General features: G+C 39.6%; 2 protein-coding genes and 1 long non-coding RNA gene across 3 annotated transcripts; all 3 read right to left on the bottom strand.

The window, feature by feature from the left end:
• Nucleotides 1-30,960: 30,960 nt before the first annotated feature.
• LOC134221891 (uncharacterized) lies at nucleotides 30,961-33,979 on the bottom strand. Its single transcript, XM_062701058.1, has 5 exons — nucleotides 33,536-33,979; nucleotides 33,356-33,480; nucleotides 31,449-33,223; nucleotides 31,019-31,371; nucleotides 30,961-30,966 (listed from the first exon to the last, which is right to left on the bottom strand). Exons 1-5 carry the CDS (start codon nucleotides 33,977-33,979, stop codon nucleotides 30,961-30,963), a joined length of 2,703 nt encoding a protein of 900 aa, XP_062557042.1.
• A 24,326-nt stretch (nucleotides 33,980-58,305) lies between these two features.
• Nucleotides 58,306-59,457, bottom strand: LOC134226312 (uncharacterized). The gene is made up of 3 exons (XR_009983448.1): nucleotides 59,132-59,457; nucleotides 58,932-59,061; nucleotides 58,306-58,881 (listed from the first exon to the last, which is right to left on the bottom strand). It is a non-coding gene; the product is annotated as an uncharacterized LOC134226312 (long non-coding RNA).
• Nucleotides 59,458-155,638: 96,181 nt separating this feature from the next.
• Nucleotides 155,639-551,015, bottom strand: LOC134219097 (uncharacterized). Its single transcript, XM_062697791.1, has 2 exons — nucleotides 549,066-551,015; nucleotides 155,639-157,514 (listed from the first exon to the last, which is right to left on the bottom strand). The coding sequence occupies exons 1-2, from the start codon at nucleotides 550,073-550,075 to the stop codon at nucleotides 157,292-157,294; spliced, it is 1,233 nt and encodes a 410-aa protein (XP_062553775.1). The 5' UTR covers nucleotides 550,076-551,015; the 3' UTR covers nucleotides 155,639-157,291.
• Nucleotides 551,016-562,304: the final 11,289 nt, after the last annotated feature.

Here is a 562,304-nt window from a genome sequence, read left to right as displayed (position 1 = left end):
GGGGTCCAGCGACGCCAGCCGAAATGTGTCCAGACAAGCTGAAGATCATCGTGGACGGTCTTTTCCCGCAGCATGGTTCTACGACGTGGCCGCGTACGCCGTACGAAGATGAAGACCGAGTAACCGCTGCAGGTATGCAAGTCACCAATGACGAGCTATTATCAGTGGCGAAAGGTTTGAAGTTGAAAAAAGCTCCGGGTCCGGATGGAATTCCAAATGTGGCTCTAAAATCCGCGATTTTGGCGTTCCCGGATCTGTTCAGGATGGTGCTGCAGAAGTGTTTAGTAGACGGTAATTTTCCGGACACGTGGAAGATCCAGAAACTGGTGCTGCTGCCGAAACCAGGAAAACCGCCGGGGAATCCAGCATCGTATAGGCCCATATGTCTGCTGGATACACTGGGAAAGATTCTGGAAAGGGTTATCCTTAATAGGCTTACACAGTTCACGGAGGGTGAGACTGGCTTATCGGAAAAACAGTTCGGATTCCGCAAAGGCAGATCGACTGTGGATGCAATCAGGACAGTCATTGAAGATGCAGAGAGGGCGTCCAAGAAGAAGAGGAGCGGCAATCGGTTCTGCGCGGTAGTGACGATTGACGTCAAAAACGCGTTCAATAGTGCCAGCTGGGAGGCCATCGCCGCAGCGCTGCATGGAATGCGAATCCCCGACTTCCTGTGTAAGATCCTTAGGAGCTACTTCCTGAACCGGATTCTGGTTTACGACACGAACTCGGGGCAGAAGTCGATCAGGGTTACGGCGGGCGTTCCACAAGGGTCCATACTAGGCCCGACGTTATGGAATGTGATGTACAACGGGGTGCTGATGCTGAAGTTGCCCAAAGGTGTAAAGATTTACGGATTCGCGGATGATGCCGTCCTAACGATAACCGGTGAGTCACTGGAGGAGGTGGAAATGCTGGTGGCGGAAGCGACCGACGCAGTAGAAACCTGGATGAATGGAGTCAAGCTGCAGCTGGCTCATCACAAAACGGAAGTGATGCTGGTCAGCAACTGCAAAGTAATCCAGCGGATGCAGATTACCATTGGAGGGCACGACATCCCGTCGGTGCGGACTCTGAGACATCTAGGTGTGATGATTGATGACCGGTTGAACTTCAACACCCACGTGGACTATTCCTGTGAAAAGGCGGCTCAAATGATCAGTGCGTTAGCAAGGATCATGCCGAACGTCGGCGGTCCGAAAGGCAGCAGTAGGCGTCTTCTTGCGTCAGTATCATCCTCGATACTAAGGTACGGAGTTCCAGCCTGGGGAGCTGCGCTCAAGACGAAACGTAACCGGAGGAAGCTGAATAGCGTGTTTCGTCTAATGGCCATTCGAGTCGCGAGTGCGTACCGAACTATTTCGTCGGAGGCAGTTTGCGTTATCGCAGGGATGATTCCAATCTGCATAACCTTAGCAGAGGATATCGAGTGCTACCAACGGAGGGATACCAGAAATGTGAGGAAGGCGGTGAGACTGGACTCTATGGTGAAGTGGCAGCAGGAGTGGGACAATGCGGATAATGGAAGGTGGACCCATCGGCTCATCCCCAATGTGTCGACGTGGGTGAACAGGGAACATGGAGAGGTGAACTTCCACCTCCTTCAGTTCCTATCCGGACACGGTTGTTTCCGTCAATATTTGCACCGGTGTGGCCATGCGTCATCGCCATTCTGCCCGGCGTGTATCGACGTAGAGGAGACTCCAGAGCACGTGATATTCGACTGCCCGAGGTTTGCGGAGGCACGTAGGAGAATGCCTGCCATAAGGGCGGACAACATCGCAGAGCGAATGTGTCGCGATGAAGGTACGTGGCATGCGGTAACCAGAGTCGTGACACAAATAATGTCAGAGCTGCAGCGTCGATGGAGAAGGGACCAGCAAGTAAGCGTCGGTTTGGAGCAAAATCCAGCACAGTGAGCAGTGTTGGGTCTCGAGTCGTCGGGGCGCCAGCGAACCGGAAGTCTTCTGCCAACCGGAATCGTCGGACCGACCTCGGCACTCGAACCGTCAACCTGCTGAAGAAAGAAGAAAGAAGAAGGAAGTGCTTCGGGTATGTAGGGCACCGCCAGTGCGGACGTTATCCACCACCGGAACTGTCGGACCACCTCTGCAACCCGAAGACGAAGTCGGCGCAATGCGCGAAAGCGTCCCCTGCGATAGCCGCCGGTAGTCGGGGCACCATCAGTGCGGAAGTTTCCTTCACCGGAACTGGTGGACCACCCTCGACGCCGGGGGAAGCCCGGAGGATTCGAGTGAGGAAGTTTGCGGCACAACCGCCGAGGGATCGAGACGTAGCAGTGGATCTCAGCAAGCCAGTCGGCGAACTAGCCTAAGCTAGGGGCCGGAATTTTAGAAGAAGTGCATGAGCAAAGCCATCGAGGCAAGGAGGATAAGGGACCCGGTTTATCCGGGAGGCACATTTTTAGCAGGTCGGGAGGAGCCCATCCCTGTTCGCCTTCGAGCATAGTGTGGATGCTCGAGGTGTCTGTCGCGCAGATTTTTGATGGCCTTTAACCCTTACAAAAAAAAAAAAAAACACACACACACACACACACACACACACACACATACATCCACACAAACAGACATCACCTCAATTTGTCGAGCTGAGTCGATTGGTATATAACACTATGGGTCTCCGAGCCTTCTATCAAAAGTTTGATTTTGGAGTGATCATATAGCCTTTACGTATACTTAGTATACGAGAAAGGCAAAAATGTTTAAATAATCTTAATAAAGAATGTTAAACCCGAGTTGTGATTGGGAACAATAAAAGAGAATGTTTTCCATGCAGTGATACATTTGTTATGGATTACCAAGAGTGTGGATTAACGAGTACATGATAAAAAGAAAACAAATTAACCAAGCGGACAGCACAAAAGAAATCTTAACTTTTCAAAAGGACAATCAACACCCTCCTCACAAATTAATTTGAGTACTACATAAAATGCTAAGCGAGTTAAGCGAGAAAATTACAGTTTACTCGTTACCCGTTAGAGAAACTATTGAATAGTTGCTGGTTTTATTTTACATAGGGATGAATACAAATTTCAACAAACTAACTAAGTGGAGGCACCGCAATATCAGAATTCTGAAACACCAACTGGATTGTTTTTGTTTTTTTTTTTCAATAGATGTCAATACAAGGATTTATAAATATATCAATATATTGAATGCAATTATATACTAAGCATTTTTAAATTTTACTGGCGTTTCACTAAAAAAGTTAACGAAAACGATAGAAAAAATCGTAATCAGGAGTTTAAAAAACCTACAAATATTCAACATGACATTGGTGTTGGGTGACCATATCCCTATACATAGGGAAGGAGGGCGTAATTTCGCCAACGGGGTGGAATGGCCAATGCCTTTTTCAAGATGAAAATGCAATCGCTTGTTGAATTATTAGCTCCACCCAGTTGCCTGTTCGTATGATGAAGCAATGTAAGATGTTTTCCAAATTAATTTCAAGTTTTTATCACAAAAAAATGTTAAATTATTAATAATGGAATAAATATTAGGAAAATTATATGAATTGGACCATCCTAAATAAGGATCAAGTCTATTTTGTCTTATAGAGATGAGTGACGTTTAACGCTCACACACTGATGTGCAATTCGGCATGTGTAAATACATGTTTGTTATCCTTCTGCTCATAACCTCAAAATTGATCGAGTCATCACGATGGTTGCGAAGGAGTAAAAAAAATATATGGAAATATACTCGTTTTTACCCAAACTTTGCTGAGTAGCACCATCTAGGAGTGTTTGTTTTCCTTTTATCGCCACTCACACATTCGGACGTGAGAATCTCAATTTTGCTTATTTTCGAAGTTAAGATAACTTTGTCTATTCATTATTTGCATATTGAAAGTATTTGATTTCCATATAATTAATAAATTTGATGTAACACAACGTCAATTTCAACTAATCACTCGTTGGGGTAACATGAGCATCGATGAGAGGGGCGATATCGGCATGTTGAAATGAACAAATTTAAGCTTATTTACATTTCCAAAATTGAAAGAAAGGGTTTTGTGGTTGCTGCATCTTGATTGCATCGACTTAAGAATTGTGCCTATGAAAGCGTGAGGTAGATTATTTCAAATCTAAAGTTTCTAAAGGGTTTCACCTTAAGTTTAATATGACTAAAAAAATATTGTTTGGTGTTACAATTGTGTAGGTCATCAGAAGCATGGGTCATGGGTCAACAGAGCTGAGATAGAACACGGTGTTCTACCAATGGTTCTACGCCAAAAGTTGAATCGCTACTTGAAATTTCTGGAACAATATATTCGCAACACGTTATTCTCTCAACAGCAGTGGTGAATAAACCCAAAATGATATGCGCAACAGAATACTTATTTTATTTTTTTAGGAAATAACTTCATTACTGGAGAAAATAAAAAAAAGTTTTGATTGAAAATTCACACTTGCTCAAATTGTCCCAACTCATATTATCCCCATCAGTTATTCTTAAGCAGGTTGAATTTCTAAAATGATCTCAAATGAACTAAAATTGATTATTTTTCAAAAGTAATACATTTGATATGAATGGTAATACTCCACACATTGGTTTTAATGAATCAACTATGAAAAATGTGTTCTTGTACCTGTGGCATTACTTAGAGTGGTCAAATTTCTCCCCTTTCCCCTTACATGTTACAATCAGCATTCCTTCATGTTTTGTAGTCGCGTTGACGCGTTAGGTGAAAAAGGAACGGACTTACCGAAGCAGTGAATACATCATCCCTGTATCGTTGACAAAGCTTCTAGTTCTATTCCATTTCCCGCTTCCAAACGCCTACCTTCATATATACACCTTCAGAGAAGGAATTCCCTCTTCAGCAGGTGCAGCAATTTTTTCCTCGTCGAATATATTTTTATCCGAACGTTCAGTGGCATCGCGAAGGTTTTTTGATTTTGAAGTTCTACGGATCAAAATTAGAGATTTCGGATGTTAGCATATTTTTTCATATGTATGACTTATCCGATCATAAGCGTGAGCTTGGGCTTATGGATCGGGAATGCCATCTGTATCAGCAGAACATTATCCGAATAAATTTAATTTCTTTTTTTGTGAGCACCAAAAAAATGACGGATGAAAAAACTTTTGCTTCCACATCGCACCGCGACCTACTTCGATCTGTTCTGAGTAAGGTTGAGCAAATCGTGAGGAAATTAAATTAAGAATCGCATGGGCAGTTCACTACGCGCATTTTTGCCTACCTATTTTCGGGGATTAAACCACCCGACTTGGACATGGGTTCGAGTCCCATCGAAGGGAAAGTGTTTAACCTTCAATACATTTTTCAAAACAATATCTTCTACATAATGTACATATTCTATGAGTTTTCATAAAAAAAAATTGTTGTTAAGACAAAGCATTCTGTTATACACTTTAATTATTAAATTTGGCCTGAATACCTTTAATGTGACTTATTATTTTTGTGTCCCAAATATTTAACCCTATTGATTGTGTGACTACGTCTATACCTTATATTTTTCAAGGTTTCACATTCTTAAATTATTAACATGAATCTACCCATAGTCTACATGTCTATATAGCTTGATGCGTGTATAAGGGGCTCTTGCGAATGAACGAGCAACTTTTCTAACAACCTTCACCGATCTCCGGATTAGTAGATGCTGGTACAGCTTTTGGGAGCCAGCGAGCATAAAATCACAAGTGAAAGATTGAAACTGGAACTCTTCTATTCAAAATGTGTTCATTGAAAGAGATGGACTTTAAGCTAGTTTGAGAATTTAAAAAAAACTAACTTTTGCAGCTAGTAAGCTCAAATGGCAGAGAAAGACGATTGAATAATGAAAGACGAATAGTGAACCGAGACGTTAGAAGCAGGAAATTAGTCTAAAGATGTTACGCGAAAGTAATCGAAGCTTAAGCTTTCGAGCGTACTTTCGAATGGATGCTTAAGTATTAAGTCATCTAGTGCTTTGAACTTTGTTGAATATTATTTTGTGTTTTCATATTTAAACAATCACACCCATGCGAACCAAGATGTTGGACGTAAATAGAAATAGTAAATCTCATAGAAAGTGACTTTCCCGATGTATCTCTGTTTACTTAATCCAAACAATCAATGGTGTTTGGACAACCAATTAAAACCACTCAGCCAATCCAAATACCCTTGACACTTTCACATTACCGCGGCAGCGGGTGTCACATTCCGATCCAATCGTTAGCACCCAACCTCCACCAAATCAGCCCATTGATTAGGCAGGCGGTTGGTACAGTGCCAGTGAAGCCTCTCGCAAAGATCGACTTGAAGCGAGGCACCCATCAGATTATATTCACACCGATCGGCTACAGACAGCCCATGGCTTGAAGGGAACATCCGACAACTCTATTAAATTCGATGCACTGAAAAACATCTCTCGCTGGGTGGGTGGGAAGTTAAAAACCGAAAACGGATCGGCAACTGAAGTCGAAGGGGCTGAGTGAGTTAATCAATGCGCTTTTGGATGTAAGGGTGGGTCAATATTTCAGTATTTTTTTGATCTAAGGTCTTTTTTGTCAATCCTTTTATTTTATTTGTAGAACACAATATATAACGAGAGGTTCCCATTTTACTTCAGATTAACAAATTTGAATTATCGTTTTGGTCTGCCCTATTAATCGCGACGATCATTGCCGTGGACCATACTTTTATCGAATTGTCATTATAATTCCTTTTATTCATCGCCACGGCGGTGAACCTCGCTGAATGCTTTCGGTGGGAAAAGTTGATAAACAATGACCCATTAGTATATCAAATGGTGCAGAATTGATTTCAATTAAAACTGACCACGCGCATCATTACGAGGAAGAGAGCCGAATCCGATATCAATCCAACACTTTCACCTGATGAGAGCTGGTGTCATTTGTTTGATTATGAAATCCTGTGTTTAGATTTATCAGATGGACATATTTGCAGTTTTTTTTGCAAACTACTTGTTCAAGAGCAAACCAAATACCAATTTGCACTGTGCACTCATTTATCTTTGTTTGACTTTCGTTTTTATCGGTCCATCAACAATTATCTAACAAATTACTTCGACTGTGCACAGCTGTGCGATGCTCATCGCTTAATGTTAGTATTGTTTTTGTATTTTCCATTATCCGAGTCACCGAGTCCAGCTAGTGGTCTGTTGCATGGCGATATGTTTGCTTCTCACGACATCAAGGCGATATCCCGCACCCCATTCCCAGAGGCTGTCGGCTGGAGCCGAACGACGCGCGGCGCAACGTCTCCATCATGAATGACGAAAGGCGCAATATTAATCTGCGATCGACCGGACAGCGGCTATTAGGCCTAATGTCGTAATCTAGAATTATTTGATTGGTTGAGGCTTCTGCATGGATGAAGATTGTCGGAGCACGGAGTTCGTTGTACGCTGAGAGATCTTATAGCTTTCCATTGTGTCATCATTTATTTTAATTTCAAGGTTGGCGATGGAAAAAGACATTTAGCTATTAAGTGTTGAATGACATAACTGTTAATGATTAGTAAGGATTCGACATTAAATCGACATTATGTGGAATTCATTTATTTTGAAGTATACATCAACAGACAGTTTTAGTCCCAATAATGGTATACAGAGTCAAATTTAACTTGTAAGGAAAATAACTTTCACACGTCGTTACGTTGAATTGGATACCAAAAACCAAACCATCCTTCAATTAGTGTCAGATTCTCCTGTGACATACATCTACTAGATATGCACGCTAACGACGAGGCTGTTGTCTTTTTTCTTCAAATAGCGTGATAGCCCACGTGACCTCGCCGAACGATTCGACTAACAAAGAGTATTTAACTTATTTAACATTGTTGGGATCTGTTTCACATTGTTGACTTCCGTCGGGGGACTGTTGGGACAACACTTTGCTTCCAATTTCACCAGACCTGTCGCAACAATGTTCATGGCCACTTTGTCTGCTGCAGTTTTCACATGTACCAGAAGCTTGATGCTGTTGTTGGTTAAATGGTCTGACGATCCGGAGTCAAAATACCATGCTGCAGTATTTGTTTCACTATTGATCAATACGACTACGCTAAATGCTGTTCCTTTTTTCGCCCGACAGTCTCTTGCTAGATGTCCACACCTGCCGATGTGTAGAAGGACCCCGGATTCGTCATTATAGCGCTGCATGAGGTGTAATCAATGGTAAAGTAAAGGGCATGTCTTCAGCGGCCTTGCTTAGCCGTGTGGTAAAACACGCGGCTACAAAGCAAGACCATGATGAGGGTGGCTGGATTCGTTTCCTTGCGCCGGTCTAGGCAATTTTCCGGTTGGAAATTGTCTAGATGTTCCTGGAGAAAAAAGTATCATCGTTTTAGCCTCATGATCAGTGTTGTAAAATGTCATTTGCATTCTTTTTCATAATTTTCCCAGAACTTTTTTCGGTTGTTAGCTATCAACTATCAAGTATGGCGAACATATTGCGCTTAAATGTGGCTACAACTTTGTCTAATAAGAAATTGCTGTAAATATGTAATCTGGGGCGTGGGAGGCAAAATGTCATTCAAATGACATTATGTCAAATGACACGTGACATTTTGGAGAGATTTCGCTCTCTAGCCTCAGATGTTATATTTAGAGTAATGTACATTTGGACAAAAATATAGCACCACTCAAGCGTTATGCGTGCATCTAAAATTTTGAAGTAAATTTGGCTTCCGAAGAAAGTTATGAACAAATTAGTCAAATGACATGCAGATGACATTTTACAAGCCTGCTCATGATATACGATTGAAAAAATGGTTACTTGGCTTAGAAACCTCGCAGTTAATATTGCGGAGCCTGCAAATCTTCAATACACTGAAACAAAAACCTGATATTTGTCGTTGTCATCGTAGAGTGCCATGCCAAACAGCAGGGAAGAAGTATGAAGTGACAGTTGCGGTAGTTTGAAAATTCAACCGGAAAGTGGAAAGTTTTCTCTGGAATAGCAATAGCTTTGAAAGAAAAAGAAAAAAATAGATAGCTACGGGGAAATAACGCGCATTATTAGACTCCTGAGCTGAAATTATTTGCTCAGTAATGATCTAGGTTATGATCTCTCAGCTCAATGAAACGCATGATTGCTACGATTTTTCTAGGGTTGTTTTGATTATTTTTCCGCTGACTTGTTTGTCAAATTTCTGCATTCCCCAAAATGCTAAGAAAATATTACAGTGGAGGGTGGAGGTCTAGTGTAGGTAAATCATGAAAAGTAGTGATTGAATGAAACGTTTTACAAACGAAATTTATTCGACAGGTTTACACACTATTCTTTGTTCAAATTTGGTATGAGCTATAAAGACGTATTCGCTCAGACGTAAACCTAATACCATATCAAAATGCAGCAGCTATTAAAGAATTAATTTCGGCTAATAAGGACCTGTGGGATTCATCCGACCATCTGTGAAAATGGAGCTGTTGAAAAGAACAGTTTATTTGAAACTGACATGAGTTAAAGGTTGAAAATCACATTAATTTAAAAAAATTCAGCAGATATTGACAACTTTATAGAAATGAATTTTATTCAGTCTGGTAATTAACGTGGAGGCGCACGCTATGTTTAAAGGCAACTATTATGCAAAGTGAATGCACTTCGAATGTTAAGTCCTTAAATCATATATGACTATAGTTTTTGACCTCTAGTTTAAGGATCTGTGTCGATTAATACGAATATACTTTATGCCCAGGGAAGGCGAGAAAATTTCCTAGACCCGACTGGGAGTCGAACCCAGCCACTTTCAGCATGGTCTTGCAGTGTAGCAGTGCATCTTACCGTACGGCTAAGGAAGGCTCCAGATCTATTCATAATAAACCTTAAGAACATTGAAAAATGGCAGTAATTTCAACATAATTTCTGCTACTTTCATCATATGAGAATTGTTTTTATATGAAAACGTTTCTAAAAGCATCAGGAAAAAAAATTGGTGGTTGGAAACTTGTTTCAAAAAATTTAAAAAAATCAGAAAAGGTTTTTAAGTTGAAAATATTACATAAAATAGTAAAAAAGTAAAAATTTCACCGATGTAATATTTTTTTTTGTTGGGGCGTAGAACCACTGCGTCCATTGAGTTGAACTTTTGTGGTATAAATAATAATATTTTTTTTGTAATATTTTAATCGACACAGATTATTAAATTAGAGGTCAAAAACTATGATCTAACGACTTAACATCCGAGGTGCATTCACTTTGCATAATAGTTTCCTTTAAACATAGCGTGAGGCGTATAGGAAATTCTTTGACGTTACGTAATGACAATCCGAAAGTGCAACTGATTGTCAAGATTCAAAGCCTTTTGTTGACCCATAAGATACTAAGCTAAGGCCGGCGCACAATGGATCCGGAAAGCAATTCGGAAATTTGACAGCTAGTTTGAATACATGCAGTCAAACGTACCAACGCACAATGCATCCGGAATGAGTTTGCGGATTGTATTGCGGATCTTTTCAAAATTTTCCATTTTGCGGATTCCGTAAAGCTCTTCCGCAGCTGTCAAAGTTCTACCGCAAGCCGGAAAATCTTCAATACACTCATCGTAGAATGCCATGCCAAAAAGCAGAGAGAAAGTATGAAGTGACAGCTGCGGTAGTTTAAAAATTGAACCGTAAAGAAGAAAGTTTTCTTCGGAACTGCAATATACCGAACAGTTTTCCGTAAAAAACCATATTTTTACGTAGAAATTATGAAAAATTTTAGTGGAAATTTGTTGGAATTTCGGAGAATTTTCCAATAAACAAAAAATCCGTGAAAATACCAATGAATTTCACTTGGAAATTCTGAACAATCTTTTGTTGAAATCCTAAGATTTTTTTTTTATTGAAATCTACATTTTAAACAATTTGCCGCGGAAACTCTTGATAATTTCGGAAATTCCAAAGAATCTCTCGTTAATATTCCAATGAGTTTCATTTGGAAATTCCACGGCACCGACACCCAATTTTTTCGCTATGAATTATCTCCCAGTGTCAAATTAAACCCAACCCTCTTTTTACGGCAGTTTTTTATACGTCACTTCGTTTTACGGCCTCCTTTTTACGGCACGTGACGTAAAAAGAATTTGGAACATTATTGACATCCAAAAGTAAGCCTATAAGAAGGCACTCTTAGAAACCCAAAGAACAAAGTAGATGCTTTGAATATTCATCATTTGCCTTCAATTGTTCAATTCCAGGTCATTCAAGAATTTTCAGGATTCTACACGCGTAACCAAGGACCTAAGGTCTACAAGCGTATCAAAACAGTTGTTTATAAAAATGCTCTTTTTAAAAATGGTTCATTCCCTATTTGATATATTAAACCAAATTCCGTTCCAGGTCATCCAAAAATTCCATGGAGTATAGGTCTTGAGGTCTACCCGCGTAACCGAAAATGGTTGATGCCCTATATGATCTATTAAACCAAACTCAATATACCTTAAGCAGCCGTTCATTTCCACGTCAGCCAAGAATTACCCTAGACTCCTCAGCCGCGGTTTCATCCCAGTTAAGTCCCCCGAATATTTGTCTTTCACTTGCGTCTCAAATGTAGGTATATGAGGTGTTGTAAGAACTCCAAATTGTTCTGGAGTTTGAATTAAATGGTCTGCCGAATCAACCAAGGCTTCCATGATGTGCCCAGCCGCGGTATCAACCCAATTATGTCCTCCAAGCATTTTTCTTTCACTTGCGTCTCAAATCCAGACGTATGAGATGTAGTAAGATCTCCAAATCGTCCTTGAGTTTGAATCAAATGGTCTGCGAATCAACCAAGGCTTATATGGCTTACGGTTCACAGCCGCGGTAACAGCCCAATTATGTCCTCTGAGTATTTGTCGTTCACTCGCGTCTCAAATGTAGGCATAAGAGTTGCCAATTATCCTGGAGTTTGAATTAAATAGTCTACCGAATCAACCAAGGCCTCCATGATGTCCCCAGCCGCGTTATCAACCCAATTATGTCCTCCGAGTATTTTTCTTTCACTTTCACTTGCGTCTCAAATCCACATATATGAGATGTAGTAAGATCTCCAAATCGTCCTGGAGTTTGAATTAAATTGTCTACCGAATCAACGAAGTCTTCCATGATTTTCCCAGCCGCAGTAACAACCCAATTACGAACCTCGAGTATTTTTCGTTCACTTGCGTCTTAAATCTAGGCATATGGATGTTGGGAGATTTACAAGTTGTCCTGGATTTTGAATCAAATGGTCTGCCGAATCAACCAAGGCCTTCATGATGTCCCCAGCCACGGTAACAACCCGAGCAGCACAAGTCAGACAAAAATGGTTGTGGCAATTTGATTGTGACTAAATTCGGTCACATATGAATGGAGCCATAGAACCAAAGTGAATACGGCTTCAACTATTGTTCCATTGCAAATCATCCATGACTATTATTCACCCCTGAAATATAAGCCATACGGCAAGCCTTACGGTCAACACGCGTAACCAAAAGGCTGTTATCTCTTAAAAAAAAACTTGCTCATACCCGTTTTGATCCATAGGACTAAATTGGATACCTCTTCAACTATTGTTCCAGTTCCAGGTAATCTAAGATATTCATGGAGTACAGGTCTTAAAGTCTACAGGATTATTATTTTTAAATGGTTCATCCCATTTTGATCCATAGATCCATGATAGATACGCATTCAACAATTAACAATTACAAATCCAATTAGAGGACTAAGGACTATTTGCCCCCACTCCAGGTCAATTTGGAGAGCCTAGAATATCGCATCTTACGTATAAAAAATATGCTTGGATGACGCAATTGGGTACATACCGGAGGACATAGTTGGGTTGATGCCGCGATTGAAGACATCATGGAAGCCTTGGTTGATTTGGTAGACCATTTGATTCAAACTCCAGGACAATTTGGAGATCTTACAACATCTTACATGCTAAAATTTGAGACGCAAGTGAAAGACTAATACTCAGAAGACAAAATTGGGTTAACACCGCGGCTGGGGACATCGTGAAAGCCTTGTTTGATTCGGTAGACCATTTGATTCAAACTCCAGGACAATTTGGAGATCTTAAAACATCTCATATGCCTGGATTTGAGACGTAAGTGAAAGACAAATAATCGGAGGACATAATTGGGTTGATACCGTGGCTGGGGACACTATGGAAGCCTTGGTTAATTCATAAGACCATTTGATTCAAACTCCAGGACAATTTGGAGATCTTACAACACCTTATACGTCTTGTTTTGAGACGCAAGTGAAAGACAAATACTCGGAGAACATAACTGAGTTGATACCACGGCTTGGAACATCATGAAGGCTTTGGTTAATTCGATAGACCATTTGATTCAAACTCCAGGACAATTTGGAGATCTTACAACATCTCATATGCCTGTATTTGAGACATTATTGAAAGACAAATAATCGGAGGGCATGGTTGAAATGATACCACGACTGAGGACGTCATGCTAGCCTCAGTAGATTCGGTAGACCATTCATACATGCAAAAATTGAAGACGCAAGTGAAAGACAAATATTCGGAGGACAAAATTGGGTTGACACCGCGGCTGGGGACACCATGGAAGCTTTGGTGGATTCGAGATCTTAAAACACCTCATATGTCTTGTTTTGAGACGCAAGTGAAAGACAAATCCTCGGAGGACATAATTGAGTTGATACCACGGCTTGGGACATCATGAAGGCTTTGGTTGATTCGATAGACCATTTGATTTAAACTCCAGGACAATTTGGAGATCTTACAACATCTCATATGCCTGTATTTGAGACGTTAGTGAAAGAAAAATACTCGGAAGACAAAATTGGGTTGACACCACGGCTGGGGACATCGTGGAAGCCTTGGTTGATTCGGTAGACCATTTGATTCAAACTCCAGAACAATTTGGAGATCTTATAACACTCTTATTTGCTCAAATCTTCAGAATTCGCGAAGTCGAAGCAAATTCTGCTCTTCCCTCCTATGGGAAACCCCATTGCTATCTGTCAGAGTTTGAGGGAAACATGGCCGCCATCTCCTTCTCTCTGTTGCTCTACTGTAAAAACTCGTAAAGAACTGTCATTAGTTGTGTGAAGAATTTTGCTTCGACTTCGCGAATGCTACTTGCATGTCTTTGTTCGTTTTATATTATTTTCACTCTCGGAATTGTTATGGCAGCGCATTCGTATTGGTGACTCAGAAAAGATATGACAAAGATGGCGTAGCTTGTCATCCCTATGGGAAATGCCGAACAATCTTTCGTTGAAATCCACAGATTTTTTTTTATTGAAATCCATATTTTGAACAATTTGCCGCGGAAGCTCTTAAGAATTTTGGAAAGTCCGGAGAATTTCTCGTTAATATTCAAGACAGTTTTTTGTGAATCTTCCGCAGATATTCCGAAGCATTTTCGATGTAAACTTCAAAGGATATTCCAGAGAAACTCATATATTCTTAAAGAAACTAGGGTTTAATACTATCGACGCTCTATCGATCACTACATTGCTTCTCCTTTATACTCTCCTATGCTCTTCAATTTGTTCAAAGTATGGTAATTAATCTACAAATTTATATCTCCGACATACAGGCTCGTCGAACTTTGCATGTTAAGACCATCAGATTTAATTTTTTATTACTTATTTTTCCTTTTACTGACTACTCTCTTATAATATATTGTATTCTCATTATCGTATTATGTTTCCATATGTTTGTTGAAAACTTATTGATATTATATATCAAGTTTTTTTTCCTCGCAAGTGGTTGACGAGTGCGTTGGTGTTTTCAACTTCCTCCACACTTATTATTTCATGTTATCGTCGCGTAACCACTTCTGCAGTAGCGCGGCGTAGTAACAATATTCAACTTTTAACTCAACCTACACATAGAATCTTTAACTATGTCGTGCGGTGTAACCTAGTGCAACATTAACGACGATCGCTTCTTGTAAGTGTGAATTTTGTGAAAAGAAATATCATCGTATTCGGTATAGACTCCCGTCGCTATTATCCTTCCATCAGTTCCAACTTTATTTAATTTATTCTCCTCATCATTTTTCGCATTCTCATTATACATTTCAACCTTTCTTCAACCGATTCAATACGGATTTTTTTTCGTCTTGTTTCAACATACATTTTGGACAAACTGCTCCCAAACCGGATGCTTCCAAACCTTCATTGAGTTCAGTTCTTGATGATCTACATAAACAACAAAGCGTTTTACGGGGCTTCAATCCTATTTTGAAGTTGGAAATGGTACTTGAGACATAATTAAACTATTTTTATCAAATCTCAGTGTTACCAGAACATCAACGGTACTCCAAACTATTCTTGAGTTCAGATCTTGAAGCTCTACAAGATCAAGAGAGTAATCCATAGGTTTTCAAGCTTGTGTTTTAGTTGGAGAAGCCCCATGGGACATTTTTACACCAGTATATACAAAATACAACATTCCCAGAACGGTACGCAACGGTATATCAACGGTACTCTAAACAATTCTCGAGTTCAGATTTTGGAGGTCTACAAGACCAACAGAGTGATTGATAGGTTTCTGAGTCTATGTGTTAGTTGTAGAATCCCCGTGGGACATCATCACGTCAGTATTTAAAAAAATTCAACATTTTCAGAATAGCTATGATACTCCAAATCATTCTTGAGTTCAGACCTTGAAGGTGTACAAGATCAACAGAGTAATTCAAAAGGTTCCCGAGCTTGTGTGTTAGTTGGAGAAGCTCCACGAGGCATCATTACATCAGTATATAAGAAATTCAACATTCCCAGAATAGCTACGGTACTCCAAATGATTCTTGAGTTCAGATATTGGAGGTCTACAACACAAATAGTTGGAGCAACCCCACGGGACATCATTACACCCGTATGCACAAATCACAACATTCTAAGAGTTCCTGCGGTACTCCAAATCATTCTTGAGTTCAGATATTGGAGGTCTACAGTATCAACAGAGTGATTAATAGGTTACCGAGCTTGTGTGTTAGTTAGTTGAAGTCCATTTGACATCATTACACCAGTATATACATAATACAACATACCCAGAATATCCTCGATACTCCAAAGCATTCTTGAGCTCAGATATTGGAGGTCTACAAGACCAACAGAGTGATTCATAGGTTTCCGAGCTTGTGTGTTAGTTGGTGAAGTCCCACGGGACACCATTACACCAGTATATACACAATACAATTTTACCAGAACATTTATGGTACTCCAAACCATTCTTGAATTCAGATCTTGGGGGCTATAGGACCAACAGATTGATTCAACGGCTACTGAGCTTATGTGTTAGTTACAATAACCCCAGGACCAGTATATGAAAATATAACTGCAGGATAATAACCCAGGAAAATAACCCCAGGACCATAACCAGTATATGAAAATTCCCAGAATATCTACGGTACCATACATGAGTTTCGATATTAGAGGTCTAAAAGACTAATGGAGTTATTCAAAAGGTTCTGAAGTTTCCTTGTTAGTTGGAATTGCTCCAATAGACATCATTACACAGTACTTACGTACGTACGAAAAAAAGCATGTTGTTATGATCACAAACATTGCACCCACATTTTTTGTTCTTTCGTTTCGCTTGGTCTACGGGAACCACGGCGTATCTTGATGACCGGATGTACATACATGTGAATTGTTGCTACTCCATAATCGATCAGAATTAGAGTAAATTGTACCCCGAAGGCGTTGGCACTCTCATACTTACTTGCTTCAAACTTATTATACATGTTATATATTTTATACATATTACAGTATTCTCAGTCAGAACTGCAATTGAGTTTTGAGCTTGAGGTTCTATATGATCACGTACGTTGTACGATGTGTTTAACATTTCTATAAGCATTGAAACCACCAAGGGGTGTCATCAGATGATAGTCTAACCAATAAATGAGGATTGCGTACCTAGAACTGAATAACGCTCGCAACACATTCAATAGACAATATAATTGGTTTTAATATCGCACGAAAGTGGTTGTTACTAAGACTAACATTTATAAGTAAGAGTAAAGTAATTTACGTGTGAATAATTTCACTTCAAACGCTTTTCACCATACTTATCCCAAAATGAATTAAATTTAACATCTAAAACATGTTGTTGAAAAAAATCTATTTCTCAGCTCTTCTGCAACCACCATTTGGAAGCAGTGTATCAATGATTACGTTTCTCAATAATAATCTTCTTCATCGAAAAAAAACTTAGTAGACTGGTAATTGGTGATTGTTTTTTCGCTCCTATTTTTGATGAAATTTGTGTAAGGTGGCCATTCACAAAGTGCGTCCTTACTGGGACGGGGGGTCTGAGCAGCGTGACGAATAAAATAAACTAGAGGTTCATTACAAGAAGTGTGACGAAGGGGAGAGGGGTGTTGAAAATGGTAATTGTTTTGCTTGACGTACTTTATGGATGTTCCCTAGACATCCTTTGCCATACACGTTTTTTGGGGGTAAATTCATGCTATACCACCGTAGATCTTCTTGTTAATAGATTTGAATATAAAGAATTGAGCTCATGGACAATTGGGAGTGTCGTAGATATACAACGAATTCTGTAATGTGGCTATAATGGTGTAACACCCGTGGTACTTCTCTTCTTCTTATTGGCATTACATCCTCCACTGGGATGTTGCCGCCTCGCTGCTTAGTGTTTATTCAGTATTTCCACAGTTATTAACTGCGAGGTTTCTAAGCCAAGTTACCATTTTTGCATTCGTATATCATGAGGCTAACACGATGATACTTTTATGCCCAGGGAAGTCGAGACAATTTTCAAACCGAAAATTACCTAGACCGGCACCGGGAATCGAACCCAGCCACCCTCAGCATGAACTTGCTTTATAGCCGCGCATCTTACCGCTAGACTAACGCCCGTGGAGAAATTTCAACTTATAAAAATAGTGGGGACATCAAAGGTCTTCATGTTGATCGATTTAAATATTAAGATCTGAGCTCAAGGACAGTTTGGAGTGTCGTAGATGTCGGAAGAATTCCGTAGTGTGTTTGTAATGTTGAAGTGACGTATCGTGGAGCTATTCCAACTCATGAAACTGGTGGGGAAATCGAAGATCTTCATGATGATCAATTTGAATATTCAGATCTGTACTCAAGGATAGTTTGGAGCTCCGTAGTTATCTAACGAATTCTGTAGTTTGTCTGTGGTGGTGTAACGAAGTCCCGTGGAGCTATTCCAATATAATTCAGACATCGAAGATCTTCATGTTGATCGTTTTGAATATTAGTATCTGCACTGACAGACAGTTTGGAATGTCGTAGATATCGAACGAATTCTGTAGTGTGTCTGTAATGGTGTAACGAAGTCCCATGGAGCTATTCCAACTCGTTAAAATAGTAGGGACATCAAAGATCTTCTTGTTGATCTATTTGAAAATAAGGATCTTGAGCTCAAGGACAGTTTGGAGTGTCGTAAGTGTTAAACGAATTCTGTTTGTAATGTTGTAGTGACGTACCGTGGAGTTATTCCAACTCATAAAACTAATGGGGACATCGAAGATCTTCATGTTGATCTATTTGAATATTAAGATCTGAGCTTAAAGACAGTTTGGAGTATCGTAGTTCTCGGACGAATTCTGTAGTTTGTCTATAATGGTGTAACAAAGTCCCGTGGGGCTATTCCAACTCATAAAATTTGTGGGACATCGAAGATCTTCATGTTAAATGATATGATTATGAGGATCTGTACTCAAGAATTGTTTGGCGTGTCGTAAATGTCCAGCGAATTCTGTACACTACAGTCTGTATTGCTGTAATGACGTACCGTGGAGCTATTCCAACTCATAAAACTAGTGGGTACATCGTATATTTTCTTGTTGATCGATTTGAATATTATGCTCAGAGTTCAAAGACAGTTTGGAGTGTTGTAGCTATTCAACGAATTCTGTAGTGTGTCTGTAATGTTGTAATGACGTACCGTGGAGCTGTTTCAACTCATAAAACTGGTGGGGACATCGATGATCTTCATGTTGATCGCTTGAATACATATTAAGATCTGAGCTCAAGGACAGTTTGGAGTGTCGTAGGTGTTCAACAAATTCTGTATTGTGTTTGTAATGTTGTAGTGACGTACCATGGAGCTATTCCAACTCAAAAAACTAGTGGGGACATCGAAGATCTTTATGTTGGTCGATTTGAATATTAGGATCTGAGCTCAGTTTGGAGTATCGTAAATATTGAAAAAGATTTGTTATACCACTGAAAAGGCGAAGAATTGTATCATAAAGCATTTCACTTTTAATTATTCAACAAGAATATGTTAAAGTATGGTGTTGATACCTTGGAACATCCAAATTGCAACTCAAGGATAGTTTGGATGCTCTAGATCATCCTAGTGCCCGTAACCTGACCTGTGCAATATTTTTCCTGGATGGAACAGTTAATTATGAACATTTTTGCTGAAGAAAGCAAGGCTCTATCTTTTAAAACTGATTTTTGACTTTCGTCTTGATATATGACCTCCAAAAAAATGCTACAAGTTTATAACCCACCAAATTAAAAAAAAACTCCACGCCGATTCACGCCGCCGCCGCCTGCTAAAATGGGTTTCAGTGTTCAGTGAGATGGAAAACGGAACAGTTCCCCTATGTCTATATCATAAAAACACGTTGGATTTCTTTCGGGGAACGGATTCTCACCCTTGTACAAAATATAGTTTTTAGACTTTTAGTTTCTAAGTTTTAGGTGCTAAGAAATTGCTGAAATAACAGAGAAATCGGTTGAAAAACCACAGATATTATTGCCGCGACGCGATTAATAACGAAATGCAAAATCAAACAATTTCCACCAAAAACTATATTGGCGCTTGTCGAACTTGGAAAGACATGGATAAAAAAAAGTAGAAGGTTGTATCCGAGACACGACCGCCAATTGGACGTAGGATTACGTAAGTGTAGAAGATTTTATTTTAAAACTCTAAATATGTTTCTTGGTGCTGATTTTTGAAGATGGGGCTGAATATACAGCCCCATGGGTTGGAATATCCTCGACATGTCGCATATCCTGGAAATAAATGGGCGAAAACCCGATTGTTACTATAAACTCATTTCGGTTTATAACTATAAGCAGAGTATTAAAGAAACAGAAGATCGGTAAACAACAGCCTCAACAACATCTTCCTCCATGAATATTTGGTGGCCCTGAAAAGGGCCGTTTGTTTATGTTGGCTTGAAGCCTTTTGAAGTGATGTACGCCGTGGTCCCGATGAATGTTAAAGGATGCATCAATCCACTGTTGGGCTGAATCTGTAGAAAACAAAGAAAAGAACAAAACGGAAAGAATGTTTCATATTAAATACATTATGATCTAAATATAAATTTAATTACCAAATACTCAAGTTTCATTTTCAGGATCAATTATCTATTTTGCTACGGACTGTCCGGCTGATGTCAATGATTGGTCATTCTGGTTGAAATCGAACGTTTTGGCAGATGAACTAGCGGACCAACGACGATCAGTGACGTTAATTCACTTCACTGGGATGGCATCGGTTCTAGAATAAAATAACATAACTGATGAAGAGAACTATGTTTAATTCTAAATCATTAGTTTTACCTCGGGACACCGCAAGAATCGACAAAATAGGCCGGTGGTAGGAGAAGTACGTGCAGTATCTCCTGCATTCCACACTTACGTTCCGGGTGAACGTTAGATCGAGACATGTGCCACCCAGAGTAGTCGCTATAGTTGGATCCGAAGCACAATCCAGATAGAGAAACTGCTTCATGAACCAGATGAAATCTCTGTTCTCCTCTTTCGTCACATCAATATTAAAGTCTCCGACACTACCACGGGCATGGCAACATGGGTGTACTTTATGAGGTTGCGCACTAAGAAATATTTCTTTTGCTTCAGGGTGGTACCTAGTAAATATTCAAAATTTAATGCAACACACTTAAATACAAACACAACTACTATTTGATTATACCTGGTGAAATATATACCGCAAACAGTAATGTGCGGGTTTCCATGATTGAAACCTCTGCAGCACAGCAGTCCCCATATTCGTCTGCTACACTCAATGCTGGGTCATAGCTTTCATTGAGCTTCGTAATGGCGTGAGAAACGGCCATAGTCGACGAACCAGCACGTTCAAATATTGCCACTCCTCCCGCTCTTGTTCCGTCACGCTTCTCTTGACAAACACAAAGGTATCCATTGATGTTTGTGGTTGTGCCGTTGTCAAGCCAAGTTTCGCTCATTGCAAGCAAATCAACGGCGGTAAGCACCTGATCTGTTGCAATGTCCGACGAGTGTGCATTCAAACTTTGTACATTGATGCTCATCAACGTACAAGCCAACTTGTTTGCGGTTATAGCTTCCATGATATCGTCTGTAATGGTGCGCATACGATGGTTACTCAAACGTTCAAGTTCCGTCCGAAGGTCGTTCATTCTAGGGTCATAGAACCCTTTCCGTGGTGGAACCGGAATGAGTTACTGGCATTCGTCAGATACAATCCGTCGATTGATGTAACCCTGGAAAGACCAACGTAAACTAGCTGCTGTTCCTGACCCTTATCGTAATTATATACGACTTCCGAGAATGTGCCTCCCTGGGACTTATGGACTGTGAGGGCACACGCACTTACAACGGGAAACTGAACTCTTTTGCACTTAACACCACCGTTAAGGGTTACGTTCGCCGATCGTTTGACGATTGGAGTCCAGCCTGTTTGTAGCACCCCAGGTCTCGAATACACCAGCGGTCTGGCCTTCACTCTCAACATCTTCCCAATGGACTCATTTTCGAATGCCATCCAAAGCCTCGTGATTGCCTGTTGCTGCGGATTTCCTTCGTTGTACTCAACATGCATGAGCTCTCCGATCGCTCCGTTCACGATGCCATCTTCGACATCCACGTTGGTGGTCAGCATATAAGGTGTACCAAGAACAAGACGCAACAGATACGGTAAGCCACCAGTCTCTACTACACTCATCTTATGCACCTTTGTGCGAGCACTGGCCAGCTGGGAATTGTCCTTATAACCAGAGTATAGGTCATCTGCAGTACATCTGACAGCCTCTCGATCCATCAACGCCACAGAGTTATACCGTTCGACATCAGCGTTCCGATGGAATAACCGGATCCCTCGAGGGACATGCTGCCGACACCACTCCTCCGTACGGAACCTGCTTTCAATAAGCTCGATTTCCTCAGACGACATCCGCTCACCGTTGCCAATTTTTGTGAGAATGCCGGAGAACTGCTCGTTGGTTTGTCGCATAACTTGAACCAATGGGTAGAAGTCGAGAGATTGCCATAAAACGGCGCCATGCATGGAGTTTATGCTCGGTTTAAACACCGCCCGCGCATTGACCGGTGGCAATTGACGAAGATCGCCGCAAAATACGATCGGCATTCCACCGAATGGATCGTCGTAGTTCCCGTGATTTCTTGAAGCCGGACATGTACTGTGTTGAGGACATCAGCACCCAGCATGCTTGTTTCGTCGATAATGATGAGCTTCACGTTGGCGAAGGCGTTCCGGTACAGTTGTAATGCCTCGAAACTCAGCTTTGAGCTTTGCCTACGCGACATGCAAATCCGGAATGCGGAATGCACTGTTGTTCCACCTATTGCAACCGCTGCTTTTCCAGTGGATGCGCATGCTACATAAGCGTTGTGCTGCTTATTATGAGCTTGGCTGTACCGGTTCACTGTCTCCATTAGAATGCGCAAAGTGAACGTTTGCCACAGCCCGCCGGGCCAGTGAAGAATATTTGCACTGGTTTGCAGTTTTCTTCAGAGGAATGCAAGCTGTGGATTACTTGCACAATCAAATCCCGCTGCTCTGCATTCGTGGCACGCACCATTTCACAATATTCTTGCTTTGACAAGACATTTGATCGCTGTTTGACGACAGCTGCCAAGGGTCCTGTTGGCAAGTTGTGAATATCGTCATCATTCGGCTCCATGACGATCGTGCGGACGAACTCATCGCGCTTCTGGTCGGCAATCACCTGCTGCTCGTCGTCTTCGCTGCATATGCGGATGTATTCCTCCACAACCTGATCCAAGTTCATTTCGCAGTCATACTCCTTGTGCTTTGCCAAAATGGCGGCCTCGTTGTCTTCATACAACTTCAGGAACTTGTTCCGATCAAGTACATCGCAGACTTCATTCCTGAACGGTAGGAAGAGGAGAACCATCTCACGCTTATAGTCGACCATTTCCGCCATACTGTATGAGCACCAACGCAATACACGGGGAACTAAACGGAGTCTATATGAATGCTTCGTGGATCTTTCTTCCGAATAATATGCTGCGAAATCCGCCAAGCAGATATCATCCATTCCTCGGCGCAGTTCATACCGTTGGATGATGTTTAGCGTCCACACATCGGTGGAATTGTCGTCGAGATCCTCTTCGTCCATCTGTTTGTTCCGCTTCTTGGATTTTATTCGCTCTTGTGGCCACATTGTCGCAATAAACTCAACCTAAAACGAAATTGAATTCTAAATTGTGAAAACTATATCATTTGATGAATGGTACCTTGCGGCTGGCTTCTGACATCGATTGCCGAAGCAAATACCAAGCAGCCTCCTGGGCAGACATTTCCACGGAATTTAACATTTTTATGCTGACCTTCTTCAACAATCCATTGTAGTCCTGGTCTGGATGCTCTTCCTGGAGCTTTATGAGGTCACGATGTAAACTACTTATGCCTCTGTTGGTCTTGTTTACGTATTCCACAACATAAGCAGCACATGAAAACTCCTCCAGCACAAACTGCAAATCCATATTGGATTTGAGCTTCTCAGCGATCCAAGGATTGAATGGATTGGTCCAAAGCTGCGTCATGGAACGTTTCAGCAGAACTGTTGGTCGGCGAATGGAAGAGCGAATCACGTCCAAGTAGTAATCGTACGTGCAACTGCTATCAACGAGAAACGCGTCAAGGCTATCGTAGACCTTCGTTTCAAGAGCTTCCCGCATTTTTGCTGCCTTTCTGCTTAGCTGTTGAAGTCGGCCATCCCCGGCTGTAATGGGGATCAGAATTCTGGTTTGATCCATTGGCCAGTACGGAATATTAAACCGGCAACGTTTATCGTTTCGCTTGAAACACGTAAACGTGTGTTTATGAACCTAAAAGGGTTTGACATTGTGAGTGATTACTTGCTAGAAACTATGCGAAATTTAAACCCACCTGATTGCCATAGGTCTCAGGCAGATCTTCCGATCTGATGGAGCACAGAAAATCGATCAACTCAACAGTAGCGGGCATTCTTTCGGATCCTCACGGGGATCGTTCGCCAGCCAGAGCAGAATATGTGCATGCGGGCTGCCACGATGCTGGAACTCGATCCTCTTAAAATAATCTACAACGTGGTATTTGCCGAACGGGCTCAACCTGGTCGATGACAGAAGGCGCAGAAAGATGTTTACCAACTTGTGAAAATATGCACAGCACGTGACAGGATCTTCGCTGACAAGTGTAGCACGCTGGAGTGCAGACAACTGTTGCACAATATCGTCCATTTCCGCAATGTTAGAGCCACCAGAAAGCTTCCGCAGAATGCTTAGTAGGTGAGGCCATCTAATTTCATTTGCACTCATCGTCAAAAACATCGTGGGTTTCCCCAGATGCCGGATCATGGCGAAAACATCCCGTTTTCTTTGCTGCCAATATTGAACGGAGTTCGGAATAGATTTCAGAAAAGAGAGGTTACGCTCAATACAGCTTTCCAAAAATTCCCGATCTTGCAACTGCGCCCTTGTTATGTTGGCCGTGCCCATGCATTTAAAGGTATTGTTCAATCCTTCCGATACCCGCAGCCGCATGATTTTCATGGCCATATACAAAATATGCTCCGGTCTCGCGCCCCGCCGATCCCGACGTCGCACCTCGCTAGTAGCCATCATGAACGCTGTCACATGGACTTCACGGTTGAAGCATCTCGGATGACCAAGATAAATATCGGGGAAAGACAGCTCCTCAGCAAACTCATCGTAGATAATGGAAAGCGGTTTCTGATTTTGTGCCGGTGCAAGTTCCAGACACTTGTCTTCATTCCACATGAGCGTATGTTGTTGTCCAATCATCATTTCTACCTCGTTCATCTCGTCGACGACTTCAAGGTCTACTGCCCTACGTTCCTCCGAAATATCCGTCTGCTCTGTTTGTCCGATCGCAGCCAAGTTTTCTTCATTGAAAACAATTCCATTCCGCCTGTAGAGCGGTGTAGTAACCAGATAGTTCAGCCATGCTTTAACGGTACCTTTCTTCACGTAGCCGGACAAGTAACTTGATTTGTGTATGAAGTGTTTCTTGATGCACACGTTGATAGCATAGTCGTCATCCAGGTGGCGGGAAGTTCGCCTACCATCTGGGCCACGTCGACTGGAATGTTGATAATTTGGCCGATTATTGCCAAACTACCTGTTGCATGTTAATGAAAATAGGTTAGGAAAATCATATATTTATTTGATGTAATACATTTTTAAGTTAAAATAACTTTTCCACAAACCTGCAGTATGCCGCAAACGACGAAACTGCATGAAATTGATCCTGGGAGACACCAGTCTTGTGGTGAGAGGGTCTAGCGGAGGCAAATTGGACGGAAACTTGGGATATGTAAAGCCATTCGATTGCGACAATGTGGAATTGATCCGCGGTTCAGGCTTGTTCGACATGTAGCACACGCCAAAAATCCTTCCACCGTTTCGAAATAATTTGTCGCCAGTAACACGGCAGCATTTGAGTCGGAGATTGGTTTCAAATCATTCCTGAACCAGATTCTAGCACACATCACAAGCGCAACCGAAATCGTTTTCCACGAAACGTTTCTGGAACTCCTGATCAGCCCGATCGAAATTGGGTTTGTCTTGTGTTAAAAGCGAAGAAATATGTTCGCCATCATCATCGACAGCAGACACGTTTTCTTCAAAGTCACCACGCTCATCATCGACATCTGCTCTTGCGGACTGCATCACAACATTTTCACCGGCGTCGGAATCTTCATGATCAGAGTTTACGACCGTATCAGCACGGATTAAGTTGAATTCTACTCGAAGAAATTGTAACACGGGAAGATTAATCCTTATTGACAGACAGATATACATAATTGACAGATGCATTCGCATTTAAAATGACTGTACCAAGTACAATAAGACATTTAAAAACATAAAAGATGAAATGAAAAATTATTGCCAAGCGTACTATAAACAACAATAGCATAGTAATATAAAATTCAAGTAGCATGTGTTTAGGATATATTTGTACAAAACACACTATCCAAAAGTTGTTAAAATTTTGCGATTCGCTGGAATCTAATATGTTATTGTTCCAAATATTAAATTCAAAATTCAATTGAATCAAATAATAAACAAGTAAAAGACACCGTAGATTTAATACGACCCAATAATTCATTAAATAAAAATAATATTTGAGAAGCTCCAACTATTTAATTCAAATTTAATCCGAATCATACTCAAATTCAGAACAATTAAATAATATGTCCGAAAAATATATCGAAATTCAAACTCAAGACAAAATAGAAATTCGGTTCAAATCTTATCCATTAATACATGAATGCAAAATTCAAACACAATCGATTTGCAAATTTAATTCAACACCAAATCAAAGGACCAAATCTTACCGATTGTGTGATTTCAACTCTACTGGCAGGCTAATGTAACCTACCAAGTGAATGAATTCGGAACTATATTAACAAATTGAATATCTAAGAACTTTTGGGCTTTTGGGATTGGAATTATATTGTTCCATTTATCGTTTAGCGATTTATAAAAACCCAACAAACAATTCAGGCTAAATAAGCTAATAAGTAAACATTTGCAGTATATATTTTGAAGTACTTGAAGAACTTCAGCCGTTAAAAGTACTTACCATGTTGTCAATGCTACATTTATTGAAAATAATATATAAATAATGTGTAATAACAATGTAATACATTCGACGACAAGCAAAGAGAAATAGAGGTATTCGTAATAGAAAATAGGTAATAGAAAATATTCGTTGATAATTTCACATTTATAGATAAATCTGCTATATAAAATGATAAAATGCAAAATTTCTATACTGTCATCATAGAATTTGAAGATTAGTTCACATTATTGATATGTATTTACACATTTGCTGCTAATAATAACTTCCTACCTCGAGTTGAGGGCCCTTCGCCAGCGTCCCAACCGGTAGCCGACGACGTACTACCCTTGGCCGCTTTCAACTTGGCCCGATAACTCCGTGCCCGTTCAGCGTCCGTCCTTGGAAGCTTTGAGGGTGCGTCCGATTGTTGATCCCTTTCACGCTTCCTGGAATTGCGTTTATACTTCGCTGCCAAGTATTGCGACATCGCACTGTATTCACTAGTATCGAATAAACTTCTTCTAAGCACAACTAATGTTTCTCACTTCACCGATGTGATACGAGACACTAACTGTATATCGAAAAAAATATGAAAATTGCATCACGTTAGCTATTGAAAAGTGATGTCTGTGCTAGAGAATGCATGCATATTGAATGCCAAGTTGAACCTGGTGAGAAAATGTTTATTTCAAGAATACCCCTGTTTAGTAGGTGCTGGGATTAGAGATGATATTCGATTGAAAATTTACTCAAATGTTAGCAATTTTCATATTTATTTAAATACGGCGTTGTTCTGTTGCTCTCAAGCAATTATGAATTGCACTTTGCAGAAAATTCGTCTCAGCTCAAAATACTCCCATGTAATATGATAGTTATTATAAGAACCAATTTGTTTTCCACAATACGCCTATCCAATCACAAGCAGCAATAAAGCTTATGATTTGTACTTTGAAAACATTTGTCTCGGCTCAATCTTCTCTCGTGTGAAATTATGATTCTGAAAAGAACCCATTTGTTTTCAGTAATGCACCTTCCCAATCACAAGCAGCAACAAAACCGAAGCAGAATCTAGAAAAATTTCATTTCATTGCTACCGACCCCAATGTCAGCCGCTCGATAAGTTACCGCTAAAACGCGACATACGCCATCATGCGAATCAATTTTCGCAGCATCCCTCCGAAGAGCGCTTGCGCTGCTGCCGACGCCAAGCGATTGTAATTTGCACTTTAAGAAGTAAAAGAAGAAGAAGAAGAGTCGCTGCTTATGTTCGAAAGCACTGGCATCGAACGAACGAAAGGCGGAGCAAACAAGCCGATGCCAAGCGATCATAATTTGCAATTTGATTTGTAAAAGAAGAAGAAGAAGAAGGAGAAGAAGAGGCCCTTGTTATGTACGAATGCATTGGCATCGAACGAAAGAAAGGCGGAGCAAGCAAGCCGATGCCAATGATACGGCGCTCAAAGGGGCGGGGCCTCGAAGTCCATGCAAACGTATTCTGACCAGCCGAAGTCTGATTTTCTCGGAAAATCGGCAGGACAATTTATTACTCGGAAAATCGGCAGGACAATTACATCGCAGCGCCGACCAGAAATCACCGGCGGTGAAAAGGCTGAGAAGAAACATCATCAAGGGCGTCTCATCAGTAGTAATAAACTACTACTACTACTTCTCGGAAATTCGGCAGGACAATTACATCGCAGCGCCGACCAGAAATCACCGACGGTGAAAAGGCTGAGAAGAAGGGCGTCTCATCGAAGGCGTCGAGTATCTTCGTGCGTGTCGAGCTGGCCAAGCCTGCCGTTTCGGAGGGTTCCAAAGTCGTCACCAAGTAAGTCAGCTCCTAATGAATGAACGAGGAAGTAGCTTCACTTAAAACGGCCCTTTTCAGGGCCACAGTCTCACTCAAAGAGGAGAGGAATTTTCGTACCGTGCACGCCGGAAATCAAAATTTTGTAATGAATTTCCACTACTGATGCACTGTCAGCCAATTAAGAATTTGCCGCTGGAACACGATAGAAGTCATCCATCCTAATACATTGTTTTGGAACGTCTCCATGCAAGGAGCGCATCGGCTGCTACAGCCAAAGAACTTTGCCCGTCACCAAGCGATTATGATTTGCATTTTTGCAGATTTTGTCTCGGTTCAACCTTCTCCCGTGTAAAAAGATGATTTTGTTTCCAATGACGCGCCTTTCCAATAATAAACAGCAAGTACGCCGAAATCAGAATCTTGGGAAAATCTCATCTGACGCAACTCAATGATGTGAGACGTCATCATTGTTTAATTCTGCACTTTTAATAGATAGCAGATTCCAACTTTCTACCGTCGCCAAGCGGTTATGATGTGCACTTTGAAGAAAATATTTTGGCTCTACCTCTCAATAGTACATTTGCCAAGAATTGATTTTGATCCACAATGCGCCTTTCTAATCAATCATAGCAAACAAACGATAGTCCGTATCTTGCGTAAAAATTTCACTTTTCTGCTAAATAGTCACTATTAAGAAAACATTTCCAGTGACGCCACTGGTATGCGGGGACCGTAATCGCTGCCATTTTTGCAATCAACTCTATCTTCTAATAAAATTTTGGTCCTGAGAAGAACCGGTTTTCTTTCCAAAATGCGCCACTAACAGTAACTAAACGATAGTCCGAAGATTGTTGCTTTTAGCGATGGCCTCTCGATGTTCCACTTTCTGCTGAGACTGCTCCTACGGGCGTCATCGTTGTGCCCGCTCTCCGAGAAAATTTAGTCGAACTGAGGATTGGAGTCGAGCCCGTAGGTTGCACGATTTTGATGTTCTGTGCTTGCGATGCACATCGCGATTGGTTGGTTTACCGATTTTCAGTGCCTAGTAAAATTCAATTTTTCAATAGTTCAGCACTTTGAATGCATTTTTTCGATAGCTGAGCAAAATCTTAAAGAGTTCGTCGATCGATTAACACCAAAATCTTTAAAATCGGTTGAAAGACGGCTGAGTTATTAGCCCATACTTCCTGACCACTTTTCGTGACGGTCTCAAATTTGAAACTGCAGAATGACCCCCCAATGTTCCGGAAAGACGTAATCCTACGTCAAAAAAGTAGAAGGTTGTATCCGAGACACGACCGCCAATTGGACGTAGGATTACGTAAGTGTACAAGATTTTATTTTGAAACTCTAAATATGTTTCTTGGTGCTGATTTTTGAAGATGGGGCTGAATATACAGCCCCATGGGTTGGAATATCCTCGACATGTCGCATATCCTGGAAATAAATGGGCGAAAACCCGATTGTTACTATAAACTCATTTCGGTTTATAACTATAAGCAGAGTATTAAAGAAACAGAAGATCGGTAAACAACAGCCTCAACAACATCTTCCTCCATGAATATTTGGTGGCCCTGAAAAGGGCCGTTTGTTTATGTTGGCTTGAAGCCTTTTGAAGTGATGTACGCCGTGGTCCAGATGAATGTTAAAGGATGCATCAATCCACTGTTGGGCTGAATCTGTAGAAAACAAAGAAAAGAACAAAACGGAAAGAATGTTTCATATTAAATACATTATGATCTAAATATAAATTTAATTACCAAATACTCAAGTTTCATTTTCAGGATCAATTATCTATTTTTGCTACGGACTGTCCGGCTGATGTCAATGATTGGTCATTCTGGTTGAAATCGAACGTTTTGGCAGATGAACTAGCGGACCAACGACGATCAGTGACGTTAATTCACTTCACTGGGATGGCATCGGTTCTAGAATAAAATAACATAACTGATGAAGAGAACTATGTTTAATTCTAAATCATTAGTTTTACCTCGGGACACCGCAAGAATCGACAAAATAGGCCGGTGGTAGGAGAAGTACGTGCAGTATCTCCTGCATTCCACACTTACGTTCCGGGTGAACGTTAGATCGAGACATGTGCCACCCAGAGTAGTCGCTATAGTTGGATCCGAAGCACAATCCAGATAGAGAAACTGCTTCATGAACCAGATGAAATCTCTGTTCTCCTCTTTCGTCACATCAATATTAAAGTCTCCCGACACTACCACGGGCATGGCAACATGGGTGTACTTTATGAGGTTGCGCACTAAGAAATATTTCTTTTGCTTCAGGGTGGTACCTAGTAAATATTCAAAATTTAATGCAACACACTTAAATACAAACACAACTACTATTTGATTATACCTGGTGAAATATATACCGCAAACAGTAATGTGCGGGTTTCCATGATTGAAACCTCTGCAGCACAGCAGTCCCCATATTCGTCTGCTACACTCAATGCTGGGTCATAGCTTTCATTGAGCTTCGTAATGGCGTGAGAAACGGCCATAGTCGACGAACCAGCACGTTCAAATATTGCCACTCCTCCCGCTCTTGTTCCGTCACGCTTCTCTTGACAAACACAAAGGTATCCATTGATGTTTGTGGTTGTGCCGTTGTCAAGCCAAGTTTCGCTCATTGCAAGCAAATCAACGGCGGTAAGCACCCGATCTGTTGCAATGTCCGACGAGTGTGCATTCAAACTTTGTACATTGATGCTCATCAACGTACAAGCCAACTTGTTTGCGGTTATAGCTTCCATGATATCGTCTGTAATGGTGCGCATACGATGGTTACTCAAACGTTCAAGTTCCGTCCGAAGGTCGTTCATTCTAGGGTCATAGAACCCTTTCCGTGGTGGAACCGGAATGAGTTACTGGCATTCGTCAGATACAATCCGTCGATTGATGTAACCCTGGAAAGACCAACGTAAACTAGCTGCTGTTCCTGACCCTTATCGTAATTATATACGACTTCCGAGAATGTGCCTCCCTGGGACTTATGGACTGTGAGGGCACACGCACTTACAACGGGAAACTGAACTCTTTTGCACTTAACACCACCGTTAAGGGTTACGTTCGCCGATCGTTTGACGATTGGAGTCCAGCCTGTTTGTAGCACCCCAGGTCTCGAATACACCAGCGGTCTGGCCTTCACTCTCAACATCTTCCCAATGGACTCATTTTCGAATGCCATCCAAAGCCTCGTGATTGCCTGTTGCTGCGGATTTCCTTCGTTGTACTCAACATGCATGAGCTCTCCGATCGCTCCGTTCACGATGCCATCTTCGACATCCACGTTGGTGGTCAGCATATAAGGTGTACCAAGAACAAGACGCAACAGATACGGTAAGCCACCAGTCTCTACTACACTCATCTTATGCACCTTTGTGCGAGCACTGGCCAGCTGGGAATTGTCCTTATAACCAGAGTATAGGTCATCTGCAGTACATTCGACAGCCTCTCGATCCATCAACGCCACAGAGTTATACCGTTCGACATCAGCGTTCCGATGGAATAACCGGATCCCTCGAGGGACATGCTGCCGACACCACTCCTCCGTACGGAACCTGCTTTCAATAAGCTCGATTTCCTCAGACGACATCCGCTCACCGTTGCCAATTTTTGTGAGAATGCCGGAGAACTGCTCGTTGGTTTGTCGCATAACTTGAACCAATGGGTAGAAGTCGAGAGATTGCCATAAAACGGCGCCATGCATGGAGTTTATGCTCGGTTTAAACACCGCCCGCGCATTGACCGGTGGCAATTGACGAAGATCGCCGCAAAATACGATCGGCATTCCACCGAATGGATCGTCGTAGTTCCCCGTGATTTCTTGAAGCCGGACATGTACTGTGTTGAGGACATCAGCACCCAGCATGCTTGTTTCGTCGATAATGATGAGCTTCACGTTGGCGAAGGCGTTCCGGTACAGTTGTAATGCCTCGAAACTCAGCTTTGAGCTTTGCCTACGCGACATGCAAATCCGGAATGCGGAATGCACTGTTGTTCCACCTATTGCAACCGCTGCTTTTCCAGTGGATGCGCATGCTACATAAGCGTTGTGCTGCTTATTATGAGCTTGGCTGTACCGGTTCACTGTCTCCATTAGAATGCGCAAAGTGAACGTTTTGCCACAGCCCGCCGGGCCAGTGAAGAATATTTGCACTGGTTTGCAGTTTTCTTCAGAGGAATGCAAGCTGTGGATTACTTGCACAATCAAATCCCGCTGCTCTGCATTCGTGGCACGCACCATTTCACAATATTCTTGCTTTGACAAGACATTTGATCGCTGTTTGACGACAGCTGCCAAGGGTCCTGTTGGCAAGTTGTGAATATCGTCATCATTCGGCTCCATGACGATCGTGCGGACGAACTCATCGCGCTTCTGGTCGGCAATCACCTGCTGCTCGTCGTCTTCGCTGCATATGCGGATGTATTCCTCCACAACCTGATCCAAGTTCATTTCGCAGTCATACTCCTTGTGCTTTGCCAAAATGGCGGCCTCGTTGTCTTCATACAACTTCAGGAACTTGTTCCGATCAAGTACATCGCAGACTTCATTCCTGAACGGTAGGAAGAGGAGAACCATCTCACGCTTATAGTCGACCATTTCCGCCATACTGTATGAGCACCAACGCAATACACGGGGAACTAAACGGAGTCTATATGAATGCTTCGTGGATCTTTCTTCCGAATAATATGCTGCGAAATCCGCCAAGCAGATATCATCCATTCCTCGGCGCAGTTCATACCGTTGGATGATGTTTAGCGTCCACACATCGGTGGAATTGTCGTCGAGATCCTCTTCGTCCATCTGTTTGTTCCGCTTCTTGGATTTTATTCGCTCTTGTGGCCACATTGTCGCAATAAACTCAACCTAAAACGAAATTGAATTCTAAATTGTGAAAACTATATCATTTGATGAATGGTACCTTGCGGCTGGCTTCTGACATCGATTGCCGAAGCAAATACCAAGCAGCCTCCTGGGCAGACATTTCCACGGAATTTAACATTTTTATGCTGACCTTCTTCAACAATCCATTGTAGTCCTGGTCTGGATGCTCTTCCTGGAGCTTTATGAGGTCACGATGTAAACTACTTATGCCTCTGTTGGTCTTGTTTACGTATTCCACAACATAAGCAGCACATGAAAACTCCTCCAGCACAAACTGCAAATCCATATTGGATTTGAGCTTCTCAGCGATCCAAGGATTGAATGGATTGGTCCAAAGCTGCGTCATGGAACGTTTCAGCAGAACTGTTGGTCGGCGAATGGAAGAGCGAATCACGTCCAAGTAGTAATCGTACGTGCAACTGCTATCAACGAGAAACGCGTCAAGGCTATCGTAGACCTTCGTTTCAAGAGCTTCCCGCATTTTTGCTGCCTTTCTGCTTAGCTGTTGAAGTCGGCCATCCCCGGCTGTAATGGGGATCAGAATTCTGGTTTGATCCATTGGCCAGTACGGAATATTAAACCGGCAACGTTTATCGTTTCGCTTGAAACACGTAAACGTGTGTTTATGAACCTAAAAGGGTTTGACATTGTGAGTGATTACTTGCTAGAAACTATGCGAAATTTAAACCCACCTGATTGCCATAGGTCTCAGGCAGATCTTCCGATCTGATGGAGCACAGAAAATCGATCAACTCAACAGTAGCGGGCATTCTTTCGGATCCTCACGGGGATCGTTCGCCAGCCAGAGCAGAATATGTGCATGCGGGCTGCCACGATGCTGGAACTCGATCCTCTTAAAATAATCTACAACGTGGTATTTGCCGAACGGGCTCAACCTGGTCGATGACAGAAGGCGCAGAAAGATGTTTACCAACTTGTGAAAATATGCACAGCACGTGACAGGATCTTCGCTGACAAGTGTAGCACGCTGGAGTGCAGACAACTGTTGCACAATATCGTCCATTTCCGCAATGTTAGAGCCACCAGAAAGCTTCCGCAGAATGCTTAGTAGGTGAGGCCATCTAATTTCATTTGCACTCATCGTCAAAAACATCGTGGGTTTCCCCAGATGCCGGATCATGGCGAAAACATCCCGTTTTCTTTGCTGCCAATATTGAACGGAGTTCGGAATAGATTTCAGAAAAGAGAGGTTACGCTCAATACAGCTTTCCAAAAATTCCCGATCTTGCAACTGCGCCCTTGTTATGTTGGCCGTGCCCATGCATTTAAAGGTATTGTTCAATCCTTCCGATACCCGCAGCCGCATGATTTTCATGGCCATATACAAAATATGCTCCGGTCTCACGCCCTGCCGATCCTGACGTCGGACCTCGCTAGTAGCCATCATGAACGCTGTCACATGGACTTCACGGTTGAAGCATCTCGGATGACCAAGATAAATATCGGGGAAAGACAGCTCCTCAGCAAACTCATCGTAGATAATGGAAAGCGGTTTCTGATTTTGTGCCGGTGCAAGTTCCAGACACTTGTCTTCATTCCACATGAGCGTATGTTGTTGTCCAATCATCATTTCTACCTCGTTCATCTCGTCGACGACTTCAAGGTCTACTGCCCTACGTTCCTCTGAAATATCCGTCTGCTCTGTTTGTCCGATCGCAGCCAAGTTTTCTTCATTGAAAACAATTCCATTCCGCCTGTAGAGCGGTGTAGTAACCAGATAGTTCAGCCATGCTTTAACGGTACCTTTCTTCACGTAGCCGGACAAGTAACTTGATTTGTGTATGAAGTGTTTCTTGATGCACACGTTGATAGCATAGTCGTCATCCAGGTGGCGGGGAAGTTCGCCTACCATCTGGGCCACGTCGACTGGAATGTTGATAATTTGGCCGATTATTGCCAAACTACCTGTTGCATGTTAATGAAAATAGGTTAGGAAAATCATATATTTATTTGATGTAATACATTTTTAAGTTAAAATAACTTTTCCACAAACCTGCAGTATGCCGCAAACGACGAAACTGCATGAAATTGATCCTGGGAGACACCAGTCTTGTGGTGAGAGGGTCTAGCGGAGGCAAATTGGACGGAAACTTGGGATATGTAAAGCCATTCGATTGCGACAATGTGGAATTGATCCGCGGTTCAGGCTTGTTCGACATGTAGCACACGCCAAAAATCCTTCCACCGTTTCGAAATAATTTGTCGCCAGTAACACGGCAGCATTTGAGTCGGAGATTGGTTTCAAATCATTCCTGAACCAGATTCTAGCACACACATCACAAGCGCAACCGAAATCGTTTTCCACGAATCGTTTCTGGAACTCCTGATCAGCCCGATCGAAATTGGGTTTGTCTTGTGTTAAAAGCGAAGAAATATGTTCGCCATCATCATCGACAGCAGACACGTTTTCTTCAAAGTCACCACGCTCATCATCGACATCTGCTCTTGCGGACTGCATCACAACATTTTCACCGGCGTCGGAATCTTCATGATCAGAGTTTACGACCGTATCAGCACGGATTAAGTTGAATTCTACTCGAAGAAATTGTAACACGGGAAGATTAATCCTTATTGACAGACAGATATACATAATTGACAGATGCATTCGCATTTAAAATGACTGTACCAAGTACAATAAGACATTTAAAAACATAAAAGATGAAATGAAAAATTATTGCCAAGCGTACTATAAACAACAATAGCATAGTAATATAAAATTCAAGTAGCATGTGTTTAGGATATATTTGTACAAAACACACTATCCAAAAGTTTAAGTAAATCTTAACTTTATGTCATAAAAATCTATTTGTTAAAATTTTGCGATTCGCTGGAATCTAATATGTTATTGTTCCAAATATTAAATTCAAAATTCAATTGAATCAAATAATAAACAAGTAAAAGACACCGTAGATTTAATACGACCCAATAATTCATTAAATAAAAATAATATTTGAGAAGCTCCAACTATTTAATTCAAATTTAATCCGAATCATACTCAAATTCAGAACAATTAAATAATATGTCCGAAAAATATATCGAAATTCAAACTCAAGACAAAATAGAAATTCGGTTCAAATCTTATCCATTAATACATGAATGCAAAATTCAAACACAATCGATTTGCAAATTTAATTCAACACCAAATCAAAGGACCAAATCTTACCGATTGTGTGATTTCAACTCTACTGGCAGGCTAATGTAACCTACCAAGTGAATGAATTCGGAACTATATTAACAAATTGAATATCTAAGAACTTTTGGGCTTTTGGGATTGGAATTATATTGTTCCATTTATCGTTTAGCGATTTATAAAACCCAACAAACAATTCAGGCTAAATAAGCTAATAAGTAAACATTTGCAGTATATATTTCGAAGTACTTGAAGAACTTCAGCCGTTAAAAGTACTTACCATGTTGTCAATGCTACATTTATTGAAAATAATATATAAATAATGTGTAATAACAATGTAATACATTCGACGACAAGCAAAGAGAAATAGAGGTATTCGTAATAGAAAATAGGTAATAGAAAATATTCGTTGATAATTTCACATTTATAGATAAATCTGCTATATAAAATGATAAAATGCAAAATTTCTATACTGTCATCATAGAATTTGAAGATTAGTTCACATTATTGATATGTATTTACACATTTGCTGCTAATAATAACTTCCTACCTCGAGTTGAGGGCCCTTCGCCAGCGTCCCAACCGGTAGCCGACGACGTACTACCCTTGGCCGCTTTCAACTTGGCCCGATAACTCCGTGCCTGTTCAGCGTCCGTCCTTGGAAGCTTTGAGGTGCGTCCGATTGTTGATCCCTTTCACGCTTCCTGGAATTGCGTTTATACTTCGCTGCCAAGTATTGCGACATCGCACTGTATTCACTAGTATCGAATAAACTTCTTCTAAGCACAACTAATGTTTCTCACTTCACCGATGTGATACGAGACACTAACTGTATATCGAAAAAATATGAAAATTGCATCACGTTAGCTATTGAAAAGTGATGTCTGTGCTAGAGAATGCATGCATATTGAATGCCAAGTTGAACCTGGTGAGAAAATGTTTATTTCAAGAATACCCCTGTTTAGTAGGTGCTGGGATTAGAGATGATATTCGATTGAAAATTTACTCAAATGTTAGCAATTTTCATATTTATTTAAATACGGCGTTGTTCTGTTGCTCTCAAGCAATTATGAATTGCACTTTGCAGAAAATTCGTCTCAGCTCAAAATACTCCCATGTAATATGATAGTTATTATAAGAACCAATTTGTTTTCCACAATACGCCTATCCAATCACAAGCAGCAATAAAGCTTATGATTTGTACTTTGAAAAACATTTGTCTCGGCTCAATCTTCTCTCGTGTGAAATTATGATTCTGAAAAGAACCCATTTGTTTTCAGTAATGCACCTTCCCAATCACAAGCAGCAACAAAACCGAAGCAGAATCTAGAAAAATTTCATTTCATTGCTACCGACCCCAATGTCAGCCGCTCGATAAGTTACCGCTAAAACGCGACATACGCCATCATGCGAATCAATTTTCGCAGCATCCCCCTCCGAAGAGCGCTTGCGCTGCTGCCGACGCCAAGCGATTGTAATTTGCACTTTTAAGAAGTAAAAGAAGAAGAAGAAGAAGAGTCGCTGCTTATGTTCGAAAGCACTGGCATCGAACGAACGAAAGGCGGAGCAAACAAGCCGATGCCAAGCGATCATAATTTGCAATTTGATTTGTAAAAGAAGAAGAAGAAGAAGGAGAAGAAGAGGCCCTTGTTATGTACGAATGCATTGGCATCGAACGAAAGAAAGGCGGAGCAAGCAAGCCGATGCCAATGATACGGCGCTCAAAGGGGCGGGGCCTCGAAGTCCATGCAAACGTATTCTGACCAGCCGAAGTCTGATTTTCTCGGAAAATCGGCAGGACAATTTATTACTCGGAAAATCGGCAGGACAATTACATCGCAGCGCCGACCAGAAATCACCGGCGGTGAAAAGGCTGAGAAGAAACATCATCAAGGGCGTCTCATCAGTAGTAATAAACTACTACTACTACTTCTCGGAAATTCGGCAGGACAATTACATCGCAGCGCCGACCAGAAATCACCGACGGTGAAAAGGCTGAGAAGAAGGGCGTCTCATCGAAGGCGTCGAGTATCTTCGTGCGTGTCGAGCTGGCCAAGCCCGCCGTTTCGGAGGGTTCCAAAGTCGTCACCAAGTAAGTCAGCTCCTAATGAATGAACGAGGAAGTAGCTTCATTTAAAACGGCCCTTTTCAGGGCCACAGTCTCACTCAAAGAGGAGAGGAATTTTCGTACCGTGCACGCCGGAAATCAAAATTTTGTAATGAATTTCCACTACTGATGCACTGTCAGCCAATTAAGAATTTGCCGCTGGAACACGATAGAAGTCATCCATCCTAATACATTGTTTTGGAACGTCTCCATGCAAGGAGCGCATCGGCTGCTACAGCCAAAGAACTTTGCCCGTCACCAAGCGATTATGATTTGCATTTTTGCAGATTTTTGTCTCGGTTCAACCTTCTCCCGTGTAAAAAGATGATTTTGTTTCCAATGACGCGCCTTTCCAATAATAAACAGCAAGTACGCCGAAATCAGAATCTTGGGAAAATCTCATTTGACGCAACTCAATGATGTGAGACGTCATCATTGTTTAATTCCTGCACTTTTAATAGATAGCAGATTCCAACTTTCTACCGTCGCCAAGCGGTTATGATGTGCACTTTGAAGAAAATATTTTGGCTCTACCTCTCAATAGTACATTTGCCAAGAATTGATTTTGATCCACAATGCGCCTTTCTAATCAATCATAGCAAACAAACGATAGTCCGTATCTTGCGTAAAATTTCACTTTTCTGCTAAATAGTCACTATTAAGAAAACATTTCCAGTGACGCCACTGGTATGCGGGGACCGTAATCGCTGCCATTTTGCAATCAACTCTATCTTCTAATAAAATTTTGGTCCTGAGAAGAACCGGTTTTCTTTCCAAAATGCGCCACTAACAGTAACTAAACGATAGTCCGAAGATTGTTGCTTTTAGCGATGGCCTCTCGATGTTCCACTTTCTGCTGAGACTGCTCCTACGGGCGTCATCGTTGTGCCCGCTCTCCGAGAAAATTTAGTCGAACTGAGGATTGGAGTCGAGCCCGTAGGTTGCACGATTTTGATGTCTGTGCTTGCGATGCACATCGCGATTGGTTGGTTTACCGATTTTCAGTGCCTAGTAAAATTCAATTTTTCAATAGTTCAGCACTTTGAATGCATTTTTTCGATAGCTGAGCAAAATCTTAAAGAGTTCGTCGATCGATTAACACCAAAATCTTTAAAATCGGTTGAAAGACGGCTGAGTTATTAGCCCATACTTCCTGACCACTTTTCGTGACGGTCTCAAATTTGAAACTGCAGAATGACCCCCCAATGTTCCGGAAAGACGTAATCCTACGTCAAAAAGCTATAGTTGTGTAATCTCTGTTCTACTATCAGACGGCTTTGGTAGATTGCCCATACGTTGATTTAAAACGGGAGTTAAAAGCTATTGGAGGGGCAACCGGTCCTAGCAATCCCACGGGATCGCCCAGCAGGGAAGATTAAGGAGGTGATTCTCGGATCTGGCGGCTGGGCTCGAATGTTCGCAGAAAATAATCGCTAGGCTCTAAAAAGACAAATGGACTGACTCTATAGTCTCGTGCGACACATGTTCGTGGTGTCTGAACCCCTATAAGTTAAATTGCGCAATAGAATGACCGACAAATGGCGAAGGTGAGACACGAAGAAATGGGAGTAATTAATTTTTTCCCGCATTCCAAATGTGGATAGGGGGTAAAATGCTCAGTCTAAGGAAATACAGTTATGTATTTATAATTTCATATCAATCATAGCACAGGAAGGCAATGACCGATTAGGATAATTTGTGATTGCGAAAAATGGATTATTACTCCACGTCGGATGCAGTTTGTTACATATTGGATAAAAAATGGAGATAAACATTCTATCCCCAATCTATAATATTTGGAGACCCTTTTCCAATAACAATAACATGTTTTGCATCATTGCCCCATTCCGCACGAAGAGGCTGCAAGACGGTCTGAAGAATTTATTCTGTCAATTCTCCAAAGGATCGGCAGACGTGAAGATTATGGTGACGCTAATTCAGAGATTACTACCGCTGCGACTAGCCCAGCGATGGCCATTTGAGGGGTTGACCATTGGTAGCAGTGCTACCGGACAGGTAAGAGACGTGTTGGGACCACCAAGCCAGCCAGCTGCTACTCGATCTGGGGAAGCAATTTCTTTTATGATTGCTTTGGCGAAAAGAAAATCACTCATTGCTCTAAGTTGTTCCTGCCTGGCTTTGCGACTTCGAATGGAAGTGTTTGGATTAATTAAATCAAATGGCTCGTTTTTGTCGACTTATCTGTGCGTTCTTGGTGCGGATGAACTGAGCGTGGGAATGTAGAGGATTTTTATAGTTTTGTTGAATAATATCAAGAAGCTGCGGCAACAAATTGAATATAGTCTTGAAATTATAATCCGATATGCAATCCCCTATCGTTATGTCGTATTTGTCTTACAGTAATGCTGCAAGGAGCCTTCCATGGCTCGGCCTTTGATTCAAGTTGTGGGTTGCGATGCTGACAAAAAAGAATTACTGATGACCCTTCAACGAATCAGTCCGAACAGATCAGCTAGTGCTGATGACTAATTGCGTGTGGCACCGTTTGCAAGAGCCCCAAATAATAAAGTCACATCTTCTGAAAAGAGTAATATTTCGTCGTGCGTGCTTACAGACCTTGAAGTTTTCTCGCGTCAGTATTAAGTCCAATATTTATTGTGTCGCTCATTTGATCGACACGGTGACAGGTTTTGCCCATCCATTGATGCGTTCCAATAGTTATGCCATCATCATTGGTAAACATGAAATCTTGTCAATGACAACATGCACGCAAATCATTGCGAATCAATTTGAGTGCTGTTGACTTTTTATGGTAAATGTCAGTGAAATACAGATGACACAAGAGCGTGGTGATAATGAAAATGATAATCACAAAGATCTAAATGTGACCACTACATATTATAAAAAACCTGATTAATCCATCTAGCGGTGATGGTGTCTTCCTCGTGCATATAAAAAAATGTGTTTTGGTAATAACTTCCGAGCCCATAGTCCGATCTGGCCAATTTTCAATAGGAAATAATGGGACAGATTTGCGTCGTATGCAACTTGTTGCGAGCAAATCGGTTGGAGATAAGTGCGTGAAAAATGAGTGACAATGTTTTAATCAATTTTTTTTTGTAAAAATATGTTTTTGGGCCATAACTTCCGAGCCCATAGTCCGATCTGGCCAATTTTCAATAGGATATTTTGGGACAGGATTCTGCGTAGCAAGCAAATTGGTTAAGGATAAGTGCCTAAAAAATGAGTGACACTTTTGCTACATTTTTTGGATGGGTGCGCACAGACATACACACACACACACACACACACACACACACACACACACACACACACACACACACACACACACACACACACACACACACACACACACACACACAGACAGCACCCAGGGCTGCGACAACCCCTTCGCAAGAGATGGGATGTGCACATGGGCGTAGCCAAGGGGGGGCAGGGGGGGGCCGTCGCCCCCCCCTAAATTATTGAACGGGTACTGAAATGAATTCCTTCACACATGTGCACTTCACGATCCAATCATATACAGAAATACGTGCCCCCTTGTCATAGGACGAGTTTGTACAATCCCATTGAAATTCCACCACTTAATTGTATCTTGACAGATACGTATTTCGACCTCAACAGTAAGGCCGTCTTCAGTGTCTCGTACTTGACTCGACTCGACTTGACCCTCTTAACGAGAGAAAAAAGTGGTTGAAATTCAAAAAATTGCCAAAACTTATTAGGGCATCCAGGATCCATAATATATGAAAGTTCAAAACAACTCGAAACATTTCTGGCTCAAAAATTCTCCTTGAAATCCTTATAGAAGCTCCCCTGGGAACTTCTAAACTCCTCCGGAAAGTTATCCACAAATTCCTCTGAAAATCGTTCGAAAATCCTTCTCATGTAATTGGGTTGTTTAGGGGTATATATGTATTTACATATTCTCAATATGCATAAAAAACTGAGCCCAACCTCAATTTTTCAGAATTTTTGGAGTCCCGGAACTATTTTTAATTTGCATTTTAAATTTATATGGGACTAAAAATTTGTTCTTATGCTGCATGGGCCAACTGTCATTGTATGAATGTTAGTGTCATTCTATCGATTGAAATGGCTTATTGTTTGCTATATAAAAATGTAAATAAAAGGTTTACAAACAAAATAAAAATATGTTGGAGATCACTAAAGCATGCTCTTTATGTTAAACTATAAAAAACCTCATATTTTTCTCTGCTAAACAACCCAATTGTAATTCCTCATTATCTTGAAACCCCCACTATTTTTTTTAGGAAATCCACGAGGAAATTCCTTGAAGATATCTTTTCTTCTCTCCAAGATTTCCTTCTAGATATTTCTTCGGCTATTCTCTCTTCAGGAAGAATCCGGCATTTCCTTCAGGCATGCATTCGAGAGTTCCGTCAAGAATACATGTTACATTTCGCACCTCATTGCATAATACTCAACCCTAGCTATACATCAACCAATTTAGATGTGTAAGGAATAACAACAAAACCTCTTGTTTAGCGAGTGTAGAGGTTCTGTAGGCAAGGAGGCAATCGGCTTCAGACAAATCACCGAAATTGTGAGTTATACATTATTTCTAATTATGTAAATAACTATCAATAAATATATTATTTCAGCTTTTTAGCTAATGAATTACAAATATGTATTTTATTTGCTGTAAGCATCGGTGCGAAGCCACCAGCCAATAGCTCCCGCAACAATACATACGGAATTTCTTCCCAAAACTCTACCAGAAGTTTCTTCAAAAATGTCTTACGGAAATCCTCCGATTTAGCTCCATAATTTCACTTGTAAATCTATAAGAAATTCCTTCGAAAATTCTTCTAGGAACTTCTCGGGGCATTCCTCTCGGAACCCTTTAATTCCTACGGGATTACTTCCAGGAAATTTTCCGGGAATACCTCCAAACATTCAATAGCGAAATCATCTAGCATTCCAATCTGGAATTCTTTTGGCAATTACTTCAGAATATCCTTCAAGAAATCCTATAGAAATATCTTCATGAATTTCTCCTGGAATTCGTCCAAGTATTTCCCCAGAAATTCTTACAGGTATTTTTTCGGGAGTTTCTTCAGGTACTTCTCCAGGAATTTCTCCGGGAGATTTTCCGCGGAAGTGTACTAGAATTCCTTCCGGACTTCGCTCGGAATTTACTCGGATATCTGCCAAGAGTTCTTCCAGAAATTTCTTCGGAACAATCCGCAGAGATTTTCTTCAGCAATTAATCTGGGAATACTTTCAGGATTTCATCTGGAAATTTCTGCATTAATTCCTCCTGGTATTTTTCTGGGAATTCATTCAGATATTTTTTCGGAAATTCCTTTAGGAACTTCTCTAAGAACTATTTCAGGACTTCCATGTGGGAATTCCTCCGGGAGTTCTTCCAGGAGTTTTTCCAAGAAATTCTCCGGTAATATCTCCAGGAACTTTACAGGGAATTCCTGGACGATATTTAGCAGGAATTTCACGGGAAATAGGATTTTGGAAGTTCCTTCAGAAATATTTTTTCTCTTCCTCTAGGGTATTCCACCGGATGTTCCTCTGAAGTTCCACCAGTAGTTTCTTCGGGAATTCAATCAGGCTTTCCAGGAATTCATTTAGCATTTATTTAGGCATTTATCTACAAATTCCTCCACAAGTTCCTCGGAGAATTTCTCTGGGAGTTCTTACGGGAATTCCGCCGGGAGAGGACTTTTAAGAATTCTTCCAGGAGTTCCTCCTGGAATTCTTACGGTAGTTCCTTTGGGAGTTCATCCTAGAATTCTTAGAGTTCCTCCAGGATTTCCTACGGAAATTCTTCCTGTAGTTCTATAATAAATTCCTCCAAAAGTTCCACCGGCAGTTCCTCCGAGAATTCCTCTGATAATTTCTCCGGAAATTCCTATAGAAAATCCCCCGGGAGTTCCTCCGGAAATTACTCTGGGAGTTCCTCCGGGAGTTCCTTTTCAGAGAAACACCCGGAGGAATTGCAGGTGAAACTCCCGGAGGGATTCTCGTAGAAACTGCTGGTGGATCTCCCGGAGGAATTCCCAAAGGAACTGCCGGAGGAGCTCCCGTAAGATCTCCCGTAAGAACTCCCGGAGGAATTTAAGGAGGAACTCCTAGAAGAATTCCCAGAGGACCTCCCGGATGAGCTCCCAGAGAAACTATCGGAAGAACTTCGACAGGAGTTTCCAGCTTAATTTCTGAAGAAAGCCTAAATGATTTCCTGAAAAAATCCTGAATAATTTCCTGGAATAGCTTCTGGTGGAACTCCCGGAGGAATTTCCGGAGAAACTCCCGGATGAATTGCTGGTGGAATTCCCGGAGGAACTCTCGAAGGAATTTTCTTGAAGAATTTCTGAAGAAACTCTCGGGAGAATTTTCAAAGGAACCCCGGGGAAACTACCAGAAGCATTCTCGGAAACAAGAGAATTCATTCTCTAGACAAATCTCGTCTAGCTGAAACCTTTGTTGGGGTTTGTAGCTGGACCATCATCATCATCAGAGGACCTCCCGGAGAATTCCCTAAGGAGCTCGCAGAGAAATTCTCGGAGGAGCTTCTGGTGGAAAATCTATATAAATTCCTGAAGAAGCCTAAATAAATTCCAATTCTGCCGAAAATCCCAGAAGAATTTTCAGAGGAACTGCCGATAGAACTACCGGAATAATTCTCGAAGGAAATCCTAGAGAAATTCTTGGTGGAAATGCCGGTGGAGCTCCTGGAAGAATTCCAGGAGGAATTTTCGGAGAAACTCCTGGAGGATCTACCAGTGGAAATCTTGAAGTTTCCACCGGAATTCTTTCAGGATTTCATTGCGAATTAATCTAGGAACTCCTCCGGAAATTCCATTGTTGATTTCATTTTCGGTATAATTCCTGTATAAATTTCCGGTGGAATTCCTGGAGGAATTCTTTGAAATTTTCACAAGAAATTATTCGAAACAATTCACGGAAAATTTTATGGAATTTACACAAGAAATTCGAAGATTTTTCGTGAAATCCTTAGGAATGTTTTCTGCGGAATTTCCACGGAATATTCTTAATCTTAAAAATTATGGGAAACAGCACGAAATTATTTGAATTATTGCAGGGAATTCTGCAGAACTTATAAAAAAGTTCGGAAGATTTTCTTGGAGTAAATAATGGTGGAATTTTCGGATCAATTCCCGGCAAAATTTATGGTATCTTGAAGACACTGCCGAAGAAGTTGATGGAGGCATTCCCAAAGAATCCCTGATAGAATTTCGGATAGAATGCCAGGAGCAATTGTCGAAGGAATTCCTGGAGAAAGCTTGCATATTGATTTTTTTTGCCTATTTTATAATAAATATTATTTCAGAGAGGATTTGTTTAGAAATTCAGATGTATGGTTCTAGTTTTCTTAAACTTATGGAAGAATGCAGGATTTTTATAATAATTGTTATAGCCGATTTAATATTCTTTCTGAATACTAAGTTCGGTAATATTTTTCTCACTTTATTTAAAAATATCTGATGAGCAATAAATCACGCATTTTTAAATCCATTATTGTTTTAATCATTATTGTTTCGATTTGGTTTGGATTTGGTTTCATGTGTTAATATTCATGTGTTTTTATAAAACTACTATAAAACTACGATTTAGAAGACCAAAAAAGTTGGCCCCCCCCTTCTCGAAATCCTGGCTACGCCCATGGTTGTTCAGGTCGCCTAGGAGGCCAGAGGCAATAGTCGGCAGCTCAGTGCGCAGCGCCGTGGGTCACTTAACCATCTCCCAGGTTCCGCCGGTAGAGGTTATAGACGGCCCATGGCTTGTGAAGGCGAAGCATAATCGAAGCATAATATCAGTAAGGAACTCAAGAGGAGCTTGCTGAAACTTTGCTGCAAAATCACAGTGCAGATAACGCAGCTGACTTGCACGGCCTCGCGCGAGTGTTTGGCGTGCGCAGGTTTAGAGGAAACGGCGGAACACGTGTTGTTCGCTTGCCACATGTGGTCTGGACACTACCCCGGACAACCTAGTTCGGAGGATGTGTAAAGATGAAGTTGGCTGGAACGCCGTTTTATCGGCTATCGCAATTTGGGGTGCACGCGGCATCATCATTCTTGATACCAGTCGTGCAGAGTGAAGCAGGCGCGAAGTCGACCCTTCCCACCTTTCGAGGACATAGGGCGTGGTAAGGCCATCTGGAAAGCCGGCAATGCGCTGGCACGATACCATGGTGTTCTTCTAAAAAGCGAGTCACGATGTTCGGTGCTGCAAGGACACGCAGCTAACCTCGAGGGTGCGTTGTGCACTGGCCCCCCTTTGAAGCATTACTTTCTGGTTGTACCGAAGGGACTATGGGCTTGGCAGCAATGGAAACGGTTTAGCGGGTCAGGGATGTAGTCCTGCCTCCCTCGTTTGCTGTTGGAGGTGGTCCCTAACCTCGCACTTCCTGGACAACCCAGGATGTCTGTTGAGCAGATTCGTTCAGTTCGCGATTATCTATTGGACCACAACATGATCGAAATCAGAATCCTCAAAGGAGACGAGACAGGCTTCAGCTTGAATCCGATACCTACAATAGTAATTGGATCCACCGGCAGCAATAATGTTTTGTTTGTGGAAACAAAAAGTAGCAAAACGAACATCGCCGCTATGGTCTCATTTGCAGCCGATGGAACCGTAATCCCTCCAGATGTAATCCTACCACAGAAACGTTTCAGCAGAGATTTAATAAAAGTATTTTCTGCTGATTGGGGACTAGGCACCTCAGAAAACGGATGGATGGACACTAATAACCTTATCCTATACATTAGAAAAATTCTATATCCTACTCTACAGAGGAATGGAAGTAAGTTTCCAGTCCTCTTATTCGTAGATGGACATAATTCACACACTGGACTGGAAGCAGCGATTTGGAAATCATTCTAATCGCTTTGTTCCCCAATGCCACGCGGATTATGCAATCAGCGGACATGGCCATTTCCCGGCCGTTAAAAATAAGCTGGAACAAAACAGTCGATGCCTGACCGCCGCGCCGGATAACCTTTATCGGTGACAACATTCGGTCCATTTTTGAAAAGGCGATGGATGAAGCGTTTAAGAAAAGCACTATCGTAAACGGATTTTCAGCTTGCGGTCTTTTTCCATTCAATTCCGACGCCATAGACTATTCAAAGTGCATTGTCAAGTGCTCTAAAGGAGCACAAATCAGAAGGGCAGAGGCCTTGCGTTCAGAACAAAACGAGTATAGAATCACAGATGCAACTGCTGGATCAGCCGCTGATTCAATTGCTACAACGATGCATCAACAGATAAAGTTCAATGAAACAATCCTAGGCGAAGAAAATTCACCAGAGAATACATTCGAAGAAGATCCTGCTTCACTGATTTCTGTGCCAAAACGCCAAAAACCCACGTCACGTGACGATGCCTTTCTCGGTTCAATCGTTTGGTTACGCTTTAGTGTGATACACATCATAAATAATTGCCTACATTATGGATTTTGCAAACATTGTTATAGCGAATTATCCAATCAACCGTGGTTCAACCATTTTCTTCATAACTTTTGAACGCATAGGGGGGTCTCCAAACCTTAAAATTTGGAACCGTCACGAAAAGAGGTCAGGCAGTACGAGCCAATAACTCAGCCGTTTGTCAACGGATTCCGGAGATTTTGGTATGAGTCCATTAGTAAACTCTCTAAAATTCTATGCAACTATTTTAAACAATTGATTCAATGCATTCAACTATTGACAATTTCAATTACGCCGGCCAATGTTGAAATTGCACTTTAACAGTAAATTGCCTACATTTCGGCAATTAGCTGGCATAAAATTTTCATTAAATTTCGCATCCACTATCGCACTATACCTTATTCTACGTTCAATTTGCGGTCGTATCTTTAATACAACCCTCTACTTTTTCTCGGCGGTTAACACTCCGGAAATCCTGAATGCAGAGGCGTCACGTGGTTAATTCTTCAACCTGTGCACTATTTTAATATTTCGAGAAAAACACATAAAAGGTACCTGAAATGATAAACGAGTAATTTTCCAGCGCGTTTCTCAATAAGTTTTGCTTATTTTGTTGCATCTAGCTGGTTCTTAGCTACTTCTTATTTTCTGAATTCACTCAAACTTACTCGAATTTGTGAATTATTCTCTTGCAGCCATGGACAGAGGAAATCACGTTGAAGTTTTATATACGGATTTTAGTAAAGCGTTCGGTAGAGTCGATATAGCAATGCTTCTCTTTAAACTGCGAAAAATGGGAATCCAGCCTGGGCTCCTTAAATGGCTTGAAGCATATCTTACTAGTTGCAATCAAATAGTTAGGTTCAAAGGAAAGCAATCTGTAGCTATTCATACCATATCGGGAGTCCCGCAAGGCTCTCATTTAGGTCTGCTACAGTTTATTTTGTTTGTAAATGACTTGTCCTTCATTCTAAAACATCTAGAAGTATTGATTTACGCTGACGATATGAAACTTTTTATTGAGATCAAAGACGCTGAAGACATGAACACATTCAAACACGAGATCCAGATATTTCATAACTGGTGTATAAAAAGTTTGCTATAGCTGAATATAAAGAAATGTAACTTAATTATTATAAGCAGAAAACGAAATATTCCAAATATGATAATCACTTTAGGTAGCCAAAAGGTAACAAGATGTGATAGAGTTAGGGATCTTGGCGTAATTATAGACTCTAAGCTTACGTTCATTGACCATTATAGTACTACTAGTTTATTTGTGGACGCAGTAGCGCCCGTGGCAAGTGTTTTTTTGACGTAAACTACGTCTAAGGGGAAGACTCGGATACAGGGTGACAAATGAAAATTTTCAAATTCGAGACCGTCACGAAATCATGTAAGATTTCAAACGTTAATAGCTCCTTTATCTTTCAATGGATTTTTGAGATTTTATTATCAATCGAATCGGAAACTCTCCAGCATTTTTTTAAGCCCATTGAATCTATTGATTATCAACGTAAAAACATTGAAAATTCTAATTCTTTACCAACCCAGTAAAATTTCAGAGTTTCGTTACGACCGCCGGCTGCGGTTGGTTGTTGCGCTCTACTTTTGTGCAGGGATGCCAGATGAAAATTTAAGAAGTCTGTATCAATCACAACAAAATGTCTGTATTTGTCTGTATGGAGTTTATAAGGTACAGGAATTAGAAAATTATTAGAAATTCATGCTATTTTGACAACGTAGAATATCGAGGTTTCAATAATCAAAAAGTCGGTGCAGGACTTAGTCGACTCAAGTACGATATACTAAAGACAAGTAAGGTTACTGGTGAGGTCGAAATACGTATTTTTGGAAATTACTCTAAATTTATATACCTTGGACAATACTATCTTGTCTTATGCTAAGTGAAATATTTCACTACAAAACTCTGAATAATGTTCTTATCAATATATATGTTGTTACATTAGCATAAATTAATAATATTAACGCATCTTTCTATCTGAAAATCTGTTGGGGAGCCCAAAAGAGTTCAGTTCGGAGGAGACGCTCAGAAGAAATAGATCCGTTTGGACACCCAAAGAACGGAACGGACATCTTTTGGATTTACAAACAGAGCGAACCTTTGGTCTTTTGAACTTTTTTGGGCTTCCGAACGGAACTATTTTTGCGCTTTTGAACAAAATCGGTTTTGGATCCGAACGTAATCTTCTTCTGAATCCCAAAAGGATATTCCTTTTACAGAAACAGAAAAAAATGCATTCAGAAGCCCAAATGGCTCCACTCGGAATTCCAAAAGTATTCCTTTCGAAAGTTTGAAAGGAATCCCTTTGAAAGTAAAGTCCAACATAATTTTGTTCAGAAGCCCAACAAGGTTTCGTTCGGAAATAAAAAAGAATTCTGTTTAGGAAGCCCAAAAAAAAATGTTGTCCAGAAATATAGCAGAATTCCTTCCATAATCCCAAATAATTTTTTTTCGGAAACGTTTTTGATTTACAAACCGTGATTTTTTGATGTTCTGAACGGAGCTTTTTTTCGGCTTTCTAGGTTTTCGAATCCTGTTAGAGCTTCGTAGGAAATCTATAAGTATTCTAATCAGAATCTCTTGTCCAGAAGCAGAAAAATATTCCATTCAGATCGACATCGAAAGTCCAAAAGATTCCGTTCGTAAGACCAAAAGCACAGACAAACAGACATAACACTCGTGAAAATGTCATCGTTCAATGATTTACTGGTCAATTCAAATATTCATTAGTTGGCCAATCACACGCTCATGGCGCGCGCATCGGGTTTGCTCGAGTTTCACGTTTGCTCACTACCGCCATCTGGTTAGTGATTTGCTCAACTTAGCGAAATCAACAGATGTCGTTGGTGTTTGTACGACGATGATTTTGATGAGAGAATGTTCAATGAGTTATGTCTGTTGGTTTGTGCTAAAAGTATTCCGTTCGGAAGACCAAAAGTATTTCGTCCAAAAGATTCCGTTCGTAAGATTCGTTTGGAATTCTAGAATAATTTAGTTCAGAATTGCTTCAATTCCGTTTGGAAGTCCAAAAGGATTTCTTTGGAAAGCCCATAGAGTGATTCGTTTCAAAAGCCCAAAAGAATTTCGTTCAGAAAATCGAATGAATTCTGTTAGTGAACTCAGAAGGATTACGTTCGGAAGTTACCTTAATTCTGAACGAAAACCCGTACGATCGGATATCTTTTAGGCACCCTAATGGCTTATTTTTGTGCTTTTGGACGGCTTCAGAATGGATTAATTCTGTCTGAATGTAACATTTTTAGGTTTCCGAAAGGAATCAAAGAATCTTTCTGCTTGATATTCTAAAAGGATTCTGTTTGGAACCCAAAAGGGATGTCGTTCAGAAGCCTAAAAGGCTCCGCTTCGCACAAAATAAAAACCCAAAATAGTTAAATTGGAAAGTCCAACAGGATTCTGTTTCCAGCTTGAAGTTTTAAAAAACTGAATGTCTGTAAAAGTCTGTAACTTTAATTAAAAGTCTATATAACGTCTGTAATCTGTATGATGTCTGTATGCAAAACCAAATGTCTGTATAAATACAGACATGTCTGTATGTCTGGCATCCCTGCTTTTGTGCGGTGATTCGCACAAAAAGTAGGCTACAATGAATCGACTGCTTTGAGCGTGCTTACAGCGGCACACTAGGAGTTAACTTTCTGAAATCAGTATGGCGAAAGGCATCTAAGGTTCGATTTCTCCAAATTAAGCACTTTAATCGAAAAAATATTTGGTAGGCGTAGTAGCGGACACTATCCCTCATAACCGGTACCAAATAGTTTTTCATGAAAAGTTCCTAATTTTGAGTAAACCAGCGTTAGATGTCTTTCGCCATACAAATTTCTGGCGGTTAACTCTTGCTGGCTATTTCGTGCATATATTATAGCGCCTGGATGTGGCTGCGGCGGGTAGAAAATCAGCCACTGCCAATAATTCATTGGCGCTTTGATGTTGCATGAAGAAGAAGAAGCAGAAAGATGATAATTGAAAAAATCTCCACGGGAAACCATACGAAGAAGTTTTTAAAACTCTTCTCAAAAATTCAAAAAGCAATTTAATTAAAAGCGGTAAGCAGTACGGGATTGGACTTTTCTTCTACTGTATAATAAACACAATATTTCTATTCGAAATTTTATTTTCTAATATTACACTTAAAATACAGTATAAGAAAAGTCCAACCCCGTACTGCTTACCGTTTTAATTAAATTGCTTTAGAATTTTCGCGAAGAGTTTTAAAACTTCTCCGTATGGTTTCCCGTGGAGATTTTTTCGATTATCATCTTTCTGCTTCTTCTTCTTCATGCAACATCAAAGCGCCAATAGAACCAGAGCAATGACCACGGTCGGAGCAAAAAAGTAGTGTTTATGAAAAAGTGCTACAGATGCTGGACATGTTCATGTAAGCAAGAGGTGATTATTAAAATTCATAATCAATTTTATACAATGTTATCTTACTATTTAAGCAGCACCCCTTAAAATAACACTTCAAAAGCATTTAATCGCCATTTCATAGGCAATTAACTATGAGATGTATTAATCACTCTCAGTCGAATAACATTCGGAGAAAGACATCAATCTCCACTGCGGAATAATAAATTTGAGGTTTTTAAATGAAAATTTTAAATTGTCATATTCAACCATTTTCATATAGTGAGTTACGTCAATTTTGATCGAAACATAAATGGATTGGTGTGCGATCGAACATGATTTACGGAAAAACTACACATTACACGCGGCAAAACGTTTACCAAAACGAACTTCGCTACCTTCCGACCCCATATATCCAACATCCCATTGGTAGTAATTTGACTAAGCACGCACGCGCGGTTTTAAATTTGTATGAGAATTACTATGCAAACAGTAATTTTTTTTGGAAAACCGTTTTGCAACGTTGCTCATTAATATCTAAAAATATATGAGAACGTTGAGAACATAGAAAATTTAGCAAGTGAGTGAATCGTCTTTGCGCTGCTTGCAAGAAAAATTATTAAGGAAATACTAAATCGTGGAAAATTTAATTGAGCACGTAAAAGAATAACATATCAATAATGAGCATTTTTTTTCTTCTTATTGGCATTACATCCCCACACTGTGACAGAGCCGTCTCGCACACAGAATAAAATTATGAAAAGTAATCGGTGCGTACATAATAAAGACGTGGAAAATTACACTATTCTGGGCGTACATGGATCTTTTCCAACAAGTTCGCCCTAAATGTATGCAATTTACATAGCATTATGACACTTATTCGTATAAAAAGTGACATAATGCAATACAAATTGCATACAATCAGGTGAGAATATCGTTTAAATTTACGCTCTTTTTGGCATTCCCTTTATGTGCATTACTTTCGTGTAATTTTAAACAACTTTTTCTATCTATGAGTTAAGTGTTCATTAAGCACTTCCTCAGTTATTAACTGCGAGGTTTCTAAGCCAGGTTACCATTTTTGCATTCGTATATCATGAGGTTAGCACGATGATACTTTTATGCCCAGGGAAGTCAAGACAATTTCCAATCCGAAAATTGCCTTATAACTTTGCTTACGAAAATCCGATCGGTACGCAACAACAACCGTCTTACAGATTTAGTTTCGGGTTGATTATATTTAGGGGGAGATCCTCAAGTTCCGGCCGGACACATAAGCCATTTAACAACAAAAAACTCTAACTATCCGGATTATGTTTCTTTTTATACTTTACCAGCAGAACGTACCCTGCTTTGCTCGGGTTTTTATGTTTAATGTCATTTTCTGCGTTGATTGCGACGCCGTACTCTAGATAATTTTTCGAGCGATCGCATTAGGTTTTATACAAACTCGCCCTAATATTGTATTATGACAATTTTCCCAACTTTCTTTAAAATTTACTAACCTTTTACATATAGAAACACAGCTGATTACAATACGAATCGATGATGATGATGATGATGATGGTCCCGCCACATACCCCTACAAGGGTTTGAGCTAGACGAGTTATCTTTAAGATAATTAATTGAGGAAATTTCGCAAATCGGTCATCCTATTCGTGAGTTATATTGTCTCAAAGGAAAAATAGATAGAAGAAAGATACACAAAATATGACCATTGACCATTGATGATTTATACAAACTATATTTGGTCATTTGAACACGTTTTGCGACGATGAGTTTTGGTGAAAAATTTCACGGTTCAGAAAAATGTCTCCTAGTACTGGACACTATTGCATCATGTTCAAATGTGACTAAGTTCCTGTTACATGAGTAAAGACATCATTCAGAATAGTAATATTTTTCACGTGATTTAAGTTGTAAATACAAAAAAATGTTAGTGGAGCTTATTTGACTCTTCAGCTAAATTTTTTACATCCTAATCCTAATTCCCACCTTTTTCAATGTCCTCTTCAATTTTTGTTTCTGCTAATTTCTGTGGCTTTCTCTGCAAGAAGAAATAATTGAATTGAATAAGTGTAACAAAACAGGTGTGAAGAATTTTTATTCAACTTCAAATTTTGTACAAAGTTGAACATGAAGATCTGATATTCCTTGCCGTTAGAAGCCTTTTCAATAGCTTCCTTTTGTACTTAAGGTAACTCCTGACGGAATCCAAGTTTCAATATGCTCGCGTTTTCGGGGGCACACCACTCGATACGGAAGTAACGCACAACTGTCATTTTTATTATTTCACGCATGCTGCGACGCAGCAAAGCTAAGTCAACAAAAATGACAGTTGTGCGACGCCTCCGTATCGAGTGATGTGCCCCCGAAAACGCGAGCACTTTGAAACTTGAATTCCGTCAGGAGTGACCTTAATAAGATGAAGGAGGGACCTCTGCAAGTAGTATCGTTTTAAGAAGTGTCCGATATTGGGAGGTGTCCGGCGCTGGGGGATCTCCCCATAAATAGTTAATGATCCGCCTCACGAAACGATCTTTCACAGACGGGTCGATTTCTATAGTAGTTTCCATACAAACTTCAAACGGATCGTACTCAGTTAAATTATAACCTATTCAGTTGAAAATTTAGGAGGTTAATCAAAACAGCAAATGTCATCGTTCAAGCATAGATGCGCGCAAAAGTCAAAATTTCAATCCCTCTAGGCTCTAACCAAAATAATTATCTTATGATCTGTTTTACGTAGTTTACGTCGGGCGGTCGTATCTTGCATATAACCCTTCTGATTTTTTTAAATAATATTGAATTTGTATCATACAGGTAACGGTTTTTGACAAAATTACTAAATTTAGATAGGGTGGTCCCGAAAAAAACAATTTTTAGCTTATAGTTTTTTCAATTCAAATTATTTTCAAAAACTGTCAAAGCATCGCTTCACGGTCTTTGGATTGCACATATTTTGGTTATACAATATGATTGCTAGCTTCATTTTCAAACTGTTTAAATTGAGCTAATGTCGCGCTAGTATTATCGGTACATTATCAGTACATTATTGTCGCCAGGATTAGTGGATATGTAAACGGGCAATCCCATTCGATATCAAATATCAAAAGTGCTTTTGCTTCGCGGTGCTTATTCAACGCGGAACTTGCGTAATGCAACGCTTTGAGGGAGCAGGAATGCGCTTTACTCTTCTCTTTCGATTTTGTTCCGATTGCGCGGTTCTCGATAGGCACCAAACCGTACACACCCAAAGAACGCTTTGACTACCTATACATCGCCGATTGTGGTTAAAGCACACATACAAAATAATGCGTGTATGATGCATGACAAAGCGTTCTCGGCTGAAAGTTCCCTTGCGGTGTCCATATCTCTCCAGGAACCAATAGCATCAGCAGATCTCGGTTGAAAACACTTAACGCCAGGTCACTAGATATTGCGCAACCATCGGCTCCTAGAACTACTTGATGAACTGGTTGATTAAACGTATTGGATCCTAAACAAATTTACTTCAGTTAGTTTTGGTTAGTAGGTAAATGTGCCTCAAAACTAATTACCTTGCTCGAGTAAACTTCTTATGCCTGCATCGGCAAGAATGATGTGTCTTGATTGGCGAGAAGAGTCGCAAACTCTGTACGGCACTATCGAATTCATCATGGCTATGCTCGTCCCAGAGGTATAGAATGATTGATGAACAAGTATGATTTACCTTGTCCTTCAAAAAACGTATTGGAACTCTTTCAATGCAGTCTGAATTCCCAACGCACACCAAATTGTCGGAATCTAATACATTCCGACATTTTCAAAATTTATTGTGGTTCGAAGGCAACGTTTGAAAAAACAATGTTTTCTTTCACAGAAGAGTGTACAATAATGTATAATTGGACCCATGCAAAGCATATATTGAGGGTAGTGAAGGGTGAAATGGTGTTTGGGTCGCAATGGTACATTGAAGTTAGATGTTCGCATTTCTATGTATTCACGTAAATCATTTGCTAGTATCTTTATCTGTTCGTTTGAAATCACTGGAGATGTAATTACGTCTGTGATTTTCTGGATCAAAAGCAACATGACAATTTCAGATTGATCATGATCAACATCAACTATTTATTCTGCCTTATAAATATCTAGCCGAAATAGTTCCCTTAGCAACATTTTTTTTAAAAAATCAGAAACATATCGTAATTCATCCATCCCTCAAAAAGATCGTGTGCTACACAAGGAACGGCACCCAAATCAAACATTTTAAAGTATTTTAACTCGTGAAAGATGCAACCCACTTTGACACCACGATGAGATGGAGATTCGTGATTACTTGAAGGTCTATATCATTGAGTTCGGGTGTTCTCATAGTGGCTATTTCGAACGAATTATTTCTGAATGATTCTAACGTCGTATAGCACGTTCGACAGAAATAAGAATTTCTAGAAAAAAAATCGGTAAGGCCAGCTAGCAGATGGGGCCCCAAATTATCATTCATAGTAGCGAAAACTGATCCATAAACTGTTTCAGTCTTGCCACCTCCATTAATAATAATTCCTTCTTCTTCGAGTACTTTGACTTCTTCAATAAATCTACGGAATATTGCATCTGTGCCAAAATATGCAAAGTCCTTATTCTTACACACTAACACTAAGTGGACATTATCTGTAGACATCTCAGGTGAGGGGGGAGCTTACCTAAAACCATATATACTAGGAGAAGCTTATGACGCCCTACAGCACTACCTAGTGGGTTTGGCACTACTTCAGCTGCATCCTGATAAACAAAAATATTTATCGTCTTTTTGGTAAAAAACGCACTATTCTCAAATTTTAGGCTGTCGGTGTAATCACTGAAGTAACCCGAAACTTTTGTTCTCTCCCCGAATGCAGCATTGTATACATCTTTATCGTTCAGGAGACTTCGAAGCGTGCAGTGATGAACTCTTCATATGTTGAAAAATCACTTTAATAAAGATACAAAAAAAAAACTTCGAAGCGTATCAAGAATCGGTACATAATAATAAAAACCAGATCAATCCACCTAGCGTTGGTGGTGCCTTTCTCGCGCATTAAAGAATAAGAAAACACATAAGAGAGGTCAAAATAGCACTTTAGGGGGATAGATTTTACTTTTTCCATCAATTCATATGTATTTGCGGTCATTTGAATGCATTGCTGAAATCTCTGAAAAAAAATTTTTTTTTCGTTTTTGAAAATTTTTTTCCCAAGGGGGGACCCTTGGTAGAAAAACAATGTTTTTGCAATAACTTTGGAACGCAATGACCGATCGGGAAAACAATGTTTTTGCAATAACTTTGGAACGCAATGACCGGGGGCAGCAGGGACTTTGTCCAAGTGTAGCGACCCTAAACGCCATGCAATAATCATCATTTTTCTTCTATATTTAAAGTATGTCATATAAACGAACAAAAGGAAAGATTGGACAGGTTGGAACCTGTCCATTTATGTTTATCAAATAGCAACCGCTGTTGAAAATAAACAACGGATATTTAAGTATAAGCAAAACTTGGCGAATAAGCTGGCCTAGAAATAGTAGCTGACTCAATTGTTAAATAATTGTTTATTTAGAGAGTACGAATGCTCTCGGAGCAGAATGTCACATGAGAGTAAATGTAGGTAGCATGTAACATTCTGCAACATTATTGAAAATGAGAGAAAAATTGTAAACAATAGCCAGTAATTATAAATAACGTTTTGTAAATAAAGAAGAGAGTCGGATTTTTGACTTGGAGTTAGCAAGTCACATCAGAATTGTTCAAGTGTTTTATTTTTCAAATTGTGATGACTGTTTTCCAGAAAACTAACCGCTCGAGCTCGTGCAATTGGTGACAGCGGTAACCGCTAAAATTTGGCAATGGAAACGCCGTTTCGAACTGTCTAGTAGTTATAAAAAAATCGAGAAGACAGAATGGTTGAATTTCAAAGTGAAAAAGTTAAAAAAAAAAAAAAAATTAGTGAAATGAAATTCACATCCAAAATGTGTAAAAAGTGAAGAAAACTATGATTGTGCACATCAGAATAAAAACTTTAAATGTGCTAAAAAGGACAAAAAAAAATCAGCCATAATGAATAAAAAACTCGGACAAATTAATTAAATTCCCTGGAGCATCGGAGCAGTAAAAAAAAAATGTGGTATAGGTGAGTACATGAATTTCGGGCTTTTCGAAGCATTTACATGTAATAATAAATAAAACATTTTTATTTATAAATACCATAATACAAGTATCCTCAACAAATTATTTACTACTAAATACTCACACTCAATAGATGCCAAGCCCAGAGTATCCGATTAAAAATTGGTATTAAGTCCAGGACTAAAATTGAAAGGTGAAATTATTTACACGATACAGAGGTGTTTACTCACCTATCACCGATACTTGGTTACCGCACAACAGGAAACACTGCGGTAAAGCACTAGAATTTGTCCACGATTAAACGGTCTGTGTTCGTTTTCGCATAACTCGAAGACGTCTTGATGGATTTTCCGGTGAAAACTAAAATTAAGATACCTATGGCATTCACATACGTTCACCTACAATAAATTAATTATCACTATATATTTACCTTCCACGACGATGTTCTACACTGGACACTGGATGGCACACTTTTTTCGGTAACTCTCTCGGCACTTTTTTCAATACGACCCGCGAATGAACTGAACGAACGACCCGCGAACGGACTGAGTACATTTTGATGCGTCGGCAATTAGTCGTCCAAACCGCGGACGAGCAGATAGGCGCACGGTAATGGGCGCGTTTCCAATGCAATGCATTGGATATGATTACACGTCTACGTACGGGAGCTTTTGATTTGAATGAAATAATGTATGCAACAGCAGTACAGTAATTGCCAGCAATATGCGTTCGCAGGATTTGTGTTCTTACAAACAAGTTTATTCAATTTAACACCTCAATGTCACAATTAATTGATTCTTGATTAAATACTTTGGTAAAAGTTCGGTACAAAACGGAAGGTAAAATGGAGTTTTCACAAATAACAGCACTCCAATGTATACCCGTATATGATGGAAATCCAGAAGAGCTGGAACCATTCATTTTACAATTGGAATTATTTGCATCTCAGTTAGAAGGACACGATCAAACTCCGCTTTTGAATGTTATATGGATGAAATTGAAAGGTAAGGCTCTTCGTAGAATTTCGAATTTAATTGCCCCTACTTGGACAGAAGTGAAAGCTAATTTACAACGAGAATTTAAGTTTCAGAAAAGCATTAGCGCTCTCATGAAAGATATTGAAACACTTTTACAGAAACCAAACGAATCGTTTGATGAATATAAAGCGAGAGGAGAAGAATTGTATAAATGGATAGAAAATGAAGGGTCGTTTGGGTTATCATCTTTGCGAAAACATTTCTTAGGGGGACTTCGAAACAAGGATCTAGCCCATGCAGGAATATTCCAGAGAGAAAAATCATTTCCAGAGTTACTCACCTGGTTAAAAAACGAGTGGGACGATAGAAATGAAATTGAAGAGATCAACGTAAGAGTGGAAATATTGAACAAGGCTATGGAAGACAATCTCAATCAAATCTCTAACGAGGGACATAGAAAAAACTTGAATGGTGAAGAATGTCAAAATGATTTTTCACACGCATATGTTCAAAGGACTACATCTAACACGAAACAAAAAAACTGATCAATGGGGGTTTCGAATATTGCGTCCGAAGACCCCGACAAATAGATAATAAACCAATTAGACGCTATAACACTAATATTGCTAAATATAATAATGTGGATAATAATAACAATAAATTTAAAGTTTATAGGGAAAATTCCAATAATTCACATTCAAATAAGATGGAAGAAAACTCCTCTACAAGTATGCACAAGCTTAATATTTGTATTCCGGCACATGAAAGGGTGCCAATTATACGTACGAGCGATAATCAATTTTTATTGGCCCTCAAAGCAATGGGCAATCCCAATCGTAAAATGAAGTTTTTGATAGATACTGGTGCTTGTTGTAACTTAATGAGATGGGACGTAGCTGCTAATATGGGGCAAACTGAAGTAAATTTGTCCGACAAATTAAATATGACTGGATTCAATTCAACGCAAACGTTAACATTAGGATCAGTAGAAATAAATATGATAATGGGAATTCGCAATATAAAATTAAATTCCATTTAATAAAAGAATTATGTGTACCGGGAATTATAGGAGCAGAATTTCTTAAGCAACATACATTATATATTGATCAGCAATTTGCGTATATCATTTTGCGCAAACCAGATATTATTGTGAACACTACTAAAAATAAATCAAAAAGGAGAATAAATGGCGTTAACTCATTAGCTGGAAAAATCAGTGAAGGAAACACAAGTAATCGGAATTACGTATTATTTAGTGACATGGCTTGTCAAACAGAGACAACAGATAACGAAGATTTTGCATTTAAAGAAGCTGAACATATTATTGACAAAAGATGTCGAACAAATAATCAAACTATTGATACAGATCATTTTCCTAAGGATACTTATATGAAACAACATACGGATTTAAATTGTTTTGCAGAAAATAATTACGACAAACAGGAACAAACCAACCAACTCGAAGACAATTATTCGCTTAAGGTTCAAGAAAACCAGGAATTAGACGAAATGAAAAATGAAGGTATTAGACACCCCATAGAATTTACCTACGATCATCGATTCTGTTTGGAACTTGCCACACTTGAAAATCCAAACGAATTAACAAAATATCTTTTAGACACTGGGGCTCAAATGAATATAATCAGCGCCAAAAGAACAATCAGAGTAGGGGCAAAATCCATTAATACGAAAGATCAAATGACAGTTCAAGGAGTGACTAAAAATTCGATTTTATCAATAGGATCTATTTGGATACATTTGAAGATTGGAGAGAAAATATTTCCCACAAAATTTTATGTGGTTAAAAATCTAACCGTCCCAGCAATAATTGGAGCGAATTTTATCAAAAAACACGTTCATGCCATCGAAAATAATTTTAAAATTGGAATTTTCAAAACTAATGGAGAGGGTAAGAAGCCATATATGGAAAATAATCGAATACGATGGAACATAGTAGACTACGTCTTAAGGGATATTGAAGACCAAGACAGTTTAAAGAAACATGTTGATGAAAATGAAGAAGAACCAGAGGAACCAGATCCAGATGATATATACACAGACGAAGAAGAATACTTTGCGAATACTATTGTAAATGACGACCTTGCCAAACTTAACAGAAAAATGGGAGAAGTTTTTACATCAGAGGCTATGGTAGATGAACCATCCGAGGAAATTCATGGTTTCGAAAATCTAGATCAAAACTGGATTGCAGCCTTGTAGAAAACAACTTTGATGAACCATTGCACGGAAACATTAGAACAAGTGAATTAATGAAATTACTAGAAATGAAACATTTGAAAACAGATGATTTTAATACAATGGCCCAAATTATGGTTAATTACCAAGATGTGTTTTTCTCCAAGGAGATCACCTTACAGTAACTAATGCGGCTGTTCATGAGATCGAGACTACAACTAATGTTCCAATCAACAAACGACAATATCGATTCCCAGAGAAACCAAAATTCAAATCAATAAAGAGATAGAGGAAATGGAGCGGCAAGGGATCATTAGACCGAGTAAAAGTCCATGGAATGCACCAGTCTTGTGTATTCCGAAGAAAGACTTGGATACAGACGGCAATAAGAAATATCGCATTGTAGTAGACTTCAGAGCTCTAAATCTTATCACAAAACCTTTTGTATACCCAATTCCCATAATTGACGAAATTTTAGATAGCCTTGGTGATAGCAAATACTTTTCAACAATCGATTTGAAATCAGGATTTTATCAGGTTGCTATTCATCCGAAAGTCGCTCCAAAACAGCTTTCTCCACCACAACAGGACATTTCGAATTTACGAGAATGCCTATGGGACTCAGAAATAGCCCATCAACATTTCAAAGATTGATGAACACTGTGTTATACGAACTAAGAGGCATAAAAGCATTCGTTTATTTAGATGACATAATAGTTTCAGGAAGTACAATTGAAGAACACAACAAAAACTTGTCAAAGGTATTGGGGGCTCTTCGTAAGCATAATTTGAAAATTGAACCATCAAAATGCCAAATTTTAAGGACAGAATTAAAATTTTTGGGACACATCGTGAATAAAAGCGGAATTCATCCTGTAACGGACAATATAACAGCAATTCAAAAATGCCAACACCAAAAACAGTAAAAGATGTTCGTTCGTTTCTAGGAACAGTTAATTTCTATGGAAAATTCATACCAAGAATAGCCGAAATACGAAAACCATTAAATGATTTACTCAGGAAAAACGTAAAGTTTAATTGGACCAACGAATGCCAACAAGCATTTTCAAAACTGAAAAACTTTCTAACTTCAGATACCTTATTAGTAAGGCCGAATTACAATGATACATTTGTTTTAACTACAGACGCTAGTGATTATGCGATCGGAGCAGTACTTTCAAATGAAAAATCTATAAACAGACCTATTGCATTCGCCAGTAGGAGTCTTGTTGGCGCTGAACGTAAATATCATACAATTGAGAAGGAATTACTTGCAATCGTATGGGCGGTAAACTATTTTAAACATTATATTTATCAACAGCGGTTTATAGTCTACACTGATCATAGACCACTGATTTCGCTATGGCACTTGAAGGAAACCTCTCCAACCTTGACCAGATTAAGATTGAAATTGCAGGGATTGGAAATTGATATTCGATACAAACAAGGAAAGGATAACGTTGTAGCGGACTTCTTATCTAGACTGCAGCAACCGGATAATGAGAAGGAAAGTAGCCCAAACCATATTGCAGTCGTTACCAGACGACAAAGAAGGCAAATACAACAGCAAGAAAAGGAAAAGACCAATCATGACAATGCAAACACAAAAGCCTTCAATGGAAAAACGAGTAAAAATTGGAGCGCAGATATGGATGGACTGGATAACATTGATTTAAGCTTCAACATAGATGACGATCAATGTCATGAGAATGTATACGAAGAATTTGAAAACGCTGAACGAGATGGTAAAATTGATTTCAAATTTTGAACTTTTCTAAAGAAAGAATTCAAGAAAATAAAATTGATGCAACGTTTGTTATTCTTAACAGCAGATCAGCATACAAAGAGTTGAGCGAATTGGCTAAGCTGCCTCATGGCCTGAAAGATTTTTTGAATGGGAACATATTTTCAATACCAGATGACAAAATGTGGGTCGTTATATTGAACTGAACCAAGCAATCAAAAGAAGACCACAAAATATGATTTCAGGAATTGACGAATGGATTTAGCAAACATCCAGTATTCGCAAATGAAGCGAAAAATATTCAAATAATTTCGTTTAGAAACCTCCAAGCTCCTATATATGCAAACATGCTACGATTTATTGCAGAAAAATTAAATAAGAAATTCACGTTGTTTGCCCCAAACAAAGAGAGGATGTGGGTGCCACATGAAGAAAGAGATACAGTACTTAAGGAATTTCACGACTGCCCATTGGGGGACATGTTGGGGAGTAAACGTATGTTTCAGCGGATAAGCCCAATGTTCATGTGGGAAAATATGCGAAAAGATATTGAAAACTATGTAAAGCAGTGTGACTCTTGCCAAAAGAACAAAAATTAGTGCCTCAAACAAAATTCCAATGAAGATTACCACTACATCTACTGAACCATTCGATAAAATATTTATGGATATTGTAGTACTACCTGAATCTAATAATGGCAACAAATATGGCCTGGTCATACAGGATGACTTAACCAGATATCTAACAGTTGCGGCAATGGAAAATCAAGAAAGCGAAACTGTAGCGAAAACTTTCGTAGATAACTTTATTTGTAAATTTGGAACACCCAAGGAACTAGTAACAGATCAAGGTGCAAATTTCGTGAGCAACCTCATGAAAAATGTTTGTAAAGTTTTAAAAATAAAAAGATAACAACAACAGCATATCATCCTCAGGCAAATCTTGTGGAACGATCCAACAGAGAATTAAAAATTTACTTACGCCAATTTATAGGAGGAGATCCACAAACCTGGGATAGGCTTTTACCCCATTTTACATTCCAGTATAACACTACAATTAATTCATCGACTGGTTTCACGCCTTTCGAATTACTCTATGGCAGAAAAGCAAGAATTCCTAATTCAATATACAGAATGAGAGATATGGAATTTACCTATGGAGACTATTCCAACGAATTGAAAGTCACTCTAAAATATATTCACGACACGGCTAGAGAAAACTTGATAGTATCGAAGGAGAAACGGAAGGAATATTTCGACAAAACAGCTAAAGATTGGCAACCAATGTGGGGAGATATGGTTTTAGTGAAAGCCAACCCCACAGGTACAGGACAGAAATTGCAATCTTTATGGAGAGGTCCATATGAAGTAGTTAGTCTTCCAAGTGCACAAACTACAATAATCAAAAACAGGAAAAGACTTGAAAAAGTGCATAATAACAGACTAAAGAAATACAACGACTGAAAAGTAAAGCTTAGTATCGAGCATGGTGAGTCTACATAGTAAGTTTAAGGATTATCATTATAAGGATTAGCATAAGTAATGTAAATAGATAGAACATAGTTATTTAAAATAAGTTTTAAACTTAGTTAGAATAAGTATTGATTTAAGTTCTATACATAATATATTGACTAAGACTATTTTTGATATCTTTACATTTTAATTTACATTATATAAGTTATTTATACAATCAATAAGTACGATTTAGCAAATAAATATAAATATAATAAATTTAAAACAATATGAAATCTAGTTAAGCGCATAACTATTATAATTATAGACAAACTAAAATATTAGCAAGCATGATGAAAAAAACATTCATTCAAATAGTATACAAAATAGTCAATAAATTCAACTGAAATAAGTACAAAGAATGAAATGATTTATACGTTTTTATTTTTAAGGCGTATATTATATGTACGGATGAAGAAGGTAACTAGCGTAAACAGTATAGTCAACGCATTATTATTTAAATTTAACGAACCTAAATTTACAAGTATAACAACAGCATTTCTTGAAAGCTGTGTAACACGAATCAACTATTACTTCTATTAAAGCTTGTAAAATCTATGGGGAAAATTATGGGAAAATACAAAACATTAACACGAACGAGAATATAAATGGGTAACCTGCTGGGGTCTAAAACAGGGCATTATGGGAGAACACAAAAAAAATAATGATAAATCCAATACGGATGAAAATGGGTAACCTGCTGGGGTCTAAAACAGAACAACTATGGGAAAATATGAAAGAGGGATAATAAGGAAAATAAAAAGGTAACATGTAATGGGATATAAAATATATATTGTTGAACAGCTGAAATATAAAATGGTATGGGAAAAGAATTTCTATGAAAAGTTTAATTGATTCGTTGCGAGAAAAATTAAAATGCAAAGATAAAACAGAATGATTTATTACAAACGTATTTACAACTGATGATAAGTGAGAAAGCATTTTAAAAAGATAATGGATGGCCATCCAGAATGAAACAGATAATAATATATGTAAGAATATGAGATCAACTTGAAGATAAATCAGGTAATATAAATATCAAAATTATTATATGGTAGACATATGCTAAAAAAAAAGAATTATGAGGAACTAGAAGTTGAATACAGGTATGAGAAGACAACAAGTAAAGTTAAAAAATATATATGTAATATGGAAGAAGCCGAATAAATTATAATCGATGGAAATTCGTAAAGTTTGTAAGTATAACGGAAATGTAAAAATATGATTCTAGAAGAACGATATATGAAAGTGATTTTTTTAAAACTAATTAATATGAGTATGAGAAACTAGTTTTGGGTACCGAGAGAGATTTGCGCGATGGAATCTCTTGTATTAAACATATCATTAAGAAGGAATATGTGACAGAGTATGACAACAAATGAAAAATTTTGTTTGAGTGCTTGATAGTATGAAGGTGAACAGTTATTTGAATGGACAAGAGGAGACGTCCTCGGAATGTGTGAATATGGCCCTTGTTGTATGAATGATTGATTGAATATGTAACAAATAGTGACTGAGAAAATGAACAAAACGAAAATCATGAAATATGTGAGAAGAGACAATGTGGTTAAAATGGGGATGAAAAAATTCAAAGTGGAGCAAATCTAAGTGAAATCTAGGGAAAATCAATATCAAATTGAATTTTAAAAAAAGGGCATTAGACAATTGAAAAATTTGAGAATTGAAAAAAAAAAAGATAAAACAAATAAATGAAAAGGTAATCATGGTTATTCTAAATAACATTTTTTAAATTACTATAGTAAGACTCGTGAAAAGAAAGAGAATTTGGAAATGGTTGATATTATTATAAGTATCGAGGTATTACAAACAAGCTGAGTTACTGTTAAATTAACCAAAAATAATAATCTGAGAATTTTGCTTTTTGTTCAAATATGCTTTATGTTAAATTATCGCCTAAATATGAAATATAAACTAAACACGAGGTCTAAGTCTCATTTCAGAAACACGCCAAAAGCCAGAAACGGTGGAGGGGAGCAGTTGCAGCAATTAACCATCAAGGCCAACCTAAACAAAAACCAATAAGGTATAATATGGAATATATGGCAGAAAGTATTTTGCAGAAAATTATATTATCTTTAGTTATATCTGTACAAAAACCTGCAGAATACATTCTTGCTTCAACTCAATTTTTTTTCCCGGGGGATAATTCAGCGAGAATAACATAATCAGATGAAGTAATACAATCAATTATTTTTTTATTATCGAACGATAAATTCAAAAGGAGGCAAGGCCCAATAAGTAGAATCAAATTCATAAAAATAGTAACATAGCACTGAAGATGTAATCATTATCCGGTAATCAAAAAAAAAAAAAACAAAAACAGTGTAGAGTAGTAAAAGACAGTAAAATAGTTCACAATTATTTTCCAAATGTAAATGTGCACAATAACTTACTCGAGAGGCAAACGGGCGAGAGAACATCCAGCGAAGACGAACAGACAACATCCGATGGCGAAGGAAGACATCGAGAATCGAACGAAGGAAGACATCGTGTACGACAGGTCATACGGAAGGTTGAAGATAAAGAGTGTGGGGGTATCAAGACGGATTCAACGGGACGAAATCTTTGGAGGAACATCAGGAGTAGAAATTTTCGGAGGAACATTAGGAAAAGGTGAATTATACAAGGCGATATGAAAGAAGATTTAACCAGGCGAAATAACACAATAACTCCGAGATAAGCAGAAACAGAAAAACCATGAAGACTAAACTCCCACGATAGAAGACAAGTGATGAAGAGGATCAACCCAAGGCGAATTATCAAACGAGCAAAATTTTATCAATAACAACTAATTTGCATCACACAACAATAGATGCGAATGTCTCACAACAAAACTGAGCAGCGTATACACGGCAATTCACCACAACTTACGTATCAACGGAGAATCAACTGAAAACTATTGGAGATACACTATAATAGCTACACATTTTTGCTATAAGGCAAGCAGTAAATTCATGAACTACAACCAGAGGAAAGCAACATATACATTCGGAGATGGCACGTCAAATTATTACTAGTGAACGGTACGATCAAATTTTACGCACCCAGCAAACGATAGACATCATATATCAAAAACTTCACCACGGAGATCCAATATTACGTTACAAGTTCAAACAACCAAGCAACATACCAGGAGTATACCCTGCACTCGGAATCTGAAACCGACCAAGTGATCTACACGAGATATGATGAAGAAACGAGCATCAGCAAGCAGACGCTAGGCGAGTTAAGAAGGCATCATCAGGTAAGACACTCTCGAGGAAGTATATGTGTAGAGGGATTAAGCGAAAATATTACAAAAAAAAAAAGTTATAGCAAAATTAATTTGAGGAATCAGAAAATTGCACGAAAATAGTATCAAGGAATTTCAAAGATATACACTGCTTGAAAATTTGTATTTTTTAATGATCAGAGGACAACTTTTGAATATTTCATGAATATGTTTGAACTATAGCTTCAGGAGAACCGTAAAGTTTTGAAACGAAACCATCAACTATCCACTTGAAATGATAATTTACAATTCTAATTTCAAGCTCAGTGGGTTGGAAGAGATGTAGCGACCCTAAACGCCATGCAATAATCATCATTTTTCTTCTATATTTAAAGTATGTCATATAAACGAAAGAAAAGATTGGACAGGTTGGAACCTGTCCATTTATGTTTATCAAATAGCAACCGCTGTTGAAAATAAACAACGGATATTTAAGTATAAGCAAAACTTGGCGAATAAGCTGGCCTAGAAATAGTAGCTGACTCAATTGTTAAATAATTGTTTATTTAGAGAGTACGAATGCTCTCGGAGCAGAATGTCACATGAGAGTAAATGTAGGTAGCATGCAACATTCTGCAACATTATTGAAAATGAGAGAAAAATTGTAAACAATAGCCAGTAATTATAAATAACGTTTTTGTAAATAAAGAAGAGAGTCGGATTTTTGACTTGGAGTTAGCAAGTCACATCAGAAATGTTCAAGTGTTTTATTTTTCAAATTGTGATGACTGTTTTCCATAAAACTAACCGCTCGAGCGCGTGCACAAGGGCTTGACGACCCCTCCCCATGGCCACTGCGAGTTAGACCGGGACCATCGTCCCTAACCCCTAATCCCAAGGCGTCAAGCGACCCGTGCCGAAGGGATGCATGGCCAGGGGGGTGAAATAATAAGCTAGGCCTTTAACGGAGCCTGTGGGGTACCTGGGCACCCCCCACAGTAATTGTCCCTTACCGCGTCATGCTGGGCTCTGGCGTGGTGGACCTCTTTCCCGAGCAACTACTGGGATCAAAATGGAAAACCAAGACAATGTTTCAACTAGTGGTAGTAGTGAAGGCGACAACCCCTTCGCAAGAGGTGGGTTGTTCAGGTCTCCGCCTAGGAGGCCAGAGGCAATAGTCGGCAGCTCAGTGCGCAGCGCCAGCGTGGGTCACTTAACCTTCCTCTCGGCTAAAAAAAACGCCGGTAGAGGTTATTGACGGCCCATGGTTTGCGGAGGCGATGAACCGCAAACGCGATGGGCTTTCGGCCTTCGAGGTGGCGACGGAACAGCTGGACGCCATCATCGACTTTGCGTCATCGAAGCATAATATCAGTAAGGACCTCAAGAGGAGCTTGCCGAAACTTCGAAAGTCGATGTTGGACGCCAAGCTGGAAACGGCGGTCGGGACGGCCGAAAAGGGCCGAAAAGAAGGCCCAGGCGAATGAGGGTAGCAAGAAGTCTAGGGTAGGCGCCAATCGCTCCAGGGGCGATGCCCTAGTCATCAAAACGGACGAGGCTAAGTACTCGGACGTCTTGAAGGCGATGAGGAGTGACGTCAAGCTCGGTGAACTCGGCGCCGACGTACGTCGAATAAGATGTATCCGGATGGGCGAGATGATCCTCGAGCTAAAGCGGGGCGTCTCGCAAAAGGGCGCCGCCTACAAGAAGTTGGCGGAGGAAGTCCTAGGCGAGACGGTCAAGGTGAGGGCACTCTCGACGGAGGTGAATCTAAGGGTTAAAGACCTGGACGAGATCACCGAAGTCGAAGAGCTCGTCACGGCACTGCGGCGACAGTGCGAAGTGGAGGCGTCCACCGCAGCCGTTCGGCTACGGAAAGGTCCGGCAGGGACACAGGTAGCATTGGTTCGGCTACCTGCAGCGGACGCCTCCAAGGTAGTCAAGTTAGAGAGCGTCAAGGTGGGGTGGTCGGTATGCCCTGTGGGCATATATGAGCAACCCGAAGTTTGCTTCAAGTGCCTGGAACCGGGGCACAAGCAATGGGACTGCAAAGGCCCTGACAGAAGCAAGCTCTGTCGACGCTGCGGATTGGAGGGACATAAGGCACAATGCTGCACGAACCCTCCCAACTGTTTGATCTGTTCCAGCAAAGCTGCGAAACAGCAAGCACCCCATGGGGGGTTCGAAGTGCCCGGAGTTTAAGCGTGCTGCAAAATCACAGTGCAGGTAACGCAGCTAAACCTGAACCACTGTGATGCAGCCCAGCAACTGCTGTGTCAGACAGTTGCCGGGGACGGATATCGCCATCATAGCAGATCCTTACCGGGTACCCACCAGGAACGGTAATTGGGTCACCGATGGGTCTAAAATGGCGGCGATATGGACAACGGGGAAATACCCAGTCCAAGAGTTGGTGTCTTCGATACACGAGGGCTTCGTCATTGCCAAAGTCAACGGGGTCTTCTTCTGCAGCTGCTATGCGCCTCCTTGATGGTCGATCGAGCAATTCGGTCGAATGCTAGATTGTTTGACGGCTAACTTGATGGGGCGTAGGCCGGTGGTGATAGCGGGGGACTTCAACGCTTGGGCCGTGGAATGGGGAAGCCGATCCACGAATCAACGGGGGCAGATCCTGCTGGAATCACTGGCCATGTTGGATGTGGACTTGGCTAATGTCGGTACCAAAAGTACCTACAGCTGGAACGGGGCCGAGTCGATTATCGACGTTACGTTCTGGAGTCCTGGCCAAACGAGTAGTTCGAACTGGAGGGTAGATTATGGCTACACTCACAGCGACCACCTGGCGGTTCGCTACAGTATCGACTATACGACCAGCATTCAGCGGACGGAAGAAGGGGCGAGGCCTAGTCCTCGTATGTGGAAGACATCATACTTCGACGACGAGGTGTTTAAGGAAGCGCTCCGCCGCGAGCACAATACTCTCGGTCTGAGCGGCGAGCAGCTGGTAACAGTACTCTCGCGTGCATGCGATGCCACCATGCCTAGGAAAGTCCACCCTAGGAATGGGAGACCACCGGCTTACTGGTGGACTCAAGCAATTGCGAACCTGCGCCGCGCCTGCCTACGGGCAAGGAGGTGGATGCAGCGAGCACGCACAGAAGAGGAGCGTGTTGAACGACGGGTGGCGTTCTTGGCTGCTAGAGCCGCTCTGAAGACTGAGATTAGATCAAGCAAAAAAGCCTGCTTCGAGGGCCTGTGTCAAAGTGCCAACGCGAATCCATGGGGTGACGCCTATAGGGTCGTAATGGCCAAGACACGTGGGGCGATGGCCCCTACAGAGCGGTCTCCAGAGATGCTGCCACGGGCCAGGGTGGCCGACGAGGGAAGAGTAACGGTGGCGGAACTTGCGGGGATTGCACAGTCCCTTAGTGTAGGTAAGGCGCCAGGACCGGATGGTATTCCGAACCTGGCCATCAAAGCGGCCATTGCCGAGGCTCCCGAGATGTTCAGATCTGTTATGCAGAGATGCCTGGACGAGGGAGTCTTCCCTGAAGCATGGAAAAGGCAGAGCTTGGTTCTATTGCCAAAAGCGGGAAAACCACCGGGGGATCCGTTGGCATATAGACCAATATGCCTGCTTGAAACGGCGGGGAAGGTGCTCGAGAAGATCATCCTCAACAGGTTGTTGATACGCACGGAGGGTGCGGATGGTCTATCGAGTAACCAGTTTGGCTTCCGAAAGGCGACCGTAGACGCTATCTTGTCGGTTACCAAATCCGCGGAGATAGCTATCCAGCGTAAGAGGAGGGGAGTTCGCTATTGTGCAGTAGTGACTCTCGAGGGACATAAGGCACAATGCTGCACGAACCCTCCCAATTGTTTGATTTGTTCCAGCAAAGCTGTGAACAGCAAGCACCCCATGGGGGGCTCGATGTGCCCGGCGTTTAAGCGTGCTGCAAAATCAAAGTGCAGGTAAAGCAGCTGGCTTGCTCGGCTTCGCCCGAGTGTTTGGCGTGCGCAGGTTTAGAGGAAACGGCGGAACACGTGTTGTTCGTGTGCTCACGTTTTCGCGCAATGCGTGACCACATGCTTGCCACATGTGGTATAACCTAGTTCGGAGGATGTGTAAAGACGAAGTTGGCTGGAACGCCGTTTTATCGGCTATCGCCCAAATCGTCTCGGAGCTACACAGAAGGTGGCGCGTGGACTCAAGGATGGCTAGTTCAGGCGCAAATAAGAGGTGGTCCAAGGGATCGGAGTCGGCTTCATGGGTCATACCGGTGGTCATGCTCTGTGGTCGAACTCGATCCTTTTATCGAACAAGTGGCCGCACGAAGAACAACATGGTATCGTCGCTTTCGCGGCGTCGGTCAACCGGGCGGGTTCCGAGCCAAGGCTGGGGCAGGCGTAGGCACCGCGTCGGAAAGTCCCTCTGTGTGCTGGCGGATAGGCCCTATTGCAGAAAGGTCAATTTGGGGTGCACGCGGCATCATCATTCATGATACCAGTCGTGCAGAGGGAAGCAGGCACGAAGTCGACCCTGCCCACCTTCCGAGGACATAGGGCGTGGTAAGGCCACCTGGAAAGCCGGCAATGCGCTGACACGATACCATGGTGTTCTTCTAAAAAGCGAGTCACGATGTTCGATGCTGCAAGGACACGCAGCTAACCTCGAGGGTGCGTCATGCACTGGCCCCCCCTTTGAGGCATTACTTTCTGGTTGTACCGAAGGGACGATGGGCTTGGCGGCATTGGAAACGGTTTAGCGGGTCGGGGATGCAGTCCTGCCTCCCTCATTGGGGGTGGCCCCTAACCCAGCCCTTCCTGGTCAACGCAGGATGTCTGTTGAGCAGATTCCCCCTCCATTGTTTAGGAAAAAAAAACACGCACACACACACACACACACACACACACACACACACACACACACACACACACACACACACACACACACACACACACACACACACACACACACACACACACACACATACACACATATAGACATCACCTCAATTTGTCGAGCTGAGTCGATTGGTATATAACACTATGGGTCTCCGAGCCTTCTATCAAAAGTTCGGTTTTGGAGTGATCCTATAGCCTTTACGTATACTTTGTATACGAGAAAGGCAAAACAATCGTTATGCTCTCTATCTTTTTGCAGATGAACTTGTATGGGGGGCACATAAGAGGAGTTTTCACTATAGTATTTTTTCTCGTATACGCTGAACGAAAAACGCCTCCTTCATCAAATATTTTACTTAATAATAACCCGTCACACAATTCGCGATACAATTTCGTTTTGGAACATTGGGGAATTTCCAGCTCTTCAATTATTTGCTTGCGTCTGCATTGAAAATATTTTTCCTGAACACGAGAAACTTCCCCTAATGCTTCTATCATTTCCTGGATTGCACAATTGGTAACGTGATGCTTTGAAAGAAGTTTCAGAAACAGAACCCCCAATATTTTTTCAGCCACAATTTTGGTAAGCAATGTGCATCTGGTAATGGTTCCGGATCCAATATTTTGAGTCCACCTCTGTGAGCGTACATTTTATGTATCCGGAAGCTGTTGCTTGTGGCAAAGGGCTTCCTAGTAGGACATTGCAAGGGACAATGAACAGGCTGCCCGGAAGTAATATGAACAACGGCATGCTTCATAATTCGCTCGAAACAGGATTCTTCAAAATCACATTCCACAAAAGAACACTTGAATTTTCTGGTATGCTTCAAATCTGGATCGGAATGACGGAAACGAATGTGTTTCCGGAAAGATGGAAACGAGCAAAATTTCTTAGCGCACTCAACAACCGGGCATACAAATAATTTAGCGGTTCTGTGACATCTAATATGCACTAAATAATCCCTTATTTTTGAATAAGTCGACCCACAAATACTGCACTTTAAATTTTTTTCCATTTTATCACCTTTATCCGATTTTTTTCGTCGACCGCACTCGAACAACGCGAAAGGAAATATGCCGGACGTTGAGCTTGGTAAGCCGCTGCGCAGTGTTCACTTCAAACTTATTTTACACGACATCGTGTAAAATTGTAGGCGAGTTAGTTTCAAATTAGACTCTTTCACGGTGAAATTTGTGAACATGGCAAAATGAACAAATAAATTTACATGCAAAATGGCATTCCATTTATGTGCATGATATGGACTGTAAGTTTACATTACTTATATGAGTACATGCTAAAAATTTGCATGACAATTGGAATTACGTGCGGGATAATTTTAAGTTTTGACGTAGGACTTACGTCTTTCTTTACTATACTGGGTGTCATTTAGATTTTTGGAAATCGAGAGCGTTACGCTGAAAGGGAAGATTTTGAACGCCTTTATCTTTCGATGGATTTTTAAGATTTATATATCAATCGACGCGGACACTCTCCAGCAATTTGCCTATTTCATTGAAACTTAAGATTATTGACGATAAACTATTGAAAATTTCAACTCTTGTCAAAGAAAGTAAAAGTTTCATATGTAACCACTCCCGTGCATTCCTAACACGGACATCAGAATGCGGTATGTCACGGGCCTTCGGGTGTATCGGAAGATTTTCTTTGTGCATAAAAGAAGCAGTACTTGCCGTGTGTGAGTCATTAAAATTTGTGACAGCAACGCGTACTGACGTGCTTTTTGCTCAGCATGCAGTCACCAGCGGTAGAACTACCGGTGTGTCGGCGAATATGTATGAAAGAAGTGGGCGCATTTTTTTTGAATTTCTGTGCTTGATGATGGTCGGATACAGTGGCGTCGGTTGCGATGGATGCAATCGCCCATCGCATCGCTCGGAGTTCATCGGCTAGAGGCCATGATGACTGAGGCAGCGAGGGCAGCGGTGGTGGATGAAGATGAATAAAATTAGAGAGATTTGGTCTGCTCATCCACGAAAAGTGATTGGTTTCATAATCCACATGATCCCGGGATGGGTAAGAGTCATGTCATATGACTCCATATGTTAAGTTGTGCTTGATACTAAACGACACATACATTAAAACATGGTTATACTATAACAGTTCTGATTCCCCAGCAAAAAAAATCAACCACGCTGAGGAAATTAAAAATTGGATTAAAAATGGAACTTTCATTTATTTGCAGAAGTCATTAGCAATTAAAGATGCACAGTCAGCAATAGTGTTAATATCCATTTTACATTAGAAAATTTTGCTGTATTACATGTAAATCTTTTAAAAAAGTCCACGATAAATAATTTCCAGAAAAATTGTTGAATAAACATTATCTTATTCTTTGTTTTTCATTTTCTGAGAAATTGTATTATTAAATTAACGTAGACTCGGAGTTTGGAATCAAAACATTACATAATTTTTCGTTGATGTATTAGCAGTACCTCCTTTATTTTAGTAGTTAATGCTCCTTGACTTGTTTCTTATTGTTGTGATTCCGGAACATTGGGGGGTCATTCTGCAGTTTCAAATTTGAGACCGTCACGAAAAGTGGTCAGGAAGTATGGGCTAATAACTCAGCCGTCTTTCAACCGATTTTAAAGATTTTTTTTTCAGCAGTAAGCACGCATGTTAGCAAAAAGAAGCAACGAAATTGGTGCTGTATTTCTTTGTTTGGAAAACGGGATAGTTCCCCCAAAATAGCACATTTTGCCCAAGTTTGAAAATTTTATAAATAGAATTTCTAAACTTCAAATACAATCATGAATAAGAAATCTATAAATGCCCTACATTCGCTTGAGTAAATTAGGGCTTAAAAGTTAGAAACAAAGCAATTCTAATTATGTATTTAATTATTAGTTTTATTTCCAGAAGTTTTGAACAAACAAATTGCTAATAATTCTACACAGCATAGAAGTTGTCGTTTCCAATATCAATACTATACTCAAACTCCATAGATCCAAAAGTAGTAAGTTGAATGTAAATACGCTACGTTTATAGAAGTCCTACGTCTACTCGCGGTTATGTTGAAAACATTACCCATTGCTCGTTTTTTTTCTGTATATGGTTCCAGTTGAAAATCGACTTTATTTGCGTTCAAATAATAGCGCATCATTGCGTAACTAGTGCACATTGTTCGCAACCAGATGCGCTATACAGCGCACCAGATGCGCACTAATGAAACTTGCGACTAATAGGAGAAAAAATTAATTTTCGTGAGTTCAAAAATGCGGTTTTGAGCTGCACATATAATACAACATGTGGTGTCGGTGGGTCGTTTCGGTATCGTAGAGAAAAATATAACGCGTCCCCATCGCAGCATTTGGTTGCCTCACATCACATGCCGCCTATAAAAAAAAATCATGCATATTTTCCGTTTATGTATCTAATAGTCAAATTTGCTGAAACATCTATCAAATGCACATAATTCAAATATATGTTTGGGTAAGAAAGACAAGAAATCTATCGATAGTTTAAATGTTGGGGATAAAATTGCACAGGTTGCCTGAACGAATTCGTCAGCACTGATAAGTCTACCCCTATCCCTATCAAGGAATTTTTCACAGTCTCAAAAACTCTGGAGCGAACGAAAAAACCGAGGAAATTCAAGATGAAGGCGTCCAGTATTCTCACAGCTGAAGAAAGGTTGCATGAATTACGTCACAAATGAAAGAAGGAGCTGCCAGACAACGTATTGAAAAACCAGCAATGAGACGAAAAAGAAAGTACAAGCCGAGGAAGACAAAAGACTGAAGCAGCAACAAATTTTAGAGCATGTGGCTGAACGGAAAGCAAAGAAAGAGAAGAAACGAGAACTTAAAAAAAAAAGGGCAAATGAAAGCAGGAGAGACGAGCTTTGTTTGTGAAACGTAAAGCCGAGAAGGAAGGGAAAAGTTACATAGGCAGAAATAAAAAGACGAATATCGAGAAACCGGAGCTCAAAACCATGCCCATTACTCCAATATCAACTAGTGTGTGTACTAAGTGAATCATTTGACTTGAAAATTGCTAATTTTGAATGCAGACCTACCCGATCAGGAATGCATAACAAAATTATAACTCAATTCTATCAATTGTTGTTATTTAAAACAACGTGTGTTATAATTAGATAATTCGATAAAAATGTGTCTTCGGCCAGTTTTATTTCATATCAAAATTATAACAACATTAGTTATGAATATTTTCACAAAATAATTGCCTACATTTTTGTAGACATTGGAAACAAAAATCGGAGGTAATCACCTTCAGTATAACTTGAACCCGCTCGATATTAATACATAGCTGGAACAAAGTTAATTGCCTACATTATGGATAGAAATCCGGCGTGGTAGCGTACCAGATTTCTATCCGTGATGTAGGCAATTACCTTGAAAGTAGATTTTTGTACAGAAAAATCATATCAACGTTTGTTATAATGTTGATATGAAGGTATCAACCTCTGTTTTAATTATGTTAGAGGTATTTTTGATATAATTTTTGTTATTTTAACAACTAACCAGCAAAATTTATAACACATTTTGTTACAATATTTTCCCTACTGTTATAACCTTCCACACAATTCCCGTGGCATCAGTGAGAGGTCGTAGAGTTCTCTGCATCTTTCTTAAGTAGGTGTCTAACTAACCATCCTTCCCCTTCCTCAGCATTCGCAAGGACGTGGCCAGGACAGATCTCGACTATTGGAGAGTGCATTGCTTCCATCTAAGAGATAAGTGATTAGTCCCAAATCAATATCTGTGGTAACGGATGAAAGTGATGCTACTCTCATACAATAGTCTTGGCTTGTACCACCTACGAATTTGTGCGAATTGCTCAATGCTAATGCAATGCTAAATATTTTTCTGAAATAAATAACTCCCGTTGTTATAATTTTGTTATGCATTCTTGATCGGGTAAATTCCATACTGGGATTACATGATTTGTTTGGTCTACGAATGGCCGCATAACATCAGGCAAACAAATTCCATTAAAACAAGGTGTAGCGACCCTAAACGCCATGCAATTATCAAAATCTGAAAAAAAAATTCGGAAAAAAAATTTCTTCTTAAATTTTGTCTCTGGGGGGGGGGGGGTTATGCCCAAAACCACCCCTGTGGCTACGCCACTGATGCAACATATGTCACAATCATTAAAAAATGAGCTTGAGCTTGAGCTTGAGCTTGATGACCGCACAATTCATAGTTCCTACTCCGTGATTGATCAGAACAATCGAAATTGCACAGGGAACCAATAGTTGGGGCTTGGGATTAGCTTCCAACCTCAATGTGCACAGGTCGAGAGTTCACCAAATCAAGGATCAATAACGGCGCCGGCCACGTCCTTACGGTCATCTGGGAAGGGAAGGAATGTTGGTGTGACAACCGTTGTTACTAGAGACCGAGATCACCTCTGCATCTCCACAGTTGCCACAGGAGGGAGTTTTGTTAGTGGGACGGGGTTAGTGGTTGCATGGATCAGGATTCACCTTGGTAAGTGATGCGATCCGTGCATCCTCAACTAGATAAAAACAAACATGCCTTTAATTATTTTGACTTGTATATTAATGCTAACCTACGTCGTCACATATACTGACGAACTGTTCAATGAATTATTAAATGAAAAAAAATAGAAGCATGTTTATAATCGGATCTATCTTTTTTTAGTTTTATTCTATTCACAAGAAAAATATGCTATGTGTATAAAACGCATATAGCAAGTCTACAACTGTTGCGGAAAAGCAAGGTTGTCTAAAAACATGTATCCCTCAGTGCGTGACCTCTTCAGAATCTACCATGGATTTTTAATTTCCTTGCTATTTTTAATGGGAAACATGAAGTTTAAACTAGAAAGTTATCATCAATATATCAAACAAAAAGCTCGACAATAGATAAAAAGAACGACAGAGTATTGTATACACTTTACAATATTTACATCTAAGATAAATGTTAAATTATCAAACACTTCTTCAAATGACCTGCCATAGCGCAAATAAAGCCGTTCACATAATAGTGACAATAACTGTCTATAACTACTAACTACATAATTAACAAATAATATTAGGAGAGACTTTAATGCTTTAGTTCATTCATTCACGTAATAATCGACAGATATTCAAACTTTGAAGGCGGGATACGCTAGCAGAAGAATGAATTCTGTCATCAAAAGAAAAAGTAGAATCATGAAAATAATTTCACAGCGAGGTATGGGATGCAGCTTTCAAAATAATTTTCAAAATTTCAAAATGAAATTTATTTACAAATAATTTATAGCATGAGGTTAGATTTTTGATTATCTACTTCATACATAAATTAATTTGATTGTTAATGACAATGAAGTTTTTTCTTGAAATGATTCCGGAGATGGTACTACTTTTAATCTTTATTAAATTTCTAATCCCGCCTAATAAATCATTTTCAAAAAAATTTCTGTTTATAATCTTTAAATTTATTTTCAATTCGATTGCCTATACCTTTCTGTGTTAAATTTCAGTGATTCTACTTTTCCTCTGATGACAGCGTTCATCCACTTCTCCTCGCGTATAACCTTAGCAAGACGGTATATATTCTTTAGTCTTAAACGAACAATTTTTTTTATTTCAAAGTTACCAGTAATCGGAACATGTATTTTTTGTATTTTTCGTGTATAATTAATATAATATGTAATAAACATATACCGCCGGAAATAAGTATATTAACAAGCATGATTTTCATACATTTTCATCATGCTTGAGAATCGAATTATTGACACGCAGTGACTCGATCTGACCAAAATTCTAGTTTTCAACTCGAACTTTCGATGTTTGAGTGAATTGTATACATCTCTCTTGTTTTTGACCTCCGAATCTGGAAATAATTATAAAGACACCACTTTTTATATGGAGCTCCCTACAACAGACCCGTACTTATTATTATTTCCAACAAAAACGTTTATAAGCAGAATATATGCATAAATGTAACATTCATTGAATAATAATTTAAGTCATTTTAGTTCTGCTGGCAATATTCAATATATATGAAGTATGCTTCATGCTTCGAAATGATCATGATCGAAATGTTGAAAAAAGTATGAGAAACGCCAGGTTTTGTCAGTAGACCTACACGCTTCGATACATCCATTGAAAAGCAACTGCATCACTGAGATCGTTTGAAGAAAGCTCCATCGAAAATTCTGGAATAAGCAAATCTTATTACAGTGCAGTTTTGGCAATATGATATTCGCTGTTCCCAGGGTAGCTATTGTAAACATACATGAGGGAAGGATAAGCTCAATATTAAGTTCAAATGCTTGAAAACTCCAACTCCCCTATGTCCGCAAGTATCCCTCCAACACTCCAAGAATCCAGGATTACTGGCAGAATAACAAGCTACCCGGCGGCGATTCAGGGGCCACGCAAATGCAATCTATGGTATATGGGAACCTGCATGGGAAAACACTAAAATCAGTTAAAGCTCTCCTACAACTAAAAGTAAAATCATAACGAACTTAAACATACAACCTCAGAATCCACCCGGCATCGGCATAAACGAACCCAGTGGATAAACTATTGGCACTGAGTCGATTCACGTTTTTACTGACAGTGTGAAATGGTTAAATTGGTACAATTAGCCTCAATTTAGCAGTGGCAAATCAACTCAAAACAAATGAACCTCCTGTTCCGCCCTTACATCAACTGCTTCCCATACAAATCTTCATACAAACACAAACCGCCTTCGCGCTGCCCCAGAAAAAAATTGGGCAAACGATTCTTTAATACCTGCTGTTTAAAGTAAAACGATAAAAATGAGAAACTTATCTTAATGGTTCTCCTTCAACTCGAACACCATGCACTAGGAACACTTCGGTCTTTTTATGGTAATTATTAATCCACCAAAGAAACTAGAATTATTACGCGCACTTCAATTTTGATTCATTTACGTTTTAATTATCAAATAATTATAAGTATGTATTACAAAAATCCGAAAAAAATGACGGAAGCAAGACAGAGGCAAAATAATCGCGTCAAATCGCGAGCGCGGCACACTTCGATCCCTATGTCACAATCATTAAAAAATCAAGAAAAAATCAACGAACATCAAATCAATATATATGAAACAAAGTTGGCATTTGTACGACCGCGCATCACACAGGAATAGACAGCGCAATTTTTGCTAATTTATATTCGTTTTCTTCTTCTTTATACGAGGAAAAACGTTTTGATGAAATTGGAATGCTTTAAAAATCAAAACTCAATCTTTCCGACGAAATAGTTTTTTGTACAATTTGCATGGAATTTTAAAATTTTGATCTTCTTCTTATATATACTTCTTTTATGTGAATTTTCAAGCTAGTGACGTGACACAGATAGGCGTCCCGCGTTTCGCAGGACGCTTGCTGGTATCATTACATTTGTACGACTGCGCATTACACAGGAATAGACAGCCCAATTTTTGCTAATTTATATTCGTTTTCTTTTTTTTACGAGGAAAAACGTTATGATGAAATTGGAATGCTTTTAAAATCAAAACTCAATCTTTTCGATGAAATGGGTTTTCGTACAATCTGCATGGAATTTAAAAATTTTGATCATCTATATAGGGGAAAATACGGCTTTGGCAGGTTTTGTTTTATTCTTGTCAGGGGGGTTTTTATCGACCAAATTTTATGAAATTTGGCCACAATATTCTTTGATATGCAAAGAATGTTTAGGCCAAATTTGAGCATAATTAGACATAAAAAAAACCCCCTGACAATAATAGAACAAAACCTGCCAAAGCCGTCATTCCCCCTATATTAAACAAAGTTGTAAAAAATTGAGTGATCATTCTGAAGAACCGATTTGTTTTCTAGATAAATTGTGGATGCAAAAAATTGTATCAGAAAATTAACAATTTTTGGCGAGACAAAGTTTGCCGGGTCAGCTAGTTTAAACTATTTTACACTCGATTCCATGCTTTAAACTTTAGAATGTTCAACATATTTGCTCAAATCTTCAGAATGCTACTTGCATAAGACACTGTCTATGCCTTTGCTCGTTTTTTTAATCATTTTTTTAACCATTAGAATTGTTTATGTTGCATTCACGGTGAGTTTTTGTTTTAATCGCTTAAAAATTGCCTCGCAATAACAAATAGGTGGTAGAGGATTAACACTATTGTTTACATTTAGAATCAAATCCAAATGTCGTACATTTGGAGTAGGGCTCCACTGTTCCGCCTTCTCCCCCTGATATGGCAGTACTTGTTTTAATTACACGCCAGTACTGCCGTAATCTGAAATAGTGACGTATACCCCTTTTTTAAAAACGTCGATGACGAGTAATACTCATCGAACTATTTAACAGAAAAATGGAAAACATGCATTTTGTGATTTGTCGCATACTGATTTGTCACCTTTTCAGATTACGGCAGAATATGAACACGCCTATTTCAAAACAAACCTTACATTTTAGAGACAAAATAGAAAGTTTGTGAGCCAAAATAAGAAATTTAGACTGTTCTTTTGAAAAACACTCATGACGACATAAACGCATTAGGTTGTCAAAATAACTCAGTATTTTACCTTCTATGAACATAAAACATGCAAGAGACTTCAACGTCGTCTAAGCAACGAACAGTGTCATTTTGTGATTATTTTTTTTATTTATTTATTGGAGCGTCTTAGAGGAAATTTACACAATTATAATATACTACAATTCTTTTATTTACTTCCACTGTGTTAATTGTTGTTTTGTTCGGAAAACTCATATGTGAATATGTACTAGGGTGGCTCAAATTAGTATGGGAAAAACTTTGTTAAATTTTTTTGATGGGCCGCCCTCTTATTCGGTTCTATTTGATGCCCTGATGCTCTGGACAAAATTTCAGCCAAATCGGTCAACGTTTGGGCAGTGCTAAACTCGTTGGAATTTTATATGGAAAAATGTATGCAGAAACATCCAAAAACAGTAAATTGCAGCTGGACTACACAACTTACGATGAAGAACTATGACACTCATTCAGATCTTGGAGAATTTATTACAGAATGTTATGCAGAAAACCGCGAGAAGATTCGAGTTTGCCCGGCCAAGTTATTAGCATTTCTCTGCAGTGGGGTTTGAGCAAATTTCGTTTCTTTTACCTTGGAAAAGAAATAAATTCACCTCTACAACACTCCAGTAAAATGCTAATATCTTTGTCTAATAAACTCTAATCTTCTCGCGGTTTTCAGCATAACATTCTGTATTTTATTTTACAAGAACTGAATGAGTATCATGGTTCTTGATCGTAAATTGTGCCGTCCAACTGCAAATCACTGTTTTTGGATGTTTCTGCATACATTTTTCCATATAAACTTCCAACGAGTTTAGCACTGCCCAAACGTTGACCGATTTGGCTGAAATTTTGTCCAGAGCATCAGGTCATCAAATTGAAAAGAATAAGAGGGCGGCCCATCAAAAAATTTGAAAAAGTGTTTTTTGAGCCACCCTAATATGTACGTTATGTGGAAGATATTGATTTGAAAAATGTATTGGAGGTAACCACTTTCCCTTCAATGGTACTCGAACCCACGACCCTCAGTACGCTAGATTGGGGCTTTAACCAACTAACCAACGAATCACTTACAATCCATTTGTCAAGCCAACCCTCCCATGTGTATAGTACACGTTCACATTAGAGGAGCGTGAGTATTTAGAATGTCTGGCGGCTACACACATTCTTCATTAGCAATTTTACTGATCAAGTGAGGCATTCAAAACGTTCCATTAAGCCAAACGTATTACAAAAATCTTACAAAAAAGATCTTATCATAGGTCTTGTAACAGGTCTTTGCCCGAGTCTACATCACTTGAAGCTGTTAGGAAATCTTCAAGATGATGGATGTCGTTTCTTTGGCATAGATGTGAAGAGGACTCGTAACATTTTTCATGCCATTTTCAGAAAGAGATTTCAGCTCTGCAACTTTGAGCTGATAGATCCCTCTGACGTTTGGAGAACAAATCCTAATAGGGTAGTTTGGTTCATCAGAAACATATTACCGAATTGGCAAAACACTGCCAGTCAAGGCGATGCGATTGCTCTAAATAGTAATAATGCGTCAACTTGACAAAACTATTAAAAATGGGGCATACACCACAATCAAATGGTCGCAGTGATTAAAATATCGTAATCTGGGGGAACATTGATCCTTTTTTTAAATTGTTTAGTAAATATTTCCCCCGTAAGTGAAATCATAGCTTTTGACGTAGGACTATACTGGGTGTCATTTTAAATTTTTGAAAATCGAAAGCGTTACGCTGGAAGGGAAGATTTCGAACGTTACTAGCGCCTTTATCTTTCGATGGATTTTTAGGATTTATATACCAATCGACTCGGACACTCTCCAGCAATTTGCCAATTTCATTGAAACTTAATATTTTTAACGATAAGCTATTGAAAATTTTAATTCTTGTCAAGGCCAATAAAAGTTTCATATATTATCAATCTCATGCATTCCTAACACGGAAATCAGAATGCATTGCCATGTGCTTTCGGGTCCACTGCAAGATTTTATTTGTGTATAAAAGGAACTGTGCCTCCCGTGTGCGAGTCATTTCAGTTTATGACAGCAGCGCGTACTGACGTGCTTTTTGCTCGTCAATTTTTTGCGTTTGCTGTGCTTACGTACACAGCATACAGTCGCCAGTGGGAGAGCTGCCAGTGGGTTTGCGAGTATGCATGAAAGAAGAGGACGCATTTTTTGTCATTCTATGCTTGATGCAGTGGTGTCGATTACGATCGCTGCAATAGCCCATCGCATCACTCGGAGCTCACGGCTAAAGGCCGATGATGGCGCTGGTTGATGAACGAGAATAAAATTAGCCCAGAGAGATTTTGTCTGTTAGGGGGCTCTGTAGATTTTGATTTGAGATTAGAATTTTTTTTAGTCTTTATTAAGGTGTTTTTTTAATCTACAGACTAAGTTCAACACCGATTTGAGATTAGAAAAATTCACCGTATTTACATGTAAATGTTTTAAAAAAGTCCGCAAAAAAAAATTCCAGAAGAATATTTTAATTAACATTATTTTCTACTTTGGTATTCTTTCTCTGAAAAATTATATCATTAAACTTGACTTAGACTTTGACTTTGAAGCCACAACATTAAATAATTTTTCGTTGATGTATTAGCAGAACCTCTATTTTAGTAAGGTTACTTTTTTTAAATTTATTTTTCATATTTTGAGATTTTTTATTATTTTATAAGTTCATCACGTAGTAGGGTTACTGCTCCTTGACTTGTTTCTTATTTTTGTGATTTTTTCAGCAGTAAGCACGCATGTTAGCAATAAGAAGCAACGAAATTGGTGCTGTATTTCTTTGTTTGGCGATAAGATGAATATATGTTCAATGAGATGGAAAACGGGACAGTTCCCATAAAATAGCACATTTTGCCCAAGTCTATAAATTTTTAGACTTTAAATACTATCCTCAATCTATAAATGCCCTTATTTGCTAGAGTAAACAAGGGCTGAATAGTTAGAAGCAAAGGAAGTCTGATTATGTATTAAACAATTAGTTTTTTAGTCAGAAGTTTTGAATAAACAAATTGCTAATAATTCTACATGGAAGTTGTCATTTCCAATATCAATACTTATAATCAAACCCCACAGATTCAATAGTTAAATGTAAATACGTTACGTTTACACAAGTACATCTTTTCGCGGTTATGTTTAAAACATTACCCATTGCTCGTTTTTTCATATTTTTAAAACGAGTACTGCTACATGAAGAAAGTATAAGGTTGGTGTTATTGATCATTTGATAATTTTGAATTTTTGTGTCGAGTTTTTGACGTAGAACTACGTCTGTGTTTTCTATATTGGGGTACACTTTACGATTGCAAAAAATTGAAAATCGTCACGAAAATATGATAGACTTCGATCGTTAATATCTCAGCCGTTTCTCGATGGATTTTCAATTTTCTTGGACCATTCGATCAAGGAAGAGTCAACGCTTCATACCTGATGTACACTGAAGTCGTTTGTTACGCGGTAATTTTTACAGGAATCGTTTTTTATGCGATTTTTTTTTCACGCGAGTTTCTGGATTTCCGCGGTTCCTTTAGACATACTTACGGGATTTACGCGTTTTTTTACGTTGTTTTAATTTACGCGGCCCATATCTTCCGCGTAAAAACCGACTCTAGTGTGTTACAATATCTATGTATAATAATATTTACTATTAAAAACTTGCTAACAGTTTAGCACTTGGTTTGCCACTTCATCTCATAGCTCCTATTTCCATCCCATCAAAAACAAAGCAATGGTAAGGAATTTGGTTTGTTTATTATTTTTGTGATTTTTTTCAGCAGTGAGCACGCGTGTTGACAAAAAGAAGCGACGAATTTGGTGCCGTATTTCTTTGTTTAGCGATGAGATTGATATATATACAGTGAGATGGAGATCGGAACATTTCCTCTACATCACCAGTTATGCTTGTTTGGTATGCATTCACCTTAAATAGATATGATACATATCGCTTATAGCATCCCACCACGTGTTGGCTTCATTCACGACGAGCGCCCATAAAGGACACTCTCATATGACGATGGTTGACAACGAAGTAGGCGAGGCGCGAAACACGCTCACCCAGCATCTCTATCGTAACCGTCAACGGAAGCACACGTTTGAGTAAGTAATTCGCCGTCACTTTGATACGGCAGCAAAGCAAATGACCGATCCCACAATGCTCACTCAATCTTAGGAGCATAGGATAAACATCGAAAGCAGATTCAGGCTGGGCTTGAAAAACGCTTGATTTGGTCTCATCGCACATAATAGTCGAAAACCTGTACATTACATACAGCTACGTAGTTCAACGTCACCTTTGCGTACAACCCGATTGGGCTGAACCTTTGAGTTTTTTATTTTTCAATTTGGGGTAACTTTGATCAATCATTCATCTAGAGAAAGCGTATGCAAACGCCTTAAGGTACGCAATTGTACGCAGTTGGAATCTCTTATGCTGAAGCGATGTGCATCGATTGCTTTGAGAAAAACATCATCACCGCTAGTGGAATTATCTGTTTTTTTTAACAATATATAGCAAAATTTCGAAACGGAAACAATGGACTGACCAAGACAATAAGATTGCTTATCACATAACTATAGGTACGAGCGTAATTTATTTGTTATTATACTTGTTTTGAGTGCTTTTTTTGCAGCTTGCAGTGCGTTAAAAAATGAATGTTGATTTTATTGTTCAAATTTTGGCGAAAAATAAATGCACATTCATCCGAATTTTATATCATTCAGCAGCAAAGTTAGTCAAGATTAAGATACCTAACTCACAATAAGTAATTGTGATAACAGGAAATAAATTTTTTTTCATTTCTTGAAAGTGGTGAAACTGATCATTGTTACCCCGGATTACGGTACCCAACAAGGAAAAAAACACGTAGGTGCATGGGTGCATGTTTCCCTAAATATAAGTTGCTATACAAATACTTGTACAATCACATTATTGACAGATGTGATGGAATTAGGAGATGATGAATCAATGCACCATGCGTCTCCATATGCTCTCTACACGGAAGAAAAAAAGTACCCAAAATTGAGTATTTTTAAACTTACTTTTGATTTATTTTTTCTCTTCTCTTTCATCCACTCTTTCTTTTGTTGTCAAAAACAAAAGAGCCAAACAATCCAACGACGCCAGTTCAATACGGGAAGCCAATTTTGAGTTTTATTACCTTAAATTTGGGTCAATAAACTTTCCGTTGGGTACTTTTTTAACATGGCAAGGAGTAAAGGCAATCTACTTCGACCCTACTTACTCAATTTTGGCTTCCCGTACGGATGTACGAGGTTGGGTGAATTAAACTCACTATTGGGTAGTTTATTTCTTCCGTGTATGGCGTTTTCTAATTTACTCATGAGATTCTGAGAAGTTTGAGGTGTCGGAAGCCTAATTTGTTTTGTAGTTTTATGTTGGCTTTTTGTACCGGATATTCCGGGTTTCCGGAACCTATTCGGAGGTCATCCGGAGGTCAATTTATGTCTATTTGGCCATTGTTGTCAACCATTCACATTGACCAATATTAGATTGTCGAAATAACTTATAGGAACGGAAAATATCCACGTAAATAACGAGAAAAATTCACAATCGGCGAACCCCCCGCTATTTAGTTACCAAATAATTCAAGAGTCATAAAAAAACATATTTAAATAATTTCGCCGACTTCAGTAAAATTTTGTAGGTACTGCGATGAAAGCTGTAGACAATTCGGTAGTTTCAATTATTTATCGAAATTCAGCAAATCCGATTCTATCGAAGTCTCGGTAACAAGGGAGCGTCCACAAATTACGTTACGCTTTGAGGGGGGAGGGGGGGTTGGTCAAAGTGTGACGATCCATTCAAAATTTGCAGACGTTTCATATAAAAAGTGTGACATAGGGGGGAGGGGGGGTTGAAAATGCCCAATTTTTGCGTTACGTAATTAATGGATCTTCCCCAATCTAAATCGGTAAAATTTTAATCGATTTTCGTCGATACAGAGATCTCAGCGGTTGGATTCTCGACGGCCGTGAATACACAGGATTTTGTTTTTACACGATTTTGACGTAGGACTACGTCTGTATTTTCTATATTGGGGTACACTTTACGATTGCGAAAATCGGGTACCGTCACGAAAATATGATAGACTTTAAGCTTTAATATCTAAGCCGTTTCTCGATGGATTTTCAATTTTTTTGGACCATTCGATCAAGGATGAGTCAACGCTTCTTTGTATTTATTTGAAACTAGCACAGACATCAAAATTCAATCACTTGCGGGTTTGGATCTAATCCTCAGTTTGAACAAGGTTTCACGCCGAGCAGACGCATCAAAGCGATCGCAGCGAAGCGGACACAGCATCACGGAGGCGCTTATAACATTTTCAAAAGAAATCCATCGCATTGGTGGTGGTGCTCGATGTGTTGCTGCATTCAACCTCAACGAACCAGCATTTTATATGAAGAAAGGGTTGACCATAAAAATAGCACTGTGGCGATCCCGCGCCACCAGTGCCGATGCTGAAAATTTATTACAAATTGTGGTGTCAGTTAGTTGGAAAATTGGGAAAAGAAAAATTGGTTCTTCTCAGGACCAACATTTTATGGAAAGAAAGAGTTAATTGCGAAAATGGACTGTTTCGGTGGCATCAGGTTTGGCGTGGTAGCTTGGTTGCTGTTAGTGATTCCATCCGTTAAAAATTACTGCATCATCTCCCTCCGGCGCGCTATAAAATTCGCTATTTACAATTGCTTCCAAGCTTCCAGCTCAGTGTCATCGAGGCCATCGGTGTCGAAATCACCACTTCGGTCGGCACAATCGCGCTCATCGCGGCGTACTGTCCAACGCAGGCCAAAGCCGGCGATGGATCATCGGCTGCCCTTCGGAGGGACATCGTCAAGCTGACGCGGAGGCAAGGCCAGTATATCATTGCCGGCGACTTGAATGCCAAACATCAAGCCTGGGGCAACAGTCGCGGCAATCGAAACGGCACCATCTGGAGCAACGACATGGAGGAAGGCCACTACACGATCCTGAGCCCGGATTCCCCCACTCGGCTGAGTCGGTCCGGTGCCCACGCAACGCTCGACCTCTACGTAACAAACCTGAGTGACCACGTCTCGCAGCCGGTTGTATACCAGGAGCTCAGTTCGGATCACTATCCGGTGGTGGCGGAACTGGGCTCCTCGGTCAATCGGCACCAGCAGTTACGGCGGATAACACCGTCGACTACGAGGTGCGTCCGGAGACGCCGGAAAGTATCGACCGCCAGCTGTGCGCTATCGAGGAGGCGATCACGGCGGCCCGAGAGCAACACGTACCGACGGCTCGGCAGGTAAGCAACTCCTTAAACATCGATACACTCACCAAAGATTTGATTCGATTGCGGAATGTCACTCGCAGGCAGTTTCAGCGTACTGGACTGCCTGAGCTTAAGGCACGCTGCAATCGAATCACAAAAATTATCAAGGCCAGAATGGTGGACCTCAGAAATAACGACTTCTCGAATAAGATCCGCACTCTCCCAGGTTATGCTAAGCCGTTCTGGAGAATGACCAAAATTCTAAAATCCAAGCCTCGGCCCATTCCACCTTTGATCCCACTAGACAATAATGGCTCTAAGGATCGCTTGATAACTCCTGCAGAGAAGGTCGCTGAAATAGGTCGTCACTTCGTCAGCTCACACAATCTTGGGCAGAACATCGTCAGTCCACACGAAGCAGCCGTCAACGAGCATGCTAACAACATTTATTTGATTCCCAACGACTTCTCGGAGGAGTTGGAGATCTCAGCTGACGAATTGACGGCCTATATCAAATCGTCGAAGAACATGAAGGCCCCAGGCTTCGACAGCATCCTGAATCTCGAGCTCAAACACATGAGTGCTCCGTTCTTTGAGCACCTCTCGCTGATCTTTAATCAGTGTCTCCGGCTTAGCTACTTCCCATCGTCCTGGAAGTCAGCGAAAGTCATCCCCATCCGGAAGCCTGGGAAGGATCCTTCCTCCCCGAAAAGTTATCGACCCATCAGCCTTCTCTCAGGGTTATCCAAGCTATTCGAAAAAGCTATTCATCATCGGTTACTTGAGTCTGCCGAAAATCTCAACATCTTGCTCGAGGAACAGTTTGGTTTCCGACGCGGTCGGTCAACTGTACACCAACTGACCTGAGTTACCAACGTCCTCAGACGGAACAAGTTTGTCTCGAAAACATCCGCCATGGCCTTACTCGATGTCGAGAAGGCATTTGACAATGTATGGCATGATGGCCTGGTGTACAAACTACAACGCTACAATCTTCCCAGCTACCTGGTGAAAATCATCAACAATTACCTGTCGGCAAGGACATTCCGGGTCTCAATCAGCGGAGCGAGTTCCAATGCGCACAACATCGTCGCAGGCGTCCCCAGGGCAGTATCCTCGGGCCCCTGCTTTTCAATCTGTTCACCTCCGACATGCCAGAACCTCCAGAAGGCGGCATTCTGTCTCTGTTCGCAGATGACACATCCATCGTCTACAACGGTAGAGTGATCAGAGCGCTAGTGGCAAAACTCCAACGAGGCCTGGATGCCCTGACAGAGTACCTCACCAGCTGGAAGATCTGTATCAACGCGGCGAAGACCCAGGTCATCATTTTCCCCACTCCAAATCCCTAAACTTGTTCCGCCTGGGGACTGTAAAATCATCCTCAATGGCACGACTGTGGAATGGGCCAATGAGGCCGGCTACCTTGGCTTGACCCTCGACAGCAAGCTTATTTTCAGGCAACAGGTTGACAAAACGGTGACAAAGTGTAACGTCTTGTTGAAACTACTGTACCCTTTGATCAACCGCCGGTCGTCATTGTCCCTGAAAAATAAGCTTGCTGTCTACAAGCAAATCATCCTCCCTGTGATCGAATATGGCATGCCGGTCTGGGAGAGCTGCGCTAAAACCCACCACCTCAAACTACAACGGGTCCAAAACAAACTCCTGAGGATGATCCTCAACACCCCTCCCAGGACAAGAACATCCGTCTGGCCGGAATAAAAACCTTACATGAACGCTTTGGTGAGTGTAAAGAAAAGTTTAGGGTCCGTTGCTTGCATTCGGATCAGGCTCCAATTAGGGCGCTAGTTCCAATCTAGGTTATCAAATTTTTTATTGTAAATATTAGTGTACATAGTAGTTAGGTTATCAAATTTTAAAAAACACACCAGCGCCTCCTAAAGGCCGTCATGATATATCATATTAACACTTAAATAACAATATAAACATGAAAATTTAAAATTGAAGTTGGAGGGCCAAGCCGGCCGAGCACTGTACATGTAGAAAAATAATAATTGTAGAACAGAAAATGATTAAATAAAGAAGAATTTTACTACTACGTTCAGCGCGCGCGAGCTATTTTGATCGGGATTCCACAGAGAGCGGTTCGACATTCGATGCAGCGGAGCGGACACAGCAGCACGAAGGAGTGGGTGGCAGTGTGGCAATGCTGAAAATTTATTTCAACTTTTGGAGGCTTAGCGAAAAATCATCAAGTGGCGGTCGGACAGTTGCAACGCAAGGTGTCGACAAGCGATTGGATGCAGTTAGTTATTGGAAAGACGCATTGGGAAAAGAAAATTGTTTTTTCTCAGGATCAACATTTTATGGAAAGAAAGAGTTAATTGCGAAAATGAACTGTTTCGGTGGCATCGGGATTGGCGTGGTAGCTTAGTTGCTGTTAGTGATTCCATCCATTAAAATTTACTGCATCTCCCTCCGACGCGCTATCAAATTCGTTATTTACGATTGAGTTTTGCACTTTGAAGAAAATTTATTTTGGATAGTCGGATCAACCTTCTTTTGTATAAAATGGTGGCTTTTGTATAAAATCAATGAAGATCCCACCTCAGTGGAAACTATCTAAAGAAAATTTCATAGGATTCTTAGAATTTGTCATTCTGCGAACGATCCGGAATCCCGATCAAAATGGCTCGCGCGCGTCGAAAAGCAACTTTCTTATATCTAGAGAAAAAACTTCATAAGCTCCGCCCCTTCATTAATCGTTATGAGTGCACATTATATTTACACCCATACAGATCACAAAGGGGCGGGGCTAACGGGCCTAATTTATTGAATACAAAAGCAGCTTTCCGGCGCGCGTGAGCCATTTTGATTGGGACTCCGCGGAAAGAGCGGAATGAGCGGTTCGACAAAATTTGATGCAGTGGAGCGGACACAGCAGCACGAAGGCGTGGGTAGCAGTGGCAATGCTTAAAATATTTTCCAAATGATGGAGGTTCAGCGAAAAATCATTAAGTGGCGGTCGGACAATTTCAACGCAAGGTGCTGACAAGCGTTTGGATGCAGTTAGTTATTGGAAAGACGCATTGGGAAAAGAAAATTGGTTCTTCTCAGGACCAGCATTTTATAGAAAGAAAGAGTAAATTGCGAAAATGGATTGATTCGGTGACATCGGGTTTAGCGTGGTAGCTTGGTTGCTGTCAATGATTCCATCCGTTCAAATTAATTACATCATCTCCCTCCGCCGCGCTATCAAATTTGCTAGTTACGATTGAGTTTTGCACTTTTGCAGAAAGTTCATATCGGATTGTCGGATCAACCTTCTTCTGTATAAAAACCTTTTTGGAGGACACCATCCTCAAAAATGGCCGAAATAAAGAAGAAATAAGCAGAATCAGAAGTGGCGTGAAACCGAACACAAATATATTTATTTGCAACGTTTGGTTTTCGCCCGCGATGGAAGCGTACGTGACAAAGTAAGGATTGTGATGTCCCCGACTGAAAGCCAGTCGAGTGGCTTCAGCGGCCGATGAGGCATGTTAATTCCACGGTTAGAGAATCAAAGTCCATCCAACTGGGAACAACTATTCGACTTCTTGATTCAGTTGGCCTCCGAGCAGTTTGCTCAACGTTAATAAAACAACATAAATTATTATGGCAAATATCATCAATTTCGAATAGCTACGTAGTCCTACGTCACCTTTGCGTACAACCCGATTGGGCTGCACCTTTGAGTTTTTTTTCGCTCGTGTTTTTGATCGTGTGACTTCAATTTACCACCAAAATCCTCGCAACATGTTTCAAAAAATCCAGAATAAATCAAAGAAAAATCACATGGCAATTAATATGCGTTAAACACTTAGGATGAGTGGAAAATTGAGAAAATGTGAATCGCGTAAAAACAGAATCCAGTGTAAATTATAAGTAAGTGGTTAAAGTTAGCGTTTTAGTTTAAAAATTATCAATTCGCGTCTGAAAATGAGTACAAAATTGACGGACCAGGACCCCTGGTCGGCTAAATCGGGATTGAATCAAAATAAAGACGACTAAAATAAAAACTTCCCTTAAAATAATAGGAAATTGCCAATAAAGAAATCAGGGCATGAGCAATAAACAACAAAAAAAAATTAAATTTGCACTTTTAAAAGCAAAAATATGCAATTATAAAAGAAAAAGATGTTCCGTAAAGAAATCAAAATGTTCCACGGGGAAAAACCCAATTTTAATAAATAAATCACGCCGTTTGATAACTGCAACGCATTCTAGACGTCGAACATTTGTCAATCGATGTCAGGTGCAATAATAGTGCATCTTATAGTGCAGCGCAATGCAGCTGTCATTGAGTTTGACATCGTTTCGATTAAGAAAATTATTTTGAGCTTTTTAGTGGAATGTCTTCACGTGTACAAACTCGTCTTATGACACGATCGTTTCGATGTTTAGCGGTCCGATAACTGCAAAACTGTTGCAACTATTGAATTTCAGTTAAAAAGCATTGCAGTTGAATAACTTGCAGTTGTCGAACGTCTACTGTATTAGCAATAAACCATTACAAAATTTCCACCAAATAATTTTTTTTTTCCACAAAAAAATTAATAACTTTCCACAAAAAAATAAAATAAAGTGCGATAAAAAAATATAAAAATTTTCATAAAGAAATATGAAAAAGCAATAAAACTGAGCATTTATCCACAGATGATTTATTGCCTTTTTGTATTTTTTTATGTAAATTTTCTAATTTTTATTGATTATTTGGTGATTTTTTTTAAATTTTTTGAAACATATATATGTTTTAGGACAGACGTGCAACGTCGTACGTGCGTTGTTGAACTAAGTTAGAAATACAAAGACTGAATGGGACGAGCCTGGAATTGAACCCACGACCTGCTTATAAGGCAGAAGCGGTAATCACTAGACCAGCGAGTTCGTCTGTTCATTCTAGCTCTACAAGATCGCTATAAAATCGGATAAAAGGTGGGGTAGTTCAAATTAATAAAGCTACGTGGTTCTTGAACGCCATCTGAAAATTCACAAACTACTACCTGCGATTTTTTTCCAGAGTCAAAACGTTTGGTCTCATTTTGCGCACGAATTGAATTAAAGACACTTTACTTCCCAATAATGCATACACTAATGGTCCATTTCGTAAATGCTAATACGGTATCCGCAGTCGCAGGTTCAGCGTACCGATGACGCAAATTCCATTGCTCGCCGTGATCAACTACCGACTGGACGAGTCGTGCAAAGTCATGTGCTAAAGCGTCTTTGATTTATTGGGTTCACGATTCACCGGGTGCACGTTAGGAAAAATGTGGTATGATCCTGTAATTTTTTTGGGCTTATATTGTTTCTAAAGTTTATTTGCTTATCTGAGTCTAGAGGATTGATCTGCAAAACCCCCCAAAAATAGAATACAAACAGCCAATGCAAATTAATTTTTTTTCTTCACGTGTTTTTTCTGCACCACATTAAATCGTCAATCCCATTAAATGGGTGCATATGCGCCGCATTAGGTTCGAGCTGCGCAGTTACACGTTAATCGTTTCACGCTGCGATTTGCGTCGCCAATTCGTGGCTAATTTCGTAATTATGCGCTTCCAGGTCTGCTGTGGCTGGTTTGCAAATTTGGTCATCAATGGATTGTGTCATCGTAAGCCAATCCATAAAGTTGATGAATTGTTACGAGCATTAGTTGAAATTGTTATCTGAGCAAATGAGATTTTGTTTTTTCTTGTTAATTTTTGATTGACTTATCTGTCGATCGTTAACGAAATAAATCAGTTTACCGACTCTAATTTCACTGTACTGAGCATATTATTATTTAAGATTGAAAGTAGTTGAAAATTAAGATAATGTTAGCAGTACAACATTTGTTTAAAGTTCAGCAATAAAGCTTGATTTTAATCATTAAAGAGACTGACAAATTGATCTTTTGATCGTTGGACACGTTTGTCAGTTGAACAATATCCACTACCAACGGTCGGTAGTCGGTGACAAATCGTGCTCGTAAGATTCGTGTCAACAATTTCGTCCGTTGTTTTGACTAAGCAAGTAATAAAACGGGCATGCAATATGAGTGCTCGTTTTTTGGGGTTTGCATAACTAATGCTTTTGACTGGCGGCAGTCTTTGACTTATGACATAGTGGTATCAGGGATTATCTGGTCTTAAAATCTGTCGCCTTTCTAATGGTTTTCGTTACACTGCAGTATAGTTGTGGGCACATGAAAGCTTTCTAATAAAATGGGATTTTTGAAATTGATCGTCTATGAAAGAGCCCGTTTCAACACCACCATTTTTTTATTATAAATTTAAAATAAAAGTTTGTAATTTGTCAATAGATATAAACAGCAACCCTGGCCAATGTACCATGTCAATTGAAACTGTTGGGTTGCATGCTGGGAGCTGGGAAAATAGCTTATGACTGTTTAATTGAATTTAAAATGATATCTCCTCCGATATCATATTGTTATACTTCTAGTCCAAGCCACAACACTGCTCTGTTTAACCAAAAATATTTGTTTGTTAAAATTCAAGCCACGCACTCTGCGAGTGCAGTGACCAAATTGCACGCCTAATTAGATTCCGTGGACCGATGTCCATTTTAAAAACTCCGTCGTGTCCGTCGTCATCGCGCATTACTGTCACGCGCTGAACCTTTCCCAAATGGCAACACATGCATACATGGGCGGGCAAAGTGGCCATTTCGGTAGAGCCAAGCGCCCCATTAGAGCTGCTCCGTGATGGAACTGTCGCTTTTGACTGGGACTGGGCCGTTGCGCAGGATCTCTTTTTAATTAGAGGCAAATTAATCCCAAAGCACTGCGTCGTTTCGCTGTCAAACTGTCGTCATATTTAGTATAGGATGGAGTCAATGGAAGACCTTCAACAGCATTTATGCAACAGACTAGTGCCGGTTGCTTGTATGCTCATTTCTACTATCGTTTCGGAACAGACATGTTCATCTACCTGTGCATTCATCGAGCGCAATCTAATCTACCGATTTGGGTCCGGGCAGTGGGCCACTGCAACTTAATGTTTGGAGCATTTATGCAATACGCGTAAGCGAAAGGAGTCGGTATGAAAATGCGGACACTGATTGCAGGCGAGACGGATTCCCCGGCAGCAATCGACGATGAAATTATGTGCCGGCTATGCGAACAGACTGAACTAGTGGAAGTATTTTATCCGGTCACGTTTAGGGGGTTCATTGGGGATTCCTGTGGCCGCGGGTGCCGCACATACGGTCTACGGAGTGTGAGCTATTCATTTTAAATTGGAATTTGATTGTTCTGTGGAAATCAAACCGTACGTTAGGTGAACGTGCGGATTGGGTTAGATAATCGACTATGATGCCGTCCGCCCCATTGTCGATGATTGACCACTGCTTTGTGAGTTTGATCTTTATTTGCAGTGCAATTTTCCTGTTTTTGATGGTAGCAGTGTTATTCAATCGAACAGTTTGATATACTTGTTAACACTTTTGCTGAAACCGACAGCAGTGAATGGTATCTGTTTGGCAAGATTGCAATGCCCGTTGGCTAAAATTGTGTTTTTTCATATCGGAAAGTGATTTTTTGGCTGTTTGATCAATTCCCTAAAGTGAGATAAAAAAAAAAAATATAATATACAGGGTTCATGCCTGCACAAAAGTTAAACAAATGTTCTCCTGAAGCACTTTGTCGGAGATCAGAAGCTCGTAATTGCATTATTTTGAAAACTTATCAGCATGAAGACAATCCAAGCAACAATAATTATTATGGTGTTTTAGCGCTCTTGGAGATGCCGATTTGCTCTTCAAGTATGCTTTAAAACCACAATAAATAATTGGCGGGGAGGAAATGAAACACCCCGTTCTTCGCCATGAGGAATAACGCGACGGCTAGAACGGAGCCCTTCTCCTGCCCTAGCAGCACAATTCATGCCGATTTGGTTGCGGTAACTTATATATGACTAGATTTGGTCGTATATGACTAACAGAAACTTGTTAAAAACGTGTGTGTTGCTCGGATGTTTCCTACGGTAAGGCCCCCTCGAACTTGACCAATCATAACTTGAAAGGAGCGGCCTGCGAGGTACTTCCGGATAGCAAGGAGGTTGTGGAAAATCTCCACTCTTCCAACTGTTGCAGGACGAAGGCGAAAGCCGAACCTACCATCGCATGATGGGCCCCAGGAACTTAGGAAAAAAAAAAACAATTATTTTAATCAAGAAGATCATATTATATTAACAAAGTATTTTCAGCCAATAATGTTATCGATCATTTAGTAATCAGCGTTCGATCATTGTCAATAGCCCATTCCAGAGGATAAATTTAAAAATGTGTTGTATAAAGGGCTTCTAGTGCGAAGGTTTTTCTAAAACTCTGCCTGATGGCAGGTCCATGAATGGTTAGGGGGGTCTAATAAGAACCTATCCGCAAACGGAGCCTGTGAAGCACCAGGGCCCCCTTCACAGTATTTTAGCCCTCGCTGCGCTAACCGGAGCTATGGCGTAGTTGACTTTTTACTTCTCCGAGATAATCGGCTACTCTTATTCAATCTCATCGTGAGGTTAAATAAGAGTGGGGTTATGAATATGTGTTTTAATTAGTTTTCAACAAATTGTCACCTATATGGATTCGCATTATGCGCTTTTCACAGTGTACTCTGTGTTTCGTCTTTGACGTTCGGCTTCAGCTACTCTTGTTTAATCTCAACTTGAGGTTGAATAAGGGTGGGGTTATGAATATGTTTTTAACTTAGTTTTTCAACAAATTTTCACCTATATGGATTCGCATTATGCGTTTTTTTTACAATGTACTTTGTGTATGTTACCTTTATGGATTCGCATTATGCGTTTTTCCCAGTGTACTCTGTGTCTCGTCCTTGACGTTCGGCTTCGGCTACTCTTGTTCAATCTCAACGTGAGGTTAAATAAGAGTGGGGTTATGAATATGTATTTTACTTAGTTTTCAACAAATTGTCACCTATATGGATTCGCATTATGCGTTTTTTACAATGTACTTTATGTATGTTACCTATATGGATTCGCATTATGCGTTTTTTTACAATGTACTTTGTGTTTGTCACCTATATGGATTCGTATTATGCGTTTTTCAAAGTGTAATCTGTGTTTCGTCTTTGATGTTTGGCTTCAGCTACTCTTGTTTAATCTCAACTTGAGGTTGAATAAGAGCGGGGTTATGAATATGTTTTTAACTTAGTTTTTCAACAAATTTTCACCTATATGGATTCGCATTATGCATTTTTTTCACAATGTACTTTGTGTTTGTCACCTATATGGATTCGCATTATGCGTTTTTCACAGTGTGCTCTGTGTTTCGTTCTTTACCTTCGTCCATTGTTACGTCCTCTGTGTTTTTGTGACACCTCTCTTTAGTCCCTAGCTGAATGAGTGTGAGTCTACATAATTGACTTTCCTATAAATGGTTCGATTCTCCTTCCCAACTTCACTTCCTCTTCCTTTCTCCTTTTCACTTCCTTTTCCGTCAGGTAAATGATGAGAAAGGCCAGTGAAGGCGATGGCACAAATCTCCCAAATTGAGGGGAACGTGCCTCCTGAGCCGACGTTCTGATACCTGATACCTGATACTTATACTAAATGAATGAAATTGTGTTATCATTTGGTAGGAGTTACTGCAACTAGCGTCTTAATTCCTTCAATATTAGAATTTGAACATCGACCTGTCAGGCAGAGTTTTAAAAAAACCTTTGCACTAGAAGCCCTTTATACAACACATTTTTAAATTTAGCCTCTGGAATGGGCTATTGACAAACTACTAAATGATCGAACGCTGATTACTAAGTGATCGATAACATCCTTGTTTTCAGCAAAGTTATAGCTTATTGTTAAAGGTTTATTTTGATGGCCCACTGCATTTTGGGATGAAAATAGTAACTTCTGTATTTCTGTAGCATTGTATGATGTTCCATAAAGTTGTTCCTCACACTTTACTGATGAAATTTATTCATTTCTTTTGATGATTCAAACATGTTAAGATGACTCTGGAAAATCAATATTTTAACTATAGCTTTTTAGTTTTAATTTATATACCTAAAAATTATGTGTTCCGCAATTAAACCATATAAACGCAGGTTTTGGTTATAACGCACGTTTTGGTGAATTGCAAAGATATCACTGATTTTCTTGAAAAAAATCCGCTATTGCGAAATGCCTGTATTTTTGAAACGCCCGAATTCTCCGAAATTCTTCCACAAAATCCTCCGCAAATACCACCAGGAATGCCTCCGGGAATTTATTCGGAAGTTACATCGGGAATTCCTCCGGGAATTTCATCCGAGAATCCCTTCAGAAGTTACTTCAGGAATTCCTCCGGAAATTCATCGGGTAGTTCCTCCGGAAGTTCTTCTGGGAATACCTCCGGAAGTTCCTGCGGAAGTGAATCCATGATGTTTCTCCAAGAATACCTCCGAAAGTTTGCTTGAGAAATCCTCGAGAAGTTCTGTAACTTCTTGAATAATTACCCATAGAATTTCTTCTGAAATTCTCTCTGGAGTTCCTCCAAAAAAAAACCTTCTAGAAGACCTAATAAACTACTTTGCAAACTCTACAGAAATCGAGAACTCAGATATTTCTTCTGAAATCCTTCCAAAATTCACATGGAATTTCACCAAACCTTCTTCTTCTTCTTATTGGCATTACATCCCCACACTGGGACAGAGCCGCCTCGCAGCTTAGTGTTCATTAAGCACTTCCACAGTTATTAACTGCGAGGTTTCTAAGCCAAGTTACCATTTTTGCATTTGTATACCATGATGTTAACATGATGATACTTTTATGCCCAGGGAAGTCGAGACAATTTCCAATCCGAAAATTGCCTAGACCGGTACCGGGAATCGAACCCAGCCACCCTCAGCGTGGTCTTGCTTTGTAGCCGCGCGTCTTACCACACGGCTAAGGAGGGCCCCACCAAACCTACCTCCCGGTTATTTTCCCGGAAAATTGTTTATAATTCTTGAAGAACTTCTTATGGAAATTATATTGCGAAATCATGATCTAGAAAATCTAAAGCACATTCCTATGAAAATTCTTCCAGAAATTAACCCGGAAATTCCTACCCCAAAATTCAACAAAGGATTCACCCGGAAAGTCGTTCACAAATAAATTCTCCTGTAAATTAATTTTCCGGGAATTTCTTAAGGAATTCTTATGAAAATTTCTCCAAGAACTGCTTCACATATTCCTTCAAGAATCTCCCCGGAAATTCCCCTGGAAATCATTTAAGTGATTTTCTCGGCATTCCCAACGGAAACTTCTTAGGAACTCTGAAAAATAACAAAGGCCCTGGGTACGGGTTTGACCAATTATCAGGAGAGCTGTTTGACTACGGTGGTGAGGCACTGGCTAGAGCGCTGTATTGGGTAATAACCAAGATTTGGGAGGAGTAAATTCTGCTGGTTGATGAAAGGTGTCGTGTGTCCCATCTACGAAAATGGCTATAAACAGGATTGCAGCAACCACCGTGCAATAACATTGCTGAACGCCACCTACAAGGTACTCTCCCAAATTTTGTGCCGTCAACTAACACCAATTGCAAGAGAGTTCGTGGGGAAGTACCAGGCCCAAGTGTTCGCCGTAAGCCAGACGTCAGATATTGCAGAAATATCGCAATGTGGTCACACATCATCTAGCCCTACTGAAAAAAGAAGCTAAACGGATTGAACTAGTCATCAAAATCGAGGTGGTTGAAGAATTCTTGTACTTGGGCTCATTGGTAACCTTTAATAACGATACCAGCAGATAAATTTTAAGACGCATCATGGCTGGATATCGTTTTTAGGACTCCGCAAGATGCTCCGATCGATTATATTTCGCCGCCGTACTAAACTGACAATCTACAACACGCTCGTTAGATCGTATTCGTCTACAGACACGAGACCTGGAAGATGCTCGTGGAGAACCAACGCGTACTTAGAATTTTCGAGAGGAAAGTGTTGCGCAATATATATGGTGGGGTGCAGATAAAGACGGTACATGGAGGAGACGAATGCACCACGAGTTCCTACAGCTGTTGGGAGAACCATCCATCGTTCACAGCGTAAAAATCGGAAGACTGTGGTGGGCTAGACATGTAGCCAGCATATTAGACAATAACCCGGTGAAAATGGTTCTCGATAGCGATCCAACTGGCACAAGAAGGCGAGTAATGCATAGGACACTCCTACCTTAGACTGGATAAATAAATAAGAAATAAGGTCTTCGTCGAGCAGGAGTTCATCAAAAGGGAAACCCCGAAGGACCCTTTTCGCCACCGAAGCCGGGTATTCGAACCTACCTTGATGATCAATTTGTACTTCTTGAGGAGCGCTCCATAAAATCGTGTTTAACCTGATTAACCTCCTGAAGGACCATAATCCACGTCGTGCGTAAGCAACTCTAGATTGGAATGGTTGTTCCAGTAGCCGTTGATGTTCCACTGGGGACAGAAATTAACCTCCAGCAGAAGAGTGAGTGGTCCGAGCCAGTGGAAGGTAGGGGCGAATCATTCAATGTACCAGTCATGTTATGCTGGTCAGAGGGGAAAACGCCAGATGATAAGTTGGGTTGTTGGTCCCCGGAAGAAACCGGAGGGGGTAGCTGGAAGTTGTAGTAGCTGGTAGCCAAGTAGCTGGAAGTTGTAGGACTTATATCCCAGGTTGGAATTGCTGGGACGCTGTATTTGTTGGGACTTATCGCCCGAAAAGCGACCGAAAAAAACATCTCGATGGTTTGTATTTCTTTCGTCCTTTGGTGTTAAAAGAGGGATGGCAATCAGCAGTACCTATCTCGCACGTAAGAATAGCTGCAAACACACCGGACAACATCCGAGTGGAGACACTTGCTCACAGATAGACTACGTGTTGGTCGACGGACGACAGTAAGGTCCTTCAGAGGTCCGAACATCGACTCAGATTACTACCATGTAGTTGCGAAAATTCGAGCGCGACTATCCAGCGGCACAAATACACAAAAGAACAGAACGATGGGTTTCAATATCCAACGCTTGGCTGTTGAAGAGGTTGCTGAACAGTGCCGCCAGAAGGAGGAGGGTACGAGATGCCAACGGATCTGGCGACGTCAACGAATTGTGGGAGAATATCCACAAAATTGTGACTACAACATCCCAGAAAGTAGCACTGTAAAGTGGCGCCAATGAAATGGTTGGCTTGATGAGGAGCACCTGCGAGTGACGGACGAGAAAAATGCTGTTATAGGAGTCGAATGTTAGTGGCCTTTACCCGTTGCCATAGAGAACACTGTAGCAAGACCAGAAGAGACTCGAATTCATTGTTCACGACATCCAATCAAAATGGTGATCAAAAGTGGATAAAGAAAACCATTTAAAAACACTGGTAAAATTCCTGTCCAGTTATCTCCGGAAATATCAAGGTACCATAACAACGGCAAGGACAGAGGTTCCCAATCTTAAAGTACAGCCAGGAGATGGGCTTCGAACCTGACACACGCGGCTCTCGCATAACTTCTACGGAAGCGCTTTCCGTATTATCTGCGATGTTTGCAGCTCTGTGGAGCACTTTGTCTGTCAATGTCCCAAGTAAGGGAAACTAGCATCAAAAAGGCGACTCTACGACACTACCCATAATTCCATTACCCATAATGCCATTACCCCGAAGGCCACTACCCGGAACGCCACAACCCCGAATGAGTCACTACCCCGAATAATTCATATGAATGAACACTAATTGGAACTGAAACTGTTTCAATGCAGTACAGAACTAAATATTTTTACTCCGTAAGATCCCGTTCCACTTCGTATGGCACTCCTCAAGAGTCCTGAAGGATAGGGGGAGATTATGCAGCACGTTTTCATGCACAATGCAGAGTGTATGAGGCAGTTGCGGCCCACTTCAGCATGGCTTCAAGGGCAACAATGTTGAAGTTGTTCCTTGGTCGCTGTAGTAAGAGCAACGGATTCTGGATGAAGCGAATGATTGAGAGTAATAGCCTATTCAGATTGGGCTATTTATGACTTTGTTAAGTGAGAGGGTATCCAATTATAACGAGGTGTTCAGACTGCAGCAAGATAATATATCTTGACGTTTCCATGTTTCCTCATTTTCACGCTAATACAGGGTTGAATTCAAGGAGAGTTTTAAAATTTAATTTGCGAAATCAAGCATTTGTGTGGCGACAATCGAACATTTTTTTCTGAACAAAGTTTCCACGAAAAAAAAATATTTAAAAAAAAATATGTAAAGGGATTTTCGAAGAATATTTGAAGCTCTCATTAAGGATAATGAGCGAAGCTACATTCATTAGTTGGGTACGCCGTTCTTCGGGGAATCAGACTATTCCTCAATTTATTTTTAAGTTTAAAAAGTATTTTGATTCTGTACTATGATCGAACGGAGATTTGATAGAAACATTTAGATACTTTTGGGAATTCTCACAAATAAATAAAAAAAGGACGATTGGACCAATTTTCAAGAAATAATATCGAACTAACATGTATTTCCACCAGTATCTCCATGTATGAAGGGCAACTCAGCAATTTAATTTTTTTCAAAAATGGAAACTGAACCATTGCGTTCTACTCGACAATCAATGATACAGCTTCTAACAAAATCGAATCGTGTGAATGTAATATAATTTAAACTGGATTTTGGATGAATTAATGCATTACCAATCCATGTTTTATTTAAGGTTATTCTACTTTATATATACATCCCATTCAAATCGTACAGTTGTCCCACGTGAAAAATGTTGAAATCCAAAGTATATTAAGCTATTTAAGGAGCAGAATTGAAACAATTTATGAAATCATGTTTATTCATCAAATATAAAACGAATATATTCCATTCCTACGTTTTAAATTGTCTTCCGCATTGGCCCTTGAACTTTGAAAATTTATTCGATTTGTTCTATTAAATCTAGGTTCAAGTTAAATACTTCATGTTAATTCTAGAGAGCATCTGTTTTTTAAACAATTCATGTTGAATAAGTGGAGAATAAATAATTATCATCATTATTTTTCATCATATAAAATGCTTTCCACAAAACCATCACAATCCGAGCTATTCTTCGCTCAGAAGATTTCCATCTAACAAGCATTCGACCCTGCTGCGACAGAAAGAGCATGACTGTCAACTACGAAACGAAATATAAACAGAGAGAATTTTCTCTCTGGCAAAGAGAGCGTGACGCTTGTCAGTTTTGTTTTGTTGAATTTCTCCCTGCATCCCAGTTAGAACGAAAGCTCTCTCGTAATAATTGTTCGTAATAAATTCTCTATGACTCTTTTTAGCGGGTATCTTTTGACAGCGCAAAATGTATGGAATATTACGTAAATAATGACATCATAAAGCGTATTTACCCTGAAACGCCAATTATTATGTCATTAATGGCGTAATCTGAATAGGCTATAAATGTGTAAGTGAAAGTGCATGAGTGAGCAAGAGTGGTTAAATAAGTAAGAGCAGGTGAATGAGGGAGAGTGGGTGAGTGAGTAATAATTAATGAGGTAGAGGAAATGAGTGAGTAAGGGGGTGTGTGTATGAGAGTGAGAAAGAGAGGGAGATCTTGTTTGTCTTCGGGAAGTTGCGTTGACTAATGTCGAATTCGTTTTTAAACCTGGGTCAGTGCCAACCCGAACCCTGAATAAGAAAACATTTTCAGTTCCATCTGTCATTGGATATGCTGGTGTGCGTAGCATCGTGTTTGTTTTGATTCGAAACATATGATCCAGGACATCCAGTGCACTGGCAGTGCGTTGGCGTTGACTAATCAGATCATGATAAATGAATATGTTTAAGTGCGTAAACTGATTTTTGCGGATAGTGGAAATAACTTTTGGGTGGTTGTTTATTCCGCCCAGTCCCACCCACCCACGTGGTTTTGACAGTTGTAGTACAGTTGTATTGGTGAACCCGGTGCTAACCCGACAGCTTTGGGGTTGGAACTAGTGCGAACCTAGTTCCAACCTGACCGGATAAAAAAACACTTTTACAGCACTTAGGTTGGAACTGGTTCCAACCTAGGTTGGAACTTTTTAAAAACGAATTCGACATAAAAGAAGGCATCATCTCGGTTTGCCTTCTGTCAGGCAGACACGATACTTTTAAAAAGGTGTTATTTTCTCTGTGTGCCTTATCGCGGTATAAGCACGTCATTTAAATGAGGTATCATATCCTCTGTCTGCCTTATACCGGGCAAACGCGTCTATTTTAATAAGTCACTATCTCCTCTGTCTGTCTTATACCGGGCAAACGCGTTAATTCAAAGAAGGCTTCATCTCCTCTGTCTGTCTCGTACCGGGCAAACGCGTCTATTTAAAGAAGGCATCATCTCCTCTGTCTGCCTTATATCGGGAAAACGCGTTCATTTAAAGAAGGCATTATTTCTGTGTGGCCCTAATTGGACGGAACAAAGTTATGACAGCGACTCTCCGTGGATGCGTGTGCACGCCGCGAAGGTCTGACTGGAAGAGGAAAAGTCATGGCTTGCTGCTCGCCGATTGACACGCTGATTAACACACGCCGAAAGCATTTTACTCAAACCCCACATTTCCCTTCTTCTCTCATTAAAAACAATCCAAATCCAATCCAAATCCAATCCAAATCCAATCCAAATCCAATCCAGATCCAATCCAAATCAATCAAATCCAATCCAAATCCAATCAAATCCAAATCAATCCAAATCAATCAAATCAATCCAAATCAATCCAAATCAATCCAAACCAAACCAAATCCAATCCAAATCCAATCCAAACCAATCCAAACCAATCCAAATCCTATCCATATCCAATCCAAATCCAATCCAAATTCCAAATCCGATCCAAATCAATCCAATCAAATCCAATCCAATCAATCCAAACCAATCCAATCCAATCCAAACCAATCCAAATCAATCCAAATCAATCCAAATCAATCCAAATCAATCCAAATCAATCCAAATCCAATCCAAATCAATCCAAATCCAATCCAAATCAATCCAAATCAATCCAAATCCAATCCAAACCAATCAAACCAATCCAAACCAATCCGATCAATCAATCCAAATCAATCCAAATCAATCCAAATCAATCCAAATCAATCCAAATCAATCCAAATCAATCCAGATCCAGTCAAATCGATCCAATTCCGATCCAGTCAATCCAGTCAAATCCAGTCCGATCAAGTCAGTCCAGATCCAGTCCAGATCCAGTCCAGATCAGTCCAGATCCAGTCCAGATCCAGTCAAAGATCCAGTCCAGATCCGGTCAAGTCCAGTCCAGATCCAGTCAGGTCAGTCCAAGTCAGTCCAGTCAGTCAGGTCAGTCCAGATCCAGTCCAGATCGGTCAGATCAGTCCAGATCCAGTCCAGATCGGTCAGTCCAGTCAGATCAGTCCAAGGTCCATCCAGATCGGTCAGATCGGTCCAGGTCAGTCCAGGTCCAGTCAGATCAATCCAGGTTGGTCCAGATCCAGTCCAGATCCAGTCCAGGTCAGTCCAGGTCAGTCAGATCAGTCCAGATCAGTCCGATCCAGTCAGATCCAGTCAGATCCAGTCAGTCAGATCAGGTCAATCCAGGTCAGTCCAGATCCAGTCAGATCGGTCCAGATCCAGTCAAATCCAGTCAGGTCAATCCAGATCCAGTCGATCAATCAAATCAATCCAGATCAATCGAATCAATCAAATCCAGTCAAATCAAGTCAGGAATCAATCCAGATCAATCCAAATCCAGTCCGATCAATCAAATCCAGTCAAGTCAGTCAAATCGGTCAAATCCAATCAAATCGATCCAAGTCCAGTCAGTCAAATCAATCAGTCAATCCGATCAGTCAAATCCAGTCCAAATCAGTCCAGATCCAGTCAGATCGGTCAAGTCGGTCCAGATCAGTCCAAGTCAGTCAATCCAGATCCAAGTCAGTCAGTCAGATCCGGTCGATCCAGTCCAGGTCAGTCAAGTCAGTCAAGTCGGTCAAATCAATCCAGATCCAGTCCAGGTCAGTCCAGATCGATCCAAATCGGTCCAGTCGATCCATCCAAATCAGTCAGGTCAGTCAATCCAGTCCATCAGTCAGGTCAGTCAGATCGGTCAGGTCAGTCCAGATCAGTCCAGATCAATCCAGGTCGATCCAGGTCAGTCGATCCAGATCCAGTCCAGATCCAGTCCAGGTCAATCCAGATCAGTCCAAGATCCAGTCAGATCCAGTCCAGATCAGTCCAGGTCCAGTCAGATCCAGTCCAAGTCCAGTCCAGATCAGTCCAGGTCAGTCCAGATCAGTCAAGTCAGTCCAAGATCAATCCAGGTCAGTCCAGGATCAGTCCAGATCCAGTCCAGGTCAGTCGATCCAGTCCAGATCCAGTCAGATCCAGTCGATCCAGATCAGTCAGATCAGTCCAGATCCAGTCCAGATCAGTCCAGATCAGTCCAAGGTCAGTCAGGTCCAGTCAAGTCAGTCAATCAGTCCAGATCCAGTCAGATCCAGTCAGTCTGATCCAGTCAGATCAGTCCAGATCCAGTCCAGATCCAGTCCAGATCAGTCCAGATCAGTCCAGATCCAGTCCAAGTCAGTCAGATCAGTCCAAGATCAGTCCAGATCAGTCAAATCCAGTCAAGATCCAGTCCAGATCGGTCAGTCAGATCCAGTCCAGATCCAGTCGATCAATCCAGAGTCAGTCCAGATCAGTCCAGATCCAGTCAGATCCAGTCAAATCCAGTCGATCAGTCCAGTCAGATCAGATCCAGTCCAGATCCAGTCAGGTCAGTCCAGATCGGTCAGTCAGTCCAGATCCAGTCCGGTCAGTCAAGTCCAGTCCAAGTCCAGTCCAGATCCAGTCAGATCCAGATCAGTCAGATCAGTCCAGATCCAGTCAGGTCCAGATCAGTCCGATCAGTCCAGGTCAGTCAGATCAGTCGATCAGTCCAGGTCAGTCCAGATCCAGTCCAGATCGAGTCCAGATCCAGTCCGATCAGTCAGGTCGAGTCCAGGTCAGTCCAGATCCAGTCCAAATCAGTCAAATCCAGGATCCAGTCAGATCGGTCAATCAAGTCGATCAGATCCAGTCGGTCAATCCAGTCAAGATCAGTCAAGAGTCCAGATCCAAATCAATCAGTCGATCCAGTCCAGATCCGTCAAATCAATCCAAATCCAGTCCAAATCCAGTCAGGTCAGTCGATCCAGTCAAATCGGTCAGATCAGTCCAGTCAGTCCAGATCAGTCCAGGTCGATCGATCGATCCAAATCAGTCCGATCCAGTCCAGAGTCAGTCAGATCAGTCAGATCCAATCCGATCAGTCAAGTCAGTCAGATCCAAACAGTCAGATCCAGTCCAGATCCAGTCAAATCGGTCAGATCCAGTCCAAATCAGTCCAAATCCAGTCCAGGTCAGTCCAGATCAGTCCAAATCCAGATCCAGTCAGTCAGATCAATCCAGATCAGTCCAGATCCAGTCCGATCAATCAGTCCAGATCAGTCCAGATCCAGTCGATCCAGTCCAGATCCAGTCAGATCCAGTCAAATCAATCAAGTCAGTCCAAATCAGTCCAGATCAGTCCAAATCAGTCCAGATCCAGTCATCAGATCCAGTCAGGTCAGTCAAATCCAATCAAATCAGTCCAATCAGTCCAGATCCAGTCCAGATCGATCCAAGTCAGTCCAAGATCCAGTCCAGATCCAGTCAGTCCAGTCAATCCAAATCAGTCAAATCGGTCAAATCCAAATCCGGTCAAATCCAGTCAGATCAATCCAAATCCAGATCCAGTCAATCCAGTCAGGTCAGTCAAATCCAGTCAAATCAGTCGGTCAAGTCAGTCCAATCAGTCAATCCAAATCAGTCAAATCAGTCAAATCCAGTCCAAATCAATCCAGGTCAGTCAGATCCAATCGATCAGTCCAAGTCAATCCAAATCCAGGTCAGTCAGGTCAATCCAGTCCAGATCAATCCAAATCAATCCAGATCCAGTCCAGATCAGTCAAATCCAGTCCAAAGTCAGTCCAGGTCAGTCAATCAATCCAAATCCAGTCAATCCAGTCCAGTCAGTCCAAATCAGTCCAAGTCAGTCAAGATCGATCCAGGTCAGTCAAATCCAGTCCAAATCCAGTCCAGATCGATCCAGATCCAGTCAAGTCCAGTCCAAATCAATCCGATCCAGTCCAGATCCAATCCGATCAAGTCAAATCGATCCAGTCCAGTCAAATCAATCCAGTCAGTCAATCCAGGTCAGTCCAGATCGGTCAAATCCAGTCCAGATCGATCCAGGTCAGTCAGTCAATCCAAATCCAGTCCAGATCCAGTCCAGATCCAGTCCAATCGATCCCAGTCAGATCCAGTCAGATCAGTCCAGATCCAGTCAAATCAGTCCAGATCCAGTCAGTCAGTCCAGATCCAGTCAATCAGATCCAGATCAGTCAGGTCAGTCCAGATCCAGTCCAGATCCGATCAGTCAGTCCAGGTCAGTCGATCCAGTCCAGATCCAGTCCGATCCAGTCAGTCCGTCAGATCCAAGTCCAGGTCCAGTCCAGGTCAGTCAAGTCAGGTCAGTCCAGATCCAGGTCCAGATCCAGTCCAGATCAGTCCAAGGTCAGTCCAGATCAGTCCAGGTCAATCCAGATCCAGGTCAGATCCAGATCGATCCGGTCAGTCCAGGTCAATCAGGTCAGTCAGGTCGATCCAGATCCAATCGTCTGATCCAAATCGGTCCAGATCCAATGATCCAAGATCAGTCCAGATCCTGTCCAGATCAGTCCGATCCAGTCCAGGTCCAGATCCAGGTCAGTCAGTCCAGATCAGTCAAGTCAGTCAAGGTCAGTCCAGATCAGTCAAGTCAATCCAATCTAGATCCAGTCCAGGTCCAGTCCGATCCAGTCAGATCGATCCAGATCCAGTCCAGATCCAGTCCAGATCAATCAGGTCAGTCAGGGTCAGTCAGATCCAGTCCAGATCCAGTCCAGATCAGTCAAGTCCAGTCAAGATCGATCCAAGTCCAGTCGATCAATCGATCCAATCCGATCCAGTCCAGATCAGTCAGAGTCAGTCCAGATCCAGTCCAGGTCAATCCAGATCAGTCAGATCCAGTCCAGATCCAGTCAGATCCAGTCCAGATCAGTCCAGAGTCCAGTCCAGATCAGTCAGATCCAGTCAGATCCAGTCAGATCAGTCAAGTCAGTCAGTCAGTCAATCGGTCAGATCCAGTCCAGATCCAGTCAAGATCCAGTCCAGGTCAGTCCAGATCCAGTCCAGTCAATCCAGATCCGGTCAGATCCAGGTCAGTCCAATCCAAGTCGGTCAGATCCAGTCGGTCCAGTCCAGGTCAGTCCAGGAGTCAGTCAAATCAGTCAAGTCCAGTCAAGTCAGTCAGATCAGTCAGTCGATCCAGTCAGATCCAGTCCAGATCTAAGTCGATCGGTCCAGATCCAGGTCCAGGTCAGATCAGTCAGATCAGTCAGTCAGTCCAGATCCAGTCAAAGTCGGTCAGGTCCAGTCCAAGTCCAGTCCAGATCCAGTCCAAGTCAGTCAGATCAGTCCAGATCAGTCAGATCCAGTCAGATCCAGTCAAGTCCAGTCCAAGTCAGTCCAGATCAGTCAGATCAGTCGAGGTCAGTCCAGATCAGTCCAGATCCAGTCAGATCAGTCCAGATCCAGTCCAGAGTCAGTCAGTCAGATCAGTCAAGATCCAGTCCAGATCAGTCAGTCCAGGTCCAGGTCAGTCCAGATCCAGTCCAGGTCAGTCCAGATCGAGTCCAAGATCCAGTCCAGATCAGTCAGATCCAGTCGATCCAGTCAGGTCAGTCAGGTCAGTCCAGATCAGTCCAGATCCAGTCCAGATCAGTCCAGGTCAGTCAGAGTCAGTCCAGATCAGTCCAGATCCAGTCCAGATCCAGGTCAGGTCAATCCAGGTCCAGTCCAGGTCAGTCAGATCCAGTCCAGGTCAGTCAGATCCAGTCCAAGTCAGTCCAGATCGAGTCAGATCGATCCAGATCAGTCAGATCCAGTCAGAATCGATCCAGTCAGTCAAGATCCAGTCAGATCAGTCCAGAGTCAGTCCAGATCCAGTCAGGTCAGTCCAGATCAGTCGAGTCAGTCCAGATCCAGTCAGATCCAGTCCAGATCAGTCCAGGTCAGTCCAGAGTCAGGTCAGTCCAAGATCCAGTCCAGTCAATCCAGTCAGAGTCAGTCAGTCCAGTCCAGATCGATCGATCAATCCAAATCCAATCCAGATCAATCCAGTCAGGTCCAGATCGGTCAGAGTCGGTCAGGTCCAGTCAGATCAGTCCAGATCCAGTCCAGATCCAGTCCAAATCCGGTCAAGGTCCAAGATCCAGTCCAAGATCCAGTCCAAGATCAGTCAGGTCAGTCGATCAGATCCAGTCCAGATCCAGTCCAGATCCAGTCCAGATCCAGTCCAGGTCAATCCAGATCAGTCAAAGTCATCCAGTCCAGATCGATCCAGATCCAGTCCAAATCCAGTCCAGATCAGTCAAATCCAGTCCAGTCAGTCAAGGTCAGTCCAGATCCAGTCAGGTCAGTCCAGTCAAGTCCAGTCAGTCAAGATCCAGATCGATCCAAATCGAGTCGATCCAGTCCAGATCCAGTCAGGTCGGTCAAATCAGTCAGATCCAGTCCAGATCAGTCCAGATCGATCCAGTCCAGGTCAGATCGGTCCAGATCCAGTCAAATCCAGTCCAGATCCAGATCCAGGTCAAATCAATCCAGATCGAGTCAAATCGGTCCAGATCCAGTCCGGTCAATCCAGGTCAGGTCAATCCAGATCCGGTCAGATCCAGTCAAGGTCAGTCCAGATCCAGTCCAGATCCAGTCAGATCAAATCAGTCAAATCCAGTCAGGTCAGTCCAAATCCAATCCAAATCAGTCCAAATCAATCCAGATCCAGTCAAATCCAGGTCAAATCAGTCCGATCCAGTCGGTCCAGATCCAGTCAGATCCAGTCCAGATCAGTCAAATCGATCCAGATCCAGTCCAAGATCAGTCAAATCAGTCCAGGTCAGTCCAGGTCAGTCAGATCAGTCCAGATCCAGTCCAAGGTCAATCAGATCAGTCAGATCCAGTCAGTCCAGATCAAATCCAGATCCAGTCCAGATCCAGTCAGATCCAGTCCAAATCTGATCAGTCCAGATCCAGTCCAAGATCAGTCCAGATCCAGTCAGGTCAGATCAGTCCAGATCAGTCCAGTCAAATCAGTCCAGATCGGTCAGATCCAGTCAAGATCAGTCAGTCCAGATCCAGTCCAAATCAGTCAAGTCAGATCCCAGATCAGTCCAAAGTCCAGATCGGTCAGAGTCAGTCAAATCCAGTCCAGATCCAGTCAGGTCAGTCCAGAGTCGATCCAAGTCCAGTCAGGTCCAGTCCAAGTCAGTCCAGGTCAGTCAGATCCGATCAGGTCGAGTCCAGTCAGTCAGATCAGTCCGAGGTCAGGTCCAGAGTCAGTCCAAGGTCGATCCGATCCAGTCCAGTCCAGATCAAGTCAAAGATCCAGTCAAGTCGATCGAAGTCCAAGTCCGATCCAGTCAGTCAGGTCAGTCAGATCAGTCCAGATCCAGTCCAGATCAGTCCAGATCAGGTCAGATCCAGTCAGATCGGTCAGGTCAGTCAAGATCGATCCGGTCAAGATCAGTCCAGATCAGTCCAGTCAGTCAAGTCCAAGTCCGATCAGTCCAGAGTCAGTCCAGGTCAGTCCAAGATCCAGTCCAGATCAGTCCAGATCCAGTCAGATCCAGTCCAAGATCGATCCAGATCAGTTCGATCCAGTCAGATCCAGTCCAGGTCCAGATCCAGTCAGTCAGATCCAGATCCAGTCGATCCAAGTCAGTCAGTCCAGATCCAGTCAGATCCAGATCCAGTCCAGATCCAATCAGATCAAAGTCCAGATCCCAGATCAGGTCCAGATCCAGTCAGATCCAGTCAAGTCAGTCGGAGTCAGTCCAGATCAGTCCAGAGTCCAGATCGAGTCCAAGTCCAGTCCAGATCCAGTCCAGATCCAGTCAGATCCAGTCAATCAGATCGATCCAGGTCAGTCAAATCAAGTCCAGTCCAAATCAGTCCAAGTCAGTCAGATCAGTCCAGTCCAGATCCAGTCCAGATCAGTCCAGTCCAGATCGGTCAAATCAGTCCAGATCCAGTCAGGTCAGTCCAATCAGTCCAGATCCATCAGTCCAGTCCAGTGGAGTCGGTCCAGAGTCGGTCAGATCAGTCAAATCCAGTCCAGATCCAGTCAAATCCAGTCAGGTCAGTCAAGATCCAGTCCAGATCAGTCAGTCAGTCAGATCAGTCCAGATCCAGTCAAATCCAGTCCAGATCAGTCCAGATCCAGTCAAATCGATCCAGTCAGGTCAGTCAAATCCAGTCCAGATCCAGTCAGATCCAGTCAAATCGGTCAGATCCAGTCCAGATCCAGTCAAATCAGTCCAGATCCAGTCAGGTCAGTCAGTCCAGGTCAATCCAAGTCAGATCCAGTCAGGTCAGTCCAGATCCAGTCCAAATCAGTCAGATCCAGTCCAGATCAGTCAAGTCCAGTCCAAGTCAGTCCAGATCCAGTCAGATCAATCCAGATCCAGTCCAGATCCAGTCCAGATCCAGTCCAGATCAGTCAAATCCAGTCCAGATCCAGTCCGATCAGTCCAGGTCAGTCAGATCCAGTCCAGATCGATCAAAGTCCAGTCAAATCAGTCCAAGTCAGTCAGATCCAGTCAAATCAGTCAATCAGTCATCAGTCCAGATCCAGTCCAGATCCAGTCAGATCAGTCAGTCAGTCAGTCCAGAATCAGTCCAAGATCGATCCAGATCCAGTCCAGGTCAGTCCAGATCAGTCCAGGTCCAGTCCAGATCCAGTCCAGAGTCCAGTCAGGTCAGTCAGTCCATCCAGATCAGGTCCAGGTCAGTGATCCAGATCCAGTCCAGATCCAGTCCAGATCAGTCCAGATCCAGTCCAGATCAGTCAGAGTCCAGTCGATCCAGTCAGGTCAGTCAGAATCAGTCAAATCCAGTCCAGATCAATCCAAACCAATCCAAACCAGTCAAACCAATCCAAACCAATCCAAACCAATCCAAATCCAAATCCAAACCAATCCAAATCCAATCCAAATCCAAATCCCAAACCAAATCAAACCAATCCAAACCAATCCAAACCAATCCAAACCAATCAAACCAATCCAATCCAAACCAACCAAACCAGGTCAACCAATCCAAACCAATCCAAACCAACCAAACCAATCCAAGTCAATCCAATCCAACCAGTCCAATCCAAAGTCAATCCAAACCAATCCAAATCCAACCAAATCCAACCAAACCAATCCAATCCAAATCCAATCCAGTCCATCCAAACCAATCCAAACCAATCCAAACCAATCCAAACCAATCCAAATCCAATCCAACCAATCAATCAAATCAATCCAACCAATCCAACCAACCAAATCCAATCAAATCCAAACCAATCCAATCCAACCAAACCAATCCAAATCCAATCCAAATCCAATCCAAATCCAATCCAATCCAAATCCAATCCAAATCCAATCCAAATCCAATCCAAATCCAATCCAATTCAAATCCAATTCAAATCCAATCCAAATCCAATCCAAATCCAATCCAAATCCAATCCAAATCCAATCCAAATCCAATTCAAATCCAATTCAACCCAAATCCAGTTGAAATCCAATCGAAATCCAATCCAAATCCAAATTTAAATTCGATCTTTGGTCTTCGTGACGCTTCTTGTGATTTTCCAAACTTAAATATATCACTCGTCACAATTTAACCACTTGAATTTAACTCACCACATGAAATCAGCGACAGGATCCAAAAAATAGATTGGTAGGATCGCCAAAATATTTGGCCCTAAATGGACGGAACAAAGTTATGACAGCGACTCTCCGTGGATGCGTGTGCACGCCGCGAAGGTCTGAGTGGAAGAGGAAAAGTCATGGCTTGCTGCTAGAGATGTCGCAAATTAATCGATTACTTCGATTAATCGATTCATCGTTGTGATAATCGATTAATTTTGAATCGATTATTACCCAACGATTAATCGATTCAATAATCGAGATGAATCGTGAGTAATCGATTAGTTACTAATCGATTAATCAGAATTTTACGACATCATAAGGATGTCGAAAATTAATTGATTATTTCGATTAATCGATTCATCGTTGTGATAATCGATTAATTTTGAATCGATTACTATACAATGATAAATCGATTCAATAATCGACAAGAATCAAGAGTAATCGATTAGTAACTAATCGATTAATCGGGATTTTACGACATCTCTACTTGCTGCTCGCCGTTGATGTGTGAATCTATTAACACACGCTGAAGGCATTTTACTCAAACCCCACAATTTCCTCTGTCTGCCTTATACCGGGAAAACTCGTTCATTTAAAGAAAGCATCATCTCCTCTGTTCGCCTTATACCCGGAAAACGCGTTCTATTGGAAAAAAAGGATCTCTTACTCCATTACGTAAAATAGTACTTTTCTAGGTCATAATAAAGGAATGACAGTTAAAGTTAGTTAGAAGGCAATCAAAACTGTTTGTTAAACTGGTTGGTTAAAAAACTGTTGCGATTCATCGATATCTGTTAGTGTTAAACATAATAATAGAATACTAGATTCTAAATGTTTTCGGGGTAACATTTACATTCGGGGTAGTTACATTCGTTACACTGTTACATTCGGGGTAGTGGCCTTCGGGGTAATGGCATTCGGGGTGGAGCCCAAAAAGGCACTATCCGATGATGCTGCCAGCATTTCCGCTCTGCTTCTGCTTATCAAAAGATGGGGACATATCTAGACCAACATTTGAAAAGGGCGTAACAGCCAAAATTTATTCCTTCTGATTCTTCGTATACATACAAAGCTATATATGTGGACGAAGAATCAGAAGTATTAAATTTTGGCTGTTACGCCCTTTTCAAATGTTGGTCTAGATATAGAAGCAAATAGCTCCACCCTAGTACCCCGAATGCCAGTACCCCGAATGCCATTACCCCGAAGGCCACTACCCCGAATGGGACAGTACCCCGAAAACCATTACCCCGAACGGGACACTACCCCGAAATCCATTACCCCTAAAACATTTCGATTCTGTAGCTTTCCAGTATCATTTTTCACACTCACAGATATCGATGAATCCAAAAAGACAATCTTTGCAAAGAATAAGAGTTACTTGGAAAAACGCTTTAAAGATTTAACCAACAGTGTTGATTTTTCATCTAATTAACTTAAATTGTCATTCCTCCTTATTATTACAGAGAACTACTATTCTACGAAATATAGTAAGGGAGTGAAAATGTATCTTTCAATAGGACGTGTTTGCAGAGGAGATAATGCTTTCTTCAAATGAACGCGTTTGCTCGGTATAAGGCGAACAGAGGAGATGACGCCTTCTTTGAATGAACGCGCCTGCCCAACATAAGGCGGATAGAGGAGATAATGCCTTATTCAAATGAATGCGTCTGCCCGGTATAAGTCGATCAGAGGGGATAATGCCTTCTTTAAATTAATCCTTTTTCCCTATACAAAGTACATAGAGGGGATAATGACTTTTTAAAAGAACACGTTTTCCAGGTACAAGACACACAGAGGAGATTATGCCTTCTTTATTCGTTTGCGTTGTATGAGGCGAACGGAAGAGAGGATGCCTTCTTCAAATCAATGCTTTATTCCGAAGGCAAACACAGCTCTCTTTCACCTACGCACAATATATTACTCACTCACTACCTCTACCTCACCTACTTACCTACTTACTCACTTACTCTCCATATCTCAATCAATCACTTACTCTTAATCAGTACAGCAAAAGGTTGTGATTGTCATAAGACAGAGATCAAAGCGCTTTTTTCTATATCTGGCGACCAAATGAAAAAATCGTGGGTTCTTTGATCAATTTTGCATGAATAGCAGTCATGAAAGCTTTGTTTCAGTTTTTCACGATTTGCTCAAGTTTACATATGATTTTCACATGAGGAAATATCATATAAACCCGTCGAAAACGATAACGAACATATGTATTTGCTGAAGGAATGAAGAAAATCCATCCAGCCATTTTCGAGTTATGCGGATACGAACACAGACCATTTCATTTTTATTATATAGAAGCAGAGAACAATAAATGGACGATAAATTAATCATATTCCTTGAATCCAACGAGTTGAAAGCGGTAATAAACTAAATAATAAAGCAGATATTGCTAACTTTCATGTCCTGTCACGGAATAAAAATCCTTTTTACTCATGCACTCATTCTTATTCACTCACTCACTTTTGCTCACAAGCTCATTCTTACTTATCACTCACTCGCTCTTACTCATCCATTCACTCTGTTACTCACTCACTCGCTCTTACTCATCTGCAGTGGCGATCTCCAGGTGTACCGATACGGGAGGCTGTGTTGGAAGTAGGTGCTGCGAATGGCCATATTCTTGGAGGCGGCGAAATCAATTAGTCGTAGGCCGTTTTCGTTCGTCAGCCGGTGAGCGCTGAACTTTCCAATAGTCGGTCTAAACTCCTCCTCTTGGCCAACCTGAGCGTTCAAATCTCCTATGATGATTTTGACGTCGTGGCTTGGGCAGCTGTCGTACTCACGTTCCAGCTGCGCGTAGAATGCGTCCTTATCATCATCAGTGCTTCCGGAGTGTGGGCTATGGACGTTGATTATGCTGAAGTTGAAGAACCGGCCTTTGATCCTCAACCTGCACATTCTCTCGTTGATCGGCCACCACCCGATCACGCGCCTTTGCATATCGCCCATCACTATGAAAGCTGTTCCCAGCTCGTGTGTGCTGCCGCAGCTCTGGTAGATGGTATGATTACCTCTAAACGTTCGCACCATTGATCCCTTCCAACAAACCTCCTGCAGCGCTACGATGCCGAATCCACGGTCCTTGAGCACATCGGCGAGTATGCGTGTGCTCCTGATGAAGTTGAGAGATTTGCAGTTCCACGAACCGAGTTTCCAATCGCTAGTCCCTTTTCGTCGCAGTGGTCTTCGCCGATGGTTCCGGTCCGTACTCTCTTGTTGATTGTTCGTTGCTTATGATTTTTAAAGGCTGGCTTGCAGGGCCTGACACCAAACCCCTAAATTTCCGGAGGGCCATTCCTCCTTATTTCCGGTGGACCATGGTGCACAGTTTCACTTAGAGTCCCTCGCTGGCACTCGGACGATGATCAGCCGCCCCTAACATGGAGAACAGACGCTGTTGTGAGCCGATCCTGACATGGAGAACAGACGCTCAATAAGACTTGCACCTCCGGAGAGGAGCAAACCCCCCCTTCCCTGTCAGCATACGACCATAGTTCCCACCGGGGTTGGTTACCCGATCTTCCCTAAGGTTGCTCGTATCCCGGCCAGCACCGCGGGGAGGTAGGGATAGGAGTTGCTGGCCGGGAGTCGCTCTTACTCATCTATTCACTCTGTTACTCACTCACTCTCACTCACTCAGTCCTACTCATTCACTCACTCTTACTCACTCACTTACTCTTACTCACAAACTCACTCACATACTCTTACTCACTAATTTACTTTTGCTCACTCACTCGCTCTTACTCAATCACTCACTCTTATCCATGCGCTCAGTTACTCTTACTCACTCTATTACTTACTCACTCTTACTCACTCACTCTTACTCACTCACTCGCTCTTACTCAATCAATCACTCTTACTCATTCGCTCGGTTACTCAGTTACTCACTCACTCTTTATTACTCACTCGCTCCACTCACTCACTCATTCTTACTCATTTGCTCACTCACTCATTCTTACTCATTTGCTCACTCACCCACTCTATCACCCTCACTCACTCTTACTCATTCACTCACTATTACTCATTGCTAACTCACTCTTACTCACTCACTCACTCCTACTCACTCACTCTCTCTTACTCACTCAATCAGACTAACTCACTCACTCATTCAATCGTAGATTCTAAGAATTGGATCACGCTTCATCCGCAAACCGGTGCTTTTACTGTTGGCTTTTTTTTTAATTCTTTATTTAGGTGTTTTTTTAATTCTAGATTAAATTCAACACCGCTTTTACTGTTGGCGACCAAAGAGCAACTTCAACCTTGTTGCCTTTGTAGTTGGCGGCCATTACCGCTCGCGGAAAATTGGATACTTTGTGCTATATTGCGTTAAAACAGTTCCAGGTGAAGGGCAAACTATTGTTGATTCATATGAATTCTGAATAAACTTTTATTGAGTAACATTTTTTTCACCGAAATGAAGTATAAACTTGAAATAAGGACCTATTCGGGGTACTGGCTCATTGGGGGTAGTGTCCCATTCGGGGTAGTGACTCATTCGGGGTAATGGCATTCGGGGTAGTGGCCTTCGGGGTAATGGCATTATGGGTAACGGAATTATGGATAGTGTCATAGAGTCAAGCAAATCTAGCTCAAATGGTTTCAAGGGCATCCCGACACCAATCTCGGGAGTAAGTTCCCACAGCACGTTTTCGGGCCTTCCTTGGTTCTTCCACGATTGTAGGTACCCATCTTGACAGGGCAACTCGGGAACCTCATAACAGGCCCTTTTCATGTCAACTACGATTTTCAATAAGGTCAGCTGGGGGAAGGGGGGCTCGCATTTTCTAGAATGGCTATTTCCGCCTCCGTCCCCCGCCAAGTGAAAAACTTATAGTTACTAAAAATTCCCGTTAATAAAAAAAGCATTAAAAAATCCGCCAAGCGATAGCAAAAAACCAAATTTCTTTTTTTAATAATTCTGCCAAACGAGCGGGTGCCACCGAGGAGGGTCGGGATGGATTACGAGACTTACATCAAAGCGTCAACTCGTCGGAGCTCCGCCTGATTCAGAAGCTTAGGCCATCATGAAGGCCTGTTCAAAAGAAGCCCTAAGTAAATGTCATAGGATGAAAGAGCAGAAATAAACTGTTTTGTTAAATTCTATTTTCAATCACTAAAATTTGGATAATATTCGACAAAGAACGGTTAGTAGTCTCCTTATGTATTCCAAACAATAAACTCCCTTGTAGACAACCATATTTGAAAAATCATATTTTGAAACCCGAATGCTGTTAACACATGAGGTTGAACATATGTTTTACGCATCATGTTTTGGAAGTTATTACTGATAACGGAAACCAATGCGGGATGCAACATGGATTTTACCATACATGTATTTCATTTACCCCAACGATTCAACTTATGGCAGCGAGTGAACATAATTTATAAACTATAATGGTGACTCATGCTTTCTGATATGCCCGCCGTTTTATTATTTTCCCATGGATGTTTTATCGGCAGTAATATCAATTAACGACACAGCATCTGAGAACTTGGGCTCCTTCTTCCATTTTTAATTTGTTCTAACCTTTTATTTCACCCATAAACGCGATTCAGTAGACACCTAACTTGAAGAACGCAGTGGAGACAGTTCTATCGAATTAGTTTTCCTCCTGCGGTATTTACTATAGAAACTGTAGATTCTACAGATGAGTGGAAATATGTGTGTTAAGCTTTTTTGCACCACCTTTCTGAAGAACTTTTGGTATGTGGGTTGAAAGTTGGATTGCAATCGTTACGTTATGCTCATCTGTAACTCATATCGATACTTCCTAACTTCATAAGTTCTAGGTTATTGTTACATGTTATACAGTTAGTGCGGAAATTGTGTTGGCTCATCCATAAAATCTGCAGTCTCTATATTTTTTACGTACTAGCGTAGTAACCACTATAACTTCTTTAATTCATATCCATTCGTTTTCATAACCGTTGTTGGCGTTGTTCGTCAATAGCAAAATACATTCTATCAAGAAAGTAGCCGTTGCATTGGATATGACACGGCTTGATGGGATTCTCTTGTTTCATTATATGTGATGGCATCAGTCAGAACTCTGCATCGTGCAACGTTTAAATTAAAATTCCAGCTGTAAAGTGTGATTGAATTCGTTCTGGAGAGAAATGGTTTCCTTCTCTTCCAACTTCCAACCTTCAATGCAGGTATTGATGTTGATGAAACTATGAGTGAGATTAGAAATGAAACCGACAAAGTTGAGCAATTGCTTCCAACCTTCTTTTGTTGAAACGTATTTAAATCTATAGTTAGAAAGTATTTAAAATTCGATCGTATATTTATATAAACGGTTATGATCCATTCCACCTGTTCTTGGAGCTCGCCGAACAGGTTAGGTCCATCTCGAAGCCGATGGCTGGAGTCATTAAAAGGTCAACTTGAGAGTCATTCATTAGGTTGGAAGTATTTTTTTCTCCATTAAGTTGCACGACTACGCTCGGAGATCAAACGACGTAACTTTGAAAGTATGGCGTGCGAGATGAAATCGAAAACAGCTACCACAGAGAACTAACACGGTTCACATCCGGCATTTATTGGCGGCCTAGTGGGGACACGTCTTTTGACGTTTGAAGTTGTTAGCGCTGGAGGCTGACTCACACGTCCCGCATATGAATGTGAGATGCTGGATGGGCAAATACCGCCACGGATAGTGTTTGCACTGCAAGTGGCTTATGCCATCGTCAATTTCTGAGGGTTCACGTTGAAAAGGCAGGTAGCACTTGCTCGTTGTCGCAGGGGCCATAGTATCGATTAGATGTCATTTTTTCAGTATATTATGCAACTCTGCAGCAAATGGATGTCTTGTTGACTCTTACTTTTGACATTTATCTCCATTATTGAACAATAAACGTGGCTGGTAGATACTTGTGTTCCGGCATGTCGTGAACGTTAGTATTCCAAAAATATGACCACAAAATACCTCCAGTGGCGTTATGTTGCCTCGGTGTACATACCGATTTATATTACCGATGTTTTTTTTTTTTCAAAAATACAAAATAACTGAAAGATTTCTTTTTATTCATAGCTAACGTTTTCAAAGATTGTTAGAAGAAGAAACTCAACACCGCAGCAACAGCGATAAGAATCGTACAGTTATTTTCAAAGACTAAATGTTGTCGTGGTAAAAATAAAAGCCTTGACTTTATCTGCCGATTGACACCAAATTTTGCATGCGGGATATTCTCTAAGCACTATTGGTTTCTGCCACCAATCGCTTAATTATCCAAAGTAAAAAACAATGTCAAGGGTAGTAGGTCAATATTTACACTGTTTGACATATAAAATGTTCAAACCAGAACACATGTTTCCCTAACGTTCAAAGTCAACGTGGTGACAAGATAATGTGCGAAAAGTATGATTAATATCTCATAACAAATTGCCGGTGTCGTTTGGTGGATTTTTGTTGCGTTTCTGTTTATTTATTCATGGCGCAAAGGATACCTCTGACTGAGTTAACCAACTTCCAAATAATGCTTCGACAGATGTTGAAGCAATTTGCAAATACCTACCGTGTTGACTGGCACGCGATTTTCCATTTCTGAACAAGCTGCGTGAAGATTAATTAGTTCAAATATTTGGTTCTTTACGGTTTCCACCTTTTCAATCATTTTTTATCTCATTTTGCTTGCAGCAAGTTGAAACATAAGCTTTTGGCACGGTAGGTGGTGTGCTCCGACGTAATATGCATATCCGACCGTGACATTCTCTGCAGTTATTTTGTTTCAACTTTCAATAGGTTTTGCATGCGAAGCACAGAGCGCTTTATTTGCACATTTGAAACAAATTAATTTGTTTCTTGGAATCGAATTAATTTCTTGATTCATTTTTGGTACAGAAGCATCGGCAGAGAGAGGCTAATCGACGATCATTTAGACGAGTGCCAACATATTGCATGTCAAGGTAAATTTAGCTTTAAGTGCCCTGCTTGATTATCGTGATGGTAAGCTGAAACGGATTCAATGCCTGTGGCTCGTCTTCGCCGGTTCCGATTATGAACAGGGGATTAAAGTTGCACATTCTGGACCACACCAGGCACCAAATGAGGCGTGTCAAGAACACGGGACAGGCTTTCGAGCTGTCGGATCGGTCGGATCATCCAGCACCGTGGCGGTGGTGGAGTTGTCAAAACAAATAACAAGTCCCATGTCAGTGGAACCCCTCGACTGAACCGCGGCATAGGTCATTCAACCTAAGCCACGGGATGCAGAACCATCATCTGTCCAACTTAGATCTACGGCGAAGAGATTCTGCAGGGTCGAGTAGATGCTGTTGCCACAGATAAGTCAGCTCAAGGTGCAAAACATTTCGAGTGGAATTAATAAGGGACCGTAAATTGATACCTACCAATTAGCGAAGTGGGAATGTCCGTCCGGAGAATGTTGCGTGCCAGGAACGCGTTGGAGTATTTCATGCATCATGAGCAGCAGCGCTGGAATGTTTATTCATGCTGATAGAGTAATGACTGGTTGGTGTGATGAAATAATTATGAGTAGATTTTTTGCTATGTTTTGGAATTCGAAGAATTTTTCTTGAATATCTGAATAAATATAGGAAAGAAAAAGAACCAGTATTTCTAAAAAAACCCTAATTATCCACCTAGCGGGTTGATGCGTTTCTCGTGCATTATACCAAAAAATATATATTTCTCAAGTTTTTTTTCTAGATTGCAGCACTGATAGGTGCCCTCCTTAGCCGTGTGGTAGGACGGCTGCAAAGCAAGACCAAGCTGAGGGTGGCTGGGTTGGATTCCCGGTGCCGGTCTAGGCAATTTTCAGATTGGAAATTGTCTCGATTTCCCTGAGCATAAAAGTATCATCGTGCTAGCCTCATGATATACGAATGCAAAAATGGTAACCTGGCTTAGAAATCTCGCAGTTAATAACTGTGGAAGTGCTTAATGAACACTAAGCTGCGAGGCGGCTCTGTCCCAGTGTGGGGATGTAATGCTAATAAGAAGTAAGAAGAAGGCAGCACTGATGTAGGAACCGCCCCAGTGATTTGTGCTTCAAACATAAATATTGACAAGAAAAATGATATAGATCTAGTCTATCATTTTCCAGAATTCTTTCACGAACTGGCTGTGTATGTGTAGACTAGACTAACTAGACTAGACTAGAATAGACATTATACTAAAAAATATGATTGAGCTGTTTTTAGCGTGTTTTGCATACTACGAAACTACCATTCCGAGGGTTATTTCAAGAATATGCATCGACGATTTTCAACTAGTAACAATCCCGTTCGATTTTACTATACGCGCAGTAAAAATCAGCTGTGGCCCTTGCGGAATGTTTTTACGTGAACTGAATCAGTGGGGAATTTATGATTTTCTAGTATTTTCAAGAACAAGGCGTAGTTTACGAAATAGTAATTTACCACGGATGTTTATTCTGTGTATAAAAATTGCATTTTGGCCTTAACTTCTGATTCCATAGTCCGATCTGGACAATTTCATAAGCAATCAACGCTTTGCAACGGGACCAGATTCTCCGTCGAATACAACTTGTTGCGAGTAAATCAGATAATGCTAAGTTTCGAAAAGTGTGTTTACAAAATTTTGTACACATGCACATATACAGACAACTCCTCACACACTTAATTTAAATTGACGGGCTCGGTAAACGAATTACCGATTTCTCAACAGCTGAGCTCTCGGTAGTCCACTCAGTAAAAAGTTCAACATTTTACCGAGTCCTCAGTTTGCATTCTCGAGGATGAAATGTCAAATCATACTGAGCACTCGGTAAAAATTTACTGGAAAATTTGTAAAAAGAATACAGATCTCGGTTACGAATATTACCGAGAAAAAGGTTATTTAGTATTAGTTTTCTTCGTTGATAAAAAATAAAAGAAAACCGTTTTCGATCGAAATGTTTATTTATTTTCAGCAATGGTTATTTTCGCAGCGTTTTTTTTTTATCAAAACTGACCGAACCGGTTAAAAAGATTGCAGGATTTGAGAGTTAACCCATATAGTTCATGCCAAATTCTGCCGTTACCGTCGCCGTTCCGTCCCATTGCGTTCGGTGCTGGATCCGGCGAGTATACAAAGGAGTGCATCAAGTATGTGAGTCGATCAAAAGAAAGATCAGAACTTCCGTTGACGGCATGACTGATGAAGCGCCGCTTTGGACCAAGCGACATACTTCTTCGGTTTTTGGTACGCAGACGGACGCTCAACAGATGCAGCAAAACTTCTGAAAATTCAAGAAGGTTAACATTACATTTTTTGTTGACTACAAATTGGATCGCTTCAACTTACCGAAATATCCTCTAGAAAATATTATGTTTTTTGTGGTTTTATTAAATCACGTAAAAAACTAAGCGTTAAAACCGAAAAGGTTTCACACACAATATGGCGGCACATAGAGTGTCATATGAGTCCTGAACTGACTTCGGTAAACGTATTACTGTAAACTCAGCAAACCGTATTCTTTTTGCTGATTGCTCGGTATTTTTGTCTGTCAACTGCAAACAGAGTTTGATGAACTGAGCATCCCGGTTATTTATTTAACCGATGTTCTGTAAACAGTGGTACATTGCTGAGATGTCGGTATAATTCATCACAAAAATCAGTAAATTCTTCAAAATTAACTGACCTCTCGGTTAAAATTAATGTTTACCGGGTAAAATCAGTAAAAAGTTTTACCGAGGTGAAATTATCGATTTAAGTGTGCAGTTCGTGGAGCTGGATCGATCAGTATGGTAGAGATGTGCGTCGGTTTGAAAATTGGTGGTGGCGGCGTTTTATAGAATTTTGGTCGGAGGCGGCGTGAATCTGCGTGGCGATTGTTTTTACTACGTTCGTTTCTTAAAGATATTTTTTCCTTTTTTTCGAAATATTTTCAAGGAATTAAGGGAAGAAGCTTTTTTCAAAATATTTTTTGGAAATTATTTTCGGATTTTCCCCGGGATTTCTTTTGAAGTTTCGAGAAACATTTGGAATTTCCAAGTGAAGCCCATTGAGTTCTCAAGTAAATTCTTCGGAATTCACAAGAGAAACGCCTCAGATTTTTCACGGGAAATTTTCACGTACAAGGAATGTTTGGAATATCCATGGAAAGTTCCTGTTGAGTTTCTGTTGTGTATTTTTCGTAATTTACTCTATAAATTTCACGGAATGTCCGCGGGAGACTCTAAGAAGTTTTCACGGGAAACTCGAATCTTCACAATCCTCCGGAATTTATACTGAAGATTTTTCAGAGCTTCCGCGGGAGTTTGTTCAAAATGTGGATTTCAATGGAAAATTGTTCGGAATTTCCATTGGAAATGCATTGGAATTTTCTTTGTATTTTTGTTTATTTTTACCGAAAATTGTTTCTCAATGGAATTTTCTTCGGAGTTTTGAAGGAAGTTCTTTGAATTTCTACAGAAAATTCCATGTGAAATTATTAAAAAAAGGTATGAAGGACCGTTTGACCGAAACCTATTTGGCCAAATAACACGTTAAGCCGAAATGCATTTGACCGAAATGAACGTTTGGGCATCGAAACGGTTTGGCCAAAGCGACATACGGCCGAACTGGTTCTTTCTGCCAAACGACGATATCGGTCAATTGAGCTATTCAGCCAACTGTTTTTTTTTGCCAAATTAACTGATCGACCAAATGACATTTTCGGCCAATTAATTTAAAGCTAGATGGGTTTTGGCTTTTGTTGTTTGGTAAAAGCCATTGGCCTTAAAAGGACATTTGGTGGAATACATCATCAGACCGAAAATTCCATTTAGCCTAAATGGTCGTTTGACAAAAGGGTGTTGACTTGAACGCTTGTTCGAAACGATTGGTGCCAAAATTTGGTCGAAAACGGTTTGACCGAAAATGTCATTTGGCCGAAAGCAAAATATGGCCGAAAGGGACATTCGACAGAGCTGGCAATTCGGCCAAAAAAGTTGTTTGCCCTAACAAGTCATTTGGTTGAAAATGCCGTTTGGTCGAAATAGTTGTTTCGCCGTAAAAATCGTTTGACTGAATAGATCATTTGATCGAAAATGCCGTTCGTTTGGCAGAAAAAGCCATTTGGCCCTAAATGATATTTTTGCAAAACACCTATTTCGGACTTTTTTTTGGCAAAATGACAAATTCAGTTCACTTTCGGCCATATTTCTATTTCGGCCAAATGGTTCTTTCTGCCAAACGACGATATCGGTCAATTGAGCTAAGCCAACTGTTTTTTTTGCCAAATTAACTGATTAAATGGCATTTTCGGCCAATTAATTTAAAGCTAGGGCTTTGGCCAAATGGCATGTTTGGTAAAACAACATATTTGGCCAAATAACTTCCTGTCATATAACCGATTGGTGAGGGGCGAAACATTCCGAAAAATAACAAATACATACTAGCGAAAAACTTCGCCGTTTCTATGGAGAACTGACCAAAGAGGCTTGATTGGGAAAGCCTAGCAATTGAATAATTTGTTTGAGAAATATCATAATTCCTTGATATTCCAAAAATATCTGAAAAATATTGTAAAACAATTTAGTAGCGAATTGAGAAAACCACTAAAAGTCTAAAAACCGTTTCGTTACAACAGTTTGCTGAAATGGGATCGAAGCGACTACCAAAAATCGTGGTTCTCGGCGACAATTACGCTCCGACAAAAGTGAAAAGGGCATGTCAATACCATCCAGTAGAAGCAGCAAACGCTGGCAAACCGTGTCGTTAACTAAAGCGTGGAAATTCCGAAGCGTATTCCGTAAAAATTCTGAAGAAATTTCCCGTAGTCAAATATTACGATAATAGAATAGATAATAGGTTACAGATTTTAGCTCAGCTACTTCTAGCAAGCACTGTTTGGTAGTCCGTAGCTACGGAATTTACATGGGTATTGGCATTTATGACATGTCGGCAACATGCAAAGAGTCAGCTAGGAAGACCCTGTCATTTTTACTTTTCAGTATTTGACGATAATCTACCAGAAGATTGCTATTACACTTTCAACAGAAGTTATTGTTCTTCAACTGGTGCAAATATAGCCAAATGTCTCAAAATAGGTTCCTTGCAACTTCATCGCCCATTTCGCATGGTGGTGCTTTGACGTAGGACTACGTCTATGTTTATTGGGGTACACCTTGCTATTGTTAAAATCGGAGACCATCTCGAAAATATGATAGATTTTAAACGTTTCGATTAAGGAAGAGTCAATGCTTGTTATAAAAATACTGATTTTCAACTACTTCTCATCAATATTCATCTGATTTCCAATCCTACAAAATGGTGTAAGGTACACTGGGGGAAGTGGAAAAAGGGGGTAAGTGTAAAAAGCGACTCGAAAAATTGGAATTGTACATACTTTACAGTTTTTACCACAGCATAACATTATGCAAGAATATATTTTGATGCTCACACTAATACTATGTTGAAATTTGTATAATACATACACTAACACGGTTAACGCTGGAACTGGAATTTTAGGTTTCGCGAAAAGTTGATTTTTGCATTCACAAAATCAATTCTTATTGGCACCTATTGTCCTTTTTTTCAAGTGAATTTATATCACAGGTGACCGTTACAATACAATTAAACTAATCCCATTCAATTAGTAGTGGTTTGTACCAAGAAAGCAAATAATTCAAAGATTTTACACTTACCCCAAGTATCAAACACTGCGGGGAAGTGGATAATGTTCTAAACACGCAATTTTTTTCTTCCCTCCAGGGCTTATTTCGATAGCTGTGAATCTTAATATGTTCCTTCTTTGTTATCATTGTGATTCCAGTGGTGATTGGACTAATATAAATGAGAAAATGGCTGATTAATCCACCTATCGGTATTGATGCCTTTCACATGTTTTACATATGAAAAAAATGTATAAGAAAGTTAAAAATAGCACTGATAGGTAAATTTATTGTATAATTCACATTAATTTTTATTCATAACAAGTTTCGCCGTTGAATGCAATTTTTTGCGAACAAATAGGTTAAGGACAAGAACTTAAAAATAGCTGATAATTTTGTACGTACTTTGCGCACACACATACATACAAATACGCACATACAGACATCATCTCAATTCGTTAAAATTAGTAGATTAGTTTATAACCACCACCCCCAAGTCCCATTTTTCCTTTAAAAAGTTCATCTTTGGGGCGAACATATAGATTTTACCTACACTTAGTGTTCGAGAAGGCAAAACCAGCCCTCTCCTAGCTATTACGAGAATTCCTTGAGGATCTATTCCTTTAAGATGATGAAATTATTCCACAAAAGATACTCAGAGCAATTATCGTATTGATTTTAGTTATATGTATTTACTCATCACTATGGAAGGTCAAGGTAACATGGGTTTTCCACTTACCCCATCCCACTAGGGTAAGTGGAAAAACAACTCCTAATTTTAAAATCTATTTCTATAAATTTCAAGTGACCAAAATGGTATGAATTACCGCACAGTTGGTGCAAAACTGACTGTTTTTGATAGCCCATTTTGATTGAACGCATTTAGATCATTTAGACTGGTTTTACACTAATTCAAACACGCACTATCGATTTTCCTTTTTCCACTTCCCCCAGTGTACCTTATATGTTTCCAGAGCAACCTCACTTTTGTGTTTGTAAATTGTGATTGTTCTCAAAAACATCCAGTGGGTAGGTTGACCGAATTTTGTGTAGGCTGTTTGTCCGAGTTCAAAATTTAGTTAATACCAATCGACACAAATTTTTACCGATTTCCCAATAAAAACAGCATTGAAAAGAGAGAAAATGCCTGAGAAAATGTATAGAACGTAAACTATATCTGGTATATGTATAAACGTAAACGTATACTCTGGCAAAGGAAAAAAATAGCCACAGTTGTGAAAAGTCCACTAAAAATGTAAAAAATTCATTTGATGTGTTTCATTTATTTTAACAAACTTGGCCAACCTACCCCAGCCCTGGGGTTAGTTGCCCGAGTTATTCCACCGCATTTGTTTGTTTATAGCTTTTTCCTGAATTTGTTATAAAAATCATGTCAAAATATGTCACAAATGTGCTCCAGACCGATTTTTGAAAAGTCTGAGCAGACATTCCGAAAGCAAAACTCAGCCAACCAGCCCCGGTCTCCCTTTATTCTAATTAGATGCCGAAACGTATTTTTTCGCTTATTTCAATTTGTAATAGTTTCCTGCTAGAACTAGTCAAGTTGCAGGTGTAGGATGGTTGCAGGAAAATTATGGAAACGGTATGAAAGCCCATTTTCAGTTATAGCGATTGCTAGAACATGAGAAATATATGGAAAGATACAACGTAGGAGGAATGGAATAGACCTTGGATTGAACCCACGATCTTCTGAGTATGAGGCAGAAGTGGTAGTCATATGACCTTCAAGCCAATTCATACGACCAAATAACGAGAAAACCTTGTATGGAGCTTCATATACAAGTAGTGGCTTATTAATTATTTCCAACCAACAAAGGCACGTTTTCCTTTTCAGTAAACATACATACAAAAAAAAAACAATCATTAATTGAAAATTTAGGTAATTTTAGGGATGCCAAAAATGTCATTATTATTATTGTTTTTATTTGATAGGCTTTCAGCCGTTGGCTGGCTTATCTCTAAAAATGTCCTCAATCCAATCGCTAGAAATCAAGATTTTGATCCCTAAAATAAAGAATCAAAGAGAGGAAAACGCATGATTTTTGAAAAGGATTTATTTTGAAGAATAAATTATATTTTCGCTTGCCTTAAACCTAGCCAAAGCACTTTCAAAGAAGGGATCATACATATCTCCCCTTGCATTGAACCGAGCAAATACTTGAATTGAAAGAAGGTGTCATAAGCTCTCTGGCATGTGCTGGGTAAATGCATAATTTGAATGAAGGGATCATTACTTGCCTTGCCTAAAACCGAGCAAATGCCTGAATTGAAAAAAGGAATCATATGCTCTTTTGCCTTCTGCCGGACAAATGCCTCCTTTAGAAGACGAGATATATTCCTTTGCCTTAAACCGAAAAACTACCTAAATTAGATAAAGGAACCATATCATATTTTTCCTTTTACCAGACATATGCTTCCTATATATGAAGGAATCTTATCTTTCCTTATCGTCTTTTACCATCTGCCGGACAAATGCATCCTTTTAAAAGAAGGAAACATCTCTTCCCGTATATCTGGAAGATGCATCCTTTGAACGAAGGGATCAGATTCTCCTTTGCCTTAAACCGAGAATATGACTGAAAGAAGGATCCATAATAGCCTCTTTTGCCCTCTGTCGCTCTTATCCTTTGAAAGAAGGGATCATATATTACCTTGCCTTGAACCGTTCAAATGCCTGAATTGAACAAATGAACTTGCCTTCTGCTGGGCAAATGCATTCTTTGAAAGAAGGAATTATATCTTCCCTTTCCTTGAGCGGAAGAAATGCATACATTCATATTAGGAACCATATTCTCCCTTGTGTTATTCCGGTCATATGCATTAATTGAAAAAAAGAATCGTATCTTCCTTTGTCATAGGCCGGGAAAATGCATCCTTTGAGAAAGGAAGCGTACGCTTTTTAGACGACAAAGTGTGCTTTTAAGAGATGATTACTTCTGCTGCAGAAATAACTTGATTTGCTTTTTATTGCCTTTTCCGTGTGAAAAAAAGGTTTTGCTCTTGAGCACTTACAATTCAGTGTTTGTAAAATATTAAATTCTTAAATCCCATCGACGATTCAAATCATACGTGAGTCTAATCCCTTTAGAATCATGGTCCAGAAAATTGCTCATGATTCGAATCGCATTTTGCATCATTGCACGATTTTAATGCATTGAATTAACTTTTCTCGCCTAAAACAATGGCCTCTCAAATCCATATGTAAACGAAACATACGCATCGATTGCTTTTTGACGCTTTTTAGAGCGAGACCTTTTCGGCGAATGAAACGATGTAATTCTGTCCGAGAAACACAAGCTCTCCCTGCAGAATCGTAAGCGAGTAAGCTCGTGCATGAAACCTCGATGATTAATTTGAGTATGATTCTACCAACACTGCCTACAATTTTGCTATTCGAGCATCTTTTGCAGTTTGTCTTAGTCAACCAGCTATTGAACCAGAGGTGAAAAATGTTAAGTGGAAAATGCAGATATAATAAAAATTTCATGAAATCTACAAATGTTCCTTCGAGCAGTAATTTGATACAATCTTGAATTCAAAACTTCTTTAACCTTCTGTCTGTGCTCAAAAAAACTTACGTTGTCTGTGCTCTGGGGTCAAATTGACCCCAAATTGAAATTGCTATAACTTTTTTAATGTTTGGCCGATTTTGGATTTTTGGGGCTGTTTTGAAAGATAATTTAATCATCTTTCAGGTCGTAACCAAAGATTGACTATTGGTGGGCGGGTACATCGTGGGGAGGGGTTTTAGTGAACAAGGGTACAAAAACAGTGATTTTTCATGATTATTTTACTTATATCCGCAAATCCTACCCATTTTGAACTGCACCTTTTCAAAAAGGTTATGCAGGAAGGCGTGTGCTTTGGCAAGAGGCGTTGATAAGTTAAGAACTTGGCCGCCAGGTGGTGGTATATTTGAATTCATTATTTTAGAGTACTCAAGATATTCCGATATATAGAATTCTCCTCAGTGTAAATATTCTTATCGCACAAATTTAAAACTTGTTAAAATGGCGTCTTGATCAAAGATCGTCTAGTGGGAATGGACTGTCTTGTGACGGAAGTAATAATTGGGAATTTTACAAATAGGCGGCAAATTGGTTGATCTTTGGTTACGCATGTAGACCCAAAGGACTTAATTCCAGGGTTTTCTTGGATGACCTAAAACATATTCTGTGGACACATTCTATTATTTGCAGCATCGCTAAATCAGGTTGAATACAAAGAACGCTTTTGATGAACTCTACCACAATATTCATGTTTGCCAAAAATGCTACAAACCTAAATACATCATATCTCACATGGAACCATATACTCAAATATAACAGCTCACTAGTGCCGCATCTTGGAAGAAGTGCTCATTATATTGAGCACCGCTTTATAATCCTGGACATCCTGAACAATGTTGCCGAATACAACTTGGGTGTAGGTATGAGGGATCTCAGGCTAAAGCAATATTTCAAACATGCAAGAATATTGCAAGTACACTAGCGCCGCCTATTTGTAAGTTTCCTAATTATTTATTCCGTCACATGACAGTCCATTCCCACCAGACGAGCTTTGTTAAAGACGTCATCTTTACAAATTTCAAATATGTGCGATAAGAATGTTTACAATGAGGAAAATTCCATATATCGGAATTACTTGAATAGTCTAAAATAATGAATTCAAATATACCGCCACCTAGCGACCAAGCTCTAAACTAATCAATGCTACATGTCAAAGCACACGCCTTCCTGCATAACCTTTTTGAAAAGGTGCAGTTCAAAATGGGTAGGATTTTCAGATATGAGTAAAATAAGCATGAAAAATCACTGTTTTTGTACCCTTTTTTACGAAAACCCCTCCCCGCGATGTACCCGCCCACCTATAGTCAATCTTTGGTAACGACTTTAAAGATTATTAAATTATCTTTCGAAACAGCCCCAAAAATCGAAAATTGACCAAACATTAAAAAAGTTATAGCAATTTCAATTTGGGGTCAATTTGACCCCAGAGCACAGACAACGTAAGTTTTTTGAAAAAAGCACACTGTAGCGCATATTTTCAAGATTTTTCAAACGAATTTCCACCTAGGAGACAGATCTCGGCGAGTTTTACCAAACTACCAAAAATTAGGAGAATCGATTGAAAACTAAAAAAATGGCAGCCACTCAAAGTGGCCTGGGGTCATATTGACCCCAGAGCACAGACAAAAGGTTAAAACAGCATCTCTATTATAATGTTCAAGCGGCAATAATCTATTTATATACATAAAAAATAATTGAAATATTTTGGCTTTTTCAGTCTGATATATTCAAACGGGTTTGTATTTGCATTGCCCGACGTTTCGGCCCGTTTATTATAAACGTCCGACAATGCAAATATAAACCCGTTTGAATATATCAGACTAAAAAAGCCAAAATATTTCAATAAACACCCCAGTCGAACTGTAATCTATAAAAAATAATTTCTGTCTGTCTGAGCTTTATAGACTCGGAAACTACTGAATCGATCGGCGTGATAATTTGTATGCAGAGGTTTTTGAGGCTGGGGAAGGTTCTTAAGATAGTTAGAGAACCCTTCCCGCTTTGGAAAAGGGGGCTCCCATACAATTGAAACACTAATTTCTGCATAACTCTGCCTAATCTAATCAGAGCATTAATCAATTTTAGGCGAAACGAAGTTCATCGGCTAGTAATAAATAATTAAACATATTATCCGTAAGCTGAATTTGGTGATTATACAATTATTATGCAAAACGGCTGTTATGTCAAACGACCTTTATGCAAAACGACTTTCCGAACGACCATCCGACATTGAGTTGAGATCAAGATATCTACCAGATGCACAATAACTAAGGAGGTGTTTGTGTCAAGCAATGTCCATTCGAATTTGCCAGTGGACTTTTTATTGTTGGGGCGTAAGGCCATACCTTACATCGTTCATAAGTTGGATCATTGACTATTTGACCTATTGATCTGAGCTCTAGGACGCTTTTAAGAACCAGGGTCTGTAAGACCCTTTCGGAGAACCCAAAAGACCTGCAGCTGATTGTTGAAGTAATGAGTGAAATCCTATCGCCCCCATGAATCTGCTGGGATGTTAGGCGATGTACGGATGCATCGTTCAGTTCTTGACTGATTGGGTAGATCACATATTCTGAACTCTAGGACGTTCTGGAGAACCAAAATGTCTGTAGTAGCTTGTAAAAGTAATCAGTGAAATCCTATTGGCTCAATGGATCTGCTGGGATGTTAATCGACGCACGGATACATCGTTCAGGTCTTGGTTGATCGGGTATATAACATGTTTTGAACTCCAGGACATTTTGGATAACCTGTAATATTTTTCGTTTATCCTAAACTTGACCAATATATGTCTTATGATCTCATAGACATTTTAGGACATATATCTCAGCTTAGGACATTTTGTTACCAGACATATTTCCTAATACATTCTAAGATGTGTATTCCACAACAGTTTGGACGGCCTAGGATATCCGAAAAAAAATGAGCGGGAAATTCGAATCCTATGCGGCCAAACAATTTTTAGCCTTGTGGCCTTTGGCTTCGAGATTTTTTTTGGATTTCAACGGCAAATTTTCACAGAAGTTCTTTTTAGTTTTCACCGAAAGCTTTTCGAAATTTCAATGGAAAATTGGATTGTATTTCTACCTTTACCTATATTTAATATTAGGAATATAATTAAGTGTTATGAATAGGAAATCCAGCATAGATGGAACTGATATGCGATCATAGGCAGTAAAGGGGGAGCTATAAATTATTTAATTCAATATCAAGTTATGTAATTTTGTCTAACTTCACTGTAGACCATCGTAACACCTCAGGCCCTAATAAAAAGCGAGTTATCAAATTCGTTACCCGAGTGTTTGACAGTGTTGATCCTTTTCACCTCTTTCGGTGCGCTAACCGAATGAAGTTGTCAATCTAGCTCTGATCGATTATGTACCTACCACACACGCGTTGCACTTTCCTCAGCTGCGCTTGGAAACAACCTCACGCATGCATTGGGTCCGCGTCAAACGGAAATTGTTCATAAACACCAAAACAAGCTCCTTGTAGTACCGCGTGATTGGCACCGTTGCAGTCGTTGTCGTCGTCGTTGGGTGCTTGCCGGACTTGAAACATTGCGCCTGGGTACTGGCCAAGGAACATTTTTCTTGTTAGATTGCGGCAGCAGCAAGGGGTACCCGTCCGGCACTCGCTGCACTGTATGCAATGCGTTTCTGATGTTTATGGAAGTTGTTCGGTGGGTCGAAGTGGTTGCGCAACGTAGCCCTAGTTATTGACCAACGACTACGCGACTTGAGTTTGTTCGATTATGCATGCATGCAGCTCAGAGGAACATAATTGCTTACATTTGCTTCCAGTTGGGGAAAACACACCACACTAATGGTGAAGTTTGCAATTAATTATAAATTTAGTTGCCCATACGCAAGCGATTTGAATTCGATGAGTTACTTGTGTTTGCGTAGGAACCGCCATTCAACAGCTGATGTGCATTAGAGTATGGTTTATTTTCATAAATGACCAAACTGAACCAACCGGAATTAAGAGTAGCATCTTAACCATGGTGGCGTTGGTGAACGTAGGGTCCACTTTACTTTCAATTCTTATTTTCCCATCGAAACGATGACTGTAAATTTTTTTTCAGTTAAAGGAAAATCGATCAAAACAAATGGAAATTGCAATTGTTTTATGCCAACCCATTATTGTGCAAGCTATTGTCCTGTGGGTAATTTACTGTATGTAGAAGTTCTCGGTTTACGTCTCACCATAATCAAGTTGGAACCAAAAATAAATACCAAATATATACCAAATCTTATAATTCTGTATAAAATCTTGGCATATACAGACTCTGCAAGGACATCTGTACAAATTTGAATATGCTTAAATTTTATACCGTTTTTGTAAGGTTGTAAGGTTAGGTTTCAATTGTCATTTTTTTTTCCGCAAACGGAAACTGTTACGTTTGCATACCAAATTAAACCAAAACACATTCCTTTGAAAAGATATTCTGCTCTTATAACTTATTACGAAATAATGTAGCTATGCATGTTCATGTTGGATCCGAGTAGGAAACGAACCGAACGGTTACTTTGGGTCACATGCGAAACAATGTTAAAACCAATCTGAAGAAGCTGTGCACTTGCTGCTGCCGCACATAGGGTTGTTGTTATAGTCTCGAAAAAAATGGGTTAACTTACTCTCAGTGACTAGGTTAGATTTTAATCCCATTTATTTATTTATGAAGGCCATAACGTCGGCCTTAACGTCGCCATAAGTCCAAACCAGCAGTAATTCCGTTCCTGAATTTTAGTTGAGTTGCTATCGGCTTCTATGGTGGTTACGTTACACCGACATTGAAGCTCTAAGTTGGAAATGCAATTGTAAGGTTCAAATGATATACCACGGGCATCTATTCATAATCACGGTTGTAGCCGTTGACTGTTCTTCGCTGATACACATCACGTGTCAGTAGCAGCGCATGTTGGAAGTTAATATTCAGAATTCGATGCGTTGACTAATCTGCACGGCTTGTCAAATGTTTTTCAAACTAGTAAAGGTAGTCTTTGCCTTAATTCGTAAAGCCAGCCCTAGTATGATTCATGTATTTATGTGAGAAAAAAACAATCTGTCCCTGAAATTAAAAGTTTTAACTCCCAGAAGCCTTGTGAAATGTAAAAATCTGAGCGATGTACATCAAGACTAAGTATGTGATTATAGCTTGAAGTTTGTGTTCTATAGGACAATTTTGAAAAATCGATATTTTCCAGCTGAAACGTTGTAACACCCCAGCTGCCGCTGATCTGTACTCAAGTCTCTGTACCGACTTTCCTGAGGCACCACGAATCGATATCATTTGAATATGTGCTTAGCTGGTTTTGCGTACAACATGAGCTCATATTTCAACATTCAATTAGCATCCGTTACACGAACTGGACGCAAACCGTGCGCAGAAGTACTTGTACGTACATAGTCATGAGCCAAAACGTGCAACAGGTTGATCTACTTCGCTGGGGCATAAATTTGTGAGATTATGGCGCAATGGAATGTGTGTCTGATGAAATTGTGATGAATGAGGTGGATGCTGTATAGGATTTTACCAATAGAAAATACAAATGTAATGTCCACATTTGGTAATTTTTTTTTATAAAAATGAAATATGTCATTCAGGTGGATTCAATAAAAAAAAGACTCCAGAATTGTAGAATCAGTATCCAGATTAAAAAAATAACTTTTTCAATCAAATCGTTTTTAAATATTTATGTCTTTTATAACGTAATGATGTTGAATTGCAGATTCGCATATTTGCAAAGCAAAAAAATCAATGAAGCTAGGGCTATGTAATATTTCTATTGTTGGTATACAAGAGATCATCTTTTTTTACCATGACACCTCGTGCAGATTTGGAACAGTCATAGCTTGCACCGTCCCCCTGTGTGAACTTAAGTTTATGGAAGGAAAAACAAAGATTCAGTTACACCAACATCTGCTGCAAGTGTCCACTTTGGATGTAGATTTGAATGAAATTAGTTTGCGATTTCATCGGAGGCAAAAGTATGCTCAAGATTGTCTCTCACCACGCCTTTCCGACACCAACAACGTTTGCTCAAGAGATTCCGCTTTTCCATCGGTCTGAGCCTCAGAGTTGCTGAACCTCAAGTCAAGTGGATCAAATCATGAAATCAATATTACCATTGCGACGCGACAGCGATACCACTTGGCATGAGGTATCTACGCATGTAAACTATAACATTGCAGTTCGTCTAGAGGAGAGCCCTTGATTCGTGCGTAGATGTATCTCATCGCACTTCAGACGGTGAGCTGTAGAGCATCGCAATGAAAAAAAATCATGCTTATCTAGTGCCAAAGGTGGCTTACAATTTTTTGTTCATATTCCGCAGCTCCAGACCAAATGTTGGAGGGAATGATCTTAAATGCACCCATGGGACAAAATGGACTAACACATAAAAAACGTAAAAACTTTTATATACTACATTTCTTGTGAATAATTCAATGTCTAATTATGATTAATTAACAACCTCTAATGGCGATTGGCAAAAAGAGAAGTATGTATTTTTATTTTTCACATAAATTTAACGATTTTAGGTTCTGTCGGTAGCGAATTTGCTTCCAACACAAGTGTGTTACTTAGCTTCACTTGTTGTGCCGCTTTGCACCAGGCCCATATACCAATATCCAATATTCAAATAGATTAGAAAGTCACAAAAATGATTCGATATTTAAGCTTACGTTGGGTAAAACATCGAAAAATCTTTTTGGGCATTTTGAGCCATCCTTCCCGAAACACCTTGCTTCGTAAAAGGAATGCAACAAGTGAGTATTTAATTATTATTCATTCTGCGTATGCAGATTTTTGTATCTACTACTCTTGGCGTTTCACCACTGGTAGTTCCTCTTTGGTCAATGGTTGACGACAAGAAAAGGTGTCGTTTCAACAGTGAATGTTTGAGCACGTATCAGGTTTCCCATGGGTGCAGTGCCACTCATGGAGACGATACAACGGTAATGATATACGTGGGAGGTATAATAGGTCAGTTGCTTTAGATTGATATCTCCGTGATGTAGGTATTGTATTACCGGTGTTACTCTTACACATATTGCAAATCTGCACATTTCAAACAAAAGTTGAAGGTACATTTTTGATTTAGCAAATGTAGCTAACACTCCGTAACTCCGTCATTGTAATACAAAAGAATTAGAGTTGTTTCCAAATACCAATTTGCTGCAAATTGTCATGATACTTTTCTTGGCAACTGCTCCGACTGCTAATATAAGTATTGAAATCTTCATTTATGTATGACCAAATATGTGGTGGTGCTTACTAAACGAGAGGCCACCGACTTAGCGACACCTTCATAAGTACCACGGAGTTGGATAATGAGGAAGGTATTCGTTGGGTCAGGATTCAAGGACGTAGCCAGAGGGGGGCAGGGGGGGCCGTCGGCCCTCCTAAATTGTGGAAAGATTGAACGGGTACTGGAATGAATTCCCTCAAACATGTGCACTTTACGATCCAATCATATACAGAAATAGGTGGTTGAAATTCAAAAGATTCCCAAAACTTATTATGGCATCCAGGATCCATAGGGAAGGAGGTTCGGTTGTGGGCACCGTTCGGTTATGGGCACCCCTACGTATCTTTTGACAGATAACAGATGCTGTCATTCTGACAACCGTTATTAGTTTGCTATTGTAACATGATGTTTTGTGCTCAATATCAAACCGGATGGAGATCTCTACTTTGAACTAGGGTCAAATGATTTTTTTTACAAAAAAAAAACAACACGAAAGTTTATTTTGGCCTTTTTTAAAGTGTCATAAATTTGTTTAATTTTAATAAGTTTAATTCATATTGTTGTTATTTGGGTATGTTTAGTTATTATATCCACACTTTTTGGAACAAATCGTTGACTGATTTGCGCACAACAAGTTGCATTCGATGGGGAATCCTGTCCCATTGTTCCAATTGAAAATTGGTCAGATCGGACTATGGGATCAAAATTTATGGCCAAAATATTAATTTTTGTGATGAACGAGAAAGGCACTATCACCGCTAGGGTGATTAATCAGGATTTCTTTGACTGTGAGGTATATGAAACGAAAATCAATGAAAAATCGGAACCCATTTACCTAAAGTGCTGTTTTAGACGTTTCTTATGTGATTTTTTCAATATCCTCCCTAATGCACCGATGGAGGCATCAAAACTGCTAGGTAGATTGATCTGATTTATACAGTGCCTCCTGGCTATTAGAATGAATAAATTATTCCTTTTCTTTGAATCTGGGTAATTTCTATTCATGTTTCTTTATTTTTAGCTGAGTTTTCAAGGGTGCCCACAACCGAACCACAAAATTGAAATGTCCAAAAATGTCAAATTTTCAAACCGATGAAATCAAACTATTTTTTTCGCTAGTAGTAAGGTTATTAGTATAGCTTTCCATTGGTATACAAATGTCGACATAAGATCAACTAGGGCCGAAGTTATGGATCAAAGACAACCGAACCTCCTCCCCTAATATATGAAAGTTCAAAACAAAAATTCTCCTTGCAATCCTTCTAGAACAGCGGTTCTCAACCTTTTTCTAGAGAGGTACCCCTTCAAACTTTTGCATTAATTGAGGTACCCCCTCTTGAAAGTAGGCTTCAAGTCTCTTGAAAGAATAATTCCGATCCCTTTCAAGGGAGGCTTCCGAGCCTCTTGAAAGGAGCCTCTGAATCTCGTGAAAGTAGGCTTCCGCAGCTCTTGATAAGAGGCTTCTTAGCCTCTTGTAGAGAGGCTTTCGAGTGTCTTGAATGGCGGCTTTTGAGTCACTTAAAAGGAGGCTTCCTTTGCATCTTGAAAGGATGCTTCTGAGCCTATTTAAAGAAGAATTCAGAGCATCTTGAAGGGAGGCTTCCGAGGTTCTTGAAAGAAGGCTTTCGAGCCTTATGAAATGAGCTTCCCGAGCATTTTGAAAGAAGACTTCTGTTCCTCTCAAATGAGGCTTCTGAGCCTCTTGAAAGAAGCTTCTGAATCTCTTGAAAATATGCTTCCGCACCTCTTGATAAGAGGCTTCTGAGCCCCTTGTAGAGAGGCTTTCGAGCATCTTGAATGGTGGCTTTTGAGCTACTTAAAAGGAGGCTTCCTTTGCATCTTTAAAGGATGCTTCTGAATCTCTTGAAAGTATGCTTCCAACCCTCTTGGAGGAAGCCAAGCTTCTTGAAGGGAGGCATTCGATTCACTTGGAAGTAGGCTTTCGAGACTCTTAAAAGGACCTTTCCTAGCTTTTTGAAAAAAGGCTTTCTGCCCTATTAAAAGGAAGCTTCCGAGCCTCCTGAAAGTAGATTTCCAGACTTTTTGAAAGAAGACTTCTGAGCCTCTTGAAAGGAGGCTTCCGTGTCTTTTTAAATGAGGCATCCAAGCCTCTTGAAAGGAGGCTTCCGAGCCTCTTGAAAGGAGCCTTTTGAAAAGAACCTTCCGAGCCTCTTGAAAGGAGGCTTACGAGCTTTTTGAAAGAAGGCTTCCGACTCTCTTAAAACGAGGCATCCGGGCCTCTTGCAAGGAGACACAGGTCTCTTGAGAGGAAGCTTTCGAACCTTTCGAAAGAAGGCTTCTGAACATCCTGAAAGGAGGCATTCGTGCTGCTCTGAAGACGGCTTCCGTTAAGCGTAGAAAGATGCTTCTAAACCTCTTGCAACGAAGTAACTAAACTTTCTAAAAAAAGCCTACATGCCTCTCAAACGGAGGCTTCCAAACCTGTAGACTCTAGATTTTAGTTTTAAAGCATGTTTTTAACATATTATTCAACATTTTGTTTAGATAAGATAGGTTACATAAAAGATTTTTTTTTAATTTTCTCGTTCAACATTTATCTATTTGATCTATTGTTCCACAGCCCTTCCTATTCTGTTCTAGTTGAGGAGACAAAGTTTTGAAATAAAAAAATCACAATTATCAAAACTTTATCAATAAGCTCCTATTAGAATTGTAATACGTCTTCCATGTACATGTACCCCAGGTTGAGAACCGCTGTTCTAGAAGCTCATCTGGGAACTTCTGAATTCCTCCGGAAGTTATCCACAAATTCCTCTGAAAATCGTTCAAAAATCCTTCTCATGTAATAGTAATTCCTCCTTATCTAGAGTTCCATCAAGAATTACGGAGAGTTCCGTCAAGAATACATACGGAATTTCTTCCCAAAATTCCACCAGAAGTTTCTTCAAAAATTTATGAAGGAAATCCTCCGATTTAGCTCCATAATTTCACTCTATAAGAAATTCCTTCGGAAATTCTTCTAGGAACTTCTCCGGGCATTCCTCTCGGAGCTCTTCCTTTAATTCCTCCGGGATTACTTCCAGGAAATTTTCCGGGAATACCTACAAACATTCAATAGCGAAATCCTCTAGCATTCCAATCTGGAATTCTTTTTGCAATTACTTATTACAAATTCGTCCAAGTATTTCCCCAGAAATTCTTACAGGTATTTTTTGCGGGAATTTCTTCAGGTACTCCTCCAGGAATTCTTTCACGAATTTCTCAGGGAGGTTTTCCGCGGAATTGTACTAGAATTCCTTCCGGACTTCACTCGGAATTTACTCGGATATCTGCCAAGAATTCCGCCAGAAATTTCTTGTGAACAATCCGCAGAGATTTTCTTCAGCAATTCATCTGGGAATACTTTCAGGATTTCATCTGGGAATTTCTGCATTAATTCCTCCTGGTATTTTCTGGGAATTCCTTCAGATATTTTTTCAGATATTCCTTTAGGAACTTCTCTAAGAATTATTTCAGGACTTCCATGTGGGAATTCCTCCGGATGTGCTTGTGGGAGTTCCTCCGGGAGTTCTTCCAGGAGTTTTTCCAAGAAATTCTCCGGTAATACCTCCTGGAACTTCACAGGGAATTCCAGGACGATATTTGGCAGGAATTTTACGGGAAATGGGATTTCGGAAGTTCCTCTAGAAATATTTTTTCTCTTCCTCTAAGGTATTCCACCGGATGTTCCTCTGAAGTTCCACCAGTCAGTAGTTCCTTCGGGAATTCAATCAGGTTTTCTTCCAGGAATTCATTTAGCATTTCTTAAGGAATTTATCTACGAATTCCTCCAGAAGTTCCTCGGAGAATTTCTCTGGGAGTTCTTACGGGAATTCCTCCGGGAGGTTCTTTTAAGAATTCTTCCAGGAGTTTCTCCTGGAATTCTTACGGAAGTTCCTTTGGGAGTTCATCCTAGAATTCTTACGAGAGTTCCTCCAGGATTTCCTCCGGAAATTCTTCCTGTAGTTCTTTAATAAATTCCTCCAGAAGTTCCGCCTGGCAGTTCCTCCGAGAATTCCTCTGATAATTTCCCCGGGAAATCCTATAGAAAATCCCCCGGGAGTTCCTACGGAAATTACTCTACGAGTTCCTCCGGGAGTTCCTAATGTACATTATGCCTAACGTCCGTTATACCTAACGTACATTATGCCTAACGTACTTATACCTAACGTCCTTATACCTAGCGTACTTATGCCTAACGTCGCGGACCCTCTCCGAGACCATGTCGTCGCATAATGCGCTCATGATTCAGGTTTTCGCATCCGATCTTTGCATTGAAGTCACCCATACGGAACTTGATATCACCCTTCGGAATCCCAGTCCACATTTTCGTACCTATTACTCTTGATATAGGTTATTATATAAGAACCAACTTAATCGTAGCCAATCTGGCTAAATACGTACCAAAGTGGAGGCGATATAGATACATACGAGTTTTATTTTACGATTTTCCCGACATCAAAAGAACATTATTACGATTAAACTTTAAAATATAGAAAATAAAAAAAATCTTATCAGCACCAAGTCTCGAACATGCGATCTTTAGATTTGCAGGCGGATACTCTACCACTGCACCATACTGCACATCTTGAAGTGAGATGGATTTTTGTTCAACATAAACTACACAATTTATATCTTTTCAACTGCTTGAAACGTCTACAATCCATTTGGACTGAAGTGGTTTCGATTGTATTACGATTCACGTAGGCATTCATTCGCACTGATATAGGATATTGCAAGGAATATAAGTCATAACGAGTTTTTAGTTACACAATTACGATTGATTTTCACTACGGTAAAAATAATCGTATACGATGCATTCAATACAACATTGTTCGACAATAATCTGACAAAGTTTGATATGGAATGCGATTTAGATTTTTGATGGACGCAAATGCGACTTTATTTGCTGTTTGTTATACGATATGTGGTTTACTGGGATTCTACCTCCATTGAATTGGCTGTGAAAGTTTTCTTTGTCTTGCAGATCAGCAGCATCGGTTGCCTTATGAATTGGATTATAGTTTCGTGTAATAGTATAATTATGGTTTCGTACTTGTGTTATATGTTCCCACTTCATAAGCGCAGCAGATTGTGTCTGGGCGCTTCAGAGCGGGTAGGTATGCAACTCTACGATGTCGAGGAGCGTGTTCACCTCGTAAACCAAAGTATTTCGACGACATCCTGTGCTCTCCAAAGTTTTGCCAACGGAGTTTACTCATTCCCAGAATCTTGTAACAAGTGCACATGCGGCAAGTTATGCCAATCTATCCTGTTGGGCTCCTATTCGTGCCCGTTTTTCGCGCTAAGAGTCGTTGCTGTAAAATCAGTCCGCGTTCTTTCATTGTCGGATTCTCGAATGAATTGATGTTTCGCGAACAGTAGGTTGTTGGCCCAAGGTTCCCTATCCATCGGGATGGGATGCCATCTTAGGTATAGCTTCCGGGGAATAACATTATGAAATGTTATTCCCCGGAAGCTGTACCTAAGATGGCAGACATAAGCTATACTCAGCCGCTGGGGGCCAGAACAGACGCTGTTGGAGACGCACCTCCTTGATGAACAAATGCGATTGTCCTGACACCTGTGGGTGAATCCATTTAAGCATCGCCAGTCTCAGTAAGCCTGTTGTGTACAGAAAAAAGTCAAATAATAACCAAAGATGATTTTTTCCTAAGATTTTTTCGTGATGCCAACTCTACCCTGGAGCTAAGAAGGTGGATATCGCGAGGCACTTCATGCCCGCCGGAGATTTAACCGGTCTGGTGTTTATAACATCTTCTCCCTTCTGAAGAAAGGCGAGAGCGTCATGCCTGAACAGCAGGCAATAACACAAAATAAGCGCCTGAAGATGCTGGTGAAAATGAACTGAAAAACGGATGAGAATAAACTTGGTACCAAAGACCACCACTACATATGATCGCATATTTGTAACATTTGCATTTTGGTTGATTTTGTTTTTTGTTTGACAATCGTCCCCACAAATTCAATCATTTCCAATTTACCACAGATCAGCAAAATAGTAAACCCTTTTTTACTGTTGTGGGATTAGATGCAGTAAATTGAGCTTTCTGAACGATTCACAGACTCTATCCAAAATGAACCTTTTCAGAGAAACACCCGGAGAAACTGCCGGTGAAACTCCCGGAGGGATTCTCGTAGAAACTGCTGGTGGATCTCCCGGAAGAATTCCCAAAGGAACTGCCGGAGGAGATCCCGTAAGATCTCCCGTAAGAACTCCCGGAGGAATTTCAGGAGGAACTCCAGAAGAACTCCTAGAGGACCTCCCGGATGAGCTCCCAGAGAAACTATCGGAAGAACTTCGGGAGGAATTTCCAGCTTAATTTCTGAAGAAAGTCTAAATAATTTCCTGGAATAGCTTCTGGTGGAACTCCCGGAGGAATTTCCGGAGAAACTCCCGGATAAATTGCTGGTGGAATTTTCGGAGGAACTCTGGAAGGAATTTTCTGGAAGAATTTCTGAAGAAACTCACAGGAGAATTTTCAAAGGAACCCCGTGGAAACTACTAGAAGCATTCTCGGAAACAAGAGAATTCATCTTATAGACAAATCTCGTCTAGCTGAAACCTTTGTTGGGGTTTGTAGCTGGACCATCATCATCAACAGAGGACCTCCCGGAGAATTCCCTGAGGAGCTCGCAGAGAAATTCTCGGAGGAGCTTCTGGTGGAAAATCTATATAAATTCCTGAAGAAGCCTAAATAAATTCCAATTCTGCCGAATCTCCCGGAAGAATTTTCAGAGGAACTGCCGTTAGAATTACCGGAATAATTCTCAAAGGAAATCCTAGAGAAATTCTTGGTAGAAATACCGGTGGAACTTCTGGAAGAATTCCCGGAGGAATTTTCGGAGAAACTCCTGGGGGATCTCCCAGTGGAAATCTTGAAGTTTCCATCGGATTTTTTTCAGGATTTCATTGCGAATTAATCTAAGAATTCCTCCGAAAATTCCATTGTTGATTTCATTTTCGGTATAATTGCTGTATAAATTTCCGGTGGAATTCCTGGAGAAATTCTTTGAAATTTTCACAAGAAATTATTCGAAATAATTCACAGAAAATTTTATGGAATTTACAAAAGAAATTCGAAGATTTTTCGTGAAATTCTTTGGAATGTTTACTGGCAATTCTGCGGAATTTTCACGGAATATTCTTATTCTTAATTTATGGTGGAATTCCTGAAGACATTGCCGAAGAAGTTGCTGGAGGCATTCCTAAAGAATCCCTGATAGAATTTCGGATAGAATGCCAGAAGCAATTGTCGAAGGAATTCCTGGAGAAAGTTTGCATATTGCCTATTTTATAATAAATATTATTTCAGAGAGGATTTTTTTAGAAATTCAGATGTATGGTTCTAGTTTTCTCAAACTTATGGAAGAATGCAGGATTTTTATAATATTTGTTATAGCCGATTTTATATTCTTTCTGAATACTAAGTTCGTTAATATTTTTATCATTTTATTTAAAACTATCTGATGAGCAATAAATCACGCATTTTTAAATCCATTATTGTTTCGATTTGTTTTGTATTTGGTTTCATGTGTTAATATTCATGTGTTTTTATAAAACTACTATAAAACTACGATTTAGAAGACCAAATAAGTTCCCCCCCCCCTTTCTCGAAATCCTGGCTACGCCCCAGGATTTGCCTGTAGCTGGCAATGTAACCGTGGTACATCTTACCCCGTAACACACCACGTAAAGGTGTCTACCCAGCGTTACGGGTCCCCCTCCAAATCCTCCCTCTTTTTCAAAAAGTATCCATATCCCCCCTTACCCATCGTATCCTTAAGATAAAGAATGTGTGTTTCAAATATGGTTGAAATCGGTCAATGGGTTCATAAGTTATGCTGGAGCATACACACAAACATACATACAAACATTGAGTTTTATATTTAGATAGCTATAGCTATATGTACCCGGCTGTGCTCGGGACTGAAAAGTAAATTATGCAATTAAAGTATTCAATGCAGTAGCACGAAACCCAAAGAGGTAGATCTACCGCTCATCGAATTGTACCCCTGTATGAATATATTTTTATATATTTCTTTGGTCCTTCTACCTTTTCAATAAACATCTTTCAAAACTAGATATTATGTGTTCCAAATCTGGTTGAAATTGATCCTGGGGGTTGGGAGTTACACTGAATTGCTCCGCCTTTTTTTCTCCTTTTCCCAATGATCATCCCACTCTTTTGTTATCTTATCCTTGGGATAGAGAATGTGTGTACCAAATTTCAATGAAATCGGTCCATGGGTTCAGAAGTTACACTGAGTAGCCCGTTTTCTGAACAATACCCTCTCTCTAAACCCCTCCCCCCTTTTCCAAATTATCCTTCCATATGATCGGCTACTCTTAGTGAAGTAATGAATAAGTGTACAAAATTTGGTTGAAATCGGTACTGGGGGTTGGGAGTTACACTGAATTGCTCATTTTCTAAAAACAACTCCTCCTCCCATACCCTCCCCCTTTTACCAATGACCACCCCACCCACCATCTTTTCTTTAGGATAGTGAATGTGCGTACCAAATGGGTTGAAATCGGTCCAGGGTTTCAGAATTTACTCTGAACTACTCGTTTTCTGAATCGGTCCTGGGAGTTGAAAGTTACACAGAATTGTTCATTTTCTAAACAAACCCCTCCCACCACCCCTCACTTGGTACGGCCAAGTTAACGCAACATGAAATTTATGGCAGTAAACTGTTTCAATAATCTAAAATTTTGTATGTAAAATACAGATTTTGTAACGATAATTTTGACAAATCGTCATGCGAATTTGAATCAGGATTGTGAACCAACCCTTCTTCCGCAACTTTCTCGCCATTATGTCAAATTATAGAGAACATATTACTCGCCCACTTAATAAGGGCTAATTGAAAAATAATTTTAAAATAAGAAGAGAAGCACCAATCTTGGTAAAATAACTTTCATCTTTGCCGCTTACTGCTTAGCAGCACATGTAATATATGACTTTCAGTCATATGTTAATCAATTATTTATTGAAATTTTAGTAGGGTATCTGTTCCATTATTAATAACATGATCCTATATCAATAACATTCGCAAAACGGGCAATTTAGGCTCAATTTGTGTCGTGTTTTGTTGTTTTCCGACGTGCTCACTGCTGAAAAAAATCACAAAAATGAGAAACAAAACAAATAGCCCACCAATTCTTTGTTTTCGAATGGTATTGATTTGGGTACATTGTATGAATTCAAGGAGCAGTTCCCCTACAATCAAAAACGCAAGGTAGGTCGGCTTTCGTGTTTTGGATCCCGTCGCTTTAATCCTTAGTGTCAGAAACAGTAGCCCTGTACTCACCTGCCATCTGAACCGACCGCCCTCGATCGTGATACCCGCAGTCCGCACTGATAGACATCATTTGACTCCCGTGGGTCTTCTCCACTTTATTTCCCAAAGCTAACGATTGAACACGAGTGAGTCATGAGGTGTTGGGATGGGCTGTTTCGGATTAATTAACTGCACACGTTGGTCGACGATCGGCCTTCTTTCTCTCACTATGCATGAGTAAAAGCGGGGTGCGCTCTTTTATTGGACATTTATCTTTGTTTAGACATTGGGGCATGGTCATTTATTTACAGCCACTAATCGATTCCATTAATTTCTGGGCGACATCAGGTGTCCGGATTATTTACATAATTATTTTATTGCTTCCGAAGTCGTAAAAATTTCCTTTCTTTTCGCTAATTTGTTAATACATTACCGCCTAGTATGGATAATCTTTTCTCTCAGTTACAGCTAAAATGTTATAATTTTTTTACATCATTTTATTACAACACTGTCTACAAACAATAAATGATAATTGCAGCAACGCGTCGAAGCTACACGAAGGAAGGGAGTCATTTTTTCGATCTGAAGTGAATGCCTTACATCAACCAGATGGGTATCTAATGCGAGACATTAATTTCTCCACATGTGATTGGCCCCTGTTGTAAACATATTGAGGGGTTCGATTGATAGGAAATTGTATTAATGATTTATTTGTAACACCCAAATTGATCATTTACAATTTGTTTTTTCCCCATGGTCTTGAAATACCGTACAGTAGCACGCCATCAAGCACTTTGTCGATAAAATGCCGTTTAGTTTCCCAAAGTGAATTACCACCATCATCCGTAGGAGCTTCATTAGAGTGCCGCGACAAAACATCGTTCCCAAAACATAGTTCAGTGGCAAACATCAGTCGTTGCATCTTCATCCACTTGGTAGTAACAACCATGCTGTCGGATCGTTATCAAGTTTTCGGCCTCGAATACACATTTCTTTCCTCGCAAGATGATTGTTGTAGGCATTTCTGTCTAGTTTGTTAATTATCTCGGGGGGTTCAATGTGCCAAGGTGGTTGAATATTCCAATCCAGCTAATTGCACGGTTTTGGAAGCATTAATTGATGATCTTTGGACGCAGCTGCGATCAATGAAAGTTGCTTCTGTTTTGTGATTCAGATAATGGTGGAGGATTTTATCTATTGGATTGAAAGATATAGAGCTTTTGCAGACGGTTATGAGTTAAATGGGGTTTTTGGCTCGGATGCGCTTGACTGCGATAATTGAAAAATGCGTTCATTTAGTGGCGATTAAGATTGAACAGACGCAATTGTGCTCGGTGTCTGGTGTCTTTTTAATGCATTATACAATTTGGTTAAAGATGAAAGTTAATTCCTATTGCGTAAAGGAGGCAATTTAATTATTTACGTGTTGTTAATTATGTAGTTGGAGTCGCTTTGGGTAAATACCATAAGGAATATATGATGTTTTGCAAGAAATTTTGTTCGAGCCTGCATGTCTGTTCTCTGTGATTGAGTCTTCTACAAAAAATGCTCCGATGTCCGGCTGGGCTTACAGCGGGTGGTTAGTGTAGTATTCAACATTAGCTCTGAATACTACAGTTAGTACCTGAGCTGTGGCCGATGAAACATAAATGTGGGCATATTTGTCAGCTTTTTCGTGGTTTCGGCGTATCGGTCAGCAGCTGCTTTCCCATTTTCATCTTTCAAAGTTTAGGGACTATGAGGGGGTTGGACTGCCTATGATCGCATATCTGTAACACTCGCATTTTTGTTCATTTTGGATAGAGTCTGTGAATCGTTCAGAAAGCTCAATTTACTGCATCTAATCCCACAACAGTAAAATAGGCTTCACTATTTTGCTGATCTGTGGTAAATTGGAAATGATTGAGTTTGTGGGGAGGATTGTCAAACGATTTACAAAATCAACCAAAATGCAAATGTTACAAATATGCGATCATGGGTAGTGGAGGTCTTTGGTACCAAGTTTATTCTCATCCGTTTTTCAGTTCATTTTCACCAGCATCTTCAGGCGCTTCTTTTGTGTGATTGCCTGCTGTTCAGACATGACGCTCTCGCCTTTCTCCAGAAGGGAGAAGATGTTATAAACACCAGATCGGTTAAACCTCCGGTGGGCATGAAGTGCCTCGCGATATCCACCTTTTTACCTCCAGGGTAGAGTTGGCATCACGAAAAAATCTTAGAAAAAAAAACATCTTTGGTTATTATTTGACTTTTTTCTGACATCAATTGTGTTTGGCCCATAACAATATCTCACGGTGTTTAAGCAGGGCGAAGAGGAACGCAACGATGTCTGTGAAAGACGCGAATGGTCAGCAATTGACCGACCCAAATGAAACGCTGGGTTCAATGAAAATTATTTTAAGTTTTTTACAATGTTATGGAAATGCTAATACAGTCACCTCTCCACATCTCGATATTGAAGGGACCATCGAGCTAAAAGGAGATCGAGGAATGGAAGGAAAATTGAAAATGGTACTAGACCAAAAGGGCTGCTATCTCACGCTTCCACGGGTCGTCCGATGACAAAAGACCGCCAGCTAAGGGTTGTGTACTTAGCTGGTAGTGCAGCCTGGGCACCGTTGTCCTTCTGACATCAGCTAGAGTGAGAAGGTACGCCTCGAGCGTCTGTTCACAAGGAGGTGCGGCTCAAACAGCGTCTGCCTGGTACCCAGCGACTGATTAACGAAATGCTGTATCGCGTCAGCTACAACTAAGGTGGCGGCCCCATCATCGCGATGTAGGTAACGCGACCCCGGTAAGGTGATTACTGAAGCCTCTCAAATACCACGAAAAATTGGGATAGAAGAAAAAGAGAACGTCATTTTTGGCAACCGACCCGGCAACGAAATAAGGACTATGATTGAAAACTCGGTACCTGGAATGTCAGGACCCTAAATGAACCTGGACGAGTGAGCCTTCTGGCTCGCGAACTGCAGAAGGTTGGAGTGAACGTGGCCGCTATTCAAGAAGTCCGATGGCCCAGATCCGGAGAACGTGAATTCCGAGCCGTGGACTCCACGACCAACACTGCATTCAAGTATTACATCTATCACAGCGGCGCTGAAAAAGCAGAGCATGGAGTTGGTTTCGTAGTGAAGCAGATGAAGCGAGAGATGAGGTAGAAACCCATTAGCGAACGAATCTGTGTGGTTAGGATACGGGGCAAATTCTTCAATTACAGCCTAATCAACGTTTACATACCGACAAACGATAAATTCGACGACGTGAAGGTTTTATGAATGTTTTGATAAATCCTATGGAGAGTGCCCAAAGCATGACGGGAAAATTGTTATCCGAGACGCTAACGCTCAGGTCGGTAGAGAGGACTTTTTTCGTCCCATAATCGGTAGAGCGAGCCTTCGCACTCCACTACCAATGACAACGGCCTATGGCTAGTAAATTTCCCTGCTGCCAGAGGGATGGTCATCAGTAGCACCTACTTTGCACGAAAGAACATCCGAAAGCACACCTGGAGACACCCAAATGGTGAAACTTGCAACCAGATCGACCATGTTCTGGTGGATGGGCGCCATTTCTCGGATGTTATCGATGTGCGGACATTCAGAGGTCCGAACATTTAATCTGATCACTACCTCGTTGTCAGTAAAATTCGATTACGGTTGTCAACTGTATCGAACAAAAGATCACAGCGAACGATGCGTTCCAATATCCAGCGAAGAAGTATCGGCTGAGTTCGCCAGAAGCTCGACGAATGGATAAGTGCAATCAACGTTAGCGACAACATCAACGATCTATGGGAGTCAATCCATGGAGCGGTGAGCACAACAGCACGAAAAGTGGTAGGCACTGCACAGAGGCGACCCAGGACGGGTTGGTTCGATGTGGAGTGTCAGAGAGTGACAGACGAGAAGAACGTTGCCAGAAGCCGGATGTTGGTGTCGGGTACCCGATCGAATAGAGATCGGTACAAGGAAGTAAGAGCAGCCGAAAAACGAACCCACCGCAGGAAGAAAAAAGGGTACGAAGAACAAGTTATTAGTCAGGCGCAGAAAAAAAGGGGCAGAACGATATGCGGAGGTTTTATGAGTCTGTCAATGGCGTGCAGAGAAAGACAGCGCCATCTCCCGTCATGTGCAACGACCAACAAGGGAATTTGCTGACAGATAAAGCCGAAATGGCTGCCAGGTGGAAGCAACACTTCGAGACTTTGTTGAATAGTGGAAGTGACGGTGCATCGGTGAACAGAATAAATATTAGCAACGATGGACAAGCTGTGGAGTCGAAAATATGAAAAGATGATGAAATGCCTGCTAGCTGCCCTCTCTTTAAGAAAAGGGCACAGACTGGAGTGCGCCAATTACCGAGGAATAACCCTCCTTAATTCGGCGTACAAAATTATGTCCCGTATTCTGTTCAACAGATTGAGACCGCTTGAAGAGTCCTTCGTCGGCGAATACCAAGCAGGTTTTCGTGAAGGCCGATCAACGATGGATCAAATGTTTACCATGAGACAAATCCTTGATAAATTCCGGGAATACAACTTGCAGACACATCATCTGTTTATTGATTTCAAGGCGGGGTACGATTCAGTGAAACGGAATGAATTATGGTAAATTATGCTTGAACATGGTTTTCCAGCGAAACTGATACGGCTGATTCGTATAACGTTGGACGGATCGAATATACTGTTCAATATAGCGCTCGAGGGAGCGATTAGGAGAGCTGGTGTGCAATGCAGCGGTCCCATTATTACATGATCGAATATTGGTCTTTGCGGACGACATCGATAATATCGGGTTTGATCGCCGTGCCGTGGAAGAGGCGTTTGTGCCTTTTAAGAGGGTGACAGCGAGGAATGGACTCACGATCAATACCAGCAAAACGAAGTACATGGTCGCTGGCAATCAACGTGGATTCATTAGTGCTGGTGGTAGTGAAATGGTGCCGGATGGTGAAAAATTTGAAGTGGTAGAAGAATTTGTGTATAACGAAAACAAAACTCGCGCTGCATACTTCTCTGATTCTTCCGGTGGCTTTATACGGTCATGAAACATGTACGTTAAAGGAGGCTGATCGGAGAGCTTTCGGAGTATTTGAGCGTGAAGTGCTGCGGACAATACTCGGCGGTAAACAGGAGAACGGTGTCTGGTGGCGTCGCATGAATCACGAGTTGTCCCAGGTGTATAAAGGGCTAGATATGGTTAAGCTTATACAACACGGCAGGCTACGGTGGGCTGGTCGCGTTGTTCGTATGCCGGAAGAACGTCAAGCGAAGATAATATTTAGAAGAGAATCCGGAAGAGGTAGGCTTCGTGGAAGGCCGCGTACACGATGGCTTTTTGCAGTTGAAGAGGACCTGAGGGCGCTCAACGTTCAGGGCGATTGGAAGCGATTGGCCTTAGATCGAGTCCACTGGAGAAGGATACTCCATTTGACGTAGGTTCATCGAAGAGCTGTAGCCCATATAGTATCAAGTGAGTACTACCTACTGGCAAAACGGATAATTTGGTCGAGCGGGTCATCGTAGTAGCGAATGATGGACAGACGAATTCTCGCTTATCTTTTCAAAAGGACCTAAGTAACATTTTTTTCACGAATTAATTTGAAGAGCGCCTCAATAATGAGATACAGAAAAAGCTATTGCCCTTAGGGGACCTCTTCGTTGAACTATGGTGGACACGACATCAGATCAAACCCATGCTTGTGGTCCGCTATTCGTTCGACGACCTCTGCTACGAAGCCGCTCACCTTCCGCCATTGCTGGTGTCCTCTCTGAGCTGGCACGTTGCCGATAACAAGTCAAACCCTCGGTTAGGGCCCGCTTCCCGTCCGACACCCTTTTTCAAGGACCCCGATGCCGTCGGCGTCGAGTCAAGTCCCCTAATCGTTAGACGATTTTTGCGACGAGCTTGCATGCTTGCCCCAATCGCTGGCTTCCCCTCTGTACTAACACATGGCAACATCAGATCAAGCCCTCGGTGGTGGCTCGCTGCTCATCCGAATTCCCGTCCAATGAACTCTGCGACCTCAGATGAAGCCCTCGGTTAAGATTCTCAACGCGACTGACTCCGGTTCGATACGATGGCCAAACCGATTCGATCGTCGTATACATGAGTCATGGAGCATCACGTTCTCGGAAAAATGGGCGAAAGCGTAAGGCCGTGGTAATAGGAGGATCGCTCTGTCTCCTTTAATGTTCAGATGCTCGGATTGCAGGTGTAGTGTAAACCTTGTCTGGGATTGAACGTGGATCCTTCGGAATGCCATGAATTTTTTTTTTGCATACGGCGCAAGATGACCTAGGGACCTTAAATGGTCGGAGAAACTGAAGCAATATCACCCAGACCCGAAAATAGAGCACTATTTAACACATTTCAATGATGTAATGCTAAGATCTGTAATGCGGAGCAAGCCGACGTTTTTTTTTCGTTTACGGGGGTCATTTCTCTAAAAGCAAGCGACAGTCAACAGCTCCGTTCCAGCATGCACAAAAAAAAATGATCCAAATCGAATGATTTTATTTTGGTGACAATCTAGCCAGGGTTCTTTATCAGGCTTCACTCATTTCAACAGAAGATGGGGGAGATTGGCGTGGAAGCCTGAGCCAATCAAATTCAAAATTCGGGTAAATGGGACTTCATCCTTTACATTCTTGCTCTTAAAAAGCGAATTTCGATTCTTTATTCTTCATCTCTGAATCAGACTCCCTTCGCGGCGTAACTGACTGCTATACTTTTGTATATAAAGTTCAACGTGATATAGCAAAGCATACCATCTCAACTATCTACGTAGCAAATTGTGATCTAAGCAAAATTCCGCATATCTCGATGGAATGTAGTTGCGTTTTAATTTGGACAGCGTGCTGCCGGCTATTTTTGCCTTAATTTCTTTTCTCGTACAAACTAGCGCTATTATGGGCTATATCTACAGTTTAAAAAGAACAAAAAAATACGAACAGTTAAAAGAGGTGTAAGAAATATTAAGTCTTATAATTGGCTGTTGGTTCCTGGGTTCTCGCTTCCACGCCACGAGGCACGAGACTTGACTTCACTGTACAGTAGCCTAGCACTTATAAACAGAGTAAAAACCATTAATCGTACAATTTATACAAAACAAAAAAACACATTTCGATTCGGCGGCGGTGCCAATCCGGCAGAATATTAAAACAATCGTACACATGTGCAGCGCTAGATGCGGCTTCGGGAGATTTCATGCTCGAGATTATCTCCCTGCTGCAATCCTTCTTGTGTAACTACACGGGCTCGGGATGCAGACAAGTTCACTAAGTATCTTTTTCCCTGGACTCCCACATTGGTAAAAGCTAAAATGGCTCGTGAATCACAAATATTGGGCCTAACTTTGGTCGGCGAACCAGCCTAAGCCCCGTTGTTGAAGGAAAACCACGGTTCTAAACCAATCCACCATCATTTGGCGATCGAACAGAGTAACTTCGATTGCTATCTTTGTAATGTTGTGTGTTTCTAATCTGTGCGGAGTGTGGTACATGTAACGTGACGTGCGTCTCTCTGTGTTCTAATTGTGATCCGTTTTTGCTTGGAGCAGGTCGACCGCCCTGCTCCCTTTTCAATATACAACTAATTGCTATTTCTCTACTTCTAACGCTGTCATTCCGCACAGTCGTCTAGTCGATTCTGCATTGGGTTCGATTGCGGGAGCGCGAATAACAAATCGTTTCCGATAATTGCATGAAATAATTGATATTCGCCTGGTGATAACCGGATTGTTGGTCGCTGTACGAGTTTGTCCTATCCTTCGCAGTTCTAGGAATGTGTCCTTTGGGTTCTTTCCCACCGACGATGACGGCGGCCGGCCGGGGTCAAACAACCTGCACCGTTGCGAACGCACTGAACGTCACCTTCTTCGGGAACTCGGTGCTGTTGGAGCCGCGCGTCTTGATCACGGGTTTCAGCGGAGGTCGCGGTTTTGCCGTCAGCAGTCCGGCTGAGGTGGCCAGGTCCCGCAGTTTCTGCGATATGCCGGTGCCGGTGGACTTGTTTGGCGGTGCTATCACCTGGGGCAAGGCAGTTGGTGTGATGTACCTGCGGATGGAAAAAAAGGAAAGGTTTGATTAGTGTTTGAGAAGATCACAAATATGATAAAACGATACTCTGGAATATTTAATCATTCGCGAAAAGGCTCACTGTAAACATTTGCAAATTATGCCCTTATGTAACTGACTGTTGATTATTTGCGACTAAGTCTTGTTAATTTCTTGGTATGGAAGACACTATAGTAGACGTATACCTGTGTCAATATTCAAATATGTAAAGTGATTTAATTAAATTAGTGTCCCCGACATTACGAGCTTTTTTTTTCTTACTAAAGTGGGGCTCACTAGAATTGTACTATGTGTCTCTATCCTATTTGTAAATAACTTCTAAAGCTACAGATTTTGAACTTTCCACTTAGAATTACGAAAGGTACACAAGAATACGTTGAGAATAATTTCAAAATATCATGGATTTATTGAAGTTTTTGCCTTTCTTTTTTATGGTTTTGTCACAGTTTTGTTCAATGCCCCAGCATAATCTTTAATGATGATGGTATATAGGGGAGATTGTTCCCAAACCGACCCTCCAATCTATATCACAGATGGCGCTGTCGGCGAATATACTTGTATAATCAATAGAATACTGCCGCAGCACTACTAATTTGAAGGTAGGCAGCGATCTTTCAAAGTTGTGTTTTTCGGAGTTTCCGAGCCATATTGTGTTTGAATTAATTTTTTGGCTGCAAGAGACATCGGTAAAATATTTTTAGCGTGTATTGCGAAATTGAACGATAAGTTATCCTTACTGCTTATGGTCTTGCCTATGTTGCACGCTACTTGGGTTAGGTCTTATGAGGGGTATTGTTGAACGGCGCGCCATTTTGCGAAAAAAGTCGGGGTGGTCCAAAACCGACCCCCCATCCCGACTAGAAGAGCATAACTAAAACTTAACACAATTTTAACATATTGTGATCTATATAACTTATTTTGATACAATTTTGTTTTTAGTAGCCATTATCTTTCAAATGTTGTAACAGCATTTTAACATAACAAGATTTAAAAAATGCTTAATACCGAATTGCCCAACAGTAGGCAATTAAAATAGATGTAGCAAAGTCTCCTGCCATAGATATCACAAACGCTGATATAATTTGAAAAAGTTGTCTAATTTGTAATGTTCTTAGTTTCATGTTCTTGAAAAATATTCTTGTTCAGAAAAATACTAATATTTCTGAATGTTGATCACAATCTGGAGACCTATCACGACCTGTAACTGCACAGTAAACAATATATTTTGATTCTGATTCTGTAATAAATTACTAACAAAATATGTTATTTTTATGATAAAATTGTAACAAAATTTGATACTTTTTTGTTTCGAGTAGTGTAATTTTTGATAGAAATTTAGATATTTTAACAACATCCTGCACCATATTTCTAACAAATTTTGTTAAAAAAATTTTGTATAACATAATAACATATGATGATATAATTTTGATATGATCTTCTAGTCGGGATTATATTGCATTCTACTTTTTACCGCATGGTTTGGAAGGGGAAAAGAGAGTGAACGAGTTTATAAATGATTTTGCTAATATAGGACTAAAAGGGGAAAGAGCATTTTTATCTAGCTAGGGTAAGATGATATAATATGAACCCCCCTAAGGCAATACTTCAATAACTTATTACTTTTCAACACAATTTCTGCGCAAATGTTGTTATATTTGGTAGACCAAAAAGCCGTAAATACATTGCCTGAGAGTTGTCATATGAAAATATTACAGAAAACATGTAATGAAGCTTTTTTTCCAAGTCATGAAAAAATGGGTTCCAAAAAAGGCAGGGCAAAACCCCCCACCATAATATATACCACTACAAAAACGTTTATTAGTATTTTATCTACCTCATAATTATTCATTTATTTAGCTTACATTTAACCATATAACACTGAATCGATAATTTGAAGCCACGTCATCAAACAAACATCAAATCTGTAATTTTGCAATTATTTTCATAATAGAATACAAAAATACTTCCACATTCATATAGAATTATGGATATTTAAAGGTTCCAACCGATTTTAGACCTTAGTTCTAATTTTCTAGGAATCTTACAGGGCCGTTTTGACGCTACATCAACTTCGTGGACGTATTCGTCATTTTTGCTGTTCACTCTTGAGCAGGGTTTGCATCTAAAGTAGAATGAAAAAAATCTCTCACTTATCATGTCTGTATGCACTCTCTATGGATAGCATACCATGAGAGACGTTTTTCGGAAGCTGTTACATAATAATCTGATTCGGGGGCTAAACCCCATGAAATTTTTGTTTTCAGCCTCAATTGCGGGGGACACCGGTTCTGATGATGCATTTCAACTTGTTTTACACAGCTGTGCCAAAAAATATGGATTCAACATCGTTTTTGGAACTTCTATTTTTTGTACTCAGTTTCTGGATGGTATACCCGAATTCAGCTGCTCATTTTTGGTGATTGGTTCGTACGCAGTTAGTGCTAATTGTCGGCAATTCACTTTTCCTGGCAAATACTTGCAATTCGTTGAGGTAGATCGAGCCTTTTGTGTTTGTAGGGGAAGGAGGGGCTATATGCTCTAGCTAAGCAAAGACTGCGTTTATGTCTTAGCTATAACGATTTTCATTGGTGTTTCTACCTCACGCAACAGTTAAACAATATAGCTAGCTGATGCCATATTAAAATTAGAAAAAATCTCAATCATATTGATAATATTCACATTTTAAAAAAGTGGTGATATTTCGTTGCCGGAAAACTCATGAGGCAAAACGCCTTTTAGCCGGCAGCTCTTAGGGAACAACGTACCACGCGTCGGCACATCAGCATTCTGGTATAGACAGTGCGTGGAGACGCGAGTACATTGTAGGATAGTTTCACTAGGGCGTTTTGCCTCGCCGAAATGTTAGATGTTTCATCAAAATGTGGAAAATTTCAGTTTTTCCTACATTCCTATCTATTATTTTGACACTTTTGTCGCCCAACCTACATAATTTTATGTCTAGTTTTATTAAGGCTATCTTAAACATGGTAAATATGAGTGAATACCCGAAAGTCGTTTTGCCCCGGGAGGCGTTTTGGGGCCTCTTCCCCTATGGCATTTTTATGTCGAAAAGAAGCCTGTCGATACTTCCGTTATCATGGAATTAACGAAATTGAAACAAAAATATTGTGCTTTTTTCATGGCTTGTTATGATTAAAATAAATCGCAGATTTCTGTGAAATTTCACCGAAATCTCAACAGCAGAACTGTTCGGTGAATAATTTCACAGATTTTCGGTGGTTCTGACAGTTGAACAAAGGAAAAATCGCCGAAAATTTTGTGAAATAATTACCGAACAATTCTGCTGTTGAGATTTCGGTGAATTGAAGAAAAATTCACCGAAATCTGTGAAATGATTTAAGTGTGTATATTTGGCCGAATGCCGTTTGGTCAAATAGTTGGAATTTGTTTGCTTATTAAGTGAAGTCCCAGTCAACACAAGATCGTATATGATGTGACATAAGATGCTAACGTGGAGGCCATACAGGTACTTCCCCATACAATATGTAGGTATATCGCCTCCACTTTAGCATCTTATGTTGCATCATATACGATTTTGTGTTGACTGGGGTGAGAAGTGAGATCTTCTTCTTCTTCTTATTGGCATTACATCCCCACACTGGGACAGAGCCGCCTCGCAGCTTAGTGTTCATTAAGTACTTCCACAGTTATTAACTGCGAGGTTTCTAAGCCAAGTTACCATTTTTGCATTCGTACATCATGAGGCTAACACGATGATACTTTTATGCCCAAGGAAGTCGAGACAATTTCCAACCCGAAAATTGCCTAGACCAGACCGGGAATCGAACCCATCCACCCTCAGCATGGTCTTGCTTTGTAGCCGCGCGTCTTACCGCACGGCTAAGGAGGGCCCCAGTGAGATGTTCAACGTGAATAGTGAACAGCGAGAATCGAATAGTGAGAAATGAGATCTCGATGAGATCTGAGCAATCAATAGCTTTCATGTTGTTCTGTTGATTGCGCTATTCAAATTAATTCATGAAAAAAGTGTTACTTAGGTCCTTTTGAAAAGTTAAGCGAGAGATGTTCGAAGTGAGTACAGAGTAGTGAGAAATGAGTATATGGAAACGGAAATGAGTATTGAGTAGTGAGATGCGTGCAGCAAAATGTGAGTAGGGGAAAGAGAGAAATGAGAAGTGAGTGGTGAGAAATGAGTAGTGAGAAGTGAGATATTATAGTTGCGAAGTGAGTGGTACGATGTGAGTAGTGAGATAAAAAGAAGCAAGGGGTGAGAAGTGCGAGATGATAATTGGGAAGTGAGAAGCGAGATGTTGAGTAGTGAGTGGAGAGATATAAGACAGAAAGAAAAAGGAAGACAGAAGAAAGAAGAAAAACCCTGATTAATCCACCTAGCGGTGATGGTGCCTTTCTCGTGCATTATAAAATAGTATTTTGGCCATTATTCTTGAGTCCATAGTTCGATCTGGCCAATTTTCAATAGGAAACAAGTATTCTGCGTCGAATGCAACTTGGGGGCTGTCCACAAACCACGTAGACCGAAATTTCACATTTTCAAACCCCCCCGTCCCCCCTCGTAGACTTTCGTAGACTTTTACGAAACACCTCCCCCCTTTGAAGTCTACGGAGACTTTTCTAAATTTTACAAAATATAATATGCGATTTTAAAAATATGGAGATCAACCACGTTCTAAGCAATTCAGCTACCGTATTAACTACTTAGAATGCTTGTAGAATATATTGAATGTATCTGAAGGCAAGAAGAATAAAATATAAGAGACCTTTTTGAACGATTTTGCTCTACGACCTCCAGACTGCCGGTGAAAGCGATGACCCATTCTCACCCCCCAGACCCATTGTCACCCCCGATGGCGGTATTCAAAACAATTTAAGTATGTAAATATTACAATAAAATACGAATTTTGAACATAAAAATTAAACTGAACAAAATCCAACAAAATCAAAAAGCAATTTAAAACGTAATTAAATTTAATCCTTTGTCCATAGCTCCCGAAACCAAATCTCAAAGCCAATTTAACTTCTGTTGAACTCGATTCCTCATGAAGGTGTGCGCCACCGCCGCCGACACTTTTGCATAACCTCTCAAATGAAGACCAAACAAAACTTTTGCTTAGGCGTGCCATTGCCTTAAATGTGTAACGCATCTGAACTATAATTCTCCACGACGGTTCAAATTTGTAGAAAACCGAACAATCTTCAGAACTTCGAAAAATTTCGAGTTGAAATTCCGAGAGTGCCAAGTCAACATTTCAATAAGTTTTTCGTGGAAATATCGTAGAATTTCCTGATTGATAACCTTTAAAGATTTCCGATAATACTCCAAAGAACTTTCCGTGAAAATTTCGATGCTTTTCTTATAAATTCCATGCAATATCTTGTTGAATAATCATCCGTAATATAAAAAATCCAATAAAAAATCCAAAAGTTTTCCCATTATTAGTTATTTTCAGTGAAAATTTAAATTTATTTCCCGAGGTAATTTAAAATATAAACGAACAGTTCGAAATATTTTCCGTGGAATTTTGGAATGGTTTCCTACGATGTTTTTAAATTTCTGTTTCAAATTTGGAGCAATTTCCACATTCCAAAGAATTTTCCGAATAATTTTCGATGGAAATTATGAAGAATTTTTGGTGAATTTCTAGTAAAAATTTCGAATATTTTTTTGTGAAAATAATAAAGGCTTTCTTACAAGAATTGAAAATATTTCATTTGTTTTTGGTGGGAAACTCGAATAATTTGCCATGGAAATTTTCAACAATTTCTATAGCAATTCCGAAGTTTTTACATCAATAATTCCAAATAATTTGCATTAGAACTCCCGAATAAGTTTCCGTAAATTTTTTTAATAATTTCCCATTGACATTTCGAAGAGTATTGCATATATGTCTCGCAAAAATTCCGAAGTATTACCGAAATTATCCCAGGGACTTCCTTGACAATCGCCAGTGGAAATTCTGAAGGGTTTCTCGTGAAAATTTCGGAGAATTCACCTTACAAGTTTTAAAGAATGGCTTTTGGAAATTCAAATGACATTTTATTTGATATTCCAAAATGCTTCCTTTGTAAATTCCAAAGAATTTTCCGTTGAAGTACGACATAATTTCCCGTGCAAATTCTTAAGAATTACTTGTCGTTTCCATAGGAGTTCCTTCCAAAAATCAAAAGATATTCTAGTAGAATCTGCAATAAATCCGAGTGGAAATAAAAAAAAATCGAAAGTTTTTGTAGACCACTTCGGAGAATTTTCCTGCTCAACATAGAAGAATTTCCAGGTGAAATCCATGATAGTTTTAAGCCGTAGTTTAGCCAAACAAAACCTTAAAAATGAAACAAGTGAACTTCCCGCAAAGCTGCTGCATAAATTGTCATCCAAAAAATAAAAAATAAATAAAAAAGTCTACGTGGACTTTTGGTATACCCCCCCGTCCCCCTTCGTAGACTAACGTAGACTTTTTCGAAACCCCTCCCTCCCCCTCAAGAGTCTACGTGGTTTATGGACCGCCCCTTGATGCGAGTAAATCGGTTAAGGATAAGTGCCTGAAAAATGAGTGACTTTTTTTACTCTATTTTTCTGTAAAAAGTTGTATTTTGACCAACATTCGACGCAGAATCATGTCCCATTGTTTCCTATTAAAAATTGGTCGGATCGGATGGGCTCAGAAGTTATGGCCAAAATACTTTTTTTTCATACCAAAAGTGCGAAGAAATTACTCACTCACAAGAAACGAGAAAGGCACTATCACTGCTAGGTGGATTAATCTGGGTTTTTTACTCATTTTTTCTATGAAAAAAGTGGTATTTTGGCCATAACTTCCGAGCCCATAGTCCGATCAGACCAATTTTCAATAGGAAACAATGGTAGAGTATCCTTCGTCGAATGCAATTTGTTGCGGATAAATCGGTTAAGGATAAGTACCTGAAAAATGAGTGACATGTTTTGGGATTGGTGCGCACAGACACACACACATACACACACATACACACACATATACACACACACATACACACACACATACACACACACACACACACATACACACACACACACACAGATATCACTTCAATTCGTCGAAATGAGTCGATTGGTATATAACACTATGGGTCTCCGGGCCTACTATAAAAAGTTCATTTTTGGAGCGAACATATAGCCTTTACGCATACTTTGTATACGAGAAAGGCAAAAAGAAAGAAGGAAAGAGAAAGAATTTCGTTTCTTACCTATCGTTCCTCGGTCTCCACTTCTCTTACTACTCGCTTCTCACTCCTCATTTCTAACTTCTTACTTCTTACTTTTCGCTTCTCACTTCCCTCTTCCCATTACTCACTTCTAACTTCTCACTATTAATTCCTCACTTTTCACTTCACATTTCAACCTTCTCACTTCTCATTTTTCACTTTTCACTTCTCACATCTAATTTTTGACTTCTCATTTCGCACTCATCACTTCTCACTACTAATTTCTACCTTTTCACTTCTCACTACTCACTTCTCATAATTGGGCAAATATACAAGGAGGAGTGTCTTCAAAAGCGATTTTTGCCATTCATTCAATCACACGACTGTCCGGTGTTGCTTTGGCCTGACTTAACAAGCTGCCATTACAGACGGGATGTAATGGAATGGTATGAACCGAATGATAATGACGTTATTGAAAAAACTATCAATCCACCAAAATGCCCAAATTTTCGTCCCAACGAAAAATACTAGGCAATTATCATAGGGAAACTTGAGAAACGGTGCAAAACAATCAGAAAACCATCTTATATTGAGAAATGGTGTGAAAAAATGGCAGATTAAGTTGACCGTTCTACTGTCAAAAAAATAACGAGTGGTATTGAGAGAGAAGTCCGAGAATTCATCCGAAATGCCAATAAATCATTTTTCGATATTTTTTATTAAATTTCCTATATAATAAAACCTGAACCACCTTTTTATGTACTTTTTCGGCAAAGAAATGTCTAATTTCGTGCGGCCAAATTCTAAGTGGATCAAGCTTTAAAAATGCAATAATGGTAACTTGGCTTAGAAACCTCGCAGTTAACAATTGTGGAAGTGCTGAATGAACACTAAAGTGCGAGGAAGAAATGTTCCAGTGGGGAATGTAATGCCCATAAGAAGTAAAAAATAATAGGCAGGAACACCGTCTTCGACCAGAGGTCGTACAGACTGAACACTTAACACCTAGACAACGGACAGGACACATAACACCCAGTGGACCGGTGGAGATTTTTTCGATCACGAAAAGTTTCATCCTTGCCGGGGCGGGAATCAAACCCACACTCCATAACCCATGCGTCTGGACGATTGACATCGCTAACCGCACGGCCAAGAAGCCCAAGTAGTAGGAATTTAGGAAATTTGGAATTTCGTAATTAAGGAATCTTGTGGGCTTTGTGGCCGTGCGGTTAGCGACGTAATAATCTAGACGCATGTGCTGTGGAATGTGGGAGCGATTCCCGCCCCGGTAAGGAGAAAATTTTTCGTAAAGCGAAAAGCTCTCTACTGGTCCACTGAGTTTTGTGTAAATGTTCTGTCCGTTGTCTCATGCTAGATGTTAAGTGTTCAGTAGGGTGATTTAAATTTTGACTTTTTTGCACCCCGATGCTTAAACGATTGCATTTGCTATTTAAATAAACCTCTTATTTTTTTAGCTAAATTGGATGTAATTTGATTCTGCACACGTCATTTGAAGTTTGTATGAAAATTACTATGGAAATCGCCATTGATTTAAAGATCATTCCGTGAGGTAGCCCATGAGCTATTTGAATATAATTAGCGCGACGACTTCATAGTACACTTCCTAAGCTGACAGACAGTTGTTGTTGCGAAGCGATTTGACTTTTGTAAGCAAAATTATATAGAAAACAAAAATGCTCATTATTGATATTGATGTTATTCTTTTGCGTGTTAAATTGAATTTTTCACGATTCAATGTTTCCTTAATAACTTTTCTTGTAAGAATCAAATCGTTTCGCAACAAAGATGAGCTGCTTCCTTACTAAATTTGCTATTTAGCCAATGTATTTATACGTTTTTGAAGCTTAATGGGAAGCGTTGTGGAACGGTTTGCCCAAAAGTTACTGTTTTCATATCGATTTTCATACAAACTTCATATTGCGCGTGCTCACTCAAATTACAACCAAATTAGCTAAAAATTTAGGATGATTGTTAAAATAGCAAATGTAATCGTTTAAGCACAGGGGAGCGAAAATGTCTTTAAATGTCTCTAGGCATTTGGAAGTTTTCAAAATTCAGGAATTTGAAAACCACAAAGTTTGGGAATTCAGGAATTCAGCAAATTGAGAAATTTAAGAATTTAGGAATTTAAGGATTTGGAGTCCAGGAACTTAGGAATATGAGTAGTTCTCCTGCACACTTAAAATAAATCGCAGATTTCTGTGAAATTTCACCGAAATCTCAACAGCAGAACTGTTCGGTAAAAAATTTACAGATTTTTTGGTGATTTTGACAGTTGGACAAAGGAAAATACTGCAGAAAATCGGTGAAATAATTACCGAAAAAATCTGCTGTTGAGATTCACCGAAATCTGTGAAATGATTTAAGTGTGCGGAAATGATGATTTGGTTCAAGATTTCCATTTCTATTTTTTTACTAGCTTTATGTACCCGGCCTTGCTCGGAATTGCCAGTTTGATTCGCAGTTTTTTTTTCACAATCGGAAAATGAATAAACCAATTGGTCAACAGGATAATTGCGTTATCTTATCGATACTTCATCATTTGATCAAAAGAAGGCAGATTTCATTTGAAAACATTGACTGATTTTGGAAAAGGGAGCGAACCCATAATCGCCATATTCCGGGCAAACGTCTATTTCTAAAGAAGGACAAACATCCACCGATGCCTTATTCCGAGCAAACGTCTATTTTTAAAGAAGGGATCACATTCACCATCCAGAAGGAAACACATTAATCATTGCTTTTACGTTGGGCAAACCATGATTTCGATAAATGGTTGAATTGATCGATAACTAAACAATACAATAATGGGTTCAGAAGTTAGGCTGGAGCACACACAAACATACAAACATTGAGTTTATATATCTCGGCAACTTATTCAAAACGACGTATGTGATTTTGTAAACAAAGATGCATACGTCGATTTGTCAAATATGATGACACTCCACGCAAACCAATACAACGAACATGTAGCCGAAACCTCCCCTACCTGTATGTGGCGATAGTTTGCGTGAGTGCTATCAGATTGCAGAAATCAACGTTTAAATTTTTGTTTACAAAATCACATACGTCACATACGTTGAATAAGTATCCGAGATATATAGATAGCTAATAGCTATATGTATCCGGCTTTGCTAGGGACTGAAAAGTAAATTATAGAATTAAAATGTCCAATGCTGTAGCACGAAACCCACAGAGGTAGATCTACCGCTCATAGAATTGAACCTTTGTATCAATATATTTTTATATCTTTGTTTGGCCCTACCTTTTCAATAAACATCTTCCAAAAATAGAGAATAAGTGTACCAAATCTGGTTGGAATTTATCCTGGGAGTTACACTGAATTGCTCATTTTTAAAGACAACCCTTCCCCCATAACTTTCCCTTTTCCAAAATGACCCTCCCACCTTCTTTGTTATCTTCTCCTTAGAATAGAAAATGTGTGCACCAAATTTGGCTGAAATTGGTCCTGGGAGTTGGGTGTTACACTGAATTGCTCTTTTTCTAAAGACAACCCTTCACCCTTACCCTCCCCTTTTCCCAATGATCATCCCACCCCTTTGTTATTTTCTCCTTAGGATAGAGAATGTGTGTACCAAATTTGGATGAAAGCGGTCCAGGGGTTCAAAAGAAACACTGAATTGCCTGTTTTCTGAACAATACCCCCCCCCAGACCCCTCCCCTCTTTCCCAAATTACACTTCCATGTGATCGACTTCTCTTAGTGAATATGTGTACAATATTTGGTTGATATGGGTACTGGAAGTTGGGAGTAACACTGAATTGCTCGTTTTATAAAGACAACCCCTCCCCCCCATACCCTCCCTCTTTTTACAATGACCGCCCCACCCCCATTTGTTATCTTTTCTTTAGGGTAGAGAATGTGTGTATCAAATTTGGTTGAAATCGGTGCAGGGGTTCCGAATTTACTCTAAATTACCCGTTTTCTGAACAATACCCCTCCCTCCAGACCCCTCCCCTTTTCCCAAAATCTCTCATATGATTGTTTCCTTATAGTGAATATGTGTACAAAATTTGGTTGAAATCGGTCCTGGGAGATGAAAGTTACACATAATTGTTCGTTTTCTAAACAAAACCCCTCCCCCTTTCCTAAATGACCCTCCCACCCCCTTTGTTAACTTCCCCTGAGGATAGAGAACGTGTGTACCAAATTTGGGTGGATTCGGCCTAGTGGTTCAGAAGTAGTTAGCGAACATACATACATAGATTGGTTTTTATATATATAGAAGATTTTGCTGAAGGTTTGCATATACATTCTTTAGAATCAAAAAACATAATTTGCATAATTGGTTTGCCATTTTGACTCTAGCCTATCTTTTTACAAGAACCCAAGTAAAAACACCTTAGGGGCAGCAGGGACTATGTCCAAGGGCTTGACGACCCCTCCCCATGGCCACTGCGAGTTAGGGGGCCTGCCTAGGATGTGGTGGGATTTGACAGTGGGCTCTGAGCGATTCCAAGCAACAGCATCAAAATTTAAGAAAATTTTTAATTCATGATTTTCTATTGAGTTGAAACTTTGCACAGTTTTTCAATTTCATCTAAATCGTCATTTTTCGATATCAAATCTTCATATTGAGTCACGACTAACTTTTCAAAAGGGTGTATGTGAAAATGGTTCAAAAATATTTAAAAGCTGCACAGCAAAAACGGAATGTTCGATTGTTATGATTTTTAGCAAAGTTAGACAACTAAATGGTGATTCTTAAGAAAATGTGCACAGTAAAAAAAAATTTTTTTGCCTTTAAAAATATCATTTTTGTCACAAAACTCAAATATCTCAAAACCCTATCTTTTTCGAACGTAATTTTTTAGGAAAACAGTCCATTATATTAGCTATCTACCATAAAAATTTGGTGATGGTAAACAAATAAACAAAAAAGTTATGACATTTCAAACATTTCACAATTTTCACATATAGTAAAAAAAATAAAAATTTCCGTGTATTTTTTTTTCAAGAATCGCAGTTTGATACTGATTTTATTGTTAAGGGCCTTGCGTGAGTTAAACAAGTTGTTTGTATGATATTCCATATTTATGTATTCATCGATATTATGTATATTATATGTATAAATATTATATGTATAAATAAATAAAAATGAATTAATATTATCCTAAGTATTAAATTAAATGTGGCAGTTACACAATGTTGTTATAGAAACTCTAAGAGTTTTGGGTTTGAATTTTGGTATGGGTTATGATATCATGAAAACAGTTTATTAATACTTATTTTTTATTTATTTTTATTCAAATTTTTTAAAATATCGAACAATTTTGAATTATTATCAGCACAGTTTGAGTATAGTTTTGCTTTAATTTTATTTTCCGACAATGGAATGAAACAGTGAAATTTTTGGGTTCCTTGGATCGTTTTCGCGTTATTAAATTGCTCGCTGAGCTCTGAAGCCTTTATTTCGTACTCTTCAGTAGTAGTAAAACAAAATGATAATTTGGTTAAATCTTTTTCTTTTCTACGATTTGCCCAATCAAAAGTTCTTTCGCAGTTTTAATTGGATGCTCACGTTCTTTGGCTAAACTTGCTCTTGTGGCCATGCGCTTTATTGTTCCTCCAATAGCATCACAAGGACCTTTGCCATGTGATGTAGCAAAAATGCCATTCTGCATCAATTCCGTACATTGATTTAAATTGACATAGGCTCGAAAAATTCTTACGATTTTGTACTGCGACGCTGCTCCATCAGACATGAAATATATCTTTTGACTTCTTTATGCTTATCAACGCGTAAAAAGTTAATCATTTTCAATGAACAAGTTTACGGATACTGAATCGTGTCTTAAATCTTCGGAAATTATAATAAAACTTAAGTGTTCAATTTGCGTACTTCCATTAAAATAAATAACGAATGGATGAATTGTAGCTTGTTGTACGTTCCAGTGATGGGACTGCACTTCATCTTGCAATACAAAGCTGTAATTTTCAGAAAAATCACAAATGACTAAAAATTCACCATTTTGTAATGTATTTTTCGTATTTTTTAAAAAGCTGGATTGTTCTGTTTTAATGAAATCGTGATGGATTAAACTTTCTAATTTCAAGCAAAAATATGACACAAACTCATCTACAGGTTTTACAATAGTTTCTATGTCACACCTATCCGTGGTCACCCATTGCTCAAATGATAACTGATCAATATATTTTTCTTCAAACTCAGCGAATAAAGTATTTTCCAATGATGAAGAATCTGGACAATCCGAACAAGATCGTAGATAGCAATTTGATGTTGTATTTTCACACAAAAGACTACCAGTTAACATTTTAATATCCTTTGTTAAATTGATTCTTTTCAAACTATGTAAAATAAGATTAATATTCTCATGGGTTGTGCACACACACATTATGTGTTCCTGAATTGGAAAGAAGCTTACATTGCCTTGGCCGAAGGCTTGCAAATGAGGAAAAACCTATTTTAATATTATCGTGAATTTCCTTGAAGCGTGTGTACTAGACTGGCCCAGCTTAGTATGGGGAGAAAAAAATGTTGTCGAATTCCACGGGGCACCCCCCAGGATTGTGTCTTTGGGTGAGAAAATCAATCTCTGAAAATTTCAGCTCAATCGCTTGTTGCATAAGCTGGCGCATTTGATTTGAAGTTTGTATGGGGATTTCAGCCAAAATGTATAGGAAAATACACCTCCGTCACTCATTCGATCTGAAAATTGGTTCTGATTGCTCGATTGACCTCAGAATTGCAAAAACGGCAGTTGGTATGCTACAGAACAATTTCACAGAACATTGTATGATGATTAAATGAACTTTTATATAATTTTCGTCTGATTTATTAGGCGCTGAATTGTGTATTTTTGGATTTATTGATCAAATCGTATCAGCCGAAACCTATATAAAAGTTCATTTAATCATCATACGATGTTCTGTGAAATTGTTCTGTAGCATACCAACTGCCGTTTTTGAAATTCTGAGGGCAATTGAGCAATCTTAACCAATTTTCAGACCGAATGAGTGACGGAGGTGTATTTTCCTATACATTTTGGCTGAAATCCCCATACAAACTTCAAATCAAATGCGCCAGCTTATGCAACAAGCGATTGAGCTGAAATTTTCAGAGATTGATTTTCTCACCCAAAGACACAATCCTGGGGGGTGCCCCGTGGGATTAGACAACTTTTTGTTTCCTGGGCCAGTCTAGTGTGTACGCTTCTTTCAAAGTCGTCATCATTAATCGTTTTTGGATTGCTTGACGCTTTCCATCTTTTTTTACTGATACATAATCTTTTTGACCAGGCATAGCTCGACTTACTTCATCATCTTCAAAATATTGAACTACTATTTCTTTTGTCTCATCTGTTAATGCAGTACTAGACCTAGTATTTTTGGTTGAAAGACAGTTATTCTTCAATTGTTTTGCCTCTTTTTTTGCCTGTATTTCTATTGGTTTTGAACTCATCAATGGCATCCTGAATAGACCACGAACTTGGCAGCATCGACAAAATCAATAATTTTTCTTTCCTTGTCGTGGCTGCATTCGAGAACCTTTCCTTCATATTTATAATTACCTCATCGTAGTCTGTATTTTCCACATCATCAGGTCCTAATTTGAAGAGGTTTCTTCGTACAGCTTCGTTTATTTCACGGTATTTTTTCTCCGGGTAATAAACGTAGTCCATCTTACTCCATTTAATCGTCGTCACTTTTATCCCAGCTATGCCCTCGTTAAAGCGTTCGATGTTGACCTTTTGGATACACTCATCTTCCGATTGATTTGTTGAAACAGATTTCGCTGATGGTACGGTGGCAAGGCTCTCAGCACTTAATACTTCTGGTAATTCCTCAGTTGTTGTCGATACATCTGGCAATTCCTCAGTTGCTGTCGTTTTCGAACTTCCTGCGCTCTGCTTAACCGATGATATACAGATTGCTCTTTTGTCAACGTTTAGACGGCAGGACGTGCAAATGCGTAAATTTGTATTCAATGTGGACATTGGAGCATAACCAGTCACTTTCAGTTTATCTATGGTGCTTTCGGTGAGATTTCGTAACTCTTTTGAACACTTTTTCCATCAAACGGCCTACAACAGTTGAGAAAGCGGCTACTCATGTTGTTCGTAATATTTCAATAAACAAAATCACTTTTAAGTTTTTACTGACTAGTTTGGTGTCATTTGCTTGACTGAAGAAAAAATTACTATAAGATCTTTAACAACCTTAGTAGTAGTAATTTTTTGCTTTTTCGTGAGCATTGTCATGGTATGTACCTATCATGCATTTGTTGTTGTTGAAGATACCGTTTCCTCCCGATCATAAAGTCTATTCTCTAAGAGGTATATTTTTGCAGGTAAACTATAGACGTACACGTGTATATAAATCTTTGATTTTGCAGCTTTTGTCTTAAAAATAACATTTCTGATATGTTTCTATCAACGTTATTATCAACAGGTTTCAACACTATTGAAAGAATTTTTCGCCAGTCACGTGCAATGAAAATTATGACACTATCAATACTTTTGATCACAACACTGGATCGTGTCTAAGTTTCTTATAGATGCTATGAATAATTAAATCAAAATATCATGAAAACAACTTGTTTAAATCACGTCCCTTAACAATAAAATCTGCATCAAACTGCAATTCTCGAAATAACTTACACAGAAAAATTTTTTTTTACTAAATGTGAAAATTGTGAAATGTTTGAAATGTCATAACTTTTTTGTTTATTAGTTTACCATCACCAAATTTTTATGGTAGATAGCTAATATAATGGCCAATTTTCCCTAAAAAAATTACGTTGGTAAAAAAGTGTTTTGAGATATTTAAGTTTTTGTGACATAAATTATATTTTTAAACACAAAAATTTTTTTTTAAGGATCACCATTTAGTTGTCTAACTTTGCTGAAAAAATCATAGCAATCGAACATTCCGTTTTTGCTGTGCAGGTTTTTAAATATTTTTGAACCATTTTCACATACACCCTTTTGAAAAGTTAGTCGTGACTAAATATGAAGAATTGATATCGAAAAATGACGATTTAGATGAAATTGAAAAACTGTGCAAAGTTTCAACTCAATAGAAAATCATGAATTAAAAATTTTCTTAAATTTTGATGCTGTTGCTTGGAATCGCTCTTGTTCTTTTCGGTACATACAGGGATTGTACAGAGTGATCGGGACGGGAAGGGCAAAACTTTATCAAAATTAAAATGACCATAATTTTGTGAAATATCATCCGATTTCTTTGATTCTTTGGGTTCGACGAAGAATTTTGGTCCACGTTTCTTCCTTTCGTGAATTCAACACTATTCGTTGGTCATGTTATTCATGGCTAAATAATATAATTGCCGGTAAGTTATGAACATATCTCCCAATTCCAAGCCTGCTCGGTGGGCCTGGCCGTTATAATATTTGTGTCATATTCATGATATGCTGCAAATATTGATGCTGATAAGAAAATGCTCGGAAATACAAGCGATATTTCCAGGATGTTTTTCAAAAATCCGTAAACTTTGGCAAGATTATGTATCTAATATTAACATGTTAAGAACCCTCTGAGTATGACCCTTTCGTGAACGATCAAATATTCCCGTATCTATGTAACCTGAAATTAATCGAACTAAACCCATGGCCGACGATTTAGCCATTTATAACGAATTTTCTCACGTTTGAATAATGAGCGTGAACATTGAAACGTATACTAGAGGATTAAGTCACCTGTCTCCAGGAAACCGCTCGTTTTGCTCCGAGACGGATGAATAGCAGCTACACATAACCGTGGTTCGGTTTCATGCTTTGTCCAGGGTTTGTGGTCGCCGTCGTTGCCTTAGTTTCACCCGTCCCCGTCCAATGCGAAAGGCATAACCCAAACGGTGCCGCGCGTATTAAACGATCATTAGTCCCTATTAGGAACCTTAAGATTTGCCATAAATTTCACGTTTAATATTTTTTTCGCTCACCCATTCGCCATTGACGCTCGGTGACACCAATGTGGGTGCTTGGCGACGAAACAAATCGGTTTAGGGCTAAGTAGCTTTTCATACATTTCAACTAATAAATACACATATTTAGGAACGCTTAATTGCTTGGTAATTGTGACAATAAATCACATAAATAGCGAATTCATCGTATTGGGTTTCTTCTCTGAAGCGAGAATGGTTATGTCGATTCTGTTTGGAAGGGAGCCACAAATGGGGAAAAATTAACGAGTCTTCTATCAGATGAGGGAATGAAATTTTCCGTTCAGTTACAAGAAGTTTTTTTTGGCTTGAGCTATAAAAAGTGAAATCATAATTGTTCAATGTTCATATGGATGGAGTTATTCTCTTCGTTTGAGTAATTATGCTATTTTAATAGGGCCTCAAACAAGCAATTACTTGAAAGTTGTTCTCGCATAATGTTGAACCATTGCAAGTGGTTTGAACCAATTTACCTGTCTTGACAAAGTCTGCACTCTGCGCCGTCACAAAATTAGATTCCCACCGAGCTTAAACTGCCGCCGATTATGTAAAGTGTCAATCATTCTGCACGGCTGCAATAAACCAATACGCCTGATCTTGCTGGGGTCCTTAACTTACTGCAGTTCAGCTCAAATAAATCTACTGGAAGGTGTTCGACATGTTGATCACATTTGCATCTCGCTGGCAGTTCGATTACCCTTCATCGACTCGGCTAGTGGGTGGCCTTAACCATCGAGGGTAACAAACTTTGTTGAGCGTTTATCTTCATCGAGACAAGCAGTATATAGCTGGTTATCTGGGGCATGGTACCGATGGAAAAGATATATCACAGACAAACTGACATAACATTGAGGAATTATGTATTAATTTGACTTTGAATGATAGCGAAAGAATGAAATGCGCAAGCATCGTATATGTACGTTGGTACTGAAATGTAAAGCATAGCGTCGTCATTTGTCAAAACAACATGCATGGCAGATGGTGGCAGAAAAACTGAGCTATACTTTTTTCAAGAAGTTCTGCCAGATACATCTGCTTGTCTGTGGCTACATGCTTAATCAGTAATAAACGTTATTTGTCATAATAATTGCACCCTGGCCATTTTTAAAATGGTGTTCTACTTGGTGCCAATCATAGATTATTGTATAAACAGTAGTGCATGGAAGTTGATCAGTCTGTTTGAATATTAGAATAAGAATCGAAACAATGTCCAACAAAAATTGAAATGCAATTAGGTTATTACAAAATATGCGACATCCTCATTATCGGATGCCAGTCCGGGAGAGTTGTGCCAAAACATAACCGCAACGCGTTTAGAATAAGTTTCTTTGTATGGCAAGTAAAAACTAAGGTGCGTTGCAAAATGTGGGAGCACCAAGCGCTGTGGAAACCAATTCCCTAGGTTTTATAATTATAGGTCAAGTTAGGTAAACTATCCGAAGCTTGCTAGAGCTCAGATGAAATATTTGGATTGTATATTTCAATATTTTTAAAAAGCTGAAGGGCTATATTGGCTGACCACTTAGAATTTAAAAAATCATGTAAAGTAAAATAAACGTGAATTATTATCATCATCATCATGAAATGTTTATGAAAATTGTATCGAAGAATATACTGCTACCGCAAGCATGATTGTACTATATTGTTGTGAAATCCCTATCAAAATGGGAAAGACATGTTTGTGGCGACAGTGTAGAGGTCTTCCATCGTAACCAATAATGCTTTATCAAGCTTCTAGAAGCTTTTCTATTTTGAATTGAGCTCTTATATTAAAAATTTTGAATGTTATATTTGTAACTTGACATTAGACAAAATAGTATTATTTTGTGTAATTTGATTTATCTCATGATTATAACTCTTCTGGAAGGCGTTCTGTTTAAAACGTCTAAAAATCGTTATCTCCTTGTTATGTTTGTTAACCTAGTTAGCCCATATTATATGCGGATTAAAATTAGACCACATCCGTCATTTATCACATAGCAATTTCTTTAAATACCAAATCAACATTAAGTACAGCACCGAGTCACATACGCCGAAAGCAAACCGTAACGAGTTTAACGTTCGCCAATCGGCACCACGCTACCAATGAACTGCAGCAGAACAGTAATTGCCACTTGAGCAAACTATTCCATTAATCACAATCATTCAACCTGTCCTACAGCTTTCGGCCATAGTGTGGCAACCGAAAGCGTCGATGGACGCGATTTTTCTCACTATCCCACGACACCCATGTCTAATCTTTTCGAGAAATAGCCATTCTGCAATGCCCACAACGACGCAAGCCCCAACGGACGACGGTAGTAAGTAGCTTCGTCTCCCCGTCTGAACATTATGCAAACAAATTGCTGGAATTCGGTAGCGACACGACCTATCACTTAACCTCTCCGTGTTTTACCGATGGGAAGGATGGAAGGTAGGTATTACTTTCCTCCCGTCAGTTTCTCATTGCCTTGCAAGCCAATCGATACCAATGCTCGCCAAGAACCAAAAACTATAGTCACTTTTGTACAGTTAGGCGGTTGCAAACCTGGTCGATTTGGTAATATACTCCTTCATGCAAAAACCTCAGAAGATGGTTCAATCGAATCCCATCGTTCTGTCTGCCAGACTGTATCGAAAGCCGGTTGTTCTGAATGCCCGCCAGGCGGAATACTTAAATCTATCAAACGGAAGAGGGTGTCTATCCAGTTCTCAAGAGACTTGTTCAGTGGTTCTAAGGTGCTGTTTGAAATTAGTCTTCAAATAAAATGTCTGAAAATATGATTAATATCCAAGAGAAAAAAATGTTAATACAAGATCTAAAAAATGTATGCAAAAATCTTAGTGGCAATGAATCATTTTTTTTCATCAAATATTTAGAAAAGATAATAGTTTTCATTACATTGATGTTAATAATTGTAAAAGGTATCTTGTAAAAGGCATGATTTATTTGGTTTTTGTTTTTTTGCTGGTAATTGTTTTCTATAAGTCAACTATATTTGATATGCTTATTAGTAATTTTTCTTCCAGGCATAACACATTCTTTTAACACGAATAGGGGCGATTTTTTCCTTTAGAAAAAAACCAGATTAATCCACCTAGCGGTGATGGAGCCTTTCTCGTGTGTTATAAAAAATAGTATTTTGGCCATAATTTTATAACCGAGCCCATAGTCCGATCCGGCCAATTTTCAATAGGAAACAATGGGATAGAAGTCTGCTTCGAATGCAACTTATTGCGAGCAAATCGGTTGAGGATAAGTGCCCGAAAAATAAGTGACAATTTTTTACGCGATTATTTCGTAAAAAAGTATTTTGGCTATAACTTCCGAGCCCATAGTCCGATCTGGCCAATTTTCAATAGGGGGCCGTCCAGAAACCACGTGGTCATATATGGGGGGAGGGGGGGGTTTCGAAAATGACCACGATAAGCCACATGGGGGGAGGGGGGGTGTTGCTCTCGAACCACGTGGTTTTTTATACACGAAAAACTTTTGGTGAATAACAATAGCGGTGTAAAAAATACAAATCATTAAAATTTAATGATTTAATCATTAAACGCAAAGCGCATCTTAGGGCCGATGCCCACGTAGCGTCTTTTCAACTCAGTGTTAAAAAGAAGCAGGTGTGCTTCGAGAAAAACCAGTAACGCAGCGTCGGTCGTAACGCCGATGCATATTTGCGCTATTTGACCATCTTAGCCTTAGATCCTTTTTCCATAAAAAAATAAACGAAAAAACAGGTTGCGATTCAGTCTCAATTTCCGCAACAAAAATTTGGAAAGGAAAAATGAGAAAATATAAAAAAAATCCGCCGTGCCACGCTACCGCCGCAGATGGTTTTTTGCATCACCACGCCGCCGACACTCAAGGATGTTATCGATCATTTTATAATCTGCTTTCGATCATTTAGTAGTTTGTCAAAAACTCATTCTAGAGGCTAAATTTAAAAATGTGTTGTATGGTGGACTTTTAGTGCTAAGGTTTTTCTACAACTCTCCTTAACAGGTCGATGTTTGAATTCCACTGCTAAAGGAGTTACGGTGCTAGTTGCCATACTTATACTAAATGATAACAAAATATGCAATCATTTAGTCTTAAGTTATAAGTGAAATTAAAACAACGAACTGTTAGGCAGAGTAGTAGATAAACCTTTGCACTAGAAGTCCACCGTATAACACATTTTGAAATTTAGCCTCTGGAATGAGTTATTAAAAAACGACTAAATGATCGAATGCAGATTACTAAATGATCGATAACATCCTTGCCGACACTTTTGCATCAGTGGACTGCAGCTACAAATTTGAAAAATATTAATGTTCTTACAATACTTAATCCAAGAAAAAAACTTCAAAAGAATTTCTTGTGGATATTCAGCAAAAATCCAGTAAAGAAATTTTTTGTAAATACTTTGAAATTCCTTTATATAATCCTGATAAAGTGCTGGCATTCAGGATGATTTTTGAACAATTCTCTCTGAAAAAATTTTGCTTGGAAATTTTGCTACAAATTGGTAATGAAAAAAAAAACAAAACATTTCCAGTGAAAATTGCGAAAAAATTTCCTTAAAACTCCGAAAAAAATTCCATGTGAATTCTGTCAGAAAATTCAAAACAGTCCCGTGGGAAATACATATAATTTTCAGTGGAAAAAAATGTTCAAATTTTCATATATTTTTTTTTACATTTCAATGAAATTTTCTACGACAAGTTCTTTCGAATCTTCACCAGAAATTCTTCTTTATTTCCAAAAGAAGTTTTTCGAACATTTTAAGGAGTGCACTTAAAAATGTTCAGTTCAGTCTGCAATGGCTGGCATATAAAAGCTTTCAATTTATAACTAAGGAAATGCTAATAGAATATACTAAGTTGAAAAGCAGACCAACTTCCAGTTGGAATAAGTAGAAGAAGAAGAAGAAGACTTCTGAATTTTTCAATAAAAACTCTTCTGAATTTCCAAAAGATATTACACAGCCAATGCCACATGAAACACTTTGATATTTCCGTTGATTTTTTGTTTTTGTTTTGCCTTTCTCGTACACTAAGTGTACGTAAAGGCTATAATATTGCTTCAAAAACAAAATTTTGATAGGAGGCCCGGAGAGCCGATTTTCATATACCGATCGACTCAGCTCGACGAATTGAGGTGATGTCTGTATGTGTGTATGTATGTGTGTGTGTATGTGTGTATGTGTACAAATTTTGTAGACACACTTTTTGGAACTTAGCATTATCCGATTTACTCGCAACAAGTTGCATTCGACGGGGAATGCGGTCCCATTGTTTGCTATTGAAAATTGGCTCGATCGGACATTGCATTTCGGAATTATTGAAAAATCTTTGTTTTTTCCCAAGGGTCCCCCCTTGGAAAAAAAAATCAAAACCGAAAAAAAATTTTTTTTCCGAAAATGGTGGCAATACATTTTAACTAATGCAAAAACATGCAAAATGATCGAAAAAATGTGATCTATTCTCCTAAAGAGCTTTTTTGACCTTTCTAATGTGATTCTTTCAATATATTTTATAATGCACGAGAAAGGCATCATCACTGCTAGGTGGATTAATCTGGGTTTTTTTTTCAAATTTAGAATTTTGAAATGAAAATTTTTCGGAATACTTTTTTACGCTCTTTGTGAATTCTATCACATTTTTAAAAATTTTCCAGGTTTTTTTTATTCGAGGCATTATTTAGAATTTCCACGGAAGAGTCTATGGATTATCTTCAAAAATTCTTTGGATTTTCAAAAATAAATCTTTAGAATTCTCGAGATTCTTGTTTTTTAAATTTGTACCATAAATTCTTCCGAAATTTCATAGGAATTCATTCTTCTTCAGGAAGTCCTTTTGATTTCTTTTGTAGGTTCAGCTCAACATTGCTTTAAGTCTTTACCATGCAAAGATGCACAGGAAATGATTTAGAAATTTTAAGGAATTTTCACATCAGAAAATCTTTAAGATTTTGATTTGATTTTTTTAAGGAATTCCTTCAAAAGTACAATTTTTTCGTAATTTTCACTTGTAAAAACATCGGAATTTCCTCGGGAAGTTCATTATTGGTGTTTCAGATGAACTTTTTTCGATTTTCTACTGGAAAATCTTAGGAATTTCCATAGGAAATATTTTGGCATATTCCGAATAATTTGTTTTGGAAATTTAAAAAAAAACTGCTGAAAGTGTCTAAGAATTTCTTTTGCAAAACGAAAAAAATTTCCATTGGAGATTTAGAAGAATTTCCTTTGAAGATTCATTAAAGTTGCCAAGGATTTTGAAAAAAAAATCTTTGGAGATTCTTTAAAAAAAGTAAGCTGTTTTTTTCTAATTTATACTGAAACCTGTTAATACCTGTTAATATTGGAATGTAAACTAATTTGATGATTCGGAAAGCAAAACTGGAATTTCTACAGGAATGCTACTCAAAATAAACAACAGTAGGAGGTTTTATTTGCATCTCTAAGATTACATATTAACTTTGTGATTCTCTGATAAACTTTTTGTTGTAAGAGTTCAGTTCAGATGTTTCGCTGAGGTTTATATATCTTAAGAATTTCCAGTACCTCCAGAGCTACGGAAGGTCCCAAATATTCTCAGGAATCTATAGGGATATTCAGTGATGAACTTTATAATCTATATATATAAAAACCAATCTATGTATGTATGTTCGCTAACTACTTCTGAACCACTTGGCCGAATCCACCCAAATTTGGTACACACGTTCTCTATCCTCAGGGGAAGTTAACAAAGGGGGTGGGAGGGTCATTTAGGAAAGGGGGAGGGGTTTTGTTTAGAAAACGAACAATTATGTGTAACTTTCATCTCCCAGGACCGATTTCAACCAAATTTTGTACACATATTCACTATAAGGAAACAATCATATGAGAGATTTTGGGAAAGGGGAGGGGTCTGGAGGGAGGGTATTGTTCAGAAAACGGGTAATTTAGAGTAAATTCTGAACCCCTGCACCGATTTCAACCAAATTTGATACACACATTCTCTACCCTAAAGAAAAGATAACAAAGGGGTGGGGCGGTCATTGTAAAAAAGGAGGGTATGGGGGAGGGGTTGTCTTTATAAAACGAGCAATTCAGTGTTACTCCCAACTTCCAGTACCCATATCAACCAAATATTGTACACATATTCACTAAGAGAAGTCGATCACATGGAAGTGTAATTTGGGAAAAAGAGGAGGGTCTGGGGGAGGGTATTGTTCAGAAAACAGGCAATTCAGTGTTTCTTTTGAACCCCTGGACCGCTTTCATCCAAATTTGGTACACACATTCTCTATCCTAAGGAGAAAATAACAAAGGGGTGGGATGATCATTGGGAAAAGGGAGGGTAAGGGGAAGGGTTGTCTTTAGAAAAGAGCAATTCAGTGTAACACCCAACTCCCAGGACCGATTTCAGCCAAATTTGGTGCACACATTTTCTATCCTAAGGAGAAGATAACAAAGAAGGTGGGAGGGTCATTTTGGAAAAGGGAAGTTATGGGGAAGCGGTTGTCTTTAAAAAATGAGCAATTCAGTGTAACTCCCAGGATAAATTTCAACCAGATTTGGTACACTTATTCTCTATTTTTGGAAGATGTTTATTGAAAAGGTGGAAGGGCCAAACAAAGATATAAAAATATATTGATACAAAGGTTCAATTCTATGACCGGTAGATCTACCTCTGTGGGTTTCGTGCTACAGCATTGGACATTTTAATTCTATAATTTACTTTTCAGTCCCTAGCAAAGCCGGATACATATAGCTATTAGCTATCTATATATCTCGGATACTTATTCAACGTATGTGACGTATGTGATTTTGTAAACAAAAATTTAAACGTTGATTTCTGCAATCTGATAGCACTCCCACGCAAACTATCGCCACATACAGGTAGGGAAGGTTTCGGCTACATGTTCGTTGTGTTGGTTTGCGTGGAGTGTCATCATATTTGACAAATCGACGTATGCATCTTTGTTTACAAAATCACATACGTCGTTTTGAATAAGTTGCCGAGATATATAAAACTCAATGTTTGTATGTTTGTGTGTATGCTCCAGCCTAACTTCTGAACCCATTATTGTATTGTTTAGTTATCGATCAATTCAACCATTTATCGAAATCATGGTTTGCCCAACGTGAAAAGCAATGATTAATGTGTTTCCTTCTGGATGGTGAATGTGATCCCTTCTTTAAAATAGACGTTTGCCCGGAATAAGGCATCGGTGGATGTTTTTCCTTCTTTAGAAATAGACGTTTGCCCGGAATATGGCGATTATGGGTTTGCTCCCTTCTTCAAAATCAGTCAATGTTTTCAAATTAAATCTGCCTTCTTTTGATCAAATGATGAAGTATCGATAAGAAAACGCAATTATCCTGTTGACCAATTGGTTTATTCATTTTCCGATTGTGAAAAAAAAAACTGCGAATCAAACTGGCAATTCCGAGCAAGGCCGGGTACATAAAGCTAGTTATTTTAAAAAATTCACTGATAAAAAATTCTAAAAAAAATAATAATATAGGAATATTTTGGAAAATTTCTTAACCATTACAATTTTTTCTCGAAATTTTTATAACATATTCGCGAGTCCACATTTTTTTGTATCCTCCTGATGCATCGAAGGTGTACGAGTTCTAGATATCCTAATACCCGATACACATTACAACATGATAACATCATCAAAATGTTCGAATTCACGAAAATTTATAATTTCCATGCTGGGTTTAGTTTGATTTTGAATCAGTTGAAAATGTCCATCTCCAAAATTGATCGGTTTAACCTTATGTTTTAGTTCCATAAAGTTTTTTTTAAAGTTTTTGTACTTTAGAAAAAACCACGTGGTCATAGGGGGGAGGGGGGGTCTGTCAAATTACCACGATAAGCCACAGAGGGGGAGGGGGATTTAAAATCTTCAAAAATATGACCACGTGGTTTCTGGATGGTCCCTAGGAAACAATGGAATAGAAGTCTGGACGAATGCTATAAAGTGGTGAACCAAGTCTACCGAGTATAGCAAACCGGCCCAAGTTTAACAGATGTCATCGGTCAGTCGATTTTGCACGAAACCGTTTTTCCTGAAGAAGATCAAAGAAGCAATTATTTAACACAAATGCAAATGATGAAGTGCAAAAATGTGTCCAAACTGCTGTTTTGTGAGCATCAACAAATCGAACCCTAATTACCAATTTTTCTGCTTTTCTATATTACAATACTGCCGTGAATCGCATATTTGTCCCATATGAATAGGAAATCCAGCAAAGATGGGACAGATATGCGATTCACGGCAGAATACAACAGTTATTTTTTATTGCATCTTATCTAACATCTAGACTAGAACGCGAATTTCAAAAGGAACGGTAATCCCGATAAATGTGATTTAACTAAGACTCTGTTTTTGACTAGTTCAAATACACTAAGGGGCAAGATGAGCATCCCCACGGGGCAAGAAGGGTACCCTTCTTAAAATCATGTTTTCAAACTGAAATGTATTAGTGCACCAATGGCACGGCAAATGCTGGGTAAAGCGTACCATTGGTACTTCGCGTACCTGAAGGAATAAAATAGACCCCATCTCATGGTCTTTAGTCTCTTACCCAGCTACTCCTATCACTACCTCCCCGTGGCCGGGATACGAGCAACCTTAGGAAAGATCGGGTAACCAACCCCCGCGCCCCGGTGGGAACAATGACTGGGCGGTCACGCTGCAGCAAGGTAACCGGTAGAACGTGGAACGTTATAGACGGAAGCGGAGACAGCAGACTCGCCTTTTTCAGGAGAAGAAACGCCGCCTGGAAGAAGCGGAGTGCGAGGAGATGGAACAGCTGTGCCGTTCTCAAGAAACACGCAAGATCTACCAGAAGCTCAACGCATCCCGCAAAGGCTTCGTGTCGCGAGCCGAAATGTGCCGGAATAAGGATGGGAGCATCTAGACGGATGAACGTGTGGTGATCGAAAGGTGGAAGCAGCACTACGAGGAACATTTGAATGGCGCTGAGAGTACAGGCATTGAAAGTCAAGGCACCCGGGTAGAAGCTATGAACAGAATAACAAAACATGATATGGACTTGATTGATATAAGAGATAAAAGAACAGGCAACAATATCAAAAATTTGCACCGAAATATCATTAAAATATCAAGATATGCTATGGATAAGAACAAACTAATGGTACATGATATTGATCACATCTTACAAATAGCATAACTTGATCTTCTTATGATATTTCAGTGCAAAATATTGATATTGTCGTCTGATCTTTTATCTCTTATATCAATCATATCCATATCTCATTTTGCTATCTTATCAACATTTGATATTATTGTGCTATTTTCGTCTACTCGGGCAGTGGAGGAGATGACTACGTCAGTTCAACGGACGATAGAAGCCAACCAGCCCCCACCTTGAGGGAAGTTAAGGATGCCATTCAACAGCTAAAGACCAATAAAGCAGCTGGTAAGGATGGTATCGGAGCTGAGCTCATCAAGATGGGCCGGAAAAGCTAGCCACTTGCCTGCACAAATTGATGTCAGAATCTGAGAAACTGAACAGCTACCGGAGGAGTGGATGGAAGGGGTTATATGCCCCATCTACAAGAAAGGCGACAAACTGGAGTGTGAGAGTTTTCGAGCGATCACCTTCCTTAATGCTGCCTACAAAGTGATATCCCAGATCATCTTCCGTCGTCTGTCACCATTAGTGAATGAGTTCGTGAGAAGTTATCAAGCTGGCTTCGTTGACGGCCGCTCGACAACGGACCAGATCGTTACTGTACGGCTAATCCTTCAAAAATGCCGTGAATACCAGTCCCAACGTACCATCTGTTCGTTGATTTCAAGGCGGCATACGACAGTATAGACCGCGTAGAGGTATGGAAAATTATGGACGAGAACAGGGTAGCTTACCAGACTGATCAAAGCAACGGTGGATGGCGTGCAAAACTGTGGGAAGATTTCGGGCGAACACTCCAGTTCGTTCGAATCGCGCCGGGGACTAAGACAAGGTGATGGACTTTCGTGCCTGTTGTTCAACATTGCGCTAGAAGGTGTCATGCGGAGAGCCGGGTGTAACAGCCGGGGTACGATTTTCAACAGATCCAGTCAATTTATTTGTTTCGCGGATGACATGGACATTGTCGGCCGAACATTTGCAAAGGTGGCAGAACCGTACACCCGCCTGAAACGTGAAGCAACAAAAGTTGGACTGGTGGTGCATCAAAGACAAATTACATGCTTGTGGACGGAACCGAGCGCGACAGGGCCCGCCTGGGAAGCAGTGTTGCGATAGACGGGGATACCTTCGAGGTGGTCGAGGAATCCGTCTACCTCGGATCCTTGCTAACGGCTGATAACAATGTTAGTCGTGAAATACGAAGGCGCATAATCTGTGGAAGTCGGGCCTACTACGGACTCCGTGTTTTACCGATGGGAAGGATGGAAGGTAGGTATCACTTTCCTCCCGTCAGTTTCCCATTGCCAAGAACCAAGAACTATAGTCACTTTTATACAGTTAGGCGGTTGCAAACCTGGTCGATTTGGTAATATACTCTTTCATGCCAAAACCTCAGAAGATGGTTCAATTGAATCCCATCGTTCTGTCTGCCGGACTGTATCGAAAGCCGGTTGTTCTGAATGCCCGCCAGGCGGAACACTTAAATCTATCAAACGGAAGAGGGTGTCTATCCAGTTCTCAAGAGACTTGTTCAGTGGTTCTAAGGTGCTATTTGAAATTAGTCTTCAAATAAAATGTCTGAAAATATGATTATCCAAGAGAAAAAAAATGCGATAACAAGATCTAGAAAATGTCTCCAAAAATCTTAGTGGCAATGAATCATTTTTTTTCATAAAGTATTTTGAAAAGATAATAGTTTTCATATTACATTGATGTTAATAATCGTAAAAGGTACCTTGTAAAAGGCATGATTTATTTGGTTTTTGTTTTTTTGCTGGTAATTGTGTTCTATAAGTCAACTATATTTGATAAGCTTATTGTGTGTGTGTGTGTGTGTCATCCTCTATCCCTCACCCAGCTGGGGGTGTTGGTCAAGTAGTACTACGAATAATTTGATCAGATCTCATGCTCGGTAATGGTGCCCTTTTCGTTACGAAGACTAGTACTACAAAAAGGATTCACTTCTGAAGAAAGAAAAGTTTCTTCAGAAAGTGTAGGGAATAGGATGTACTAGTAGTTCATAACAGGAACAGCAAAACTTCACAAGGACGCCCTTATTCGTACTAACTACTCAGGGAATAGAAGGTCGAGAAGAGCCACCGTTGCTAGCTAAAGCGTGAACCGAATACCTGGGACTCCCACAATATCCGCGGCAATAGCAGCAAACGATGCCCTGTACGTATTTAGTGGTATTTTTTATGAGTTTTTATGGTTATGAAGCAATGAAATAATCAATGTTAAAAGTTAAGAATTGGAACGTGCTCACCGGATTAGTTTTTTCACTCCTGCTCCTGCTTTGAACATGATGCACCAGGGATATCCAAGAAAACAACATATGGTTCATGCATGAATTTTGCTTCTCGTCCTACTTTGATTCCATCAGAATTGTGGCCACAATGCTCAACTGTGGCCGATTCGGCGGATGCGAAGGTACTCATAGCTGTGTAAGTTCCGATGGCTGTTAATGTCAATTAAGCTGCTGTCGCTGCTACAGTTAGATTGGTTCAGCTCAGCAAAATTTCCAGGGCGTCTACATCGAGTCTAGCGATATTATTGTACTCGTTGTTAAAAATTCGCCATCTTAAATAACGCTCTCTATAAATGAATGAAAATTAAAGTTTAACAGTGATTTTAAAACATACCTATATGAAAGCAATATTTTGTTTTCCAGACGTTATGGATGGAAAAAGTGCATCAGAAATTAAACAACATTATAAAAGTAATTCATTGGTAGATATTCGACAATGATGTTTCTAAGAATTACTTTTGTTTACTCTTTAGAGCTAGATTTACAAGTTAAATATTGGGTGAACCACATTTCAAAGCTTGTAGATTGAAATTTCGACAGGGATTCACGACATATCTAGCATTTTCTAGTATTTCAAAAGGATAAAGATTCATAAAGTGTTGTATTTACGATGCCTTGAAATATTTTTTTAAATATTATATGTACATATGCATGCCTCCCTAAACAGGTGCTTTGCCAGCTCAGCTGCGAAGGATGTCTTTAAAATCCGACAGGAACTCAAAGATTTCCGCAAAAGGACCTTACGAGATCTACACACTTAAAATTTTCCACCGATCTCGGCTGTGCAAATCTCGGTTAAATTTCGTTAGCTGAAATAACGGCTGAATGAACGTATGATTAAGGAGGCTCCTTTGAGTGTCGCAGTAAACAAATTGCTTTCTCAGCTGAGATATCAGCAGAAAGTCACGAACCGAGCGCTCGGCTGTGCGGATCTCGGCAAAAGAATCAAAAATGCCCAGCAGAACTAAGTGTGTAAAGCATTTTTTTTTTCAAGGCGACGGGCCTGAGAATAAATCAAAATATTTTTAAAATGTGGTAGAAATAGCAATTACACAAATGCACATAGAAAATTTAAAATATGTATAATAGTAAATAGTAAACGTGACATTTCTTAGCCGTGCGGTAAGATGCGCAGCTACAAAGCAAGACCATGCTGAAGGTCTTCCCGGTTCGGTCTAGGAATTTTTCTGGTTGGAATTTATCTAAACTTCCCTAGGCATAAAACTTTCATCGTGTAAGCCTCGTTACATACAAATGCGAAAATGGTAACTTGTGTTAGAAACCTTTGTATTTAATAACTGTGGATGTGCTAAATAAACATGCTATAATGCGGCAATGTCCCAGTGGGGGATGTAAAACCAATAATAGTATATAAATTTAAAATATCAAAGATGTAAAATATAGTAGAGGTAGAACAATAGTAGAAAAACTTATCAAAATAATCAAAATGATACTCAGTTGTTCCAGAGGTGATCTTCAATCTTGAATTTGAGATTCAACAGGAACAGTAGACGACATCAAAGGTAATTTGTAGACCCTTCCAAGACTTCTTTTTTGCGACATGCTGTAGTGGACCGAAGACTCCGCAGTGGTAAATCGCAGGGATGGGAAATCCGACGAATAGGCACCCGAACGTCAGCCGTTCAATCAACTCAATAGATGCTGCACCTTCGTTGGCCAAGGTCCTTTTCTTGGGGTGCTAATCCGTCGAGTGCAATTCGTTCATTTTCAAATTCCCAAAACTTGGCTTCACAGTACTTGAAATTCTCACAATCACTAATTAATTCGCCGTAGCACCAGCCGAATTATATTATTTTGACGGCGATTATCAAATGCAAAATTTTGACGCCCAACTATATTTGATATGCTTATTAGTAATTTTTCTTTCAGACTTAACACACTCTTATAACACGAATAGGGGCGATTTTTTCCTTTAGAAAAAAACCAGATTAATCCACCTAGCGGTGATGGAGCCTTTCTCGTGTATTATAAAAAATAGTATTTTGGCCATAATTTTATAACCGAGCCCATAGTCCGATCCGGCCAATTTTCAATAGGAAACAATGGGATAGAAGTCTGCGTCGAATGCAACTTATTGCGAGCAAATCGGTTGAGGATAAGTGCCCGAAAAATAAGTGACAATTTTTTACGCGATTATTTCGTAAAAAAGTATTTTGGCTATAACTTCCGAGCCCATAGTCCGATCTGGCCAATTTTCAATAGGAAACAATGGAATAGAAGTCTTGACGAATGCTATAAAGTGGTGAACCAAGTCTACCGAGTAAAGCAAACCGGCCCAAGTTTAACAGATGTCATCGGTCAGTCGATTTTGCACGAAACCGTTTTTCCTGAAGAAGATCAAATACGCATCAAGGCGCATAATCTGTGGAAGTCGGGCCTGCTACGGGTTCCAGAAGAAACTGCGGTAAAAAAAAGATCCGCCACCGCACCAAATGTGTCATGTACAAGACGCTAATAAGACCGGTTGTCCTCTACGGATATGAAACATAGACAATGCTCGAAAATGGTGTTCGCAAAAATGGTGCAAAAATGGTGATCCGGCAGGTATGAGACGGTGTGGAGCGCAGCGAGTGACATTGGCAGACCAGGTGCAAAACGACTTGGCGAGTGTGGGGCGTATTCGAGGATAAGGAGATGCGTCCTCGAACCGTGTATTGTGGCGTCAAATTGTTGATTCAGTGTTATCTGTTTAGATGTAGACAAAATAAATTAAATGAATAGTGCACCAATATTCATAAAAAATAATAGCTTTTAATGCGCATTGACCATATAAGAATAATAAAACAGTTTTGGGATCGATATATTATTATTTTTCATTGGTATCATCAAAATCACATTGAATAACAAAAATCAGATTAAAATTTCAGTAAATTTGATAATGTACGTTACTCGACAGATTCAGCGCATAGTGAATCATAACTGTAAGTTGTACAAAACCATTTTAGTATTTTGTGTATTATTTGATTGTTTCAAAAGGGGTTGCTCATCTTGCCCCATATGATCAAATCTCTTAAGCATAGTCTAACATTTTACTGTGAATATTTTAAATGGCTCTAAAATATTCTTTGAAGACATATAATATGTGTAGATGATCAAGATTGTTTGACTATTCCGACGATAAATCTGTGATACTTCCAGCAAACTCAATCTCCAACAGTTCCGTATCGTCTCCGTGTAGTGTAAATTTAAGCTATCCTTTAGTATGATAAATAATGATAGAATCACCAGAACGCGTAGCCTCTTATACCTGGATCGACTCGCTTACAGCACGTGTAAATTACAGCACGTGTAAATTTAAATCAACCTCATATCTTTATGTTGTTAAACATGAAGACCAATTTGTTACATCTACTTGAACGGAAATTTACAGGTTTTGTTCGAACTGTGCAACTTAAGGGTGCAGAGATGAGCCTAGGCCTGCAAGTCTCTTAAGTCTTAAATAAAGACAATAATAAAACAAAGGTTCCAAAGGTGCGTGGACGCTAACGTCGACTACGAGGCGCGACCGATAACGCCTGAAGTCATTGATCGTCAACTGCGTTCCATCGAGGAGGCGATCTCGGTAGCCCGTGATCAACATGTACCGACGGCTAGGCAGGTAAGCAACACCCTAACAATCGATACACTCACCAAAGATTTGATTCGATTGCGGAATGTCACTCGCAGGCAGTTTCAGCGTACTTGACTGCCTTAGCTTGAAGCACGCTGTAATCGAATCACAAAAATTATCAAGGCCAGAATGGTGGACCATAAAAATAACGGTTTCTCAAATAAGATCCGGCCTATTCCACCTTTGATCCCAGTAGACAATAATGGCTCTAAGGATCGCTTGATAACTCCTGCAGAGAAGGTCGCTGGAATAGGTCGTCACTTCGTCAGCTTATACAATCTTGGGCAGAACATCATCAGTCCACACGGAGCAGCAGTTAACAAGGATGCACTCAACATTCATCAAACTCCCAACGACTTTTCGGAGGAGTTGGAGATCGCAGCTGACGAATTGACGGCCTATATCAAATCTTCCAAAAACATGAAGGCCCCAGCATCCTGAATCTCGTACTCAAACATATGAGTGCTCCGTTTTTCGAGCACCTTTCGCTGATCTTTATTCAGCGTCTCCGGCTTAGCTACTTTCCATCATCCTGGAAGTCAGCGAAAGTCATTCCTATCCGTAAGCCTGGGAAGGATCCTACCTCTCCCAAAAGTTATCGTCCCATCAGCCTTCTCTCAGGGTTTTCCAACACGCAGAAAAAACTACATTAAAAACAAACATATTTTAGGTAAATCCAAACATAAATTCGGTTTGTTCTGACATCAAAAATAAATCTGTTTGGAACAAACATATTGTTGCATTTGAAGCGAACGAAAACTTTTTATTGAATCAAATGTGCGTTTCAAGTTGTTTTAACCAGCTAAATGTTTGAAGCGAACACGGGTATTATTATTTTGGTTCGACCATTCATAATATTTTCTTATCAATTCTACCAATTTTCATATTCTGGTAGCATTTGACTACCAGATTTCACAATTCCAAACGTTCATATTTCATTTACTTACCTTTCTGTACCTGAAAAACATCCTTATCATCAATTTGGAAGCAAGAAAACATATGTTTCCTCTCTTGCTCCTGCTCCTCTGCTGACTTTCGATCGGATCCGATCCGAACTCGTGTTTTTGTTTACTTTTGCAAGAGCGAGCGAGGGGCTGTCCACTAGTGTATGTATAAAACAAACAGGAATTTAATTTGGTTTTAAAAATAAATATGTTTGATTCAAATATATTACCATTTTGGAAATAAACATGTACAGGGGTTAGACAAAAAGGTTGAGATAGGTAAAAATAAGTCGAAATTCAAGTCAGCATAACTTTGCGTATAATAATCCGATTTTGATAAAACCAGGACCATCAGAAGCGGTCACTCTTCTAGTATACTGTCCCCCTACAAAACCTGAGAATGGTCCTTGGTCACCGGAAATGTTCCGGGTTTTCCGAGGGTATGTTCAAGATGCATTTTTTCCACTGCTTGTCATTCTATGTGACGTTAACTTTCATCATGTTTTATGCTTTCTCCGAAAACTAGAACTCATATGCTGGCTTTTGGTGGGTGTAGATCGAGAATCCATCTAAACTACACAGAGATATGCCCATTTCCGTAAAAACGGTACCAGGAACATGATGAAATGATAACAGATCGGAATATTGCAAATATGAGTATCTGACTTCATGGCTTTGCGAGACGATGATTACAGAAACATTTCCAGAATGATAGTGTCCACTGCCACCCTTGTAGCAGGTTCCATGGGCCTTCCAGGAGGGGCCGGTTTTAGCACCATCTGGAACTATACATATATGGGTGTCAAAATTAATGTTTTTCCAAGACGATGAATATAGGATCTTTATTACAGATACATTTTGAGGACTGTAAGACTGTTTGGCAAATTTGTAACAGGTTCCGGAAGTTCTGCGAAAGTGACATTTGTATCTGTATCCCGTATCGTTTTTCGTTTTGTATCCCGTATCGTTTTCACGAAAATGGCCATATCTCTGCGTTCTAGTTCTAGTTTCTGGGGAAAGCATACAACATGATGGCATTAAACGTCATATAAAATGACAAGCAGCAGAAAAATGGCATTTTTAACATACCCTCCGAAAACCCGGAACAGCACCGGTGGCCAATGACCAATCAAAGGTTTCGCATAAGGCCAGTTTACTAGAAGAGTTTCCGCGTCCGATGGTCCCAATTTTATCAAAATCGGATCATTCTACGCAAAGTTATGCTGATTTGTACTTTGACAAATTTTTGCCTATCTCAACCTTTTTGTCTAACCCCTGTATATTTTTGAAGCAAATGGATGAAATTTGTTTCCGTGAAGCTATCCGAAAAAGCAATTGATCACCGATTACTTGAGTCTGCCGAAAATCTCAACATCTTGCTCGAGAGACAGTTTGGTTTCCGACGCGGTCGGTCAACTGTACACCAACTAGGGTGGTCTAACCGGTAGTACCGAAACCGGTAATACCGGTATTACCGGCCAATTTTGAGTACCGAAAATACCGGTATTAGTAACGGAAAAAACCGGTATTTTCGGTATTTAAAATTTTGCTGTCAGTATAAAAAATCTTGAATAGTTTCTCAGCAACATGTGTCAGCTAAAGACTTAAACACTAACAACAATTGAATGCGCGCATGAATGAACCTTTGCACAAGTAAGCATCATTGAAGACGTTCACGCTACAGTAAAAATATTCATTAATCATACGTGATGCTTCATTCTCTTAGGCATCTGTCAAATTGCCAATGACTTTATTCTTCAACGAACATTGTCGAGAATCGTCGAAATTGTGAAAAAGGTTGGTGTTGTAGTAGTTCTCTAACGGGGAACACTTATGAAAAATGATTTGCAGCAAAAATATGTCCGTTCAGAATTCGCTGATACCAACCAAGACATGCTGGAATAGCATGTTATTCATGCTCAAACAGCTTCAATCCAAATTCATCTTCAGTGATGACGATTTTTTGGAGGTAAGTGAAGTAATTCAAGCCCTCGAACTTGTTCAAGCTGCTGTGAAACTGCTCTGCCATGAGTTCTGCACTCTATATGAAGCCGACGTGGCGCTCTAATTTATATTGGAGCAATTTTCAAACCAAGCCACAGAACTTGCCGTCAACTTATCCTATGCTCTTAAAGAACGAATCCAAGGGAAACGATGAGAATACGTCGAACTTTTTCCTTTTTTGGCCGTAAAGCAATTAATCAGACACAATTTGGGCATTTTATTCAAGACATCTAGAGCTATTTTGATTAAGCAAGCGGACGAGATCTTGAAACGTCTAATTATTCCTGATGCGATCGTTGAAACTGAGACAACGACCACACCTGAGATCGATAAGAAAAAGATGGCTTCCGTTTTGAATGGGATTCTCTTGAAAACGCGAGTGCATTTAGTTTTGGATTCCGGGAGGCTTGTCCTTAAGGGTCACTTGACAACTCGTCACACTTCGGTTGATGCGGATTAGGAAATGAATCACACAGTATGTTATGTCTACTTAAATTTTCTTTTTCCCAGTCCTACAAGCAATGACTTTGACATTTAAAGTTTGTCAACAAATTTTGTTTTTCACCCAAAAGTCAAAATAAAAAGATTTTTTTTAACATTTCTTAAATTTTCACAAATACCGGTATTATACCGGTTTTACCGGTATTGGCTCCACCAAATACCGAAAACCGGTATTCGTCAAAAATGGTCAATACCGACCACCCTAACACCAACTGACCCGAGTTACCAACGCCCCCTCAGACGGAACAAGTTTTTCTCAAAAACCTCCGCCATGGCCTTACTCGATGTCGAGAAGGCATTCGATAATGTATGGCATGATGGCCTGGTATACAAACTACAACGCCACAATATTCCCAGCTACCTGGTTAAAATCATTAACAATTATCTGTCGGCAAGGACATTCCGGGTCTCAATCACCGGAGCGAGTTCCAATGTGCACAACATCGTTGCAGGCGTCCCGCAGTGCACTATCCTCGGGCCCCTGCTTTTCAATCTGTTCACCTCCGTCATGCCAGACCTCAAGGAGGCCGTCATGATAAGTTGAAGGTTGAAGGTTGTACAATGTACATATAAAAAAATTGTAGAACAAAAAATTTTCAAATAAAGACGAATTATTACTACTATACTATGTACTGCTCTTAAGGTTACTCCTGACGGAATCCAATTTTCAAAGTACTCGCGTTTTTAAGGGCACACCATTCGATACGGAAGCAACGCACAGCTATCATTTTCATTTTTTCAGCTTTGCTGCGTAGCAGCATGCGTGAAATCAGTAGTTAAAGTAAAATCAGTAGTTAAAAATTATAAATTTTCGAACACTATTCTAGTTTGAATATGGAGTAGAATAGAACAAGCTCGCTGGTTTCTCCATTCCAAATAATTATGTTGCTGCCCAGCCATACACATTTTCACTCGATTCACTCTTCCGCAAAAAATTACCTAGTGAAAATAAGAAAGTGTCTTTACGCATCAAGAATCGAAAACTGAATGATCTCTACCGTAGAATATCCAGAAAATTGGTCTGATGGAGAAATTTCAATGTTACAATGTTACTGTTTTTTAAGGAGGGTTCGAACAAAATTTTTCTTCCAAAAATTTTGTCTCAACGGGGTGGGAGGTGGATGAAGGGGTTTATGTCCAAACATACCCTCCACTCCGTGGCTATGGCACTGGATCTCTATTTGTTTTCTGCGTCACACTTTGAAAAATCTAATCTTTCAAGCCTACTGAGATTGAATTTCTCATTTCCATCGTAGTACGCTGGCATTCCACATGCCTATTATCATTGGATTTCAAGTTCGCTATCATTGTTTATAATTGTGAGCTGAAAATGTTTTAGTTTATTTCATTATTTTTCATTATGAAATCACTTTGTCGAACAATGTAACCAAACCAATCAATTACTCTTTCATATTCATTCTATTCCCTACAGTCATCTCAAATGTTCCTAGTCCCAGACATAGCTTCCAGTCAAAGCCAAAGGAATATGAATTTGGATCATTTGCTTGAAGAACTGCATAATATATCAGTTTTCACGATTCCGAGAAAACAACAAAATACGCTTGTCATAAGACGAGTTAATACAATCCCATTGAAGCAGTTCCACCACTTAAGTGGTGGAATTCAATGGGATTGTATTAACTCGTCTTATGACAAGTGAAGACATTCCACTAAAAAGCTCAAAATAATTTTCTTATCAACAAAATACGGTTTTTGAACAAATTGGCGCCAAATCTTCCGATTTCTGCGATACAGACCAATAGACTTAGGTAAAACTCAACACCCTGGGGCACTTTCAGTTTGTAAACGGCAAGCAGTGCTCTATACAGCAATTGTTCTTGGAAGTACGTGCACGAAAGCAGTTTCGAAAAAAAAACGAAAAAAAAAAATGTATACATTACCGACCAAAACTTTTTTTTTTCTTTTTTATTAGCATAGGGGAACAACGTTCATTATGTGCCTGTTGCAAATCTTCTAATTTAACGATGATAATGATCGAAAGCATATACACTTCATATATGTTTACCAAGAATATAACTTATCATCCAAAAAACCAAATAAAAATTGAACGAAAAAACAATTATATTATAAGTAAACTATTTAATTTTGAAATGCTGCATTTTTGTTCGAATTCAAACGATGTGGGTTGAAACCTCTGTTTCGCTGTTTCTTCTTCTTCCTTGGTATTACATCCTCCACTGGGACCTCCATCCTTCGCCTCACAGCTTAGTGTTCATTAAGCTCTTCCACAGTTCCCAACCGCGAGCTATCTAAGCCAAGTTACCATTCTTGCATTTGTATATCATGAGGCTAATACGTTGATACTTTTATGCCCAGAGAAGTCGAGAAAATTTCCATCCCGAAAATTTCCCAGACCGGACCGGGAATCGAACCCGGCCATCCTCAGCATGTTCTTGCATTACAGCCACGCATCTTACCGCACGGCTAAGGAGGGCCCCTAAGGAGGGTTTCGCTGTTTATTTAAGGTCACTCCTGACAGAATCCAAGATTAAAAGTGCTCGCGTTTTCGGGGGCACACCACTCGATACGGAAGCAACGCACAACTGTCATTTTTATTACTTTACGCATGCTGCGACACACACTGTTCGAACGAATCATGTACATTTACATCAAATATCATGCACATAATTGGAGCATGATAAACGATAGAAATTTACATTTTATTTTATCTTTGCATCACTTATCATCTCAAATTTATGTGTTGTTTTAAATTTACATGTTCTATTTTATGCTATATAAATAAAAAAACGGTTAACATGAGAATCGAACTAAGGTCCGCAGAGTGATAGCCCGTTCTGATACCACTCTACCGTCTTCACCTCTTGAAACCAACGTTGTCCAAAGAGTAACAGGTTCTGAGTTATGGTGATTCAATCATACAGTATCGAACCCGTCGTGATCGAGTTCTAGTTAGGTAATGTAAATTTACATGCTCTGAGTAAGCGCATGCGCATTGTCAAGGGGAAATATCTGACTGGATGAAGTGCAAGAATTTGGAGTTTTTCCATCGATTTAAGAAAACGCCTGATGAAGTACACCGATGAAATGCAGCATCATGGATGCTGCTTTGTAGTAGTAATGAAAAAACTTCACTTTAGTAAGACGATGGTCGAAAACGAAGGTTTCCCGCTGCATTTGCAGCTGCCTTGATGGAATTGAATGTTTTGTTTACATTCTACCGTGATCGTCGCAAGCGTGGCCATCTTTAGTTTCGGTTCACATAATATCATGTAAACTTAATAGTTTTTAAATGAATTTTCAGAGTGAATAAAGTATTGTTTTCAATAGAATGTAGGAATAATGGAAAGGTGATGTATTTATACGGTTTAATTCATGCTCTGTTTATGTGCATGATTTTCAACGCATAATTACATTGAGAAAACGATTACATGATCTGTATTTACATTAGTTTCATTGATTACATTACCAGTAAAAGTCAAATTTTTTGGTGTGCAGCAAAGCTAAATCAACATGAGTTCCAATCAATCTTGGATTCCGTCAGGAGTGACCTTAAGTTCATTTGTTGTTCTCTATACAGATTTAGCATTTCTTGCTCTTAAACGACAGTTATTAGCGTACTATGATGCAGCGGCTTCTTATGATTAGATTATTGACGCTCTGGTAATAGTACAGTTAAAATGTTTAGCTTTTCAAAACTGGTCAGCAGTATCGAGTCCAAATCACTTCATACAAAGACACAGAGATAACCGGTTCAAAATACTGTGTTGCAACAATCATCAACGATCAGAAGGTTTTGATTTTCTAGCAAAAATCAATTTAAAATCTCCTCCATCCAGAGTAACAAAAACTTGCGAAAAAAGCGATTTCGAAAATCGATTATCCGAAGTGCCCTCCAAAGGTTGTCCGCTGCATCAAGCATCGAAAAATGCTAAAGACCACCGCGATGATGTTGCACGGTGTTCGATCCGATCAAACGATCAGCAGTTGTCTGGATTAGGTGGTACCGTAGCGAATCCACGGATTTTACCGAACGCGCAATGCTCCCAAGTGGATGACTATCGCAGTGGAAGGTCGTTAAACATTTGATTACCTCACAAATCGGATTCCTACTTACCCTGTCACACAGATCAAGCATCGCGGATGTTCGCGACCAGGTCAACGACGATCACCGACATGTGGGTCTCCTCGTTGCACCGCTGCTGATGCTGGTGCTTCATTAGGTAATTTCGCAAATATATGAACTAACGTGCAACCCGCATCTCGCCATATAATGATGGGTGCTGGGTCTCATCTTCGGTTCAGCTTCAAGGGTTTTCCAGCCCTGGCAGCGTCTGGTTGGTAAATATGCATTCCAATTGAAGTGCGAACCGAAGAGGGTTATTAAAGATAACCAGGTTAGCGCACGGTCCAGGGTGACATTTTTATGACATACGTGTAATAAGGTGGATGGGCGAGATTGATCAATTTACGTAATGGCCCTTGTTTTACGCAAAGTAGCATCGGTTTCAACAACCATTGGGAAACATTGAAACTGTAGGGGCATGGATAGGTTATTCATCTCCACATAGGTGCGATGAAGTATCGGTTGAGATTCAAGAGCTGGTGTTAAATTCAATTTAAGACACACGGCTGTTGGCAAGTTACATTGCGACTGAAAATTCAGTCTTATTATTTTCTATTAAAACGACCTTAGCTGACCAACACACTATTTTTTAATAATCAAAATGTGTTTTGAAAATTCATCTTTGGGGCTACGGATCATATTCCCGGCACAGGCTCAAAAACCTAAAATAGAAATATATTTTTTTCAAAAATCCTCCATAATGGTGGGTCATGAAATTGTTGGGTTTGAACTCTTCTTTAAAAAGAGGCATTTGCCTGTAGTAAGGCATCGCATCGGTAGATGGAATTCCTTCTTTGAAAGTAGGCGTTTTCCCGGATAGAGGCAATGGTGGATTTGATCCCGTATTTCAACACTGCAAGTACCAAGCAATGTTGCCCCGATATATTTCAGGTCATTTTAGTTCAATTGTTATGATTCCAGTTACAATCTATAGGATATCCGCATTTCGTTAGATTCAACAGATTGTTAAATGAAAATTAACAATTCAGGATTCAGGATTTATTTTGGAATTTATATTGATTTATTTATCGGCTTTATTGGGTCAGTCCTACTCAAAGTATGAGGGATAAATGATAAACGAAAGTAATTATTTGAAAATCAACAGATTGAAAGCCGTTCGCTAGGGTGCGAACAAGTATGAAGCGATAGAATGTGAAAGGGAGGCATAGAGACCATCTATTGAATAGCATACAATCGAAGCGTGAATCTTCTTGCCTATCGTTCTGGTTGTGGGCGGCTTGGTTAGTGGTATGGAAACCACCATGCCAAGACAGGCCTGCCATAGCCGATAAACAAATTAATCGTCATAATCAGGATCGCGAAATTTGTTTCAAATTAGGAACTTTAGAATCTAGGAATCTCGGAATTTGGGAGTTTAGTAATTCAGGAATTCAGTAGTTTAGGAATACAAGAATTTATGAACTTTGTAATTCAGCAATTTGGGAATCCCTGAATTTAAGAATTTAGAAACTTAGCAACATAGGGATTCAAGAATTTAGGAATGAATTAAAGAAATTAGGAATTTGGGATTTTAGAAATTTATGAGTTTAGGAATTTAGGAATTTAGGAATCCTCGTTGAATACCTGCTAGAGTTCTATCAGAAATTCTTGAAGCCTTTCAGAAACCCATCGTGGAGTTCGTGGAGAATCCCACAAGAATTACTCCTGCAATTCTTCCATGAATTCCTCCTGGATTTCCTCAAGGAACTATACAGAGAGAGTTTCTCCAGAAATTCCTTCTTCAGTTCATCCAAGAATATATCCTAAAGTTCAGCCCGAAATTTTAGCAATTTTTCCAAAAAATTCTCCTGGATTTAACCAAGGAATTCCCCCTGAGCTGGGTGGGAGCTCTCGATATTACATATCAAATTAAATATATACTGTCGTGATGCAACAAGTGAATTTTCAAAAAAATAAAAATCAAAGTAGGCCCCATCTGAAAATACTAAATTTTGTTTTGCGTGTTATTCTTGTTATACTCTCTTAAGGTCACTCCTGACAGAATCCAAGTTTCAAAGTGCTCGCGTTTTCGGGGGCACACCACTCGATACGGAAACAACGCACAACTGTCATTTTTATGTTTTCACGCATGCTGCGACGCAGCAAAGCTGAATCTACAAAAATGACAGTTGTCCACCGTCTCCGTATCGAGTGGAGTGCCCCCGAAAACGCGAGCACTTTGAAACTTGGATTCTGTCAGGAGTAACCTTAAAAAAATTGATTGCCAAGAGTTTCGTTTTCGACTCGCACTGACAGCTAGGTTTCGGCTCGGCATGACAGATACATTTTTTTGAATCTGTTTCTCCCTTCCAGCCCCTGAGAAGCTTATAGCACACAATTCCACCCTGTGTAATGAAATTCCTATAAGAATTCCTTCTCGAATTCCACCAGAAATTCCTCCTGAACAGTTCCTTCAGAAAATCTTCCTGGATTTGCTACAGTGATGCCTTCTTAGTTCTTCTATAAGGTAAATTTAAAAAAAGACATCGAATGGAAATTGCGCGGAGGAACACGAAAATTCATTCAATTCAGGATATTGGGTGAGTCTATTTTACCAAGTATAATTTTTGCAGCGAACGTTGCATCTACTTTTTGTCGAAGAGATAATAAAATTTAAAGATTTAGTAAGAGACAGCGATTCTCATATGGCGGAAGGCTCATAGGGTTGTTCCATGGTAGATGGGACAAAGCTCGGCGAATGAAACGGCGTTGTACGGATTCAATGCGAGAAATCCAGGTAGAATAGAACGGGGACCAAACACCAGACGAAAATTCAAGAATCGAACGGACTAAGGAGCAGTACAAAGAACAGTAAGGAACAGTAAGGGTTCCGAAAAGATTGACAAACTCTGGAAATGGATCCCAATGGTCGATTTGCCTTGCTGATAATAGAAGTCATATGTTAATTAAAGTTCAATTTAGAATCTAATATAACTCCGAGATCATTAACTCTATCCTTGCCTGCATCATTGAAAAATATAAAAAAAAGTAGAGGCCCAAGATTACTGCCTTGAGGAACACCTTCCACGTAAATGTGTGTCCTTCCACGTAAATAAGAATTAAACCAGCTTAAGAGATGACCGTGAATTCCAAGCTTTTCTAGTTTTGCCATAATAATGTCATGGTTTAGGCAGTCAAAAGCGGCTTTTAGATCAGTGTACACAGTATCGATTTGAATACCTTTTTCTATATTCCGTAGGACATATGAGGTAAAATCTACGAGGTTAGTGGAAACGGATCTGAAAAAACCATGCTGATCAGTGCTAATATAGGATTTGAAGTTTTGCAGGATAAATTTACTTACAATCAGTTCAAGCAATTTTGAAGTAGAACACAGCGATGTTATTCCTCGATAATTGGAAACGTCACGTTACTTTTTTATGAACGGGAAACATGAATGAGCCTTTCCACTGGTCTGGGAATTTTCACGGAAGACAATGATAGATGTTGTGAAAATGTGTTGCAAGGGAACAATCAATTGGTTAATGCAACTTTTGAGATTACATGTTGGAATGCCGTCAGGGCCAGGAGAAGTGCTTGTTTTCATTTTTTTCGATGCCATCAGTATATCTCCGGAGGAGATTGATAGTGAATTTAAGCGGGAAATATCAATGGGAACATAACGAGTTGCTTCATTGATTTCCGATGGGGTGAGCTGATCATCGTTAAACATACTTGCAAATCGAATAGCGAAGAGATTACAAGCCTCAAGTGAATTGCTAGATGATTGTTCTTCAAGAAACATTTGGGACGGATGACCGCTCTCCTTGCGTTCATTGTTTCACATAATTCCAAAAGCCTTTGGGGCTCCGTCGCAGATTTTATTCAGAACGCAGTACATAAACTTTGAAAAGACGATTGTTTTCTTGTCTATATTTATCACTTGCAACAATGAAGCGTTTGCGAGTGACACAACTATTGACTTTGTGGTATGAACGAAAAGCACGATTTCTACGACACTTTAAAGATTTCAATTTAGGGGTTGACCAGGGAGGAGACCTCTGGGGTTTGCATTTAGGAACTAATTCACGAATTATGGCCTTCAACTTATCCTCGAACATGGCTACTGATTCAGTAATATTATTCGGTTCAATTGTGTTACTCGGGAAGAAGAGGGTGAACCGCACGTTCCGGAGGCATTTCGATGTTAGTAAACACTAAATCAAGGGTTTTATTAAAATCATTCAAGACGTTATTCATCTAAGAGAGCCCCATAGAGTCAAAATTATCTACGAGGTGAGTCACATAAGAAGGTCAGGTTTGGTCAGAACTTCAATACACCCCCACCGCGACGTTTAGAACTGTTGAATCGCGACCTATCGCAACGAAATGCCGAATAATCAGATCCAAAAATCTGTTGATTGGTTATTGTATCATCAAGTCATGTTTCTGTAAACACAATAACATCATAGTTTGTGGAGGTAACCGCAACGGTTAATTTGTCTAATTTCGTTCTAATTCTTCTAACATTTTGGTAAAACACATTCAGTCCATTTAGACGAGTGCTTCCAACACACGTGGAGTCCGAGTGGAATTCGAGCTCGGCGGCCTTTGGGGTTTGCTCGGCGGACGAGGTTTGGCTATTCGTAGTGATGGTATTCGTTGATAAACGGTTCTTATATAACATTTTATTAAACATTTTATATAACAGTTGTTATTTATATCTGTTGTTATAAGTTTGATATAATTTTGTCAGGTCAGGTTTCACTTAAGAAATTCCTCAGAGTTTTGGGAAATTCTTCTACAAGCGAGATTCTCTGAAATGGTTTCGGAATTCCCACAAATTTTTCAGGTTTTTCACTAGTTTCTCTTTTTGTAATTCCCACTGGAAGTTCATCGAATTTTCCCGGGAAATTCCAAATTAAAAAACATGGTGTTGAATTTTTTTCTCACATTTGTCACTCCCAAAAGTTATTACCGACGTGATCAGTGGCGTGAGTTATTCCAGGATGAACTCCTGGAGTAATTCGAACATAAGTTTCTAGAGAGACTCAAGGATATTTTTTTGAAGAAACTCCAGGAGGAATTTTTGAAGGAACTCCAAGAAAAATCCTGAATGAACTTCATTCTGAGTTCCACAAGGAATACCTCGTGGAGTTACTTCAGGAATTGCTTGTTGGAGTTCTTTCAGAAGTTCGACCAGGAATTTCTCCAAAAAATCTTCATGAAGCTCCTCCAAGAGGATCTAGTGAGCCTTGGCTGGAAACAAGAGTGTTGTTTTATCTGTCATATTTTTTAAAACTTTGTCTTCTAATTCTTAATACTTTGAAGTTTGGTTTGTGGAAGAGCGAGTAAAATGTAGTGGCAACTGCAGTGCAGGCTCTGCATTCATAGAAGATACCAGGCAGAGCACGTTTGGTGGTGACCCAGATACATATCAAATACAAATACATATCTCCGGCTAAAATAAGACTACTTCCAAAGCGTAAAGATCCACAACAACGAAAAAAACATAGAAACTGAAAATTATTAGTTCTCCTTCTTTGAATAAGCTGATGAAGTCATTTGGTGTTAGAAGGGACTTGGAGAACAAAGCGCTGAAGCAAAATTATAAAATTGTTAAATATCTTGGCTGTGCATATGCACAGCATATGTTTCGAAATGGACAAATTGATATGAAATTGGTTAGTGGTATGGGTCCCTCCAAGACACGTGGATTCTTTTTCGCAAATTTAATATTAATTTGTCCATTTCGAAACATGCTGTGCATATGCACAGCCAAGATATTCAACAAAAAAATGGTTTTCGTACGGCCGAGTTGCCGAATAATATGCAATTAATTATAAAATTGTCACCTGTCATAAGACGAGTTTATACAATCCCATTGAATTCCACCACTTAATTGTATCTTGACAGATACGTATTTCGACCTCAACAGTAAGGCCGTCTTCAGTGTCTCGTACTTGACTCGACTTACTCGACTTAGTCAAGTACGAGACACTGAAGATGGCCACACGACTTACTTACTCGACTACGAGTGCTGAAAAAATCGAGTTTTGCAACGAGTTGCACACGCTATTTTTTGCAATGACGAAAAATGGGCTTTAATATGATAAATCTTTACCAACATTGTACAATCGAATTTACTCCACATGATCATTCATTCCAATAAATTATGTTGCGGCAGAGAACAATAAGATTCCATCCTATCGTGCCAAATTGCATTGCTTGAATAGCTTTGAAGCGATGGATGCAATTGCCTTTGGAAAATTGTGATGTTATGTCCAACAAACCATTTCATTTATTACGAGACGCTTAGAGTACACTATTTAAACACTCACCCAAACTAATTCAGCTAAATGTAGTCATATAATTACTGTCCCAATGTAGGTTTTTCATTATAGCACCCAAATGAGTGCTATAATGAATATTATGCAACCCATTTGAGTTGCATAATGGTAATTAAAGCACCCATTCTGTTGGTATGGAAAAGTAGGCCGTTTTATCACTCAAATGACAACTGTAAACCAGGTTTTATGATCAGGAATTGCAAAAATGTTATTTTTTTTGTATAAAACATTTCTAGGACCTCCTCCTTCTTCTTGAATTTTCCTTTTGAAATTCCTTCATGAGTTCCTTCTGTAGTCCTTCCTGTAGTTCCTCAAAGAGTTCCGCTAAGAATTTCTCTTCGAGTTCCTCAAAACATTCCTCCTGGAATTCAAACAGAAGTTTTTTTTCGAAAGTTCCTCCTTTAGACGTTCCTCGTGGAATTCTTTCAGACGGTCGTCCGGGAATACCTCCGAATGTTTCTCCGTAAATTCCTGCAGATTTTTTTTCGGGATTCCTCTAATAATTCTTGGATTTCTCACTCAAATTCCTCTTGAAATTACTCCAGATGTTCATCCTGGATCTACACCCAGAAAACAAATCTGACAATTATTGTATAAAATCTCGGCTTATGCAATTCTGTTAGATTTTTATACAGATATTGTATTAAAATAATACAATTCTGTATTATTTCAATACAACTATTGTATTTAAATCTTCCAAAATTGTATATGCCCAATTATTATACAGTTTCTGTAAGAATCTTATGCAGAACTGCACAGATAGAAAAAGTTGTTGAAATTTACACGAAAGTAATGCACATAAAGGGAATGCCAAAAAGAACGGAATATTTAACGATATTTTCGCTTGGATGTATGCAATTTGTATTGCATTATGCCACTATTTATTCGATTAAGTGGCATAATGCTATACAAATTGCATACATTTAGGGTGAAATTGATGGAAAAGATTCATGTATGCTCAGAATAGTGTAATTTTCCGCGTCTGTATTTTTACGCGCTGATTAGTTTTCATTATTTTTTTCTGTGTGGTTTGAATTTTTCGGAATTCTAATTTCACAAAATAATGCTTAGATATTCATTGCTGAGCTATGATTCATCCAAACGTTTCTCATTCTCAATATAATTGTGCATATAAAGCCTGTCCACGCTAAATCTCGGACACCCATCTTCCAATGCGACATTATCTAAGTGTCCTGTCAACGTTATATGACAGGCTTTATGTAGTGTGGAATGACTCAAGATTTTTTTATGGACATAAACAAATCTTGGAATGACTTGCATGCAACATGCTGGATAGCCACAAACATACTGCAAAAAAACTGGAACGGAACTTTACGGCTGGTTCTCAGTGGCCTTTACATAAAAATGTAATCTACCTTCAGTAGCCGATTTTTGACATCCCACAGATTGTTCTGTCAAAAAATTAAAAAAAAATGGTTCAAAAATGGCTGTGATCTGAATGCTCAAAGTTACCGTTCCACGTTTTTGCGACCTTGATACTTTACGTTACAAATCTTGACTCGGTACTTGTAGTGTTAAAGAAGGTGCTTGCCCGGCATCAGGCAAAGGTAATTGTAATTCTTTCTTTTGAAGTTTGCCTGGAATAGTTTTATGATGGATGTGTTCTCTTCGCTGCAAGTAGTTCTGCCTTTTAGTTCGTTCGTATTTCCGAAAAATGCCTATCATCAGTCTATATTTATCAGAATATATCTTCGCTCAACTCTATCTAGGGGAACTGCTCCGTTTTCCATCTCACTGAACATATATTCATCTCATCGCGAAACAAAGAAATAGGCACCAAATTCGTCGCTTATTTTTGAAAAAAATCACAAAAATAAGAAACAAATCATTGCTTTGTTTTTCGTGGGATGAATATCGGAGCTATGATATGAAGCCCAGGAGCAGTAGCCCTATATGAAAAACACATAAAATAATATTTTTTTTCGGTTTTAAATTTACACAGAAAAAAATAATGAAAACTAATCAGCGCGTAAAAAATACCGACGCGGACAATTACACTATTCTGAGCATACATGAATCTTTTCCATCAATTTCACCCTAAATGTATGCAATTTGTATAACATTATACCACTTGATCGAATAAATAGTGGCATAATGCAAAACAAATTGCATACATCCAAGCGAAAATATCGTTAAAAATTACGTTCTTTTTGGCATTCCCTTTATGTGCATTACTTTCGTGTAAATTTCAACAACTTTTTCTATCTGTGTATGCCAAAGGACTTGGACCCCTCCTCTCTGAAAACGACATTTCCTATAAAATGACATTTTCCTGGAAATAGTATTGTCTGAAAATAACATTTTAGAGTATGCAACTTTTCCACGGAAATATCATTTAGATTACAGCAAAAGTTTATTTGTAATAAATTATTAATGTGTTTAAAGTATCAATAATAAATCACTATTACTCTATTAATCAATTGGTCTTATCATTTTCCGATTAATAAAAAACTGCGAATCAAGCTAGCAATTTCGACCAACGCCGGGTACATACAGCTAGTACAAAACAAATATGAAGTTTTCATCAAAATACCCAAAACGCTAAGTTGTAAGTACCCCAACGGAATCTGGAATAATTCTGGAACCATTTGGAATCTGGTCACCGCTCCAAGTGCAATTGAAACTAAAAAAATGAACCTTGTCCTAATTTTTCATATTAATCGGTCGATGGCAACAAAAGGTATTTTTTTTTCCAATTTGAAAATTTGCCTTCCGGAAGACCTTTGCCGTTTGGGTGTTAAAGTCTCGTCTCCATTCAACTGGGTCCATGGCGGCACTTCGCAAACCACGCAGTCTATGGAGACGGGGGTCTCCCACCGCAGTCGTCCGATTTTCGTGGTATGAACGATGGATTGCGTCACCACCTATATAAACTCGTGGTGGGTGGCTCACGTTGTCCTCTCTTGGGCCTCTTCCTATCATGTACTTCGTCTTCGACGTGTTGATGACTAGTCTGACCCGCTTAGCTTCCCTCTCCAGTCTGATGTAGGCTATTTCTTGTAGGCTGAACGGACTTCGTGAAAATCATACCAGTCCTATAAATTCCTTCGCTTCATATAACCCTCTCCAAAGCGACGTTGAATAGAATCCCTTGGAGCTCGAACTACGCAAGTCACAAGACTATCAGAAAACGTCACAAAATCATTCTGAAGATACCAATCAAAGTTGCCAAGATTGACATGCAAATAAGGAACACATCAGGTGACATAACGAGAAACGTGTGTAGTGTAGCACAAACTGGAGAAAGTTCGAAGGCAAGGCCGGGAAGTGGTTCCAAGCTATGTAGACATTTCTGGACAGGTTGAACATTATTATGTGACAGTTGAGGTTGACCTTGTCTGAGCAGCACGTGATCGCCCAGAAGAAACGGCTGGAAGAGCTATATATTATCATTGTATTGTCTTTGAGCATGAGCATGAGCATGATTGACCAGCTGTCAGCTGTAATTACACAGAAAATCAACAGATGAAGTTTGGGACTAACATCATCTTCAATGTGTAAGAACTGGTGACCCAAAAATAAGCAATGCCAGCGCCGGCCGTGTCCAAATACAGGTCAATTAAGGAATGGTTAGGAACTTTTTTTTTATTCATGTATTTATTTTGTAGGCACTCTGTGTTCTTAACCGCTACTGTGCCGTGATCTACTATGGTATTCTGCTGTACAGAATCCACACAGAATCTATTTTTAGATAATAATTATCAAGCATATTATGCATTATTCGTTATTGTTGTCGTTGCCAGTTCATCTTGTCGTGAGTCCATTGTGTCCGTTTGACCATGTCGAGTATCAAATTATCGTTGCATTGTTCGATTGCCATTTAATCCGGCTAACATTGGAGGAATGCCTCCGAGAAGAACAAGCTGTCAGTCGTCAACAGGCAGCCGTGACGGTAAGGCACGCACCCCAAAACGCCACCGTATGGGCTGCAGATCCGGCGACAGACGAGGGTTTGGTGGAGGGGCTGGGAATCGAACCCATGACCATTCGCTTAAAAGGCGAACGTGTAGCCAACTACGCTACGGGACCCCCCTAGGGGTAGGAAAATGTTGACATGATACTCGCTTTGATAAAAGCGGACGAGTCATCTGCACTTCTACGAGAAATCACTGGGATGTTGGATATATGGGGTGGGTATTGTGGCAGGGTTCGTTTTGGTAAACGGTATGCCGTGTATAGCGTGTAGTTTGATTAATTCGTGTATAGCGTGTAGTTTGACATAATCGGACGAACACTAATTATTTTAATTACCGACCGCACTAAGCAGAACAAAATTGTCGATGATCAGCCGAATTCTCTGCTAACCGCACAAAGCAGAACACTATTTTCGATGACCGGTCGATCGTTCTGCTTACTGACACGAACTGCATCTTCACTTTCTAATTAATTTACTCACCTGCACAAAGCAGAACAACATTCCGATGATCGGGCGATCGTTCTGCTAACCACACAAAGCAGAACAAATTATGTTATGACCGGCCGATCGTTCTGCCTACTAAATAAATCACGACTGTACGTGCCCTGTGAATGCTGAACATTTGTCTTCAAGCAACAAACAAACATGATCTACTTTTTCACTAAATTCCGACAGAAAATTTGATATTCCTAAATAAACGTCTCTGAGACATGTTTTCAAGTACAGCATTGCGATTAATAAAATCTATTTACATATCGACCGCACAAGCAGATCAAAAGCTTATGATTCTCGCGAACAATCTGCATATCATATAAAAACGCACTCTGATCTATTTTCTTACCAACCTAATAGGTAAATAGCATTTCTACCACTCTTCAAAGAATTAGCTATATCTGAAATGCATTTTCTACTAAATGGAAAGAGAGGAAGATAGTTGAAAAAAGAGATATATTTGAAATAGGCTACGAGAAGGAAGATTTGAAGATAGTTAAATAGAAGGCAACAAAGGCCAGAATAAATAAATATTGTGATCTAGGGCTGAAAGTCTTACTAAAAGAACTTCCGTTGGTTTTCAAACAGAACTCCATTCGGAATTCGAAAAAAAAAATCCGTTCAAAATTCGGACAGAATTTCATTCGAAGTTCACATAGAAAAATCCATTCAAAATTTCATAAGAGCTCCGTTCGAAATTCAGACACAAGGACACAAGGCGTAAGGAATTCCATTCGGAATCCGAACAGAATTCCATTCCGATTTCAAGAAAATTCTATTCGAATTTTGAAATTCGGACATAATTCCATACGAAAATCGAATAGAATCCCATTCGGAAATCAAATAGAACTCTATACGGAATTTGAATAGAATTTAATTTGACAATCGAAACGAATTTTTTTAAACTCATACAGAATACCATTCACAAATATTAAAGAGAACTCCATTCGGAAATCTACAGAAATCCGTTCGGAACAGATCTCCATTTGGAAAACCAACTGAATTACATTCTGATTTCAAACAGATTTCATTTCATTTAACAATTCATCATTTCATTTAACAATCGAAAAGAATTCCATTCGCAATCCGAACAGAAATCCATTCGTTGCGTTCTACATTTCAATGATTGAATATAGCTTAGCTTAGCTTAGCTTAGACTGACTGTGCATATCAGCAATGGTTGCTACTCCGTGATTGATCAGAACTGGTGCAAATTGCACTACGATCCAAGTGAACAGTGGTTGGGATTTACCATCTATTCTCGAAATGCACGTTTCAGCAGCTCACAAATGTTTTGTCAATAACGGCGCCGGCCAAGTCCTTACAGTCAGTTGGGAAAGGGAGGGAATGTTAGTGTGTGATTATTGTTGCTACTAGATACCGATAATACCTCTGCATCTCCACAATTACCACGGGAAGGAAGATGTATTAGTTGGGAGGGGTTATCAGTAACATTGATCGGGATTCACCATGGAAAGCGATGTAACCTATGTAACTTCTATGCAACTGTATTAGGATTTCCTTATCTTGTTCAATTGTTCATCCTTTGCGAGGATAAACAATCAATCACTCAAAGTGAGTGATTGTTCATTTGAATTTTTGCTTAAGCGCCCGCGTCATCATTTCTTTAACGGGGCATTGAAAATGAAACGGCTGTTTAACCACATCGATAATAATCGGAAAGCTAGTGTCGATCAAAAACCCTTATTTTATCTCAATTTGAGGTTAGATAAGAATGCCCAGACGGACATATTTGGCTGATTTACGTTTATTTTATATGTTGTTTATTTTTCATTACTTTATTTTGTGTGTGCTATGAGAATGTTTTCATTTTGTTTTCAACTATTGTTCACTCTTATGGATTCATTGTCCATAAAGAATGAGCAATATTTATTGCCGTTACATGTGTTGAATCAAAACCAAACCTATAGCAACAAAATGTTTTTCAATTGCTAAATGTGTAGGACTAATAATAAAGTGACAAGGGCTAAGATAAAAAATTACACTTGGTGTAATTTAACTAATTGTTCGTTTGAAGAAGTATTTAAAATTAACGTCTGATTTTTTAAATGATTTTTCTTAGCTTACAGTTTATCACTGAAAAGCTCTTAACAGGCTATTACTAATTATCCTTTCCGAGAATAAACAATTAATTGCTCAAGGTGGACAATAGTTTACTTATATTTTAGCTGGCGTGACTACAAGATACTTTTGCGTTTTTGTATCTTCATCGCAAGGGAAATATATTTCTCATAATAAACAAAAACCATAGAGTTGCTTCGAGTTTCATATTCCGAATTGATTGTCTGCTATTTCATCATAGAATTGCTTATAAACTAAAAAAAGTCAGTCGCTCAAGGTGAACGATTGTTCATCCGAATTTGCACTAAAATGCCTAGGTCTACACTACCATTTCTTCAGCTCGAGGATTTGCATTGCTCACAGCGGAGGATAAACAATTTTGATTCTATTTGTAGACTTTCAATAAATTAAAAGAATTATTGTATAGCAAAACGGCAAGACTTTGAAGCCATTACTTTTTGTCGCTTATGTTTTGTGATATGGAAATGGATGATAGCAATAAGTACAGTTAGAAAAGAAAAAGAATCCAAAACAATTGGTTAGACCTCACCGAATTCAGTCCGTGTATGATGATTATCGTTGATTTTATTCATCCTTCAAGAACCATTGATAAGGATACAAATGCGCCTTCGTCCGTTGCATCGAAACATCTCAAATATCCATCCAGTTTAGCAAATCCTTCCTCGAAGTCTTACTCTTAGGTACTCTCTCAAATTTTATGCCGTCGACTAGCACCAATTGCAAGGGAGTTCGTGGGGCAGTACCAGGCGGGTTTTATGGGCGAACGCTCCATCACGGACCAGGTGTTCGCCATTCGCCAAGTACTGCAGAAGTGCCGCGAATACAACGTGCCCACACATCATCTATTCATCGACTTCAAAGCCGCATATGATACAATCGATCGGGACCAGCTATGGCAGCTAATGCACGAAAACGGATTTCCGGATAAACTGACACGGTTGATCAAAGCGACGATGGATCGGGTGATGTGCGTTGTTCGAGTTTCAGGGGCATTCTCGAGTCCCTTCGAAACCCGCAGAGGGTTACGGCAAGGTGATGGTCTTTCGTGTCTGCTATTCAACATCGCTTTGGAAGGGCTAATACGAAGAGCAGGGATTAACACGAGTGGCACAATTTTCAATAAGTCCGTCCAGCTATTTGGCTTCGCCGACGACATAGATATTATGGCACGTAACTTTGAGAAGATGGAGGAAGCCTACATCAGACTGAAGAGGGAAGCCAAGCGGATCGGACTAGTCATCAACACGTCGAAGACGAAGTACATGATAGGAAGAGGTTCAAGAGAAGACAATGTGAGCCACCCACCGCGAGTTGGCATCGGTGGTGACGAAATCGAGGTGGTAGAAGAATTTGTGTACTTGGGCTCACTGGTGACTGCCGAAAATGATACCAGCAGAGAAATTCGGAGGCGTATAGTGGCTGGAAATCGTGCATACTTTGGACTCCGCAAGACGTTTCGATCGAATAGAGTTCGCCGCCGTACCAAACTGACCATCTACAAAACGCTCATTAGACCGGTAGTCCTCTACGGACACGAGACCTGGACGATGCTCGTGGAGGACCAACGCGCACTCGGAGTTTTCGAAAGGAAAGTGCTGCGTACCATCTATGGTGGGGTGCAGATGGCGGACGGTACATGGAGGAGGCGAATGAACCACGAGTTCCATCAGCTGTTGGGAGAACCATCCATCGTTCACACCGCGAAAATCGGACGACTGCGGTGGGCCGGGCACGTAGCCATAATGTCGGACAATAACCCGGTGAAAATGGTTCTCGACAACGATCCGACGGGCACAAGAAGGCGAGGTGCGCAGCGGGCAAGGTGGATCGATCAGGTGGAAGATGACTTGCGGACCCTCCGTAGACTGCGTGGCTGGCGACGTGTTGCCATGGACTGAGCCGAATGGAGAAGACTCTTACATACCGCACAGGCCACTTCGGCCTTAGTCTGAATAAATAAATAATCCTCGAAGTCTTGAACACATTAGCCGAATAGGAATCACGTAACTTAGTTCCTGGTATCTGATTCCCAGGGATGAGGGTGGCGTATAATACAGTGTATATGGTACGTTCAATTTTAAAAACAAGCAGCTCTTGTGTTTCTTGAGTTCTCCATACATATCTCAATTTTTCAATCATTGAAAACGCGAAAAATTGACAATCGAAAAATAAACACGTCTATTTCCTAGCTCAGCACACTATGGTCCTCTCTTATCATTGTATTGTCTTTGATAAGAATAACAGCATACAACTCGAAAAATGGCTTGAATGCAATTTGTAAGCAAAAAGCATGGACGTTCCTGAGCTGTGCAACATTAAATGGTTCTTGAGCGGTTGAGTTGGGTTATAATACAACTCGTCACTCGTGACTAATATGATTTGAAACCACGTGAATTATCAAAAGAAAGACCTTTTTTTTTATCGAAAATGCAACCATGCAAAAGCTGCACACTGTTCATGTGTCGGCTCTCTGTCCAAGGAAGTCGAGGACATTTTTTCCGTGGTATTTTATTAATACCAGCGGAAGTTAGAAAACTTTGCAATTGTATATTTTTTGCGGAATCTGTATACAAAATTGAAAGATTTGTATAAAAATGTCTATAAAACTATTACCACTCCGAAAAATTTTTATACAACATCTTACAGCTTACATTTTTTTGCTAAATGTGAAACTAATAATTTTGTAGCTAATGTTTAATAAAAAGTTGTAAGAAATGTTGATTGGGGCAGCTATGATTCATGATATTAGGCTAATTGAACTGCCACCCTAGGTCAAAATCTGCAAAATGATAATTAGACTACATCATATCACGTTTAAAGTCTACTATCATTAATCAAATCGCTATCAGTGCCGGATCGGTGTAACCTTATTTTAACTTCATGCTAACATCCCAACATCATCCCATCAAGCGCCCAGCATGATCTAACCCGGCCAGAGATACTCTGCATTAACGAAACGATACCCATTAATCTGATAACAGCTCATTTTACCTCTAACAACTGAGTACGAAAGTAACTCGATCAAGTGATTACTTCCTACTGCGTCTTCGAGCCCCAACGCCTTGGGAAGCCCATCGCCTCACGATGATCTCCCATTGACTAATAGGCGGCGTTCCTGCCGCGAGCGTTCCGCGTCACCCACTTGGTTTCTTCGTTCGACGCGCTTACAGCTCTATTTGTCGCCCACGAATGCAGAGTAGCCTTCGATGGACGGATGAGGCGCACAGTGGCCGGAAACCGATATTCATGTAAGATGCTCATCCATAAAGTAGATCATATTTTTAAGTAGGTTGTCGGTTTGCATTAGTCAATTTGATAAGAATCTCCTTATTATTTTGGATATATCCAAAAAACCCACAGGCTTAATTCTTCAATTTTTGACAAATTCTAGGTTTTGGACCAAAATCCGCTCCTGCGCACCCCGTGAAGAAAGCTTGTTTGCATATCCCCTATGGTAGCCAATGCCACGGCATATTCTCGCCGTGACTGACGGCAACGCAGTTGGAATGAGTTTGCACTTCTTCCCCATTCTCAACCATCCGCATTGAAGGTGCTGGCTGTTACGAACGCAGCGCTAATCGGATTCGTAAATCTTTCTCCATGCGCCCAGCCAGCACTCTCGCGCGGTGATGTTCGCACGAGCGGAATTACCTCCGGTGCTGTTGGCGCGCTGCTATTCCGCATAGCTGATGGGTTAAGTGGCACACAGCGGCAGCGCCGTGAATGAAAGTAAAAGTGTATCCACGTATAATAATCGCGCGGCGACTGGATCTGCTCGTAACTGGTATACGAAGCCTGTTAGAAATGGGGGAACGAGCAGCTAAACGATGACGGTCATCAGAGATATTAGAGGCTATGTCGTAACTTTGCAAAATAGTGGGCATGCTGGACGGCGAGCTTCTCCGTACCATCATCGCTACCATCAGAAGCAGCATCAACAAATGGTTTTTGCTCTGTGATGAATGATGATGCGTGAAAGATGTGAAATTATGATGAATTGTGTTTTCGCGAATTTGTGACCAACCGCGATGGCCTATTGTGAAGATGATGAAAGCTTAGGATTTTTTTAAAGGTTTATAGTGTAAATAAATCATTCGCATTTGAACAATGCATATTAGGTTTTCTGGGAAATGCTTTGGGGTTGCATCATACGTTCATATATACGATAAAAACTGTATAAGCGTGAATTAAAAATGTATAACTATAACTGAAATGTTCATCTTAACGGCAAAAAGTGAAAATCTAGTCATTTCAATTTAGTGTTTTTGCTTAATATGTATTTACTCGTGTGATACAGGGTAAATGTTCCGATGGTTGTGAGTGTACTTAATGTAAAGTGTAGTTGTTGCAAAATCTATTAATTAATCGCAGCAACCTACAATACCGACAGATTAATTGATAAGTCAATAATAACCTGATAACCTCAACGGAATTCAGTCACAACAGGAGATGTACCACAAATTTTCTTCAATCTTTCTGCCCTTTGCACCAATAGTTGAGAGTCCCATATGAAAACAATTAGATTCGCAACTGTATGTAGGAATTTGAATAAATAAATACTGCAACTACTGGAACAATGTACCAATAATTGGAGGTTTATTTTGGGGGCACAAATCCTGATTCTGCGGCATTGGAAGTATACTCCTCGTAGGAAAAAGATCAAATGCTTTCAGATTCAATCTGTTATTTTCCATTCACCATGTAAACATTTCGGAATGATCGTATCACAGCTAAGTATGAGAATCAGTTTGCTGAGCAACAATAGACAAACGGTCGAGACTAGCAATCTCCTTCGAGTAACGACAATGGCGCAGGCGGTAGGTTTGGATTGAATTTGGATTTGATTTGGAATGGATTTGGATTGGATTAAGATTGGAATTGGATTTGGATTGAATTTGGTATGAATTTGGGTTGGATATGTATTGGAATTTTCGCGCTTAGAATAATAGGGGCGTAAATGCTTTGATCGATTTCTCTGCGTCCACGTTTCCGTTTTAATAATAACTGCGGTAGTTTTCCGAAGATTTTATTGTTTGTTGTGATAAAGGTTGATTGCATTGGATTGGATTTGGATTGGATTTGGATTGGATTTGTAATGGATTTGGATTGGATTTGGATTGGATTTGGATTGGATTTGGATTTGATTAGGAATGGATTAGATTTGGATTGGATTTGGATTGTATTTGGATTGGATTTGGATTGGATTGGATTTGGATTGGATTTGGATTGGATTTGGATTGGATTTGGATTGGATTGGATTTGGATTGGATTTGGATTGGATTTGGATTGGATTTGGATTGGATTTGGATTGGATTTGGATTGGATTTGGATTGGATTTGGATTGGATTTGGATTGGATTTGGATTGGATTTGGATTGAATTTGGATTGGATTTGGATAGGATTTGGATTGGTTTGGATTGGATTTGGATTGGTTTGGATTGGTTTGGATTGGTTTGGATTGGTTTGGATTGGTTTGGATTGGTTTGGATTGGATTGGTTTGGATTGGTTTGGATTGGTTTGGATTGGTTTGGATTGGTTTGGATTGGTTTGGATTGGTTTGGATTGGTTTGGATTGGTTTGGATTGGTTTGATTGGATTTGGATTGGTTTGGATTGATTTGGATTGGTTTGGATTGGATTTGGATTGGTTTGGATTGGATTTGGATTGGATTTGGATTGGATTTGGATTGGATTTGGATTGGATTTGGATTGGATTTGGATTGGATTTGGATTGGATTTGGATTGGATTTGGATTGGATTTGGATTGGATTTGGATTGGATTTGGATTGGTTCGAGTTTGGATTGGATTTAGCTGGTATTTGCATTAGGTTTGAATTGGATTTGGATTGGATTTTGAATTTTTTCCATGAATTGAGTCTTGTTTTGAATTTTAATTTTTTGGGAGATAAAAGTTCTGAAGAAGTAATCGGTATTGATAATGTTTATGTAAAAATCAACAATATGTAGCTATGATTAACTATCATTCTACGTTTAATACATATCTGGAGAGTAGAGAAGAAGAAGAATTTAATGGATAAGACCAGTGTTGGGAAATGAGTGAGCATGGTTCGTTCCATCCTCACTCACTCACTCATATGAGTTGAACCAGTTCTACTCACGCGTGAGTACTCACAGGTATGGTGAGCACTCACGCGTGAGGAAACTCACGCCTGAGTGAGTAAAACCACTCATTCGATTTTTTTTGTGAGTAAGTGAGGAAATAGGTGTATTAAAAATATATATACTGTAACGTTAGGAATAATTGAAAATACGAATTTCTTAAGTCAATTGAAGATCATGAAATATACGTGTACATGTTTTTGTTGAGGTGCGTGTTTGTATGGTGGTGCGTGTTTGTGTTTAGTTATGTGTTTATATTTTGGGTGCGTGTTTGTGCTTAGGTGCGTGTTTGTATTGTGGTGCGTGTTTGTATTTAGATGCGTGTTTGTGTTTATATGCGTGTTCAAGTTTTGGGTGCGTGTTTGTGTTTAGGTGCGTGTTTGTATTTTGGTGCGTGTTTGTGTTTATGTGCGTGCTTGAGTTTAGTTGCGTGTTTGTGTTTTAGGTGCGTGTTTGTATTTAGGCGCGTGTTTGTATTAAGATGTTTATATGCGTGTTCATGTTTTGAGTGCGTGTTTGTGTTTAGTTGCGTGTTTGTATTTAGGCGCGTGTTTGTATTTAGGTGCGTGTTTGTGTTTATATGCATGTTCGTGTTTTGGGTGCGTGTTTGTGTTTAGTTGCGTGTTTGTATTTAGGTGCGTGTTTGTGTTTAGTTGCGTGTTTGTATTTAGGTGCGTGTGTGTATTTAGGTGCGTGTTTGTATTTAGGCGCGTGTTTGTATTAAGATGCGTGTTTGTGTTTATATGCGTGTTCATGTTTTGAGTGCGTGTGTGTGTTTAGTTGCGTGTTTGTATTTAGGTGCGTGTTTGTGTTTATATGCATGTTCGTGTTTTGGGTGCGTGTTTGTGTTTAGTTGCGTGTTTGTATTTAGGTGCGTGTTTGTGTTTAGTTGCGTGTTTATGTTTTGGGTGCGTGTTTGTGCTAAGGTGGGTGTTTGTGTTTAGGTGCGTGTTTGTATTTAGGCTCATGTTTGTATTAAGCGCGTGTTTGTATTTAGGTGCGTGTTTGTGTTTAGTTGTGTGTTTATGTTTTGGGTGCATGTTTGTGTTTAGTTGCGTGTTTGTATTTTGGTGTGTGTTTGTGTTTGGGGTGCGTAGACTACGAATATAAAAATAGCTAGAAGGGACATGCGTTTTAGTCAAAGCTTACAATATTATTTAAAATTTTCAATAAATTTCCGTACCACCAGACGTGGTTCGATAATTTAGTTCAAGCACAAACAAACAGACATAACACTCGACAAATTTCCATCGTTCACTGATTTACTGGTCAATTCAAATAATCATAGTTGGCCAATCGATCAATCGTGGCGCGTGCATCGAATTTTGACGTTTGCTCACTACCGCCACCTAGTTCGTGATTAGCCCAGCTAGCTAGTCAACAGATGTCGTTAGTGTTTGAACGACGAAGTTTTACTCATTTTTTCAGTCGAGTTTTAAAATGTGATTGTATAGCCAATTGTTTTTACTCTCAAATGTTGTATATCAAGTATTTTATTAAATAAATATTCATTATAAATGAGTCAAATTCGAACTAAATGATCGTATCATGCCGTAAGCATATTATTATTTTATACCTGTTTGTGCAGTGCAGCATGAGAACTAAGGATATGTATATGTATCTCGACTCTTAATTGATCATTTATCATTATTTCGAATAGAAGAAAATCGTTAATTTATTATTTTTACGGTATAGGGGTTTAAAAATATGGCTTAAAGTAAATACTTCAGTACTTCAAACCACCTTATTTAATGAATAAAATTGTTGTAATCAACAAATAACTACATTTATTTAGTAATCGTTTCATTCTTTATACCATGCTCCTATATCAAAAACATTCGCAACAATTTATGAATTCATGGAGCGGTAACCCTGTATAATATTTTTTATGTATTCATTCAGGATTGTTAAGGGGACCTTGAAATATTTTCCACGCCGGCCAAAACCAGATCCGCGTCATTTATGCGGCCTGACCTTAAATCCGCACGACCCAGAACTAAATTAGTGTCAAATACACGTGAGATGTAATTTTTTTATCACTAAAATTTTGAATATTTTCACTTGAAGTGCGTTTTATAAAAAACTATTTTTAATACCACCAGATATGTATACAGTCCCATCCCGATTTTGGCAACACCCGTTTTTGGCAACATTTTCTTCCCAATTTTGGCAATAACCTCGAAAATATTTTTTTTATTACTTTTTAGAGATAAAACCTTTTTATTAATATCTAAAAGGATAAACAAAACCAAAAGTGTACGAATAGTGGGTACTTCCACTGAATTAATGTACCACCACTCGATTCCAGATTAAATCTGTATCAAACGGTCTACAAACATGATTGACGACAATAAACAAAGATTCCTGAGTTGAGTTCTAGGAGACCGACTAGTGCAAAGGGATTTGGTTTTAGTGAGTCAGGTGTAGGTAACCCATACTCGCACTACGCTTGACCAATGTGCAGAATGAAGATTTCCGTTACCATTTTCTAAAACAATGGAACGTCTTATGCCTTGCGTTCTTTTTTCCATAATGTCAGCAAAAATTGTGCACAGAACTTTACTCTCAATCACACCGACAACAAGAAAGTTTGCCTCTATCAAAATCCATTATATAAGAATCCGAAATTTGTAGCACATTTAGTCATCTTGTATCCGTCGGATGGCTATTTGATTTATATAGAGAATTATGATAAAAACAAGCATTTTCGGTGGACTAAAATTTATATGAGATGTCAGATTGAAGTCAGTGGACTACTATATAAACGTTTTTTCATCACTACAATTTTTTGTAAGGACATGGCCGACGCTATTGTTAATTTCAAATATTATTTATTATTAAATTTTTATTATGAAATTGGGTAATTAGTTACATTATCGTTTGATTACTATTCTTGAGTTTGTTTCAATTTTGTTTGAGCTACAATCTTCGAGTTATGAATAATATCGCAAAAATGACAATAATGATGGACGTGCATCACTTAAACACTCTCCGCATACTTTGTAGTACATATTCTAAGTATTTAGCTTCAATCATGCAAACAAAAAAAAAATGAAATTTTTGTATGAATTTTTTTCCCGTTTTTGGCAACATCCCCATTTTGGCAACATTAAAATCCGGTCGTGTTGCCAAAATCGGGAAGGGACTGTAGTAGATTAACAATATAGTTCACTTCGTGAATCTCACCACATTAGGCAACGGACAGCATCTTGCGTCTCAAAAGGCCCAAAAGCGATAGTCAAGGGGTGCAATAATTGAAAAATTACACAAATTTAACAGTTGTTAACAATTTGAATTACATTTTTCAAAACTTTATTTCCAAACTCAGAAATCAAAACACGATTTCTAACATAGGGGAACGGTTCGCCACTTCATCTCATGGCTCCTATTTCCATCCCATCAAAAACAAAGCAATGGAAAGGAATTTGATTTGTTTATTATTTTTGTGATTTTTTTCAGCAGTGAGCACGCATGTTGACAAAAAGAAGCGACGAATTTGGTGCCGTATTTCATTTCGCGATGAGATGGATATATGCACAGTGAGATGGAGATCGGAACAGTTCCCCTATTAGGATTACTACTCCTTGAATTCGTTCCTTGTACCCAAATTAATAACAAAGAATGTTTGAGATTTTTTCAGCAGTGCTTAAAACGACACAAATTAACCCAAAATTGTTCGATTTGCAAATGTTATTGATATAATAGCATGTTATTAATAATGGAACAACTACCCTTTTTCGACATGGTCTATTGCATATTACATCATACGTTGAGACACCCCTCGGAATGTATCTTTACTACGTTGCTTACATTTTGTGACACCGTAGCGCCATAATGGATTATATTGGTAATTTAGTTTCTTAATTTCTAATTTGCCGCTCTATGCACACTTGTACCAAAATGAAGTGGAATGAATCTGAACAAATCGCCATTAGTATGACAACCCTTCGCTTTGAATATATGGTAACTGTTTTGCATGTTCTTTATATTATTATTATTAAATTTTTTAGTTAAAATTTAATGCCTAAGCCAACTTGCATAGAGTTTAAACAATATAATAAACATTCAAGCGCGCGTGCATAAACACATACGCGCACAAACAAACACACACGCGACACACACAAACATACCCAAACACGCGCACACATTAACACACACACGCGCGCACACTCAAACACACGCAAACTCAAACCTACGCACACACGAACACACGCACACACAAGCACACGCGCACACGCACATGCACAAAAACACACACGCACACACAACCATCATCTCTATTCGTCAATTGGTATTAACCAGAATGAGTCTCGGGGCCTTCTATTAAAAATCGTCTTTGAAGTGAATATATCGCATGTACGAAAAAGGCAAACATGTATAAACATTGATTTTAAACGTAAATTATATCTCAACATTAACTTCAACACATTTATTCTCAATTACTTTAGATCCATAATTTTATTTATTTAATTTTCACAGTAACTAAAACCGCGCCATATGCGCAAAATCCGCAGAGTCGTAACAATCCCGCACTACATACTACCGAAATTTATTATTATGCAATTAATTATTAACATGTTGATAGTAATTCCCAATATATTATCTATTTCTTATTCATATGATTTGACAAATTCTTTAGTTTTTTTTCCTAAATTCATGCCACAAATTTTTACGTACTTCTTGACAACTACCAGAATTTGCCAAAACTTGACATCTGCATTGTGGGAGAAACCAAAACTTATCTTATTGGATTACTCATATGAGCAAAAATTCCTCACTCGTGAGTGAGCAAAACCACGTTTGCTCACTTGTGAGTACTCACAGGTCGTGAGTAACTCACGCGTGAGTACTCACGGAAAAAATGAGAAATGAGTGAGGAATTTTTACTCATATGAGTGAGTTTCTCAACACTGGATAAGACCAATAAGGTCAACAAATAGAAATGATTCACTTTACTGCATTGTAATGTTGGCAATAAGTTATCTCTCAATTAGAATATACTGTATTGTGGTTTATTTCTTTCTAACGTGTAGCGAAGGACCCTAGATTTTGATATACAGTCAAACCTCCATGAGTCGATGTTCTATGACTCAATATCAACTCATGGAAGTAAATTCGGGACTGATTTGCGATTTGGACGTAACTTATTTTGTAAACAAACACTGGAAGGCAAATTCCTGTTAAAGCAAGCATATTGAGCTTGAGCTTGATCTTGATTGACTGCTCGTAGTTGCTACTCCATTATGACCAGATCAGCTGTTCTTGCACAAGGAACCAACAGATGTTTGCTTGGGACTAGCACACATCTTCAATGTGCAAGTACTGGTGATCTCATTTGATAGGCCATACTGGCGCCTGCCACGTCAGAATGCAAGTCAATGTAGGGAAGGGGGAGGAAATGATGATGCAATCACTCATGCGGAATTTGTTGGAATTTTTGGGTTAGGTTGGAGAGGCAGAGGTCCGTCTTGGTTAACGAGCTGCCAATGTGATAGATAGGAGAAGGTAACTGATGGAATTTCTAATTGGATGTAGGAAACGAGCTGCATAGTTCATTTCCAATTCTAGCAGATTACTGTTAGAATACTGAAGTTGAAGGTATAGGAATAGTAATGGAAACGGTATGGAAGTCCATTTCCAGTTCTAGCGATTGCTAGAACATGAGAAATACAGAGAAAGATACAAAGTAGGAGAATGGAACGGACCTGGGATTGAACCCACGACCTCCTGCGTATGAGGCAGAAGCAGTAGCCATATGACTACCAAGCCCTCTTCGCAAATTCCTGCTAAAGCAAGCATATTCTGAGAAAACCACCGTATGTATCCAACAGAATAAGCTTTCCTCTATCAGATAAGGGAATTAGTTTTAGAGTAAAATGCTTGAATTCTACAGAATCAATAAAACAATGTTTGTTTACAAAATAAGTTACGCCCAAATCGCAAATCAGTCCCGAATTGTGCCAAATTAAAAAATATATTTTGGGTTTGGAAGGAAGGTCGTGCGATATGTGCCATCACAAATATTGCCCTCCGCTCGCTTTAAAATCGACTTCTATAAAAACATTCTTCATGCCTGCCGTATCCTAACGGAACTATCAATTCTATACTTTCGCCTCTAATGCTATCATGAACATGTACGTCCAAGTTTGGAAGATGATATTAGCATTTCCATATCATATTTTGGGTTACTGTGATGGTCCCTTCAAACAGCGGAAATTGTTGGGTTGAAGCTCTGACAGTCTGGAAAAACTTTTGAAATTTCTGGATGCACTAACTTAAGGTCACTCCTGAAGGAATCCAAGCTTAAAAGTGCTCGAGTTTTCGGGGGCACACCACTCGATACGGAAGCAACGCACAACTGTCATTTTTATTATTTCACGCATGCTGCGACGCAGCAAAGCTAAATCAACAAAAATGACAATTGTGCGCCGCCTCTGAATCGAGTGGTGTGCCCCCGAAAACGCGAGCACTTTTTAACTTGGATTCCGTCAGGAGTGACCTTAAAGGCTCGTTAACAAGTTATTTAATGATTATTTACTGAAGCACGAATTCCCTGGGAAGTTTTTGTATGAAGTTCTTAGCTGAAGAATACATTTTCAATGGCTTTTAAGCAACTTCCGGAAAACACTTTTGATAATCATCTCTAAAGCAGTATTTAAACACTACAAAGAAATATCAGAAAAAAATATATTGGTGCTATTAGAAAGAATATAGGTACTAAAAGTAGTAAAATTAAAATCCATTCAGAAAAAGCGTAAAAGTTTCTATCAATATTTTTAAGTAGAAATTTATTTTTGAAAATTGAAAATTTATTTTTCGTTTGGAGATCTGGATAAATTTCTTCCTGGACCTGTGCAGAGAAACCTTGAAACAGCTCACACAATTTTATTCAATCATTTAAATTTTTTTGGTAAAACTACTTTCAATATTTTTTTTTAGAATCACTAAAAACTAATAAAATTAACCAGAATCAAGTAACAATAGGTGAAATATTTCCGACAAACAATGTTTTTTTAACGATAGAAAATTAAATTAATTAAAACGGTTAGTTTGGCATAGTTCGACGTAAATAATTAAGTCAGAGAAATCTGAAAACTGAAGCGCCAAAAGTTTTGAAGTGGTCATGGTAGGACACGCGTATGAATTTGACGCTGAGGTAACGAACCTATCACCGTCGGCAGTCCAATATTCCTATGAAAAACAGGGTAAGGAAGAACCCGTTACCGAAATTAAAGTGCCAACAATGATGAGACAGCAGCCAGACCATCTAGATCAGCGGTTCTCAACCTGGGGTACATGTACCCCTGGGGGTACATTCGCAGGGCCCAGGGGGTACCTCGGACAAAAGTGAATAATGGCGGATTTTAATCAGTTTGAATCAAAACTTGACTCACCGACAATCTGGAGTTCGGATAGAAAAATCCATTGTAGAAAGAACCATTGTCACCCCCGACGACGGAATGTATGTTTTTTTACATCGAAATTTTGTCTTGTACCCGGCGATCAATAACTCAAAGACTATTGAATCCACCCTCCACAACCAGCACAGTGGATGAAGGGCTGAAGGACAAAAAATCAAAAGGACAAAACGACCAAAGAACAAATTTTAAAAATCTTCTATACAATCTACCTGATTGAAACAAAATGTTGAATGATATGTTTAGAATATGCCTCTGAACTATTTGAGAGACAAGAAGGCTTTTTTTCGAAAAGATCAATTGCTTCGTTGCAAGAAGATTTGAAGCATCCTTCTACGCTTCTCGAAAGCCTCCTTCCAAGAGTATCGGAAACCTTCTTTCAAGAGGCTGGGAAACCTACTTTCAACATGCTCGGAAATATTTTTTCAAGAAGCCCGAAGCCTCCTTTCAAGAAGCCGGGAAGCCTCTTTTCAAGAGGCCGGGAAGCCTCCTTTCAAGAGGCCGGGAAGAATCCTTTCAAGAGACCGGGAAGCCTCCTTTCAAGAGGCCGGGAAACCTCCTTTCAAGAGGCCGGGAAGCCTCCTTTCAAGAGGCCGGGAAGCCTCCTTTCAAGAGGCCGGGAAGCCTCCTTTCAAGAGGCCGGGAAGCCTCCTTTCAAGAGGCCGGGAAGCCTCCTTTCAAGAGGCCGGGAAGCCTCCTTTCAAGAGGCCGGGAAGCCTCCTTTCAAGAGGCCGGGAAGCCTCCTTTCAAGAGGCCGGGAAGCCTCCTTTCAAGAGGCCGGGAAGCCTCCTTTCAAGAGGCCGGGAAGCCTCCTTTCAAGAGGCCGGGAAGCCTCCTTTCAAGAGGCCGGGAAGCCTCCTTTCAAGAGGCCGGGAAGCCTCCTTTCAAGAGGCCGGGAAGCCTCCTTTCAAGAGGCCGGGAAGCCTCCTTTCAAGAGGCCGGGAAGCCTCCTTTCAAGAGGCCGGGAAGCCTCCTTCAAGAGGCCGGGAAGCCTCCTTTCAAGAGGCCGGGAAGCCTCCTTTCAAGAGGCCGGGAAGCCTCCTTTCAAGAGGCCTGGAAGCCTCCTTTCAAGAGGCCAGGAAGCCTCCTTTCAAGAGGCCAGGAAGCCTCCTTTCAAGAGGCCAGGAAGCCTCCTTTCAAGAGGCCAGGAAGCCTCCTTTCAAGAGGCCGGGAAGCCTCCTTTCAAGAGGCCGGGAAGCCTCCTTTCAAGAGGCCGGGAAGCCTCCTTTCAAGAGGCTCGGAAGCCTCCTTTCAAGAGGCTCGGAAGCCTCCTTTCAAGAGGCCGGGAAGCCTCCTTTCAAGAGGCCGGGAAGCCTCCTTTCAAGAGGCCGGGAAGCCTCCTTTCAAGAGGCCGGGAAGCCTCCTTTCAAGAGGCCGGGAAGCCTCCTTTCAGGAGGCCGGGAAGCCTCCTTTCAGGAGGCCCGGAAGCCTCCTTTCAAGAGGCCCGGAAGCCTCCTTTCAAGAGGCCCGGATGCCTCCTTTCAAGAGGCCCGGAAGCCTCCTTTCAAGAGGCCCGGAAGCCTCCTTTCAAGAGGCCCGGAAGCCTCCTTTCAAGAGGCCCGGAAGCCTCCTTTCAAGAGGCCCGGAAGCCTCCTTTCAAGAGCTTTGGAAGAGTTCGGAATAATGAAAATTTCGACCAACTTTATGGAGAGTCATAGGGACACGGCAGGTATTTCCGTCCTTCGTCGTAGGGGCTAAAACCAACAAAAGCAACGTACATTTGCTTCCATTTTTCTTATATCTTATGAGTCACACTTATTTTCATTTACAGCAAAAAAAATGGGGGTAGTGCGAAGGGGTACCTCTCGAGAAAAAGGTTGAGAACCGCTGATCTAGATGATGATGAAGTAGAGTAAGAGACAAAATTCTTAGAAGACATTTCTTTTTTTTCGAAATTTTTTTTTCAGAAAACCTCCCCAAACCAATTTTCTGGCTACGCCACTGGTTCCTGATATGTTTTTGCCAGATTGAGACGACAGAGACGACTAAATGCGTTCTGTTGCGAATTGGGATACATGTCGCCTCACCACACCTCGCTATTGAAGTTAAAAAGAAATCGAAGAGTGAAAGAAAGATTGAACAAGCTCGTTGCTATAAAAATCGACAATGAAACAAATATTATTTCTTGTTTTTCATATGCTTTTTACCCAAATATGGTCTATTGGCTTAGAAAATTTAATATATCGGCATAGGGCACTGCACGAATATTTTTTTTTATTCGTTTTTCGTGAAAGTTAGAAAACAATAAGTAAGGCTGACGACATAGACAAAGTGAAGTGATGAGACGAAAGAAAAGGATGCGTTGGCGATTAAGCTGACTCTATAACTGTTCTATGGAAATCATCTAGCCCTGGTCGTAAGGTCGTAAGTAACAAAAATGGAAAACTCGAGTTAATTGCAACAATAGATAGAGCATACATAGTTTCATTATTGTGAAAAAAAAATTAGCCTTTCTTCAATTTCTTTATTTTACAATAATTCGAAAGAATTTCGACTCAAGTGACGATCCCTCCTCCTTTTGACCTATTGCGGGAAAAGGTCATTACTGAGAAAAATGAATGAATTTACGATATCGTGTATTCGTCCTTATGTCAACAAAAAGTCGCATGAACAAAATCTGCCAAGTTAACAAAACGTGTTCATAAGACCATTTGTGTTGTTGAATTTTGTTGTTGAAATTAAAAAAAAAAAACTTTTAAATTTAAGATTACCTGATAATAAACTCTTAAACTTTCAAGTTTATTTCGTGAGAAGAAAATTAAGCCAGGTGAGTCCTTCCTTTAAAATAGAGAAACCAGTTTTATCGAGTGTATTCTATTATGTGCAGTACAATGGATGGATGGATGGCAAGAAAAGCTCCCGATGTCTTGAAAGAACATTGCTATGCAACTGCGGAAGGCAGTTCAAGCTACAGGGAATTGACTGCAGAATGCTCAAATGGCGAACTCATTCCGATCGACGATTTGTGGCTGAACAAATCAGTGCCCCCGGTTCAACAGAAACAGGACAAAATTGTTCAAACTGCCTGGATCAACCGTTCTACACTAGTTCTCGTACAAGGGGAATTTGAAAACAGGCGCCAGCAGCAGGAATAATAAATTCAAGGCCTTTGGAAAACAGATCCGTATCTCATCCAAATGACGACGAAGCAATGTCCCAGTTATTCCATTCGTTATAGGCATTTTCTTCACTTTTTTCAATGTAATTAAATGTAACCACCTTACCTGTATTGGGCAAGGAGTGGCTGATCATTTTGAGGAAGACATATATGATGAACCTGATGACTAAGATTGAAGATTCGTTGAAACGATTTGAAAATGAAAACAATGTAACAATGAACTTTTTTACCCTTCCTTCGGAAGTTTCTATAATTTCGCTTTGTATGCGTTACGCAGGCGTATTACGTATTAATCTATGGTATGGTGTATGGTTTTGACGTAGAATTACGTCTTTCGATAACATGGGGGGTCATTCCAAAGTCATTCTCAGGTAAGTCGGTTGTAATGTGCTCGAGTAATGAACGTTGCTGACGGGAATAGGGGGTGCTGCCCAAATGGTTCTCTACCCTACCTTCAACTTGACTAAATTGGCAGCTAAATGATGTAACCGTCGGATGAATTTGCATTTGTTATTCGCCAAAATTTGAACAATAAAATCAACTTTTATATCTGAGCTCACAGCAAGCTGCCAAAAAAGCACTCAAAACAAGTATAATAACAAAAAATTAAGCTCGTACCTATTGTTATGTGATAAGCATAAGCTCATAAGCACTGAAAAGCTCAAAATAATTTTCTTAACCATTGTTTTTGTTTCGAAATTTTGATATATATTGTTGAAAACCCAGATAATTCCACTGGCGGTGGGTGATGTTTTTCTCGAAACAATCGATGCACATCGCTTCAGCGTAAGAGATTCCAATTATAATTGCCTACCTTAAGGCGTTTGCATACGCTTTCTCTATAGATAAATGATTGATCAAAGTTACCCCAAATTGAAAAATCAAAAAACTAGACAAAAACATTTTTAAAACAAGTTTAAAATTATCAAATAATCAAGAACAACAGACTTATAGCCTATTCAGATTGGGCTATTTATGACTTTGTTGAGTGAGAGGGTATCCAATTATTACGAAGTGTTCAGACTGCAGCAAGATAATATATCTTGACGTTTCCATGTTTGCTCATTTGCACGCTAATACAGGGTTGAATTCAAGGAGAGTTTTAAAATTTAATTTGCGAAATCAAGCATTTGTGTGACGACAATCGAACATTTTTTTCTGAACAAAGTTTCTACGAAAAAAAATATAAAAAAAAATATGAAAGGGATTTTCGAAGAATATTTGAAGCTCTCATTAAGGATAATGATAATTCATTAGTTGGGTGCGCCGTTCTTCGGGAAATCAGACTATTCCTCAATTTATTTTTAAGTTTAAAAAGTATTTTGATTCTGTACTATGATCGAACAGAGATTTGATAGAAAAATTTAGATACTTTTGGGAATTCTCACAAATGAATAAAAAAAAGGACGATTGGACCAGTTTTCAAGAAATATTATCGAACTAAAAGGTATTTCCACCAGTATCTCCATGTATGAAGGGCAACTCAGCAATTTAATTTTTTTTCAAAAATGGAAACTGAACCATTGCGTTCTACTCGACAATCAACTTCAACAATCAGCTTCTAACAAAATCGAATCGTGTGAATGTGATATAATTTAAACTGGATTTTGGATGAATTAATGCTTAAATACTTCATGTTAATTCTAGAGAGCATCTGTTTTTTAAACAATTCATGTTGAATAAGTGGAGAATAAATAATTATCATCATTATTTTTCATCATATAAAATGCTTTCCTCAAAACCATCACAATCCGAGTTATTCTTCAGCGCTCAGAAGATTTCCATCTAACATGCATTCGACCCTGCTGCGACAGAAAGAGCAAGACTGTCAACTACGAAACGAAATGAAAACAGAGAGAATTTTCTCTCTGGCAAAGAGAGCGTGACGCTTGTCAGTTTTGTTTTGTTGAATTTCTCCCTGCATCCCAGTTAGAACGAAAGCTCTCTCGTAATAATTGTTCGTAATAAATTCTTCATGACTCTTTTAAGCGGGTATCTTTTGACAGCGCAAAATGTATGGAATATTACGTAAATAATGACATCATAAAGCGTATTTACCCTGAAACGCCAATTATTATGTCATTAAGGTGAAGCGTTGTGACACTCAAATTGCAATGTGAGTGTGTCATAAAAATCATCAACCACGGATTTGTAGTGGTGGACACTTCCAATACCAATTCAGTAAGCATACACGTGGGATTCATTTTTTGTTAACATCCGACAACAGTAAACATTGCACGCATTCAGAAGAATTCAGCCCAATTTAGAAGCAGTGTTAATCAATACAGTCTAAGCATGGGATTAACTGATGGAATTGTCAGAAAAGCATAAGTTTTTCTTTGGTTTAGGTGAATATTTATGAATTATGTTTTCACGATGCTGGCTGTTTATGTTTACATCCTCAACTGTTGTTGCCAGCTGCTCAAACGCACCAATAACAAGATCATTTTTTGCCCCGATTTTTAAATTTTTAACAATGCACCCCAAAACAAAATCAATAAGGTATTATTATTGCATCAATACATAATGCGTTAGGAAAATATTGATTAATTAAATCGATATTTTACATGTTTCCGCTATGATTTCACAATAGTTCATATCGACATCACTGTCTGCTGCTGATCAATGATTGCTTGCATACGACACTACCGACGACGTGCAGAGTGTTGAAACCGGCGATGTCGTTGGCATAGTGCGCTACTGGAGGATTTTTTTCACTTTGTTCACTTGCTTATATATCTTCCCTAAATTAGCGCTATGTGATAATATCATCATACCGCCGCATAGATTGAACTTAGAACTAAGTCCAGATTTACTTTTTTAGTGAGAAGATGGTCAGGTATGTAGGCAATATATCAATTAAATTTATCTGTGCATATCGGGGTGGGTGATTGTTTGACTGTGTTGGTAAGCCGCAAGGCAGCCATTCTGAATGACATGTCAAGAAGCCTTAATGGCGTAATCTGAACAGGCTATTAGGGTAAATGATGTATCTTGGACAAGCGCAGGACATTCATTAGAAAATATATCGAGATTGAATAGTATAAAACAATTGAAAACCACTAGGTTCATCCAAATTCATAACCTATGATTAGTATTGTGTCTCCATTGCCCAATTTTGAGTAAATGACGTTTACTAGGTGTAAACTGTGATATACTGCGAACTGAAATATTTTCTTTTTGGACATCAAATATATATTTTCGACATGGAAAATGCATATATTTTGGACAGAGTCATTTTCTCCTAATTTAAAAATGGCCACCTACAGATCTCAATGGTATGACTTACCTGCACGTATCCACATTCATTTAAATGCATTTATTTGCTTAACTGACATAATTACCCCGAAATTAACATTGTTTCGCAATCTTATCGATATCATTGAAAACAGCCTGAAAGTTGGCAATTAATGGTTCATCCATGTACTGTACATAGGGTGACCAATAAACGTCTGATGAATAAAAAAAATTGGGGTTGTATAGAGATGAGTGACGTTTAGAGCTCGCACACTAATGTCCAATTCGTCATGTGTAAAAACATGTTTGTTTTCCTTCTGCTCATAACCTCAAAAATGATCGGGTCATCACAATGATATCAAAAGAGTCAAAAAATATATGGAAATATACTCATTTTTATCCAATCTTTGATGAGTTGCACCATTTAGGAGTGTTTGTTTTCCTTTTATCGACACTCACACATTCGGACGTGAGAATCTCAATACAAGACACGACCACTCGACGTAAACTACGTAATACCAAATATAGTACACTGAACCAATTATTCCGCTCTATATAGAAGAGAAGGGACCATCCCACGACACTACTACCCGGTTTAGCAGCATCTCCTACACGCTAAAAATGAACTATTCAAAATTGAGTAGAATCCGACTCATTTTCATTAAAAACGGGACAACTCAAAATTTGAGTAAAAGATACTACTTCAATAAAATGATGATTGCACTTAAACTAGAAGTCTGTTTGTCGTAAAATGCACTTAGATAGATAGATAAACTTGATTCGCATCTGTCGTATTAAAAATTGATGGAAGGCCAAGCTTAACTTTCGCGAAATTATTATTTTATTGAAGTAGTATATATTACTCAAATTTTGAGTTGTCCCGTTTTTAATGAAAATGAGTCGGATTCGACTCAATTTTGAGTAGTTCATTTTTAGCGTGTACTCTATGAGGAAGTAGGGGCTCCAATGTCTAGCGGCTGAGCCACCCCATCCATACAACCCAGTTCAATAATAGATAATACCCCAAAAGTAGGCAATTACCAAGGATTGGAACGCGCTGTATAGGGGACGCAATATGCATAAAAGAACTAAAATTTTCAATAGTTTACCGTTGATAATCAATAGTTTCAAAACTACTGGCAAATTGGTGGATAGTTTGCGAATCGATTGATATATAAATCATTAAAATCCATTGAAAAATAAAGGACCTATTAAAGTTACAAATCTTACATGATTTCGTGACGGTCCCCAATTTTGAAATTTTCATTTTACACCCTGTATCCGAGTCTTCCCCTTAGACGTAGTTTACGTCAAAAAATGTGGGGTTGTATACCTACAAGACACGACCGCTCGACTACTAGGCCAACCCACTTCAACAATAGATAATACCCTAAAAGTAGGCAATTACCAAGGATTGGAACGCGCTGTATAGGAGATGCACGATGCATGAAAGAACTAAAATTTTCAATAGTTTAGCGTTGATAATCAATAGTTTCAATACTACTGGCAAATTGGTGGAAAGTTTACGAATCGATTAATATATAAATCATTAAAATCCATTGAAAGATAAAGGACCTATTAGTGTTACAAATCTTACATGATTTCGTGACGGTCTCCAGTTTTAAAATTCTCATTTGACACCCTATATCAGTCTTCCCCTTAGACGTAGTTTACGTCAAAACATAACTTCATTTTGTTCACTCCTTTTTCATCCGTCTCAAGTTCATGTTAAGCGATTGGAATATGTTAGCATCTCAATTACAATCAAACTTTGACCTCAAGATTGCCGTTTGAACCAATTTAAACGTGTTTCAGGTGCATGTTAAGAAGAGTCCTATAATGCATGTTCTCCTGCATACTGGCGTCCAGCAGGCACTTTGGTAGATAGCTTTACATTTTAGATAATTTTAAAGATAAATAATAGTTGATTTGTGAATTCTCATCAGGAGCCGCTAGAGTTGAGGTAAAAGTATAAGTAGTAAGGTAAAAGTAGTCGTTTTAAAAATATGAAAAAAGCTATAACTTCACATACGGGGGAAATATTTACAAAACAATTAAAAAAAATTATCAATGTTCCCCCGGATTAAGGTATTAAACAATTTTAGTATTACAAAATTAGGCATTCATAAGGTGAAATGTATGTTATTATTGAACGCTATTGAGTTTCATTAATATCAATGAATGATTTGGTTAGTTCTAGCTATAGATAAAAGATATTTTAGTTACAAGATAAACATTGTCGCTGTCGTCGCTGTCTGGAACATCTTTTGGTGGCGAGGATAGGGGATCTGAATGTTAACGAAGGAAAAATACATACGATTTGACAGTTATGTACCACACATGTTTCGGACAGCAGAACAAAGGTAACCGAAGCGACAATCTTTATCTGGTAACTAAGTGTGAAATCAGGAGTGATTCAGTTTGATTCTAAATTTTCGACCACTATTCTAGTTTGAATCTGGAGCAAAATAGAACAAACTCGCTGGTTTCCCCAGCAGTGTTCCATTCATGTTTTTCAAATTTTCAATTAATTGAAATCATTATGTTACTGCCAAGAAAGGCGCCGGAATTGCAAAGTGGATTGATCCGTAGATAAAATGACGCATCCATACACCAAAACAATTGAAAAATATTTGAATCTCGTGATTCAATCGTGGTTCAAATCTGCAGAAAATAGAACGGAGCGTTATACCAGTTTTATTTTTTTGACAGTTGACTGGTATAAAAACTGAATCTAGAACAGCTGCTGGGAAATTCAATGTTTCAGATTCATATTCAGATTCAGACAGCCCCGAACGATTTGAATCACTGCTGATTTTACTTTCTAGATCAATAAATATCCAGGTCTCCGGAAATTACGAGTAGGGGAAGGGGGGGCAATATGCCCTAGCTAAGCAAACACTGCTCTATTGTCTTATTTGTAACGCTATTCATGAGTATTTTTACATTATGCATCAGTTGAACAAGATAGCTAGTTGATGCCATTCAAAAATTGTCAAAAATCTCAATCATATTGATAATATTCACATTTCAAAAAAGTGGTGATATTCTGTTGCCGGAAAACTCATGAGGCAAAACGCCTTTTGGCTGGCAGCTCCTAGGGAACAAAGTACCACGCGTCGGCGAAACAGCATTCTAGTATGGATAGCCCGTGGAGACGCAAGTACTTAGTAGGTTATTGCCACTAGGGCGTTTTGCCTCGCCAAAATGTTAGATGTTTCTTCAAAATGTGGAAATTTTCGGTTTTTCCGACCTTCCCATGCACTATTTTGAAACTTTCTTCGCCTATCCTACATAATTTTAGATCTAGTTTTGTTACGGGCATCTTAATGACGGTAAATATGAGGGAAACCAAAAAGGCGTTTTGCATCGGGGGGGCGTTTTGGGGCCTCTTCCCCTATTTGTATATGCTACCAGCGTTACGATAGTAACTAACCATGTTACAAAAGCTATTTAATCCGACGAGCGCCTGATAGATAGGCAGCATGACGTACAGTGCGTATTCGTTCATTTTGTTGTTCCTCAACCGATGAAATCCGCCTTTTGGTAGGCAATTATTTTGTGACTTTATACGTTCAATCGACGTGGGAAGTTTAAATTTTTTAACTCGTTATAAATAGGGGAAATGACGGCTTTTTCAGGTTTTGTTCTATTAATGTCAGGAGCGTTTTCTATAACCAATTATGCTCAAATTTGGCCTAAACATTCTTTGTATACCAAAGAATATTGTGATTGAATTTCATAAAATTTGGTTAACAAAAACCCCTCTGACAATAATAGAACAAAAGCTGCCACAGCCGTCATTTACCCTACTGGAGTCTGACAATATTTCCTTTGCGACTAAGGAAGGGTCAAAATCTCACTGTAGGTGGATTAATCTTGGTTTTGACGTAGGACTACGTCTGTGTTTTCTATATTGGGGTACACTTTACGATTGCGAAAATCGGGGACCGTCACGAAAATATGATAGACTTTAAACATTAATATCTAAGCCGTTTCTCGATGGATTTTCAATTTTTTTGGACCATTCGATCAAGGATGAGTATTGTCTTTGTATTTGTTTGAAAATACTGATTTTTAACTATTTATTATCGAAAATTCATAAAAAGTTTGGAAATAGGTAAACTAACCAATCACTAGCACAGACATCAAAAATCAATCACTTGCGGGTTTGGATCTAATCCTCAGTTTGAACAAGATTGTATGCATAGCAGACGCATCAAAGCTATCGTAGCGGACCGAACACAGCATCACGGAGCCGCTAATAACATTTTCAAAGAAAATCTAACGCATTGGTGGTGGTGCTCGATGTGTTGCTGCAGATCATTCAACCTCAACGAACCAGAATTTCATATGAAGAAAAGGTTGACCATAAAAATAGCACTGTGGCAATCCCGCACCGCCAGTGCCGATGCTGAAAATTTATTACAAATTGTGGTGTCAGTTAGTTGGTAAGAAACATTGGGAAAAGAAAATTGGTTCTTCTCAGGACCAACATGTTATGAAAAGAAAGAGTTAATTGCGAAAATGGACTGTTTCGGCGGTATCGGGTTTGGCGTGGTAGCTTGGTTGCTGTTAGTGATTCCATCCATTAAAGTTTTCTACATCGTCTCCTCTGACGCGCTATCAAATTCGCTATTTACGATTGAGTTTTGAACTTTGAAGAAAGTTTATTTCCGATCAACTTTCTTTTGTATAAAATCCATGAAGACGCCACCTTTGTGAAAACTATCTACCTACAGCAACTACCCATTAGTGAACGTCGCTTGGACAGACAGATGTCAAGAGACAATGTTTGGTAATATGAAGAAACTTCGTCTTGAGTCAAATTTCTGTTGTTATTCTTCGCAACAATACGCATCTTAGATAAACAACATCTTATAACCAAATTGAGAATCTTGCGAGAAAATTTCATGGGACTCTTAGAGTTTGTCATTTTTCCCAATGGTCAATTCCTCCTTCTGGATAAATAGTTTTAGTCCTGAAAAGGACTGTTTGCAATCAATTCTTGAACTTCCTCTCACTTTTTTACCGGCGCATAGTGAACGATACACGTATGCCTCCATCGCGGGCGGAAACGGAACGTTGCAAATAAATATATTTGCGTTTGGTTTGGCGCCGCTTCCAATTCGGCTTATTTTCCCTTCGTTTTAGACGTGTTTGATGATGGTGACTTCTGAGATTCCGATGTCCTCCACTGAATGCCAGACGAACGGCTTCAGCGGCGATGCGGCCGATGAGTCGTGTTAATCCCTTTTCCATCTTTGGAGACTTAAAGTCCATCCTGCTGGAAGCTGCTCGGCTTTTCAAATTTATCGACGACGGAACGATCAAAAATGGTATGAAATTTTTCTTATTTTCGTTTACAGAGCATTCATCGAAGGCAGAAAACTTCTCATTACCCAATTTGAATGGCATTCGTACGATAATCTCATAAATGGAAATTAATAGAGAATAATTTTACCTTGTTTCTTTAATTATTTACAGAAGCTCATCTATCAAATGCTTACAGGATCTTTTAAATGAAGCAGGAGAAATGGACTTCAGCATCCACTGGAAATAACCGGAATTCACAGATTCCCATCGAAACCATAAACAAACGGCTCTTATCAGGGCCACCAATAATTGATGAGGAAGAAAGAGCTTATACGAGAGTGAAATATCAAATAACACAAACTATGATGACAAATACCATCCATTTCGTATAGCTACGTAGCCCTACGTCACTTTTGCGTACAACCCGATTGGGCTACACATTTGAGTTTTTATTGATGATTCTTTTAAAGCAAGATTTCCGGCCGCAAGTATTAATCGTTTAGCAAGCAGTATCATTACTTTACAGTATTTACTTTACCGGTCACTAACTAAAAGCGCTGCTATAACAGTAGCGCGACTGACAGTTGACTAAATTTGGTACCGTGGTTACAGCACTGCTATTTGATAAACTGTTAAACGTAAAACGTCAACGGTACGGAATACAACCAACTTGAGAGTCAAATATAGTGACCGATACGGAGAGGAGTGACGGAAGTAGAATGACAGCGATGGGCGGGAGATTCAAATGCTCGCGCCCGTTAATGATGCTCTTACGGGCCGATGCTCACGTAGCGTCATTTCAACGCAGTGTGCACGCGGCGTTAAAAAGACGCAGGTGAATCGGGAAAAAGCGGTAACGCAGCGTCACCGCGCCGATGCACACCAGCGTTATTTTAACGCTGCGTGCACGTGGCGTTGAAAAAACGCTACGTGGGCATCGGCCCTACTAGTGTTTATGTCATGTCCTCTTTCCCGATCAGCAATGCATAACAAAATTATAACAAGGAGAGTTATTTATTTCAGAGAAATATTGTAACAAAATGTGTTATAAATTTGGCTGGTTAGTTGTTAAAATAACAAACATTATATCAGTTTATGTTTCTCTTTTTTTCTGTTGCTAATGCCAATATAATGATAATTTATTCTTTTTGCATAAAATAAAAAAACTTTATTAAAATACAATTTTTTTCTTGTAATTTTTATTTTATAATCAAAACATAAACTAATTAGAATGCGTTTGGTTTATAAAGCAGACCACATGAATAATATTTGCAGCTGCATTTAGAGTATATTGGAAAACCAATTAATTTATATTAGAAGTGCATGTATTTTATGTATGCGTTGCACATAAAATCGAAGAGTCACAAAATTTTCAGGTAAAACTGTGCATGATTCATGAAACATATTTGCAAAGCTTGATTGCAAAAATATATGTACGTTGCCCATAGAATTTAGATGGTAATTAAGCTCAGTGTTGGAGATTGAATCCATTACGACTCAAGATCAACTGGCGGATATGTTTACAAAGGCCCTGTGTGGCCCTAATGGCCGGAACGAAATTATGACAGCGACTCTCCGTGGATGTGTGTGCACGCCGCGGAGATCTGACTAGAAGAGGCAGAGTCATGGCTTGCTGCTCGCCGATTGACACACTGAGGTGTGAATCTATAAACACACGCTGAAGGCACTTTACTCAAACCCTACAGGCCCTGGAGTTCGACCGATTCTAGACCTTGATAATGGAATTAGGATTAACCGATTGAGCAGTGTCACAAAGAGTATAACTCTAAATTTAGAAATTCAACCTGTTAATTTAATTCTTGCAAATCGTCAATTGTCAAACGTAACGTGCTGGATTTGATCCATCCAATTTTTAGCATATGCCCATGTCAAATTACAAATATTCTGCGTTAGAGAAACCGACAGAATTGTAAGGAAATATACCGATCAATGGTTGCATGATACCAGACTTACGACCTTTTCAAAGCTCACGATTGAGGTGATAAAAATTTAATTACCAGCTCAGCATGAAAATGAGCTATCACTTTCAACAAACCTATATCTAACCGCTGCTGTGGCAATCTGAAATTGAAACTCAAACTATGCCGGCGGGGGTTCGTGTTTTGAAACTGGAGCTAGACAACTATACGGTGATGATCGCCAAATCTAGAGCGCGATCTGACATGCCTTCACAAACGGCGATGATGGCGGGAGTCGCCTCGCCAACGACGCATAAAGACGATAGAGCGCAGTGTGCAACGGCGCGACGGCAAACACCGAAGCGTCGTAAATTTGCATTCGATGCGGGTGTGCGACATGGTTGTAAAACAGTTGTCTTCGCCGGCTCATCATCACCGCCGTCATCGATGCGGTTATAGTTATTTTTTACTGTAGTCTGGCAGATCAAGTGATGGGATTTAATTGAGATTTTTTGTACAAATATGATTAAATTGAGGAAATGTCAAATCTCGGGTACTTATTCAAAAGGACGTATGTGATTTTGTAAACAAAGATTCAAACGTCGATTTGTCCAATCTGATAGCACTCCCACGCAAACCATCACCACATACAGGTAGCGGAAGCCTTCGGCTACCTGTTGATGGTGTTGGTTTGCGTGGGAGTGCCATCAGATTGGACAAATCGACGTTTGAATCTTTGTTTACAAAATCACATACGTCCTTTTGAATAAGTACCCGAGAAATACTCTTTTTCAATTATTGTATGCTCAAAAATTGAATCGTTCATGTACCGTTTGAAGGATCAATAACGAATAGGGTATTTTTTAGTTTTGATGATGTAATTAATACTTAAAAACCGACAGATACATAATAATAATAATGGATGGTTGAACTTTGAAGATTTGTTCTTAAAGAAAGCGTTTGCCACTTCGATCAACTTTGATTCCGCCGAGCTATAACACAGTCACTAAGATCGCGGTCACCGATGTTTGTATCGCCATCAAAGGTTACCGCCGGTTTGTAGATTCGATTTCTATGTTTTGTAATTGATTTCGGTGTCGCACACAAGCCTTGAAGGCTATGATCAGCCTAATTGATTGATGAAAGCTGGATGGTTTTATGACTTATGGCAAGCTTTTATGGGGTTTCTTTTTTCGATAAGTAATCATAATATGAACCAGTACAAAAGCGTACCATGATACGAACCATATTGAAATCAGTGGAATCCAACATTTCTTTGGTTTCAAATTATGCTAAAAAGCATCTATATTATATTTAAGTATGTTTAAAGTAATATAGATTATTTAATTAACCATGCAAATAATTACACCACGGTTTTACGCGGGTCAACCGTGAAAAGAAAAGGAAGAGAAGAGAGATAAAACCGTGAAAAATCGATTTTCGGTGAAGTTGTTTTTTACGCGGATTCTTGTAAAAAATGCATATTACCATAAACATTCAAAATAATGTAATTTGAACTGGAAAAGCTATGTACACTGGTTTTTAGCTATTTCACGATTGTAGGATTAATTTTCTGGAATTTGACAGATTTTGGTATCAATGTATATAAAACGGGCGGGATTTTTTGAATTTCCGTACCGAAATTCCGCGAATCTCGTTCTTTGAAACCACAAGAAAACCACGGACAAGACAACTGAGGTGTTGGGCCTCCTTTATTACCTATTTTGAATTCATCACAAAAGCCGGAAATGAATTGCTATCGACTTCAATCGAAATGCCGCTCATTTGGTCTGATTCCACCTGCCACTTGCACTTCCATAATGATAGATTTTCTCAGGCTTATTAAAACACCGGGAGCTCCAAACCAGAACATGCAAAATTGTGCTTCGTTCGCCCACGGGTGGCAGTCACAGCACGGAACCGGCACGGAATAGCTTTAATCATTTACACTGAAGAAAAGTGCATTTCCACCGGCATCCATCAACCCGCGCTCTCAATCCTCACGGTGCAGTTAAGATCGATCTTAAACCTTCCAACATGCCATGTAGCAAAAACATTTTCCCTGTCGCCCCCGGCTTGTATAGCTTCGGACCTAATCACATCAAGCCATTGCATTCCTGGAAAGTACCCCACAACAAGTGCAGTTTAATAACTCATCTTCCCCCGTCCAGTCAGAAGCAACGGGGATGGAACCTTGGGCCGTATTTGCTTACGGTACCGTACCCGATTCTGTCTGCCACCTAGTTCTGCGTTTTGTTTTATTCCGCTCAAGATCACCACTTCACCTACTTTGGCGTGAGTTGTTGTTTGTCGATCTTTTGCTGCCGGCGGTACCGGTGCGCCCAGTGCGGTGTTGAATCATCGTCGTGTCGACACCTGCTGCTATATGGTGTAACACTTTCTTCAATATAGTCCCAACAGGTTTTGTTATGGGGGAACCGTCACTCTGTTCCATGTACCATATTTTGAAATTGGGGGCTTTGACATGATTATGATCTAAAGTTGCGCGGAATGAAAAACGAAGGGACAAATCCAAAAATGTTTACGGAACCGATTATTCAATTCTTCCTACACATTCATTTAACGCCACAGCATTAAAAACTTATCATCTATCCGGAATAGAAAGGGCCGTCCAGTGATTACGGAATGGGTTCCAAAGCTTTTCATCACGGCTATAATAAAGCCGATATGCAGTCAATTCTCCAAGGAAACGTTCAGGGGATGTCCAAAATAACTGGGATAGGCAAATTTTGGGCATAATTAGATGTGTTGTAACTTTGTCAATTATTATCCGATTTGGACAATTCAGGGATGTATGAACTATAAATTTAATGTAGTTTCACAATCCAAGGAACCGACCATGGCCATCAAATACCGGAGATATTCCGGATTTTTCGAAGGTAGGTTCAGAACCGTAAATTTGTGGTGGGTATTAGGATAAGTTGTGGTTAAAAATAGAATAATATTAGTACCCACAAATAAAGTAGGGCTCTTTCTGACTGGAACCATATGTTGAAATTCTAAATCGGACCAGAATCAAGGGAGATATGGCCATTTGTTTAAAATCGGTGCCGATCGGGATTTTTAAAAGGGACCAGGCAACAAATTCATTTGAATCAAGATTTATGACCGATCTTCCATTACGATTACATTCCAGAAGTCTTCTGACACGTCAAGAATGAAAAACTAGCCAAAAAGACGGATTCTGAAGTCGCTGGGGTGCCCCCGGGGAACCCGTAGAGAGGACATTTCAGTTTTGGCTAGTCATTCGACGGTTCGTTTTCCATGGTTTTGTATCAGGATGCGAGGTATGGGTATAAAATGGACCATTGACGGCTTTGACCGCTCCCGGGACCTACGGATTGTCCCCGGGGAACCCGTAGAAGGGGACATTCCAGTTTTAGCGCCAAAACTGGTCATTCGACGGTTCGTTTTTCATGGTTCTTTATCAGGAAGTGATATATGAGTGTAAAATGGACCATTGACGGCTTTGACCGCTTCCGAGACCTACGGATAGACCCCGGGAACCCGTAGAGGACATTTCAGTTTTGTCACCAAATCTATTCATTCGACGGTTTGTTTTTCATGCTTTTCTATCAGGAAGCGATGTGTGAGTATAAAATGGACCATTGACTGCTCTGACCGCTTCCGGGACCTACGGATTGACCCCGGGGAACTCGTAGGGGGGACATTTTAGTTTTGGCACCAAAGCTAGTCATTCGACGGTTCGTTTTTCATGGTTTTCTATCAGGAAGCGAGGTATGGATATAAAATGGACTATTGACGATTTTGATCGTTCCTGGGACCTACGGATTTGTCCCCGGGGAACCCTTAGAACTTAGAACGTTCCTTATGGTTTTCGATTGGAGCAATGCATAGGTTTCGGAAGTGATCAGAATCGTTAATTTTCATTTAATATGCATTCCTTGCTTCTTGATAGAAAACTTTGAGAACAGAACCCTCGAATGACTTATTCTGGCGCAGAATGTGAAATGTCCTCTTCAATAGGTTCCCCGAGAGCAATCCGTAGGTCCCGAAAGCGGACAAAGTCGTCAATAATACATTTTATAAGCATAGCTCACTTCCTGATAGAAAACTATGATAAAAGATCCGTCGTATGACTAGTTTCAACGAGAAGGCCCCTTTCACAGGTTCCCCTGGGAGTAATTCATAGGTCCCGGAAGCGGTTGTCAATGGTCAATTTTATATTCACACCTCGCTTTCCGATCGAAAACCATGAGAAACGAGTCGTCGAATGATCAGCTTTAGTGCTAACACTGAAATATCCTCTCTACAGGTTCCCCGGGGGACAATCCGTAGGTCCCGGAAGCGGTCAGAGTCATCAATGGTCAATTTTATATTCAGAGCCCGCTTCCCGATCGAAAACCATAAGGAACGAGCCGTTGAATGACTAGCTTTGGTGCCAAATCTGAAATCTCCCGTTCTACGGGTTCCTCGGGGACAATCCGTAGGTCCCGGAAGCGGTCAAAGCCGTCAATGGTCCATTTTATACTCATACCTCGCTTCCTGATAGAAAACCATGAAAAACGAACCGTCGAATGGTTAGCTTTGGTGCCAAAACTGAAATGTCCTCTCAACGGGCTCCCCGGGGACAATCCGTAGGCCCCGGGAGCGGTCAAAGCCGTCAATGGTCCATTTTATACCCATACCTCGCATCCTGATAGAAAACCATGGAAAACGAACCGTCGAATGGCTAGCTTTGGTGCCAAAACTGAAATGTCCTCTCTACGGGTTCCCCGGGGGCACCCCAGCGACTTCAGAATCCGTCTTTTTGGCTGGTTTTTCATTCTTGACGTGTCAGAAGACTTCTGGAATGTAATCATAATGGAAGGTCGGTCATAAATCTTGATTCAAATGAATTTGTTGCCTGGTCCCTTTTAAAACTCAAACAAATGGCTATATCTCCCTTGATTCTGGTCCGATTTAGAATTTCAACATATGGTTCCAGTCAGAAAGAGCCCTACTTTATTTGTGGGTACTAATAGTATTATATTTTTAACCACAACTTATCCTAATACCCACCACAAATTTACGGTTCTGAACCTACCTTCGAAAAATCCGGAAAATCTTCGGTATTTGATGTCGGTTCCTTGAACATATTGTGAAACTACATTAAATTTATAGTTCAGGCATCCCTGAATTGTCTAAATCGGATAATAATTGACAAAGTTACAACACATCTAATTATGCCCAAAATTTGCCTATCCCAGTTATTTTGGACATCCCCTGTATTGTGTTAGGGAGTAAGATCTATCAAACAGAGCCCTAGTTCAATACATTCTTCGAGCTAGGGCAATAAGTTGTGGTAATTCATGGATTCATCGTATTTTGTTGTCCAGGTGCAGTGTAGTCTCTGAAGCATAACAAAACTAACTGCGTTACTAACCTGTAGATGATTGATAGACTCGAATCCTCTGCATTTGAGGTTTAATTGAATAATTTGTTCGAGAAGCTGCATATATCCATTTTACACAATCCCGAGAAATCTACAAGCATCTATTTTAGAACAAGTTGGCACCGATTTTTTCCATATCTTTGATACATATTAATAAACAGGTAAAACCCAACGCTCTGGGGCAATTCTAATTCTAAAACTGCAATCATATTTAGTTTCTCAAACAAATGAAAACAGTACATTTTCCGAAGAACATTCTTTTATGTTATTTGTCAGAGTACTTATTTTTGGACGAAAATTTTAAATATATAAAAATGGCGTTCTGGCATAAAATATCACATATGTAGTGACCGTAGTGACTCAAACAAACGGTTCAATTGTATGCAGCGGAAGCAACATTTATAGCAATTAGTTAAAAAGCCTTGAAGCCCTTGTCGTAGGCTGAACTGACTGATGGTAAAAAATCGAGTTGATATATGCACTAACTCTTCAGCCTTGCATAAGAGGTAAAATACCAAAAAATAACACCAGAAATGTATATGCACAATACCTCAGGCATAACATACTCTGTTGTTACAATACCAAACGCATCACAAATTATTATTCGTTTGGTATTGAAATACCTAAGTATGTTATACCTAAAGTATTTTGCATATTAATTTTTGGTATTATTTTTAGGTATTTTACCTCTTATGCAATACTAGCTTACAACAAAGTATGGTATCGAGGTAGTCGCTCCTGCTCGAGAATGGCTTCTTTAAATGGGTGCGTCTGCCCGATGTAAGGCGAAAGGAGTTGATAATACATTCTTCAAAACAACGCGTCTGCCCGGTATAAGGCGAAGGGAGGGGTAATTCTTTCTATAATAATGACGCGAAGGAAGGGATAATGCCTTCTTTAAATGGTAGCGTCTGCCCGGTACAAAACGAAGGGAGGATATAATGCCTTCGTTAAGGAAGGAAGGCAAAAATAAGAAATAAAGGATTATTCATATAAACGTCTATCCGTAACTAACTAAAGAGAGGAGACAATCCCTTCATTATATATGACCTGTCCGTCAGATATAATAAAAGATTTGTAAGGGACGATAGGAATTTCGAAAATTACTTATATACATTCTAGGAGGCCTTCCTCAGCCGTGCAGCAAGATGCGTGGTTGCCAAGCAAGACTATGCTGAAGGTGGTTGGGTTCAGCTTCTGGCCCGGTCTAGGAAATTTATCCATCTGAAGTTTTCTCGACTATTTTGAATAAACACTAAGCTATTGTTATTAATATTCCTCGAAATGGTACATTGTATCTTTATATAGGTTGTATACTATTTCGCCGGAAGACATTTCGCCATTTTTTTTTGCGGTGCTATATTCCGCAGAATGTACCAATTCTCTGAAAGACATTACGTGGAATGCACCTTTTCACCGAACAACATTTCGCAGAATGCCATTTGGCGGAATTCAGTTAGAATAATTAACATCAAAATATTTATTGAATTCTACCTATTTTCATTGTGCTAGTGCTTTGTAATCTGGTCTAAATTCTTTTATATTGTCTGAAACGATGAAAGATGCTTTCTTTGAATAAATGCATCTTACCGGTATTAGGCAAAGTGAGGAGATATTGCCTTCTTGACGGACACGTTTTCTCGGTATACAGCGAAAAAAGATGGTGCGTCTGCCCGATATAAGGCAAAAGGAGTAGATAATGCCTTATTTAAAAGAAGGCATCTGTCCGGAGGAGATGATGCCTCTTTAAATCAACACGTTCACTCGGTATAAGGCATAAGGATGATTCTTCAAATGGATGCGTCTGCTCGGTATAAGGCGAAACAAGGAGATAATGCCTTCTTTAAATAAAGGCGTCTGTCCGGTATATGGCGAAAGGAGTAGAGGATGCCTTCTTTGAAAGCAGTCATCTGCATTCTTTAAATCAACACGTATACTTTTTTTCAAATGGATGCATCTGCCTGATAAAAGGATAAAGAAGTAGCCCGGTATAAGGCGAATAGAGTAGATGATGCCTTCTTTTAAAAAAAGCGTCTGCCCGGTAGAGGGCGAAGGAAGGACTAATGCCTTCTTCGAATGGATACATCTGCCCGGTACAAGGCAAGTAGAAAAGAAAGAAAAGAGAAGGTTTGTAAGGGGAAATTAAATTTTCGAACACTTTTTTTATTCTAAGAGATATTCCTTAGCCACGGGTAAGATGCGTGAAAGACTATGCTCAAGGAGGCTGGGTTCAATTTCCGTTCCAGTCAGGAAATTATTCAATGAATCGCCTGCTTTGAGCGTGCTTACAGCGGCACACTAGGAGTTAACTTTATGAAATCAGTATGGCGAATAGCATCTAAGGCTCGATTTCTCAAAAATAAGCACTTTCATCAAAAAAATATTTGGTAGGCATGGTAGCGGACACCTTCCTGCATAATCGGTACCAAATAGTTTTTCATGAAAAGTTTCTTATTTTGAGAAAACCCGCGTTAGATGACTTTCGCCATACAAATTTCTGGCGGTTAACTCTTGCTGGCTGTTTTGCGCATAAACTATAGCGCCTGGATGTGACGGCGGCGAGTAGAAAATCAGCCACTGCCAATAATTCATTGGAAATTATCTCGATCGGTCTGTATGTATCTATGTAGCTATCCACCATAGTGGCTTGAGTCTTGCTCTGCGAAAAGTTACATACCACCAAATGCTATTCCGCGAAAATGAATTCCGGGAAATGGTTTTCGGCGAAATGTCTTACAATGCTTTCTATATATTTCTCATGTTCTAACATTCGCTAGAACTGGAAATGGACTTCATACAGTACCCATCTTTGAAATGAGCGAAAGCTCCTTTCGGCTTTCAATAAAGGGTACACCATCTTTTCACTCCTATTTCATTGTTAACCAAAAGGAAACTCTGCAATAGAACCAAAAACTTCTAAACTCCATTTAAATTTCGCATGAACTCGTGGCAAGTACAGAGGTATTAACGGTTTTCAGTGGGCGAGTGATTGCCGATAGACCGTAAGGTAGTGGCCTCTGCAGTTATTGACTAAAAATTCTAGAGCTCTCGGAATGTGCACATTGAGACTGGAAAGAAAATTCCATGCTTCCATTCGTTGGGTTCCTGTGCAATAGCGATTGCTCTGGTCAATCACGAAGTACCAACTACGAAATGTACGGTCATCATGCTCAAAACTTCAGTCTAAGCAAGCAAAACTAAGCTCATATCATAATTGCTTCTGATCAAAATCAAACCTTTGGAGTTTAGTTTATTTACAGTTGAGTTATTGTTCCGTGAAAACCATGATTGCATACCTGAAAGTAGAGAAAAAAAAGTTATATCATTCATGGGTAAACAAATTCAACACATTTTGTAATTGTGCTTTAGGATTTCTGTGGAGTAGGTATGTTGTGAATCTTTATGCTTTAGTTCCAACGACAATTCCAAAGGGAACTGTTCCATTTTCCATTTTACTGAACTTATATTCATCTCATCGCAAAACAGAGAAATACAGCACCAATCTTGTCGCTTTTATTGCTCAATGCGTGCTCACTGCTGAAAAATCACATACAAAACAAATTAAATTCCTTTCATTGCTTCGTTTTTGATGGGATGGAAATGGGAGCTATTAGATGAAGTGCCGAACCGTTCCCCTATAATGAAAAAAAATCGAATTCACAATCATTTACATTTTTTGGCAATGAATCGCCTGCTTTGAGCGTGCTTACAGCGGCACACTAGGAGTTAACTTTCTTAAATCATTATGGCTAATAGCATCTAAGGTTCGATTTCTCAATATTAAGCATCCTAATCGAAAAAATATTTGGTAGGCGTAGTAGCGGACACCATCCTTCATAACCGGTACCAAATAGTTTTTCATGAAAAGTTCCTAATTCTATGAAAAGCCGCGTAGATGTCTTTCGCCATACAAATTTCTGGCGGTTAACTCATGCTGGCTATTTGCGCAAATACGACAGCGCCAGTGGAAGCGGCAGGTAGAAAATCAGCCACTGCCAATAATTCATTGCGAATCATAATTCTTGATTTTACAGTTTGTGCGTATATAAACAAGTGAACGGAAAACTTTACCTTATTCGCAAAAAAACTTGACTTGAGTGCTAAAAACAAAAAAAGCCTAGAACTAAAATACTTTTTTCGAACTGCTACAAGATTGTTTACACATGATGATTATGGAATATTGTGTAGACAATGGACTTTGGACTGAATGTATCACTTACCAGTTCAAAGATGTTTACAATTTAATAAAATATAAAAGGAATTGACTAAAGAAAACATACACTCAATGTATTTTTGTAGTCATGAGTATTTTTCCTCAGAAACAAATAAATAGCACAAATAAGGGGATTAGAAGCAGAGTGCGAGTGGCGTAAGTGACCATTTGATCAATGTTGAGCTAACTATAGCGAAATTTTTTTGGTTTTAGAGCTATTCGGCCGTATGTTGATATTGTTTGTACGTTATTTATGATAAATGTGAAAATTGTCAGAAAATACATACTTTTTTTTTTAACTTCCACACAAATTGTATACAAAAAAACAATAGTTAAAAACTTTGCACCCATTTTTCTCAAAACTAAGTTTTTGTCACTTACACCCCTTTGCGTTTGACCACCTCAATTGTGATTCGCTGGTTGGGGTTTCATCTATGCCAGTTATCAATGCAGTTAATAGGGATCATGATGATGAAAACAGTGACCATGAGACGTCTTGAATTCTTTACCGGACATAGCTCATTCATTCATTTATTTAGCTTAGGTACATCCAAACAGATAACACTGGATCATCAATTTGACGCTCGATTGCGACCTACGCTAGCCAAGTCGTTCTGTACCTGATCAAGCGCGGGTTGCTGTTGGGCATTCTTGCAAAATGCCCTGCCCATCGTACCATTCCGACTTTAGCTACCTTCTGGGTACTGGTATCGCTGTAAAGCTGGGCCAGCTCGTGGTTCATCCTTCGCCGCCACACAACGTTTTAATGCACACCGCCAAAGATGGTCTTATGGCTCAAATTACCGTCATGCAGTCATTGACGAGAAAGACAGCCATGATGTAGTTTTGAAACAAAAATACTTCCCCTATCCAGCTGGAGACTGCATTTTCTCCTCGGTGGGTGATTTTCTTACTGAGGTGGTACGAGCACGTGGCTGTCTTTCTCGTCAATGACTGCATGACGGTAATTTGAACCTTAAGTAGTAACACTGTTTTCCAGGCGGGTTCTGTCGCGCTCGGTTTCGCCCACTAGCATGCATTTGGTCTTCGGTGCACTCACCACCAGTCCAACTTTCGTTGCCTCACGTTTCAGGTAACACAGTTCTGCCACCTTTGCAAATTTTCGGCAGACAATGTCCATGCCGTCCGCGAGACTAACAAGTTGACTAGATCTGTAAAAAATCTTTCCACGGCCGTTACACCCTTCCCTCCGCATGACACCCTCTAGCGCAATGTTGAACAAGAGGCACGAAAGTCTCTCATGCGATTCGAACGAACTGGAGTGTTCGCCCGAAATCTTCACACAGTTTTGCACACTATCCACCGTGTTGCTTTGATCAGTCTGGTAAGCTTGTCAGGGAAGCTGTTCTCGTCCATAATTTTTCTATAGCTCGACGCATATACAGTCTGCACTGTCGTATGCCGCCATGAAAACGATAAACAGATGTCGAAGGATTTGCCGTACAGTAATGATCTGATCCGTTGTCGAGTGGCTGTCAACGAAGCTGACTTGATAACTTTTCATAGAATTTTCCAACAAAAAATTACGAAGAACGTTTTAAAAAAAATTGAATATTTTTCGTATTTCAACAAATTGCAGTAAATAAAAATTAATAAATATTTGAAAAACATCTGGTTATCTAGAGCAATAAAATATTGCCACGCCGATTCAAGTCGCGCCACCGGCTAAATGACTACTGTCGTGACGCCGAAAAACGCCGCCACTGCCAACAATTTCTGGACCGCCACTGCCAATATCTCTGAATGAAAACTGGGTAGGATCGCGCTTCTATCGATCGAAACGACTTACAATACAATCAGGTAATTCAACAAGCACAGAATAACTCGTAAAGAGAAAAATACCACATAGGCATGTCTGATAGTTTAGGCAAAATGATTGCGTTCTATTCACCGAAACGACGTGCAACACATTCAGCACAATAAAAAAAATCGTACCGCAGTAAGACGTTCATCATTATTTTCAAGTATTTAAAGTTTTCGAGAACCTCCTGGAGCTTGGACCTGTGTTTTGTGATATATTGGATAGAATGCAACTATTGCAAATGTTCATGGTCATTCAAGAAAACCCTGGAAAAAGGCTTTAAGATCTACAAGCGTATTGAGAGATCTTTTGGATTGTTTCAAAAGTGGTACATGCCCTTTGTGGTACATAGAATAGAATCTGTCCATTGCATAGGTTCACGGTCATCCAAGAAACCCCGGAATAGGCCTTAGGATCTACACGCGTAACCAAAAATCTTCCACCTTGTTTTAAAAGTGGTTCCAACCCTTCCTGAGTAGCACACTTGTCACATACCAGTTACTGTGACTCATATGCGACCAAATCCAGTCACATTGGAGTTACTGCAACTAAATCGATCCGAGCTGTGCTACTAGGGTTTGTGGTACATAGAATAGAATGCGTTAATTGCCTAGGTTCATGGTCATCCAAGAAAACTCTGGAAAAAGGCTTTAAGATCTACACGTGTATTCAGAGATCTTTCGGATTGTTTCAAAAGTGGTACGTACATGCCCTTTGTGGTACATAGAATAGAATGCGTCCCTTGCGTAGGTTCACGGTCATCCAAGAAAACCCTGGAATAGGTCTTAAGATCTACACGCGTAACCAGAAATCTTACGTCTTATTTTAAAAGTGGTTCCAACCCTTTGTGGTACATAGAATAGAATGCGTTGATTGCCTAGGTTCATGGTCATCCAAGAAAACTCTGGAATAGGCCTTAATATCTACACGCGTAACTGTAGATCTTTCGGCTTGTTTAAAATGTGATACATGCCTTTTGTAGTACGAAGAATAGAATGTTTCCATTTTAAATTTTCATGTTCATCCAAGAAAACCCGGAAAAAGGCGTTAGGGTCTACAATTAAAACGAGAGAGTTTTAAATGTGGTACTCGTCCTTTGTGATCCATGGAATAAAATGCGTTCATGGCATATGCTAATGGCCAATTTATGGAGCAAGACTTCTAGGCTTACACGAATTACTAGAAGGTCTTTAACCTGATATAAATACGGTACATGATCTTTGCGATATAAGCCCGTTTTTTCCCTTGCGTTTCCGTCGTGTTGTCTCGTTCCAATTTATTCACATTTTGCATTTCCATGGAAAAGACAACTTCGTACGTGATATGAATGAAATTTGTATACTGCCTGACACCCATGACAACAAGAACTACAGTATTGACCCGATTTTGTTACTCCCCGATTTTGTTTACCTCCGATTTTATCACGTTTTCGACCCGATTTTATCACGTCCCGATTTTATCACGTTTCGACCCGATTTTGTCTCCCCAAATTTTTTTTTTATTTTTGTAAATAATACCGCAAACAACGTTGATTTCCATGAAATATCTTTCACCGCCCGTAGTTTATTATAAATGACTTCTGAGTGCCTGGGAAGGATTCTGTGAGCATTTTCGACAAGAAATAACGGGTACCGTTCACGCATTTTGCCTTTCCAAGACATACAATGATTCATATTTTGTGAAATGAATTAAAAAATTAAAATATTTTTTTCCCGATTTTATCACATACCCTGTTTTATCATCCAAAATTCACCAGGGGGTGATAAAATTGGGATATTACTGTACTTGAAATGCAAACAGCAGTAAGAAGAACTACTTGGAATACAAACATATACCTAGATGGGGTCACAAAACGTGTTTGTTCTTCAATAACTACCTTCATTACTGAGATTGATCAACAGACTTTGACTCTATGGAATTCGTAGACTACCTGGAACCAATGAGAACAACAAGAACTACTTGGAATGCAAACATATACCAAGAAGGGGTCACACAACTTGTGCACTCTTCGATAACTGTCTCCATCACGGAAGTTGACCCACAGACCTTGACTCTATTGAGTTCGTAGACTACCTGGCGCCAATGACACAAACAAGAACTACTTGGAATACAAACATATACCAAGAAGGGGTCACACAACTTGTGCACTTTACGATATTTGTCTCCATTATGGAGGTTGATCCATAGACCTTGACTCTTGAAGTTTGTAGACTACCTGGAGCCCACAGCAGCAAGAAGAACTACTTGGAATACAAACATATACCTAGAAGGGGTCACACAACTTGTATATTTTTCAATAACTGCCTCCATTACTGAGGTTGATCAACAGACCTTGACTCTATGGAGTTCGTAGACTACCTGGAACTCACGACGACAATAAGAACTATATGAAATACAATCATACACCTAGAAGGGGTCTCCCAACTTTTTCATTATTCAATAACTGCCTCCATTACGGAGGTTGATTCATAGACTTTGACTCTATGGAGCTCGTAGACTACCTGGGGCCCACGCCACAACAAGAACTACTTGGAATACAAAGATTTTCCAAGAAGGGGTCACAGAACTTGTTTTTTCTTCAATAACTTCCTCCATTACGAAATTTGATCAACAGACCTTGACTCCATGGAGTTCGTAGACAACCTGGCATCAATGGCAACACCAAGAACTACTTGGAATACAAACATATACCAAGAAGAGGTCACACAACTTGTTTATTCTCCGATAACTGCCTCCATTGCGGAGGTTGATCCACAGACCTTGACTCTATGGAGTTCGTAGGCTACCTGGAGCTCACGACACCAACAAAATCTACTTGAAATATTAACAAATACCTAGAAGGAGTTACACAACTTGTTTATTATTCAATAACTGTTTCCATTACGAAGGTTGATCAACAAACCTTGACTCTATGGAGTTCGCAGACTACCTGGCATCAATGACAACATCAAGAACTACTTAGAATACAAACATATACCAAGATGGGATCTCCAATAACTGCCTCCATTACGGAGGTTGATTCACATACCTTGACTCTATGGAGTTCGTAGACTACCTGTTGCCCACGAAAACAACAAGAACTACTTGGAAAACAAACATATTCCAAGGAGGGGTCAAACTACTTGTTTATTCTTCAATATCTGTCTCCATTACGAAGGTTGACAACAGTCCTTGATTCTATGGAGTTCGAAGACAACCTGGCATCAATGACAACATCAAGAACTACTTGGAATACAAACATATACCAAGAAGGGGTCACATAACTAGTTTATTCTTCAATAACTGTCTCCATCACGAAGGTTGATCAATAGACCTTGACTGTATGGAGTTTGTAGATCATGGCAATAGGTAATAATTATGCTTAGATTATGTTTCTAGAACATCCGCAGTACTTAGATCATCTAAAAACAACCTCAGAAACTAATCCAAATTTGCCTCATATAAATGCTTGAAACTTTTATTACGCTCCTATTGGGCGTAAAAAGAGGGAGCGTTATTTGGACATGGGAGCGTAAAAAGAGGGAGCGTTATTTGGACATTGGAGCGTAAAAAGAGGGGCGCAAAAAGAGGGAGCGTAAAAGGAGGGAGTGTAAAAAGAGGGGCACAAAAAGAGGGAGCGTAAAAGGAGGTAGCGTGAAAAGAGGTTTTACAGTATCGTGTATACAGTACCGTCGTTCGGGGTGACATTGGGCCTAGGGGGTAAGATTGGGCCAAAAACGAAAAATGTTTCAACTTCTTGTATCTCAGAAACTGTTACGAATTTAGATCAAAACTTCAAACGGTTCGAAATTATAGTAAAATTCACGTCTAGGAAATCACAAAACTAATTCCAAGAACTAATTGTGCTCGTACCATAATGCTTGGAATTTGAATGTAAAACTATTGATAGAATGAACCCGTATTAAAATAGTGTCAGTAATGCCCCACACTTCTATTACATAACTAGTTTTTAGATCGATGGATACCTGGTTATCATGTTACAATAATCTGTTGTTGTTTTATCGAATTTTATGAATATTTATATAGCGGTTCTGGTTTTTCGTAGCAACGAGCAATGTACGCTGAAAAGGGGTGAGATTGGGCCAAGCCTTTAGTTGATTTGCCATGCATTGTTGGTAAGAGCCGTAATGTAGGCAATTTTCTTTTATGAACGATTGAATCGCTGCATCGTCACCGTTGAACTTTATTGTACTTGGCCCAATGTCTCCCCCTGTGAGGGGTGAGAATGGGCCAATTTTAAACAACATATAACTTTGAGAAGTTTCCCTTATTTTTTATTTTTTCTCCACACAGTGATAAATTCATTGTTCAAGCTTGTACCAAACTAATTAAAACTTGATAACAATGTTAACTACTAGAGTTTTGTAACATTTATTTGGAGCATACCACATTTTGGCCCAATGACACCCCCGTTGGCGGTATGTCAAAATCTTAAGCTTCCTCTAGGGTCTTAGTACCGGGAGTACCGGTACCGGAATTCCCGGGAGTACCGACCAATTTTCGGTACCGAAATACCGGTACTGGCTTAATGAAAGTACCGGTATTTTCGGTACTAAGGAAAAAGTTTTGGTTAAAACTTCCGATGGTTTAAACCACATTTTTTGAATGCAGCAGCTAGTAAGAAAGATATTAATTTTGTTCCGTCCGGGGGAACGAGCAAGGTGGACTGTAACACTTCGTTATAATGGAGGCTGAGCTAGAAGGTAAGGATCCTTCGCTGGACACTCTGCCTTAGCCTTGGCACTTTACAGCTAGCTAAATTTCACCAAAGCTTGGGACTGTGGTACTGGGAATTCAATTAAGCAAACATGGATTTTACTTAACTATTATTTATTTAAAACTAACGAAATAAAAACGCGATAGCAGGAGCACTTCACTGACCATTCATGTCTGAACGTGTTCTGTTCAATGATGCCTTTTCTTCTCTTCTCCGCTGCTCGTCAATGGAAAAAGCGGCAAATTTTGCCACAAGGAAAGTAACAGATTGAGGGGAAGGAAAACGAAACCGATTGAGCAAAATGAAATAGAATGTTCGCGCACCGCATGACTGCTTCCGTGCACGGTACCAATTTGTTTACTAAAATTTCAAACACCTGACAATAGAGGTAATAAACTATAGAGGACGATTGTCACTGCGGTTCCCTTTGTTATCGTCCCCAAACATGTAGGCTACCTATCTGTCAAAGCGTACTCATTTTTCCTTCGTTGACATTTAGTGCCCTATCCTTGCCAGCAAAAGATGTTTCGCCTGTGACGACAGCGACAACCAATTAGGACAAACGTCGGGCGTCCGATGACGTACCTCAAGACAATCAAACCTCCACAACATCGTCACATCCCAAAAAATCGTCACACTTCATCAGTATTTTTCCAAATCGTCCCCCCTTGAAGCAAGAGTGTTCCTGTAAGTTCGATTACTGCACCAGGATTCGTAAAGATTGTAAGACAAGAGTTAACTTACAACGACTCAGGAAAAGCTTAAAGGAAAATACTTGTGAATGCTTCATGATTCACTAGCAACAGTTCGCCCTACTTCTGTAGACTCAGAAAGAGCTTTCTCTGTTTCTGGAAGCTTCGTTACTAAAATACGATCCCGTATACCTGACGAAACATTGAATATGCTGTGCGTTTTGAAAGCATATTTCAAGGATAAGGACAAGCCCCACGTCAAGTGTTGAATACATACAAAGCAATGAATAAAGTTTGAATCGTTACCATTAAATCCTGACTTTTTATTGATTTTAATGATTTTCGAAAAAAAATCTTCCAGTACCGGTATTTTCCCGGTACTCCCGGTACTAAGGGGTGCAGTACCGTAGTACCGGGACTAGCCAAAAAGGGTCGGTACTTAAAACCCTAGCTTCCTCCTCCTCAATATTCAGACGCAATTTTTTTATGGCACCTTTTCGGGACATTCTGTAGGATTTCTTGTGGAAACTTGAAAAAATTGTACGTGGATATTTAGTAGTACCTATTTATTTATTATCAGACTAAGGCCGGAGTGGCCTGTGCTGCACATAAAAGTCTTCTCCATTCAGCTCGGTCCATGGCTGCACTTCGCCAACCACGCAGTCTGCGGAGGGTCCGCAAATCGTCCTCCACCTGATCGATCCACCTTGCCCGCTGTGCACCTCGCCTTCTTGTTCCCGTCGGATCGTTGTCGAGAACCATTTTCACCGGATTGCTGTCCGACATTCTGGCTACGTGCCCGGCCCACCGCAGTCTTCCGATTTTCGCGGTGTGAACGATGGATGGTTCTCCCAACAGCTGATGCAACTCGTGGTTCATTCGCCTCCTCCACGTACCGTCCGCCATCTGCACCCCACCATAGATGGTACGCAACAGTTTCCTTTCAAAAACTCCCAGTGCGCGTTGGTCCTTCACGAGCATCGTCCAGGTCTCGTGTCCGTAGAGAACTACCGGTCTTATAAGCGTTTAGTAGATAGTCAGTTTGGTACGGCGGCGAACTCTATTCGATCGGAGCGTCTGGCGGAGTCCAAAATACGTACAATTTCCAGCCACTATGCGCCTCCGAATTTCTCTGCTGGTATCGTTATCGGCGGTCACCAGTGAGCCCAAGTATACGAATTCTTAAACCACCTCGATTTCGTCACCACCGACTCGTGGTGGGTGGCTGGGTGATGTAGGCTTCCTCCATCCTCTCAAAGTTACGTGCCATGATATCAATGTCGTCGGCGAAACCAAATAACTGGACGGACTTCTTGAAAATCGTACCACTCGTGTCAATCCCTGCCCTTCGTATTACTCCCTCCAAAGCGATGTTGAATAGCAGACACGAAAGACCATCACCTTGCCGCAACCCTCTACGCGTTTCGAAGGGACACGAGAATGCCCCTGAAACTCGAACTACGCACATCACCCGATCCATCGTCGCCTTGATCAACCGTATCAGTTAATCCGGAAATCCGTGTTCGTGCATGAGCTGCCATAGCTGGTCCCGATCGATTGTATCATATGCGGCTTTGCAGTCGATAAATAGATGATGTGTGGGCACGTTGTATTCGCGGCATTTCTGCAATACCTGACGTATGGCGAACACCTGGTCTGTGGTAGTTCACCCATAAATCCCGCCTGGTACTGCCCCACGAACTCTCTTGCAATTGGTGTTAGGCGGCGGCATAAAATTTGGGAGAGTACCTTGTAGGCGGCGTTCAGCAATGTGATTGAGCGGTAGTTGCTACAATCCAGCTTATCGCCCTTTTTGTAGATGGGACACACGACACTTTCCATCCACTCCTGCGGCAGAACCTCATCCTCCCAAACCATGGTAATCACCCAGTGCAGCGCTCTAGCCAGTGCCTCACCACCGTTTAAACAGCTCTCCTGGTAGTTGGACAACTCCAGGGGCTTTGTTGTTTTTCAGACGGCCGATCTTCTCCTGGATTTCCTGGAGATTCTGAGCGGAAGTCGCATGTCCTGCGCGCGTGCTCCTAGGTTCATTACCATACCGCCATCGTTGTCTGCCATATCGCCATTCAGGTGCTCTTCGTAGTGCTGCCGCCACCTTTGGATCACCTCACCTCACCACCACCTTTATGTCTTTACACATATCGGGCTGTGGCACGTGGCCCTTACGTGAACGGTTCAACTTCTCATAAAACTTTCGTGCGTTATTAGCGCCAAACAGTTCCTTCGTCTCTTCACGGTCTCGATCTTCCTGCAGGCGCTTTTTCCTCCGGAAAATTGAATTGTATCATGCCTCGTTCGCCCTCGTGCGGTGTTGCAGCAATCTCGCCCATGCTGCATTCTTCTCCTCAACTAACTGCTCACATTCGTTGTCATACCAGTCGTTTCTCTGATCCGGAGGCACCGTGCCTAGTGCAGCGGTTGCGGTGCTACCAATGGCGGACCGAATATCTCCCCAGCCATTTCAAAGAGATGCTGCGCCTAGCTGCTCTTCCGTTGGGAGTGCCACTTCCAGCTGCTGCGCGTAGTCTTGGGCTAGTCTACCGTCTTGTAGCCGCCCAATGTTAAGCCGCGGCGGACGACTACAACGCGTGTTGATCACCGTCGAGAGTTTTGAGCGCAGACATACTGCAGCGAGGTAGTGGTCGGATTCAATATTCGCACTGCGGTAAGTGCGTACGTTCCTGATGTCGGAGAAGAATTTACCGTCGATTAGAACATGGTCGATTGGGTTTTCCGTTACTTGATTAGGTGATTTCCATGTGGCCTTGTGGATATTCTTGCGGGGGAAGAAAGTGCTTCGGACTACCATTCCGCGGGAGGATGCAAAGTTTATGCATCGTTGGCCGTTGTCGTTCGATACGGTATGCAGACTATCTGGTCCGATGACCGGTCTATACATTTCCTCCCTACTACCTTAGCGTTCATGTCACCGATGACGATTTTGACGTCCCGCGGTGGGCATCCATCGTATGTCTGCTCCAGCTGCGCATATAACGCTTTTTTCTCATCGTCGGATCTCCCTTCGTGTGGGCAGTGCACGTTGATGATGCTATAGTTGAAGAAACGGCCTTTAATCCTGAGCTTGCACATCCTTGCGTTGATTGGATGCCACCCAATCACGCGTTGGCACATCTTTCCCAGCGCTATGAAGAAGGGTTCCCAGCTCGTTGGCGGTGCCACAGCTTTAGTAGAAGGTAGCCGCTCGATGTCCGCTTTTCCACACTTTCTGTCCTGTCCAGTAGATTTCCTGCAGCGCTACGACATCGAAGTTGCGGGGATGTAATTCATCGTAGATTATCCTATCGCAACCTGCGAAGCCTAGCGACTTGCAGTTCCATGTTCCAAGCTTCCAATCGTGATCCTTCATTCGTCGCCTACGTATCGTTGCCGATTGTATCGAGTCGTATTATCTTCTATGTCATTCGTAATAGTTGTTTTTAAAGGCGGCTTATTGGGCCTGCGCAAACCTCCTGTCTCGTCGGAGGGCCATCGTGTTAGGGCTGTTTAGCGTCCCATCTAACACCAGGACTTGGGTTTGTGTGCTTTGAGCGGCACACGGTCGCTTTGGCGGAGCCTACTGCAGCTTTTTATAGAGGTTTAACAGGGCCCACTGTCAAACCCCACCACATCCTAGGCAGGCTCCACAACTCGCAGATGGCCTGGGGAGGGACCGTCAAGCCCTTGGACATAGTCCCTGCAGCCCCCATTTAGTAGTACCTACCTGTTGAAATACCTCTCGATTTTTTTAAGAATCTCAAGTTGAAAAACCGAAGAGCTTTTCAGTTCCGATGAAAAAAAAAAAAAGGAAACCGATTTCGCTGATGATTTTCAATTCGAGCCGTACCTACACTCTATTTTTCATCTACTCAGTGACTGAGTAAAATTGGATTGCTATCTCTTTTCTTACTACGGAAATTTTACTCAAATTCTGTCAAAAGCAGGAAAGAGAGAGCAATACAATTTACTCAGTCACTGAGTAGGTGAAAGTTAGCGTGTATGTATATGTAGTCTTATACTACCGGAGATGCTCTTTATTTTATTATTTTTCATATTATATATTGGCATTCTGTTTGACAGAATCGCAACATATTTGGGATTTCTTTCAATCACAATTTGAAATAGCTTAAAACCAAATCAATCATAGTGAGCTCACTATTTCGGAATCATCAACAAGGATGTTATCGATCATTTAGTAATCTGCCTTCGATCATTTAGTACTTTGTCAATAACTCATTCCAGAAGCTGAATTTCAAAATGTGTTGTATGGTGGACTTTCAGTGCGAAGGTTTTTCTACAACTGTCCTGAACAGGTCGATGTTCTTTCTCTCGCCGGAGACGAGACAGCCTCGGGCTGAAAGTCTCTTTAATAAAGACACAAAAAAAAACCCAGATTAATCCACCTAGCGGTGATGGTGCCTTTCTCGACCTTCGTAAAATGTGTGTGCTTGAAAATAGATGAGCTAGTAGCTAGGAGTAAAAAAGAAAAATTTCTTTGTCCGTTCTATGAAAATCGGATTATTCCAAGAAAAGATATTGTAGATCCAGTTGAAAACCGAAAATCATATTTTGACCCATTCCCGGATGTCGCAACTGCATCGCGAGTGGTGCACGACTATGGCACAGATGCTCACTACTCGCGATGCAGTTGCAACATCCGGGAATGCGAGAAAATGCGATTGTCGCGAGACCTCGGTTCGGTTTTCAAGATGATCTACAATATACTAATAAGAATTCCGACATTTTTTTTCTTTTCCAATCTTTTTGACGTACATACCCCTGTTATATTTTACCCAGTTATATATTTTAAGGATATCACTTTTGGATGTTTGTTAAACTGAAGCTCCGACTACACAAAAAGAAAACGAAAATGTTATTCCCATCAAGCAAGTGGCAATATTTGTTATAATATAAATGTCAAGACCGTCCTTCTGCCAAACTCCCGTATGGAGAGGGAGGGAGCAAATCGGTTGAGGATAAGTGCCTGAAAAATGAGTGACATTTTTTACGCGATTTTTACGTATAAATTAGTATTTTGGCCATAACTCCCGATCCCATAGTCCGACCTGGCCAATTTCCAATAGGAAACAATGGGACAGGATTCTGCGTCGAATGCAATTTGTTGCGAGCAAATCGGTTGAGGATAAGTGCCTGAAAAATGAGTGACATTTTTTACGCGATTTTTACGTATAAATTAGTATTTAAAGTATTTTGGCCATAACTCCCAAGCCCATAGTCCGATCCGGCCAATTTTCAATAGGAAACAATGGGGCAGAATACTGCGTCAAATGCAACCTGTTGCGAAGAAATCGGTCAAGGGTAAGTACAAAAAAAGTGAGTGAGACTTTTCTACGCGCTTTTTTATGAGAAAAAGTATTTTGGCCATAACTCACAAGCCCATAGTCCGATCCGGCCAATTTTCAATAGGAAATAATGGGGCAGAATACTGCGTCAAATGCAACCTGTTGGAAGAAATCGGTCAAGGGTAAGTACAAAAAAAGTGAGCGAGACTTTTTGCTCTTTTGGTGCGCACATACACACACACACACACACACACACACACACACACACAGACATCACCTCAATTCGTCGAGCTGAGTCGATTGGTATATAACACTATGGGTCTCCGAGCCTTCTATAAAGTTTGTTTTTGGAGTGAACATATAGCCTTTACGTATACTTAGTATACGAGAAAGGCAAAAAGGTTACTTCGTGATCCCAAAAGGATTCCCATCGAAATTTCAAGCGGATTCTCAAGAAGATTCCCATCCGATTCCTTAAAGGATTTATATCGCAACCCCAAAAGGATTGATATTTGAATCCTCAAATGATTCAGGTGATCCTAAATGGATTCCCACCGGAATCCCAAAAGGATATTCTCATCGGATTCCCTAAAGGCAAGGATGTTAACGATCATTCAGTAATTTGCGTTCGATCATTTAGTAGTTTGTCAATAGAACATTCCAGAAGCTGAATTTTAAAATATGTTGTATGGTGGACTTCTAGTGCGAAGGTTTTTCTACAACTTTGCATAATGGTTCGATATCAGAATTCAACTAATAACGGAGTTAGAGCGCTAGTTGCAGTAACTTAAACTAAATGATTGGAATTTTGTTATCATTTAGTCTAAGTTACTGAAACTATGGCTATATCTCCGTTACTAGTGAAATTCAAACAACGAACCATTAGGCAGAGCTGTAGATAAACCTTCGCACTAGAAGTCCACCATACAACATATTTTAAAATTCAGCTTCTGGAAAGTGTTATTGACAATCTACTAAATGATGGAACGCAAATTACTGGATGATCGTTAACATCCTTGCCTAAAGGAATGATATCGGAGTCTAACAAGGGTTCATATCAAAATTCCAATCCCAAATGGATTCCCATCGGGATTTTTAAAATATTCTCATGGGATTCCCAAGAGGATTTCCATCAGAATTATTATGCAATCATGCCGCTAATGTTTTATGTTCAAATTGCTATTCGAGTGAAAAGCTAGCCTCATAATTCTGTTAATTAATTCAAATTTTCTGTTAATTTTTTAAATATCACATATAGGAACAAAATCGCTGCCGGCGCTGTGCACAGGCAGTGGAGGAGGAGGCGACTTCGTCAGGTCAACGGACGATGAAAATCAACCAGCCTCCACCGTTAGGGAAGTAAAAATTACCATCCAACAGCTAAAGACTTATAAAGCTGATAAGCTGGTAAGAATGGTATAGGAGCTGCACTCATCAAGATGGGTCCAGAAAAGCTGGTCACTTGTCAGCACAGACTGAGTCAGAATCTGAGAAGTAGAAGAGCTACCGGAGGGGTGGAACGAAGAGGTCTTATGCCTGATATACAAGAAAGGCGACAAGCTGGAGTGTGAGAACTTTCGAGCGATCACCATCCTTGATGCCGCGTACAAAGTAATATCCAGATCATCTTCCGTCGTCTGTCACCAATAGTGAATGAGTTCGTGGGATGTTATCAAGCTGGGTTCGCTGACGGCCGATCGACAAATCTTAACTGTACGACAAATCGCACTGTTTATCGATTTCAAGACGGCATACGACAGTATATAGACCGCTTAGAGCTATGAAAAATTATGGATGAGAACAGCTTTCCTGGGAAATCGATTTTGAGCGAACACTCCACACTCATTAGAATCCCGCCGGGGACTAATACAAGGTGATGAACTTTCATGCCTGTTGTTCAACATCGCGCTAGAAGCCGGGGGCTGAGTGTTACAGCCGGAATACGATTTTCAACAAGAAATTTAAATTTAATGTTTCACGGATGATATGGATTTTGTAGGTTGAACATTTGCAAAACTGGCAAAAAATGTACACCCGCCTGAAACGTGTAGCAACAAAATTTGGAATAGTGGTGAATGCCTCGAAGACAGACAAACCTAGCGCAACAGGGCCCGAATAGGAAGCAGTGTTACGATATACGAGGATAATTCGAGGTGGTCGATGAATTCGTCAACCTTGGATCTTTGCTAACGGCTTGATCGTCGGGCACCTGTGGAAGTCGGGCCTACTACGGGCTCCAAAAGAAACTTCAGTCAAAAAAAATATTCACGCCCGCACCAAATATACCATGTACAAAATGCTCATAGGACCAGTGGTCCTCTACGGTCATGAAACTTGGACCATGCTAGAGCAGGACGTGAAAGCACTCAGAGTATTTGAGAGAAGGGTGCTTAGGACAATCTTTAACGATATGCAAGAGGACTCTACGTTGAACTCAGTATCCAGAAGGTAGCCAAAGCTGGAAGGGTACGATGGGTAGAACATGTTACACAAAAATGGTGTTCGCTTCCGACCCGCCAGGTACAAGGCGTGGGAATTGATTTTTTTTTAAGTTCAAATAGATTACCGTGAAGCTCTGTCCTAGTTTCAATCAACAAAAACTGTGCCTGGTTCCGCTCACACCATTCACCGATGTGTTAGATAAGAAGAACCTGCAAGTGTTTGAATATGATGAAATTAATAAAGAGATTCTAGTAAATTAAGCAACTTACTGCTCACTACTCGAACTACGGAATCATCCGAAAATGTTCCTAATTCCGTCAGAATCCATATCCTTGTTCCGTCAAAATCGTCTACCTCGTCCGGATCCCGTCGAAATCCTCGTAAGGGTTCTCACGAATTCCTCGTCAGCATTCCCTCCAAATCCTCGTGCGGATTATATCGGAATCCTCATGATGATTTAATCGAAATTCTATTGCACTACCGGGTTCGAGTGCAGGAATTCTTTTCCGGGTTCTATCGAAATCTTCTTCCGAATTTCAACGCAATACCCTTCCAGATACATACCATAGAAATCCTCTTTCTGATTTAATCGTAATATCTCCCGAATTCCATCGAAATTCTTGTCCGGATGCCATCCAAATTCTCGTCCGCATTTCATCGAAATCCTCGTGGATTTCATTGAATCCTACATCACAATCATTGTTCGGATTCAACCGGAACCCTCTGCAGGCTTCAAGCACAGGAATTATCTGCTGGATCACATCGATTTCGTCTCCCTGATTCCGTTAGAATGAACAGGAACCAAGTTACAGTGCTCCTCTCAACCGCAGTGATTAAGGTTTTAGGTGCCGACAACAAGTTTCAACTAACAAGGGCTCTTCTAGACAGTGGGACTCAACCCAGCTTCATCTCCGAAGCCCTGTGTCAAAGATTTGGACTCAAGCGAACAAAATTAATTTTCCAATCAGCGGTATCGGGCAGTCCACGGTCAACGTTCGTGACGCAGTTACTCTTCCAGTCGCCTCTCGCTTTGGCGCTTTTGAGGCCTGCTTTGAATGCTTCGTTTTACCAAATTCTACCGTCGCCCTGCCCAGCAATTATATTTATGGCGCATTCCGCGCAACCTTCCTCTCGCGGATCCTGAGTCTAACGTTAGACAGGGAGTGGATGTAATTATAGGGGCTGAACTGTTTTTCACTCTATTACAACAAGAGCAAATTAGTCTTGAAACTGAGTATCCACTACTTCAAAAAACTGTCCTAGGTTACGTTGTCAGTGTCAGTCTAGGACATATGGAGATGAGTTCGCGTGCGTTAGCCGGTCCACAGTATTTTCTTCCCCATCACACCATTTTTCGTCCAGAGAGCACAACAAAAATACGTGTTGTGTTTGACGGTTCCAGCCGTGGATCTGACAACGTGTCCCTAAATGATTCTCTTTTTGTCGGTCCTTCATTTCAACCTTTGCTGTATTCAACTGTTGTTAATTTCCGGATGTCACGTTTTGTCGTCAGCGCCGACGCAGACAAAATGTTTCGGCAGGTGTGGGTTCACCCGGATGACCGCCGTTTCAACAGGTTTTATGGAGGAGCGACCCGGCGGAACCAATTCAAGTTTACCAGTGTAAAACTGTTACCTATAGCCTTGCCTGCTCTCCGTACCACGCTACTCGAGTTCTTGAACAGTTGGTTCTAGATGACGATCAACTTAACCCTCTCGCAGTGCGAGCCATACGAAAGGGAACCTATGTTGACGATGTTCCTAACTGGACATGCTGAGCTTCACGCCCTGCAGGAAACTTGCAGACAACTAATCTTTTTACTCGCGGGTTCTGGGCTCGTATGGCGCAAGTGGGCGTCTAATGAAATCGCAGCATTGCATTGCTATGGGAAACCTCCAATACACTGGAGATCGATCGCTCAATGGCAATAAAAGCTCTCGGACTTCTGTGGTTTCCCCAAGCCGACAAGTTCATGTTTAAAATCACAGTTCTCCATGAACTAATCCTCATCACCAAACGAGCGGTGGTATCCGAGATGTCACGTCTGTTTGATCCTATTGGCCTTCTTGCCCCCGTAGTTATCAATGCTAAGATGTTTGTACAGACACTCTGAACGGCAAATTTGCCATGAGATTCGATTCCGCACGTTCGCCTCATTTCGGGGGCATTTGGGAGGCGGGAATACCATTTCCGACGCATTATGGGAGTAAAAGCATTCTCGGCAGGCACATTGCGCACCATCGTAACACAAGTGGAAACGATCCTTATTTCCCGCTCCCTATCACCGCTAACCGATGTCCCGGATGATCTAGCTGCTCTGATACCAGGGTATTTTTTGATTGGAAAACCATTGGGCACAATCCCGGAACTAGACCTAAACCACATCAATTCTGGACGTCTCAGCCGCTTGCAAGAGATGAAAAAGTCGCTGCAAGATCTATGGACTTGCTGGTCACGTGATTACGTGAGCCATCTTCACCAGAGAACAAAATGGAAGAAGCAAGAAATCGATCTCCAACCAGGTCAACTGGTGCTCTTGAAAGAACATAAACCACAGCTACATTGGCCTTTAGGGCGTATCATCGAGACCACCCTTGGTAAGGACGGGAAAGTCCAGGTGATCGTTGTGAAGACAGCTTCTGGTCAGTATACACGGGCCGTCGCTGAAGTCTCGGCTCTTCCAACTGATCCTAACGAGGTAACTGAACCTGAAAACCGCTTAAAACAGTTATCTCATTTTTATTCAAAATTGCAAAAAAAAATACTTACGAAGCTTAAAGCCATTCAAACTTCCTTGACCTAAGTAAAAGTCCTGTAACTGGTAGGCTATCGTAACAAATAAATATACTTATACTTACTTATAAAGAGAAAATAAGGAAAATAAACCGGACGCAGGTTTGACAAAAATAACAAAAACATCTATGCTGTCAGTAATGCACGGCGAGACAAACATGCGGAAAAAGTAATAACTGACAGCGTCTTTAGTGTCTTTTCAGTACACGCTTAGTTCACTTTACCTATTTATGGGTACTTGATTCACCCATATTTGGGTAAAAGTATGCTTTACTTATAATATGGGTGAAATGTACCTATATAATCAGTAAAAATCACTTATAAAGTTGGTGAATCAGCTTTACCTATATATGGGTAAATGAACTTACCCATATTTGGATGAAAAAAATAACATTTTCGTTCAGTCGAAAACATCATGGATACCGGTGTGAACCTCGGCGTATTAAATCTGATTCTCTCAATGTTAAGTGCTTGCATTTGAAAGTTTTTTATATTTACTGGTGAGTATTTAACTGAATAGTTAATGTCTATGGCAAGACGCATTTCATTTTCACCTTTTACAAACATTTTCTTTTGAAATTTCAGATTTTCTTTTCGGCCAAGAACTAAAAAGCAACATGATAGAAAATTCACCCCACTGCATTCAAAACCCATTGTCACGAAAAATTGGAGTAGCAGGTAGCAGGTGGATTTATAACGACAGCTACAATGAAGAGACTTATTATTCCAATTTACATGTTTGGTGTGGTGGTGCGCGGAATATCCGTATTTGAGCTGCCACTCAACAATCGTCAATTGCCGTCGGAAACACCTGCAGCACAGATTCGGACGCATCATGAGCCACGCCGTTAGTGATTAGCAGTAAAACGCTAGCAATAACCATCACTACTGGTCCAGAAAACAAAATCCGCAACGGCCTCTTCAGCTGGTTTTTCATCGGAATATGCCTCGGAAGATGCCAAATATTCCGACAAAGACCGTATTTGACCATATAAGACCGTTCGTTATTCACTTGTGATGTACCCATAATATAAATTGAATAAATAAAAATGATTTTCATCACGTAGTTTTATAAACCTTTTCTTTCGCAATTAACGAGAAACCGGAACAAAATGCAATTGTGAATCCATAATAAAAACAGCCCTCATCACAAAGCTCAGAAAAGTACCCAAATTTGGGTAATATTCACTGTTCCTATAAAACACCCAAATATGGGTAAATGATGATTCACCCATATCTAGGTATGTGTAGGGATCCTACATTCAGAGATATGCGAAAGCGGCCATCTTGAGCCAATCGAGCATTGAGAACTGTCAAAATCTGAGCCAAATGAACATCGTTATTGTTGCAGATCGAAAGGTATTGCGATTTTGGTGAAATAGATTTTATGAAAAGTTTTATCGAATAAACAATTTGTTTTGCTTTCGTAAGTAAAAGTAGTCTAGTTGATGCCTTATATCGTGTTCATTCGTATTGCTCTTTAATTTTAGCGAAAATGCACTGCTATAGGATAGATAAAATAATAAAAAAAGTGTCTTCGAATGTAAAGTCATGTGCAAGCCTAAACATTTTTCACTGCGGCAAGTGCTGGCAGCGTTTGTTTACGAAAGTAACAGCGTTGCTAAATCGTCTGGAAAAGTATTCGCACATCTCTTAATATAGGATCCCTAGGTATGTGCACTTTTTGATGATTTTGGGTACTCTTCACCCATATTTGGGTGAACTGAAGTAAGCGTGATATAGATAGTAGAATCTACAGATGAGCGAAAGCATGGCTGAGTCGATTTTTTTGCCCGTGCACACGCGCATATGACGTCACAGCCCTTGACGTTTCCATTGAAATCGTGACGTCATGCTCGTTTGGAGACACGTTTGACAGTTCGTTTGAAGACAGAGGATTTATCTTCGCTCATCTATATATTCCACTATCTATACTTTTCAGTTGTATACCTAGGACTCCTATATACACACCGATTGAGAATTAAGTGCAACACGAGAAAATTGCGAGTGTCGGATCCCGGTATTAGTCCCTGACTAAACTGTCAAATCGTATGTATTTTTTCTTCATTGACATTTAGATCCCCTATCCTCGCCAGCAAAAGATGTTCCGGACAGCGACGACAGCGACAATCTTTATTTAGTAACTAAAATATCTTGTATCAAGTTAGTTAAGGATCAGCGGGGGGATACTGTATACAATTTCGAAAAAGTGAAAAATACCCGAATAAAAAAGTCCAATAGAATTACAATAAAAAGTATTGTAACAATACGATAAATTTAATTGAAATTACAATAAACTCTATTGTTGCTCACAACAGAATAACAATTAAGAATATTGTTTTCCACCATAAATCCTATTGTAAATGGAAGTTTTACAATAGAAAATAGGGGTTGTTAGTTACCGTAACAATAAAAAAAGTCGTTTATTTCTCGAACAAATTTTTGCAATTACAATAGAATTTATTGTAATTCTATTGTCAACATTTTTCTGTCAATAGATTTTATTGTACGTTTATTGGAACAACAATAAGGAAAATTAATTTCTATTGTATTTTCTATTCGGGTACTCCTCGGTAATAATAAATATAAAGGATCGCATTTTTTAGGTATGAGCCTGTTTATATATTACGTAACGTGGAAAATGTTGTTTTTGAGAACCCCCCACCCCCTCGTAACAATCCGTTACAATTTTCAGAACCACCCCCACCCCTATGCGTAACGCGTAACAAATGCTATTTTATGAAAAAGATCCTAATTTGTGTAGAATTTGAAGGTTCCGTCGACGATGCAATAAATTATTATCTATTGTATGATTCATGCTTTTTAAAAGATAATCTGGGTGCTGCGGATAGAGCCGCTTTTCTGTTCTCAAGCGAGTAGCGGGATATTTTGAAATCAATCCCATAAGCAAAATTATTTTGCAGTTACTTAGCTGTCAAACATTTCCCGCTCTTCGAATTTCTCTTTCCATGCTGCATGAGGGCGCACAAATGCGCAAGACTCTACATGACTTTATGATGGTTTACATACATTCCTGCTCCAATCAGCGGTTGCATCTCGTGAAATTTCATAAAGAGTGCTTTTTAGTTGCATTACTACTAATTTTTCACTCGAAATATGAAGTGAAAATATTTGTTACAAATAATACAAAACTCAAACTAATTTGATTTTCATTTTTTTTCCCAAATAATAACAATACTTCTCAATATAGAATCTGAAACGAACATAACCACAATCTTCAATGTTTGGCTCCGGCACAATAGAAAATTTTGGCTTCAGTTTGACAACCAAATCGATTTTATCCGCACCACCCAGAAGATAATGAATATTTTTGGAATAATTTTTTTTCTCTGTGCAAATAACTTCTTCCGCGTAACAATATTTCGAGGGACCCCCACTGCTATATTTTGCGTAATAAAGCGTAACAAAAATCGAACAACCCCCCACCCCCTATTGCGTTACGTAATATTTGAACAGACTCCATTTTTATTTAAATTGATTAGTACTCCGAAAATTGAAAGTACTCCGAAAATTAGTATTCCAATTTTACCGTGCGTAAAACCTTAAAATGGGTATTTTTTTATCTCATTATGGGTTTTTATTTTTCTGTGTAGCTACATTTTCTTCCGGTGTACGATGGAAAAGGCCTTTTCATGTGACATCATGATGCTGAGACTGAACTTGTTATAAAACTGAATGCTGTCAGTTTCGAATTGTGTCTTGGGAGAACATAACCTTGTCATCCTTTCATACCGAAATAATAATATGTGATAACTATTTGAATATTTACTATTTTTTGCGAAGTTCAACCGTTTTGAAATTCAATAGTGAACAAAAAGAAAACATTCTCCATCGAATGCAACTTGCTGCGGTAAAATCGATTAAGGTTTAGTACTAGAAAAGTTGGCTAATGTTTTAGTGTGCACACACATACGCACACACACACACACGGACACACACACGGACAGACAGACATTTGCTCAGTTCGTCGAGCTGAGTCGATTGGTATATAACACTAGGGTCTACGAGTCCTCGATAAAAAGGTCGTTTTCGGAGTGAAATGATAGCCTTTTCGGTACAACTTTGTTGTACGAGAAAGGCAAAAAAAAAGGTCGATGTTCGAATTCCACTGCTAAAGGAGTTACGGTGCTAGTTGCTATACTTATACTAAATGATAACAAAATATGCAATCATTTAGTCTAAGTTACTGCTACTAGCGCTATAGCTCCGTTATTAGTGAAATTCAAACAACGAACTGTTAGGCAGAGTTGTAGATAAACCTTCGCACTAGAAGTCCACCATACAACACATTTTGAAATTTAGCCTCTGGAATAAGTTATTGAAAATCTACTACATGATCGAAGGCAGATTCCTAAATGATCGATAACATCCTTGATCATCAATCAATCAAGTAGATTTAAGAACGGACACAAGCAATTTAATTTTAGATCGAAGGCTTTTAGATCGAAACTTTTGTTGGATTATAATGCGTACTACATGTTGAAGGATGTAAACATAACGGTTCGTATGATGTTTCGTAGGAATCTTCTGCAACTAAGCTCGTATGATATATCATCTAAACAAAAAGCCAATTACCATACTATTATTTTTTCATTTTTACTTTACCAATTTTTACTTATTGATTCTAGAAATAATTATCCACCTCTATGGTATCTCCTATGTTATTATGGTACACTACATTAGCACAGCCAAATTGGAGTTTTTTCTTATTTACCATTATATATGTAGCTCTCATCTTTCCTTTTCGTGATAAAGCCTGCTGTAAAGTTGCGCTCATCATATTTAAGCCAATCTTGCCTATTGGCAAATTGATGACTCAACCCGCAAAGAGGCGAACTCAGCAATGATTCATCACAATATACACAAAGGTTCGGCTGGTTGGCAACATAATGAGGTAACCCTCCAGATGCTTCTTGATTTCGGCAAACTGTTAAATCTAAAAGAAATATGCTGCGCGCTTTGGTTTGAAGCTTTCATTATTGCAATGAGCCTGTTCGGTGTTTGCAATGTCGGCTTCTTATGCGTGATGCATATTTCCCAGATTTTGTTTTAAGGTAGAACCATTCTGAGAAATCTTCTACGGATATGGCAATGCTCAACCGGGACATTGCTGCTTCGTAGCTCACATAGTATGCATTAGGCACTCAGTTTAATAATCATCAAGATTTCGAGTAACCGGTTGGAAATGGGTCATTATCCATACATACCGATTATGTAATGCAAAGCAAAACAATTCTTCGGATCATGTCATATCAATTACCTTTCAAATCCATTTCAATCTCATTGCATATGATTAGATTGATGATAACTGTAAATTACCTAAACCAAGTATTTCGGATATGATCAGTTTTTCTTATTTCCTTCTTTTTCAATGTTTTATATCACCCACAATTGTTTATGTAGAGCAGTGGTTACAGAGCTAGTAAAACTGTACTGCCTCTCATTTGTTTGCACTTCTCAGCGATCCATGGACCAAATATTACAAGGCACTTATTGCGTCCGAGAAGCAAGACGACGAGTTGTGTTTGCGTTCTGTTACCTACCGCGCGCGCACACACGATAGGTACTCGTCATTCACGCAAACGCGCTGGACCCATGAGCGACGACTGATGGGTTGGTGACGGGGTGGCACGATCTAAACTGAACCATCTGAAAAGAGGTTGTTGATTGGCACTTCCGCACAAGAATAATGGAAATTGGGTTGGGAAAAATGTACTCAGCAGTCAGGAGGATGATCAAAAACTAGGCTTGCGTTCTTGCTTCGTTCGTTTCGATGTTGATCATTGAACGATCTTGTAAACGCACGTTATAATGCCGGCTATACTAAATAGCAGGAAATAAATCTTGAACCGAGTTGAAGTTGGGCAATTTGCGAAAAGTGAGAGGTTTTGGTGCTCCACAACTTGCTCACCGGCCGTTTGAGGTAGAACTCAAGTGTCGGATTAATGTGTTTGTGCAGATCTGTGAGTGAGCTTGCGGAAATTGTTTGAGAAATGGATCTCGATTCGCTTGATGACCGGTTTCAATATTTTTGCATGTTGAGTAGATGCTTCCAAGCATAACTAATCAGTTTATTGCTTCTTTATAATTGGGTCAATACTCAAGTTCTGTGTAAATTATCTGCTTGGGAAAAGTATTCTTTGAGAAGAAGTCTTGAAGCAGCGGAACTTCGCAATTGCAATACATGTGGGTCATTTTAATGAGAACTGGTTACGAACTTCAAGTTTTCTTTTGTTTACCAAAAAGCGTATTTTGTTTGCAACAACTGATTGAGCTGATAATGTTCAGGGAAAGCTCTTCTCACCCAAGATCAAATTCCCTGGCGGTTTCCCGTAGAATGCGGCAACTTCTTTCTCTCGCCGCTAGGCTGTCCAATTTCTTTAACACTATCAGGTCTAATTAACTCATGTCAAACAACCTCGCAAGAAGACTTTGATCCAGCTGGTTTTTACGATATATTTGAATCAACTACTAGCTCTTCTACCGCCCCAAAAACGGAAATATGAACTTCCGGACTATTGCGACCCTCAATGTATATAGAAGTTGCTCAGTGTTGACCACTTTCCCTTTCATTCAAATATTCGAGCAATATATAACATCAGTTGCCTTTCCAAATAAGAGTTGATATCTGGTTTCCGTTCAAGTTAATCATCAAATCAACGATAATATATATGCAACATATTAGTCTTCTCATCAAACAGATGTTAAACCGAGAGGCTCAAGGTCAGCAGCATCCACTTTTTTTTTCACTCCGCAGCCCACCAGTTGATCTTTTCAAGCGATCAATCATTGTCGATGTTCTCCTACCGCCTTCGTGCATCGACCAAACGTTTCACACGATGCCGACAAGACTATGCAAATCGCTTCGGATGCAGCAGGTCGGTAACAAAATTCGCATAGCGAATTTTCCAAACATTCATCATCCTGCTGCAAGGCTATTTTTATGTACCTACAACATGTGAGTGGAGTATGCTCCAGTTAAGTCGGGAATTAACAACCTGATGTTGCGATTTGGAAGTACATGCCATACTCAAGGAAAGCGAGATTTTTACTGCTCGTTCTGTGGAATTAAAAGTTGGTGACCATCGCACTTGTCTCGGGGCAATTGACGTTCGATTTCATCGTAGACACTAAGCGACTGCTGGTTCAGAAAATGAGTAATCGAGTTGATGGGACCTACAACATTGCCCTCCGCTAATGGTCACATAACGTGGTCTTTCACATGCGGAAGATGCTTTTCATGAAGTAAGCAGCTAACCGGATGGTAATACCACCGATGATGGTGGAGTAAGATGCGGTTTCTGAAGAGGAAACTGGTTTCAAACTCTAGAGATGCGACAACACGGAAGAGATTTAGCTGAATCGTTTCTGGAATCCAAATTGCATAATTTAAGAGGTAATAAATATTCATCGATGCCACATTAATGTTGAAGCGGGTGTGAATACAAATATTGCAAGACCGCTTTAAAAGAATTTCATATTTGAGTGTTATGAAACAAATTCGTGGGTCTTTTTGAATTTTTCGAATTCCCAACCAAAATGCAACAGGATGAACGTTCAAAATGTTACAATGAAGTTTTAAAACTTAAAGTGACTTTATCTCAGAAGCACAATCGAGGAGAAAAGCAGTAATAGTAGAGACTAGAGAGGCACAATTTCCGGAGCTCATGGAATCACTAGTAGCATGCATTTGAAATATAAAATTTTTAAAAATTTTATGAGAACCAGGCACGCTTATTGCAAACTTGGAATTATTTTGAAATGAAACAGATTTCGAAATGAAAGGTCAAAACTGAATAGGGAATCATTCGTCTGACAGCCTAATTTTTTTTGCTTCTAGATTTTTTAGATGAAATAAAGGTAAATCACGTTAGAATCCAATTTCAAAACTACATCAAGCATTCAGAGGCACAAATCTCCAAAAGCAAGCGAAAATAACCATAATGCGTTGCAGCATGCATAAAAAAATATTTTCAGAAGTTCTGATCGCCTATCGATCAGAAAATGCGAGGAGGATAGGGCTGGGACGGCCATTGTGGCAGACCCTCTTGAACTCCGGAAAACTACAAATCGTCAACAACTCCGAATGAGAGTGGCCGAAATAGAACGGTACAAGAAACTGTTCGTTCAATTTCGCAAACTCATCGACATTTTGAGAAACAACCAAATTGGCTCTAAGTTTCTTCTTGAAATGTAACTTGTTATTCATTTGGTGGTCAGTTTCTGGAACTCCTGGACCCTCGGAATAAGAGTTCAAAATAGAACAATTGAGTAATGCATCCGGTGGGTAATGCACCAGAGAAAGGAGTCATTTGTCCGACAGCTTTTTTTGGCGTTGTACAACGTATTACCCGAAGCAACCAACCAATCCCGTTCATGCATTCCCAACACGGACATCAAAATGATGTAAGTTACGGGTTTTTTGACATATCGTTTCCTTTTCTCCGGGTATAAAAAGGCCTATGTTTCGCGCTCGCGCGTAATTTCTGTTTGATGACCCACGGTTAGTGGTCACGGAGAGCGGACAGAACGATGGCGTTGGTAGTGGTCTCAGCATCGATACGGTGGTTTCTGTAAAACTAACGAGTGGCTATCGTTGGTGACAGCGGCACTCCAGTGTAATTTTCTCGCATGTTTCATGATCTCGTTTCGTTGCAGTTAATTGGGAAGGCGCATTATTGAAATCATCGCTTGGCAACAGCAGAAATTTGACTTCAGAAGTAGAACCACAAGCGCGCGTTGGACTATTGAATATATAGCTGTTAGTGATTCGGAAGGCGCATTATTGAAAATGAATTGGTTCTTCTCAGTACCAACATTCTATACGGGGGACGGTTAAGCCTGGATGAATTTGGTTCAAAGTGAAAATTAATCGCTTGGCGGCCACATAAAGTTGCCGTCCGTAGCAGAATCAAAAGCGCGCGTTGGAGGAAGACGCTGGAAAAAAATATTCGCATGAATGACAACAGTATCAGTGATGTGCAATTTGATCTCAAGATTCTCTTTTGGTTGTGTTGTTGTTCGACTGGTAAAACGAAAAAGTAATTCACTTGAAAAAGTAATTCGGTTCAACCTTCTCTTCTATAAAATTGTGATTCTGGAAAGAACCGAATTATTTTCCGCCTTACCAGTCTAATAACAATAACAGCTTTCAAGTGGAATTTTCTCGCAACATTCGGACTATCGGATGCTTGTTTCGCAGTTTTGTTCAAAGTGCAAATTAGTCGCTCAGCGACGGCATAAAGTTTCCGTCGCAAAATCATGAGCGTGCGGCAGAGGAGGACGCTGCAAAAATTATTCGCATGGATGGCATCAGTAGCAGTCAAGTGAAACTTACTCTCAAGATTCTCATTTGGTTTTGCTGCTGTTTGTGATTAGGAAGGTGTATTATCTTCTTCTTCTTCTTCTATATATAAAATGAGTTTACATTTATTTTGAGTCAATATAACTCACGACGGATGGACCGATTTGCGAGATTTTCTCACTAATAGATTGGTCTTGTGTTCAGTTGTCTTTATATATGCAAAAAGTTCCTGCATTTGAAGAGGAAATTAAGAAAATTGTTGAAATTTAATATCATGTAGAGTTCTGAAGGAAGCCATCAACTCAAACTGAAATCGATCTAAAGTGCGACGCTGCGAACGGTTGACAGTTAGATAAAAAAAAATCACGAGCGAGATTGGGCAGGTTCGTCTAGTCTATATATAAAAAAGAGTTTGCATTTTCTTTGAGGGAATATAACTCACGAACGGGATGACCGATTCGCAAGATTTGCTCACCGATTGGTTAATCTTGGGCTCTTCTGTGTTTTTTAAATTTATGTGTTTCTAATGAAAAATTGTGAAAATACAATATTGGGGCAAGTAGTGAGGAAATCCAATACGATCGTACAAAAAATGATCTAGAGTGCGGCGTCGCAATCAACGCAGAAAATGACGTTTCGAGCGTTGAACGTAAAGAACCCAAAAAAAGCAATGCAGGGTACGTTTTGCTAGTTGAAAATAAATTAGTTCTTTTGGGAGGAACCATATAGTACGTCACGCTAAAATTGGCGATTTTTGACCCCCTCCCACCTTCGTCACACTTTTTGTATTAAACCTCTAAAATTTTTGTATGACTCGTCGCGCTGCTCGGAGGCCTCCCTCTTCCCCAGAAGCACGACATATTTTGTGGACGGCCCCTTTCAAGACTAACTTTCTGTACAAAAGAAACCTGATCAGAGAAGAAATTGCACAGGATTCTGTTTTTACACGATTTTTTTTTCGCTCGTAATTTTAATCCTGTGACTTCAATTTGCCACCAAAGTCTTTGCAACATGTTTTTAAAAATCCTAAATAATTTAAAGAAAAATCACATGGTATTTAATATGCGTCCAACATTTAGGATGAGTACAAAATTGGGAGAATGTAAATCGTGTAAAAATAAAATCCAGTGTACTTCAATGTACAAAACACAGTCACTTAGTAACGGTAGAAACATCGATCGCAACGATGTCCTTACGTGGTCCAATGTCTACGATGCGGTCATGTCTTGTACAAACCCCTTCTGATTTTTTTTTTGTTTCAACTTCGTTTTTGCTTCTTATTACAAACTAGTCGACCCAGCAGACGATGCCCTGCAAAGTAGGCGAAATGCGCGTTCTGAACTGCCTATGCGAAGTTTCGATACGATTCTTAATTTTAGGTTTTCAGGATTTAGGGGGACAAGGGGCAATATGGACACCCAAGGGTTTATTCAATTTTAGGTGATTTAAGTTGAATATAATTCGGATTTCTAGCAATTACATGATACTATTACTCGTTAACTACCAGTTCTGTTTTGAATCGTATTGAAAATCAGGCAATTTCAATCAAATAGGACGATTTTGTAATAGTTAATTTTTCACTACTCTCGGGAAGGTAGCGGGGTAGATTGGACACCCCCATGGGGCAGTATGGACACCCTTATAAAATATGAAGAAAATTATCTTACTTGTGATTATATGACATTGTAACCTATTTTATGGATCATGCAACATACATATTACCAAATTGTTCATCTTCCTGTCAAGATTTTGTATGAGAAACCTAAAATTGTGTTTGTATCATCAACATCCGAAAATCTATTTCCCTCTTCTTAAGCGAGGTCATATATGGTCGTTTTCTATATTAATTCCATGACGAATAGAAGAAGATTGATTACGTAACGCAAAAATATGCCACTTTCAGCCGGCCTCATACATGTATGTCGAACTTTTTGTATGAAGCATATGATTGTTTTTATATGGATCCTCACACTTATTGCAAGACCCCTTATCAATCGTCTCTACTCTAAGCATTGCATAATCTATGCATACTCTTATTCACTCTACTGGCATCGCCAATCTTTCCAATGGGTTGTACCGATCAACTTGCCAACGAGATTGCCAAATCTATACAAAACACTTCCTTTTTTGTCGCACTTTCAGCGACTTTTAATGTATATGAATATATATGCTTCTATGTACTATTCTATATGAATATATATGTCATGTACTGGAACGTTTATAGCGATTTATAAATCCGCACCATAATAACACAAAATAACACAATATGAAAGCCAAGTTCGATGAGTTTGAGGTTATGTTTTTAATTTCTAAGGTGTCAGTTCCACCCCCATATAGAGTGTTCAGTTTGCCCCAACAGGTGAACAAATTTAAAAACTGTTGGAAATTTTGTAAAAATCAAGGAACAGAATTTCGCTATCTCAGACAGTAAGCTACGCATGATTTACAACACGGAATCTGTTCCAGTTGATTGTCATACTAAGGCCTACTGTGCAAGTTGAAGTGTTGTATGAGGAACCACTGGAACAAATCGCCGAAGAAGTTTAGTTGGAACCGAAAGAGGAAGATCAGACCGACAATGATACAGGCATTGATTGAAAGTAATCAGGAGACGACTCGAACGGTGAAAAAACAAAAGTTTGGGTTCAGATCGAAGCCTAAACCTCGGAAGAGGATTATTAAACTGGTGGTTTCAAATAGAACTATTCTAATAAGCTACCGATCATGGAAATTGGACGATCAAGTGTGCACTATGTGTTCGCAGCCGTACCAAACTGGACGTTTTCAAAAGGAAAATGCTGCGTACCATGGCTGGAGAAGACACTGCACAGGCCACTCCGGCCTTAGACTGAGAAAATAAATAATAACCTAATTTCATTGTTGGTACCAGAATAGTGAGGCGAGTGGCGATGTGGACGATCGTCGTCCGACGGAGCCAGCAAGCGTTGCTGGACGATGATGGGCAGACGTCTTCCTTCGTAGGCGCGATCGGCCGGCCATGGCTTAGCCACCTTGGACGGCCGTGAGGAGAATTCCTCCTTGACGGTTAGGAATCATCCGATGGAGGACGACACGGTTCTTTACGTATTAGGTGCGAAAGCCTAACGGCTTCGCCGAACCGTGTGCTGGACTGAAAAGCAGTCCGAAAAACAGGTCTGTAGAACAATACTGCTTGTAACCGCATATCCTAGATTTGCTGGGTTTCCTATTCATATGGGACAGCTATGAGGTTACAGGCAGAATAGGTCCTGAACACTTTTTCCTCGGAGATCACATAAGCCCCCGCTAGAAAGGGAAGAGGGGGGGGGGGGGAATTCTGCCATTCACTTTTACTTCACATCATGGCTATTCTTTTACTTATACAAAATTCTCTCTTTATTTTCCCGCTATTTTACATTTTCGTTCCATTAAACATGGTCTTTTTAACACTATCATACCTTATTTACAGCGGTACGTTGCGGTATGCGTCTATCGTGTCAGCTCCCACCTAACCCCAGGATTTGAGTTAGTGCGCTCTGAGCGACACTTGGTAGAGTCTATTTGCCCATATATGCAGATTTTCGTGGATGTTCAATAGGGCTCATTGTCAAACCCCATCACATTCTAGGCAATCCCCACAACTCGCAGTGGCTAGGGTACGGGTTGTCAATCTCTTGGGCATAATCCCTGCAGTTCAATAAAATACAAACGTTTTATTTTTTATGGACAATGTGTTTACTAATTGTTCATTCTCCACCGAATGATTAGGGACGATTTAGATATAGAAATGTCATAAATACTAATCTGTTTGTTTGACAGTCTTTTGTATTTTAGTAAAAACGGCTACTCAGTCTAAATTTAGTAAAACGAGTATGTTATTTACCCATACTCGTTTTACTCGACTGAGTAGCCGTTTTTACTAAAATAAATATTAATATAAACAAAACAATTTAGCGTTAGACTCCTTTGGTCACTAGCCAGGAAAATATTCATTGAGGGGAGCGGGCCATTTGGCATAAAGTCATTTGGCATAACGCCATTTGGCATAACGGCATTTGGCATAAGGTCATTTGGCATAAAGGCCATTTGGCATAACGGTCATTTGCTATAACGGTCATTTGGCATAACGGACATTTGGCATAATTGTGATCAGCGTCAAATGTAAGGGTCTTTCGGCATAACGGACATTTGGCATAACTTTTCTTTGCGTTCGCTGAATGGTGACTAAGCGGTGCGGCAAACACCCCGGAATAGTAAATATAAGACCCGTCGATAATAATATTAAAAGGACATTATCCTCTTATTGAAAGAATGCATTTGCAATGCAAAAGTAGGCGCATGCCCGGATTAGAGCAATGGTGGATGTTATCCCTTCTTTAAAAGTAGGCGTGTGGCCGTATTATGGCAATGAAGAATGTGATCCTTTCTTTAAAAGTAGATGCTTGCCCGAATTATGGCAATGGAGGATATGATCTCTTCTTTGAAAGTAGGCGCTTGCCCGAATTAAGGTCATGGTGGATGCGATCCCTTCTTCAAAAGAAGGCGCTTGCATGGATTGTGGCAATGATGGGAGTGATCCCTTCTTTAAAAGTAGACGCAGACTCGGATTGAGGCCATGGTAGATGCGATCCCTTCTTTTAAAGTAAACGCTTGCATGGATTATGGCAATTGAGGATGTGATTCCTTCTTTAAAAGTAGGCACTTGCCTGGATTATGACAATGGTGGATGTGATTCCTTCTTTAAAAGAAGGCGCTTGCCCGGATTGAGGCAATGGAGGGTTTGATTCGTTCTTTAAAAATAGGCGCTTGTCTTGATTGAAGCAATGGTAGATGTAATCCCTTCTTTAAAAGTAGGTGTGTGGCCCGAATTGTGCCAATGGTAGATGTGACACCTTCTTTAAAAGTAGGCCCTGCCCGGATTATGGCAAATGGTGGATGTGACTCCTTCTTTATAAGTAGGCGCTTGCCGGGAATAAATCAATGGTAGATGTGATCTCTTCCTCGAATAGAACAATTCAGATTGATTTGGTTGCAGTAACTCATATGTGACTTGATTGGTTTTAGTAACTCGTCTACGACAAGTGTATTGCTTGAGTTTTTAAAGTTAGGCGCTTGCCCGGATTAAGGCAATGGTGGATTTGATCCGGTCTTAAGGCGCATGCCCGGTTTGAAGCAATGCACAATGGGGAAATTCGGTTTCAAAGGTGGAAAAAATTGATAACTTTCTTCACGAACAACTTACAGAAGAGATCAAGAGCTTATTCGAAAGGGAATTTTGCAAGGAATTCAGTGAGTGCATGGACGTGGAACCCTTCTGTATGTAGTTATTGGGCTCGTTTTGCCCTAATGCCCCACATATCGCGAGTTTCCAAACTATTTGTCATTTTATCTTTAAGACATTGTTCTAAAATTGTGTTTATCTCTTCACTGTGGATCCACAGAAGGGCACTAAATATATTTTGTTGCTAAAAGTTTGAAATTTAAGGGATTTTGGGGTCAAATAAGCACCAAAGTGCATTTTATGTGCAATTTGCATGTATTCTGTAAAAATAGTTATATTTACAGATAAGTGTTGATATTATTGTCTCAAAGTGTTGAACAGATATTGACAAATGTTTGCCGAACAAAAATTAATGAAATAAATCGTTTCACAAATGTTTTATTTGGTTATTTATTGAGTAAAAAACGATTTTTAAATTTTTTTGAATAGCTCCGATGCCAAACATTTCCAAACCATACCCGATAGCACAACTAGAAAAGAATAGTCATATGTTATGAGTCTTGATGTGATCATAGATAGGAGGTGATGGGAGATACTCTTTTTTCTTACCTTTTTGCCCAAATTCCCCTATGAAATAATATAGCTCAATGATTCTGAGCAAGGAAATGATGTAGTAATGTTAATTTAAGTGATATTTTCCAACGATATAATGAAAATAACAAATAATCATATAATTAATTAAAAATATTGAATTATAGGGGATTTAGGGGTTATACAGCTTATTTAATGTAACTTTTTATACAAAATAGGATAACTTTTCTCACGAGCGACACACATATAAGATTAAGAGCTTACACTTCTGTATGTAGTTATTGACCTGGTTTCGCCCCAATGTCCCATACATATTTTTTTCATATTTTGGTACTTTCATCTTTCAAAAATTACACTGAAATTCTGTTTTCCTCTTCAATGTAGATCCATACATAGCACTATACATATTTTGTTGGAAAAAAATTGGAAATTTAAGGGATTTTGGGGTAAAATAATCATCAAACTGCATCTATGTGAATTTTTCATGTATTCTGTAAAAAATAATAACACCCAAGAAATCATTTGCACTATATTACGTCGAATGATCATTTAAGGTTAATATACGGTGATTTAAAAACTTGAAAGCATTGATGAAGCTCTACATATGGTCAATTTTGGCGAAATGTACAGCCTATTGATTATTCAGAAATTGGCAGATAACATGCAGATAATTGATATTATTGTCATAAATTTTTTTAACAGAAATTGATATCATAAAAAAAAAACAAATATCCATAAATTACATTAAAAATGGATATTTAAGGCATTTTGGGACAAATAAGTAAAAAAAATTCATTAGTTATGTATTTAAAAAAAAGGTTCTGAGCTCTGAACCCTTGGATTTTTTTTTCAATGCAATCTACGAATATTTGTTATTTTTATAGTATCATTGAAATTATAATTGAATCAATGTTACTCCTTCATTTCTTAACCCAGAATCATTGAACTGTATTATTTCATAAGGGGAATTTTGGCGAAACGTCATGAGAAAAGAATATTTCCTATCTATTCCTATCTATTATCACATCGACTAATATATTTACTCTTATCTAGTTGTGCAAACGGGTATGGTTTGGGAATGATTGGCATCGGCACTTTTCAGAAGCTTTTAAAAAATCGGATTTTACCCAATAAATTACAAAACAAAACACTTGCGAAATTATTTACTTCATTAGTAACTGTTTTGCAAACATTTATCAATGTCTGTAGAACATTTTGGGAGGATAATAATATTTTTATTAATTTTCACAGAATGCATGAAAAATTCACGTAAAGTGCAATTTATTACTTATTTAACCCCAAAATTCCTTAAATTTCCAACTTTTACCAACAAAGCATGTATAGTGCTTTTCTATGGATCTTTAATGAAGAGGAGAACACATCTTTAGTACAATACTTGGAAGATAAAAGCACGAAAAATATGATAAACTGTGATGTATGGGACATTGGGGAAAAACGAGCTTAATAACTACATACAGAAGTGTCTCACGTCTATAAAACATCTCTCACTGAATTTCTTGGAAAACTCCCTTTCGAATAAGCCCTTAATCTTCTATGTGCGACGTCCGTGAAAAATGTTATCCTATTTTGTATAAAAAATTACATTAAATGAGCTGTATGACCCCTAAATCCCCTATAATTCAATATTTTTAATTAATTATATGATTATTTGTTATTTTCATTATATCATTGGAAAATATCACTTAAATTAACATTACTACATCATTTCCTTGCTCAGAATCATTGAGCTATATTATTTCATAGGGGAATTTGGGCAAAAAGGTAAGAAAAAAAAGTATCTCCCATCACCTCCTATCTATGATCACATCAAGACTCATAACATATGACTATTCTTTTCTAGTTGTGCTATCGGATATGGTTTGGAAATGTTTGGCATCGGTGCTATTCAACAGTTTTTAAAAATCGTTTTTTACTCAATAAATAACCAAATAAAACATTTGTGAAACGGTTTATTTCATTAATTTTTGTTCGGCAAACATTTGTCAATATCTGTTCAACACTTTGAGACAATAATATCAACACTTATCTGTAAATATAACTATTTTTTACAGAATACATGCAAATTGCACATAAAATGCACTTTGGTGCTTATTTGACCCCAAAATCCCTTAAATTTCAAATTTTTAGCAACAAAATATATTTAGTGCTCTTCTGTGAATCCACAGTGAAGAGATAAACACAATTTTAGAACAATGTCTTAAAGATAAAATGACAAATAGTATGGAAACTCGCGATATGTGGGGCATTAGGGCAAAACGAGCCCGATAACTACATACAGAAGGGTTCCACGTCCATGAAACAGCACTCACTGAATTCTTTGCAAAATTCCCTTTCGAATAAGCTCTTGATCTCTTCTGTAAGTTGTTCGTGAAGAAAGTTATCAATTTTTTCCACCTTTGAAATCGAATTTCCCCATTGTGCAATGGTGGATGTAATCCCTACTTTAAAATTAGGCATGTGGCCAGAATAAGTCAATGATGGATGTGATCCCTCCCTCGGCAGCAATTCTGCCGTTTTGTTATTTCATTCTTCCGGAAAATGTCTACCATTAGTCTAAATTTAGCAGAAAACAGACTCGACCTACTTTATCTACGCTAAACATTACATGAAATATCCCTTTCGCTTTCACAGCTTAAAATTATGCCAAATGTCTGTTATGCCAAATGACCCAGTCTTTTTTGCAGTTCTAAATTATGCTAAATGTCCGTTATACCAAATGACCATTATGCCAAATGGCCTTTATGCCAAATGACCTTATGCCAAATGACTTTATGCCAAATAACACAGACCCTTTTTTGAGACGCAGACGTTTTGAATTTTCCAGGATTCCAATTTTCTTGCAATGCGTAATATTTGATCTTTTGTGATTTTCGTTCTGTATGTCACAGAATCGACAAGCATCAGCTTGAAGTATTCTTATCAGCTTCAAGTGATAATAGCTCAGACAATGTCCTGTTATAAGATCTGTGTAGGGTAAGACAACTTTTTACTTTTCAACGCAATTTATGTAAACTTTGTGTTATTTGGTAGTCTAGGAAGTCGCAATGGGGCCCTCCTTAGCCGTGCGGTAAGACGCGCGGCTACAAAGCAAGACCATGCTGAGGGTGGCTGGGTTCGATTCCCGGTGCCGGTCTAGGCAATTTTCGGATTGGAAATTGTCTCGACTTCCCTGGGCATAAAAGTATCATCGTGTTAGGCTCATGACATACGAATGCAAAAATGGTAACCTGGCTTAGAAACCTCGCAGTTAATAACTGTGGAGGTGCTTAATGAACACTAAGTTGCGAGGCGGCTCTGTGCCAGTAGTGTGGGGATGTAATGCCAATAAGAAGAAGAAGAAGAAGAAGAAGAAGAAGAAGAAGAAAAAGAAGAAGAAGAAGAAGAAGAAGAAGAAGAAGAAGAATAAGAATAAGGAAGTCGCAAATGCATTGCCCGTGAGTAGTCATATAAATATATTACAGATAACACGTAATAAATCTTTTTTGAAAAGTCGTAAAAAAATGGATTTCAAAAAAAGCCTGGGCAGTACGTTTCATAGCCCTTCATTAGTTTTTACTCAATCCCATAATAAAAAGGTTACAAATCCTTATGTGCTTGACATTAAAAAACCAACATAAGTCCATTTAAGCAGGTTTGAATTACATTTCAATAATTTCCATATAATTTGGAAGGAACTGCTGCAAGCTCGCCACGTTTGTGTCCAGTTGGTAAGGGCATATCGTCCTGCCTACACTGGGGCGTTTTGACCTGTGAAACATATGTTCGAAAAACGTTACATTTTTTTAAGATGGAAGCAATTTTATATCATATGAGAGAGTATGATATGAGAGTATCATATGAGAAAAGTTATTTTGTTGTCCAACTGAATGTTGTAGTGCAAGTTTTGCGGACAGTATGCTAGCTCCAGAATGTTGAGCAAACAAACATTGAAAGTTACATCAAAACTGTAATTTTTTGTATTTTGCAAATATTTTCAATGTGTAATACAAAAATACTTCCACATTCACATAGTATGATGGTTTTACAAATATTTATAGGTACCAACTGGTTTTGACCCTTAGTTAGTTATAGTTTTCTCAAATCAAAGGGGGGCGTTTGGTCATTATACCGTCTTACCCTACATGCAAAAATATTTTTTAGAAAGTTTTTTGATTTTGCCAGTTACTAAAATGTAAGGGTATGCGATAAAACATTTTTTCCGAACGAAACGAATGGTATTGATTTGGGTACATGGTATGAATTCAAGGAGCAGTTCTCCTATACATGTTGCAAAACACGAATAAAAAAAAATTTGTTTAATATTTATAAAGTAAAATATTGTTGCCCAAATGCCATTGGGAGAATCTAGCTTAATTTTACAAAAGGACATAAGTAACAGATCAGCTTTGGACCTGTACACCATTTTAAAAAGTATGCCCGGCACCATAAACAACGTAAAGATATTCATCGCTTAATATTTCCAGCAGACCTCAGTAAAAATTAAAAAAGCCGATATTTTAACTGCAACAGATTTCATATTGATTGGGTCTGTTAACCATTTTGAAAAGTATTACAGTTTCGAAATGCCACCCCTTCATTTCGATCAACATCTTGAATAAAGTCTCTAGACAAATTTTCAATCAAATTCATGAAGTTTTATTGAATCTGTAAAACTTTCCAAAATGGTCTTCAATATGGAAGTATGCTGTAGCTGTAGGAAAGTTGTTGATTGCAATAGAAAACTCGGCTTTTTTTTCTAGACCTCAGCTGTTGGAAATATTAAGCGAGATTTTTTTTGGTTATGATGACGGGCATTTTTCAGCCATAACTTTTTTTTATATGGAATTACCTTTGGAAGATAAACGAAAACCGTGACTGCTAGACGACAACCTTTTTTCGTTTCATCATTTCACCTCTCACTTACTTTTTGTGAGAACAATTATAAAAATTCTATGGTGCGCTGCGGTGGGAGTCGAACTTTAGAAATAAGAATTAAATGTAGTAACAAATAAAATTGAAGAAAAAAATAAAAAAAATGCGAAAAAAGTTATTATTCTTTGAATGTGCGTTCACCCGAAATCCTCCTAATGAAATTATCTACCGAACTTCATCGTTTGGAATCAAAATGTTTTTCTGATAAATAAAATCGACCTCCATTTTTTTTGCTAAACCAATTTTAATCTTTACATTCATGTTTCAGATTTTACAGTTCAGGCAAATTTACAATAGTCCATAAAACATCACAATTTTGGAAATCTTGTCATTTGTGTGTAACATTGATATAAGAAATACGCCCTTTTCAAATGTTGGTCCACATTAATGTTAGATTATGGTAAATTGCTTCCTAAACAAATTTTCATACGTCCAAAATGTGTCGTTGGTTAATTATAGGCTACTGAACCTATATTTGGCGCTATAGGCATAAAACACGCTGATAAATTTTCACTCAATATGGACATGGAAAAAGTTTTTGCTAGAAAAACTTTTTTTCCTTAAATATGTCACAGGAACATTATTCCCAGAAAAGTTAGATTAGGTATTTCTATCTGCAGAAAAAATTTCATCGATTTCTGAGATGAGATTTTTTTGTAATATCGATATTAATTTTTAAAACCATTTTTTTTTCAGTGTACAAATCGGTTTTTTATTTTTTGGATATTTTTCTAAAAAACTTCAGGGAATTTCACGACAGTCCGCCATACAACACTTTTTTGTAGGTCTTGGTAGCTCTGACGAGGTGGTCGTCAATGTAACCAAAATAATTTGGAACAGAACCTTCCAAACAATATGTTTCAAAACTAGTTGCTTATCTTCTTTCCTATACATTATGCATGTAAGAGAATTTAAACGTTTATTTTAAATATTAACTTTTAAAACCAGCAGCACGTCCAAACTAACAACAAACTGCCCTACGGAGAATGCGCCGCATTGGTACGATTGTGGAAAAAATCGATTCAATTTTGAAGCATTCGAATTATCTGGATCTGCAGGATCTAGAAAATGTGAGAAAATTCATGATATACGGAAAGATCTGAATCAGTTCCAGAATCTGAAATAAATGAGATATCAGAGAATGTCCCAAATCTGGAGCATTCTTAAATCTGCAAAGATCTAAAAATCTACTAAATCAGGAAAACTTCTGAAACATCACCATCTCCATTTCACTGTTTTTAAACAATGGTTGTTCAAACTGAACACTTTCAAAAGACAACGGAAAACGGACAATACTCAGTAGACCAGTGAGGAATATTTCGCTTATCGAAGAGTTTCCACAACTAGAGTACAGATCGAACAATCGCCTCATAATACATTTCATATTCAACTTACACAACTCAGTGAACTTCAACAAAAGATTAAAAAAATTGTTTAAAGTTTTTTTTTTAAATTTATTACATTAAAGAAAAAAGTGGAAATCTAAATGCGTTTCTGTTGAAGACACAAAATTGTATTACGTGGTGAGATTTAGTGAAGGAATTTATAAGTATAAAATTTTAAATATAGTTTGAATGGCTTTATTCAGCTGTGGAGCCGAATTTTTTTCATTATATAAAAACTTGAAATATTAAAAATTCATTTCAAAATTCCGCGAAAATCCGTGAAAAGTATGATTTTTCGGAATTTCGTTTCGAATGCCCTAAAACGAAATTTTTCGAAACACCGCATATGCTTACTAAAATGTTCGGAGTGGTAAATCGCTTCGACTGTCTAGCAATAAAAGTACTTCTCCAATTGATTACACCCTTCAAAGATTCCCACGCCTTCAGCTGTGCTCTGAGAGGAGAGGAGGATGTAGCACAATAAGGTTCTGGTCCCACAAAATTCTAAAACGATCCGAGCCTTGCTAATGTATGCAGTGACCAAGATCATAATATAAAATGACTTTATTACCACAAGATAATTTTTGGAGTGCCTGAAAACACCCCCAAAACAGTGATGCAGTAGCTTAGACTGACTGTGTACGTGTCAATAGGTTCTATAGACGAGCTGAGGTGAAGGCGACTGTAGCCAAACGAACTGTCAGTTAGTGTAGCCAAACGAGCATGACGTCACGATTGCAATCCAAGTAACGGAGCGTGTGACGTCAAATTCGCGTGATACACTGTGAAAAAGTGGAAAAACACACTCAATGGAAATGACCCGACCGTGCCTGCGCTCGTCTATGGAACCTATAATGTCTATAGTTGCTACTTCGTGATTGATCAGAACTGGCGTAAATTGCACTACGATCCAAGTGAATGGAGATTGGGATTTACCACCTATTCTCGATGTAAACGTTTCAGAAGCTCATGAATATAGATCAATAACGGCGCCGGCCAAGTCCTTACAATCAGTTGGGAAACAACTTTTTGTAACATTCTTTGTATTAAGTGTTTTATATCAAATCTCGCATGCAAACCGATCAGAGAATGTCAAACTTGCTATGCCAGCTCATTGCAATTAGTCAGTTCATTTGGTTTTGATCAATACTTCCAAACGAATTTCGTTAACTCTTCCTAGAACAAGTTTATGACCCCACACAATCTTCTCTAATCCATTTAGCTTGATGGCCAAAAATGACACAAATTTACATGGTGCTTATTCCACTTGTATCACCCAGTGCTATCCATATAACCCTTCCACTTGAGATTATATGATGATTCTCACATCCAGCATAGCATTAAACGTGTATTATGATAACCTTTGGTCGCATCTTTCCCCATCTGGTATATAGTTCAGATGTGGAGGGTCCAGGTTAAACACCCGTCTTTGGTCGATTTTTTGTAAGGTAGATGAGATTGTCAAAATATACAGCATTCCATTCCACGATGGGGGCGTAAAAAAAGATTCAATGTAGACACATATACATAACCAGCTCTTATTTTCTCATAAACCCTAACCTAATGCAAGGGCCTGCCTGCCTGAACGAGCCTAAAATTGAACTCTACTTGCAAGGCAGAACCAGTAGTCACTAGACCTTCGAGCTCGTCTTTAATCAAAAATAGTTTATCTCAGATAAAAACACGCCTATTCAGCTTAAATTGTTTGTTGGACCAGTTGTTTTTATTTTGTTTTTCGCTAGCTAGAAAACCGAAGGTTTGCAAAAAAGTGTCATGTCAGCTAGCACAATCCTACATTTTTAATTTTCCAAACTAATGTTTGATCACATAATATCAAGTTCGAAACAATTCACGAAATCGCAAACGCTGGGGCAGTCTCCTAATTTAATCGGCTTCTCCCTCAAAAAACCATAATCCAATCTCTATTAAATAATACAATAACATTGTTGCTCTTCATCATCACTCTTTCCAACCAACCGATAGGACTAGGCAATATACATTCAACCAAACCTTTCACAGACCTTATCCAAAAAAGCGGGCGTTCCCCAATTCTCCGGCTCTTTATGGTGAACATTCGTTCCGTTCCACCCATTGTGGTCTAATTCGCCAACCAGACTCGAAGCCCGGCCAGAGTACGATGAAAGTGATTCGATCACTTTAGATAATCGCTTTTTCTACGGTCCCTCGTACTCCTTTCACATACACGACGCGGTTGCATCTAGATCAACGTCGCGTCGTCATCGCCCACGGCTTTGCGCCACTATGAAATAGATCCCACACTTATAAAATAGGGGTATGTGGCAAGCGGGTATTTTTTTCGGTAACGGAACGTAATCGGTGGTGATGAAACTAAAAGTAACTATTTTAAACGATCTTTACCATTCTCACTTGAGATCTGTAAGCTTGCCGAGATACGCACAGTCCAATAGTGCATCAAGAGGATTGACACAATCGATATCAACAAAAACCATAAGTGTGAGTGGTACAATTTTAAATAGCGTATACCTCCACGTTACAAAAACACTTCTCATGACTAGAAATGAGTGGTTTTGCGTGTGTTCATCACCCGTTCGAAACGAGGGCATTTCTTCTTTCTCCTGTTACGGTGGCGAGTCGCCCCTTGGATATTATGCAACCGACAACGGACGCATAGACTGCCCGCGAGCACATACCTATCATTGCTGTGTGCTCTGCTACTGTCACTTTCGTAATCGAATGTTCCACGATTAAGAAGGTGTGCCGCGGCATGTGCGTTGATGAGTTTCCACGCCGAGACGACAGGCTATGAGGAACTTGATGGATCATGGACGAAGTTTATGCCAAGTATTCATTAGGGAGTATCCCGCGAAGCGGAAGATGCATGTTGATTGCGATATCTTTGACGTCAGACCCGTGGTTGATAACCCAAAGGGGTGTGATTAGTTCAGCGTTGATCAGCCCCACACCAGTTTATTAAGCAATGAACGAGAGTTAGATGACCGGTTTCCAGATGATTGATACGTTGGGATATTGGCGGTAACTGCACTTTCCTGATTGACGGCGTAACTGGTCCAATAATAATCGATTTGATTTGATAAGGCAGTAGAGGTGGAATGGATAATTGCTTTCGATTAAATATGCCTATAAGCTGTAATTTATTGAGTTTATTAAACGGCTGATACTTAAGAAAAGTGTGATTTCAAATTTTTTGGAAGTCTTTTTTTTTTGGCGAAATCGAATTTGTTTCATGAACCCATTCATTCGTCTCCATGGTTAAATAACTTTGGTAGATAATGCCCATTTTGGATATTTATGTAGATAATATTGAATTCAATGTTTTTAATTATTATAATGAAATAATTAAAACAGTGAATGCTAAACTAATCTTTTGCCATGAATAACCAGATTTTCCTCTCTTCATGTATTTACACGATGAGCCAAATTTGCAACATAAGATTGATTGAAATTGAAAAGAAAAGATTGATTGTTTGCCATGCATTTACCAAGGTAGTCTACTTTTCGATTATAATGAATTGATTTCAGGTTTGATTCAGTTACATGCAACTAATCGTACTTCAAAAAGTTCGTAATAAGGCGTCCTGTCTACGCCACACCCCCTCCCCTAAAAATTTCATGGCCAAATTTATTTATTTGGGAAAAATTTCAAAGTTTTACCGAAAACATTATGATGTTTTTAAATTTCATAGATGTTTTGAAGAAAACTGATAAGTTTTTTTTTCGATTTTATCAATTTCAGCCTTTATTCTTTATTTCCCACCTCCTTCATTATCTGAAGACCAACGCGACAATAGAAGAAATTAAAGACAACCAGTCGCCGCGATTCTATCGTTGGGTCGCTGCAGACAATGTTCCATTTACGCTTGCGTACCAACAGCGACAGAATCGCAGTCGCCAAGCGATGGAATCGCATCGCGATTGTCGCATCGCGTGTGTTTGGGGCAACTTTAAACTGTCGTAAAATATTCCATCCTATTAGTTACAGATAAAATTGAATGCAATGCTGTCTTTATTCGCTGCAGGAAAAATCGATAGCATCTTTTGTTACTTGTTTTTCTTACGTGGGCTGAGAGACAATTACACTCCTTGGGTAGACATGATTTATATATTTTTTTCTGAAGACGTGTTTGTTTATAAAACTTTGCCATTCAACTGCTAAGGTGAATCTAAATCTTTACGCAGCCTAGAACTCACTTTACATCATCAGAATTTTCCTTGGGAACTCTTCAATTTCAGTATTTCAGCGATGATCGGATTGCGTGGTTTATCATCATGATTCTTACCTGGAAATAAACAAAAAGACAATGTGTTCAGTTCAATTTGGCATTCAAAATTGTAAAATAATTATGTGGTATATTAATAACTTGTAAACGTACAGTTACATATCCTTTGGATTATTTTTCGATTTAAAGGAACTCAAGGTTGAACTACAGGTATTTTTACATTATGCAACAGTTAAACAAGATAGCTAGATGATGCCATTCAAAAATTGTCAAAAATCTCAATCATATTGATAATATTCACAGGCACTGGTGAGGCACAGGCTAGAGCGCTGCACTGGGTGATTACCAAGGTTTGGGAGGATGATGTTCTGCCGCAGGAGTGGATGGAAGGTGTCGTGTGTCCCATCTACAAAAAGGGCGATAAGCTGGATTGTAACAACTACTGCGCAATCACATTGCTGAACGCCGCCTAAAAGATACTCTCCCAAATTTTATGCCGCCGACTAACACCAATTGCAAGAAAGTTCGTGGGCAGTACCAGGCGGGATTTATGGGTGAACGCTCTACCACAGACCAGGTCTTCGCCATACGTCAGGTATTGCAGAAATGTCGCGAATACAACGTGCCCACACATCATCTATTTATCGACTTCGAAACGGCAAGGTGATGGTCTTTCGTGTCTGCTATTCTACATCGCTTTGGAGGGAGTAATACAAAGGGCAGGGATTGACACGAGTGGTACGATTTTCACGAAGTCCGTCCAGTTATTTGGTTTCGCCGACGACATTGATATCATGGCACGTAACTTTGAGAGGATGGAGGAAGCCTACATCAGACTGAAAAGCGAAGCTAAACGGATTGGACTCGTCATCAATACGTCGAAGACGAAGTACATGATAGGAAGAGGCTCAAGAGAGGTCAATGTAAGCCACCCACCGAGTTTCTATCGGTGGTGACGAAATCGAGGTGGTTGTAGAATTCGTGTACTTGGGCTCACTGGTGACCGCCGATAACGATACCAGCAGAGAAATTCGGAGGCGCATAGTGGCTGGAAATCGTACGTACTTTGGACTCCGTAAGACGCTCCGATCGAATAGAGTTCGCCGCCGTATCAAACTGACTATCTACAAAACGCTTATAAGACCGGTAGTTCTGTACGGGCACGAGACCTAGACGATGCTCGTGGAGGACCAACGTGCACTGGGAGTTTTTGAAAGGAAAGTGTTGCGTACCATCTATGGTGGGGTGCAGATGGCGGACGGTACGTGGAGGAGGCGAATGAACCACGAGTTGATGATGATGATGATGATGATGGTCCCGCCACATACCCCTACAAAGGTTTGAGCTAGACGATTTATCTTTAAGATAATTAATAATAATCAATTTTAATCAGATTTGGCAAACAATAAACGATCCGATTATTTCCACAGATATAAATAACATTAACATATAACATCGCTATACAGCAAAAAACATAAGTTAATAAAAAGAAACAGTTGAATTCCACTACAGAGTTTTGCAAGCATCATCAGTGGTACAGCGAGCCCGATTAAGTTACAAAACTTGTGATACCTCTCGCATGATGCCAAAAGTTTCGTCAAGAAGCGCGTACTCAAACTATTCTCGCTAGTACCAATCAATTTAATTTACTCGAAAAAATTCAAAACTTGTGTTACCTCTCCGTAGATACCAAAAGTCTCGATAAAATCGCGTTCTATCTGAGAGCTCACTACTTTTCATAGTATCCTTCAAACAGTTCCAAATGTTTCAAGTATTGAACATAAAATCGTAAAAAGTCATTTATACCTGTATTCGCGCGCGATTCTCAAACATTTGTAGACTACACAAAAGAATGTAAAAATACAAATCAATAAATAAAATACCATCATCGTCATCGAGGCGAACAAAAATAGTCTATAAGCGCCCTAATAAAATAAAATATCAATTACATTGTTCAAGAAAAGATATCCGTTATCACAAACTTCCTCAAGATACACAATTAGTCAATACCAAAAACTTAAATATATGACTATTTAAAAAACAGCTTTTATGTGTGAAATACAAAGTCTCTTGAACTGTGATAGTGTCTTTGTACTCTTGATGTGCATAGGCATCGAATTGAATACGTTTATTCCTTTATAAAACAATGAATTTTGTGAAGCTCCATACAAAAAATAAGGTGTTCTTATTTCATCCGCGTTTCTAGTATTATATCTATGAATGTCACTTCCACTTTCAATTCGATTACACAAATATCGGGGCAGCAATCCATTTATTATTTTGAAAATGAACACCATAGTTAAATAAACAATTCTTTGCTTCACTGATAACCATTGTAAAGCGTCCAACAAAAAGGAGGAGGAAGTGAATCTATTACATCTCAAAATCAAGCGCATAACTTTATTTTGCAAACGCTGTAACCTCGATATTTGTGTTTCATTAGCCAGAAATAAAATGGAGGCGCAAAAGTCCAGGTGAGGAGAGATGATTGATTTGTACAACTGTATTTTACTCGCAACAGTTAATTCGTTTTTTGACGTAAACTACGTCTAAGGGGAAGACTCTGATACAGGGTGTAAAACGGAAATTTCCAAATTCGCGACCGTCACGAAATTAGGATAGATTTCAAACGCTAATAGCTCCTTTATCTTTCAATGGATTTTCGAGATTTTATTATCAATCGAATCGGCAACTCTCCAGCAATTTTTTAAGCCTATTGGAATTATTGATTGTCAACGAAAAAACATTAAAAATTTCAAATCTTCACCAACCCAGTAAAATTTCACAGTTTCGTTACGACCGCCGTCTGCGGTTGGTTTTTGCGCTCTACTTTTGTGCGATGATTCGCACAAAAAGTACAAAACAGAACCAGAGCAATGACCGCGGTCGGAGCAAAAAAGTAGTGTTTATGAAAAAGTGCTACAGATGCTGGACATGTTCATGTAAGCAAGAAGTGAATATTAAAATTGATCAATTTTAAACAAACACTCTAACTTTTTGAAGGAAATTGAGTAGAATTTCTGTGGGATTGAAAGAGAGAGCGATGCATTTTACTATATTTGAAAATTTCAAATTGTCATATCCAACCATTTTCATATATAGTGAGTTACGTCAATTTTATTCGAAACATAAATGGATTGGTGTGCGATCGAACATGATTTGCGGAAAAACTACACATTACACACGGCAAAACGTTAACATATACAAACCTCGCTACCTCCCGACCCCATATATCCAACATCCCAATGGTTGTAATTTGACTAAGCACGCACGCGCAGTTTGAAGCTTGTATGAGAATTACTATGAAAACAGTAAATTTTTCGGAAAACCGTTTTGCAACGTTGGTCATTAACATCTAAAAATATATGAGTACGTTGGCAACATAGGAAACTTAGCAAGTGAATAAATCGTCTTTATTGCGAAACAATTCGCTGCTTGCAAGAAAAATTATTAAGGAAATACTAAATCGTGGGAAATTCAATTGAGCACGTGAAAGAATAACATCAATAATGAGCCGTTTTATTTTCTTTATAACTTTGCTTACGAAAATCCGATCGGTTCGCAACAACAATCGTCTTACAGATTTAGAAATATTCTACGAAGTCTTTGGGTTGATTATATTTAGGGGGAGATCCTCCAGTGCCGGACACATAAGCCATTAAACAAAAAAGAACTTTAACTATTCGGATTATATTTCCTTTTATGCCATACTAGCAGAACGTACCCTGCGTTGCTCGGGTATTTTCGTTTAACGTTCGAAATGTCATTTTCTGCGTTGATTGCGACGACGCCGCACTCTAGATCATTTTTCGAGTGATCGCTTTAGGTTTTCTCCAAACTCGCCTATTGTATTTTGACAATTCTCCCAACTTTTCCTTTAAAATTTACTAACCTTATGCATATAGAAACACAGCTGATCCCAATATGAATCGATTAGTGAGGAAATCTCGCAAATCGGTCATCCTCTTCGTGAGTTATATTGCCTCAAAGGAAGAATAGATAGAAGAAAGAAACACAAAATATGACTATTGACCATTGATGATTCATACAAACTATATTTGATCATTTGAACACGTTTTTCGACGATGAATTTTGGTGAAAAATTTTACGATTCAGAAAAATGTCTCCTAGTACCGGACACTATTGCATCATGTTCAAATGTGACTAAGTTCCTGTTACATGAGTAAAGACATAATTCAGAATAGTAATATTATTCACATGCTTTAAGTTGTAAATATTAAAAATTGTTAGTGGAGCTTATTTGACTCTTCAGCTAAATTTTTTACATCCTAATCCAAATTCCCACCTTTTTCAATGTCCTCTTCAATTTTTGTTTCTGCTAATTTCTGTGGCTTTTTAGCAAGAAGAAACAATTGAATTGAAGTAAGTGTAGTTTTGTACAAAGTTTATCACATGAAGATCTGATATTCCTTGCCGTTAGAAGCCTGTTCAATAGCTTCCTTTTGTACTTAATAAGATGAAAGAGGGACTTCTGCAAGTAGTGTCGTTTTAAGAAGTGTCCGGTATTGGGAGGTGTCCGGCGCTGGGAGATCTTCCCCTAAATAGTTAGTGATCCGCCTCACGTAACGATCTCTCACATACGGGGCGTTTTCTATAGTAATTTCCATACAAACTTCAAACTGCTCGTACTCAGTTATATTATAACCAATTCAGTTGAAAATTTAGGATGTTAACCAATTGCTGTTTTTCAATTGCTTGTTATCGTTCAAGCATAAGGGAGCGCAAAAGTCAAAACTTCAATCACTCTAGGCTCTAACCAAAATAATTATCTTATGATCTGTTTTACGTAGTTTACGTTGGGCGGTCGTATCTTGTATATAACCCTTCTGATTTTAATCGACATAAAATTCCATACTTCTTGGCTATTTTGTTGCATCAGCTGTTGGGAGAACCATCCATCATTCACACCGCGAAATCCGGAAGACTGCGGTGGGCCGGGTACGTAGCCAGAATGTCGGACAGTAATCTGGTGAAAATGGTTCTCGACAACGATCCGACGGGCACAAGAGGTGCACAGCGAGCAAGGTAGATCGATCAGGTGGAGGACGATTTGCGGACCCTCCGCAGACTGCGTGGTTGGCGAAGTGCAGCCATGGACCGAGCTGATTGGAGAAGACTTTTATGTGCAGCACAGGTCACTCCGGCCTTAGTCTGATAATAAATAAATATTCACATTTAAAAAAGTGGTGATATTCTGTTGCCGGAAAACTCATGAGGCAAAACACCTTTTAGTTGGCAGCTCCTAGGGAACAAAGCACCACGCGTCGGCGAATCAGTATTCTGGTATATGGATAGTGCGTGGAGACGCAAGTACATTGTAGGTTAGTGGCACTAGGGCGTTTTGCCTCCCCAAAATGTTAGATGTTTTTTTCAAAATGTGGAAATTTTCGGTTTCCGACCTAACTAATCAGGGGAAAACTGGTTGCTTTGCAAACGTGTTGTAAGTCATGGCCTACTTGCGCTCAATTCAAATTTTTGTTGGCGCGGTTGCGAGTCATGTGAGACGTAAGATCGATAAGATAGGTAGACCTGTGCAGGAGTTCATGAAATTCACTCACCGAATGGATTTTGACATTTGAACGGGTCGTCTTCTCGAACAAAAGTTCATTTTGCGTTCATTATGCGACCCGCTCAAACGTCATAATTTCTTGGGGGAGTTCATTTTGCGTTAGTCTATATCGGCAATGGATATAGACCAGTGCATGATGACGTAGGATGACAGTTCACAGAGCTATTTTACCAGGACTTAGTCTCCGGCAGAGCTTCCGATAAATTTTTTTCGTCATTTTATTCACACGTAGGTGTCCTTTGCGATTGATTTCATGCGAATCCAAAGAATATCACTGAAATATTCGGATCACAGCAGTTTTAAGCTCAAAATATGAATTTTAATTTCCCCTTATCGATTTTTCTTCTAACACCTTGTAAACAAGCTCTGTGAACTGTCAAATTAAGTGAGGTTAAGTTAGAGTTTTCATTGGTCTATTATGCATATGGTCCAATGCACTGAATGAACACAATGACGTTTGAGCCGGGCGCTGTTTACTAAAAATGAACACTTGCATGAACTCGATGAATGAAAAAGTATTCATTCTAAGTAAACAGCGCACCGCTCAAGCGTCAATGATGATCTCGGTGCATTGGACCATTACACACTGCCAAAAGAGAATTCAAATAACTATAAATTCATGGCACACAGTTCTGTTGTGCTCACCGATCCACGGATCGACTCCCATAGATCGTTGATGTTGTCGATAATGTTGATTGCACTTATCCGCCCTAGCAGCACATATATTTCATGTAGGTTGCTGCAACTCATATGTGACGAGATGTAGTCACAATCAAGTTGCTGCAACCACATCTTTCTGACTTACGGTGCTCGGGCGTTCTTCGAGCATCCGGCAGCTCTCAGTCGATTCTCCTTTCACCAACAATCGTTGTACATACATTCTAGACCAACATTTGAAAAGGGCGTAACAGCCAAAATTTATTCCTTCTGATTCTTCGTCTACATACAAAGCTTTGTATGTGGACGAAGAATCAGAAGGAATAAATTTTGGCTGTTACGACCTTTTCAAATGTTGGTCTAGCATTGTAAAGCATCATTTGCTGTGATCTTTCGTGCTATACAGTTAACAACCGTGCTCGAGTTGTACTGACAGTGGTAATGATCAGAGTCAACGTACGGATAACATCCGAAAACTGCCGCTCATCTACCAGAGCACAATCTATTTGGTCACAAATTTCACAATTTGGGTATCTCCAGGTGTGCTTTCGGCTATGTCTAGTGTAAAGGAGGCGAAATTTACTAGCCATAGGCCGTTGTCATTGGTAACGGAGTGAAGGCTCTCCCTATGGCCATCCCTATGGGATGGAAAAGACCTCTCTTCCAACCTGAGCGTTAGCAAATGTTAGTTAGAGAAAATTCACAAGCGACGAATCCCAGGTCGTAAAATCCCTTTCTTGGATCCCAAGAATATCGGAACAAGCTCAATAAACTAACTAATGGCATCCACAACTCGATTTCAAGGGTCGTTAGCTACCAGGACGACAGATGAGTATTTAGAATACTTAAAATATTTTTGATTTGGTCATCCAGTGTTAACGAAACATTTATTTGTAATTTAATACAGGTGCCAAATCTTGATCGAATCGACCTGAACATGTAACGTAGAGTTGAATCGATATGCGCAATGTATGCAGAGTGAGCCGTTCTTTTATAGATATGGTGTCGGTTAACTATTGCACATTCCTCAAACAATTCACGGACTGTTCAATAATAAAATAATTTGTTATATAACTTTAATAGTTACTAATTCCGACGATTGGCTTTTTGAAATTATAAATTACGATGTTGCGGAAAACATAATCCAAATGAGTGAATGAAATACAACTTATAATCAAAAAAGCGATAATCGCCTTAAAAGTTACAGCAACACAACAACAGCACAACGAACCATCATTATTTTAGCCATTTGAACTTTCGTGAACCAAGCCGAAGATGTTCGACGGCGGACCAACTTCCATTCCATTCATTATTGTTTGGAGCTCATCTCACCTGAACGGCAACAACCCTCGCAGACATACGGATGCCCTTCGGGTCACTTTTATAAACGAAGAGGTCTGACGCGAGTTAAGTCGTGGCGGTGCAGCAGATAAACCTGTAGAGTAGAGTGGGGCAAGAGTGCGCGTGGGGTAAGAGTACGTTTTCGATTTTTTAAAGTAATTGAAAAAGATAAACTAGCAGCACTGCATCAGTTTGACAGGTATTCTGGCCAACTATTATCATGTGTAATTGTAAAAGATTTGAACAAACAACAAGGGAGAAATGGATTTAGATAACTTTTTGCTCATTTTGCTAAAAATAATTGGATTTCCGCAACTAGTATTTCATTACCATATATACGTTCAATCAGGTGAACATTATACCATTTCGATAACCTATTGTATAGAGTACTTTGTGGTACAGAACACCAATCCGGTTGGTTTTCCAAGTAGTCACAACCATTACTTGAATAATTTTTGGGACTGTGGGGTAAAAGTACGCAGGAACCGGTGGGGCAAGAGTACGCATATGAATCTTCAAGTTATGATGTCAAACCCGTATCTCCGGCCGAAATAAGACTTCTTCCAAAGCGTAAAGATCCACAACTAAGAAACAAGGGACAGAATTTGAAATTATCACAAGTTTTTAGAATAAGTTGAAGTAATTTGGTGTTAGAAAGGACTTAGCGAACAAAGCACTGAAGCGAAATAATGAAATTGTATTAGGACTTGTTGTACACCTAAACATAGTACGAAAACAAAATTTCATCTAAATGATAATTTCATTTAATCAAAAGAAACATTCATAAATTACGCAACGTTCAGCTGGGAGGGGTTGTGAGATATGTGACGATCCATATAATTTTTAGAGGATTCATACAAATAGTGTAAAATAGGGGGGGAGGGGTGATGAAATAGCCAAATTTCACGTTACGTGATTGGTGGACTTTCTTTAAGGAAAATGCCTTTGCATACGCCACGCGAAACCTGATATATATTTTTACCTCTGTAGTTTTTTGTATATATAAAAAAACAATGGTTTTTCGTATGAAAGTGCACATTTTAGGACCCCCTCCCCCTTTAAGAGTTACGTAATCTTTAAACATTCCCTAATATATGCTCATTAAACATCAATTAAATGTTATTAACTCTTATTTGTAATAATATATACATGATTGGATAAATGCGTACTCTTACCCCACCCGATGCGCACTTTTACCCCACCGGTGGGGTAAGAGTGCGTTTTTCACTTGTCTTGCAATAAGGGTTCTACTAAAACGAATCTCAAAAATTTCAATATTTTTTCCACTGGGTAACATAAAGGAAGAGTATATGAATCATCGACACTGATTTGATATGCAGATGCTTGCTTCATAAGGGCCACATGATCCATTGAAAACTAAGTGCGTACTCTTGCCCCACTCTACTCTAGCGATCGAGGAGCCGGTCGGATGATGTCAGTGACTTCCAGCTCTTCTGCCCACATGTGAGGGAGAGCGTTACAGAATGTACACTTTGAACTGTATTTTGATTATATTATTTTAATATTTGACCCTACTGTTGTATGTAGATGATAGAAGCCCTCTTTAAAATGTTGGGAAATAATAAGAAATGCCGAAAATAATTCAACTTGTCAAATTGTAACAAATCTATAGAGACATGCAAATTGTTTTTTTTTTGCTAAAACAAATATGTAGTACGATATTTTGTATACACATGGAGACTTCATGAAGCAAAGTCTACACTAATTCCATTTTAGCCCATTTTATTTCATTATGCTCGGTTCTCTCTCGCTCAGTCATAAAAACGAACGACTTCAATGCAACTTAAAACAACGAACCCCGCGCACCGGTTTCAGTTGTTTACACCGGCAAAAAATAAGTCCTGCAATCAGCAGCGTCAGCCAGAAGTGGCGGCAGCATAACATATTTTGCTCTGTTATGGTAGGGTAGTCAGCCGGGTTTGCTTGGTAGCACCAGCGGCACCACCGAACCGTACGCGACCATTGAAAAGTGAATTGGAATTCGATAAAAGACGGAAAAACTGAAAGTGAAAGCAATTCTCGTGGCTCTTTCTTCTGGATCGGAGCACGGGGGACTATAGACTGGTTCATTTGTCCACTGGGGCTCAAATTATACAACATATCACGGAAAATTGAAAGGATTTTTTTTTGTTGAGCTCGTTTTGTGGAATGACAAGATGATGCGAGTTAATATGCGCAAATTCGATGTTTTCTAGACAATTTTGGAAACAAGATAAAAATGGCGATTTTCCATAGGACAATAACAATTAAAACAGATAAATACTCGCTCTACTTTTGTTTAATCTACTGAAAAATGTTATAATGTCATGTCTGTACTTCGATTGTTAAGAAATCTTTTTTCCAGATGGTCGAAAACAATAAAAACGTGAATTGATTGTTTTGTGTATAATCAAGTTTTAAATCAACCGTCTAAGACGAATTAAGTACTGTCCATTTAATTCCACCAGTTAATTTTCGTTATCTTTGCAGATACGTATTTCGACCACGACTGTGTGGTCGAAATACGTATCTGCAAAGATAACGAAAATTAACTGGTGGAATTAAATGGACAGTACTTAATTCGTCTTAGACGGTTGAATACATTCCACTAAAAGAGCTTTATATATTTTTTTCTGAAGTTTTAAATATTTGATTTTGTGTTGTTGGCATAGGTTTTCGAAACATCATGTAGTTTGAAACAGATCTACTGGAAAAGTGAACACGTCTAACCGGGAGCAACAGCAAATCGGTCGTGAATGGTGGCGCGAAGTGTGCGACCAGTCAAGTCGTTGAGTATAGTGAATGGGACGTCATAGAGTTGCATACCGCCTGCTAGAGAATGCTTGCCAGCATAACATCGACGATGGTGAACGAAAAACGATTAACAAAACGATGAAAAAAAAATGCATTTACGCATCATCAGTTTAAGAGATACCTTATACACAGGAATCTCAATAACCTGATACGTAGTAGCAAAGCATCGCCGAAGATGTTACGAAAGTTCAAAGAGCTGTAGTACCATGGCCTCAAAGAGGGTGTCCGCCGAAGTGTAGCTGCAGGAACACAATATCGACAGCGCGATGCGATATCGAAGTAAAATACGAGCTTGTTGCACGTCAAACCTGTTATCAGAGTTGGAACAATCTTGTTTTATGGATGTTTTTTTTTCCCCCTGCATCTCTCAAATGGTGCTTCGGTGCACTCTTATGCAGTTGGGTAAAAGACAGAAGGGACCGATTACAAAAGATACGGTTACGTGAGCTTTCTCTAGCGTAATTGGTTGCGCGGATTCTGGTTAAGGGATTGTAGAGTATCTCCGAAGGAAATTCATTCGAGAATTGGTGCAATACTTGCACAATTTAAAAATGATCTAAAATGGTTTCCCCACAAATAAAATAATCAAGCGTTTATCTGAAGAGTAGGAGGTTCCAATGCTACGTGAGAAATATTTTTTAATAATCCAGTATTAGTAAAATCTCAAAATCTCAAATCTCATCGGCGATTCAAATCACGCGTGAGTCAAATCCCATTTGAATCATGGCTCAGAAAATCGCTTATGATTTGAATCGCGATTTACACCCTTTCATGATTTTTACGTGTTCTTCATTGTTAAATGCATTGAATTAACTGTTTTGCTTAAACAATGGCTAATAAATCCATATGTAAACAAAACATGTGCCTCGATTGCGTTTTGACGCTTTTTAGAGCGAAATCATCTTTCGGCTAGTGAGCAAAGCGATGCGATTCTGCGCTTGAGCTTTATTGACTGCCCGTAGTTGCTAGGGGAGAACGGTCCAAAATGCACCCCTTAAGCTTTTTCGATGTTTTCGCCCATATAAACAAAAATACCCAACAATTTCAACGTATAGGTGCAAAATTTACAAACCCAGCTACATTTAACAATGATCTCCTATTCTAAACAAAAAGGTTTTCATGACTTTCTAACGCAATTAAAAAATGTTTTAAAAATAGGCCTGGGGCAATACGCCCGAATGGTGGTCTAAAATGACTCAATTACATGTAAAATGATGGTGAACGCATGGTTGTTTGTTTTTTCTTAATGCATTGAACTAAAATCTTACGGATGTGGTGGAAGAATAGCAAATCGCTATATTTGAGTGAATATGAAGGGATTTTGCTTAATTTTTTCAATGGAGCTCAATGATGGATAACTAATTATGAATTGTAATGGTAATATTCGTTCATAAATGTACTACAACAGATTATATGAATGATTTTATGAGTGAGGCCATTTTGCCCCAGGGGTGCATTTTGGACCATTCTCCCCTACTCCATTATGACCAGATCAGCTGTTCTTGCACAGAAAACCAATAGATGTTTGCTTGGGACTAGCACTCATCTTCAAGGTACAAGTACTGGTGATCTCATTTGTTATACTAAGGACACACCTGTGGTATTTGTACCATGGTACAAGGCGACAAGAAAATAATTTCAAGACTATCTTTGGTGAAGACAATAATAGATATGGCATTCATTTCAAGATTTTTGTACCATGGTACTTGTACCACCAGTGTGTCATTAGTATTAGGTCATACTGACGCCTGCTACGTTAGAATGCAAGTCAATGTAGAGAAGGGGGGAAATGATGATGCAATCACTCACCCACTGCAAGCCAGGGTAAATTGGCACAACTTGCCAATGAGGTACGTCGCATGAAGCTTGAGATCCTGGGACTGAGTGAAGTCCGTTGGCCAAACTTTGGAGAACACAGAACGCCGTCGGGACAAGTTCTGCTATACTCTGGTTTACGAGGTGAACACGCTCTCCGGCATCGCAGAGTTGGCTTCCTACTAAGCGCTCAGGCACACTCTGCGCTTATAAAGTGGGAACCTATAAGTGAAAGGATAATCGTTGCCAGATTTAGAACACGGGTCCGAAACCTTACTATAATCCAATGTTATGCGCCAACCGATGCTGCCGATCTGCAAGACAAAGAGAACTTCTACAGTCAACTCAATGCTGTCGTAGATAGAATTCCGAAGGGTGATATCAAGATCTGTTTGGGCGACTTCAATGCGAAGATCGACAACTCGAACCCCGAGCGCATTATGGGACGCCATGGTCTCGGAGAAATGAGCGAAAACGGAGAGCTGTTCGCAGAATTTTGTGGTAATAACGACATGGTGATCGGGGGATCGCTCTTCCCTCATCGACCGATTCACAAGGTCACGTGGGTCTCCCGTGACGGCTTTACAGAAAATCAAATCGACCACATCTGCATCAGCCGAAAATGGAAACGGAGCCTTCTTGATGTACGGAATGAACGTAGTGCCGATATCGCGTCTGATCATCACCTCCTCATCGGCGAAATACGCCTGCGCATTGCGCGGATTCGTCGGCAGGAGGAAAGAGTTGGACGACGATTCAACACACGCAGACTGGAAGATGCCACGGTGAAACGGTCCTTCGTTGAAGAACTGGAGACGCGTGCTGCAGATATTCCGGAAGGTGGCAGCGTGGAAGACCAATGGACCGCCATCAAGAATGCCTTCATCGCCACCAGCGCAGCGAGAACAATCTGGGCGAACAACGCACCCAGAGAAAACAATGGATTACCGATGAGACCTAGAGGAAGATAGAGATTCAAACAGCCATCCAAAGCATGAAATCAAATAAAGCCCCAGGGGTCGACCGCATTCAGCCGAGATGCTCAAAGCTGACCCCATGACATCCGCTCAACTACTGCATCGTTTATTTTGTAATATCTGGGACACCGCAACTTTCCCGGTCGACTGGATGCAAGGTATCTTAATGAAGGTGCCCAAAAAGGGTGACCTTACTGTATGCGATAACTGGCGAGGCATTATGATGCTGTGTACCGCTCTCAAAGTTCTGTGCAAAATTATCCTAGCCCGGATTCAGGAGAAGATCGATGCGACTCTCCGGCGGCAGCAAGCCGGATTCCGTACCGGAAGATCCTGTGAGGATCATATTGTCACGCTCCGCATAATTCTGGAGCAGGTCAACGAATTCCAAGAGTCCCTTTACTTGGTATTCATTGACTACGAAAAAGCTTTCGACCGTCTCAATCACAAGAATGTGGGGCGTCCTGGAACGCAGGGGGGTTCCTGAGAAAATCATCGGGCTCATCGAAGCACAGTACGAGGCCTTTTCGTGTAGAGTGCTGCACAATGGGATCTTGTCCGACCCTATCCGGGTCGTAGCTGGTGTGAGGCAAGGATGTATTCTATCACCGTTACTGTTCCTCATCGTAATCGATGAGATTCTGATAGATGCGAATAACCGTGAACCAAACCGCGGGCTGTTATGGCAGCCTATAACCATGGAGCACCTAAACGACTTCGAATTGCCTGATGACGTTGCACTCCTCGCGCAACGGCGCTCTGATATGCAGAGTAAGCTCAACGACCTTGCCGAGCGCTCCTCCTCGGCAGGTTTAGTACTCAACGTCAACAAAACCAAATCGTTGAATGTGAACACGGTGACTCCTTCCAGTTCCACAGTTGCCGGGCAACCAGTGGGAGAATGTTGAAAGCTTCCAATATCTTGGTAGCCAAATGGCGTCAGACGGCGGTACCAAGATCGACATAGGCGCACGGATCACGAAAGCAAGGGCTGCCTTTGCGAGTTTAAGAAATATCTGGAAAAACAGGCAGATAAGTGAACGCACCAAAATACGAATTTTCAACTCTAACGTGAAATCTGTGCTGTTAAACGCTAGCAAAACATGGTGTGTATCAGTGGAGAACACTCAACGGCTGCAGGTGTTCATTAACAGATGCTTGCGGTATATAATTCGGGCCTGGTGGCCTCACAACTGGATCTCAAACAATGAGCTCCATCGTCGTTGTCACCAGAGGCCGATAGCAACAGAAATTCGGGATCGGAAGTGGGGCTGGGTCGGCCACACTCTACGTAGGGGCGGAAACGAAATCTGTAAACAAGCATTAGACTGGAACCCAGCGGGACATCGCAGCAGAGACAGACCCAGAGGCTCATGGCGGCGAGGCCTCAATAAAGAAATAAAAGAAGTCGACCGAAATCTAACCTGGTAACAGGTTAAAGTTATAGCCGGGCAACGCTCAGGATGGAGATCTTTCAAGTCGGCCCTTTGCACCACCGGAGGTGTACAGGATCCATAAGTAAGTAAAGTACTGCAAGCCGAATATACATCTGCACTTGCCACGAGGGTGAGGAATATAGAAATTGATCTCACGACCTCCTGCGTATGAGGCAGAAGCAGCCTTAGTCATATCACTACCAAGCCCGTGATTTAATTGAAAAAGTGTGTTCCAAAACGTATTTAATAATTTAACAACATTTTCAACATTTTGGAGCGAAATTTATTTTCTTACATTCCAAAATGGCTGCAAAATTTGCGGGCACCCTCATTTTGAGATATTACTAAAAAAAATCTGCTGCCGGTATATTCGATAGATACGGGAGATTGACTGACATCCCATCGTCATAAGCTGGTTATGGAACAACATCTCGCAACGGCAGCTGTTGTATAATTGCTACCACGTCCGTGTACCGACACTATGGTTCAAGTCCCACCGGCACGCGAATCTTTGTTCGCAATATCCAAAAATACTTTTAAATGGCAAACTTAACTGTGTATCAGAATTAAACATTCCTTAGAAAAAGGAAAAATCTGACCTCCCTCACAAGTCATCAAGCAAGAAAAAGATTGTCTATAAAATTTCCCAAATCGACGAAATCTGTATGATTTATTCGCTGGTAGTAGGTTTATTCGTCTAGCCTTCCGTTGGTATACAAATGTCAGTATAAGACCAACCAGGGTCAAAGTTATAGATCAAAGACATTCATTCTTTATTAGGCTGATTTTTTTTATCATGTTAAAAAGCTCATCACCTAGAGGAAACTGCATTTGAACCATTTGTTTGAAAACTTGCATATGTAACATTTTTGACCAAAATGAGATTTTCATAAATTCTGAATCCTCGTCCAAAAATACGTATTCTGACAAAAAATACGAAAAATTTGAAATAGAAATTTTTTTTTCGTTTGTTTGAGAAACTACATAGGGATATAACTAGTTTGGGCCATGTTCCTAACTTGGATTGGCCAAATTAGGCACTAAGGTGACCAAAAACCGGTATACTTCCCCTATGTGCACGCACTTTGAAGAGCAATTATGGAGTAGAGTAGAGTGGGGCAAGAGGGCGCGTGGGGTAAGAGTACGTTTTCGATTTTTTGGAGTTATAAAAAAAGATAAATTGGCAGCACTGCATCAGTTTGATAGGTATTCTGACCACCTAGTTTCATGTGTAATGAATCGCCTACTATGAGCGTGCTTACAGCGGCACACTAGGAGTTAACTTTCTGAAATTATTAAGCCTTGGCGTAAGGCATCTAAAGTTCGATTGCTCAAAATTAGGCACCTTAATCGAAAAAATCGTAGTAGCGGACGCCATCCATCATAACCGCTACCAAATAGTTTTTCATGAAAAGGTCCTAATTTTGAGAAAACCCGCGTTCGATGTCTTTCGCCATACAAATTTCTGGCGGTTAACTCATGCTGGCTATTTGCGCATATACAATAGCGCCTGGATGTGGAAGCGGTGGGTAGAAAATCAGACACTGCCAATAATTCATTGTAAACGATTTGAATAAACAACAAGGGAGATGTGAAGATAGTTAATTTTCTGGTTATTTTGCTAAAAATAATTGTGTTTTCGCAACTAGTATTCCATTACCATACATACGTACAATCAGGTGAATATTATACCATATCGATAACCTATTGTATAGAGTACTTTATGGTGCAGAACATTAATTCGGTTGGATTTCCAAAAGGTCAAAACCATAAACTGAATAAATTTTGGGGCTGTGGGGTAAAAGTACGCAGGAACGGGTGGGGCAAAAGTACACAAGTGAACCTGTAAGTTCTGTTGTCAAACCCGTATCTCTGGCCGAAATAAGACTACTTCCAAAGCGTAAAGATCAACAACAAAGAAAAAAGGGACAGAAACCGAAAATTATCACAAGTTCTCCTTTTAAAGATAAGTAATTTGGTATTATAGAAAGGACTTAGCGAACAAAGCACTGAAGTGAAATAATAAAATTGTATTTGGTATTGTTTTACACCTCAACATAGTTCGAAAACACAATTTCATCTAAATGATATCCTTTAATCAAAAGAAACATCCATAAATTACGCAACGCTGAGCTAGAAGGGGTTGCGAGATGTAAGACGATTCATAGAATTTTTAGAGGATTCATACAAAAAGTGTAAGATAGGGGGAGGGGTGATGAAATGGTCAAATTTTCCGTTACGTAATTAGTGATCTTTCTTTAAAGAAAATTCATTTGTTCAAGCCACGCGAAACCTGGTATAATTTTACCTTGGCAGTTTTTTTGTATATAATACAAAAACGATGTTTTTTTCGTGTGAAAGTTTAAATTTCTAGGACCCCCTCCCTCTTTCAGAGTTACGTAATCTATAAACAGTCTATAATATACTTTCAATAAACATCAATTAAATGTTATTTACTCTTATTTTTGTTAATATATACGTGAAACACAAGATTGGAAAATTGCGTACTCTTACCCCACCCGATGCGCACTTTTACCCCACGGGGTAAGAGTGCATTTTTCACATGTCTTGCAATAAGTGTTCTACTGAAACGAATTACAATAATTTCAATATTTTTTCCACTGAGTAACATATAGGAAGAGTATACGAATCGTCGACATTGATATGATATGCAGAAGCTTGCTTCATAAGGGCTACATGATCGATTGAAAACTAAGTGCGTACTTTTGCCCCACTCTTCTCTACTGCTTGCAATTTTTGTACTGGAAGTGCCCCAGGGTGTTGAGTTTTGCCAAGAACTATTGATCTGTATAGAAAAAATCAAAAGATTCGGTGCTGATTTGTTCAAAAAAGATGTTTTCTCGAAAATGTGTAAAATGGATATATGCAGTTTCTCAAACAAATGATCCATTTATTGATTCTAAGGGTTGTTAATTTATTTAGGTACTAATGGTGCATGTTTTATAACAACCTTTGTTATAAAAAAATTTTGTTAGCAGATAACAAGTTTTGATATAAATCTAGTACCATCTACTGCTCTGGCAAGAATCCCGGAATACAAAACTAAATGCACACACGATTTCAAGGGCAACCCATTCAAAACGGAAGCCACGCAGAACTGTGATTTTTATTATTCCACGCATGCTGTGACGCAGTAAAGCATGAAGTTGGAAGTGTTACACGATTTTGGGAATTGTTTATTTTGTAGGACCTTTGGATTGTGGCCGATATTGCTAAGAGGCACAGGAACCAATAAAATATCATACAAATATGGGAGAAACATCTGTGTCCCATTGGAAATCGAATTAGCAAGGAGTGACACTAATCTTCTTAGCTATGTGACTTCCAACATCATCTTTTCATATACCCCCTTAATGTGGGACGGTTGGTACGGCATTCTCGATTATTATTTTCATGAATTCTGAACTCTTTGTTGATCATGTGATGCATTACCGATTGCCTATGAGTTATGAAATATCTCCCAAATTCAAGCCTGCACGGTGGACCTGGCCGCTTGATTATTTGTGTCATATTTATGATATGCTGCAAATATTAATGATGACAAGAAAATGCTTGAGAATACAACCGACATTTCCAGGATGCTTTTCAATACCGGCTGTGCATGTGCTAAGACAGGATAAGGCAATACACAATTGATCTGCACTCGAACGCGGCCGGCGCCAGTAATACCCGACTAGAGGAGCATAACAAAAACTATACACAATTTTATCACTTTGTGATATTTATAATTTATTTTAATAAAATTTTGTTATTAATCTACATCTCGAAGGCCTATATCTCGGTATCTCTCCCCATGTCGATGGTTTTCTAGGTCTCTCCAATCTACATACATTTTTGCTTACTACATCTCGATATCTCTCTATATCGATGTGTTCTGGTGATATTTTGTACAGGATTCTCACTCCCTATGTCGATATATTTAAAATTCTAGGCTACTAGACCACCTTGGGGCAATAACAAACACATCAAAAACAAGAAATGACATTTGTTCTGTTGTCGTTTTTCATTGCAACAAACTTTTTTTCGATCTAGTTCCCATTTCAATTTTCCTTCCATCCCTCGATCTTTCAAATAGTAAAACAAGATTTTATTATAATTATAATTTTATTATAATATATATTTCAAAAATGTCTCAAACCAAATTGTTCAAAAGTAGGCAATAAAAATGGATGTAGCAAAATCTCCCAGCCTTATTTGTGATGAGTTTAATTTCATATCCTTGAAAAATAGTTTTGTTCTCGGAGACGAGCCAGCCTCGGGCTGAAAGTCTCCTTAATAAAGTCAAAAAAAAAAAAAGTTTTGTTCAGACAAAACAAAAATTTCTGATGGTTGGTCGCAATGTGGAGTCCTATCATGTTCAAGGTTGCCACATTTAAATTGGGTTAGGGACAAAAGGTCGAAAGACAAAAGGTCGAAAGGACAAAAGGTCGAAAGGACAAAAGGACGAAAGACAAAACGTCGAAAGACAAAAGGTCGAAGGGACAAATGGTCGAAAAGGACAAAAGGTCGAAAGACAGAAAAGGTCAAAAGGACAAAATGTCGAATGGGATAAAAGGTCGAAAGGACAAAACGTCGAACGGGACAAAAGGTCGAAAAAAAACAAAACACCAAAAAGAATAACAGGTCGAAGGAAACAAAAGGTCGAAATAGACAAGAAACTGAAACGGAGAGAATCAATCTCGCGCCAGAGTTGTCATACACAGTTGGCAAAAACTCTGCTCTTTTATTTTACACGATTTTAAATAATTTAATAAAATTCAATGAGTGAGTACAACTAATACATAGAGCACGCGCACATCAAATACACCGGCGTGAATTACACGTCGCTATATTTTCAATGCTTTCACCTGCGTGCACTAATTGAATAAATTTTATTTAATTGTTAAAAGTAGGGAAAAATGAAAGAGCAATTTTTTCACCAACTGTGTAGGCCACTCTGTCTCGCACAATACAAGTTTTTTGCATTTTTCATAGTATTTATTCCTTCTTTGAAAATGGCTCATTCTTTAACTTTGATTGATGAGATTAGTGTTTTAGTCCTGCTTGAAGTTAAATGCATTTCACAAATTCATTTGGAATACACCAAACTTGTTATCAACTTGTTCTTGGTCGACTTTAATATTTTGTCCTTTTCAACCTTTTGCCCCTTTTGGCCTTCTGTCCCTTTCAACCTTTTGCCCTTTTCGACTTTTTGTCCCATTCAACCTTTTGTGGCTTTCGACCTTTTGTCCTTTCGACCTTCTGTCCCTTTCGACGTTTTGTCTTCCCGACCTTTTGTCCTTTCGACCTTTTGTCTTTTCGACCTTTTGTCTTTCGGCGTTTTGTCTTTTCGACCTTTTGTCTTTCGACCTTTTGTCATAGATTCATTGATATCTGTATTTTTTCTTCAACAAAACTTTATACGTATTGCAAATCAAAATCGTTTTTAACCCTTCCGTTACCAACCCCCTTTTTGAAAACAAAAATAAAAATCTTCTGGGCTGTAACTTTTTTGTCATTTAACATTTGTAACTTACGTTTGTTACGCCCGCTCAGTCATAAGGACTCCCAGCCCACTCAGGGTCGGCTCTGTCCACCGAGAATTAACGAACAAGAGGAAAATACTAGAGATGGGCAAAACGGATCACTTTGATGAACGGATCAGATCTGGGTCATTCATTCTAATGATCCGAATCTTTCAACCGGATCGGATCCTTAGATTTACAAACAATGAACTTTTTATTTTATTATTTCCTTACAAACGATCAAATAATTTGCTGATCTGGTGAACCGGATCTTTTTGAAAATGACCCACGAAGCAATCACTCACTTTAGAGATCCGGATCATTTTAACGGTTCCGGATCTGAACACCCATCTCTAGAAAATACGGTAATAATACGGAGTAATGACGGCTTTTATTGATAATGGTCCCTAGCGTCCCTAATGCCCTAACTACGGCCTACGATTGACAAAATACTCACAGTTAGTGTATGAAGTAAGTGTGGGGCCCTGTTGACACCGCCGCCTGGTATGTTTCTGTGGATCCGTTCATGGACAGTCGTGGCACCGGAGACGTAGTCGCTCATGCGAGATGCCTTATCCGGAGGTCGTCGCCAAAATACCGTCTCGATGACTTTGCTGATGCCTGCGGTCCGCCACTTCGTGTACCGTCGCTACGATGCTGAGGGGTCGGCCGCCGGGCCGGAATGGTGTTTGAGGGTTATTACCGTCGCGTTCGCGTCCGAAAGTGGATGCTCCGAGTACGCTTTCACGTTTTGGTAGGGCGTCGGCCGCCTGGCCGGAATTGTCCTTGAAGGATGTCGCCGCCACGTTCGAATCCGAAAATTTCACCTTTCACAGAACCGGAGTTCTTCACCGGTTATTCCGGGACACTCACTAGATATGGTGGTGATTTGAGGTCCACTTATGCTCGTCACTATCTGTAGACGCTTGACACTACTTTTAGTGAACTTTAAAAAACTTTTCCTGTTAACTTTTGTGGACGTGTTGCTCTTAACGTGGTTGTTCAGAATCTGCCAATTAGGAGAGCGCTAGACCATCTCGGAACCGGGGAAAAGACTTTTTTTTGTCGGGACCAGTGGAAAACGGTTTCGCCCACATACAACGGCTACCAAGCTCCGACAGTGAAAAGGGTGTTTTTGTAGAAGTGTAGTGTTGTACGACTGTTAGGGTGGCTCAAAAAACACTTTTTCAAATTTTTTGATGGGCCGCCCTCTTATTCGGTTCTATTTGATGCCCTGATGCTCTGGACAAAATTTCAGCCAAATCGGTCAACGTTTGGGCAGTGCTAAACTCGTTGTAAGTTTATATGGAAAAATGTATGCAGAAACATCCAAAAACAGTGATTTGCAGTTGGACGGCACAATTTACGATCAAGATCCATGATACTCATTCAGTTCTTGTAAAATAAAATACAGAACATTATGCTGAAAACCGCGAGAAGATTAGAGTTTATTACGCAAAGATATTAGCATTTTACTGGAGTGTTGTAGGGGTGAATTTATTTCTTTTCAAAGGTAAAAGAAACGAAATTTGCACAAACCCTACTGCAGAGAAATGCTAATAACTTAACCGGGCAAACTCGAATCTTCTCGCGGTTTTCTGCATAACATTATGTATTAAATTCTCCAAGATCTGAATGAGTATCATAGTTCTTCATCGTAAGTTATGTAGTCCAGCTGAAATTTACTGTTTTTGGATGTTTCTGCATACATTTTTCCATATAAACTTCCAACGAGTTTAGCACCGCCCCACAGAAGGACCAATCTTCAAAAAGACGGTCAAAAACCATTTTTTCAAAATGATCCAAATTGATAACTAGAGTCATGGGGTGTTAGTAGAATACTTGACGATGATGTTAACATAGTTTTGAGTCATTTTATTCGGGTGGATCTTACCTTTACAGTCAATACAAGTTGAGCATGTTGTCGATTTTTAATTCTGTTAAATCTTGTAACATTTATCTTACTGCTTCATTATGTTGGCCACGACGTATACATCACCCAAACCTATTATATTTGGCACCATCACAAAGTGTAGTCCAAAAACTAATAAAGCCACGCATATACGTTCGTAAATTATTTTTGATCGCGCAGAAAGTACTCGGTCTTTATTATGTCTAAAATTATTGTTGTATTATCTTCTTGCTGTATTCATTGTGAAATTCAAAAAGGTACCCATCGGTACCCATCAATGAAATTCACACTGTAGTTTCATTTTTTTGTCAGGAATCCAATCCTGCAGAAATTAGGTTCCGCCACCCTCCGCCCGCTCAGTTATTTCGGTTTTACTGACAGTGGTCGTTTCGGTCTTGCCAATCAATTTTGATAAAAAGCAACGCACAATATGTTTTCTCTTCTCCTTCTACTTCTCATTTGCCTCAATACAATGGTGCAACCAGAGTGTAAAATAATCGAAAATTTTTAGTGAAGTCCATTTTTCTTCATTTGTCAGTTCACTTCCGACACATTCATAGTCGGCTCTGGACAGTCAATATTCAGTTGAATATTAGTCAATTTACAAATTGATAAATTATCTGAAATCTGAACACGTTCCAAATGAGTAAAGTGATTTATCATACAGGACTGAATCCGATGTTCATCCCCGAGGCACTTTCAGCGGTGAACATCAACATAAACAATGCTAATTATGTTTTTTTCTGCACATAGTGAACACATTCAGTGACAGTCGAATGAATGAGTTCGTGGAGTAGTCGTCTGACTATGTCATTCTATGTTTTGAATATTCATGCGATGTTTGTCAAAATTCGGACCGAAGTTGCTTCATGAAGATGAATATTTTAAGCTCTGGGTGCAACATCAGCTGAAAATTGTCTAGGGGTCGTAAACTTATTACGTAAGCGTTATTTCTGGTTTTTTCAACATCCCTCCCTTCATGTAAGATTTCTAACACACAAATGATTTTTTTTATTTATAGGTAAAACGACAGATCCCCCTCCCCCATCAGGGTATATGTAATATGTGTACGGCCCCCTAGTACCATTTGTTCTTGTCTCACGCATACTTTAATTAAGGAAATTCCACGTGAACATGAGTTTTTACAGGCACTTGCGCTCTGAGATTTTGAAAATATTGTTAAAGGAAGTAGGACAAACTATCAAGTCATGTCATGTTTAGTCGCAATGCAGGGAGAATATTTTATTTGACCCCTACGTCTAATTTTCCATACTTACTCTGTAAAAAGGTCATGAGTTTTTCACATGAACCGTAATATCAAGAAACGATTTGTGCCTTTACAGCTTTACTTTGCGTAGGGACGAAATAAAATCCATTCTATATGCTTACAATTTCTAATAATGGAATACATTTTTCCGTTAGCACTGCAGTGAGGTGACGACAGAAATTGGTAAGTAAAGGAATACCTGTGAAAGTGTTCATAGAAATAGAACTCTACACTGGCGGTGCTAGCCATTGATATTTGATGAGACACCACTTGGTGCAAGCACGTTGTCTTTGAGAACGTTAGCGTGCTTGCGACGACTGGTGCCCCACCTCTCGTTCCGGTAGTGGATCTCTAGGTTACGGGTCGGTGATGTCGAGAAGATGAACCATCCATTCAATGAAATATCATAATATGTGGCCTGCTAGACCATTTTATTCACTTCTAACATTTTTGACCGTCTTTTTTGGAATTGGTCCCACTGTGCGCCCAAACGTTGACCGATTTGGCTGAAATTTTGTCCATCAAAAAAATTGAACAAAGTTTTTCCCATACTAATTTGAGCCACCCTAATGACTGTGGATACAAATTTTGTTTTGTGTGTTGTGCTTTATTTTAATTTGACCGTTGTGCCGTCCTTCTATCTAGCTTTAAATATTTTTTATTTAATTGCATGATTTAGTGTTTAAACAATATTTATTATTATCACTTTCAGTCTGGTAATATATGGTTTCTAGCTAGCTAGCTAAATTTCCAACGTATCATACCGGATTTTCCTCCTAATTATTATCTGTGGTTGAAATTTCTTGAGAGGAGAGTGAACATTGCTAAACGACTGGTTACACATTTTTTATCGCAACTTTCATCAAAAGAAGCGGAATTAATTTAAGTTTTAGGAGTTTTATAAGTTTCCAGTATTGGTCACTATATTCCAAATTTGATTGTTCCAAAATATAGCCTGTATTCCGGATTCCAGATGTTCTGCCGGAACCTGTTACGGGGTCACTTCACGGAAATAGGCGAATACCATCATGCGACATATACAACTTTATGATTTCAAAAGTTATGACAATATATGGTAGTTTTGTACTTTCTGGGTCATATTTGAACCGATTGGAACTGGTAAACAAGTTTATTGAGTACCGATAAAGTATGTTTTGGAAAATAAATAAACCCAATTATGCGGCACATCAAACTTCATGATTTCAAAAGTTATGGCTTTCTATGGTAGTTGTGTATTTCTCGAACTGTTGGAACCGTTTCTTGAACCGATTGGAACCGGTAAATAGATTTACCAAGTACCGGTTCAAAGGTAAATTTAGGGAAATAAGTGAAGCCCATCATGCGACACATCAAACTTCATCATTTCTAAAGTTATGGCAATATATGGTAATTTTGTTCTAACTGCGCCATAGTTGAACCGATTGAAACCGGTAAAAGGATTTACCCAGTACCGATTCAAAGGTCAATCTTGGAAAATAGGATGTGCCATCATGCGGCGCATCAAACTTCATGATTTCATAACGACTTTCTATTAAAATTTTGTAATTCCAGGACCATATTTTAACCGATTGGAACCGGTAGGCATATTTGTCAAGTACCGGTTCAATCTTGGGAAATAAGTAAATCCCATCATGGTTTCAAAAGATATCGCAATATATGGTAGTTTTGTACTTGCTGGACCGTATTTGAGCTGATTGGAACCGGTGCACAGATTTACCTAGTATTGGTTCAAAATTCTATCTTGAGAAGTAAGTAAAATCCATCTGCGGCACATCAAATTTCATTATTTGAAAAGTTATGGCATTCTCCAGTAGCCTTGCGAGGAAAGGCGTAGGATTCCCAATCCGGAGATGGTGAGTTCGATTCTCGGTCTGGTCTAGGATGTTTTCGGGTTGGAAACATTCTCGACTCCCTGGGCATAGTGTATCCATTGTACTAGCTGGGCAAAGAAAAGCTTTGAATTAATAACTGAGAAATGCTAATAGGATACTAAGTTGAAAAGCAGGCCAAGTTTGTGTATGGTAGTAGTTTTGTTATGGTATGGTAGTTTTGCACTTCCTGAGCCGTAGTTGATCCGATTGGTACCGGTAAACGAATTTACCGAGTACCGGTTCAAAGGCAAATCTCGCTTAACTTTTCAAAAGTACCTAAGTAAATTTTTTTTCATGAATTAATTTGAATAGCGCAATCAATGTAACAACATGAGAGCTGTTGATTGCTGTATTCAAATTAATTCATGAAAAAAATGTTACTTAGGTCCTTTTGAAAAGTTAAGCGAGAAATCTTTGATAAATGAGTAAAACCCATCATGCGGCATATCAAACTTCAAGATTTCAAAAGTTATGGCAATCTTTGGTAGTTTTGTACTTCCTGGGCCATACTTGAACCTATTAGAACCGGTAAACGGATTTATCGAGTACCGGTTCAAAATTCAATCTTGAGGTATAAGTAAAACACATCATGTGGAGCATCAAACTTCAAGATTTTAAAAGTTAATGCATTCTATGATAGTTTTGTTTTTCGTTTCGGACAGCAGAACGATCGCGCGGTCGGCCAAATTATTGTGTTCTGCATTGCGCGGCCGGTAATAAAATTAATCAGTTCAGTGTGTGATCTCTCTTGTTTCGGACAGCAGAACGATCGCGCGGTCGGCCGAATTATTGTGTTCTGCATTGCGCGGCCGGCAATAAAATTAATCAGTTCAGTGCGTGATCTCTCTTGTTTCGAAGCGGGCTTGGTAGTCATATGGCTACTGCTTCTGCCTCATACGCAAGAGGTCGTGGGTTCAATCCCAGGTCCGTTCCATTCTCCTACTTTTTATCTTTCTCTTTATTTCTCATGTTCTAGCAATCGCTAGAACTGGAAATGGACTTCCATACCGTTTCCATTACTATTCCTATACCTTCAACTTGAGTATTCTAACAGTAATCTGCTAGAATTGGAAATGAACTATAGAGCTCGTTTCCTACATCCAATTAGAAATTCCATCAGTTACCCTCTCCTATCTATCACAGCTCGTTAACCAAGACGGACGTCTGCCTCTCCAACCTAACCCAGGAATTCCAACAAATTCCGCATGAACTCGTGGCAAGTGCAGAGGTATATTCGGCTTGCAGTGGGCGAGTGATTGTATCATCATTTCCTCCCCCTTCCCTGCATTCTGACGTGGCAGGCGCCAGTATGACTTAACAAATGAGATCACCAGTACTTGTACATTGAAGATGTGTGCTGGTCCCAAGCAAACATCTGTTGGTTCCCTGTGCAAGAACAGCTGATCTGGTCATAATGTAGTAGCAACTACGAGCAGTCAATCAAGCTCAAGCTCAAGCTCAAGCTCTATGATAGTTTTGTATTTCCTGGACCGCATTTGAACCGATGACCGAATTTACCGAGTAACCGTGCAGGGGTCAATTTTGGGATATAAGTCAACCTCATCATTCGGCACATAAAATTTTATGATTTCAAACATTATGGCATTTTATGATAGTTTTGTACTTCCTTAAATAAAGAATATTAACATTAATTATCCGCATTGCTTTATTCCGAGCAGATGCATTTTGTTTTAAAGAAGGAATCACATTCTCCATTGCCTCATTCCGGGTAAACGCATTATTTTTGTTTACAAGAAGTCACATCCACCATTGTCTTATACTTCTTAAGAAGGTATATACAGGACAAGAGTTTGATTTTGAATATAGAAATACTACTTACCAAAACGCTTCCAATCGAAATTACCGTATGCGATTCAACTTTTAATAAAGTGCAACCGTTCACATCTTGGACGCTGCTCTTTTCAGCCTGATACAGTCGACTGCGAAGTTGTGTTTGCAAGAGGTACTTTATTTTCGGGAGATTGTTTCATTCGGGGAGATTGCATTCGGTGAATTGTTACATTCGGGGAAATTTCGAAAATTTCTTCGGAAAATACTTTATGAAATCTTTTGGGAATTTCTTCAGAAATTCTTCCAGACGTTCCTTTGGAAATTCCTTTAAGAATTCCTTTAAAATTCCTTTGAAAATCCTTCGGATATTTGTTTAGGAATATCTACAGAAATTGTTTTAGGAATACCTTCAATTTTGCTTTAGGAGAAATCTTTCGTAAAATTCTTTAGCAATTTACTTAGAAATTCTTTTATAAATTTGATTATAAATTGATTTAGGAATTTCTTCAGGACTCTTCCTGAAATTCATTCCAGGAATCCCTTTTGATATTCACCAAAAATACGTATTCTGACAAAAAAAACCGAAAAAAAATTTTTTGTTCAGGAATGTATGAATTTTTTTTCGTTTGTTTGAGAAACTACATATGTCTACATACTTTGAAGAGTAATTGTGGAGTACTGCCCTAGTAACATTTTGGTTTTATACTGGTTTTATTGCCCTCTTGTAGAGTAAATTATGGTCTTCAAGAGCGTTATAAAACTTAAAATGTTACTTGGGTGCTTACATTTTTTACACTGAAAGTGCCCCAGGGTGTTGAGTTTTACTAAAAACTATTGATCTGTATCGAAGAAATCGAAAGATTCGGTGCGAATTTGTTCAAAAACAGTTTTTTGTTGTTTTCTCGAAATAGTGTAAAATGGACTTATGCAGTTTCTCAAACAAATGATTCAATTATTTAGAAAATTTATTCAACAAATCTTCAAAAATTCGTTAAGAAATTCTTTTAAAAATCCTTTTCAGAATGTTCTTTGGAAATTCCTTCGAGAATTTATTCGAAAATTCCTCCTGAAATACATTTTGAAATTTCTCCGGGAATTCCTCTAAATCCTCTATCATCCAGATATTGTTTCCAGAACTCCTCCAGAAATAATTTTTATAATTTCTCTAAGAGCTCATTTGAATACTCCTCCAGGGATTCTTTCGTAGAACCTCCCAAAAGGCCTTTGTAAATTTCTTCAGAAATTCCTTTAGTAAAACAAGGGAATATTCCTTTCAAAATTCCTGCAAGAGTTATTCCAGAAATTTTGTTGAAAGAATTCTTACGAAAAAAATATTGAAGAATGAAATAGGAAATTCTAATGGAGGGAGAGGGGGGCCTCCATAGCCTAGCGGTAAGATGCGCGGCTATAATGCAAGACCATGCTGAGGGTGGCTGGGTTCGATTCCCGGTGCTGGTCTAGGCAATTTTCGGTTTGGAAATTGTCTCGACTTCCCTGGGCATTAAAGTATCATCGTGTTAGCCTCATGATATACGAATGCAAAAATGGTAACTTGGTAAAGAAACCTCGCGGTTAATAACTGTGGAAGTGATGAATGAACACTAAGCAGCGAAACGGCAATGTCCCAATGGGGGATGGAATGCCAATAAGAAGAAGAAGGAAGGAATTTTTGGGTCAGTTTCCAAAGAATTTCCTGTAGGAATTTCGTAAGAAATTCCTAAAGATTTACAGAAGAAATTCTTAAATGGATTTCTTTATATGAAATTTCTGAAGGATTCCTGAAAGAATTTTTGAAAGATTTTCTGAAGGGATTTACGAGAGTATGTTCAAAGGGAATTCCGAAGAAATTTCAAAAAGAATCTCCGAAGGAATAAAGTTATTCCTGGAAGAGTTGCAAAAAAAAATCCGAATGAATGAGCGAAGGAATTCCTTTAAGAGTTTACGAAAGAATTTCTGGAAATCTAAAGAAATTCCTGAGGGAAATTTTAAAGCTACTTCAAGAAATTATTCCTAGAGTTTTCGAAGGGATTACTTGATGAAGTACTGGCAGAATTCTTAAAACATATTCCGAAAAGAATGCGTAAACTCCATTAAGGAATACCTTCGGACATTACTCCGAAAATTCAATTAGAAACTTCTCAACATCTTCGGATATATATTTAGAAATTCTCGACAGAATGTCTTCAGAAATTCATTAGAAAATCTATTACGAATCATTTTAAAATTACTTCAAGAGTTCATCGGAAATTTCATCTGGAAATACCTTTAACATTTCCGTTAAAAATACTTCCAAAAATTCCTTCACGATTGCCTATTTCATCTTTGATAAATTTCAGGAAAAAATCTACCAACACAAATTTCAGAATAATCCCTGCATGAATTTTGTCGGGTACCAAAAAAAGGAAGCTCTGAAAGAATGGTATCTGAATGAAAGGCCTTTCCACAGGACTTTCTGAAGGGGTCCCTGGAGGAAACTAAAAAGGAATTAATGGAGAAATATCATAAATCATTCCTGGAGCAAATTCCTGGAGTGTAAAAAAATCCTGAAGGCCATTTAGTAGAAAATTTTCGAATAAATCTCTGGAGAAATTTCAGAATGAATTCTCAAAGAAATTTCCAAAGGAAAGCCTGAAGATTTTCGGATAAATTAGGCAAAGGAATTGTTACAGGAATATACCGATTGGATTTCGCAAAGAAATTCCTAGAATTTCTTACGAAATTCCTTCGAAAATAACTTCAAAAATAACTTTAGAAGTTTCTCTAGTTATGATTAGCTTCATTAACTAGGTAATTAATTTTTTTCTCAGGACAATTTTTGCGTATATAATTAAATTTAAGAGAAATATTCTACTTGGGTGGGTAACGTGCCACAGCCTAACTCCTGCAGTGATTATCAATCATCAAGCTATTCCTCATATAAAAGCCATAGCAGGGAACAATGCATTACTTCATATCCACAATAACATAATTTAATATTTTCTAAAAGTAACGTAATTGGATGCCATTATCTTCTGCGAACGCCTTTTGTAAAATCAATCTGATCTTGTACCACATTTTCCATAGCATAGTCGATAATAGTAATGACTTAAATGGATAGCGAATGGATATTTGATCTAAAATAGTAACACGCGGCTTGGTTCGAAACCTTATTCCTTACACTGCGAAGGAAAATATGTGATGGATTCTCATAAGAACCATAGACAAGTTTTTTTTTTAAATTTTTTAATAACATCTTCGAGAATTTGGTAACTGATTCACTCGATCTCATCCCGAAGAATTGACATAATAATCTCAATCAAATGTTTTTTGAAAAATAGCTTTAAGAAAGCTGTATGATTTTCAAGACAGATTTAAATTGTGAAAAAAAGGCAGCCTGGGCTCAAACATTGAACCGTATGGCCTTTACTGTTATTGGAAAAAAAATACATTCAAGAAAATCGGTAGGATATTAGTGCCAATGTACCGAGTTAATTCTGTCCAATCTGCTGTTTAAAACTTATTTATAGCTGAATGTCGTTTCATGCTTGTAAATATATTGCGTTAATAGTGCTTTTCGCGGATTCACGAGACTTGTTAACGCTGATAAAGCTTTGATTTTAAATCCTTCCTAACTCGACACATTTCTAATTCATTGCAATCGTTTAATGGAGCCCAATCAACGACCGCATATCACTGTCTTTTGATCAGCACAATAAACCGCACCAGAAACGGTCATTCGAAAGATTATGCATTTATTCTGCCCGAAGAAATCCAGAGACAGATCGTTCTTCGGTGAATGCCCAGGGAGTAGCGGGAATCAGGAACGATAATCGAGTCCATTGCAACTTGAACGACGACACAAGGAGACCTGTTACAAGTGCCGCACCAAACTACTTGTACCAGCGGAACATTTTTTGCAACCTACTTCTAGCCGTCTTGGCTGAGATGGTCCTACCCTATAGGAGCCGATCAACCAGTTCTTCTACGCTCGGTCAACCCTGGCCAGTTCTTTGGGCCGCTCGGTAAATGCTACGCAAATCTAAATCTATGTCAGGTGGATTGGTGGCCGGCGCGCCTGCCTCAGTCTCTAACGGTGTGGCTTAGTTTCGTGCCACCCGTAACCTACTTTCGTGGCTATCGGGATGTGATCGTCCTGCTCTGCACCGTGGGTGCAGCTGATCTCGTCTTCCGAGAACTGCCCGCCTGCGACCGGCCCCGATTGGCGAACAGTGAAAAGAAGAAATGTGACTCCTTTCCCCATAGCCGGGCGGCCGGTCATGCTATGCAGCATCGATGCACAGTGATGCAATGTGAAGGGGCAATGGAAGAATGGATTAATTTGATTTATCTGTGGCAGTAAATTATCATGGTTTAGCACGTTTGAGTGGAACGTGACGATTTGCTAGTGACAGCTGCAGCACCAGCAGCCGGAGAATGATTGATTGGAAGAGTGGTGAATCTCGTCGGATCGTCGCTTCGCTGGTGGCATTTTTCCAACCGTGGCCGATGGCAGAAGATGAAGTGCAAGTCGAGTGCACCCATATATGAGATTATAGAAAAATATACACAATTCATTTTAGAAAGATGGATAAAGATACGTACATCAAGGTCAGTTCTTTCGCGATTTTATTTTCTATCTTTCGAAAAATTAGCTTGATTTATAAAGACACTAGAGACGGTGGTGGTGGTGGTGGCTGTTCCTTTGAAATTTTCACTACAATAAAATGTCTCATGGGATAATAAATCGTCTTTTCGTTAACTCTAAATCTCTGAACTGGCCTTATGGGCCATATACACCCGATTAGTTGTATAAAAACACAACCGAGGGTTGAGTCAAAGATTTTAAAGTAATATTTGGTGTTGTCTACGCTTTCTGTAGCTAAATTGCGTATCAGGGTTTTGGATATCCGAGAAATATCGACTATGAAGGGCCAAAATATTCAAAACCCTGAGTAGAATTCGTGTTTGAGAGCGACTGATAAAAGTGCTAAAATGTCACATTATTCGCGCTTAGGATGTTAGAGGCGTAACTGTATTGATCGATTTCTCTTCATCGTTTTTCTTTCGTTAATAACTCAACTGAATTAATATTGTTGCTTCTGGTGCAAGCTGCAACAGTTCTTTTTCGTCCCGAACCATAAAATCTGAGGTAAACTATTGAAATTTGCTGCATTTATTAGAAAACATCGATGAAGAGAAATCGATCAATGCAGTTACGCCCCTATGATTCTAAGCGCGAGATTTCTTTTCAGTGACTCCACATTCCAACTTGGGAACATGGCCTCCTTTTTTACTTAGTATTCTATCAGCATTTTCTCGTCATTTATTGAAAACTTTTATATGCCGCAATTACTCGCGAGTATGTATCGCGCTTAGAATCGTAAGGGCGTTTAGTGCATTGATCGATTTCTCTTAATCGATTTTTTGTTTCGTTAATAACTCAACTGTTTCTAAAGCTACAACCGTGATTTTTGCGTCTAGTGCAAGATACAATAATCACTCCAAACCTTGAAATCGTTGGCAAAAAAATTGTATTGCGAATGATATAGGTTACCATATACTTACAATGAATTATGTATATAATGCACAAAACCGCCATATACCTACTAAAGTGGAGGCATGTATATGATACGTACTGAGCAATGACTTGCTTGAGTTTTCGTAAACGTTAATACGATACGATCTAATGAACAGTAAACATAAGAAAAATATAAAAAGCCCTGTCTAGAACATTCGACCTCTGGATCTAAAGGCCAATGCCCTGCCATCGGTGCTACTAAGCAACTCTTGAAAAGCAGAACTATTTTGACAATCACAATGTAGATGAAAGTTTAGTACTGACAAGAGCTTCGATATTACAAATTACGATACATACTACATTTATACGATTTAAGTACTTCGTTGTTACATGTATAAACGTGACTTGAATCGCATATGAAAACTGTATACGATTATTCCGACAATGTTCATGCATAACAACGATTACGCAGCATTCCAAATAATTCTGCGCACATATTTAAGATGTTGAAACGTCAACAACAGCAAAGTTTTATTTCACCGTGTTTACATCCGAAATAGTTTTATTCAGTTGTATTTCAAGTTCTTACACTCATTTTTGGCATTGAAACGGAACGGTAATCAGCAGCGCAATAGCACATTATGGATAGATCGGCGTTGAAACATATCGAAAGCAATTAAGTAAGTAAAATTGAATTAATTCGTCGATAAGATTCAGTGGGCTTCGGTATCCCTACAGGAGCAAGTAGCTGTATACGTGAAACGCTCATCAATATACGATTTGTATAACAATATGCTTCCTTATAAACGATATTTCGGATTCAATCAGATCAAACCGATATTGTTTATTTTGATTTATGACTTTCTCGAAAAGAATCGTAAATATTCTAAATTCAGGTATTAGATACGATAGTTATACTGTTTTGGCCACCCTAATAAAGGTGGCTTATTAACGATTTTTATACTAAATAGCATCATATGCGATGTCACTTGCGATCTGTGGTGGACTGGGTCGCTTCTATTATGTAGTAATGTCAAAATTATACATTTTGAACCCCGTCCCTTCTCACTGCGTAACGTTTTTGTGTGAAAGATTATTTGTTTCTTTAATTGAGCGGAACGTTAAAACATAACCCTCCCACTCAGAATGTTACGTCAATTGCGTTTGTAGCCAAATTTAATTGAAGTGGCATTACTAAAGTGTATCTCAGTACTGAACTTCCATTATTATTGAGTTACTCAGTTAGCTCAGAATTGCAAAAAGGGCAGTTGGTATATTACAGAACAATTTCACAGAACAATGTACGATGATTAAATGAACTTTTATATAGTTTTCAGCTGATGCGATTCGATCAATAAGTCCAAAATTACACAATCCAGCTCCTAATTAGTCACTAGTCACTTATCAATTATCAAGTGATTTCTTCAATAAGATCCGCGCTCTTCCAGACTGTGCAAAGCCGTTCTGGAAAACGACCAAAATACTAAAATCAAAGCCTCGGCCCATTCCACCTTTGAACCCAGTAGACAAGGATCGCTTGATAACTCCTGCAGAGAAGGTCGCTGAAATAGGTCGTCACTTTGTCAGCTCACACAATCTTGAGCAGAACATCATCAGTCCATACGAAGCCGTTAACGAGTATGCACACAACATTCATCTGACTCCCAACGACTTCTCGGAGGAGCTGGCGAAATGGCCTATATCAAATCACACATTCTGATCTAAAGCTCAAACACATGAGTGCACCGTTCCTTGAGCACCTTTTGCTGATCTTTAATTAGTGTTTCCGGCTCAGCTACTTTCCATCATCCTGGAAGTCAGCGTAAGTATTCCTCATCCGTTAGCCTAGGGAGGATCCTTCCTCGCCCAAAAGTTATCGTTTCAACAGCCTTCTCTCGGGGTTATCCAAACTATTCGAAAAAAGCGATTCTCACCGGTTACTTGAGTTTGCCGAAAATCTCAAAATCTTGTTCGAGGAACAGTTTGGTTTCCGACGCGGTCGATCAACCGTCCACCAACTGACCCGAGTTACTAACGTCCTCAGGCGGAACAAGCCTGTCTCTAAAACATCCGCAATGGCCTTACTCGATGCCGAAAAGGCTTTGACAATGTATGGCATAATGGACTGGTGTACAAACTACAACGCTATAATCTTCCCAGCTACCTGGTGAAAATCAACAATTACCTCTCGGCAAGGACATTCCGAGTCTCAATCAGCGGAGCGAGTTTCGATGCGCTCAACATCGTCGCAGGCATCCCCCAGGGCAGTATCCTCGGGCCCCTGCTGGCAAAACTCCAACGAGGACTGGATACCCTGACAGAGTACCTCACCAGCTGGAAGATCTGTGTTAACGCGGCGCAGGTCATCATTTTCCCTCACTCTAAATCTCTAAACACGTTTCGCCTGGGGACTGTAAAATCATCCTCAATGGCACAACTGTGGAATGGGCCAATGGGCCTTGGCTTGACCTTTGACAGCAAGCTTATCTCAAGCAAAATCCGCACAGCCGTGTGCCCAGCAAAATAAAAACTATTATCCCGTCAAAAACGAGGATTGTTAGCTGGGTTTCGGCAAATTATTTTACTTTCTGATTTACTGATTTTCAGCAACTTTGACACATATCTCAGCGAAAAAAATGTTTGCTAGAAATTATTTCAGGAATTCTTTCGGATACCATCGGAAATTCCATTCCCTCGGAAATTTCTCCAATATTTCCTCCGGAGTTTCAAGCAAGGTCGAAATACAAAAGATCGAAAGAACAAAAGGTCGAAAGACAAAAAGGTCAAAAGGGCAAAATGTCGAAAGGACAAAAGATCGAAAAAACAAAACGTCGAAAGGGACAAAAGGTCAAAGAGACAGAACGTTGAAAGGGACAAAAGGTCGAAAGAGACAAAATGTCGAAAAGAACAAAAGGCTAAAAGGGACTAAAGGTCAATCAAGAACAAGTTGGATGTATTTTAACTTTAAGGAAAACTAATACACTTATCTCATCAATCAAAGTTGAAGAATTAGTAATTTTCAAAGAAGGAATTATTACTATGAAACAATATTATGAATATCCAGATAGCTCTGTTAGTGATAAAAAAATTGTTAATTTAATAAATTAATAAAACTTGTATTGTGCGAGATTGCTTCTCTCCGTTCCAGTTTCTTGTCCATTTCGACCTTTTGTCCCGTTCGCTATTGTGTTTTTTTTTCGACGTTTTATCCTTTTGACATTTTGTCCCGTTTGACTTTTTGTCCCTTTCGACCTTTTATCCTTTTCGACCATTTTTCCCTTCGACCTTTTTTCTTTTGACCTTTTGTTTTCGACCTTTTGTCCTTTCGATCTTTTGTTTTCGACCTTTTGTCCCTAACCTTTGGCAGCCATTTTTAGACTGCCGTAATTCACCTTAAGGACAATCATCTCGGAATCCAAAACAAAATTCACTCGCGTTTTAAAGCGTACACCAGGGTAATTAAGTTTTGGATTCAGTAATGCTTGTCGTTAAGCCACTCCCGAAGTTTTCAAATTTCTTCAAGAATTGTACATTCCTCCAAGAACTCTTTCGGAATTTCATCTATGGATTTTCCCAGAAAATCATCCGAAAATAACTTCGGATATATATTCAGCAATTCCTTCGAAAAGTCAAAGAAGGAATTTCAAGAAAATATCGAAAATGTTTTTCGGAAAATCCTTTACGAAATCGCTTAGGAATTTCTTCAGATATTCTTTTAGACATTCCTTTGGAAATTCCTTTAAGAATTCCTTTAAAATTTCTGTGAAAATTTTTTCGGAAATACCTAAGGAAAATCCTTCGGATATTCCTTCAGGAATATCTACAGAAATTGTTTTAGGAATACCTTTGAAAATTGTTTTAGGAGAAATTCTTCGGAAATTTCTTTGGAAATTTATTTAGGATTTTGTTCTAAAATTGACTTAGGTATTTCTTTAGGATATGTTTTAGGAAATTCTCCAGAATTTTTTTTGAGAACTCTTCCAGAAATTGATTCCAGGAATAATTACAAAAACTACGCCAGGCATTCCTTTTGACGTTCATCCAGGAAGTCCTTCGGAAATCTTTTTAGCAAAGCCACACGGAATTTCTTCCCGTGCAGAAGTCATGAACAAAATAACAAAGCATGATATGGACTTGATTGATATAAGAGATAAAAGAACAGGCAAAATTATCAACAATTTGCACAGAAATATAATTAAAATATCATGATATGTTATGGATAAGAACAAGCCAATGAATAGCACATGCTTTTGATCACTTTTTACAAATAGCATGATATTTTAGTGCAAAATAGTGATATTGTCGTCTGTTATTTTATCTCTTATATCAATGTCCATATATCATTTTATTATCTAATCAAGATTTGATACTATTGAGCTATTTCCGTCTGCTTGGGTTCCAAAATTCCTGCAGTAATATTTCCAAAAATTTGGTTGGAAGATTTTTTCAGGAAATTTATTAAAATTTGAAAGGAATTTCCAGATGAAGTTTCTGAAAGATCTCTTATAGTAATTTCTGAATGAATTTCTGAAGAGATTTCCGAAACTTTTTTAAAGGAATATCCGAAGGTTTGAGAATTATTAAATTTCCGAAGGAATTCCTATACAAATCGAAAGAATTCCGGAATGATGTTCATAAGAAATTCCGAAGGGATATCTTTAGGAATTACAGTGAAATTCTTTAACAAATTCCTGTAGTAATTGCTGAAGGCATGTCTTAAAAAGTTCGGAAGAATTCCTAAACCAATTTCCGCAGGAATTTCTAGAGTAATTTCCAAAAGAAATTTCTGAAGGAATTCTCCTGAAGGAATTTCGGAAAGTTCTCTGAGACAGTTTCCGTTGGTACTGCCGAAAAAAAAAATCTCGTAGGAATTCCCATCAAGAAATTCTTCAAATAATTCGATAAAGATATTCCGAAGAAGTTCTCAAGACGGAAGTATTCAGCAAGGATCTTTTTAAAGTTTTCCTATAGGAATTTTTGAAGGACTATCTTGATGCATTTCCAAAAGATTTTCTGAATCTATCTCTTAAGTAATTTAATGAGAATTTACCGAAAGAATTCCTAGAGGAAACTCCGAAGGAATTCTTGGAAGAATGTAAAACAAAATCGGATATTCCTTAAACAATTCGTTCGAAAATTCCTGAAAGGAATTGCGGCAGAATTATGGGAGTCGAGGGAATGGAACACCTGGAAGACTTTCTGAAAATTTGCTAAGGGAATTGCTGAAGGGAATTTCCAAAAGAATTTTAGGACATTTTTTTAAAAGAAATTTTCTAAAGATTTCCTTAATGAATTTCTGTAGGTATTTCTAGATTTTTTTCGGAGGATTTTTGAAGAAATTCTTGAGCAATTTAGTAATGAATCAAAAATTCCGATGTATTACTTAGATAATTTTACGATGGAATTCCTGGAGGATCTTTTGAAGGTGTGCCTGAAAAAACTTGTGGATGACTAACCGAATTGATTCATGGGGGTATTTTTTAGAAAAAAAAATGTGGGGAGGACTCTCCGAAAGAACTTTTTGATAAATTCATGAAATATCAACTGGATGAATACTGGAGAAATTTCCGGAGCAACTCCTGAAGTAAATTCCTGAAGGAATTCTTGAGAATATCAGAAGAAGTATGATGATGGTTCGACTGCAATCTCGACGTTTTTGGGTTTTTCTTTTTGGTGTGAAGTCTTAATTCCAAATTCAAAACAGTGTTTTGCTTACTACTGTCCGGATTTTCAAACGAATTTCTAGAAAAATTCCAGAAGGGATTTCTTTCAGATATTGCTGAAGAAACTCTTACAGGAGTTTCTGGAGTAATATCCGAATGAATTTCTATAGAAATTCAAAAATTTATATGGAAATTCCAATTAGAAATTCCATTTGATTTTTTTCATGGATTTCGTCAATAATTATTCAGGGAATTTATTCAACAATTCCTACAGAAATTTGTTAAGAAATTCTTTTTGAAAACCTATTCAGGCTAAGAAAATTATTTTGAGCTCGAGTCACTACTTTGAATCGAGTCAAGTACGAGACACTGAGGACGACCTTACTGTTGAGGTCGAAATACGTATCCGTCAAGGTACAATGAAGTGGTGGAATTAAATGAGATTGTACAAACTCGTCTTATGACAAGATATTTAGGCTGTTCTTTGGAAATTCCTTTGAGAATTCATTCGGAAATTCTTCCTGAAATACATTTTCAAATTCCTTCAAGAATTTTACTACTACTAGTAGTAGTTTATTAGTAGAGGAAGGTTGCCAAACACAGTCGAAACTTCGGGCAGTTAAAACATTATTATTTGAACAATTCTGAGACTGTAAAGCCGAATCCTATCACATATATATTTAACAGTCGAGACACCATAGAGGTACCAATTATGATTTCAAGATAAGTTCGTTTACATCAGATGAACTTTGCCCTACTTAATTCGTGTGGATAAATTCCTAGCTTTTTTTCTACAATTACAAACACATGCTGCAGGATGGCATTTTCAACACCTAGTTTTCCTCAGTTTCGCACGACCTACTGCCCTGGTACGTGGCTGATGTGATAGGTGCTGACACAAATGGGTTCTGGCAAATACATAAATCATTTGCAGAGCGTAACATCAACGCCCCGCGCCGCTTCGGGTGACCAAAACTTTAACGCGAAAACCAATAAAAGCCGACTTGCCGGGATTGCAGAAGTTGTCGTCGCCGCGCCCCTTCGCAGAAAATATAGACCAGAGGAAGCGAGCAAGCATAGAACGCATACCTGAACCTGGATTTTTCTTCAATAAAAGTCAGTAGCCGCAATCGTCGGACGCGGTGTGGCTGCGGCCGTGCAGTCCGTTTCGCTCCTTCTAATGATGGCTATAAATCGTTCGAATTACGACAGTTTCGGGCTCCCGGTTTCTCAGAAGTGTATGCCGTGGGAGATCTCGGAGTGGAGAGGAGAGATCTTCTACTGCGCATAGAATTGAACGAGGCGCAGAAGATGAAATAGTTCAGGTTTTTTAGAATAGTGACACAGTTTAAATTGATTTTATCGGTCCAAATAGAGTTGGCCAGTGCCTTCGTTCGAATTGTATAACTAGTCGAAAGTAAGGTTATGTGCATTTCACGGGAAAGTCTATCGGTACTCTTCGAACCCTTCGGATAATTTGAAGTGCCGTTAAAAAAGCTGATAGAAATTTATTGCCCTCTTCAGGCTTTGATGGATGCACTTAGGATTTATTTTATTTCTTGAGGATAGAAACTACCGTTTGATTGAATTCCGATGACATAGTTGATGAGCTGCTTGTTAAACTATTTGGTTTCCATACTAGAAGACATCCAAAGAATGAGAACATCTATTTTCGGGTTGATTGATGTGTGCATACCTGAAAGAAAAGAAATAAAATTTTCGAGTTAGATCTCAATGTGTCAAACTTCACTTGATTATCGAACAATTCGTAGATTCTGTTTTAAGTGAAAGCAGAGCTGCCGTAAATGCACAAATAATTCTTTGGTTAACCTACAAGCAATACATTTCACTTTGAATATTTAACAGGGTTAATACAATGTAGAATTTTCCTCATATTACAATTGTATCAAGCATGAGATAGGGAGTTGATCTAAAAATAATATTCGTTTGACAAAGTAGTGAGCTAGTTCTATACCAACAACATCGGGGATTGAATAAACAAATTCACGTCATTAAATGTAGCCATAGAAAAAGCTGAAATACAAACTATTTTTGGAGCTTATTAGGTACATCTAAGTCTGGCTCCCGAATAATCAATCTTGCGCGATGTTCCTCCCCTTTATCGATCGTCCAGGGTTCCCATCATGTGAAATCACCGTGGTCTTGGCTTTCCGCGAAGTCACCGGCCTTTATCCGAGTTTAAGTAGAACATCATTTTCACTATTCTTTTTACCGACCCCACTAAGGAACCAGCCCACTGAAGTCTGCTGTATTTTATACGATTCACAATATTTTCTTCTGTGTACACTTGATACAGCTCGTGATACATGTGTCGGCGCTGTTTTATAGTTTCCCACCGAGTATTAGGTGCTGCGTATAGTACTTTTCGGTCGAAAGCTTTCCGATCTGCCTATTTCAAGGTCTACGCTTCATGTCTGCAATGGAGCACCAGTTAGTTGAAAGAAGGGTTTAAGCAAATTTCATTTCTGTATTTTTTGATGCGCAATACATCTTTCACTTAACAGGAAGCGTCATAATTTTATGTCACAAGCGTTACAGGGTTAATAAATTCGTCAACAACCTCCACCTAATTGATTTATAACCAAAATTCACAGAAATGAAGAAAAAATCTAAATTAGTACGAAAACTTTAAGGTTTTCTATGGAGAACGTTGAAGACCGTCAACACCAGTGTAGTCATCAATTTAACCCGTCTTTGAAAAAACTTCCCTGGCATTCCCGCATTTAATCACAAAGAACGGAGCTAAAAGATTCGAATGAAGAAATTTTGGTATTCCATGGACTTTCTGTTTCATGTTTAGATGAATAGATACAGAAGGATGGATCATTTGGCCCGCAGTTGTTTGATTGAAAACTGACCGAAGGTCGAACATGTCATTTGGCCAAATTGTCATTCAGCCAAACTGGGTCTGTTATTCCACCAAACGGATCACATGGCCGAAAAATTACTCAGTTTCTGTAAGAATTTCCAGACTAACTAATGTTTCTGGAGAAATTTCCTGAAAAAAAACCTAAAGCGTTTTCTGGGTGAATTTTTGTAGAAAATTTGAGGATCTGGAGGAACTTCCGGATTTTTCCCTGGAGAAACTCCCGGAGGAATCCCTGGAGGAACTTCCGGAGGAAGTCCTGGAGGATCTTCCGGAGGGATTCCTGGAGGAATTTCCGGAGGAATTCCCGGAGGAACTTCCGGAGAAATTCCTGGAGGAACTTCCGAAGGAATTCCTAGAGGAACTTCCGGAGGAATTCCTGGAGGTACATCCGGAGGAATTCCTGGAGGAACTTCCGGAGGAATTCCTGGAGGAACTTCCGGAGGAACTTCCAGAGCAATTCATGGGGGAACTTCCGGAGGAATTTCTGGGAGAACTTCCGGAAGAATTCCTGGAGGAACTTCGGGAGGAATTCCTGAGGGAACTTCCGGAGGAATTCCTGGGGGAACTTCCGGAGGAATTCCTGGAGAAACTTCCGAGGAATTCCTTGGGGAACTTCCGGAGGAATTCCTGGAGGAACTTGCGGAGGAATTCGTGGAAGAACTTCCGGAGGAATTCGTGGAAGAACTTCCGGAGGAATTCCTGGAGGAACTTCCGGAGGAATTCCTGGAGGAACTTCCAGAGCAGGGAACTTCCGGAGGAATTCCTGGGGGAACTTCCGGAGGAATTCCTGGAGAAACTTCCGAGGAATTCCTTGGGGAACTTCCGGAGGAATTCCTGGAGGAACTTCCGGAGGAATTCGTGGAAGAACTTCCGGAGGAATTCGTGGAAGAACTTCCGGAGGAATTCGTGGAAGAACTTCCGGAGGAATTCCTGGAGGAACTTCCGGAGGAATTCCTGGAGGAACTTCCAGAGCAATTCCTGGGGGAACTTCCGGAGGAATTCCTGGGAGAACTTCCGGAGGAATTCCTGGAGGAACTTCGGGAGGAATTCCTGGGGGAACTTCCGGAGGAATTCCTGGGGGAACTTCCGGAAGAATTCCTGGGGGAACTTCCGAAGGAATTCCTGGAGGAACTTCCGGAGGAATTCCTTGGGGAAATTCCGGAGGAATTCCTGGAGGAATTCCTGGAGGAATTCCTTGAGGATTTTCCTGCCTGTTTTGAACCCAATGAACAAGTGGTGATTTTGCAAGTTATCCTCCCGGACCAGCCCCCAAAATCTACCTTAGAAGGACTTCTCGAGATGACTCAAACTGTTAAACAGAAACGCGATAGCATTGTGCAGGCCAAGTTCAGAAGGTAAATATCTATATGTTTCACCTCTTTTTGAAGAATGGTGTTAAACTACTTGAGGAATCCAAAATCAGGTAATAAAGCAGTCCTGTCACGGTCGCCATGTTATAATAGGATGTTATATCAGAGTGATAAGCACCTAAATTGAGTCAGCCCAGGACTAAACTGCTTTATTTATTGATTAGTGTTGCGCCAGTTCGTCCTACATTATTGGTTTTACCTAGAGGTGATTGATGAAGGGTTCTGAGGCGCATATGCTGAGGTCAGCGTGACAAAATAATTGTGGTTCATTCTTTGCTTTCTTTGCAAAGGATCGAACTTCATGGAAATATGTGGAACCTTGTTATTGGTTCATCGTTCGCGTTAGCATATAATTTTATGATCACTAGGGGTGCATCACAACACTCTAGCATGTGCCCTTTCGAACAAGTCGGGCAAATGAGGCTATCCAACCAGAGGATAGGTAGTTCTTGATCTTCACATATTTTCTGACTAATACGAAGGATATATTGATACTGCTGCCCACTTCCAAGTTTGAGAATCTTGACAGCTTTACTGTTTTTCTCTCATCAACCTCATCCAGCGTTGGTGGCTCCACAGCTTGACCGTCGTCGAGTGTGTTTATAGGGTAGACTGGGTAGACTTGAACCCCTTTTCTGATTTCCCATGTATCACAGCCAAAAATAAAGAAACATATGCGATTCCCACACAGACTCTCCAAGAAATAAAGTATTTAACTTTACTGATGTACGACAGTCCCAAAATTATTGTTGTTGTTGATACACAATCGATTTTTTAGAGTGCTGTCAAAAATCTACTTTTAAAATATTCGAGGGAAACTGATCCCTCTCCAAGAACTTGTTTTGATAAAATTAGAAAGGTGCGGCGTCTTGCCATTTTCATGATCCCCACTATACTAAGAAAGCTGACTCACTTTCAGAACCACCCACAATTCAACCTGGGAGCGCAAACCACTTACAAAAGCATTTAGCCCTCATTCGACAGGGACTAAATGAATTAATTTTTCTTTTTTTATACTCAACTTTCAAATTATCATCTATCCCGACCCGATAACCCAAAATGTTCGGATAAAGGTAGAGATGGAATTTGAGCGGACCATCGTCCTTACAGGAGAGTATTATTGGCGGGCTTTTGTTTCTCGGAGTCTAGTTCCTCCGGATCATCTTCAGGATTGTTTGGAAGCTAGGGACTTAGGAGCGTCTTTTTCTGGATTGTCAAGCTCAACCGTTCGCAACATTTGGTTTAATTCCTTTTCATATTTGTAGATTTTTGATCTAAAACGCAGATTTATTATTTTAAATATTATTTGAACCAGGGCTCTTATATCAGGGTTCACTCACTTCGATAGTAGATGGGAGAGACTAGCGCGGGGGTGAAAAATTCGGTGGCTGCCTCATATAAAAATCCAAGATGGCTGAATCATGAAATTGGCATACTGCTACACCTGTTTATATTCACCTTGATTTGAACCATTTCCAGACCAACATTTGAAAAGGGCGTAACAGCCAAAATTTATTCCTTCTGATTCTTCGTCCACATATAAAGTTATGTATGCAGACGAAGAATAAGAAGGAATAAAATTTGGCTGTTATGCCCTTTTCAAATGTTGATCTAGATTTCACCCTGAGCTGCAGGAACAGAAAAAAATCATGACAAAGACAGATCGTAGAAAGTAAACATTAAATTCATGGCTACTATATTGGATCTATAAAAATGTACTCGTCATCTGTCATAGTTAAATCACCCCTTCCCAGATTTATGGTTAGCGTAAAAAGCTGAATAGATTAAAAAACACATTAATGAAGATTTAAAAAAAATCTGTACTAAAACCTGGAGGAATTTCCTGATGAAATTCTGGAGGATCTTCAGGACGAAATCCTAGAAGAACTTCCGGACAAAATTCTGGAGGAACTTCCGGAGGAACTCCTGGATAAACTTCCGGAGGTATTCCTGGAGGAACTTCTGGACGAAATCCTTGATGAACTCTGAACGAAATCTAAAAGGAACTTCTAGAAGAAATCCTGAAGGAAAATCCGGATGAAATCCTTAAGGAACTTCCGAGTGAAATCATGGAGGTGCTTCGGGACGAAATCCTGGAAGAATTTCCGGGCGAAAACCTGAAAGTACCTACGTCGAAATTCTTAAGGAATTTCTGGACGAAATTCTGGAGGACCTTCCGGACGAAATCCTTGAGAAACTCTGGACGAAATCCAAAAGAAACTTCTAGAAGAAATCCTGAAGAAAAATCAGGATGAAATACTTAAGGTCTGAGGGAAGCTCTCTCGCGGTAGAGCGCTATTTTCTTACTAAAATGTCTATAACTCGGAATTGGGAACGAATTTCGCTTATACCAACTGACAATCTCTTTGAAATTTATCAAGAAATGTTCCTACAAAATTTCATGGACCTACTATTTCCCAAATTTCAATTAAGCTCTAAATACTGAACTATTGTACAACTGAAATTTTCGCTTCTCAGTACCTCTCTCCGATGATTTGAGGCACAAAGGAACCAAATTTCGCAAAACCCAACTGACAAAAGTTTTGAATTTTTCCAACGATCATTTTGATGTAATAAAAAGTATATGTCACCGGGGAGCGGTAGAATGTCCGTCAACTTTGTATCTAGCGTGACACTAGAAAAAAGCGTATTACTATTTGTGAACACGAGGATACCAAATATATATAAATTGAAATCAAATATAGGAATGAGATGAGATAAACAATTGAAAATAAATAAGACAAATAAAACAAATAAGCCAAACAAAACAAATTAGACAAATAAGACAAATAAAGCAAATAAGACACAAATTCCTCCGGAAGTCTCCCAAGGTATTCCTTTAGAAGTTCCTCCGGGAATTCCTCGGGAAGTTCCTCCGGGAATTCCTCTGGAAGTTCCTCCGGGAGTTCCTCCGGAAGTTCCTCCGGGAATTCCTCCGGAAGTTCCTCCGGGAATTCCTCCGGAAGTTCCTCCGGGAATTCCTCCGGAAGTTCCTCCGGGAATTCCTCCGGAAGTTCCTCCGGGAATTCCTCCGGAAGTTCCTCCGGGAATTCCTCCGGAAGTTCCTCCGGAATTCCTCCGGAAGTTCCTCCGAATTCCTCCGGAAGTTCCTCCGGGAATTCCTCCGGAAGTTCCTCCGGAATTCCTCCGGAAGTTCCTCCGGGAATTCCTCCGGAAGTTCCTCCGGGAATTCCTCCGGAAGTTCCTCCGAATTCCTCCGGAAGTTCCTCCGGGAATTCCTCCGGAAGTTCCTCCGGAATTCCTCCGGAAGTTCCTCCGGAATTCCTCCGGAAGTTCCTCCGGAATTCCTCCGGAAGTTCCTCCGGGAATTCCTCCGGAAGTTCCTCCTGGAATTCCTCCGGAAGTTCCTCCGGAATTCCTCCGGAAGTTCCTCCGGGAATTCCTCCGGAAGTTCCTCCGAATTCCTCCGGAAGTTCCTCCGGAATTCCTCCGGAAGTTCCTCCGGAATTCCTCCGAAGTTCCTCCGGGAATTCCTCCGGAAGTTCCTCCGGAATTCCTCCGGAAGTTCCTCCGAATTCCTCCGGAAGTTCCTCCGGAATTCCTCCGGAAGTTCCTCCGGGAATTCCTCCGGAAGTTCCTCCGAATTCCTCCGGAAGTTCCTCCGGGAATTCCTCCGGAAGTTCCTCCGGAATTCCTCCGGAAGTTCCTCCGGGAATTCCTCGGAAGTTCCTCCGGAATTCCTCCGGAAGTTCCTCCGGAATTCCTCCGGAAGTTCCTCCGGGAATTCCTCCGGAAGTTCCTCCGAATTCCTCCGGAAGTTCCTCCGAATTCCTCCGGAAGTTCCTCCTGGAATTCCTCCGGAAGTTCCTCCGGAATTCCTCCGGAAGTTCCTCAGGAATTCCTCGGAAGTTCCTCCGGGAATTCCTCCGGAAGTTCCTCCGGAATTCCTCCGGAAGTTCCTCCGGGAATTCCTCCGGAAGTTCCTCCGAATTCCTCCGGAAGTTCCTCCGGAATTCCTCCGGAAGTTCCTCCGGGAATTCCTCCGGAAGTTCCTCAGGAATTCCTCCGGAAGTTCCTCGGGAATTCCTCCGGAAGTTCCTCCGGGAATTCCTCCGAAGTTCCTCCGGGAATTCCTCCGGAAGTTCCTCCGGAATTCCTCCGGAAGTTCCTCCGGGAATTCCTCCGAAGTTCCTCCGGAATTCCTCCGGAAGTTCCTCCGGGAATTCCTCCGGAAGTTCCTCCGGAATTCCTCCGGAAGTTCCTCCAGAATTCCTCCGGAAGTTCCTCCGGAATTCCTCCGGAAGTTCCTCCAGAATTCCTCCGGAAGTTCCTCCGGGAATTCCTCCGGAAGTTCCTCCGGGAATTCCTCCGGAAGTTCCTCCGGAATTCCTCCGGAAGTTCCTCCGAATTCCTCCGGAAGTTCCTCCGGGAATTCCTCCGAAGTTCCTCCGGGAATTCCTCGGAAGTTCCTCCGGAATTCCTCCGGAAGTTCCTCGGGAATTCCTCCGGAAGTTCCTCCGGGAATTCCTCCGGAAGTTCCTCCGGGAATTCCTCCGAAGTTCCTCTGGAATTCCTCCGGAAGTTCCTCCGGAATTCCTCCGGAAGTTCCTCCGGGAATTCCTCCGGAAGTTCCTCCGGAATTCCTCCGGAAGTTCCTCCGGAATTCCTCCGAAGTTCCTCCGGGAATTCCTCCGGAAGTTCCTCAGGAATTCCTCGGAAGTTCCTCCGGGAATTCCTCCGGAAGTTCCTCCGGAATTCCTCCGGAAGTTCCTCCGAATTCCTCCGGAAGTTCCTCCGGAATTCCTCCGGAAGTTCCTCCGGGAATTCCTCCGGAAGTTCCTCCGGAATTCCTCCGGAAGTTCCTCCGGAATTCCTCCGAAGTTCCTCCGGGAATTCCTCCGGAAGTTCCTCCGGAATTCCTCCGGAAGTTCCTCCTGGAATTCCTCCGGAAGTTCCTCCGGGAATTCCTCCGGAAGTTCCTCCGAATTCCTCGGAAGTTCCTCCGGGAATTCCTCCGGAAGTTCCTCCGGAATTCCTCCGGAAGTTCCTCCGGAATTCCTCCGGAAGTTCCTCCGGGAATTCCTCCGGAAGTTCCTCCGGAATTCCTCCGGAAGTTCCTCCGGGAATTCCTCGGAAGTTCCTCCGGAATTCCTCCGGAAGTTCCTCCGGGAATTCCTCCGGAAGTTCCTCCGAATTCCTCCGGAAGTTCCTCCGGGAATTCCTCCGGAAGTTCCTCCAGGAATTCCTCCGGAAGTTCCTCCGAATTCCTCCGGAAGTTCCTCCGGAATTCCTCCGGAAGTTCCTCCGGAATTCCTCCGGAAGTTCCTCCGGAATTCCTCCGAAGTTCCTCCGGGAATTCCTCCGGAAGTTCCTCCGGGAATTCCTCCGAAGTTCCTCCGGGAATTCCTCCGGAAGTTCCTCCGGGAATTCCTCCGGAAGTTCCTTCGGGAATTCCTCCGGAAGTTCCTCCGGGAATTCCTCCGGAAGTTCCTCCGGAATTCCTCCGGAAGTTCCTCCGGAATTCCTCCGGAAGATCCTCCGGGAATTCCTCCGGAAGTTCCTCCGAATTCCTCCGGAAGTTCCTCCGGAATTCCTCCGGAAGTTCCTCCGGGAATTCCTCCGGAAGTTCCTCCGGAATTCCTCCGAAGTTCCTCCGGGAATTCCTCCGGAAGTTCCTCCGGAATTCCTCCGGAAGTTCCTCAGGAATTCCTCCGGAAGTTCCTCCGAATTCCTCCAGAAGTTCCTCCGGGAATTCCTCCGGAAGTTCCTCCGGGAATTCCTCCGGAAGTTCCTCCGGGAATTCCTCCGGAAGTTCCTCCGGGAATTCCTCCGGAAGTTCCTCCGGGAATTCCTCCGGAAGTTCCTCCGGGAATTCCTCCGGAAGTTCCTTCGGGAATTCCTCCGGAAGTTCCTTCGGGAATTCCTCCGGAAGTTCCTTCGGGAATTCCTCCGGAAGTTCCTTCGGGAATTCCTCCGGAAGTTCCTCCGGGAATTCCTCCGGAAGTTCCTCCGGGAATTCCTCCGGAAGTTCCTCCGGGAATTCCTCCGGAAGTTCCTCCGGGAATTCCTCCGGAAGTTCCTCCGGAAATTTTCTCCGGAAGTTCCTCCGAAATTCCTCCGGAAGTTCCTCCGGAATTCCTCCGAAGTTCCTCCGGGAATTCCTCCGGAAGTTCCTCAGGAATTCCTCCGGAAGTTCCTCCGGGAATTCCTCCGGAAGTTCCTCCGGGAATTCCTCGGAAGTTCCTCCGGAATTCCTCCGGAAGTTCCTCCGAATTCCTCGGAAGTTCCTCCGGGAATTCCTCCGGAAGTTCCTCCGAATTCCTCGGAAGTTCCTCCGGGAATTCCTCCGAAGTTCCTCCGAATTCCTCCGGAAGTTCCTCCGGAATTCCTCCGGAAGTTCCTCCGAATTCCTCCGGAAGTTTCTCCAAGAATTCCTCCGGAAGATCCTCCAGGAATTCCTCCGGAAGTTCCTCCGGGAATTCCTCCGGAAGTTCCTCCGGGAATTCCTCCGGAAGTTCCTCCGGGAATTCCTCCGGAAGTTCCTCCGGGAATTCCTCCGGAAGTTCCTCTGGGAATTCCTCCGGAAGTTCCTCCGGGAATTCCTCCGGAAGTTCCTCCGGAAGTTCCTCCGGGAATTCCTCCGGAAATTCCTTTGGAAATTCCTCCGGAAGTTCCTCCGGGAATTCCTCCGGAAGTTCCTCCAGAAATTCCTCCGGAAGTTACTCTGGAAATTCCTCCGGAAGTTACTCCGGGAATTCCTCCGGAAGGAATTGCTGGAGGAACTTTTGAACGAACTCCTGGAGGATCTTCCGAAGGAATTCCCGGAGGAACTTACTTTATTTCTCTTCTTAGTAATATCTATCTTTTTTGTCTTATTTGGTTTATTTGTCTTATTTGTCTTATTTATCTTATTTGCCGTATTTGCCTTATTTGTCTTATTTGTCTTATTTGTCTTATTTGTCTTATTTGTCTTATTTGTCTTATTTGTCTTATTTGTCTTATTTGTCTTATTTGTCTTATTTGTCTTATTTGTCTTATTTGTCTTATTTGTCTTATTTGTCTTATTTGTCTTATTTGTCTTACTTACACCAGCACCACTGTTATCACCCAAATCCTTTCCAAAGCTTGTGTGGAAACCTTGTACAGAAATCCTCTCGCGATATTTTCTAATGTTGTTCTAGAAACGGCTCATGTTTTCATTTTCCAAAACCAGCTGGAGTTTGTTTATTTTGATTTTCTCATTGCGTGATTGGTCAGCGCTAGACCTGTGCGCCGGTCATACAATCGGCGGCGGCGGCGTAGTGGTCACTTTTGCCCCGGCGGCGGCGGCGTCAAGGCGGCGCGCCGTTGGCTTTTATCGGCGGCGGCGGCGGCGGCGTGAACCGGCGTGGATGAAAAAATCAATGGCTAAAAAATCAATTTTAACGCGGATTTTTGAATTCATGCGGTTTTGATTCACACGTCCTGAATCGCTCCATAAAAATCGACTTCAGTGTATTAAAATTGTAATATCGATCGATCACAGCACATTCCATAGTAAATTACCATCGACACTAATAAGTACCTGATCTCAAATTGATATTTAATTAATGATATTTAATTAATTAAAACTATTTTATTATTCTCTTATTTTGATGAATCAAAATTTAACAACAAATCCTGCTTCAGTTTTCGTATCCCTTGAGCAATATTAAGAATTAGACTTCGGTTTCATAGGACTAATTTGTTAATATTTTTTTCCAAAAGTTTTCCTAATTCAGTATTTTGATAAACTCCAGTCGATCACTTCTCAATATATCTAAATTTCAGAAAAATTCTAACTACTATTCTTTGAGTTACATATACAATTGGGCAATGTTTGAGCGGTTGCATATCTAGTATATTTAGAGAATTTGCAGTTCGTTCACCTGCTGTAACCCTTGGATCCTGGAAGTACATTCACGATGGAATCCACTAATGACAACCACAATGGACAGTTTACTCCCTACCTCGCGTTCTTGTATGCACAAATCTCAATAGATGATCAACATGACTACAATGAGCTCTGGCTGAGTAAGACTGGGGCACGATGACCAACCAAATTGAATATTTTCCTAAGAAGTTGGTTAAATATGACAAAAAAGTTTTTGGTTCCTGAAGAGATTTCCGGAGGAAATCACGATTTTTTTGACGTTTCATTAGAAATTCCTTTGTAAAACACTATAAGAAATTCTGCGGAAACTAATATAGGCATTTAAAAAAACATTAAGGCTCTCGTTGGGAAATTCCTTTAGTAAAACCACAGGTAAAACCAAAGAATATTCTTTCAGCATTTCATTTGGAAATTCATTAAGGAAAGAAATAGTTTCCGAAAAAAAAACTAAAACAATTTCCGAAGAAATTGCTGAAAAAATCTTCGAAGGGGTTCAGAAAGAGCTCTCCGAGGGAATAGCGAAAAGAGTTCATAAAGACATTTCTGGCAAAATTTTTGAAGGAATTTTCGAAAGAACTTAGTGTAAAAATACTTCGTCCGAACTTGGCCAACTTCACTATTGATCCCACGATGGACTTCTCACAAATCACACCAAGGAAATACAAAACCGAACTAGCTTGTTTGCTTGCTAAAAATAGACTCGTTTATTCGTCATAAGATACAAAGGTTTGAGAACGTAGCCCTTGCTTATTAGGTATTTTATAATTTTGACTGAAAACACCGACTTCAAAAATAATTTACATTAGGGAATCGAAGGAATTTCCAGAGAAAAATCATAAAGAATCTTTTCATTAAATTTCAAAAAAATGTTCTAGGGAATTCCTAGAAGAATTTCCGAATGGTTGCCTAAAAGCAATTTCCGAAAAAAATTCTTTGAATGAATTTCTGAAGAGATTCCTGAAAAAACAAAAGAAATGAAGAATGTTGTGACGGAATTACTGAGGGAAACAACCAAGAACTTCTTCCTAAAGTTACCAAAGAATTTTCAAAGGATTACCCGTAGAAATTCCCAAGGAATTACTTAAGGTAGTTCTTAAAGAATTCCTCTGGGAATTTCAGGAAAAGATGTCAAAGAACTTGCTAAGAAACCTTTATAGGAATTTCTTAAAAATTTCCAACGTTTTTTTTTCTAAGAAAAATCCGGTGGAATTCCTAAAATAATCCTCCATATTAATTTACGAAGAAATTCCTAAGCAAACTTACAAAGACTAAATATATTTCCGAAGGAATCGGTAAATGAATTTCTGAAGGAATTTTTAGAGAAATTCTAAAATATTTTCCGTCGATATTTCAAAAACAATTTGCGAATGATTTTCGGAAGGTAGGTACATCCGAAAAAATTTCTAAGGGAATTACGAAAGAATTCCTTAATGATTTTATGAAGAAATTCCTAAAGCAATTTCCAACGAAATTTTTAAAGGAATTTCCAAAAGAACGAACCTTAACAAATTTCCTATGGTTTTCTTGAACAAAGGAATACGTGGAGGAAATTCTGACGTAATTCCTGAGGTGAATTTTAAGGAATATCCGAAAGAATTTGCGAAAAACTTTCTGGAATTCGTTTCCGGAGAAGTTTTTGTAGAACTTTTTGAGGCAATTTCCTAGGGAATTCCTGGACGAATCTTCAAAGGAATCTCTGGAGGGAATTGCAAATAAATTACTGGGAGATATTCCAAAGGAATTCTTGAAGAAATCTAGGAATCAAACATCAGTAATACCAGTAGGCATTTTCTCTGAAATTCTATTAGTAATTTCTTCGTTTTTTTTTAAGAATTCCTTCGGAAATTCCATCATAAAATCCTTTAAAAATACCTTTATGGATTTCTCTGGAAATTCCTTTAGGAATTATTTAGGGAAGTATTTTACCTTCAAAAATTCTTTTAAAGTTCTCTTAGGATTTATTTTCGAAAATCCATTCAGGTTCTCTTTTGGGAATGCCTTCAAAAATTTATTTGGAAATCCCTGTACTGAACCCAACACATTTTTTTTCAAAAACGCCTTCAAACATTTATTTGAAAACTCCTCCAGAATTTTATTTCTTAAATAATCAAAAAAAATACCGCCCAGAATTCCTTCGGATATTCCTCCAGGGACTTATTATTATATTCGATTAATATTATTCGAAAAACCTCCGAGATTTTCTTCGGAGATTTCTCCAGATTTTTTTTTCTCGGAAGATCTTCCAGGAAAACCTTTAAATTTATTGAAAATGAAGTTGGTTGCGGTGTTACTTATTAAATTTTCGGAAAAATCCTAAAATTAGCAACAAACACTGAAAGACTTTCGGAAAGATGAAGGCATTTTTGAAGAAATTCCTGCAGGAAGTTCCGGAAGAATTCTCAGAGAATGTTTTAAAGGAATTGCTGGAAGAAGTTCTGAAGAAATTCCTTGGGCAAATTTTGAATGAATTCCTTATGGATATCTAGAAGATTTTTTTCCAGCGATTCATGAAATAATTGCCGAAACAATTTCAAAACGAAAAATTTCCGAAGAAATCCTCAAAAAATGTCTGAAGAAATTCTCAAAAAAAAAAACGAATGGAATTCCTTAAGAAATTTCCGCAGGAATTGCTAAAGAAACTTCCAAATGAATTCCACAAAAAGTCTCCGAAGGAGAATGTAAGAATTCGTGAAACAAAATCCGAAAGCATTCCTTAAGCAATTTCCGAAAGAAATTCGTAAAGGATTTTCTGAATAAATCCGTAAAGAAGATTTTGTAAGGAATCTCCAAAGGAATACCCAAATTCCTAATTTCTAAATAATCTTCCAAGATTTTTTAGAAGAAACTTCACGGAGGAATACCTGGAGGAATTATGAAGTAAATTTCTTGATTTATTTTGGAACTAATTTCTAAATGAATGTTTAAACGATACTTACTTCGAATATTCTCAGAAATTCCAGGAATTTTACAAAACAGTATTAAATAATTTCAAGACAATAAAATAAAATTAAATTTTCGTAATGTTTGAAATACCTGACGTTTTAACTAAATATTTTGACTAAATACTATGCATCGAGGCGACAACGCCCCAGTTCTGGGTTACAATAGCTGTGAATAAAAAAATAAGAAGTGTTTTTAACTGATACTCGTAATATTTGCTCAGCAATATTTGTTTTGCTGATGCTCAGCAAGTGGTTTCGTTATATTCAAACATTGATTTCAAAATATAAATTACTTACTCGGGAGGCGGAACAAAAAAATCGGTAAAGCAATCACAGTTGAGATTTAAATATTTTTCTAAATCAGTTTGCCTTATAAGCCAACTTGAAATTTATGAACTGCAATAATTTACCTGCACCAATGCCAGATCCTTTATGAATGGGGACGCTTTGGGCATGTATCCAGGCCCCACAAAAGCTTATAAACCACAACAAACCCATTTTGCGAGTCATCTACAAGTTTAGGTGCCCGACTGAATGAGGCCTTGGCTTAACGCATTCCAAAGATCAATTTAACAATTTATGTATTATTATACTAGATGAAGCCTCATTCAAACTGTCAAACTAATCAACCAACCTATTAATTTAAGATTTGAAATTGAATTTTGACTAAAGCCACCTTAACAACACTGATGAACTGTCATAAGACTAGTTTAGTACTATTCCAATTAACTCCACCACGCTGTATTTCTTCGCAGATACATATTTCGACCTCAACTATTAGGCCGTTTTCAGCGTCTCATGTTAGCTCGACTCGACTCAAGTAAATTGATTTTTTCTTTGCGATTAATCATCGGCGTGGCAAAATTATGATCGGCGGCGCGCCGACCCAAAATCGTCGGCGGCGGCGGCGCGAGTAAAACCACCGGCGGCGGCGGCGCACAGGTCTAGTCAGCGCTGCTGCTGTTCTCTCGCCGAACCACTGCATGAGTGATAAATTTCTTCCCCATTGTTGCCAATTCCTTTTGTTCTCCGTTTACGGCAAATTCTCAAGCAATTGTAAACTGCATAATGATGAAATAATTTTGGCGACACTGACAGCGTCATTCTGGCGGGCTGAATTGGGCAACTTTCTCTCTCAGAGAGTGCTACCACGTGCTTTTTTAACGGAAAACCCTTCCCTCAGACCTTAAGGAACTTCCGAGTGAAATCATGGAGAATCATTCGGACGAAATCCTGGAGGAACTTCCGGATGAAATCCCGGAGGTGTTTCGGGACGAAATCCTGGAAGAACTTCCGGGCGAAAACCTGAAAGTACGTACGTCGAAATTCTTAAGGAATTTCCAGACGAAATTCTGGAGGAAGTACTGGAGGAATTTATGGATGAACTTTCGGAGGCATTTCCGATGAAATCCTGAAGGTACTTCCGGACGAAATCTTGGAGAAACCTCCGGACAAAATCCTGGAGGAACTTCGAAAAGATATCTTGAAGGAACTTCCGAATGAAATCCTGGAGGAGCTTCCAGAAGAAATCCTGAAGTAACTTTCAAATGAAATTCTGGAGGAGCTTCCGGACGAAATCCTGAAAGGAACTTCCGGACGAAATCTTAGAGGAACTTTCGGACGAAATCTTAGAGAAACTTTCGGACGAAATCCTAGATGAACTTCCGGAGAAACCTGAAGGAACTTCCGGACGAAATCTTGGAGAAGCTTTCGGAAGAAACCCTGGAGGAACATCAGTCGAAATCTTTAAGGAACTTCTAGACGAAATCCTGGAAGAAATTTCAGACGAAATCCTCTAGAAACTACCGGAAGAATTTTTGGATGAACTTTTGGAGGAATTTTCGGACGAAATCCTAAAGGAACTTCTAGTCAAAATCCTGAAGGAGCTTCCGGACGAAATCCTGAAGAATCTTCCGGACGAAATCCTGAAGGAACATCCGAACGAAATCCTGAAGGACTTCCGGACGAAATCCTGAAGGAACTTCGGACGAAATCCTGGACGAACTTCCGAAAGAATTCCTGGAGAATGTCCGAAGAAATGTTTGGAAACATTTTCAGAGGAATTTCTTAATGAACTTCCCATCGAACTCGATAAAAAAATTTTGACGCTTGAAAGTCCACACTGACCCACGCCATCGCGCCGCCGCTGGCTGAAAATGGTGTATCACGCCACCTCCGGTAAATTTTCAATCAGCGCACAGTATCTAATTTATTATAAAAACTGCGACTCTCTGTGAAATTGAATGATTGATCATAAGAATGTGTATGATCAATTTAGTGACACTCTTGAATCTCAATTTAATTGCAAGATTGAAATGCGTTACTTAATATTTCACGGCAATGCTAAAAAAGCATATTGCAAAATTCATTGAATTCCCACAGTAAGTTCTTCGGAATTTCTACGGAATATTTATAGGATTTTTCCAAGGAAATTCAGAAGAAATCTCAGAATTTTCAGAATAATTTCCCCTGAAAATTCTGAAGAATTTCTCGTGAATGGCCAGTAGAATTATTTAGAAGTCAAATCAATACTATTTCTATTTTTTTATAAATCAGGGGGCCAACTTATTCAATGAAACAACACTACCGACCTTCCCATACGGAAGCAATCAAATATAGATATAGACGTCAAGGAAGATCCAAGTACATACGAGCTTCCTCGATGACCATAAACATAACACAACAACTGACCATTACCTGACACATCCGCTCATCACTTACCGCTTTTTAAATTTTCGTTTTCCTTGCCATCAGTTCGAGGAAAACTTTGAAGACACTACCCACGACAACGAAGACATAAAAACCGGCAAACGGAACAACATCTCAATTTTCCCACATCGTCGTCGCGATCGATGTTTTCCACGTCAGTGGTTTTTCTTACCGCTGCTGTTCCCATCAACAACAACAAGTGAAATTGGTTTCTCACTATGGCCCGTGTATATTTTAATGTTTTGCTTCGGACGACCGACCGTCTGCTCTGCTGTCTGTCTGCTCGTACCAAAATGATTGAACGGTTGGTGTTGTTTTCATCGCGTATCCATTATTTATCGGAAACAATTCATTGTTGCTGCTGTTGTAATTATCCGATTCTATCGAAGCGAGGGGCAGAAATGCACAACCGCAGCGCGACCTCCCCGGTGTTCCGACCACAACAAGTTGGGGGAAACAATTATTTGGACTCTGTGTAGGGGTGCAACCACCGCCGCCCACCCATTTAATGCTAGAGTTCGTTCGCCCCGATCCATCAAATCGAACAGACAGACGGTGTGCCGCGCGATTGGGAAGTCCGATTTTTGTTCGTTCAACCGGAGCTTTGCATGTGAAGCAAGCTCACTGTATCGCTTTTGGCTTGGTCAGGGGTGGGTGCGAACAATTATCGCAAGAAAATCTTCGGAGCAAGTTGTTTGAAAATAAGCAAATGAGTTCCTATATCTTGCTCACGTGATTATTTTTTAAAGTAAAACGAGGGCTGATTTAGCTGACGAGCGTTGATGATTGAAAATAAGAAAATTTTAGAATGTGAATTGATTAGTGAGCTGTGAAACTCAGACAGAACATATATTGAGCTATGAAATGGTAAAGGGGCGACGGGGCGACTCTGGGATTGAAACCCAGGCTTCCTGCATATATAAACCAGAAATTGTAGTCACTGTAATACGTCACTATTATCGTGATTGTTTAATGTGTTTATCAAGTTTATGCTGTTCTATGTATGTTTTGGCCTATAAAGTTGAACTATTCTGAAGCAGGCATCTTCTTTCTGCAACTCGTTGCTCAAAGATTGTATATTTTGAATATACCACATTTGGGACCACTCAAAATGGAAATACGTTACCAACATTGACTGTTTCATATACAACAGGCATTCATATACAATCAATGTTACATATTGTCGCCGGCTTATCGGATTTCCATTCAATGCAAAGTGACCGAACGCCTACGATGTATTTATTTGTGAATGGCTGTGGCTTTAGCAGCCGCCGGATTAGGCCACTGCACTGCAATCGACCGCATAAACAGGTTTTGTAACGGAGCGCAGTCTCGGGTCAATTGGTTAGTTTATTGACAGTCTGATTGGGACGATTGCACTCGATTATGTGAAAAAAAAAAACAAGGCAAGAGTCGCATTAGAAAGGGGGTAAAATTTAAAAGTTTGCTGGGCTAGACTGGATTTCCAATCGATATGGATATGGTTGCATATTAAGAATTATGTGGATTACTAGGATAGAATATTTTAGAAGCAATGATGCATGCAAAGATAAAGTATTTGGTCACTTTAATAGAATATTTCAAGCTCTATCTGGACTAATGTCGCAAGAGAGAATTCTCTTCGTCGACTTCTCCTCTTTAAAATAAAAGTGACAAGTAGCAGATTTCTTTGTGGTTTATCACCTCAGAAAAAGAAAAATATCTAGGGACACGGCAGGTATTTTCGTCTGTTCGTCATAGTCTCGAAAACCAATAAAAGAGACGCTTTTTTGTAAAACTCATACGTACTAAATCGTAAACTCAGGAGAAACGTTCTGCTATAGTGGAGTTCTAGCAAATGTACGTTGCTTTCGTTGGTTTTAGCCCCTACGACAATGGACGGAAATACCTGCCGTGTCCCTATTTGGACTTCGGCGGATCATGCGCCTAACTCCGGTTGAAACAAGTGCGATCTTCTATAGTTTGCAGTAGCAATCGGTTAGTATAGTACAGAGTGCTGCACATCGTTTCGGTTGTCCAAAACACGATCCGCAATGGTTTGCGTATGTCACCGGGCATGCATGGTGAACAGACCTGTGGTTCTGGGGGGTCGCGGTTAGTCAACGACTATCAAGCTATTTCGGGATGATTTTCACCTTCAAAACATTACATTTTTACAAAAATACTTTTATGGTTATATCCCTTGAAGAGAAGAAAAGAAAAGAAGCTTAGAATATGCTGCATCCGCCCTCATGGCCTCAGACGAGAGGTCAATCTAATATGAACTCCTTAGATTAGCCACATTGTACTCAATTTGATACTGCGTCCGCCCTCATAGATCCAGGCGGGCATTCAACCCACTTCTCACACCTCAGATCAACACAGCGACTGTGAAGGTAGTATCGAACATTCTCCTTTTTCCAAACCCTTCATATCCCAAAATAATTTTTTGACGTAGGATTACGTCTTTCCGGAACATAGGGGGGTCATTCTGCAGTTTCAAATCTGAGACCGTCGCGAAAAGTGGTCAGGAAGTATGGGCTAATAACTCAGCCATCTTTCAACCGATTCTAAAGATTTTGGTGTTAATCGATCGACGAACTCTTTAAGATTTTGCATTCAAGGTGCTAAACTATTGAAAAATTGAATTTTACTAGGCACTGAAAAATCGGTAAACCAACCAATCGCATATGTGCATCGCAAGCACAGACATCAAAATCGTGCAACTTACAGGCTCGAATCCAATCCTCAGTTCAATTAACATTTTCTCGGAGAGCGGGCACAACGATGACACCCGTAGCAGCAGTCTCAGCAGAAAGCGGAGCATCGAGAGGCCATAGTTACTGTTAGTGGCGCATTGTGGAAAGAAAATCGGTTCTTCTCAGGACCAAAATTTTATGAGAAGAAAGAGTTGATTGCAAAAATGGCATCGATTACGGTCCCCGGATACCAATGGCGCCACTGAAAATGTTAACTTAATAGTGGCTATCTAGCAGAAAAGTGAAATTTTTACGCAAGGTACGGACTACCGTTTGCTTGCTATGAATGATTAGAAAGGCACATTGTGGATCAAAATCGATTCTTGTCAAATCTACCATTGTACGCAAGAGAAGGTAGAGCCGAAATATTTTCTTTAAAGTGCAAATCATAATCGCTTGGCGACGGTAGAACGTTGGAATAGATAGCAGTAAAAGTGCGGGAAGTAAACAATGATGACGCCTCACATCATTGAGTTGCGTTAGCATTCAAATGAGATTTTCCCAAGATTCTGATTTCTAATCTAATCTTATTTGCCTAATTTATTTACCTATACAGTAAATTACTTTATTGCTTAGGTAGAAACTTGAAGAGCCAAGAGCTGCCATTTCCCTGATCCTTATTCAACAGCGCTGTTTGTGGCTGTCGGTGGATTTCTAAACTCTCAGCTACATCGAGTTTCCATGGAGAAGAGACATTTCTTAAGATTTTAATATTTGATGCCGTAATTGGGTGATTTTCCTTATACACATGCTCTGCTACCTTAGATCTAAATTCGTAATGTAATCCCTTATCGTTTTCTCTTTTCGCCTTACTCACTTCCGCCATATGTTCCTTGAACCTTATATCTAATGATCTTTTTGTTTGGCCTACATAGATTTTTTCACATTGGGAACAACTTATTTTATAAACGACTGCCTTATTCAACATTTCTACTATATCCTTCGTTGAATCCAATAGAGACTTGAGTTGGTTGCTTCTACTGGAGAATACTAGATCGATGCCGAATTTCCTTAGTCGAGGGCGTAGCTGGTTGGTGATGTGTTTATCATATGGGACCGAAACTCTTTTCAGCGGCTCCTCGATCGGTGTCAGCGTTGTATGTCCATTTCGTCGTAGGGTCCTTTCCTTCTTGTTGATGATCGCTCGTATAGTCCTCTCCTGGTATCCGTTGATCTTCGCTGTTTCCAAGATGTATTGTAGTTCCTTCGTTTTTCCTTCTTCGCTCAGGGGTATCGTCTGCATCCTGTGGATCATATGATGAAATGCTGTCATTTTATGTTGGTACGAATGGTTCGATGTACTTGGGATAACTCTCATGGTGTTCGATTTCGGTGTAGATTTCGAGGCTCAATGTTGTATTTGCTTCCCTGATGACCTGATGAAATACAACATTGAGTCAGGATGAGGATGTTATTTTAGATGCTATTTCGCGTTGTAGCTCGGTAAAAATACATGAAATCATACGCAATGCACCACTTTTAGAGGTAGCAATAAGTTTGATTTGCAACCTGGATGATGTGCACCATTTTGAATGTAGTCGAATGCGCAGTTGGACATGTAATCTTAGGTTGATTTCACGTAATGAATGAAATGTTCGGGTTGATTAGATATTACAATAAGCAATGCAATAAGACATCGATTAGATGTGAAAATACATGAAATCTCTTATTACATAGAATTTTCAGATACGTTTTCGGTAGTTGCGTCGCAGAATATTAATAATTTTTTTGCTGTGCTGTATCCGAGACACGACAATTGGACGTAGGATTACGTGAAGTGTAAAAGATTTTATTTTGAAATTCTGAATAAGTACCCTGGCGTTGATATTGTGGTATTGCGGACTACGCCCTTGTTATGTTGGCAGTGTCCATGCATTTAAAGGTATTGTTTAATCCTTCCGATACCCGCAGCCGCATGATTTTTATGGACATACACAAAATATGTTCCAATCTCGCGCCCTGTCGATCCCGCACCTCGCTAGTAGCCATCATGAATGCTATCACATGGACTTCACGGTTGAAGCATCTCGGATGTCCAAGATAAATATTGTCTATCCGGAACAAAGTTATAATGCTTTTTATACCGAAGTTGGATTTTTCTCCAGATACAGGCAACTTTCCCAACTTTGGAAGTAGTGCGCTGGATTCGCCTAAAGATGCGCTAAACAACGCATGCTAATAATATGGCCGATAATTGCCAAACTACATGTTGCATGTTAATGAAAATAGATTAGGAAAATCATATATTTATTTAATGCAATAAATTTTTAAGTAAAATAACTTTTCCACAAACCTGCAGTATGCCCCAAACGACAAAACTGCATGAAATTGATTCTGGGAGACACCAGTCTTGTAGTGAGTGGGTCCAGCGGAGGCAAATTGAACGGAAACTCGGGATATGTAAAGCCATTTGATTGCGACAATGTGGAAATTGATCCGCGGCTCAGGCTTGTTCGACACGTAGCACACGCAGAAAAAGAAATTTTTTTCTTTGTCAGTCTCATCCTTTCTTATACATATAGGATTAGGGCAATTATTTTCGTCTCAGTTGTTATCTCCGTCAAGTGGCGTAGCCAAAAAATTGGGCTTGGGGGGAGGGGGGGGGGGTTGGTGGTTTTTGAAAAAAAAATTATATGAAAAAAAAATCTTGTCTGAAACAAGTTATGTCTAAAACCACCCCCGTGGCTACGCCACTGTCTACGTCATAGGCTGGAAAACAAATCTTTTTTTTTGCTATAACTTATTCATGTCTATAACTTATACATGTCAGAACTTAGGTTCAGGAAAAACGTTCTGATGTAGTGGATTTATAGCAAATGTGCATTGCATTCATCGGCTTTAGAGCCTATGACGGGAATTAGACCACCGACCGACAAAAGTACCTGCCGTAATGCTAGTTCATTTTGTGGTGACTAACGATAAAAAAACTCAAAGACTCAAAACTTATGGTTTATTCAAAACAATGATTTTTTTTAACAACATTGCGATGAGCATTCTAATGATTCTAATTTTTCAATTCAACCCAAGTATTTGCGACTTCTACAGATCTAAGGTAAGATGGTATTATTGTGCCCCCCGCTGAGGCAATACATATGATAACTTTTTTTTCCTTTGAACGCAATTTATGCAAACTTTGTGTTATTTAGTAGTTCAAAAAGTCTGGAGTCTGGTCGTAGTAACCATTGTGACCGGTTGTGTTTTTTTACGTCCGAAAATTTTCAATTTGATTTTTCGATAACCTTACAAAAAGACCATAAGAGTTTAAATTTTTCGATTAATAAGAGCAGATGCAGAAATAGATGGGAAGTGCAAAGTTCATCCTATATCCTTTCTGCTGTTTTTCGTGTGTTCGTCAGGAGGAAAATCCGAGCAGTAGAGTGCGCGACTACAGTTCCGGTGGATATGCTGGGGAGAAGAGAGAAGGTGTCTCGCAGATGATTGAAGGCGCTAAGATATCCTCGGTCCACCCGGAAGGATCATGATGAAGATAGAAGCTACTTTGTATTCAATTAATGGGCATACAAAATTGGTAAGCACGTTCCAATTATTGTCTAACGCATCATTCGTTTAATACACATTTAAAATATTTTCCATGCGTATCCAATTCATTTGTGGAAAATCTACGGTAAAAAAATTACAGTTAATTCGATAGGGGGAATTTTTCGGGAAAATTTCGCAGAATTTCCCGAAGAAATTCCGAAGAACTTCCCGACGAAAATCCGAAAAATTTCTTGAGGAAAATTCGAACAATTTGACTAGAATCTTCTGAAGATTATTCTCGGGAAATTCTCCAAAAAACAAAAGAATTCCTCAAAATTTTCCGAGGGCATCTCAAAGAATTTCCCGAAGAAATTCAGAAAAACATTCCGAGGAAAATCCAAAAAAAAATCCCAAAGGAATTCCGAAAAAAATTTCCGAGGAAAATCCGAAAAACTTCCCGAGGAAATTTTGGAGAAAAAAAATTCAAAGTATTTCCCGCAAAAATTTCAAAAAAATTTTCGAGGGAATCCGAAAAAATATCCCGCGAATTTTCCGAAGAAATTCCGATAAATGTTCCGAGGAAATTCTGAAAAAATCCCGGGGGAATTCCTGAATATTTCTCCGCGGCAAATCCTAGGAATTTCCCGAGGAAATTCCGGAGAATTTTCTCGAGAAATTCTTCGAAAAACATGAGATTTTGTCGAGGAAATTCCAAAGAATTTGCTGAGGAAATTGCGAAGAATTTCCTGAGGAAATTGCGAAGACCTCCCGAGGAAATTGCGAAGTGGAATTCCAAATTCCAAAGAATTTCCCATGAAAATTCCAAAGAATTTCCCATGGAAAAGCCAAAGATTTCCAAAGAGTTTCCCGTGGAAATTCCAAAGAGTTTCCAGTGGAAATTCCAAAGAATTTCCCGTGGAAATTCCAAAGAATTTTCCGTGGAAATTCCAAAGAATTTTCCGTGGAGTCTCCAAAGATTTTTCCGTGGAAATTATAAAACAATTCCCGTGGTAATTCCAAAGAATTTCCCGAGGAAAATCCGAAGAATTTGCATAGTAAAATCTAAAAATTTCCATATTCCGAGGAAATTCCAAAAATTTTCTCCAGAAATTTAGAAAAGAATCTCCCGAGAAAATGCAAAAAAAATCAGGAAAGTTTCGAAGAATTTCCAGAGGAAATTCCGAAGAAGTTTCCGAGGAAATGTTGAAGAATTTGTCAAGAAAAACCCAAAGAATCTCCAGGAAAATGCAAAGAAATTATGGAGGAATTCCTAAATATTTCACAAGAAAATCCAAAAACATTTTCGAGAAATTCTGAACAGTTTTTCAAAGAATTTCAAAAGAATTGTTCTTGATGAAATTTTGAAAAAAAAAAGAGGAAGCCTCAGGAAAGTTCCAAAGAATTTTCAGAACATCAACCAGTAGCATACCGTGCGGGACCGAAATCCGTACAGCACCGAAATCCGTCCACCTCATGAGATATCAATAAATTAAAGGAGGTTAAAGGTAATTAATGTACAACTAATTTATCTTATCCTGTTCAGATACTTGACAGCATGCTTTTAGGGCATAGAATTGGATAGGATGCTTTGAAATTAAATCAACAAAAATCAAAAACCAATCTCCACTCACCAAACGCGGAGTTCGTGCCGCCATTTTGTTTTCGGGTAGATCATAATTGCACCAAAAGTAACTGTGTTTTAATTGCTAATTGCAAATCATTACATAAGATAAGCGGAATACAAATCGAAGGGATCGCTTTTCAAGGTGCGTATCGAACTATTTACAGTGGTAGTTTAGTCAATCAGACTGTTTCAATTTAAATATTTAGTTAAGAAATAGCTGTAAAGATATTATTCCTCTCGAATTAGAGTGGGTACACCCAAAAAACAATCTGACAATCATTGTATAAAATCTTGGCATATACAATTCTGTAAGCTTTTTATACAAATATTGTATTAAAATAATACAAAATTGTATTATTTCAATACAAAAATTGTATTAAAATCTTCCGAAATTGTATATGCCAAATTATTATACAGTTTCTGTAAGGTTCTTATGCAGAATTGTATTAAAATCTGTCATCCGCTTGTTGGGTGTAGGTAGATGTAGATAGATTGATGACTCTGCCGTTTGTTTTTTTCAATGAATAAATTCGGCCGAACCAACTTAACAGTTGAGTGTGAATAGTGATAAAGTGAAAAGTGAAAAACAAAATAGTGTTTTGTTCAGGAAAAAGTGCTTATTGAAAGTGCCCTAAGTGTCATGTGTGTCCAAATTAGTGAACCGATGTTTCCGATGTTTCGATGGAGTAATTTCCGAATACAACTAACTTTGATTCAACCAAAGTACAGACTGTTATTGGCTTTCCTCAATATTCCTATTTTCTCGATACAATTTTCTGTAATTTTAAAGTTACATATTGGTTTTCGCTTACTACTAAGGGCATATATTAATATGAGTACATAATTTCAATTGGGATCGCATAAGCGGAAGGGAAAATTAATATATTTTATATTCTTTCTCGTTTCAGAGAGCGAACAATGGCGCTTAAACCAAGGCTTATTACCCGAGCAGCACAAGTCAGACTAAAATGGTTGCAGCAACTTGATAGTGACCAAATCTAGTCGCATATCCGTTGCAGTAATCTATGTGGGTCATGTGTGCTACTTGGGTAGCCAGGGCAAGTTTAATAGCTTTGCCCCATCCCAGGACAATTAACAATGGAGTGATAAAAATTTCTTAGCATGGTTTTTAATTTAAAATTCAAAATTTAAAATTTAAAATTTTGAATTTTAAATTTTAAATTTTAAATTTTTAATTTTAAATACGAAATTTTAAATTTATTCTCTCTGGAAGATCCTTCAGGAATTCCACCGGAAGTTCCTTCAGAAATTCCTCCGAAAGTTTCTCAGGAATTTCCTCCGGAACTTTCTCCTGGAATTATTCAGTTACTCCAGGAAATCGTCCGGAATTTCCTCATGGAACTCTTCCGGAGCTTCTACAAGAATTTATCTGGAAGCTCATCTAAAAAATCCTCCGAAAGCTTATCCCATAATTCCTCTTGGCAAATCTTCCAAGAATTCATATGGACCTCACAATGGAATTGCTGCAGAAGTTTCTTCAGAAGTTCTACTGGAAGATTCCTCAGGAGATCCTCTGGAACAGCGGTTCTCAACCTTTTTCTTGAGAGGTACCCCTTCGTGTTTTTGTATTCATCAAGGTACCCCCTATTTTAATAAGCGCAACTCATAAGATCAGAGCCTAAAAATCTAAACTAAAGATGCTAAAAATCTTAAAATTACGTTTCCAAGCCTCTTGAAAGAATAATAAGAGTTCTGATAAGGATCCTGTTATATTCTCGACCAGGATTCTTCTGGTGTTCTGATCCGGATGCTTTTGAAATCCTGACTTGGATTCTTTTGCAGTTCTGACCACATTTACACCCGATTCTTTTTTTACACGGGGGATGCGTGCCGTGTGAAAAAAATCCGTGTAAAAATAATCCGTGTTATTTGGAGAAACCGTGTAAAAATAATCCGTGTTATTTCGAGAATCCGTGCAAAAAAAATCCGTGCTATTTCGAGAAACCGTGTAAAAAAAGCCGTGCAAAAAATATCCGTGTAAAAAAAGTAACCGGGTCTTTGTTAATCTGGGGGATGCGTTCCGTGTAAAAATAAATCCGTGTAAAAAAAATCCGTGTTATTTCGAGAATCCGTGTAAAAAAAATCCGTGCTATTTCGAGAAACCGTGCAAAAAAAATCCGTGTTATTTCAAGAACCCGTGTAAAAAAAGCCGTGTAAAAAAAATCCGTGTGAAAATAATCCGTGTAAAAAAAGAATCGGGTGTATGTCCAAATCCAACAAAATTTTGTCGGAATTAGAGGATAAACAGGACTAGAGTTCTGTTGGAATCCTGACCAAGAATTTGTCAGAATCCTGACTGTTTTTTTTAAGGAATCCCCACCTATTGGAATTCTGTCAAGGATTCTATCGGAATCCGGACCGGAATTCTGTCGAAAACGCGACAATGATTTGGACGGAATCCTGGCCATGATGCTTTCGAAATTCTGATCAACATTCTGTTGGAATCCTATTCCGGATTTTGTCGTAGTCCTGACATGTATTCTGCCGAGATTCCATTCATGATTTTATCGGAATCCTGACCGGAATTCTATCAGAATCCTGTCCAGGACTCGGTCGGAATCCTAATCAGGACTCTGTCGAAATCCTAACCAGGATTCTATCGTAATCATGATCAGGATTCTGTGGGTATTCTGGCCTGTGTTCTGTCGGAACCCCTACCAAGATTTTGTCGGAATCCTGACCGTTATTCTGCCGAAATCCCGACCAGAATTCTGTCGGAGTCCTAACTAGGACTCTGTTAGAATTCTGGTCGGGATTTCAGCAGAATATCCTGAATACTGACTGAGATTCTGTCGGAATGATGACTTGAATTCTGTCGAAATCCCGCTTAAGATTTTGTCGAAATCCTGACCGTATTTCTGTCGGAATCCAGACCAGGAATTTGTTGAAATCGTTTGGTCAGTATGGGTTTAATAAACAAATCCAACACGGATTCTGTCAGGAATCGGAATCCCTAATAGGATTTTTTTCGGAATCTTGACAAAATTTTTACCAATACTCTGTAGGTTTCTTCACCCGGATTTTGTAGAAATCTTTATAACAATTCTGTAGGAATCCCGAACAGGTTGCTGTTGTAATTCAAACAAAGAACCCGTCAGAATCCTGATCAGGATTCAGTTGGAATCGTGACTAGGATTCCAACAGGTTGCTGGTCATTAGTCCGACAAAACTCCGTGAAAATGCTGACCCTATCGCTTTAAGATTCCACAATTTCTCGTTAGGATATCGACAGAATCTCGACTCCGACAGATGACTGGTCCGAACTTCGACAGAATCCTTGCTAGGATGCTACCGAAATAGTGGTCATAGTTACGATGAAATTTTGGTTCGGATTCCAACAGGCTCCTGGATAGGATTTGGTTAGAATCCTGGTGCACATAAGTACGTTAGTCATAAATTGTATTTCTTTAGATGCGGGGTTCTTTAGGATTGAACAATTTTTCGAATTGTTTTTTTCTTCCTCAAAATAATGTTTCCATGAAAATAATATGTCCCTAAAAATAACATTGTTCGAATTAATCAGCCATAAAGAATCGACATACACTTATGACTTATACTGCCGTCGCTTTTTACGCAGCTTGTGGTTAGTTGTTTATAGCTCTTGGATTAAAAAAAAACATTTAGCTGAAAGAGGCTTGCGAACCGCTTAGAAGAAGGCTACTAAAAGTTTTGTTTTTGGTAAAAAGATTTAATGCCTCAAGGTTTTTAATATTTTGGTTAAAAATTATATTCTTAACATATTTCATAATTTTGATTCGATCAAGTAGATTGCTTTTTAAGAATATTTTGATCCTTTGTCCTACAGCCCTTCATACACTTCATGATTTGATTTGTTCTGATTTACTGATTGCTATGCATATTATGTACAATACAAAGTCTTGCAATATAAATTTATACAATTATTACAACTTAACCAATGTTTTTTTTTATTGAAATTGTAATACGTCTGCCATTACGCATTTTCGTCCGAGGTACCCCCTGGGGTCAGCAAAGGTACCCCTGGGGGTACATGTACCCCAGGTTGAGAACCGCTGCTCTGGAAGGTCCTTTTCGGAATTCTATCGGAAGCTCCTTCAAGAATTCTCCCGGAAGTTTCGATTTTTTTTCCGAAATTTACTTCAGCAAATCTTTCGAAAGTTCCATAAGCAATTCATCCTGAAGTGCCATAAGCACTTCCCTCGGAAATTACTTCTGGTGATCCTCCGGAAGTTCTTCAATGAATTCCTCCTTCATCCATGAATTTCTATGGAAACTTCTCCAGGAATACCTTCAGAACTTCCTGCGGAAATTACTCCAGGATTTCCTTTGGAAATTCTTCCAGGAGTTCCTTCGGGAGTTTTTTCAAGGAATTCCTTTGAAAATTTTTCCAGATCTTCCTTAAGGTATTCCAGTGGAACTTCCTCACGGAATTTCTTCTGTAACTCCTAAAGGATTTTCTTCGAAAGCTCGTCCAATAATTCCTTAGGAAGCTCATCCCATATTTCATTCCTCAGGAGTTTCTACGGATGTTTCTTCAGAAATTTTTCCAATACTTCTTTAAGAAATTCCTCCTGAACTTTCCCCATGAATTCCCTCGGAAATACTTCAGAAATTCTTTAAGAAGATCCTTCAGAAATTTTTCCGGAACATCCTTTAGGAACTCCTCAAAAATCTCTTCCAGGAATTCCTTCGGAACTTCCTCCAGGAATCTTCCAGAACTTCCTACAGAAGTTCCTCCGGAATCTCCTACAGAAATTCCTCCGGAAGTTCCTGGAGGAATTCCTCCGGAAGCCCCTTGAGAAATTCCTCCAGAAGTTTCTGGAGGAATTCCTCCGGAAGTTCCTTAATTTTTTTTGATGGATTATCGTAGTAACTTCCCCAGATATTCCAACCGTAATTACTTAAGAATTTCACCTGTGAGCTCCACCTTAATGTGAAGTTCCTCTTGCATTTCCCCCAATTCCTTAAACTCTTAACTCATTTTGAATTATATAAGCCTTAATTCCCACCCGATACAAAGGAAATAAAAAAAAATATCCGGAAAATCTTTCGCGAATTCCTTCTGATTTTGTTGTGCAAATTAATCCGGGAATTCCTGCATGAGTTTTATTAAAACTCCATCAAGACTTCTACCGGAAAATCGTTTAATTTTTTTTAGAGTTCCTTCAGGAATTCCCCTGGATTCTGCAGAAATTCCCCTGGATATTCATCCAGTCATTCCTGCAGAAATTTCTTCAAGAATTCTTCTTTCGGAAGAAATTTTCATAGGAAAACCTGAAGAACTTCCGGGGTAATTCCTCTAGAAATTTTAGAAGGGATTCCCAAAGATACTTATTGAACAATTCCTGGACGAACTTCCGGAGGAACCCCTTAATCATTTTCCGGAGGAATTCCTCAAGGAACTTCCAGAGGAATTCTTAAAGGTACTTCAGGAGGAATTCCTCATGTAACTGCCAAGTAACTCCAAGGTGAAATTCTTAAGTAATTACTGTTGGAATGTCTGGGGAAGTTACTGCGATAATTCATAAAAAAAATTAAGAAACTTCCGGAAAAATTCCTGAAAAAACTTCCGCAGAAATTCCTGGAAAAACTACCGGAGTAATTCCTGTAAGTAGTTCCGAAGGAATTCCTGGAAGAGATTTTGAAAAAGTTCCTAAAGGATGTTCCGGAAGAATTTCCGAAGAAACTTCTTAAGGAATTTCTGAAGGTACTTCCGAGGGAATTCATGGGGAAAGTTCAGGAGGAATTTAAGAAGTTCTGGAAAAATTTCTGAAGAAACATCCGGAGAAACTCCTGAGGAATGAAATATGGGATGATCTTCCGAAGAAATTATTGAACGAGCTTTTGAAGAAATTCCTTTAGGAGTTAATGGGGAAATTCTGTGAGGAAGTTCCGGAAGAATTCCTTGAGGAAGATCCGAAGAAATTCCTGGAGGAACTCCTGACGGAATTCATGGAGTAATTTCCAGAGGAATCCCTGGAGTAAGTTCCGGAGGAAGTTCTGTAGGTATTCCTGGAGAAGGTTCCGGAGAAATTCATGGATGAAGTTCCGGAGAAACTCCTTTAGGAAGATCCAGTGGGATTCCTGAAGGAAGTTCCGAAGGAATTCCTGAAGGAACTTGCGGAGGAATTACTGAAGGAACTTCCGGAGGAATTCCTGGAGGAACTTCCGGAGGAATTCCTGGAGGAACTTCCGGAGGAATTCCTGGAGGAACTTCCGGAGGAATTCCTGGAGGAACTTCCGGAGGAATTCCTGGAGGAACTTCCGGAGGAATTCCTAGAGAAACTTCCGGAGGAATTCGTGGAGGAACTTCCGGAGGAATTCCTGGAGGAACTTGCGGAGGAATTCCTGGAGGAACTTGCGGAGGAATTCCTGGAGGAACTTCCGGAGGAATTCCTGGAGGAACTTCCGGAGGAATTCCTGGAGGAACTTCCGGAGGAATTCCTGGAGGAACTTCCGGAGGAATTCCTGGAGGATCTTCGGAGGAATTCCTGGAGGAACTTCGGAGGAATTCCTGGAGGAACTTCCGGAGGAATTGCGGGAGGAACTTCCAGAGGAATTACGGAAGGAACTCCGGTGGAATTACGTGAGGAACTTCGGAGGAATTTCTGGAGGAACTCTGGAGGAATTCCGGGAGGAACTTCGGAGGAATTCCTGGAGGAACTTCCGGAGGAATTCCTGGAGGAACTTCCGGAGGAATTCCTGGAGGAACTTCCGGAGGAATTCCTGGAGGAACTTCCGGAGGAATTCCTGGAGGAACTTCCGGAGGAATTCCTGGAGGAACTTCCGGAGAAATTCTCCGAGGAACTTCCGGAGGAGTTCCTGGAGGAACTTTCGGAGGAATTCCTGGAGGAACTTCCGGAGGAATTCCTGGAGGAACTTCCGGAGGAATTCCTGGAGGAACTTCCGGAGGAATTCCTGGAGGAACTTCCGGAGGAATTCCTGGAGGAACTTCCGGAGGAATTCCTGGAGGAACTTCCGGAGGAATTCCTGGAGGAACTTCCGAAGGAATTTCTGGAGGAACTTCCGGAGGAATTCCTGGAGGAACTTCCGGAGGAATTCCTGGAGGAACTTCCGGAGGCATTCCTGGAGGAACTTCCGGAGGAATTCCTGGAGGAACTTCCGGAGGTATTCCTGGAGGAACTTCCGGAGGTATTCCTGGAGGAACTTCCGGAGGTATTCCTGGAGGAACTTCCGGAGGAATTCCTGGAGGAACTTCCGGAGGAATTCCTGGAGGAACTTCCGGAGAAATTCCTGGAGGAACTTCCGAAGGAATTCCTGGAGGAACTTTCGGAGGAATTCCTGGAGGAACTTCCGGAGGAATCCCTGGAGGAACTTCCAGAGCAATTCCTGGAGGAACTTCCGGAGGAATTCCTGAAGGAACCTCCGGAGGAATTCCTGAAGGAACCTCCGGAGGAATTCCTGAAGGAACCTCCGGAGGAATTCCTGGAGGAACCTCCGGAGGAATTCCTGAAGGAACCTCCGGAGGAATTCCTGAAGAAACTTCCGGAGGAATTCTTAAGAACTTCCGGAGGAATTCCAGAAAGAACTTCCGGAGGAATTCCTAAAGGAATTTCCGGAGGAATTCCTAAAGAAACTTCCGGAGGAATTCCTAAAGAAACTTCCGGAGGAATTCCTGGGGGAACTTCCGGAAGATTTCCTGGAAGAACTTCAGGAGGAATTTCTGGAAAAACACCTAGAGGAATTCCTGAAGAAACTTCCGGGAGAATTCCTGAAGAAACACAGAGGAATTCCTGGAGGAACTTCCGGAGGAGGTGGTATAGGACGATCTGGAGAAATGCTTTAAGGAACTTCCGGAGGTATTCCTGGAGGAACCTTGGAAAAACTCCTGTAAGAACTTTCGAAGGAATTCCTGAAGGAATTTTCTACAGAATTCTTGAAGGAACTTCCGGAGGAATTCCTGGAAGGACCTCCGGAGGAATTCCTGGAGGAACTTCCTGGTGGAACTGGAATTCCTGGAGGAACTTCCGGAGGAATTCCTGGAGGAACTTTCGGAGGAATTCCTGGAGGAACTTTCGGAAGAATTCCTGGAAGGACTTCCGGAGGAATTTCTGGAGGAACTTCCAGAGGAATTCTTGGTGGAACTGGAATTCCTGGTGGAACTGGAACTGGAACTGGAACTGGAATTCCTTGTGGAACTTCCAGAGGAATTCCTAGTGGAACTGGAATTCCTGGAGGAACTTTCGGAGGAATTCCTGGAGGAACTTCCGGAGGAATTCCTGGAGGAACTTTCGGAGGAATTCCTGGAGGAACTTCCGGAGGAATTCCTGGAGGAACTTTCGGAGGAATTCCTGGAGGAACTTCCGGAGGAATTCCTGGAGGAACTTTCGGAGGAATTCCTGGAGGAACTTCCGGAGGAATTCCTGGAGGAACTTTCGGAGGAATTCCTGGAGGAACTTCCGGAGGATCTATCGGAGGAATTCGGAGGAACTTTCGGAAGAATTCCTGGAAGGATTTCCGGAGGAATTTCTGGAGGAACTTCCAGAGGAATTCCTGGTGGAACTGGAATTCCTGGTGGAACTGGAACTGAAACTGGAATTCCTTGTGGAACTTCCAGAGGAATTCCTAGTGGAACTGGAATTCCTGGAGAAACTTTCGGAGGAATTCCTGGAGGAACTTCCGGAGGAATTCCTGGAGGAACTTCCGGAGGAATTCCTGGAGGAACTTCCGGAGGAATTCCTGGAGGAACTTCCGGAGGAATTCCTGGAGGAACTTCCGGAGGAATTCCTGGAGGAACTTCCGGAGGATCTTTCGGAGGAATTCCTGTAAGGACTTCCAGAGGAATTTCTGGAGGAATCTCCGGAGGAACTTCCAGAGGAATTCCTGGTGGAACTGGAATTCCTGGAGGAACTTTCTGAGGAATTCCTGGAGGAACTTCCGGAGGAATTCCTGAAAGAACTTCCGGAGGAATTCCTGAAAGAACTTCCGGAGGAATTCCTGAAAGAACTTCCGGAGGAATTTTTGAAAGAACTTCCGGAGGAATTCCTGGAGGAACTTCCGGAGGAATTTCTAGAGGAACTTCCGGAAGTTTCTACTAAGAACCCCTCCGCAAGTTCCTCTATGGTTTTCTCCGAGGAACTTCCGGAGAGATTTTTGTAGGAATTCCTGGAGGAACTTCCGGAGGAATTCCTAGTGGAATTCCTGAAAGAAATCGAAGGAATTCCAGAAGGAACTTTCGGAGGAACTCCAGGCGGAACATTCGGAGGAATTCCAGGAGGAATTAAAAAATTGAAAAATAAAAATTAAAAAAAAATCAAAAATTTGAAATTTAAAATGTGATGTTTAATTAGGGGAAGGGCGGCTTTGGCAGGTTTTGTTCTATTATTGGCAGGGGGTTTTTGTCGACCATATTTTATGAAATTTGGCCACAATATTCTTTGATATGCAATGAATGTTTAGGCCAAATTTGAGCCTAGTCAGTCACAAAAAACCCCCCTGCCAATAATAGAACAAAACCCGCCAAAGCCGTCATTCCCCCTATTTGTGGATACAATAAAATCCGTTTTTGAAAAAAAAAAATTCAAAATTTAAAATTTGAAATTTAGAATTTTAAATTTCATGTTTAAGTATTTGTGGATACAATGAAATCCGTTTTGAATGAATAAAATTTGAAATTATTGAATCTACTAGTGTATTTTTGAGCATAAAAGAAAAATCCGAATGCCCCTAAAACCGCTGCCGAAAGCGGGATTCGTCCTGCCCGGTTTTTACGTCTTTTTTCCAGTTACATCAAATATATTACGTCGAAAATGAATTACAATGCTTTAATTTGAAGACGATACATCAAGTACGTCAACTTTTTGTTACGTCATTCAGATGTAATAAAACATTATATTTACGACGGCGATGATGTGCATCAAATCTGATGTGATATTACGTTTTATTTTTTACTGTGAGCCTTCTACTTTTTTTGGTCGTTTTCTGGATGAATGTGTACATTTTATGTATAAAAATCGAATCCAATTCAATCTAAATCCAATGAAAGTATAATTTGAATATATTCTTCAAATGCAATTGCTTTTCTCTATTTAAATGTTATGGTTTATTAAATGTTATGTATTAATATGAAGTAACTAATTAAAATTAGTGAATGAGTTCGTGGGAAGTTATCAAGCCGGCTTCGTTGACGGCCCCTCGACAACGGACCAGCTCTTTTACTGTACGGAAAATCCTAAATCCTTCAAAAATGCAGTGAATACCAGGTCCCAACGCGCCATCTGTTCATTGATTTCAAGGCGGCATACGACAGTATATACCGCGTAGAGCTATGGAAAATTATGGACGAGAACAGCTTCCCTTGGAAGCTTACCAGACTGATCAAAGCAACGGTGGATGGTGTGCAAAACTGTGTGAAGATTTCGGGCGAACACTCCAGTTCGTTCGAATCGCGCCGGGAACTTAAACAAGGTGATGGACTTTCGTGTCTGTTGTTTAACATTGCGCTAGAAGGTGTGATGCGGAGAGCCGGGTGTAACAGCCGGGGTACGATTTTCAACAGATCCAGTCAATTTATTTGTTTCGCGGATGACATGGACATTGCTGTACACCTGCCTAAAACGTGAAGAAACAAAAGTTGGACTGGTGGTGAATGCATCGAAGACACAGTAGCTCTACGGACATGAAACATAGACAATGCTCGATGAGGACTTGCAAGCACTCGGAGTACTCGAGAGACGGGTGCTTAGGACCATCTTTGGCGGTGTGGAAGAAGACAGTGTGTGGCGGTAAAGAATGAACCACGAGCTCGCCCAGCTCTACGACGAACCCAGTATCTAGAAGGTAGCTAAAGTCGGAAGGGTACGATTGGCAGGGCATGTTGCAAGAATGCAGGACAGCAACCTTGCCAAGATGGTGTTCGCTACTGTACGAGATGGCGTGGAGCACAGGGAGCGAGGTGGGCAGACCAGGTGTTCAACGACTTGGCCAGCGTGAAGCGCATGCGAGGATGTAGAGATGCGGCCTCGGGGTAAGGTTCGTTTGGACGAAACCCATTCGGCCGAATGACACTAGTCCGAAAGCATTTGGCCGAAAGGGTCATTTAGCCGAAAGGGTCGTTTGGCCGAAAGAGACAATGAGAAATGAGAAATCAGGAGTGAGAAGTGAGACGTCTCGACTGTCAAACGACCCTTTCGGTCAAATGACCCTTTCGGCCTCATGACCCTTTCGGCCAAATGACCTGTTCGGCTTAATGACCCTTTTGACCAAATGACTCTTTCGACCAAATGACCATTTCGGCTAAATGGCTCTCGGCCGAATGGATTTCGGCTAAACGACCCTTCCCCGCGGCCTCGAACCGTGTATTGTGGCGTCAAATTGTGTTATCTGTTTAGATGTAAACTAAATAAATGAAATGAACTAATTAGAAGAACAGATATAATAATTATTTGGTGTCAAGTTGAAACAGAAATTCGTAAAACTCGTGAAAGAATCTATATAGGGTGGGTGTACCAATTGACGCCATACATAAGAATAACTATTTTTTTTAAAATAAGTAAAAGGCATGTGGGTGGACTTTATATATCAAGCGAAAGGTTTTACTTCCTGCTCTTTAGAACAGCTGTGAAAACCACAATAAAATTTGATATAATCTTCAAAATTGATTAATCCATAATAGGAACGCATGCACCAGTTGTGGCACTACTCTTAATATTGGTTCCTTATTTGGCAAATCCCATTGTTTTCTTATGGGATTGGCCAAATAGGGACCACTAGTGCGACAACTGGTGCAAAGGACGTCAAAAATTAAGCAAAATCAATTTTTACAATTATGCTTTGCTTGTTTTGGAGGAGATTAAAGGTTTTATCGTATCATATGAATATGCTTTATCGATATGAACTTGGTTTGTGGTGATTTGATTGTCCATTTGGCATATAAAGCGCTAGTGCGACAACTGGTGCTATAGCTACAACTGGTACATCTAGCCTAGTTGAAAAATAAGTACTATTGCATAAATATTAACGTGCTTGAATATCTTCTTTCATAGCTATTCGAATATATAAGAACTTGTCCTACTTTTCAAATAAGACCTAGAATCGAAATCGCTGTCGTTAGTTTTGCTAATAACGCATTGGCTAGCAAGGCTCCATACAGCAGAGATTTTCAATCAACACCAATTGACACAAATTGATGCAAAACTTTCACGCTCAGAAGACCGCCACAAACGTGACGCTCATTCCACCACGAAATCAATAAATGAGCAAAAAGTGAAATATCAAAGTTATCGCCTATAGAAATGTCCAACGAAATCCAATCAAAGAAACACCAACCTACCGGGTAACCAAGCGGAAGCGTGACCCCAGCATTCACCGCCGTCGACCTCACGTGCCATCTCTCGAATCTGTTACCGCCTTACTTCACTTTCAGTTTCCATCCCGCGGTCAAAACACAAACAACTCAATTCCCACATTGCCAGTCACCACCTCGATCGTGGGGGCCTGTGCTCAGTCGATGAATATTCGCAGACGAAAGCTAGCCAGAGCTCTCGAACATCCATCGTCAGCCAGAAAGGTGGATGACTTGTGTTTCATAACTCCCGAAAGTGCCGACTGTTCTTCATTACATCCCATCTTCGATGCGATGAGTACAGCAGCGTCGATTTTTTGACACTCATAGAACGTGTTACCCATTTCCTCCTTGGCTTGGAATGAGGAGGGTGTCAAATCATAGCAACGAGGTGAAGTGGATTTTCTTTATGTTTGGCTTAGGCTTTGGTTTAATCTCATAGACAGGTGTATCTCGAACGGTACATCCTTAAATTTAAAAGTATTGTGTATTGAAGGACTCTATATTTTAATTATATGTTATGAAATTTTAACAGTAATTTTAAAATAAAATTCATTATTGGAGGAAATTTAAATTTTTCGAGTAACTGCTTATCGAGCTCGGATTGGACGTTACTCCATATAAAAAAAGTCTTCAAAATCAAATGATTCTTGTACCGGCAACCACCGCTGACTGATCATGTCGTTACTCAACCTAATGCCGGTATTGTGCCTTGCTTGGCAGTGGAGACACAATGAACCCAAACCGAACCCGGGGATGATGGGTGGGACGAAACTAATCGAATATTGTTTGCGTGAGAGACTGCCGGGCGGGTTGATTTGTGATGGTTGATTGTGTGAAACCCGGCAATCACGTCAATAAGTCACTTTCATTGAGCATTTCTCTCCTTTGCAAAGCTTTGGACCAGAGTTGGGGTTGGTGATCTAAAAAGCTGATCTATAATGAGAATAAATATTTTGATCATAACTGACTCAACAAGCAATATTTGCTTGGATTATTTGTGAAGAACAATCAAAGTTTCTGATAAAAAAATTAATTTTTCTTTTCATATCTGATCCATTTGGAAAATAATTTAAATACTTTAAAAAAATTACAAAAAATGATATTCTATTTATTACTGCAGATGCAGAGAACATCGATAGAGCTTAACGAGTGCATTTTACCCTCTCCCCTAAACATATACAGTGAGCAACACGCAAGGAGAGCCGAAAAGATGAAGACTGAATGTAGTTTGGAATGGTTTTGGCGCAATTTAAAGACAGACGTCAACCTCCTCAGAGGCAACAATCATTATTAGCCACATAGAGACGTGACTTTAGATGCCCGCGTAATGAAGGTTCTGTGATGATGAGATGGTAAGTGTAATGAGCCATTTATGGGAATTACGCTGTTGCTGCCATGTTGGATTGATGGCTGTATTAAATTATAGATAATTCAATAATTGGTGCGCTAATTGGTTAATGCGGGAGCAATGAAATTCTACTTGGAAACGAGATGAAGACAGTAAACATTAATCCAAGTATTAATTTTGAAAACAATATTTTATTACAGGTATATGTACTAATTTATTAAAGTGATACAGAGTGATACCAGGGGCCTTCCTTAGTCGTGAGGTAAGATGCGCGGCTACAAAGCAAGACCACGTAGAAGGTGGCTTTTCTGAACATAAATGTATACACCATGTTAACCTTATGATATACGAATGAAAAACTAGTCCTGATGCCTAGAGGGGCTATAGTCCCTTCGTTTATTTTCTTGAACCACCTCGAACCTTAAAATACCACCTCATTAGGTTATCACCTCATTAAGTTATGAGAACTCCCGGATAGAGGTGAAAAGTTCAGTTATTTTTATGCTATTCACGAATAACATTAAATAACACCTCAACAACAAATTTTGCAAACACAACAGAATTTATTATTTATTGATCATTTAGAACTTCAGCATATGCATATATGTATATATGCCAGCTTAATAACTGATTTGAATGTTTTCTTTTGCTCAAATATTTTGCTATTGATTTGTTACTGTAATTTCTGTTACTATTTATGCTATTTGTGCAACTATATCAGACAAACTTATATCAGATTTTGATATTCAGTTATTCATGTATTAATAGTAAAAATTGATATTCTTTTGCTGTTTTATTCTACCCGGGATACGGTCCAACCACCTAAGGGTGAAGCCAGAGTAAACACAGTGCAGTGCAATTTGACAGTTCATTGTTACTCTTTTACGCGAGTCGCGTCGCATCGCCGTACGTCGCGTCGCATCGCACGTCGCGTTTACTCTGGCGACCACCTAAGACAATTGCGGATCAATCACACTCATTCATATTATCGTTTCTCAAGCACGTGCTTTCTGTTGTAGCCACAGTATCGAAGTTTGTTTGTTTACCAGCTGAGGGTCGTGGGTTCGAGTCCCATCGAATGGAAAGTGGTTACCTCCAGTACAGTTTTCAAGTCAAAATCTTCCACATAATGTACACATTCACCTCTGAGCTTTCAAATCATCGAGGGATTCTCGGAAGCCTCCTTTCAAGAGGCTCGGAAGCCTCCTTTCAAGAGGCTCGGAAGCCTCCTTTCAAGAGGCTCGGAAGCCTCCTTTCAAGAGGCTCGGAAGCCTCCTTTCAAGAGGCTCGAAAGCCTCCTTTCAAGAGGCTCGAAAGCCTCCTTTCAAGAGGCTCGAAAGCCTCCTTTCAAGAGGCTCGGAAGCCTCCTTTCAAGAGGCTCGGAAGCCTCCTTTCAAGAGGCTCGGAAGCCTCCTTTCAAGAGGCTCGGAAGCCTCCTTTCAAGAGGCTCCTCAGAAGCCTTCTTTCAAGAGGCCTGGAAGCCTCCTTTCAAGAGGCTCAGGAAGCCTCCTTTCAAGAGGCTCAGAGCCTCCTTTCAAGAGGCTCAGAAGCCTCCTTTCAAGAGGCTCAGAAGCCTCCTTTCAAGAGGCTCAGAAGCCTCCTTTCAAGAGGCTCAGAAGCCTCCTTTCAAGAGGCTCAGGAAGCCTCCTTTCAAGAGGCTCAGAGCCTCCTTTCAAGAGGCTCAGAAGCCTCCTTTCAAGAGGCCTCAAGCCTCCTTCAAGAGGCTCAGAGCCTCCTTTCAAGAGGCTCAGAAGCCTCCTTTCAAGAGGCTCAGGAAGCCTCCTTTCAAGAGGCTCAGAGCCTCCTTTCAAGACTCAGAGCCTCCTTTCAAGAGGCTCAGAGCCTCCTTTCAAGAGGCTCAGAAGCCTCCTTTCAAGAGGCTGGAAGCCTCCTTTCAAGAAGCTCAGAAGCCTCCTTTCAAGAGGCTCAGAGCCTCCTTTCAAGAGGCTCAGAAGCCTCCTTTCAAGAGGCTCAGAAGCCTCCTTTCAAGAGCTCAGAGCCTCCCTTTCAAGAGCCTCCTTTCAAGAGGCTCAGAAGCCTCCTTTCAAGAGCTCAGAGCCTCCTTTCAAGAGGCTCAGAAGCCTCCTTTCAAGAGCTCAAAGCCTCCTTTCAAGAGGCTCAGAGCCTCCTTTCAAGAGGCTCAGGAAGCCTCCTTTCAAGAGGCTCAGAGCCTCCTTTCAAGAGGCTCAGAAGCCTCCTTTCAAGAGGCTCAGAAGCCTCCTTTCAAGAGGCTCAGAGCCTCCTTTCAAGAGGCTCAGAAGCCTCCTTTCAAGAGGCTCAGAAGCCTCCTTTCAAGAGGCTCAGAGCCTCCTTTCAAGAGGCTCAGAAGCCTCCTTTCAAGAGGCTCAGAGCCTCCTTTCAAGAGCTCAAGCCTCCTTTCAAGAGGCTCAGCCTCCTTTCAAGAGGCTCCAGCCTCCTTTCAAGAGGCTCAGAAGCCTCCTTTCAAGAGGCTCAGAGCCTCCTTTCAAGAGGCTCAGAAGCCTCCTTTCAAGAGGCTCAGAAGCCTCCTTTCAAGAGGCTCAGAAGCCTCCTTTCAAGAGGCTCAGAAGCCTCCTTTCAAGAGGCTCAGAGCCTCCTTTCAAGAGGCCTCAGAAGCCTCCTTTCAAGAGGCTCAGAAGCCTCCTTTCAAGAGGCTCAGAGCCTCCTTTCAAGAGGCTCAGGAAGCCTCCTTTCAAGAGGCTCAGAGCCTCCTTTCAAGAGCTCAGCTCAAGAAGCCTCCTTTCAAGAGGCTCAGAAGCCTCCTTTCAAGAGGCTCAGAGCCTCCTTTCAAGAGGCTCAGGAAGCCTCCTTTCAAGAGGCTCAAGCCTCCTTTCAAGAGGCTCAGCCTCCTTTCAAGAGGCTCAGAAGCCTCCTTTCAAGAGGCTCAGAGCCTCCTTTCAAGAGGCTCAGAAGCCTCCTTTCAAGAGGCTCAGAGCCTCCTTTCAAGAGCTCAGGCCTCCTTTCAAGAGGCTCAGAAGCCTCCTTTCAAGAGGCTCAGAGCCTCCTTTCAAGAGGCTCGGAAGCCTCCTTTCAAGAGGCTCAGGCCTCCTTTCAAGAGCTCAGGCCTCCTTTCAAGAGGCTCAGAGCCTCCTTTCAAGAGGCTCAGAGCCTCCTTTCAAGAGCTCAGGAAGCCTCCTTTCAAGAGGCTCAGAAGCCTCCTTTCAAGAGGCTCAGAGCCTCCTTTCAAGAGGCTCAGAAGCCTCCTTTCAAGAGGCTCAGAGCCTCCTTTCAAGAGGCTCAGAGCCTCCTTTCAAGAGGCTCGGAAGCCTCCTTTCAAGAGGCTCAAGCCTCCTTTCAAGAGCTCAGAAGCCTCCTTTCAAGAGGCTCAGAAGCCTCCTTTCAAGAGGCTCGGAAGCCTCCTTTCAAGAGGCTCGGAAGCCTCCTTTCAAGAGGCTCAGAGCCTCCTTTCAAGAGGCTCAGAGCCTCCTTTCAAGAGGCTCAGAAGCCTCCTTTCAAGAGGCTCAGAAGCCTCCTTTCAAGAGGCTCAGAGCCTCCTTTCAAGAGGCTCAGAAGCCTCCTTTCAAGAGCTCAAGCCTCCTTTCAAGAGGCTCAGAGCCTCCTTTCAAGAGGCTCAGAAGCCTCCTTTCAAGAGGCTCAGAAGCCTCCTTTCAAGACTCAAGCCTCCTTTCAAGAGGCTCAGGAAGCCTCCTTTCAAGAGGCTCAGAAGCCTCCTTTCAAGAGGCTCAGGAAGCCTCCTTTCAAGAGGCTCAGAAGCCTCCTTTCAAGAGGCTCAGGAAGCCTCCTTTCAAGAGGCTCCAGCCTCCTTTCAAGAGGCTCAAAGCCTCCTTTCAAGAGGCTCAGAAGCCTCCTTTCAAGAGGCTCAGAAGCCTCCTTTCAAGAGGCTCAGAAGCCTCCTTTCAAGAGGCTCAGAGCCTCCTTTCAAGAGCTCAGAGCCTCCTTTCAAGAGCTCAAGCCTCCTTTCAAGAGGCTCAGAAGCCTCCTTTCAAGAGGCTCAGAGCCTCCTTTCAAGAGGCTCAGAGCCTCCTTTCAAGAGGCTCAGAAGCCTCCTTTCAAGAGGCTCTGGAAGCCTCCTTTCAAGAGGCTCAAGCCTCCTTTCAAGAGGCTCAGAAGCCTCCTTTCAAGAGGCTCAAGCCTCCTTTCAAGAGGCTCAGAGCCTCCTTTCAAGAGGCTCAAGCCTCCTTTCAAGAGGCTCAGGCCTCCTTTCAAGAGCTCAGAGCCTCCTTTCAAGAGGCTCAGAAGCCTCCTTTCAAGAGGCTCAGAAGCCTCCTTTCAAGAGGCTCAGAAGCCTCCTTTCAAGAGGCTCAGAAGCCTCCTTTCAAGAGGCTCAGAGCCTCCTTTCAAGAGGCTCAGGAAGCCTCCTTTCAAGAGGCTCAGAAGCCTCCTTTCAAGAGGCTCAGAAGCCTCCTTTCAAGAGGCTCAGAAGCCTCCTTTCAAGAGGCTCAGAAGCCTCCCTTTCAAGAGGCTCAGAAGCCTCCTTTCAAGAGCTCAGGAAGCCTCCTTTCAAGAGCTCAGAAGCCTCCTTTCAAGAGGCTCAGGAAGCCTCCTTTCAAGAGGCTCAGAAGCCTCCTTTCAAGAGGCTCAGGAAGCCTCCTTTCAAGAGGCTCAGAGCCTCCTTTCAAGAGGCCCAGCCTCCTTCAAGAGGCCCAGCCTCCTTTCAAGAGGCTCAGAAGCCTCCTTTCAAGAGGCTCAGAGCCTCCTTCAAGAGGCTCAGGAAGCCTCCTTTCAAGAGGCTCAAGCCTCCTTTCAAGAGGCTCAGAAGCCTCCTTTCAAGAGGCTCAAGCCTCCTTTCAAGAGGCTCAGAAGCCTCCTTTCAAGAGGCTCAGGCCTCCCTTCAAGAGCTCAAGCCTCCTTTCAAGAGGCTCCGGAAGCCTCCTTTCAAGAGGCTCAGGAAGCCTCCTTTCAAGAGGCTCAGGAAGCCTCCTTTCAAGAGGCTCCAGCCTCCTTTCAAGAGCTCAAGCCTCCCTTCAAGAGGCTCAGGAAGCCTCCTTTCAAGAGGCTCAGAAGCCTCCTTTCAAGAGGCTCAGAAGCCTCCTTTCAAGAGGCTCAGAAGCCTCCTTTCAAGAGGCTCAGGAAGCCTCCTTTCAAGAGGCTCAGAGCCTCCTTTCAAGAGGCTCAGAGCCTCCTTTCAAGAGGCTCAGGAAGCCTCCTTTCAAGAGGCTCAGAGCCTCCTTTCAAGAGGCTCAGAAGCCTCCTTTCAAGAGGCTCAGGAAGCCTCCTTTCAAGAGGCTCAGAAGCCTCCTTTCAAGAGGCTCAACCTCCTTTCAGAGCCCAGCCTCCTTTCAAGAGGCTCAGAAGCCTCCTTTCAAGAGGCTCGGAAGCCTCCTTTCAAGAGGCTCAGGCCTCCTTTCAAGAGGCTGGAAGCCTCCTTTCAAGAGGCTCAGAGCCTCCTTTCAAGAGGCTCAGAAGCCTCCTTTCAAGAGGCCTCAGAAGCCTCCTTTCAAGAGGCTCAGAAGCCTCCTTTCAAGAGGCTCGAAGCCTCCTTTCAAGAGGCTCAGAAGCCTCCTTTCAAGAGCTCAGAAGCCTCCTTTCAAGAGGCTCAGAAGCCTCCTTTCAAGAGGCTCGGAAGCCTCCTTTCAAGAGGCTCAGAAGCCTCCTTTCAAGAGCTCGGAAGCCTCCTTTCAAGAGGCTCAAGCCTCCTTTCAAGAGGCTCGGAAGCCTCCTTTCAAGAGGCTCGGAAGCCTCCTTTCAAGAGGCTCGGAAGCCTCCTTTCAAGAGGCTCGGAAGCCTCCTTTCAAGAGGCTCGGAAGCCTCCTTTCAAGAGGCTCGGAAGCCTCCTTCCAAGAGGCTCGGGAACCTCCTTCCAAGAGACTCAGGAGGCTGAAAGTCTCCCTAATAAAGACAATAAAAAAACTTTTTGTTTTGGGTGTATGAAGGTTGACACGTAGTAGCTTATATAAGGATTTTGATAACTCACGTGAGAGAATTAAATATGTGAAATCAATTAAATCGATTTTAATATGTTTATAATGAGTAATTGAGTTCCACTACATAGTTACATGTTGCCAACCATGTGCTCTTAAAATTATCTTTCACCTGATGCTTATAGAGTACCTTGCTAACTTGTCCCCGTCGGGTCACAATCAAGTACCATTTTTAACGACTGCAGTCTTCCATTTAAAAGGCACGAAAGCCTCTTACACTGCTCTGCGATCTACACAAATATATCTTGGAACACTCGTTACATGTGATAATGACGTTGGCCGCGAAGTGAAAAGACGTGTTGTGAAAAGACGTTAAAGTAAGACAAAACTAACATCTGTAGTCTGTACACGTCGTTGATTCGTCCAGTCGCCATGTATGGCCAAGAAGCATGGACGACTATCGAATTTTCGGAGTGTTTGGGCGGAAAATACTGTACTCAATACTTGGTGGCGGGGTGTGAGGAATCACGAGGCGCAGGCGCAGGCCCTTTTCAAAAGCCGCATGTGAAATACCCGGACTCGGAGATCCGGTACACTGATAGTTTAAAAGCCAATGGCAAGGTAATGGCATATATTTGGATTTCTCAGAATAATCCTACCGACTACCAGACCAGTGCTTTGTGTACTTTGCGAAAGCTTCGGCCATTTTCCAGGCCTCAGCCATTCCTAGGTCGAAGCACACGCTGGTCGTTTTCTCGACTTCAGGAAAGTATCCGTAGATCCAAGCGATCGAAACCATCATGGTCAACGATACCACCCTCATGTGGGTTTCCGGACACTCCGGCGTCAAAGGGAATGAACTCGCAAACACTCGGTCAACCTTGGTCGTGACAATCGTTTCCTAAGCAGAGAGATACTGGCATCCGACATCAAGCTTTGGATCAATCAAGAGACCGAGAAGATCTGCCTAACCGACGCGAGCAAATAGTTCTGTCTCGTCTCCGCACAGGGCACACAAATGTAACTCATGACCTAGATAGCGACAGCCATCGCAGGACATGCGAGTTTTACATCTGCAGGATGACAGTGGCTTACATCTTCAACTCTTGCACCATGTTCGAAACGGCCAGACAAAACAACAACTGGCCGAGCTATTATTAGGGGAAGAGGTTCGATTGTGGGCACCCTTTTGTCTTTGATCCTTAAATTTGCCCTAGTTGATCATATGCTGACATTTGTATACCAATGGAAAGCTAGACTAATAACCTTACTACTAGTGAAAAAAATAGCTTGATTTCATTGGCTTGAAAAAAAAATTGACAATTTTGAAAATTTGAGATTTTTGGACACTTTAATTCTGTAGTTCGGTTGTGAGCACCCTAGGAGGCACTAAAAAATCAGAACAATCCACCTAGTAGTGATGATGCCTCCATCGGTGTATTAGGGAGGATATTGAAAAAAATCACATAAGAAAAGTCTAAAATAGCACTTTAAGTAAAAGGGGTTTCAATTTTTCATTGATTTACGTTTTATTGATATACCTCACAGTAAAAAAAATCCCCCTAGCGGTAACAGAGCCTTCCTCGTTCATTCTTCTTCTTATTGGCATTACATCCCCACACTGGGACAGAGCCGCCTCGCAGCTTAGTGTGCAATAAGCACTTCCACAGTTATTAACTGCGAGGTTTCTAAGCCAAGTTACCATTTTTGCATTCGTATATCATGAGGCTAACACGATGATACTTTCATGCCCAGGGAAGTCGATACAGTTTCCAATCCGAAAATTGCCTAGACCGGCACCGGGAATCGAACCCAGCCACCCTCAGCATGGTCTTGCTTTGTAGCCGCGCGTCTTACCGCCCTCATTACAAAAATAATATTAGGCCATAAATTTTGATCCCATAGTCTGATCTGACCAAATTTCAATAGGAAACAATGGGACAGGATTCCCCGTCGAATGCAACTTGTTGCAAGCAAATCAGTCAACTATTTGTTCCAAAAAGTGTGGATTTAATAACTAGACATACCCAAAGAACAAACTCATTATTTCAATCAATCATGTCCAAATTATAGTTATAAAAACTGCATAAAAACGTTAGGCGACAACTAAAGCGATTGAATGATTGAATGATTGATTGAATGATTTGTCAATAGAATAAGGGAGCCCATAACCGAATTTCGCAGCCATTTTGGAAAATGAAGAAACAAAATTTCGCGCTGGAATTTAAATGGCAATTGTCATTGAGCCTCAAAATAGATTAAATTTACTGTATAAATATGCATTGAAACTCACTTTTTGAATTAAATCACGGTGCCCACAACCAAACCTCCTTCCCTACCAGTGGTTTTGCACTTATTTGTCCGAACCGAAAATCAACGAGAGGTGTGGTCCGTTAAGAGAGCCACCATACCTTGTGCAGATGCCGGAGAAGATTTTTGGAAGAGTCCCTGAAGTAATTATTGAAAAAGTTCCCAGAGATTTTCCAGAATGAATTCCTGGAGAATTATTTCAAAAGAAATATTCCAAAATTTCTGGAGATATTCCAAAAGGAAAACGGTTTGGCAAAATTCAGGTGGCTAATGAGCTCGTGTACTTGGTGACAGCTGAAAACGATATTTACGTCGTCGTATCAATTTGATAATTTACTAAACGCTCTTTAGACCAAACTCATAGTCTTTTTACGGACACGAAACCTGAATAACGTCCTTGAAGGACCAACGCCCACTTTGGGTATTTTGGAAAGAAATAAGATGAAGACTAGTGTGATTCAAATTTTGACTTTTTCGCTCCCCTATGCTTAAACGATTGTTTTTACTATTTTAATAGTCCTCCCAAATTTTTAGCTGATTTGGATGTGATTTGGTTGTGCACGTGCCGTTTGAAGGTTATATGAAAATTACTATGAGAATTGCCACTTATGTAAAGGATCGTTTCGTGAAGCAGCCCAGAATATATTTGAATATATTTAATGCATCGTCATCATAGAATAGATCCTAAGCTGAAAGTTAGTTGTTGTTGCGAAGCAATCTGACTTTTGTGAGCAAAATTATAAAGAAAATAGGAATGCTCATTATTGATATTGATGTTATTCTTTTACGTGTTAAATTGAATTTCCCACAATTCAGTATTTCCATCATAACTTTTGTTGTTAGCATCAAATCGTTTAGCAACAACGACGATATTTTCCCTTGTTAAATTTCCTATGTTGCGAACGTATTCATACATTTTTAGAGCTTAATGGGCAATGATGGGGAACGGTTTTTCACAAAAGTTACTGTTTTCATAGTAATTTTCATACAAGCTTTAAACTGCTTGTACTCAGTCAAATTACATCAAAATTAGCTAAAAATTTAGGACGATTATTAAAATGGAAAATGCCATCGTTTAAGCATAAGGGAGCAAAAAAGTCAAAATTTGAATCACTCTAATGAAGACGGTGGAGAAGGCATCATCCATACTGCAAAAACTGTACTATTCAAACTGCACCGGCTCGAATTGTATTGGATGCCGCTGACTAGGAATTTACGAACTGAACGGTCTAAAATTTTTTTTTTATAAGGATGTACCCAGAAGTGATAGACCAAATGCCTTCCATCTATTTATCGTACACATGCGCCCAATTCATTTTTATTGTTTGTGGCAGCACACGTTCAGCTCCAACTAAGAATTCGATGTCTGATCAAAACACATCTCAAGCGTACTCACGTTGACATACATTTCTCCCTCCGGCGACCTTCCAAATGACGATCAATCAAACCGATTCAACTGGAGTGCTTACCTGCAACGAAAAAGAAACCAAAAAGACGCATGATGAGTGAAATTCATGTAAAAAGGTATATTTCCATTATGACAAACAAAATGCATCGCTCTCCCGGGCTCCATCATTGTGTTGCATTTCGCGACGGTTTTCGGGATGCAACGCAATGCTCAGACCACTACTTATAGAAAGTCTTTTTACATGTGCGAAATCTGACACGAGAAATCTGGGTCGAACACTACAGGTCTTTTGTACTGTTTTGTTTAACTGCAGTTCCCCCGTTTCAAATAAACAGTCTTTTGAGACGTCACCCTTTTTGTGATGCTTGAAGAGCGATAATTGTTAACGCTATACTAATAAAATAAACAAGATAAGTTTGATTCATTGACAGTCAAACGTTAATTAATTTAAGCATTTTTTTATTAAATTTAAGAAGAATAATAGAAACAATATTTTATTTTAGTACATGGAAATCAATCCGTGTTGCATCTTGCCCTATGTTGATGCATACGTAGGGAAAAAAATAACAATAACTCATCATATGACTGTCGACAATGCTTTTTTCACAGTCAGGTTTCCAATGCAATGCAAATATAGAGGGGAAGAGCACACGGAAATGGCGGTGTCAAGCGGAAAGAAACAACCAACTTGTCATATGAAATATGGAGAGTCGTTTGTTAAATTGCAAAGCAATTCTGGGGGTTTATTATTTTCATGGTCACCATTCACTTAGTAGGTTGTTGTATGAAAAACACACTTCGGCTGAACGCACGTGATTGTCTGTATTTTGGAATTGCTGTGATTTACGATTTAATAAGCCTTGCTTTGCGTTCAGCTTCGTTGGAGATTCATGATACCGAAGTAACTAAGAAAACCTAATCTAGTCGATGTCTTCACTTGTCATAAGACGAGTTAGTATTATCCCATTTAATTCCACTACTTTATTTGTAATTTTACAGATACTTATTTTGACCTCAAGGGTACTTGACTCGACTCAAATAAAACTAATTCGTCTTATGGCAAGTGAAATTCTTTGAAGTTCTGGGCTGACTTAAGCAGCTCACTTGAAATTGTGGGATAATTACAAAAGTACAAAAATATTAGGAAATTATTTATCAATTCTAAGTACACTAGATTCTGTTTTTACACGATTTTGATTTTCTTAATTTTGCACTCATTCTAAATGTGAGAAGGCATATTAATTAAGGTAGTCTCACATTTTGGGAATTTGGTCCACGGATTTTTTCCCTATGTATTTTTAAATATGCGATGTTTTCGGTATTTGGCCATGGAAAATCAAAATTCCGGCCCCATTTAAAATGTAAATCCGGCGGAAATTTTCCCGAGGTTTAAGGTAGCCATTATCATGTGATAGTTTTTGATTTACTCAAAAATCGTGTAAAAACAGAATTCCGAGCAGTGAAATATGTGGAAAACCGAAGTCCGTACAACACAATCTAAATCCAATCTAAATCCAATCCAAATCCAATCCAAATCCAATCCAAATCCAATCCAATCCAAATCCAATTCAAATCCAATCCAAATCCAATCCAAATCCAATCCAAATCCAATCCAAATCCAATCCAAATCCAATCCAAACCAATACACAAACCAATACAAACCAATCCAAATCAATCAAATCCCATCCAAACCAATCCAAACCAATCCAAATTCAATCCAAACCAATCAAACCAATCCAAATCAATCAAACCAATCCAAACCAATCCAAACCAATCCAAATCAATCCAAATCCAATCCAAACCAATCCAAATCCAATCCAAACCAATCCAAACCAATCCAAATCAATCCAAACCAATCAAACCAATCCAAACCAATCCAAACCAATCCAAATCCAATCCAAACCAATCCAAACCAATCCAAACCAATCCAAATCAATCCAAATCCAATCCAAATCAATCTAATCCAATCCTAATCAATCCAAACCAATCCAAACCAATCCAACCAATCCAAACCAATCCAAATCAATCCAAACCAATCCAAACCAATCCAAATCCAATCCAAACCAACCAAACCAATCAAACCAATCCAAACCAATCCAAACCAATCCAAACCAATCCAAACCAATCAAACCAATCCAAACCAATCCAAACCAATCCAAATCAATCCAAACCAATCAAATCCAATCCAAACCAACCAATCCAATCAAACCAATCCAAACCAACCAAACCAATCCAAACCAATCCAAACCAATCCAAACCAATCCAAACCAATCCAAACCAATCAAACCAATCCAAACCAATCCAAACCAATCCAAACCAATCCAAACCAATCCAAACCAATCCAAACCAATCCAAACCAATCCAAACCAATCCAAACCAATCCCAAACCAATCCAAACCAATCCAAACCAATCCAACCAATCCAAATCCAAATCCAAACCAATCCAAATCCAATCCAAACCAATCCAAACCAATCCAAACCAACCAAACCAATCAAACCAATCCAACCAATCCAAACCAATCCAAACCAATCCAAACCAATCCAAACCAATCCAAACCAATCCAAACCAATCCAAATCAATCCAAACCAATCCAAACCAATCAAATCAATCCAAACCAATCCAAATCCAACCAAATCCAATCCAAACCAATCCAAAATCAATCCAAACCAATCCAAACCAATCAAATCCAATCCAAACCAATCAAACCAATCCAAACCAATCAAACCAATCCAAATCCAATCCAAACCAATCCAAACCAATCCAAACCAATCCAAACCAATCCAAACCAATTTAAACCAATCCAAACCAATCAAAACCAATCCAAATTCAATCCAAATCCAACCAAACCAATCCAAATCCAATCCAAACCAATCCAAACCAATCCAAACCAATCAAACCAATCCAAACCAATCCAAACCAATCCAAACCAATCAAACCAATCCAAACCAATCCAAATCAATCAATCCAAACCAATCCAAACCAACCAAATCCAATCCAAACCAATCAAACCAATCCAAACCAATCCAAACCAATCCAAACCAACCAAACCAATCCAAACCAATCCAAACCAATCAAACCAATCCAAACCAATCCAAATCAATCAAACCAATCAAACCAATCCAAATCAATCCAAACCAATCCAAACCAATCCAAACCAATCCAAACCAATCAAACCAATCAAATCCAATCCAAATCAATCCAAACCAATCAAATCAATCAACCAATCCAAACCAATCAAACCAATCCAAACCAATCCAAATCCAATCCAACCAATCCAAATCAATCCAAATCCAATCCAAACCAATCCAAATCCAATCCAAATCCAATCCAAATCCAATCCAAATCCAATCCAAATCCAATCCAAATCCAATCCAAATCCAATCCAAATCCAATCCAAATTTAACTGTCAAAAGTCAGGGACCCTACGGAGTAAAGTAGCTATTTATGCTTGTACGTCAAATAAGAATGCTGGAAAAACATTTTCCATTTGTTTTTAAAATTCAAATTAAACAATGTTTCTATTGATTTTCAAGTTGGAAAAAATCTGACACGTTGAGGGCGACTGGCTTCATTCTTACCTGAAACAAAATCGAATACGGATTCTTCATTTTAGAGCCCATCTGATGATAATCTCAAATCATCAATTATCACCAAAGCCCATGTCGTCAAGTTATGTGTGGTCCAATAACCTTTAACAGTTTAAACTTCTGCCTCGAATTAACCACAGGGAATTCAATTCTCCGGAAACAACCTTTCGAGAGGACAAAATTGTTTATAGCCAGAATTTCTAAACAGCTATCCTGCTATCAAGACGCATTATTTATCGAACTTCATAAATCTCGGTGATGATTCCCGTAGCGATCTCGTTCGAGCCCATGGCCGAAAGTATTTGTTGGTTGAATTCTGGGAAGATTAGAACAGTGCACCGGTGAAACCCAAATGATCAGTTATAATTAAATTCGAGTCATTTTTCTTGCGATCCTTCCAAAAAAGAGCCAAGTGGAAATTTAATGATCACAAAAGGTTCAGCCCGCCCCTGGGCCAGGGCCGGGATCTTAATCAGTGTATTCCCGATTACCTAACTAGCAACCGAATTCAAGATACAATCGCCGTCGTCTGGCCGAGGTAATAAATAAGCCGGCATTTAGAGCGTTAAATTCCTGCCCCGTTGCGACGTGCCACTGATCAATTCCAGCTGATTTTTGAGAAGAACGTGCCAGCGAAAAAAGTTCGAAGAATGCCGGAATTCACAGTTAGAATAATGCGATATTCTTGGGCCTTTTCGCGTCGTTTTGGAATGAATAATAAGCGCAGTCCAGACGGTCAGATGGACGACTTCCTGCTGTGCTAACCCGCGATTTTGGGAATCGCACAAATTGGTATCCTATAAAAAATAGTCCTCCTGTGAAAGAAATGCGACTTTTGTGAAAAATTATTTGTTTACGGTTTGCATAATCTTCTTTCTGCCAGGAACGCATGAATCATTTCAAAAGAACAGTTAATTCGCGTGGGCTAGAATTATAAACTAGAGGATGATACCCAAATCAAATAACAGGATTTATGTTCATAATCCGGTCCATAATTCGTACCACAGAGTGGCAAATTAACTGTAGAATAGAATCCGTTGACCACACAGCTCGTCCGAGCCGGCGGCGATGTGTTACAAGCCACGAATACAAATATGGTCATTGATTTCACGTTAGTCCCTCAAGCGCCGAACAAGGTCTGGCTGCCAGGTTGAGTTGCGCGACGCTCTGCTCATCATGTTCACATATCGTTAACTCCTGCTCCGTGGGTCATTAACGTCGAGTTTTGTGGTGAAACGGTTTCTTGGGCACAAACCTACCGTGAGGGTTTGCAGTTCTGATCCGAAACATAATTTAAGCTGCGGTGAGCATAGTTAAATTGGCGTCATTTTTATTTAGGATGGTAGTTTTTCGGAGTTGTGGCAAAAGTAAGTAAAAATCAAATAGGGGAACAGTTCGGCACTTCATCTCATAGCTCCTATTTCCATCCCATCAAAAACAAAGCAATGAAAAGGGATTTGGTTTGTTTCTTATTTTTGTGATTTTTTTCACCAGTGAGCACGCCAGAGCGTTAATGAATAAAGCTTCCAATGAATGGTTAAATTTGTTATGTTTAAATCATTCAACTCTATGATTAAAGATTATGAATAGTGATTTATTCGTTTTTGACAATGATTAATGATTATGATTAACGATTAAATTAATTTTTGACAATGATTAACGATTATGATCAATGAATAAAACGTTTGGAGTATGATTAACGATTACCAATCATGATTAAATGTTGACACAATATGTGTATGATTAATGATTAACGGTCGATATGATTAATGATTAATGATTATGAATATTCAAATTGTATGATTTGCATAGTGATCGAAAAGCAAGTAACCTTTCTTTCAAATTGGGTTATTAAAAGGTATAGAAATTATATGATTATAATTAAAGATTATTGAATAAAAGCGATGTATGCAATGATTAAAATTGATGATTAATCAATAAACTCAAAACAATTATGAATATGATTAGTGATTAATGATCAAATGTAAAATTCTATGATTAACGATTAGTGATTAATGATAAAATCGTATTTTTTGTATGGTTATGATTAATGAATAATGATTTAATAACCCATTATTCATTAATCATGATTAAATCTATGATTAATCACTAATGCTCTGGAGCACGCGTGTTAGCAACAAGAAGCGACGAGATTGGTGTTGTATTTCTTTGTTTTGCGATGAGATGAATATATGTTCAGTTAGACTGAAAATGGAACAGTTCCCCTATTTTCTTTCAGCTTCTCAGTTTCTCAGTCGTTCTAAAAGGCTGCGATTCCGTTGAGACATCTTAACTTATAGCAAAGATGACACATCATATTTTTTATGAGTCTCCATCTGGCCCTAATAAATTTGAATTGCAAAATAAGCTTTTGAATCTTTGAATTAATATTCTGGATTCAACAGCGTATGTATTAAGTTTTTGCTTAAGCATGACATGTTTTATTTTTTTGTTTTTATTTTCCTTATTCTTCATTAAAGAGAATTTCAGCCTAAGGTTGTTTCATCTATGAAGTATGACATGTTGATCATGACATTCGTATTAAACTACTCCGTAATTTATTAAAAATTCAAACACATTTCATGTTGAAATTCAAATTAATTTCCATAGGAATGCATTTCAGAAGGAAATGCATTCAACGAGGCAATTTGAATGAATTTCCCTTGAAAATTCAAATGTTTATCCCGTGGAAACTCGAATAACTTGTTGAGAAAATCTGAATTGTTTGTCCATGGAAATATGAATGAACTTCCCTGAATTTTACGAGATAATTGAAATATTTTTTTCGTGGAAATTCCAATGAATTTCTCGTAAACAAATCATACAATTTTCCGTGGGTAATTAAAATGAATTTCAAGGCAAAGGTCGAAGGACATTAGACCAAGTAGTCATTAGACCGAAAGATCATTAGGCCGAATGGTGAAAAGGCCGAAAAGAGAAGAGAGAAGGAAGTTGAAAGTAAGAAGCTAGTTCCTCCTTATTAGACCTGTATGCCGCCACCGTCGGTGATTTTCTCATGCCGCCGCCGCCCTAAAAAATGAATGGCGCGCCGCTGTATGAAAATTTTTCACGCCGCCGACTATTTTTTGCTACGCCAATGGCTGTTGGAGGACTATTAATCCAGCTTCGTAAATTTTGTTGAGCACTTTTTCTAGTAAGTTCATCCTATCGGGTATACATATTTTCAGTCAAGCTCATATTACTTTTATCCACTTCCAATCATGCTGAAATTATTGAATGGCGATGTACCCACAACTGTAACTAGCATTGAGCTGATTTGTACAAGTTTGCTCAGACTAACTTACATTTTTTGCTAAGGCAGCATCTCATTTCCCGAATTAGCATAGCATATGTGATTGTACAAATCGTGGGTGGCTATACAATGCTCAATTGAGCAATCTACTCAATTGAGCAATCTACTATTGTCGCAAATTGGTATTTGGGATTAGTACCTTTTCCTATACATTAGCAGATGTATACCTGGCCGCGTCCTTACAATCACGGAAGGAAGAAAAGGAATGTTAGTTCAACATCTACTAGTGAAGATGCAGGGAACCCATACTACCTTCATAGATGTCTCAGGAATGAAAAAAATATGTTAGTAGGAATGTGAATAATAGGGAGCTCTATTCGACAATATGGAGCGTTTGTGAATTATAATACGCGAACTATCTGCTTACTGAGCAAAAACACGACAAAACAGGCACTGATTGATTTTCATTTCGACCACACAGAACAACATAATCGGCGCACGCGAACTATCCGCTTACTGAGCAGAGACACGTGCGGCCTCTCATTTCCCGAATTAAGCACAAATTAAATTTAAAAGTGACACTTGAACCACAGACAAACAGACGTAACACTAGAGAAATTACCATCGACCATGACTTCAATGCTCAATTTGAATTTGATTGACTGCACGTTTCACAACTAGAGGCGCTTGCGTCGTAATCCTTCGAGTTTGACATTTTACTCCAGCGCCTTCTGAACGATGGATTTAAAAAAAAAAAATTCAAGCTGTTCCATCTTTTTTCTGTGCTTAAACAGTTTACGAAGTACACATAACAAGATTGCTTTTAACCGAATAAAACTGTTTTTAACAGATCGGTCTGATTGAAAAGCACCTGCTATTCTTTTGACCGGATGATTTTTAATTTTCGAACTGTCACTTTCAAGTTTAATTTGATTTCAAATCAGGAAATGAGACATAGCCCAAAAAATCTATTGTATTTCAAGAATCTAAGAAATTTCTCCTAGAAAATTAGAATTTCTAAATCGGGAATTATGGTCTGAAATTATTTCAGAATTTCATTGAAAAATTCAATTAATTTAATTTGATAACTCCGAAAGTTTTTTTTTAATTTCTAATAAACTCTTGTTGAAAATACTTCAACTTCTTGAATTTCTCTTGAAATTTCTTCAGAACATTTTAGTAATTCCTTCGAGAATATCATTTGGAAGCCCATCGAGATTTTTTTGGGGCATCTATACAGGGATTCATAAAAATATATATCGAGGAAGAGAAAGCAGGAGGATTTGAAAGAATTTCAAAGGGCGAAATTCGGGTGGCAGTGCCATGAATAAAAATTGGGAAAGAAATTTCTGTAAAAGTTTCTGCTAAATTGCTGAGAGAATTTCGTGAGCGTTCCACAGGAATTTGTTTTGAAATGTTTTGAAAAATTTCTGAAGAAGTTACTAAAGAATTTCAAAACAATTTTCCAGTGGACTTGAATTTGAACCTGATGAATTTGGAGGGATTAGCGAGTTAATTCCTGGACGAGTTTATGGATTATCAGAATTTTCGGAAGGACTTCGCAATTGAATCTCCGTAAGTATTCATAGAAAATCTCTAGGAAATATTTCTGAAAGAACTTCCGGAGGAGGGGTTTAGTTGGTTCAGAAATATTATGTGAAATTCAGAGGAACTTCAGAAAAAAAATCAGGAGAAATTCCTTGAGGAAATACTGGTGGGCATTCTAGGGGACTATCCATAAAAATCTAACAACTCGCATATAGGTTTTTGAAGGAATTCACTGGGAAATTTGATTAAGCTTCTATGGAAATTCTAGACTCCAACGAAATTTTCAAAATGAATTTGGAGGAAATGCTTCAGAAACTTCCAAAAGAATTCCTATAGGACTTCCAGACGAACTCTGGGGAGCTTCAAAAGGAATTCCTGAAGAAACTTCCGATTTTTTAAAGAATTCCTGAGGAATACCTGATGGATCTTTCCGATGAATTCCTGGAAAAGTTTCTTGAAGAATTTCTGGAGGAGCACCCGAACCAATTTCTGATGGAAGTGGAAGAACCTTCGGTTGAATTCGTAGAGCAACTTCTAAAGCAAATGATGGAGGAGTTTCCGGACGAATTTTTGGAAGAACTCCCAGAGAAATTCCTGGAAGATCTTCAATAGGAATTCTTGGAGGAATTCCTGATGAACAAACTTCCGAAGGAATTCCTGGAAGATTTTCCAAAGGTATTCATGGAGAAACCTTCGAAGAAAATGTTTTAAAACTTCCTGACGAATTCCTGAAGAAATTTTGATAGAACTTTCGGAGGAACTCTTAGAAGTTTTCTAGAAGGAGCTCTTCCTGAACTGCCGTTATATGCATAACTGTCCCGTGTATGTAGGGAATCCCAGCAAACATGTGGCAAATATGAGTATGGCGGCAGTGAAACATCTTCTCAATTAATCTCTAGAATTCCGAGGAATTCATGGGTGATCTTCCGTAATAATTGCTGGAGGATCGTCCGGAGGAATTCCTGGAGGAACTTCTGGAGGAATTTCTGGAGGAACTTCCGGAGGAATTCCTGGAGGTACTTCCGGAGGAATTCTTGGAGGAACTTCCGGAGGAATTCCGAATTCCTGGAGGAACTTCCGGAGGAATTCCTGGAGGAACTTCCGGAGGAATTCCTGGAGGAACTTCCGGAGGAATTCCTGGAGGAACTTCCGGAGGAATTCCTGGAGGAACTTCCGGAGGAATTCCTGGAGGAACTTCCGGAGGAATTCCTGGAGGAACTTCGGAGGAATTCCTGGAGGAACTTCCGGAGGAATTCCTGGAGGAACTTCCGGAGGAATTCCTGGAGGAACTTCGGAGGAATTCCTGGAGGAACTTCCGGAGGAATTCCTGGAGGAACTTCCGGAGGAATTCCTGGAGGAACTTCCGGAGGAATTCCTGGAGGAACTTCCGGAGGAATTCCTGGAGGAACTTCCGGAGGAATTCCTGGAGGAACTTCCGGAGGAATTCCTGGAGGAACTTCGGAGGAATTCCTGGAGGAACTTCCGGAGGAATTCCTGGAGGAACTTCCGGAGGAATTCCTGGAGGAACTTCCGGAGGAATTCCTGGAGGAACTTCCGGAGGAATTCCTGGAGGAACTTCCGGAGGAATTCCTGGAGGAACTTCCGGAGGAATTCCTGGAGGAACTTCCGGAGGAATTCCTGGAGGAACTTCCGGAGGAATTCCTGGAGGAACTTCCGGAGGAATTCCTGGAGGAACTTCCGGAGGAATTCCTGGAGGAACTTCCGGAGGAATTCCTGAAGGAACTTCCGGAGGAATTCCTGAAAGAACTTCCGGAGGAACTTCCGAAGGAATTCCTGGAGGAACTTCCGAAGGAGTTCCTAGAGGAACTTCCGGAGGAACTCCTGGAGGAACTCCCGGGGAAATTTCTGCAGGAACGTCCGGAGGAATTCCCTGAGGAACTTCGGGAGGAATTCCTGGAGGAATTCCTGAAGGAACTGCTGGAGGAATTCCTGGAGAAACTTCCGGAGGAATTCCTGGAGGATTGGAGGAATTCCTGGTGGAACTTCCTGGAGGAAGTCCTGCAGGAACTTCCTGGAGGAATTCCTGGAGGAACTTCGGAGGAATTCCTGGAGGAACTTCCGGAGGAATTCCTGGAGGAACTTCCGGAGGAATTCCTGGAGGAACTTCCGGAGGAATTCCTGGAGGAACTTCCGGAGGAATTCCTGGAGGAACTTCGGAGGAATTCCTGGAGGAACTTCCGGAGGAATTCCTGGAGGAACTTCCGGAGGAATTCCTGGAGGAACTTCCGGAGGAATTCCTGGAGGAACTTCCGGAGGAATTCCTGGAGGAACTTCGGAGGAATTCCTGGAGGAACTTCCGGAGGAATTCCTGGAGGAACTTCCGGAGGAATTCCTGGAGGAACTTCCGGAGGAATTCCTGGAGGAACTTCGGAGGAATTCCTGGAGGAACTTCGGAGGAATTCCTGGAGGAACTTCCGGAGGAATTCCTGGAGGAACTTCCGGAGGAATTCCTGGAGGAACTTCCGGAGGAATTCCTGGAGGAACTTCCGGAGGAATTCCTGGAGGAACTTCCGGAGGAATTCCTGGAGGAACTTCCGGAGGAGTTCCCGGCGGAACTTCCTGGAGGAACTTCCGGAGGAATTCCTGGAGGAACTTCGGAGGAATTCCTGGAGGAACTTCCGGAGGAACTTCGGAGGAATTCCTCGAGGATCTTCCGGAGGAATTCCTGGAGGACCTTCCGGAGGAATTCCTGGAGGAACTTCCGGAGGAATTCCTGGAGGAACTTCCGGAGGAACTCCTGGAGGAACTTCCGGAGGAATTCCTGGAGGAACTTCGGAGGAATTCCTGGAGGAACTTCGGAGGAATTCCTGGAGGAACTTCGGAGGAATTCCTGGAGGAACTTCCGGAGGAATTCCTGGAGGAACTTCCGGAGGAATTCCTGGAGGAACTTCCGGAGGAATTCCTGGAGGAACTTCCGGAGGAATTCCTGGAGGAACTTCGGAGGAATTCCTGGAGGAACTTCCGGAGGAATTCCTGGAGGAACTTCCGGAGGAATTCCTGGAGGAACTTCGGAGGAATTCCTGGAGGAACTTCCGGAGGAATTCCTGGAGGAACTTCCGGAGGAATTCCTGGAGGAACTTCGGAGGAATTCCTGGAGGAACTTCCGGAGGAATTCCTGGAGGAACTTCGGAGGAATTCCTGGAGGAACTTCCGGAGGAATTCCTGGAGGAACTTCGGAGGAATTCCTGGAGGAACTTCGGAGGAATTCCTGGAGGAACTTCCGGAGGAATTCCTGGAGGAACTTCGGAGGAATTCCTGGAGGAACTTCCGGAGGAATTCCTGGAGGAACTTCCGGAGGAATTCCTGGAGGAACTTCCGGAGGAATTCCTGGAGGAACTTCCGGAGGAATTCCTGGAGGAACTTCGGAGGAATTCCTGGAGGAACTTCCGGAGGAATTCCTGGAGGAACTTCGGAGGAATTCCTGGAGGAACTTCCGGAGGAATTCCTGGAGGAACTTCCGGAGGAATTCCTGGAGGAACTTCCGGAGGAATTCCTGGAGGAACTTCGGAGGAATTCCTGGAGGAACTTCCGGAGGAATTCCTGGAGGAACTTCCGGAGGAATTCCTGGAGGAACTTCCGGAGGAATTCCTGGAGGAACTTCCGGAGGAATTCCTGGAGGAACTTCCGGAGGAATTCCTGGAGGAACTTCCGGAGGAATTCCTGGAGGAACTTCCGGAGGAATTCCTGGAGGAACTTCGGAGGAATTCCTGGAGGAACTTCGGAGGAATTCCTGGAGGAACTTCCGGAGGAATTCCTGGAGGAACTTCCGGAGGAATTCCTGGAGGAACTTCCGGAGGAACTTCCTGGAGGAACTTCCGGAGGAACTTCCTGGAGGAACATCCGGAGGAATTCCTGGAGGAACTTCCGGAGGAATTCCTGGAGGAACTTCCGGAGGAATTCCTGGAGGAACTTCCGGAGGAATTCCTGGAGGAACTTCCGGAGGAATTCCTGGAGGAACTTCCGGAGGAATTCCTGGAGGAACTTCCGGAGGAATTCCTGGAGGAACTTCCGGAGGAATTCCTGGAGGAACTTCGGAGGAATTCCTGGAGGAACTTCCGGAGGAATTCCTGGAGGAACTTCCGGAGGAATTCCTGGAGGAACTTCGGAGGAATTCCTGGAGGAACTTCCGGAGGAATTCCTGGAGGAACTTCCGGAGGAATTCCTGGAGGAACTTCCGGAGGAATTCCTGGAGGAACTTCCGGAGGAATTCCTGGAGGAACTTCGGAGGAACTTCCGGAGGAATTCCTGGAGGAACTTCCGAGGAATTCCTGGAGGAACTTCCGGAGGAATTCCTGGAGGAACTTCCGGAGGAATTCCTGGAGGAACTTCCGGAGGAATTCCTGAAAGAACTTCAGGAGGAATTCCTGGAGGAACTTCCGGAGGAATTCCTGGAGGAACTTCCGGAGGAATTCCTGGAGGAACTTCCGGAGGAATTCCTGGAGGAACTTCCGGAGGAATTCCTGGAGGAACTTCCGGAGGAATTCCTGGAGGAACTTCCGGAGGAATTCCTGGAGGAACTTCTGGAGGAATTCCTGGAGGAACTTCCGGAGGAATTCCTGGAGGAACTTCCGGAGGAATTCCTGGAGGAACTTCCGGAGGAATTCCTGGAGGAACTGTCGGAGGAATTCCTGGAGGAACTTCCGGAGGAATTCCTGGAGGAACTTCCGGAGGAATTCCTGGAGGAACTTCCGGAGGAATTCCTGGAGGAACTTCCGGAGGAATTCCTGGAGGAACTTCCGGAGGAATTCCTGGAGGAACTTCGGAGGAATTCCTGGAGGAACTTCGGAGGAATTCCTGGAGGAACTTCCGGAGGAATTCCTGGAGGTACTTCCAAAGAACTTCCTGGAGGAACATCCGGAGGAATTCCTGGAGGAACTTCCGGAGGAATTCCTGGAGGAACTTCCGGAGGAATTCCTGGAGGAACTTCCGGAGGAATTCCTGGAGGAACTTCCGGAGGAATTCCTGGAGGAACTTCCGGAGGAATTCCTGGAGGAACTTCCGGAGGAATTCCTGGAGGAACTTCCGGAGGAACTTCCGGAGGAATTCCTGGAGGAACTTCCGGAGGAATTCCTGGAGGAACTTCCGGAGGAATTCCTGGAGGAACTTCCGGAGGAACTCCTGGAGGAACTTCCGGAGGAATTCCTGGAGGAACTTCCGGAGGAATTCCTGGAGGAACTTCCGGAGGAATTCCTGGAGGAACTTCCGGAGGAATTCCTGGAGGAACTTCCGGAGGAATTCCTGGAGGAACTTCCGGAGGAATTCCTGGAGGAACTTCCGGAGGAATTCCTGGAGGAACTTCCGGAGGAATTCCTGGAGGAACTTCCGGAGGAATTCCTGGAGGAACTTCCGGAGGAATTCCTGGAGGAACTTCCGGAGGAATTCCTGGAGGAACTCCGGGAGGAATTCCTGGAGGAACTTCCGGAGGAATTCCTGGAGGAACTTCCGGAGGAATTCCTGGAGGAACTTCCGGAGGAATTCCTGGAGGAACTTCCGGAGGAATTCCTGGAGGAACTTCCGGAGGAATTCCTGGAGGAACTTCCAGAGGAATTCCTGGAGGAACTTCCGGAGCAATTCCTGGGGGAACTTCGGATGAATTTTCGGAGAAACTTCCGGAAGAATTTCTGAAGGAATTCCAGAGAAATTCATGGAGCAACTTCCGGAGGAATTCCTGTAGGAGCTTCCGGAGGAATTGCTGAAAGAACTTCCAGAGGAATTGCTGGAGGAACTTTCGGAAGAATTCCTGGAGCAACTTCCAGAGGAATTCCTGGAGGAAATTTTTCGGGAATTCCTGAAGGAGCTTTCGGAGGAATTCCTGGAGCAACTTCCAGAGGAATTTCTGGAGGAACTTTTGGGGGAATTCCTGAAGGAGCTTTCGGAGGAATTCCTGGAGGAACTTTCGGAGGAATTCCTGGAGGAACTTCCGGAAGAATTCCCGGTAGAGCTTCTAGAGGAATTCTTGGAGGAACTTTCGGAGGAATTCCTGGAGGAACTTCCGGAGGAATTCCTGGAGGAACTTCCGGAGGAATTCCTGGAGGAACTTCCGGAGGAATTCCTGGAGGAACTTCCGGAGGAATTCCTGGAGGAACTTCCGGAGGAATTCCTGGAGGAACTTCCGGAGGAATTCCTGGAGGAACTTCCGGAGGAATTCCTGGAGGAACTTCGGAGGAATTCCTGGAGGAACTTCCGGAGGAATTCCTGGAGGAACTTCCGGAGGAATTCCTGGAGGAACTTCCGGAGGAATTCCTGGAGGAACTTCCGGAGGAATTCCTGGAGGAACTTCCGGAGGAATTCCTGGAGGAACTTCCGGAGGAATTCTTGGAGGAACTTCCGGAGGAATTTTTGGATGAATTTCTGGATGAATTCCTTCCGGAGGAATCCCTAGAGAAACTTCCAGAGGGATTCCTGGAGGAACTTCCAGAGGGATTCCTGGAGGAAATTCCAGTGAAATTCCTAGAGGAACTTCCGGAGTATCTCTGGAGAAACTGCCGGAGGAATCCCCGAAGGACCTTCCGGAGGAATTCCTGAAGGAATATCCAGTGGAATTTTTGATAAACTTTCCAACGAACTCTTCAAGGGACTTGCGAAGAAACTCCAAAGAATTTTTGACGTTTGAAATCATTTCACACAGACTCACACCGCCGATCACCAAGGGCGTGACGCCGCCACGCAGCCGCTGGCTGAAAATGATATATCACGCTGCCGCCGGACAAATTTTCGCAATTTCGGCGCACAGGTCTACTCATCATTCGTTGTTTTTTCTTCCTTCTTCTTTCCTCTTTTCTCCCTTCTTTTATCTTTATTGTTTGTTCTCCTTTCCTTCATTTTTCCTACTCCTAGTTTTTTGTTTCTTATTTTTTCCTTTTTTTCTGTCTTCTTCTTCCTTGTTTTTTACTTTTTTTTTCTTTTTTCTGCTTTCTCCTTCTGATTTCTTTTTTCTGTGTTTTTCTCCCATGGTTGTAGATCCATCATTCATTTTTCGGGGGGCAACTTACCTTAACCGATGCTTGCGACACGTTGGATTCGATAGGGAATCTTATCCCGTTGTTTTCTGTTTAAAATCGGCCCGATCGCACAATTCACTCAATTTTTCAGCCACTCAAGCTAAGATTTGCTTGCGGCAAATTGAATTCGAAGGAGATGGCACTATGAGCTTGATTTTTTCCCTTTCTCGTACACTAAAAGTGCCGAAATCAGGGATTGCATCCAAAAGAGAATAAAAAAGTCTCTCATTTATCATCCCTGTATACATACGATATGTAGCATACCGCGAAAGACTTTTTTTCGCAAGCTGTCATGGTATGGAACTGATTCGGGGACTGTACCTCATGATAAACTTCTTTCAAAAAGCTCCGAACTGGTTGTGATGATGCAATTCAACTTGATCAACACAGCTGTGCGATCCTCAACACAAAATGAGCGAGAACAAACCGAAAGGTCCTTCCAACTGCTTTAATTTATTTTGATTTTTCCAATAGTTATTATTCATAGCTCTTGTTGCATTCCAATTCTGTGAGAATGTTTAAAACGTTGAAGTATTATTCTAACAGAGACAGTTTTGATTGTTTTTGGTCATTGCGCATCATGGTTGTTAACGTTAATCAACGATTATCGCCGTTAACGTAAACGTTAACGTTTGTGAAATAACTTTTCGCGATACATTTTATAATGAGCGAGAAAGCCATCATCACTGATAGGTAGATTAATCTGGAGTTTTTCATAATCCCCTTTTTTCTTCTGTTTTCTTACATCTTCGTTTTCACTTCTTCATTTTTCACATCTCACTTCTTACTTAGTCACTTCTCAATTCTCTTCTTCTTATTCTTCTTCGATGGCTCTACATTCCAACTGGAACTTGACATGCTTTTCAACTTAGTATTCTATCAGCATTTCCTCAGTTATTATTTGAAAGCTTTTCTATGCCCGCCATTGCATGAGTATGTATCTTGTGTGGCAAGTACAATGAATAAACTATGCCAAGGGAGTCGAGAATGTTTCCAATCCGAAAGCGTCCTAGACCGGACCGAGAATCGAACTCGTCATCTCCGGATTGGCAATCCTACGCCTTTGCTTGCAATGCTACTGGATACCCCGTCGAGTCGAGTCAAGTACGAGACACTGAAGACGACCTTACTGTTGAGGTCGAAATACGTATCTGTCAAGGTACAATCAAGTGGTGGAATTAAAAGGGATGGTACAAACTCGTCTTATGACAAGTGGACTTATTACTTTTTATTTCTCACTTCTCACTTCTTACTTTCCTCTTTCCACTTCAAACTCCTCACTCCTCACTCCTAACTTCTCATTTCTCATCTCTCACTTCTTAGAACTCGTTTCTCTCACTTCTAACTTCTAACTTTCCACTTTTTACTGCTCACTTCTCACTTCTTATTGCTCACTTCTTACTTCTCCCATCTCATTTTTCACTTCTCACTCACCATTTGGGCTAATGACTCAGCCCCAATAACTCCTGCATATGAATATTTCAGGTTCAGTTGTTTCCTAGTATATAAGGGTCGGACTGACAGAATGATATTGAAGACAGTAATATTCGATTCTCGATCTGACATATGCAATTTTCGGGTTGGGACTTATCTCAACTTCCTTGGGATCATCGATATACGATGACAAAAATAGTAACTAGGCTTCAGATAAAACCTCAAAATCGTGATAAAGGCTAATGAGCTGGGAGGTTGCATTGTCCCAGTTGAGGAATGAATGCAAACAAAGAATAAGAAGACATCTTCTTGGTTTATTTTTTTTTTATTTAATCTTTATTTGAAAGGCTCATTCGCCATAGGCATCACGGAGCCGGAATGCTACATTTTTCCCTCCCCCTCTTATTTTTATTGTTCGACACATTAGCATTATCTCCTAACAAAGATGAAAAAATGTTTGTGCGGTTTTCATCTGCACCATGGGCCGCGTTAGAGAAACACTGCTCCGGACAGACTTTCTTCTCTTCATTGCCTCTTCGAGTTGATAGCCGTCGCTTTGCTGTTCCAGTTGTATCGTTTGGATCGGATGGCAGAATTATCGAGCTGGATGATGAATTGTCGTCAAAAGAATCGAAGTTGTCGTGTTTCTCAGTCCTCTTTTCCTCCTCTTCGGTAATCGAACGTTGTACTCTGGCTATTATTTCACCAAACTCGTCAGACGAGGATGGTGTTTGCTCGCTGCGTAGTGGAGGATATTCGTGTTGGTAAGCTTGATCTTCAGTCGATCGAGCGGGTGCTGGTGTTTCGTTGACTGCGGCAGCAGCTTCCGAACACTTTTGCTTCGGATGCGCTGCTTTGCCGCATACCCTACATGATGGTTTCTGTCCTTTGTAAGTGCACAAACTTTGATGATTGCTAACCGTAATGTAGGATGGGATCGGTTTTCGTAGCCTAATGTGTACGACACGCACACCGTTGTAGACACCGGGGAAGTAATGTTTCCACCGCTCTTTAGTTACCGAAGTCACTGTTCCGAACTGCTGCATGTAGGTATGAACGGCGACATTATTCACAGTCGGCGGAAGGTCATGCACTCGCACTGCTGTTAATTCGGAATCCAAATAAACGTGGATTGCGAATTTATTATCGCCACACAAGAAATGATGCTTCAAATTGTGTTCGGTTTCGTACCGACAAGCGACATCGAAACTAATCATCTCGATGAATACACACTTTCGAATGTTGTGAAACTGGATTTGTTTAACATCCGACAACTTCAATTTCAGGTCATTCTCGAGAAAATTATGCACTCTACCTGCATCAGGTCGCACAGGAAGCACATTGAAGTCTACCACCACGGTATTCGGGCGAGCGGGGTTCATTGCCGTCAACGCGTTTGCTTGCGAACGACTCGAGAAACGAATAAAAATGAGCGAGTGAAAAAGCACGTCCGATGGATAGGAGCTTTGGCTGTCAACTGATTCTTCTTGGTTTATCCGCTCTGTTTTTGTGACAAATTCTTGAGCTTCAATGTCTGACTATTAAACATTTAAACAAATCTTTCAAATTTAATCTTATCCAACAGTGTAGCATGGCGATTAAGCCGTTGAAATATTTTAATGAGCAGTGATTAATCTTATTTGCTGCACATCGCACCGTTCTGAGGTCCATACTTGTAGATCTAAACTGATGTTCGAGCAGAATAAAGAAGGAAGCCAGCAGTCAAAGTTCCACAGAGCCAACGCGTTTTCACATCGCAGTGGATGGAATTGCTGCTAACTGTCCGATTCGTTGTTTTCATTCGGTGATCCACAACAAAAAAAAAACTTAAATGTTTGCGCTTGCGCTTCTATATTGACATGTGAGAGTCGGGTACAGGTGTCTTCCGGATTACCGCCATGCATTATCGTGTGCTGATGAGTTTATGAGGGCTATGAACATTAGGCTCAACAGAACCCGGGTCCGGTACCGCTAGGCTCATTGATGTCACGGTGCGAGGTCAGGTGAAATAAAGTTCTTGGATTGAACGGAAAACGGGTGGATTACTTCCTCATGGCATGCAGTTAAGTAATTTTTAATAACTTCTGCCCAGCTTCAGCCCGATTGAGGTGTGATATGATTGATGTCATTTGCTTTCGCAGACTCAGTGGTGTGGTGTAAACAGTTTTGCCCATTCGGTAACATTCGTACCGTTAGTCTGGTCTCCTACGGGTAATCCCTAATTACCTCGGAAAACTGTGTCGCTCCCGGATTCGGACAAACGATCAGAAACATGAAGGCGCAAAGTAGGTTTAGAGCCTCACCTCAGCGGGATGGACCTCTATGTGCTCGTTAACATTTCACATGCCACGGCCCTTTCGTCATGATAGAACCCGTTGCGTTGCTAGCGTCGTACCTACTCACGCAGCTTTGCAAATTATGTCGTCCCTGATGACCAGAGATTGGCACGCAGAAAAAGTTCACTAACGACATAAAATTTAATTAGCAAATGACTGAACAGCAACTGCGCGAACTTGGCCAGGTTTCGTTGGTCGTTTTTTTGAAGGGGGTAATAAAGTCGTGCAATACATTACCGTTATCTTATGAAGGGGTTAATGTTAAATCATATGTAGAAGCAAGAGATAATATAGGTTTCAGGAATGACAATTGCTCAAAACAGTATGCTCTTGAGAATAATTAAAGATTATGGTGGTTTAACTGATCTAAACGGAACGCTTGAAATAAATTGCTTCGATCTTCCTTCGTTCATTTGATGAACTCTTTGTTTATTAATATGTTTCACGTTTTTCATGTTCGGGGTAAGCTATGAAAGAGGTAAAACAATCTAATTTCGTGTTCTCGTGGCTTCAGAATCACTCAAAAACCGAACTTCTTATAGTAGGCACAAAGATCAATCGTATTTCTTATTATACAACCCTTGACTTAGCTAAGCGAATTGCTTTCGTTATTGAAAATTGGCCTGATTGATCATTTCGTATTTATAACATTGTTTCAAAATAAAGTTGATTCGCGTTGGTTCATCATCTCCCGGTAATTTCCCGGAGGAGTGTTATTTTGACTATTCGTCGGAACGACCTTTGCTGGTGCCATTCGTTCGCTAAAACTGCCGATTCCTCCTGCTTCACGTCAGAGCTGCCAAGCCTTTCGGTTTAGAAACTGGCTATTACGTAGTATGCTGAGGAATTCCGGAAGGTTAATGTTTCTCAATTCGAACCCGTAGAGGAATCGGTTTTTGATAATGGCGTTGGCGGCTCACAGTCGTGTGAGGAGTTCGCTTCTGGTCCTTCGTGAAAGATGCATTTGATTGGCCCTGGTCAAATGATCGCGCAGAACCCGATCATGATGGTCACGGAAGGTCAGAGCATCTTGTCGGTTGTGATGTCCAGGTTTCTAATGGTCTTTCAGGTGGATATAATGGTAGCATCGATGGTGATGGGCTGAGGGGGGAAGTCAGTGGTTTAAATTGCAGACGTGCGTTTGGGTACATTTTATGTCGCCATTTGGTCGGTCCTACCCCATCTGGCCACATTACTAACGGCAGCTTAGATTTTTCTTCGAATGGATTTGGGATGATTCCCTGTCTGACAAACAAGAGGATGAAGTTAAGGGTTTGAAACCACTTTTGAGTAGCTTGACGAAAACATCCTCCACCGCGACCAGGAAGATAGTAACCGCAATTATTGAACGTTGGAGAATCCGGTTTCCTCTTTCACCGTTTTGGGTGTTTGGTTCACGGGCAAGGGCACGAGCGTTTTGAGAAAAACAAATTCTTGACCAATTGGAGTAGGTTTCCGGTTGTTCCCCAAAGCTTAAATTTCTCCAAATTACTTTTGCGGCGACGTTGGACCTGTAGCACCCGGCGTCACAGGCAGAGCCATGATTCTTTGGGATGGGAACAACCAGATTGGCCTTCCTTTGTTCCATACACGTTAAAAATTCCCTCAAGTAGGACCAACCTTCTACTCGCCGGTAGGCGCTTCAGCATCGAAAATCCTATTCTATTTGAGTCTGTAGATTTCCCATTTTCCTTACATACGGCAAAGTCCAAGTGTTGGTTCACGCTACTCCGTCGATGTTCAGGGTGATCGCTTCCTCTGAATGCAAACGACGCGCCTCGACAGTTCAGTTGTAGATAAGTCGCTATTGATGCCGTCGAGGAAGTCGGTCCAAGACTTCTTTTTTGCCTCTGTGATGACTTGACGGCACACGTTTCTGGCTGTCTGGTAGATTGAAATAACGACGGCTAGCCCAGGACTCTCTGAAAGGAAACGTTCCTCTGTCATTGCCATGGCACACGGTTCTAACGGGAGTGCCGCGGTTGAGTCGTTCCACCGCACCAGTGGAACGTTGGAGTTTCTTTTCCGGTCGTTCTCAATTTTGCTTTGAAAATGGGTCCATACGAGTGCCGGAGGTTGTCCACTAGCTCCGATGGGGATGTTGGTTCTACACTGACGGTGCCCTGGACGCCCAGAAACCGTCCACCTGTTGGTTTCGTACTGTCCTTACTATAGGACCGGAATTTTTAAGGCGTGCGGTGTTGGGCTTTTTGCTGATGTTCGCTGTGTCGGTAAGGTCAGCAACTTTGCGGACCAACTTCTCAAAAAAAGAATAAGAAAGAAGGAAGAAAGAAGATGGAAGTATAAAGAAAGAAGAAGGGAGGAATACGAAGAATAAGCAGGAAGGAACATGGCAGAAGGAAGAAGGATGAAAGAAGAAGGAAGAAGAAAGATGGAATAATGAAGAAGGAAGATAGAAGATGGAATAGGAAGAAGGGAAAAGGAAGAAAGAACAAGGAGGAAAGAAAAACGTAGGACTGACTTCCTTCTAACGTTTCACTTCTCACTCGGCCTACTGTCATTCGGCCTGATGACCATTTGACCAAACGACCTTCGATTATGTAATTGGTTTAATCACCGTTACTTACCTATTATGTAGCTGTTTTGTTGATTTTTTTCGGTACCAGTGGTACGTGATCACCCAGCAGAAGACGAGGTGGTAATAGTTGCGGTGATCGAAATACTTCTGAAGATGGTTGAAGAGAAGAAGTAGATCGAAATGTCACGCAGCAATAAAATGGTGTTTTGTTTCATTCCATTTAGTTTACATCTAAACAGATAACGCTGAATCAACAATTTGACGCCACAATACACGGTTCGAGGCCGCATCTCTCCATCCTCGGATACGCCCCACGCTCGCCAAGTCGTTTTGCACCTGGTTTGCCCATCTCGCTCGCTGCGCTCCACGCCGTCTCGTACCTGCCGGATCGGAAGCGAACGCCATCTTTGCAGGATTGCTGTCCGACATTCTTGCAACATGTCCTGCCCATCGTACCCTTCTGGATTTAGCTACCTTCTGGATACTGGGTTCGCCGTAGAGTTGGGCGAGCTCATGGTTCATTCTTCGCCGCCACACACCGTCTTCTTGCACACCGCCAAAGATGGTTCTAAGCACCCGTCTCTCGAATACTCCGAGTGCTTACAAGTCCTCCTCGAGCATTGTCCATGTTTCATGTCCGTAGAGGACAACCGGTCTTATAAGCGTCTTGTACATGACACATTTGGTGCAGTGGCGAATCTTTTTCGACCGCAGTTTCTTCTGGAGCCCGTAGTAGGCCCGACTTCCACAGATGATGCGCCTTCGTATTTCACGACTAACGTTGTTGTCAGTCATTAGCAAGGATCCGAGGTAGACGATGGTGTTTTGTTATTTTCACCGACAAAATAGCTACACACAAATGACCTTCGGCCTAACGGCCTCCGGCCTAATGGCCTGATACAATTACGAATCTATCCACGCAGGCATTTACATCGGCATTTCGTAAGAACTTCATTCACCGTGGTCTTGTTTAAGAACAGCATTTAAAGGAACAGCCAACGCCCTTTATTGTGTATATGAGATGCTCAAATTCAACCTACGTGCTGGACAGGGGCATACTGATTGTGAAGATCACAGAAGTGTTCAAAACAAAGCGAAACATTCTGATTTTCGTTAAAACGGACAGGATCGAATAAGGGAAACTGTTTTGTTAGTGCTACACAATGCTAGGCCATTAGATCGAAGGCCTTTATGTCTAAGAGCCATTTGGCCGAAAGGACATTAGGCGTAATGGCCATTTGACCGAATGATCATCAAATTTTGATTGAGAAGTGATTAGTGAAGAGTGCAAAGTGAAAAGTTAGAATTGAAAAAGTGGAAAGTGAAAAGTGGGAGGTGGAAAGTGAAAAGCTAAAAGTCAAGAGTGAGAATTGATTTATTGAATTGATTGAGCTTGATTGCCTGTACACATCGTAGTTGCTAGTCGTGATTGGCCGAGAAACAAAAAATTCGCACAGCTCACCAAATGAATAGCTTTCCTGGGATTAGAAAACCATTCTCACTGTACATGATTTGGAGTTTCAATCATTCAAGACCAATAACGATGGCCACGTCCTCACAGTCAATTTAAGATTAGGGGAGGAAAATTAGTCCAACACTCATTGTTACAAGAGACTGAGGAATCCTCTGCATCTTCGTGAGTGCCAAGGGAAAGGGATATTTGGTTAGATGATAAGGTGGTGGTAAGCGACTATTTATTAATTTATTCCGAACGTGCACGATCGTTCTGCTGTTCATAACATAACAACGCGCACTGATTAACTTTATTACCGCTCGCACTATGCAGAACACAATATTTCGGGAGATTGCGCGATCGTTCTGCTGTTCGTAGCAGAAGTTACTTTTCATATCGACCATTTAGTCGACATGTACTGCAACAGCTATAAGCACCTGTTGAGTTATTCTCTCAGGCATCTGTCTGAAGAATAAGGAGTGAGGGATGAGGAGTGAGCAGTGAGAAATGAGAAATAAGAAATAAGAAGTGAGAATTTAGAAGTGAAAATAAAAATTTAAAAGCACCAAGGAAGAAAAAACGAAAGATGGAAAAGGTAAAAGGAAACCAATAGAAGAAAGAAGGAAGAAAAAAGGAGAAAGAAGAAAGAAAAACTTCGAGTGGAATTTCTGAAGGATCTCCCGTTGAAATCCAGAGAATTTCTCTCTAGAATTTTTGAACGGAGAAGAGTGATAAAGCCATTCGGCTGAAAGCCACTAGGCCGAAAGCTACTTGGCTGAATATATCGTTTGACCGAACATACTATTTGGCCGAAGCTCATCTAGCCTAAAGGCATTTAATCGAAAATGTCATTTGGTCAAACAGTTCCTTTGGCTGAAACAAATGGCTGGCCGACTAGCTTAATTGGCCGAAATGATCGTTTGGCAGAAAGAGGACTTTGCCCGAATGTTTCATTTGGTGAATTGATTATTTTGCAAAAAAAAGGTGACGTAGGACTACGTAGCTATTCGTCATTGATAGTATTATTTATGTCGTTTTATTAACATTGAGCATACTGCTCGGAGGCCAACTGAATCAAGAAGTCGAATAGTTGTTCCCAGTTGGATGGGAGTCTCTAACCGTGGAATTAACATGACTCATTGGCCGCTGAAGCCACTCGACTGGCTTTCAGTCGGGGACATCACAATTCTTACTTTGCCACGAATGCTTACATCGCGGGCGAAAACTAAACGTTGCAAATAAATATATTTGCGTTTGGTTTCACGCCACTTCTGATTCTGCTTATTTCTCCTTTATTTTGGCCATTTTTGAGGATGGTGTCCTCCAAAAAGGTCTTTATGCATGCAAAAGAAGGTTGATCCGACAATCCGATATGAACTTTCTTTAAAGTGCAAAACTCAATCGTAACTAGCAAATTTGATAGCGCGTCGGAGGGAGATGATGCAATTAATTTGAACGGGTGGAATCACTAACAGCAACCAAGCTACCACGCTAAACCCGATGCCGCCGAAACAATCCATTTTCGCAATTAACTCTTTCTTTCCATAAAATGCTGGTCCTGAGAAGAACCAATTTTCTTTTCCCAATGCGTCTTTCAAATAACTAACTGCATCCAAACGCTTCACAGCACCTTGCGTTGAAATTGTCCGACCGCCGATCGCCTTCGTGCTGCTGTGTCCGCTCCACTGCATCGAATGTCGAACGGCTCTTTGTGGAATCCCGACCAAATTGGCTCGCGCGCGCCGAATAGCAGCTTTCTGGTATTTAATAAATTAAGCCCGTTAGCCCCGCCCCTTCGTGATCTGATATGGGTGTGCCACAGAGGTGGCGTCTTCATTGATGTTATACAAAAGCCACCATTTTGTACAAAAGAAGGTTGATCCGACTATCCGAAATAAACTTTCTTCAAAGTGCAAAACTCAATCGTAAATAGCGAATTTGATAGTGCGTCGGAGGGAGATGATGCAGTAAATTTGAATGGATGGAATCACTAACAGCAACCAAGGTACCACGCCAAACCCGATGCCACCGAAACAGTCCATTTTCGCAATTAACTCTTTCTTTCCATTAAATGTTGGTCCTGAGAAGAACCAATTTTATTTTCCCAATGCTCCTTTCCAACTGACACCACAATTTGTAATAAATTTTCAGCATCGGCACTGTCGGTGTGGGATCGCCACAGTGCTATTTTTATGGTCAACCCTTTCTTCATATGAAATGCTGGTTTGTTGAGGTTGAATGATCTGCAGCAACACATCGAGCACCACCACCAATGCGATGGATTTCCGTTGAAAATGTTACCAGCGCCTCCGTGATGCTGTGTCCGCTCCGCTGCGATCGCTTTGGTGCGTCCACAGTGCGTGAAATCTTGTTCAAACTGAGTATTAGATCCAAACCCGCAAGTGATTGATTTTTGATGCCTGTGCTAGTGATGCATGTACGTGATTGGTTAGTTTAGCTATTGCTAAACTTTTTATCAATTATCGATAATTAATAGTTAAAAAAATAGTATTCTCATATGAATACAAAGAAGCGTTGACTCATCCTTGATCGAATGGTCCAAAAAAATTGAAAATCCATCGAGAAACGGCTGAGATATTAAAGTTTAAAGTCTATCATATTTTCGTGACGGTTCCCGATTTTCGCAAACGTAAAGTGTACCCCAATATAGAAAATACAGACGTAGTCCTTTGTCAAAATCCGAATAGGTTATTTGGCAAAAAATGCTGTGTAACCGAAATGGTTGTTTTCCAAAAAATCAACATGGCTCAGTGGCGTAGCCAGAAAATTGGGGTGGGGGGGGAGGTCGAATTTTTTTTCGAAAAAAAAAGTCTTTTGAAAATGTTGTCGCTGGGGAGGGTTTTATGTCCAAAATCACCCCCGTGGCTACCCCACTGACATGGCTAAATGGCTCTTTCTGCTAAAAGACCATTTCTATCAAATGCCATTTTCGGCCAAATGATCTATTCGGTTAAACGACTTTTTCGACAAAACAGCATTTTCAGCCAAATGACCTGTTAGAGCAACACACTGGGTCAAATTACCAGTTCAGCCGAATATCCCTTTTGGTTCTTTGTCGCTTTCGGTCACATGACATTTTCGACTTAATAACCGTTTCTGACAAACATTCAATTCGTCCAAATGGATTTAGGGCAGACGACTTTCAGCTTTATGCGTTATTCGGCCAAGTGGAATTCGAACAAATGGCTTTTCGCCGTGTGACTTTCGGCCAAACGACGGGAAGGCCGAATGCCAACATAGTCGAAGCTCATCTGGCCTAAAGGCATTTCGCCGAAAATGTTATTTGACCAAACAAACCATTAGGCCTAAACCCAGACGGCCGAAAATATCATTTAGCCGAAATGGATATACTGTCGAAATTTCCATTCGGTCGAACTGATTATTTGGCCAAAAAAGTCGTTTTTCAAAATAGGCCAAATAGACATTTAACCTAAAATACCATTTGCCAAAATGGGGCTTTGACCGTAAAGGTCATTTGACCGCAAGAGTCGTTTGGCGGAAGCCTTGACATATTCTGCCAAATTGTCGTTTCTTTCGAACGATCATTTTAGCCAAACGGCATATTCGTCCTGATGATTCGGCCAAACGATATGTAAAAGTAAACGGATTTTTGGTCAAATTAACAGTTCAGCCGTATGTTACTTTGGCCAAATGCAACTTTTGGCCGAACCGTTTTCGATGAATAATTATTTTGTCGAAACGTTTTCACCCAAATGCAATACGGCTAGAAGACTTTGGGCTTAACGTGTTATTAGGCCAAATAGTTTTCTGCCGAATGATTTTCGGCCAAACGAGCCTTCTCTTTTTTAATAATTTCTCATAGAATTTTCGAAGATTTTTTTTATGGATAGGGTAAGGGAGGTATTTTGGACCGAACAATTTTTCGAATAAAAGTTAGATTTTGTAATGATGCTTGATCAATTCCCTATGCAACTAAAAAGTGGCGAATGCTAGGTAGGATTTGAAGCTAAAAATGTTGTAAATCCCACCGAAAAAACCAAACTATCATAAATTCTGAAGATATGTGGGATTTAATTTTGGACCACCTGTTTTTATTTTGGACCACCTATTGAACATATTTTGGACCACTCGAATAATTTTGTATTACTTGCAAAGTTATGTTATTATTTGATTAAATTAGTTATCTCAAGCATTTTCGGCGTTTTCATCCTGAAACCCTTGTTAAGTAGTACATTTTTATAAGCTCTCAAAAGCTTAGAATAATATCTACCTGCTAATGATATTAAAACTAATATCAATTTCAGTACCACTCGGTACAGCATCATCAAAGCAAAACAAACGTGAGGCCCATGGCCGTGATGTATGCACCTGGTCACTCATGCCCTGCCATATTTTGTATGTAGTTTGCCAGATCTGTTCCATTTGCGCTATTGATAGCAAAGGGTTGTCCGGTTCTTCCTTGCTCCTTGCACATTCTTTTTTCAGTCGAAACATAATCGTAGAACGCGGAACTCTGTTGCATTGGCAAGAAGCACGGACGGTGAGCGGTAATTTATAAATCCGGTATGGACAGTAATTCAAGAATGGTTTGATACTAGAGAAACAAATGGTTTGTAAAAACAAATGTTTAAGATATCTAGAACTTAAAAAAAAGATATGTCGAAAATATGTTCGGTTCAATGAAAAATACTGAATACTGTTTTTAAACTTACAATGTTTTGCTCGAGATATGAAACTGCTTCAGATAGACCATTTGCCAGAATGTGTCATTCCCCAGAAAAAGTAAAACTGGAAATTCCGATAATATTAAAAAAAAACCCTCGGTTTCCCGTCCAAAAAAAAATTTTTTTTGAGGCGGCAGCGAAATAAAATTCGGGTAATTTTGAGGATTCTTGGATTATGATTTAAATTTAAATAAGAAGGTAATGCTTTCCTTGACCGCATCCGGTCGGTGTAAGGCAAAGTAAAGAAAGAATGCCTTCTTGAAATGGACACGTTTGATCGGCATAAAGAAAAGAAAGGAGGTATTCCCTTCTATGAATTAACGCATCTGCCCGGTATAAAGCAAAGGGGGAAGATAACACCTTCTTCGAATGGTGGGTCTGCCCGGTATAAGGCGAAAGGAGTTGTTAATGCCTTCTTCAAATGAATTCGTTTTTTCGGTAAAAGGCGACAGGAAGAAATAAAGGATTATTCATAAAAATGTCTATGCGTAACGAAGTAAAGAGAGTAGCTAATCCCTTCATTATATCTGGACCGTCTACAGGATATAATAAAGGATTTTTAAGCGACAATTGAAATTTCAAAAACTACTTCTACATGTGGGCTTCGTGGGCTTCTGGCCGTGCGGTTAGTGGCGTCAGTCGTCTGGGCGCATTTGCGTGCCGTGTGATGTGGGTTCAATTCCCGTCCCAATAAGTCTTTTTTATATTCTGGGAGGCCTTCCTCAGTCATGCGGGAGGAGGAGTGGCTGCCAAGCAAGACTATGCTGACGGTGGCTTGGTTGAACTTCTGGCCCAGACTAGGAAATTTATCGATAAGAAATTTTCTCTACTGTTTTGGGCATAAAAGTTTCAAGTGTTAATTTCGTGTTAAACGAATGCAAAAAATGGTAACTTGGCTTAGAAACCTCGCAGAAAATAATTGTGGAAATTATGAATGAGCTATAAGCTCCTATTATTAATATTCCTTGAAATAATACATTCCGCGAAACGGTACATTCCACCAAAAGTCATTCGTTGAAAACGTACAATCTGCCAAATGTCGTACCGCGAAAAGTAACATCCAAATGTTATTCCAATGAATATTCAACCGAATATTTAAGTTTATGAAAGAAGAAAATAGGAATGGCGGTAGAATCAAGACTCTGATTCTGATTGATATGTCGCAAAGATGGGTTTTGGTACTAGGCAAGATTTGTCCACTTTCTTGAGGAAACCAGGTTTCCGGGAACACGTCCGGCCTGGACCAATGTATCCAAAACCTTTCAAAAACTCATCTATTGAGCTTGTTTTTCAAAACCATGGAGTTTGATGTGTCGCAAGATGGATTTCGGTGCTAGTCGAAATTTGACCGTTGCCCTGAGGGAATCAGGCTGCTGGGAACACTTCCGGACGTGGCCAATGTGTCCAAAACCTCTCAAAAACTCACCCCCCTCAATAAATCCGGCCGGATTAGCACCATGGTCGAATCAAGTTATGTACCAAAAAAAAACATGATGACGCTTCTTACCTGAAAATTTCATGGCAATCGGATGAAAAATTTCTAGGTAAGACCGAAACGGGTTAAGGCCAGTGGTGGAAATCTGTGAACCTTGCTCACAAAACGAGAAGTAGGCAATGCAAAATACTCGCGAACACTTGTTTTACCTTTTTCTTGCCTACCTACTACTCGCAGAGAAAACAGAAAAACGAACCCCGAAAAATGTTCGTGAAGCTTCACGAGTCATTCGGGTTAATTTGCAAAATGTCATAAAACAACTTCGGAACATGTTTATCACGGATGTTCGAGGTGTTCGAGCAAGAACACCTTTGTTTATAGTTATTGTGCTTATCACAAGTGAAATTTATCCATTGTATTCGAAATAACCACAAATACTCGCGACCGTGATTTTTACTCCCGGACAAAATACTGCCCTGTTTTTTTACTTTGCTCTGCCCGTACTCGCGAACAAAGCAAGCGCCAGAAAAATGCAGGCAGTAGGCTCGCGCTAGTGTGGCATTCTTGGTAGGCCCATTTACACTCTTTTCTTACTCGTGAAGCGAGTATTTCCACCACTGGTTAAGGCTGTCAGCGTTTGATCACCGACGACGAATTCATGGTACTTTCAAGGAGATGGAAATCCGGTGAGCTCTTTCTGATTACACTTATATCATGCTCTATCTAGTGAGGGGCGCATGTCGCTGTAGGGGGTTCTTTTCGTCGACTTCCAATTTTTGTGAACTTTATTTAAAGAGGGAAGTCGGCAGGAAGAGCTCTATTTTATGCAGCATGCGCTTTATTTCTGGATAGAGCTTGATATATTATTTCAGCGGTACTTGTTGAGCAAATAAAAGTTAATTATGTAATGATATTTTTGAGATTACATTACATAAGTGTTTGCTTTCATAAACCATATGGCTCATGCTTCATGTTCCAGGAAATTTATTCAATTTTTACTTAGAAATTTCCTTTATCGATCCAATCAATTGTGTGGATCATCTTTTAATATACTCAGTGTTGTGCTTAATCATTATCAGACGATCATGATTGCAATTTTCATGTGAAAACTTGTCAAGTGAAAACAGTAGGCGAGTTGTCGCCGGCGACAACTTCTCAAATTTTGTACTCAAACGATAATAAACACAGCATTTTCATTCAATCATTAATCTTCACTAATAGTAGTTAATTGTCAACAGTCCCGTTATATCTTCTATTTGGCGTTATAGTTTCATGCTAGTAAGGAAAAATAGTTAAAAAGGTAACGGTAAATGCTTCAAATCAAGATACGATTTTCAAACGATTCTTAATCGCTGGCGAGTTTTAATCACTTGATAATTTAAAAGTAAAATCGCGGGTGAGTTTGATCATTCTCGATTTTTCGAAAATTTGATTTTTCCCAACCCTGAATATACTACAATTTCATTGTACACTTATGTGAATTGGTGTTTTGAATAAAATTTTGAATTTCGAGTGCTCGCACCATTGTTGTAGAGGAGATGACGGCTTCGGCGGGTTTTGTTCTGTTGTTGTCAGGGGTTTTCTATAACTAATTATGCTCAAACTTGGCCTAAACATACTTTGCATATCAAAGAATATAATAAATTTCATAAAATTTGGTCAACCAACACCCCCTGACAATAATAGAGCGGGGCCTGCCGAGGCCGTAGTTTCCTCTACAACATTAGCGAAAAAAGCACGCTTGTCGTTCACAACACATACATATGAGTCCCGGAAAGGGAAAGTGAATGTTGATCGATTTGCCACTTACTACAAATACTTGATAAATTTACACACATATATTTGCATACGATATACCTTCACAATCCTACTTATGTTGGTCGTACACTCCGTGTTGTCCAGAGCAAAACCGAATGTAATGTAATATACCAGTCCGCCAATCGCCAGTCTCCCTGAACACAGGCCGGCCGCACGCACATCTTCCTCGATTGCACACAGCCAGCGAGTGCGGGGTCTTCCCTGGAGCCGATGTCCTCTTCCAGTTTCTCTGCTAAACATCAATTTTGATGCTCTCTCTTCTGACATACGCACTACATGTCCAGCCCACTGTATTGTGCCGTATTTTAACAGCCTGCCGATGTCTGCATTTTTTACACGTGCTACTCGTGATTCATGCATTATTTGCCAAACAAATTTCACAAAAACTAGAGATAAATTTTAAGTGTGTACGTTGTTTAACTCTTGCATAAGTTAAAAAAAAACTCTAAAAATGAATCGTTACAATCAAGATATTAAAGCTGTTTTTGCTTGGCTAAGGCTTATTGCCCCTCTTCCTCTATAAGTTATAGTCAATGCAAGTGTGTTGGAGATAAATTGTGTATTGACGGGGATAATCGAGATTCGGGGAACGATTCCAGGTACGGCAAATATGGAATTGTTGTAAGTAAAATTGTTATATTTTTATCGTCTTATGGATTTTCGATTATTTTTTTCATCGCTTTTGTATCTTTTCTTCCTCGTTTCAGAGGGCGAGTAATGGCGCTTGAACCTAGGCTTATATACACTGATAGACATTTAAGTCTTCGTCATGTTTTCATAGTAATCTGCATGAATTCATACTACTACTTTTGCCCATTAGTGTATAGGCCAGGGCACTAGACTAAAACTGTGTCCCATCCCAGGACGTCGAGGACCCAAGGAGTGACGATTATCATCTTAGCTAAGTCACTCCCAACGATTCAATCAAGCATCACATAATAATGTAAGCGGAACGGTTGGTACGAGATGTCCCCGTTCTATGGCTTACATGTGAAATCAAGTTGGGAATTGATTTTCACAGTTATATTAAACAACGCTGCACAGTAGGCCTGGCCGCTTTTATGTTTGAACTACATTTACGATGTGCTTCAAACGTAAATAATGACAAGAAAAGTGGTAGACGTAGTCGAGTCTATCACTTTCCAGGATTCTTCCACGAACTGGCTGTGTATGTGTAGACTTGACTAGACTAGACTAGAGATTATATTATCGACCGGTGTGGTGTTATATTCAACACTAAGGTTTTTTTCCGGCACCATTTCAGCACCAAAATTGTGAAAAATGTCCCTCATGCCAAATGACACTCCCTGTTGGTGCTGATCGCTGTCCAAATGTCCATTATGACAAATGGCCGTTATTACAAATGGCGCGGCGTTATGAATTATTGCGTATACTGAAAAAATGCGTGCACGTTAAAGGAGAAGGCCAATTATGGGGAATGGTGCATTCTGACAAATGGCTTTCTGGGGCAAATGTCGTAAAATTCCTCTCACTTCTCCCATCGCGGCCATTTCGCATAACGACCTTTCAGCCTAATGACCGTATGTCCTAATAAGCTTCGGCCAAATACTAGCCTGGAACCGTGCTACACTATTAATTGGTAACTTCTGTGCGCTGTTCGAGTAGAACGGGATAATTCCAATTTTTTCAAGTAATCTACTGTATTATGGTTACATATGGCCCAAAGTTGTATTTTATTATTATTTATAGCATCGAGTACTCGAGAATGTTTCGAATATTTGTCATGTTCTGTGAGTTTTGACGTAGGACTTACGTCTTTCTTTACTATACTTGGTGTCATTTAGATTTTTGAAAAACAAGAGCGTTACGTTGAAAGGGAAGATTTCGAACGTTACTAGCGCCTTTATCTTTCGATGGATTTTGAAGACTCGGATACTCTCCAGCAATTTTCCAATGTCATTGAAACTTAATATTATTTACGATAAATTTTAGTTCTTGTCGAAGCCAAAAAGTAGGATGTAATCTATAAGAGGAATCGACATTTTCATGAAATATCAAACGCCATTCCAATTGCCGACTATCTCTTAGTGTATTTATAATAATCGGAACGGTCTATATCATGAGGTGAAAACAATGTGTTCAATCACACATCGGCCGTCGTCATCGTCGTTGCTGGCTGTGAAGAAGAACGCGCCAAACAGCACAGCGTGCGTGCTTTATTCGTTTTCTGTTCTGTGTATTGTTACGATCTGCGCGCCAACAAGCAGATGGCAAATCGATCGTTTGGCGCGCAGGACAGTCTAATTAGATTTTATTTTGAATGTTGTGCACACGTCCCCAAATTATATTTTGTATATTGTATCCGTACTAAGAGTCGCCTATAAAAGGCGACTCTGAAATCAATGTTCTGTACAGTGTTCGCAATAGTAACCTCCGAGTAGGCACGCTGCCTCTCGGAGGCAATAAATCAACCAGTCCAGTTCAAACCAGTAGTTTTTCTATATTGTCGCCCGGAGAATCACCATCAAAAATAATCACAACGTAGGGTCGTCCCACCCTGGACGAAACACAATGATATACTGAAGTCGCAAATTAATATGGAACCACGTTGGTTCATAGTCATTGGTGCCGTGCTCGGAAGTTTGACACATTTTTGAAGTGCCAAACCACCGAGGTCAGGCGGTTCAAAACCACAAGCTAATTCCATTACGATTGCGTGCATCGTGTGATATTTCTTTCTTCGCTCAAGTAGGATAGACGATGAAGGAAATCTTTGTTTCGCACTGGGCGCACGAAATCTCGAGTGTTAACATCCAGTCAGTGCAAGTGGTATGAAACACCATGGACAAAAATAAGGTTACTCACGACACGTCAAGTCCACCGATTTTTTCTTCTGCTCCCAGCTGGCACCCATGTTGTGAGTTGTTTGTACTTGTAAGAAGCTCCAGAAAACCTCGGACATGACCATAAATCAAACACGTTCTGTTTTTGGACAGGTGGTTCAGCGGCAGACCGATCGGCTGCTGATGCCACCGTAGTGGGCCCAATCCAAAAAGGACCGGTCCATGCTTTTGTGTGATTATTGGATTGGATTGGACCATACAATTGCAATCCCAGCGGCGGCAATGTGGTCCAAATTGGAGGTTTGTCTCGGAAACATTGGCACTGAGGTTTGTCGGTATGTTTTTTTTTGCTGATTATTGGTTAAGGTTAAACCGGGCGAATGAGTGAGTGTTTACTTTCAATAACAATCGGATTATAAAATTAACGCAAATGAAAGCTTGTTTAATCGGTTTGTGGCGGTAAGCAAAACAAAATAAAAGAACAGGTAGGTAACAGGTTATTGCGTCACCACAGGGCTTCCTTAGGCGATTATTTTTTGTGAAGAACTGTCGAGTGTGATCGGAAATCAAGGTACAACCGCTTGTTCAAAAAGGTTTATTGATTATTTTCATATGCGTTTGGCTGGATATTTGTTTTTCTTACATTAAGTATTTCAACAGAAACTATTTTTATTTATAACGGGTGTTTTGGAATTCTATACACAAATTCTATCCAGAAGCTATCTGAAAGGCATCAGGCTTCTTATACCAAAAGTCTTTTAAAAAAGCCACACTCGATTTTTAATAACGATCAAAATCTGTAAGGATTTCAAAGCGTGAGAGCATTTTCAAGTTCTTAATTGCTCAAATCGGCAGATTAAAATTTGATTCCATCAGTATCTACAAATGCTGCTGCACAAATATAAAAAGACAGCCGAAAATCAGAACCGCCGAGCGTGAAATTTTGCTTAATTTCTACTGCTGCTCGTTTAACATCACCTCCAACAGTGCGTTTCACACCTTGAAAGGTTTAAAAGAATCAAAAGATCTAATCCGAAGACATGCGTTACAAACCTGTGTAGATTAAACTCGGCGGGGTTGGAATCATTCCAGCCGAAACAACCTTATAATGTATTCGAATCGCCATCATCGTCAGAAGCAGCAGTACAAATATCCAGCTGATTACAAGGCATACCTCGGTCAGTCACGCTTCGGCGGGCGTGAAGAATCCAAAGTCGATGTGCTCATGTGAGAAATTTAAATCTCCCCCGCTCCACCATTCATTCGTGCACGCGACGGATTGTTGTCGGTAGCCGAATTTCGAAACAAATTTAAAACAGAAGCAAAATCAGTCAAGCTGTCTGTCTGTTGATGCTCCTAGTCCCTCGCAACAGTGGGCGTTGTTGATCTTAGGCTGCCTGGGAGGCGCCATCGATCGAATGGTTGTTATGCCTTCTTATTCCTCTGCGGAGTGGCAAAATTGAGAATAGAACGACATAGCAATTGGACGGGCTGGCGGACATAGAATAAGTATAGGTATCGATTCTCAGTCCGTCTAAGATGTTTTCACCTGGAAATCTTATGCCTTTCTCTAGAGAAAATTCATCAAAGCTTGCAGAATATTAAAAAAAAAAAAAAAACCGCTTGAGGTTGATTAGAAATCTCGTGGAATATGAGCATCTGTTTCTGATTTCGTTTCCTTTCGGTAAATTCCAAAAATTTCGCCCGCAAAAACTATGTTCAAGTGAAATGAAACGGAATTCCGCAGAATTTTGAAGCAAATTTTAACTAATTTCCAACTCCATATGGTCGGGGTTCTGCCAAACCCCACCAAAGCGGCTTTTTGACTGACTTGTGGTATTTTGTTCGTACAAGGAAAACGGAAATCATTTCACATCAATTCACACGTACATTTGTTGTGGGATATCTTCAGTTATGGGGTAGAAGGCTATCCGATATGATTTGCGGACAATTAAATCTGCTGAACAAAACCTAGGTCAGGAAAATTAGTCAAAAAAAATCGTACTCAACCGTACTCATGATTATAAAAAAATACAAATTTGCCATTTACTGCTACTAAGATACCATTAAAAATCAACGTATTTAATTTTCCACTAGTTTTTCACGTTTTGTAACATTTGTTCAAACAGAAAACGAAATACGTATCTTTGGGTTTAAAAAAGATTAAAATAATCAATTCTATACATAATAGCCACCTTTCTGTCCTCTTGTCTGTTTTTCAGGCCTCTCAAAAAATAAATGGTTGTTAAAACCACATTTCTTGACCGGTTCCTTCGCAACAACTAATGAAGGGAATGATATTTCAGGGCTCCAGGGCCCCTCTGGTTCAATTCGGCTACATCGGCTACCATCCGGAGGACTTTTCCTAAATTGAGTCAAAATAGGTTGTGTGGCACCTCAAACTTCATGATTTTACAAAGCAATAATGGTGGGAAACGTAACAATGAAATAAAATCTATTAGGTCTTCTGGCCTCGTAACCTACTAAAGGAAATTCGCTCAATTGGATCAAAACAAGCCTAGTCTTATCTGAGGTAATTTTCTGAGGATATCGAATGTCTAGAATTATACAAAGAGTAGAAAAGGTTTTGTCCAAGGAGAACATCGATCTTATCCAGTATGCAATGCGACTGGATTAATCTCAACTCCATAATTACTTTACGAAATTATGAAGTTTAAGGTGTCAAACGACTTGTTTGTCAGAATTTAGCTAAATTTCCTCCGGTAGATTATTCATATCGCGGACAATGTGACCCGATTAATATCGAGTAGTCAGGAGACTATGGGAACACAGTATCTATCGTTGTTTCGTGTAATCATGAAGAACGGTAAGGCCGAGCCTCTAGAAGTTGGGAGTGACCGGCTGTACGTAAAAAAAGTTATTGAAATGATTTGGGAGAGAGAAGAAATGCATTCGAGCTGGCTTGATGGCCTCATATCTACAATACAATCTACAATACATATGTGCCCTACAGACTCGATTGTGCTAATTTTCGAGGTATAACACTTCTCAATACCACCTGCAAGGTAATCTCCCGAATTATGTTTAGCAGACTGCGTTCGTTTGCGGAGACCCTTGTCGGCGAATATCAAAACGGACGGTCAACAACGGACCAGATGTGTACTCTGCGATAAATCCTTGATAAATTCCGGGAATACAACATACGACTCAGTAAAACGGAACAAACTGTGGTATGTAATACTAGAATAAGGCTTTCTGGCAAAGTTTATTAAGCTAATTTGTGCAACGCTGGATGGATTCTAATCGAGCGTCAGAATATCTGGTGAGACATCCGATTCGTTCGTGACCTTAGATGGATTAAAGCAGGGCGATGCGCTCTCTTATCTGCTATTCAATATAGCTCTGGAAGGTATAATACGAATGTCTGGTGTGCAAAAAACGGAACTATCATCAACAATTCTAACATGCTCCTTGGCTTGACGGATGACAGCGACATCATTGATGTAGAGCACAAAGCAGTGGAAGAGGCTTCCATGCATTTTGAACGGGAGACTGAAAGAATATGACTGCTCATAAACTCTGTCAAAACTTGGCAGAGAACGTGGCAGTCCAAACGGTGTTCGCCCTGTACGGCCAGGAAGCATGGACGCTAAAAGATGCAGACTATCGAACAGACTCGGAGTGTTTGAGCGAAAAATTCTGCACGCAATACTTGGTGACGTGGTGGAAAATGGTGAATGGCGCTGACACATGAATCACGAGTTGTAGCAAGAGTACAAAATGCAGACACAGGCAGGCTGCTAAAATACGGCAGGTTACAGTGGGTAGTACATGTAGTGTGTATGACGGAAGAGTGACCAACAAATGTGATGTTTAGCAGAGAACGCATAGCCGTAAGGGTATGCGATAGCACACATTTCTCTAGCGAAACGAAACGAAACGATATTTAAAACATTTATGTTCATTCGAAACGAATCGAAACGAAATATAGATTTATTTTCGAGACTTCGAAACGTTACGAAATCAAGGTCCGATTAAATCGAATTTTTTTTTTCGCAGAATTAGGCCGTTACAAATATTTAACTAACTTTTTGTCCTACTGGTCTCCGAAAGGTCAGGGATAATAAAAAAATAAATATGTGACAAATCGGTATGTTCTCGTTTATATATCACTGGCGATAAGGCAAAACCCCAGCATTTGTGCCGCTTTCTCGTGTGCTCCCGAATCTGTTCTATTTTATATCAATTTTATATCAGTTTACCAGGTATGAAGATATATTTTTTCCTTTCTCACACAAAAAAAAATGTATCATTTCCTTCCAAATTCAACCTTTCCATAGGATGTTCGGGGACCCATATAGTCTTATATACAATCAGCTCGACGAACCTAGTATATGTGTTTGTGCATATGAAGCATGCAAAAATTGGATGCTGGGTAATTAGGTCGAAGTCCATTAGGCCAAATGGTCATTAGGCTGAACGGTCATTAGGCTGAATGGCCATTAGGCCGAATAAGAAGTGGGGAGTGAGAAGTAAGCAGTGCGAAGTGAGGAAGAAGTAGAACGGAAGAAGAAAAAAAGAAAAAGGAGGAAAAGGAAGAAGAAAGAAGGAAGGAATGAAGAATGAAGAAGAAGGAAGAAGGAAAAAGGAAGAAGGAAAAAGAAAGAAGGAAGAAGGAAGAAGGAAGAAGGAAGAAGAAAGAAGAAAGAAGGAAGAAGCAAGAAGAAGAAGGAAGAAGGAAGAAGGAAAAAGGAAGAAGGAAGAAGGAAGAAGGAAGAAGGAAGAAGGAAGAAGGAAGAAGGAAGAAGGAAGAAGGAAGATGGAAGAAGGAAGGAGGAAGAAAGCAGAAAGAAGAAAGAAGAAGAAAGAAGGTAGAAGGAAGAGGGAAGAAGAAAGACGGAAGAAAGAAGAAGGAAAAAGGAAGAAGAAAGAAGGAAGAAAAAAGAAGGAAAAAGGAAGAAATAAGAGGGAAGAAAAAAGACGGAAAAAAGAAGAAGGAAGAAAAAACAAGTAAAAAGGAAGAAGAAAGAAGGAAAAGGAAGAAGAAAGAAGGAAAAGGAAGAAGGAAGATGGAAGTAGGAAAAAGGAAGAAGAAAGAAAGAAGAAGGAAGAATAAAGAAGGAAGAATAAAGAAGGAAGAATAAAGAAGGAAGAATAAAGAAGGAAGAATAAAGAAGGAAGAATAAAGAAGGAAGAATAAAGAAGGAAGAATAAAGAAGGAAGAATAAAGAAGGAAGAATAAAGAAGGAAGAATAAAGAAGGAAGAATAAAGAAGGAAGAATAAAGAAGGAAGAAGGAAGTAGGAAGAAGGAAGAAAGAGGAAAGAAGAAGGTAGAAGGAACAGGGAAGAAGAAAGAAGAAAGAAAGAAGAAGGAAGAAGGAAAAGGAATAAGGAAGAAGGAAAATGGAAGAAGAAAGAAGAAAAAAGGAAGAAAGAAGAAGAAAAAAATGAAGAAGAAAGAATGAAGAAGGAAGAAAGAAGAGGGAAAAAGGAATACGGAAGAAAGAAGAATGAAGGAAAAAGAAAGAAGAAAGAAGGCAAAAGGAAGAAGGAAAAAGGAAGAAGGAAGAAGGAAGGAAGAAGAAGGAAAAAGAAAAGATGGAAAAAAAAGAAGGAAGAAGAGAGAAGTAAGAGGGAAGAAGAAAGGAGAAGGAAGAATAAAGAAGGAAGACGGGAGAAAGAAGGAAGAAGGGAGGAAGAAGAAGGAAGAAGGAAAAAGGAAAAAAGGAAGAAGGGAAAAGGAAGAAGAAAGAAAAAAGAAGAAAAAGGAAGAAGGAAGAAGAAAGATGGAAGAAGAGAGAAGGTAGAGGGAAGAAGAAAGAAGGAAAGAAGGAAGACGGAAGACGGGAGAAAGAAGGAAGAAAGAAGAAGGAAAAAAAAAGAAGAAAAAGGAAGAAGGAGGAAGGAAGAATGGAAAAGGAAGATGGGAAAAGGAAGAAGGTAGAAAGAAGAAGGAAGGAAGAAGAATAAAGAAGGAAGAACGAAAAAGGAAGAAGAATGAGGGAAGGAGAAAGTAGGAAGAAGGAAGGAGGAAGAAAGAAGAAGGAAGAAGGAAGAAAGAAGAAGGAAGAAGACAGATATACGAAGGAAGATGGAAGAAGGAAGAAAGAACTTCTCATTTTTAACTTTTTGCTTCTTTTTGCTAATTCGGCCTAATGGCCATTCGGCCTAATGGCCATTCGGCCTAATGGCCATTCGGCCTAATGACCTTCGGCCAAATGGCCTTCGGCCTAACGGCCTTCGGCCTAATGGCCTGACACCCAAAAATTGTTGTCAAGCTTTCATCTTCAACCGACTTCAATTGAGTGCAAGAAACAGCTGCTATGGACAGTATGAGCCGATCACGTCCTTACAGTCAAGTTAGGATTAGGAGAGGAAAATTAGTTTGACACTCATTGTTATAAGAGACCAAGGAATGCTCTGAATCTCCGTGAGCGCCACGGGAAAGGAATCGTTGGTTAGTTGAAAACGTAATTCATGTGAGTAAGCGACTAAATATTTATTGTAAACTAAGTTATTTTGAAAACTCAAAGACGAAAACTGTGTTTCAAATCAATCCAACGCAAAATCAATGTGCTTCGTTTAATAAGCTCTTACAACACGATCGACTCTGCATTCAATAATTTTGTGCTCTTCGATTTAGACATTATTTTTTTCACTTCGTGTTCTCCCGCACGAGCTGGTGTGACCAGCATCAACATGATCAATCGCACACTGATTAAATAAATTTCTTCTCCGCGAGGCAGTTTTTTTTAGTTCCCTTTTCCCCGCACTAGCTGCATGCTCATGATCAGCATCACTGTATAAACAAATTTCTGTTCACAATTTTTTTTCACTTCGTGTTCTCCGGAACTAGCTGCTGTCCCGTGACCAGCAGCAACACGATCGATTCCGCACTCATGTTATGTAAACGGCAAAAATAAAAAAAATAAAAAATTGGGGCTTTATGTATTTTTCTATGATTCACCGAATATTGTGGAGTATCTTTATTTCGTACTTTTAGGTAAGATCCAAATTGTTGTTTGAACGAGAAAAGGTTGCATTTCGTTTTTCTAAAGGCCTTCTTAAACAGTGCTTACCCATTCGCCTAAATCTCGTTTGTGACCTAAGCGGAGGTGAAGAAATCGGCCTTTAATAAGAAAAAATCGGAACCTACGCCACAGCTTTGCCTCTTTGACAAAGTTATACTGATCAGGTTAATATCTGATTACATTTACACTCAGCGCCTGACGTTTTAAATATTGAGTCGGATCACTCAGGATAGAATAGTTTAAGATACTTTTCGTTTTCTGTTATACATTTCTAACAAAACACTGAAGACGTTTTATAGAAGAAAACTAAATATCAAGACAAAATTTTCAAAACGACTTATCTGCTTTTGTAAACAAAGATTCAAACGACGATTTGACGAATCTGATAGCTCTCCCACGCAAACCAATACCATCAACAGGTAGCGGAAACCTTCACCTACCTATTGGTGGTGTTGGTTTGCGTGGGAGAGCTATCAGATTCGTCAAATCGTCGTTTGAATCTTTGTTTACAAAAGCAGATAAGTCGTTTTGAAAATTTTGTCTTGATATGTACTTATCGACTCATAAGCTATTTTCTTCAGATCTCGGTGAAAAAATCCGATGTAAATGTTAGTATAGCTTCGTAACAGTCGAAACAGAAAGTAAACAAAGAGAGGCTCTCTTTTGGACTTACGACGTTTTCAAAAATCACGCGAGATTTATTTTGTGGAAAATTTTGTTATTGGTAATTGCTAATATTGATTTATTTATCATTTATGGAAATTTGGTATCTTTTTCCGTGGAACATTTTGATTTCTTCTGGCAAATTCTTCATCTAAAATTACAAGTTCTGCTTTCAAAAGTAAAAGTATCAGAAACTCATATTGTTGACATAGAAGCATTTGATCAATATAGCATCCCGGGATATAGTGTAGCTGCTTGTTTATCACATTCGAGACACACTGGCGGTGTTGCTATTTATGTCAAAGAGTCGGTTCAATACAAGCTTCAAATGAACGAAGTTTGTGATGGGAATTGGTTCTTGGGCATTACAGTTGTATGTGGCATGACGATGGGCAATTATGGTGTTTTGTATCATTCTCCCAGTTCAAGTGACCAGCGATTTATTGAAATTTTAGAAAACTGGATGGAGATATTTATAGATAATAGTAAATTAAATATACTTGCTGGAGATTTTAATATAAATTGGTGTGACGACCATAATTCGAATCATTTGAAAAGACTTGCTGATTTCTTAAATTTAAAACAAAAAGTGCTTGATTATACACGTATTTCCCGACACAGTAGAACGTTAATTGATCATGTTTATTCCAACTTTGATACAGTTAGTACTAGAACTCATATTGACTTGAAAATAACCGATCATGAAACAATAGTAATCAATGTTGATGATAATAGTAGTAGCGATTGCGATTTAGTAAAATTGAAGTGCTGGAGGAAATACTCAAAACAAGCAATTACAAATCTTGTTGAAAGAAACGTGGATTTTCAAACTAGTTCCGGGACATTAGAACATAAATCAGCTGTTTTAACCGACGTTTTGAAAACCTGTACCAATCAATTAGTAGAACAAAAATGTGTGCATGTAAATAATTCAAACAGCTGGTACAATTTAGATCTTCTGCGTCTCAAACGTAAAAGAGATAAATTGTATAAGAAATTTTGTAGAAGCAATAATCAAAATCATTGGAATAAGTATCAGGTTGCGCGGAACAAATATTCGCAATCTTTAAAGCGTACGCGTTGCGAATATATACAGAGGAGAATTGATCAGCACCAAAACAACAGCAAAGAGTTATGGAAAATTTTGAAATCACTTTTGAAACCTAGTACAAGTAAACCGCGGTCCATAACTTTTGATGGCACATTAGAACAATCAGAACAAAGAGTTGCAGATAAGTTTAATGAATATTTTGTTAACAGCGTTTCATCAATTAATCAATCAATTGAATTGGTTGATGAACCTGACGAAATAAAACAGCCGATTAATGTTAATTGCTTTTTTATGGCTTTCGCCCTACAACGTTGGAAGAACTTAGAATTATTTGCTTTTCTATGGGAAAAACGGCTGGCGTAGATAACGTAAATACAAAAGGGATACAAGATTGCGTCGATGTCATCGGAAACAACCTGCTGGACCTGATTACTGAATCATTGCAAACGTGGCACGTGCCACGCGTTTGGAAGGAATCATTAGTGATTCCTATTCAAAAGTTGCTGGGACGATTAAAGCCGAAGAGTTTCGTCCCATCAATATGTTGCACACATTAGAGAAAATTTTAGAACTTGTTGTTAAAGGCCAGCTGATAACTTACTTGAATAATAATAGCTTGCTGATACCAGAACAATCAGGATATCGAGAAGGCCATTCCTGTGAAACTGCATTGAATTTGGTATTGGCGAAGTGGAAAGAAAGCATGGAGCGTAAAGATACGATTGTTTCTGTGTTTTGGATCTAAAACGCGCTTTCGAAACAATTTCTAGGCCCTTGTTGTTGAGAACAATCAAGCGCTTTTGGAATTTCGGGTTCTGCATATAAATGGTTTGAAAGCTATTTGTCTGATAGAACCCAAAGGACTGTTTTTAATGATTTTGTGTCGAGCTCCATGGATAACACACTCGGAGTGCCACAGGGGAGTGTATTAGGGCCCATCTATTCATTATGTACATAAATGATATGCGACGAGTTTTACGATTTTGTGATGTTAACCTTTTTGCTGATGATATCGTAATACATATTCATTGCAGCTAAGAACCTAGAGGAAGTCGTTTCGCGCTTAAATGAAGATTTGCGTTCTTTAAGTAGATGGTTGAAGTACAAACAATTAAAATAGAATATAAGTAAAACTAAATTTATGTTGATTTCGCGAAACCGTATAGATGTAGATGTCTCTGTAAAAATCAATGATGAGACAATTGATCGCGTACGCGAGATTAAATATCTTGGCGTGATTATTGATGACAAGCTCAAATTTGACACACATATTGACAATGTTATCAAGAAAATTGCCAAGAAGTATGGAATTCTCTGCCGATTGAAAAACGACTTAACTATTGCTAGCAAAATACAATTGTATAAATCGATCATCTCTCCTCATTTGGACTTTTGCTCTTCTATCTTGTTCCTAGCTAATGAAACGCAAATATCGAGATTACAGCGTTTACAAAATAAAGTAATGCGTTTGATTTTAAGATGTAATAGATTCACTTCTTCTACTTTTTTATTAAGTGCCCTGCAGTGGCTATCTGTGAAGCAGAGAATAGTATATTTGACAATGGTGTTCATTTTTAAAGTAGTTAACGGTTTGCTGCCTCGATATTTGTGTGATCGAATTGAAAGAGGAAGTGATATTCATAGCTATAACACTAGAAACGCGGAAGAATTAAGAACACCCTATTTTTTGAACGGAGCTTCACAAAACTCTTTGTTTTTCAAAGGAATAAATGTTTTCAATTCGATGCCTACACATATAAAACGTGCAACAACACTTACGCAATTTAAGAGACAATGTATTTCACACGTCATAGCTGCTTTTTAACAGCTACCTGATCATTTTTTTTAAGTTTATAGCCACGTATATTTTAACGAAGTTTTTACGACGGATGATTTAGTATGACCAAATGTTTATTTTCTATTTATTGGGGCACATATAAACTATAACTTTCGCCTCGATGATGATGATGGATTTTATTTTTTGACGTAATGTTAGTTTGAACCTTTTTTTGTGTAGTCTACAAAAGTTTGAGTCTCGCGCGCGGAATACAGGTATAAATGATTTCAAATTTATAATCAATATTGCTTGTTTCGAGCCGATTGAATGATTCCTTGGATAAGTAGTAAGCATTCTGGTAGATTGTTTTGTATTCGCGTCTATTGCCGAAACTTCTGATATCGACGGAGCGGTAACACAAGATTTGGCTTCTGTGTTGTCGTACATTAAATTTAACTCTGAAAGATACTTACGAGTTATTATCTACTGCTTGTATTATGACTTTATGAAGCGCGTGTCATGGTGAAACTTTTGAAATCTGTGCGAGAGGTATCACAAGTTTTACATTCTTGTTAAACTGTAAGTATCTCTACTGATGTTTACGAAAGTTCGAAGTTGAAATCAACGGCTCATTTTTTCAATTATGTTTTTGCTGTATAGTAATGGAAATTTTTTAGGAATTTATATCTGTAAAATAATCGGATCGTTTTTTTTTTGTAAATCTGATTAAATTGATCTTAATTAAATATCTTAACGATAACTCGTCCAGCTCAAACCTTTGTAGGGGAATGTGGCGGGACCATCATCATCATCATCATCATCATCATCATCATCATCAAGTGCTCATTTGTTTTTGTTTTGTGGAAAATTCTTAATTGTTTATGGAAATTTTGCGTTTTTGTGGAAATTTTATATTTATTTATTGCTCATACCCTGATTTCTTTGTTGGCAATTTCCCATTTTTTTTATGAAATCTATATAATTTGTAAGAGGATTTTCTATTTTAGTTGAAAGTTTCTTTTTATTGCTTCCCTGCGAATTCGCCGCTTGAAATATTATGGGCATTTATTTGTAACAAAAAACTCAAAGGTGCAGCCCAATCGGGTTGTACGCAAATGTGACGTGATGTGATGCCACCGAAACACCCCATTTTTGCAATCAACCCTGAAAATTCTGGTCCTGAGAAGGACCCATTTTCTTTCCCCAGTACGCAATACCTAAACGCAACCAAACGCTTATCGAAACCTTCCGTTTGAATTTCACTTCATGCTGGTATTGTCCGACTGTCATTCTATGATTTTTCGCAAGAACGCCGACATTTGGAATAATTTATCAGCATCGCTACTGGTGGCTCGGGATCGCTACAGACCACAGACGTGCTGCTGTGACCGCTCCGCTTCGTCCACTCTGCGTGAAATCTTGATCGACCGCTCTCTTCGGAATCCCGATCGAAATAGCTCGCGCGCGTTGCAAAGCAGCTTTCTTGTATTCAATAAATTAAGCCCGTTGGCCTCGCCCCTTTGTGATCTGATACGGGTGCAAATATAATGTGCACTCATAACAAAAGAGGCGGTGCTAATAGAATTACTTCATTAATAGAAAAGCCGCTTTTCAGCGCGCGCGACCCATTTTGATCGGTATTTTGCATACAATGGTCCGTTCAGAGAATGTTATTTGCTACTGCCTTGCAAGCGAGAGAAAAGGCAGCAACTCAAAAAATAGGATTTACGTAAAACAAATCAAAACAAGGCACTTTACATTTTTATGGCTCAAATTCATTATTATTATTATTATTATTATTTATTCAGACTAAGGCCGAAGTGGCCTGTGCGGTATATAAGAGTCTTCTCCATTCGGCTCGGTCCATGGCTACACGTCGCCAACCACGCAGTCTACGGAGGGTCTGCAAGTCATCTTCCACCTGATCGATCCACCTTGCCCGCTGCGCACCTCGCCTTCTTGTGCCCGTCGGATCGTTGTCGAGAACCATTTTCACCGGGTTACTGTCCGATATTCTGGCTACGTGCCCGGCCCACCGCAGTCGTCCGATTTTCGTGGTGTGAACGATGGATGGTTCTCCCAACAGCTGATGCAACTCGTGGTTCATTTGCCTCCTCTACGTACCGTCCGCCATCTGCACCCCACCATAGATGGTAAAAAGAACTTTCCTTTCGAAAACTCCAAGTGCGCGTTGGTCCTCCACGAGCATCGTCCAGGTCTCGTGTCCGTAGAGGACTACCGGTCTAATGAGCGTCTTGTGGATTGTCAGTTTGGTACGGCGGCGAACTCTATTCGATCGGAGCGTCTTGCGGAGTCCAATGTACGTACGATTTCCAGCCACTATGCGTCTCCGAATTTCTCTGCTGGTGTCATTTTCGGCAGTCACCAGTAAGCCCAAGTACATGAATTCTTCTACCACCTCGATTTCGTCACCACCGATGCAAACTCGCGGTGGGTGGCTCACATTGTCGTTTCTTGAACATCTTCCTATCATGTACTTTGTCTTCGACGTGTTGATGACTAGTCCGATCCGCTTAGCTTCCCTCTTCAGTCTGATGTAGGCTTCCTCCATCTTCTCAAAGTTACGTGCTGTAATATCTATGTCGTCGGCGAAGCCAAATAGCTGGACAGACTGATTGAAAACTGTACCACTTGTGTTAATCCCTGCTCTTTGTATTACTCCTTCAAAAGTTATGTTGAATAGCAGACACGAAAGACCATCACCTTGCCGTAACCCTCTACGCGTTTTGAAGGGACTCGAGAATGCCCCTGAAACTCGAACTACGCACATCACCCGATCCATCGTCGTTTTGATCAACCGTGTCAGTTTATCCGGAAAACCGTGTTCGTGCATTAACTGCCATAGCTGGTCCCGATCGATTGTATCATATGCGGCTTTGAAGTCGATGAATAGATGATGTGTGGGCACTAGAGTGATTCAAATTTTGACTTTTTTGCTCCCCTATGCTTAAACGATGTCAATTGGCATTTTAATAATCGTCCTAAATTTTCAGCAAATTTGGAAGTAAATTGACTGAGCACGTGCAGTTTGAAGCTCGTATGAAAATTGCTATGAAAACAGTAACTTTTGTGAAAAACCGTTGCCCATCATTGCCCATTAAGCTCTAAAAATGTATGAATACGTTACCAACATAGGAAATTTAACAAGGGGAAATATCGTCGTTGTTGCTAGACAATTTGATGCTGCCAACAAAAGTTATTATGGAAATACTGAATTGTGGGAAATTCAATTTAACACGTAAAAGAATAACATCCGCAAAATAATGAGCATTTTTGTCTCCTTTATAATTTTTATTTATTTATTTATTTATTTATTACGTCTTCAACTTATCTAGTCGTACATACTACTATATGATAATCTGATGAGATTTACAAAACGGAATCATCATGACAAAACAATTCATGAGTAAAGTGTAATTGAACTGAACAAAATATAAATAAACTTAAGAATCAACTAGACGGTACAGCACATGTAGATAACGACGAGAGATGTGTTGTCCGATTCGTTGGTCGCCAAACTTGATTGTTGTAGTTTTTGAACTCGCGGCATCTAACTCCTCTTGGCCAATTCGTTGTTTTCAAAGCAGAATCTCGAAACTGTGCATCGACTGTTATTTTGAATGATATAAAGTCAAGATTTGAAATGTCCGTCCATGCTGGCACTAAACGCTTGACGTGAAGTATATCGTTGGCTCCTATGCATTCACACACTAGTTGCTTCACCTCTTCATCAGAAACGTCCGTTGCTATGTTGGAAACGTGCAACTGAATAGTGTCGTTGAGAGCATCTGTTACACGATCGGTTTTCCTTAATTTGGTGGAAGATAAGGGAGAACTACATTCCTGATCAATAGTTGAATGGTGATCGTAACTTGATGATGTTGTTTGATTCGGCGCTTCAAAGGATACCATGCAAGATACTAGTTCATCAATCCGCTCTTTTTTCGACCTCAAGCAATCAATTTCATTTTTCGTAGCGAAATTATTGTTTTGCTTCTGGCATCTCTGCAGGAGTCACATATCCAAAAAATGTTTCGATGCAAACATGCACAGCCTTCGTCATATGACAATCCTACACATGGTGCGTGGAAAAAACTTTGAATATCACACAGCCCTTCGCACGAGACGACCACATCCTCGGGAATAATTTCAGCTTTGCAAGACTCGCAGTGATAGATCATATTGCCTATTTACAAACTGCTGCGACGGTAGAAGTGATGGTAACGAAGTAGCAGTCAAAACAAGAGCCTCGTGGAAGAACAATTTAATGGCGGTTGTGGCTTGTTTTGTCGTTGATTACAATTTCATAGAACGTTGATGCACTCTAACTGTTTGATTTTATTCTAATTTGAATGAATTATAGTTCATTGGATAGACAATCGCAGAACACACTAATTGTCATCAAAATAAAATTGCAGCGAACACAAAATACAACATAATTCAATGAAAAATACACAGTGAAATTAAAGTCAACGCTCACGATGCAGTCGGCAACTCGGTTCAATTTTGCTCACAGAAGTCAGATTGCTTCGCAACAACAACTGACTTTCAACTTAGGATCTATTCTATGATGACGATGCGTTAAATATATTCAAATATATTCTGGGCTGCTTCACGAAACGATCCTTTACATAAGTGGCAATTCTCATAGTAATTTTCATATAACTTTCAAACGGCACGTGCACAACCAAATTACATTCATATCAGCTAAAAATTTAGGAGGATTATCAAAATGGCAAATGCAATCGTTTAAGCATCGGGGGGCAAAAAAGTCAAAGTTTGAATCACTCTAGTGGGCACGTTGTATTCGAGGCATTCCTGCAGTACTTGGCGAATGGCGAACACCTGGTCCGTGGTGGAGCGTTCGCCCATACTGCCCCACGAACTCCCTTGCAGTTGGTGCTAGTCGACGGCATACCATTTGGGAGAGTACCTTGTAGGCGGCGTTCAGCAATGTGATTGCGCGGTTAATAAACAGAAAAACATGTAATTTGTAGGTGGCAATATAGTTGTCACTGCCTTATAAATGGCGCCTTTTCAATAACTAACTGACACCACAATTTGCAATAAATTTTCAGCATCGCCGGGGTACGATTTTCAACAGATCCAGTCAAACCGTCTAAGACGAATTAAGTACTGTCCATTTAATTCCACCAGTTAATTTTCGTTATCTTTGCAGATACGTATTTCGACCACAACTGTGTGGTCGTCTTCAGTGTCTTGTACTTGACTCGACGTCGAAGTCGAGTTGGATTGGTGGTGAATGCATCGAAGACATAGTACCTGCTAGTGGGCTTATCCGAGCGCGACAGGGCCCGTCTGGGAAGCAGTGTTACGATAGACGGGGATACCTTCGAGGTGGTCGAGGAATTCGTCTACCTTGGATCCTTGCTAACGGCTGATAACCGTGTATTGTGGCGTCAAATTGTTGATTCAGTGTTATCTGTTTAGATGTAGACTAAATAGATGAAAATGAATGTTACCAGCGCCTCCGTGATGCTGTGTCTGCTCCGCTGCGATCGCTTTGACGCGTCCGCTCTGCATGAAATCTTGTTCAAACTGAGGATTAGATCCAAACCCGCAAGTTGCTTGATTTTGATGTCTGTGCTTGTGATGCATGTACGTGATTGGATTGTTTATCTATTTCTGAACTTTTTATCAGTTATCGATAATAAATAGTTAAAGATCAGTATTTTCATATAAATACAAAGAAGCGTTGACCCATCCTTGATAGAATGGTCCAAAAAAATTAAAAATCCGGCTGAAACGGCTGAGATATTAAAGTTTAAAGTATATCATATTTTCGTGACGGTCCCCGATTTTCGCAATCGTAAAGTGTACCCCAATATAGAAAAGACAGGCGTAGTCCTACGTCAAAAAAATATTTACGATGGGCAAGAACTAGCTGGCTGCTCGCAGTGGACGAGAGCCTCTGATATCAAAACATTCTGGAAGATTAAAGAAACATCGCTGTACCGATCCAGGTATCAGATAGATATCTGCAAATCGGTATTACCAAAAGTCAGTATTGCCAAAAGTGGATAGAGGGCGAGTGGAGACGTATTAGTTACAATGTTTTAAAAGCAGAAACTTAATCGGCAAGCAAATAGGAAAATTACATTAGAGACAAGCTCAAGCTTACAGGGAAGAATAGTCCCAATGAATAAATGGAGGAAGTCGGCCGTTATTTGACTTTATTACTTCTACTAAATATTCTCGAGCCAACAGATAATATAAATATAAATAAAGAATCGATTACATATATCAACATCTAATCATTCACCATACCAGGTTAAAATGCTAATCTGCGCAAAACACGATTTCAAGACGGCACGTTTCAAAAGTTTTACTTCTCCATCGCGGACCGCTTCAAAATAAAATGTACCTAATATCATTCCCACCGCCACACGACAGCTCAAGCTCATATTTTATTCATTCAGCGATGAGCTTTTCGATCGGAACATCGCAGGGAATTTTCGCGATTTGCTAAAAAAAAATAACGCGATAATTTTCCACGCCTATAAACGTATCCCCGCATCATCGATGCCACCCAAACGCCGACGCTGGCAGAACTGAAGGTGACTTTCGTTCGTTGCCGGTAAATATGCGGGTAGTGGGTTCAGCTTCAATTCACACATTTTACGACCGAAATGATAATTAGGTAGCTGAAGATGATCTCAGATAGTTTCCTCGTGGCTTGTTGTCGATGTTGTTGTCACCGAGCCACGAAGAGCCGGGCTGATCTTCCTCGCTAGGTGAGATATATTTTCACGGTGCATGACAGGGAACGCAGTGATACTGCGCCTCCAACAGCTACTGTAATAAAAATGCACGGTAGAGCTAACAACGCGGCGACGGGGGGACGGAACAAGGCAGACCACCCAACGTTAACAATTTGCCACTGCACAAGGTGGAAATTTTCCCAGCTCGCTTCCTCATAATTCGCGTCGAAAGTGATTTTTAATGAAACATGAAAATGTGCTAAAATATTGTGGCGTTGATTGGATTAGAGGAGTGTCACAAAAGACGAAAATGTGCAAACTTGATCGTAGGATTTTTCCAGATGTTATTAGGAATTGTTCCTACCGCGAAATGGATATTTGTCATCGGGTGAGCCATATTCGACGGGTTACGTGTGAATTCGATTGTTCAATATGTAAATACTCACGCGTCGAAGGTGAGAATGGAAATGACTCATTTATCCAACGTCATCTTTAGTAGCGGCTCTTACCTGAAAATAAAAAAACAGGAATACATTATTTATACAAATAAAAATGTATTTAATTATGATACAATAACAATAACAATATGCATGAGATGTTTTTCTCGATGAGCTGAAACATGTATTTGTGAATATGACTACGGATTGTGGAAGTGAACAAAACAATTAAAAGAAAATTTTAGAAATAAATCACGCCGAAAGCATAATTTAGTACAAATGTCTTATTCTTCTCTAATAATATTAGTTTAAAACGCATTATTATTCCAAATTAAACTCCCCCTTTGTTTCCTTCCACCCAACCGCAAGCTCGACCGCCGCCAATCTTTTTCGGTTATGTATTACAAACAATGTGGCTTTATTACATGTTATCCCCCTCGTTATTCCGCAGGTCGATGTTAACGCTTTTATGCTGCCTTTTGGTTCCCCTTCTTTGGAGATTATCATTTCACCGGGCCGGTTTTTATGGTAACCGCTTTTTTCCGCCGCCACCGTCAGTCGACAAGTTGATCCAACATCAAGCCACAGCGCAGAGAGCTGAGATTCAACAGCGGCAACAACCAGCAACCTCGACCGACCATCACGAGAGATCATGGGAAAAAGTTTTCCGATGTCGCTGCCGTCTGTTTGGTTATGTTTTGGTTCGCCCAAAGCGGTTTGCTCTTTCTCCAAAATATGGAGTAGGAGAAGGTAGCCAAGAGTGAGACAATTTTCATTGAATGATTTGCCCGAATATCTGGGTGAGGCTATTAACGCATTCTTACGTGAATTGGACTCGTGTATTCAGTAGGTTGAGGAAAATTGGTATTATATAAAAATAGGTTCAATGTTGACTGCTTTCCTCTATGAAAAAAAAAATTGTCCAACACTGGGTAATAGAGTATTTGCCATAGGCAGTGAAGGTGGCGGATGGCGTAGCGACCACGAGGAGAAAAGCCAAACCACCTTCGATGACGCTGGTGAAGAACGGTGCGGGGCTGGAGATGCTGTTTTTGTTAATCGTGATGTAATAAAGAGAAAGGCTCTTGTCAACTTTGGAGCCGGTTCGGGTTACTGTTGGAGTTGCTGCTGAATGGTGCTGGTTGAAGGCTAGATGAATGGGAGACTACGCTTCCTCTATGTTGACACCTTGTTCCGCGTGATAAATATGGCCAGATTTTAGGGTTCGTCGCTCCAATCTTGCAAACAAATCTTTCGTCTTCTTCTGTGAGTATGGGTTTTGTATTGGAAGATGTGTTAGCAATTTTAAAACAAATGATGAACCATTATCCAGATTATTGAAACAGAGAAAAAAAAGTACCAAGTGTTGGTAAGAATTGAACTTGATGAAATAAGAATTTATTATCATTAGTGTTTGGTAGTTATGCTAAGCATGGCTGCTCCAGACAGTCGAATTGAAGACAATATGAATTGAGTGAACTCTGCTAAATGATACGAAACATCATAGATTATGGATCTATGGATCTAACCTGCCAAAGTAAAATATATTGAGCTTTGAGACATATTTGTTACATAGCTTGCCTTGCTCAGATAGTTTAAGCAGACATAGCCATAAACCTATGCTTTGGTGAAGGAATTAGCTGGAGCCTGGAATTAGTGTTCTGATTAGTGATCTCACGCATATCACCAATTGCATGATGAAAATTCACAGAATGTCATGAATCTTTTCTACCGGAAAATGTTCTACTTCATATCGTGTATGAAATGCGTTGTCAATGGATTCGCATTACCCCGGCTTTGCAAGCAAGGTCGACTGAGACTATTACATGATGTTGGTATACTGCCGCTAACCGCAAGACAGACCCATCTGTTTATGGCATCCATAAACAGATGGGACTGACTTACGGTTAGCAGCAGTATGCTGCTTCCATAAGCCATTATTTCTTTTTAAGTAAACAGTCATGTAGCCCAGGGGCTTGGCGGACTTCCCTCTCAGAGTTACGGCATGGTATTGTCGGCTCTGTTGAACAAAAAGCTACACACATTCTCTGCAAAGAAGACACTATGACCCAGTTACAGTATTTAAGTCTAATTTGATTTTTTTATTGTAGACCTGAAATTATGTGCAATGGAAAATCTGACGTAGGAAATAACTAAGAATTCATCATTCGCCAATGTTTGGCGGGAATCTCTGTCGCAGCCATACCATTTGTGATTAAAATATTTTCGAGGGATCGTATATCTCACTTATTCCCACGAATGCCGCGAAAAGTTGATTTGCTCTATTTCTCACTCCTTTGGCGCTCCTTCTCCTGCCATCACCGATTGCAAAAAGAGGTTCCTTTATGAAACAAACAACCTAGTCCCTATGTAGTCGATGTGGTGGTATTGTTATAGTGACCGCATCCCATTGCCATTTTTGTTGATGTTCTAGGTCCGAATCCCGTTGCGGTCATAAAATTTGTCTAATAGCTCACCGAAAATTTTAGCGAAAGGTGAGTGAGGCGTAAAAGATATGAAATAAAAAAAGAAATTCGTCAAGTATAGGCACGATTTTCGGTTATCTTCTACTTTCTACTTAGTAGGTTCGCTCTGAAGAAAAGAGGGGCGAGAGAAAGATGTTTCTCACTACAAACTCAGAAAAAAGATTCTCCTCCGACCCGAAAATCGCTTGACTTCGTATCATCGAAACAAAAAATACGAACCCTGATATTTTCATGAGTGCCTCTCTCTGTGGACAGATAAGAGAAGGAACTTATTGAAAATGACCCACGAAAAATTTTCACAAAAAATAATTTTAAGTTGGATTTTCTTCAAAATTTTAAGGAATAAACTACAACATTATGAGTAGGTAGGTATCTAATCTAATGATTTTTTATATTCTCTCTCCATGACTGAATGCTCGCAATGCGCCTGTTCTGGTCTTTTGATTTAAAAACAACATTGTTATCTCTGAACTTATCAAACATCGGCCGCGCGTAGTGACAGGATGCTAAATCCGGCCAGAATAGCGTCTCGCCTGCGTGGCACTAAACGAAGGGCAGCAGGTGCTTCTAGAGACCCTCATCTCGATAGATTTGCCCATTGATGGCACCCGATGTGATCTGCCAAACCAATATATTTTTTGGTGAATTTGTCCATCTTCTTATTCTTTATATCCTCAGGAAAGGTCACCCGTGATATGGCAACGTAAAGCTTCTGACCCGACAATCGCTTTGTCCGAGCCTTGATGTCAGCTTCTTGGCGCGGGTTATGGCTATTTTGCGTGTCGCTCTGGTTTGGTTCCTACCTGGCCTTGGAGACGTAGAGACCGACACGTTTCACCGTTTTTTTCTCCGATAAACGAAATAGAAATTTCTGCTTTCTTCGCCACATCGTGTATCGAAAGCTCGACGCTTGAACAGATTCAATACCTTTCGTATTCAATGTTGACGGAATTCGTAACTCAAAAACGGCTCGTCCGATTTGAATGCGGTTTGAATTTTTGAATTCTACACGTTTTTTCACATTTCAGTGTACTTAGCCATTTTTCTTTATCCTAAAAATGAATTTTTGCAAGCTTTTATGTCAATTTTTGCTTCTGAAAACCTGATTTCTTAATTAAAATATTAATGAATTCTAGCTTCAACGGTGCGGCCTTTGTGATGTCCGCTAATTAGCAGGTTACCGTCGGAGGTGCCACGATGCATCTGATGTAGAGACCGAAGGAGTGGAATACTGCAGAATAAACAATATGTTTTCATTTTTGTCCATATATTAATTGTTATCTTCTGGAACAATTTCGTCGTTTCTCATTCTTCACTCGCTTTTTACTTTTCAATTTTACTCTTGCACTTCTTACGTCTCGCATCATTTCATTTCTCAATCCCCACATTTAACTTCATGCTTATCATTTTTACTTTTCATATTTAGTTTCTTGCTTCCTGCTTTTCATTTCTCACAACTCGATTCGCACCCTTCCCTTCTTTTTTCACCTAATGCATTCCAGTTCATAGTTCTTCAATTTTCATTCTTGATTCCCACTGTCCGCTTCTTACGTTTTGCTTCTCTAGAATAACACTTTAGGCAGGAAATAATTCAGCCGAATTCTATTCGACCTAAATTAACGTTTGACCGAAACGGCTATGAGGCCGAATAAGAAGTTAGGCTGTAGGAACTATTGAGCCGAACAAGTTTTATGGCCAAACTACTCATTCAACTAAAGATGTCTGTAGGCCAAACGGCTCAGCGTCCTTTCGAGATACTCAGAAGCATCCTTCTAAGTGATTCAAAAGCTGTCCTTAAAATGGCTCACATATCTCTTTTAAAGTGGTTCGTAAGCCTCCTTTCAAGAGGCTCGGAAGCCTCCTTTCAAGAGGCTCGGAAGCCTCCTTTCAAGAGGCTCGGAAGCCTCCTTCAAGAGGCTCGGAAGCCTCCTTCAAGAGGCTCGGAAGCCTCCTTTCAAGAGGCTCGGAAGCCTCCTTTCAAGAGGCTCGGAAGCCTCCTTTCAAGAGGCTCGGAAGCCTCCTTCAAGAGGCTCGGAAGCCTCCTTCAAGAGGCTCGGAAGCCTCCTTTCAAGAGGCTCGGAAGCCTCCTTTCAAGAGGCCCGGAAGCCTCCTTTCAAGAGGCCCCAGCCTCCTTCAAGAGGCCTCAAGCCTCCTTTCAAGAGGCCCGGAAGCCTCCTTCAAGAGGCCTGGAAGCCTCCTTTCAAGAGGCCCGGAAGCCTCCTTTCAAGAGGCCTGGAAGCCTCCTTCAAGAGGCCTGGAAGCCTCCTTTCAAGAGGCCTCGGAAGCCTCCTTCAAGAGGCTCGGAAGCCTCCTTTCAAGAGGCCCGGAAGCCTCCTTTCAAGAGGCCCGGAAGCCTCCTTTCAAGAGGCCTGGAAACCCTTCAAGAGGCCTGGAAGCCTCCTTTCAAGAGGCCTGGAAGCCTCCTTCAAGAGGCCTCAGCCTCCTTTCAAGAGGCCTGGAAGCCTCCTTCAAGAGGCCTGGAAGCCTCCTTCAAGAGGCCTGGAAGCCTCCTTTCAAGAGGCCTGGAAGCCTCCTTTCAAGAGGCTCAGAGCCTCCTTCAAGAGGCCTGGAAGCCCTTCAAGAGGCCTCGGAAGCCTCCTTTCAAGAGGCCTGGAAGCCTCCTTTCAAGAGGCCCGGAAGCCTCCTTCAAGAGGCCTGGAAGCCTCCTTCAAGAGGCCCGGAAGCCTCCTTTCAAGAGGCCTGGAAGCCTCCTTCAAGAGGCCTGGAAGCCTCCTTTCAAGAGGCTCGGAAGCCTCCTTCAAGAGGCCTGGAAGCCTCCTTCAAGAGGCCTGGAAGCCTCCTTTCAAGAGGCTCCAGCCTCCTTTCAAGAGGCCTGGAAGCCTCCTTTCAAGAGGCCTGAAAGCCCTTCAAGAGGCCTGAAAGCCTCCCTTCAAGAGGCCTGAAAGCCTCCTTCAAGAGGCCTCGAAAGCCTCCTTCAAGAGGCTCAAAGCCTCCTTTCAAGAGGCTCAAGCCTCCTTCAAGAGGCCTGGAAGCCTCCTTCAAGAGGCCCGGAAGCCTCCTTTCAAGAGGCTCAGCCTCCTTCAAGAGGCTCAAGCCTCCTTCAAGAGGCCCGGAAGCCTCCTTCAAGAGGCTCAGAAGCCTCCTTCAAGAGGCTCAGGAAGCCTCCTTTCAAGAGGCTCGGAAGCCTCCTTCAAGAGGCCTGGAAGCCTCCTTCAAGAGGCCTGGAAGCCTCCTTCAAGAGGCCTCAAGCCTCCTTCAAGAGGCTCAGAGCCTCCTTTCAAGAGGCCCGGAAGCCTCCTTCAAGAGGCCTGGAAGCCTCCTTTCAAGAGGCCTGGAAGCCTCCTTCAAGAGGCCCGGAAGCCTCCTTCAAGAGGCCTGGAAGCCTCCTTTCAAGAGGCCTGGAAGCCTCCTTTCAAGAGGCTCAGGCCTCCTTTCAAGAGGCCTGGAAGCCTCCTTTCAAGAGGCCTGGAAGCCTCCTTTCAAGAGGCTCCAAGCCTCCTTTCAAGAGGCCTGGAAGCCTCCTTCAAGAGGCCCGGAAGCCTCCTTTCAAGAGGCTCGGAAGCCTCCTTCAAGAGGCTCGGAAGCCTCCTTTCAAGAGGCCCGGAAGCCTCCTTCAAGAGGCTCGGAAGCCTCCTTCAAGAGGCCTGGAAGCCTCCTTTCAAGAGGCCTGGAAGCCTCCTTCAAGAGGCTCGGAAGCCTCCTTTCTAGAGGCTCGAAGCCTCCTTTCAAGAGGCCTGGAAGCCTCCTTTTAAGAGGCTCGAAAGCCTCCTTTCAAGAGGCTCTGAAGCCCCCCTTCAAGAGGCTCGGAAGCCTCCTTTCAAGAGGCTCGGAAGCCTCCTTTCAAGAGACTCGGAAGCCTCCTTTCAAGAGGCTCGGAAGCCTCCTTTCAAGAGGCTCGGAAGCCTCCTTTCAAGAGGCTCGGAAGCCTCCTTTCAAGAGGCTCGGAAGCCTTCTTTCAAGAGACTCTTCTGTATTTCAGCTTAATTGGTGTACCAGGTCCACTATGTTCGGAACAAAATCGATATTTAGCCATCATGTCCGTACAAGCTTTTTAAGGCCATGTGTATGATTTTCTTTTAGACATGAACAAATACGATGATATAGTTCTGGACTTCGAATTAATTGTTCTACCAGATCAACGAGACTCGGTAGAAAATTGACAACTTCCCCTTCCCTCTGACCCTCAGAGGCCATGCGTACAACATCCGGTTTGGACAAATCTAAACCGTGAATCATAAGTATGGTCTCTAATGGCCTGATGGGTTGGTTTGGTATAGATTTTCTAACACGCCTAGCTAACCTGGTAGATAAAATGGTTCTAGTTTCAGAATGATGGTGAAAAAATGGTCAACTGTCGATTCATTTACCGTCGGTTACATAGACTAGTTTTAGCGGATTATTAATCAGTTTCGAGAAATTGATGAGCTGACAATTATGTTGGTTAAATAAACATGTAAATTTGGCTGATAAATGCCTGAGAATATGACCCGAACATCCAAAGACTGAGTTTTTCGGGCACTGCAGGAAAGTTAATCGTGATATAACAGTTATGATATAAAAATAAATTTTTCAATTCAGACAAAATACATATTGAGGAAAATAAGCTTCCAAACAAAAATTATACATCAAACGAAATTCGGATAAAATTGAATTAAAACTCACATCATGAGAGTGATCCCAAATTTATGACCGGTTCACCATATAGTGGACGAAACCTACCCAACTATGAGTAAACATTTTGATTTTTAAAAATAAAACAAAATTTTTCCGCGAAAATTTCTTCAATACCTCTTAAAAAAGAATCGAATTGGGTTCTATTTCGCTTTTTATTTCGAAATTTTGTGGGTGCAATTTAGAAAAAAAACAACATAGCTTCACAAAATAAATTTCAGAAAAATGTGAATCTTCAGATAATATTTCATTAGGTAAAAAAATCAAAATGGTTCGTTGCCTAACGATGCCCGAAATCGGATGTAAGACGGAAAAAATGCGGCCAAAAACTTTTCCTATATTTTTCGAGGGTGAGCCCAAACTTTTGGCAGGTAGTGTATATCAAACTATAGGAAATTGCGTTGTTTTTTAATTTAATTTGATTTATTGTGAAAATGTGACGAAGGCCTTCATATGTTGTGAGATGAATTTGAAAAGGATGTATCTGTTTTATCTTGAAATTGAGTGGAAACAATGTCGTGAAAAGGAAACATATGTGCCTTGTAGTAATAATCGTGCAATTCATCAAATCACCATTCCGGGTATAGGAAAATGAAAATAAATGTATTTTCTAAAGTAGAATCTAATTATTTAATTGAGTCTTGTGAACTTATAAATTTAGACGAGTCAGCTTCGGGCTGAAAGTCTCGATAATAAAGACTAAAAAAAGCTAATACTTAAACATGATTTTAAATCATATTCTTAACTTTGAAAAATGTGTTTCATTTATTATTGTGTACACTGCCTATGATCGCATATTTGTAACAATCGACAAAAGTAGGCATGGGAGAAATGGAACGATAAAGTTTGTAATATGCATAAGTATGGAAATCTCAATGATTTTCTGAAAATTCCCAAAAATTGCACAAAAACTTTATCTAGTTGGAATCTTCGGTAGAAACATTTCCATTACTTGGTATTTGAATGCCATCTATTTTCGAAAATTTTTGTACACAGCGCATGGTGTACCGGCAATAAAGTTTTCCAGTGTTACGGTTATGCGGTCACTTTGCTTAATGTTACAAAACAACTTGGTAGTTTTTTCGATTTTTTTCAAACAAACTTTCTTTTTTCACCTGGTCAGCTGGAAGAACTAGCAATTTGGAGATGATTCATGAGCTTATCTCAAAATCGACAAAAATGCAAATGTTACAAATATGCGATCATGGGCAGTACATTCGATGCGAGATATTGTATACACACTAAGAAAAATTCGTGTAATTTTAAGTTCGATTGCATGCACATAAAAGGAGCGGCGCATTCAACATATATTTAAGTCTGATCTTAAAATTACATGACCGTGAGAACATAAAAAATACACGCCATGACGTAAAAGTCGACTTTTAAAGTTATCGTACTTTTACATCACGACGTGTAAATAAATTGAGCTCTTGTTGTATGCACTTTATTTTTTTCACTCGAAAAATTTAATCATTTACCTGAATCTGATAATCCAATAATATGCATGCGTATTGCGTATAGGCATTTTTCCGTCGTTGTTGCTACAGCAATGTAGACTCGAGAGCATAAAGGACATGTCATTGGCTGCCTTCGCACTCTGGAAATCTTCCAAGCACACCACATTTCTTCATTTTTATTTCACTTGTCAAGCGATTCAAATCACTTTCTTCAATACACAGCAGCTTAGAAAACAACCATCAAACTTCTTTTAATCAATAATCCTTGTCACAACGATCAGAGTAAACTTAAATTCTGCGCAAGCACCTCCAGGAAAAAAAAGTTAGTTAGCGCCCGGTTTTTTTTTGCCGTACAGCAGCTTGCTGATGATTCACTGCAAATTATATGCCAAGGTAAATCCAATAAATAAGCACTCGTAACGTATTTAGTTCACTTTATACTTTCTGAAGCAAATCACTTTTTTATTTTCCAATAACTACGCAATGGAATGAAAAATATATCGCGTTACAACACGAGTCACAAGTTCGCAACTGACGTTCGCTAATAAAATTATTGTGTACATGATGGCACAGGTCCAAATACATGTAAATTTACGTCTTATACATTCTAAAACTCCATCATTCTAAAGCCGATTATGTTATGTTGGAAGTACATCAAAGGATACGTAAATATAAATCTTATTTGTGTTTGCGTCACAAAATATTTAAATACAAATTAGTTTCAGTCGCATGTAAATTTCACATTTTTTTAGTGTGTATAAATCGATTTTAATATTGGTTTATTGACAGTTCTGGTAATTATACGGGCTGTTATGCATATGAGAGAATTTGTCCTATGAATTGTCTGCAGATTATTCAAAAACTACACTACCGCAACTAGAGAAACATACATGATTAACAGAACATTTACCCTATACCTATACCTATATTCTTCATGAAGCGATTTTGATGATTAAAAGTTTAAATAAAAATTAAGCTTTTTTAGTGGAATGTCTTCACCTGTCGTGAGACGAGTTTAGAAATACGTATCTGTAAAGATTGCGTAAGATTAAAGTAACGCGGTGAAATTCAATGGAATAGTACCAAACTCGTCTTATGACAGGTGATTAACGGTTATTTATTGCAACTTTCGCAATAAAATTTGCCTTGCGTAAGACAAAATCTTCCAACGAAACCAAGTATTGAGTAAAACCAACCAATTAAATCATCAAACTTTGCGATTTCATGACTATGCGCCGGGCGTCTACCAGTGACTGCCAGCGCAATGCTTAGACCTAGGCACTAGGAAAACAATTAGACATGATTCCGCAAAATTTGCATACTGCGGCGCAATTTGCTTCCTTATTTTGCGCGAAATGTGCAGTCAGCATGCAACGCACCATAATCACCGCCATTTAACGCCGAGCTGTGACGTAATTGTGCAAAAAACGGCACCTACTTATGGGCCGTTTGTCGCACCGCGACTTTGTCCCTTTCATGAAACAAAAGCCTCAGCGATATATGATCGTCGCCGATACTGCTGTGGTGGTAGATTTATTTTTACCTAGGAAATGCAGTAAGTTGGGTCATCTTGCACCCGAGAGAGACGGCCCTTTCACATGTTCAACCTAAATGTGAATGGGTCGAGCTCAAACTGGAAACTTTTGATCACGAGAGTGGAGTTGAATATGAGCGTATCGATTCATTATCACCACGTTTGTGTACACGAGTCGAAAGCAGATCACTCGTATCGAGGATGGTTCCTTTGTGGGGTCGTCATCATGGTTCAGCAATTAGCACCTAGGTGAGAATGATGCCCTTCTCGTTATACGGTTCTTCGAAAATATGGCTAATAAATAGCGCTAAACATTTCTGTTCGAAGTTTCCGAACTACATCAATGTACTCAAACGAAAGTTCACTCTATTACAATGTTTGGAGTCTTTCTCCAACTTTCTGTTGCCACGCTCGAGTTGCAGTCGGTTGCACTTTTAGAAGCCATGTTTGCTACCGAATTCTCACTTTCCATTGGAGCATACTGGAAACAGTTTAACTGAGCTTCAGAGTGTTGTTATCATCAGAGTGGCGTTGATGTTGTTATTTATGCATGCATAAATTCATGCGGGTGAGGAAAAGTACCCGTGTCTGGCTGAGGAATAGAGCACAGATATCCATATGATTTTGCTAAAATGATTCTAGCCGTTTTGAAGTAGGGACGTAGAGCGCTCGCTTGTCATAAAATGATTTAGTACTAGAATGATGTATTTACTTCACCAGGTCGTCACAGTGCCACGTACTTGTGTTTGATCAACATTATCATCCTCACTGGCGGAGCTAAACTGAGGCACGATGGGGCACGTTACTCACCAAATCGAATATTTTTCCTGAAATTTAATTATATACGCTAAATGAAAAGATCGTAGAGAGTAGCGCGCCAATAAAGACGTCAATTTTTGGTGCATGATTTTTGGCACAGCTTGTTTGCATTTATAAAAAAGTTTCGGCTAGCGCCACCCGCCTTTAAGTGTTGTAACACGGAACAAACGCGAAAAATAAAATCTATTTTCATTTTTCCGTGTTTTCTTTTTCCTTCGCCAAAAAACTCAATAGACGAAGCATTAGATCAAATTCTTTGGTCTTTTTCATCAAAATTGGTGTGAGTGACTTGAAGTAAGAGTAGCTGAAGGATATCCCAAGGCAGTCATGTTTTCTACTACGAATCACCTTTGGAATCTATAAGTAAATGACAATATTATTTTGACAAATTGTGTAACACCAAAATTGTTGATTTAGAATGATTCACCGATGCAAATTTTAGTGTATTCCTGTAAAGAAAATTCACCAAACATAATTTTCGTATATGCAAGCTTTTTGTACATGACTTCAAATGACACTGCTCGAGTATGCCAGAACTTGTTGTAAAAATCTTATGTGCGTAACAAACACAAAATACGAAACAGATGAAATGAACAGAAAAGTATATATTTATAGAGTTTGTGTAGTAAAATGCATTCAGAACGGGTACATCATCACATAGTTGAGCCTACCTAACAGCTAACATTTAAATTTTACTATTAACAATGTACTAAATGTACTTGGCTTTAACATGCCGTATTGGATAATGTATCTATTTCATTGCTTATATATTTCTTTCAAATTTCCTCGAAATATTCTCCCTAGTCCTTCTTATTTCATATTTATTACCGAATTTCCGCGTGATGTCTTTTTTTGGTACCACGGATTTTTTTCTTGAATTTCCTCGGGAAATCTTCAGAATATCCTCCGAAAATTCTTCTGAGTTTAAATAGGAAACTCTTTCGGACTTTTTACACAAAATTTTGAGCAATTTCGTTCAATTTCGGATTTTGTATAAAGTTTACAACGTAAGGATCTGATATTATATGCAGGTAAAGGACTTTTTCAATAGATTTTGTTTAAACTACATGAAATAAAGTGTGCTGTGTTACAAGTAAGACGCAAAAAGCAGGGCTGTCATTTTTCTACTTGTTTTTTTTTCAATGAATTAAAAAAAAACAATTCCAATTTGATAACATGTCCTTATTGATCGGATCCCTCTCGGAACATTGATTGTTAACCACTATCATCGAAATTATCGCATCTTACACAAGAATTCATTAACAATTGAAATATCTGTCTCTTTTGTCTCTTTTTCTTGAAAAATGACCTAATAGTAGTGCTTGCGTTACGATCAGATGTTAATTCTTAGTACTTTTTCTAACGAATTAGTTAAATTACAACCAGTGTAACAGTTTATCTTAGTCCTTGCCACTTTTGTATTAGTACTTCCTACACATTCAGCGATTAACAAACTTTCTTTTGCTTTGTTGTTTTTTCTTAAGCACATTTTTTCTTTTATGTAAACGGCAATAAATTTTGCTCGTGATTTTAAGACAATTCATTACAATTGCAATAGTGGAATCCATAAGGGTGAACATTATTTGAAAGACTAAATAAATACATACTCATTACACTCACAAAAGAATGTAATGAATAAGAAAATTACTTGAAAAATAAACGTAAATTAACAAAATTTGTCTGGCTGTGCATTCTTATTTAACCTCTAACTGATATAAAATAAGAGTTGCTGGTTTCCGATTACCACCAAAGCGGTTGAACAGCCGTAAATATCTCTTTATTTTCAATTTTATGTTGGTTCTTTTCTGCTTGCTTACGCTAAAGAAATTATGACGCGGGCTCTTAATCCAAAATTCAAATGAACAATCGCTCACTGATTGATTATCCTCGCGACGGATGAACAATTGAACAAGATAGGGAGGTGTTCATACTGTTGTATAGAAGTACCATTGACCTATCACTTTCCATGGTGAATCTCAATTTATGTTTCTGATTACCCCACCCAACTAACACAAATTCCTTTCCGTGGTAATTGTGGAGATGCAGAGGAATTCAAGGTCTCTAGTAGCAACAATAACCACACACTAACCTTCCCTCCCTTTCCCAACTGACTGTAAGGACTTGGGTGGCGCCATTCTTCTTCTTCTTCTTATTGGCATTACATCCCCACACTGGGACAGAGCCGCCTCGCAGCTTAGTGTTCATTTAGCACTTCCACAGTTATCAACTGCGAGGTTTCTAAGCCAAGTTACCATTTGTATATCATGAGGCTAGCACGATGATACTTTTATGCCCAGGGAAGTCGAGACAATTTCCAATCCGAAAATTGCCTAGACCGGCACAGGGAATCGAACCCAGCCACCCTCAGCATGGTCTTGCTTTGTAGCCGCGCGTCTTACCGCACGGCTAAGGAGGGCCCCTGGCGCCATTATTAATCATAGTTCGAGAGCTGCTGGAACGTGCACTTCGAGAATAGATGATAAATCCCAACCACTATTCACTTGGATCGAAATGCAATTCGCTCCAGCTCCGACCAATCACGGAGTAGCAACCATTGATATGTACAGTCAGTCTAAACTAAAACTAACTAAAACTAATGAAATTTAATTATATAAGCCATAGATGCTTTTAAAAAAAAAATTGATTTTCCTAGAATTTCTTAGGATTATTTCAGAAGGAATTTTTGGATACATCTTGGAATTTCTAATAGGTATTTCTTCGAAAATTTCTGAAAGAAATACTTCGGAAATAGTTTTAGCAGTTCCTTTAGAAATTTTTTTGTAAAATCTTTTTGAAATCTTTAAGGAAATTTGGAAATTTGTTTGAGAATTCATTCTGAAATTTCTCCATGAATTTCTTCGGTAATTTCTTTTCAAAATCCTTTAGAAATTCTTTCATATCCAGGAATTCCCTCCATGAATATATTAGAAAATTACGCCATTAACTTCTTTTTTAATTCAGAAACTCAAAAGCCTTAAGGAAGATCTAATTATTTTCTCAAGAATTCCTGGGTATTATTAAGATTTTCCTAAGAGGAATTTCGAAGGAATTCCAAGAATTTCTTACCAGAGTTTCGGATAGGATATCTTAAGTAATCACTGGAAGATATCTGAAAAAAAAAAACCGGAATAATTAGTGATGAAAAACAGGGTTGGTAATCAATAAATTATCGTCGTTAATTTAACGCCAACTACGATAACGATAACGGTTGTACGATGATGCTTCGTTGACGATAAAGTGAGCGTTGAACCAACGTTATCGTTATAGAGTATTCGATGATTTATCGATAATTATTGTGTTAACTGTAACATGTACTACAGTTAAAAGTACAGTATGTCCCATAAAAAAATGCGAAAGTTTTCGATACATATTTTTGGGTAGCTTAGCATTAAACATTATTTTTACTGTTTTAATGCGTATGTGTAATCATCTGACTTTATACTCTGAGACGGTGTAAACAAAACAGTGATTCGCGAGTAATAAAGTTGAGAAAAATGTACGTGAAAAAGTTTGTGACTAGTTTGCTGCTAGTCCAAATTGGAAAGATTGTGGGATACCACCTGGCTACCATTTACCGTATCCAACGTTCACTCCATGATGGACCACGTCCACGGAAGCCGGGGAGTGGCCGTCCATGGGCCACTCGTACACCGAAGGTCATCAGATCAGTGAAAGACAAAGTGAGGCGATATCCTATCAGATCGATCCGGATATTGGCCAAGGAAGCCAATATTTCAAAAACTACCAAAACCAAGATGCCTTGAAATGTTCGTTTAGGGCAAGAGTAATGCGCCACCTTGTAACGGACCGAATCAAACAACTACGGCTGGAGCGCTCGAAACGTTTGGTGTCAGCATTAACAAAGAAGCATACCATCATCGTATTCTCCGATGAGAAAATGTTCACCATCCATCCTGTATCTAACACACGTACAGACAGGTTTATTTCGCCGAAGAAGATTGAGGATGTTCCAGAGAACGTGAAATTCAAGTTCACAACCAAACATCCGGCCGGAGTCATGGTTTTCGGGGCAGTTGCGTCCAATGGCTTGAAAATGCCTCCAGTATTTATCAAAACTGGATTAAAAGTTAATACCGAGGATTACATGAACATTTTGAAGGACCACGTTCTGCCTTGGATGAAAGTCAACTTCGGAGCACATCAACACGTCACTTTCCAACAAGAAGGAGCACCGTGTCATACCTCAAAAAGAACTCAAGCGTGGCTGAAAAAAAAACATAAAATTTTGGCCAAAGGACATTTGGCCTCCTAGCAGCCCGGACTTGAATCCTTTAGATTACTCCATATGGGCATATTTTCAGGCTAAGGCCTGTGAACGTTCTCACCCCAGTGTTGGCGCCCTGAAGGCTTCCATCACCAAGGCATGGAACTCGATGACTCATACATTCAGAAGGTATACTCTCGATTCCGTCCCGTTAGGAGAAAGTGATCGAGAAAAATGGTGGACATATTGAGTAATGTAATCATGGAAGGCTTAATAAACGATTTCCTAAATAAAACTATGTTTTTTTTTAAATTTTCTATGAAAAAAAAACTTGTTTGAATCTGAGATATGGATTTTCGCATTTTTTTTTTTATGGGACATACTGTACAACAGGTGCAAACAATTTATTCCGCTCTCGGCTTCTGTCAAAATTTGACACTACCTTTATTTGCGTAATCTAGTAACTCTATTGTCGCAAAATTATCGAGTTAACTTACGTTAAATTATCGAACTCCGATAATATTCCAGTTGATTCATCGTTATTGTAGCGAGCGATAACGTTCATCACAATCAACTTTATCGGCAATAACGATAAATTAACGATTAACAACCTTGAAAAACATTTAAAAAAGTTTCTTATGCAGTTTCGGTAGGAATTCCCAAGGCAATTTCCAAAAGAATTCATTGAGATATTTAAAAAAAGAATTCTTCTAAAGAAATTTTGGAAGGCTTTCGTGAAACAATTTCCGTATGTACTCGTAAAGGAATGTCTGATGTGGTGTCCGTAGGAATTCCAAATTTTCAATGGAATTTGCCAATTTCTAAAAGAATTCCCGTAGGTATTCCTAGAACAATATTCGTAGGTATTCCTGATAGAATTCCCCATAGGTATTTTTCCAAATGAATATTTGAGGGAATTTCTAAAACAAATTCGTAATGGAAATTTTAAATGGAATCTCTGAATTAAATTCTGTAGGAATTTCCGACATTCTTAAATTTCTGCAAGAATTTCTTTGGACATTCCTCCAAGAACTCTTTCGGAATGTCTTGGGATTTCTTCTGAAAATCCTCCGGAAATTGCATCGGAGATAAATCCAGAAATTTCTTTGGATATTCCTCATAATATTCCTTTGAAAATCCAAAAATGGCATTTAAAATAATTGATGGATCCTTCTTTTAGAATTGTTTTCAGTACCTACAACACCTACGGAAATTGTTTTAGGATTACCTTTGGAAATTCCTTTAGGATTTTTCCCGGAATAAATATTAAGTATTCTGCCAATACTTCTCAAGAAATCCCTTTGGAAACTCTATGCAGAAATTCTTGAAATTTCTTCGAAATTTCCTTCAGAACTTTCTTCATTATTTCATTTGAGAATTCTTTAAGATATTATTTAACAATTCTTACAGAAACTCCTTTAGACGTTCGAGATTCCTTTTGAAATCCTTCGTAATTTCCTTTGCGCATCCTTTCGGGAATCTCTTCAGAAAATCTTTTAAGAATCCCTCGTAACTTTAATTTTTAATGAATTTTGGAAGGACTCTTACATTGGAATTTATGGAGAAATTTACAAAGGCCATTCTGGTGGTTTTACGAAAAAAAAGCTATGGTGGAATATTCAAATTAACTACGGGGGGAGTTTTATAAATTATTCCTGGAGGAGTTCCCGAAAGATTTTTTGGAGGATTTACTGGAGAAATTTCAGAAGAAATTCTGGGTGGCATTTCCAAATGTATTTCAGGAAGAATTTCCTAACAACAATCTGAACAGATTTGAGACAAGAATTTTTGAACGAATTTCTGAATAAGTTTCCTAAGGAATTGTTAAAAGAACCATCGGAAGAATTTCCAAACAAATTCCTAATGGAATATTGATATATATTTTTTAAGATTTTTTCAAGAATTCGGAAATTCTACCAGGAAATTCTACCTGGGAAGTACTTTGAAAATTCGGACAACAGTAAAACAAAACGCTGTTTTGAATCTGGAATCATGACTTGCAATCGGGATGTCATTCGATTCATCGCCATACTTCCTCGGATGTTTTCGAGAATCCCTTAGGAATTTACTTCAAGAATTGCATCGAAAATTTCTTCAGTAATCATTCAGGTGACATGTCATGAATTCATTTAGAAGTTCGTTCGGAAAATCCTCCCTCATGAAATAATTTGGTTAGTCAGTTTGCCTTCGAAAATTCCTTCAGGAATTCCATCGTGAATTTCGTCTCTCTCCTGAAGGAATTTCTTCAAAAATCCTTCGCAATGAAATCTAGAAATACCTTCAAAAATTCCTTTAGGAATTATTTCAAAAATCCCTTTAAAAATTTGTTTGAGTATTATTTTAAAAACTCCTCCGAAATTTCTTTCAGAAATTTCTTTAGCAGAAATTTTTCAGGTGTTCCATCGGAAATTCCATATAATCGGCTCCCGTAATTCCGCTGCAATTTTCTTTCAGGAATTTCCGAACGAACTTCGGAACATCCTCCAGGGATTCTTTTGGCAAATTCTCACGAAATTACTTGGAAGATAGATCCCGATTTTTTTGGAAATACATCAAGATATTCCTTCAATAATTCCATTAGAAAAAAAACTTATAAAATCCTTAAGGATTACTTGCCTTCTGAGAGTTTCTTCAGAAATTCCTTCCGAGATTTCTTAGAAAATTCCTTAGGAAATTCCAAAACGAACTATTTTAGAAATTTCTTCGGAAAATCTTTAAGAAATTCCATCGGAAATTGCTTTGTAATTTTGGTCAGAGCCCCTACGGGACATTATTTGAACATACCTACGGAAATTGATTCAGGAAAATCTTCGAAATTCCCTAATAAGATTTTATTAGGAAATTACTCTATGTTTTTTTTTTTGGAAATGGCTTTAGGAATATCTGCACAAATTGATTTAGGAATTCCTTCGAACTTTTTTTCAAAAAATGCTTCAGCAATTATTTCAGGAATTTCTTAAATGAATTCTTCCAGTATTCCAATTATTATTATTGGAGTTCTTACGAAATTTCTTCAGAACTTCATCCAGGAATTTATTCGAATAATTTCAAAATTCATTCGGACAATCCTCCGGAAATTTAATCAGAAATTTCTTCAGACCCTATTCCATTGAGACTGTTTTTTTCTGGTGTCACTTCTGAAATTCATTCAGAAATTATTTTAGGATCATTCGGAAATTACTTTAAGAGTTCTTTCATAAATTTCATCTGGACATTTCTTTGAAATTTTCTTTAGAAACTCTTCCAAAAATTCCTTTAGTATTTCCTATTTCATACTTCAACAAATTATCGGGAAAATTCGTCCAACAAAATTTCCGGAATGGTTCCTGAAGGAATTTCGGAAGATTTTCTTCATGGTTCTACTAAAAGAATTTCCGAAGGATTTTCTGGAGGAAGTTTCTTACGTGATTCCGAAAAAAATCAAAAGAATTTCAAAGGAATTTCTAAAGGAATTTCCAAAGTAATTTCCAGAGGATTTCCTAAAAAATCCCGAGACCTAATTCCGAAAAAAAATTGGAATAATGTCCAAAGATATTCTTGGACAAATTTATTGTCGGAGATGAATTCAAGAGTTCTGTTAGCAATTCGTTCGTAAACTCACAGCGAAATTCCTGATATTTTGTACTAGATTAATGGAAGGGATTTCTGCTATAAATTCCGGAAGCATTACTGAAGAAATTTCAGAGGGAATAGAATTTCATGTGGTATCCCAAGGAATACCTGAAATAATTTTTGAATTGGATGTTTTTGGTTAAACATCCCAAAGCATTTCTAGAGACTTTTTCAATAAATTAGACGATTGAATTGCTTTTCATAGACGATAAGATGCAAAAAAACAGAAGAGTTGTGTACAAGACGCGACCGCAAGGTAGACGTTGGACAATGTAAGGATTTTATTGGAACACAATACACATTATGGTTTATTATGGTTATGATTTTAATGTTCACTAAAGTATTATTGTTTTGTTGGTTAAAATATGAGTATTGTCACATTTTGATTAAACATGTTGTAGATTGTGGAATATTCACAGCGCGAGTAGATTGTTATCTTCTTTTTCAGCAATTCCTTTTATTCAGTGAAATATGTTTCGATTGGTGATAGTACCTACTGCAAATCCATTCCGTCTTGGAATGCCTTACTTTGAGTAGAAGGCTTGTTAGTTGTTACTTCATCGACGATTTCTGTTAATTTTCGTCAAACAACGAATAGGTATTTTACACAACGTAGAAACCCGGTTCTGGGCTCGTAGCTACAATCGACTCTCCACATTTCGATATTGAAAGGATCATAGAGATGAAGAGTGATCGAGGAATGGATGGAAAATTGAAATGGGTACTAGATCGGAAAATGCTCATTGCTGTGAAAAACGACAACAAAATAAATGTCATATCTTGTTTTTGATGTGTTTGTTATTTTCCAAAGATGGTCTAGTAACCTACAAATTTGAATTGATCGGCATTTGCGAAAGCGAAGGTAATGCCTCTACTCACTCTTATGGCAAAAACTCATTGCTATTTGTCAGGTTGTGCGTGAAACATGGCTGCCAATCACCCTTTCTTGTTCCTCCAAAGTAAAATTCCATAATGAACTGTCAGGCTTGGTATTCGTGAATAGGGAGAGAAAGTTCTGCGCAAAATATGATCAAAAATTTATCGGGATAGAGAGATATCGAGATAGGGAGGTTATCGAGATATGACTCAAATTCCGAACATGACTCATTCCGAACACTCGCTTTTAAATGACCATTTTAACAATTATCACGTAATTCTTTCCATAATATTGAATTTTGATCCTCCGTATCTAAATCCGATTAAAATTTATTGTGTTATGGCGCTAAAACGCCAGTGTTCGTAACAGGAGCCATGTTTGGTTTTGAGTCAAAACGGTAGAAAGCCCAAATGTATGCAGATCGAAGGGACCGTGAAAACCATCGACATAGGAAGAGATATCGAGACGTAGAGGGTTGACTGTATTTGAAACTTATAGAACCACATTTTAACTACTGTGTTCTGCGAAGAGATAAATATCAACAAAGGAAATCTATTCAGACTGTGTTCCCATGATCGCAACTAAGAGTGAAATTTTCTCAACTGAATCACACAGCATTTTATGAAAGCAATTTCCGATAAGCGCCATCCCGCATTACTTATGTTCATGACTGAAACCGGCAGTGCATGCGCTTTATTAGTGCTGCTCCACCAATCTGGTAGCAATAAAATTATCCATAAAAAAAACGAGATAAAACATCAACCCTAGTCGTAAAAGTTCCATCCATCGCACAAAATGCACCGTGAGAATAACGAAAGAGAGAACTCCACCGGGTTTGGAACGCGTGATTTATCTATTTTATACTCGGTGCGGTTCCTGCCTGCAGCTGATGTGTTGGGGTCCTACCTTCCGTCATCGCGGTGGGAGGCCAGACGAGCGCGTGCACTCTGCAAAGATGAGGGTGAGAGTTACACTTTTCTCGTTTTAATCACCATTATTATTTAATGCGTTCGTTTCGTTTTCAATACAGCAGCGGAGGGAAAATTGTTCGCTTGGTTGTTTGGGACTTAACCCTTGGTCGAAATGTGTGCGGATTCGTGCAATACCTCCTCTACACACGAATGGGAAAAGTGAAGAAAAAACGAGGAAAATATATTTTAATGAAACAGAATCCTCAACGTGTGGTCGTGCCGCGGCAACGACGAGGTAAATTTTTGAATTCGTGGAAGGTTCACGATTGTAATGAGCGCGTACCTACGTTTCTATGAACCATGCCCCGTCGAAGGGATTAGCTGATTAGCAAGCAAAGAAATGAAAGTGTATTTGGGTTTATTGGCAGATGCGATCGTGGTTGATTAGCAGTCAGTGAAGGTGAGTTCAACAAACATGTAATTTCGTTACACTTTTCAGTCGGAAAGGTTACTGGTCCGATGTAAGTAATAAGAATTTCACTTTCCGTCAACCAATTAGCTGCAGAAGTTATAGTTTTCAGCATTTCTTTTGGTGTTCAGTAGGGCTTAGAGGAATTTTATGTGGAGGTACCTCCGTCAGTTTTGTTATGGCATTGTTGTTTTGAAATTTAAATTTCAAAATAAGAAACACGTGGTTGAATAAATAAGAGCCAACTGTTAACAAGTTGGATAATAAATGGCTGAAACAAAGCAAAGGTTCACGAAACAACCTAAATTTCGTACCGTTTCTTCTAATTAAAAATCTTAAGCAAAACCTTCTATATTTTTGCGTTTTTTGGGCACAAAAAAAGTATCATTCACTTGGGTAAGGTAATTTTTTATTGTTCCAGAGATTTTTTGGATGCTTATGATCTAAGAACTTTGGATGTTATACAACACTATTAATTCAATTTGAAGATGGCGGAAAAGGGGATAATATAATCGTAAAAAAAAATAAATAAGACATTTTAATTGAATAGAACTAGTAACTTAAAAAGCACATTTTTGTTTCAATTTTAGGGGAGGGTAATGGGGGAGGTGGAAATGGGAAAGGAAAAATCAACACACCTTTTTGTTCGGGTAGCGGTCATCTCCATGTGGAGCAGTAAGCAAACTCTAGTTGGCGCAATTTTTGCTGGCATTCATCGAGGCGTTGAAGCAGGGTGGGGAGAAGGCAGCGCTTGCGCGGGGTGACAGGGGCTCTCACCTCCTAGTCAGCTGCGGCTACTCTCTCGCCACGTGCGATACGACGATGATGACGGAGGTCGTCAATCACCAGTTTATGACTCGCCACCACCTACAACCTGGTAGTAATCCGACGCTGTTTCATATCGCCGTCTCTTGTTCGATATGAACTGGCCCAAGATCCTTATACAAATATTCCTTTCCGCCATTACGTGAGGTGTGGCCGACCCAGCCCCACTTCGTTGTCGAATTTCAGTTGCTACTATTTAGAATTCGACAATACCATAGTGAAGGAGGCTGGGTTCGATTCCCGGCCCGGGAATTTTTTTATGGATTTACCTGGACATAAGAGTTTCATCGTGTTAGCATTCCTTAATGACTTGGCTTTGAAACATTGCAATTAAGAATGTAATGCCAATGAAAATTAAAAAAAAATGGATTTTGAAATTATGACCTTTTTATTACTTCAAGATTTGAATATTTTAGAGTATTTTTTAAACATGGGATTCTGAGTAAAACATTGTAATTCTGATCGTAATTCTAGGAATAACAAGGATATCACTAGGTGTCAGAAATTTGATTTCCTGATTTGCTGAGAAATTTGATTTCCTGTTCTCAGAAATGTGATAGAAGTTTTTAATAGAACTTTTAAAAATTGAGAATCTTGGAATTTAAATTGAGAAACTGAGATTATTATTCTGTGATGTGCATGCAGGGCTTCCATAGCTCAGTAAAAACATACATTGCTAGAAAGCAGATCATGCTGAAGTTTCGACTGGTTTCGAGACTAGACCCGGTTTGGTTTAGTCATTTTGTAATTTTGTAATTTTGTAATTTTGTCTACAGAAGTCAAGTTTGCACAGGGTTTGGACAAAAGAGTTGAGATATGCAAAAGTTTGACGGAGCTCAATGCTTCAAATAATCCGATAAAATTGATAAAATCAAAACCATCGGACGTAGAAATTCTTCTAGTTTTTTTATTCTTTTATCCTTTACCTAAATCATCAATTTACGAACATTGGAGATTTTCCGGATTTTTCGAGGGTATGCTAAAGATGCATTTATTTTTGGCTCATCATTGTTTGTGATGTGAACCTTCATAGTAATTTATAATTTAGAAAGAACTAAAAACTAATTTTCCAGCTAATGATAGCTACAGGTCCGAAATCCGTTCTCGAAAATGTTTCTGTAATCAACCTCTCGCGAAGCCACGACCTTTGATACCCACATTCGGACTAGAGGTATTTCTGTGTTCGAATATTCCAGCTTTATTCAAATCGGATTATCAACTTTTTTGTCTAATTCCTGTACATCGATTGCTTATAGTTTTGCCTTCACAAACCGATGTGGCTAGTAGAATTCGTAATTGAACCGTTTGTTTGAGAAACTGCATATGTAACATTTTTGGCCAAATGAGATTTTTATATATTCTGAATCCTCGTCCAAAAATACGTATCCTGGCAAAAAATACGAAAAAAAAAATTGTTCAGAAATGTATGAAATTTTTTTCGTTTGTTTGAGAAACTACATATGTACACGCACTTTGAAGAGCAATTATGGAGTACTGCTTATAGTTTTCGCACTGGAAGTGTCCCACAATGTTGAGTTTTGCCAAAAACTATTGTTCTGTATCGAAAAAATCGAAAGATTTGGTGCCAATTTGTTCAAAAACAATTTTTTGTTGTTTTCTCGAAATTTTGTAAAATGGACTTATGCAGTTTTTCAAACAAATGATTCAATTAGTGTGCAGTCTCTTAACTCTTAGGCTGCGATCTTTCAATATTGGAGAAAAATCGTGCTGCACTCATAGGCGTAACTAGAGTCCAGGTCTAGGGGGTACCATGGGCCCAGCTGATGGGGGATAATATTTCAAGGGGATATAGAACACTGCATGCATTATGCTGCCAAGGGTTTATTATGCCTTTGCTGCTCATTTGTCTTGTTGATAACATCACTCAATATGAAACTGATTTCTAGTAATGAAGTGATTTAGTCAATACGTGTCTAATTTTCATTTTCATTGTACTAACTAGTGCGTGGTGTACACTGAGGATTTATAATCACGATGATTTTTATCGTATCTGATTTGAGCGTATTTCATTGTATTTTCATGAATTATGCACAAGATTTTCTAAATCAGCTTTGCAGTTTTTGATATCTTTATTAACGTTTATATGATATGCGGAAAGCTTCGAAAACGTTTAAATAAAGGTGTCGCACTTTCTTCCCAATTTTATGATATTTGTATTATATTCCAATTTTTGAGAGCTTTGAAGGTTTCGAGGCCCGTGCACTAATTACTAGTTAATGAGAAAATCTTACGTGAGTGAGTTAAAAAGCCCAGGAAAACAACTCACTTAAAAAAGGTAAAAACGAAGATGATTTGTTGGTATTGTGGGGTCCTTAAAAAAAAATCAAATACAATCTCTATCATCGTTAGAGTTTAATAATTCTTATATTTTCTTACTAAAGAATTGCGGCTCATGAAAGCTTAATACAAGCCTGAACCTTCCATTTAAAAATAAAATAATTAAACAAATCCCAATATTTCCCCTTATTTTTTGAGATTCTATAAGATTTTTTGTAAATTTTCTCTTTGGTTTATAAGGATTATTGAGATCTGGAAGGTTTTTTTGAAGTATTGAATAAAGGACACATGAAAACCGGATTTCAATAAGATTTCTTCTTCTTCTTATTATTGGCATTACATCCCTACACTGGGACAGAGCCGCCTCGCAGCTTATTGTTCATTAAGCACTTCCACAGTTATTAACTGCGAAGTTTCTAAGCCAAGTTACCATTTTTGCATTCGTATATCATGAGGCTAGCATAATGATACTTTTCCAATCCGAAAATTGCCTAGACCGACACTGTTAATCGAACCCAGCCACCCTCAGCATGGTCTTGCTTTGTAGCCGCGCGTCTTACCGCGCGACCAAAGAGATTAAGATAAGATTTCATAAATAATAAATATTGTTCCATCATGCACACTACTTGCGTGATTAAAACATCCGGAAAGGGGAAAAAACGATTGTCACAAGAGCTCACTTCGGTTGTTAGTAGGAATTCGGAACACCCCAAAAAGAAACAAATCTTGGAATCATTCAAATATTTTTCTTTTAAAATTAGAGTTATTTTTTTATTATTGTTTAAGTTTAAGTTTGTCAACTAATCTATACATATAAGAACTATTCTTCCCTATTCCACAACTTTATATCTGTTCAGATCTACGTTATCCGATCTCAAAAGCTTATCTGTTAAGTTACAAAAGAGGCCGAGTTTTGTTGAACAGTGGAAACTAATCATCTGGACTTGCAAGGACATTCAACTAAAAAACTTTATAAGAATTTGATCATCTGTTTTGCGCCATACTTAAATAATGTATATTTGATTCAAATTTTAAATATCTATTTTGAAGAGGTTTACAAAAAAATAATCGTTTGAACTCTCATTGAATGGATTTAGGAACATACAAGTATGGGGGCCAATAATATGTGTAGACAGTCACAACTATTATTTATTAAATTCTAGTCCAAAAATGTGCCAGCTTCGTTCAAATCTAATCATAGTTGAATGTCAGAAGTGGAATGTATATTTTGTCAAAGAATCTTGTTTTTTAACTTGATATAATCAATAAACCAGAATGTTATCACGCTTTGCAATGAAAGTGATTGGCAATCAATTTCTGAAAAAATCTATATAACTTGGACTTTACAATTTGCAACGACAAGCTCGATACTTAGCCGAAAAATTGATCTAAGAAGACATACGATGTAACAAGGAATGCGGAAATATTTTTGTGGTACATATATGAAAATTGACTACCGTGGACCCCCGGTAATATGAATATTTTTAATCTGAACACTTTTTAATTTGAACCACGTTCGTTTGAATAATGTTTTTTTTGACGTAGGACTACGTCTGTATTTTCTATATTGGGGTACACTTTAAGATTGCGAAAATCAGGAACCGTCACGAAAAAATGATAGACTTTGAACTTTAATATCTAAGCCGTTTCTCGATGGATTTTCAATATTTTTGGACCAATCGATCAAGGATGAGTCAACGCTTCTTTGTATTTATTTGAAAATACTGATTTTAACTATTTATTATCGATAATTGATAAAAAGTTTAGAAATAGGTAAACCAACCAATCACGTACATGCATCACTAGCACAGACATCAAAAATAATCACTTGCGGGTTTGGATCTAATTCTCAGTTTGAACAAGGTTTCACGCAGAGCAGACGCGTCAAAGCGATCGCAGCGGAGCGGACACAGCATCACGGAGGCGCTAATAACACTTTCAAAGGAAATTCATCGCATTGGTGGTGGTGCTCGATGTGTTGCTGCGGATCATTCAACCTCAACGAACCAGCATTTCATATGAAGAAAAGGTTGACCATAAAAATAGCACTGTGGCGATCCCGCACCGCCAATGCTGATGCTGAAAATGTATTACAAATTGTGGTGTCAGTTAGTTGGAAAAGAACATTGGGAAAAGAAAATTGGTTCTTCTCAGGACCAACATTTTATGAAAAGAAAGAGTTAATTGCGAAAATGGATTGTTTCGGTGGCATCGGGTTTGGCGTGGTAGCTTGGTTACTTTTAGTGATCTCCCTCCGACGCGCTATCAAATTCGCTATTTACGATTGAGTTTTGCACTTTGAAGAAAATTTATTCATGATAGTCGGATCAACCTTCTTTTGTATAAAATGGTGGCTTTTGTATAAAATCAATGAAGACTCCACCTCAGTGGAAACTATCTACAGCAACCACCCATCGGTGAACGTCGCTTGGACAGACAGATGCAGAAAGATAATGTTTTGTAATATGGAGAAACTTCGTCTTGAGTCAAATTTCTGTTATCATTCCTCGCAACAATACGCATCTTAGATAAACAATATCTCATCACCAAATTCAGAATCTTGCGAGAAAATCTCATAGGATTCTTAGAATTTGTCATCCTCCGAACGGTCCGTTGTCTGTGGAATCCTGATCTAAATGGCTCGTGCGCGCCGAAAAGCAGCTTTCTTATATCTAATAAAGTAATTCCAGTAGCCCTGCCGCTTCATCTTCGTTATGAGTGCACATTATATTTACACCCATATCAGATCACAAAGGGGCGGGGCTAACGGGATTAATTTATCGAATACAAGAAACCTGCTGTTCGGCGCGTGCGAGCCATTTTGATCGGGATTTCGCAGAGAGCTTGAGCAAGATTTTACGCTAGGAATGGGCGTTTCTCGGAAAAATATCGATACTGCCGAATCGATGTTTTTGCCTTTCTCGTATTTATTATCGAAATATCGATGCAGCGTTGAAACATCGATATTCCGATAAAATTGAAAACACGAGCAAAAAAAAGAAATAGAATACTTTAGATATCCCATTTTAGATCATCGAATCACACATCAAAAAATCGATACGGTCAAATATCGAACTTTAAAAAATATCGATACAAAATATCGTTTATTCGGAGCGAAAATATCGATTCCCGCTATATCGTATCGGTATCGCCCATTCATATTTACGCAGAGCGGACGCAGCGAAGCGAACACAGCAGCACGAAGGCGCTCTGGTAGCGTTTTTAAAGGAAAATCATCGAATTGGTGGTGGAAGTCTGCGTTGGTGGTCGTCATTCAACCTCAACAACAAATAAAAATCTTGTGAGGAAATTCCATTTGACTGCTACTGACGCCATCCATTTGAACAAACTCATTGCATCATCTCCCTCCGACGCGCGCTTGTGGTTGTGCTACCAACTATCTGTCGTCGCCAAACGATGGTAACCCGTGAAAAAATCGATATCATTTCTAATGACAAACGAAATAAAACCAAAGAATCTTGCCAGAAAATTTCACTTTCCGTCGACGACGGCCAAATCGATGAAGACGCCACCTTAGTGAAAAATGACATTTAGCTGCCTTAGTTTTGCAAATGGAGCATTATTAAAAACAACAAATCTTTCCAAAATCGTCATTGTCGTTTAAACAGCCGAACAGTCTGTTTGTCTGGGTAAACAATTTTCCTAGCGGTCAAAACCTCTTCTTGGATAAATAGCTTAAGTCCTGAAAAGGACTGTTTGTAATTTATTCTTGAAGTACCGCTCACTTTGCCACCAGCGCTATAGAAAACGATGCATGTACGCTTCCATCGCCGGCGGAAGTCGAACGTTGCAAATTAATATATTTGTGTTTGGTTTCGCGCCACCTCCGATTCTGCTTATTTTTCTTTTATTCCGGACATTTTAAGCATAATGTCTTCTAGGATTCTGATGATATCCCCTGAAAGATAGACGAGTGGCTTCAGTGGCGATGCGGCCGATGAGTCGTTCCTTTTTCATGGCTGGTTCATCCAACTGGGAGCTACTTTCAGTTTCTTGATTCGGTTGACCTCCGAGCAGTTTGCACAATGCTAATAAATTGATACAAATTATGATGAAAAATACCCTCCATTTCGTATAGCTACGCAGTCCTACGTCACCTTTGCGTACAACCCGATTGGGCTGCACCTTTGAGTTTTTCTTTTTTATTTACTTGTTTTCAAAACTCTTACAACATTACAACATTACATATATTACTATTGGACAAATCAATTTGCAAAAAAGAGAGTTAACCACGGTTGAGGTTGGTACTCGGATGCTGATGGCTTTTCCGCAAACGTGACCTTTAAGTGGTCTTGTTGTGTAGGGGTTATCACGCCTATCTAGAGAGTAGGAGGTTGAGGGTTCGAGTCCCTCCAAGACACGTGGATTCTTTTTCGCAAATTCCATATCAATTTGCCCATTTCAAAACATGTGCTGTGCATATGTGCAGTCAAGATATTCAACAAAAAAATGGTTTTCGTACGGCCGAGTTGCCGAATAATATGCAATTAATTGCGATGAATGTTATCGTCTGGCTTTTTACAAACATCACATAAATAATTATCCGTATTCGCGATATTATTGAAAATTTTGATTCTATTTGGAATTATATCATTGAAAATTTCGTATAATGTCGATCGGGCAGATAAACTCAGAAAATTTTGATTTATGTTTTCCCAGATACTATCCCATTGTATTTAACCCTCAAAAGGCCGGGACGACAGTCACCTCCTTCAAAGTGCTCGTTCTCAGTAAAGCGTTGACCAAATTTCATGACCCCGGACTTTTCTCAAAGGGGATTAGTAGGGCTTGAGTGAGTGAGGGGAGTGAGGGCTTGACTTGAGTGCCGCCCCGCTTGACACCTTCCCGCGTTCATGAGTTTCGAAAATGTCTGTGTTTTTTCCTTATTGTTTGCTATGATGACCAAATTTCTTCAGTAATCAAGTGCAATAAAGCTCTGGCGTCATAAAATAAAGTAGATACATGAAATATATCAAGTAGAAGTGATTTTGAATGTTGAAACAAGCATTGCGCTTCTACTTGATTGTGAATCTAACGACCTGTACTCAAGAACGTTTTGGAAGGCCTTCAGTGTATTGAAATGCAGAAAGATTGGTATAACGTTTCTTGGTAGGTATCCAAGGATCTGTTGGGAAAGGTTTTAATAGCTGCCGAAAACGTTTTCGAGGCCGTTGTTGCGTAGGTCTTACAAGCCGAACTTCAGAACATTTCGTGCATTCTAGAATGCCATTATGGGGCACGTAGAAAATTATTCAATAAGTCATTTGATTTCTTTGAACTGGGCAGGTTGACCTGAGCTTGATTTGAAACAAGTATTTCGCTTCTACTTGATTGTAGATCTGATGACCTGAACTCAAGAACGTTTTGGATGAGCTTCAGTGTATTTGAATGCAGAAAGGTTGGTATAATGTTTCTTGGCAAGTATCTAAGGATTTGTTGGGAAGGGTTTTGATAGCTGCCGAAAACATATTGGAGGCTGTTGTTGCGTAGATCTTACGAGCTGAACTTCAGAACATTTCGCGCATTCTAGAATGTCAATATAGGACAAGCAGAAACATTTCCAATAAGTCATTTGATTTTCTTTGATCTGGACAAGATGACCTGAGCTTGATTTGAAATAAGCATTGCGTTTCTACTTGATTGTAGATCTGATGACCTTAACTCAAGAACGTTTTGGATGGCCTTCAGTGTAATGAAATGCAGAAAGACGGGTATAACGTTTCTTGGCAGGTATCTAAGGATCTGTTGGGAAGGGTTTTGATAGCTGCCGAAAACATTTTCGAGGCCGTTGTTACGTAGGTCTTACGAGCCGAACTTCAGAACATTTCGCGCATTCTAGAATGTCATTATGGGGCACGTAGAAAATTATACAATAAGTCATTTGATTTCTTTGAATTGGGCAGGTTGACCTGAGCTTGATTTGAAACAAGCATTTCGCTTCTACTTGTTTGTAGATCTGACGACCTGAACTCAAGGATGTTTCGGATGGCCTTCAGTGTATTGAAATGCAGAAAGATTGGTATAACGTTTCTTGGCAGGTATCTATGAATCTGTTGGGAAGAGTTTTGATAGCTGCCGAAAACATTTTCGAGGCCGTTGTTGCGTAGTTCTTACGAGCCGATCTTCAAAACATTTCGCGCATTCTAGAATGTCACAATGGGGCATGCAGAAAAATTTCCCATGAGTCATTTGATATCTTAGAACTGAGTAGAATGTACTCTGAGTATTTTTATGTGCACATTACCTTTCGCTTCTAGGGTAGAATTCAAGACCTGAACTCACGGATATTTTGGATGATCTGGAATGCTCCAAAATAGTATCTTCAGCACATAAAATTGATTACATATATGAACCGGTGCCAGAGAAAGTGGCACATAAACCATTTTTGTCAATTTTGAGTTTTTTATGCCAACAACTTCTATTTGCGAAGATCTAGTAAGGGAATAACGAAAAAGTGATTTTTGGCAACTAAGTCTGGAGATATGCACATTTTATTTTCTGGTATATATCACAATGGCCATTTCGTTGCCAGAAAAAGTGGTACATGTACAGTTTCACCCACTAAAATCAGCTTATTTAAAAGAAAATTCAGGAACATTACTGCTTTCACAACATATTTAAATCATATCATACAAAGTTATCGAAGCTTTAACAAAACCACCCGTAGTCGTCATAACATAAACATACTTTCAAATGTTTTAACCCTGACCTAGTTCTTTGATTTGTTCCTACCTTTACCCTTCGGTGGAACGGGTACGGATGCCATGATTGTCAACGGATCTTCTTCTTTCTTCTGCTTCCTGCTTCTCGAGGCTCTGACGTTTCCTTCGTCTTCCGTTGAAGAACCGTCATGTTGCCTTTTCGAGGTCTGAGCTTCCACCTCCATTTCATTGACCGGCAGCGAATCTGATTGCGTATCTTCCTCGACTACTCCACTAACTTCAACGTTAGGCACAGCGGTTTCCTTCGCCGTGATATCTTTCCTTGGTCCATAGACGCACTGCGCACACCCCGGCAGGAGCACCGTCATCTTACCTCCTTCTATTCCCGACATAGATGGTTTGCTTTTCAATGCGGCAGCATAATTACTCTGTCGTGCTACCTCAGATCCGCCAACTGTAGAGTCAGTCGGCCTGCCAACAACTTCAACACCCACATTCGCCACTTTCCTCATCGTGTTTCTTGGGCACTCCGCTTTCAGATGGCCCTCCTCTTTGCACAGGAAGCACTTATGCTTAATTCCTCGCCTGTTGAGGAAGAAAAGCGTAGCCGGAATTTCTTTTTTAACCTCGATGTAAATTCCCCGAACACCTGTTGTCAAATCGAGCTCCAACTGTGCCGGGAATTTCTCCCGCACCATTCGTCGTACCATACCATACTTTCCGAGTACCGCAGCTATCTCCTGATCTGGAACTTCTGGAGGCAGATCAAAAATTCGGATGTATTTGCTACATCCCCCGCAACCGACATCTTGATTTCCACTTCCCCGCCATTGGAATACTGGAACACGTGATTCTCAGCATTTTGCATCAGAGCGTCTTTCATTGACTGTTCGTTCATGAATTTGATGCAAATGCATCGTTCTTCTGAAATTTTGTAACTACTCTCCATGGTAAACTTGTCCGCGTCAAAAGCTTTCACAAAACGTGCCATTTCCACTACGGTTGGCCCAGGGGCACCATCCGGAAATCGGAACATCAGAGTATTCTTAACCAGGCCGTTACACCAATTTCTTAAAAATTATTTCAGCAAAATGCTTCACTGAAAATAATCAGCAGGCTTCAACTGCTGAAAAAATAAGTAATTTGATATGCATTTACTGAAAATCGTCGTATCTTTCAAATTACTGACCACTCAGCATTTCCCATCGACTAACTGTCAAACTTTAGAAAAAAAAAAATAAAAACTGTTTTCACTTACACAAGTTTGCTTTCAATTTTTCGTAAGTAGGGTTTCTTACCCCATTCACGGCCTAACATGCATACGACTGCGTTATTTAATTGATATTTATGACAGGAAGCAACTTTTCCTGAATTTCGTGGGCCGTGCGATACTGCAAAGGGGTTCACTTCTGCTTAAAAATAGTTTTTCTTGGTAAACATCGTTTGAAAAAGCCTTAATTTGATTTAAATTAACGATGTGCAGCACTCATTTCAGTCATAGCGATTGCATATCCGGCCCACTTCCAAACTAGTTCCCGGCCTAAGCAAAATTTCGCTCAATCTCTCAACATCTTACTCTCATTCTCTCTCGGGACGGTAGAAAATGCGACGTAAACAAAAATATGCACGTTCAACGCGGACATGATGCCAGATGGTATTATTTATAAATATTTTTATTTGGTTGAAAAGATATATTTACTCATCCAAATTACTTCCTAACGCTTAAAAACTAGGTATATTTTTTTTTCACTTTTTGAAACCGAGAGAATTATAAATAACACGATAGCGTCAACTTATAGATAGTTTTCCTATGAACGATGAAGGATTTTTTCCATACTAAAAAAGACTCCTGGCCTTGTGGCAACACGGTGCGGCTAAAAGTTCTTAGGCCGAGGTGAATTTTTGTTCGGTTTGAGGATACATTTTTAAATGTACTTATTCGAATATGTTTATATTAGTTCTAGTGAAACGAACAAATAGGAAAGATTAAAGTGCGTGAGTTTAGAATTATTGTGTGGTGATTAACAGATTGAAGCAATGATTGTATCGAGAACTGTGACGATTTTCAGGTAGGTGTTTATATAAAAATACCGTTTTGTAAAAGTGGAAAGATTTTCTCCGGCTCAGTGGTGTAGTAACAGAGAGCGAATGTTCGGAATCTATATTTTTATTTTCTATAATTGGACCAATTGAGAGAGAAATAAATAGTTGGAAAATATTGAGTATTGTGCGAAATAAATGAGAGACTTTTTAAAAATAATCAATCATAAACCTAAGGCTTCCAAAAAGTATAAATCCTTAGTTTTCTGTGCAGTGAGCCGGGAATCGGGTCCATATGCCCAAGTAGTGATTTACCCTATTGCAAATCTTATATATCATATCGCGTAATTAGAGTTATAGATAAATAAGATAAGAAAGAATAATGATTTAAAATCAATTTTATATATTTTGCCGCCAATGCAAACTAATGGACGTCGCACGTTATGCAGTTTTAGACATTCCTGTTACGGAAGTTGAAGCATTCACCATCGGACAGATGAAGTCTTTGTTGTTGTACATATTTTTTTTTAATATTATCGTATCATTAATTTATATATCAATGTACAAAAAAGTATACAAAAACATTAAAAAAGTCTTTAGTTTTATTACATTTAAGACGTGATCGACATACTGATGATATCTAGAGATGGGCAAAACAGATCACTTTGATGAACGGATCAGATCTGGGTCATCTTTAAAGCAAAACGTAAGAAGAATGCAAAAAAGTGAAACTTTCGTCATTATGACTCACACTTTTGAACCGTACTGACAATAACTTTACCCTTTCTTGTTTATATACAAAGAATGAACTTTTTATTTTATTATTTACTTACAAATGGTCAAATAATTTGCTGATCTGGTGAACCGGATCTTTTAAAAAATGATCCACGAATCATTCACTCACTTTAGAGATCCGGATCATTTGACCGGTTCCGGATCTGAATGCCCATCTCTAAATAAATCGAATTGCTGATATCATTGATATCAGCAATTCGATTTATTTTGCTGAATTATATCAGCATGATGCTGTCAAATCCTGTAATGATCGAATTTACTGAATTTTTTAGCAAACTTTTTTAATTCAGTAAAAATCAGGCGGGGGTCAAGCTGTCAAATGTTTGTTGCCACAAATTTAGCGAATGCCGACGGCACTAATACTACACCATAGTATATGAAAAATAAACACTGCAGTGAGTGAGAATGTAATGAAACGCACAAAGCTATTGATAATTCCAGAAACAACTGTTTCTGTGCAGCACAGAGTTTCTTCTCACAACATAATTATTTATCAGCAAACTTCGCGTAAAGATTAACGTAAAACACCACATTTTACGGGTTTGGTGCATTTTTGTTCGTTACAATATTTTATTTGATATGTGCTTTCGACACCACTCTCTCTAGTAAAAACGGTAAACAATGCAATACCACGTCAATTCATGATAGTATATGAGCATTTTGACATTGGAGTATAAATTTATGCGCCAAAAAAGAGGGTACTGTCATACTTGCCAAACTCCATATGAAAAAAATCCGTTGTCCCCCCTCTGGTAAAAATTCAGTAAATAATTGTCGAATGCAATGACAATAGGGCCCTCCTTAGCCGTGAGGTAAGACGCGCGGCTATAAAGCAAGACCATGCTGAGGGTGGCTGGGTTCGATTCCCGGTGCCGGTCTAGGCAATTTTCGTATTGGAAATTGTCTCGACTTCCCTGGGCATAAAAGTATCATCGTGCTAGCCTCATGATATACGAATGCAAAAATGGTAACCTGGCTTAGAAACCTCGCAGTTAACAACTGTGGAAGTGCTTAATGAACACTAAGCTGCGAGGCGGCTCTGTCCCAGTGTGGGGATGTAATGCCACTAAGAAGAAGAAGAAGAAGAATGACAATTCACCTTGCTGATATTTTCTGTAATTATTTTTTGCTGAAATGATTGCTGACTAGACTGGCCCAGATTACTATGGGGAGAAAAAAATGTTGTCGAATTCCACGGGGCACCCCCCAGAATTGTGTCTTTGGGTGAGAAAATCAATCTCTGAAAATTTCAGCTCAATCGCTTGTTGCATAAGCTGGCGCATTTGATTTGAAGTTTGTATGGGATTTCAGCCAAAATGTATGGAAAATACACCTCCGTCACTCATTCGATCTGGAAATTGGTTCTGATTGCTCGATTGACCTCAGAATTGCAAAAACGGCAGTTGGTATGCTACAGAACAATTTCACAGAACATTGCATGATGATTAAATAAACTTTTATATAATTTTCGGCTGAATTATTAGGAGCTGATTTGTGTATTTTTGGGTTTTTTGATCGAATCGCATCAGCCGAAACCCATATAAAAGTTCATTTAATCATCATACAATGTTTTGTGAAATTGTTCTGTAGCATACCAACTGCCGTTTATGAAATTCTGAGGTCAATCGAGCAATCAGAACCAATTTCCAGATCGAATGAGTGACGGAGGTGTATTTTCCTATACATTTTGGCTAAAATCCCCATACAAACTTCAAATCAAATGCGCCAGCTTATGCAACAAGCGATTGAGCTGAAATTTTCAGAGATTGATTTTCTCACCCAAAGACACAATCCTGGGGGGTGCCCCGTGGAATTAGACAACTTTTTGTTTCCTGGGCCAGTCTAATTGCTGACTTACGGCGAAAAAAATATGGTGTGTAGCTATCAAAATAAACCCTGGAGGGAAGAAAAAATTACGTGATCGGAACATTATCCACTTCCCCCGCAGTGTTTGATACCAGGGGTAAGTGTAAAATCTTTAAATTATTTGCTTTCGTGCTACAAACCACTACAAATTGAATGGGATTAGTTTTATTGTGACTGTGACATGAATTCACTTGAAAAAGGGACAATTGGTGCAAATAAGAATTGGCTTTATAAATGCAAAAAACAACTTTTTGCTAAACCTAAAATGACAGTTCAAGCGTTAACCGTGTAAGTGTACATATCATACAATTTGAACATAGTATTAGTGTGGGCATCAAAGTATATTCTTGCATAATGTTATGATGTGGTAAAAACTGTAAAGTACGTACAATTCCAATTTTTCGAGTTGATTTTTACACTTACCCCCTTTTCCACTTCTCCCAGTGTACCTTACCTTTTCCAAATAAGCGTAATATATATGACTAAAAGAAAAATTCCCCCTAAAAATTAGAAATTTTTCATGAAAAAACAAGAAAAATGCCAATAAAGAAATTAGGGTATGAGCAAAAATAAATATAAAATTTCCACAAATATAACAAAATTTCCATAAACAATTAAGAATTTCTCACAAAACAAAAATAATAAAAAGTGCTAAAAAAGCAAAAATTGCAATTATAAAATTTTATTTTGCTGGCAATAGATATTGATCATAGGCTTTTGAACAGCGATTCTAGAATCTCTCCAAACCTCAATCAATAGGATTGTGCTCAGGACGAAAAAAATACTCACTAAAACAAAAATATTCCGTTCTATCAGGATGTCTTATAAACAAAACAGACTGAATAAAGAAGTACTAGTTGTTTAAAAATTCGAGGTCAATAATAAAATTAGTTTTATTATAATACACCATCCGTCATTACGTATCTTTTCCTCAGACAAACAGACGTAACTCTTCATATAAATTGTTCGAAGAATTGTCGTCCTTCCGTTTTACAGAAAACACTCCTACCATCTATTATAAGAATCGCGAGAAGCAGTGTCGACCATTTGACGTTTGCTCCTAACGCATCCATCATCGTCATCAATCCAGAAAACATTCAGCAGTATGTACACTAATCAAATGTCAAAGTCAAAGAAGTATCCAAAGAAATTACTTAAAACGTTTCCGAATAAATTGCAAAAATCATTTATAAAGGAATTCGTAAAGGATTTTACAAAGGAATCCCCAAATGGTTTTTTGTTTTCATAAGAAGTTTTGAAGGAATTCTCGAAAAAAATCCCAAACATATTTCCGGAATAATTTCTCAAAAAGTTTTCTAAAGTTTCTCTTAAGAAATTATCGAATTATCATCCAAAATAATTCCTAAGAAAACTTCCGAAGAAATCTATATACATAAAAATGAATTTCTGTCTGTCTGAACCTTATAGACTCGGAAACTATTTAACCGATCGGCGTGAAAATTTGTACGCACATGTTTTTGGGGCCGGAGAAGGCTCTTAAGATGGTACGAGACCCCTCCTTGCTTTGGAAAGGGGGGCTCCCATACTAATGAAACTGAATTTTTGGCATAACTCGAGAACTAATCAGAGAATAAATCAATTTTAGGCGAAACGAAGTTCGTCGGGTCGGCTAGTTTTTAAATAAACATAAAAAAAAAATTCTCGAACAAAATTTAAAAGAATATCTGAAGAAATTTAAAAAGTATTTTACAAAGGCATTTCTGAGGAATTTTCTCAAGAAATTTTTGAAGGAGTTTGAAGGAGAATTCGGTATAAAATGCTGGAGAATATTTCGAAGGAATTCTTAAAATTCCCTCTTTGAAGAAATTGCTGCATTCATTATTGAAGATATCTTTGATTGAATGGCTGAAGCAATTTCCGCAAAAAATTGCGAAGGAATTCCTTACTTAGCCGGAGGATAATTTCTCATAAACATATCTGCTTGATGAGAAAAATGATTATTAATATTTGATCAATGTTATGACCTTTATAAAGATTTTCATGGGCGGTCAAACCGTAAATACTGCTGTAAGGAATCAATGCGGTTGAGTTTCTGTTGCCTTCAATGTGAGCGATTCGAAATCACAACATGAGGTGATCAAAAGCTTTCGTGGATTCATCACCACCTTCTTATCAAAATACACCATAGAAGTTATGCAAAATGCGTCGGATATGTGTTTTACATATGTGTTGCACATCTTATGACGATAGTAATTCATCAAAAAGACTTTGGTGGTGTCCGGTTGATTGACGTACCTCAAATATCACACCCATTTTCACCTGGGCCCCATGAACCACACACATCTTCATCTTCGATGCGTGTTCAATTTATTGTTGTCTGAATTTACATCAATCTCCCGACCGAAAACAATGATTCCGAAATTTAGCATCTAGCCGAAGGCGTTCCGCTGCGAATTCAGTTTCACTTTTTACAAAGTTATTCGTATTGGCTTGTTTTGCGATTCGTTTGCGATTCCTTCTCATCTACCACCAAAGCATCGACAGCGAACGTGGTCGACGACGAACATTGGACTTCGCCATCCCTTGGGCAGTGATGATGATATGATGGCAGCTGACCGGCGCAGCCGAAGAAGGCAGGAATGCGCGAATACGTTTTGGACACCGATAACTGCCGTGGCTTGACGCGACGCTGGACTCACCTGCGATGGGGACCTGTTTCGGAAAGTGGAAAGCACGCGCGAAGACTTTAGTGACCCGCAAAAATGCCGCGTCGTCGCTGGCTGTCGTCCTCGGGTGATGAGCGATCTTCCTGCAAACAGAAACCGGTTCCCGGTGTGATGAGACGCTTGGGGCACTGCATACAAAGCAGGAAGACGTCCCACGGTGGGGATATAAAATTGATTACTGTTGTCGTCAATGAAATGGAAATTTTCGACCGTTTGGCAAATAGTTTCTTGATTGTCGACTAGAAAGGAGAAGCTTTATTGCTTTGTGATAATATTTAGGAATTTATTGCATCAATTAGTAGAATTAGCTGCTAAGTGGCGATATGACATGTGCATGAATGGAGGTCAACGGCTAGTGTTTTCGGACTTGAATGGAGATAATCGATTAAGTTTCGCCTACAAGGCTTGAAAGAATCTTATACCACATACTTTACATGGGGAATTCGCTTCACATAATGCTAGCCTCGGGGGAAACAACGTAGTTGCGAACCATTGATGCAAAACCGAACGTGACGGCAAAGATCGTTAATAAAACTTTTACTTTCTGCTCGAGCGGATGCAGGTTTTTAGTTTTATTCGTGAGGTAATGATGCGGTGCAATTGTTGTGATTTTTTTTGTAGAAAAATAGTGTTTAGCGAAATGAGAGCGTCTTGATTAGTCAAATGGCTTGAGAATTTAGGAAAGTTGGTAGAATTGTTTCACAGTGTTTGACAATGTTTTAATTGAATTTTCATGCCAAACCCAATATAGGATGTGTCAATAAGTCATTATAAATTGTGCTAATTTGCTGTTATTAAATGACTAGCTAGTTGTAAAATATGAAGGCGCATCATCTGTGGAAGTCGGACCTACTACGGGCTCCAGAAGAAACTGCTATGAAACTATATGATAAAAGACGATAAAATATGGTAAAATTGCTATTGAACAGTGTCATTAACCTTCTGTCTGTGCTCAAAAAAACTTACGTTGTCTGTGCTCTGAGGTCAAATTGACCCCAAATTGAAATTGCTATAACTTTTTTATTGTTTGGCCGATTTTGGACTTTTAGTTGTTTTGAAAGATAATTTAATCATCTTTCAGGTCGTAAGGTCGATTGACTATTGGTGGCCGGATACATCGCGGGGAGTGGTTTTAGTGAACAAGGGTACAAAAACAGTGATTTTGATGGTTATTTTACTTATATCCGAAAATTCTACCCATTTTCAACTGCTTTAGAACTTGGTCGCCAGGTGATGGTATATTTGAATTCATTATTTTAGACTACTCTAGAACTAGATATTCCGATATATAGAATTCTCCTCAGTGTAAATATACTTATCGCACAAATTTAAAATTTGTTAAAATTGCGTCTTGATCAAAGGTCGTCTAGTGGGAATGGACTGTCTTGTGACGGAAGTAATAATTGGGAATTTTACAAATAGACGGCAAATTGGCTAATCTTTGGTTACGCATGTAGACCCAAAGGCCTTAATTCCATGGTTTTCTTGGATGACCTAAAACATATTCTGTTAACACATTCTATTATTTGCAGCATCGCAGTTTGAATACAAAGAAAACTTTTCATGAACTCTACCACAACATTCATGTTTGCAAAAAATGCTACAAACCAAAATACATCAGATCTCACATGGAACAATATACTCAAATATAACAGTTCACTAGCACCGCCTCTTGAAAGAAGTGCTTATTATATTGAGCACCGCTTTGTAGTCTTGGACATCCTGAACAATGTTGCCGAATACAGCTTGGGTGTAGGTATGAGTGAACTCAAGCTAAAGCAATATTTCAAATATGCAAGAATATTGCAAGTACACTAGCAATAAATTTCCTAATTATTCCGTAACATGACAGTCCATTCCCACCAGACGAAATTGGTTAAAGACGTCATCTTTACAAATTTCAAATTTGTGCGATAAGAATATTTACAACGAGGAAAATTCCATTTATCGGAATTACTTGAATAGTCTAAAATAATGAATTCAAATATACCGCCACCTAGCGACCAAGCTGTAAACTAATTAATGCCTCATGTCAAAGCACACGCCCTCCTGCATAACCTTTTTGAAAAGGTGCAGTTCAAAATGGGTAGGATTTTTGAATATAAGTAAAATAAGCATGAAAAATCACTGTTTATTGAATTAAAAACCCAGATTAATCCACCTAGCGGTGATGATGCCTTTCTCGTGGGGTAAAAAAATATAATTTTGGGCATTACTTCTGAGTCTATCGTCCGATCCAGGTAATTTTCAATAGGAAATATAGAGACAAGATTCTGAAATCGGTTCAGGGTGAGTGCATTTAAAGTGAGCTAGACTTTTTTACGCGCTGTTTTCAGAGAAAAAGTATTTTGGCCATAACTACCAAGCCCATTGTCCGATCCGTACAATTTTCAATAGGAAATAATGGGGCAGGATACTGCGTCGAATGCAGCCTGTTGTGAGGGAATCCGTTTAGGGTAAGTGCATTAAAAATGACCTTGACTTTTTTTTACGCGCTTTTTATGAGAAAAAGTATTTTGGCCATAACTACCAAGCCCATTGTCCGATCCGTCCAATTTTCAATAGGAAACAATGGGGCAGTATACTGCGTCGAATGCAACCTGTTGCGAGTAAATTGGTTGAGGGTAAGTGCAAAAAAAGTGAGCTAAACTTTTTGCTCTTTTGGTGCGCACACACACACACACACACACACACACACACACACACACACACACACACACACACACACACACACACACACACACACACACACACACACACACACACACACACACACACACACACACACACAGACATCACCTCAATTCGTCGAGCTGAGTTGATTGGTATATAACACTATGGGTCTCCGGGCCTCCTATAAAAAGTTCATTTTTGGAGCGAACATATAGCCTTTACGTATACTTAGTATACGAGAAAGGCAAAAAGTTATAGCAATTTCAACTTGGGGTGAATTTGACCCCAGAGCACAGACAACGTAAGTTTTTTGAACAAAAGTACACTGTAGCGCATATTAAGATATATGATAATATAAGATATATAAGATTTTTCAAGGGCAGCAGGGACTATGTCCAAGGGCTTGACGATCCCTCCCCAGGCCATCTGCGAGTTGTGGGGCTTGCCTAGGATGTGGTGGGGTTTGACAGTGGGCCCTGTTAAACCTCTATAAAAAGCTGCATGTATCCGCAAGTAGGCCCCACCAAAGCGACCGTGTGCCGCTCAAAGCGCACAAGCCCAAGTCCTGGTGTTAGGTGGGACGCTAAACAGCCCTGACACGACGGCCCTCCGACGAGACAGGAGGTTTGCGCTGGCCCAATAAGCCGCCTAGAAAACCAATCATTACGAACAATATAAGAGATAATGCGACTCGATATAATCGGCAAAGACCTAGGCGACGAATACAGGATCACGATTGGAAGCTTGGAACATGGAATTGCAAGTCGCTAGGTTTCGCAGGTTGCGACAGGATGATCTACGATGAATTACATCCCCGCAACTTCGACGTCGTGGCGCTGCAGGAGATTTGCTGGACAGGACAGAAAGTGTGGAAAAGCGGGCATCGAGCGGCTACCTTCTACCAAAGCTGTGGGACCACCAACGAGCTGGGAACCGGCTTCATAGTGCTGGGTAAGATGCGCCAACGCGTGATTGGGTGGCAGCCAATCAACGCAAGGATGTGCAAGCTGAGGATTAAAGGCCGTTTCTTCAACTATAGCATCATCAACGTGCACTGCCCCCACGAAGGGAGACCGGACGACGAGAAAGAAGCGTTCTACGCACAGCTGGAGCAGACATACGATGGATGCCCACTGCGGGACGTTAAAATCGTCATCGGTGACATGAACGCACAGGTAGGAAGGGAGGAAATGTATAGACCGGTCATCGGACCGGATAGTCTGCACACCGTATCGAATGACAACGGCCAACGATGCATAAACTTCGCAGCCTCCCGCGGAATGGTAGTCCGAAGCACCTTCTTTCCCCGCAAAAATATCCACAAGGCCACATGGAGATCACCTAACCAAGAAACGGAAAACCAAATCGACCACGTTCTAATCGACGGTAAATTCTTCTCCGACATCACGAACGTCCGCACTTACCGCAGTGCGAATATTGAATCCGACCACTACCTCGTTGCAGTATGCCTGCGCTCAAAACTCTCGACAGTGTACAACACGCGTCGAAGTCGGACGCCGCGGCTTAACATTGGGCGGCTACAAGATGGTAGACTAGCCCAAGAATACGCGCAACAGCTGGAAGTGGCACTTCCAACGGAAGAGCAGCTAGGCGCAGCGTCTCTTGAAGATGGCTGGAGAGATATTCGATCCGCCATTGGTAGCACCGCAACCGCTGCACTTGGCACGGTGCCCCGGATCAGAGAAACGACTGGTATGACGGCGAATGTGAGCAGTTAGTGGAAGAGAAGAATGCAGCATGGGCGAGATTGCTGCAACACCGCACGAGGGCGAACGAGGCACGATATAAACAGGCGCGGAACAGACAAAACTCGATTTTCCGGAGGAAAAGCGCCAGCAGGAAGATCGAGACCGTGAAGAGACGGAGCAACTGTACCGCGCTAATAACACACGAAAGTTCTATGAGAAGTTAAACCGTTCACGTAAGGGCCACGTGCCACAGCCTGATATGTGTAAGGACATTAACGGGAACCTTCTTACGAACGAGCGTGAGGTGATCCGAAGGTGGCGGCAGCACTACGAAGAACACCTGAATGGCGATGTGGCAGACGAAGATGGCGGTATGGTGATGGACCTGGGAGAACGCGCGCAGGACATAATTCTACCGGCTCCGGATCTCCAGGAAATCCAGGAGGAGATTGGCCGGCTGAAGAACAACAAAGCCCCTGGGGTTGACCAACTACCAGGAGAGCTATTTAAACACGGTGGTGTGGCACTGGCTAGAGCGCTGCACTGGGTCATTACCAAGATTTGGGAGGAGGAAGTTTTGCCGCAGGAGTGGATGGAAGGTGTCGTGTCCCATCTAGAAAATGGGCGATAAGCTGGATTGTAGCAACTACCGCGCAATCACATTGCTAAACGCCGCCTACAAGGTACTCTCCCAAATTTTATGCCGTCGACTAGCACCAATTGCAAGGGAATTCGTGGGGCAGTACCAGGCGGGTTTTATGGGCGAACGTTCCACCACGGACCACGTGTTCACCATTCGCCAAGTACTGCAGAAATGCCGCGAATACAACGTGCCCACACATCATCTATTCATCGACTTCAAAGCCGCATATGATACAATCGATCGGGACCAGCTATGGCAGCTAATGCACGAACACGGTTTTCCGGATAAACTGATACGGTTGATCAAAGCGACGATGGATCGGGTGATGTGCGTAGTTCGAGTTTCAGGGGCATTCTCGAGTCCCTTCGAAACCCGCAGAGGGTTACGGCAAGGTGATGGTCTTTCGTGTTTGCTATTCAACATCGCTTTGGAAGGGGTAATACGAAGAGCAGGGATTGACACGAGTGGTACGATTTTCAATAAGTCCGTCCAGCTATTTGGTTTCGCCGACGACATAGATATTATGGCACGTAACTTTGAGAAGATGGAGGAAGCCTACATCAGACTGAAGAGGGAAGCTAAGCGGATCGGACTAGTCATCAACACGTCGAAGACGAAGTACATGATAGGAAGAGGTTCAAGAGAAGACAATGTGAGCCACCCACCGCGAGTTTGCATCGGTGGTGACGAAATCGAGGTGGTAGAAGAATTTGTGTACTTGGGCTCACTGGTGACTGCCGAAAATGACACCAGCAGAGAAATTCGGAGACGCATAGTGGCTGGAAATCGTACGTACTTTGGACTCCGCAAGACGCTCCGATCGAATAGAGTTCGCCGCCGTACCAAACTGACAATCTACAAAACGCTAATTAGACCGGTAGTCCTCTACGGACACGAGACCTGGACGATGCTCGTGGAGGACCAACGCGCACTTGGAGTTTTCGAAAGGAAAGTGCTGCGTACCATCTATGGTGGGGTGCAGATGGCGGACGGTACGTGGAGGAGGCGAATGAACCACGAATTGCATCAGCTGTTGGGAGAACCATCCATCGTTCACACCGCGAAAATCGGACGACTGCGATGGGCCGGGCACGTAGCCAGAATGTCGGACAGTAACCCGGTGAAATGGTTCTCAACAACGATCCGACGGGCACAAGAAGGCGAGGTGCGCAGCGGGCAAGGTGGATCGATCAGGTGGAAGATGACTTGCGGACCCTCCGTAGACTGCGTGGTTGGCGACGTGTAGCCATGGACCGAGCCGAATGGAGAAGACTCTTATATACCGCACAGGCCACTTCGGCCTTAGTCTGATTAAATAAATAATAAATAAGATTTTTCATTCGAATTTGCACTTAGGAGACAGATCTCGGCGAGTTTTAACAAACTACCAAAAATTAGGATAAAAAAATCATATTGACCCCAAAGCACAGCCAAAAGGTTAACATGCATGGGTAAATCATAGTAAAACAGACCGTCACAATCTATATTAGCATTACTGTATGTTCTACGGTTGGCCTTGCAAGCAAAAGGCTTGAGACGGTCAATACGATGACGGCAGGTTCGATTCTTGATAACGGTCTAGGAGTAAATTAGAGTAGGGAGTAAACACACACACATACGACAATGAATAAAATAGAGAACATGAATAAAAATAAAATGATACTTAAGTGCATTATTTTTCGTTTTCGTTTTCAACCGCCGGTAAACCTGGCAAGGGTGGTGGGCGGATTGGAACTGCTACCGGATACTGTACCACTGTTGCTAACACGAACCCCGAGTCCTCCGTTGAAAATGATTTCTGCATTTCTGCTGCATGCTTCATAGTTTCTGGTGCAATATATAGAGCTGGTTCTATTGCCGTTGTTCCTGCTGCTGCTGTGTCTGGCGTTTGTCCTGTGAAGAAGCTCAGCTCACTTCTGGAGGGGTCATTGTTTCTTGATGTCCAAAAGCAACCGCTCTGCCATATTTTTACAGCACGTAATTACCGTCGATATAACGGTAAATGTGCTCATGTAATATTCTTCAACTATCACCTTATCTCACCTGGATCAGCAATTCGCGAAAACTTAAAAAAAATAGTTTTGATTGAAAAAGATGAAATTTTAAGATTTTTGACGGAACGTGAGATTTGTACGTCCGTCCTCAATCATCGCATACTGTGATCTCCATGAATCATTCCCGCAAAGTAGGCCGAAATGTGATTTAATGTTCCACGGTAACAATAAGTGGATTATTTTCTCCGTATATACAGAATGAAAAGCCCTGCCTATATGTAACTTAAAAATAAGAACCTTGATTAATCCATCTAGCGGTGTTTCATACAAGAAATAATTGTGGAAAAAATACAAAATTGAGTGAGTGTTTTTTAGCGTGTTTTGCTCCTAAAAAAATAGAATTTTGGTCATAACTTCTTATCCCATAGTCCAATCTGGCCTATTTTGAAGGATGTCTCTTAGAAATCCAAGGCATTTCTCGTTGAAATTGAATGTTTGAACAAAAAGGGTCATTCGGCAGAAAGCCATTTGGTCGAAGACCACTAGGCTGAAAGTTGTTTGGCCGAATATATCGTTTGACCGAATAGACCATTTGCTAGAAGACTAAGTAGCTTAGAGTTATTTGGCCGAAAATGTCATTTGGTCGAATAGTTTGTTTACCTGAATATAACGGTTGGCCAACTAGCTCAAATGGCCGAAATGGTCGTTTGGCAGGAAGCCCTAATTGGCCGAAATAGACATTCGGCCGATAATGTCGTTTGGCTGAATTGGTCATTTTGGATATTTTCAAGACATTAACGGAAGAATCTTTTGAATTTCGCCGGAAAAATCTGATCAACTTCCTCAGAAAATACTTTAAGTTTTTCCAGAATATTCATTTGGAAATTATTCTCAGATTTTCCACGAGAGCTACTTTTAAGTTTCGAGAATTCTCTGGAATTACCAAGTGGAGCTGTGTGTAAAGTGTTAGGAAATTCAGCTAAAAATTTTACTTGAGAATCTCATCATAATATTCACGGGAAGTTGTTCTAAAATTCTACAAGAAAATATTCGAAATATCCGTTCCTGTTAAGTTTCTGTTGAGTATTTACACAGAAAATCCTTCATATTTATAGGAGCTTGTGACTGGAAGAAAGGATGCTTTCACGTTGGCTTTTCCAATCTAGATTAATTAAGCCGACATAGCCAACGTTAAAACAGAAAATTCTTCGGACCATCCGCGGGAGACTCGCTGGAATTTTTACGAGAAATTTTCCGGAATTTCCTCTGAAAATTCTTCAGTTTTCGCGGAGGATTGTTTGAAATGTACATTTTGAAAAAAAATCTTTGGTGTCAACGAAAAATTGCTCAATTTATTATGGATTTTCTGTGAATTTCTACAGGAAATTATATGCATTATCCATAAGAAATTGTTGTGAAATTGACCAAAAGCAAATTTGGTAGAAAAAGCCGTTTCTTTAACAAATCGGCTGGCCGAAACGATCACCTAATGACTTCATGCGACAATGCCTGTTCTGTGAAGTATTCAACAATGCCTTCTGGCCATTTGGCCCAAAATATTATTAGGCATTCGGCCAAATGTCAATTACTGAATGGATTATATGGCAAAAATGGCCACTCGTTTGGCGAAATAGTCTTTCTGCCAAATGACAATTGAACCAAATTCCGTAACCTTCTACCTTTTAAGTCGATCCTGGCCTTTAAGCCAAAAGTCATCCAACCAAATTCCATTTAGTCGATCTGAGCTGAACGTTTATCTAAAACTTTTGGTAAGTCGAAAGCGGTTTGACCGAAAATGTATTTTGGCGACGTACAGTCGAAAGGAACATTCGGCTGAACTAATAATTTTGCCGAAAAAGTCGTTTGCTTTAACAGATCATTTGACTGAAAATGATGTTCGGCCAAAAAAAATCGTTTGACCGTATAGATCATTTGAACAAAAATGCAATTTGGTAAAAATAATCATTTTGGCAGAGAGAGCCATTTGGGCCAAAATGATCTTCTTCTTCTTCTTATTGGCATTACATTCCCACACTGGGACAGAGCCGCCTCGCAGCTTGGTGTTCATTAAGCACTTCCACAGTTATTAAATGCGAGGTTTCTAAGCCAAGTTACCATTTTTGCATTCGTATATCATGAGGCTAACACGATGATACTTTTATGCCCAGGGAAGTCGAGACAATTTCCAATCCGAACATTTCCTAGACCGGCACCGGGAATCGAACCCAGCCACCCTCAGCATGGTCTTGCTTTGTAGCCGCGCGTTTTACCTCACGGCTAAGGAGGGCCCCAAATGTCTTTTCTGTAAATGGCATTTTCTGCGAAAATGGTTGATTGTTTTGCTAAAAAATCGTTTAGCCAAATAGGTCATTTCGCAGAAAATACCGTTGGTCCGAAAAGGTTGTTTTACAAAACGAACATTTTCGGACCAAATGACTCTTTCTGCCAAATGACCATTCCTACCAAACGGCATTTTCGGTCTAATGAACTATTTTGTCTAATGATTTTTCGGCCGAATTGCCAGTTCGGTCGAATGTCCCTTTCGGCCATATGTTACTTTCGGCCAAACAACATTTGTGGGCAAACCATTTTCGATCTGTTAAAATTTTCAGATATACTTTCATTTCGGCCTAATGGATTTTGGTTAGATGACTTTTGGCTTAAATTGACTTACAAAGTAGAGAGGTTACGATATTTAGTTCATTTTTTTTTTTTTTAAACTAATTTTATTTGCTAATTATCTAATACATGCATTCATCTCTTAGACTAGGTGTTCCGTGTTTTCTTAACACTATCATCCTTATTTGCTATGTTATATTTTTAGTTATTATTAATACATTTCAATTGCCTCTGGCAGTTAGAATTTTTCCTCTGGTTGAATTGAACCATGTAGGAATTACAATGTTTTCAACTTAAACTAATCTTAACCTATTTTATACTAAGGGTATAAAGAAGATTGCAACGATTTTTGTCTAAAATTGGAAATTGTTTTGTTGGACATTTGTTGCAATGTCTCAATATTAGAAATTCTATGAAGTTCATTGGTACTATACCACGGAGGCAACTTCAGAATCATTTTCAAAATTTTATTTTGAATCCTCTGAAGTGCCTTCTTTCTGGTATTGCAGCAACTAGTCCATATTGGCACAGCATACAACATGGCAGGTCTAAAAATTTGTTTGTAAATCAAAAGTTTGTTCTTAAGACAAAGTTTTGATTTTCTGTTTACAAGTGGATATAGACACTTAATATATTTGTTACATTTGGCTTGAAGGCCTTCAATGTGATTTTTAAAAGTTAATTTTTGATCTAGCAGAAGTCCTAAATATTTAGCTTCGCTAGACCAATTAATTGGAACCCCATTCATAGTGACAATATGTCTGCTAGAAGGTTTCAAATAAGAAGCTCTCGGCTTATGTGGGAAAATTATAAGCTGAGTTTTGGAAGCATTCGGGGAAATTTTCCATTTTGCAAGTAAGTGGAGAAAATATCCAAAGTGTTTTCAATCTACTACAAATGACACGAAGGCTTCGCCCTTTGGCTGAGAGACCTGTGTCATCTGCAAACAAAGATTTTTGACACCCTGGTGGTAAATCAGGTAAGTCAGAAGTAAAAATGTTATACAAAATGGGCCCCAGTATGCTGCCTTGGGGAACACCAGCTCTTACAGGTGATCTATCAGATTTAGAATTCTGATAGTTTACCTGCAGTGAGCGATCTGATAAATAATTTTGGATCAGTTTAATAATGTACAGAGGAAAATTAAAATTCATCAATTTTACAATCAAACCTTCATGCCAAACACTGTCAAATGCTTTCTCTATATCAAGAAGAGCAACTCCAGTCGAATATCCTTCAGATTTGTTGAGCCGTATTAAGTTCGTAACTCGTAATAACTGATGAGTGGTTGAATGCCCATGGCGAAAACCAAATTGCTCATCAGCAAAAATAGAATTGTCATTAATATGAACCATCATTCTATTTAAAATAATCTTTTCAAACAGTTTGCTTATTGAAGAAAGCAAACTGATTGGGCGAAAACTAGAAGCCTCAGCTGGATTTTTGTCCGGCTTCAAAATTGGAACAATTTTGGCGTTTTTCCATTTATCTGGGAAGTGTGCCAATTGAAAACATTTGTTAAATAAATTAACCAAAAAGGATAAAGAGCTCTCAGGAAGTTTTTTGATAAGTATGTACAAAATACCATCATCACCTGGGCTTTCATATTTTTAAATTTTCTAGTAATAGATCTCACTTCATCCAAATTAGTTCCCAACGAAGGGTCAAAAACATTATCTTGGTTGAGAATGTCTTCGAAGCTCCGTGTAACCTGATCCTCAATTGGACTAGTGAGACCTAGACTAAAATTATGGGCACTCTTGAACTGCTGAGCAAGTTTTTGAGCCTTTTCGCCATTTGTTAATAAAATTTTATTTCCCTCTTTAAGCGCTGGAATTGGCTTTTGAGGTTTTTTAAGAATTTTCGTTAATTTCCAAAAGGGTTTCGAACTGGGATCCAACTTCGAGACATTATTCTCAAAGTTGGTATTTCTCAGAATAGCGAAACGTTTTTTAATTTCATTTTGCAAATCTCGCCAAATAACTTTCAACGCGGGATCGCGAGTTCTTTGGTATTGCCTTCGCCTCACATTTTAAGACGGATCAGTAGCTGAAGATCGTCGTCAATAATAATGGAGTTGAATTTAATTTCACATTTAGGAATTGCAATGCCTCTGGCTTCGACAATTAAATTTGTCAAAGATACGAGCGCATTGTCAATATCACTTTTGGTATCCAAAGGAATATTAACATCAAAATTCCTATCGATATATGTTTTATATAAATCCCAATTAGCTCTATGATAATTAAAAGTAGAGCTGATTGGATTATAAATGGCTTCTTGTGAGATTTCAAATGTCACAGGAAGGTGATCAGAGTTAAAGTCAGCATGAGTTACCAATTGGCCACACAGCTGATTTGAATCCGTTAAAACTAAATCAATTGTAGAACGATTTCGACTGGAAGAAAAACAAGTAGGGCCATTGGGATATTGAATAGTATAATATCCCGCAGAACAATCTTCAAATAAAATTTTGCCGTTGGAATTGCTTTGAGCATTATTCCATGAACGGTGTTTGGCATTGAAGTCACCAATTACGAAGAATTTTGATTTGTTGCGAGTCAGAATTTGAAGATCAGATTTCAACAAATTCTTTTGCTGCCCATTGCATTGAAAAGGCAAATAGGCTGCAATTAAGGAAAATTTACCAAAATTTGTTTTAACAGAAACTCCCAAGGTTTCAAAAACTTTGGTTTCAAATGAAGAAAATAATTTATGTTTGATACGTCTATTAATGACAATGGCGACCCCACCACAGGCGCTGTCAAGACGATCATTTCTGTAGATAAAATAATTTGGATCTCTTTTAATGGAGAGTCCGGGCTTTAAATAAGCTTCTGTTATAATGGCAATATGCACATTATGAACTGTTAGGAAGTTGAATAATTCATCTTCCTTACCCTTTAGAGAGCGGGCATTCCAATTTAGAACTTTCACAAAATTATTTAGATCCATTAAAACGGAGTCCGATAACAATTTTTTGTGTGTACTTTATACCAACCTGAACAGCTTCTGGAATGGTATTTGCTTTGAACATTGCATCAATCATGTGATGCAATTGTTCAGTTAAAAATCAAAATCGGAAGCAGTCATGCTACCTGAATCGGCAACATGACCATTATTTTCCGTTGGGACATGGGTATAAACCTCATTTTGAGAAGAGAAATTTTGTCTACCAGCAGCGATGTTTGCATACGTAGGTACATTCGAAAAATTGGAATTTACTGAAGTGCTTGCCGACGAGCGGCAAAATTTGTTTGTGAATTGTGGTGGGTATGAATTGCTCGACCGGTAACTGGTTTCGAAATTTGAGCGTTTGAAAAATTTCTACCCGTCGAATCTGGGATCCGATTGGAATTTCCCGTCATCAATTTTGCACAGGAATTCAAAACTTTTTTGCGTGAAGGGCATTCCTAGAAATTGGATTTATGATTGCCCCCACAATTTGCGCACTTAAATTTATTGGAATCTTCTCTCACAGGACATGCGCCCTTGGCGTGAGAGGTTCCACCACAAATCATGCATTTAGCATCCATGTGACAATGTTTGGTTCCATGACCCCACTTTTGGCACTTACGGCACTGGGTGGGGTTTTGGAAATTTCCCCCAGTCCTGCGGAAATGTTCCCATGTAACACGGACATGGGACATAATACAGGCCTTTTCCAAACTTTTCATATTATTTAGTTCACTTTTGTTAAAATGAACTAAATAAAATTCTTGAGAAATGCCCTCTGAGTGGGAGTTCTTTTAATTACTTGGACTGGTGAAAATCCAAGTAATTGAGAAATTTCAATTTTAATCTCATCCAGTGATTTGTCATCACTCTTCCAAGACGACTTTGAACAATCGCTCAGTTTTGTCGTCGTATGTGAAGAATTTATGACGCTTCTCAGTTAAATACTGAAGAAGACGTTTGCGATCGTCAAAGGATCCCGGCAAAACGCGGCAGTCACCCTTCCTAGCAATCTGAAATGAAACCTTGATCCCCAGAAGGTTACTCAAAATCTCATTCCGGAAGCCAGTAAACTCGGCAACAGATACCACAATTGGCGGAATCCTTTTTCGCTTTTTCGCATGAATCGAATCACCTGGGCTAGAGGTATATTCGATTTGCTCAATTTCATCATTAATCAAATCGAACTGATTGCTCAGTTAGATTGGAGAAGAATTATTTCCGATATTAGAGTTAGAAGGAATATCTGAATTCTCCAGCTTCCTTCAATTTTTTCCGCGCTTTGGCAGGACGGTCTTGAAACCTTGTTTCTTTGAAGGAAGTGGAGAATTCAGAGACTCCCCCTTCCTCTTGTTTTTATTAATGCTCATGGCTGAGCGTGGAGACGTGACCTTCTAAGATGTTTTTCCCAGAACGGTGTCCCTGCAGGATTACCACCGCTTGTCGGAATTTTACTTCCGCAAACGGGTCCAACGTAAAACGAAGGCACGGGTCCTTGCAAAGATCGTAACGGGATCAGTGGGTACAAATAGCGCTAAGAAGCACCGTTGAAATTAAAATAGCTTCGGGTAGTATTAAAAACTTCCTTCCGCAAAGAGAGAAAGAACCGCACAGCACGAAAGCACGATGCGGTCTGATATTTAGTTCAATAATTTTTTGACAATAAAGCCATTTCGCCGTAAACATCATTTGGAAGAACGGGTGGATATTTGGCCCATTCTGCCAAATGACCATTTCGGCGAAACGGAATTTCGGGCTGATGACATATTCTTACATTTCACCAAATAATGTGATGACCATGATAGCCGGGATCTGATTTTTTTTATGAAAACCACGGTATTAGGCAATGCGCGGAATTAGGGCACGTCACGGTATAAAAATTAACAATCTAACAAGCATGGAAATTGTTGCTTGGGATATTCACTAGATCATATTAATGCTTACATAAACTCACGAAAGTCGTTCTTTAGTACGTATATGGTCTCCACTTTAGTAGGCATAAGGCGATTCTGCGCATTATATACGAATTATTGTCCGTATATGATGGTCTATATCATAAGCTATACATATCGAAATGTTGACTGGGCTAATCGGCCAATTTGCATGCGGCCAAATGACCTTCCTTTGTAGCAGCAAAATGTCTTTCACTTCACATGAAAATAAATTGTTGGTTCTATAACAAATAAGCAAAATCGAAGTACCCTAATGACAAACATCTGAAGAACGTTAACCTGAATGTAACATATACAGAAAACTATGAAAAAGATGTCGAGTGATTATATCAACTCAAATTACATGATTAAACGTGCACTGTCTAAGTTCCAGTTTGCCTACCAGCCAGGTAAGTCAGCAATTACGGTTCTTTATACAGTGGTATATAAAGTGCAAAAAAGCTCTATTGGCAAAAGAAAAAGCGATTTGTTGTTTCTTAGATATGAACATTATTGAATGGATTCACACTATGCTTGCAAAAAGAGAAATCTCTTCGGAGCTGGAAAGTTCGTCTATCACAGTATGGACAACAAAAGGTTGCGACGAAAGTTTAATATGGAACATCGTGCCTCCAATGAAGGATTGGCAAGAGATATTTTGAAAAAGATTTTAAATCTACGTCAAGTAAAAAGCAGAATGCTTCAGGTTTTACTCTCTCGCGAATTCGACTTGAGCGAACTGTTAAGACCTGTATGAAGGAGCATGGACACTCATTTACAATTTTAAGTGGTCTTTCTGATAGAGCATCAGAAAGAACACTGACTGTGAAACTTCTAAGAAAGGAAAAGCAATCATAGGGGTATGGTGACATTTTCCTGCACATTGCATTTGTCTCCAAGAAAATCTAAATCTATGTGTGAAGCGATGTAAATTCGAAAATTCCTGGAGTATTTACGCTAGTCATCAAGACGATCAACTTAATCAACGCTAGACAACTCAATCAGCACCAATTCGAAATAATGTTGACCGAAACGGAAGCAGGATACCGAGATTTTCTGTATTATTGCGAACTTTGCTAACTGAACCTTGTTACAATGCTAGACAGATTTTATTCTCCCCGAAAGGAAATCGCACTATTTTTAGAATATAAAGGAAACCTATGTACGAGTTGAATGATCCTGAATGGGTCAGCCACTTTGATTTTCTAGCAAGGCAAGGGTCTACTCATCGAATTTTATTTATTCAACATTAAAGCTTTTGAAACAAAATTAACATTTTGACACAGTTGATTGCTGGAAACTGGAAGATTTCCCACATTTCGTTCATGCAAATCTGTTAAATATCACTTGTCATAAGACGAGTTAATACAATCCCATTGAATTCCACCACTTAATTGTATCTTGACAGATACGTATTTCGACCTCAAATGTAAGGCCGTCTTCAGTGTCTCGTACTTGACTCGACTTTGAGCTCAAAATAATTTTCTTATCAAACTGTTAAATATGCTGAAAAAATGATACTCTTCAATAGGAATTTTCAAGCCTATTTGCTAATTTTTAAGTAACACAGTAAACAATTTTTTATTTTCTCAACACCATTTGCTTATGTGAATAATGTACCTGTAATGTTTCAAATGGAGATTATTGACCTCCAGTGTAATAACTGGTTCAAATTTTAATTTCCCTTCTTAGCCGTGCGGTAAGACGCGCGGCTACAAAGCAAGACCATGCTGAGGGTGGCTGGGTTCGATTCCCGGTGCCGGTCTAGGCAATTTGCGGATTTGACATTGTCTCGACTTCCCTGGGCATGAAAGTATCATCGTGCTAGCCTCATGATATACGAATGCAAAAATGGTAACCTGGCTAAGAAACCTCGCAGTCAATAACTGTGGAAGTGCTTAATGAACACTAAGCTGCGAGGCGGCTCTGTTCCAGTGTGGGGATGTAATGCCAATAAGAAGAAGATCAAGAAATTTTAATTTCAGAAAAAAATCTCTTATAACAGCTATTTTCAAGAACTAGAGCAGAAAAAGTAATCGTCAATCCTGATTATTATATAACTATCTGTTAAGTAAAAAGAAAGCAGAAATAAACAAAAAACCAGATTGTTCGAAGGCAGTAAAATCGTAATAGGTTTCTGGTAAATTTCTCTTTTGATTATTTTGTGAAATATATTTTAAAACATGTGTACAAAATATTGTCTGGCTAGCCAGCAGGTGTTAATTTTGAAAATTGAAAAGATTGGGCAGGTTTGCTCTAAAACATTTGGAAGAAAATGGGACTTGAGATCAAAAATGATTAATTGGGTATTTACTTCTATTCGCCTAAAACTGACATATGCTGATCTTATATGGTGGCGAAAACCAAAATAGGCTACTGCACAGAAGCAGCTGATAAAACTGCAAAGGCTAGTGTCTATAGCTATAACGGGAGCGATGTGTTAGATGCTTTTCTAAATCTGCTACCATTGCATGAATTCGTGCAGTTAGAAGCGGAAAAGAATGTACAAAAACTTAAACAATTGATGTTAATGAGGTCAGGCGATTTAGTTGGCCACTTGAGTATCTCACAAAATTTTCAATATGGGCCAGCGATGAATAAGAATGTAGACTAGATGAAACAAACAAACAAATTATGTTTGAAATGAATTCTTAGGTATAATCATACAATTTACTCAACACGGAATTTTACATCCGTAAATCTACTATCGCAAGCACCGTTCGGAACCATCCACGTCTGTTAACCTCAACGCCCCTCTGCTGGGGTAGACCGCCGCCGGGTTTCATGGTTGTTTGGTCTGTCAAACATCATTGGGCCCGCTTGGGCTCGAGTCCACAAAGTTCGGCTCCTATAGCCGCATCCTAGCGACGGCGATCGTCATCGACCCGACTATGTAACTATTATCGCCGGTTGATCGCCAAGATCTGTGGCTAATGGCTAAACGTTTGCAATTATTCGCAAGCTTGTTTTGCGCGATTGCTTACCGCACCGACGACGACGGTGACGCTGATGGTGTGCCTATCCATCGTGGAACCATCAGTCAGTGCGGCAAGTGGCGAATCCGTGTTGATGGTGCGAAGAGTTTTCTCACAGGAATGAGCGTCGTCCCAACGCGCGCGGACGTCGGGTGATGGAAAAGGCCAGGAAGAGATTCCAGCGCTCAGATGCGAGATTGCTGACAGTCAAGTCGGTGTCGGTGCGAGCAGGTGAGTTAGGCGGGTGTAACCCCGTAGCTACTTGCAAAGTGGTCTATAGTGGGAACTCGCACACTATTCACCTCAGTTGGGTGATGGCTTTGTGAAATGAGGAAGTGTTGGTATTGATTCAGGAAACTACAGAAGATAAGGTTTATGGAGTAAAGAAGGTAGGGGATGATGCTTAGAGCTAAACGATAATCGTTTTTTTACTCCCGACTTCCGTGTGAGGTATTATAAATATATCTTCCAGGCGTCGCCAAACTGGGCCGCTGATAATAAGGAAGTAGTTACTGTAGTTATTGGCTAACTCTCCATAATAGTAGATATTTTTCACGGGATTGTTTATTGTTCCACGAAAAATAACAAATCTACATTTTTTCCCATGTGAAAACAAAATTAACAACCAGAGGCTATATTTTTCATAATATTTTATGAAAAAATCCCACTTGTTTCAAAAATTTTACATGTTTAGCATAACGAATTGCTTTCTAGTTGTAGTCTTTTGAAGAATATTTTGTAATGACATATGTGCTTCATGGATTTCTGGATTTGCATGGAGAATATTCAATTTAGTATCATTGAATTGTGAAACAATATATAATTTTTTTTCCTGTTCGGGTGTGCCACTGCGACCAATTATTAGATCTATTGTAGCGTTACCCGTATCCTTAGTGTTTAAGTGCATGTCGAATTACTCCAGTGCTATTGAGAAGCAATGCAATATCGGTTTCGATACAGTTGTTGTTTTGTTTTCTCAAGACCACCATGACAAGGTCCCGCTATTTAGACCCTTCATAGAGAGCAATCCCATTGAAGGCGCGCCCCTTATCAATAGGAAATCAATCCTTTCTTGAGAAAACAGAACAGTAATACTGTTTTTGGCCACATCCTTGTCTTGCTTCTAGAATATCACCAGTGAAACTCTTAAAACCCGGGATTTAGCTCTGTCTACAAGACCATTTCAAGCAAGAGAATTTGTTCAGTAATAAGAACTTCCGTGTGTTCCTCTCACTAACAAAAAAAATTTGGTAAAATGTTGTTTGGTCGCATGGGTAGTTTGCCGAATGTTCTTTAATTTTTCATTATTTGGGCTCTTCCTCATTCCTCTTTCCTCAATGAAATCATCAATCATCATCCCTCTTTTCCCTTTCTTTTTTTCTTTTCACACAAAACCCGCAATTTTTTTTTACTTTCATTAATGTTTCATATTTAAATATCTTCTTTCTTATATTTTCTTACTTCTTCTGTCTTTAAATCTTTTACTTTACATCTTCTTTTTGTCTATCTCGTGTACTAAGTATACGTAAAGGCTATACGATCGCTCCAAAAACAAACTTTTTATAGAAGACCCGGAAACCCATAGTTTTATATATCGATCGACTCAGTTCGACGAATTGAGGTGATGTCTGTGTGCAGGGGAAGTAAAATGCGCTAGTTGGGTATAATGCGCCATTACCTTTTGTTGGTTTATATCCCAAATTTTGTCTCAAAATCGTAAGCAGATTAAGCCAAAAATCATGTGTAAGCCGTCAAACAAAAAAACTCAGTTGAAAATTCTGTATCAAAATTTTTAAAAATAAAATAATATTTTTACTCATTCCAACGCAATTTCTGCGTTTATGTCTTCAATGCTTCTTCTTTCGATACAAAGCATATTTTCTCCTTTTTACTATCAGTATGAGACATTGATTAACTGAAATGATAGAGTTGCACTTATCTCGTGCAGAAGAGTTTGAAAATTTTGGCGAAAAATATTGGAATATTTTGATTAACTTTTTTGGATGGCGCATATTGCCCAGCATCGTTCATGTTGGACTGAAATTCTCAATTTTGGAATAAAATTATTTTGTTGCAATATTGATGGCTTTACATAGAAACTTTTGCACCATATAATGACTGATATGTTAGATTATTGATAAACACTTCGAAAATACATGCTTTTGGAAGAAATCTCCCTTATGTGTGTGTGTCGGTGCGCACCCACGTATCAAAATGTAGCAAAAGTGTCACTAATTTTCGGGTTCTTATCCTTAACCGATTTTTTCACAACAAAATGCATTCGACGCAGAATTCTGTCCCATTGTTTCCTATTGAAAATTGGCCAGATCGGACTATGGGATCGGAAGTTATGGGCAAAATACAATAATACTATTTTTATAATACACGAGAAAGGCTCCATCACCGCTAGGTGGAATGATCTGGGTTTTTTTTTGTCTACTTTCTTTTCTCTACATTCGTTCTTCCATCCTTTTTTGTCCTACTTCCCACTTCCATTTAACTGTTTTTTTCATTTCTCCTCCTTCCTCCATTAATCTCGATTCTTATTCCTTGTTTTCTAATCCTTCCTCCTTATTCTTTTTTTCATTTTTCTTATTTTCTTTTTCATTCCTTCATTCTCAATAATTCTTTATTTTTGCCTCTTCTCTCATTCTTTTTGCTACCTTCTTTCCATCTTAGTTATTGTTCCTTCCTTTTTACTTATTTCTTCTTCCTTTTCCTTTTCTGGCATTTCTTCTTTTTCCTTTTCCTTCCTTTAACTTCTCACAGTGGAATGGGAAAAGGATGTTAAACCATTTGAGCGAATGGGACGTTTGATCGAATATCGTTTAGCCGAATAGTTGAAAATAATTTCCTCAGTTTGCGAGTAGTGAAAAGTGAGAAATGATAAGTGAGTAGAGAGACTTGCCGAATGTTAAATGACAAGTGAGGAATGATAGATTTCGTCGCATAAGATATAGGGAATAAGAAGTCAGAAGGGACAAATGGGGATTAAGAAATAAAAAGTAAAACATGAGTAGTGTTAGTGAGAAATGTGTGAAGTGAGAAGTGATTAATGAGAAGTGAGATGCAAGAATTGCAGTACAAAAAGGTAGAATTGAGATGTGAGAAGTGAAAAGTAATAAGAAGTCAGATACGAGAAGAAAGAAATGAAAAATAAGAACTGAAGAAGGATCAGAAGGATTGAGAAGTGGTGTTTTGGATATAAGTAGTGAGAAATGAGTAACGAATAATGAGTAGTGAATTATTGAGGAAAGTAGTAAACAGTAAGAAGAAGAATTAGGAGTTAGGTGTGAAAAAGAGAAGTGAAAAATGAGAAATGAAAAGTGAGAAATTAATCCCTATTGAATACTTCCTCTGTTTTCCCTCTCCCATTTCTTCCTTCTTCCTTCCTTACTCTCTTCATTCTTTATTTTTTCCTCATTTTCCCTTTTCCCTTTCATCTTCCTTCTTTTGTTCATCTTCATGCTTCCTTCTTATTACTTCTTCTGCCCTCACTTTTATTCCTTTTCCTTTATCTTATTTTTGTTTTCTAGCTCCTTCTCCAATTCCCTTCTTTTTCATTTCTTCTTATTTCTTCTTTATTTACGTCATCTTTATTCCTTTTTCCTTCTTTCTTGTTCATTGTTCCTTGTACTTTCTTTTTCCCTTCTTCCCCTTTTCCTTATTTCATCTTTCGCATACTTTCTATTTTTTTAAACTATTTTTAAGTTTTTTTTCTTTCTCATGTATCTTCTTTTCTTCTTTTTGTTTTTTCTTCGTTATTTTTCTTTCTACTTTCGTTCTTCTTCTTTCCTTCATCCTTCTTCTAACATTATACTTATTTTTATTTTATTCGTTTTCCTTCTTGGTTCTTTTTTCTTTCATCTTGTATCTACTTTTTCCATTATACTATCTCTTTATCTTTTCTCCTTTACCCCTTTTTTTCCTTCTTCTGTTTCATTCTTGCGTGTTCCTTCCATTACCTTTTCTTTTCAATCAAAGTTAATTGCCTATTTTCGGAGATTAAACCACCCGACTTGGACGTTAATTTACAATGTTATGAAAACTCATAATGTGAATATGTACCTTATGTAGAAGATATTGATTTGGAAAATGTATTGGAGGTAACCACGAACCCATGACCCTACAGCAAGGAATGTAAAATAACAACATTGCCAATGACAACAACATTATCCTCTCTTGTAAATGTTGGGACAAACTCAACTCGCAATAAGCGTTTGTCTCAAACTGCAACAGAATAGGACAATGATCGCCTGCCACGCATTTTGAGAAGTAGTCGGTTTCCGATGATGTTTTTGGTTAAGTTAGTATCAGTTATCATAGATTAGACCTAAACTTAACCATCTGTTGACATGATTTGCGTTTTACTTCTGAAATATTCAAGTTATCGCAGTTTGAAAAGTTCACAACAATTACCTCTCCATGTTTGTTGCAAATAAAATGGAACGCAACAATGTCTTTATCCTCTGCAGATGGAGACAAAGAGTTATCGCTATTCTCTTTTGTCGCTTGTTTTTTGCATTTTTCAGCGACAATTACATTCCTTGCCCTACAGTACGCTAGACTAGTGTTTTAACCAACTAAGCTACGAAGGACCTCCTTGGACGTGTACCATACACAAATGGAAGTGCTGGCTTGAGAAATGGATTTCGAGTGATTTGACTAGGTTGCGAAGGCCGACGGAGGTCCTTCGTAGCTTAGTTGGTTGAAGCACCAGTCTAGCGTACTGTAGGGTCATGGGTTCGTGGTTACCTCCAATACATTTTCCAAATCAATATCTTCCACATAACGTACATATTCACATATGAGTTTTCATAACCTTTTCTTTTTTCTTAAGCCACGCTTTTCACTTTTCATATCTCCCTTCATATTTCCTCACATGTCTCACATATCATACCACCCCATTCACTTTTCACTGCTCGTTTCTCACGATTCAATACTCGCTTCTCACTTCTCACATCGAGCATCTCAATCTTAAGTCTCATTTCTCACTATTAACATCCCATTTCTTAGTTCCATCATTTACTTCTCATTTCAAACATCTCACTTAACAGTTCGAACATCTCATTTCTCACTTCACACAATCAATGAGGAAATTTGTTCAATTATCTTTATAGAAAAATGTTTTCGATTTGCGAATTTTAAATCTGTTGGGGTCGCAAAATTGTTTAAAACATATTTTTTTAAGAGAGGAAAATTTGAGCGAATGGTGGTGTTGTTGTGGTGTTGAATATGTAGGGTGAGAGCTGTTGATAAAATACCTCAGTGAGTCACAATTCCTTTCATATATCAAGTGTCAGAAAATGGCCAAACGAAAATATAACAGAACCCGAGTAAATCTCGAAAGAAAACTTTATACAAATTGCGGGCTGCATATTTAATAATACTGACTCAGTTCAGAAGCTTTTCCGAGGAGCATTCAAATAAATATCATTTGCGAAAGAACATCCGCCGTAAACTGATCAAATGCGCTCGAAACGTGTTGCAGAATAAAATTACAACCAAATGCGACAATTCTGGCTCGAGAGTGTACAAAATGTGCGTCAAAGCTAACGAACACAGTAAGAAATATTTTTGGAAGGAGAGTCTAAATTCATCATACATATCTATTAGGATAATCGATTTGTGAAAATGTTATAAACATCTTGAAACGATAATACACAAAACATTCTTGGACCGAGAACTAACTTTGGCAGTCTTTCGGTCGGTCGGCGTGAACTAGTTTCAAAATTTCTCCGGAATTTCTTCAGAAGTTCATCAACGAATTCCTCAGGAAGTTTCTCCACAAGTCCGGAAATATATTCGGGAAGTTCCTCCTTCAATTGTCGCGGAAGTTCGCCGGGAAATTCTTCCAGAAGTTCCTCCGGAAGTTCCTCCAGGAATTCTTCCGGAAGATCCTTCAGGAATTAGTTTGGAAGTTTACCCAGGAATTCTGCGGGAATCTTCTGCAGGAGTTTTTCGGAAAGTTTCTATAAAAATTCTTTTCGGAATTCCTATTTCATCAAAACTATTCCAGCAGTTCCTCAATAAGTTACTTCAAGAATTTCTTCTGAAGTTCCTCCAGGTATTCTTCCGGAAGTTCCTCCAGCAATTCTTTGGAAAGTTTTCCTAGGAATTTCTCGAAATTCTCCAACAATTCTTCCCGGAATTCCTAACAAAATCCATTCAAATTCTTTCAGTTCATACGAGAATTCCTCCTGAAGTTCCTCAAATAATTACTACGAGAGTTCCTCCGGAAAATTCTCCGGAAGCTCCTCAATGATTTCCTTTAGATGTTTTTACAAAAAAATCGGGAAGCTTCTCCAGGAATTCATCCGAAAGTTTCTCCAAGAATTCTTCCCAGAATTTTTACAAAAGATTAATCAAAAATCTTTACGAAGTTTCTTCAAAAATTTCTTCGGAAGTTTCTACAGGAATTCTTCCGGAAGATCCTTCAGGAATTAGTTTGGAAGTTTGGAAAGTTTCTCTAGGATTTCCTCGAAAAGTTTCTCCAAATTCCTTCCAGCAATTCCTTAACAAGTTTCCTCAAGAATTTCTTCGGAAGTTCATACAGGAATTCCTTCTGAAGTTCCTCCAAGAATTACTTCAAGAGTTCCTCCGAAAAATCCTCCGGAAGTTCCTCAATGATTTGCTTTAGACGTTCTTACAAGAAATTCAGGAAGCTTCTCAAATAATTACTCCGAAAGTTTCTGCAAGAATTTTTCCAGGAACACCTACAAACGATTAATCAAAATTCTGTACAAAATTTCTTCAAGGATTTTTTCGGAAGTTTCTCCAGGAATGCCTTCGGAAGTCCCTCAGGAAATTCAGATAATATTAAGCAGACAATATCATTGACTGCGGAATTTTAAAATCATTCAGCAATACTAACTCATTCAAGCGTGTAAAAAATATGCGGTATTTCGGAAAATTTCGTTTCGGGTGGTTTGAAACGAAATTCCACGGAATTTCGCGGAATTTGAGCATGGCGAAATCTGATTTCTTAATTTCATTTCGTTTCGTTAAATTACAAAAATATCTCTAGAAAAAACTAGCTTTTGACGAAATTTAACGGAATTCCGCGGAATTTCGAAACAAATTTAGACTTAAACTATACTGTCTCTAACGGTCAAGTATTATCAAAAATTTCTTCTACAAAACATCTGCAGCGTTTTGTTAGAAATATTCAACGGAAAACGAAAAATATCTTTAACTATTCTATCTTATTTTTTTTAAAGTGATCCGACTCAATATTTAAGACGTCAGGCTCGGAGTGTAAATGTAATCATATATGAATCATATCAGTACATCTTTGTTAAAGAGGCCGTGGCGTGGATTCATGAGGCCCTTGTGAAGTATTTTTAGAGCGCCTCTTTCTTGTTAAAGATCAACTTCTTCACCTTTTTTGCCTCGAACCCAGATTAGTAATATGCAAACCTGAGATTTTTCGACACGAAGCACAATATAGGCTGAGCTTTCCTACGATGTAGTAGTATTCAAAATCGGTGGTTGCGAACCTAGCGGAAAACTAGCTTTCAAAAATAAATCCAAGATGGCGGCCAAATTCAATACGGCTGCTTCCATTTTTATTATTGCAAATTGACGATATGCTGACCTCTGATATCGGTTGAGAAATGTTGGAGTTATGACAGTTTTGGTGAGTCAAGAATTGACAAAAATCGAGGGGTCCATAAAAGGGATTACGTGTACAATTAACGAGGGGTCCATCTTTCTGAGGAATTTTACTCGGATCCTTCATATACTCACCAAAAGCTTTTGAATGAACATACATTTAAGCATTTTTGAGAACCTCGTGCAAATAGTCGCCCGGCAAGCGAGACTCTATTATTAAACGAAGCAATTGATTTTGCTTTGGATTGATTTGAAACATGGTTTTCGTCTTCGAATTTTCAAAATAACTTTGCTTACAATAAAAATTTAGTCGCTTACCAAGGTGGCTTCGCATGAATTACCTTTTCAACAAACCAAAGATTTCTTTCCCGTTGCGCTCACGGAGATGCAGAGCTTTCCTCGGTCTCTTATGATAATGAGTGTCAAACTAATTTTCCTCTCCTAATTCTGAATTGACTGTAAGGGCGTAACCGGATCATACTGTCCATAGCAGCTGTTTCTTGCACTCAATAAGGCATTTTATGAGACAGATCGAAACAGCTATTTTTCTCGTGTTTATCTACTTTGACAATAAGTGGGAGCCGGTTTGTTTGATTATTTCGCGCTGAACATTTCAATGGGTCGGATCATTAATTATACCTATTTTACTTTTCGGTTTCTAGAGCTCAAGAACAAAGCTTTTCATACGATTTCCAATACGTGTTGCCAGATTATATTCATACCATTGCATTTAGCATAAAATGCTAAAGAAAACATGAATTAGAAGTAAAACGTTAGTAAAATTATTTTGTGTTTGGACCTAAAGTTCACGCAGAATCATACCAAAACAAAACATAAAATATAAATAATCAGGCCGCCGCGAAACGTCTCATAAAATACCTTATTGAAGTCGGTTGAGGATGAACATTTTACTACAATTTTTGCATGCCTCATATGCACAAACAGGGAATTTCTTAATGTGCACTCCAAAAAATCCTCCAGGAACTGCTCCGGTATATTTATTCCTCCAGACGGACTTCCTGATGAAATTTTTGTGGGATTATTCAAAAGAGTTCTTAAAAGATTCCTTGAAACAAGTCCTGAAGGTTTTCTTTGGGAAATTCCTGAAGAAATTCTATATCTGTGTGAGCAGCGTTGTTAGGAAATTATTCAACTGTCACTTTTAATTTGTGTTCATTTCGGGAAATGAGACGCAGCCTAAAAAAAATATTTTTATGCTCACCGAGCATACTTTTATATAAAAATCAGCTCAATGCTAGTTACAGTTATGGATAGCCAGCCATCCAATAACTTCTGCATACTTGGAAGTAGAAAAATGTCATATGAACTTGACTGAAAATTTGTGTTTCCGATAGGTCTAACTTACCAGTAAAAATGCTCTTAAAACAAAATGTACGAAACCCAATAAACTATTGATTTAATAGTCCTTCAATAGCCATCGGCGTGGTTTAAAATAATCGGCGACGTGGAGAATTTTCACAGGTCTAAATATTTAGCATTACCCTCATTCGTTTCCCAAGTTATCTCTTACCTTGCTAAGAAATCCCATCCCAGAGAACATCTATCGAACTTTTCATAAATAAAAGTAAAAATTATGGATCAGTGTAGGAAAAATCTCAGTTATCTCTTGAGTTTTTTTTTACATAATACAAATTCGCATCATTCACTTGTCATTCATTTGTCAAAGGGAGCGTTCACAAACTACGTTATGCTTAGATGCGGAAGGGGGCTGAGTGAAGTGTAAAGATCCATACAAAAATTTAAGATGATTTATTAAAAAAATTCCCAATTTTTGCGTTACCTTATTAATGGATCTTCTAAAACAAATAATTCTTTCCAAAAATCTTTGAATAACTAGCGGGCGCAATTTATTGTACACACACCCAAACCTGTCTATTGTTCTATGCCATAAGCCACGTTACAAGCAATGAAGAACAAAACAAAAATACTGCGATGATTCAATTGGATGGGTGATTAGAGACACGGTAGGTATTTCCGTCCATGATCGTAGGGACTAAAACCAACGAATGCAACGTCCATTTGCTAGAACTTTACTATTGTAGAACGTTTTTCCTGACCTTACGATTTGTGGTACGGATGAGTTTGCCAAAAAAGTGCCTCTTTTATTGGTTTTCGGGACTATGACGAAAAGACGAAAATGCCTGCCTTAACCCTACTAGCGTTTGATTTGTATCATCCATGAGAGATTTTGAGGTTTTCCCATATTTAAGATCAACTAACATTCTCCTGACCCAGCAAAATATTCTAATATAAGTCAAATACAAAACATTCCAACCTGTAACTGCCGTTAATCGCTGACCTCGTTCGGGTGCTCCTCTTGTACAACCAGTCACTCTTCACCACTTTTCCATCAGCTAGCCTTACCAGCACTCAGAAGCGAATCCCGCTAAACTGCCCCTGATGCAAAAAGTGTGGACCACAGGGAAAGACTAATTAAAATAGTTTTGTTTGCGTGTCAAGAACTCGCTGCATTCGTGCCAGTGCGAATAACTGGGTTACATGTGATATGCCATCCAACAGATCCTGGCTGTGCCATTAATGTCCGGCTGTCGATACCGTCCGGGGCGGGCAGCTATCTGCCTCTTGTAATCCAAATTTTCACAACAAACACGCCCATGATCAAAAGAAGGTCATCCCGAAAATTGGTCTCAATTAAATTCAACCCCATCTGCAGCCGACAAACCGTCAGCAAAAGCATGGCGTGCCGCCCTCTAATGGGGTTCAACTGCCGTCGTTTGCTATTATAGTGCAAAATTAATTGCAATTCGTCCAATTAGATGTAATCGGTGCCTCTCACTTATAGGGTCGAACCGGTGAGAGCTGGGCTCTGCTGGTACTGGGAGTCAAATTTTCCGAATCTCACAACACGCTTTCAAGTGCTGCTGCAATAAAAACTCGTTGATAGCAACAGTGAGTATACCCACCTTTGGCAGTCGCAAGTGAGCGGGAAAATTATCGTGATGAAAAGTTGATGGCTGAGCCGAACTGCGCTGAGGAGCAGTTGATTTGCGGTTTGGATGCAGTTTTGCTTACAAGTGGGTATCAACCTACCCGGCTGAAATTGAGCGCATGAAATGTTTAAATTGATGTGTTCTGCATTGGGCGCTATTTTTTTCTGCAGACTTACATTTGGAACAGTTGCATCACAAAGCAGCAGACGTCACACTCAACACCCCTCCCATTGTTAACCTTTACAACGACTAAGCATTTGCATTTGGTTGATCATGTACCGATGTTGTTCCCATGAGTTTTATTTGTTTTTGACTTTTGTACTCACAACAACTGCGTAGTACCTATATGTTCGGCCAAACATACTGTGCTAAGCATTAGCTAATAATGATTCCATGGTGATGATTTCGATCATAAAGTGTTACACGTATCCTGTCTGCTTCTCTATGGTTATGGTGACCTAATTTTTTATTGGACTCTGTATAAAGCCAGGAGCTCTGTCAAATGGAATCTTTGTTCAATAAAGTTAATGAATAATGACCACGTGGACAATGATTTTAATCAGTGCACAACTACCCATATACATTGGGATTTATTGTTTAAATCTTATGTATGGAAAGCTGTAGAATTTTATTTTTAAGACACTAATAAACCAAGATTTGCAACAAGCAAATATGATCGTTGATAACTTGGTGTGGATTACTTAGAGCTTAAGAAGTCAAAGTCACAATGAGTAAAGCTGCATTCAGACGTTGGCAACAAAATGCGAAAAAGAGGAATACAATCGACACTTGACAGTCGAAATCTCAGCCGATGCCTGAGGTTTTCACAATTCATTCGTTTTGCATTCTTTGTCATTCTCTTCATATCGGTGACCTGCCTATCACGAGGTGTTTTGTATTTTTTTGATCATATTTTCTACTCATTCCGATATTAGGTTAAAGCATTTTTCTATCCAGCCATGATTTGGTAATGGTAGTATGGAGCAAATGTAATTCAGCAGAAATGGGGAAGGATAGTTTGATCAAAAGTGTTTTTGGCCGAAAGTATTTTTTGACTAATGGCAGAAAAAGTCTAACGATCAAAGACAAATTTGACCGAAAATGATGTTTGGCCGAACTGGTCGTATGGCAGAAAGGGTCACTTGGCCGAACGGATCATACGGCGTAAATGTCGTATGGCCGAAAACGTTGTTTGGCCAGAAATGTCATTTGATTGAACAGGTAATTTGGCAAAAAGGGTCATTGTCATTTGACCAAAAATCTCATTTGACGTAACGGGTTGATGATGTCACCAGATGAATGAAACGTAAGAGATGAATCGCTCAGAATCAGGGAAGCAATTTTTCTGGAACGGGCAAAAAAAAAATGCGCGACAAAAAAGAACAAACGACAAAGCTTTATTTTTGGCGGAGATAATAATGACAAAGATCCAAAAAAAAATTATCAGCAACAAAAAAGGAAGACAATCTTGTTGCTATCTTTTCATCCCTTTATTTTGCATTATTTCTAGAGAAAATTTAGGTTTTATGCTATCATAGTTTCTGCTTTAATGGAAATATTCAAAAATCAAACAATGATTACAAAACTTGCATAGTATTCTTGGAAATATCAGAGCATGCAAGGCAAGTGATTCTTGTCATATTGTGTTCGGGTTCTGATAAAGGTTTGTCGCTAGGTGCGTTTGTCAGTAACAAACTCTGTTGATGGAAAAGAGTATATAGTTAGGCGTTGCTCGCATATTGGTTCCCTGCTCAGAATGTTATGTCTACTTAAAATACTTTGCCCAGCTCCACAAGCAATGATATTCAAATTTGTCAATAAATATTGTTTTGCACCCAAAAGTCCAAATCTAAAGTTTTTTTTTATCAATTTCTTAAATTTTCACAACTACCGATATTTTACCGGTATTGACTCCACCAAATACCGAATACCGGTATTTGACAAAAATAGCCAATACCGAACTACTTCAGAGTTATTAATATTGTGTGTCATCCCGAAGAATTTTGGAGTCGATTCTGGGGTAGAGAGTATAGAGTCTCCATTAAATGAACCGGTGCCAGCGAAAGTGGTACATAAACCATTTTTGTCAATTTTGAGTTTTTTACACGAACGACTTCTATTTGCAAAGATCTAGTAAGGGAATAACGAAAAAGTGATTTTTGGCAACTAAATCTGGAGATATGCACATTTTATTTTCTGGTATATATCACAATGGCCATTTCGTTGCCAGAAAAAGTGGTACATGTACAGTTCCACCCACTAAAATCAGCTTATTTAAAAAAAACTCGACCACATAACTGTTTTCACAACAGATTTTAATCCTATTTTGAATTTCAAGATAGTTTACTGCCGTTTAGAATGATTTTGAAAATGTACATGTACCACTTTTACTGTCAACGTTTTTCGGTTTCTGTTTCCTTTTGTTCCCATTAATAGTGGTACATGTGCAATTTGCTCCAATAAACTTGAAATTTATCATAAACTTCGCTTATTTTTCACTGCTATCTTTAGGCACATCAGTCATAACATGTTGGTACAGTTTAATTGCAAAAAATTGCAAATATGAATTTATTATTCGATGTTTTTAGGAAAATGCGTCCCCTGAAAAATTTACTTAATGTAACATGTACCACTTTCGCTGGCACCGGTTCAAATAGAAAAATAAATACTCATTCATCAGGAGCTGCCAGATTTAGTGGAAGTTGTGCCGAGAGATACAATATCATTGAACTAGCGCAAAGACAATTTTTATGTTCAATTGTGAATGTGAAGAAGACTCAAAGAGACGATTCGAAACACGTGTCGTAGTTTGTCAATAAGATGAGAAGGCTTTGTAAACAAATTTGAAGACATTGAGGAGTATTCAGCCGAACTTTTCTTGCACTCATTCTCTGTCCAAGGTATTCCGTCCAGTAATCATTGGAAAAAGTCACAAATGAGTTTCAATCTGCAATGATAGATATAAAATTCACTCCGAAACATCTTAAATAGGCGATGAACATTGGGAATTGGAAACATGAGCATGCCTGAGCATGATTGACCGCTCACGGTTGCTACTCTGTTATTGCGAGGTCAGCTGTAATTACACAGAGAACCAACAGATGAAATTTGGGACTAACACCATCTTCAATGTGTAAGAACTGGTGACCCAAAAATATGCAATACCAGCGCCGGCCGTGTCCGAATTGAGGTTGTTTAAGGACTTGCAATCTTTACCTTCATGGTTCTGTGACGAAGAGAAAAGAAAAACTTTTACAATGCAGGCTTGGTCGCTTTTGCATACTCGATGAAAATTGGAAATTGGTAAACAAAACAAAAATAAAAAAACAAGGCGTACATGTTTGACATATCAACTGTATATTCCCAAAGGTTGCTAAGATTGTAGGGGAGAACAGTGCATAACGCACCTCCGAAGCAAAATGGCCTCACTCTCATAAAACCACTCATACAATCCGTTGTAGGAATCCAAAGGAGAATGAGAAAATCTCTCACTTATCATGTCTGTAAACACTCTCGATAGGTAGCATACCACGAGAGACGTTTTTCGGTAGCTGTTACGATTCGGGGGGTCTACAACCCATGATAAATTTCGTTTAATAGGAACCAATTGCGGGGGCACCGGTTCTGATGATGCATTTCAACTTCTTTTACACACTTGTCATAAGACGAGTTAATACAATCCCATTGAATTCCACCACTTAATTGTATCTTGACAGATACGTATTTCGACCTCAACAGTAAGGCCGTCTTCAGTGTATCGTACTTGACTCGACTTGAAGAAAATGATCGCAGCTTACACTATTTATACTATGCGTAGGTCTAATGATTTATCTAGGTACTAGTTACGTTTACTACGGTGTTTACTTCTACTCGCTTGTTGCGCTTAATGCTTAGGTATAAACTTGAAGAGCCAGGAGCTACCATTTCCTTGATCTTTATCCAACAACCGCGTTTGTAGGGGAATAGGTGGTAAAATGAACACGTTAAGGACTTGCGCTGAATTCAATCATAAAACGAGGATAATTTGCTAGTTTTACCACTTGGTTCAGCAATTTAACTCATATTCTTATTGCACTGAACATTTTTTTCGCTAATAAACATTGTTTTATATAGTTTTTCATCGAAATAAAAAACATCGAAATTTCGTATGTACAAAAATAGTGCGGGTAAAATGAACACTGCCTGGTGGTAAAATGAACATCGCTTCTTAAACCCTTTTGAAACATTTAATTTTCTTTTTTTTACTCTGGCACTGTATATACAACTAATTGAGATTACGAGAGCCTTTTGAAAAATCTGGTATAACTTTTGAAAAGCTCTTAATTATGAAAATAATAAAAAGAAGTTAAAAAGTTTTAAAATATCAATTATTTTTTAACTAAATTTACATATTCAAAGTTTTTTCTTGGTTATTTGATATGGTTTGATTCTTGAACTTCCGCTTCACAATCGCACAACTTTTACCATAAATTTGTGAAAGTTTGATACAAGTGTTCATTTTACCCCCATACGTGCCTTGTGATAAATAACTCTTCCTCTAACTATGCAAACCAATAATTTTACTATTTACCCCTGCAACATCTTTGTGAAGGTTGTCCTATTTGCCGCTGTGGTTAGAACCGGTTTAAATCAATGTTATTATGAATTTATTAAGAATTAAAGCTTGCGGAAAAATGGTAAAAAATTACATCAGACCCTATTTTTACGGCCTCTTTTGATATTTTGGATAGTAATAGCTATTCGTTCGGTCTCAAAACCAAAATATTAGCTCAGGTACCTTATTTTATTTCGAGGAAAATGTGTGCATGATTAACATACGCCTAAATAGTGGTTTAATATAAATATAGCCAACTGTTCATATTACCACCCCTGTTCATTTTACCACCTCTTCCCCTACCTGTTGGTAGATTTCCAAGCTCTCAGCAACATCAAGTTTCCACGGAGAAGAGACATTTCTTAAAATTTTAGTGTTTGATGTCGTAATTGAATGATTTTCCTGATATACATGTTCAGCTACCTTACACCTAAACTCATAAGTGCGATAGTATTGTTTTCATGGCTTGTTATGATTCGAAGAGGTTTTTGCCTCTCTTTTATCGTTGTTCGTAATCTATTAAGAACGATTTCTGCAAACTCTGGTTGTATGACATTTGTGAACTAATATAACCATTACAATTCATAATTATGTTATCAATAATTGAACGCCATTGGAAAAAAATAAGTAAAATCGCTTCATATACACTCAAATTTAACGATTTGCGATTCTTTCATCTCACCAGTGAGATTGTAGTTCAATCCATAAGAAAAGACAAATAACTATGCGTGCACCATTATTTTACATGAAATTGAGTCATTTTACACGACCATTCGGGCGTTTGGCCCCAGTCCTATTTTTAAAATATTTTTTGAATGCGTTAGAAAATCATGAAAACCTTATTGTTTTGAATATGAGATCTTTGTTAAATGTAGTTGGTTAGGTAAATTTTGCATCTACACATTGGCAAATTTGTCAAAATCAGGAAATTTTAGTATTTGACAGCTTTACTCCATGTCCACCTTCTTTAGAAAATGTCCTTCTTTTTCGTAAAGACTTCAGTTTATTGTCCTATTGCAATCCACCGAAAAACGTAAGAGACAGTAATCGCAGCTGCCGCAGGTGCAACCAGAGTGGAAGCCGATCACTAAAGGGCATTGCAACGAGGGCGTAAAAGTGATGCCGGCAAACAAGGACCATCATCAATCCGTCGTGGAGTTCCTCGAGGTCCACAAGTATGAGTACTACGTTCATGACCACCCCGGCTCGAAGCCGCCAGAGGCTTTGCTTCAAGGACTCCACGACATGAAGGTAGAGGAGCTCCAAGCAGTGGCGGCCTGAAGCCAGTTTTACCTGCTCCATCTGGAACACGGCTCCACCACCTGGAAGGATCTGAAGCTGGTCGGCGTTATAAGATACACCGTCGCACTGTGGTCGGATATCATGAAATCATGGCATTAATAAATAACTCCTTGGGATTGCCTCATAGAAGTTTGGTGTCTTCCATAAAGTTGTTGTTTGATAAGTAGGCCTTCATATGGTAATCAAAATATGGATCAGAATTCTCCCGCTAGGGCGGCGCTTCAGCTAACTTCTTATATGAGCATGACAGGATGATGGTGTCTTCTGCATAGTTTAAGAATTTAGTATTGTGAGCAACTCTTCCGAACCATCTTTAAAAAGGCTTTTGATTCTGAGATACAATGCCTTTTTTGTAAAAAATGTGCTTTTATTCTTAAAATTTGATTGTTTTTAGTTTAATTTTGTATCTATGTATAATATTTATTTTCGCATCAACTTTCAGTATCCCAGAGAGTAATATATGATAGGGTCCTACCCGATTTAACCGACAAACAACCTAAAAAATGTCTTATTATTGTAAAATATTTAAAATAAAGACTGTCCACGTTATATTTCGGACACTTGGATAATGTCTAAATGATTTAATGCCATTTTATCAATTTAGACGACAACTAAAACATGCTAAAAATGTCACATAAAGCGAAGAGATTCAGCTGCCATGTAAATTGATTGTCTCAGTGATTTGTAATTATTTTTAAAAATCGCATGGGAAGATGGGTGTCCGAGATTTAACGTGGACAGGCTTTATATAGAAAAATCGGTTTGTTTTCCCACATCCCACATCCCACCGGGATTTTACCTCGGATAGAATCTTTGCGTTGTAAAGATTAAAACGGAGGGGAATTTGGTTGCAGAAACTAACTCTCAAACGACCTACTTTTATTTGTTCAACTGAATGATTTTGCGCTCAATATACAATCGTCACGAATTTCTTGGATGCAGTCCTACCCCTATTACCATTTATAGTGCCATGCAATGGAAATTTTATGCAGGTACTATATTTTTCTTAAATAATAGTTGAAAACATTTCAATATATATTTAACGTTGGCATACGAACTATTTATGCTGAACATAATATAAATACAAAATGTTTTGTACATTAATCTTCAAAGAACAAAATTATCTTTTTTTTTCAGAAATAGGAGCTGTTCCACAATTTCCGGTGATGTTTCATGAGAGCTTATTTTAGAAGATTTAGATCTTGAAGACGAAAATTGAATATCGCCAAATATACTGACACCAGATGTTATTTCTGATGAATCTTATCAAATACACATTTTATAATTGAGGCATTCCACGGGGGCATGTCAGTCGATCCTGAGCGACCATTTCGAAAATATTTGAAACTCTGCACAGTTTTTCAATTTCATCTAAATCGTCATTTTTCGATATCAAATCTTCATATTGAGTCACGACTAACTTTTCAAAAGGGTGTATGTGAAAATGGTTCAAAAATATTTAAAAAGCTGCACAGCAAAAACGGAATGTTCGATTGTTATGATTTTTCAGCAAAGTTAGACAACTAAATGGTGATTCTTAAGAAAATGTGCACAGTAAAAAAAATTTTTTTGCCTTTAAAAATATCATTTTGTCACAAAAACTCAAATATCTCAAAACCCTATCTTTTTCGAACGTAATTTTTTAGGAAAACGGTCCATTATATTAGCTATCTACCATAAAAATTTGGTGATGGTAAACTAATAAACAAAAAGTTATGACATTTCAAACATTTCACAATTTTCACATTTAGTAAAAAAAATTTTTCTGTGTAAGTTATTTCGAGAATTGCAGTTTGATGCAGATTTTATTGTTAAGGGACGTGATTTAAACAAGTTGTTTTCATGATATTTTGATTTAATTATTCATAGCATCTATAAGAAACTTAGACACGATCCAGTGTTGTGATCAAAAGTATTGATAGTGTCATAATTTTCATTGCACGTGACTGGCGAAAAATTCTTTTAATAGTGTTGAAACCTGTTGATAATAACGTTGATAGAAACATATCAGAAATGTTATTTTTAAGACAAAAGCTGCAAAATCAAAGATTTATATACACGTGTACGTCTATAGTTTACCTGCAAAAAATATACCTCTTAGAGAATAGACTTTATGATCGGGAGGAAACGGGTATCTTCAACAACAACAAATGCATGATAGGTACATACCATGACAATGCTCACGAAAAAGCAAAAAATTACTACTACTAAGGTTGTTAAAGATCTTATAGTAATTTTTTCTTCAGTCAAGCAAATGACACCAAACTAGTCAGTAAAAACTTAAAAGTGATTTTGTTTATTGAAATATTACGAACAACATGAGTAGCCGCTTTCTCAACTGTTGTAGGCCGTTTGATGGAAAAAGTGTTCAAAAGAGTTACGAAATCTCACCGAAAGCACCATAGATAAACTGAAAGCGACTGGTTATGCTCCAATGTCCACATTGAATACAAATTTACGCATTTGCACGTCCTGCCGTCTAAACGTTGACAAAAGAGCAATCTGTATATCATCGGTTGAGCAGAGCGCAGGAAGTTCGAAAACGACAGCAACTGAGGAATTGCCAGATGTATCGACAACAACTGAGGAATTACCAGAAGTATTAAGTGCTGAGAGCCTTGCCACCGTACCATCAGCGAAATCTGTTTCAACAAATCAATCGGAAGATGAGTGTATCCAAAAGGTCAACATCGAACGCTTTAACGAGGGCATAGCTGGGATAAAAGTGACTCCGATTAAATGGAGTAAGATGGACTACGTTTATTACCCGGAGAAAAATACCGTGAAATAAACGAAGCTGTACGAAGAAACCTCTTCAAATTAGGGACCTGATGATGTGGAAAATACAGACTACGATGAGGTAATTATAAATATGAAGGAAAGGTTCTCGAATGCAGCCACGACAAGGAAAGAAAAATTATTGATTTTGTCGATGCTGCCAAGTTCGTGGTCTATTCAGGATGCCATTGATGAGTTCAAAACCAATAGAAATACAGTAAAAGAGGCAAAACAATTGAAGAATAACTGTCTTTCAACCAAAAATACTAGGTCTAGTACTGCATTAACAGATGAGACAAAAGAAATAGTAGTTCAATATTTTGAAGATGATGAAGTAAGTCGAGCTATGCCTGGTCAAAAAGATTATGTATCAGTAAAAAAGATGGAAAGCGTCAAGCAATCCAAAAACGATTAATGATGACGACTTTGAAAGAAGCGTACACACGCTTCAAGGAAATTCACGATAATATTAAAATAGGTTTTCCTCATTTGCAAGCCTTCGGCCAAGGCAATGTAAGCTTCTTTCCAATTCAGGAACACATAATGTGTGTGTGCACAACCCATGAGAATATTAATCTTATTTTACATAGTTTGAAAAGAATCAATTTAACAAAGGATATTAAAATGTTAACTGGTAGTTTTTTGTGTGAAAATACAACATCAAATTGCTATCTACGATCTTGTTCGGATTGTCCAGATTCTTCATCATTGGAAAATACTTTATTCGCTGAGTTTGAAGAAAAATATATTGATCAGTTATCATTTGAGCAATGGGTGACCACGGATAGGTGTGACATAGAAACTATTGTAAAACCTGTAGATGAGTTTGTGTCATATTTTTGCTTGAAATTAGAAAGTTTAATCCTCACGATTTCATTAAAACAGAACAATCCAGCTTTTTAAAAAATACGAAAAATACATTACAAAATGGTGAATTTTTAGTCATTTGTGATTTTTCTGAAAATTACAGCTTTGTATTGCAAGATGAAGTGCAGTCCCATCACTGGAACGTACAACAAGCTACAATTCATCCATTCGTTATTTAATTTAATGGAAGTACGCAAATTGAACACTTAAGTTTTATTATAATTTCCGAAGATATAAGACACGATTCAGTATCCGTAAACTTGTTCATTGAAAAAATGATTAACTTTTTACGCGTTGATAAGCATAAAGAAGTCAAAAAGATATATTTCATGTCTGATGGAGCAGCGTCGCAGTACAAAAATCGTAAGAATTTTTCGAGCCTATGTCAATTTAAATCAATGTACGGAATTGATGCAGAATGGCATTTTTGCTACATCACATGGCAAAGGTCCTTGTGATGCTATTGAGGAACAATAAAGCGCATGGCCACAAGAGCAAGTTTAGCCAAAGAACGTGAGCATCCAATTAAAACTGCAAAAGAACTTTTTGATTGGGCAAATCGTAGAAAAGAAAAGATTTAACCAAATTATCATTTTGTTTTACTACTACTGAAGAGTACGAAATAAAGGCTTCAGAGCTCAGCGAGCAATTTAATAACGCGAAAACGATCCAAGGAACCCAAAATTTCACTGTTTCATTCCATTGTCGGAAAATAAAATTAAAGCAAAACTATACTCAAACTGTGCTGATAATAATTCAAAAGTGTTCGATATTTTAAAAATTTGAATAAAAATAAATAAAAAATAAGTATTAATAAACTGTTTTCATGATATCATAACCCATACCAAAATTCAAACCCAAAACTCTTAGAGTTTCTATAACAACATTGTGTAACTGCCACATTTAATTTAATACTTAGGATAATATTAATTCATTTTATTTATTTATACATATAATATTTATACATATAATATACATAATATCGATGAATACATAAATATGGAATATCATACAAACAACTTGTTTAACTCACGCAAGGCCATTAACAATAAAATCAGCATCAAACTGCGATTCTTAAAAAAAAAAAATAAACGGACTTTTGTTTACTATATGTGAAAATTGTGAAATGTTTGAAATGTCATAACTTTTTTGTTTATTAGTTTACCATCACCAAATTTTTATGGTAGATAGTTAATATAATGGACCGTTTTCCCTAAAAAAATTACGTTCGAAAAAAGATAGGGTTTTGAGATATTTGAGTTTGTGTTGCAAAAATGATATTTTTAAAGGCAAAAAAATTTTTTTTTTTACTGTTCACATTTTCTTAAGAATCACCATTTAGTTGTCTAACTTTGCTGAAAAAATCATAACAATCGAACATTCCGTTTTTGCTGTGCAGCTTTTTAAATATTTTTGAACCATTTTCACATACACCCTTTTGAAAAGTTAGTCGTGACTCAGTATGAAGATTTGATATCGAAAAATGACGATTTAGATGAAATTGAAAAACTGTGCAAAGTTTCAACTCAATAGAAAATCATGAATTAAAAATTTTCTTAAATTTTGATGCTGTTGCTTGGAATCGCTCAATTGGAACACTCCTCGAATTAGACATAGATTTACGGACAACGTTAATTAATTCATGTTTTGATATGATTAAGAATATGGATAAATATTGTTAAGAATATAGATAAAATCAAACCTTTTTGTTTCGAAATCCGTCCAGGATGTACTAACTTTAACTTCAAAGGAACCGAATCTGAACTGCCATTTAGTGATTTCTAAGCTAAATTCCAGACCAATATATTTTAAAATAATTCGCGACTACGAAGGTAAATTCTTCACGCACAGTCTGACAGTTCCTTATGGGATTTTACTGTGGAGGAACAAGAAGGGGTGATTGGCGGCCATGTTTCACGCACAGTCTGACAGATAGCAATGAGATTTTGCCATAAGTAAGTAAGTGAGTAGAGGCATTACCTTCGTATTCGCGAATACTGCTAAATAACTAAAACGAGCCCAGAAAAAAAAGCCCAGAAAGTTTATGTGCTCATTATAATATTAATTTGACGACCTACTTTGATTGAATAAGAGACTGGGGTGGCATTGTGCATCTCGATTCGAACGTAATTCTATCGAGTCGAACATGTTTGGCATTACGAGTTTCGATTCGATCTCGAAAACGACTCATCGTTCGAGTTTGCTCGAGGAGGTAAAAGAATAACGAGATGTTTTGGCATTATGGAAACTCGATAGCACACTGAAAAACGACTCAAGTCGAACGAAAAACACTCGTCACCTTTATAGCTTTCGAATGTTGTTCGAGAGTTATTTCTTGCTGAAAGTTTTTAATTATATTTGTTATTATTTCTCTACGGGAAGAGAATAAATGTTTTATTATTGTCTCTTGAGGAAAAGAATGTCATTAGTATACCTACTTTTATAGTTTCCAGACAATATGCAATCTCTAATTATCCCGAAATCCGCGTAAAAACGACTTCAACTAAAATCGGTTTTTTGAAGTTTTCACGTATTTCTTGACGATTTCAATAAATCGCGTGGAAAATCTATGAGGAAAATCTGCGCAAAAACGTGTATATTCCAAAATCTACGTAAAAATAGATGAGTTAAACAAAAAAAAACGCGCATGAGATGACCCAACTGCATTTAACTAAAACACATGGAAACATTAAAGTAATTTATTATCGAATCCTTCTTTAGCTTTAAATTATTTAGCTTAAAATTTGATCTGTGGCATAAACTCGAATAAACATAAAACTTATAATTTGTGTCGTAACAATATCTCAATTTACAAAACATGTCGTATCGGCATAATGTTTTAATCGGTTGCAACTGCTCAATAAATAATATTGCTTTTTAAAGTCATTGAGCACAATTTGCTTGTTTATAAATTAACGCCAATTCATGCCCTGAAGGATGCCTTTCCAACAGGCAACATGCTACAGGCTGATGAAATTACTCTTATTCTCTCTGTTTACTCACATTCGCCTTGCGCTGAAGGTTGTCTCTCCAGCGGGCGGCATACTAAACACGGAGACAGCTATCTCTTATTCTCTCTGTTTACATTTCGTTTGACAGAACTACTCGATTGAGCTAGTACAGCACCATTCGAAATCTTGTACTGCGACTGAATGAAGTCGAACGAAATACATAATGCCGCATTTATTTCGAAACGAATCCAAAAACTTACGAATCGAGTGATTCGATTCGAGATGCGCAATGTCACCCCTGGTTTCCGTCAAACACATGCGAAGCTCAATAAATATTAAGGCACTGTGGAACATTTTCGGCACATTTTTGCAACCGAATTCATGTCCGTTACATGCTTTATAACTCAAAGATTCTACCCGAGATAAAATCTAAGCGGGAAGTGGAGGGATTAGGAAAATAAATCGATTTTTCATCATATTTATGAATATTTTCCAAGAATTAAGACGTTCTCCAAGTTATTTCATGGTCAAATTGGCTCAGACACTACTATATATTATTCTCCGAGATACAGAGGAATTATGTGGAAATAAATATTTCACATAGATATAAAATTGAACTAAAACTAATCAAATTTTGGATATAAGGCCACATTTTTTACATAAAATGCATTGTATCTCAGAATCAAAAGCCTTTACAAAGATAGTTCCTTCACAAGAGTTGCTTATAATACTGACTTCTTGATTTTTGCTGAAGACACCACCATCCTATCATGCTCATATAGAAAGTTAGCTGAAGCGCCGCCATAGCGGTAGAGTTCCGAACTATATTTTTATCACCATATGAAGGCCTACTTATTATGCAACAACTTTGTGGAAGACACCAAACTTCTATGAGCCAACCCCAAGGAGTTACTTATTAATGCCATGATTTCATGATATCCGACCACAGTGCGTCGTTGACTGGGAGCGATATCGGCCCGTGCATCGCGACGTCACGCAACGCACCAACTGCTTCAACCTCGGGCACGGCACCAGTAACTGCCGCATGAAGTTGCGCTGCAACAAGTGTGGCGAACCCCATCCGACCGACGAGTGCGACAAGATGGAGATAGCCGATTCCAAGTGTGCATCAGGCCACCACAATGGGCTGCCCAAAGCGAGCGGACTTCCTGGAAATTTAAAAGAAGGCTTCCCTGCCAGCACAAGAACCGTGTTCTTGTACTCAGCGAGGTGAATTATCCGGCCATGGTGGATCCACGACGAGCGCTTACAATCCTTCCACCAAGCTTGTAGCGTTTGCTACAATCTGCGAAAATAGGATAGAGGATTAGGATAGAACATAATTATAACACATAGCTTTCTCCATACGCTAATTTGTTTCACGTACGCCAAATGGTAGGCCAGCAAAAGTGAAACGACACTGATCGATTACCATAAAACAATAGGTCGCGATTTCCGCCGCGTTCGATTTCGCGAGATCAAGGTCGGGTCCAAGGAAGTTTTCGGGAAGATTGGGAAAGAGAGAGTCGTGGCTGCACCCGAAATTGCACGAAGAGCCAGCGGTCAAATTATTATCTCGCAATTGTCCAATCGGTCGAAAAGATTCGCGGGAAATCCGAATTGAATTCGGCGAGGTCACGTTCCTTAATCTGAGGATCACGGTTTCGCTCACTTTCGTCCGAACCGCAGATAACAGTGGAAGTGTCTTGCGTTGTTCGTGTTTCGTAATTTAATTTGTAAGTTAAAAAGCAACGTGGTTAAACTTAATTACTTGTATTTAATTATATTCTCCTCGTTTAGTCCTAGTTGAATTGTGCAAGTAAATATAGTGTGCGTCGTAGGCTAGATTTGTGTGCTTAAAATCAATCTAGGCCAGGTAATTAGTTAATTTGTGCTATGTGTAGAAATGACGGCTATATTTCCTTCCAAGCGCCAGGTCAGCGGAATCCCCCGGACAAAAGACCCCGGAAACCGTCATCTTGTCCGGTGGGAAGCGATTCGTCCTTATATCGCTTCAGTGGGGAGAGTGGTCGTCCATTGCCACCATCGCCACCAAGCCGCCATTCGAGACACGTGGAAGTCGCCAACCGCCATTCACTGGCCCACGTGGTGGCCCTCAATCGTCAACCGCCACCGGCGGTAACAGCAGCGCAGATACACCAGCAGTAAAACCATCTGGTGAGTCCGGACCAATAGGACAGGGCCAAAGGTGCTGGTTGAAAGAGATGGCGCCACAACATTTGTAGTAAAATGAATTTTCTTGTATGGACAAATCACCCGTTCTCACTAACTACGCATCACAGCGATATGTGACCTAGGTAGAAAAGCTACAATTTTTTTCTGATTTTTATGCCCTTATTGCATTTTGCAACTTTAAATAATAAATGAGATCTGATTACAGGTCCATACTAAACTCAAGCGGTTTACTACAAATTTCTTTATGACTGATCTCCACCTAGAGTGTACAAAAGTAACATTCAAAACTTACGCCATTCAACAACAGTTGTCACTGCTGTATATGCAAATTTACATTGATATAAATACGCAGCATCGCCACCTCTCGTTTGGTAGTGTCAATATCCCAATTTATACCAGCAGGTGTACAAGTGTTGTTGAAATGATTTGAAAGGGCCTCAAGCGGAATTTTAGCTAGAATGCCACTGGTATCGTCCTATTGTTCTTTGCTTGAAGTGTGGCGTCCGCTGAGGACGCCACGGAGAAGTTTTTTGTGCCAACCGTAGGTTGAAGAGCGTGAATCGCTAAACATTCGAACATTTCGATGAATTGAGGTTGGGTGTCGGCGAGATACAAATCGTGCGCACGTATCGTAATTTATGGCCGCCCACCCAACCCAATCTGATTAGACACCCGGGTGCAACAGCATTTGCCGTTTCGTTGCTGCATCATCGTCACATCGCTGGGAATGAGGGAATGAAAAACAAACACAATAGCACAGATAGTAGAATTTGAATACGCACACAGATAGGATAGGATAGGTAAAGAGGAGAGAAAGCAAATCGACAAGATACAAGCATGCTTGAATAAATAAAACTTATCGTTAAAATGTTGAATAAACCTTTATTGTTAAACCCCCAATGATGTGATTATTGTTATTTATACTATCCTATTTATTGAATACATGTTTTGAGTGTTTCTACGTTGCTTCGGATTCGTTTGTAGTTTAATTTATTTTGTCTTGAATAGGGCAAAGACAAAGGTGCTGTTTGAACGAGATGGCGCCACAACATTTAAAGTAAAATGAATTTCCTTGTATGGACAAATCATCCGTTCTCATCAACTACGCATCGCATCAATATGAAAGCTAGGTTAAAAAGCAACAAATAATTTTTAGATTTTTTGTACCCACGACTTGTTTTGCAGTTCTAAACAATAAAAGAGATTTCATTGTACTTCCATACTAAATTCTAGCTGTATACTTTCAATTTCTTCAAGACTGTTCTCCACCTCGTGTGTGTGGAAGGAACATTGAAAGCTTACGATATCGAACAGCAGATGTCACTAGTGTATATGCAATATTACATTAATACAATCACGCAGCAACACCACCTGGTGCCTGATAATGGAAATATTGCAATTATACCATCAGGTGTAGTGGCTGTTGTTAACATGTTTTGAAAGGGCCTCAAGCGGATTTTTTGGTAGAATGCAACTGACGATCTCCTATTTGAATTTATGTTGCGCGACCCTTTAGCTACCATCGCGACTCTGGTGGAGGATAGCGTAAACTCCCGATGATGATGAAATGACGTCTTGTTGCGTCGTCATAAGTATGCGTGACCTCTTACCGTTGATTTTGAGATTTGATTGATGTTGCGTAGAGTTATGCTGATGCGTCAATAGGGGTTTCTACCTGTCCCATTTTGGGAAAGTAGTCGCACTGGATCGATCTCTTTCTTCCTTGAAGATTGTACTTGATTGAGTCTCATCCGGGCAAACAAACTTGGTGTGCGGTCTCCTTTATTGGAGTGGCGCTTAAGCCGCACATTTTCATAAGATCGCCAGTGCCAGCTACAAGCTCCAGCACCACCGGCTAAGCCGTTCTGGAAATTGGCCAAAATTTTAAAATCCAAACTTCGGCCCATTCCATCTTTGATACCATTTGAGAAGATCGTCACTTTGTCAGCTCACACAACCTTGGACAGAACATCGTCAGTCCACACGAAGCAGCCGTTGACGAGCATGCTAACAACATTCATCCTGTTGAGAAAATTATTTTGAGCTTTTTAGTGGAACGTCTTCACTTGTCATAAGACGAATTTGTACAATACCATAAGTACGAGACACTGAAGACGGCCTTACTGTTGAGGTCGAAATACGTATCTGTCAAGGTACAATTAAGTGGTGGAATTAAATGGGATTGTACAAACTCATCTTATGACAAGTGAACATTCATCTTATTCTCAACGACTTTTCGGAGGAGTTGGAAATGCATCAATTCATTTATCGATTTCAAATCCTCATATGACCCAACCGAACGAGACTAGCTGTAATAGTTAATACATAGCTACGAATTTCTCGAACAAACCGACACGATTAATCAAGGCGACAATGATTCGGGTAATGTCCGTAGTTCGTATTTCAAGTAGAGAGTTACTGCAAATAAAACTTTTTTTTTCGTAGAATAATTTCATAAAAACTTTTTTCATTCTATTTTTGTGTTCTCCTCAGTCTCGTCTACGCGTTAGAACGCAGGGTTGAACGGTGAATGCTAGGAATGATTTTTGTAAAATTGTCACATATGAGTTCTGGAATGTCTATAGGGTGTTTCTGTTTATATATTTGAATGTTTTACGAACATTTTTTAATAATATTACCGTTCATCCGAAAGCAAGGTGTTAGGTGTTAGATCACCCAAATTGAAGTTTTCCACAAGATTCAAATACATACCTGGAAAGAAACAAAAAAAAAACAAAATTAGCTTAATTCACCAATTTTGAATCAGTCATGTACACAGACCACACGAATCTTCTGTCAACAATTAACAATTATCTCTTTGAATCTTCAACTGCTTATGACCGCAGTAAAGCATTTTTTTTCGCAAATTGGCTATGGAGTACATTTTTTTAATAGTTCAAAGGTACATTACATTTTTGGTATTTGGTATTTTAGAATTAATGACTTCATTAGAAGGTTAATAAAATGACTGAACATTTTGGACAAGAGGTAGAGAAGTTTTGCACACATTAAAGACGCTGTTGAGGACTTTTTAGTTAGAGGAATTAAGAATATTTTGCTCTTGTGATAATACTGTTCAATTTGGTAATCTTTGATTAGATGATTCATTTTTTTTTTATCTCGGAAATATTTATGAGAAGCACACATAAAGAGGAGTTGTGTTGTAGACTTTTTGCTAACACAAATAAGAGAGATTGTTCCTCGTCCATCTAAAAAAAGATCCTCTAACAATCGCTTGTACACACTACTTCATGATAGGCACTACAGCAACGAACCATTGTACCTCTAACTCACCCCATTGAAGACCACCATTCGTGTGTAATTACAGCCTCTTGGAGATGATCCATTTCACGGAGGCTTGGGATCCAGCAAAATAAGTAAAACCATAAAAAATACAAAAAAAACAATTCCTTCGTCCATTGAACTTCGAGGCTTGTTTTTGAACAGCCGAGGTCCATGAACTTTCACGTTCCCTAAACACGGCAGGTCACCACCCCGCCCGGTCCGAACGGATGCTCCATTTAAATGGTTCATTTGCAAATCCACACCGAATGGTATTACGAAACCGCTTCCAATGGTGGTGGTTTTCCCCTTTCCATTACGGAGCCCATCGCCACCGAGATGGATCGATTGAGAGCAAACTTTCGACAAATTGGCCAATAATTGAGATTGTGTGACTGATTGGCTCCGGCGGAGATGCGGATTTTAGGGCACGCGTACGCCGCAGCAGCCGTTCGGGGCTGGCAGAGGGTGTTTGCCTTGCTAATCGAAAGTGGAACCGACACTTGACCAAAATTTTCCACCTGATATGGGTATATCATTTGCCAAAACGGTGCGACGCGCTCTTGCGATGAGTGCCAATTAGGTATGGTGATGAATGGAAAGAAAAGCGGTACGGGACGGCCCCCACCACACCACGAAACAAGATGATGATAGGTGGGTGCGTTGAAACAAAAGTGAAAAGTCGGTTCGGCTCGATTGGGTGGGAAAACGATGCACTACATTGCAGTGGACTATGGATGGATGCGGCGGCGGTTGTTCATGGGCAAACGATAGCGAAACCATGTCAAACGAAAGTGCTGTGAAATTTATTGGCGAGAGAGTCAGAAGAGTGAAGTTTTATTGATGCTTTTGTGCAAAAATAGAAGATGATGGTCCATTATTGTAAGTAAAGAACGAAAATAAGACAAACGGACGAGAATAAAATTAGAAATGAAGCAAATGCACTTTCGGAAAATGAACCGGTTACAGAGAAAGTGGTACATGTTACATAATAAAATGTACAGGAGACGCAAAGGTAGTAATGAGAAATATGCAAAGTTTCTTGATGAATTTCAAGTTTTTTGGAACAAAATGTACATGTACCACTATTAATGGGAACAAAATGCAACAGAAACCGGAAATCGTTGCCTGGTACATGCACATTTATAAAATTATTTTAAACGGCAGTAAACCATCTTGAAATTCAAAATAGGGTTAAAATCTGTAGCGGAAACATCCATGTTGTCATATTTTCTTTTCAATAAGCTGATTTTAGTGGGTAGAGCTGTACATGTACAATGTACCTGGCAACGAAATTGCCATTGTGATATATACCAGAAATTAAAAAGTGCATATCTCCAGTGGTCAAACATCACTTTTTCGTTATTCCCTCACTAGATCTTTGCTAACAGAAGCCGTTGGTGTAAAAAACACAAAATTGACAAAAATGGTTTATGTACCACTTTTGCTGGCACCGGTTCAAATATTAGTGCCCATTTTTTTAATCTCTCTCCACTATTTTCGAACACACAAAGCATTGACGATTCTAACGAACCTCCATTAATTTAAATTAAGCATATGCGGTATTTCGAAAAATTTCGTTTCAGGTGGTTCGAAACGAAATTCCGCGGAATTTTAGCATGGCGAAATCACATTTCTTGATTTCGTTTCGTTTCGTAAAATTACAAAAAATTCGCTAGAAAAAACTAGCTTCTAACGAAATTTAAGCTTAAACCATTCTTTATTTTATCAAAAATTTTGGCTGCGCCGCTGAACAAAATCGTTAAGTTGTTTCCAAAATTTTTGGTTATACATTTTATTCTATTAACGCTTACTACATAACCCCATTCTTAGTAGACAAAAACGTATGTAGTTTGCTTCTATAAAACGTCTTCAGTGTTTCCAAGTTTCAAATGTATATTTTGTGATATTTTTTACTATTTGTACAAAATTAATGCGGAATAGATCGTGTTGCTGCTGGTCATGGGACGGCCGCTAGTCCGGGAGAACGCGTAGTGAAAAAATAATGTCTACATCAAAGAGCACAGAATTATTTAGTGCGGAATCGATCGTATTGTAGAAGCTTATTAAACGAAGCACATTGAATTGTGTTAAATTGATTTGAAAAACAGTTTTCGTTTTCGTCTTCTTGTTTTCAAATAACTTTGTTTACAATAAATATTCAGTCGCTTACCCAGAGGCTTCACATGAATTTCCTTCTTTACTAACCAACGATTCCTTTCCCGTAGCGCTCACGGGGATGCAGAGAATTCCTCGGTTTTTTATAACAGCGGTTCTCAACCTGGGGTACATGTACCCCTGAGGGTACTTTCGCCGGGCCCAGGGGGTACCTCGGACGAACTGCTTAATGGCGGATGAATTACAATTTTAATCCAAACTTATTGATAAAGTTTTGTATTTTTTTATTTCTAAACTTTGTCTTGTACATAATACTCAGTGGTCCAAAATATGAGCCGTCGAACTGGTGGTCCAAAATACCTCCTTTATCCTATGCATGGCGATCAGTAAATCATGGCCTATTGAATCCTGTCCTCCACAACCAGTACAATGGATGAAGAGATGTGGGACAAAAGATCAAAAGGGCAAAACCTCGAATGAACAAATTTGAAAAAACTTCTATGCAATCTACCGGGTCAAAACAGAATGTTGAATAATATGTTAAGAATATGATTCTTAACTAAAATCTAGAGTCTACAGATTCGAAAGCCTCCATTTGAAAGACATGAAGACTTCTTCCCGAAAAGCTCAGTTGCTTCGTTGCAAGAGAATTGGAAGCATCCTTCTGCGCTTCTCGGAGGCCTCCTTCCAATCAGCTCGGAAGCCACCTTTCTAGTGACCCGGAAACATTATTATAAGATGTTCAAAAACTTTCTTTTAAGAGGCCCGGAAGCTTTCTAGAAATTTCCTTTTATTTCTGCTTATTTTAAAAGCCTCGGATCTTTTTAAGGGGCTCGGAAGGGATTTTTAAACAGGATAGACAGCCTCATTTCAAAAGGCTCGGAAGCCTACTCTCAAGAGGGTTGGAAGCCTCCTTTCTAGAGGCGCGGAAATCTTCTTTTGAGTTTTCTTCTTTAAACTTTTTTTTTCTTTTCTCCTTCTTTTAAAAGGCTAGGAAAGCTCTTTTCCAAAGGCTCGGAAGGCCTCTTTCAAGAGGCTCGAAGCCCTCCCTTAAAGAGGGTTGGAGTTCTTCTTTCAAGATGCTTGAAACCTCGAACCTTATCCCGAAAGCCTCAGAAGCCTCCTTCCAAGAGGCTCGGAAGCCTCCTTCCAAGAGGCTCGGAAGCCTCCTTCCAAGAGGCTCGGAAGCCTCCTTTCAAGAGGCTCAGGCCTCCTTTCAAGAGGCTCAGGAAGCCTCCTTTCAAGAGGCTCAGAAGCCTCCTTTCAAGAGGCTCAGGCCTCCTTTCAAGAGGCTCGGAAGCCTCCTTTCAAGAGGCTCGGAAGCCTCCTTTCAAGAGGCTCGGAAGCCTCCTTTCAAGAGGCTCAGAAGCCTCCTTTCAAGAGGCTCGGAAGCCTCCTTTCAAGAGGCTCGGAAGCCTCCTTTCAAGAGGCTCGGAAGCCTCCTTTCAAGAGGCTCGGAAGCCTCCTTTCAAGAGGCTCAGAAGCCTCCTTTCAAGAGGCTCGGAAGCCTCCTTTCAAGAGGCTCAGAAGCCTCCTTTCAAGAGGCTCAGAAGCCTCCTTTCAAGAGGCTTGGAAGCCTCCTTTCAAGAGGCTTGGAAGCCTCCTTTCAAGAGGCTCGTAGCCTCCTTTCAAGAGGCTCGGAAGCCTCCTTTCAAGAGGCTCGGAAGCCTCCTTTCAAGAGGCTCGGAAGCCTCCTTTCAAGAGGCTCGGAAACCTCCTTTCAAGAGACTCGGAAGCCGCCTTCCAAGAGGCTCGGAAGCATGCTTTCAAGAGGCTCGGAAGCCTCCTTTTAAGAGGCTCGGAAGTCTGCTTTCAAGAGGCTCGGAAGTCTCCTTTCAAGAGGCTCGAAAGCCACTTTTCGAGAGGCCCGAAAGCCTATTTGCAATACGCTCTGAAGCCTTCAATAGTCAAAACATTTCGTACAGTAAGTCTCTTGATGTAAGAACTTAATTTTAATTGTGAAATTTAAAAACAATGAAAATTTCAGAAAAGTTTATGGAGAGCCATATTTTCCGTTAGATTTCATTCCGTTAGAATTATGATGTGTACAGTTCATCAAGCTAAGCTTTTCTTTGACTATTTCCACAATATGTAAGGAACATTGAAGATTCGTGGGCATTTCGAGATCTTCGCATAGAAATTGCAAAAAAAATCCAGAACGGGTTGAAAGATTATTAAAATTGCTGAAAGTTCTTTACTTATGATTGCTTTTGGCTCATACTGACCATAACAGCTGTTCTCAAGTGCCAAGGACACACAGACAATAGCTCAGTTCGTCGAACTGATTGTATATAAGACTATGGGTCTGTGAAATTCAATCTGAAGTACATATCTTTGTGCATTTTAGAAAGGTGCACAGGATTCTTCTAGTGAGCAAATGTATGCGTTATATATGTGCACGAATAATAAAAAGGGACAAGTTTTGGCTGTTACGCCCTTTTCAAATATCAATTCTCTATCTGTATATGCGCCTGGCAGATGTGGTTACATAATTGAGTATCCCACTAAATAAAAAAATAAATTTAGGCATTAATTTTCTGATTTTGAATTAGCTCAATACTATAAAACCACGCTGGCAAGACAATATGAAGTATGCTTCAGCATAATTATATTATTCTTAAGTGAACTAAGGTTATAAACGAAATTTGAATCCGTATATGAAAAATCCCACAATTTCTATATTTTTTTAAACTTTCTGCTATGAAAGCGGCATAATGCTGGGTTATTGCCTTATCGCCAATGGTATATGCAATAATGCGGTGATTTATCACAGACTGCCTCTTCTGTTATTATAACTCTTTTGGTCGTAAAACAGTTATTTGACTTCGAAATAGTGAAATCCGAATTGCGTACATAATGTAAAACCAATTTAATCAAAATTCCGCGGAAAAAAATTAAATTTCGTTTCGTTTCGAAGTTTCGAAAGTAAATCCATATTTCGTTTCGTTTCGATCCGAATCAACATAGACATTTTAAATTTCGTTTCGTTTCGTTTCGTTAGGAAAAAGTGTGTTATCGCATACCCTTAATTTAAATAATTCAAAAAAAACTATTCGAATATTAAGCTACATACTGAACCAGTTCTCTGATGTTCGTTAAATTCTGAAATACCGAACGGAACACGTAAAAAAAAACAATTATAATTCCAAATACTGATAAAAGTAATCCAAACTGCCAAAAGGCTTTTAATTTCAAGCTCTACTACAGATAACAGATATTGAGGTTAGTGTCCAGGATGTGTGTAAACATCCACAACCATTGATTCACATGTATTGAACAGTAGGATCGCAATTGGCAATCGTTTGGAGATGGCGTGGCCGATATTTTTTGTGTAAAACTCAGCCCACATGCAGCTGTTAAACTTATTGGCTGCGTTCGGCGGTTGCTAATCAGTTGCGTACTTTTGTAGTTTCGCAATTATTTGAAAAAATGGCAGAAGTGAGTCAACGTAGGGGAACTGTTCCATTTTCCATCTCACTGATAATATACTCATCTCATAGCAAAACAAATAAATACAGCACCAATCTTGTCGCTTCTTTTTGCTAACACGCGTGCTCACTGGTGAAAAAAATCACAAAAATAAGAAACCTCTATATCAATATCAATCAATATCAAACCTCTATATTCTATATCAATTCAAAATTTTACACAAGATTTTTAATAGAATTTGTTCTAGCTGAATTATTTGTTATCTGTGACTCAACTATTGGTTAAAAGTCGTTGTTGTCAACTGAATTGGTTCACTTGAAACGATCATTTGAATTGTTGCCTAACTAAGTTTTACCGACCCCAGTAATCTGAGTTAACTGTTAAGGAAATATACAAAACTAATTTTAGGGCCCGATTATTAACCACGTATACTTTTGAGGAGGTAGGAAGAGATTGGCAAAAGCCTACGTTGGGGGGAGGTCTGAATTATATACTCAAGACAGTTTCAAGTGGGGTATAATTAAGGCGTAAAAAAACACGTAAATCCCTTTAAAACGAATTCAACAAAATATGATTTTCGTATTCTATTGATCTCTGACCAATTGGAAAACCTCGTAAAAAGCTGAAAAATCAGACTGAAAAATATAAAACCAACGGCGTTGCAAAAATAACGTGAAAAGCGACACACTAGTGTATAGTGGGAATAGGTGACAAAGATAATATCAATTAAATTTTAGGGCACTTTGTATCGATTATCTGTTATTTTATGATAACAATGTAAAAGAAACATAAGATTTTGAAAAGGTAATTGCTAAAGCAAATTTCTGACACGTATGTTTCATGTATTGGCTAAAAGTCTCATAAATTGGCTCTGAATGACGGCAGTGCGAAATCTAAATGGGAGCTGGTTGCTGCATTTTTTCTTTTTTCTGGTAAGGTATAGAACGTCGATTTTTACATGCTTAATAAAACGTTATTAAACGTTAAGCAATTAAAAAGAGGAAAACGTAAGCCACCCACCACGAGATTGTATCGGTGGTGACGAAATCGAAGTGGTTAAAGAATTTGTGTACTTTCCAACAAACATTGGAAGCTGATAGAGCGCGTATTCAACTAAAAATAGCCTGCTTCAGCTAAAAATCTAGCTTCTTCAGCCTAAATTGTTTGTTGGCTTGGGGCTGGTGACCTCCGATAACGACACCAGCTGAGAAATAAGGAGACGTTTCATGGCAGGAAATCGTATGTACTTAGGACTCCGCAAAACGCTCCGATCGAATAGAATTTGCTGCCATACCAAATTGACTGTTTACAAATCGCTCGTTAGACCGGTAGTTCCTACGGACACGAGACCTAGACGATGCTCAAGGAGGACCAACGCACACTTGGAGTTTCGAAAGGAAAGTGCTGTGTACCTTCTATGGTGGGATACAGATGGCGGACGGTACATGGAGGAGGAGAATGAACCATGATTTGCAACAGCTGTTGGGAGAACCATCCATCGTTCACACCGCGAAAATAAGAAGACTGCGTTGGCATGGGCACATGGCCAGGATGTCGGACAATAAGCAAGGTGCAAGGTGGATCGATCAGGTGGTAGACGATTTGCGAACCCTCCGCAGACTATGTGGCTAGCGACGCACCGCCATTGACCGAGTTGTTGTTTATCAATTCTCACTTCTCATTTCTCACGTTTAGCATTGAGAAGCGATATTGAGAAGTGAAAAATAAGATGCGGGAGATGAGGAGTTAGAAATGATACTTCTCACATTTGACATCTTATTCTCACAGTTAGAAGAGAGACGTTATATCGAAGTGAAAATCAAGATGTCGCACATCTCACATTTTATTTATGCCTAATTATTCCTCACTTCTCAATCCTCATTTCTAACTATTATTTTTCTACATTTCCATTTCCACATTTACTTTTCATGATGTTTTTTGAAGTAACAAATGACAAGTGAGAAAAGAAAAGCGAGACGACTCACTGCTCATTTATTTATTTACTTTCTCACTTTTATATATATTTTTTATAGGGGGAAATGAGAATTAGAAGTAATAAATAAAAAGTAAAAAGTGAGATGTGAGACGTATATTTCCTGGCCTTTCATTTCTTATTTCCCATTTCGTACATCTGACTTCTCTTTTTACATTTCTTGTATCTCATTGCTTATTTCGCACTCCTATTTTCCATGTCTCATAGTGAGAAGCAAGATTGGAAAAGAGATGTGAGACGTTTCTTCCCTCGGCTTTTTTCACGTTTTACTATCCATGTCTAATCTTCCACTTCTTAAAATAAAAACTCAAAGCCAGCGCCGTAGCGTGCGGTTGGCCGGTTGGCCCCCACCAAGAAGCCAAGGAGTCTTTAGGAGGCGCTGAAATCAATGATTACACTATGAGACAAAGATATTTTTTTAATTTCACACCATTTAATAACTCAACTGATTAATTCTGTAAAAGTGACATATGTATACGCCATTTGTCAAAAATAATGTTAACGAGTAGTACTCATCGAGCTCTTTAACAGAATAAACCAATCTACACACTATGCAATTATTGATGCATTTGTTACTTCAAACCATTGATCAAGCCAAGCCAGATTTTAATTTTTTCTTGATTCGTCCGATAGCGATTTTGAGCATCTATCAACCAACCCACGGAGTCGAAGTTACCACTTCTGTCAGCACAACCACGCTCATTGCGGCGTACTGGCCAACTCAAACCAAAGCAAGCGATGGATTATTGAACGTCCTTTGGAGGGACATTGTTAAGCAAAGTCGGAGCCTGGGTCAGTACACTCGATTCTGTTTTTTCACGGATCTTTTTACACGGCCGTGTAAAAAAATCCCATACAAAATTTTTGCAAAGTTGCTCCATTTTGCATGATTTGCAGGGAATCAATATTCGGGCAACGCCTAACAATATACTCTTTGTCATCGACAGAGTTTGTTACTGACAAACGCACCTAGCGACAAACCTTTATCCGAACCCGAACACAATACGACAAGAATCATTTGCCTTGCATGTTCTTATATTTCCGAAAATACGATGCTAATTTTGTAATCATTGTTCGATTCTCGAATATTTCCATAAAAGCAGAAACTATGATAGCATAAACCGAAATTTGCTCTAGAAATAATGCAAAATAACGGGTTGAAAAGTTAGCAAAAAAGTTTGTCTTCTTTTTCGTCGCTGACAAAAATTTTCGGACTATTATCATTATTATCTCCGACAAAAACAAAGCTTTGTCGTTGGTTCGCACGCGCATTCCAGAAAATTTGATTCCCTGATGATTTGTCAAGAAATCATAAAACTTTTTTTACACGGATTTTCAAATTTTGAACTGAAAACTTTTTTTTTACACGGAACGCATCCCCCGTGTAAAAAAAGAATCGGGTGTACATCATTGCCGGTGACCATAATGCTAATCATCAAGCCTGGAGCCTGAGCCCGAATTCTCACTTCTCTGCTGAGTTGGTCCTTGGCTGAGTCCATGAAACAGTTGACCTGTACATAATAAGTATAAACGCAGCCGGTAGTCTAACAGGGACTCATCTCGGATCAATACTCAGTGGTGGCAGAGGTGGATTTGTCGGTTAATCCACATAAGCATTTCCGGAGAAACTATAACATAAACTGTGAACTGGTGACATGTGAACTGAAAGCGGTGTCGACAATGTTGACTTCAACGTTAACTACGAGGCTCGGGAATGCCTGAAGCCATCGATCTGCAGCTGAGTTCTATCAAGAAGGTGATCTCGTTTATTTTAATTTGTCCCAACTGGGTTCAATGGTCCAAATTATCGAAAGACTGACCCACTCCAAAGTTGAATTTTACTTGATCCAAGTGAATGGAAATTCTCGGCCATCAACCTACTCTTACTCCAAGCCTATTCCGGCCATCACGCCTACTCCAAAATATGGTTTTCCCTGATTCGACTAGATCCGATAGAAACTCTGACCTCCGACCATCTCACCCCAGAGTGGAACTTTATTACCCCAGTTAGGTCCAGAAGTGGTTTCAAAACACCGTCAGACCCACTCCCGAATTTGATTTTCCTTGACCCGAATAGGTCTGTAACGATTCCGATCATCGACCGACGCATATCAGAGCTGGATTTCATTGACCCAACCAGACCGTAGGTAGGTTCTAAAAAAAACCTCACCATTTTAATAAACTGGAAAATCCCTTAAATAATTAATGAAATATTCAAAAAAGTATCACCGAATTGAAAATTTCACAGGAGAACATTCTTCAATCCAGATGAACTTCAGGAACAATGTTCTTGTACTCTTCGCAGTATTGAATGATATTTTAAGAACCTTTCAACTACTAAATCTTACTTTTGGTTAATTTCAAATTGTGTGTCAATGTTAAATTTTCGTTTTTTTTTATTTTCATTTGTAAGAGAGGGGCGCCAAATCATGGTTTTCGCCAAGGGCGCTGGCAGTTCAAGCTACGGCTCTGGGGTAGTGCGATGTCTCACTACTCACTTCACGCTTCTCACTTTTTAAAGTGAGGAGTGAGATATGAGGAATGAGAACTGAGGCGTCTCTCTTCTCACTCTAAATTTCTCACTTTTCAAATGACCTGTTCGGTAAAATGTCCTAATCGGTCAAATGACCCTTCCCCCTGATTCTTCCGGTGGCTTTATACGGCCATGAAACATGGACGTTAAAGGAGGCTGATCGGAGAGCTTTCGTGAAGTGCTGCGGAAAATACTCGGCGGTAAACAGGAGAACGGTATCTGTCGGCGTTGCATGAATCAAGAGTTGTACCAGGTGTATGAAGGGCTGGATATTGTTGATCTTATACAACACGGCAGACTATGGTGGGCTGAACACGTTGTTCGTATGTCGGAAGAACGTCAAGCAAAGATAATATTCAGTAGAGAACCCGGAAGAAGCCGTAGGCTCCGTGGAAGGCCACGTACACGATGGCTTTTTGCAGTTGAAGAGGACCGGAGGACGCTCAAAGTTCAGGGCGACTGAAAACGATTGGTCCAGGATCGAGTCCAGTGGAGAAGTATACTCTATTCGGCGTAGGTTCATTGAACAGCTGTAGCCCATCAAGTATCAAGTAAGTATGTAGACGAAAATAGTTAACGAAAATAGAAAACGAAAAAGAAAATACTCGTTTATCCGTGTAATATTTCCCCTAAGACGCTCGAAAATAATTATACATTAAATTTTGGCTGTTAGGCTCTTTTCAAATATTGGTCTAGATTTGTAATTGAGGGGGTTGGAAGCAGAGGGTTAGGGACAAAAGGTCGAAAGACAAAAGGTCGAAGAGACAAATAGTCGTAAAGGACAAAAGGTCGAAAGCGACAAAAGGTCGAAAGGACAAAACGTCGAACGGAACAAAAAGTCTAAATAGACAAGAAACTGAAAAGGAGAGAATCAATCTCGCACCAGAGTTGAGCTACACAGTTGGCGAAAACTCTGCTCTTTTATTTTTCACAATTTTTAACAATTTACCTTCCTAGTGCATTGGGGTCCATTTCGACCCAAGCACACCCAAAACACCGCTGTAACTTTGTAACGCAACGAGATAAAAATCTGAAAAATTCTGACTTTTCCTAACTCTCGGAAATTAAGATTATCTGAGAAAATCATCTAGGAGAGGCGCCACAAAAAAAGTGACCCATTGTGCATGGGGGTCCATATGGACCCCCGATTTCATCACGATTACAAAAAATCCAATTTCAACTGATTTTCGATCTTTTGGCACGAAACGAAAGCTGTAGGTTCCAATAACAAGCCCACGGGGTGACTCATCCAAATTGACCACTATAGTCCCCGGGGAACCTGTGCTAAAGAGGTACTGTTTGAGCTTCTCAATTTGGCACCAAATTTTCGAGTTTCGTGTTATGAAACATAAAATTGCTTGCAAATATGTGCTCTGATGATCCCAACTGTATTTGCTATATTGTATATGCCATTTCTGAGCAAATTTATCCCTCAAGCGGTCTTCGAAAAGCCCTCTGGAAAATCCGGAACTTCCGTAAAATTGGCCAATTCTAAAAGTTCATCCCAGAGCTTCGAAAAGTTTGTCCCAGAGCTTTGTATTTTTTTTTTCATAATAATATATTCTGGCGAATTATGGATGCAATCAATAATGAAAATCTTCTGTGGCCTCCAAAATGCCACAATACGGTCCTCCAGAAGATACGGAACATCCGTGAAAATGGCCATTCCAAAAGTTCACCCCAGAGCATAGCAATTTTTTGTAACTATCCATTCTGGTGAATTGTGGTTGCATCAATAGTGAAAGTCTATAAATGTCGCAGGAACAATCCTTCGGAAGATCTGAAACATCCGTAAAAGTGGACAATTCCAAAACTTCGGCACAGTGATTTTTTTCGTAACCTTTCATGCTGGCAAATTAATAGGGAAAGTCTTCTGTGACCTCCAAGTGCTTAAGAAACGGTCCTCCGGAAGATCCAGTTAATTCGTAAAAGTGCTCAATTCCAAAAGAATATCTCAGAGCATGGCGATTTTTTCGTAACCACCTATCCTGGCGAATTGTGTTTGAAAGCAATAATAAAAGTTTTCGGTACTGTACGGTAATGGTACTCCGGAAGATCCGGAACATCCGTAAATGAGGCCAATTCGAAAAAGAATTCACGGAGGAACTTCCGGATTCATACTTCGTTGAGAATTTCTGGAGGAACTTCCGGAAGAAGTTCGGTGGAGTTCCCGTAGCAGCTCCCCGAGGAATTACTTGATGAACTTCTGGAGAGATTTGCGGAAGAACTCTCAAAATTCTCAGAAGAACTTCTAGAAGAATGCCTTTAGGAACTTTCCGAGGGATTACTTGCTGAACTTCCGAAGGGATTACCGGAGGTACTTCTGAACGAACTTCCGGAGGAAGTTCTTGAATAACTTCCAGAGGAGCTTCTGGAGAAGCTTCGGAGGAATTCAAGGAGGAACGCCGCCACACCGCCGTCGCTGTCTACCCGACCAGTAGATAGTAACAGATTTATATCAGACCTTGTTATTCTGTTACAGCAGTTTTGTATAACAGCGGTTGTTATAAAACATGTACCATTAGTAGTTAAAATAACAAAAATTGTAACAAAATCTCTTCTAGTTTTAACAAAATTATTACTGAATATGTTATTAATTTAACAAAAATATAACTCGTTGTGTTACATAAAAAGTGGTGAAATAGCTTGTACTATAGCAAATTATGTTCCTGAAAAGATTATGATTATCCATAATGTAGGCAATTAAGTTTGTCCAGCTGGTTCAACTTTGGATGTAGATTCAAGTTATACTGTAGGTGGTACCTCACTTTTTTTTCCAATTCCTATCTACCAAAATGTAGGCAATTTTTTTTTCGGTAGAAATAAACATAACACATTATGTTATAATCATGTTATGACGATCAAAAAAAATTATTTCCTCCATCTTTGGCAGAGAATTTATAACAAAATTATTACAAGTTTTGTTATTTGTAACACATATTGATATAATTGTGATAAAATTTTGTTATGACTAACTAGTCGGGTAATGATGATCCTTTACGCTAACTGTTGGATATGGCCTCTTTTACGGATGTTTCGGATTTTACGAAGGAATTTTTATTATTGATAAGAAAATTATTTTGAGCTATCAGTGGAATGTCATTACACCAATTGATTTGATTCCACCATGTGATTTGATAGATACGTATTTCGACCTTAACAGTAAGGCCGTCTTCAGTGTCTCGTACTTGACTCAACTTTCATTATTGTCATTGCATATCACGGAGGATTTTCGCTATTGATTGCGTACATAATTCACCCAATCCTTCGGATGACCGTTTCGGGAGCTTTTTGGGATCACTGAAGACTTTCCTTACTGATTGCATCCATTATTCGTCAGGATGGATGATGACGAAATAATGCGAATCTCTGGGATTACCTTTTGGAATTGACCATTTTTACGGATGTTCCGAAAAAATCGCGAAGCTCTAGGATAAACTTTTGGAATTGGCCGTTTTACGGATGTTCCGGATCTTCCGGAGGACCGTTTCTGGGACATTTGGGGGTCACATAAGACTTTACCTATTTATTGCACCCACAATTTGCCAGAATGAATGGTTTTCAAAACATCGCGAAGCTCTAGGATAAACTTTTGGAATTGGCCAATTTTACGGAAGTTCCGGATTTTCCAGAGGGCTTTCCGATGATAAATTTGCCCAGAAATGGCATATACAATATAGCAAATACAGTTGGGATCATCAGAGCACATATTTGCAAGCAATTTTATGTTTCATAACACAAAATTCACGTTTCATAACAAATTTTGTGCCAAATTGAGAAGCTCAAACAGTACCTCTTTGGCACAGGTTCCCCGGGGACTAGAGGGGTCAATTTGGATGAGTCACCCCGTGGGCTTGTTATTAGAACCTACAGCATTCGTTTGGTGCCTAAAGATCGAAAATCGGTTGAAATTTGAGTTTTTGTGATCGTGATGAAATCTTCGGTCCAAATGGACCCCAATGCACAATGTGTAACTTTTTTCATTAGGAAGGTTAAATAAAGTTCATTCGGTGAGTACATCTTTTTATTTGAACCCATTAAATGAATTTTATTTTTATCAAAACTAAGTTTTTTTTCGCTTTGTGTTTGACCCCCTCAATTCTACTTTGTGTGTCTAATATGTACTAAATTGGTATTTTACTTCAAAATCTCAGTAATAATTCTCTCTTGATTCGCTACCGTCGTCATCGTTGCGAATGATTTTTTGCCTTTCTCGTACAACTAAGTTGTACCGAAAGGCTATCATTTCACTCCGAAAACGAACTTTTTATAGAAGCCTCTGAGACCCAGTTTCATTCAGTTTCATTCGACAGGGGACAAAGCCTTGTTGATCACTATTGAATTTTATAACGATCGTTCATTGCGTTTAAAAGTTATGACGAAAATGGTACATCGGACCATATAAACCTCATATAAGGTTGGTGTCTTAACTAAATGCGAGAAAGGCACCACCAACGCTAGGTGGATTAATCTGGGTTTTTACTGCAGCAATCACCTCCGACGATCGCATCTGTTGCTGATAATGCACCGCTGCAACCATCACCGACGCAATCTAGAATAAAGAAGAAGCACCCACCACGAAACCAGTCTTAACTTAAAGAAAATTGAAAATCCATCAAGAAACGGCTGAGTTATTAACGATCAAAGTCTATCATATTTTCGTGACATTTTTCGATTTTTCGCAATCGTAGAGTGTACAATATAGAAAAGGCAGTGATTTTGTGTTCAATTTGTCCTGTCCTGAGCTTCAGTTCCAATTTTAGAAGCCTTGAGTTGCAGGCTAGCTCAGAAAAGAAAGTTATTCATAAATATTGGGGTCAAACAATCGATTTCACTCCATCAAGCTCATCCGATTCTGTTTCATGTTCTGAAGGCCCTAAAAAATTGAACTGATTTGGATAAAACACAAGCCGTTTTACGTTTGCATTTTCAAATAATCGATCCAATAATTAGTAATCCATGACTCATATGCGATGCGTGTGAAAAGCTAATGTTATTTAAGCGTTACTGACAGATAATTTTGAATACATACATGGCCATATGTCCTCTCCTCTGAATGCCTAAGAGCAACACCAAATTTGTGAAAAAAAAATCAAACTATCCAATTGATCAAACGCTTAGTCATATAATCCATCAAGGTGAATGTCGAACTGCACTGTTTACTCATCGTGGCTCTGTCTCTATAACCCACCCCATCGAAACAGCATGTACCCTTTTTGCTCTGGCCTTAGGCTCGTAAGCCGACCAACCAACACACTCGACAGGGAACCGGTCCTCGGCATGGTTCACACATGTTGCAAAAGGACCCGATCCATAGGCCCATCCAACACACGGTCAACAACAACACCGTCACAGCAGGTTGAATCTGCAAATTGGATTTGAAAATGTAAACCTGAAGACGACCGCGACGACGATGACCGCTGCTTTACGACCTGCAATTGCGTGAGTTTGAACCTCTCCTTGATTCGCAGTCGCAGTCAGCGTATGTCACACACATGTGAAGATGATCATCAACCAACCGATGCCGATGTCGCTGCTGGTAAGCTGCCTAGCGGGAGCGCGACCGCGTTCTCCGGGCCGAGTGAATGCCAACGGTGGTTTTTATTTCTATGCAAAAAAAACACACAATTTCGACACTAATATGGACCACTGCCGAACGGTGATGGCCAGGTGAGGTGTGCGCGATCGGTCGGTGGGATGATTCTCCGACTATGGTGCCATCATCGTAATCTACTACCATGTCGGAGACGGCGATGGCGACGCGACACGGGGGCTAATATTTTGTCTACATCAACCTATCTTTAGCCGTTCCTAATATTATAATGCTGCTGGTCGGTCAACCGAGCGTATAGAAGCGATTTGCGACGAATACAAATGTCGCAGCAGCTTTTCAGACTTCATAAACATCAGCGACCATCGCAAACTATTCCAAAATATAATGACTTCGATTCAGATTTATGCTGATTTTATTCACTTTGTGCCGAAAGTTTGAAAGTACCACATGCGTGTTTGTGTGTGTTTGCATGTGAGTTGGGGGCCAGTTTTGGGAATTTGGTGCGAGGCCTTGAGAATGTGATAATACCATTCAACAACACATCCCAAGTGGTTATTGTCCGTTATAGAAAATAATATTGGCACGGGGATTCTCTAGAGCTGCCGTTATAAAAGCGACTTGGACGTTTGGTTTACTTAGCCTTTTAAGGGATAATGTCGGATTCAGTTTGTTTGATGACGGTGTAACATTTGTACGCTATGAGATGATTCAATCAATTAACATATGAAGGAAGCTTAAATTATTTAACGGTATCTCTATAGTTGAACATGAGTCAACAAAAATAGAAAGGATTCGTTTTTGAGAGATGAACTTCGAAGGGATTTTTTATGGGTTTATTAGAGAAACTTGCTGGGTCGTCTCTATGTTCGAAGGGATGATTTACAACATTAAAAATAATTTTGATATTCCCTTAAAAAACAGTACCCGATGTTATAGTTTTGCGTTTTATTCAAATATCTTTAACGTATTTTTTGCGATCAGATAAGGTTTTGTGATCTCCTTCGGTAAGTTTTGTTGCAATATTTATATTCTCTATTTTAACTAAAAAAAGTGCTATGTCAAATACTTATTGAAACAAATTTCATGGCTTGGCAGGATATGCATGGGTGCGGCAATTTGATCCTGCCGTACATACATCAGGCGGGTATCAAAAGTAATAAAATCTACCGGAGTAAGTGTTTAAATCTCTTGTCGTTCCTACGGTCTCACGGAAACGAAACGATATTTTACCCGAACTCGGTTATTTTGGTCAGACTTCAAGTTTGTTGGAGAACGAGCTGGTTTTGAAGAAACAATAAGTAAAATAGGTTGGCCACACCATTTCCCAAAACCTTATACATGAGTAGTATAAAACTCAACTATTGAAACTGAATCCGTATAAAAAAGTGTTGATTTATATGCACTTTAAACTACTTGATACTAAATTGAAGTTTTCATGCATCCAAATTTTACCAGTTTCAGACCACAAGTGGACTCCAAAGGCGACAAAAGAAAATCTCTCAAATTGAATTGGTATAGCCAACGACGTTCTATTGCAATGCAGCACGTAAATGGTGCTACATCTACAAGCTGATTCCAAACCGCACACACACTCATTATAAATTCAGCCAAACAATGCAGTTGCAGTCACGCAATCTCCCCAAGCATCAGTCATTGCCCGAAATCAATCACCGAGGCAATTCGTTCGCATCATCAACTCCGTCCGTGCACCAATTGAAGAAGCCGGGTATGGTTTTCCCTCCCTATTTAACTACATGGATGCCTCATAACAATCGGCTTCGTTTTCGCAAGCATCATTTTTCATATTGGTTAAGTTGGTGAGGCTGCGCTGCTCCCACAAACCTACGTAGGATCGACGCCACGTGAAGACGTGCGTGTTTCAAATAGTCTTGGCTGCATCGACTTGGAATAATTGTGAGCAAAAATTGCAACTGCTGCTAGAGGTGGGTGCAACGAATGGATTTTCATAATTTCCTAAATTTGGAAAATAAATTTGATGATATCCGTATACTTTGTTTTACGAACCATTTCCATTCGAGTTTCGAAATGCCAATCCGCGCGCAACAGTTACCTCATACATAGATAAATGATTTAAGTACAAAACCCAAAGTGAGGAAAATTAATCTTCTGGGAGCCTAAGCGTCAAACCTGAAGATCTAATGAGCTGCAATATCGATTATGTTTATTCGAGGCTCAATCAATTGTCCATCAATTTCTCATATGCCAACAATCTCCCATTCTGGGCAACAACGAAAAACGCTAAGCCACAATCATTTTCACCACAAAGAAGAGATCTCTTTCTCTGATTCGGACTCTCCACATGCGGCGTGCTTGTCACGAATTTTGGGTTATTATCATTCTCTGGCGCGGAAGCGGAATGCTAAGTATTTACAAGGTTAACCGCACTGCCGATGCCGGTTGGGGCGTGATCGGATGGAAATCATCAGTATGCAAAGTGTCGCATCGGAGCAATCTCCACCAGCCTTCAAACACTCGGTACTATGGTAGCTGTTTGCCGCCCTTTAAAGGAAAACAAAAACAGAAAAAAAGATAAAAATAGCAAACGTAGTGGAATGGTTTGCATACGCAAGTACCAGTTATTCGGTGGCGCGAGAGAGTTTGGGTTCGGTGATCGACGCAGACGATGACCGAAATACGCGAGCCATTTGCGAAATCCTATCCGTTTGAGCGGGTTCGTTTATGCTGGGTAAGGTGTGTCAGGGATGAAATGTTCGACACTCTTTTTTTAATGTCAATCAAAGTCATCACACGAGTGTGAAGGTAAAAGTTTTCATAGTTTATCTTGGTTTGCAATTTTTACATCTCAGAACTATTTCTCGATTCATAAAGCCTTAGAGAAAAGCCAACTACGTTTTGCTCATAACAACGATCAATACAGAATTCTGCTGGCCAAATCTGTCTTTATTGGAGCAAAAATACTAAATTATATCATTCTCATGACTGTAGATATTGATTGAAAGAATTTAAGTAATAAACGGCAACTCAGTCTTTAATTTAGTGAAACGAGTATGTTCTCCCTGAGAAGGACACAATCTCCGTGGCAAAACGTCGGGTCAATAACATACTCGTTTCACCAAATTAAAGACTGAGTAGCCGTTTATTACTAAATGCTTTCAATTAATAATTGTAGAAATGCTCATTGAAAAGCAGACCAGAGTTCCAGTTGGAATGTAGAGCCATTGAAGAAGAAAAATAAGAAAAAGGAGAAGAAAAATAAGAACAAGAAAAAAAGAAAAAGAGAGAAGGGGAACGAGTCATTTGGCCGAAACCCATTCGGCCGGAAGCCATTAGGCTGAAAATCGTCCGGCCAAAACTCATTTGGCCGAACGAGTTATTTGGCCGAATAGATCATTTGGCCGAAAAGGTCATTTGGCCGAAAAGGTCATTTGGCCGAAAAGGTCATTTGGCCGAATAGGTCATTTGGCCCAACAAGTAATTTGAATGAATATTTTTTGCGAGCAAATATGTTATATGACGCATCACTTCTCAATAATCATTTCTTACTTCTCACTGCAAAAGTGACAAATCGGGACCGCTTTGCGATTTGGGCGTAACTTATTTTGTAAACAAACATTGGAAGGCGAATTCCTGCTAGAACAAGCATTTCATGAGGAAACATCGGTATGGATCCGATAGATTAGGCTTTCCTCTACCAGATAAGGGAATTAGTTTAGGATGAAAACGCTTGCATTCTCCGGAATTCATGAAGCAATGTTTGTTTACAAAATAAGTTACGCCCAAATCGCAAATCAGTCCCGAAATAAGAAGTGAGAAATTATGAGTGAGAAGAGAGTCATCCCCCATCTTACATCGTTCTTCCCACTTTTCACAGTGAAACTGAGACGTTTCACTTCTAACTTCTCACTAATCATTTCTCACCTCTCACTTTTGACTTCTCACTGTGAAAAGAAAGTAGTGCGAAGTGAGAAATGAGACTTCTCGCTTCTTCGCACTTCTCACTTTTCACAGTGAGAATTGAAAAATGAGTAGTGAGAAATGACTCATTGTGAAAAGTGGGAAATGCGAAGTAAGAAGAAAGACGTTTCTCTTTGCAGTGAGAAGCAGTGTTGGGAAAAACTCAAAATCTCAAAACTCATAAACGATTCAAATCACTCGTGAGTTGAAACGCACACAACTCAGCACCTAAAAAATCATGGCTGAGTTGAATCATCGTAGGCTTTCTTTTGTTCTTCTTCGTAAAATAACAGTAAATTAACGTTCAACACATAGAAAAATGGATACTCTTGCGTGTGTAAACAATTAATTGCCCCCAAATTGATTATAAACACTTTTTAGAGCGAAATGATTTTCTTTAGGATGATCCGTTTAGCATGAAAAACTCAGACGTAATGCATTATTTTGAAATTGCAAACGAGTTACTTCGCCTTCAATGATTGAGTTTTATGAATGATTTTACCAACACTGGTGAGAAGTGAGAAATAATAATTATGAAATGAGAAGTCAAATGATCTATTTGCCCAAATGACATATTCGACCAATCCACTTAATCAGCCTTAATTCGGCCAAATGACCTATTCGGCTAAATAACTTATTCGGCCAAATGACTTTCGGACCTATGGGCTGTTCCTCTAATGGTGTGTTTGACTAAATGGTATATTCGGCCAAACAACTTTCGGCCTAGGGGTCTTTGGCCAAATGGGTTTCGACCAACTTGTTTTCGGCTAAACGGTCCTTCCCCTCTTTAAGGTTTCTTAGGGGCCCCATACACGCTCCGATATGTTGTACAACTTTGGCTCCGCCCCCAGGAAATTTAGTTGAGTCGGAGTAAAGTCGGATCGTCTGTGGGCAAGTTGTACGACTGTCGGACGGACGGTTTCAAAGTTGAAAAGTTGGTCGGATGAAATCAAAACAGTTTGATTTTGCTCCGACTTGCGGTGGGCGGAGTCAAATGTTGTACGACCAAGTTGCATTGTGTGTGGTGATGTTGTACAACACTGTTGCTTTCAATTATTCTGGTGGAATACCCAGGAGCAGAAAGTGATTTTTGCGATAATACAGAAAATAAGATAATATGCGATAATAATAATTATAATAAAATTACCACCGCTGCCGGTGATTTTCTTAAGCCCCAAACACAATGTTAGCGGAACGGAAACGGCAAATCTTACAGAACATATATGGGCTAACTGTCAAATTTGCCGTTGCCGTTCCGCTGACATTGTGCTTGGGCCTTTACGCCGCCGCCGCATGAAAATTGACCACGCCGCTTGGCCAACAGGTCCCCTTGTTATACAGCGTATGCTCGGTCAAACATATTTTGTTCTAAAATTGCCTGACAATTTAATTATTCAAAAAATATTCCACATTTTTCTTCGGGAATTTATGGAAATAGATATTCGTTCAAGAATTTTTAGAATAGAATTCCTTCAAGAATTTCAGAGTCAGAGGTTTCATGAAAAAATCCATATGAACTTCATTTGAAAATACATACTTCCACTATCTGGAACTATCTGAAGATTTTTTTTGGGATTTTCGGCGGGAAATTCTGTGATTGAGTAGGTAATGTTTGTTGAGTTGGAGAAGTAATTTAAAAAGAGTTTTAGGGGATTTTCTGGAACTCCAGAGAAAAATTTTATAGAACTTCTCAGAGGCATTGATTGCGGAATTACTGATTGGATTTCCGAGGGAGCATATCTTAAAAAATCGGGGAAGTTCTCGGAAGAATTCACGATTCAAATTTTGAAGCAACTTTTAGTGGAATTCATTGACAGATTCTCAGAAAAAAATCTAAAGAAACTTTGAAGAATTTACTATGGAAAATCCACAGATTGAAAGTGAAAAAACTTGCGGAAAAACTCCAGGAGGAATACATTAAGGACTTTTCAAAGGAATTCGAGGAGGACCTTCCGGAAGAAATTCAAGAGGAATACATGGAGGAACTCATAGAGGAACTTCCGGAGCAATCTATTGAGGAACCTCCGAAATTACGGAAGAATTCCTGAAGGAACATCCAGAAGAATTCCAGGAAGCACATTTTTTTTGCAATTCCTGAAGGAACTTCCGGAGAAATTCCTGGGGAAGCTACAGGCGGAATTCCTTTAGAAACTTCCGCAGGAAATCCTTGGATAAATTCCGGAGGAATTCCTGGAGAAATTTTCTGGGGAATTTCTGGAGCACCTTCCGGGAGAAACTACGGAGAAATTTACAAGGGACATCCTGGTTGAATTTCCGGAGAAATTCATGGAGGATCTTCTGAAGGAATTCTTGGAGGATTTCCTGGAAGGAACTTCTAGAGGAATCTCTGGAGGAACTTCCGGAAGAATTGCTGGAGAAGCTTGCGAAGGAATTCTTGGAGGAACTTTCGGAGGAAATCCAGGAGGAGCTTCCTGAGGAATTTCGGAAGAAACCTGTAAGGGAACTTCCGGAGGAATTTTTTGAAGAACTTCTGGAGGATTTCCTGAAGGGATTTCCGGAGGAACTTCCAGAGTAATTCCGTAGGAATTTCTGGAGGAACTCCGGGAGCAACAACCGGAGGAACTTCCAGTTGAATTCCGGGTTGAACTTCCGGAGCGATTCCTGGAGAAGCTTCCTGAGGAATTCCGGGAAGAACCTTTTGAAAAATTCCGGAAGCAACTTCCTGAAGGAATTTCCGGAGAAATCTCCGGAAGAACTCCGAGAGGAATTTCCGGAGGAACTCTAGGAGGAACATCTGGAGGATTTCCCGGAGGAACTTCCGATTGAATTCCGGGTGGAACTTCCGGAGCAATTCCTGGGGAGTTTTTCGAGGAATTCCGGGAGGAATATTCTGAGGAATTCTTGGAGGAACTTCCGGAGGAATTTCGGGAAGAACTTTCGGAGGAATTCTGGGAGGAACTTGAATTTGAAATATTGAAGGAATTCCGGGAGAAGCTTCATTTGGAATTCCGGGCTTAACCAGGAAGAACTTCCAGTTGAATTTTGGGTGGAGCTTACGGAGAAATTCTTGGAGAAACTTCCGGTGGAATTCCGGGAAGAACTTCCTGGAGGAATTCCGGCAATAACTTACGGAGAAATTCCGGGAGGAACTTCCGGAGGAATTTCCAGAGGAATCCCGGGAAGAACTTCCGGAGGAATCCATGGAAGAACTTTCGGAGGAATTCTGGGAGGAACTTGAACTTCGATCTTCGGTGGAATCCCGGTAGGCATTTCCAGAGGAATTCCGGGAAGGAGCTTCCGGAGGAATTACGGATAGAACTTCCGGAGGTAATCTATAAGGGACTTCCGGAGGAATGCCGGGAAAAACTTCTGGAGGAATCCTAAAAAGGACTTCCGGTAAGGCATTCCTGGAAGAACTTCTTGAGGAATTCTCGGAGGAACTTGAACTTGGAACAATCCAATTCTATTTTCTGGAGGAATTTCGAGAGGAGCTTCCGGAGGAATTCAGGGAGGAACTTCCGGATAAATTCTGGGAGGAACTTATGGAGGAATTCAGGGAAAGCTTCCGGAGGAATTCCGCCAAGAACTTTCGGAAGGAACTTCCGGAAAAATTCCTGTAGGAACTTCCGGACAAATTCCGGAAGGAACTTCTGGAGGAATTGCAGAATAAACCTCCGGAGGAACACCGCCCTAGCAGCACACATGTACCATAAAGATTGCTGCAACTTATGTGTGACCAGATTCAGTCACATTCCAGTTACTGCAACCATTTCTGATCAATCTGTGCTGCTTGGGCGGGAGAAAACTCTGGAAGGAATTCATGTATGCCTGTATGGACTGTGAAAATCCGATTCCAATTCAATTCAAAGCCACTTCCAATCCAATACAATTCCAACTCTAAACAGATTACAATCGCATTTCATCCCATCACCACTAAAATTTCAATGACATGCCATTCACGTTCCAATAAAATTCAATTCAATCCACAACCAATCTAATTCTAATCCCATTCCAATTCAATTGCAATTTAGTTGCACTCCAATCCAATTCCATTTTAATTCAGTTTTCGTGAAAAAGCACCAAACACATCAGCATATACAGAAAAAAAATGACTAAATATTACTTCTGTTGGAGTTTTGGTTGTACCAGCTGTTCATCAGACGGTTGTACAAACTGAATTGGTCGCACAAACTGGGGGGTGGAGTCAAAGTTGTCCCAAGTAACATTTTGAGTTTTATCGTAGTTAACGGATTTGGAGAACAAATTTTCAAGACTAGCAATAAAACTAATATCTACATATCAACCTCTTGATGACCGCTATAAGATTATGTTATGACCAAGTGGACCACTCCTGAGAACGTCTTCAAAGCAAGTTCAAGAATGTTCATAAAACTGCCATAAAAAAGAAAATTAGTTTAATGAAGCGCGCCGTCGTAATATTGTAGCTTACGGCTTATTAATTAGTGTAAATATTAAATCGATATGATGTCTATTTTTCTAGTGGCATTCCGATTGGCAACAAAACATTTCTTATGCTTCAATATTTGAAAATCATCGAGAAAGACAGCCGTTATTAATAATGGCAAATGTCGACAGTCGTTTTTGCTCATTTGCGTGCTGTGGAATGTGAATGTGAACAGAAGAGCAGGCTATATAAAACACTTCGTTGTCATTTACGTAATTACAATTGTTGCTAAGACATTCATGCTGCATTGTTAAGAATATAAAATACATCATCAACACGACTTTAAACAAATTAGACCCGACTAATCGAGCGTTCACCAAGGAGGTGCGGCTACAACAGCGTCTGTTCTGGCATCCAGCGGCTGAGTATGAAATGCTATTCCCCGGATGCTATATCTAAAATGGTAGCGCCATCCCTGTGAACAGGGAACCTTGTACCTTCTGTTCCCGAAACATCAATTTGTTCGAGAATTCGACAATAAAAAATACGGGCTGATTTTACAGCAACGTCTCTTAGCGCGTATATAGCGAAATATGCCTAATAGATATGTCACGTATATTTTGACTCGATAAGTAGGGGAAGGTGGTCGGTTGTCGGCACTATTTTGTTGTTGGTCAATAACTTTCGTCCAATTGAGCAATGTGGTGATATTTTCATACCATTGGAAACCAACAGGCATAAGCAAATAACTGGTGGAGAGATTTCCTTTATTTCATCTATTGGAAAACTTTTATTAACAAATTTGTTAGGCGTTGATTTTATGTCTTTTCAAAAAAGGTGGTCGGTCGGCACACTAAAAACACTCAAAATGAAAATCTATGAAGTGGGAGCGTTATGGCTGGAAAGATCAAGATTTCTTGTGTCAAAAGCAATGACATTTGTTACATTTAAGTACATTATACACATTTTATCAAGATTTTAAAAATTGTAAATTTTGCTTGGCTTATAGCCTGAAATTAGGCATGATTATGATTTTCCTTGATAATCACCGGGGTGCCGACAACCGAAATAAGTAACCCTTTTGAAAAGTGAAAATAATAGTTAAATTGCGACCGCTACGGTGGCATTCAATTATGAATCACAAAATAGAGTAAATTTGCTTTGTAAATACGTAATGCGCTCACTATTTCGATCGTTTTATTTCGGTTTATAACACTAAGCAAATGACCAAAAAAACTTTGGAATGGGTTTTCACTTGACAAAAAAGTGCTTTCTCTGTAAAACGAAACAAAGACTTCTATATGCTTATGAAATTGACACAACAAGATCGTGCTTACATAGTACACGTATAACAAATGTCCGAATGACCATACAGTCAAATCTCCATGAGTCGATATTGAAGTGACCATCGACTCATGGAAATATCGAAATGTGGAGTAGAAAATCCTTGGAAAGCTGTTTGAAGGGAGCATCACAGTAACCAAGAAAATATTTTTTAATATGGCTTAATTTGCCTCCATGAGCCGATATCGAGTCATAGAACATCGACTCATAGAGGTTTGACTGTATATGTTTTTTTGTCAAAAGTTACGACGGGGTGCCGACAACCGACCAGTGCCGGCAACCGACCACCTTCCCCTATGTATCTTGTGTGGCAAGTACAATGGATACACTATGCCCAGGGAGTCAATAATGTTTCGCCATCTCCGGATTGACAATCCTACGCCTTTGCACGCAAGACTAATTGGAGACTCTTTATATTCCCTTTAAATCTTACAGTGAGCAGTGAAAAGTAACAAGTGAGTTGTTAGTGAGATATGAGAAGAGAGAAGAAAGAAATGAAAAGTGAGAAACATGAAGTGAGACGTACACAGCAAGTAATTTTGAAACTTCAACGACGTGTAAATTCGCAGCTTACCGTATCAAACGAATTAACATTCGATATTCAATTAAATTTGACTGAATTTTACAAGCAAGCACAGCTTAAATTTATTTCGATTTAAAAGAATAGTGAGATCGATTGAATGTTACGTTTATTTGTATGCTCCAAATATGTGCATGAAAATACATTTAAAATCACAAAATATTTTTATCTGTGTATCGCTTCTTACTTCTTCAATCTCCCTCTTCATTTCTCACTTCACACTGTGAAAGTTGTGAAGTGGAAAGTGAGCTGTCCGTTGTTTCTTACTCCTTATTTTTAAATTATCATTGTGAAAAGTGAGAATTGCGTAGTGAGAAGTATGAAATGAGACGTGAGGAATGAGGAGTAAAAAGTGAGAGGTGGGATCCCAAGTAACATTTTGAGTTTTATGAATTGCTACAGGAGTATTTGAATTCTATGACAATAAAACCCTAGCCAAGGCATTTGCCTCTCGATCGCTTACACCAAAACCTCTTGAAGAGTAGTATCTGCCTAGTTGGCCCACTCTTGCAATGGTTTTTAAGTGTAAATGTAAGACGAAATTCAAGATCAGAATCTGACAAAACCTGAACAACAAATTGGCACCAAAAACCTTTCGAAATCCATGTGCAAACTGCTATAAAAGAAAGTTGGCATTAGTTAAAACCTTTTCTAAGCTACTTAATCTTGATGCCTGCGGAATTCTCTAGATCTAGTTTTATTCAAACAATCACATGAAATAATAAAATACGTTCAGTCTCAACAAAATAAATTAAAATTTATTTTATATGAAACCATAAAATGCCATAATCAAATATGCAAATGAAAAATAAAATGAGATAAAAATAATTGAAGCAGAGTTGCTGCATGGTGCATAAAATTTTGGTGCCGAATCAGATTTATTGTGTCATATAGCGCAAAACATTGATATAACTGATGCGCTCTCAGTAAACCTCAATTTAGCAACTTTTTTTTAAAAAGCTAATTGTTCGATAAACAAAAAAAATCGTTTTTTTGCATAATAATTAATATTTATTGATTTTTGATTGTTCGTAGCTAATTCGTTTATAAAATAGGATGAATGAAATGCAGTATAAATACATATTTTAATTCAAAGTGTCCGCTGATGCTATGTGAAAAAAATATGGCGATGGCATCCGAAATGATTTTCGTGATCAATTTGTTCAAATTGCTTTGCTTCGATGAAATCAACTTTAAAATCACAATGTTTAAATGTGACAATAAAAGAGCTTTTTTCCATGCGTAATTGCTTATGTATTATATACATTAGCTATTACAAATGCCGATTGGTAATTTTTCAACATTTATGATCACCATAATAAGAGAGAATTTGACAGTTCAAGTTTTCCAAATGAAAATAAACAAACCGCATGGATGGAAGTTTTCGGAACATTCCGGATTCCGAATTGATCAATTATACACGTAAGTAAAAAATAAAATACTACACTAGTTGTCGCTTTTGACGGCACTTTTCCAGAAATAAAAATGCATCCCGTGCTTTATCGTGCCATCGTCAAAGAAAATGTAAAACGTTTGATATGGTTGGGGCAGGTACGCACACCATGTTATTTCTTTTATCGTTAGTGTCTTTCCACCTCGCTATTTTGGAAAGGCAATTTTCGGCATCGAGATAATTGCTGTAACTGAAAATGGCTCAGCATGCATATTATGAGTAAGCACGCAGCTTAGTAATTTTTAAAGATTATATTTGATGTAAGAATGAAGTTTTTAGCTACTACTCGCCTTCACTTCGCAATTATCGTTTTTTTTCTATTCGATCAGAAATGCAATGTTTACAGCATTCATAAATGCCAATACATCTCATGTAAAGTCAATTGTTTTGAAAGTAACATTTATAGTCACAAAACCATTTTAAGAAGTATTTCATAGTACCAATTAAAACAAACATCACAAAGCTTTATTATTACTTTATATATGGGTTTACCCAAGTAACATTTTTAGATTTATGATTCACTGCAAGAGTATTTGAATCCTACAACAATAAAACCATAGTCAAGGCATTTTATTCTTCATCGCTTACACCACAACCTCTTGAAGAGTAGTATCTACCTAGTTGGACCACTCTTGAAATGGTTTTGAAGGGTAAATGCAAGACGGGTTTCAAGATCGGAATATGACTGAACACGAATACGAATCAGGCACCAAAAACCTTTCGTAATATATTTGTAAACCATTATAAAAGACAGTTGGCACCATTTAAAACCCTTTTTAATCCAATTAATCTTCATCCCTGCGGAGATCTCTAGATCTAGCTTTATGCAAACATTCCCATGAAATATATAAAATATATAAAATACGTTCAGTCCCAACAAAATAAATTAAAGTTTATTGTACATGAATCCATGAAATGCCATAATCAAATATTGAAATGAAATATTTATAATCATCGAGAAAAATATTCGAAGCAGATTTGATGTGTGGTGCTTCAATTTTTGGTGCCAAATGAGATTTATTGCGTCATATGGTGCGAAACTCCGATATAACTGATGCGCTCTCAGTAAACCCCGTTTTAAAAAATATTTTTCGAAAAATAAATTTATGTTAAATTTGCACTTATCTGTTTACAAAAACAAAAATCTGGTTATTGCATATTACTAATTTGTTTTATTATTTGCAGGTGATTTGTTTATAAAATGTCATATAAAATCATAAATGTAATGCAGTACTAATAGATATTTCATTTCAAATTCTCTCCTAATCTGTAGTGAAAAAAATATGGCGATGGCATCCGAGATGATTTTTCGCCATCTATTTATTCACATTGTTTTGCTTCGATGAAATCAACCATAAAATCATAATGTTTAGATAGGGCATGTATGAAGGTTCGAATGACTGTTACAAATGCTGAATGGTCATTTTTCGACATATATGGTGATCATAACTAGAGTAAATTTGACAGTTCAAGTTTACCAAACAAAAAAACAGAAGGCATGGATAGAAGTTACGGGTAAAGAATTCAAATTGATCATTGATGCACGTAAGTAAAACATGAAGTACTCCACTAGTGGTGACGGCGCTTTATCAGTCGGACACATAAATAAATGTTTCCGTGCCACCGTTAATGGAAAAAGTGTATTTTTTATAGTGACTGGAGCGGGTCTACGCACCGCGTTTTCCTTCCATCTTTTATTCTTGAAAATTTGTCACCTCGCGATTTCGGAAATGAAAATGTCTATATCAAGGTGATTAATAAAGCTGAAAATTTGTCTGCATGCATATTATGAGTAAGCAAGCAGCGTGGTGATGTTTCAGAGCTATTTCTTTTGAAAAAATGAAAGATTCAGCTACTACTACTCGTCTTAACTTTCCCACTTTTTTGGTTTTGATTTTTTTTTTCAGAGCTGCTGAGTTTGGATTTTATAACACTCTTTATGTAGCAAGCACAAATGCCAATTGATCTGATGTAAAGCTGAAAGTAACTTTTATAATTACAAAACGAGTTTAAGAAGTATTTCATCATGACAAATAAAACAAACACCAAACAGTTTCAATGGTACTTCCCAGACAGGTTTAATCAAGGCCAGGGCTGCTCTAATAAATTCATATTTAAAACTTCATAGTTTTCGGAATTTATAACCTGCCACAAAAGGTTTTGGCAACAGCTTGAAGATGGATCATAATTCATGCGTGGTAAATGCTATATCAAAATTGGAGAGCAAGCCAATTGCCATAATAAAACCATAATAAATAACATCGAATGCCAAAGAGCTGTATGAATGTTACTTGGGATGCTTCTAATTTATCATATCTCACATTCATCTTCTTACTTCTCCTATCACACTTCTCACATTGCGAAGTGAAAAGTAACAAAAGAGACGAAAGTGAGAAATAAGAAGCAAGATATCTTACTTCTCATTTCACGCTTCTCGTGAGAAATGTGAAATGAGGAATAAGATGTAAGAAATTAAACGTCTCACTTTTTAATTTTCTCTTCTTATTTTTCAGTTTTAGTTATTTTATCTCACTTCTCACTTTCATGTACAATGTTTTTCATGGAAATTTCGCAGATTCTAACGATTTCTTTGAGAATTCCAAAGAATTTCCCATGTAAAATTTTTGCATAAACTCATTTTAAAGAATCATGAGCAATGCCGGCAGAATTGCTTGAAGAAGTCCATAGATGAATGCTGGACTTCAAATCACTTATAATTGTTATATTTTTTTGCCTTTCTTGTGTACTAAGTACATATACGGATCAAAAGGATCACTCCAAAACTTTATAGAACTTATCATTCTCCTGTTGCTTACAACAGGTTACATTCGACACGAAATACAGTCTAGTTGGACTCTGTTGAAAATCCGGCGCGATCGTAAATTGCGTTCCGGTGTTATTTTGCCATTTTTTTTTCAGCAACCGGTTTTTTAAACTCGCACTTACTTCATTTTTAACTAGGAACACGGCAGGTATTTCCGTCCATCGTCGTAGGGGCTAAAACCAACGAAAGCAACGTACATTTGCTTGAACTCCACTATAGCAGAACGTTTCTCCGGAGCTTACGATTTGGTACGTATGAGTTTTACAAAAAAGCGTCTCTTTTATTGGTTTTCGAGACTATGACGAACAGACGAAAATACCTGCCGTGTCCCTACTGATTAATAGATAAAGTAATCCTAATATTAGCTTTGTCCAACATACCGCTAGTAGTTCCCTGAACTGCGTATTTGAAAACCGATCGTATTACCACAGAGAAACAGACGTCTCACTTAGAACAAAATGCAATCATAATCATCGTCACGGAAACATTGTCGCTCAATGCTAAAACCACTGTGTGTGGTTAAGCTGCAACCAGATGGCGGTAGTGCGCAAACGTCAAACACAAGCAAAATCGATGGAAGCGCCATCGGTGGCCGATTGACCACCTACAAGAAATTAAATCAACCGTTAAAAAGCTGAACGATGGAACATGTGTTGAGTGAGACGTCTGTTTCTCTGTGGTATTACCCTAACATTTTTTGCGAAATTTCCTCTGCGTTGCAATAGGAAACTCAATAATTAAAAAGTTTTCTAAAATTATTTTGTGCTGAAGCTTCTAATTATCAAAATGTTGAAAGTTGACAGGATTTGCGGGAAATGCAATTGAATCGCTTTCGATAAAAAAGATCTATTCATATATCATGGCTTTAGGGTGAAGGTTGGTTGAATACCGCAACAAAGTTTTGAAAGTATTGATGCAATAAAAACATTAATTTACTGCAGTAGTATTGGTGTCGTATTCATTACAACATAAATATTATTAGGGAGGCCCCAAAAAATCGAAAATACGCCACCATGTCCACTCGACTGCATCCCATGTTCCGAGTGTCCTCCGAAAATCTGAATCGATTTGGGAAAAAACTGGCCAAGTTTGAACGAAGAGCAGTATGGGAAAAGGATATTTTTCATGATGGCTACAGCGCCTCCCCACTAAGCACAAGCAAAGCTAAAAATAACATCCCAAGGCATTTACTTAATGTAAATCACAGCTTAATTATTGTAACAATCAATAATCGATTCGCATAATTACTGAACATGCAACAATTCTGCTTCTTGTATGAAAGATAGCAAACACAAATTCAGGCTGATTTTTTTTAAATTTCAGAGGGTTAAAAAAAAATTCTCCTGAAAAAATTGTCTTTGTGGAAGGGGGGGGTTGTCCAAACCTTCTAAAACCTTGTGGTGTATTCTTAAATTCATCAGTTCAAAGTGCTTCAGACTTAATCCTTCAACAGTCGATTCCGTCGGGACTACGGCATCTACGGTTTAACTATTCGAATGGCCCTTTTCCGTCAATAACTGATACGATATAACTGGATCTATTTTTTTTATTTGCGTAGGTCTTTCCGAAAATTGTTTAAATTTCTAGAAAAGGGATTTTTAGAAATGTTCTGGCCTTTTCAATAATCCTTACTTCCTACCTATTGCAACATATGCATGCAATGCAGATTATAGAGGCTTAAGGAATTCATAAAGCAAACATTTATTTAATCCACCACACAAAAAATGTTGATTTTAAAAATATTCCAGCTTTTATCATGTTATTTGTTATTTGTACATGCATGAAAGTAAGGGGCGCCCAGGAATGGTTTCGCCAAGGGCGCTGGGAGTCCACGCTTTGGCTCAGAATGCATTCCATCAATATTTCGGGTGGCTCTTGTGCGGAAAAGTGTTTAAAAACATGTTTTTAACTACGCGGTGAGAAGAAGTGAAGTGCAGTGGTAATCATAGAGGGATGATAAATTGGCACCTAACTGCTGATTTATCCCAAATTTTGAACCGAAGTATATATGATACTAGGAAGAAATATGTTCATTATGACATTATGAAATGATTGAATGCTCTAAATATTTTTTTGTCAACAAACTGCTCCCCTAAACGCACCTTCTGACTACCATACCCAGAAGATTGCAGTTTTCAAAAGCAATCCCTGGCATTGTTTATTTGTCTCCCTTAGCAAAATCCAAAACAAGTATTTGACGTGATAATGAAACAGGTCTCAAATTGATGTTTGGAAGAGTTTTTCATCAAATTTTCACGGTAGGTAATCATGCAATGTTGAATAAGCATAATGATTATGAAAAATCCATGAAAGATCCGTTTTAATTTTTGTATTTTGGTTGTTTGAACTTGCTCATCATTTTTAACCCATCGGGGCAAATAGAAATGCGTGGTGCGGGGCAAGTTGAAACAACGATACAAAACGTCATCCTCGCAATCGAAAGTAATATTTTTTCCAGAATTCAACATGGTCCGTAAATACATACATTCGGATAGCATGAATTTATAAAAAAACATCAAATATTATAGATAAACTAATAATATAATATAGATAAGATTAACTATAATATTTAAAAACATGCAAACTTCTGAAAATAAATTTCTGCCCATCCCGTCATGAATGCAACCCTCCTACAATCTCCACTAGAATAAAAAGGGGTCATGTTTAAACTGCAGTTTTGAGATTCTTAATCTACTGACGATTGACTTTCAAAAAAATAAAACATAGAGCATGAAAACATTTCGTTTATTCCACCTTTCACTTCCCCAGTCCCATATTTCTCCAATCGAGGAGTTTATGAGAGATACGCTGGTTAATTAATGTGAATTTATAAAGAAGCCATAATCGAATTAATCAAGTGCACAATATTCAAGTAAACCAAATAATGAACCATCATGATTTGAGTGCTCACCAGTAGGAGGTAATCAATCTGATAAATTTTCAACGTAGAGCGTTCTCTAGAACTTAGTTTCTGAAAATACGCTTGTGACTTTGTTGTATACTGTCCATACTGTGCATAAGAGTCCCATGTAATTTTTTCCGACTTTTCCGAAGAGTAATTTGCCGTTGAATTTTTCAAACTTGTTTTACATGGAGAAATACAAAAAAATCTAATGATTGAAAAAATGCTATCTTTAAAAAAATTGGCAAATAATTCTTATTCTGTATATATTGCTGTGAGACAGTTAAATGGACCATATTTTAGTTTATTTTTTGTGTAAAAGAGTATCAAAATCTGGAATGTGATTTTCATGCGATTAAACATCAAAATGAGACATCAAAAGTGGCATTTGATTTTCAAATTTCTAGAACAAAGCCTACTATTTTATCAGTTGTTCTTAAACATGAGACAATTTTAAGCTAACTTCTGATAGGAAATCAAAATTGTCAAAAACTTACATAAGACTCTTATGCGAATCCTGACAGTATTATAGTCACCTTTACAACCTCGTACTACTTGAGTCTCACTGAGTACATACATTTTGTTTTTAATACGGTTAAATTAGCTTATGTCTGTATAAAGCGCAGTGTTTCAACTTGCCTCGATACGGTGGGCAAGTTGAAACGATGCATATAAAAAAATAATTTCAGTATACAAAATATTTCTAAAAAAGTTTGGTAAGGTTGTTTATTTTTCATGTGTAATCTTTGGCCCGAACAAGCAAACACCACAAACGGATTCAAAATTTATCAAAGGTTGATTTTTTTACAGCACGTCAAATTTGAACTTGAAAAAAACCGTTTCAACTTGCCCCGGTGTACCTCTTATTGCAAATATCGATTTTTTTAAAGAAATGTTGTATTTTTTCCGTGAAGCATTTGAATTTTGTTATGGAGAATTCTTCTTTCATAATGGCAAATTTTGCTTTTAAAAGTGCCGAAATGGTTTTTGTTTTTTTTTTTTAAATTCCCAATAGCTTATGGAAATTTTGCATTATTTGTGGAAATTTTATATTCATTTATTGCTCATACCTTGATTTCTTTACTGGCAATTTTCTGAATTTTCGGCCTGATCTTTCCTGCTTCCCTCTCCAGCTTTACGTGAAGTATAAACTTTATGAACTTTATTTTCTTACATATGTAGATGTACCGTAATCCGGGGGAACTTTGATCGCCGGGGTAACATTGATCAGTTTAACCATTTTCAAGAAATGAATAAATTATTATTTTCTGTTATTACAAGTACTTATTGTGAATGAGGTATCCTAGTCTTGACTAAACTTGCTGCTGAATGATATAACCCTCGGATGAACTTGAATTTATTTATCGCCAAAGTTTGAAAATTAAAGTCAACAATAATTTTTGAACTCACAGCAAGCTGTCCAAAATCACTTAAAACAAGTATAATAACAAAAAAATTAAGCTCGTACCTATAGTTACTAACTCACTACTCAAAACAAGAAAAACACGAAAATAAGAAACAAGTCCATTAATTGTTTTTGACACATTGAACTGAAACAGTAACCATACATTGTCGTGATGTCTATCGTTATGCATCATCAACTAGAATTTACACAAATATCACAAAACCGCTTCCACTTCTCACGGGCCCGATGGATTCATCCCTGGCGTCCAGCTCATCCGCGAAAGTCAAGGGCACTGGCCAGCGGAAAATGTCCCTACCCACCATCATTCACCACTCGGGATTTATATTGGCACGCAAGCGACGAACGCCGCGGCAGCAATAGTCTTCTACACGTGCGTGCTTTGAATCGCCAACTCAATCAATCCGTTGCACCCGTCCCCGAAGGCTAGATCGCGGGAAAAGTCCCGCGGAATTTTGCGAGGAACTTACCGTCTTGTTTGCCTTGGTATTGACTGGGTCCAGCATACTGGAACGTGGTTGAAATGTTTGTAGTTTCTGCCGCTGTTGGCCTGCGAGGCCGCCGATGTCGGGATTAGAGTCGACATCGATCCTGGCGATGGGTTCGATTGATTCTGGTTCGACGGGGCCGACTGGACGGATAATCCGACGTGATACTGCGGCGGTAGCGAGTACAAATTGCTGCGAGAACTGGTGCTGGAAGAATTGCTGCTGCTGCTGGCGCCAACCATCATTCCCTGATGGAGATGGTGATGGTGAATTGGATGGGAATGAAGATGCTGCTGTTGGCCGGTCATTGGCGTTGATGCGTGACAGTACTTGTAAATGTTATTGGTCGATAGCGAGGAGAGGCGGTATGGGTGGTTAAGGGGCTGGTGGTGGGACTGAAGGGAATGATGCTGCTGGTGACGGGGATCTACTGCAACGCGTACGAAGCGACCGGCAAGAACGTCGCCGTGGCCATTGACCACATCGTGATGGGCACTAGACATTCCGGGCGGTTCCAAACTATACAAATTGTGCATATTTGCGCGATTCATAGAGTCCACGGATTGCGACCGCTTTTGGTAGTGGTAGCTTCCCAATGGTGGTGGAGGAGCCCGAGTTTTGATTCTCCGATAACGGATCTGCTGAGATTGATGGGAAACAGATGGCTGCTTGGGAAGGCCTGTTGGTGGCCTACCCAAGGTCGTTTTCTCCAGTTTATTGCGCAGTTCGTTTTCAATTTCCCCATCCAAACAGATGATGCTCTCGGGGCCACTGTCTTTGGCCAGCGGGCTGTCTTGATTTCGCCGAGCAATTTGCGTATGCTGAACTCCATCTCTGTCCGTTGTTTGTAAGACGTCAAATGCCGGAGCTGTTTGAGCCGTGGCCAGTTCTGAATCTGTTGATATGCGGTCCGGGTCACTTTCAAATCCTTCATCTAATGAGCGTGTTGGGCTCAAAATAGGCTTTGAACGAATTTCCGTCTTCGTTTCCATCGTGTGTCCTCGTCGAATGTCACTACTGAATTCTCAAGGTTCTCCGAAAAACAAAATTCACCCAAGCACAATACAACGTTAATCTCTCACTTCCTGTCGGTTATTTTCCACTTGATGACCACAAAGCATTTGACATGCCATAAATCTTCATCTCTAACCTTCTTCGTTACTTCTCACGTCACACTAGAGTAGTTTTCCCCTTTCGATTTCAGACTCAATCTTCCACACTGTTGGTTGGCTATTTTCTTCCAGCTGCGTCTCTCTTCGTAACTAAAAACACTCCACCCGATCAGCAGCGTCTAATAGCACAATCACATAACACCAAATCTCAGAATATTCGATCTTCACCCAACCGAATCTAAAAAGCGAAAATTTTCACCGCTCGATGATTTTGCCTTTATTTCTTCTCTTGTTTACAGCCAATAAGCCATTGTACAAAATCACACACTCCTCCCAGCCGAAACACTATTAACAAATCGCTACGCCCAAGCCTGGTAGTTAGTAGTCTGCCGCACCAAATTCACCGAGTTATTTCTGAGAAACAAAAACAACCGTCGAAAATTCAATCAACGTGCGGGAATTGGCTTCGACGTCGTCACTTCTTGATGCCACCACCGGAGGAGGTGCCTCGACCCCACAGGTTTCGCAACACTCCGAATTGTCCCGGCAAAGAACGTCGAACCCCTTTCACTGCCCAGTCTGAGCCGAAGCACTTGCTGCGCAACTCTCACTCTCGTCGTCGAGATACCGTGGCGCGGCGCGTATCATTCACCCCTTATCACACGCGCCTTCACCGCAGATTTGATCGCATGGAACGCGCGAAAAAATTTCTCCCCCAAAACACAATCCACGATCCAGTCCTCCTCGATCGCACCAAACACGATCGTTGTTAACGTGACTAGCGCGCGCAGTGGAAAGACTTTCGTCCGGACGCGATGCGATTCCGTTGGCCGTCGTATGGAAACTGAGCGAACAGGTTCGCCACTGGCACCGGTTACTGGCCGATGCTGGAAGTCGCATCGGTTGGGTCGACCGGGTGGCCGGTGGTTTGGTTGGTGATCCAATCCACTTGATGCGCCAGCTTTGGGAGGCGCTCTCGCGCACGTGTTGCGCCTGCTCTCCGGCTGGAGAGAGCTTTTGAGAGAACTTCTCTCTCGACGGTTTGAGAGAAGCTTTTGGGACCATTTGGCTTAAGTTACTTTTACTCTAAGCCGGCTCTGGGGGCTGGAACACGTGCGTGAAATTTCCTCATGTAAACTTGTTTTGAGTGAGATTGAGAGGAAAGGTGCAATTGATGCACGCTTGAGTCGGTTAATACTGAATTCAATTTACTTGTCAGCCAAACTGTTCTGCAAACTTTAATCTGCCAATAGACGAAAGCTTCATACTTTCGTGGAAAGGCTCATGCCATCATAATCTCATCTAATCTGTCTCATCGATAGGTTAAAAACATGATCCTAATGAATCGCCAACTTTGAGCGTGCTTACAGCGGCACACTAGGAGTTGACTTTTGGAAATCAGTATGGCGAAAGGCATCTAATGTTTAATTAATATCTCGAAAATAGGCACCTCAATCGAACAAATATTTGGTAGGCGTAGTAACGGACACCTTCCTACATTACTGGTACCAAATAGTTTGACGTGAAAAGTTCCTACTGTTGAAAAAACCCGCGTTAGATGTCGTTCGCCATAAAAACTTCAGGTGGTTATCTCATGCTGGCTATTTTTACATATACGATAGCACTTGGATGCTGGAAGCGGCGGGTAGGAAACCAGCCACTGTATATGTCATTCATTGAATATGTTCCTTTCCACGCAACCTGATCTTCAATCTAAATAGTAAGCCATGGACTAAAACTATGTAAACTCTCAAAATGCTATGTTTTTTGTCTTTCGGTAATAAAGAAAAAGAACTCAATAATTAATCCATTTCAACACTATTTGTTCGTTTGATCTATGTCAATACATTAGTTTGTTTAGCTCAAGGGTGGATACGAAAGTTCATGATATCTATGTTAAGTGAGAAGTGTTCCAATTGCAACTGAATCCGTAACTATTACCCAAAAGGTGCTACGATCAAAAATCAACTTCAACTTTATTATCAGCTTGCATAAAAGTTCTGCATACTCCTGTGAGTGTTGTAAAAATGTTGACGATGTCACATCGAAGCAAAAGAAGCGAAGCGTCAACATTTTTCTCACGCAGCCAACAACACGCACGCCAAACTGGCCAAGGAAATTTTAAAACGAAATGTGGAATGTCTTCACTTGTCATAATACGAGTTTGAACTACACGATTTAATATAGGATAGTATTTCAAACACATTAAGATGATGAAGTTTGCAAAAAAAAATATCTCGTGTGAAAAGCGACATTTACATGTTGAATGGGATCATTAATGTAGATGTTTTGCTAAAAGTGTAGGACCACTTGCTTGAGCTTGATTGACTGCTCGTAGTTGCTACTCCATTATGACCAGATCAGCTGTTCTTGCACAGGGAACCAACAGATGTTTGCTTGGGACTAGCACACACCTTCAATGTACAAGTACTGGTGATCTCATTTGTTAGGTCATACTGGCGCCTGCCACGTCAGAATGCAAGTCAATGTAGGGAAGGGGGAGGAAATGATGATGCAATCACTCGCCCACTGCAAGCCGAATATACCACTGCACTTGCCACGAGTTCATGCGGAATTTGTTGCAATTTTTGGGTTAGGTTCGAGAGGCAGATGTCCGTTTTGGTTAACGAGCTGCCAATATGATAGATAGGAGAAATCAACTAATGGAATTTCTAATTGGATGTAGGAAACGAGCACTATAGTTCATTTCCAATTCTAGCAGATTACTGTTAGAATACTCAAGTTGAAGGTATAGGAATAGTAATGGAAACGGTATGGAAGTCCATTTCCAGTTCTAGCGATTGCTACAACATGAGACATATAGAGAAAGATACAAAGTAGGAGAATGGAACGGACCTGGGATTGAACCCACGACCTCCTGCGTATGAGGCAGAAGCAGTAGCCATATGACTACCAAGCCCGCTAATTTTGACGAAATGGTATATTGACCGAAAAAGTCATTTGACCGACTAGATCATTTGGCTGAAAACGTCATTTGGTGGAAATGGTCGTTTGGCAGAAAAAAATCCTTTGGTCCGAAAATTTCCTTTCTGCAAAACAAATATTTCAGCCAAACAGCATTTCCTGCCAAATGACCAATTCAGTCGAGCGACACTTTCGGTCAAATGCTTATTTCGGCCAAATGACCCTTTCGGGTGATTGAGCTATTCGGTAATCTGTTTTTTTTCAGCCAAAATAACTGTTCGACCAAATGACATTTTCGGCAAAGTAATTTTGGACTAGATGTTCAGCCAAATGTAGTATATTAGGCCAACCAACTTTCGGATTTACCAACAAACCACTCAAGCTCTAGCTGGAATAAAGGCGAATGTCGCAAGAGAGGATTCTCTTCACCGACTTCCCCTCTTTTGAATAAAAGTGACAAGCAGGGGGTTTCTTTGAAGTTTATCACCTCAGAAAGCTAGAAAACAATAAGAACATGCATTCTGAGGTTATAAACCGCAAATAAATCTTCTGCTTGTTACTTTTATTTAAAAGAGGGGTAGTCGACGAAAAGAATTCTCTCTCGCGACATTCACCCTTTTGCCAGATAGAGCTTGTATTTTAGCTATACATCTACTATATATAGATATCTATCCCTATGTCGATAGTTTTCTCGGTCCCTCCAATCTACATACATTCGGGCCTTCTACATCTCGATAACCTACATATCTCGATGTCTTCTTCTTCTTATTGGCATCACATCCCCACTGGACATTGACGCCTCGCAGCTTAGTGTTCATTCAGCACTTCCACAGTTATTAACTCCGAGGTTTCTAAGCCAAGGTACCATTTTTGCATTTGTATATCATTAGGCTAACACGATGATACTTTTATGTTCTGGTCATTTTTTGTTCAAGTTTCTCTCTCTCTATGTCGAATTTCTCGTGCGAATTTCTAGGCTACTACACACTTAAAATAAATCGCCGAATTCGGTAAAATTTTACCGAAATCTCAACAGCAGAACTGTTCGGTAAATAATTGAACTGATTTTCGGTGATTTTGACAGTTGAGCAATGGAAGAATTTACAAAAAATCTGTAAAATAAATTACCGAACTGTTCTGCTGTTTACCGTTACCGAATACGGTGAAATGAGTTAAGTGTGTAGACCAATTGAACTATAACAGTCACATAAGCGCTTTAAGGTTCCTCCAAACACACCCGACGCGACAGTCGTGATGCGATTCTATCGCTTGGCGAAAGCGATTCTGTCGCCGTTGCGTTGGTATGGAAGCGTAAACAGAATATTGGCTGCAGCGACCCAACGATAGAATCGCGGTGACTAGTGTGACCGTCGCATCGATGAAATCGCTTAGGTTTGGGGGACCCTTTATTCTCTTCCAAAGTTTGTTGGGCATTCTTGCATTCGACAAAATGGCTTTCTGCCAAACGACTCTTCTCCGTTCAAAAATCTATTTCAACGATATTTTTTTGGATTTCAACCGGAAATCCTTTGTAATTTACACTCGAAGTTTATCTTACGTTTTACTGTGGAATTTTCGAAATTTACATTACAAATAATTATGTACATAACCTTAAGTGAACTAAGGTTTTAAACGAAATTTGAATCCGCATATAAAAAATCCCACAAGTTTTATATTTTTATGTACTTGCTGATATAAAATTGAACAGATACAGGAGCACACGCTCCACGATGAATTCCTTTAAAAGCGGCACAAACGCTGGGGTATTGCCTTATCGCCAATGTTAAATGCGGCGAGAATGCGGTGATTTATCACAGACTGCCTCTTCTGTTATTATAACTTTAAAAATAGTTATTTGACTTCGAAAAAGTGTAATCAGAATTGCGTGAAACCATTTTAATAAAAATTTCCGCGGAAAAAAAAATAAAATTTCGTTTCGTTTCGAAAAATTTCGAAATAAATGAACTTTGATTTCGTAACGTTTCGAAGTCTCGAAAGTAAATCTATATTTCGTTTCATTTCGATCCGAATCAACATAGACATTTTAATTTTCATTTCGTTTCGTTTCGTTAGGAAAAAGTGTGTTAACGCATACCATTTTACTTGGATTAGGACAAAAGGAAATGATAGATGATTTTCAAGAAAATCCATGTTAGGTTAGATGTTAGAAATCCATGTTTCAAGTTAGAAATTCCATGTTAGGTTAAGATTACATCCATTGGGTCCATTGGGGATACAATTTTCAATAAATTAGATCAAAGAATACCATCATATGCAATCATGTAAATTGTTGTTGTTTTTTTATTATCAAAGTTGCTTATTGAAGGCTGTTGTTGTATCCAAGAGGTTTCCATAAAGGTTACTAGAATCAATTAAAAAAGGTTTATTTAGCATTCCAATTCATGTTTATTAAATTCATTATAATTCAACATTTGAATGAATTGCACAACTGTGTTCATTCAGAATTTATCTTAGGATAGATTTTGACGGTTATTTGCCTGAAACCATAAACAACTTTATTCCCTTGATTTTCAAGTGCAATTATGGACTTCTCATCAATGCCCATTACTACAACACGCATTCCATACTCCGTTGACAGCACTTTGGAAAACTGTGTAGGGTATCCGGCGTGCTCACTGCTGAAAAAATCACAAAAATGAGCAATAAAACAATTCGCGCACCAATTCTTTGTTTTCGAATGGTATTGATTTGGGTACATGATATGAATTCAAGGAGCAGTTCCCCTATTTAAATTTCTATTCGACCGTGTACTGGGAAAATAAGGTACAGATAAGATGGTACGTCTTAGTGGTTGAATAGGTGCGTAGGGCGTTACCGAGAAATCCTCAGTTGATCCACTTGTTTTAATTTCCGCGAAAGTGGCTTTGAGCCATGAAAGACTATCATGATCACACGCACAGAACCAGCCAAGACCCTGTCTGTGTCCAGAAAATGCGGCCACACAGGTTGCGAAAATAATCTTCGTCGACATCAGCGTTCTCCCTCTTGATGGTGATTTTCAGTTGATTTCGGATGGTTATACGCTGCCGCTTATCGTCGCCATTGCTCGGAGAAGTCGCTGGGCGCTTCATCCTATCGACGCTCATTGTTGACGTGCCGGCGAGGGTAAGCTCGGCTGACCTGACAATGGCGTCGTCCTCTGGCGAAGCAAGTAATGTACGTTCAAATTCCATGTCATGGTCCTTTTAAAAGTCGAATGATAATATTCACTGTACTACATCCTTACTAATTGTACTTTAGGTATTGGTTTAGGCATATATTACATACCAGATTGGCGGCTGATTTTTTAGATTCCATTTGGTTGTTTAGTGAAAGAAACAGGGCACTTTATAAAACACGTGAACTCACGAATGTTCTACGGATAATGAAATTTCTGTTTCAATTATTGCCAATCTATGGATGACGAACAATAGGCGTTTGTTTTCATACAACTAGCGGAGCGTTTCAAGGCATGATAACGTATACATCAATGCGATTGTATGAGAACTCAAAAATCAGGTGTGCTGCAAATGATAACGTGACCCGAGTAGAAAACAAAAGTGATACTCACATTTTGAAGACACAACCAGGAACAAAGTCTGAAGCTGTCTGTAGTAAACAGCAGTCGACTGCTATGTACCTATCGTTTTTTTATTCGGGCTATGCTTGTGTACAGATACTAAATCAGACATTAGTTGTATGTGCAAAACAAATGAGTACTTCACTGTTCGTAGGATAAAACTCGACAACGTTGTATTCTCCCATACTATGATACATGGACGACGGATAAAATCTCGTAACAATTTTCGTATTATATTAATAATTTGAAGGATTGATTTCAGGAAAAAACTAAAGTACGCTCAGTTTAATTATATACAATTAACACTAGCTATTCAGTACTATAAACATGCAAAATATAGCAAAAATTGTATTTTTATTTGGTGGGGTTTCGGTCACCGTGAAACTTTATATTTTCGGGTTTATTGATTTTTATCGGTGATGAAAAATACCCAATTTTTTTTCAATACGGAGACAGCTATCTCTTATTTTCTCTGTTTACATTTTAACAGAACATACTCGATGAGCTAGCACCATTCGAAATCTTGTACTGTAATAGAATGAAGTCGAACGCGATACATAATGCCGCAGTGTTTTAGAATCGAATGTAAAAACGTACGAATCGAGTGATTCGATTCGAGATGCGTAATGCCACCCCAGGTTGCATGCTTCAGTCGCTCTAGGTCGTACCGGTCGGCGGTCGTCGGTACCGAACATTGTTGATGACGGTTAATTTTGGGCGCAGTTTAACCATCACCAGTTAGTGATCAGAGTCTCTGTTAGCGCCACGATAGGTCCTGACGTCGATAATATCGAAGATGAGCCGTCCATCAATCAGAACGTGATTGATTTGTGATTCTGTCTGCAGTGGTGATCTCCAAGTGTACTGATACGAGAGGCTGTGTTGGAAGTAGGTTTTTTGACGTAGGACTTACGTCTTTCTTTACTATACTGGGTGTCATTTAAATTTTTGGAAATCGAAAGCGTTACGCTGGAAGGGAAGATTTCGAACGTTACTAGCGCCTTTATCTTTCGATGGATTTTTAAGATTTATATATCAATCGACTCGGACACTCTCCAGCAATTTGCCAATTTCATTGAAACTTAATATATTTAACAATAAAATTTCAATTCTTGTCAAGGCCAATAAAAGTTCCATATAACATCAATCTCATGCACTCCTAACACGGACATCAGAATGCATTGCCATGTGCCTTCGGGTCCACCGCAAGCTTTTATTTGTGTATAAAAAAAGCTGTGCCTCCCGTGTGCGAGTCATTTCAGTTTGTGACAACAGCGTGTACTGACGTGCTTTTTGCTCGCGCATTTTTTTCTCGTTCGTTTGCTGTTACGTACACAGCATGCAATCACCAGTGGGAGAGCTGCCAGTGGAATTGCGAGTATGCATGAAAGACGAGAACGTATTTTTTTGTCATTCTATGCTTGATGCAGTGGTGTCGGTTACGATCGATGCAATAGCCCAATAGCCCATGGCTGAGGCTGCGATGGCAGCGCTGGTGGATGAACAAGAATAAAATTAGCCCAGAGAGATTTGGTCTGTTCAGGGAAAATCATTGGTTTCATAATCCACATCTTCCCGAGATGGGAACGAGTTATGTTAAGTTGTGGTTGGTGCTAAGCCACACGTACATTCAAACAGGGTTGTACTACAACAGTTCTGATTCCCCAGCAAAAAAATCAACTACACTGATCAAAATTGATTGAAAATAATTACTTTCATTAATTCGCAGAAGACATTGGCATTTAAATGATGCATAATCAGCAATGGTGCTGATATTTATTTGAGATAGAAAATTTCGCCGTATTTACATGTAAATGTTTTAAAAAGTCCGCAAAAAATCCAGAAGAATATTTTAATAAACATTATTTTATACTTTGGTATTCTTTTTCTGAAAAATTATATCATTAAACTTGACTTAGAATTTGACTTTGAAGCCACAACATTAAATAATTTTTATTTGATGTATTAGCAGAACCTCCTCTATTTTAGTAAGGTTACTTTTTTTTATTTTTAAAATATTTTGAGATTTTTTATTATTTTTTGACTTGTTTCTTATTTTTGTGATTTTTTCAGCAGTAAGCACGCAAGTTAGCAATAAGAAGCAATGGTATTGGTGCTGTATATCTTTGTTTGGCGATAGGATGAATATATGCTCAATGAGATGGAACAATAGCACATTTTGCCCAAGTCTGAAAATATTCATAACAGAATTTTTTAACTTAAAATACTATCATCTATAAGAAATCTATAAATGCCCTTAATTTGCTACAGTAAATAAGGGCTGAATAGTTAGAAGAAAAGCAAGTCTGATAATGTATTTAATAATTCGTTTTATTCCCAGAAGTTTTGAATAATCAAATTGCTAATAATTCAACACGGCATGGAAGTTGAAATTTCCAATATCAATACCTATAATCAAACCCCATAGATTCAAAAGTTAAATGCAAATACAATACGTTTATACAAGTCCTACGTCTTCTCGCGGTTATGTTTAAAACAGTACCCATTGCTCGTTTTTTAAACTTTATTAGAGTGATTTTTAAGTTTTTGACAAAGTTCATCACTTGTTGGAAGTAGGTGCTGTGAATGGCCATATTCTTGGAGGCGGCAAAATCAATTAATCGTAGTCCATTTTCGTTCCACAGCCGGTGAGCGCTGAACTTTCCAATAGTCTAGCTTGGGCAGCTGTCGTACTCACGTTCCAGTTGCGCGTAGAATACATCCTTATCATCATCAATGCTTCCGGAGTCTTGGCTATGGACGTTGATTATGCTAAAATTGAAGAATTGGTCTTTGATCCTCAACAGGCACTTTCTCTCATTGATCGGCCACCATCCGTTCACACGCCTTTGCATATCACCCATCACTATGATCACAATCATGATTATCCTTAAACATTTGAAAAATACTCCTTAAAAAAACTGAACATTTTTCCTTAAATTGTTGAACAAATTACCTTGAAATATATAAAATACTCCGTAAACATTTGAAAAGTGTACCGTAGAAACGAAAAAAATGTACCGTGAACAATTGAAAATGCTCCTTAGAAAAACAAAGATTTGCTATTTAACTAATGATAATTGCGCAGTATATTGATATAAGAATTATTGTGAAACAGTTGAAAAAGTACCTTGAAATTGGCTTTAAAATTGTCATAAAGTAGAATCTTATGCACCATTGTATAGCCCCTGGAGTATGAAGCTGATTGTTTTGCTTGGTAACCCTATTCAACGGAAAAATGCTCCGAAAACTAAGGAAAATGCTCCCTAAAAAGAAGAAATACTCCTTAAACCAATAAAAAATGCTCCTTAACCTGAAAAAATGCTCCTTAAACTAAAAACAGTGCTCCGTAAAAAAAATTAAATGCTCCATAAACTTATACAAAATGTAATCTTAGCCTACAAGCAATTCAAAGCATTGTTAAAGAAATTATGCACCAGACTGCTCACAGACAAACAGACGTCCCATACAACTGCACATCGCATAATAACATGCTTGACGATACGAATTTCAATAAAATCATCAATTTCCCTGCATGACCACAAAAGATGTCTTAGTTACAAGATAAATATTGTCGCTTCGGCTCCCTTTGTTCTGCTGTCCGAAACATGTTGGGTACCGAACTGTCAAATCGTATGTATTTTTCCTTCATTGACATTTAGCACCCTATCCTCGCCAGCAAAAGATGTTCCGGACAGCCACGACAGACAGTGGAAAGGAAGAGTTACTCATGCAAGATCTGTATTTATTTAACGATAGGTATATTTCCCCCTCAACGAATAATTTCGGTTGATTTTATTCCTCCCTATTGTTGATCACTCTCATCCAACCGAATGACTTGATTTCTTTATTTTTGTACATTTTTATAAATCTACGAGGATGAACGAAATCAATTGATAACTTTCGGGTTTAATAAATCAATAAGTCAGCCTTGGGCTGAAAGTCTGGCTAATAAAGATAAAAAAATCAATGAAAAAAATATGTATCAGATTACATAAGTACCGTGGATAATCAAAATTCGGACACACTCAAACTTCGGACGCTTCAATTCGTATGGGAAATTTTCTGAAATATTTCATCGAAATGTTTCGTGAAGCTGGATCGGAAAGACTAATAGTTTTCGATTGTTTTAGTATAGTTACATTTTAATAAGACATGTTTAAACAATGCAGTGAAATGATTGAAATGCAGTCTGAGTTGTTCAGTGAAAATTGTTTTCAATTATTCTCCCCGGTACGGTGTAATCAGGTGTTCGAAGTTTGAATCTTTGTGTCCGAAATATGAATACAACCCCGCCGGTGTCCAAGGTTTGAATCAAACAGAAGCCGGACATTTTCATAAATTGCAAACATTCTTCGCAATTGTAGGGTATTGACTTATTCATATATGAGTAAATGAGATTAACCCTGTAAAGGAAGTGAAATATACTTTTCGTGTGAAGCGAATAGAGGGAGAAAAGCGAGGCAGACAAGGTTTGACCGTTGAAGCGACAGGCAGCAAATTGGTGATTCTGATAAACTGAATAAAGTGAACCGTGAAAGTAAAGTTAAGAAGTGTAATTATTTATTGTGAAAGAGTGACCACTACATCTGGCGACGAGCGATAGTCTGAACCTACGGAAGAAGGTAATTACATTTTTTTCATATTTTCAGTGGAAAAAGAGCATGCAAACAGAACCTGAAAAAAAAGTAAGATGGCTCCGTGTTTATTTTTTGTCACAAATGAGTTTACAACCATGGGAGCAGGGAAGTGTTTGTGGCGGTGGGGAAAGTTGGTGTCGGTGTGGGATGTGAAAATGGCTTCCAATTTTTATTTATTTTTTTCGGCTGTTCCGAGAAAAATGAGCGAATTTTGAGTGGTTGCTGCAGGAAACATGGGGAATGTTTTTCGTGTTATGTATTCGCATTTTTTTTGCAGCTGCGGGGTTTTTGAAAAAGTAATTACGACTGCATGCTGGTTCAGGGTTTATGCAAAATGCAGTGCTGAAAACTATAATCAGGGTCTGTAGCATGGCGTCACGAATGAACTCGGTCTGCAACGGATGTTTTGGCAGTTCAGTAGTTCTCTTCACTGATTTTGACAAGGTTCGAAGTCGTGATGATGGGGCTACTAAACTGTCACCAGATTGAATTTACGTGCAAACGCTGTAGAACATAATAAATAAATCTATTTTCGAAGGAGTAGTTAGTAAATATAATGAAGCTAGAAATTCGATATTTTTAGATCGACATTTTTTTATAGGAAGAATTGTGATGTGAAAACAAATTTGATATCATACTGTTAATCTATGAATCTTTTAGCTAATCTATATGGATCGGGTTGGAAGCCAATGCATGATTTCTGCAGCTAGGGGGCTGGAAATAAGAAGTGAAGTGATTACGAGCTAGTAATATGGTTATGAATGATTTGTATGATTTCTGCAGCTAGGGGGCTGGAAATTCATTATTTCTGCAGCTAGGGAGGCTGGAAATGAGAAGTGAAATGATTACGAGCTAGTAATATGGTTATTGATTATTTGTATGATTTCTGCAGCTAGGGGGCTGGAAATTCATTATTTCTGCAGCTAGGGAGGCTGGAAGTGAGAAGCAATATGGATATGGATTA

Source organism: Armigeres subalbatus, chromosome 3 (genome assembly GCF_024139115.2).
Source record: "Armigeres subalbatus isolate Guangzhou_Male chromosome 3, GZ_Asu_2, whole genome shotgun sequence".
In the NCBI taxonomy this organism is placed as follows: Eukaryota; Metazoa; Arthropoda; class Insecta; order Diptera; family Culicidae; genus Armigeres; species Armigeres subalbatus.
This window is presented reverse-complemented; position numbering and strand designations above follow the sequence as displayed.

What these genes read in the sequence shown, in the direction of transcription:
- LOC134221891 (XM_062701058.1), bottom strand. Translation starts at nt 33,979, where the DNA reads ATGCGGGAAGCTCTTGAAACGAAGGTCTACGATAGCCTTGACGCGTTT. An exon ending in TGTCAGAAGCCAGCCGCAAG is followed by an intron (nt 33,481 to 33,535) that starts GTACCATTCATC and finishes ATTTCGTTTTAG; the next exon opens with GTTGAGTTTATTGCGACAAT. An exon ending in ACGCTAAACATCATCCAACG is followed by an intron (nt 33,224 to 33,355) that starts GTATGAACTGCG and finishes GTGCTCATACAG; the next exon opens with TATGGCGGAAATGGTCGACT.
- LOC134219097 (XM_062697791.1), bottom strand. Translation starts at nt 550,075, where the DNA reads ATGGAAACGAAGACGGAAATTCGTTCAAAGCCTATTTTGAGCCCAACA. An exon ending in ATACCAAGGCAAACAAGACG is followed by an intron (nt 157,515 to 549,065) that starts GTAAGTTCCTCG and finishes TTCCATCCGCAG; the next exon opens with GTACATCACACCAACTGCCT.